The 576,716-nt window shown below is 39.5% G+C and overlaps 4 protein-coding genes and 1 long non-coding RNA gene across 10 annotated transcripts; 4 read left to right on the forward strand and 1 right to left on the reverse strand.

Annotated features, from left to right (window-relative positions):
* Window positions 1–39,938: 39,938 nt before the first annotated feature.
* On the reverse strand, window positions 39,939–267,131 carry adgrb1a (adhesion G protein-coupled receptor B1a). 6 transcript variants are annotated; one of them, XM_028470088.1, is made up of 32 exons: window positions 266,772–267,131; window positions 222,531–223,432; window positions 172,045–172,203; window positions 171,545–171,649; window positions 167,611–167,778; window positions 166,144–166,323; window positions 160,319–160,483; window positions 159,174–159,338; window positions 157,986–158,087; window positions 157,802–157,908; window positions 154,595–154,789; window positions 151,381–151,449; window positions 148,494–148,602; window positions 144,565–144,708; window positions 137,271–137,346; window positions 133,304–133,406; window positions 133,180–133,223; window positions 112,889–113,015; window positions 85,101–85,204; window positions 79,807–79,909; window positions 79,585–79,735; window positions 79,440–79,509; window positions 79,138–79,204; window positions 76,460–76,545; window positions 57,003–57,101; window positions 54,936–55,107; window positions 52,094–52,189; window positions 51,966–52,005; window positions 49,579–50,186; window positions 45,750–45,785; window positions 45,428–45,586; window positions 39,939–41,299 (listed from the first exon to the last, which is right to left on the reverse strand). In XM_028470088.1, exons 2-32 carry the CDS (start codon window positions 223,258–223,260, stop codon window positions 41,108–41,110), a joined length of 4,731 nt encoding a protein of 1,576 aa, XP_028325889.1. In that variant the 5' UTR covers window positions 223,261–223,432; window positions 266,772–267,131; the 3' UTR covers window positions 39,939–41,107. The 6 variants fall into 6 exon arrangements, with proteins under 6 accessions (XP_028325889.1, XP_028325894.1, XP_028325892.1 ...); XM_028470089.1 differs by having other exon boundaries at window positions 41,108–41,299; window positions 166,144–166,308; XM_028470093.1 differs by lacking the exon at window positions 57,003–57,101 and having other exon boundaries at window positions 166,144–166,308.
* LOC114477644 (uncharacterized) lies at window positions 242,630–253,907 on the forward strand. Its single transcript, XR_003675745.1, has 3 exons — window positions 242,630–242,640; window positions 252,250–252,257; window positions 253,779–253,907. It is a non-coding gene; the product is annotated as an uncharacterized LOC114477644 (long non-coding RNA).
* A 70,277-nt stretch (window positions 267,132–337,408) lies between the features above and the next one.
* tsnare1 (T-SNARE Domain Containing 1) lies at window positions 337,409–552,083 on the forward strand. The gene is made up of 12 exons (XM_028471586.1): window positions 337,409–337,522; window positions 386,447–386,570; window positions 414,013–414,090; window positions 414,604–414,673; window positions 425,666–425,756; window positions 425,878–425,952; window positions 426,046–426,099; window positions 429,684–429,818; window positions 466,129–466,201; window positions 471,943–472,025; window positions 497,693–497,803; window positions 551,724–552,083. Exons 2-11 carry the CDS (start codon window positions 386,486–386,488, stop codon window positions 497,786–497,788), a joined length of 840 nt encoding a protein of 279 aa, XP_028327387.1. The 5' UTR covers window positions 337,409–337,522; window positions 386,447–386,485; the 3' UTR covers window positions 497,789–497,803; window positions 551,724–552,083.
* On the forward strand, window positions 518,075–520,398 carry LOC114478482 (uncharacterized protein K02A2.6-like). The gene is made up of 2 exons (XM_028471584.1): window positions 518,075–519,849; window positions 520,302–520,398. Exons 1-2 carry the CDS (start codon window positions 518,572–518,574, stop codon window positions 520,383–520,385), a joined length of 1,362 nt encoding a protein of 453 aa, XP_028327385.1. The 5' UTR covers window positions 518,075–518,571; the 3' UTR covers window positions 520,386–520,398.
* On the forward strand, window positions 520,562–521,880 carry LOC114478483 (uncharacterized protein K02A2.6-like). The gene has a single exon (XM_028471585.1). The coding sequence runs from the start codon at window positions 520,576–520,578 to the stop codon at window positions 521,803–521,805; it is 1,230 nt and encodes a 409-aa protein (XP_028327386.1). The 5' UTR covers window positions 520,562–520,575; the 3' UTR covers window positions 521,806–521,880.
* Window positions 552,084–576,716: the final 24,633 nt, after the last annotated feature.

Genomic DNA, 576,716 nt, shown 5'->3' on the forward strand with positions numbered 1-576,716 from the left:
CTAAGATCTCTAAAAAACCAGCACTGAGAGTCGTCCTTCATCTGAAGCCCAGAGTAGATCATTAGTTACTTTAACTAAAGCAGTCTCTGTGCTGTGTTGAGCTCTAAAACCTGACTGGAAGTCCTCGAACAGGCTGTTGTTTTGAAGAAATTCACAGAGCTGAGCTGCCACAACTTTCTCAAGAATCTTTGAAATAAAAGGAAGATTAGATATAGGCCTGTAGTTTGCTAAAGTGCTGGAATCAAGAGTAGGTTTTTTGAGAAGGGGTTTGATTACAGCTACTTTAAAGGACTGTGGCACGTAGCCTATTGATAGGGATATATTTATTGTCTCCAACAAAGATGGGCAGACCAGGGGAACAACTTCTTAAACAGCTTAGTTGGGATCGGATCTGAAAGGCAGGTCGATGGTTTGGAGGATGAAATATAGAGTTAAGTTCCTGAAGTCCTATATGTGTGAAACAGTTTAGGTTAGGCTATTTACATTTAATGGTACAGCAGGCCCAGGTGAAGGCAGGGAGTGGCTAATTTTATCTCTAATCTTGTGAATTTATCGTTAAAAAAATGTCCTAAAGTCCTCACAGCTGAGGGCTAGAGGAATCATGGGCCTCAATAGAGCTCTGACTTTGTGTTAGCCTGGCTACAGTGCTGAAAAGGTACCTCGGATTATTTTTATTTTCTTCAATTAGTGAGGAATAGTATGTAGATCGACTATGTCGTAAGGCTGTCATGTATTTACTATGGCTTTCTTGCAAAGTATTCGTGACTCCTCTGTTTTATTTGGAGCGCCACATTCTCTCTAATTTACGGGTTGTTTGTTTGAGTGTGTGAGTTTTCAGAGCTAAACCACGGAGCTTTCCTCTGACGTTTAATAGTTTTTTCCCTCAATGGGGCAATTGAGTCCAAGGTGGATTTTAGTAGACTAGCAGAGCTATCGACAAGCAGATCCAGTTGAGAGGGGTTATAATTAATATCATAGTTATTTATTGGATGGTGCACTGAGTTTAAGGCAGCAGGAATGGCCTCTTTAAATTTAGCCACAGCACTGTTGGATAGATTTCTACTTGTAACTATTTTATTGCACAGTGCGAGATCCTCTAGGATAATGTTAAAAGATATTAAAAAGTGATCTGATAGCAGAGGATTTTCAGGGTAGACTTTTAGTTCATTAATATCAAGGCCATATGTTAGAACACGATCAAGAGTATGATTTAAAACGATGAGTAGCTTCATTAATAGTTTGAAAAAAGCCAAACTGAGTCTATTAGGGACATAAAGGCTGAGCTCAGGCTATCACTATCTTGTCCACATGGATATTAAAATCTCCTACTATCAGTATTTTATCAGAACTGAGGACTAAGTTTGATATAAACTCAGAGAATTCTGATAGAATTCAGAATAAGGGCCTGGAGGACGGTAAATTATCACAAATAAGACTGGCTGGCAGGTTTTTGATTCGATATGAGATAAATTTAGAACCAGGCTTTCAAAGGAAGTGTAACTGGCCTTTGGTTTAGGATAGATTAGGAGAGAGGAATGATAAATAGCTGCTACACCACCTCCACGGCCTATGTCTCGTGGCATATGAGTATTTAAATGACTGGGAGGAGTGGCTTCATTTAAACTAACATATCATCTTGATACAGCCATGTTTCAGTTAAACAGAATAAATCAAAGTGTATTTTCTGAGATAAGGTCATTTACTAGTAGAGATTTGGATCTCAGTGATCTAATATTTAATAGAGAACATCTAATGGTTTTATGTTTTGGTGTTTCTAGATTTGAGATTTTAATTTTTTTCAGATTTTTATAATTGATAGCTCTTTTATTTGATTTTATGTTAAAATCATTGTGAAATATGGGTCGGGGGACTGACACCGTCTCCATAAAATAATATTCATCACCATCACAACAGTTGTCTTTGAGCCCCTCCCGAATGACTGAGCTTCTCACCCTATCTCTAAGGGAGAGCCCAGCCACCCTACGGAGGAAACTCATTTCGGCCGCTTGTACCCGTGATCTTGTTCTTTCGGTCATGACCCAAAGTTCATGACCATAGGTGAGGGTTGGAACGTAGACCGACCTGTAAATAGAGAGCTTTGCTTTTTGGCTCAGCTCCCTCTTTACAATGACGGACTGGTGCAGACTCCGCATCACTGCAGACGCCGCACCAATCCGCCTGTCGATCTCTCGCTCCATCCTTCCCTCACTCGTGAACAAGACCCCGAGGTACTTGAACTCCTCCACCTGGGGAAGAACCTCATCTCCAACCCGGAGAAGGCACTCCACCTTTTTCCGGTCGAGAACCATGGACTCGGATTTGGAGGTGCTGATTCTCATTCCGGCCGCTTCACACTCGGCCGCGAACCGATCCAGTGAGAGTTGAAGGTCACGGTATGTTGGAGCCAACAGGACCACATCATCTGCAAAAAGCAGTGATGCAATACTGAGGCCCCCCGAACCGGACCCCCTCAACGCCCTGACTGCGCCTAGAAATTCTGTCCATAAAAGTTATGAACAGAATCGGTGACAAAGGGCAGCCCTGGCGGAGTCCAACCCTCACCGGAAACGATTTCGACTTACTGCCGGCAATGCGGACCAGACTCTGACTCCGGTCATACAGGGAACGAACAGCTCCTATCAGGAGGTTCGATACCCCATACTCCTGGAGGACCCCCCACAGGAATCCCCGAGGGACACGGTCAAATGCCTTTTCCAGGTCCACAAAACACATGTGGACTGGTTGGGCAAATTCCCATGACCCCTCAAGGACCCTGCTGAGGGTGTAGAGCTGGTCCACAGTTCCACGGCAGGACGAAACCACATTGCTCCTCCTGAATCCGAGGTTCAACTATCCGGCGGACCCTCCTCTCCAGTACCCCTGAATAGACCTTACCGGGGAGGCTGAGAAGTGTGATCCCTCTATAATTGGAACACACCCTCCGGTCCCCCTTCTTAAAAAGGGGGACCACCACCCTGGTCTGCCAATCCAGAGGCACTGCCCCCGATGTCCACGCGATGTTGCAGAGTCGTGTCAGCCATGACAGCCCACAACATCCAGGGCCTTGAGGAACTCCGGGCGGATCTCATCCACCCCCGGAGCCCTGCCACCGAGGAGCTTTTTAACCACCTCGGCAACCTCAGCCCCAGAGATAGGAGAGCCCACTCTCGGGTCCCTGGGCCCTGCTTCCTGATTGGAAAGCGTGTCGGTGGGATTGAGGAGATCTTCGAAGTATTCCCCCCACCGATCCACAATGTCTCGAGTCGAAGTCAGCAGCGCACCATCCGCACCATACATAGTGTTGACGGTGCACTGCTTCCCCCTCCTGAGACGCCGGATAGTGGTCCAGAATCTCTTCGAAGCCGTCCGGAAGTCGTTCTCCATGGCCTCACCAAACTCCTCCCATGTCCGGGCTTTTGCCTCGGCGACCGCCGTGGCTGCACTTCGCTTGGCCCGTCGGTACCTGTCTGCTGCCTCCGGAGTCCCACAGGCCAAAAAGGCCCGGTAGGACTCCTTCTTCAGCTTGACGGCATCCCTCACCCCCGGTGTCCACCAACGGGTTCGGGTATTGCCACCACGACAGGCACCGACTACCTTGCGACCACAGCACCGATCAGCCGCCTCAGCAACAGAGGCACGGAACATGGCCCACTCGGACTCAATGTCCCCCGCCTCCTCCGAGACATGGTTGAAGTTTCCCGGAGGTGGGAGTTGAAGCTCCTTCTGACGGGAGACTCTGCCAGGCGTTCCCAGCAGACCCTCACTATACGTTTGGGTCTGCCAGGTCTAACCGGCATCCTCCCCCGCCATCGGAGCCAACTCACCACAAGGTGGTGATCAGTTGACAGCTCCGCCCCTCTCTTTACCCGAGTGTCCAAGACATGCGGCTGCAAGTCCGATGACACGACTACGAAGTCGATCATCGAACTGCGGCCTAGGGTGTCCTGGTGCCAAGTGCACATATGGACACCTTTATGCTTGAACATGGTGTTGTTATGGACAATCTGTGAAGAGCACAGAAGTCCAACAACAAAACACCGCTCGGGTTCCGATCAGGGGGGCCATTCCTCCCAATCACGCCCCTCCAGGTCTCACTGTCGCTGCCAACGTGAGCGTTGAAGTCCCCCAGCAGAACGAGGGAATCCCCAGAAGGAGCACTCTCCAGTACTCCCTCTAAGGAATCCAAGAAGGGTGGCTACTCCGAGCTGCTGTTTGGCCCATAGGCACAAACAACAGTCAAGATCCGTCCCCCCACCCGAAGGCGGAGGGAAGCTACCCTCTCGTCTACCGGGGTAAACTCCAACGTACAGGCACTAAGTCGGGGGGCAAGAAGTATAGCCACCCCGGCCTGGCGCCTCTCACCATTGGCGACTCCAGAGTAGAAGAGAGTCCAACCCCTGTCGAGAAGGCTGGTTCCAGAGCCCTTGTTATGTGTCGAGGTGAGACCGACTATATCTAGTCCGAACTTCTCCACCTCGCACACAAGCTCAGGCTCCTTCCCCGCCAGAGAGGTGACATTCCACGTCCCTAACGCTACCTTCTGTAGCCGGGGATCAGATCGCCAAGGCCCCCGCCCTGGACGACTGCCCGATCCACACTGCACCGGCCTCATATGATCCCTCCTGCGGGTGGGTGGGGCCTACGGGAGGGCGGGCCCCACGTCGTCCTTTCGGGCTCTGCCCGGCCGGGGCCCGTGGGCAAAGCCCCGGCCACCAGGCGCTCGCACTCGAGCCGCAACCCCGGGCCTGGCTCCAAGGTGGGGCCCCGGTAGCGCCTATCCGGGCGACGTGAACTGCCTTTGTTTTTTATTATACATATATGGCTATTGAACCGCTCTTAGTCGGACCCGTCACCTGGGACCTGTTTGCCTTGGGAGACCCTACCAGGGACATTAAGCCCCCGACAACATAGCTCCCAGGATCATTCGGGTACTCAAACCCCTCCACCACGTTGAGGTGGCGGTTCATGAAATAAGAACAAAACAGTATCTTGCATTTTTACACTGTGTGGAAAAAAGATCCTGGCATTTTCCACCTTTACATTTTCCACAGGTCTTTCCCTAAATGCTCTGCATCCACAACGTTACAAAGAAAATTACCGTTTGCAAAAAAACGTAAAGCGACACAGCATTCGTAATGATGTGAGCACGTCTGTGGTGTGTGATGTTATTAATGTGTGTCAGAGAAGAGTGTCAAGGTAAATTAAAGTGTTCCTTGAGAAGTGGTGTTCTAGTGGGTGGAGCCAGGTAGAAACCCAGGGTTTTTTAGACAAAACCTGCCAGCGAGCAGTTTAGTTCACGGAGAATGCCACCATGGTGACATACTCAAGCAGAACATACCTCGCTTTCAGGAATGGGATACTCAGAGTTTCCCTTATTTTCTCCTTAGTTTCCCTTATTTCCCTTATTTGAGCCAGAACATACTCAGAGGTTGAAGATAACCCGCTTTCTATAATACCCCTCAGGTCCTGGTGATTTATGGTTGGGCATGATGCAGAGCAGTGGAGAGTTCTTCTTGTGTTATTGGGGTTTCTGTGTATACATGGTTTTCACTGAGTCTGGGTAGATTAATGTTATTCAAAAATGAAATGGTGTCTTCTTGGTTTGGGTTATTTTCTGATGAGTAAAAAATTGGCATAGAATTCTTTAAAAATTTTATTTATTTCTTGAGGTGAGTTTGTTGGCTTCCCTGCTGAATTTTGGATAGTTGAAATAGTAGTTTATTCTTTAGTTGGTTTGCCAAGTATTTTCCAGATTTGTTGTTATGGTGGAAATGTTCTGTTCCGAGTCTGAAATTGTGTTTTTTAATTTAGGATTTCATTTAGCTTAAATCCGTATTTTCTAAATTCACTATGGGATTCATCTGTTGGGCTGTTTGCAATAATGTCCTCTAAATGTTTTGCCCCAGTTTTGTTTCTTGTTGTTGTTCTTTCTTTTTTTTGTGTGTGTACAGAAAATGAAATAATTATGCATCTAAGTACTGCTTTACCAGTTTCCCATAGAATGGATGGAGATGACTCTGGGGAATAATTTATTTCTAGGAAGGATACCCACTCTTCTGTAATGAGATCATTAAATTCTGTATCAGTTAAGAGGGATGTATTGAAATGCAATCCAGTGTTAGGCCTGTGTGGAGTGGCTTTATTCAAAGTGATCAGTGATGATGATGGGGTGGATTTTTTTCTTAAATATTTGAATGAATTGAATTGCTGGATAGATCAATGCATGATCAATGCGTGAGAATGACTGGTGAACCGGGAAAAACATTTATATTGTTTTGTAGATGGATGTTGAAGCCGCCAAATATTGCTAAGTCCCAGGTCACTCATGGATTGTTTAATTATTTCAGAAGACTGCCAGTGCGGTTTTTTTGTGTTGTTACTTCTGTCCATAGATGGGTTGATGGCTGTATTAAAATCTCCTTCTATGACAGTTGAAATTATTCGAGATTGATGAGAAGAAGTTATGGGAAAATGATGGGTCATCAGTGTTTGGGGCATATATGCAACTGACTTTGATGGGTTTATTGTTGACTGACATATTAATTATTATAAAACATCCTTCTGGGTCTGTAGTGTGAGATTATGGATAGAAGAAAGTTTACTATCAGATTAGAGACCCCTCTCTGTTTGCTATTGTAGTTAGGCGAGAAAACATGGGTGAATTGTGATGTTTTTAGTTTATTTTGGTCTGAGTTAGTAAGATGAGTTTCTCATAATAAGCATATATCTGGTTGTATTTTTTGATAGGTGATTAATCATTTTTATTTGTTTTGCCTGAGAACCAATTCCCCTTATGTTCTGTGTTAGGAATTTTAACATTATTTTAAAGAAGGGGGTCAAATATTAGATGTGTGATTCTGTATCGTGTATGTATGTATGTATGTAAAGCATTTTGTTCCTATATGAATTTTTTTTTGATGCAGGTATAACGTTAAAAAAACACATAAAAGAAAAAAAACAGATGCAAAAACATAACATGTATATTGCAACAAAGAACACAAGTAACGGATACAAAAGAGCAGTGATGTGCTGTGAGCACTAGGGTTGGGTAGGCAGGGCGACCAAAGGCAGCGTAGAGAGCTGCCTTTGGACGTAAATGGTTATCATCTTGGGGAACTGACTGCGCATGCGCAAACACATAAAAACGCGCAATGGAAACAGAGGCAGAGCAGCAACGTGCTTTTGAGAAGGGGTGTGGCCTTCTCCTGCCTTACAGCGGTTAGGAAATAGCGATATTTAGTCATTTGAGCTATGAAAAGCACAAAACGCTGACACTTTCAAGCTTATAGGTACTGTAGGAAAATGAAAAAAAATAATTTATAATTATATTATAATCAAAACAAATAATCAAAATATCAATTCACCCTCGGGTAAGCACTGCCTACCTTTCCTACCCTGATGGCACGTCACTGCAAAAGAGGTATGGGTACATATTAAAAAACAACATTTAACAAAGTTTGTGGAGAGTCCAGGTGATAAGGGAGACAATAGTGCAATAATGTAGAATGTATTAATTAATTAATAGGAAGGATTGACTTTATGATGCTCCTCACTGAGGCTGTTCTAAGTTGTCATTTTCTCCGTGTTTCTGTGTTCCTAACACAAACAACAAATGTGCTGTCGTGTCATGAGATATATCTTGTTGGGAGAGTATGGAGGCTATAGTAAATAATTGTTTATGTTTCTTTAATGGTGTTTATGATGTTGATTTTGTTCGATGGCTAAATACTTGTTCATGTGGATCTTATTGTTTTTTTCTTTCTTATTATGAATTTTATATTTTGATAAGCACATTGAGATGACTTTGTTGGAAATTGCTTTATACAAATAAAATTGATTTGAATTGAATTAACACTTGACAGCAGAAACATATGAAATTGTCATTGGTGGTCTCGATTTGCAACATGCCTACCCAACCCTAGTGGTCACGGCACATCACTGGGTGTTGGGGAATTACGGTGAAAACAAGAATGTCCCGCGAGCTGCGTGCCTGGAGGTTGAGGATGGTTTCTTTGATGTGTTTATTTTCAGCGCTGGTGGAGTCGTGCTGGTTTGTGAGGGTGTTAACTGACATTTTTGAGTGTCTTGTTTTCAGCTGTGAGAGTGTATTTGTTCCTGGCTGTATTTGAGGCTCTGGCGGAGTGATTGAAATTCGTGGTGTAATTGTTAGGGTTTGTTAAGTTGGACCCATAAACAAACACAACACCCAAAGTGTGGGTCGACGTGAATTTATTTAACAAAAAGTGTCCTCTTGGCTTGGCTTGATCCTGAGAGTGGCTCCAGAGCAGGCTCGGGTACTAGAGGAATAAAAGTCCAGAATCAAAAATAAAACTTGGCAAAAGGCATAGACTTCATGATATCTCTGAGCAGAAGTACCGCAACATAGACGGAACAATCCAACAATGAGTGGAGGTGAGTCTGAGGCTTTTGTATAGCAGTGATCAGTAATTGGAGCCAGGTGTGCCTGCTCGGAGTCCACGCCCCACCAGGACCAAGCCTAAAAGAAAAACAAAGAGCCACAAGAGGGAGACAAAAACAGGCACATATGGCCAAAAATATAACAGTAATACTTCAATAACTGTGATTCTGTTGTCGAGTCCGGTGAGTTTCTGTTCTATGGAGAATAGTATGTCGCTTACTGAAAGAGAGGAAATAGATGCTGTTTCTAGTTCTTTTTGGTTTAAGACAGCAAACTGGATGGGGTGCTGATCAGGGCACAGGAATGAAGAGATGAGACGTTCTTTTCTCTTTAACTGGAGTGTGTTCCAGCTGTATTTATTCCAGCTAACAGCAGATTTAATGATGGGTTAGCATCACATCACCATAGCCGTTACCTTATTCACTTATCAACTTAGCATGAACTTATAAACTGGAGCACACAGGAACAAGAGGAGGAACCAAACACAACTCAGAAGAACATTTTAAAGGACAAGTACATAGATAACATCTAACCCAGGATCTTACTAGGGCGACTGCCAAAGCTAAACTAACAGTCACGTGACATACTGCGAACTGAAAAAACGAGTACGCAGGGCTGCCAAGTTTCAGAAAATGACAAGTGTGACATGATGGTTTTGGCCTGTTTTAACGTTGATTTCTACCTTAAGACTGATGTCTTCACCTCCATGCCAGCGGCTCTCCCTGCACTGTGGCCTCCTAATGATAGTTTTAATTAACCAGAAATTAAAAATAAAAACCAACAAGAATTTTGACAAAATACATTTGTGTCAATGTTTCATTTCAACCAACTCTCCATCATTTAGCTGGGGACATGACTCATGTTGTAGATGTTTGTCTCAGATTTTGATGCCTTGATGACAGAGGCAAGATAATAATGGGTCAAAGTCAGTGGAAAATTATGTAGTGTTGCTTTTTTTAGGGCAGCTCTGAGTTGTTGAAAGTAGTTTTTAAAGTAAATCACATTCAGGACACTGTCTCTTTAAGAATGCCTCAGCAGCAGCTCTGCTACACAGAAAGTTAGTTAGAGAAGAAAAACACATGCAGTGTTAGTTTTTTAGACGAGTAAACTAACACACACACACGCACACACAATGATAGACTTATAGCATCCTTAAAACGGTACATATTAACTTGAAATCTCACAGAGTAACAGCAATATAAACAGTGAACAAAATTGGGTAGTTACATACCGTCTCAGACGTTGTATGTCCTCTAGTTTCAGAAAGCATGTTGACACTTCGGCGTGTGTTGTGTGAGAAAAACACAAGTTAGAGACTGCTCATCAAGACCCGCCTTACGTTGCTTCTGATTGATTTATTATTGTGTGATGTCTGCCGTAGTTGGTTAGCTTTAGGCACAGTGACGTGCCGTCAGAGTAGGCAAGGTAGGCGGTGCCTACCCATGGGTGAATTGATATTTTCATTATTTGTTTTATTTATAATATAATTTTAAATTATTTATTTTTCCATTTCCAATAGCCTACAGTAACTATAAGTTTGAAAGTGTCTGCATTTTTTGCGTTTCATAGCCCAAATGTACACTGTAAGGCAGGAGGAGGCCATGCCCCCTCCCAAAGGCACGTTGCTGCTCTCCCTCTGTTCCCATAGCGTGGTTTTACGTGTTTGCGCATGCTCAGTCAGTTCCCGAAGATGACAACCATTTACGTCCAAAGGCAGCGTAGAGAGCTGCCTTTGGACGTAACCACGCTCTGCTAAATGCTATACCTAAGTTCACAGTACATTAGTGAATTGATCCCATGTGACCGCTGCTGCTACGTTCTCTCTCGCTCAAGTGAGTGGGTGGGATAACACTACAGGCAGGATGACAGAGACAATAGGGAAACTTTTTTTTGAGGGAAAAAAATGACAGCTTTTAAAAGATGGGAGACCAACACCTGAGCTACCAGACCTTTAGCAAAGGTAAGGTCAGAAAATGTTTCATACTTTTCACAGTGAATGGTACAAAAGGAAGGATTGACTTTGTGGATGCTCCTCACTGAGGCTGTTCCGAGTTGTTGTTGTTGTAAATTTCCAACACAAACAACGGACGCACTGCCGTGTCATGAGATATATCTTGTTGAGAGAGTATGGAGGCTATGTTAAATAATTGTTTATGTTTCTTTAATGGTGTTTTACGATGTTGATTTTGTTAGATGGCTAAATACTTGTTCATGTGGATCTTGTTGGGTTTATTCTTTCTTATTATGAATTTTATATTTTGATAAGCACATTGAGATGACTTTGTTGTAAATTGCTTCATACAAATAAAGTTGATTTGAATTGAATTAACACGGCATGTCACTGTTTAGGCACAAATAGACATGGATTGGTCTGGGATTGGTTACCTCAGTCAGTCAATCAGAGTTACTCAAGCTACGGCAAGCCATAAGGACCAAAGTTTATTATCATGAAAAAAATAAATAGAGTCTATTGAATGAGGAAATATAAGCATGAGAAACGTCAAGTGTGGTGTGTGGTGTGAGAATGGGTTAAATTGTGTGACTGTCACACAAAGCGTGAGGCTTGGCAGCTCTGGAGAATGTCTTAAAGAGGCAGGCACATAAATCAGAGCCTTTTGAACACTTATCTCTGGACAGCAGGGGGCGTTTGTAGATTAATCTGAGCTGGAGAATGGTGAAAGTCAGGATCGCTTTTTTTCATTACTTGAGGTTATTTTGGAAGTGGATGTGGGAGTGGGGGTGAGGTCGGGAGGGTTTTCGTCCATTTTGCAAATCCTGTAAAAGCACTCGTCGATGTAATGCTCGAGTTGATCCAGGTCACTTCCCGACATGCGTGTGGTTGCGAGGGCCTGTTCATCGTTGCTTGCAGCTTTAATTAACTTTGTACAGTAATTGTAATTGTTATGAAAATTCTATAAAAAAAATTTCACACAAAACTGGGGAACCATGTTACAGTTCTAACACTACTTTTATCCAGACAGAGGGTGCTGTGACTATCAAGAATTGTCGACACGCCTGTAGGAATAAGTAGCACCAGTTTTCAGGCTGATTCAACCTTCATTGCTACAGAACAGCTTTAAATTGTTAACCCATTTTGAATTCCCTGAAAAAAGCCTATTTGTATAATTCTGAAATGTACATTATTTTTCAGTTTTGGGTAACCATATCTTTTTCTTTAACCTCTGACTGTTCAGTATTTACCTTTGTACCATTTCAAGCTATTCATTGGACTTGCATGACTTGAATTGAAATAAATAACTGGAAAAATTAGGGTGTTCTAAAACTTTTGACCGGTAGTGTATATATATATATATATATATGTATATGTATACACTGTATATATGCACACAAGTCTCTGACCTCAAGTCAGTTTTCCCCACAAATTGGACATTGAAACATTGGTGTGTGTTAATAGACTTTTTTAAATGCTCACATGGATTAAGGAAGCCACTGCAGCAGATGAATGGATGACTGTTTTTCTGGTACTGCGTGGTCTGGATGCTGCCAGTTTAATGTTCATTATTTACAACTCTGAGAGGGTTTTCTTGTGGATAAACCTTCCTTGAATGAATGTCTCTAAAGAATGAGTACTGATGGCTATGTTATTATGGCTGTAGAGCTAAGCACTATTGTTAATTTATTTTTAATGGGTTTTCCAATTATGCAGGCAACATCACTCATTAGAAGATAACAATGAGAGTGCATTGTAGAGCAGGCAGAGCTGTACGAGTTCAGCTTCCATCTGCTGCACCGATACTCTCTGGGGTTTAAGTCTCAGACACGGACATTCTCAAAAAAGTAAACACCTAAAATTAATTTAAAATTCCTTTGATGACATAAGTGCAGTTTTCCATTTCACGGTTTTTCTATTGGTGTCCACGCAGGCAACACACGCACAAAGTCCTCTCTAACAGTAGTTACAACAGCCACATTGACTAAATTAAAGTATCTTCTGCTGTCTGCACTTCTTCTTTCTCTTCATTTTAGTTCTATACAGTTCTGGCCTTGTTGGATTTAGTTTTTGATATTTTGACAGGTTTTAAATCTCTAACTTGTTTTGTGCTCTCCTTCCTTTCCATTAACCCCAATCCATCCATTCATCCATCCTGACAGACAGACAGAACTGACATTCATTTAAAGTTGATATAACATTAAACTTTTCCCTTAATGCCTTGCTCAATAGTTGACTGGCTATCGGTTTACTCTAAAGTTGTGACTGTACATTGACTCTGCATCAAAATCAACGGCACCGTAATAAGCTATTCTTTAGAGCAGTTAACAGCACTGTCACAACTCTGAGTCTTTCCCAACAAATGCTAATTTTTTAATCAAAGGTTTAGGCTTGTTCATAGTCACCTCAATTACTGCCCTTTATATAGGCCAGCCCCAATTTACTGTCTATTCACTGGGTTTAGTCTCCTGGCAACATGTAAAGTATAGCATGCCATCCATCTCTGCCATCCTTGGCAGCAATTTAACAAATAATAAAATACATGTTACAGTGCAATGGTAATTTAATTGTCTTTTTTCTTCCTCATACAAATAACAGCTTTTCACCAGACAAAAATTAGCAAACTTAGAAAAACACTTTAGGTAACAAAAAGTTTAATCAGGACTAATAAGAGCCTTTTTAAAGGGACTGTTTGGCCTAAAAGCTTCTAAATGTTCCTATTAGGAGATATGTGCTAAAGAAAATGCCTCATTATATCCACCATATTGAGTTTATTGTCTTCATTTTCATCATTCAGGAACACGTCACACGGACAATCACTAGAAAATGGATGGATGGAGAATTAAAATACTAAGCACTCAGACATACATTTATGGAGCTTGAGGAACGTATAGTATGTTAAGGTTGCATTTATTCAAACAACTGTTACTTAGGATGCCCTGCAATGGACTGGCACCCTGTCTAGGTTGTTCCCCTGCGTAACGCCTTATGAGAGCTGGAGATAGGCACCAGCAGACCCCTGCGACCTTGAAAAAAGGAGCAGGCGGGTCAGAAAATGGATGGATGGATGGACGTTACTTTGGGAATCCGCTATGATCTCCTGACATGTTTCGACTGACAACTGCCAGTCTTTGTCAGAGGCGTCTGCTGATCGCTTTGATGTTTCCTTTGAAGTTTCTTTGACTTCCGCTTAGTAATTCCAGCAAATATTCAAAAAGAAGAAAAAAATAATCTTGCTGGAACAAATTGGTGAAAGGATATTACATGACTCCTCTGTATTTTTTGTAGCTGAAATTGTAGTTTCAAAGAGGCTCTTACTGAGTCAGCAAATAGACGTGACCCACACTCTACAGGTATGAGCTGCGGTAGGCCAAGTACCTGCAATGCTTGACAACATCTGTTACCGACTAACACCCTGTCCCTGTTTATCTGCTGTAACATGCCCATCAAACATTCCTCTTTAAATTGTTCATGTGTTACTAATTAATGCTGGAGTAATTAGTGGAATTTAGGCCAATTCAGAGGCAGGAAGAACCTGTCCTGGTTCTGTGCGTGCTCGGTGAGGACAAAATCCAAACCCTGATGAGAAAAATTTAAATAAAATCCAATTGTCATTCATAAAAGTTTAAAGTGTTAAATATTTCATAACAAACATTTAACTAAAATTAGGTTTAAAGTTATTAATTAGTATTTGATAAAAAAAAAAAAAAATATCTAGGATTTAGTCCTTTTTTCATCTTAGTTCTGATGTCTAGTATTTTGTCCGTATTTTTTCCTTACAGACTGTGAAGAGTCGGTCAGAAGTGTTTTGTCATATTTTAAGTGTGCTGCATTTGTACTTAAATAAACTGTATTATATATATTAAGTTTTGCTATTTACAATGAAGAACAGTGAGTCCTACAAAGACAGTCATGGACCATAAGAGCTGACAGCATTATGTTGCTACTTTTATTGATTTTAAACCTGGCCTTGTTTAAAATGTCACCATCAGGCCATTGTAAATGATAAAGATGAAGTGGTGGTTTTAGCAGTGTGGGGGTGTGAGCCCCCTCCAAAGAACAAATATACAGCGGCGCCCACATTTCTCACCCTTCAATTAACTATTGGAATCTTACTCGTTTCCTCATCATTGAACACTGTGTTCCAGAAGGTGATCAGCTATGGGAATTAGTCCTGGAGCTCAAAAGCTTGGTAGATATATTGTCTACCCCATATTTCACACTAGACTTGCTTTGGGCTGTACTTTCTGCAGTTGAGCTGAGCGGCAGCAAAATGCGAAGCTGAGCACACAGAGGAAATTAATTGCTAAACATGATGCTTTTAACGATAATTTTACAACAAACTCATTTAACATTTGATTCTGGCTCTGAGGTAATTATCTACTCCTTTTTTATTTGCTGACTCAATTGGAAAGCTGAGTAGCAAGGTAACTAGCCACAAGTAGCAAGCTAACTAGCTACAAGCTAACTAGAATGGCTCTTTCCACAACAGATTACAGCAGCCTTCTCCAAAAGATTACTGAACTGGAGACTACATTGCGAGGAACACAAATAAACAAAGATAAATAGACATGGTGGTAATGGGAATTAAACAACTGGGCCGCTGTTTCAAAGCAGCTAACTTGCTACCAGCCGGCGCAGACAAAGCTATCGGAGCTAAAGAAGTTCCTATTCACACTGATAAGCCAACAGGTGCAAGTCCTCCCTGGGATACTCTTGAAGCTAAGCTAAGAAGAAAGTCATGTCCGCTTCAAATGCTAATGGGCCGAGCAAAGCGCCCTGATATCAGTAGTGAGATGGACTGGCCTACACTCCCTTCCCAGACCACAGCCTCAACATCAGCTATATTGTCTGACCAGACACAGAAGTGGACATTGATTAAAGGCAGAAGTATCACCAAATCAAAGGCCAGTTTCATGTAGAACTGGACAATGGATTTGCCTCACTGCTGAAAGGGTCCTGCTCTAATGATGGCAACACACCACCCTGTGAGGAAAGAAAGCATGGAAACACTTTATATTAAGGTACATCTATTCACCCTTAATTAGTTGTTTATAAGTACTTAATAATTACTAATTAAGAGCCAATATGTTACTAATTTGCATGTCAATGAGTAACTAATTAATGGTGAATAGGTGTACCTTAATATAAAATGTTACCAAAAGCGCTTCAGGAAAACGTATGGTTACATTGTATATCTATAATGGGTGAAAACACATTTTGGCCTGTAACTTTCAAATTATAAATCACATCTTCATAAACTTTACATCCACGTGTTGCCTAAACAGAGACGCATAGGCCACGCCCACTCCCACAGCATATTGCTCTTTGTAAGTCACTACACATCAAAAACCTATTTGTTTTTTTAACTCCTCCTTGAGGTTTTGTCCAATCAGCATGAAACTTGGCACTTAGAGTCTTCAGTTGGACCTGATTTATAGTTGAGCAAAGAATTTTGTTCGGTCAAAATATGCGCAAATTATTAACGAATAAATTATCTAGCTAGCAATAGAAACGCAAACTGTTGCATATCTCGGTCAAAATAAATGCTAACAACATCAAATCTGAGGTTGGTATGTGACGGTGGGGTATGAACCAAATTTGACTAATGTTGGCCACTAGGGGGTGCTGCAAATATGGGAAATGTATTTCTCTTAAATGGCAAGACCAATTTTTACCAAATTTGGTGGGTATGACCCTGGGTCACTCCTGAGGCCATATCTCGAAGTTAATCACAATTGATGTTGAGCACCTGGAGGGCCAGAAAACGGATGCTCATTTGTGCTTTGTTGATTTTTCATCAGCTTTTAATTGTATGCTGCCCCATATTCTTGCTTGCAGGCTGTCGGCAATACCAGATTTTGACTTTGGCACTATTTGTTGGCTTGTCGATTTTCTTACAATGAGGTCACAAAGAACACGTGTAAATGACACCTTCTCTGAAGAATCAATGTGTTCACCACAGGGGTGTGTTTTGTCAAAACTGTTATTCATGCTCTACACAAATGACAGAGTGAGTTCCAGTCCTGGTTCGTTGTTAAATTTGCTGATGATTCTGTGATAGTCAGCCACATGCAGGAAAATGAGATGGGCCACGGTTCTGTTCTGGACAATTTCTTAAAATGATGTAATGAGTCCTTCCAATAATAAATCTCTCCTGAAAATGTTTTATTCATCTTTTATTGAGTTTACTTGAACTTTTGCAATGATCTGTTGGTTTGGTTACCTCAGCATCACTAACAAAAACAGGCTGGGTAATATTGTTAAACTTTGCCGAATGATTGTTTGATCTGGGCCATATTTTTCAAGTAAGGGCCACTCAGAAGGCAAAGGTCATCTTGGAAGACCCTCAGCACTCTCTGCATGCAGAGTTTAGACTTCTGCCGACAGGGAGGAGGTTCACTTATGCTAGGAGGTTTAAATCTAACAGATACTTGAAGTCGTTAGTCCCATCGGCTGTTGGGTTTCTAAATCAGCTGTAGGCACCATTGCCTGTACATTTTTAGGATGCACTGCTGGTCTTTGTGTCCCTCATCCCACTCACATCCATCATGATGATATTCATGGTCATTTTCTTTTATATGTATGTATCTATATCATTGTGCTCTTTTTATGAATGTATTGCCTGCATGGACCTCTGCTGCAAACTGCAAATTGACCCTCTGGGACAATAAAGATTTTCCAATCTAAATTGGGGCGTGGCTTATTACAACATAAATAACAAACATTTATTTCAGCTCAAGTATTATGTTGAGGGCTGTGAACTGAAATGGTATATATAGAGAAGCACAAGGACCACCCATGTCAAAAAGTGTGCCACTAGGTGGCACTATAATGGGTGCTAGTGTTGTGTTCAAGACCACACTATCCGAGACCAAGACTTGCCCGAGACCAGAATGCACCGAGACCAAGACAAGACCAAGACTTTCGGGAGCCGAGACCGAGTCAAGACCAAGACCGAGACAAGCTGAGACCAAGACCAAGACCATAAACATTTTTTTTTCAATTTAAAAAAATCTATAAATAAATAAAATTATGGCAAGGTTCAACAGTTAAATAACATTCTCTCTTTAATTTTAGTTTATTTTAAATACATTTGACGGACAAAAAAGGTGCCTGCAAAAAATTAACTAAAATATTAAAACTACTACTGCTACTGATAAATTCACAATTATTCTACATATTTGAAAACAAGATTTTTATGTCAGCTGAATGTACAGCAAGTGTTTAAAAGTATTTCTGCCAAGAAATAATGATTCTTGATTCTGATTCTTTGAGTTGTGCAGGTCAACAGGTCACAGATTTCACAAGATAATTTTTTAGTTTGAAAAAGCCTTTACACAGGTTATTTTTATTAATTCACTTAGTTGATATAGTTTAATTTGGTTGCTGTAATATAACTAGGATATTTAATTAACAAAGGTTTCCAACTGTAACTGTAAAAGTGAAACTTTCTGAAATAAAACTACAAACAAGTTGTCAAACAAAGAGCTACCGGTAGATGTGAAACTAAATAAAACAAACTCAAACCCTGGAACAGTCATGTAACAAATTAATCAATAGTTCTTGTTGAGAATTATTATTATTCTGGATACAGTGGAAACAGAAACTATAAAAAATAATTATATTGTGAACCTGTTTATATTGTGGGGAACATATTATATACATACATGTAATTGGAGTCTAAAGACACAAAAAAAACACCACTTTAAAAAGAAAATAGACTAATATAAGACCTCTTTACAGTTATTTAAGTCATTCTGTGATAGTGCAACTCTGTGGCGCTGACGCGCTGGTGATGACATAATCCAAGATGGCGGTGGCCCGGACTACAGCCGACATTATGTAATAAAAGCCTTAAAAGACATGGATATAATGAAAAGAGTGGATGGACAGAGGCATAAACATGCAGACTTTCACACGGACACACACAGACTTATTAAACACACAAAGACTTATTAAACACACACGGACTTATTAAACACACACGGACTTATTAAACACACAGACTTATTAAACACACACGGACTTATTAAACACACAGACTTATTAAACACACACGGACCTCGGTACACACGGTAAACGGAACAGGCTTCACCGCTCAGCTGGCACTAGGACCCAGAAGCAGAGTAAGTGCGTCCCCTATCCAGCCTTCACAGGCTGTAAAATCATCAGTTTATCATTTTACCAGTTGTTAGAGCTACTGTCTTTACCAGGGAGATAATATTTATTACTGGTGATTGTTTTCTGGAGTTTTACTGGGATTTTTACCGGTGATTAGTTCATATCTCCCTTGCGCTCCGCGGTCCAAACTGACACCGTAGCCACACACACGTCACTCAGTCACATTAAGGAAGGTTGTGGTCATTATACGGGGTGGATTAAAGAATGAATAAAGGATTGTTTTATCCCGTTCTTCTCCTTGTTATTATCACATTATAAAAAAGTTTAAAAATAGCAGGAATTCGGCTGGTCTCGAACGGTCTTGACGGAAAATCCCGAGTCCGAGACAAGACCAAGACCTTTAAAATTTGGTCTCGAGACCAAGACCGGTCTTGACCACCACAACACTAATGGGTGCAAACTAGGCTTGGGCGGTAATACGGTAATACCGTATACCACGGGGTCACAAAATAGCAATGGTATGAGTTTCAATCCCGTCAATGCACTTCCACGTGACTGCGCAGGGTCCGCCCCACACACACACACAGGTGTCAGAGAGAGAGAGTGAGAACAGACACGTGTAAACCCAGACAAGCTTATTGAAGGTGAATTAATTCTATAGTCTGGGAGCAGAGTGATGGTTCGCTCAGAGCAGCAAGAAGCCTAGATCACAGCCCCCTCTATGTGTGCTTGTGACGGGGAGGAGCTGATGGCCGCAGCAGCTGTTCGGGACAGTAGCTACAGAGTGATATGTACATTCATGTAAGTCTCTAAAACACCAGAAAAATCTCCAATAACACAAGATAAAGTCCATACATTTGTCACCAGTCTATATTGAGAAAAAGAGCGTTCAGAATATACTGGTACGGGAGGTTCAATTTTAGTTTTGGTTCGAAAACGGAGCGGAGAGAGGATTCTACGAATTGCGGCTTTAACTCCTTGAATGAGCTTACATTCTGAGTGATCTCATCCTTTAGTAACTCTGTAAGATGATCATTTAAACCGTAAAAGCGGCGCTGTTAATGATACATACTGAAGAAATGGGAAAAGAAGCGATCAGTCCTCTCCCCTGTCACTCGGCTTTACGCACACACGGACACACACACACACACAGAGACAGTCGCGTTCGGTGTGAACGCACTCTGAGTCTTACGTCACATTTTTTAATTAGTCACGGTAATACCGTATATCGCGGTAAAATAGGAAGGAGGTTTGACAGTACCAAAATTTGGATACTGCCCAAGTCTAGTGCAAGCGCATTTTGGCCTGTAACTTTCACATTTTAAATCACATCTTCATAAACTTTATTTCCACGTTTTCACTGCAAATGGCACATTGGCCTGTGTCCTGACGCTCGCCCCAAGCCCGTCATCCTTCGTGACGTACTTCCATGGGCTACGCAAAACCTGGGGGCCAAGTTGCACGGGAAAGCTTGGCCCCCTTTCATAACTGCTAGCAGTTCTAGTTATTGTTATTATTATTATTAGTAGTAGTAGTAGTAGTAGTAGTAGTAGTAGTAGTAGTAGTAGTAGTAGTAGTAGTATTAATAATAATAATTTTGTTGCACAGATTGCAAATGTGGGTTGCACTAAATGGAAAAGTCCTGCAATGGTTTAAGTACTACTTGGAGGAGCAAAGTTATTTTGTAAGCATTGGAAACTTAGAATCTGACAGATTATCCTCAGGGCAAATGACACACAACTATATTTATCACTAAACCCAGAGGACTATGGTCCCATAGAGGTGTTGTGTGACTGCTTAGAAAAGGTAAACTGCTGGATGAGAGAAAATGTCCTTCAACTAAATCATAAGATGGAGGTGATGTCTTTGGTAACAATGACAACTGCTGTCAGTGAGTACCTTGAGTCACCATCTTTAAAAGCTAAAGACCAAGTCCGAAGCCTGCAGTCAGATCAAAAACAGCTTCTCACACAAAGAAAACATCTCCAGAGTGAAAGGTTTCAGGAGTCAAAAAGATCAGGTGAAGCTGGTCCATGCTTTTATCTCCAGCAGACTGGATTACAGTTTTTTTGAATTGCTTCCACACTAAAATTAAAAGTAGTACACTATTAGCAAAACCTTACACTCAAGAAGCAAAACATCAGTCCAACCTCACACTTGTTGCAAAACTCTACACACAGTGATTTGCAAAACACTAAACACACTTAACATACATTACACACAAAAATCTATAATGAAGTCACTTCCTTGCAATACCAAAGCACTGGCTGTCAAATTACCACACCGTCCAACCAATTGGTTCAACACAGTCATCAGGTGTGCAAACACTCGGTTGCTTAATTGTAGACACACCAATCAGGTGTGTAAGCCCTATAAAAAGCAGCAGGTGAGTTAATCGGTGTTCAAGCACAATGGAAAGAGTCAGAGAAAGAGTAAGACGAGGAGGAGAAAGAGGAATCAACAGAGGAAGAGAAGGAGGCCATGCTGGAGGTAGAGGAAGAGGAAGACAAGAAGGTTCTCAAAGAGGACCAAATCTGACAAATGAGATTCGCGCAACACTGGTTGACCACGTTGTCAACCACGGCCTGACGCTGAGGGAGGCTGGACTGCGAGTACAGCCAAATCTAAGCCGATATACATGGCAAGTGTGATAAGAACATTTCGACTGAAAAAAAAGGTATTGTAAAAATATCATCACATCAAAAACATCTGCACGGTTTCAGTAACTGCTTACAGTACTGTAATCTATGCACTTCTGTTACCTTTTCCTGTGAAATTACTTGTATTGTATACTGTTCTTTTCTTTTCTACATTCAATTCGGATTGAGGGTCGGGAACAACAAGGGGGGAAGGCCTCCCATGTTCACAGAACAGCAAGAGAGGGAGATAGTAAACATGGTTTTGGCCAACAATGCAATAACACTCAATCAGCTCCAAGCTAACATTGTCAATAACCACGCCATATTCAACAATGTCTATCAGGTCTCGACATCAACACTGGCATGCATCCTAAAAAAGAACCATATTCAAATGAAGCAAATTTATCGAGTGCCTTTCGAGCGCAATTCCGAAAGGGTAAAACGACTGTGGCATGATTATGCAGAGGTATGTATTCACTTTAGCAGTGTGATCATGCGTCTCATAATCTTTTACTGTAATATGTATACTAGATCTACACTGAACTACAAAATTTTGTCTTATATCTTCCACCATACTCTCCATTCCTCAACCCTATAGAGGGGTTTTTCTCGGCATGGCGGTGGAAGGTACATGACCCTCGTTTCCAGGCTGAGGTACCCCTCATCCAATCCATGGAGGAGGCCTATGACCAGATGGAGGTAGCAGCAATGCAAGGGTGGATTCGTCATTCAAGACGTTTCTTTCCAAGGTGCTAATGATGACATTGCCTGCAATGTAGATGAAATTCTCTGGCCAGATCCAACTAGACGAAGAGACGATGTCTAGCTTTTTTTTTTTTTGTTACATTTTGTTTCAGTATTATGAATCTCCATGTCAACATTTTGGGCGTGTTGAGAAATAGTCTGCAACATTAGTCTTGTGTAGTGTATAGTGAATTTACATTATATTTGTACTTTGTTGATAGTAGCCAACTCTAACCATAGGGAAGTAGAAGTGCTAAAAGTGTTTTAGAGTGTAACTCGTGCAAACAGAATGCAGTAATGTGAAACGCGTGTGTTTCATATGGTAACAAAGCGTGGTTTTTAAAAAGAAGTGTATAGTTTTGACAAGAGTGTTTAATTATGCATAGGATCTGTAGTGTTTTGATAATTGGGTGTGTGGTTGTGCTAATTGTGTGTAGTGTTTTGAAAACACAGGCCCTGTTTTGAAAATCGTGCTTAAGCAATCCAAAAAAACTGTATTGTAATGGTCTTTGGACAGGAATCCCCCCAAAAAGCATCAAATAGCTACAGCTGGTTCAAAACACTGCAGCTCGAGTCTTAATCAGAACAAAGAGGTCCCTCCCACATTTTGTAAAAAGTCAGCTCCAAAAAGGTGAGTTGGATTTTTGCCCCGATATTACGTCATAAGGGGGAAAATCCTACTACTGACAATCCTGGCTCCTCCTACCCGATATAAGAATGTGAGGATTTGAGCTCCTCCCTCTCAAACTACCTCACAGGTAAAACAAAGACTGTAGTTTAATATAGAATATACTTTATTGTCATATACACTACTGGTCCGGTCAAAAGTTTTAGAACACTGGGACATGCGCATGATAAATGTTTTTTTTTTACTCATTTTGTATTTTTTTTGTTTGGTGTATTTTTCTGTAATGTATGTTTTTTGGAGTAATTATGTGTGTAGGAGGATGAGTTATCAATAATGGGTTGTATAAATAAGAATATTAATTATGATTATTAATATTACTTCTCCTTTTAACAGAAGAATTATGTCTAAGTTTTTAGACTAAACCCATTAATTTGAAACCAGGGAAAAGTGAATTTGAACATCAATCTACACCATCATCACAGTTTTAATGAATCAGAGGAATCAAAGATTATGTTTAACCTTTTATTCAAAATTCAACAATTAACACAGTCAAAATATCAATTGAAATGGGATAATTAAATCATGATAAAATTAATTTCTCAGCTAATAAAAGTGAGGATTATAAGTAATGAAGTGAAAACACTATTCTAGGAGAATGCTAGTCTAGTAAATATTGAATAAAAATGCAGGATACATATTCAAATAATAAGATCATATCAAAGAATAAAATCATAGAGAGAGCTCATAAAACAAAGAGGGGAAGACAGACAGGGGAGAACGAACAAACATGAATGAGATGAACTGTGTGGAACATGTTGTGAGTGTAAGTAAGTGTGCCGTTATGGACGTATGGATGTGAGTTTGTTCTAGTACCTTGAAGATGATATCAGGGTTGGACCTGAAGGTGCTGGGTTGAAACAATGCAGTAGGACGTGCCACCATTGAGTTCTGTTGCGTTTCAACAGAGTATAGCCCCTACAGCCAATCCTGGCAGTTCTGGCCTTCGCAGCTGGGTTAGAGAATGGCTCGTGGTTTACCACAGTGAGTTGCGAGCTGGGCTTCTTTCGGCTGTTACGCACGTCGCTGGATTCGTCCGAACCAAGCAAGACGTTGTTTCCAAAAATCGAACTGTTTCAACTAAAAATAAAATGAAATAAATGAAAAGGTGGGGAAGGGAAACACGTTGAGCATGAAACGCCAGCGTCCCAAAACTGAAATTTTGGGCGGTTTTCTTCCTTTTAAAAGATTATCTTTGAGACTCGCCTCCCAAGAGGGAAGCTTCGTTGATTGGTTTAAAGTTGCCAGCATCTCAGCTGGCTGCCTGTGGGTGTGTCTGGGGTGTGTGTTTATGTGAGACAATGACAAACAGGAGGGATGATTCCTAGATTTACACATAAACCATAATAATGAGTTCAGCATATTCAAATAATCTTTTTGATATCATATCTTGAAATATCATGTATTACAAAAGAGTTTGATACCAAACACGACTGAAAAATAGCCTCGTATTACTTTAGGAACCGGTTAATGAATTTTACTTGTAATTACTCGTAACCATAAATGTCAAAAATCATCTTCTTTACTATCTGATTAAAGTAGATACTTTTAACTAACTTTTGTGATGTTTTCTGGTATTTTAAGCACCATTTAAAATAGCATTTTGTGGGTATAAAATTATCTGAAAAGAGTGGAATAGGACAGACAATATTTGCAATTTCAATTTCTGCAGAAGCCATTCCAATAATGTTTTCGTTTGTAACTTTTCAAACATAATACATTTTCTTTGTTCTCACTTCTTTGCGGGACACATCTCAGAGAAAGCCTGGGCAGTGTCCTTGTGTGACAGCTCACCACAGGGGTCATGGGTCAGTGGAACAGTTCTGTGATCTTACAGCATCCCAAAGGTATCTGTTTGTAAAGGAGGGAGAAGAAAGATGTTCTTCTCCCGTGTGGAGTCGTAAAAAGAGTTCGTACTGAACATTTCAAAGTGTTGGGCCAGTCTTTTTGGCTACATTATTGGGTTCAAAGGCCACATAGTGGGGCTAGCTATGCACCTCAAAGTTGCTGGGGCAGTTATGTTGTAAACAGTATGTGATGTGGTTTGGTTCACTACATGTTTATTTTTGTATCTCTCCTTTGTCTTTGTGCATTTTTGTATAATAATTTTTTTTGTTGCCATTGTAGAGTGATTCTGGAGTCATTTTGTGTATTTTTGTATCTTTTTTGTTGTAGTTTTGTGCATTTATGTTGTCATTTTGTGTATTTTTTGTATAAATATTTAGTTTTGTGTATTTTGAGTCATTTTCATATTTTTGTTGTTGTTTGGTGTATTTTTTGTAATGTAAGTTTTTTTGAGTCATTTTGTGTGTTTTTGGAGGCTTTTTGTAAATTTTTGTGCATTTCTGTTGTCATTTTGTGTACTTTTTGTGTAAATATTGTTTAGTTTTTTGTTTCATTTCAAACATTTAGTATATTTTTATTATAAATACTTGTGTTGTGTTTGTCTACCTCCATCTCCTCCGTGGGTTATCTCTCACACACGCATTAATGCACGTCAGCTGTGTGCATGCACATAATTTGTCACAGGTTGCTGAGAGAAAAAAAAAGAGACCCGGACGTACCACAAAAAATAAAAGTTTTACAAGACCAAAGTCGCAACTCTCCCTCTAAACGGCTCTGTGTGCGTTCAGCCTGTACATCCCGGCACTGTCACACTCACGCGCATCAGCCGGGGGGGGGGGGTGGTGTGTGTGTGTGTGTGTGTGTGTGTGTGTGTGTGTGTGTGTGTGTGTGTGTGTGTGTGTGTGTGTGTGTGTGTGTGTGTGTGTGTGTGTGTGTGTGTGTGTGTGTGTGTGTGTGTGTGTGTGTGTGCGCGCGTGGAGCCAAGTGACAGGGGAGAGGACTGATTGTTTGTTTCAGCACAGCCGCCACCCCGGAGGAAGTGAAGTCCGTGACCCTCGATTTAAGGAAGTTTGGGATCACGGGAATAATTTTAAATAACCATGAAATATTGAATAACAATGAAATATTAACTTGAATAACTTTTAGCAGTACAAAAATGTTTCTAATATTGACCTTTTTTAAACCCAAACAAACTTGCTACAAAGTGACGTCATGAACCCGGAACTGGAAGTAGCTCGCTCAATACCGAGAGTGCCGTAATCTTAAAATGAACGTTTTGCAACACCAAATTACTCATAAATAACAGATGCACACACTTGAGGTATTTGGAAGCCATTGACAAAGTTTCAGGTCAAACTTATACCATGTCGGGGAGATATACGTTCCTCAAACACACACACATACACACTCACAAATGCACGCAGACCTTTGCTGCTTTATAGATAGATTTTTCAGGGAAAACAAAGTGGGTTAACAATTTAAAGTTGTTCTGCAGCAATGGAGGTTGAGTCAGCCTTAAAAGCTGGTGCTATATTTCCTACAAGTGTTCCAACTTTTCTTGGTTACTTACAACCCCCTCAGTCTGCAGAAAAGCTGTGTTGGAACACACTGTAGTACCAGACCCTCATGAGCATCAGGTGAACAGTATTGTTCATGTTTCTTTTTAAACTCAAATTGCTTATTTGTTCTATACTTTCATTTCAGAGTGCAATGACACAAGAAACTGAATAATTTTCAGTAAAAACTGGAAAAAGTGTGGTATTCTAAAAATTTTGACCGGTAGTGTTCTCTGCATTTAACCCCTCCCTGAGGAGCAATGGGCAGCCATGGTGTAGCGCCCAGAGAGCAGTTAGGGCTAATATAAGGGACTGATCAACATCCCATAGTGATGGACCAGGTGAAATTTGAACCTGGTTCAGTGTATCATAATAAACCACCAAGCATCACAAGCCAAACTAAATAATCTCAGACTTCACTTTCAAAATACTGCTCTTTGATTGGCTTTCTCCTTACTGTTACAAACCTTAATACCAAGCAGCAGAATGATTATCTTCTTTTGATAACATTTACATAGACAGTTTTTACTGGAGCAATCAAACACACAATGTATTATTTATTGAGTCTAAGATTACTAATCAATAAGGCTGCAGAAAACAAAAATTACACGCTTTCATCTTCTTTACCATTTTATCCTGCACATAGAGTCACATGCTACATGTCAATGTTATACAAATTACCAATCATGTGCATTGCCTTAGGTTTCTACTTAAAAAATTTAAATATTTTAGGAAATCATCTGCTCAGTCTTGTTTTTTAATATGAATGAGTAAGAATTCCATGTCCATCATTTGTTCAATTGTCAACACAGCTGTGTTACTGCTGATATAACCCGTTCCAACAGTATCAACCACTCGTGGATCAGAAAGCCCTTGCTTTGTGAAGTTATCTGTGACAAGCCAATCACAGCCTTGAGAACATAATCAAGCTGCTGCCAGATATGCAATTCCAAAGAGATATTGGGAGCATCATTCTGCTGACCCTGGAAATACAGCGTCTGCTCGGAGTCATCCGGGACCATGGCTGTGTTTGTAGATAATTCTCCAATCTATTAGCAAACTGTGCCATGTGAAAGCTTGGCTCTTAAATCAGTTAATCACATCTCTACATGCACCGTCATTTACACACCACTCCAACTAAGGGTTTGTGACTCAGTTCCAAATGAGGTCTATAAAGGTCTACAGACCTAATAAGTTGCACAGCTAAAACTGCAGCAACCACTTCCAACTCGCTGTTAACCAATGTTAAGTGTTGAAAAAAACTGTTGGACCTTTAACTTTTCCTGCACATGAGCAGTTATCGCTCAATAAATCATATTTTATCTAAAACCATCAAAGAAGTCCTGATCTAAATGTTTTAAAAACAAATGAAACAGAGTCTTGAATAAACTTAAATAGACTATAAAGATATTAATTTAAATCTTGTCAACATTTGACTAATTAAAAGATTTATTTTAGTTTCAAGTCATCTGTTTGTATCAAAGACTGCATTTATTCATGCAATGATCTTGTCTCACACAGGCTGGAAATACTGTTATCAGATCTCTGGAATCATTGCACATACCCATAAAACTACGGCCTGGGGACAAGATGGACAAATCTAACAGAATATGGCCCAAACATAAGAGAAACCAACAGCTTGAGCATGAGATTAAAGCAAAATATTCTCTGAACAGAAGCTTCACATCTGACCGTATAAGAGGCAAACATTTCATTTGCAAGTGTGTGTGTATTTACATAATATTATAGAACAATATATTGTGTGACAAGATATTGCGATACTAAATTTTCAGAAGACTAACATCAAAATTAAACTTGGCTATACTTTGCACTCAATTGTTATGGTTTGTTTTTATTTTACTTTATATATTTTTATTGAGTTTAAAAAGTCATACCAGAGTACCAGTAAGTGTGTCCAGAGTTAGTCAAATAAAAGCATGATTATTTTTACAACTGACATTTTCTTTTTGTCTTTTTTCTTTTCCATAAATACTGTATTGTATTGTTGTCGTGAGTCCCCTTGCTGGACCTTGAGAACAGATTCTGACGTGGACCATTCCTTCCACAGCTTCAACAAGTTCACATGGTAGGTCTGTTTTTGTTTCTTCTTCTCTGGGTGAAGAACTTCACAAGTTACTGGACCCATTTTACGGACAACAGTATATGGGCCAATGATGTCCATTGCGAGTTGTTGCCAGTAAAACCGTAACCTAATGTGCAAGTAAGTTTTATGATGACCGATGTGGCCAGCCCATGGAAGGGAATGTGCGAGATGCAAAACTACATGTCGACATGTGGCAGGTACAAACAAATGTTTACAGTCATCGTAAATAGAAAACAAGACACTATCTTGTACTCCTTGGTACTGTCTCCCACTTTATCAAACAGGTCCTTCAAAGTTGCATCCTTTCTCTGCAATGCACCTATGTTCTCTGGCACTTCCCACATTTTTGTGCTTAACAATTTCCCCTGATCAGGATTCTCAGTCCACAAGTTTTTCTCAAACCTTTTCTGACGTTTAGACTTTTTAGGTCCCTTAGTTCCCTCCGCGGCGCACGGTGGCTTAGTGGTTAGCACGTCCGCCCCACAGCAAGAAGGTCCTGGGTTCAAGCCCTGGGGTGGACTTGGGTCCTTTCTGTGTGGAGTTTGCATGTTCTCCCCGTGCTGCGTGGGTTTCCTCCGGGTACCTCGGCTTCCTCCCACAATCCAAAAACATACCCAAGCGACCCAGTTAAACGGGAATAAGTGGGTATGAAAATGGATGGATGGATGGATGGATAGTTCCCTCCGCACACAACTCATTATCTAGGATTACCTAGTAACTATAAGACAGGAAACTTTGCTGGACATCTCAATCATGTTATCACATACAGTATTACATTATCGATAACTAAATTAACAGGTAAGTTTTCGACCACAGCAACAGTCATGAGATATGGTTGATCGTCAATTACCACAGTGACTTCCGCTCTCGGGTACAGATGACGATCACCATGGACACACAGAATGTCTGTTTTTTATCCAAAATCAGCACAGTTTACAGGCACACAACCTTTCTTCACCAGCAAGGTAAAACTGTCACTGTCCAACAGTGCGGTCACCTGCTGACCATTCACAGTCTCAGTCTTAAATGTACGCTCCTTTACACCCTGAGTACTGAACAGTTTGCCCTCTTCACGAGGTGCATAGCACGCCCCGGTGAGCTTGTCTCTACGTACTGGACACACAGAGGCTTTATGACCCTGCTGCTGACAGTAATAGCAAATGAAAGGCTTACCGTTCGCTGGCGCTCAGTGGACCTCGGATGTCGTGGCAGGTCTCTCGAGTGTGTGTAGGAGGTGCAGACTGGTACGGAGGTCTTGGCGAGAAACTGGTGAAGCGTGGAGATCCTCTTTGGCGAGTTTGCCCGGTTTTAACAAATGGATGGCGAAATGGGAGATGGGAAGTTGTCCAAACTTTACAGAATACTAAACAATGAATATGGATGATTTACACGGCGGCCTTGTGTGCACCCAAGACTATTGTGATGGATGGATAGAGAAACCGGGTAGAAAATGGAGCAGATAAACAGGTAAGTAACTATGGCGTGTGTGTATGTGTGTGCGCGCAGTTAGAGAGGGAGATGGCTGTACGCATCTCCCCATGCTCTCCCGGTACCGTGCATTTAGGAACGGGCTTTCACCATCACACCCACTATCGTCTATTATTGTATCGTATCAGTGACTTGAACTGGAGGTTCGTGAACAACCTCTTCTCCTTTAATGCAGCATGCAGGACCAACCAACAGGACTATTATGTCTACAGCTAAAGAGTGCAAGGTTTAATTTGTCTTTGCTGGCATGTTTTTACCAGATGAGTGATGTCCATTGAACAAAATCCACACATAAGCTGTCTAATCCTCCATGCTTCGTGGCCACAATCTAATGTCTGTATGGTTGTATGGTAATTAAAAATGATCTTTTCTATCATGTGAAACCAAGACTGTTTTGGTCGACTCAGCAAAAGGAAAAACAGTTTGTGCTTTTCATTTGAAGGTCTTGGATTTAAAGAGTGTCATAGATTAACACCTGCTGGTAATTATTTGAGTTAATACTTTCAAATTAAGTTTTTTTAGTTTTTATGAACAAATCCGGTATTCAGAAGAGAAGTTCATGATTGTTTTACTCATCCTATGTTAGTTTTTACTGATTGGGTTTTTTCTGTTTTGTGCTGCCTCCACTGTTTTTAAATGCACAGCAACACGTGAACTAAAGGGAGCGGAGGGCAGGAAAATGAGAAAAGTTACCTCTATAGCATCTCCAACTGAAAGATACGTGGTTTTAAATACTTTTTTTTTTAATTTCTTTTTTAAATACCTGTATAATGTAAGGAAAGTCCACCATCAATCATCAGTTTGGTGCTACATAGTTGGATTAATTTATGTTTATTTTAGTTATTTGTTCTTCAGAGTGTTCCTTGGTTAAAGGAAAACAAACTATACAACTATAAAGAAAAATAAATAAATATATATATATATATATATATATATATACGTATATAAATTCCTTATTGGATCAAAGGTGGTATCATCTGCATTAATCTGATTTTAAAATCACTTTTCTTGCGTTTATTTGATGTGAAACTTTTTTTTTTTGCATATTTTTTTTCAATGAACACCTACTAATTGTGGCCTTTGAATTAGCAATGACGTGTGCACAAAACACTAGTGTGTGGCCAAAAAGTAGTGTTTCAAGGCCACAAAATAATTATAAAATATGCACAAAATTCTAATTTTTATTAATATTACTTACTACCAAATAAGTAGTAGTAGTGAAAGACAAGTTAAAGTCCAACAAAACATTTGAAACCAGCTTCCTCTATGTTTGTTATGGCCCACCCCCACAGAATCTCAGCTCCTGACTTTTATCCCATAAACACTTTGGTTCCTGACTGTTTCTGCTTGATTTTCCAAAGGAGGTCTTGTGTACTTAGTATGCAGCTGAAGTCACTCATAAATGAAAAACACTTGACAAAAACAGATGTCCTCATGAATTAGTCAAGCAGCCATGACAAATTAACTGATGACCTAGGATATTAGGCCTGGGGGTTTACGTTCAAGGAACACTTCCTTCAACATGCAACATAAGGCTCCAGGACTGAGAAAGTCCAGCTGCAGCAAACCTTGCTTTAGTTTTTATAACTGGAACATGACCTCTATGCATCTGTTAAAGAAGATAACAAAAGTCTATCAGCTTCAAGCACTATGAATGATAATATCTTCTTAGTTGGTCTATGAAACAGATGTCCGTCAACACTACTGTGTGAACTCTAAAGCTAAAGAGTAGCTAGTGTGGCTGTGTTGTACTTTTGGCAAAACCAATAAAAGAAGTGTTTCTTAATTGTGTCAGGTTCTACTCTACTTTTCCTTATCTTGTCTATTTATCTGTTTGTATGGTTATTTTTTTTTTCTAGATGTCAGCAGTAGGCTGCGTTTCTTCATCACTTGCCCTTTCTGCCAGCTTCAGAAGACATCCAACATTGGCCGAGTCAAAAACAGTGACATCACACATGAAGGTCGATGGCTGTGCCAAACAGCCGGACTAGCTAAGGCTCTGAACAAGGTACAGCCCGAGTTGGCCCTATTGGTGGAGGATAGAGGCGGCGGGGGTGGGTCTGCAATCACACCAGCTGCGTCCAGAGGCCGAAGGCACCGTAGCTCAGTTAACGAGTAACTAAACCCCAAAATCACTTTTTTCTCCTGAAAACAGATTTGGGTATTAAGTAGTGCTGTTGATTGATCCTGGTCCAACTCTCAACATTTTAGTCAAAGTATTTAAATCTTGTACAGTATATTTTGTTGTAAAATGTCAGCTACTGCCCTCTATGGGTTGAAAGCCGGCTATTACAATATAATTTTGCTATTGACTGAGAACATGATTATGCGACGTTTTGTGACCATCTTGCGTCACAAAAAAGCACTGTTGGCTCCTCCCCTTCTATAAAATCTGGCACATGTGGACTCTGCAATCTTATGTGAGTGGGTTGGATAGAGAGAATTGTGAGCTGTAGTGAGTATTGAGTAGCTAGTTAGTGTAGCATAGATATAGATATAGCCTGATAAAATAAAGAGTACAAATGCCGATATTTAGCTAGTTTAAGTAGAAGCAACTGGACTTTAACTTTTGCTAGAAGATGCTTAATCTATCATCCAAAAGACTTGTTGAGTTCAATTGGGAGTCTGGGATTTATACTGGGGAGGTTCTCACCATTATTAGCACACTACAGCGTCCATGGTATCAGTGGATTTAAGTTGATTGTTGAGACCTCAAACAGAAAGGTTGTATCTCTTAAAAATAATGTCTTGTTTCTTTCAAATCTGTGTGAAGTTCTAAGTCCTAAACTAAGGTGTGGCCTTCTCAGAAAGGAACCTTACTGTCATCTTACTTTCTTCATGTGATAATAGTCGCATGACCATGTTGTATTGGATCTGCCGTCACACGTTTCCGATCAGGATTGTACTCCTCTGAAACACTAGACCAGAGGTTACCAACCTTTATGAAACTGTCTGTGAGCTACTTTAAAGGTACTGAATAATCTGAAAAGATAGCCAATGTGCCAGTTTACATGAAACAAACTGGGTATACTGGGTACTGGGATTGGTTTAATGGCAGAGAATGTTAACAGACATCGTGTTACTACAGAAATCCATCATCACTCTTGTGATTTCCCCACTTTGTTTTCCTTCTCCCAGCATCTTACCTGTGTGTGTTTTTTTTACATGGCCCAGCTGTCATGTAACTCACTAGTCAGGGCTGCACGTGAGTAGAACTGTCGCTTCCACATCTGTTTCTCTCCTGAGGTTTTCACAGCAGCCCCAGAGAAGATTCTGTTTTTGACAGAAGTTTAACAAGGTGACAAAAGCTCCTCCCATTCATTGCATGCACATGGTAAAACCATTATCATGGTCAGCTCTGAGTGACGGCTCAAGCATCCATTTGTGTCTTTTTGCAACATATTAGTGTGATGATGTGGATGATAGCTCAAATGTATATTATTCTGCTCTATCCTTTATTACTTCATACTTCATTACTACTTATCAGACATAACCCACTTTGTTCATGTTAATAATAATAAGCCCTCCTTTTCTGGATTTATCAATGATTTCAAGTAGTTTTTTTCAGCCCTGAAAAAACTTCAGACGAGTAAATTTGCATGGATTTTTTTTCCTCTGCCAAAGCTCATAAAGACACTAACTGAAATGTCCCATCATCCTTGATTTATCATTTGTTGAGGCGGTTTTGGATGAATAAGACGGAGTCAGGTTTTAGGGTAGCTGGTCAGATGTCAATAAGTTTTGGAAGCAGACCGGTCGGGGATTCGGAGTTTTCAGTGTGTGTGTCTTAATGAATCTGATGTTCTGTGCTCTAAGTGTTTTGTATGTTGTTGATAGTGGTAGTCATAACAATGACAGAGTCTCCTAGAAGAGATCTTGGTGAATGCCATCTGTGCACGATGGTATCTGGCCTGCTCAGGGCAGTCTGACCAGAACTGACCAGGAGAGATTCTGTAATCACATATCAGCTATATTTAACCCTGATCTCCTCCTGATGTGCCTATGCTCTGATTTGTTTTTTTGTATTCATATATTTTTGTATGCTCAACTCATGTGGGAGCCCTGCTGCACCTTATTTGTTAATTTACAATATTTATTTATTTTACTTAAATGTACCCCATTTTATTTTTTGTTAGAAGTTGAGTTTATTATCTTCATCGAGTTTGTATTTTTGAAAATGATATACAGCTTTATTTGTCAATTTTATTAAAACTCTAGGCTAGCCTTAAAGACATCAAATCCCGGAGGAGCTGTAACTTTCTTCTTCTTAACCAGGACAAAACCCAAGTGATGGTATTTGGTCCAAAACACCTGAGAGACAAAATATCAGAGCAAAATGTGTCTCTGGATGGCATTACTCTGTCACTACCACAGTGAAGAATTTAGGTGTTATCTTTGATTTCAACTTATCCTTTAACTCTGATATTATGCAAATCTCAAGGACAGCCTTCTTCTACCTCCATAATATCTATAAAATGATGAATATCTTTGCCCAGAGTGACACTAAAATATTAATCTATGCATTTGTTACATCTTGTCTACATTATTGCAACTCTTCACTGTCAGGATGTCCCAGTAACTCATTAAAAAGTCTCCACTTAATCCGGAATGTTGCAGTTACTAACAGTTAAACGCAGGGGAGTGCATCTTTCTCCAGTATTGGCTTCATGTAAAACCTAGAATAACATTTTAAATCCTCCTGTTAGCATACAAAGCTCTAAATGATCAGGCTCAAGTATACTTACTTACAGACTTGTTAGTGCCGTACCGTCCGGACAGAATGAGAGTTACATATGTAACTACGGTTCCATGAATCCTGGATGACTGCCAGAGGCGGTGCTTAAACCACTGGATGTTCCATCTCGAGCATGCGCAGGTCAAGTAATTATATCAATAAAGTCACCTGTGACCCTTGGATGACCCGGAGAGTCTATATCTACCGGTGTTATCAGGTTATCTGTTCCTGACAAAATCTTGTCACGAGGACACAAGGATCCTGAGTGACAGGATGCTCTGGCGGTCATCCAAGATTCATAGAACCGTAGTTACATACGTAACTCTTGTTCTATTTCATTCTTAGCCAAGTCCACCGGACCCCAAGAACACCCCCCCGGGACCGAGAACCCCCAACCGGCCACAGTCCAGCAGGACCTCACAGCCCCAGATGGCGCAAGGACTGCAGCCCAGGTCTTGCCGGCCACCAGCGCGCGAGCGACTGGCAGCCGCCACCGCAGGAAAGAGGCACTCCAACGGCACACACCCGGTGCGGAACAGTAGCCCCTAGCCAAGGGCGCCCCGGACTCACCCACCGGCCTGCAGATAGCAGGACAGACCTACCAGACGGCCAACAGCGATGTCAACCACCGGATCAGCTAGTGCCGCCCCCCAGCAAACAGCATCATCCCGAGGCGCCAAGCAACCCCGCCCCAACCCTGGTACAGACGCCAGCAACCCCCCAGTGAGTCCATCCCCCACACCGGTGAGTTTGAGCATCAGCAGGAACCATGGTCTTCCTGGCCTGCAAGGGGCAACCAGAAGCAGGCGGAAACCACCCTGCTGGAGGAAACGCATTAAGTAGGCCGTCCGGCCAGGTATGCGCCAGGGCGTTCTGCCTTAGGGGGCTGGTCTCTTCTCTCAGAGAGAACCAGAGAGCGCAGCAAGTTGTTGCCTCTGGGGCAAAGAGGTCCACTGCTGCTCTGCCAAATGTGGCCCATATCACAGCCACCACCTCAGGGTGAAGTCTCCATTCCCCAGTTGGAGGCTTCTGAAAGGGTAGAGGAGATCCGCGACAGTGTTCCCAAGACCAGGAACATGCGTTCTCCGGAGGCTCTGGAAGTTGGGGTAAGCCAACATGAAGAGCAGGTGTGACACCCGCAGACACATCAGCAATCCTGTGCCGCTCTGGTAATTGATGTGGTACACAGCTGAGGTATTGCCTCACCGGACGAGAACATGCAGATTTTTTAGAACAGGGAGAAAGTGCCTGAGTGCCAGAAATACAGCCTGAAGTTCCAACATATTTATGTGCTGCTGCTTCTGCTGGGCACTCCACAGCCGCCTGACAGTCCTGGACTTCCACACTGCAACCCAACCCACAAGAGAGGCGTCCGTCTCGACAACCTCCCGGCAGGAGGCTACCTTCCCAAAGGGTACGCCCAACATTAAGTAGTCCCTCTCGCTCCAGGGTCGCAGGGTAAGGAGAGACTGGGCAGACACCCTGACTACCTTGTGCCGGTGGCTGCTGGGGTCTAAATGCAGGCTGTTCATCCATACCTGAAATCGGCGCAGTGTTAGAAGCCTCAGTGGTATGATCATGGATGCCAAGGCCATACTGCAGGAGGGTGCCATGCTGGAAACACTGTAGAAGGCTTAGGATGGTGGAGACTCGCTCTGGAAAGAGGGAGGCCCACATTACTGAGAAATCAGTAATGTGGGCACAAGCCCTAAATACCTCACAACCTGGCTGGGTACGAGGATGCTCTTGGCATAATTTACCTTGAGGCCTAGATTGCCCATGTGACGGAGAAGAGCAGCAGTGTCACTCAACACCTCCTCCCGAGTCGGGAAAATGACTAGCCAGTCGTCCAGATAGGGTAGTATTGAAACTCTGCTGGCCTGTAATGGTGACAGACCAGACACCGAGTAAATATTCGAGGGGCAAGGGATAGCCCAAATGGCAGAACCTTGAACTGATACTGATACCTTGATACTACCCAAGTGTTTGTGGTCTGCTCTTCCCAGCAGAGGAGCTGCTCCTGGGAAAAGAGTCACACAACCGGCCCCTGAGGTTCAGGTTCCAGAACCCCTAGGCATCTGAGCAGATGGACGTGTGGCTGCATGACGTTGCTGATTACCTGGCACTGTGATTTGCAGGCCCCTAGACTGCTCAGACGGGTGAGCAGTCGGTCGTGGGTAAGGGTGACCTGCATCCAATCCTGCCAAATGTCCCTGCCTAGGAGGGGCATGGGGGCCCTGGTGTAAACTGGCAAACTGCTGCCTCGCTTGGCCAACCTGCAGACTACGCTCCAAGGCCTGCAATGCCGCTGGACCAAAGGTCTGGCCTGGCACAACCAGAAGAGAACGCAGTGTTCTGCGACATGGCTCGGATAGAGGAGACTGTGCCAGCCAGAACTGGCGACATATAAGTGTTATCATTGACATTAGCCTGCCCAGCTCCCTGGTCATAAATGCAAATTAAGCATCACTTAGAGACTGGGCTGCAGACTTCGACCCGGAATCCTGCAAGGTACTCGACAAAGCCAGTGCCAGGTGTGACAGGGAAATACCTAGACGTGCAGCATGCATCCAGTCTCATAGCCTCATCCGGAGAAACTATCAGTACTGCAATGGCAGGCTCAACTGGAGTTAGCTCTTGCAAGCCGTAGCTGCCAGCATCATACATCACTGTCAGAGCCCTGCCATCGCTTGTGTGATGGGAGAGAACCCTTGAGTCAAGCCAGCATCTGCGGAGCTCCGCAATGTAGTGGTCAGAGGGAGGCACCACAAAGGTCGAGGGGTTGGTGGCCTGCTTGAAAAAAGTATTTGCCCTTCGGGTAGGGACCGGAGTTTCATCCAACCCAAGGCGTGCCAAGGCCGTGCACATTGCCGGCTGCACAGTGCCACAGCTGGACACTGAGCCTACAGATGAGGTCCTACTAGAACCTTCTGAAAAGGCATAAGAAGCCTGTGAGGCAAGCTCATCCTGCCCATCCCCGCCAGCATCACCAAACAGAGTGCAGGATGCTGTCCGTGGACAGCGCATCCTTCTCCTGAAGGTTGGATGGGCCTGTGACAAGGTTAGTTCATATTAATAACCACCGAGCTGCAGCGGCTTCAATGAAGGAACTTCACTCAGGACAGCGAGCGCACTGGACTGGAGTGATCAAACTGTGCTCCCAGTGACTCTAACTGGAGCAACACCCGACAAAACCGTAGCATGCACACTGCCATTAATGGGAGTCAAGCACTGGCCGCCGCTTAGCAGCAGCATGCCGGGGACCCGTATTGACCTCACACCAGCAAATCCACCGGCCAGGGTAACCACAACGATGTTAACAGAGCAACGTAGCAACACAGCAGTCTGAACCAGCACACAATCACAAGGCGGATCACTGCACATGACAACAAGTGTACGGTACTCACAACCTCAGGCAGGCCTTGGTAAACTGGTGACTAAGTCGAAACGGTGCACTCACCTGCTGCAGACTGTGGTGTCCCAGCCCCACTTAAAAGGGAAAACAGCGAGTCGCAGCTTCTAGCGGATGAGAACACTCGAGGCACCAACCTTACGGTTACGAAGCTACAAGCAACAAGCTGTGAATAGCAAACAACTGACCTGCTATTGTTATCCACAATCTTGAGAAGATAGAAGGAACAGATCACCTGATGACAGCGGTAGATATAGACTCTCCGGGTCATCCAGGGGTCACAGGTGACTTTGTTGATATAATTACTCGACTTGCGCATGATGGAACATCCGGTGCTTTAAGCACCGCCTCTGGCGGTCAGTAAGGATGAAATAGAACTCTGCTACCAGTTTGCTGGTCTACTGGAAGTTCCAAACGTGTCTAAAAGTGGAACAGGAGGCAGAGCGCTCAGCTACCAGGCTCCTGGCCTTTGGAACAAGCTCCCTATCTCAGTACGGGAGGCTGCTACTCTCCCCACCTTAAAACTCAAAACCTATGCATATCGGGTATATCATATAAAAGTGTAAACCTAACCACGAGAGACAAAACCCTAAACCTAAAAATCAGATCTATTAACTTACATGCAAACACAATCCACCACAAACCTCTCCTTATCATGGGGGAAGTGGTGGAGGTTGGCTGTGGGTGCATGCCAATACCACTTCCTTACATTTTTTCATGCTGCTTGAAACGAATTACCAACTGATGTATTAATAGTGGAAGGTATTTCTCTAACCCTGAACCCTTAGCATACCCCCAGCCCTGATCCTAACCAACCCCTTATCATTAGCTGTACATCATTTTCTAGAACTGGGGTGAGGCAGTGGTCAAAGAAATCAATTTGGCCTCACGACAATTTTTTTTTACTAACTCTCTCAATTCCAAGTTACTGGCTCTCTGTACTGTGACTGTGACTTTCGATAGATGATATAAGTAGGCGATGTGTAAAATATTGAGTATCACTGATCATTAAATTGCAGAGACCTAGTGTTTTGGTTTGCTTCTGCCTCAAAGTGATAAACAAGCTAGCAGTTACAATCTTAATCTATAGTTAGCTAAGTTTAGCCAGCTATTTCTTTTTAATACATATATTTTTAAATCAGTTTAATAAAATGGTGAATGATCTACTTGTGTTCAGTGCCTCATCACTGATCTCCAGCTCACATGATGCACACTGCGCAGTGCATCCTGAAAGTGTGTGAGTCACAGGCCAACAAAACAGGATTCAAGCTAACATCGATGTTTTTAGATTGTGGTGGGACGTGATATCATGCAAACTCTAAACCGATAGGTGAAAGATGCACTCAGCAACCAATCCCTGGTCTTCCAGCTGTGAAGTAAAAAGGGCTGAAATATAATTGCTAACAATATTTTTGAAAATTTGAAATTTAGCTTTGGTAAATTAAGATTTATTTTAACTCCTAATTGAAGATAAGTTTATTATGAATGACTTTCGACAACATGACAAAAAAGTTTAAAGCATGTGGTAATTAAGTTAAAGTTGTCGCTCACCCCCAATTTCCACCGGATGCGTAACTGCTATGGAATAGCAACAGAGCTGATACGTTTCTATTAAAGTCAGTGTGCCGATTTCCATCGCAAGCGTGTGCGGTCCAGCAGAGCTGCGTAACTGCTTCGTCATGCTGGAGCCCTCTGCAACAGATACGCAGGCCTTCTATATTTAGGTAAAGTAAGCTTGGAAGTAGTGCACAGACACAGAATAAAATATCTGTGTTCAAGGCGGATCATATCTCCATCCATTTTCCGGGTTGCTTGCTCCTTCTCAGCGTGGTGAGGGTCTGCTGGAGCCTATATCCAGCTTTCTTCATGCGCTAGGCGGGGCTACACCCTGGAAAGGGCGGCAGTGGATCGTATTTCACATATAAATATTACACTTGATTGAATCACAATAATCTCCACAAAAGCTGAAGATCTACAGATCAGTTACAGAGTAGATACGCATCCAGTGGAAATCTGGTGTTAGGAATAGAAGGTAACAGATGCTAACAGCAATTCAAAGAAGGTGAAATGTAATAGTCATGGCTGCTTGGATTCACATTGCTTAGCTTCTACAGAGATTCAATGCCCACAAAAAAGAATGAAGCAGAACAGTAGTAGCTCATGTTTCCTCCATGCTTGCGAGCCTACAAAGTACGAGTAGAATCTAAAGAAACGTGACGTTCAAGTGGGAAAAGTGTGTCTTTGCATACAGATATCTTTTATTAGAAATGATACACATTCATTTTGTGCTCTGAAAACTGTACATTAACAAAGAGGCAGCCCCTGCAAATTGAAAAAAAAGATCAAATTGAGGTGATGTAGGAGGGCACTAATAATGTGATCCAAGGAGGATTGAGGTCAAAGGTTGGCAGTCAAGACTTTGACGATACATTTTTGAAAGTGGTGGTGGTATCAAACACACACTGTTACATTGCGATACAGAACACTCAATGTTTAAACCCTATAAAAATTATGTGTCTGGGTTGTGATAATGATTATATTTATAATAACTATATTCCAAACACAGTAAGAAAGATGTCTATAGGCTTAAAGCCATTCAGCAGAACTCTGTAGAATTTAATTATACAGCTGTACATTAGAGCTCCATGTGTACTTTGTGCTTTCTCTGAGTCTAAGAAAACACCTTGAACTCATCTCAATCACACCGTGTCCCATGACTCCACACACAAACATTGGAATATGTCCCATGGTTGAGGTTTTAAACTGCAACTCATTTTCAGTCTATTGAACAAGTCTTGATGGTACACAGAGGAAAGGCCCACAGCATCATGTGTGTGAGACAGGAGTCCATGGAGTCCAATGACACCTCCAAGCACTCCAGCCTGCATTTGGTGGCATCTGAGGTGTTGGTGAGAAGGCCATCCTGGCTGTTAAGGGATAGGAGAGCATCCAGGGCCGGATAAACACTGTCTTCATTGTCTTTCCAGAGACAGAAGTCCATAAAGAATTCCAGAGCGTTTGAGCTGCACACCATTTCAGTGTTCAGGGGGGAAAAAACAAGACAATAATGCAAGAGTACTCTTAACTGTGAAAGAAAAGAGACATAATGATGATTACATTGATACCATTTAGTACAGGGTAAATATTATCTGAGTATCATGGCTACGGTGATGATTATATGACGGACTAGCTCAAACAGTTTCCCTGTGAGTCAGCAGAACACATCAAACTATCAAATGTAATGAGACAGAAAGCTACAGGACGCCGTGCTTCTTCTCCCCATCCTCAGGCCTTCACAGTGAGCTCCATCCAGCCGTGTGAACTCGTACACTTCAGAGTAAGGTTTATAGATGTGTGTCTCTGTGCGGGGGCCAAAACAAGCGGGACAGCAGCTGTGACGGCAGCCTACACCTCAGTTTGCAAGTCCATCAACTCCTGGCCTACTAAAGGAATAGTGGCACTGGTTTTCTCCCACTCCACCGTCTGAAGCTCCAATGGCGAGGTAACCGACTTCAGGTCCTTCCTCACCCAGGAAGGGGGAGAGTTGGGCTTCCGGATTCCATCCCAAGCTCTCTTACTTGGAGTCTGCGGTTTGTCCTGATGAAAAGAAGACAAAACAATTCAAAAGTTCCATTCACTCAGTACAGCCTCACTTGCTACTGCTTTTCAATGTGTTGAATTCAAAGATGTTTGATGTCATACAAACAGATAACCTAAAGCTCTTATAATTGAACACAAGTATTATTTTTTCCTGAACTGAGATTTAGTTTAGAAAGTTACACATGTAATGCTACTTGATTGGACTTGAGTAACAAAGTATAAGTATGTAATTAACTAATGACTGACTTCTTGTTGCTATTCTATGCTCCTTGGTTTGGTGTTTAAGCTAGGCTATACTTCAACGATTCCTCCAAAAAGAAAATTTAATTAGGAACTTCTGAAATCATATTTGTGTGTATATTGTGTATATTGTATTTACAAATGTTTGTTGTGTTTGCTTATATATTTTTGCACTGTAGGTTTTGTTTTCAATTTCACACATTGCAATGAATGGTGAAGGAAACATGACAATGAATGGGAAACTTATTCAAACAAAACTACCAATGTAAAAGGAATGATGGCAACACCCTAGTCTTAATAGAACTTTTAAATTATGTTCTTTTATCAGCAATCAGAAGAACATGACTGATCCTATAGATTTGAAGCAGTTGGACAGATGAGATGATCAGAGCATCTCCAAAAACTAGAGCAGTGTGTGCAGTGCTCCGATTCTATCAATAGGTTCCATGGAAGTCATGAGGCTGCTAAAGGAGATTGTGCTGGTCCTGATATACTGTAGAAGACTCCAAAATCACAGTCTATCATTGTCGCTCGTGGGTGGGCGTGTCTTACAGCAAAGGAGTCAGTGTCTGAGCTTGGATCCTGTTGATTGATTGGCTGGTTTAGCAGACCATTGGACTTTTTTTTTTTAAACGCAACCACCCTGCCAAAGGAATGCTCCAGCTAACGATTAATATGAACAGTTTTTTTTTTTACATGATTCCCAACGTTGCTAAACTCACTGTAGTTTGACTAGCTCCAATTGGTTTTGGGGAATCCAATATTTATTCAAACTTAATTCACAAACCCCACACAACCAAATCAAACCCGTCAGTATGACACAATGGCCCTCATTTATCAACCGTTCGTAAGTTCAAATATGCCCGTACGACGTGCGTTGGACCAAATTCACTCAAGCGTCGGTATTAGTCAATTGTGACGTGATTGTACACTATGCTCAGATCTCACGTCTGTTGTGACTTCATGGACGCAAACCTGAGTGTGTGGATTTGTGCTGCAGCACAGCAAAATGTGACTGAGACTGAAAATAAAGTATTAAACAAGCCTCAGCTGTCCTTTAAGCATAAGCAGACATACATTCAGAAGAGATCTAAATGGATTATTAAAGAATGAAATGAGAAATTAATTATATAAAGTCCACGTCATAACTGATACTTGCAGGAGGGGGCTCTTCCTTCGTTACTTTCTTCCACAGAGAGTTTAAAATTAGCTCTTTAAATTCCAGTTTTCAAACTACCTATTTTTATCTCGGAAATATTTATTTCCTTGAAAATGTTTGTTTCATCTCAGTGGGCAGAGTCTCCGAACCTGTAATATTTAAGGGCTTAACATTATAATGACAAATGAATTCAGCCGCAGCATTTATCAACACCCGATCACTGGTGCGAAGGGATCGGTCAGATATTAATGTTTCATAAGTCCCACTTTGGTCCTGTCATATGACACATTGTGCACTAGGATTTGCACCCGTTTCCACGCAAGGTTGATAAACGAGGGCCAATAGGTGTAAAGTCCCTGTTCAAGTTATTATTGGTATTGGCCAATAACAGCTTTAAAATCAAGTATCAAACATTGGCCCTTTTGTTGATATAATTAACCCATAAAATATCAGGCTTTCTTCCTTCCTTGATGAACCCATAGACATATACGGACAATGTTCAGTCACACCCTTTTCATCAAAGTTACTCATGAAACGCTGTCACTTACAGATCACTGTTGGTAAGCTCACGCCACAAAACTAGAAATCAATGCTTCTTAATCACATCTGGCTAAAAATGGCTGCTCCCTATTGGTTCTTCCTCTGTGGGTAATTTAAGAAATGTAATTGATGTAATCATGACTAGTGCCAGTGAAGTTTGCCGTGTTCCTCTTTCAGTCAGATCACACTCCAATGAAATGGTTAGAGAAACACAACAACCAGTTTGTGGTGTTTACTCAGACCAATACAACCCGGCATCAGGAGGATGGGCTGGCTCAGTGAAGAGCGACCTCAGAACAAAATACAAAATACATCGATGGACAAATCACAAAGATCTGTACTTCTGTTGCAAAGCATTAGAGTTAAAACCAAAACAGGATGTTTCAATCTTTGATATTATCTCACATTTCCTAAGAGTTTCTGATGGGGAAATACAAAGCTGGTGGATTTTCAGTTTGATTCTTTTCCTCATGTAATTATTGCCATTAGTGACCGACGGATTCGGCCAGCCGACTTTTGCGTTTTACGTGTATTGGCATCGGCCAAAGCACCCTGCCGAATTCGCCGTTCCGCTTTATATACAGAGCGGCTGCTACAGGCTGCTCCGTGTTACTGGAGACAGAGGCTGCAGAGTGCCCCTCCCCCCACTAGCAGAGCGTGAAGGAAGCTCTTCAACCCCAATGGCAAGTTTTAAACGTTCAAAACATCTTTTAACTGTTTAACTTAGCTGACGTTGTTCCATAGTTCCGTGTTGCTGTCGCAGTTGTATTTAAGGAGCAGCTGGCTGGAGGTTTGGCGTGTGTGTTTCTCTTTCTCTCTGCTTCTCAGTCAGTGGTATACAAACATTACAGCGATATGAGAGTGCTGTGCTGAGAAGGTGGGTTTTTTTTTTTTTTTAAACTTTGTTTGAATATTTATTCCTGTTAATCTTGATGCAATTTCGAACAGAAACTTAACAGTTTGTTGCTTAATGCGCATCTGAATTTATGTTCTGGGGTTGTGTTGGAATGGACTAATATTCATGGTTTCTTTTTGTGTTAATACTATGATTATATATCTTTATACTCAATAACCCTGTTAATAAAATACATCTTAAGTCAGGCCAGCTTTTGTCAAAGCTATTTCCAGGACAAGTACAAACATTTATCTTTCATAATATTTCATGTCACTCTATTTTTTTTTACTTGTTCTTGTTCCACAGATATTTTCTACTTGGTGTTGTTCTACCTCATCTTTGTTAATTTCAATAAATTTTCCTTTTTCTATTTAGACTTGCACCATTTGTTATCATCATTGTGGAATTTTTATGATGTAAATTGAGGGAGCAAAAGCAGTATCGGCTCAAGAAAATCGGCAGTCCGTATCGGTCATCGGCTAAGGCTGATGGGGAAAAAAAATCGGAATCGGCATCAGCCCTAAAAAATCCATATCGGTCAATCCCTAATTGCCATGTATGCTCAATTCCGGTGCTGCTTTTAAAACAGATGAACTGCTAATTAATTTTTATTTTTTTCTTAGACTCTAAATGTGAACTTAACATTTCTTCATTTTTTCAGATCTTTTTACGTGTTAGTAAACAAAACAAAAAAACAAAGCATTCATAAATTATAGTTTTTCATTTAATGATAATAAATTAACAGGTTTGAAACAACAGCCCTGCTTGGTTAGAATGGACGTAGTAAAAAACACCAGCCTTCAGTTTTCAAGAATCAGGAAGAAAAATAAAGGATCTCATTAGACGTTTAGCAACACAATAAAGACGAAAAATGTCATCGAGCAGCTGAGCCAGTTAAGGCTAAACCACACACGTCCATCCATCATCTCTCAATCCATCCGTCCGCCCGTCCCACCATCCCAGGACTCTAAACTAATCCCTCTGAGGTGTAAACTTTAAAGACTCAATTGTTTAAGCGTCTTCTGCATTGATATTTTCAGATTCTTTATAAAAGAATAAATGGCCCTTTTCTCTTCAACATAGGGTCAAAAATAAATTACCTTTTCAATTAACTGTTTATTTTTCAGTGATATTAAAAACAAAATTAGTTTAAAATATTGAAATAAACAGTAAGAAATATTTCTTTTTGCTGTTGAGGCCACATAACCTCCATATGGTCATTCATTTTTAATAACCCAGAAAGAAAGTAGGGACGGGAAATATCAGAACAAAATAAATTTAAGGGCTTTACACTCATGTTGGTCTTGTCGCTGCTGGCTGAGGACACACTCCATCTTTTGGCAGCTTTGGCATCAACAGGTGGAGAGACTCTATCCTTGTCTGCACAGTGAATCTTCCTGTTCAGGTCCTGAAACATGTCCTGGTGGCGTTTCCGGGTGTGCATTATTTTCTACACAGGAACATTGCACGTTACGTACAAAGGCAAACAGTACAAGTGACCATCAATCTTACTCTACTCTCCTTTTTCCATTTGTAAATGAGATTTAGAAGTCACAATGGCTAAGAGACATAGTAGATCTGCACGGTCTAAGAATCAAAGGGACTAAAATTACCTCAAAGTCAAGCTCTGCATAGCGTGATTTTCGTCTCTGGGGGAGATGAGATAGAGAGATTAAACATGTGTGTTGATATTGTGTGTGTGTGTGTGTGTGTGTGTGTGTGTGTGTGGTGAACAGAAATGTTTCAGTTTTCATTGTTTTATCTGCACAAAAAGCAATGATTCTAAGGTTCTGCACTGGTCATTCTCACCCTGTTGGCTCAAGCTGTCAGAGAGCAGATTGTGACCGAATGACCTTTAAGATGTGCGTCATAGTGTGGTGAAGGAAAGCCTGACCTTCAGGCCGCATGCTTGTTGTGGCAGCTGCTGCCTCGGATGGCATTAGGAAAAAGCGCTTTGCCCTGAAGCCAAAAGACACCAACAAACAGATGCTGGGGCTGCTGCGTGCCAATGGCTGCAGCCTTAACAGCCGCCACAGCCACAACTGTCAGCGTTTGAAACACCACCATAGTCTCAGGACACAACGCGCTGCCATTGGCCTTGGGTGTGAATAGGAAATGATTCAGGACTTCTCTTTAATTCCAGGATTACTGTTCTTCAGTTGATTGTCTAATAGTAAGATATTTCTGAATCAAAACTTCATTTTAAAAGAATGAACATCATCTTAATAAATAAGGACAAAAGAACAATGTGGTAAAAAAGAGATGAGGAAGTGATGCTGCAATGAAGCTGTTTGAAGGAGTTTAATGAATGACACTGAACCCTGTAGAACAGGAGTCATGTTGTGGAATACTGGTTGAGAGCCCGTACACCAGTCTAAGATGTTTGTTTCCTTTGACAGTTCACTCAGGCTGTGTTCGAAATGGCTTACTCCGTACTATATACTACACAGCAAATTCAAAGTGTTACATTTTTGGTATTGGTAGACTTTCTACAAAAGCAGAGTTACTTTTACTCTAATAGAATCACATTATTTTTGTGTAACTCTGGGGTGTATAATATTAGTAGTTAAAATCGAGTGTTAAAACAGAGTGTTTCTATATCAAATCTGGAGGTGTTACAATGGAAACAATAACTTGATTTTTGAACTTTAAACTCCCACAGTGTCTATAACACTAAAAGAGTAAATTCACTGGCTCCGCCCCCAGCATCACAGGCTCTCACCAAAGTGACCATTTAGAACAATTTGCTTTCCACATGACTGAGGTGTTTTCCACGCTTGATAAGTCATTTTAATCGGAGATGTTTTTATTTGTCATTATTATTTTGGGCCGAGACCAACCTGTGTGATAGGCATTAGCCACATTGCTAGGTGATATATAAATCTGGTTTGGCACGCAGAAGTTCATTGTTTGCGGGCAAAACTATAGTTTTAAAAAAACGTGCAGGTGAACATTCAAATATTTGGCTAACTTAAATACAGTAGTTCCATGTTTATTGCAGGGTTTACGTTCTAAAAATAACCCGCAATAGGCGAAATCCGCGAATTTGTCAGCTTTATTTTTTACTATTTTTATACATGTTTTAAGGCTGTAAAACCACATTTCTCTCTTGTTTAAACACTCTCACAGTTCAAAACATCTAGATTTTAAAACATAAACCTGTTTTCAAACATACAGCACTTCAGAGTCACACTGTTAGTGATCAGACATTGATGCAGAATGCAATCAGTCTTTGTTGACGATGTTGTCACGTCAACACGGACACTGGTCTGTTCACCCATTCAACCATGGAGTAGAAGCTGTGTGACCACCTGGAGCTGTATGACACGGCCTTTATAACCAGGACAGGACTAGGAAGGATTAGGTGTGGTGGAGAATCAGTGAGGAGGTGGGAGTAGCAGGTAAAAGTTCTCTCTGTAGCACTGAGCTAGCATAGCATTAGCCGCTAATCATACCGGCTTTTTTCACTGGTGGTTTATGAGAGGAGAAGTGAAGCGAGTTGGATGTGTCGCTGGTGGGTGAACGCAGCATTAGCCAATCAGGACACAGAACACAATGCGCGTTCATACACTAAAAAAAAATGCATCCAAAATTGCATTGTAAAAAAATCCGTGAAACAGCGAGTGACTACTGTACACCTAAAGCAGTTTTCAGATCATGAAAGATTGACATACAGTTATGCCACGACTTGAAGACAGATGTTCTGATTGGGTTCTACGTTAACATTTAGATCTCTTCAGAGCTTTGTGCACACGGTTTAGGTAAAAATAAAAAAGGTTGAGGTTTTGTATTTATTTCGGCACTAACTATTGTCTGTGTGCGTTGACACAATTTTAACAAACAAGTTCTGTTCTCTGTTATTGTAAAACACTTTGTGATTTTTATCTGCAAAAAGCGCTATATAAATAAATGTTATTTACTTACTTACTTTTGAGTATAAAATTGCCTTTAAAGATGGACAATAGTATCTACCATTGTCTTCTTGTAAAATGATTGGGTTTACACAACTTCTGGTTTAATCTCCACGCAGGAGATGCTTGTAAAGGTGGAATATGGGGGAATGCAGAAGTACAAAAAAGTTCCACAAAGTGATGAATGCTTCCATTTCCTCCAGTTTCTTCAAGAAGGTTTGTATTTATGTGCAATTTAAATTGGTATAGACTAATTACCTATGAGTGAACAACTTGAATTGGTGGTTTTAATAGTTTGTGACATTTTAATTCTCTTAATTTCTTTCAGTTATGGAGAAATTCATATGTACTGATCCCGATGAACACTTCCATGCATAATGAATTGAAAAAAAAATAATCATGAAAATGCTGTTATTTGCATTGACCAACTCATATGTCAGACCCTTTGATAAGCAATATTCTAATGAAAGTGAGAGCATGTACAAATCCACATTGTTACATGTTTTAGAAATTGTTTTCTAATTATGATGCATGTTTTGAAATAAATGTATTTCAGAAAATCATTGCCTCTTAAATGTTAATTTCCCAAGGAAATTCTAAAAGTTGAAAACAAAATGTATACCTTTTTAGTATTATTTACAAATAACGCTTATGTAGTTAAAAGAAAAAAAAACTCTTGGAGAGTTAATATTTAGACTCTAACACTGAATTAGTGTTACTAAGTGTTAAATTATTAACTCCAGACAGATTTAGTATTTGACACTTAATTAGAGTTAAGGTACCAACTCTCCAAAAAGAGTTAAATTAACACTCTCTGGTGTAGACCCATATAGACACTTTAAAAGTGTTGAAATCAAATCTGACAGTGCTAATTTGGGTATGCTGGATTTGCTGTGTACAAACTCAATGAGTATATACTCTCTACTCTGTACTATATATAGTATAGTATAGGATAGGTATAGTTAGGATGATGACTGTTCCACCTTTTAAAAATCTGAAAATATTTTAAGCGAGAAAGTGACCAAGCAGAATATCAACTTGTGTTCATTTGATTAATAAAACTCAGGAAACACATTTCATGCCAACATTTCGGAGATTTTCGGAGACCCGCCATTGTGCAACTGACAAAACTTCAAAAGAAAAACGCTATTTACAAAAGCATTAAAAAACTAATGGAAGACAAGAAGAGATGCTTTTGTTTTGAAAAGGGGGATGTTTGACTTTCAGCTTGAAACCAGTCCCAGGATGATTTTACATTCCGCTTGCAATGCATCATGGGGTGGTTGAGTATTATTAGTGTGCCCACCGTGCATACTTCAAAAACGTTCCAGTATAATATACATCAGGGTATTTCATGCATACTCCATCTTTCCATACTATCTAATGTGAATGCACATGATAGTACGTTAGTATGACATTTCCAACACAGCCTCAGAGTGTGAAAAACACGACTTCCTGTGCATGGTTATTGTGAATGGAGTATGGAGCTGGTAATGTGGCAACATGGATGTTGACTAGCTGAAGGACTTACCTCCAGTGAGCTCATGGACAGCGTGGAGATGGTTTCAGTCTTGGAGACGCCTCCTGGGTTGCCAGACTCGGCTGCTTCGTACATGTTGCCAGAACACTGGGAATCTCTGGGCAGGTTGTGTGCAGGTGAGTCTCTGTCTGACACAGTGACTTGCTCAGTGGGCAGGCTCTTCAGCCCAAAGCCCGGCACTGGCTCTCCCCCCGCTGGGTTAGCCAGGTGGATATTGTACTTGGTGATCTGATCTTCCTTTGCCTTACTTGATTTGAGGGTTCCTGTGGTATTTGTTGGTAGAATCACGTACCCTGACCCTTTGGCATCTGAGGCGCTGCCTTCACCGCTGCCTCTGGCTGAAGCGCCATCCAGCTGCTGTAGGAGCTCCCCGTCACATATGTAGACAGACTTGGCACCGGGCAGCTCGGTGCTGATCCCCTTGGTGGTTCCTTTCTCCCGGCGCAGTGTCAGTGTGTGGCTGGTGTAGTCCGCCACATTCTGGAGGTGCACCTTCGCCATGCTTGCTGGCATGGTGTTAAAGTTTGAACCCTTCTGAAGGCCGACTGTTCCAGTGGAAGCTTTCTCCTCCCCTTGGAGGGACGAACGTTTCACCGTACCTGGAGTTTTAGAAAACGAATGAAAGGTTTTTCTGCTGAGCCACAAGAGTTGACAAAACACAGTATAACTTGTTTCAGTAAAAAAACAAACAGTAATCTAAATTGTAGTGATACTGTCTGATGTCAGTGTCCATTACAACATACAGCACTGACATGTAACCCACATGTAACACAAGTTTTAGTGACAAAACAATGCAGCTGAAAAAGAATCAAATGTTCACTGGAGTCAAATCATGTTGTCTCTGAAAATTGGAATAACATTTAAGAAACAGAAGAGCTTGTTAAAGAAGATGGAGAAAGGGATCAGACCTTTATCAGAGCAGGGCAACAAAACTGTGACGGTACCTGATCTGAAGGTCACATGATAAACATTCATGTCAGCATTAGCATTAGCATTGTTCTTCCTCAAACCTTGTGTTACTGAATTACTTCTTGGAGCATTAACACAGGAAACATGAAAGGCTTAGTGTGTTTTTGTGGTGATTTGTATATTTTGCTCTCATGTTCTATGTTTTATTGTTATTTCCTCCAACAAGGAGCTCATATTTTCATTAGCAGAATTACATTAAATGTTTTTCATGGATTTTGACAAAATTGTAACCACAAAAGACCTTAGTGATTAGTCCATGAAAAATTCTATCAAACTTTGGAGGATATCTGGATCAAAATCACTCTCACCCTTGATGAAAATTAAAAAAAAAAAAAAAAAATCTCACTTCATTATTGACCACTCTTTATGAAATTTGACTCAGTTATGTCGGGTTGGTTCATCAATTATACCAACAAGTTTGATCTAGATTGGATCAGGATTGTGCATTTCATCTTAATTTTTCAAAAAATAAAAATAAAAATAGGGACCTACTATATGTATGTAATGTGGACAGGCTTCCAAGCCTTTAAAGATTGAATGATCATGGTACCATGATCAGCGTCAATCATCCAGATAACTAGCAATATCTGAAAAAGAGCAGATTTGGAGCTTGGATGAGGTTTGTGTCTCTGAGTGCTCTTGTATGCTTTTCTTATTTTTAAATTTTATCTGGTATGTTTTGTGTGGTTTTGGAATCAGTTTGTACATTTACTTTGGAGGATGCACAAAAACCGTCCGAGGCTGATGTGTTGCCCATATCTGATCCGCATGTCTATCTAGAACTGAAAAGCATCAGCAGAGAGGTATAACTGATCCCACTGCTGCTCTGCTTTAAACTGAAGCCCATTTTAGAAATATTTCTAAGGTTGTCCAACAGTGTAGATGACAGCAGAGCTGACCCGTGCCGATCTGAACAATGACAGTATATGCTAGTGCAGCTGCTCCACTATTAAAGAGGTGTACATCACATTCATCCAATGATTGCTGTTTGAGGTACGACATCCTATTTGGCAAGAAATAAACGAAAAAAGAACAATCTGTTCCTATTTGTTCATTTTATTATTATCAACCCTGTCATGGTCTTGATAGCGTTTCTGTTCCAGATGCTGTTTTTGATATCCTGTCTCATGAGATAATGAAGTTTTCACTCCCCCTGGAACTCAAAGTAGAGCCTGTCAGATGCACCACCATGAGACAATTAATTATACAGCAGCAGTACAGCAGACAACCCTATTTATCTGCAAACAGAGTAGAGCAGTCCCATCCACATGGACTACATGCTTCTGTGGTCAGAACAGGCCCTAGGTGGGGGAGGGGGGCAGAAATTAAATCTCATCTGTCTTAATGCAGAGAAGACAAAAACATCTGTGACTGAAGTCAAAGTCCAGCACAGCCCACCTGCCTCTTACCTGATCTGCACGCCATGTCCACATCCTTCTCAAAGTCAGTCTGAAACAAACAGCAGATGATGCTCATTGGCTAACCAGAAGGCATCAAAAATGGCAAACAGTGAAAGTAAGAAGGTCTCCTTTAATACCATAAGCTGGGCATGACCATTCTGAAATGATCCCCCTGAATCTCCATTAGCGTCTTCTTGTCGGTCCACCACACGGCATTTGACTGCCTCCTGAACCTGCAGGAAAACACAAGCTCTGCTCAGTCAAACATCACACTATGTACAAGATTCCTTACAGCCTAAAAGGTTCTGATTAATTTCCATTTTTTAAATACTTCACCTACTTCCTGTTCGTGCACTCTCATCTGAAAGATACACACTTTTTTAAATTCACCATAGAGTTTGAAAGAAACCTTTCCATAGACTTCTTTGGAAAATGTGTTAAACGCTTCATATTGGCAAAAAAACTGCTTCAGTCACTCAATTGAAAACACAAGATCACAACCAGATGCGTCCCTAAATCCCTAAACCTGCTGTGGGGAATTCACCAACATTGCGGCACAAATAGTGTGTAGACGTGGTTGAGACCTAAGCCTGAGCAATAAAATGATAACAATATGTATTGTGATAGAGATGTAATCAATATCAATAAAAAATGTGTGAGATAGAATGTTCGATAATTTCACGAAACTTTGTTAGAAAAAAACCCGGAAACAAGGAAGAGACCAACTAAAAAGTACGCAGCTTACCGTCATCAAACCACAAACGGCCACCAATTTACTTATGGTAAGATTTAACTCTTGTATGGAAGGCTAAAAGCCAACATGTCACATGTCGGGTGAAATAAATGTTAGCAAAAAGCTAACGTCACTATTCATCAGTCCCAACTTGTGAAAAACCATATTTTTAAATCATATTTCACTTGATCACAAGACAAAGCTAGACAGTAATGTAACTATTGTGAATATTAATATCAGTATCCTGTTAGTACTCAGTAATTATGATTAAATTATCAGTCTGATCTGGTTTAATTAGAGAAAATCAGAGAGATATTTATCAACTATACTGTAACTTTACATAACTCATTATCAGAAATAATTAATTAATTGAGGTTCTTCTGTTTTTTTCCATAGTTTTGTTTACCTTTTTAAATGTTAAAGATGACATTTAAAATAAAAGTATTTAGATTTTACACTGGAGTGGTGCACCCGGAGCGACATCAATGGAACTTTGCGTCGGCTAAGTTCCATGGATGGAACTTAGCCGACGCACCAGACACCAGACTCCACATGGGCTGCCTGAGGCGTTCAGCTGTTTTTCTCCCTCACACACTTTACTCTGCATTTTCTTTCAATGGCTGTTAATATTGACTACTGTTTTATTAAAATTATTTTCTTATAATAGAAAAGTTAACTGGAGCCTTTTTTTTTTTTTTATCTCCGCTATTTTTGGCGCAGAAACACTCACCACAAAGAGGTCCAGATTTTATGAAATGCATTGCTTCCATGCATTAATTTATTTGCATTTCCCCCTCCCATTTTTTTGCACCCCTTCTGAGACACGCCTACATTACATATTCATTAGAGGGAAATGCGCTAAATGAATTGTGCGAGCATTTACTGGGGTTTGTACCACTTATTAGCGCGTTGAGTGACATTTGCACATGTTTTAATACCCATAAACCTTTAGTGAATCCTCCCATAAATGTATTATGACAAAAAAACTTTTCACTCCACAACCACAAAGGCAAACTTTGGCGAGCGAGAAGCTAACAATAGCACGTTTCCATCAGTTTTGATTTAGCTAAAGTCAGTCTTTTGACTAAAATGCGACTTTGTTTTAGTCCAAATTTAATCATCAGGACTATTTAAGTTGGTCTGGTTTTAGTCAACTACATGATTAAATTGGTTCAGTTCCTTACATTACTTCCTGGTGATATGATAAATCATGAAAGACTAAAGGTCCAGTTTGTCACTGACAGTGGGTGGCTCTCGTGTCTGTATGAGTAGTATATTAATCGTTGTCTGTAGCCCCACCCCTCTTCATGAATTGACCAATCACGTGTGGCTGGAGAACTAAAACAAATCGGCTCCAAATCAGAAGCAAACCTTATATTATTCTTCTGTGTACCTCTCAGTGGCGTTTTTGCTTTAGGGGGCAGTAGGGCACGGCCCCACCAGGTGTCGCTATTGTGCAAAGGATAATTATGCTCAGACACAATTATGTTGTTCAGCAAACTCAACTTCTTTCTCCAGATAAAACATTAAAGATTTAATTTTCAGAGTATATTTCTTCTCTTGATGTGTAACGTCTGTGTGGATTTGTCTGTGCTGCTCTCCTGTTTCCTCTCTAAGGGGCACAGCCAAGCTGGCCCTCCCTGCAGCACTCTGAATCAACGCACTGCTGCGCATGCTCAGCGCACACTTCAACTTGGCCAGTGGGGCCTTACAGCGAGGGCTCCAGACACTGTCCCAATAGTTAATTTGGTGTAAGGCAGGTACTAGGCATCGCTAGGTATTGGCTGTGTGCCGTTTACTCCGTGTGTTCTACATTCTATTGTTATCATCACAATGTCGTTAGATTATTTGATCTTGGGAGAGCTTTCACACTGTTCTTTGGTGGTGGTGTTGATATGGTGATAGGCTAGTAGGTCAGACTGTTATGTCATTCTAGACAGCATTACTAAGCAGGGATTTTGTCATCATTTGTGTTGTGATCTCCTCTCTTACTGCACCTTATGTGTTGTGATGATAACATTTAATCATCTTTTTTCTGATTATTATTTCTTTGTTTTCATCACTGTATTTGCTGGTGTTTTTTAAACCTGTAAAGTGTCTTTGAGTTTATAGAAAAGTGCTTTTAAATAAAATGTATTATTACTATTATTATGTAGAATGATAATATGTTTGGATTGCACCAGATTTTCTTGCCTCAATATAGTGAGGCCCCACCAGAATTTTCATACCAAAAACGCCACTGGTACCTCTCTGCGTAGGATGCAATGCACCATGACAATGACAAAACCTTCCAGTGAGTCAAAGACAGCAAAAAGTATCTGGAAAAGCGCAGATCGCCGATCAGTAATTGCAAGGACAGCAGACATCCATGTGAGGGCCAGGAGTGGCAACACCACACAGGAGCTCCACAGTGATGCCCTGCAGGAAGAAGAACAAACTGCAGTTAGGAGCCTGGACAATGTAAACATGTACTCTAATGTCAGGACTGCAGTGACTCCTGATAAAGGCAGGATCTTTTAAAGACATCTCTAAAACGCAATAAGAACCCTATTTTAAACAGAATATTGTGCCTGGCCAAACTGGCTTTATATACATGTCCATAGCAAATTGTTAGCAAAAGTTTAGACAACAGGCAAAAGAGTAAAATAATCAAGTTCAAAATTACTTATACAGCACCAGGTAACTGAGGTCACAGAAGATATTCATGTACTGTCACAAACAAAAACATACATCTGTTTTTGCAGATATATATGTTAGTATTTGACATACATTGCATGCATTTATGCCTAAGATGGTATCATTAATTCACTGAGGGTCAAGTGCCACAGGAATAGGGGAAAGAACAAGGTGAGCCATGGAGAAAGAAAACAACATGGTGAGGCTGAAAACAAGAGGCGAGAAAGAGAGAGAGAGAGAGACCCTAGCAACTCTATCCAATCCTCAACAGCAAACCACATCCATCACAGGATTTTTCCTGCACTGGGAGCAACATTGGGAACATTGGGAGTAGAAGGGTCTGGATGTTCCCGCCTGAGACTGTTCACAACTGTTCCACGTTGTCTAGTTAGTTGGACAAGTCCGAACACTGAGGAGAATACTCCTTTGCCATTACATACATTTTCTTAATCATGTATTTGCTATCACTGTCCTGCTGCTAAGGTTAATGCTCTCAGTTCTCACTGGTTTATGTTCCAAAGCCAGGTTTAGGGAACCATATAGTGTAATACATTTTTTTCAAGGGTTGAGGCAGTGAAACAGCATCGAAACGTCTCACCAACAGTAGGCTGACCAGGCTCTTCCTGTTGATTCCCAAATAAAATACTCTGGGAACTTAAAGAATGGATGGAATACAACAATACATTCAGCTTTGGTTACATTCGGCCACAGAATAGTTTTCCACATGTCGTTTCGACAGTGTACTTTTCTTTTTCTGTGAACTTCGACTGACATTAGTAAAGTCTGTAGTGCCTTAGTTCACTGCTGTATTCTTCATTTAATTCAAGATCCTGGAGTCATTCATTCAGGAGGGTTTTTTTTCTACTAACTGTAGTTACCTGAACTCCATACAGACTTTATGTAATGTCTCTGTGATGCAATGTTCCTCTAATGACTTAGATCGAGGTAAATTAGTCATGTGCTCCCTTATTCTTTTAGAAAGAAGCATCTTTAGTTTTAGTAGCTTTATCTTTTGTCACTGTTTATTAAATACAATTATTTAGGGACTTTTGATCTAGTCAAACAGTAGTCTGGCCAGGGTGCCCTTAATATCATTCTTCTGACCCGCTTGCGCCATTTTAGCGTCGCAGAGGTCTTTCTTTGGGCGCTAGGCTGGGGCAAAGAAACATGTTTGGAACATATTTGTCTGGTTGGTAAAATGAGATGCTCAAAAACCACAAAAGTCAGAAAAGTATCTGAAGGCCTAATCTAATAATACTGTCCTCTCTCTAATAAAGGTTTACTTCACAGCTAGCATTATGTTGAATTAATTCAATGACCACTAATTGTTATTAGACTATGGAAAAATATACACCTAGAAATTCTGGCCATTCACTCCTCCAAGCACAAACCTCAATATTAAACATATTAGATTTTTGACAGCTACATATCTCCCAACAGTACTTGAACACATACAACACAGAAGTAGAAGAGCCTCTAAATATTGGGTGTTATCCTCCCTGCAACAGTGTCAGGAAGAAGAACATTGACAGAGGGATACAGGACAAAGAATAACCATGTACAGAAGGAGAGGAAGGCATAAAGAGGAGAAGAACAGAGGTAAGAAAAGTCAAGGTAAAATAATTAGCAGGACTAACATGGCGTTACTGGTAGCTGTGGTGGAAACGTCAGCCGAAGAGATAACTCCGCACTTGGCACATTTGAGCGTCATATTGTACAGTGGCACTGTCATCTGACTGCAAAGTCAAATTAACACACTGTAACATACACAAACAGAACAAATGCACCTACACACAGACTCTCACAAAAACACCATAGCGCGCACACACACTTCCACACAATGAGTCCTAGTGCTCTGACAGTCTCTCTCTCAGGGCTGGGCAGCGTTTGGGTAAGAGTTGGGGGCAGCGTTGGTCGGGCCAGGACATTTCATGGACTGTCTCAACAAACCTCTGATTTGTTTGTCTCTCAGCTTTTCCCCATCCACCCACCCATTTATCTATTGCTTGTGAATCTCTTTTCTTTATTCATAATGATGTCAGCGCTCGCCTGTGATCACCTCCATCCAATTGAAGCAACACCCTGATTTATCCTAAGAATTGTAAAATCACATTTGGAGACTCTATTCCCACATAAACATGTGCCATAAGCTTAATCAGCTATTTAAGTGTAGTAGAGCCTTCCTTACAAGTTATTCTGCTTTTCGGTTGTTACATTCATCAGTTAACATGCTTAGCAAGCTACAATGTATATAATTAAAGCATGGAACCAGGTACAATAGAGGCCTTTCTCAGTTCATGTTCTCAACAAAAGCTGTGTGGAGTGAAATGAAGCACCTGGTGTTTATTTCTTGTTTTTCTCCACTGCTTATAGGTCAGCACATTGTGATGTGAGATTACAACAATCCTGTTCTTTCCTTCTTCTTTAGCTGTTCTCTTTAAAGGTCATCACAGCAAGCCACCTACTTCTTTTTCTTTGACTTTATTGCATCCTTAATGCAAACAAAAAAATCTTTTTTTCCTCCTTCACCTTACCAATAAACCTTCTATTATAGTTCCCTTATGTCTGCCGTCTCCATCTGCAATGTCCTTTTCCAACATAGTCCTTTTCCAACATATTCATCATGCCTGAGCACGACCACACTATCACCATCCAAAAAAGACAAAAATAAACATATTGACTAATAATGACAAATACATGGTGAAAATTCCCAATGTTCTTTTGTGAATGTAATTACATGTCACTGTGAACTGTCTCAGAGAAAAATGGGTAACAATTTACTTAAAGTTTTAAACATAAGGCTGACATTATGCTATCTTTGTTATTACATAATGACACCAGTCATTAGCATCAATAAAGTGTCATGAAGGCTGTCATTAATTATCATTTGTTACCCTAACCCAACTAGATCCCTCCACCTAACCCAAAAAATGCCAACATAGCTCCAAAGGTGTCATCATTTAACGAAAGGTGTCATAATTTAGCACTAGCTCGAACACTTAATTCATGACACCTTATTCATGCTAATGACAGATAATGGCAGCGTAATGTCAGCCTTCAGTATAAAACTTCAAGTGAAGTGTTACTAAAAATAGTAAGACAACGACAACAACCCCTATCCCTTTAGAAAGTAAAGCATTCCTTTGTAGTGTTTCAGGTTCAACAGGGTTATCTAAATTATTTCAGAATCATCATCGAGACTAACGGCTGTAAGATCATTGTTTTGTTTTACAGTTACCAGGAAATTCCACAACAATTTCTATTTTATTTTTTTTTAACACTGGGATGAGTGTCCACCCAGTCCTGCAACGTGAGCATTGTGGACCAGCAAAAAGCAGGTGATAAACATCTGCCATCTGTCTTGTGTGAAACGAATAAGGGTACACAGAATGTGTGGAATTTATTTTCACAATGTCCTATTGCACTTTGACATATTTGTATATATTTGCCCTCCTGATAAGGATGTCTGTCTTCTCTGCTGTGGACCTTGCAGCTTTCATGGTGCAATTGATGCCGCTGAGTTAGAATAATGAAGGCACACAAATTGCTGTTCCTTATTTTAAATACTTAAAAGCTAGCCTTCTGACTGGTTTGTAATACAATACCTTTTAACGGCTTACTGAACACAATGCCGAGGTGGGGACTGACAGGACGCTGCACATGCGTTATGTCTGAATCGCTTTTCTGCTGAATAACAGTCTTCTTCAAAATTAACTATTTCCTAACACTCTGATTAGTTGCTTATTTTTCTCTCCTGTTGTTCTTCCAATTAACTGTGTAGAAGTTAAAGAGCCCATGTTAAGCTAAATTGACTTTTTTGTGCTTTAAATATCATTAAAGTGCTATTTGGGCTTCAGACACATGCCAAGTGTTTTTTTTCATTGATTCCCTCAAACGTTAGAGGGTGATTTGCAGGGCTTGCCCAAGCACCTCGTGCCAATTTGATGACGCATGCCCACTTTAATGATGAATTTGACTTGGCACTGAGCTGGAGATGCCGAGCCTCCAGGAAACTCTCTGCCGTGATTGACATGTAAACAGACACGCCCATGAAGGTGAGCATTTCAGCGTCCTTCCCACAGTGCTATGTACAGTATGTATTTTCTACAGTCGATGCATGTACTGGTGAACACCCAACTCCTGTTAGAACATATGTGTGGTTGATCACATCTGAGTTTAATTTCTGTAGCCACACCCAGGCCTGATTACTGCACAGCTGTTCTCAATCTAGAAATCACTTAAATAGGACCAACCTACAAAGTAGACCAAAATATCCTCAAAAGCTATAGACATCATGCCGAGATCCAAAGACATTCCGGAACAAATGAGAAAAAAAGTAATTGAAATCCATCAGTCTGGAAAAGGTTATAAAGCCATTTCTAAAGTTTTGGGACTCGAGCAAAACACAGTGAGAGCTATTATCCACAATTGAAAACACAGAACAGTGGTGAACTTTCCCAGGAGTGGCCGGCTGACCAAAATTACCCCAAGAGCGTAGCGATGACTCATCCAAGAGGTGACAAAAGACCCCACAACAACATCTAAAGTACTGCAGGCATCACTTGCCTCAGTTAAGGTCAGTGTTCATGACTCCACCATAAGAAAGAGACTGGGCAAAAATGGCCTGCATAGCAGAGTTCCAAGACAAAAACCATTGCCAAGCAAAAATAAAATGAAGGGTTGTCTCATTTTTGCCAGAAAACATCTCGACGATCCCCAAAACTTTTGGGAAAATATTCTGCGGACCGCCGAGACAAAAGCTGAACTTTTTGGAAGGTCTGTGTTCCATTACATCTGGCGTAAAAGTAACAGCATTTCAGAAAAAACATCATACCAACAGTAAAATATGGTGGTGACAGTGTGATGATTTGGGGCTGTTTTGCTGCTTCAGGACCTGGAAAACTTGCTGTAATGAATGGATGCATGAATATCGCTGTCTACCAAAAGATCCTGAAGGACAATGTCCGGCCATCGGATCGTGACCTCAAGCTGAAGCGAACTTGGGTTCTACAGTAGAACAATGACCCAAAATACACCAGCAAGTCCACCTCTGAATGGCTGAAGAGCAACAAAATGAAGACTTTGGAATGGCCTCGTCAAAGTCCTGACCTCAATGCTATTGAGATTAGGGTTGGGCATCATTTAAATTTTAACGATTCTGATTCCGATTCACGTTCGAAACAGTTCTCAATTCTGATTATTTGAGTTGTGCAAGCCAACAAGTCAAAGATGTCACAGAATATTTGTATTATTTGAAAAAGCTTTTACACAGGCCATTTTTATTAATTCACTTGGATATTCAATTACAAAGGTACCCAACTGTAACTGTAAACCTGAAACTTACTGAAATAACACTACAAGTTGGCAGCAGTCTAAAAAACAAAGAGCTGCATCCCAGGTAGATGTTATATGAAACTCTGGAGCAGTCATGTGACGAATCAATCAACAGTTCTTGTTGAGGAAGATTGTTATTATTCTGGCAACTAGGTCCTGCACGACCTAGTTGCTCAAAGTTTAAAATTTTTAAGCGTCTTCAAGTGACAACTCCCCTGGCCACCGCTGTTTGTAGAACCGAGGCAGCAGCCACTCCCTCCCGCTACAGTGAGCCGGCTGCAGCGGAGGGCTGTAATACACTTCCTCAATTTACCGGGGCAAAATTAAAGTGGTACACTTCTTAAATAAGCCTACATTGTGGGTGAACTCATCCTTTAGTAACCCCGTAAGTTGATCTAAACCGTATAAGCAGCGCTGTCTGTGATAAGTGAAATAAATGTATGGCCGGGGAAGAATTGATCAGCCTTCTCTCTCTCCCCTGTCAGTGGCTCCGCACACACACACACCCACATTGAGGCTGTTCCCTGGTAGTCACATCACTGGAGCGATGAAGTGACCAAAAAGCACCACTATGTTCAAGTGATTCATCACGGGTGATTGAAGTGATTGCAAACTTGTGAACTGAAAAAATAATCAAAATTCAAACATCTTCGTAATGGTTCTGGAACCGGACGTTAGGTCATGCTGTGGCATGACCTTAAAAAGGCAGTTCATGCTCGAAAACCCTACAATGTGGCTGAATTACAACAATTCTGCAAAGATAAGTGGGCCAAAATTCCTCCACAGCATTGTAAAGGACTCGTTGCAAGTTATCACAAATGCTTGACTGCAGTAGTTGCTGCTAAGGGTGGTCCAACCAGTTATTAGGTTTAGAAGGCAAACCCCTTTTACACACAGGGCCATGTAGCTTTTGGATTTGTTTCTTCCTCAATAATTAATAAAACCCTTCATTTAAATACTGCGTTTTGTGTTCACTTATGCTGTCTAATGTTTAAATTTGTTTGATGATCTGAAACATTTAAATGCGGAAAACATGTAAAAAAGTAAGAAGTCAGGAAGGGAGCAAACAATTTTTCACACTACTGTATGTCTGTGTCCCTATGTATCTGTGTTGCTTCGTGTGTGAAGGCCTGTGTGTGTGTGCGCGCGCGCGTATGTAACCTAACACCGAGGACCAGTTTGGAGAGGAGTAAGATATTAGTCACAAGCATTACCTTTATATCCAAACTTTGCTATATTAGGGTCAAGTACCTGATTAACAACATTTTAAAACCTCATATCAATTTGACAAACCAATGAGATAATTAAATGCTTTTTAGCCATGCTTAAGAATACAGGAGGTCATCACAGAGGACTTCTGTTTAGTAAAATATTCATAGAAATTCAACTGTTAGTTCAATCTGGATCATTCAAACGTTGTAGATAAGCTATTAATTAGGGCTATAAGCATGTGAAATGGTGTGTTTCCTGCATAAAGCAGTGATATGAAATATTACTATTGGCCAAGAACAAACTTGCAACATATCTGTAAAAAGTTAGAGTGGCGGACTTCTTTGTAGACCATAGATTGCAGTGTATGAAATGTCGGCCATAGAAAGCTGATTACGTAGAGACAGGTTTCAGCCTCCTTGGACCTTCCTATGATTTTTTTTAAAATTTTGTGAAAAAACATCTCATGCTCACAAGTATGTAGCCCTGTGTCTACAGTCAGTTATTTTTATTGGTATGTGTTAGTTGCAATGAAGTGATAATTTGCGTGAAGTATCAGACTGATAAGACCTCATACAGCAAAGATATTACATATTTACTGTTTCAGGGGTTAAAATGGTGATCTCAACCAGAGTTGAATGCTTGCCACACCCACACTGTGTGAGATATGGGAATATGTTCAAGGCCTATTGACTTCTCATCAGTCCTTTAGTGTTGTGCACAAGTTTCAGGCCTCTATGATGATTCCTCTTTTAGCTAGATGCTAAAATTTGAGTCCATTAAATTGGATGATTAAACATTTATTTTAATTAAAATAAAAGGTTTTAGAACATGACTTTAGGGGCTCTTTTGTGTGTTTTAATTGATTCTATAAGCCTGTAAATTTGGGGATGTTTTGAAATTTGAGGTTTTGGTAGCCTTAACATAAGTGGCAGGTTACTCACTTGCAAAAAAAAATTACCACTCCAACTGAGACATTCAGCCACAGGAAGTGTGTTCCATAAAAATTCATCATCTTCCTGACAAATGATCATCCACTTGTCCAAAGCATTGACATTCTGACCATTCTGCACATGACTGGGTTTTGATTGAATGAGTTTCAGCTGAGTTATTCACAAATTTCCAAATTTTAAAATTGATGAAGATTTAGCACCCCCGTAGGAGTGGCAATGTGGTAAAAACTCACTGTTTAAACAACAATTTTGCCCGCCAACTTCAAAATTGCTGACTTCCTGTTGAATTTAGGTTATAGGTCCAGATTAAATTTTTGCTAGTCATGGTCCGCTGCATATACTTACTGAATGCCATCCAGCCAGTTAAAACCAGTAGAAAGTTACAAACTGTACATGGCGCTAACGAGTCCCGAAATTGCATCAATAAGCTATACATATTTTTCACCAAAATATACCATGCAGCCAAATTTCATAAAATTGCACACCCGGGAAGGACCTCAAAAATCCAAGTAAAGTGGCGGTTAAAGAATAAAACATTTGGTGCTCTGGCCTTAATAAACCTGGTATGCGGTATGAACTGGTATATCATCCAGCACTACCTTCAATCATCTCCTGAAGGTTGAGGGATATATTTAGCTTGACTGGGCTTTGTTCTGCGCTGTCATTTTGGAGGCAGTTCTTTTAAGTAATGGTTGCAAGGCTGCCTGTGGCCGGTGCCAGTCGTTGGAGTAATCCTTGGTGGGCACCACAGGGGAAGGGAGCGGCCTGGCGATAAAAGGAGGCCTACAGAGCATGGCTGGTCTGTAGGTCTCTGGGTTCTTCTGACAGGTACCAACCGGCATGTCACAATTGTATTACAAAAAGTCAAGCTTAGGGTGAGTTTGGTGAAACCAAGTTTGAAGACTATTGATAGGCTCCATGAGGCCCTCCTCAAGGGGAGGAGGCAGCAACTCACTCACAATGTGTATAGTGGGAATCGGATTCTGCTAGCATCCACAGAGGAGAACCACAATAGGGATGCTTTGGTGGAGTTGTTCAATCTCTGGGGCAGAAATCACAATGGTAGTAAAACTCTGAGGATGGATGACATCTGACCTGGGTAGCTTAAATCTCTGGATATTGTAAGTCTGTCATAGCTGATCATCTTTACAACATAACATAACCAGTCCAAGAATTTTTGTGATTTTGAGAGTTTACTGCCAAGTGTGAAGCGGCTCAGATCAGGATACGTACCACCAAGTCTCTGGCCATGGTTCTCATTTGAAAAGGAGTGGATTGCCAACTCCAGGTCAGGCGATTGGTCTTGCCTGAAGTAATCACCTGGGTAATTCAGATAATTACTGGTCTGTTGAAGTAAAGTAAAACTAATCCTGAAGGCAAAGCCTTGTGTTTAATGGTTGATGTACATTCTTGGATTCAGCGATGGTCATGAGACTTGGGTAAGCATGGTGAGAAGAAGATCACAAGTACAGGTGGCTGTACATTGGCTTTCTCTGCAGGATGGCAAAGCTCAGTCTCAAATATAGGTTAGCAGCTGTTCCTCCAACCTCGAAAGGAACAAGTTCAGGTAGTTTAGGCACCCTCCTCTGGAGGTGAACTAAGCATGTTGGAGAAAACACCAGGGCCCCCCTAAGACATGCTGAAATGGTCTGGGAACACCTTGGGATGTGCCTATAGGAGCAAGTGAAGGTGGCTAGGGGCGGGGGCTGTCTGGGCTTCTCTTCCCACGTGATCCAGAACTGTATAATTAGAAGATGATAGAACGGAACACTTCTTCACTCCTCAGGCATCACTGTTCAGGATTGAGTTAAATAGTCTAGTCAGAAACCCTAATGCCAAATCCCATAAACATTTCCATAATGTCAGTGGTATTTCTTTTGGGCCAACAGTCTTCCCGTTTTTCATCCTCTTTAATGCATACTTTCTTCTTACTGATTTGTTTACCTTCTACATCCTTTATTCTAATTACACAATTTATCTGTTGGTGTAAAAGATAACAAACATTTGGGAAATACGATTCTTCTTTTAGCAAGGATTGGCCACTTCGCCTCACCACTTTTCTGTCAATAAAGCAAAGCTCTCACTTCCTCCAAAGCCTCTGCACAATGAGCCCCAAGTGAAAAAAGACTGATAGTGATTGACACTGTACATCAAACTATTGCTATCAATATGTTTAACATTAACACTTACTGTTTACAACTGAATAATACTCTATAGTATTGTTAACAAATGTGTATCAGCACCAGGTAAATAAATAAAATCCAAAAATCCAAAGCTGTAATATTTTGCATTTCCTTTTACAACTCTGACATTCCTCCAATGTCACTGGAAGACAAACGCTGATGGCAACACTGCAGATATTGAAAAGAAATAAACTAATCTATTACCATATGGACTTTGCAGAACAACTATTAGAGCCAAGGTGCTTAGAAAATCGATTTTTGTGGCCAATAGATGCTTCAATTAAAATCACGATGGAAGAAATTCAATTTAAAGTGAAAGGACAATATAGTTGTTCAATGTACGCTCCAGGCAGGATTTTAAAGAGCAATCAACTTCACTGCACTCCAGGTTTGAGAAGGTGGGAGGGGTAGCTGAGCGCTGGTGATAGACTTGGCTCAAGTGAATAACGTGTATATACCAAAATCATAAAAATAAAATATAAGTGTCTGAATAGCCAGCTTCAAGAGATCCAAGTGTGAGCTGCCGGATTTGCTGACACAAATGTAGCAATATAAAAAGCTCTCAGAAGCTATGTAAAAAAAAAAACCTGACCATAACTATACAAAAAAGGATGGACATTTTAAGGTATTAAATAATGTAATATGAAATATAAAATTAAACTCACTTTTATCTCACTATAGTTTGGTGAGAAGTATTGTATCATGGTGCAGTCTCAAGGTAGTGTGAGGTATCTTGATCACATCCCCAGACACATCACACACACAACAACTCAATGCTAATGGAACTAACATTTTTGGGATTTTTTAAGGAAGCAAGGCAAACATACATACATCTATCTATAAAGCAAGGAATCTCTGTCTGTCTGTCTGTCTGTGTGGCTCAAATACCGCTGATATTCAGGGACAGACAGAGTTCATACTGTCAACTTAGCTGCAGCTTGGTTCAAAGATGTGTGAAGTCGGATTTAATGGACTGCAATGTTACAGTTTAATGAATATTTTCATAAAAACCATTGTCCGCCAGAGCCATTACAGTCACTCACGTGCATAGAGTCAATCACTGCACCGTGTGAGCACCACAGTCAATCAATCACTGAATAACTGGAGTAGCCACGTGCGAGCACAGACCCGCGGACTGAGATGGACTAGAACCGAGACAGACTAAAAGTGCTAAGTACTAAGAGTTTTAATATTTCCCACATGCGCGCCCAGAGCCGCGGACCGAGAAAAAAGTAAAAATTATAAAAATGCATTGTATTATATATAGTGCTTCATCATAGACACGCAAAGTGCTTTACAGAATGAAGGCATTATTCTTTCACTCCAAACTTGGTGGTGGTAAGCTACTATTGCAGCCACAGCTGCTCTGGGGCAGACTGACGCGAGGCTGCCAGTGAAGTGTCTTGCCCAAGGACACAATGACAGATAACACTGGAGCGACAGTCACCCACTGTGGCACCTGGAATTCTCAGTGGTTTCCCAACCAACTACTGACCAGGCCCACACCTGCTTTGCTTCCGAGATCGGGCAATGACAGGCCAGTATGGCCGAAACGGACTAAAAGTGCCAATGCAATGTTGTCTGCAGCATGAAGTCCGCGGTCAGAGAGACAGACAGAGAGAGAGAGAGTGAGAGAAAAAAAAAGAGAGATAGAGAGAGCACCCGCCAGGAGCAGCATGATTGAAGTAAAAGTCAGCCAGTTTGTAATAGAAAGATAAACAGCATAAAGATCTTAAATCACTGCGTTAAAAGCTGGAAATGGACAAATATGTAGACGTACACACACACACACAACAAGAGGGTAATTGCGCGCGTGTGGCGCTACAGAAAGACACAAACACATAAGGTATTTATAATACAAATATACTAAATAGGTAAAACAAAACAAAAACCTAAACGATATTTCAACAAAAACAAAAATACAGAAAATGGCTCCAGAATCACACTAAAATGGTAAAAAAAACAATAATTGTACAAAAAATGCACAAAAAGATAGAACGATACAAAAATACACATAATGACTCCAAAAACACATACATACAGAAAAATACACCAAACGACAAAAATATAAAAATTTGTAAAACAAAACAACAAAATTTATCATGTGCATGTCCCATAGAATTAAACCAGGGAAATTGTGCACGCTATTTTACTTTGCACCTGCAAATATACCCCTTCAACAGTGTTGTGTTAGTTACTGAAAAAAAGTGACTAGTTACCGTTACTAGTTACTTCATTCACAAAGTAACTCAGTTACTATTTTGATTACTTACACCAAAAAGTAATGCGTTACTGGAAAAAGTAACTTTTGAGTTACTTAGAATTAAAGAATGTATTATTTATTTTGGGTCATTTGTGTCCATACAGCTTCATATTAGTGAGGTAATAATATAATAATACAATGTTGATCAACTGCTACAAAGCACCCATAAATGATGTGCATATAAAGCGCAAAACAGCTGCTCCAAAATTAAAACAGTAATTTTTCAGCCTTAGCACAGTAATGTAAAGTAAGCTGTGCATATTCCAGGTGCACATTCTGCTGTTGAAAATGCTTATAAAAATAAATGTGGAAAATCTAATTCACAGCATTTTTCTCAGCTACACAATTCTAAATATATCAGGTTAATGAGCTGCTGTTAGCAGTGACTCAGCAGCAGCGACAGGCTGCATATTTACAACCACATACCGTGGAATAATTTGGCTGATCTGTCCCTGGATAACAGTCACAGTCCGTTAAAATCCAGTCGCAGCGTTAGCTTAGCTTCACTGATGCATCTTTTTGAGACAAAAATAATGCACGTATTTCCACTCTGAGAAGCTCGTCCTGCTCCCGCATTGACTCGCCATGATTGGCGCACGTGATGTAAACAGAAACACACTGACAATGCTTTACCGTGTTTGGCACGGCATCCCGCAAAAATATGTAGCGCTACTGTAAACAGGAAGTACACTGCATCTAGCAAAGTAACGGACAAACGCACCATATTGTAACGGAAATGGCGTTATTTCTTTAGAAAAATATTGTGTTACAGTACTCGTTACTGTCAAAAGTGATGTTGGGGCGGTAACGCGTTACAAGTATCGTTACCGCCCAACACTTCCCTTTATAACACTACAGAGTATGTACACCTCTTTGTACATCCAACCTTCAAACACATACTCATTTGGCCATAATTGACAACTCTACCTAAGCTCCAACATGAATAGATACTTCCGATGGGCACTGTACTAGTACAGTTTATTTAAGACACTTTTTTACTGAATAGGAAAGAAGAAAAAGTTCCTCAGTAATTAACTCATTGACTGCCATTGACGTCTATAGACATTTAGTAACGTTGAATACCAGTTTCAGTGGGAACGGGTGCAGTAAAGCCTTATGCAACTTACATGTAAAGATCTTATTTGTAAACAATATTTTTTTCAGTCAGCAGGTGGCAACAGTGCTCTTTGGATGCCTGATCACAGGTAGCAGAAGTAGAAAACATGGCTACTTCCTTTCATTTGACCGTAATTTCAGACGAGGGTAAGACGATGGCAACGAGAGCAGGAAAAGATTGAGCCAGAATGGCGAAACGTGAAAAATCAGATAAGAAAAAATACAGGCAATTTACACTTGAACAAGTTTTGGTTAGCGGTGGTTCTTGTAGTAAGAGTGTTGGAGGAGATGATGGTAATCATGGTGGAGTAGGAGTATTAAGAAAGCAGACAGGTGTTCCACCTAAAAAAGCCGCTGACAAGAATGCTAAGGATGCTAACCCCCCAAAAAAACACTTCTCAGGTTAGTTTTGTTAGGATAGAGTCCTTTGATGCAATGGTATGACTAAAAGAAAGAAGTTGCAGGGAGTTAAAATAACAATAGTTTAGCAGAAAAGTCAGGATGTTTAGATAAAAACAATTTAAAGAATGGAGAGCTCTGAACTTTAAAAGCTGCAGTTGAAATACTCATTTTCAATGTTAGCTTAAATGTAACACATTTTTTTTGTATTTGTTATCATTGTCTTGGTCTGACATTACTTATTGCTGATTGTGAAGGTTTGCTTGGTCCAACATACCTCAATAAAATTATTTGTGTGATCAACATCCAGGGGTGGAAAGAGTACAGAAAAAATCTGTTAATTTTTACTTAAAGTAAAAGTAAAGTTACTGGTGTAAAAATCTACTCAAGTAAAAGTAAAAAGTAGCTCACTAAAAATGTACTCGGAGTAAATGTTACTTAGTTTTTTATGGGCGGGGGCATCTCTCCCATGCAATAAAAAAATAAAAAGACGTGTATACAGATCAAACTAGGTTCTTTTTTCATTATTATAATGTATAAGAGAACATCATTTCAAAATAACGTGCATGAGAACAAGACATAAATATAAAGGATTTCAATTATTTGAGGTATGTGCTTGTGTCAATACATCCAATGTGTCAGAGCATCCAATAAATAACCTCTGAAAGCCTATAAATAAGTCTATAAAACATTCTAGGTGGAATGAGCGAATACAAATACAGTTTTATATTAACAATAATAATTGTAATTAAAATCACGGGATCATTGCACAAAACTGCCGATCAACTGGCTACACCTGTAGCTGATATAAAAAGAAACGAGCACACAATGCGTAAAAAAGCACAGTGGTTTATCTGGCACTGCTGGAGGATGAGGCGCACGGGAGACCAGAGTTGGCGGCAGGCAGTATTAAATGGGGGTGGCGTTAAGAAAACAGGGGGCACAAAAACGCTCCGCTCTGAGTCGCACACAACCTATATGCTATATAAACAGCCACAAAAACAAAATTAGCTTGCTAACATACCTCTGATGAAGTGGTCCCTGCAGACACGGGTATCAGCAGACTCTGCTCCTCCTGACCACAGACGTAGGTTTAAAATCCACTTTTTACAATGTTGTTCTGTGAGATTTTTACATTTCTCATCTTTGTGAACGACAATCTTTGGTACTCTATAAAATGTATTTTCCTTTTCTCAGTTAGAACGATTGGAGCAGCCGTAAACTACACAAAACATGGGCATTTTGATGATTTCAGAGAGCAAATTCACAAGTTTCCTGCTCTCCATCAGAATTTAACGCTTTCGCTTTGTCGCAATGCAGCAATGTGAGTGACGTCACTGGAATCAACAGAGCAGGCCATAGACATATACACACTGATCCTAACAACAGCTCTAGGGTACGTTCAATAGCACAAATGTAGCAGACTCCCGTCCGCGTGCAGGATTTATTTTACTCTGCAACGGAATCTATTTCAAATGTAGCAAAGCACTGTTACTTGAAACTAAATATACTTAAGTAAAAGTAAAATTACAGATTTTAAAAAGTACTCAAAAAAGTAGTACACAAAAAAGCTACTCTATTACAGTAACGAGAATAAATGTAATTCGTTACTTTCCACCCCTGTCAACAACTTTGCTAAAGGCGCGATAATAAACAACTCATCACATTCAGAGAGAGACATAAAAACAAGCCAGATAGTGGTTCTCCAGGAAAAACAAATGAAGCACTCTGCTCCAGGTTATATCCACTTTCACTCCTCCGCATATTTCCACATCATTTCAAGCACGACTAAATCAAGTTTCTCCCAAGGTAAGTGGAGGGTCTTAAGGAGGTGGTTGCCTGTATGACAGTAGTCAAAACATTCACAAAGCCACCCAGGACGGGAAGGGAATAAAGACTTGAGTAACTACAAATTCAACACTTATGTGGAAGAAATATCTCATCCCTGTGTACTTTGAACCCTGCAATGCCGTGAGATGAAGACTGGTTCATCCTAAGCACAAATATCCAGACATAAATAGAACGTTGTGGTATATGCTGTTCAGCGCAGTGAGCAGTGCACAGACCTGTTCATTTGAGAAACCAAACAGCAACTACACCAACGTATGGACAAACGCAGGAGAGCCCACAGCTCAACCAGGACACAGCAGTTACAGAAGTATCTACTGTACATCTGAAGGTAACAGGACTTTCTTACCAGAAAAGGAATGTTCAGTACGTAGCAAGGAAGCTATCTTTAAAACAGGAACAGCAATCTTTGAACAGATTTGGGAAAAGACAACCTTTTCCATATCTAAAATCCCAACAACAATCTACTTGAGTCATCTGGGGCCAGGAGTCCTGTAGTATGCTAATGAGCCACAAAAAAGGCTAATCAACTTCACAGTATAAATTCAGACTCCCAACTCATCAGTTTCAGAACTGAAGAAGGATAACTCCAAGTCCGGTTGCCTTAACAAAAACAAAGATGTCAGAGCACATTACTCTAGTTTTAAATTCTTTATACTAACTCCCAGTCAGTCTCAGAATGGACTTCAAAGTTCTACTCCTGGTGTATACATCTGTGCATGGGTTTGGTCCAGAATCCATCAGTGAGACGTTAGTCAGCTATGAACCCAGCAGGTCTCTCAGAGTTATGGGCACAGGTCAAATAGTGGAGCCTATAGTTCACAGTAAACATGGGGAGGAAGTTTAAGTTCAAATCTCTTCTTTTCCCAAATGCTTATAAATAAGTGGGACGTTTTTAATCGATTTATTCTTGATTTGATGTTTTTATTGTTGATTTTTTAACTACGTTTAACATTTTCTGTTGCACTTTAAAATCATGTAAAGCACATTGATTTGCCCTGTGTAGGAAATGTGCTATACAATCACATTTGTCTTGCCTAACCTTAACTAAGCTACCAGAAGAATCAGGTTATCACTTTCTAATGGCAGATTGGATATAGCTAACAAACACCCGCTGATTCAGATGTGATGAACAAAAAGGCTACATACTGTTTGGTGCAGTTGATAGAGTGCTCAGAAAAGCCATGATTTGGAAAACCAATGTACTATGTGGGGAAAATGGTGATATGACATGCCTTGCATATTGTTAGAGGAGTAAGGAAGCTTTAAATTGATACACACTGATACTGAGATAAAGACTATAGATGTGGCCGAACAATGCTTGAACCCCTTCCAGTGTCTCAGCAACATTTGTGACTTTCCACTCAGTCACCTAATACGCAGATGAATAACTATAGCACTAATCCATCACACTGGGGTTTTATTATTGTTGCTGTTAAAGGAGCCATAATAAAATAGGCAGATTATTGTAAAAGGAAGTAGAAAGAAACCTCCAGCTAACAAACTTATCTACAAGATCAGCTTTGAAAAAGTGAGACAGATGGAGAGAAAGCAAGAGCAAGCTGATCAGAGAAGCTAGCTAAATAATTTAGCAGGTTGGGCTATGGGGGCTGTTAGCTAGACACCGAGACATGGGTAAAATGGGTAGGCAATTTACCCAACCACTGGTGGCATGGGAGGGAGCCTCTGAGACTGATGTATTCCTGATTGGGGAGCCCTGAGTGAGAGAGAGGGGGATCTGTGCAAACTCAAACATGACATTTCAGACAGCAACAAGTACAGTTAGACAAAAAGAAACATTTTTAGAGAGAGAGAAAGAGAGAAAGAAAATAACATTTGAAGGCACCAACAAAACCAATGGAGACAGAAAAGCTTGCAGGATAAAGGGAAGCAGGGCACATCTGCAGCTTGTCTCCAGGCATGAGTCCAAAGACCAATTCTAACACTAACAAACTAATAAACAGCTAAACTAAAGTACTTTCCTGTCATTTAACACAAGAAACAGACTTCAAACCCAAAACGTGTTTTGCTACAAACTTCCAAATACAAGTATTATAATCATCGTAAACATCCAAATATTTTATAAAGAATCTTTCTGTAAGGAGACAGGAACACAACTCTGTTACAGTCAACTTCTCTCCCCCTCTCCAACAAAAATATGGACAATCTGTTAAAAAACTTAATTTACAGGTGGTTTCACAATATCTTCTCATCTACACCACACTACACCTCCAAAGGTGTGTTGTGGTGTGTGACAGTCATTTCTCCTCTCCAATAAAATACAAAATATGCCATACTTTCTTGCTTTAAATTAACTTGTACACTAAGCAAACCTATGCAGAATCTATCAGGAAAATGCAGATTATACGATTACTCAAAGCAGGTAGAGCCTCGTTAATGTACCGCATTCTACCATGCAAACCAACTTATCTTTTTCATACATCACATACAGTGAAGAAAACAAGTATTTTAACACCCTGCTATTTTGCAAGTTCTCCCACTTAGAAATTATGGAGGGGTCTGGAATTTTCATGGAAGGTGCATGTCCACTGTCTGAGAGATAACCTAAAAAGAAAAATCCAGAAATCACAATCTATGATTTTTTAACAATGTATTCGTGTGATACAGCTGAAAATAAGTATTTGAACACCTGTCTATCAGCTAGAATTCTGACCCTCAAAGACCTGTTAGTCCGCCTTTAAAAGTCCTCCTCCACTCCACTGTATTATCCTGAATCAGATGCACCTGTGTGAGGTCGTTAGCTGCATAAAGACACCTGTCCACCCCATACAATCAGTAAGACCCAAACAGTCAGCATGGCTAAGAGCAAAGAGCTGTCCAAAGACACCAGAGACAAAATTGTACAACTCCACAAGGCTGGAAAGGGCTACGGAGAAATTGCAAAGCAACTTGGTGAAAAAAGGTCCACTGTTGGAGCAATCATTAGAAAATGGAAAAAGCTAAACATGACGGACAATCTCAAGCGGAGTGGAGCCCCATGCAAGATATCACCTCGTGGGGTCTCAATGATGCTAAGAAAGGTGAGGAATCAGCCCAGGACTACACGGCAGGACATGGTCAATGACCTGAAAAGAGCTGGGACCACTGTTTCCATGGTCACTGTTGGTAATACACTAAGACGTCATGATTTGAAATCATGCATGGCACGGAAGGTTCCCCTGCTTAAACCAGCACATGTTAAGGCCCGTCTTAAGTTTGCCAATGACCATTTGGATGATCCAGAGGAGTCATAGGAGAAAGTTTTGTGGTCAGATGAGACCAAGATTGACCTTTTTGGTCATAATTCCACTATGCGTGTTTGGAGGAAGAAGAATGATGCGTACCATCCCAAGAACACCATCCCTACTGTGAAGCATGGGGGTGGTAGCATCATGCTTTGGGGGTGTTTTTCTGCTCATGGGACAGGACGACTGTACTGTATTAAGGAGAGGATGACTGCAGCCATGTATTGTGAGATATTGGCCAAAAACCTCCTTCCCTCAGTCAGATCATTGAAGATGAGTCGTGGCTGGATCTTCCAACATGACAATGACCCAAAGCACACAGCCAGGAAAACCAAGGAGTGGCTTCGTAAGAAGCACATCAAGGTTCTGGAGTGGCCTAGCCGGTCTCCAGACCTAAATCCAATTGAAAATCTTTGGAGGGAGCTGAAAGTCCGTGTTACTCAGCGACAGCCCAGAAAGCTGACTGATCTAGAGAAGATCTGTGTGGAGGAGTGGGCCAAAATCCCTCCTGCAGTCTGTGCAAACCTGGTGAAGAACTACAGGAAACGTTTGACCTCTGTAATTGCAAACAAAGGCTACTCTACCAAATATTAACGTTGGTGTTCAAATACTTATTTTCAGCTGTATCACACGAATAAATTGTTAAAAAATCATAGATTGTGATTTCTGGATTTTTCTTTTTAGGTTATCTCTCATACAGTGGACATGCACCTTCCATGAAAATTCCAGACCCCTCCATGATTTCTAAGTGGGAGAACTTGCAAAATAGCAGGGTGTTCAAATACTTATTTTCTTCACTGTAACATGCATTAAACTTGCTGTTGTTTGCTGTTATATATACTGTATATATCCCACATGCTCACATTATTTATCAGTTTGGACCATTTATTAAACATTAGTTTAGTAAGTAACAAATTTAACCACACCAAATCTTTGTTTTGTAGATATATTACATAATCTTTGCTAAGAAGTAATCCAATACCCCAACACCACTGTTACTGGAAAACAACAAAATGTCAGCTTTGCTTGGTTAAACCCAAAGCTTATCATGTGTTGTTGACTGGTGATGTTTCAAAGCCCTGCTTCCCTCTAACAGACACAAGCAGAGATAAAAAGACACCAATGGCTTTACAGAGCTGCACACGGAGAGCAACACCTGTGAACAAAAAGCAGCTCCAGGGAAATGTGAGACATTCGGAACTTAAAATAAAAGCAATGGGATGAGTCATCATCTTGCACAGTTTGTGCAGGACCAATAACCAGGCTGCCCCTATCACTTCATTTAAAACAAAGGGACGTCAACACTCATCAACTCCAGTGATGTAGAGCTGGAACTGGGAATACCTTTGTGGGAGAAGCTGTGACACTGCATAACCAGTAAAACAGAACTGGATTTAACTCAACCTCCTACAGCCTAACATGCATTGCAATAAATATGGAAATGCATCCACTTTTCAGTTTAAGCAGTTACCAATTAAAGATCCATTACAGTGGAAAAACCTTTATCGATTATTCAGTCTGCTCATACATTTTTTTAAACCCTAAAATAATGTTGGTTTGCTTCAGATTTTCAGGTTGAGACTTCACTTCCAGAAAAGAAGCTAATGATACGGTTTGATGAAAACAGTTTAAAATGCTTGTTTTTCACTCTCCTTTAGGTAGGAAAGACCAAAAGGTCCTCAGAGGTAGTGACAACATTTTGGCAGCTTGAATTTATCACAAGACTAAAACTACAAATAATTCTGGTGACAAAAAAAACACAAAATCCTAAATTTAATTTAACCTAATTTAATTTACCAATTTCAAAGGCTGTTTGCTAATTATTGATAGCTACGGTGACAAATGTTACTTTGTTTGTGATCTGACTTTGGAGCTTTTAAATATGGTTCACAGCTTGTTCCAGTTTGTAAGTTTGTCATATTTGCAATTTTTTTCAGATCATTTTTCCCTGTAGAAATGAAGAAGGCTGTGATGTGATGTGCTTTGCCATTTGCCATGTAGAAGGAATATTAGTAATACATACATAAGCGAAATACATTATTTAGCTGTCAACTGCCTAGAAGAAAAAGGGAAAAACAACAAAAGGCACCTAAGGTTCAGCATTGTTTTACAGATCATGAGCGCTGCAAATAATGTGGATAATAAAGTGAGTGAAAAACAGAAAAAGCAGTTTTCAGAAGTGCTTTTCATATTGAAATAGATAAATTTTTTTGCCTGAATGAGATAAACTCATGGTTCAGTTTAATGTAAATTATACAGTGAACATCGGAGGCATGTTTCTAGGTTAAGGTTGAGAAAAAACATATTCAGTGTCCCAACTTTATTTGAGTAAAAAGGCATTCTTTGAACTTTTAACTTGAATCCTTCAAAATAATTTTATAATCCTTCAATCATTTAAATTGTTTCCAAATTCCATAAAACTAGTCATCTAAGGTGAGCAAACCTCAGCTTAGTTCAGGCCAAAGTGTGAATGTTTCCCTTTGGTGGAGCGATCAGGCTGGTTAGAGGTCACAGTGTAAAATGGATGAGTGATATTAGGCATACCCCGCCCTCTCCTTTAGTTTCATATCAGTAATTCCGTCTTTGGACACCAGTTTGTTAAAAACGAGAATCCCAATAACCATGTTAACCTGTCAAAGACAAGAAGCACAGCGTTAAAGCAGATACAGTAAGAAGTATTCACATTGACAGATGCACATCCTTACTGTAGGTCTCTGAACACTAAAGTTGTACTTACTGTCACCTCTGCACTGTGTTTAGCAAAATATAGGAATTTCAATGTTCCACTAAGAAAACAATCAATGGTCATTGTGCATTGTCACATATCACTGAAATCATGCAAGATTGGGCGTGAGATTTGATGTCTGTCTGTTTGCTAAAGTTGCTACTTGCTTCACAATAAGCCACTTGTTTAACGGTGGAAAATCGCTTGAAAAGGTGCGATATCATCCTAAATTAATGTTAGGGTGTATGATTATCTAATCTGCTGGATAATTGAAACTTTCTTTGTGAAAAGTTGAGCGTAAATATGTCATGTTGTCCTAAAACTTGTCATTGTTTGTAAACTGTACATATAAAACAATTTTAAAATAAAATAAAATAAAACAAAACATTATTTTAAATTGAAGAAAATGGGATGAAATAGGAAACAATGAGTTGGCTGAAAGACATAATTTAAGAAGGAAAAAAGAGGCAATAAAACAGGAGTAAAAAAAAAAGGACTACAAGCCATCACTTAAATGAGAAGTACAAAAACAAATCAAGAATAACAAACCAAAATAGCAGAACAGAGAAAAAAGGAGCAGAGGAAGAGACGCTGAGCACGCAATGGAAATAAGTCGAATAAGTAAAAACACAGAGGTTTAAATGAAAGGCACAGCCGTCGGGGAAGCTACATTCAAAATCATGCTAGCTTTCAAAAATAACCTACCATGCCTTTAAGTAATCAGGAAAATAAAAGAGTTGCACATTTCTTAAGATGTGCAACTCTTTTCTTAAGATGTGTGTTAAAAGTTTGGCCGTTCTTTAGGTCAGACTGACCTTAACCTTCAATGCCTAAAATCACGGCTGAAAATTAGAGCCAGACGGTCGGAAATTTCCTCAAGGTGTTCCACAGATGGTGGGGTTTTTTAGCTTCTGGTCCCCACACATCAGCAAAAATAAAGCTCTGAAAAATGATGGTTGTAGAGCCTCCAGACTGTATTTCTTTGCTTCTCACTGATCGCTGAGCAAGCAGCTCACACATAAAACGAGTGATGTTCTGCAAACAAATTGGATCAGTTAGTTTTGGAGCATGTGTGGGTGTCTATCAAGGCTCCCAGCAGATGTGGCGCAAATAAGGCTGGGATAAACAGACGTGCCAGCTGTTGCTGGGAGGAGGCTGAGAAGAAGGTAAACTAGTGGAAACAAATACGGAAGATGATGCAGGAAAGGAAACAAAAAGAACAGAAATGTAAGAGGGAAATTTAAACAGGCATTTTAATTTCTACTATTCCACTTGCTTTCTCCCTGAACCCTTGGTTACCATGGCATCATCCTTTTATATCTATTTCTTGTGGATTGTGTCTGTGTAAAGCATACGATGCCAGTGTTTGTTCTGAGCAGGGTCAGGTCAATTATGATTGTAATAATTAATTACAATTTCAAAGCAAATTAAAGTTGTAACTGAAACAACCTGTTGTTGTTGTAATCGGAATTGAGTTGTACTTGAGTTCAGAAATTGTACTTTGTAATTGGCACGGAAATGATAATTTAATTAAATGCAAACTGGGGAACCAGTTCTATGACTTACACATACATAGTTAATAATTAATAATCAATAAAATATGCTTCATATCAACTTTTCCAACTACTGGTAAGTTCTCTTTAAGATCGTTATACCATTAAGAAAAATAAATAATCAAGTGGTATACTGAGGCTTAGACGCCCACACCAAAAATATTAATACCAATATTTTCATTAATGAAGAAACCTAACAAGGTAACCAAGAGGTGAGAAACAAAATAGATGATAGATAATGTTTTTTAGTGCATTTTACAGCTATTTTAAGACATGGGTCAAAAATGACCCATTATAAGTGGTTCTCAAACTTTTTGAAAAAACAATCTAGAGCACAACGATGGAATGAGTGATAATCTAATTATAGATAAGTGTAAATAAACAGTATTTAGTGCATCTGAATAGATGCATTTCTATAATTTTCATCATTTCCTGTCCTTTCCCACCTGGTGTGGGACCAGTTCTGACCCTTGTGTTTTCAGTTCATGTTGTAATGAAGATCATTTCCATCATCCTTATCAAGATTATCATTTTTAAATAAAAATAAATGTATTTTTAATGCTTTCCCTTGTTAAATTTCCAAATGCTCTTCCTCGAGTACCCCACGGAGTGCCATCGTGTACCCCGAGGGATATACGCACCCCAATTTGAGAAACACTGTCATAAGAGATGCTAACAGAAAGCTGACACAAAAGGAAGGTTACATTTTTGTGGGCTTATTTATTAAAGGCTCAGTAATTGTGTCTAACTTTAGTAATTAAGAACTTAACTGTAATTGACTATCTGGGAGAAAATAATAATTGTAATTGGAAAAAATGCTGGTCATCGTAATCATAAGTTAATTGTAACTGAACATGGATAATTGAAGATGTAATTGACCGAAGCAGTGGCTCTGAGTGGCAGGCTTTGAAAGCAAACAGTCAGAGAAGGAGAGAAAATAATACCAAGACTACAGCTGCAGCAGGTCCCACAAAAGCATAGAGAAGACCTCCTTCCAGGGAGAGCCAGCAGCTAGAGGAGCAGCAGGAAAACACAGATGTGGCGATGAATCGAGGACATGGAGAAGAAAGTAGGGAGAAGAAACATGGAGGACAATAAAGGAAGGATAGAATGAGACGGAAAGATGGAGTAATAACATGACAATTGGAGTTGGATGGTGATGAGGACAGAAGAAGAAAAGGTTAACTAAACAGTCAAAGCATGACTTTATCAATAGAAGGTGCTAAAGCTTCAGACAGAGGCTTACTAGCTCGGGGTCCCGTATCCTTTTGCTTTGGTGAATCCCACTGAGATGGCCACGACTAGAGCAGGAAGACCTGGGACAATGGTGAAAACTGGCAGTGAGTGTGAAGCAGTTAGCGTATAAAATCAAACAATGTAGCAAAGCCCACCCCAGCCGAGACACAGGAAGCGCTTTCGTATAATACGGTTTCTGAGGCGACCTGTCACTGCCATGTATGACTGCCATGCCTCCGTCAGAACCCAGCAAAAGGAAGAGAGGAAAAAGAAATGAAGGAAGGCAGCGATCAAGGTGCAGAAGATCTGAAACAGGTAAAGAAGGGAACTCATTAGCACCACATCTTTAATGAACTGGCTTTGTGATGCCCACTGACCTTATTTCGAGTCTGTGTCTGTCCAATGAGAATAAGGGCGTTAGAAGAGATGATGGACAGGCAGAAGTTGATGAGGATGACGGAGCGCTCCGACCGAATGTACCTTACACATGAAAACAGAAACTCATTATAGTTCAGGGGCAGAATGACGGAGGAGTCTGATCTCAAATGGGCCGTAGATTTTAGGTGGGAAAACAAGCTATTTCAACAATAATGTGCCCTATGTTCAGAGGTGAAAGTAACTCACTAAAAGTATACACGTTACTGTAATTGAGTTGCTTCTATAGGTACTTGTACTTTTTTTTTTTTAAGTATATTTCTAAATAAGTAATTTTACTTGCTTTAAAAGAAGTAAAGTCATTTTTTACATTTCTACAACCAACCAACGGCCAAGCGTTCATAGCACTTTTTGATCCTCACCCACTAATAAAAAACGTGAGCTGGGTTTAGACCGTTGTGAGACAAGTTAGTTTTACCCTACTGATGTGTTGTTGCTATAGTAATCCTGCTCTGAGTAAATTATAATTCTTTGTTTAAAATGTAATGCATTGCAACAATACAGCATTGAATGATGTTATTTTCTCTGTTTTAAAGTTCATACATTTAGCTATACTTAGAGCCTAAGAATTATTTTTATTTTGAATTGAATTCATTGGTGTTATTGAAATAAAATAATAACTGTACTATATTTGTACTATATTGTATTTTGACAAACTTTTTATTTTATGCAGATGCCTTTATGGAAAATAAATCAAGTTCCAATTGTGCAAGATTTGATCTCTTCTTTTTTAAGATTATGCATGAGATGTTTACTGTATGCAAGGCAACGTGGCAAGATGTATTACCAAGAATAAATGTGGAGGGTGAAAGTACCTAGTAACTTTTACTTTGAGTACAATTTAATTGAGTTACTTTTTACTTGTACTTGAGTATTTTATGTATGACTTACTTGTTCTTGTACCCGAGTACAATTTCAATAAAGTACTCGAGTAGGATACATCAGTACTCTTTACACCAAGAGTCACCAACATGGTGCCCGTGGGCCCGTGCCCAGGTAGCCCGCATGGACTATTTGAGGTACCCTCAGGAGCTCTAGTCACCAATGAGCGTCTAAAATCTGATTTATTTTCCAGGATTTAAACCCAAAGATATTATGAGAGATGTAGTTAGGAAAGGAAAGTTGAATACTTCTGATAAAGTTATGTATTAAACTAAAGAGTAACTAAACCACAAAACCCTTTTTTATGCTGAAAACAAATGGATTGGGGTATTAAGTAGAGTTCTAAGGAAAACTAAGGAGTTTATTTACTCTTCAACCATCTTTAAATGTTTAATTTCACTAAAACATAGTGCCAAATATCTTTCTGTGTTGCAGATCTGGTGTATGGCCAGTTGAATGTTATATATAATACGATATATTTAAAAAATGTTGAACATTTGCTACCTTTTTAAGTTAATACTAGCCTTCTTTACTATCTTACCAAACAAAAACTGTGAACACATAGTATTTTAGAAGTGTTTTTTATACAGTACCAAGGAAGTAGCTCACAGTTTCAGAAAGGTTGGTGACTTCTGCTTTACGCCTTTACCTAGGTTGCACTTCCAATTTTGTGTACAACTTTAAATTAAATTGGGGAAATTTTGTGGAATAAATAAAGAAAAATTGAGAACAATTCTAACATGTTGAGATTAAAAGTGTCTTCCATCATGTGATATACTGTAAGCATAGGATAACAATAAGTCCTGTAAATATTGTGGAGTTTCATTGAATGTGTGTATTCGAGATATATAATTCATGTTTTCTCTGTCTGTTTCCCGCAACCCCCAAATGACGGTGACTAGGGACCCCCACTATTTTCTGTATCATATTTGTACATTTTGTATTATTATTGTAAATATCTATCATATTTGTATGTAATTTGTATACTATTATTATTATTATTATTATTAATAATCTTACTTTATTTTTTACTACTGTAATGTGTGTGTATCCGATCCTTATTTTTAACACAATTTTACTTAATTATACACTTATTTAATGGTTATTCTTTCTTTTGTCTTTGTTAAACGTTTAATTCTTTTATTTGTGATTTTTCTTAAGTGGCTGTAACGTAAGCAATTTCACCCTGGGATTAATAACGGAATTCTGATTGTGATTATCCCAGGTGGTGATTGAAAACATTAAAAAAACTGCACACAAAAAAAACACGGGCTTAACAGCAACACAACAGAGAAGAACAGCACAACATCCATAAAGTTATTTACATCTTATCAGAATAATTAGTCATGGTAATGACTAATTGTATTTTTTGACTCACACTTGCGTGTCTGTGGTGCTCTAAAATGACATTCAAACATGATGCCGTAAATCTGTCATTATAGCCTCCTGAGGAGCATTCTTATAATCATCTTGTGACCCCCCAGGGGGTCCGGACCCCTAAATAGGGAACCACTGGTCTAAACGCCGTCACCATGAGGCAAATAACATTTGCCTCCTCCTGTCCTGGCTGCATTAAACTCATCTTAAACCACCACAAACACCCTCTAAAACAACACAAATCATCACTGACTTCTTAATACAGTCACCAGTGCCTGTTTAACTTTGCCGTGCCTGTAAAAGCTCTGCCTGTTATTTGTGTAGCGCAGCGGTGCTCCGTGAGAATGTGATCAGCTTTAATCATCTTCCCCTGCTCAGTGTTTGAACTGTTGTGCCTGGCTAACATTCGAACAACATCTCATCAGAGCTACAGAAGATATAATAATTTAAAGTAAGTTGATCAAAACTTAATCAATAACCCTGATCAGATTCAGTAAACCATTGATCCCTGAGAGGAAATTGGATGACAATAATGCAGTTTTCATACATCTTTATATGACAGATAAATAATTAAAAAGGAGCAGTCAGAATAATCCATGTCACTACAACTTATAACTACGTTTTAATTGTATTTTTTGACATACATTTTTGTTTAATTATGAGTTTTTTTATTTATCAGTATTTGTTTCCTTACAGTAGTTAAAAACGAATATTTTGTTTAAAAACAGAATTTAAAAAAATTAAAGTGGAAAAAAAAGGAATTTGAGAAAAAATACAACAGATTTTATAGGGCCCTACATATGGACATTGATCAATAATTGTCACTGAATAAATGAATATAACTTTCTATCTCTATTTGATAATGTATTTTTCTCATCTTAATCATGTTCCCAGCTAATATTAATCCAGTTACTGTTTGTGTTGATGATGCGAGTGACTGATTTAAAAGTGTGATGTACATTTATCTTAATATACAGATCATTTAAACACACAATTATTTGTATTTATTTTCATTAAATAAATTAAAGTCTTAGCCCTTTTTATAAATTACTCCACATACTGTAAGCTAAATAAACAAACAAAACCCAACACTCCTCTGTTGGAAAGTCCTAAAATATAATCATTTAAAACCAGTGATTATTCAATAATCTGACATCCACACACTAAATGTACACTTTCAACCAATACAAACACATTATTAAAAGCTCAAGTTAAGATTTATGGTAGATGTGTTTTGTATTTCAATGTTTTAGGCTCTGGCAACTTCCAGGTTGACAGTCCAAAATACAAGTTTAGTGATTCAAATTATTTTTAATCAGTTATTATTTTTTTTCACAAATATGTTTATTGAAATTTTCAATTTAAGAACAAAACATTTAGAACACACACACAAATACAAAAACACGAAAATAAAATAAAATCTCTCCCCACCCTTCACTCAATTAAAATTTACTTTCTACAAATCAAAGTCTTTTACGAGGCGTAAAAAGGGAAACCAAATGTCTATAAAGTCCTTCATTTGGCCATATATGTCAGTAACCAAGTCACTGGACATCAGTTTAATCCACTGTTTCAGTCCAGGTCTTTCTGTGTCCTTCCATTTCAAAGCTAAAACAAATTTCGCCTGCACAAGGATAAAATTGACAAGTTCCCTGTTAATTGGATTGCATTTGAAGCTATTTGGAAAAAAGTGCAGTACACAGTTTACCATCAATGGGCATTTTATATTCAATCAAATCTGAAATGGCTGCACAAATTTTCTTCCAAAAGATTTGAAGTTCCTCACACTGCCACATACAACGATAAAGTGTCCCCTTTTCTTTACCACATTTGATACAGTCATCAGGGATTTTAGGGTTGAAATGATAGCGTTTCACTGGTGTGAGATTCTAAACAACCACTTGTACTGCACTAATCGGAATCTTGTGTTGATAGTTTGTTTTTGTGCGAGTAAACAGGAGTTATTCCATGAGGACCACCGGCTAAGCCTGTTCCCTGACCTGTCGCCAGAGATCCACCGCTTGTAGCGGTGCTTCGACAAAGTGAAAGCCAAGCTGCACGCTCTAAATGTCCGCTATGGGATGGAAAACCCGGCCCAGTTGATCATCACGCACAATGGAAGGTGTATCGTTTTCAGGTCGGATGAAGATGCTGAAGAATACGTAAAGAAAACGAGACCACAACCAGCTACTGACAATGATGGAGACTGAGTTCAGAAACAATGCCTTTTTTTTTTCCTTCTTTCTCTGTGAGGAGCGGACCGTCATGTGAGGTAAGAGCCGGAGTAAACGATGTTCTAATCAACCTATAAGTAAATGATTGGCATGTCAGTAAAAAATTAAAAATGTAAGGAATAAAAAAGGGGAAAAAGAGGAGGAAGAAAGAAAGGAAAGGAAGGGAGAGGAAAAAAACCAAAAAAATAGCTTCCAGTGCGTCAGCAGAATGTTTCTCCATGTCGGCTCGGAGTGAGCAACTAGCATCAAGGATTTTGCCGTTGGTAGTTGTCTCACAAGCAGCGTTTTCAAAGTAAGTCAGATGCTGTGGCTGCTTTACCTTGCTAGCATTAGCTGTAGTTTGCTGGCCTGGTGTGGCACTTTTAGGTGGTGGCATGAGGAACAAAAGAATACTTAAGACGAAAATGCGTCAAAATAATAGTTGGTCAAAATTTAAGGATGAATTTAAAAAATTTAGTAGCGAGCCACTCACACTCGTGACCTCTCACCATGACGCCATAACCCAGAAGTCTTTTTAATCAGTTATTAAAGTGAATTATACTTGGTGATATATTATGTTATATGATTTGTTATCATATCCCTGTGGATCAGGTTTGTGTAGATACGTATAAGCATATATGCACAGCACATATAAGTATAATAAAAAATATCAGGCTCTGCAGTGTGTTTTTCAACTTCTAGGAGCTTTGAAGCTGCAAATTCATAAGCACAAGAATGTTTTCAATGCACCCATCTTATCTCACCTCCACACAGAGACATAGATGATGATAAGTAGCAGTAATGTGAGTGAAGACACTCCACAGCCCACAATCAGCGTCACAGATGGGAGCTGGGTCTTATCCATGTTCTGAGGACAAAAAAAGGAAAACACAGAAGAACATTCAGTGACAAAAGAAAACAAGAGGATTCCATTCTAGTTAGCAAGAGACTGTGGAGCAGATCTACTAAAGGTCTGTGTCCGTAAAGACGTGCACAAACATCAGTAAAAGCGCAGATAAACAAAGCAAATCCCACTCAATCATGATTGTGTCCATCAAGCATATCTAACACATCATCCATTTAGCATGTTAATCTGTGATGAATATACAATGTATTTGTTATTAAGTCTGTAGGAATTGACATTTCACACAGCGCACGGTAACACTCTCCGCTCTGTCTGGTTGAACAGACATCACTACTGTGTGAGCTCTAAAGGTGCATTCACACCGAAAGCAACTTCAGCGACTCTGGCGACTAGATTACATTCAAAATCAATGTAAATGACGCAATGTTAGGCGACTCCAAGCAATGCTCAAAATTGAACATTTTGAACTTTTCAAGCAACTTTGAAAGGCCCTGTGCCGCGACATGCAATCGGCAATTAGTTTCTTCCCAAGTCACTCCCCTAGTCGTCACTGTCTGTAGAGTCGGAGGCTGCAGGGAGAGGACTGTCCAGTTCCTCAACTTACTGATGCCAAAATGAAAGTGGCATACTCCCTGAATAATCCTTTTAAATTCTAAGTATATTTTTGAGTGAACTCATCCTTTATTAACTCCGTACATTGAGCATTTAAACTGTAAGTATAGGTCACTGGAGTGACGAAGTGTTAGAGTGAAGCCTGCATGTTGTCGAACAGCGACTGTGGAGTGTGTGCAGCGCTGCAGGTTCGAGCAAAATAACATGAGGTGGCCTTGGACAGTGTCTGCGATCCTGCAGAGCATTTCTTTGGCTTGTTTAAAAGCCAAAAAATGCCACTAGAATAGAATAGAATAGCCTTTTATTGTCATTACATAACATGTAATGAGATAGAGCTCCCCATAAAAATACAAACATAAGAATAAACAATGTATATACAATATAAATAGATTTTAAAAAAGTTCACATACACTCATCAGTATAAACATAATACTGTGCCAGCGTATTGCATAGAACTATTGCACATTGCCCAGTATATTGCACCCGTCAGATAATAATATTGCATAACAGTGAATGGTATTGTAGATTAGTGCATATGAGAGTTCAGAGTGGTTATGCTTTTCGGAAAGAAACTGTTCTTGAGTCTGTTTGTTCTAGCTTTGATACATCTGTAGCGCCTACCAGAGGGCAACAGGTTGAACATGTGGAAACCAGGGTGTGAACTGTCCTTGATGATGCTATGTGCTCTGTTGAGGCAGCGTGAGGTGTAGATGTCCGTCAGGGAGGGGAGAGGGCAGCCAATAATCCTTTGAGCCGTTTTTATTACCCTCTGAAGCCTCCTCCTATCTGCCTCAGTGCAGCTCCCGTACCATACAGTTATACAGTACGTGAGCAGGCTCTCGATGGTCGAGCGGTAAAAGGTCAGCAGCAGTTTTGAGTCCAGGTTGTGCTTCCTGAGGACTCTCAGGAAATGTAGTCTCTGTTGGGCCTTCTTGGTAACCGCAGAGATGTTGTTTGACCAGGAGAGGTCCGCAGAGATGAGGACACCGAGGAACCTGAAGGTGTGGACCCTTTCCACACACTCACTGTTGATGTAGAGGGGGGCAGGGTCTGCTCTGTGCCTCCGGAAGTCCACGACAATCTCCTTGGTCTTTGTGATGTTAAGCTGCAGGTTGTTGGCAGAGCACCACGCTGTCAGCTTCAGGACCTCCTCTCTGTAGGCTGACTCGTCCCCCCTTGAGATCAGACCAACCACTGTGGTGTCATCAGCAAATTTCACAGTGATGTTGCTCTCATGGGTTGGCCTGCAGTCGTAGGTGTAGAGACAGTACAGGAGGGGACTCAGCACGCAGCCCTGTGGAGAGCCAGTACTCAGTGTGCGGGTGGAGGAGAGGTGGGGTCCAAGTCTCACAGTCTGGGGCCGGTTGGTCAGAAAGTCTCTTATCCAGGCACATGTGAGAGGGGGGAGGCCCAGGGTGTTCAGCTTGGTGATCAAAATGTCTGGGATGATTGTGTTAAATGCTGAGCTATAGTCCACAAAGAGCATCCTCACATAGCTCTGCTGGTGTTCCAGGTGGTTGAGTGCAGAATGGAGGGCTATGGCGATGGCATCCTCTGTAGATCTATTAGTCCGATATGCAAATTGGTGGGTGTCGAGGGTGGAGGGGAGACAACCTTTGATGTGATGAAGAACCAGTCTCTCAAAGCATTTCATCACTATAGGTGTTAGGGCCACTGGACGGTAATCATTGTGGCTGACAGGAGGCGACTTCTTTGGCACGGGAATGATTGTGGCAGATTTTAGGCAGGGGGGGATGACTGCTTGGTTCAGGGAGAGATTGAAAATCCTATTGAAGATGGGCGTGAGCTGGTGGGCACATGCTCTGAGCACCTTGCCAGGTACTCCATCTGGACCAGCAGCCTTCCTGGGGTTCACTGCCAGGAGCACCCTTCTGACGTCACGCTCCTCAATAGTGAGTGAAGAGGTGCTGGAACCTGGTGGGGGCGGGGCTGAGGCTGGTGAGTGCTGTGGGGTCTCAAAACGAGCAAAGAAGTAGTTGAGCTCCTCTGCCAGTGAAGCACTTCCATCCACTGTTGGTACATCACAGCCCCTGTAGTTTGTGATGTTCTGTAGCCCCTGCCACACCTGCCGTGGGTTGTTGCTGGACAGATGGGACTCAATCCTCCTCTTGTAGTCCGCTTTGGCTTCCTTGATTCCCCTTTTCAGGTCGGCTCGGGCAATGCTGTATAGGGCCCTGTCACCAGACCTGAAAGCAGCATCGCGGACTCTGATGAGTTTGCGTACCTGGCTGGTCATCCAGGGTTTCTGGTTAGGGAAAACCCAAATGATTTTATCCACAGTCACGTTCTCGATACAGAACTTGATGTAATCTAGTACAGTCACTGTGAATATTTCCAGATCCTGATGTTCAAATATGTCCCAGTCTGTGTGATCAAAGCAGTCCTGTAATTCTAGAAGTGCATTATCAGGCCAAGATGTAACAGTCTTAATGACAGGCCTGGTTCTCCGTCTGATGGGGGTGTATGCTGGAGTGAGCAGCAGGGAGAGATGGTCTGACTGGCCAAGGTGGGGGAGAGGTATAGCTCTGTAAGCATGCTTGATGTTAGAGTACACATGGTCCAGAGTGTTCTCCCCTCTCGTAGGACACTTGACATGCTGATGGAATTTTGGAAGTACAGTCTTTAGATTAGCCTTATTAAAATCTCCTGCAATAATGTGGACACCATCAGGGTGGACTCGCTGTTGTTCGTTTATGGTGTTTAGCAGGAGAGAGAGCGCTGTGTTGACATTGACGTCAGGCGGGATATAGACAGCCGTGATGATGACTACAGTTAGCTCTCTTGGTAGGAAAAAAGGCCGGCATCTAATGGACATGTACTCCAGATCAGGAGAGCAGTGCTTGTGAGTGATCACACCGTTGTTACACCAGTCATTGTGCACGTAAATACAGAGCCCCCCTCCTCTGCTCTTACCGGAGTCCTCGGTATGATCCCAGCGGAGCAGAGCGCGGCCTGCTAGCTGCACGCTAGCATCGGGGATCATCGGGTGGAGCCGGGTCTCCATAATGATTAGGATACAGCAGTCCCGGACATAGCAATTTCCAGCCAGCTGTAATTCCAGGTCCTCTGTTTTGTGTAACAGGGATCTGGCGTTAGAGAGGTACAGACTCGGCAGAGGTAGCTTGTGTGGTCGCTTCCTTAGCTTTAGCAGGAGTCCTGACCTGCAGCCCCGCTTCTGCTTCCTCTCCCTCCGCCGTCTGCGTCTCCTTCCAGACCCGACAACAATCCACGGGGAGCCCGGCGGTCTCGCCAACTCCTCCGGTATATTGTACGTATTGTGGAAGTCACTCGAGACAGCTATGTTGTGTCGGTAACCAATGTCCAGAAGGTTCTGGCGAGTGTAGAAAAAGTTTGTCGACGCAAACGTATAAAAACTAGCAAAGTACACCAAAAACAAGCAAAGAAGGGGAGAGCCGTGAGCCGCTGCAACTATGTGCGCCGCCATCGTTTACAGAATATTGGAACAGGAACAGGAAATGTGCGTTGGCTCCAGGATACCTGAAGAGGGCAGGTCTATTGCGCCCTCAGCCAACCTGGAGAGTCGCAGTGCATGAGGCATAAAACTGCAGTTCATGCACGGATTACCGGACACCCCCTCTCTTCGGTGGTCAATGCCCAAGCAAGCAGGACACTGATCGTGATCATCCTCTGCCTGAAGGGGGGACATGCAGGAGACACACAAATGGCAGTCCATTCTTTTCCAATTCTTCCTTAATACAAATTAATATTAAATAACCTTATTAATAATATTATTTATGAATAATAATTGTACAAATTATTATTATATGAATAATAATTATATACAAATAATAATTATATTAATAATAGTTATATTGATAACCGCCGAGCTGCAGCGGCTTCAATGAAGGAACTTCACTCAGGCCAGGAGTGATCAAACGGTGCTGCCAGTGAATCTAACTGGAGCAACACCCGACAAAACGCAGCCGCTCAACATGCACACTCAAAACACCGGCCGCCGCTTAGCAGCAACATGCCGGGAGGTCCGTGTTGGCCTCACACCAGCAAATCCACCGGTCGAGAGTAACCACGACGATGCTAACAGAGCAGCATAGCAACACAGCAGATTAACCGTAGCTGTTTAATCACTGAAAAGAGACAGCGGCGTAGCCGTGTAGCTCCCAAGTCTGAACCAGCGCACAATCACAAGGCGAAATACCGCCTATGACATCAAAGTGTACGGTACTCACCACCTCAGGCAGCCCCTCACTAAGTCCCAGCCCCACTCAAAGGGAAAACAACGAGTCGCAGCTTCTAGCGGACGAGAACACTCGAGGCGCCAACATTACAGTTACGAAGCTACAAGCTGTAATAGGAAACAACCGACCTGCTATCATTATCCGCAATCGCGAAAAGATAGAAGGAACAGATCACCTGATGACACCGGTAGATATAGACTCTCCGGGTCATCCAGGGGTCACAGGTGACTTTAGAATCCGAAGAATCAGAATCAGAATCAGCTTTATTGACCAGGTACAGTTTAGAACAATACGAGGAATTTGACTTGGTAGTTGCAGTGAAAGAAGACACATCAACACACCGGAGCAGCCGTTTGCGGCGCCCACATATTTAGGTGAAAAAGGGATCAACAACAGGAGGAGAGGAGGGGTGAGGGGAAAAAAAACTGCCAGTTTGAAACTGATTTCCCTAAACAGAGAAAGCAGTGTGAAACCAGGAAAAAAAACCGCCTCTGCAAACATAAATGTAAGCATGACACAGTCAAACAACTCGAGACAAGGCATGTGGGAAGGGTTGGGTGGGAGGTTGGCTGGGGGAGGGGGTCAGGTGGGAAGAACAGCAGGATTCCAGCTGTTTTGGGGACATGGGCGTGCTGCCAATGGGCGCTGCAACCACGCCTCCATGCAGCTGCGGATGGGAGGTGGGGAAAGATGGCCAACGACGCATTTGAAGTTGAAGACCTGTAGCTGCGTTACTGACAACCAGATGACGTGTGGAAAAGTTCAGCATCAACAGTTCCAGGTGGGAATGTAGGGAAGGAGCGGGGGGAGGGAGTGGGGGTAAGAGCCGCCGTCTGCAGAAACTTCCTGGTGATAAGAGATGAGACAACCTTGGCTTTAGCCTTGGCTGGCTGGGGAGCCGAAAGGGAGATAAGCAATGTGATTTGATACAGGCTATGTCAATTTCCAATAGCCTTCTGTCCTGGGTCTCTCTGCTGTAATCCAATGAGTGGCCTAGTTTCCACTTCTTGCTTGCTTTTGATATCGATCAACACGAGTCTGAGTGTTCAGAGCCCTGCTACATCCTTCAGAAATCACTGGCAGCTTTTCCAAAACAGTCACCAGCGTTGTACGGACTTTTCGATAGATTAGGAAGCCACCAGCTCCGATCAGCAGCATGCCTACTATCATTATTCCAATCATGTAGATGTCCTCCACGTCTTCCACAGAAAGGATGGACAGACACACAACTCGCCACTTGTTCCAAGGGTCAAGGGTGTATCCAGCCGCAAACGTCCCGCTTGGACATGCGGGTTCACCACCCATTTATTGATATAATTACTCGACCTGCGCATGCGCGAGATGGAACATCCAGTGCTTTAAGCACCGCCTCTGGCAGTCATCCAGGATTCATAGAACCGTAGTTACATATGTAACTCTCGTTTTCTTTAGTTGTTTACGCGCTTTTGTAATAGGGTTAGGTCAATCAGCGGCACATTCAACTGTCAGAAATTCAAAATGCATGACATCCCCTATTGTGAGTGTAATCCCTGTCAAAAGTAAAAAAAAAAATATCAGCAAGGCCTTGTTGGTCACTCCCACCACTAACCTTAACTCTGTGGTCATTAGTCACACATACATGGGATTGTTAGTTAAACCTGTATTGTTATTAGCTTGATCAGTAAGTGAGTGAAAATGCAAACGATGCACAAACTGTAATCATTTGATAAACTGTGATGATGTTTCAACAGATGTGCAACTGCTATTATTGTGAGTAAACCCCATTGATGTGCTTGATTAACACACTAATGTGCAAAAAACAAAAAACAAAAAAACAATTAGGATATTATAGTGATACTAATGATATTAGAAGGGATATAGCACATGTTAATAAACCATAATCTGAAACACGTTTTCTTTATTTTCTCTCATTTCAGAATTTGCAAAGGTAAGTTGACTAACATCTGTCACTTTGATGAGAACGAGTCAAGAAGAAACTAAAAATAAAGAACCCCCACAGCCACGGACACTACGGTTCGCTGAACAAATCAACAGAGCTCTGGAATTCATTAAGAACTAAACTGAAGACCATGCCATCATCATCAACATTCTGGCTGCCCATAGGATTTGGAATGTGAAGTTACGACCAACAAGTGTCTAAGGTCTAAGTGTGGTGTCTCTATATGAAGTCTGTGAAAGTTTGGAATGTGTAAAAAGTAGGAATGTCACAGTACTGACATTATCACAATATTATAGTATTACTAGTGCCTCGATATCTTTGTGGTCATGTCACGGTATAAAATAATGAGCCACTGCACTTAAAATTAAGTTTTTATGTTGGCTGTTGATGACCTTTTTACAGTAAACTACAAGTAAAATAATGCTTTGGGGAGTGGTCATAGGTTACAGGCGGTTGGGCCAATGACATGGTGTGACAGTGTGAAGTCAGAGGTAAAAAGAAACATGGCAGATGCTGGCAGCTGGCAAAGCGAAGTAGAAACAGAGGACTGCGTAGAACATCAACAAACCATAAAGGTGAAAAGGTTTCACCACATCAACAAACCATAAACAATAACAGGTGGACAATATGCTGCAGTCAACGATTATTTTAATAGTCGAGTATTCTCTTAAGATAAACATTTTTATTGGCAGACTCAACATTAATGCACTGGTAGCTGCTTCTTTAAAGAAATTAAGGAGCAGAGTGGAATGAAAGTAGAAATAATTTTCTGAAATCCTTCATCCTCCATAATGGACAGAGGGCACATGTCTGACAATCATGTTCAGAATGCTGTATGTATACTCAGCAGTTTGGGCAGTTGAACATGATGGAGCCCTCTGTAAGAAGCTGTCCAAAGTACCACTCTGCGATTAACTGTGGAAAAAGAAAGTAGTAGAGTACATTTATTTGTTATTTATTCATTGATTACTAGGACTAAATTACTGGCTAATGTACAGTGGATATAAAAAGTCTACACATCCCTGTTCAAATGCCAAGTTTCTGTGATGACACCACGATAAATAATTTCACAACTTTGTCCACCTTTAATGTGTCCTATAACCTGAACAATGCAATTAATAAACAAATTGAAACTTTTCAGGGAGGTGAAGTAAAAATAAAAAAACAGAATGAGGTTGCTAAAGTGTGCATTCCCTCTTATAACTGTGGACGGGGCTGTGTTCGGATTTAACCAATTTCATTCAAACTTGTTAAAATGGAGTCAGCACACACCTGTCACCAATTAAAGTGCCTCTGATTAACCCCCAATAAAGTTCAGCTGTTCTAGTAGTCCTGACACTTTTGTAGCCACATCTTCCAGTACAAGCCATGGTCCGCAGAGCTTCCAAAGCATAAGAGGGATCTCATTGTTCAAAGATATCAGTCAGGTGAAGGGTACAAAAGAATTTCCAAGGAATAAAATATAACATGAAGACAGTCATCATCAAGCGGAGAAAATGTGGCACAACATTGACTTTACAAAGAACAGGACGTCCGTCCAAAATTGATGACAAGACGAGAAGAGAACTGGTCAGGGAGGGTGCCAAGAGGCCGACAGTAACATTGAAGGAATTTCTGGCAAGTACTGGCTGTGTAGTACATGTGACATCAATCTTGCATCTTCTTCATATGTCTGGGCTATGGGGTAGGGTGGCAAAACGGAAGCCTTATCTTACAAAGAAAAACATCCAAGCCCTGCTTCATTTTGAAAAAACACATTTGAAGTCTCCCAAATGCATGTGGGAAAATGTGTTATAGTCCAATGAAACCAAGGTTGAACTTTTTCCAAAGGTATATTTGGCGCAAAAATAACACTGCTCATCACCAAAAAAAACACCATACCTGCAGTGAAGCATGGTGGCGGCAGCATCATGCTTTGGGGCTGTTTTTCTTCAGCTGGAACTGGGGCCTTAGTCACAGTGGAGGGAATTATGAACAGTTCCAAATACCGGGCAGTGTTGGCACAAAACCTTCGGGCTTCTGTTAGAAAGCTGAAGATGAACTTTATTTTTCAATACAACAATGACCCCAAGCACACAGCCAAATCAACAAAGGAATGGCTTCACCAGAATAAGATTGAGGTTTTGGAATGGCCAGGCCAGCATTCAGACCTGAATCCCATTGAACATCTGTGGGTTGATCTGAAGAGGGCTGTGTACAGGAGATGCCCTCGCAATCTGTCAGATTTGGAGCAGTTTTGTAAAGAAGAGTGGGCAAATATTGCCTCATCAAAATGTACCACACTGATAGACTCTTACCCAAAAAGACTGATTGCTGTAATAAAAGCCAAAGGTGCTGAAACAAGGATTTTTTATTTTTCCCCTTTAAAGGTTTCAGTTTGTTTTTCAATTGCATTGCACAGGTTATAGGAAGTGACGTGCCATCAGGGTAGGCAAGGTAGGCAGTGCCTACCCAAGGGTGAATTGATATTTTGATTATTTGTTTTAATTATAATGTGATTACAAATGATTTATTTTTCCATTTTCAATAGCCTACAGTACCTATAAGTTTGAAAGTTTCATAGCCCAAATTACTAAACAGCGCTATTTCCTGGAACAGCTGCACAGTCTTTTTTTTTTCACTCCGCTGTAAGGCAGAGGGAGGCCACACCCCCTCTCAAAAGCATGTTACTCTTCTGCCTCTGTTCCCATTGCGTGGTTTTACGTGTTTGCGCATGGGCAGTCAGGTCCCCAAGATGACAACCATTTATGTGCAAAGGCAGCATAGAGAGCTGCCTTTGCACATAACCGCGCTATGCTAAATACTATACCTAAGTTCACAGTACATTAGTGGCTGCTGCTGCTACGTTCTCTAGCTCGTGGGCGGGATAATACTACAGTCAGGATGACAGCGCCAGAGATGATAGAGAAACGTTTTTTTGAGGAAAAACGACAGCTTTTAAAAGATGGGAGACAAACACCTGTGTTACCAGAGCTTCAGCAAAGGTAAGGTCAGAACATTGTTGGTATTTTCTACAGTGAATGGTACAAAAGGAAGGATTGACTTTGTGGACGCTCCTCACTGAGGCTGTTCTGAGTTGTTGTTGTTGGCATTTTCTCTGTTTCCAACACAAACAACGGATGTGCTGCCGTGTCATGAGATATATCTTGTTGGGAGAGTATGGAGGCTATATTAAATAATTGTTTATGTTTCTTTAATGGTGTTTATGATGTTGATTTTGTTAGATGGCTAAATGCTTGTTCATGTGGATCTTGTTGGGTTTTTTCTTTCTTATTATGAATTTTATATTTAGATAAACGCATTGAGATGACTTTGTTGGAAATTGCTTTATACAAATAAAATTGATTTAAATTGAATTAACACTTGCCAGCAGAAACATATGAAATTGTCATTGGTGGTCTCGGTTTGCAACGTGCCTACCCAACCCTAGTGGTCACGGCACGTCACTGGTTATAGGTCACATTAAAGGTGGAAAAAGTTGTGAAATTATTTATCTAGGTGCCATTTTTTACATCACAAGAACCTGGCATTTGAACAAGGGTGTGTAGACTTTTTATATCCACTGTACATAATATTGTGTGATCTACAACTGATGACCCAACTCTCTGCAATACAATAAAAATGAATAAACCAAATATATTGTTAATATAAGACCTAAATAAATAACAAATAAATAACAGACAATGACCAGATCTGTGTGTGTGTGTACATGTGTGTGAGAGAGAGTGTGCATGCATGTGTGTTGCACAATCATAATAAAAACGTCAGTGAAGCATAAAGTAACTGGAGAATTTTCTAACAACACTTCACTAATACACTTTTTCACATAATGCCTCGCCATGTGGCCACTAACTATTTTCTCTGTTAATCAGCCATTATTCGGCTACATGTATGTTCTTTAGCAATCATTGATCTAAATGTTGTGAACGTGACATTAACATTGGATCTACCTGTTGGTCTACCCGGCAGGCTCGATGTATACAGCGGATGCTTTCCACTCGGGTGCAGTAGCACTAAAGTGCTGTTATGGAAAACTGATTATGTCTTGCAGTACACGCATTGTAGTGATTCATTGGCCGGCCGATTTAATCGGCCAATTTTTGCGTGTTTTACGTGTATCGACATCGACAGTTTGTTGCTTAAAGCGCATCTGATATCACGTTATTTTCCTCTGCTAATTTATGGTCAGATAATGAAGAGTTGAGTTGTAGTAGTTCAGTCTTGAAATAATGTTCCAACAGAAACATATTTTGGTTCTGTTTTTAATGTTGATAAGTGTGCATTGTTTAGCTGTTGATTCCATTTAAATTCTAATTTAAATAGATAAATGTGGATATGGTATAAATAGAACTGTTCTCGCACATCCCTAAAAAATACACTTCCTTAACCCTCTGGGGCATAAGGTGTTTCTGCTGTTTTTTCACTGATTTTGACTTTACCTTTATGTTTCATATAAAGAACTCCATAAACCTTGCCTGTTTGGTATCATTTTTTTCAGGACAACTTCCCAAATGTGACTGTGAAGTATTTTATTTAATATGGCATACTGTATTAACACAACAGATCTAAAACCACTATAAAAACTCAAATTCGAGAGGGAAAAAATTTACTATGAAAGACAAACATGTCGAACAATTTGTTTTTATTGCTTGTATAGCAAATCTAAACTGTATATTTCAAAATGTGCAGATTAAGCAAAAAACAGTTATATGAAGCAATTTACAGTTAAATGAAAGCAATGTCTAAGGCGATTTTGTAACAAATTATTGGTGCCACTCAAAAAAGCAGTTTCTGTCCAACACAAAATGAGGGGAACATCACAGGCCTGGCATTTCCATGGAGTGTCTTTTCATTTGTTTTCTTTCTTTCTGCAGGCAACTAACACATTTCAGCCTGCCCTTGGTGGCTTTTTGGCTGCTATCCGTGGTGAGAACGATGGGGACAGGAATGTGTTCAGCTCTCCTGACACACCAGTTCCACAATAAAGTCTATGTGGGACATCGGCTGCACTTCCTTTGCATTGCTTAGCTCACAATGAAGGATGTAAGCATTTGTCGATGCAATATCAAGGAAGTGCAGTAACACAGTCTTGTACCAGTGGGCAGTTTTTCGATGAGCTGAATAATATTGAATCATCTGGTCAGATAGGTCAACCCCACCCATGTGTTTGTTGTACGTCATTATTGGTGCGGGGCAGAGAATGTCTCTCACAGCCCAATGTCCATCTCTGTCCTTCAACTTTCTGTGTACTGTCTCAACTGACACTGCAGGATGGAATGTGGAGCACACAGACACTTCCCGTGTCCATCCACTTTACAAAAACCAGCTGCCCCTCACATATCCACCTCAGAGTTCCCTCTCTCACTTTTTTTGGTGAGAGCATATGACCTGCCTCTGGGGCACCCTTTTCGGTTCTCCCTGTACGTCCCACACGCTCCGTTCCAAAAACAATTTAGGACTTGTGAAGAAATTGTTGGTACCCAGTGCCAAGATAGAATGGCTGCACAAGGTTCATTACCACATCGTAAGACAGCCCATGTCCACTACAGGTCTTCCCTGTATAAAGGTTGAACCCAAACCATGTAACCACTGGATGAATCAGCCAAAACAAACAGTTTCAGTCCTCATTTTGTAGGCTTGTCCTTCATATACTGAGCCATCCCAGTTTTTCCCTTTGTTGCCACCATCCTTTCATCCACTTCCAGCTCCCTCTCTGGATGGTAATAAGTCTGGCAGGCAGTGCGGATGTCCTCATGAAGAGGCTTTATTCTAAAAAGTTTGTCATGATCTGGTGTTCACTTTTTTCTGTCATTTTCCAGATCCTCCTTAGGATCACTCAAGTGGACGTTCCAAAAAATGGACAAGAATTTGTCTCTGGGCATAACTTTTGATGGTAGGTTTACAGACAGAATATGATTCCATACTTGGAAGAGACACCTGGGACATTTAGAGCAGGATTCCAAAGAATTTGTACAAATCATTTGATTTGATGTCAGCACATTTGTATTTCTTTCCAACAGCTTTGTTTTTTGCGACATTTTTATTGGTGTTGCTGCAGATTGTTTTTATTGTGTCCGTAGCAAAAAACAACAGAAAACGGTCCTTTGGACTATGGGTGGTGTTAGTGTCTAACTCGACTCCTGGTGTTCTCTTGGGTTGACATCTTCTCGCTGCGGGAGCAGAGTCGACATCCCTCACTGTTTTCCAGGCTTCAGAACCAGCTGCCTGAGCCCTCGAAGATCTGGACCGTGGCGTGGGCCTGCTGCGTGGCTCCGAGCTGCTGCTTCCTCTCTTGGATATCCGAGTAGCACTCCTCTGAGGCTCCTCTCCTCCCTCCTCCAAAACAAAGCTGGGATCTTCTATATCATCATCAGACTCACTCTCTGACTCACTTTCTGGCTCAATGTCCTCAGCTTCTTCCAGGTCAAAGAAAAGCTGGTGAGCCTGATCCACATTCATAAGCCTCCTCATTTTGTAGATATAAAACATGTATTTCTCTAATCTCACTCACTACACAATAACTAAACACAAAAAAATAATGGTTGTAATCAATAAAATCTCTCAACTCACTAGCTTTCTCCATCTCTGATTTACGTATCTATCTCTATTTGTGCATCTCTGTTTACCTGTCAACAAAAAACAAAATTCCCCTCTATATGTGGACATTTTGAAGAAGAAGCTATAATGCCACGTTTCACGTTGTTTTGTCTCGCTCCGCAGCACTTTCACTTTCGTTTTAGAAGCGCTCTGCAGCCGTCTTCCTGCACAGAGCCAGCAGCCTGCAGCTCAAAAAAACGCGCACATTTTCCCTCATAACTCCACTTTTATTTGGCCTATCAACATCATTTAAAGACTGGTTTGTAGTTTGACATCCGCACTTTCGACCCGGGTTGAAACGGAGATCCAAGGACGCTGCACTTTTTTGCTATTGGCTCTTTAAAACGATCATGTGATCGCCGGCACGTCCGTCGGCCCCAGAGGGTTAAATATATATATACATACATACACTACCGGTCAAAAGTTTTAGAACATGCAATTCCGATGAATAGCTTGAAATGGTACAAAGGTAGGGCCCTATAAAATCCGTTTTTTTTTTTCCAAATTCTGTTTTATTTTTTCCCCAATTTTTTTAATTCCTTTTTTTTTTTTTTTTTAGAAATATTCATCATCAAATGTTAGTTTTTAACTCCTGTGAGGAAACAAACTAAATACTAATAAATAAAAAATACCTCATAATTAATTGTTTATTTATTTATATATCACAAAGATGTATGAGAACTGCATTGATGTCACCCAATTTCCTCTCAGGGATCAATAGTTTACTGAATTTTTGATCAACTTAGTTTGAATTAACCTAATTTAAATTATTATATCTTCTGTAGCTCTGATGAGATGTTGTTAGAATTTAACATTCTAATAACGTTGCTCCAACCTACTTTTATTTTGTAAACCGGAAATTCCCACTGAAACGGTTGTACTTGAGGTAGCTTGCTGACTGTGAAGGTGTACCTAGGAGGCATGGACAAAAGGCTGGAATAAAAACTAAAAAACAACACGGACTGAGTTATTCTTAGTTCGTCAGACAACAGTTCAAACAGTGAGCAGAGGAAGATGATTAAAGCTGATCACGTTCTCATGGAGCACTGCTGCGCTACACAAAAACAGATGGAGCTTTTACAGGCACAGCAAAGTTAAACGGGCACTGGAATCTCTGTATTTAGGAGTCAGTGATGATTAGTGTTGCTTTTTAGAGGGTGTTTGTGGTGATTTAAGATGAGTTTAATGCAGCCAGGACAAGAGGAGGCAGGGTGCTGCACCTTATAAGCGGTACCCCCAAACATTTCCCCATAATTAAACGTTCTTTGCCCCAAGGTGACAGCGTTTCATGCCAATTTTGTCCATTTCCGCGTTTCATTGGTCGATTTTTTCCGCGATTCCATTAACGTGGATCTTATAGGGCTCTACAAAGGTATGTACTGAAAAGCCAAAGGTTAAAAAAATGAGGTTTGGTTACCCAAAACTGAAAAATTATGTACATTTCAGAATCATACAAATTTTTCAGGGAACACAAAGTGGGTCAACAATTTAAAGCTGTTCTGCAGCAATGAAGGTTGAATCAGCCTGAAAACTGGTGCTACTAATTCCTACAGGTGTTCCAACTTTTCTTAATTACTTCCAACCGCCTCTGTCTGCATTAAAGCAGTGTTGGAACACATTGTGGTACCAGACCCTCATGAACATCAGGTGAACAGTATTGTTCATGGATGCCATGATTTCTTTTTCAACTCAAATTGCTTATTTGTTCTATGCTTTCATTTCAGAGTGCAATGACACAAACTCAATAATTATCAGTAAAAAAAATGGAAAAAGTGTGGTGTTCTAAAAATGTTGTAGTAATATATATATATATATATATATAGCTTATTTTTCACCGATAGTGTATGTAATGTAGAACTCTTTCTTTTCTCAGTGATTTCTGACCCTACCTTTGGCTGCAGCTAGATATTATTATTATTATTATTATTATTATTATTATTATTATTATTATTAAACAGTATCTACAGCAAAATTCAACCCCTATGGGAACTAGGATTAACTAATAAAAACCCAGTGTTTTCTTTTTTTTAAACACCTGTTACCTTCTGGACTAATCTTTATCGGAAACATGTACAGTAACTGTGATGTATTTTGTCTAAAGTCATGTTTAACTGCACACTTGGTTAAAATAATGTAAGCACCTGCAGACCCTTGATACACTTTCAATTACCTATAAGATGCACAAAACTACAAGATGACTAATGAAACACAAGCAACTTTGCTCCTCTAAAACCAGTCAATACAACTTAAAGTGAGTGAATGTTGCCATTATTTCCAGGGTTAGCATTGAAGTTCCCAGTTTATACACAGGCTTAGTGCCAGAATAAACACATTGAGGCTGTGTGGATTAGAGACACCTTTTCCAAGTTTGCTGACTCAGCTCAATTTAGTCACAGGGCCCCGAGAAGAAGGGGCACAAAAAAGCTCCATAGTCCTATTTGTTGGGAGGATAGTGCAGATGGGGAGACTGCTAGGTAGAATTAACCAACTTTATAGCCTGTCTTTTTCCAGGTTTGATGTGTGTGCAGGGGTCAAGTTAATTAAAAACCTTCTGATTAATCTTTCCCCCACGAGTCCCTACTGAAGAAGACTGAAGTGGAGGTGAATAAGAAATTAATGCAGAGAAAATAATAATTGCAAAGACAAACACTTTCCTCCCTGGTTAATGAGAGGGATAAATTGTCATCTTTCTTAGACTTTTTTCTCTAATCAATGAAATCAGCAGCAGGAAAAAGCAGATCTCACGTTATGAAAAAAAACAATCTTAACCCTTTTCTTCCTAAATGAAAATAACTCACAATGGACCAATATCACGCATTTAAAAGCTATTATTCCCCAAAACACAGATGCCCGAATGTCTGACAACTGTCACAAGTTGACAAATATGTAATTTTTCGCTAAATTTGTTCAGAATCTCACGCTAATCACACAGCTGCACGGGATTTGGTGCAAAACTTGGTTGATGGTATTTTGCTGAAAATGAAATGGAAATATCTATATGACAAGGAATAAACCCTCACAAGTTTTTAGATCACATCACACATTTCCAAGGTATTTTCTTTCATGAAAAAAGGTGGCTGAGTGGAGTAAATGGACAAAATGGTAAAATTTCTTTGATCTGAAGCATATAAAATGAATTACAGTAGTTGACACAATTTAGTGATGTTCAGCATGTTTGGTGCGATTTCAAGAGGTTAATTAGTCAGTAAAGTCGTCTAAATAGTGACAGACGAGGAAACGAAAAAGAAATGGAAATGATCCTTAAATGGATAAACTGAAAACTCGTAACACTGATAGCTATTTGGATAGCTATAATGTTATGTCGTACAGTAGCATTAGATAAAACCTATAGATATTTTTTATTAATAAGCTATTGTCACGGGGCTATCCTGTGCCCTCTAAACTGTTTGTAAGATTTTAATGTAAAAACAGATGCATCATTAGTAGTAAAAGTGTTTGTCACCATTGCGCCATGTGCTTTGTTTGTTGAACCAGGAAGTGGCAAACAGAATAGAAGCCTGTCATTGGTTTATATAGTGGTGTGCTTCTTGGAAGGTACCACATGTAATAAAGTTGGAGGGGTGTTTGTTAGCAAATACAAATAACCATTTTTTCAAGTATATGTCAAAATTTGCTTACCTCTTAACATTGCTAATATTAATATACAATTGTTTGGTAAATGTTAAATGCATTGTTGGTCTTTAATTTGTCTGAGATGAGTTAATTGATTTCCCCTCAGATCATGTGCTTTGGTACCTCCCCCTCAGTACTATATAAGAGGAGGCTGTAGGCCTTGTGGGGGTTGGTGTTTTGTGTCAGAGCTGTCAGGTGGTAAAACAAAGTTTGTACAGAGCTGCAACTGAGTTTGTGTAGAGCTCAATCTTTATTTGTTTCACTTTTTCCCCTCTTTTTGCAAGTTGGATGTCTTCTATTTTTCTTCAGGCCTGCACTGTAAATACTGCTGTTCTTTTACCACTGTAAATAATTACACTTTGACTGCATTTTTGGGAACCTTGGACTACTTTTTGAGCCTACCCACTAGGCCATTCTTACAGCTATATTTAGTCATTAATTCAAGATGGAATTGCCAACGTTTGCATAAAATAAGATATTGCTTACTTAACTTCTTCAAATTAAAATTTGTATTGGTAATTTATATATAAAGGGGGACTTCCACTGCTTACAGTGCAAAGAACTTGGCGTGATGTACTCATCATCCCAAGAACAAACATGAACCTAAACCCTCTCAAGAAGAATTTAATCAAACCATGGGTGTAAATCCTTGCAGGCAATAGCAAGGCCTGTTTATGTACATGTAGCTTCTACAAAGCTCCTAAGAGGCTGTAGCAAATAAACTACCTGAGGAGAAGTGTAAAAAACCACAGAGATCAGCACATCTGTCCACCACAAGTCCCAGGGACAGTTTGACATCTGATGATGTTTTTCCAAAGCTAAAGTGAAGAAGCAGCTGCAGTAAGCCAGAGGGCAGCAGGAGAGCTCAACAATGACAGAGAATAAGAGAGTAAGGAGTGCAACAGGAAGAGAAGACATGAGCCGTTTGTCATGCTGAGGCTGTTGGAGGAGAGCTGCCGACAGACAGGCAGAGCCATTTACAAGCTTCTACAGAGAAATAATTAGCACCATTGCCACAGTTGTCTCAGAAAATAATTACAACAACTGTCGGGTAGGGAAAGGGAGAATTTGTAGCTTTTCTTGTATTTCTCTGGGATAAAAATGTTGCAGAGGCTTGAAACAGCAGCTAACTAACAAAGGCAGATTGTTAAAGATCATTCCTTTTTGCTCTCTATCAGCAGGTATTTATACTAGAGTTACCCATGCCGTGGAGCCATATGCTTAACATATAGCTTTTATAAGTTGAGCCAGTTGACTCCACAGCAAGTACAATAAAAGTTTACCACTAAATACTTTAAAATATATTGCCTTTGGGCTGATGAAATATTTCACTTATTAATAGAACTAGCTGACAAATGGATCCGTTGAAAATCACTCGCTCACAATACTCATTTTAATTGAAGTTCCAGAGGCAGTCCCCAAAGACTTTAGGATTACAAATGGTCCTAAACATGCTGTAATTAATGGAAGTATTACAAAGGGCCTGAACCTAATTTTCTATCAGCACTCACAACCATAACTGCTACATTATGGTTATGTCAGTGTTTCCCACATATTCATTTATTTGTGGCAGCCCGCAACAAATAGATGTTCATCCTCGCTCTATAAATGTAGCATGTCATCACAACTCATGTACAATAAAACCAAAGAAGACGACGCACTTCTTTAAGTACTTTGTCCGCCAGAGATGAAGATTTTCAATTTTTGACTGAAACACTTTTCCCATCGAAACAGGATGACGTGATGATGCAACCAAACATGGCAGTCAGTGTACGCATGTCTGTAAATGTGCTAACTTGTCCATGGAGAGGCTGTAGGTTGAGACAGAAGGAGAAAACAATAAAAGTTACACTCTCAAGTGCCATTTATGTTTCTACGCATGACGCATGGCTCCAAAAACTCCTGCATGCACATCAGCAGCATGAATTCAGCTTTAGAGTAAATGGACTTGATTTATATAGTGTTTTAACCACAAAGGTGGTCCCAAAGCGCTTCACAATATCAGCTCATTCACACTCACAATCACAGACCAATGGGATAGCTACAGTGTCTGTCAGATCTCACAGATTTCGAAGAGATCCTTTGCATTTCATTACGACAGATTTAATTTGATTTTCTTTCAACAGCCCAGTCAATTATAGACCTGTACCTTATTATTTAATGTATACATGAATGGGTAAAGTTAAAGATATTTAGTGCCAAATAAATATTTTTTTATTTTTTTTAACCATTAATAAATTAATTTATGCAATTGTAATGCGTAATGGTTAGTAACATTCATACCCATAAATGCAACAATATTAATAAACGGCATAATCATTTGTTTAGGTTTTGAGCCTTGGTTTTCTCAGTTTCGTTTTCGCAAATGTGCTAATCAAAACCTGTTAATCAAAGACAGGACTTTTTTAGTGTCTTCTTTACAGCAGCACACCTGGCTCATCAGTCAACGAACGCACTGCGTAATTTGAACTACTAGTGCCCGTTAGAAGTACTGTATGTATTCATATAATGGGAGCTTAAGTAGAGTTGTCAATTATGGTCAAATGAGTGTGTTTGAAGGTTGGATGTACAAAGAGGTGTACATACTCTGTAGTGTTATAAAGGGGTACATTGTTGTTGCAGTGTGGTACATGTTGATTGTTCACACTTGTCCCTATCAAATAAATGAATAAATAAAAATAATAAAAAATAAAAATGTGATTTCCCTGGTTTAATTCTATGGGACATGTCCATAATACATTGATAAATAAAGTTTGCATCAATGTTTGCTGGACTTAAGCAAATGGATAATAAATGTACCGGAGCATCCCCTGTCCTTAGGCCATCCTTCGGCAAGGAAAAACTCAAAAAACCCAGTGGGAAAATTAATTACACACAAACATGTCATGTACATTCAACATAACACCATGAAGAAGAGACACAGAAAACAGGTGAGTTTTACACCAAATGGGCCCCTCAGCAGATTCTTCTCATATTCTGCCTGTGGCGCCAATGAAACGCGCAATGTAACAGCCTCACAGGCTTCCCCACATCCTTTTGTTTTGCTTTTCTTTGTTTACGTAAGGTGCACATTAGATTAGGGTGCTCTCTCTTGGAGGAGGGTTTTCTTCTACTGATTGTCAGAGGTTGTAAATGAACAGGTTGGTGCGCTAGCGCTCCCTCAAACTGTGGTCAAGAGCTGAATAGGTTTTATCTCTGGTACAGGCTATTCCACATCCATTTTAATTTTATTTTGAAAGTGAAGAACTTGCAACACCAAATAAGTCCAAAATAACAGATGCACACCCTCGGGGTATGTGAAAGCTGTTAAAAAAGTTTCAGCTCGACCAGAAACCGCATCGAGGAGATATTCGTCTCCACACAAACAGACGTTCCTTGCTTTAATAGAGATATTTCATTTTAATTCTAGTTCTATATAATTCTATTGTGCTGTTTGCACATTGTGTTCTTTGGTTTTAATATTTGTGTTACTGACTAGTAAAACCAAACAGGTAAGTAGAAATTTCCTTGCACTGAAACTTTTATATTTTATCTTATCTTTTGATTGCACTGTTTTGCATTTCATTTGGATTTTGCACCATTGTTGTTGTTGTTCTTTCAGCACATTTTACTATACCTGTAGGTGTTATATTGTTTTTTAGTGCATTATTAAAATGTTTAAAATATATTTGCCTAGGGCACCAAATTACCTAAAGTCGGCTCTGGGTGTCACTATGGAGTCTGATTTCTAGATCCTGCCCTATGTTCCTTTAATGTATGTATATTTCAATTTATTCATTTAATTAATTTGAGTTTATTTCTAACTTCTTGTTTTTCTTTCTTTTTTTGCACATGCGCTAAGATGGGGTGAATAATTGCTTATGACAATGGCCATTTAGTCGATCTGGTGTTAAAATATGTAGATAAATATTTAAAGTCAGCTTTTTTTCCAAATTATTGGTAGTGTATTCGTGGCTGGAGAGTTTACAGGCTTGGTGATAAGATTCACTGCATTTCTATCAGTTTCTAGCTAAATGTCTTAACTATCCAACCTGTATGCTTTACCTAAAAATACCAAACTTCTTTATGAAAACATGATCATTCTTGGATACTTTGCTTTGGTGTGAGTTCATTGGTTAACATGCCATCTAATGTGGCCAATTGATACAGGGGCCACATAAGTGACCTTTGAAGATTACTGTAGAGCCCTGGTCGACCCTGCTAAACGAATAAAACATTTATAATTGTTTTATTTACATTTTATAAATTGTATACATGTGTACCTGTGTGGCTTGATATTTTATTTTATATTCCAAATGGCCTTTACTATAAGTTCCAGTTTGTATTCATAGTTTTACAGTAAGTTGACTTAACTGTATTGTTATTTAATTGTTGGCACTGCCACTTATAAACAGTAAATGGTTAAACTGCAATAAATGGGCTTAGTTTTGGAGCCAAATGTTGGAGTTGGAATAAATACCTGTTTTTTTGAGAAATAAAAGCCAAATTCTTGGTCATTTTACAGCCACAAAATTTTCGTTATGCATTATTTGTTTTGGTTGCTAAAAAACGCAAAAAAAAAAATATATATATATATATATATATATACCATATTTTTATAATCAGGTGCGCCTTATAGTCCGAAAAATACGGTATATATATCCGATTAATCGATCGATAAAGTGCTCGATTAATCGATTCCAAAAAGAATCGATAGCTGCAACCCTAATTATACAGTAACTGGTCTAATTGATTTCTTTTTGGGGCCACAGTTATCCAATATTTACTTAAAAAGACTCTGACTTGGCTAAGAATCTTTTTTTTTTTTTTTTTTTTTTAAAGGATTTTTTGGGCTCTAGTGGCCTTTATATGACAGTTGCTTGACAGTAAGGGGATCAGAGAGAGCAGGAAATGACATGCAGCAAAGGGTCCCAGGCCGGGAATCGAACCTGGACCGGCTGCAGGTGAGGAACTACAGCCTCCGTACATGGGGCGGGCGCTCAACCCACTGAGCTACACACCACCCCAGCTAAGAATCTTTAACCAGCATTCTTATAATAAATAGTTTATATAATATATATATATAAAATCAATAATGTGAGTGTCTATTGAGGAATAGTCCAATGGAAGTGTTGAGTCAGGATCCCCTGGCAGCACAAACAGCTCTAGCAAAGGTAACCACTGACCTTCCTATAACCTCAAACTAAATATTTGATTAAGAAACAGTGACTATCGTCTTAGGAGGTTAGCTTCACATCAGCTGGTTTACTGGATCATCCCAATGTTTAGAAAAGTATATTCAGAGAGAGTGACAGACAGCTACCAGCTCATAATCCCATGCCTGTAATAAAAACAGACGGAGGTTTACTAAGGGCATAGTAAAGTGAACTACGGAATAACTTTTTTCTCAACACATAGGTTTAGGTTGGTAAAAGACTTTCTGACATTTTGTAAGAACACTCATCTTAAAACACATCATGTCAGCTGTTTTAAGATGATTGTTTTGTATTTGAAGATGATTCTGTTGTATTTGGTGTTACACATATATATTACGCCTTAGTACTAACTCAGGCTCTCCTGTCATAGCTGCCTTTCCATTACACTTGGAAATGTGCAAACTCTAAAAAGTGCAAAAAAACCTAGCAATGGAAACACCTCAATTTTGAATAAACACTAAAATATAGGGGTGGGGGAAAAAAACAATTCACATAAGAATCGGGATTCTAATCATCCACAATTCTGAATCGATTCATGAATTTAAAAAATCAATTTGAAAAAAAAAAACTTACAAGAAAAAAGACAGGAACAAACAACAATGTGATAACCTAACAACATACACCCAGATGGGATGAAGAGAGGAAAAATGTATAATACTAACAAAATAATAATAACAATAATAATAATAATACTTCTACATTGACTCAGCCGACAGCCCCAGAGGCTGAGGGGCCCAACCCAGCAGACACGAGGGGGCCACGGCACCCACCTCCCCCCCCTGGCCCACTCCAATCCACTTTTGTCTACCTTGAACTTATTCTTGTAGTCACTGAGAGTTGAGACTTACTTTGGAAGAAAAGGACAGCTGACCTAAGCTTTCATTTAGGCAATTCTATTTATGCAAGTTATTTCTTGTACATTAATTAAGTTTTTAATTGTTTAGCATGAATAAATGTTACCTTGTGTCCTAATTTTGCCTTTACGTGATTACATCATTGGAATCAGTTTATTTAAAATTATCTTATACAAACTGTATTGTTTTGATGGCATAATTTGCCTGAATACACTATGCATTGTATCAATTTTTGAGAATCGGTTAAAACAAGAATCCATTTTGAATCGATTTGTGACCCTAAGAATCGGAATCGAATCAAATTTTGAGACACCCAAAGATTCACATCCCTACTAAAATATCACTAAAGCGTTTTCACGCTTTCATGTTTTGATATTGAAATGTATCGCAAAAGTACAAAGGAAACACTTTTTCTGCGATTACACATCCTGTGGTGTACCTGGGGCCACATTTATAAACGCTGCGTACGTACAAAAGAAAGCGTACGCCACCAATAAGCAAAGTTTGGGATTTATAAAAAAAAAACCTAGCGAGGTAATGTGCGCACCTCCACGACAGCTCTGACCCTGCCGTACGCACAAAATCATGAGAAACGGGAAACTCCAACGCCAACAGGAGAAGAATGAAATTAAAGACAGCTCTGTGAACACATTGAACATTTTCACAACACATTATTTGAAGGATGCATTTACAAAAACGGAGGAGGAAAAAATTAAACTGACGCCCCAGGGAGTGAGTGACGTGTGCGTGCCTACAAATAAAGTTTTATATTAATGATAATAATAATAATTGTAATCAAAATCACATGATCATTGCGCAAAACTGCCGATCAATTGGCTGCAACACCTGTAGCTGTTATAAAAAGGAACACAGTCTAATGCGTAAAGACGCACAGTGGCTCATCTGGCACTGCTGGAAGACGTGGTGCACGGGATACACCGGAGGGAGAGGATCTTCAAAGACCAGCAAGATCTGTAGGCAGGACCCCGTGAGGACGAGGTGCTGAGGGAGGGAGGAAGAGGTGCTGCAGTGGTAGCAAGACAACCTGCTCCTCACAGGAGTTAAAAACTAATATTTTCTTTAAAAAATGATAAATATTTCTAAAAAAAAACAGAATTTGGAAAAAAATAAAATGGAATTTGGAAAAAAGTAAAACAGATTTTATAGGGCCCTACATAAGAGTTACGAGGCTCCAAAACAACCTTCAATGAAAACTAGGGATGTAACTCCCGATACGATTCGATTCTCTCACGATTTATTTTACAAAATGGGACTGTATATAAATGAATGAAAAATATTCCTTTATTTTTTTTGGGAAAATGCTGTTTTTCATTGTCAAAAGAATCCCTTGAGAAACTATTTAAAACAATGCAATTTAATTAAAAATAAATCTTGAATGAAATAAATAAAGGAATAATACAAATGAAGAAGCTTATTATTTAAGTTCTGGTTCTACAGTAAACAATACAAAACTGCATAATAGTTATTTTTGAAAGTGCAACTGAAAATGTATTTTGTGCCTTAACAATTGGACTTAAAAAAAAAAAAAAGTCATTTTACTGTATTTACATCAGATATATGTTTGGACCAGCAGAGGGCGCTGGTAACCCAGTGGTCGGTTGCCATGCAGATATTCTGTGCAGTGAAGAAGAAATGCCATGCTAGCAGGCAGAGCTAATAGAAAAACGTGACTTTTACAGATATTCATGTAATATTACAGATATTCTTTCGGTGCTAAAGGGGTAAGGAATCATTTATGAATATGTTTAAGAGTTGAAGGCGGCCAGAAAGAAAGTATTAGCAGACTCCGCTCGCCGCCAACATTTCTGCTGGTTAAAAAAAGTACTGCGATTCAATTTTCACAGCATCGATGTGAACCTTGGTACCTATGAATCGATTTTTAACTGCCTTACAATTAATCCTTACGTCCCTAATGAAAACACGTTCAAAGCGCATTTATACATTTTCTAAATGTAAAAATATTGCTTTTATTTTGCAAAAAACTGTAATTGAAACACAACTACAGATGGCATGCGTCTTCTTACTGGGACAGACCAATGGGTTAAACTGGTATTTATGAGACACTTAGAAGAGGCAGATTAAAACCTTCCACAGGGATTAAATTTAATTTTGTATATTCTGCTTCCAGCGTTAATTACGTTAAATAACGCTCAAAGATAGTTATTACAAAAGTTTGTTCTACATTGAGCTAAAAATACACCTTCAATAGTAAAAACATCACAAAGTGTATAAATGTTTTTGTATGGAGAAAAGGGGCAATTCACAGGTTTTATATTTTTCTGGATGAAACATAATTGAGGAAACTATGGAGGAACCAAAGTGGATCTACAATATCTTTTCACATTTTCACTGTGGACAAGAGGACAGATCACGTACTGGACTCGTCTAGAAACTGAAGGAGTTTTGAGGAAACAGTCGAGCTTTGCTCCTTCATATAATTATGGTGTGCGTGTGTGTGTGTGTAGGAATGACATTTATTTAGCTTTAATTGTACATTAGGACTCCCTCTGTGACAACATTATGACGTCAATAAGTGAAAAATAAATTAGAACGCACACCACTGAAGGCCTAGATGTAAAACGCACAGTCAGCCGCTGCAAAAAAAGTGACAGAAACCAAAAAGTAATCTCCTCTTAGGACTAGAACTGAAGGTACATGTAAAATGGCTGTTTTAAACCTCACTTTCTGCCAAAAACATCAAATACCAACATTTTATACAAATACTTTTTGAAAGCACCTGAGATTTTCTTGCCAGAAACATTTCTTTGATTTGCTGAGAATATTCTTTACACATCTCCCTTTCTCGCTCTCAGCAAAGGTACAGAGCTAACTATTTCTTTCAACAAACTAATAATTACAAATCAAACATAATGTAAATCAAGCAGCAGTAATTACATTTCAAGCAGAAAAATCACCAATTCCATCTTCTACTCCTCCAGACCATATACTGTAAAAAAGACGGCGCTTTAGCCCGGGAAAGGGGCGGGGCCTGTGAGCAACAGCTGTCAGACAGTCCGTCAAACACAATCCTGGCTCTGATTGGTCCTTTTTGCTCGGTCGCATTGCATTCTGGCAATCTGCCAAAGGCAGCAGGAGGGACTCACTGAGCCTGTTTTTTTCACACAAAGTACTAGTTTCATGTAAAGCTGTCCTTACATAGTGACAGCTTTAGCAAATATGACAAAACATCACTTTTGAGAGTTGCAGACTGCACCTTTAAAGTCAATGGTGCTATTTTATTTTAAAAAAAATAAATAAATATTTCATACAGATGCCTTTGTGGAAAATAATTTAAGTTAAAATTGTGCAAAATTTCATATCTTGCTTTTTTAGTTAATACATGAGATGTTTACTGTATGCAAGGGAAACACAACAAGAGTTATTACCAATAAATAAATATAGGGGGTGAAAGTAACTTTTGCTTTGAGTACTATTTAATGTAGGAGTGTGACGATATCGCGATACGGCAATGTATCGCAATATTTTTCTGCACGATCGATTATCGATATGCTCCCGCTTTTTTAAAACCTTTCTTGCTTTTTCACTAAAATGTGCAGGTAGGTCTTCACAGAAATGTTGTTGCTGTTTGTTGAAGGAACCAATATATTGCACTATAATGGTGTCACTGGTAAGAAAGACCCTATTTTTTGTTTACAGAAAGCACTATTGGAGTTATTTATTTGTTTACATTGGTATGTTGACACTTATTTACAGAAATGTTGCACTAAAATAGTGTTACTGTTCAGAGGACACTTTTTCAATCTATTGTCTTTCAGAGATGTAAAATAAAAAATTTATTTTTTTCCACTTAATCTTTTTTTTTGTTATATCATAGATTATTGTAGATTGATTTCTGACCAATATATCAATATATATATATCGTGAGATAATCATTATCATGAGCATTGAATCACCTATGGTGAGGTACCCAGAGGTACCCACCCCTAATTTAATGAAGCTACTTTTTACTTGTTTGAGTATTGTATTTATGACTTACTTGGACTTGTGTACAATTTCCATCAAGTACCAGTACTTCTACTTGAGTAGAATACTCTTTACACCTCTGCTCTTCACTAACTCACGCCAAAACTGAAGCTAATATTTGTCACGCAGCAGGTGAGGCGAGGGCACGTGGAGCAGTGTCCACCTTGTTACCAGGGCAACATTAACCAAGCGAACCACTGACGGTGATTTTAAACCCAGTGGGAGGAGGCACGTGGCACTGGGGACTCTGCAGTGGAAAGCAAGTGCACGCACGCGCCATGCCAGTTGGTGTTTCATTTCATCATCGTGTTGTCACTCAGCACCAGCTTTACAGCTCACGGTTACTATGGAGACGCCTGTGACGGCGCTAAATGCTAAAGATGCTAATGTTAACGTAATGGCCGTTGAAACAATCAATGCAGGTGATGCTAACAGCTCGTGTCCATGTGTCCTCTGACGGCGCTCTGCCGCCATGCTGCACTGGGGGGGGAGGGGGGGGGTTAATGATAATGTCGTCCTTTGGGGACAAACAGCTGATACACCCACCACACACTAAGTGTCTCACACACCTTTCACGCTAAGAAGCCGCCGAGTGGAGGCTGTGTCGGACTTACCGTGTCGGGGTTCAGCCTGGCTAAGATGGCGAAGGTGGACAGTCTCTCACACACGCATTTGGTTCTGAGAGAGTCGAGCAGCACGGCTCTGCAGCCCCTGGTAGACCAGGATCCGAGCAGAGAGGAGCTGCACACACACACGCATAGACAGGGAAAGAGAGAGAGAAAGGGCAGAGCGGTGTGGTGAATAAAGAGGAAGCAGATAAATCCAGCAGCAGCACAGGGCGGTGATATGGCGGTGCAGCGACCTACTGCTACTGCTACTACTGCTTCCTGTGCAGCATCAGCACCACCACTGCTACTGTCATCAACACAACTATTACAGCCTCACAAATATACACATCAGCATCATCATCTCACCTCATATCAACACTTCCACGTTCCTATGCTTTTTTTATTATCACTCTTACTGTTAATGGTGAACCATTATGAGCAGGCCCAGTTGTTTAAAGCTATTCTGATCAGATTGTGGATAAGATTGGATCAATTCTTAAAAATGGCTCATTTAAATAAATAAAAAATAAAATGTAAAAAAAAATTAAAATGATTATGTAATCAAATTATGGTTTTAATCTGGAACAAACCTTCAGTTTGTGTTGTTGAAAACATTTGAGTAGGATTGGGATAACTTTGATCCAAAATCAGGATTATTCTGATTACAGCAAATTAGTGGATTCAGGATGGATTTCAGGAACAAAATGTGATTTAAATAAACTTCTAGACTTAAATAACTTTAACCCAAAGGATAATTCAGTTTTTGCCAACAATAACAATAAAAGTCAGTACATTGACAGTCACAGAGATGCTCCTTTCCACATCAGTTTTTAACCATCATGTAGTTCAGCGTCCACAGCGGGAAACAATATGAATAGAAATATTACAAATCGATCAGTTCATGAGACTCCTGTCCAGGTTTAACAGCCTGATGGCAAAAGGCTTTGCATATCAGTTTGATGGCATTAAAATAAATAGACAGAAAAAGGATATTTTACAGTTAACCGTACGCTGACTAAACTACTGACTTTTCATTAAACCTGTCTTTTGGAGCTATATCTGGTGTGCGGACTCACTTTTGTCATGGTTTTTCCATCCGCTGGGATGAGTGACCCTATGAACTTTTCATCTTTTTATCATTAGAATAAAACTCAGACTGAGATCATAGAAATAACACAGAAAACAACAAAGTTTCTGTGCTTTTCCGTGTTGTCATTTTGTATATTTTCTGTCAGTTTGTCATTTCACATTTTTGTAGTAGCGTTTGTATATTTATGTGTTGATTTTTGGAGTTATCTTGTGTGTTTGAGTCAATGTGTATAGTATTGTTGTCAGATTGTGTTTTTGAGTCATTTTATTGCAATTTTGTTGTAATTTATACATTTTTGAATAATTTTTGAGTATTTTTCTAGTTAATTTATTTATTTTTCAGGTTAATTTTTTTGTCATCTTGTCTATTTTTTTTTTAGTAATTTTGTATACTTTTGTTGTCCTTTTGTGTCATTTTGTGCTTTTACTTTGAAGGGGCCACCTCTCGTGTAGATCTTAGCACTTGTGCGTTACTGCAGGAAGACCTTGGGTGTTGGGTTTGATTCACTATGGGAAAGTGCTTAGACCTGTCTGTGTGGAGTATACGTGTTCTTCTCATGCCTGCAGGATGCTTCTGTAGTGTTCTCCCAAAGTTAACACATATATAGGTTAACTGAAGTCTTTAATCTGCTTATTATAGCAGAAGTGTCTGTTTTTGGCATTGGTGTTCTGTCCTGAGTGGACCCCACCTTCACCCTGAGGTGAACTGGGAGGCACCAGCAGAACCCTACCAATGTACTGCATTAAGAGCAAAGAAGAATGAACACATTTCAAAACATTTTTATTCATCTTTTTTCTTGCTTGGTTCAAAGCAGCTTCTATAAGTTTGACAACACAAGCAATTAAACATAAAAGTGCATCTGACAGAGCTTCTGAGGGCAGCCTTCCATTTCTTTGCTTGAGTGCACAGAGAAATTAGACAAATAAATCAAATTGATGAAAACAACTAGCTGACTATAATGGATGAACAACAAACAGCAACAGACAGGGGAGTCCAAATCCATTCATCCAAATCCACTGCCATCTGATTGCTTTGAATGAACTGAATTCAGACGTAGTTTGATGATGCAGGTCATGAGAAGGAAAAAAGTTTTCACAGCAGAGATTGTAGAGGCAGCACATTTAGTCCTTCTGTTTTCAGCTGATTCCTATCTTGTCCTCTGACTGCACACATAATCCTCTCTCTCTCTCTCTCTACATATATATATACTATGACTGCTGCTGCCTGCATGCATCTCACACACTTCATTTTGTGCAATTGATTGTCTCAAGGTCAACTTTGCGGAGGCTGCATCTGGACTTTTGCTTTTGCTGTACTACATTCTCCCATTAAAAGCTTCAGTCCTGCCACTTAGATTTTGAGTGTTTGGTGGAGAACATGCAATGACTTAGGCCTGGACGATAAAACAATAACAATATATATTGCGATAGAGATTTAGTCCATATCAATAGAAAAAAACCCGGAAACAACCCCCAGACCCAGAACTGCAAGGCATTCTGGGGGATGTAGGCAGATAAACAGCTTGAGCCGCTTCAAAGTAGCTGTGTACATTAGTAGTTTTTTGTTTCACCACCTCAAAAGATGACCCAAGCAAATATCGCGGTCAGTACACGCTGCCGCCGCTCCCCCTCCCGCCACTCACACAGAAAAAATATGGGAAATTTTATGGCGCCCACTACGAGCCGTCCCACCATTCTAACTAAGCACCAGTATCCCTTATATCTTAAGATAGGTGTACAAGAAATCTAAAATACCCACTTGTCAATCACTTAGGGCACTATTCTCCCATGCGCTTAAGTCCAAAAAGCCGTGCAGCGGCGCTGTTTTTGGCTGTGTGCTATTCTCCCCCTGTACTTAAGTCAGTCTCTGCGCACCTTCATCCCAGTTACGCACTGTAGGTGGAGCGGCACAAATCTGGCTTCACGCGCATTCTCCGGTGTGCTTAAGTCCTTTTCCTCTTATGCCCTTCTAACCCTGGAATAAGTGCTGTACCCCGATAAGGTGAAACATATTGCACTAGAAATATGGACTTAGTTACATTTGAAGCCACACGGACTCGTGCGTCAGGCAGCAGCGGCTGTGATCATTCAGCTGCTGCTGCACGATTAATTAAAACTCTGAAAGACGCAGATTTCTGTCTACGTTGGTCACAGTAATTCAACTATTTTCATACTATGTCCAACATAAAGTCACAGTTTGATCCACTACAGAGTGAAACAAGCTGTCATATGCAGATGAGGATGAACCACAAAATGTTCCTACCCAAATTCAATGAGGCTCAGCTCAGGTTGCTTTGATACCAAGATGGCGCCGCGGATGGTTGCCTAGGTACTGCGCTCTCTCGTAGTTGTTATGTTTTTCTTCTTTTTTGTAGTTTCTTGCTCCCCTTCTCTGGTCTCTTTCACCAGAGAAGAACTATTAAACGTAGGACAGTCCTCTGCTGATCTTTTTTCACCGGTTCTCACTGAACCAGAAAGTTATGCGGAGATTCTCACCGGAGGAGCAGCAGTTCTCTATGGAATTTGCAGGAGACGCCGCAGACGCAGACGGGGTAAACGAGCAGGCGCGCTCGTCAAACTGAGGTAGCGGGGATTACGCACTGCGCTTCCATCCATTCACCTGGCGAATGTCCACTTTCTGGCAAATAAAATGGATGAACTGCTGCTCCTAAACACCAGAAACTCGGACTTTTGCAGATCCGCCGCACTGTGTTTTACTGAAACCTGGCTCAGTGAATTCATCCCGGACAGCTCTTTACATCTACCGGACTTTCAGCTCCTCAGAGCGGACCGCGTAAAAGAGCTTTCGGGGATTTTAACAGAGCAAATCTAACCCACAAACTCCCTAAATACAGACAACATATAAAGTGCCCCACCAGGGGTGCTAACACACTGGACCACTGCTACACTGCAATAAAGGATTCATATCATTCTGTTCCCCGTGCAGCTTTGGGGCTCTCTGATCACTGTCTGATTCACCTCATCCCGACCTACAGGCATAAGTTTAAATCTGCTAAACCTGTAGTAAGGACTGTAAAGAGGAGGACAGAGGAGTCAAAGCAGGAGTCACAGGACTGCTTTGACTGTCTCTACACCAATGACTGCACCTCAGGGGACCCCTCTGTGAAACTCCTGAAGTTTGCAGACGACACCACCGTCATCGGTCTCATCAGGGATGGGGACGAGTCTGCCTTCAGACGGGAGGTGGAACAGCTGGCTCTCTGGTGCAGTCAGAACCATCTGGAACTGAACCCGCTCAAGACTGTGGAGATGACAGTGGACTTCAGGAGAAATCCCCCCCCACTCACCCCCCTTACCATTCTGAATAGCAAAGTGGCTACCGTGGACTCCTTCAGGTTCCTGGGATCCACAGTCTCACAGGACCTGAAGTGGACCTCCCACATAGACACAACCAGGAAAAAGGCACAGCAGAGGATGTACTTCCTGCGTCAGCTGAGGAAGTTCAACCTTCCCCAGGAGCTGCTGATCATGTTCTACACCTCCATCATTCAGTCTGTTCTGTGCACCTCCATCACCGTCTGGTTTGGATCTACAACCAAACTAGACAGACACAGACTACAAAGGATAATCAGGACTGCATAAAAGATCATTGGTGTTGATCTGCCCTCCATCCAAGACTTATACCTGTCCAGGGTCAGGAAACGGGCAGGTAGCATCACTGCAGACCCCTCACACCCTGCACACAACCTGTTTAAACTCCTCCCCTCCGGCAGACGCTACAGATCACTGTACGCCAAAACTACCCGCCATAAAAACAGTTTCTTGCCCCAGGCTGTCACTCTGATCAACACTAAACAGTCAGAGTGTCAGACCTGTTTCTGTGACTGTGAAATAACCTGGAACTAAACATAACAACCCTGGATCAACCTGTCACTGTGAAATGTTCATGGACATAATATTTTCATTTAAATGTTCACCTGCACAACTCATCAATGCACTACTGCACTATTATCTTATTATTATTATTGTATTTTATTTCATTTCGTTATTATTATTATTACTATTATTATTATCTTGTTATTTTTATTTAGTTTGCACATATTAGTCTAACTACTCTTATATTAATGTTTATACTTCTTTTTTTTATTTATTTTTCTTTATTCTACTTGATTGTTATTATTTAATGTTACACTATCTGAGAGAGCACAGTTCACCAAAACAAATTCCTCGTGTGTATTCATACACTCTTGGTCAATAAAGTTGATTCTGATTCTGAAATAATTTATATTTTAAAACTGCGTATTATGGAAGCCAATAGTTCTGTTTCACTGAAAACATCCCTCTGTATTAAAGCAGGACGCTCTGCGGCCGGATTATTCTATCATATCTTCAGCGCATCTAACTCAGTCACACTTTACAGCGATGATGATCAGGGAGAAAAATTTTAACTGACTCGGACAGAAGAATGAGGCCGTTCCTCACACTGTAATGATCTGATCAAATCAACCGGTTACATTGTTTATCAATGAAGTGTACTTTATCATTTTCACAAATTTCAATGACATTTCGCTGGGAAAACTCCATGTTCCATGATTTCTAGAGAGCCCAAAAAAATAACAACCTCCTTTCATTCAGCCCGCCTTCATTCACAGACTACGGGGTTTTGCTCTACTTACGCACGGTGGGCGTGTCAGGAGCCTGGACCAGAGAATACGCATAGGAGAAAAGTGTGTATCTGCAGGCGCGCAAAAAAGTGCTTAAGTCCAGACGGGAGAATAGACCCTTTACTGAATACAATTAGGTGATTAGAATCTGGTAGGCCTACCTTAATCTGTGTATTATTCGGTTTTCATTATGTAACAAAAACATGAAAAACAAAAAAAACACTCATTATTTGATATTTGTTTCCAAAACCAAAATGAAAAAAACGGAAAACGCCTTGTTTTTCAAATTCAAGCTCTTTTGCTTCGGTACAGAAAATGGAAAACTGAAAACGAACACCTTTATTTGTTTTCTCAAATACCGATTTGCCAAAGTACGACCCGGAAGTGAAGCGTTACACATTCTGTGATATCTTTAGCTCTGCAACACTTAGGAGTCTCAAAATCCTCCTAAATGTTCGTGAGGAGGTTCTGTACCCAACACCAGCTAAAGCAAAAAGGACACGTTTTGGATGCACAGCTGGAAGCAGCGATCTTGTCATGCCGAACTGCCGTTAGCATAGCCGCTAGCGTCGGATGAGAGTACACTTCCGGGTCACGTACTTTGGCAAATCGGTAATGGAGAAAATTAATAAAGATGTTTATTTTCCGTTTTTCATTTTCTGTACCGAAGTAAAAGAGCTTGGATTTGAAAAACAAGGCGTTTTTTGTTTTTTCATTTTGGTTTTGTAAACAAATATCAAATAATGAGTGTTTTTTTTTTGTTTTTCATGATTTTGTTACATAAGGAAAAACGAATGATACACGGATTTACCTTTGTTGACATTGAAATGCTGTGAACATTCTAACTACGGCTGGATGATATAGACCAAAACTTTTCTTAAAATGACAATATAAGATATAAATCTTGATAATTGGATTTTAAATGAAGTCTGACCAGAAAGACAATTCTAATTCTTGAGTAAATTTGCTGATGCAAAATGCTAAACAGGCTCATTTATTAATAAACAGCTGCACAATATGTGTCACTTTTGGCTTTCTCACCTGTAAAGGACAGCATGTGTGAGTGAGTTCTATAGTGTGGCTTGTTTAGGGGGAGGTCTGGGTTCAGACGCACTCGGGAATCCATCTAACTGTTCCTTATATGCTGTTCTGAGAAGTCAAAACAGTGACTCCTAAAACAAATATTTTGATGCAAAATAAGCTATATATATATATATATTACTACAACATTTTTAGAACACCACACTTTTTCCATTTTTTTTACTGATAATTATTGAGTTTGTGTCATTGCACTCTGAAATGAAAGCATAGAACAAATAAGCAATTTGAGCTGAAAAAGAGATCATGGAATCCATTAACAATATTGTTCACCTGATGATCATGAGGGTCTGGTACCACAGTGCGTTCCAACACTGCTTTAATGCAGACAGAAAAGTTGGAACACCTGTAGGAATTATAGCACCAGCTTTCAAGGCTGATTCAACCTTCATTGCTGCAAAACCGCTTTAAATTGTTAACCCACTTTGTGTTCTCTGAAAAAGGCCTATTTGTATAATTCTGAAATGTGCATTATATTTCAGTTTTGAGTCGCCAATTTTTTTTTTAAAACCTCTAGCTGTTCAATACTTACCTTTGTACCATTTCAAGCTATTCATTGGACTTGCACGACTTGAATTGCAATAAATAACTAGAAAAAATAGGGTGTTCTAAAACTTTTGACTGGTAGTGTATATATCGCTATATGCGATATTTGAGTTTTCTATATCGTCAAAATAGAAAACTTGATATATCTTGACTTACACTATTCCATCCCCCCATGGGAGACGCTAAAATATCAGTTACAAATCTTACAGAATGCGTAACTGTGTCCCACCCTGCTATTCTTTAGAAAGGTAAACTCTATGTCCCATTTTACAAGGTATTTACACAAGTTCTTTGCTTTTTTTCCGATCGTCTTCTTACATCCATCCATCTCTCTTCTTAGTTGTTTCCGGGTTTGTTCCTGCTGTTGGCACTAATCTCGAGAGAACTGCCACCCAGGCCACTACATTATAATACGGGACAGCGGGAAAGAGCGGCAAAATATGTATAAACCCGATACTTGACAGATATGCATAAATGTTAGCATAATACTAACGCCACTATTTATCCATCCCAACTTGTGAAACGCAATATTTTCAAATCATATTTCACGTGTTCTTAAGACAAAGCTGGCCCCATTAGACAGTAATGTAACTATTGTGATTACGTACCCACTGTAGGTGTAATAAAGTATTCAGACCCCTCTAAATTTTTCACTCTGTTTTATTGCAGCCATTTGCTAAAATCAAAAAAGTTCATTTTATTTCTTATTAACTCATTCAGTGCCGTGGAGGTGGGTACAAAATACCCCCAGCCTGTGAGCCAGATAGCAAAATAATAGGTGACATGTAGAAGGTAGCAGCGCTCCTTTGGATGAGAGATCATCCATGGTCATCGGAGCACAGAGGGAGAGAGGAAAGGAGTTTACGAGACAGAATATGGCGCTACGTGCAGAGCTGACGTTCCCAGCAGCGCACACTCCGACCAGAGCAAGTGTGTATAAATGCTTAATAAATTAAGCATTTATTTAAAGTCTATTTCGTACATTTAACAGTTCATTTTTTAAATTGAGGTTTTTTCATAGTTTTGTTGACCTCTTTTTAAATGTTAAAGATTGCATTTCAAATAAAAACATTTAAATTTGTCCTTTTTTCTTCTGGTCCTTATTTTGAATAGGTTAAAAAAGTACAAATCAATAATTATCGATATCCACTCATATGAAACACATATCGTAATACATTTTTCAGGCATATCGCGCAGCCCCAATGACTGGCTCTTGATCCAAGAGACCACGACGTGGTCTTCTCTCAGATCACAAACCACTTTTTGCTTTGCTTTCTTCTCCCATAGGCCTACTTTACCCAACACACTGCCTACACTGATGTCCACACCACACCATACTCATTCCACTCACATAGTTTAGCACCAGGTGTTTCCATGCAGGCAGACCTGCCAATACTGTATCATGTTTTTCTGCAGTATGTGCTTTCTCCTCACCCTTCTCTCTCTTTTTTGTTTCAGGTGTCTTGACGCTGAAGTTGGCAGTTCCTAATCAGTGGTTCGTGGCTCAACTAGTCTGGGACACTCTGATGTTCCATCTCTTGCTCTCCTCTTTCTGTCCACTAACCCCAACCAGTCAAAGCAGATGGCTGCCACATCTGAGCCTGGTTATGCTGGTGATTTGAGTTTTTTCTACCCACTGTAGCTGATGCATGTTCATGAGGATTTGTTGGGTTTTTTCTTAGGAAATGTATATTTTGATAACAGCACTTTGAGACAACTATTGTTGTAATTTGCGCTATATACAGTAAATAAAGCTGATTTAATTAGAATTTTTTTGAGAGTTTTCTGCATGTTTTCATGTAAACGTGGCCATTCTATTAAACTATTAATGTGGCAGTTTAATGCTAACGGCTTGTCTCATGGGTCCGGGGCGGTGCAGTTGATTCCAAAAACTGCACACAGGCTTATCTGGGGCTTATGGAAAGCTTACATTGTGACATAACCGAGAAAATATTTAGTTACAACCAGTGTTGGTCATAGTTGGAAATAGTAAGTGATTACTTAAGTAATCCAGTTACTTTACTGATTACTCATATTCAAATGTAACTGTATTAACTTCACTATATATAATTAAGCTACTTTTCAAAACAGTGACGCACAAAATATTAAACAGTGTTTTTGTTGTCTTTTACGGAGTCAAACTCAAGTAATGTTGTGCTGTAAGAGCGTGTGTGTGCGTGGCCCTTTAACTACTAATGAATAAGCAGGTAGCTCTACCAGTGAGGGAGCGTGAGTGACCGGAGCAGATTGATTAGAGAAGCTGTATGGAGTTTGAGTGACTGGCCAAATAGACATGGCAGGTGTTGTCTTGAACCGGAGTCCTGTGTCCAGGTTATTGACTGCTGTGAAGCGAGGGAGTCAACCTCGAAGCTGTCCTGGAGCGAAGTTAGACTCCCCTGTGTCTTCTGACCACGGTATGGAGATGGGACAGGAAAGGTTAACGGTCGGTACTCCCAAGTTGCTTGGACATGTTCTCGTGGTCTGTTTTCGTGTGTTGTTTTCCAATGATTGTGCCGCGTACGTAACTAGTATGAGGCTACAGCGGCCAACTGAGTTATAATGCTCTATAAAGTGGAATCTAATTATTGCTTCTTCAATTATAATCCCTTACTTTACTCATTATTTGGGAAAAGTAATCAGATTACAGTAATACGTTACTGCCCATCACTGCTTCCAACAAACAGTTCTGTAACAACCTGTAAGCTCACACTTACTCCCTCTGTTCACTCTCATCTCCACAGTGTCTGAGCAGTGGGATGTCTAATATTCTCTCTTCATATGTCACTACAGGGATACAGCAGATTTCACTCATCTACACAACAATAGCATGACTTCATACGGGGGGCCACGTTATGTCAAGGTTGCTAAGTCAAGGGCCGAACTATCTGTTTTTCCCATTTGACTTGTAAGCATTGTTATATGTACATATGTTGCTTCCACCATTAATAGTGCTAATATTATTATTATTATTATTATTATTATTAATAATAATATTAATAATGTATACTTTATTCATCACCGTAGTGAAATTCTCTCTGCATTTTACCCATTTTCCCGGAGGGGTAGCAGTGGACTGCCATTGCAGGCACATCGGGGAGCAGTTGGATAGTGATGTTCCATAATGAAAATTATGTACGAAAAACGGAAATGAGAAAACCAAACCAAAATAAATTATCATGACAAATATTAGTATGTGTACAAACATCACTACAACTAAAGTGTTACAATTGTATAAAACATATAAGAACATGTATTGAACACTGACATTCCAACAATGCACAATACAAAATTAAAAAAATAAAAATAAAAATAGTATTTAACTTGACCCCACTTATGTTTAGATTAAATAATGTGCAGTCCTATAACTGACTGGGTTGGTGAAAGATAGTCATATTAAATCTGTTCTCTCAAAGATTCAAAGTGCATTTAAAGTTGTTGATGAAGGGCTCATCCTCTGCTTCATTATACTCTCAGCACTATGATCTCCTGTACTCTCTCCATGCACATCCAATGTGTCATTTCTTGTGTGCCCTGCTTTATCATCACATCCAAGTAATGATCCTTATAATGCGGATCAAGTTGAGTCGTGATGAAGTCCAGAGGAACTCTGTGAAACTAGTGTGTTATGTCTGTATAATGGGCATAACTGGTGGGCATAACACTGGTTTGTTTTGTTAATTATATTTTCAGCATTGTTTTATTTCTACCCTGGGCTCAGCATTAGTCCATTGAGTCAGCACTGTTCCTATGTGCCGTAATTGTTGTGTCATGCCTGGTAGGAGAAGTTCTGACGTTGACTGATAGAGTCTGCTGTGCTGAGTGTGAGGAAAACGGATGTAAAATAAAGTAGTTGGTTGTGAACACATCAGCATGTAAACGTTTCCTGGCTACTCTGCTCCACGGATACACAATTGGCAACAAGGAGGGCTGATATTTCTCTCAGACCTTTCTGGAGTTACTTGGTGAGCCTCCTGTGTTCTGGATTCGCTGGCTGCAGTCCTTTGAGAACTACTTCATAGCCTTGGGGCTCTACAACGTACGCGAGTTTAGTTAGAAAGCACTGTTGCTACATTGCTTGTGTGCTGAGAGACAGTGTGTGCTTGAGACTTTGGGAGACACAAACTATGCTTTGTCTACATATGCTGTGATTGTGGGACGTCTGAGAACACTGCTGCGATTTATATTTCGCCAGCGTCATTAGCTTCCTGGTAAGTCTGTGCAGCAGTATGTTGCAAATTTGCAGGATGAGACGGTCCGGCAAATGGAACGACCCCACTCCAGTCAAATGTGGATGCTATTCGGGCAATCCCTGAGCCCCGCTTAGCTGCTGAAGTGGCTGCATCGCTGGTCTGACTACCACTGTCAGTACAATTTCGATTTGCAGTTCACTCAAGGGAGAGAATGTGATAGTTGACCATCTTTCGGGCTCAGTCACTGCTCCAGCTCCGCACATGGACTCAGAATGGGCTGAAAAGGACATGATTCAGATGCTGCATTCATCCCTTGAGGCTACCGTGTTAATGCAGGAGCTAAAAGAAGCTTCTGAAACGGACTCTGTCCTCTCACAAGTTCACTCCACTCCATTCCTCCAGAATGGCTGGCCGCACAAAGTACCTGAAGAGCTGGCGGCATTCTCTTGGGTTAAGCTGGAGCTTTACCGCTGGAACGACACCTGTGTATCACGTGGGGCTTTCCACAGTGATTGCGGGTGCTCTTTGTGTGCGTTTTTTGGCGAAGGCGCATGATGGCACATTGTGAAGCTGAAACAACACTGCAGTGACCTGCTGTGGTGGCCAGGAATAGACAAAGAAATTGAGGCCCTAGTTAAGGGCTGTTCTGCCTGCCTCATAAGTGGCAAGAACGGCCACCAGGCACCGCCACCTCTGCAACCTCTTTCCTGGCCCGCTCGTCCCTGGGAACATCTGCAGTTGGACATCTGCAAAGAGATCCACAGGGTCCTCCACCACCAACGCTACCTGGTGGTTGCCTATGGCCTGCACTCAAAATGGCCTAAGTATAATACTACCGGCTCTGTCACTTCTCAGGTCGCTTTTCTCTCGCTGGGGCCTCCCAAAGACCATCACCACCAACAACGAACCACAACTGGTCTATGCCGAGTTTGCTGCTTACCTTGAGACAAGGGCATCCAGCATGTGCGCACTGTGTACTACCAACCCCAGGCAAATGGCGGCATTGAGCATTTTCACCAGTCGCTGAAAAAACAGCCTGAGGGCTAACATGGCCCAAGGAGGATCCTTCGTACAGGCCATCCGTTGTACCTTGCTGCACTACAGGGTCATGCAGCACTCAACCCCAGGGGTCTCCCCTGCCTCTCTCTTGCTGGGCCAGAAGCTGCACATGCCCCTTGACAGGCTTCAGTCCCTCATGCCCCGGTCGTGTCTCCCTGGGCTCTGAGCTTTGGTTGCTCATCAGCAGGGGAGGATGAAGGAATGTTTTGACCTGTCGAAACGGGCCAGGGTCCCAGACATTAGGGCATCGGACTGGGTCAGACCGCCAGCCCTAAGCTCAATATTAGTCTATTGAGTCAGCACTGTTCCTATGTGCCATAATAGTTGTGCCATGCCTGGTTGGAGAAGTTCTGACATTGACTTATAGTCTGCTGTGGTAAGTGTGAAAAAGGGAATGGAAAGTAGTTGGTTGTGAACACATCAGCGTGCAAACGTAGCTGCTCCGCTCCACGGATACAATAGTGTGCTGACTGATTCTAAATCCAAATTTATGCTTCTGGTATGTAGTTTGGATTTTTTTGGATGTGTTGAAATACTGCCACTCCATGGACACCTTGGCCTTTTGCATCACCTGTTATTTTTTCCATGTGATAATGACAGTTTGTGACGTAGTGTCAGGGACGAATGGCTCCAGTGAGCTGGATTTGGCCCATTTGGGGTTGACTGTTTTATACCGACAGTCTGTCTTTGTCCTGTCCTCCCTAACTCATTTCCTCTTGTATTTTCCCCTCTCTCAGGTGTAACACTGCCCTCAGCTTTTTTTCAAAACCTTTTTGCTAATAATACATTCTAGCTTACCCTTCCTTAGGGAAGGCTGCTGATGGTCACAGTTAACACATTAAATGTTTTTCAAGAATAAAACAGGCATAGTTGTTGTGAAAAGATTGCACTACATTTACTGTTAACCTATGATGACATAAGGAGACATGGTGATAAAAAAAACTGCATCATTCTTTAGTAGCCCCATCCATCACGATACCCTGACCATGAACTCTTGAGTGATGCCCCAGAGCTTTTTTCAGGGCGTTAACAGCAATGCAGCTCTTCCTGTTAAAATGTAAAAGAAACACAACAAGCCTACAGCGTATAATAATATATATCATATCGGTAAGAGTGTAAAATAGAAACTTTGGTATTTAGATTTAGTTCAAAACACTTAAAAAAAACCCTGAGTAGGGATGTCAAGTAGGTGGAGAAAAGTCATTGCTTCAGTTGCTGTTATTGATTTCACAGGAGGAAAGTCTAGTGCAAGCGAAAGCCCCCACAGCTTCTATCAACGCCACAATTACAGCTTCTAACGTTTCAATTTCTTTCTGAAAAATGAGCTCATTTAACACAGCTGCTGTTCAGGGTGGATTTTAATTTTGCTTAGAAACGTTTCTCAAATCATCCATTACTTCAACCATGGCAGGGTCACTTCCTTTGTTCTTAATTTGGTAGTGACTCTTTCACCACAAACTCTTAATGTTTCCAAAAAAAAAAGGGGTCGAAAAAAAATAATAGCATTTGACAACAATTTGTTTTAATCAAAGTTTTGTTGTGTTATGTATTGGTATATAATTATTGGGGGTTGTTAACCCTTTTCTGCTACATCAATGGACAAAAAACATCAGTAATGGTCAACGTTTGGCAAATATTTAAGAACCATGCCTAAAAATCCAGAGCTCCTACGTCTACATCAGGCCGTTTATATCAGCAGTTATTGCCACAGTGTGCATCAATGTTTGTTTTGTGTGTGGGTTGGCAGTTTATGATTGTATATTCAATTGATTGGATACAAAAAACTCCTCAGGAGATGAACGTCCTTCATTTCTGTAACAAGTTTATCCACTCATCTAAATGTAAATTCCTACAGTGACACTAAACTGATACCAGATGTTGGGCTTCTTTATTTCACTTTGTCTAACCTTTAGTCCTCACCTACACAATGATCTTCATTTAAACCAAGAGTCAGAGTGACCAGGTTATATAATCTGGAAGAGAACAATGAGAACAATGGCACTTTTTAATACGTTCTACTGATATATATCTGATTGTCCGTGGAGCGTGAGCTGCAGTTTGGCTGTGAGCGACACATTTAATTTTCCGCAGGCTGCATCATTGGCGTTGCAGTGTAAGCTCTGGCCTGCTGTTGTCGAGACATGAGCTGTCAAGCTGCTTCTAGTTTCTAAGACTCTTCTCAATAAAGCCCTTGTGTCCTGCTCAGAAACATACAAACAATTCATTGTGTTCTTTAACTAGTGCAGCATTTTAGGATGAATGAAAAATAATGGATGTTGCCATGTCAATGGAGTGACAATGAAAAGTTTCATCTCTTTATTTACATCCATCCATTCATCCATCCTCTATAGAGGTTGACCAATATATCGGACCAATATATGGACTTTTTTCAATATTAGCCATAGTCCAAAAAATATATATATATATATATATATATATATATATATATATATATTTTTTTTTTTTTTTAATTTCTTATTTTTTTTTGACCATCACCAGCCCTAAACAGTTTATTATAAGGATATAAAAAGAGAGAGCAGTGGTACACCTAGATGAGGGGAAGAGAACAGGGAGGAGAGACTCAAGGTAGGAAATGGAAAGGGTGCGGAAGAGTTGATTATTTTAAAATGAGATGTGATGTTATAGGTGTGCATATTGTAACAATTGTGAAGCTTAGGTATAATGGTGGTGGCTGTGAACAGAGGGAAGGAGTGAGTGGTTATACCTAAAACAAGTATTTAGTTTAAACCGACTACATGCACATTGTATATTGTTGTCATGCTTTACTGCTACTTACCCGTCCTTTACTTTTTGTTTTACTTGGTTGCGTACGGGTTTATTTAAAGTTCAATAAAGAGTTCTATTGTGTGTTTAATTGAATTTCTAATATATAGAGTACATTTATATCATATGGATGTTTCAATTCTCCTTCATAATCAATGTGCTTTAAAAAAAGTATAGCGGCCTCAAATATAGGCTTCCAAAATCGGCTTTAGATATCGGCAATCGGCTGAATATTTAAAAAAAAAAAAAATCGGTATCGGCCTTTGACAATCCCATATCGGTCGACCTCTAATCGTCTACAGCAGTGGTTCCCAAACAGGGGTACGCATACCACTAGAGGTACAGCAACACACTGCAGGGGGTAAATTTAATTTTACTTTTAACAGTTAATTTAAAAATAATAGTGAAATGTTCATAGTTGATTTGGCTAGATTCACCACAAACAGTACTATTGCTTAATAAAATACAATATTTTCTTGTTGTTTATTGAAACATGATTATTTTATGTTGTAGAGGCCATTTTATGACACTTCTGACAATAGAAGGCAATAATTAGCCATGTTTACATTAGATCACATAAAGGTTGCACTGGTAATATATATATATTAATTCCAATCATTCTTTTGAATTTGTACATTAAACCTTAGAAAACTGATGTTTGAGACACATTTAGGTGTTAAGGAGAGCCCGCTGTTCCACAAATAAAAAGGCATATGAAATGATAGAAATGATACTTATGATATTAAGAGAGGGTACACATGTCGTGGGACAACAAAGATTGGGAACCGCTGCTCTACACCAGTTTATTCCAGGGTCATCCACAGGGTCTCTACCTGACCCAGGGCCAACACGTAGAAATGAAAAACCATTCCTGTTTTTTTGGATGATGGGGAAAACTGTAGCTCCCAAACAGAAACCCTGCAAGCACAGGGAGAACATGCAAACTCCACACAGAAAGGTCAGTCATAATCAAACCCAAGTTTTTTTTTTGGGAAATGCTCATCACTATGGCTTTTGTTTGCTTTATTGACATAAATAATATCTTTATTTTTTCCTGCTGCTCAGTTAATAAGAAGTAATGTTTAATCCAAATTGAATTTTTAAGTCCCTCATTTCCCCAATAGCATGTAAGATCGAGTACACACAGGTGAAGAGGAAAATCATTTTACTTCATAAAAGCTTTGTAAAAAGCCAAATTGTCGACCTGTGTCTGTCTCAGTGAGGCTTGTATAATGTTGGGGTCAAGCAGCTACTGCAGAGCCACTTGTGGCTCAAGGACCAATCACCTCTGCCCCTCGGACCATCAAGTACATCATCAGTGTTTGGCAGTGTTAGAGCTACTGTAAAGCCCCGCCCCCTCAGCTACATTAAGCAAGAGCACAGCAGTGCATGCAGTCCCTGCTGATGAGTAAAGTTGCTAAAACCTTGTTAGAGTTGTTCACAGATGATCACTTTCTCAATCTTATAGAAACTCGTTTTTTCTGATTTTAAACAAGTTTCCCCTCCAGATTTAAGCACTTTGTTAAATTCTCTGAAAGCGAAGCCACGTCAAATGGAAGTCTGAGACATAGCAAACCTCAGATCATCTTCTGTTTTATACAACTATCCTCTAAGATGATCATGTGGTGTAATGTTTGTTCAGAGTGAATCTGTCCTGATAATCGTCTCTGAAACTGGGCGGGGTCAACAATCACAAATATAAAACTTGTTCAACATTTACGACTAAAACTCCTCGTGTGTGTGTGTGTGTGTGTGTGAGGAAGGACGACTACCCCGACTCATAACCAGTGATTTGTGACATAGAACAGAATGTAGCCAGTGACTTAGTGACTAGCATATTTGCCTCACAGCTATGAAGTCCTAGGGTGAAGCCCTGGGGTGGACACTTAGTTCCTTTCAGTGCAAAGTTTGCATGTTCTCATAGTGCTTCCCTGGGTTTCCTCCAGCTACTCCAGTTTCTGCCCACAATCTAAAAACATGATCATTTGCTTCATTGGAATTTTGAGATTTCTCCATTGGAGTGAATGGGAGTGATTGTCAGTGTGTGTCTCGTCCTGCAATGGACTTGTTCCCTATCCAGGGTGTACTCCCACCTATCAACCAAAGGAAGCTGGAGATAGGCACCAGCAGACCCCCGTGACCCTGAAACAGGAATAAGTGGGTCAGAGGATGAATGGATGGATGCTTGATAATCAGGTCTGTTATGACATGTTAATGTCACCTATCCACAATGTCAAAATTAGTAGGGTATTTTACCCAGGTCAATGTCAAGTTGTCATGACAAGGACAGCTGTTGGTCATTTTGTACACTCTTAATGACAAGTTGTCATGACAATGCTTTCTGAAGTAATGTCAACATAGCTCCAAAGGTTTCATAATTTAGCAAACGACACTTAATGACAGTCTTCATGACGATGTCATGTCATAATAATGACAGCGTAATGTCAGCCTTATTTATGCCCCTTCAAATAAAGTGTTACCGAGAACGGGCACTTAGGAAATCCACTTAGATCTCTTCTAAAGTAACAATTATCGGAATAAATGAAACCTTAACGTACTATTAAAAAAGGGGACTGAAAGAATTTTGCTGGAATTACTACTTAATGCTGTGTTCAAGGAAACTCAGAACTCTGCATTTCTAGGTCAAAAATGATAACTTCCACCAAATAAAGCAGCAGCACATGGAAATATCTCAAACATGGCTGACTGCTAGAATATTAGATTGTTTTCTGAATTTACTCAGTAGAAGCTCCGACTTCTGGTAGCGAGGTCACTTTTTCAAGTAGAAGGTAGAAAACTCCAGAGTTCAGAGTTGTTTGGTCACGTTTTTAGATCTAATTTAATCACGTGATCCTTCGGTCCTGAAGAGTTGGACAGAATGGTTTTGTGTGTGTGTCTGTGCGTGTGTTGAAATTATCTGACCTTACACACTGTACGATTAAAATGGTGCTCTCTTGTAAAAATGTTATGCTTTTAAATCTTCTCCGTCTTAATGCTTTTAAATGTAAAAAGTAGTTCCTTCCAAATATCTGAACAATATTTGGTTGGTTTTATTCCATTTAATTGTAGGACTTCAATTGTCCTCAAGTTACAACAGGAACAGAATTGTGGCTGTTTAAGACATTTGTGTAACACTTTGCATTAGGGTTTATAGATACGGCTGACATTATGCTGTCATTATTATTATTATTATTATGATATGTCATGAAGGCCGTCATGAAGTGTCGTTTGTTACCCTAACCCTTTGTTACCCTGACCCCAAACACTAACCTTAAACCCAACCCTACCTAACCCTAACTCACCCAAAAAATGCCAACATACTATACCTCCAAAGGTGTCACTGTCAGTGTTAACGTTATTTTTAACAGTAACTAGTACTCCAACACAATATTTTTTTAAAGAAATAAACTCAGTTACTGTTACAATATGGTGCATTTGTCTGTTACTTGTCTAGCTGCAGTATACTTCCTGTTTACAGTGGCGCTACATATTTTTACGGGATGCCGTGCCAACCACCGTAAATCAGAAGAAGCAGTAGCATTGTGGGCGTGTCTCTGTTTACTAAAACATGCACTAATCATGGTGAGTCAATGCGAGAGCGGGACGAGCTTCTCAGAGTGGAAATACACACACTATTTTACCAATGTGCCCCCAAATGATACATGCATCAGTGAAGCTCAAAGCTAACGCTGCGTTGATGGACGTGAGGGAAGCCTCTGGACCAAAACAACAGTGGCTGGACTTTAACGGACTGTGACTGTTATCCAGGGACAGATCAGCAAAGCTATTGCACAGCATATTGTTGAAAATATGCAGCCTGTCACTACTGTGGAGTCACTGCTTTATGTAGCTGAGAAAAAAAGCATTTTCAACAGCAGAATGTTCACTTGGAATATGCACAGCTTACTTTACTGTGCTAAGGTTGAGAAATTGCCGTTTTAATTGTGGAGCAGCTGTTTTGTGCTTTATATGCACAACATTTATGGTTTTTTTATAGCAGTTTTTGCAAAGCAGAGATGGTCAACATTTATTCTGAATGTTGTGTTCATGTTGTATGTTATTGCTAGTTTTTGTATTTAAGCTATAAGGGAACATTCTAAGGGCTAAACACAACCATTTTTTTCTGATGCTGAAGCCACTTTCATTTTTGAGCTTTGATTCTGAATAATATTCAGGTTGTTTTGTGTTATTTATTTCAGAATTCCTTGTAATCATTTCAGTTTCTGCTGGTCTAAATAAACTGGTATTGGAAAAAAGACTTGGTGTTTCAGTCAGATTGGTGTTTGCAAAAACTAATACTGAGCAGAGTTTAGTACTTTGAATGTAAATGATTAGAAACTGTAGGGTTGGACACAATAACATTTCATTTATCAGAGGCTTTCATCCAAAGCATTGTTAATACAGGAGCAGTAGGGGTAGGAGGGATTCAAACCACTGACCCTCTGATTACAAGCCAGCTTCCTTAACCACTATTCCTCTACTGCACAGTTGATCAACAGTGGATTATTTTCTGATAAAGCACTGATATGAAGCTGTACAGACACTAATGACCTCCAAAAAACAACACAAGTCTTGAATTCTAAGTAACTAAAAAGTAATTTTTTTCAGTAAGGCATTACTTTTTGGTGTGAGTAATCAAAATAGTAACTTTGTGAATGAAGTAACTAGTAATGGTAACGGCAACGCTGATCATAATTTAGCTAAATATGTCACAATTTAGTGATGATACAGCCTTCATGAAACCTTATTTATGCCAATAAAAACTAATGTCAGCCTTATGTATAAAATTTCAAGTAAAGAATTACCGACATTTCTTATAGAGGGGATTTCTTATATATTCTTACATCAGCTTTTAAAAGTACATGACACAGTTGGAAAAAAAAAAAACTCTCCCATTCAGCCTTACCTGTCACTCTCATCCCAAGATATGCAGGTCTGGTTAGTGGTGCCCTGGCAGAAAGAAAACCCAGAAACATATTAAACCTGGGAGACGCTAACAGCAACTCATGTGCGAGTAACTATTAGCTTACATTGTACAGGTGTGAGAACTCGACCACGAGAGGTGCAGACAACAAAGCAGGGGTGGGCTTTATGGTCACTGACAACAACTTAGAGTTAAGGATGGTGCTGTTTCTAAAAAGCAGAAAACATGGGATCAGATATTTCTCATTTAACTCTCCAAACATGCCACGTGTTTCTGGGTCAGGTCGCTCATTCTTCCAGCAACCGTAAAACATTAGAAAAACAACTTGTTTTTGAAGAAGATTTTTTACATTTGCTGTGTTAATGTGTGGGGGTGACATGAAAGTGACAGAGCAACTATTCAGTGTTTAAGGAAAATCTGAAAATTAGCCACACCTGGGTGGAGACAAAAGGTACAGGATACCTGACCCACAGGGAGAGACATGAAATTAACCAAACTACCAGGAAAATAAGTCAAGTTCAAACACGAGTATAACTGAACCAAAATAAAACCTGAACAAGGGTCACAGAGTAGAAGACGACCCAAGAGCCAATGAACAACCACACAGAAAGACCAGCATGCTATAAAGAAAATAAAAACAAAGACAGAATGGGTAAAAAAACTAACATTTCATGTTTAACTTCAGTTAATGATAAAACTGTTGTGACCAATCATGAAAGTGATCTAATTAAGCTATAACTCGTAGGAGCTGACTGCCAAACGCCAACCACCGCGATCAAGTCGCTCAATATGTGAAACGGAGAAAAGTGCTAGTCACTGCTTAGCGTTGGCATCAGCCGATCCTACAGTGATCACTTGTTTATGTCGACCTTCTCATTTTCTTTTCAATCATGTTGTCAAAATGGAATTTAATGAATAATTATATTATAATAATAAGTAATAATGTTCAATGTAGATCTGAGTTATCATTAAGCTATGTTGTGGTGTGTTTTTAGCAAAACATGGTGTTAATGGTTTCAATGCACTTTGCACTTTAAACGCAAGCTGCTATTCTGATATTTATATTGAATATATGCTAATATTTAAGTAGATGATTCAATTACATAGTTAATCATATTGAAAATTATTTAATAATCTGAGATTCATGAAATGAAATATACTGTACAATATTTGACTAATATATAGAATATAATATAATACAACCTGTATTATTTAAGGAATTGTGTACACAGAGAAATATTTGTATTACATGGTCCTGTTCTCTGCACAGGCCAGGTCATTGATGGTGAGCTATGGAAAGGCATTAAGCTCACTGTATCCAGTAGAACCTGTAACTCACAGAGAGGAGGCTCTCATAGCACATAGACTCTTGCTCTCACACACGACCTCTGGACTCTAAATCCCTGCCTGGGTCAATGAGCTGTTAATTTGTGAGTGAATGAAATGGACAATTGAACATCAGAATATACAGAGCCAAGGAATTATTTGATTTTCTTTATTAGTCTTATAATCTTGAGTAATTTGTTTTCAAAGTGTTCTATATTTTGATTTAGAACAGGGTTCTCAGGAACTTACTGGTAATATTCTTTATAGTGATCATACTTGACACTCAAAATAATGATTGATGTTATTAAATGTCTTTTGTCTGTTTCACATAAAACATGGTAACTTTAAAAGAAGTTTATCTGTTTCTTTCTTCTGCTCCTCTCTGCTTGAGTTGTACTTAGTCTCCTGATTTACTCGTCAAAAATTAGACTCAAATACTTATTATTTCACTATTTATTTTTGCTTAAAAATTCAAGTATCATATGTGTTACATAATCCTACATTTCCCATGAACACTATGTCGTGAATTGGCTACGTGCTTACGTTAATGTGATTGGTAACAGGTGGTATCAGAGAAGACAAACAGAACGGCGCAAAAAACAAACAGGAGCTGAAATTAAGTAGTAAAATTAGTTAGGATAAAACAAATGTGGAGATATTTATTTGATGTTGAAAAATCTGAACTGTAAAAAAAGAAGGCTGCTGCTGACACAGCAGAAAATGAAGATGAAAGAGGATCTGAAAAGAAGAAGAAATTGAGGAGTTTTATTACTAAATGAATGTTGGGTAGTGAGTGGCTGGTATTCAACCATTTGTTCAGCTTTAAAATGTGCATTATACAGTTTGTGGGGAGTGGGATTTGTTTAGATTTGAAGAGCATATATGTTAATAAAACATTTTTTCTCTACAGTACATGTAATTCTTAGTACTGATTACTTCTATTCTTTCTAACTTCAAACCGTGATCAGGGATCCAATTCTCATCTGAGTTAAGTTTCTTTATTAAGTTATGAGAATATACTTTATTAAAGGTTCACTTCTCCAACTCACCCAAAGTTCCATATTGCACCTTTTAGGCATTGTTACGTTGTTTTTAAATTAAATGTTTATATTTTTACCATTTTAATGTATTCCCGCAATTAACTAAAATGAAAACTATTTAAAGAAACATGAATGCTTAAATCTATTTCGTGGCTCATAATGTAGTTTATTTTTGCTGGAAAAAATTGGCTGGTGGAAAATCTGGTTGGTTGGTAACTTTAAGAATCGATTAGCCATGCTGGCTGCTGATCAAAAAAGTTCATTTAAAGCACTGCTTGTAATCCTTTACTTTCACCTTTGCACACAATCAAAGACTAATCATGTCTAAATAGTTGTTTCATTATTCTATTGGATTTAAAACATAGGAACTTTAGCTTTGGTTTGTATCCAGTTATTCACAAATGGTTTAATCGTAGATCGCAGCTCTGCTCCCAATCTATCTACTGATGTCTATAACACAGATTCTTACACTTGTTTTTTGAGCTATTTTCAGCCATTGTTAAATATTTCGCTGCCTACTTAGTATGCATTACAGTTCCTGCTTTTCACCGGCTTAATCAATCAAGTAGAATGAGATCATAAGAAAAATGTGAAAGAATCGAGACCAGAAGCTTCCAGTTGACCCAACATATTCAATAGCCCACAGGTTCCTCCCATGCGCTGTGTAATCTCACTGCACAGGTGCTCCATCCACATCCCACAACACAATCAGTCAACCTAAACCTCCGTGTCATCTCGTCTCTGTTCACACTCATCTCTTTTTTTTTTTTTTAAAAGTGAAAATAAAAGACGTAAAAGCCAGAGAGACAAGGGCACCCTTACCCCCACTCTGCCCCATGTCCCACACCTTTCAGCTCTGCTGCTGCTGCAATGGGACATTCAGGAGGCTTTTTAAATGGACTGAGATTTAGTGAATAGGTTTTTAACAAGGTTTTATACAAACCCTCTTTTAATATTAACTCCCTCTAAAACCGTACAGTCTTTACTCATCATGACTGAGGTAAAAAATTGTTGAATTTAGCAGCAAACTTTCTCATATTCTTTCAGCATTTCGAGACATTTTACCGAATTATTTTCTTGATAAATGGTAACATGGAAAAAGTAAATCAAATTAGGATACAAATGTGTGACTACATTGCTGTAATCATGTTTGATGAATAATATTATAGTGACACTATAATAGTGCTGCAGTTTGCCTTTGTGGGACTAACTAATAGAGTATTAACTATTTGTTCAGGAGCTCATTTCAGTGACAGTCTGTTGTTGTGGACGTTTCATTTGGTCAACATGTATTTGTTGTGTTTTTCAAATTTTTTTGGACTAAAACTAAACTATGACTGAATGCAAACAAGGGCAGTAGAACTGAATCAAAGACAAAATCCTGATGTTGTCCCTGTCAAAGAAATCAAAATGGTGATGCACTTGGTGACAGATTTTTACGTGAACCACAAACAAAACCAAATCCAGTGGCCTGGCTGTACGTTGCTTTGGATACAAGGGTCTGCTATTGTAATGCTAATGAACTTTCCTGATTGCTTTAAAGCCGATTAAAAAAAGCCAGAGATGAAACTTACAGAGTGAGGCGTTACTTTCTCTTCTCAGTTTTTGCCAGATTCCTTATTGAAAGCACTAATTTTAGGCTTTCTATTTTATCAGTGAAACTGGGATTAGAAGAGTTCAATGAAGGCAGACAGTTACGGGTCTTACCTCTGCAGGGCCAGGATGCTGCCCAGGTTTCTGTACAACACAATGCCCGTCACAAAGGTAGAGGTGTCATCCAAATCTGGACACAAAGACAGAGTTAGACAATGATTAGAGCAGATGAAGGTTTCCCCGCACAAACACTTCCAAACAGGCACACGATCGACTAAGGCTGGGAATAATATAGATTCACAATTTTTGTGATGATATTATCTGTATTTCTCCTTGATATGGTAAATTCCAGAACACGCACACACACGGGGATGTCACCTTTGGTCAGGGATCCCTAGAATATCAACACAAGACTGATAACACACAGCTGAGCATATACACTTCAACATGTTTTAACTATTGCCATCAGCAACACTTTTTACATTTTCAACCTTGTGTGCTTAAGTGCTCATAAGTTAACACGTTCATGTACCATGTAAATAAATGTCAGAGCGAGTCTTATGATGTGCATTGTTTTTTGGAACTATCACTGTGTATGATTCAGCTTTTGTTCTTGGATAAGGAACACAAGGATATTTAAAATGCAGTAATCATTATTGTTGAATCACAATACTTATATAATCAAAATACGTCGGTCTGCATTTTTCCTCTTAATTTGCCGTGTAATTGTTTTGTCTAACGCCGCGATGGAGACTTCTGCTGAAACGTCCGCCTTTGCACTTTTACTATCAATGGTACGTGAACCCGCCTGACTTCAGTTGAGCAGCCAATAGCAATGGCCAAAACAGCCCATGGAGCACACGTGTTTGTAGAAAGATCTCTGGTTGGCTGAAATCCAGCATCACGCTCCTGGATTTATAAATGTAATTTACAGAGACAGGAGAGATTTGCTGTCTGCTCAGAATAGGTTGGATTACAGTATGCTCAAAGATTATTATACATTTTTGACTATATGTTGCCAAAAAATACTTATATGCAGCTTTAAGCCAGAAAATCATAACACGTCCAACTGAAATAAGCTTCTAGATTCTATTCCCTCCTCTATTCAGCCACAAAATGAAGCTTCCAGCCCGGTGTAACTTTCATTCTTAACTTCTCTGTTAAATTGTTTGATCTATAATATAGGAGTGAATGTGAGTTATAATGAAATAATAGAGTCTGTCATCCTGTCCAGGTTGTACTCCGCAATGGCCCTGATGAAGCTGAACAGGAACCAGCAGAGTGTGTGAGTTTGTCCAGGATAAAGTGGACACAGCAGAATAAATGTACAATGATGTGACCACTTTAAAGGCTTTCCCAGTAAAAAGGTGTGGAGGCACACACACCATCACATAGTGGGTGGGCAGTGATGCAATAATCACATGTAGGCGAGCTCAGCATCGCGTCCCCAGCCCAGATCTCACATCACCCACATCACGGCAGTCAGCCGTGGGCTGTAAACAGCAGATGAGCTCCCACTAACCCAGTCACTCCTCTGATACCACAATCAGCCAATCACAGAGCAGCTGAGTGCAGCTGCATCTTCAGCAGGATGCTGTCAAAGTTTACACAAGCAAACACGCCTCTTTCCTACTGGCAGAGTCAGAGTGAAAACGTCCTCCATCTGCCATGTGAAGACATGCAGCACAGCGACGTGGAGCCTGAGAGCAGAATGCTGTGCAGCAGGAACAGCCAGAAGCTCTCAGGCTACAGCTGAGCTCCCGTGGGCAGCACAAGGAAACTGAGCAGGACATGGGCTGCTCGTGCATTCTTTGGCGCAGCAATCTGATGTGCTCAGCCAGACTGTCTGTGCCCAACATTAGGCATGAGCCAAGTGGGATTGGATGCAAAATGGAATGTGTGTATGCACACTGCAGGGAAAGAAACAGATCAAAATACAATGCTTCCCCCAGTCTGCAGACGAGTTGGTTTTGTCAATAAAAACAATGACATTTTTTTCTTAGATGAAGAGGAGACAAATCTCAGCTAAAAATAGACCTTTGACAATAAAAACATCACAAATCATTAAATTGTCTTCACTAACAAGACAAAATGGTATTTAAATGTTGGACATTGGTTGGATATGGAAACGCAGCGTGGCCACACGCTTTAAGTGAACTATTGAATATTGAATTAAAAAAATAAATAAATAAAAATGTTACTTCATTATTCCTGACTTTTCCTAATTTGATAGGTACAATTGATTAATCATAAAATTGTCATGATATTTTTTCAACGTGCACCCAAAATTGGTGCAGCATTAAATATCACATCATCATAACCATTAGGGTTCATACTTTTGTTGTCAGTAAATTTGAAAAGAATTGGATACAAACTATTTGAGAAATTAATTCTAATTTAAAAGTTTATCCTGACGGTGGCGCTAGAGAACAGGTCAAGGTTTCATTATCAAAGGGTTTTTTATGTATTCAACAAATAAACAAACTTGGTGAACAATTTTCTGCATATCATTTTCTGGAGGCAAAAGGGTCAAATGTGTTAATACTTGAGGATAAAATAAGGGTTAATCAAAAAGGTGGATTTACATATTATTCATGAATTACAGCAACCTAGAAATATTTCACCTAATTTATATATTTCAGAGATTATATTTTAGTTTCGCGGAACAGTTAAGGAGATCTAAGGAAACTACATCTTAATTGTATCCTATTTTAATTTAGCAAAACCAGTAAAATCAGTTTTTATGTTGATTGAGGCAGAGTTTGGTAATGATGTCATTGATCAGTGCATTCATCTCTATGACTGTGAGCAGCAGAAACTGCTTTGTGAAGTATCTGCAATTAAGAATAAAAAAATAGAGAAAAAACAAGTTTCCAAATAGACATGAAGCCTGTTCATTTCAGCATAAATATATGCAAGTATGTGCAGGAGAAACATAATGTGTGAGGACGTCTGTCATGTTCAGTCCAGAAAGGACAGACAAAAAATGAAGTTCATACAAAGCGTTTCATTTGTCTTAATTCTTTTCTTTAATGATTCAAGCAGAAAAAGTGTGTTTGCTTTTTATCGTCTCCTCTCATTCACGCCTGCAGCCGTCGTGAGTAAAGCAGTAAAACAGTTCACATCTGCCTGTTAGACGTGATGAATAAATACACATAACAGTTCCTGCTAATTGTTGCTGGTTTGCTAATTCATATTGCATGTGCTCAGTGATCTATTTGAATCTCCTCGAGTCCTTCCACTACCATTGCATATTGATCACAGGTGAACAGCTACAGACTGCTTGTATTATTTTGTGTGTTTAATAGATATGTTGGACTTAGTAGGTTAACTGTAAAGTTCATTGGCTCACGCTAGGTTCGGTTTGTACATATGTTTACATATGCAAACCATCAGTGAATCAACCCCTGAAATGGACCAGGTTTCTTATAATAAATAAATAGATTATTGTGTGAGCTTTTGCAAAAGTTTCTAAAATACATTTACAAGTGTAAGTACACCCTAAAACCAATTATTTCTGTAGAAAATACATATATGGTCAGGTATAAAGTAATGTAGTTTTAGTCTAAGTATTTTACTTTAGTGTTTTTAGTTAGTGACTGCCATCTATTGATGGGAGGAGGGACTATGTTCCTCGGTGAGCATTGACGGCTCCATGCAAAACTGTGCAGTGCTGTGGGGGCAGGGATGCTATGACTGGGTGTGTCTTAACTAACCGAGGAGCCCCGCCCATAACCAAGGCATTTTTTCAACTTAGTGGCAGATCAGCAAAAACCTGGAGGTTTTTAATAAGTTCATGCTGTTACTAGTGTTGTGTTCAAGACCACACGATCCGAGACCAAGACTTGCCTGAGACCAGAATGCACCGAGACCAAGACAAGACCAAGAATTTTTTTTTTTTTAATTTAAAAATATATATAAATAAATAAAATTATGACAAGGTTCGACAGTTAAAAAACATTCTCTCTTTAGTTTTAGTTTCTTTTAAATACATTTGATGGACCAAAAAGGTGCATGCAAAAAAATAATTAAAATATTAAAACTACTACTGCTACTGATAAATTCAAAATTATTCTACATATTTGAAAACAAGATTTAAATGTCAGCTGAATGTACAGCAAGTGTTTAAAAGTATTTCTGGTCACCTACACACCGCAGAGTGTTTCCTCTTTGCTCTGCTTTTACAACTGTATTCTTTGTGGTTCGTGAAAAACAAATTTCACAACCAACAAGTTAGCAGACATGTTTAGCTCCGCCTCTCTCTCCTGCTTGTGTGTGTGTGTGTCACACACGTCACTCAGTCACATTAAGGAAGGTTGCGGTCATTATACGGTGTGGATTAAATAATGAATAAAGGATTGTTTTATCCCGTTCTTCTCCGTGTTATTATCACATTATAAAAAAGTTTAAAAATAGCAGGAATTAGTGCTGGTCTCGAACGGTCTTGAGGGAAAATCCCGAGTCCGGGCAGCCCGAGTCCGAGACAAGACCGAGTCAAAATGCTTCAGAGTCCGAGACAAGACCGAGACCTTTAAAATTTGGTCTCAACTACTACAACACTAGCTGTTACTATTACAATTTGGTGCTGTTCGGATGTAATGACAAGGTTTGTCTGTGTTGAATGTGTGAACATCAGCTGAGGACATAGAATTCTTTGTGTAATGTATGTGTGGTCAAAATGCAGATGTTAAGAACCTTTTAACTCATTGAGTGCTGTTCACGTCTATAGACATTATTTGATTTAGTAATGTGGAGTGCCATTCACGTCTAAAGACGTGAATTGTGTGTTTCGGCTGGGGTTGCTAGGAGACAGTGTGAGGAAGCTCTCCCGTGAATATTGAGCTTGTACCATGATGTAGTGAGTAACTGGTGACATGTAGGTGGCAACAGCGCCTTTAGATGAGAAATCACCCGTGATGTGCAGAGCTCAGAGGGAGAGGAAATGAGTTAATGAGACAGAAAATGGCGCTACGAGACTTTGATGCTGAAGTTCACAGCAGCTCACACTCGACCAGAGCATGTGTAGAACTAAGTGGATTATTGAGAGTGTTGCGATTGTAAGAGAAAACTATCAAAAATGGAGAATGACGGGGGGAGAGACTTGGAGGAAATACAGTAAGCAAACCATTCAATTCTGACCCAGATAGCAAAACAATAACGATTTTGCCATCAAAATCCCAGTATCAGTGTTGTTTCTGTAGTTTTATAGAAGGAAACCAATGTTGAGGTGTCCCTAAAGCAAAAAAAATTGCCTCTAAGTTACTAATAGGTTTTTTCAGAAAAAGCTGTTTTTCTCAGGTTTTTGTCACAAACTGGCGATTTGTGTGAAACTTGCCTCTATTCAACTGCTGATTACGGAAGAACGAAACAAGCTAGAAACAAAATGATTTTTTCTGATGAAGTAGAGAGTCTAATCTTTCAGAATCTTCAGATGTCAGATTGCTTTAGGACAAACTATTCTGTGGGTCTTGAAAAATCAGTGACAATGATCTAAAATGCCTGGCTATATGGGGTTGGCTGCTCTGAAAATGGCTGGCAGTGAATGAGTTAATGGTGACGAAAGTGTGTCTGTGATGTGAGCAGGACGCGCTCTCTGATTTATAGCCCCACCCACTCTGGAGCAAAGTCTGTTTTCTAATTCTTAAATGATGTTAGTGCATGGTGCGCAGAGCGTTCTCTAACTGGTGCTGCAAGGCCAGAACTGCTCATTTGAGCATGACGGTGCTAAAGGCAAAGCAAAAGTAATTCATTCAATTTTCAGAGCAGATCTCAAAGGATAAATAGAAACCATTCTTCACTCCCAGCACAGTCATACTGGTGGAGCTAAACAACATCAGTCGGCAGTTTGTTAGTCACAGTCCTTCTGACCAATGCCACATTAACTACAGCCAACAGAGAAGTAAGGGAAGTTTGTAAAAAAGCTGTCGTGAACCTATCCTGCATCTTCTGAGGAGGAGGAAATCCTATACTTTCCTTGCACAAATAATCAACACAATTAGCACAAAGGTCCAGTCCCATGCCAGACTGGCTCAGCTTCAAAAACAGGTCAATCATTCTAAAGGCTCAAACATTCTCGGGCGGACACCCACAAAGCGGAGTCCGCCAGGCCAATTAATTGCAAAGCTCAGATTTTACGGCCATGCTGACTTCTCCGTGTAGCTGGTGTCACACAAAACACTGCTTGCCGTTGAATCGACTTGCATTAAATGTAAAACCAACCTGCATTTCACCACTTAATCATTGTTAAAAACAATTGACCAACATCTCCATTTTACTTGTGCATTGTTTTATTTTTACAATCATTTAAAATGTGCCTTTAAAAGCTAACAGCTGCTATCTCGCACACAGGTGACTGGATTAGTTCATTAGAGAAGCTACAGGTGACATTTCCATGTGCTCATTAGCTCAGTGACATAGAGGATGTTCCATCATGAATTAATTATGTGTTTGACTTATTAATTCATTGACTAATCATTGTAGCTGTAGAATTCCTATTTTAGGAGCCATCATTTACTTCTAACATTATTTGTACCTTTATTTATTTTATTTTGTAGCTCTCTTTACCTGAGCCAGATGTGGGAGGGGCCAGATGGTTATTTAGGTTGCCATGGTGTTGGCACAGCTGTTGGTCTTTTGAGTAAGAAGCAAATGTGTTTGGTTTGGTGGCCTGTGTTCATTTCATGTATGGAAATGCTTTGAGTTATGATTGGAATAAACATTATATGAAAGGAAAAGTTTCATTAGATTCAAATAGATCACTGAGCGCATGCAATATGAAATAGCAAACAAGCAACAATTAGCAGGAACTGTTATGTGTATTTATTCATCACGTCTAACAGGTAGATGTGAACTGTTTTACTGCTTTACTCACGACGGCTGCAGGCGTGAATGAGAGGAGACGATAAAAAGAAAACACACTTTTTCTGCTTGAATCAACATTAAAGAAAAATGAAACTTGTGCAGACACTGAACCCTAAGTTGCTCCAAATGGTCGAGTAGCTTGTTGCATGGCAGCTCTGTCCCACTGATGTGTGTATGAGCTGATATTGTAAAGAGCTTTGAGACTGCTTTGTCATAAATGCACATTTTAAATCAAGTCACTTTAGTAATTACTAGGAATTGCCTAATATTGCTCATAATTTAGACCCTTGTATTTCTTTTTTTTTTCATAATGACATTTTTTCATTTAATTTCACAGCAGTTGTGTTGTTGCCTGGCAGTCGGAATGGTGCAGGCATTTCATAAAAACACAGCAATGGAAGATGAAAATTGTTTTGAAAATTTTCAGAGGAAGCTGCTGGAGCTTTGCACAACAGAATTTCAGTTCTCAGAAATCACTGACACATTGATCTGCATGTTCATGATGCTGACAGCGTCTGCAGCTTGTAGCAGGTGTTTCTGCTCTCACCTGGCTGCCCAGTGGACAGGATGTTTTTAGGGATGGTGACTCTGTCCTCAGAGCTGCGTGCCCAGTCCACCATTCCTCTCCAGCCCTTCATTGGAAAAGTGATGTCTGCGTGACTCACCACTGGACGCTTATGAATACTCAACACTGTGACACAAAGACAAAACACAACCTAAGTGAACCATCCTGCCCTTTTTGTTAAAAAACAATTACAACAGGAAGCATTTCATAAAGTTAGGTCACTAAGTAACAATATAGGCAACACATAATAAAGGGAAAGTTTTGCAGGTTTTACAGTTTACCTTTAATAGGGCCTTTGATTTTCTTTGAAAAAATAGAATTCTCATTTGAAATGAATGTTTTGGAACAATATCACATTTAGAAGGTATTGTTCACTGAAAAACGGGAGATTAAAATGGAATTAGAGTAATGATCATGTTATCCTGTGAGTGAAAATGAATGTAGAGTTTTGTGATGAACAAGTGATTCAGATTATTGTGACTGCATTCAAATGTGTAAAAGCTCTGGTACAAAAACAGGTTTAGCTGATGTGTATTAGATTTTGAATTTTGAATGCGAAATACTTTATTAATCCCTGAGGGGAAATTATAATACACTGTTATTTTAGGGACATGCTTCTCACACACATAGGCCCGTATCACACACATGCACAAACGGGACCTGTGGACATGCATTAATGGAGAGATGTTAGAGTGGGGCTGCTTTTACAATGAAGGGAGTGCACCAGAGCAGTGTTGGGTTCAGTCCCTTGCTCAAGGGCACCTCGGCAATGCTCGAGAAGTGCCCTGGCACCTCTCCAGCTACCAGAACAAATTCAGATGAACTGAACCAGATGAACTGGTGTTCAGTTTACCTGATGATATGTCACTATAGAAGCATCTATCACACGACTGAGCGGGATGTCATGCAAAACATGATGGTTTTGCATGAAACTCACTCCAGTTGGCAGTATTCAAAGGTTTTCTAAATAACGTATTGGGACCACATCACACATTTCTCGAGGTTTTTATTAAACGAGTGGCTGAGGGTTAGCAGTGTGGCTGATGTCAACGTAATCTGGAAGGATTTCAGTTTAACCATCCTATTTTTAAAAAAATAATTTCAGTTAATAACAGCAGTTCACTCCATTAACCCTATTTAAAGGGTCCACATTACGCTTAATCAACTTTTCTGTGCTTTAAACATCATAAAAGTACTATTAGGTCTTCATACACATGCCCAAAGTGTTTCTTTCATTGATTGTTTTTTCACTCGTTAGTTAGAGGGAGATTTGCTCCTTTCTTACTGCAGGGCAAACCCAAACACCTCTTTCCAATTTGATGATGCGTTCCCACTTTAATGACAAATTTGACGCGGCACTGAGCAGGTGAAGCCGCGCCTCCAGAAAGCTCTCTGCCGTGATTGACATGTAAACCAAGAAGGTGAGCATTTCAGCGTCCTATGTATGTATTTTCTACAGTCTATGTATGTACTGGCAAACGCCCCGCCCCCACACTCTGTCTTGTGTTTATAAAGCAGTATGAGCTCGGCTACAGAGTGGGTGGGAGGACGGCAGGTATGATGCAAATCTCAGAAAGTGACTTTTCAGAGGCTAAAACTTTGGAAAACAGCCGAGTTTAGGAAAATAAACCTCATGTTTTTGGGGTTCTTAGAAGAAATGGAGAAGGGTGAAAAATAGCATGACATGGGACCTTTAAAGAAACCATTGAAATGTCCTCATTAGAAGATCTATGGTTAACAAACCCATAACTTTGCACCATATTTGTTTTATTAACTTTTAAAAATGGAACTACTTTACAGTTTTAGTGCCTGTGTGACATCATCACACAACCCCATTTGCCTGTTAACGTCCCATTGTTTTCTATTGAGTGAAGCATTCAGCCTGCTTTTTAGATAATTTACTACTACTTTTTCAGTGAAAATGACAATTTGTTCTGCTTTTGGTTGCTCTAAATATACTGAAAAAGTTAAAGATGTTGATTTAACTCTCTTTTTGTTTACCGAAAGAGAAGAAAAACTGTTGTGACCTAAAAAACAGTTTCAACTCTGTGGGTTGGTAGTAGACAAGGAAGCAGAGAATAAGAGCTCTCCAAAGGGACCTTTAGGTGCGTCCGAATAGTGCTCCTATCTCATTTCCTATTAATTTTTCCTTAACCCTGTGGATGACATCACGGTTTTAAGGAAAAGTGTCTTCCTAAAGGAGTTAGGGGAAATGTGATCAGACACACTTCCACTATTTGATGTAATAATCCAATGGCGGTGAAGGTTCATGACGTCTGCCATGGGAAAAAAACTAAAAGAAGATACCAGGCTACGAGGAACAAAAGTGAAACTAAAAGAATGTCATATTGAGAATGGTTGCTCACACTCGCCTTACACTCAGAAATCAACATTAATCCAAATTAAGTATAATTTGATGAAATTGTTACATTTATGCAAGATATAGACCTACATAACATTGTAGGCACACAAATGTACAACAGCACAAAGCATTCCTAGGTGAATGAATTATGTTGACTAAAACATATTGTGACTAAAAATGACTCTTTTCTTGAACGACAGTGCTCTGTTTTATGTCAGTTATGATCTGATAATATGGTTTACATATCATAAGATATGGGTTTTAGATTATTTGAAGTTGTTCGAGGCATATTATTTGACTGGTAACTTACATGATATACGTCCCTTTTCAGTCTTTGAAAGCTCGGATGTTGCCGCCGCAAGGAATTGTGGGGCAGAATTATCTCAATACAGATACAAGAATGCATCAGTGTTTCTGAAGCTGAAGAAGGTTATAAAGGAAGCACTGAGCCTCTGTTTCTTAGCTTTAAGAGAATTTGAATGCTCCTTATCATGGCCGCCACTTAAACACTTGCGGGGGTTAAGGAAAAGTGGATAGGAAAGGAGATAGGAGGGACTATTCGGACGCAGTCTTACGCTCACTCAAGCAGTTCGCAGCTGATGCTCTGGTGGCTGAAGTTAGCAAGTAAATCACAGACTGTTAAAGATGCACAAACCCTGAGGATAGAAGTCTTTTTGGGTAAGAGTTCTTCAACAGTCAGGGATTTTGTACATTTCAAAGATGTTTGCTAAGATTTCAGGAAGTTTAATAGTCAGTAAAGTATCTAAACAGAGAAAGATGATGAAACTAAAATTAAACAGAAAAGTCAAAAATTAAGAAAAACAAGAAAACTCTGAACGAGAAGTTGGAAAATTTGAAACAGAAAATCGGAGGCCCTACTTTCATTGAACAACTTAAAAAAAGACTTTCACCTTGAGTGATTCACTTAATAGGGAACGTCATTTACAAGACTTTGTGAGAAAGAAAAAAAAAAAAAAAAAACTAATTTAAAGTTTTATCCTTCAACTTTAATTTCACCATTAGGGCACCAGACTTGCCAAAACCCCACAGTGTGACTTATGTCTATTATCTACAGCTAACATAATATGGCACTAAGTAAAGTTAACTTAAAGAAAACTTCTTGACTTGGCCTTAATATGGTCTAACTGTTGGTAACAGATTTTTCTTGTAGACCTTCTGGTAATAAAAGCAGGTTGAAATTCCTGAAACTAAAGAATAAATGAGCAAAAAAAATGACCTCCTGTGATAAGTATTTAAGATGACATGTGGATCTCATTCTTTGAGTTTAAAACATGTGAGCAGAAAGCGTGTCACAGTCGGCCCAGAGGGAGGCGTGCACAGGATAAAGTGCACACACTACAAACAGGACCTTTCCTCTGACCTCAGCTCTTACAAGCTCCTCTGTGGCTGATTTCTCTACTTAAAGATATGAGCTCCAAGTAGCAGGAAACCTTTTTTCTGTTCTTACTTTAGTGGGCCAGTATTGATTCATGAAGATGTTTTTGAATGTTGTGTGTAGCTGTAAAGAAATCTCCAGAGAGACTCTGACCAAGGTTATCGGTGACTTCATACAGGTCCTGGAAGTCTTTCATCCTCAGGCCAATGACATCCACAAAATCCTCCACCAGACGGAGCAGCTCTTTGACGTTTGGCCCCAGCTTAAAAAGAGAGAGAGAAAGACAGAGTTCACATCAGGTCCTCATTTTTTTTTATTCTAAACTTTTAGTATAAAAAAATATGGAATAGAAATTTGCATTCATTTTTTTTTTTACAAAACACAAGATACATCATTACACGGTAATGAAAGCTCAAAAATAGAAGGTTGACGCAAATCAAATCAATCTTTATTTATAAAAAGCGCTTTTCATGCACTAAAATGCTGCTTAAAGTGATTTGACAAAGTTAAAAAAAAATTAAACACCCACCCCGTACAAACAGGTTAAAATAAAGACAATGGCACATGGCTGGCTCCAGAGGATCTAGATAAAGAGACATCACAGGGAGCCCTCTGCACCAGGAGGAGGACACAGACCACAGGTACTGGGCGCTAAGACAGAGCCCCCAGTGCAGCAAAACAGCAAAAACTTTTTACGAGCACTGAGGTCCACGAGACAGCACCACTGCAGCCATGGCCCATCACAGCTCCCAGTGCAGAGGGCTCCTTCTGAGGAAACAAGGATAGTAATCCAAAAACATAAACCTAAAACTTTAAAAACAACATAAAAGAACAATCTGAAAACTATAAAAACATCATAAAAGATACCAATCCAAAAATGAATAAATAATTACAAAAAATTGTGGGTCTTGAGTCTGGAGGAAAGCTTAGAAAACAAACAAAAAGCAACATTAACAAGAGAAAAGCCTTTAAGTACATTTTGACATCACACAGAATGATCACAGTCTACACACATTTATACATACATTATATTGGTGTTTATGATATATAATTGATATTATTTCCCAACTATTACAGAGTTATCTACAGTTAAAAAAGAGCTATGGTCTAATGTTAAACTGCACTGATTGGTCCTCCACTTATTAAAGGGCAGCCAGCAGCTGACACCACGGACCGCTGACATCAGCACACCTCACTTGTTCCCAGCCTCCAAAGAAGTAGATTTGTTTGAGAAGGGTTTCTTCTGATACCTCTACCATAGTTGTGACTTTGTTTAGTTTGTCTTCATTAGTTGACAGTGTTATTTGAACCATTTTATTTTTGAGTGTCTCCTTATTTTGGATCCAGCTTCTTGTTCCCTTTGACAGTGATTTGTTTTCTTTAGTGCTTTTTAAATTACTTGTGAAAACACCCATACAATGTGAGTACCCCATATCTTTGTTTGTTCAATCATTTGTCTGGGGAGTGGGGACAAACACCTTTTTCCTTAATATGGTTATGTTACCAACCTCCAAGACTGGTGCATAACAAATGTTTAAGTAAGTTGGTTATTCCTGGTATTATTTATTAATAAAGATTTTATTCTTATCAAGTTGTCAAGTTTTAGAGTGTTAGATTTTAAGAACAGTGAATTTGTAGGGTCCCTATTGCCTGTTGTGCACAATTCAAATAGGCTTTTTTTTAGGTCTATATAAGATTTGCAGATGACTGCTACATAAGTTGATATAAGGTAGGATTAAAGAACAATACAAGATGAAGATAGCGTTTTGGTTCAGCAAATATCTGCATCTACCCATTATAGCATAATTTCTGGCTACTTTACAGCAAATACTATTTATTTGTGACCTCCAGCTAATTTTTTTTATCTGTGGGCATGGCTATTTCCAAAATATCAAGTTGTGGTCACGTCAGGATTACTCTTGGCATTTCTGCTCCCATAGAGAATCTATCGTGAACTATCATTTCATTCTGATGTTTTAATGCTTAATTAGGACTCATTAGTTCCTTAGACGTTATCTCGTTATTCCAAAGAAGATCAGGAACATTACGGGAAGGAATTCTGATGTTGCACTTACCAAGAAAGGAGAAATGGGAAGGTTTATGCTACCATGGCAACCATTGGATGCCTTTAATCAAACCAGTGCGAGTTAATGAATTAATAATTACTGCGTCACAGTTTGTCCTACATGTCGACCTCCACAAGTGTATGTTTAAAGTGTTTTTTATTTAATCTTCTTATTACCACAAGGAAAGATCACAGAGGACAGACTTTGTCATTTGGGTAGAATATTCCTTTAAGCCTCCTTTTATCCTTGAGCTCAATTGTTTCATGACTTTTCCTAATTCGATGGGTACAATTAAGCATACAATTACCATGATAATGTTATTTCAATGTGCTGAACACATATTGCACACAATGGTGATCCTCTGGGGTCAATTTGACCTCAAGCTGTTTTAGCTGTGTAAAACTTGTTGGTGACCTTACATCCCCACACCTGCTAAGTAGAACTGATATGTCCCGTGCTGTGGAGGGCGGGGTATTCCCACAAGGACATTGGTCGTTCATGCAAACTAAGGGAAAAGCAAACATATAAAAGCTTGCCTAGGAGCCCTTTATCCAAATCATTCCTCATTGTGCTCTGTGTATAGTATAAAACTATTCAAGATAAATTCATCCAAAGTTTGGCCTGATGGTGACGATAGAGAACAGGTCAAGGTTTTATTATCAAAGTTATTTTTTTCAACAAATAAACAAAGTGCCTGACACAAAAACGTGGTCAACAATTTTCTTAAAATCCTTTTCTGGAGGCAAATATTTGAGGATAATAAGAAGGTTAAGATTACATCAGCCTGTGAATGGAACCATATTTTTATCATTGATTAAAGCACAGGTGCCGCACGTGCACACACACACACACACACACACACACACACACACACACACACACACACACACACACACACACACACACACACACACACACACACACACACACACACACACACACACACACGTTGAAAAAGAAGATCTGATACCAACCAGCTGTGCTTCCTCCCATCGTTCTCTGTTCTCCTCCATTAACAGGTTGCTGACTGACTGCACAAAGTTCTGAAGACAAAAGAAGACATCACACACCAACTTTTTGTTTTCAGTAACATGTCAACATAGATTGAAAGGTTTCTGAAACCCATTAAAAACAAATTCCTACAACTGGACAAATTAAATAAAAATTAAACAGCAAGGTTTGTCAAATTAGTCAAATTAATAAGATTCAAAAGTTATTATTTTGACAGTAAAACTGTGCACACAGTTTGCCTTCAGTCAGTCGCTTCCTTCGGCTTTTCTTTGAGGTTTTGTTTTGTACTTTTTTATTTGGAATATTGAAGGATTTATCTTTTAATTAAATGGGATGTGACATTGCACCTCACTCCTCCTGGCTGCCAGGAGGCAGGCAGACAAAATAATACATTTGTAATAACTTTTTTTAGCAAATTCTGAAGGAAACCACAGTTTAACAGTTGTGACAATATCAATCTGCCTCATTGCCACGTCCAAGTGTGTTTCTCTCTTTTGAAGACGACACATAGTTTAACATCTCCTAAACACATGCAATGGCAGTGGTTGATTCATTAGAGTGCACAGTTTGGTTGACAGTAGGGATGTAACGATTAATCGTAAGGCAGTTAAAAATCGATTCATAGGTATCACGGTTGATATCGATTTTCTGAAAATTGAATCGCAGTACTTTTTTTAACCAGCAGAGGGCGCTCCACAAGTGTAGACGGCGGGCGGAGTCTGCTAATACTTTCTTTCTGGCCGCCTTCTACTCTTAAATATGTTAATAAATGATTCATTGCCCCTTTAGCACCGAAAGAATATCTGTTATATTACTTGAATATCTGTTAAAGTCACGTTTTTCTATTAGCTCTGTCTGCTAGCATAGCTTCTCTTCTTCACTGCAAGATATCTGCATGCCAACAGACCACTGGGTTACCAGCGCCCTCTGCTGGTCCAAACAAATATGACGTAAATCAGTGCAATGACGTTTTTTTTTTTTTAAAGTCCAATTGTTAAGGCACAAAATACATTTTCAGTTGCACTTTTAAAAAGAAAAATAACTATTTTGCAGTTTTGCATTGTTTATTATAGAACCAGAATATAAATTAATAGGCTTCATTTTCATTTGTATTATTTCTTTATTTATTTCATTCAAGATTTATTTTTAGTTAAATTGCATTGTTTTGAATAGTTTATCAAGGAATTCTTTTGACAATGAAAAATAAAAGGAAAATAGTACAGTATTTTCTAGTTTTTTTCCCAAAAAAAAAATTTGTCTACAGTCCCATTTTGTAAAATAAATCGTGAGAGAATCGTATCGTGAACCCAGTATCGTGAATCGAATCGTATCGGGAGTTGAGTGAATCGTTACATCCCTAGTTGACAGTGTAGGGAACCAAACCACATCAAGCCTAAAGACCCTCTTGCTAACAGGAGTTAACCAAGGAGCCTGTTTCTTTATCACGAACTTACAAAAGTTTACAAAATAACTGCCCCAGTCGAAAAGATTATTTGAATATGCTGCGCTAATTATTATGGTTTAAGTGTAAATCTAGGAATCATCCCTCCTGTTTGTCATTGTCTCACATAAACACACACCCCAGACACACCCACAGGCAGCCAGCTGAGATGCTGGCAACTTTAAACCAATCAACGAAGCTTCCCTCTTGGGAGGCGAGTCTCAAAGAAAACCTTTTAAAAGAAAGAAAGCCGCCCAAAATTTCAGTTTTGGGACGCTGGCGTTTCATGCTCAACACGTATCCCTTCCCCACTTTTTCATTTATTTCATTTTATTTTTAGTTGAAACAGTTAGATTTTTGGAACAGCTGCTTGGTTTTGACAAATCCAGCATCTAGTGACGTGCGTAACAGCCGAAAAAGAAGCCCGGCGCGCAACCCTTTGGGGTAAGCCACGAGCCATTCTCTAACCCAGCTGTGAAGGCCAGAACCGCCTGGATCAGCTGAAGGGGCTATACTCTGTTGAAACGCAACAGAACTCAATGGTGGCACGTCCTGCTGCATTGCTTCAAACAGCACCTCCAGGTCCAACCCTGATATCATCTTCAAGGTACCAGAACGAACTTTCATCAGCAACTTCATCCACAATAGATCACATCCATACTTCCATAACTACAAACATACACACACTTACAACATGTTCCACACACAGTTCATCTCATTCATGTCTGTTCGTCTCCCCTCTCTGTCTTCCTCTCTTTGTTTTATGAGCTCTCTTTATAATTTCATGATCTTATTATTCGTATATTTATCCTGCATTTTTATTCAATATTTAGTAGACTAGCATTCTCCTAGAATAGTGATTTCACTTCATTACATATAATCCTCACTTTTATTAGCCTAGAAATGCATTTTATCATGATTTAATTATCCCATTTCAATTGATATTTTGACTGTGTTAATTGTTGAATTTTGAATAAAAGGTTAAACTTTGATTCCTCTCAATCATTAAAGCTGTGATTATGTTGTAGATGTTGCTGTTCGAATTCACTTTTCCCTGGTTTCACATTTATGGGTTTAGTCTAAAAATTTAGACATATTTCTCCTGTTAAAAGGAGTGGCACCCCGCAAGATTTGACGTAATATTAATAATCATAATTAATATTCTTATTTATATAACCCATTATTAAAACTCATCCTCCTACAAATAATTTGTATCTTTTTTTTTTTTTCAAGTTGAAAAGATAGAAAGCTAGTGTGTGAATAGACCTCATAGGTTTTACTTGTTCAGTTTGACCTCAGGTTATGGTTTTTGTTTCTAGTTTCACGTTACAGCATGTTTATGTTCATCTGAAACAGTTTTGAATAAAATAAAAACTTTTTAGACATCTACAGTGTTTTGTGTATATTTGTGTTGAGTTACAATGATTTTCATTCAAAAAACCTTGTTTCTCTTTCTACACAACAGTTTTCTTCAGTGTAGTCCATCCACGGAGCTGAAGACCGTGGTTCACTGACAAAGTATATCTTTCACTACATTCTATTCTATAACATTACTGATTATAATTTGCAGCACTGATAATTCTTTGTAAATGAAGAACACTCCACATTGTATTTGTATGATCCAGAATACCAGTGTGACTGTTAAAGGCAAATGTTCAGTGTTTTCAAATGTCAAAATCTCCCACCAGAATAACCAATGAAAATAAAGGTTAAAGTATTGACATGTGTTAACTCACCCGCATGTCTGCACTGCTGGGGCTGTAGTACGCCCTCCTGAAGATCTCCGTCATGTTTCTCAACACGTCCAGCATGGCCAGGAGGTCGCCGCTGTAGCTCGTCCCATCACTGGACGTCACCCTCAACCTGGTTATTATTTCTGAAACTCCGTCTCCCACAAGGCCACGCTGTGCTTTGGACAAATGTTCTCGAGTCTAAAAGGGAAAGTCCTGGTTAGCTGTTACTTCATTAATTAAATTAAACTGTGAGATCTTTGAATCAGCATGGATTGGTTTTGGCACAAAAGATCATTCTTTTTCAGGCTTGTTGAAGATTTTTTCCACAGAACCCCAAGTTAAAACAATAAGACAAACTTTGATCTGCTTTGGAGGCCAATAGAAGGTCCTGGTCTTTTCTCAGTTTCTGACTGGCCAGACTTTAGATTTTCTACCAACAGCAGTGGAGACCAGCACTGATCTACTATAACTTGTTTCTGATCAATTTATGTAATTTGATTTGACTTTAAAAATTTAGCACAAGCTCACTGATTGTTCTGTTTCCATTCAGAAACCTCCATACACTAGGACATCAGTTCATCCAATTTCTAGTCAGAAATCCCTCTGAACACTTACTTTAGGCCTCATTCACCTGACTAAGAAACATCTAATTTACAACATATTTAAAATAATTCTGGACTCATCAGTGCCTTTTAAATACACATGTGGATTAAGCATGTGGAGATTAATTGATACCAATTGGTATTTAGACACAAACGTGTATGATGCGAGTGTATCGATTCATTCAGTGTACATTGATACAATTTACAGGTGAAATTGAGATGCATCGGTCACTGCGTGCCTGCATCAGTAAAATTCATAGTTGCATAGATTTTTTTCATCCATCCATTTTCTGACCCGTTTGTTGCTGTTTTCAAGGTCGCGAGGCAGTTTTTTTTTTTTTAATGTTGTATTTCATTCTATCCTGTATTTCCGAGGCACACACGGCGTGCTGGATCAAAAATTGCACGTAAAAAAAAGAAAGTGTCTATTCGTACGGTTACCGGATGGACAACTCCGGTACATGTACGTAGAGTCTTAGGGTTAGGATTAGGTTTAGGGTTATTGGCACCACAATGATGTTTCGGCGTCCGCCTTTCATCAGAAGACGCCTGAAACGTCGCTGTGGTACCAATAAAGTGGTGAGCAATTGCAGCAGCCTGTGTGAATATTTGTTGTTTCTTCTAGGTACTCTGGCAGCTCCCTCTACCCTTAATAAAGACATAACTGACGCCAGACCTGTTTTTGTTTGTCTTACGGACATTAAATTAAACTCAGTGAGGGTCTGTTTACAGCGGCTGTGACTGTTAAATAATGGTTTTTATCTTTCTTTGCACAAGCAGTTGTGAAAGACCTAACTATGAAAGGTTATTATTTATTATTTTAAATGTTAATTTATTTCTGCTCCTAACCAGGGACAAGGGGAGCCGGGCCTCTACCACGGCTCAGGGGAGCTGGAGAAGGTGGGCCCTCCCATGACTTATGCCCACAGGCACCCATAATATGAGCAGTCACCCATCATGCAGATTTATACAGAGGTTATTTAGACCCATTTTGTGTGACGTATGCATACTAAATTAGGTGCATGCGTGTGCAGACTCGGTGCAAAACAACCAGAAAACTCCTGAAGCGATGGTTCACAGGGAGCTGACGGAGTGCACACACGTCAGTCACGTGTCCTGCTCATTCTCAATGTTAAAACGTATTAAAAACCAGTTGAGGAGCACAGTAGGACAGGAGAGACTGAGTAGACTTGCCATGTTGTTCATAGAGAATGAGAAAACAAAGAAAATGAACATACAGAGTGCAAGGCTCGTCGTATGCCCTTCAAATAGTGGTGAATAGGTCTATAGTACTTCATATTGAAATAGTGTTTGTGAACATGTGGGCCGCTGTGCCAGTTTTACTAAACTTTATAGCTATTGATACAGGCTCTGAGATGAAATGGTTAAAGTGGGTGTCAAAATAAAGCGGTCGATATCCGTGGTGCTGAGATGATTTGAATTTGTGTTGTTTTATTATTAGTGACCATGTAGCCTAATGTTTTTGTTGTTCTCTTGTTTGGTTATACTTCATGTCCGTTTGATGGACTTCAAAATGACAGTCGCTCTCCGTGGTGCTGAAGCTTTATTAACATGTGTATGTTGTAAAATTATGTTATCATGAGCTTTATTATTTGGGTTTAAAGGGCCCGGTCATTTGCCCCACCCCCGGCCCGGCTCTGATTTGTTCCGCTAGTGCTCCTAACTACTGTTTTATGTGCATATTAGTATCTGTGGCAGACAGGAATATTGACATTACTATTGAAAGTGTCACTTTAAGTCAATCATTGAGAGTAATGTTGTCTTACTGTTTAAGTTGTGACAGTGTGATAAAACAGGTTCCAAATGTGAGGAACTCATTCCCATTCCTTAAGTTAAATCTGGTTCCAAATCCCAACGCTACTTGTGAAAAGGCCTGTTTGCATAAAATCATGCATAACACTAGTAGCGCAAAATGTGCACTTTTTTTGTTAAATTTGCTGCTTATAAGGAAATCAATAAATCCTCTGCCTCTAGTACTATACTGCATTGCAGCTTCTTAATTTCAATTTACATTTTTGGTAAAATTTCCTTGCATTATATTGAATTGCATCATATCACACAACATTGCTTTGTGTAGAATTGAATCGCCATCAAATCAATACCAAATCGTATCGAATCGGGAAAAGGGGTGAATCGCATCGCCAAGGGATTCAATACATCGCTCATGTATCATATTGCAGGTAGTGTATTGAGATGCGTATCCACATTGTGGATGTATTATTTGTGAGAATTTAGTTGAGAAAGTTTGTCAAGACTTCCAAGTTTCCTAAGATGCATTTCAAACCTACAAGAGATGTTTTTGTTTTGAAAAGGGGATGTTTGACTTTTAGCGTGAAGCCGGTCGCAGGACATTACATTTACATTCTGCTCACAATGCATCATGAGGCGGTTGAGTATGACTAGTGTGTCCACCGTGCATACTTCAAAAATGTCCCAATCTAGTATACATCTGGGTATGTCTCGCATACTCAAACTTTTTGTGAACACATCATATACTCATTTTGACGTCAAATTTTTGCTGCCATTTCAACCACAGCCTTGGTCTTGGATGGCGTGGTGTCTATTAAGAAGCTAAATAGATGCTTACTAAAGTTTGTATGCTGCGATAGTCATTGGAAATGCATTTCATGAAGGTTGGATTCTCCCAGTAGGCGATGCCCTCTTCGTCCAGAGAACAGCGTCGCAGGATGAGCCCTGTGAGGAAACACGATGAGGATCGACATAGGGTGAGAAAGGGATGGACTGTGTTAGGCAGGTGTGCGTGAGCTTACCCATGGCGTTGGGAGGACAGCGCATTGCCGCCGTATCTCCAGCAGGTGTTGTCTTCCACACTACGTTGGAAAAGTTGTCCTCACCACAGATTTCATGCGGTTCTGTTCAGAGGGGGAATACTCGGTTGTGTAGATCACATAACTGTGGCCACGATTACATGATTTTTTTTTTTTTAAATCTGAATTAAGTATTGTGAAATAATTCATTCGAAATTAAAGTCTTCTGCTTTGTGTTTACATAGAAATAGTAATTCTAAATTGAGGTTGACATAATTCGGTTTTACTCAATTCCGCTTTAGGTCTGGGGGTTGGGAAGGGTTCTGATTGGACAGGGTGCAAACGTGATGGCTACAACATAAAAAACCATAAAACAAGAACTATATTCACTTTTATTTTGATTACAGTTTTGAAGCAGCAGCTTGGCAATAACATACTGTTTACAGTAACTTTCATTCGCTGAGGAGGAGAAGGGACAGAGATGACTGTACTCTGGCCAATCAAAGCCAGTGGTTAGTGCAACAATTCCAGTCTACAGGAAGTTGAGTGAAAGGAGAACTTTTAGACTGCATGTTTATGCTTCTGTACATCCACTCTTTTCATTGTATCCATGTCCTTTAAGGCTCTTATTAAATAGATAAATAAAAAAAGGTGACACTCGGCATGTGTGGGGATAGGAGGAAGTTGCGTGTGTGTAGACTGACGGGGAGAAAGACTAGGATGAAGGCCAAAATACAGCAAGAAAACCATTCAATTCCGACTCAGATAGCTAAATAATAATAATTTTCCCATCAAAAGCCTGGTCTCAGTGTTGCTTTTGTTGTTTTATAGAAGGAAACCAATATTGAGGTGTCCCTGAAGCAAAAAAAAAGCTTCAAAGTCACTGACAGGATTTTTTCAGAAAAAGGCTGTTTTCTCTGCTTTTTGTCAGAAACTGATGATTTGTCTGAAACTTGCCTCTATTCAACTGCTGGTTATGGAAGAACAAAACAAGCTACAAAAATATAGTTAATTAAAGCTGAGAGTCTAATCTTTCAGAATACGGTTTCAGATTTCATATTGTCATAGTACAAAACATTCTGTGGGTCTTTAAAAATCAGTCAAAATGCACTAAAATGGCTGGCAGTGAGGGGGGGGAGCCGTTCTGAAAATGACTGGCAGTGAATGAGTTTAGAGAAGAGCTCCACTCACCAGGACAACGTTTTTCGTTACAGAAACGGACTTCTTCTCTTTCTCCAGGACAAAGCTGGCCTCCAAAGAACGGCCCATAACACATCCTGCTTCTCTGATGGCTCCCTCCACCACATGTTTTAGAACAACCCGACCACAGCGACCACGGCTGCCAGTGGCCGTCGACTGAAAAGCACAAAAACAAAGGTGTGTAAATGATGCAAGTGTTTTTACACACAGTCGGTTTGTTACTAATGATGCCAATCCTTCATTTGGTCATTTATGAGGCTTTACTCTCCTCCATCAATCTGGAGGCACGTATGGCTCATTAGACAATCTCTGTGAGGGTTTCTTTGGTGTCCTGGTTCGGTAAGTAAGTACTTATTTAATTGATTGAAAATACACTGATTGCAGTTTGTAAATGATCACAAAAATAATCATTTCTGCAACAGTAGGACCACCATTTATACCAAAACATAACAAAAAGAGAAAGAGAGGTAGAAACATTATAAAGCGCTTTAAGAAATGTGTTAACAAGCCTGTAAACTGACATTCTATGTCTTTCAAATTGTTTATAATGAATTTGTGTAAACATCAGGAGTTCTTTTAATGAAATTCTAAATAAAACTAAAATGAAATATTCAAAAGCAAAGTTAAGGCTGCAAACGACATCTAACAACTTCTCAAATTGTGAAACAATTCTAATAATGACTTTGTTTGTGGGCTTCAATGTGCATCCATCCTTCTCATGTGTGTACATTTCCAGCTTGTACTGGACAGTGAATGCACCGCTGTGTGCCAGCTGTGAGGTGCTGCTTAATGAAGGGTGACCGTGGTTGAGTGGGTCATTTAATAACCGAAGGGCTGGGGGTTCAAATCCCGTGCTATCCAAGTCAGTGTTGTTGTGTCCTTGGGCAAGGCACTTTACCCACATTGCCTCATGTGAATTAGTATGAATTGTGCATGAATGTTTGTGGAGTAGTCACAAAACGGCAGCCAGGCTTCTGTCACACTACTCCAGTGCAGCTGTGGCTACAATGTAGATTACCACCACCAGTATGACTGATGTGAGTTACTGCCGTGAAGGAATAATGGTTTCTGTGTATGCTCTATATAAATCCAAGCCACTACTAATATTACCTTAAACATGTTTAATAAACTTATACCTGGACATTCCCCTAGAAAACAGTCGACTCTCTCCAGCCACTCCCCCCTGCACTCGGAGCCCCCGTATGAAGGGCCATTACATTCCCTGGTCCTCTGCATCGTCCCATTGGAACAAGAGGCAGAGCAGGAGCTCCAGCTGGACCACTCGTTCCACACGCCGTCCACTGACAAAGACAAGAAACATGCACAACAAAAGATGGGCGTCAACGATTCAAGAATAGTTTTTAGTTGTTCTGGTTCTTTCACATGAAGAGAATGACATTCAGAGTCTGAGTCCAACATGAAGTCTGCTGTCGTGCTTTTGTTTATATGAGAGATGGGTGGGGTCCTTCATGATATAGAAGTTCCTCTTCCTGCATCAGGAGGAGTAGATGTCCATGGTGGTGGGAGGCTGAGACTCATTCTCTATCACAGAGCATTTTCACAACTTCACAATATGACAGCCCAGGTGTTGGGGGAGCAATCATATGTTAGCAGGTGAACAGGAGGGGGTTCAAGTCACAGCCCGGAGAATGATGACCCTCACAGTTGCGGAGGGAGTCAATTATAGATTTAATTGATAATGAATTACAATTACGCCATATATATATAATTGCAATTTTAATTGATCTGTTGCTGTTGAAATCATAATTGACTTTTATTGAGTTCAGATAATTGACTTTGTGATTGTATTTGGAATGGCAATTCTATAAAAACTATTACATTTCAATTAACACAAAACTGGGGAAACATGTTACAGTTCTATGGCTTACACACAACACTTTTTTTCTCACTGTCTGAAGTTAAATCAGACTAAACCTCTCCTGTTTCAGGTCATTTAGGATTACCAAAACTATTTAATTTTGCTAAATGCCACAATAATGAGAAAGAATATTTCTTAGATGAGGTTTTATTACTTTCTTCAAGGTCAAAACTTTACATATACACAACAAGTACTATGTCTTTAAACAACGTTGGGAAGCCCAGATGATGATGTCATGGCTTTGGAAGCTCCTGATAGATTAACTGACAACATTATTGAGTTAATTGAAGGCACACCTGAGAATGTGATTTAAAGCCACACCTCAAACACACTGATTTCTTGTTTGAAATACATGGGAAAATCAAAAGAAATCAGGGAGAGAATCGTGGAGCTCCACAAGTCTGGTTCATCCTTGGGTGCAATTTCCAGATACCTGAAGGTACTACGTTCATCTGTTCAAACAATTATACGCAAGTATAAACATGGGAATGAAAACTAAAGACCCTGTGAAGATGCTGGCTGAAGCTGGTAAGAAAGTGTCATTATCTACAATGAAACAAATCCTGCATCGACATGGACTAAAAGGCTACTCATCGAAAAATAAGCCATCACTCCTAAAGAAACATAAAAAAGCCAGAGAACAGTTTGCAAAAGGAGGAAAAAGGAGGATGTTTGTAGACCTGAGAACACCATACCAACTTTGAAGCACGGAGGTGGCAGCATCATGTTGTGGGGCTGTTTTGCTGCAGCAGGAACTGGAGATTTTCGTGAAATATGCAGCATCATGAACAAAGAACAGTACGTGGAAATATAAAGGTAACATCTCAAGACATCAGCCAGGATGCTGCCAAAATAATTAAAAATGTCTAGGAGTGGCCTTCACAAAGCCTTGATCTGAATCCCATCAAAAATTTGTGGGCATATTTGAAAATGCGTGTGCGAGCGAGGCGACGACAAACCTGACACCAGTTATACCAGTTCTGTCAGGAGGAATGGGCCAGAGTACTGTGAGAAGCTTGTGGAAGGAAACCCAAAACATTTGACCCAAGTCATGCAGTTCAAAGGCAATGCTACTAAATACTAAGGAAATGTAAAAAAAAAAAAACATCTCATTATTGTGGCATTTAGTCAAATTAAATAATTTTGGTAATCCTAACTTACCTGAAACAGGAGAGATTTAGTCTAATTTAACTTCAGACAATGAGAAAAAAAAAGTGTTGTGTGTAAGCCATAGAACTGTAACATGTTCCCCAGGTTTGTGCTAATTGAAATGTACAGTGTATGTAAACTTCTGGTTTCAACTGTACATAGTTAATTATTGAAATATGTTTCATATTAACTTTTCCCATACTTTACAGTTCTCTTGAAGATCATTTTACCACTTAAAAACAATTGAAAAAGAGGGGTATACTGACAGATAACAGGTTTAGACACCCACATCAAAAATATTAAAACTTTTATTTTCATGGATAAGTATGCCTAACAAGGTAACCAGGAGATGAAAAAGAAATTGGATGATAGATAATAGTTTTTAGTGTATTTTACAGCTGATTTAAGACATAGGTCCAAACCAACCAGTTATCATCAGAGATGCTAATAGATAGCTAACACAAGAGGAAGGTTTTGTTTTAAGGAGTTGTTTATTAAAGGCTCAGTAATTGTGATTCACTGCAATTTAACTTTGGTAAATGAGAAGGTCATTTTAATTGAATTTCAGGGAGAAAAGGATCATTTTAAGTGTAATTGGAAAAAAAAAATTCAGTCACTGTAATCCCAATTGAGTTGTAATTGAACATGGATAAAGGAGGACATAATTGAAAAATGTAATTAACCCCAACCCTGGAGGAGAGTTTTGTGCACCCCGTGTCTTTTGGACTAGAGTGTTAAATGCAGATGTGAAGTCAACAAAGTGCAGGAGGACCAACGAGTCCTTACCCTCCAGGTGTGTAAGCGTGTGTGGACCACTGAGAAATTGGTGTCCTCTGTGGATCTGTTTCTCCTTTAATCCTACTGATGTGGATCCACAGTGACATCAGTGTGTCCTTGATGTGTGCCATCTTCCTGACTATCGGAGTGGGTGGGGCCACAGGCCAACAATCACCCAAGGTTGTCTTTGTAGAGCATTTGGGGACAGGGATTCTGCTAGGGGTCTTCAGGCAGCCTGTATGAGGGGTGGGGCTGTTCAGATCAGTCCCTCAGGCCCCACCCGGGGATGTTGTCTGGGCCAGCAGCTTCACAATAGCAAATCACATTATTGAAATCCAACATCTGATAGAAAAGATCTAAATAATAAACAAATGCGTTTATATTCCCTGAATAGCTAAAAAATAAAATAAAATAAAAAACAATGATGAGTTTATATTCCCTGAATAGCTACAATAAAAAAACAAACAAATAAAAATAATGATGCTTACAAACTACTAAAGGGAATAAAATATATATATATGGCACGAGTATTTCTCCCTTTGGCAAAAAGAAAAGTTTGGTAATCAATGAAGACATCTGCAAGAGCAGCAGAGAGGGACCGACGAAGGAAACAAACATTCAATCCAGACCTAAATTTACATGGAGGCATATGGGGAACCAAATAGACAGATGTGCAACTGTTCCGACCAAACAGCACAGACCGTCCTGTCAACCAACTACATCCTATCTATACAGGAGTAAATATGTCTGCCTGACTACGTTACTCACGTCTGTTTATCTCACAAACACACATGAAAACAAAATGTCACAAATTGAATTTAATGGGAATTATTTTTCATACAAAAACAACAGAAGCATAAAAAGTTCTTCACAGATGGGGAATAATTTATAAAAGCACCCTACTGAAAATGATAGATTGTAGTAAATAGAACACACGCACACATGCTCACGCACACGCACACAGAGTTCCACCTCAGTGCCACTGCATCGTCTCCCACAGTAACGGGTAGTGTGCTCTGTGTTTCTCTGGCTCTCCAAAAAGACAAGCAACTGTGAGCAAAGCTGCACATGTTTTGAAATGAAAGTTCTTCCATTAAAAGCTAATGTTCCCATCACTTGTTCTAGTAAAGTGAGCATATATTTGCAGCAACATGTGAAACATTTGGATTTATTAACAAAAAAAGATAATCTTCTTGACCTTTTTGAGCAGAAATGAGTGAGATGTCAGATTTATTTCCAATTGCTAACACACTAAAATTACATGCATAGCACATTTTTAAAATCTGACAGAGAACAAAACCTCTTCTCAAGTTAACACATTTTCTGCCTTACACACATTTTGCAATTAAAAATGGCACTTTTTAAATCCACTGAACATGGTTCTCTGCAAAAGACACTACCATCTGAATTATAGTCACCTTTGCTATTTTGAAACACTGCCATTTAAAATGATACAACCTGAGCTAAATAGCTGATATATGTGCGACCTGGCCAAACACCTCAATGATTACAGTTACAGTAACACTTCAATACGGATGGCTTCCGAATTCGGTACTTTTTTAGATACCGACCAAATTACTCTGATACTACTTGGTACCGATTCACGAAAGATCAAACAGTTCCATGTTTTAGTACCTAAACGCATCCTTGCCATTGTGAGGAAGCAGAAGATTAGGCCATTTGGCATGCAATACCTGAAAAGAATGAATCAATAAACATGGGACTGACCTCTCCCTGTTCCCTTACACCTCACCTCAGAGTAGCACTCCCCTCTTTTTTTATACTCTCCCTTTATTAAAGTTCTTCTTACCCTTCCTTAGTGATGGCTGGTGATAGTCACAATAATGCAATAAAATAAATTAATGTATTTAATCGCAACAACAAAACATGCATTGCTGTAGTTTTCTAGTTTTGACCTTTGACAGGTACTATAGACTTTTTGTTTTTGTTGAAGCGCACTGAGATGACTTTGTTGTAATTTGCGCTATATAAATAAAGTTGAGTTGAGCATGTGCAGACAAGGTAAAAAAAATATATATAAAAAAGCATTGTCCCTTTGGATCAAGATGTTTTGGCCTTTTTAACACAAGACACATTTATCAAAGGTGGCCAGCTACAGGGTGATCAAGCCAGAGCTTGCATTCCATAACTGTTAGGTTAGGTTTTCACCTATGCGCAAAGTGCAATTATTATTTACCATTTATTGGGAAAAATATAAAAATGTTTCAACAGCATGTGTGTTTATCTGCAAATATTTACCTACATGTAAACAAGCTGAAGAATTTTCTACAATTTGAAGTAATTTAGTATTACAGCAAAGCATGCTAAATATAAGTGTGTTTTTCATTATGTCCAACAGTGCAGTTTAATTGACAAAAGCCTGGTAATATGAATGAAGTGTGTGCCATTTGGTACAAAAGTTTGATTTTGATAATACGTTATCAAGTTGTGATTGTAGTAGTTTTGATTGAACTATTGACCACAACCTAGCACAGGTCTCAGCAGCGCTGTCACGCACACTGTCATATGTCACCATCAGTGATCATGCGTAAATTATGCATCTGATCTGCTGATTCTGGCCTGACATCAATACGACACGAGACTTTGACGATTAAAACATGGACTGAAAGGAGATCAGTGGAGCAGTGAGTCTGAAGCAATATCGATCCATGGTCATATCCATATATCCATTTCTTTTTCACGCACGCGCACACAGCTTTTTTTTTCCATCTCCGCTGTATTTTCTGTCCACATTTACTGCAGCGATGATCTCTGCGTGTGTGTTTGCACCTTCTTCTCAGTCGTGGTATTTTCTGGTACTAAAACTATCACCGCAAACAGTTCCAGCTTTCATAAATTAATGCGTCCCCTGCATTAATTTATTTGAATTTCCTCCTCCCATATTTTTCCACATACTATGCATATTCATCAAAGGGAAACGCCCTAAATGGAATGAGGGCGCATTTGGAAGTGCAGCGGTGGCACACACCTGCTTCCTTGGGCTTTGTACTCCTTATTAGAATGTGGAGTGATGTTTGCACACGTTTTAATAACACTAAACTTTTAGTGAATCCAGTCCTTAGAGCGGTCTGCCGTCCTATGCAGGCATGTTTCCTCTAAACTCACTGTGAGATTCTTCCTGTGTGGGACTCATACCTGGGCAGACAGCGATGTTGCAGAACTTGGTCTGCTTCTCTGGGCCATCACATGGATCTCCTCCAAACTGTGGGGGGGTACAAGTTCTTGTCCTGGATCTGTAACCGCGGCCACAGGTAGACGAACACAAACTCCATGGCGACCACTCATCCCATGCACCATGGACTGCAAACAGAGCACCTAGGATATCATTTAGTGTTTAAAGACACCCTCACAATCACACCGTTAAAAAAAAACAATTACTGTTTGATTTCAGCTCTGAGAGGTCACTTCTATTTGTTCTAGAGCAGTGTTTCACAAATATTTCACACTCCCTTACCCCTTCAGACATTTAACCTTAAACTATATACCCCCTACCGCTGCACACATAAACATAATGTAATGCAGTGTTTTTCAACTTGCGGGTCACCTGGAATTCAAATGGGTCACCTGAAATGTCTAACAATTTATAACTATAATAAAAAATACTGATTAAAAATGTATTTTTTTATTTTTTATTATTAATGTAACGCCACACAAAAAACTATCTTAAACAACTGTATTCTGTAATTTCAATTTTTCTAATATATATCTAGTTCAAATAAAATATAGTATAGAAATATCTGAGCTGTTGCATCAATTTGTGCACTAATCCTGGTGTTGTGGCAGTTTTGGATAAAATGAGACGGGGTCAAGCTTTAGGGTAGCTGGTCAGATGCGGACACAGACCTTATTTGGTCTTATTTGTCTCATTGAATCTTTGTATGTTGCTGATAGTGGTAGTCATAACAATGACAGAGCCTCCAAGAAGAGATCTTGGTAAATGCTATCAGTGTACAATGATATCTGGCATGCTTAGGGCAGTCTAACCAGAACTGACTAGAGAGATTCTGTAATCACAAATCCCCTGGCAACAACAAACATTATCAAAAGCTAATTCTAAAAAGAAAAAAATAGTCTCTGGAAATGGCAAAAAATTCTGATATTCAAATGGGGTCACGGCCCAAAAAAGGTTGTCATGATGTCATGTCACATACAATGTAGCCTTACAGAGAAATTTGTCTCTGAATTTTACTTATCCTGTTGGGAAATAATACATAATAGTTAAAAAAAAAAAAAATCTGTAAGGAATGTAAATTGGCCAAGTAGCTCGTCATATTTGTGCTGTTTTAATGAGATTGTTTTTGTTTGTTTTGAGGTTAGTCTTTAATAAGTAATTTGTGGCAATGCATGAAGGCTCCTGACTGCTGGTCGATTTATATTCTAGTTTTCAATTAATTTTTTTTATTCATGTAACCTAGGTACTAGAGCCCAAAAGCATTTGAGAAGCTCATGTGGGAGAAACTGTAGTTTAGATTTCTTAGGAGCCAGGGATTTGCTAAACTTTCAGGGTGGTGGGTTCTGTAGGAGCAGAAGGGATTCAGAGGGAGGCTGAGCAAGCTTAAAAGGGGGGGGGGGGTCTGCGTGCGGGATGAAAGGGAAGCTTACCTGGACAAACGGCTGAGTTGTTGCAGGGCCTCTGCTCTCGCAGTGGCCCACTACACTGCGTGCTGTAGGAGGAAGACACACAGAATCGAGTGCGACTCTGCCAGCCCTCCCCACATGTGGCAGAACACACACTCCACGCTGACCACTCCTCACCTGAAGCTGAGTCCACTGAGGAGGAAGGGGTGAGGACAAAAGAGGAAGGGAGGAAGAAAGGAGAGGAGATGGGTGTAACAAATGAACATGCAGGATGTGGCCTCTGCAGCTGGGAGAGAGAGGGTGGCGTGTTTGGGATCAGAAGTAAACCCCCTCCACTATGTAGTTCTTTCCATCAGCAGCAGAGCAAAGAGCTTTAGATCTTAAGATTTTAGGATTTCCTGGTTTACTAACTTGCCTTTTTTCAAACTCATTGACTAAGACAAAAGAGTTCACAAACGTACAGGAAGTATTTAAAGCTCCACTGTAATCACTCACACAAAATTGTTGGAAAAGTTTAGTGCATTGCATTGTGGGATGTGTAGTCCTGTAGATGGATAGAAGTGTTTTTACTTCATTTTTAGTGTGATTTCTTGTGTTTGCCCCAGAAACTCTCCCAAAGTGACTTCCCAACACATTTCTGCTGTTTTCACTGAAAGTTTGAGCAAACTGGTGGATGTTTGTTTTGGGGTTCACATGGAAATCTCTGAATCTGACCTAAATTGAAAGTGAGGTGATATTACAGGTAGTACTGGGTACAAACTAGAACAAAAATAGAGTTAACAGGGATGTCCACAAGCGTAGGCAACAGGCGGAATCATCTACTACTCTTTTCTGGCTGCCTTCTACTCATAAACATGTTCAAAATTATTCTGTGCCCCTTTCGCACCGAAATAATCATTAAAATCAATGAAAGATTGAAGTTTTCCACACTTTGAGCAACTTTTGCAATGCTTTTTTGGTTGCCATTTTCTAAATCTCGCGCAAAGTCTGGTGAGAGTTCATCTCACGCTCGATAATGATAATGATGCTCAAATCATTATCATAGATACAAGATTTCAACTTGTAAATGCATCATGCAAACAAAAACTAGGTGAGAAAACACATCATGTTAAGAAAAGAAACAATTACACTAATTTAATGCACCATATAGAATAATTTTTGAAAAAAATTCCGGGGAGGGGCATGCCCCCGACCTTTCTAGTTGTCGCACACCGTCGTGAGTTTGAGTCTTCTACTATTTTTTTCTGGGACATCACTGAGTTAACCAATCACTGTCCTCCTTGTCTGCAGAAGAAACTCAAAAAATAAGAATAAAATTCTATGGATCTGTTTAACGGACTCCACATCCTAAAATGCAATGCAGAAAACTTTACTGACAATGTCAATAAGAGAGAGTTTATTGTAAAGATCAAAACATGCTTTGAGCAGCAATTTAAACCTTTTACATCTTTTTTAGAGCAAATGATCTATTAATTGATCTATGAGGCCTACACTACAGTATGTCTTATATGATAAAAATCTCCCGCAGCTGTAAAAGCTCATATTTAAGGCTTTAGTAATGTTTTTTAAATATATAATAATGATTGAGAGCATATACAGTGGGGCAAAAAAAGTATTTAATCAGCCACCAATTGTGCAAGTTCTCCCACTTAAAACGATGAAAGAGGCCTATAATTTTCATCATAGTATACCTAAACTATGAGAGAAAACCAGAAAACCACATTGTGGGATTTTTAATGAATTTATTTGCAAATTATGGTGGAAAACATGTATTTGGTCAATCACAAAAGTTCATCTCAATACTTTGTAATGTACCCTGTGTTGGCAATGACAGAGGTCAAACGTTTTCTGTAAATCTTCACAAAGTTTTCACACACTGTTGCTGGTATTTTGGCCCATTCCTCCATGCAGACCTACTCTAGAGCAGTGATGTTTTGGGGCTGTCGCTGGGCAATACAGACTTTCATTCTTTCCTTTACACGGCTCAGTCGTCCTGTTCCCTTTGCAGAGAAACAGCCCCAAAGCATGATGTTACCACCCCCATGCTTTACAGTAGGTATGGTGTTTTTTTCTCCTCCAAACACGACGAGTTGAGTTTTATCAAAAAGTTCTATTTTGGTTTCATCTGACCATATAACATTCGCCCAATCCTCTTCTGGATGATCCAAATACTCTCAAGCAAACTTCAGATGGGCGCGGACATGTACTCGCTTAAGCAGGGGGACACGTCTGGTACTGCAGGATTTGAATCCCTGGTGGCGTAGTGTATAACTGATGGTAGCCTTTGTTACTTGGGTCCCAGCTCTCTGCAGGTCATTCACTAGGTCCCGTTCTTGTGATCATTTTGAGCCCACAGGGTGAGATCTTGCGTGGAGCCCCAAATCGAGGGAGATTATCAGTGGTCTTGTATGTCTTCCATTTTCTAATAATTGCTCCCACAGTTGATTTCTTCACACCAAGCTGCTTACCTATTGTAGATTCAGTCTTCCCAGCCTGGTGCAGGTCTACAATTTGGTTTCTGGTGTCCTTTGACAGTTCTTTGGTCTTGGCCATAGTTGAGTTTGGAGTGTGAGTTTGTGGAAAGGTGACTTTCAAACTGATAACGAGTTCAAACAGGTGCCATTAATACAGGTAACGAGTGGAGGACAGAGGAGCCTCTTAAAGAAGAAGTTACAGGTCTGTGAGAGCCACAAATCTAGCTTGTTTGTAGGTGACTAAATACTTATTTTTACTGAGGGATTTACCAATAAATTCCTTAAAAATCCTACAATGTGATTTTCTGGATTTTTTTTCTCATTTTGTCTCTCATAGTTGAGGTATACCTATGATGAAAATCACAAACCTTTTAAATGGAAGTACTTGCACAATTTGTGGCTTACTAAAAACTTTTTTGGCCCACTGTACCAGCATATTGGACCATCAGTGATCAGAGGTGAATATAAAGCTTGACCAATATTAAATCAAATCTCTCTTTAATAATCTCAATTGAACCAAATTATACAATTTTCACCAATTACAGATTTGACGAGAGAAACATTGTTTACCAGTACTCTAGAATCCAGTGCACAATCCAACACTTTTGATCCATTTTTAAGGGAGATGATCTGTTTTCCAATATTAGAACAAGTATTGATTTTCGACCATAACATTCATAAGTTACGTCAATTACCCCTATTGATAAATACACACTTTTAACTTTGATTTAAGGCCCAAGGAAATCTATCTGCATGTGTGGCGCATTCATGGAGCTCTGTTCCAGGACAAACATGACCACCAAGCTAATGGGCCTACAGCAGTAATGGGCGAACTCATCCAAAATATCAATACCAATGTTAGTATTGATATTGAATGTAAAGCAATGGCAGCTGTAGTTTTGTTTGCTCTCCTGCATGCATTGACTGCTGCAGTTTCAACATATTTTTGGATTGTAGTTTCTCAACTCTATCTCAAAAATTATATATAAAAGATTATAATTTGTGGCGTTGTTTTGCGCTTTGATTATATAAGAAAATAGATCCACACATAACAATGTTTGGGAAAAATTAGCTTTGTTCCTGTTTGATTTTTTCTGAGCAAAAAGCTGCATCATTGTAGTCACATATAAACTTTGCCAATACCATATCCAAAGTTTTAATTAAAAAAAAACCCAAAAAAACTAATTCAAAGGAAAAGTCCTAACAATACGTAAAGGTCAGTAGTTTGATGACACATTAACTTTAGATATTAAAAAGTATCGGATCAGTATTGGTGACCGTGGCCTTGTATTTACTTGGTATCGGATAAATACCAATTCTTGCAGGATGGCCCACCCTGAGCTACTGTATCTTGATGAATGTCACATTGAGGTTTGTGTGTGTGTGTTATCTTGTGTTTCTTTGTGTTGTGTGTGTGTGTTGTTGTTCACCCAAGCTGCCACAGTGACTGATGCATGGGATCCCTCTGCGTCCCGTTGTCTTACCTGTCTGCGGGCTCAGCTGTCCGCCACGGGCCTTCTCTACATCGTCACGTTTGCGGCTATCCACGGAGCGAAGGGATTGGCTGCGAGAGAGAGAGCGACCTTTGCCTACAGGAGGGTGAGGCAAGGCCAAGGGGGAGGGGGTGGGGTTAGCAACCGCAGCTCGTTCTGCATTCACCTACATTTGGGACACATCCGCGACGTGATTGGTCACCCAGAACAGCATCAGCCAAACTTGGGACTTCTGTTATGCTGGTTTGTCAATGTACATGTGCTGCGGGTGTTTGTGAATCTGTTGTGCATTCATATTGTTATTCTGTGCGTCTAAGTGGAAATAAACATTTCATACACACAATGATAACCTGCTCGTTAGAAGGTCAAACACATTACCGCCATTTTCCTTTAATCAACGTTCTCTTTCCCACATGCAGTCCAAACACTGGCCTAATCAGGATGGAATGACAAACACACAAGTTCCAGTCTGGAGACACAAACAAACTCACCGATACAGGACTGAGGATTGCAGGGCCGGCCCTCCTCCACCACGCCCTCACACAGGTACGCATCATCTGAAAAGGCCTGACAGCTCCGAGTGCGCGTCTGGATGCCACCGCCGCACTCACTGCTGCACTGTGCCCACTGACCCCACGGACTCCAGCCCCCTGGACACACAAACAACACAATGTAAAGATTGAGTCAGAGAAACATTTACACTAAAACTGTAAACAGCTGAAGACTGCCCTTAATTGTATTTCTACACTTACAATATGACTTAAGTCAATGTACCGATAGTCTCAATAAGTGTCTCAAAATTAGCTGGCAGTGATACTAGACCAGTGGTTATCAACATTTTCCACCAAAATAAAGGTGCCAGAGAATGGGGACCCCCAAAGGAAAAGGTGGTAAAATAGGATTTTAAAAACCACAGAAATTGGTTAAATGTTGCAAATTTTAGGTAACAGATTTTAAAAATGTAGTCTGTGTTTAAACAGGCAAAAATTGGGCATTACAAATCATGAATGACGTTATATTGGCAAAAGAAAACAAAACGTGGTGAAAAGAGGTTAAATGTGACAACAATGGGTCAACATATGCAACATCAGGTTGGAAAACTGGTGGAACGGTTCATAAATGCCAAAAATTCCACTTGAAAGTGGAAAAAAAGTTCAGAAAAGGCAATGAAATTTGATGGAAAAGTGGCAGAAATGTGAGTAAATATAGCAAAAATGCATTAAAAGGGGCCAAACTATGGCAAGAAAAAGTGATGAAAATAGTTAATAAAAAATATGGTAAGTTTGGTGTAGCTGCAGATAAAAGGTAAAAAAAGAAAGAAAAATGGGCTTCAATTGTTCAAAAAATATTCTTAGTTTCTTAAAGGCATTTGGCGATCCCCTCCCAGTGTCTTGCAAAGCCAAATGGTGTCCTGTCCCCAAGGTTGAGAACCCCTGTTCTAAATAACTCGGAATTAGCTGGCAGTGATACGAGACTGCGGCTTTCTTTTATTATTATTTTATTTTTTACCCTGTATCATTTTACACATTTTTCATTAGAAAAAATCCTTGAAAACGTTTTGGTTTCCTGGGTTCTTCACAGTACAAGATGTGCCATTAAAAATGTACATTTCTCCTTATGTGCTTAACAGGAATCTTCACTAGCCACTTTATAACATTAAATGTGTTTTATATATTATTAATAGGGATGTAACGATTAATCGTAAGGCAGTTAAAAATTGATTCATAGGTATCACGGTTGATATCGATTTTCTGAAAATTGAATCGCAGTACTTTTTTTAACCAGCAGAGGGCGCTATCCACAAGTGTAGGTGGCGGGCGGAGTCTGCTAATACTTTCTTTCTGGCTGCCTTCTACTCTTAAATATGTTCATAAATGATTCATTGCCCCTTTAGCACCAAAAGAATATCTGTAATATTACTTGAATATCTGTAAAAGTCACGTTTTTCTATTAGCTCTGTCTGCTAGCATAGCTTCTCTTCTTCACTGCAAGAATTTCTGCAACCGACCACTGTGTTACCAGCGCCCTCTGCTGGTCCAAACAAATATGACGTAAATCAGTGTAATCAAGGTTTTTTTTTTTTAAAGTCCAATTGTTAAGGCACAAAATACATTTTCAGTTGCACTTTTAAAAAGAAAAATAACTATTATGCAGTTTTGCATTGTTTATTATAGAACCAGAATTTAAATTAATAGGCTTCATTTTCATTTCTATTATTCTTTTATTTATTTCATTCAAGATTTATTTTTAGTTAAATTGCATTGTTTTGAATAGTTTATCAAGGGATTCTTTTGACAATGAAATATAAAAGGAAAATAATACAGTATTTTCTAGTTTTTTTCCCAAAAAAAAAATTTGTCTACAGTCCTATTTTGTAAAATAAATCGTGAGAGAATCGTATCGTGAACCCAGTATCGTGAATCGAATCGTATCGGGAGTTGAGTGAATCGTTACATTCCTAATTATTAATGCACAAAGGACATCCACGTGTATTTCAAAAAAACACTGTAGAATTGTTGTATTTTTTTCATCAGAACTAAAGGGTATCAGTCACCTTCAGCCTCATTGACAGTGCTGCAGAAGTAGAAAAATAAAATATGGCTAGTAACTATGATTAAATGGGTGTGAATTATTATCCCGCTGTGCTTCGTAAAACTGGTATGAAGCATGATCTTATCGTGGATCGTTTGGACGGCTGCATTAGAGCGACACCGAATCTGCATGTTCTCCAAAAACCCTCCCTGGAAAATGGTGCTCGTTGATGGAATGATCCAAAACACACAGAAAATATCACAGCCAAGCCTCACTACCAGCCCAAATATTTTAGAATTGGTACTTTTGACTCTTACATTTAAAATTCAAAAATGGTCATTTTACAACTTCACAGAGTACATTACACAGGTATCAAGTGTGTGTACATTTGCCATCTATTATGTGTCATTTTAGAGCCAAATATCCTGTGATAAATTTTTCGATCGGGCATAGTGTTATGTTAGGCCAGGTGATGTCATTCTTACAAACCAAACTGTTATCAGTGTAAGAAAAAGAATAGGAAGGTCATTCCTGTTAGAGACGTTTCCAAAGCAGTGTTCATCTTGATTAATTTTTGTCATAAAACTACATTTTTCAAGTGACAATAACTTCAATGTGACCAATTAAAAAATAAATGAGGATGGAAGCTATCAAAATTGAATTTTCGTTAACTAAAAAAAAAATAAAATCCAATCAGAACTAATGTGGTCATGATTATGTCTGTTTACAAACATTAATAATATCTAATATCAGGTTGAATAAAACAATGGGAATTTAATGTGTTTTTTCTTAGATGCATGAACTCATGTGCTATATATTTTAGTCGACTATATCTCTTACAGATTATTTAAAAAATTAATGAATTACATCGTTTCAGTCAAAAGACTGACTAAAACTAAATAAAAATGGAGTGTTTTTAAAGGGGGACAGCATTACAAAGCACAGCTGTGGGGATTCAAATGTGTCAAATTTCGCTGCTTTAGAAAACACTCCATATCAACATGTATTCTATATTTGCAGCACTAGCCAAGATTTTTATCACCCACTGCCACTCCCAAACACATTAAAATCACCCAATCTGCCGAAAAGATATTAAAGCACTAATAAATACCGATGCATGGTGGGATGTCACAATCCTGATGGCATCTCAAAGTGGCAGGGAATTTTTCTTGTAATTTACTGCTGTGATTAAGGCCTTTGTCATTGTGAAATTCCCTGCTTGGTCATTCTGATCAAATGTCCTCCATTAGGATGTTGGCGGATATGAAAGGAGCGGCCCAATGTCGCTTCTCTCAGTGTGTGTCCTGCATACTCATTAATGTTTAATGGCACAGACAGATGCCTCTCAGCCGATGATAAATACACATTAATCTGCATGAATAGAACATAGAGTTGGCAATCACTCCCATTCACTTACACACACACACACACACACACACACACACACACACACACACACACACACACACGCGCACACGCGCACACGCGCGCACACACACACACACACGAGACAAGGGTATTTTAAGGAGGCAGGACAGACTTGGAATCCAGCTTTTTTGAGCAGCCTATAATTAAAAGCTCCATTTGTTGAAAACCCTAAACCCATAATGAATAAGCACTGCATTCAATGTGTGTGCTTTTTGTCTATTGTTATAATCTTTACTTTACAAAAGTATATTAGTGTAGTCTTTAAAGCCTATAATATATTTAAGCCGTACAATGAAGTGAAAAAATACTAGGCCTCCAAATCAGACTTGTGTATGTGGCATGTTGAAAAGTTAGTGTTAGGAGGAAAACTAGAAGGATGGATGAATTGATGACAGAGGTGTGAAGGAACTGGAGATTAGGTTCTATGATATGATGAAAGCCTACATCGGATAGTGATGGAGATAAATTATTCAGGACCAGCCTCTTCATGCTGCTTGAGGAACAGCAGAATGCACATGGGCTTTGTGAGTCCTGTGGGGTCCTCCAGGAGTGTGGGGTGGATGGCCCTTTACTAAGGGGTGGCTCAGTCTCTGTACCCACAGAGCAGGAGTCCAGTCCACGTAGCGGGCTAGAAGTCAAACCAGTTCCCAGTGAGGGACTCCACAAGGGCTGCCCTTGGTCACTTGTTCAGTTCATGACGAAAAGTCTATGCACATCTGGGTGGTTGAGGGGGTGGAGTTTAGGGATTGGAGGATTTCATCACTGCTGTTTGCAGATGACGTTGTCTGATTTGTCCCATCAAAAAATAATGGCCGGGTGCAGCGGAGTGTGAAGTGCCCAGGATGTGGATCAGCATCTCTCAGTCTGAGGCCATGGTTCTCAGTCGGAAAAAGATGCATTACCAAAAACAGGTCGAGAGAGGGGTCCTGGCCCAAGTGGAGCAGTTCAAGTATCGGAACGGCCCGATGTGGTGAAGAGAGAGCTAACCTCCTCACCAATGGTCTTGATCTTTGTATAGTGAAAATTAACAAACAAAATATAAGAAAAAATAGGGTTTTACAAATGTTTAATTCTAGTTGAAATTATCATCATATTAATAATGATATTTATTAGAACATGAACTGAAAATACAAAGGTCAGTATTGGAGATGACCAGAAATGATAAAATCTATAAAAATACATCTATTCATGTAACACTAAATACTGTTTAATTCTACTTTAAAAAAAAAAAAAAAAAAAATTAGATTCTTTAAAATGTTTAATCACTCATTCATTCCATCAACATGCTCTATTATTGTGATAACACAATGCAATTCAGGATTTCCATGTCACCGTTTGATATATCCCAATACTAGACTATACAATATATATCATGGTATATCATAATATCAATAATTACAAATTGCACCTTAACAAATACACAAATTATTTATTTATTTATTTTTTTTACTTGTGAGAACAAGTACATGGTAACTAATGTAATTGAAGCAATATTATAAAAAAAATAAGTGGTATGTTTATCAAACTGCCAAATTAAGTTTTTCAAAAAAGTTTAACTTTTGCTTCTACAACAGATTCTGATAAGTTCTTAAAATTATGAAAAAAAATAAATAAATAAAAAGTAACTACATACATCTATATAAGTGCCCAGTATGTTTTATGAAAATAAAGTGCAATCAACTTCCAAAGCTAAAATGCATTGAGGAGTGATGTCGTTTAATAAGGTCTGATGTAGTTATCTGATACCTATGTGTATGCAATTAAATGTTTTTTTTTTGTTTAAAAAAAAAAAAGATACAAAAAAATGGACTTGGGCATTTTTTAAACGATACGATAATCGCATGCTCCTGCTGACAGGAGTCTATTTAAGCAGTTGGTCTTGGACTGTTGAGGGGGTTGGATGTCAGTGTAGCTGGGTACACTGGAGGCTAAGACAATGATTACACTTGTCCACATGCTAGATGTACATACATTGCATGTAAAACTTGGATTTACCTTTTATTTTCGTATCTGGATTAAGTCTCCCTCGTCTGCCTCTTACCACATCCTAGCCGCTTTGGTACCACTTCCTAACACACCCTTAGTGAACACTAGCATTGTGTCTATGATCTGAGCTGGACCCCACCTATGACGTAGAGCACCTTCTTCAATGGAGCCTGTTTTCTAATCAAGCCATTGGGCACCACGCCTTATTTTTAGGAAAATGCCTGGAACAGCACAGGGAGCCAGTGCTACTGCTTTAGATGACAGAAATATTGTTTGTGCTAGTTATCATAAATCTACGACTGATGGATGAAGATGGATTTGTTGTTTCGCCGTTACTGCTACAGATGTCTTCGATTCATCGCAGATATTTTGTTTCTACTCTCACTTCATGGAGAATGTCGCAGCAGAATAACCTTGGGCAGCTCTCTTAAATCCAATCACTTTATTGTGAATGAATTCTTGGAGAATTCTGTAGGAAAGACAAACTGCACACCAAAGCAAAGGACACGTCCACCCTCAGTCAAATAAAAACCGTCGGATAAAGGAATGAAAAGGGTTCGTTCACTGATAAGATTCATTCTTCTGCTGGTTATAAACAAGATTGTAAGTTCTTTTCAATTCCTCCCCAATGATCAGAGTGGGAGAGCAAAGAGGAAAATAGGAAGGTGCAAAGAAATTTCATTTGGCTCACAATATATCAGTCAGAAAAGCTTTGGTAAGCAAACACGGGGTCAAAGTTTCCTCCTTCACCTTTAACAAACTCTGACCTTCAGTTCACGCCAAAAAACACAAACACTTGACGTAGTGTGGATGCTTGTTGGTGCCTCAGCACATCCACATCACTGAGCGCGTGCTTCATGAATTTTTCACCATTTATAACAAACATCCTGAAAGTCACCTTCACCTGGACGTCTCCAGTTACTTCTGCTCAACTGAAATCATCAATAGTTGCCATTAAACACACACACACACACACATGCATACGCGCACACACACACACACGCACACACAGCTTCTATAGATAGGGTTACTGCGGATTTATTGATTGTGGGAGAGAGAAAAGCTGTAAAAGTGTGTGTGTATGTGCGTGTGTGTGCGCGCGCATTAGGGAGCCATTAAAAACAGGCAGAATAGGTGAATTATGATGTTGGCAGATGTGCAAACAAGCAGAGAGGAGGTGAAAAATGTTAAGACAGACAGAGACGAGGACGGCAAAAGCAAATCAGGAAAAAAACATGAAACGCAGGCAAAAGTGGAGCGAGCGGTTCACACACAGCGTATGTATAGTTTGAATGAAGGATAAGGCTAGTGCTGACACCCAGAGGACAGAAGCAGTCAACTGTGTGGTAGAGATAACAGGCGGTGAAAGGAGAGCGCGGAGGGGGGAGGACAGCGGGAGATGAGGGGAGACAGGAACAGAAAGCCGAGAAAAATGTTGGGACAGATAAGAGGAGATGGGGAAATGAAAAGAGGGTGGTGGTGGGTGGGGGGTAAGGCTTATGGCGTATTGAGGAAAATATTAAAGTCCTACATGAATAAAAAGGTTTTTGTGAAAGCATTTTCATCAAGCTGTGAAACACAATTTCTTCCTTGTTCCTTCATTGATTGCATGTTGACTCGCAGCAGCAGGAGACACACTGGGATGTTTCTGACGGCAATGTGCTGATGAACAAGGCACAACGATAGCTGGCTTTGATAAACAACATACACGGGTTTAAACGCTATCCATTCAACAGACAAAACACAAGCCTTTTTAAACTATTTCTCCACCTTTACATGTCATCTGCTCTATGGTTTACTGTAAAATAGTGGCAGGCAAATGGTATAGTTAAAGAGGTAATATTTATTTATCAGATAAAGACAGCGTAGGAATCATAGATCAATAAATCAAAGATGTAAAAGGTGAAAATTGTTGTCGGAAGTTTGTTTTGATCATTGACATTGTTGGTAAAGTTTGGTGCATTGCATTGTGGGATGTGGAGTCCTGTAGACAAATGCATAAAAGTGATTTTCCTTCATTCTTACTGTGATTTCTTGTGTTGTGACTATAGACTCAAATCTTTAAATGAATCCCATACAATGACAGCATTATAAACTGTAATTGTGTTAAAAAAAAAAAGAAAAGCGTTGTGCTTATATATATATATATATATATATATATATATATATATATATATATATATATATATATACTGTAGTTGAATTTAATTAACTGATTGGATTCCAAATCTGGAACTTGGACGTTGACATTGAGTTGAATGTAGAGCTGGAGCTTTAAAGTAATGAAATAAATCATGTACAGTAGCTGGTGATTTGCACCTATTGAAGTCGATTGCAACAAGCCAATAACCAAGAAAGAAAGAAGAATTAATTAAACGATTGTTGACTAATCTACCCAATAGTCAGTGTCTTGTTAACTTTTTAAAAATAGTTAAATGTTGGAATGAGATGATGACCAACTTGACTTTGAATTATTTCATTAGTTCCTTTTAGTCCAATCAGGACTAAAAGGAGTGTTCCATCAACCACAGGCTTAGTTAAGCCTGAGCTCAGGCTTTCTTTTAGGATACTAGTACAGTGCCCGTCGGAAGTATGCATTCATGTGGGAGCTTCAGTAGAGTTAATTATGGCCAAATGAGTATATGTTTGAAGATTGGATGTACAAAGAGGTGTACATACTCTGTACTCTAGTGTTATAAAGGGTTCATTTGCGGGTGCAAAATAAAACATTGTGTGCAATTTCCCTGGTTTAATTCTATGGGACATGTTTTTTGTAACTCACTTTTATATTTTTTTGTTTGTTGTATTTTTCTGTAATGTATGTTTTTTGGAGTCATGTGTATTTGTGTATCTTTCTGTTGTGTTTTTGTATAATTATAGTTTTTTGTTGCCATTGCAGTGTGATTCTGTTGTCATTTTGTGTATTTTTTTGTATAAATATTTAATTTTGTGTATTTTTATGCATTTCTGTTGTAATTGTGTGTACTTTTTGTATAAATATTGTTTCATTTTTTGTTGTATTTTAGTATATTTTTATTACAAATACTGTGTGTGTGTGTGTCTACATCCAATCTCCTCCGTGCACCTGCATTGTATTTTTCTGTAATGTACAGTATATGAACATGATAAATGTGTTTGTTGTTTGGTGTATTTTTCTGTAATGTATGTTATTTGGAGTCATTATGTGTATTTGTGTATCTTTCTGTTGTGTTTTTGTATAATTATAGTTTTTTGTTGCCATTGTAGTGTGATTCTTTTGTCATTTTGTGTATTTTTTTGTATGAATATTTAATTTATTTGTATGCATTTCTGTTGTAATTTTGTGTACTTTTTGTATAAATATTGTTTAGTTTTTTGTTTTATTTTACACATTTAGCATATTTTTATTATAAATATTGTGTGTGTGTGTGTGTGTGTGTGTGTGTGTGTGTGTGTGTGTCTGCCTACATCCATCTCCTTCGTGCACCCGCATTGTATTTCTCTGAGTCATGTGTATTTTTTATTCTTTCAGTTGTCTTTTTGTGCATTTTTTGTGTTTTACTTTAATCATTTAGTATATTTTTATTATAAATAAATAACGTGTGTTTGTGCTCCGTGAAATGTTTGAGACGCTGATAACCAAACTCCATAAACATTGTAGCGCCAATCAGAAAAACAAAAAAACTGCGGAAAACAGAACATAAAACTCCAAACTACACGAGTGAGTAAGTAAATTAAAGTATTGTGTACAATTCGGCTGTCTTTTTAAAAAAACAAAAATCATTTTTTACCTTCGAACCAAGTGGTCAGAGCTTAGCTTCCATGCATGGCACCACAGAGAAACTGCAGTTTTCCGGATGGAAAATTGAATAGGTTGAGGTCAATACTGACTCTAATGAAACAAATGAAATGAAATTTAAACAATGGGAAACTTGTCTGCAAAAGACTCACCAGTGGCTGACGGTTTCAAATGATCTATTCCGTGTTTGAGAAGCTAATGATAGCATGGCACAGGAGGAAGTAGAGGACGTAACTCTTGCTCGCATGAGGAGCTGTGTAGTGAAATAGATATAGATGGTGCACTAGTGCCCCCTCACACCCTGAGGTCAAAAGCTGAATAGGTTTCATTTCGGGGCCGTCCAGAAGTGAAATAAAATTAAAATAAACATTTTGAAATGACCAAATTACTCCAAAATAACAGATACACACACTCGGGGTATTTGGAACCCGTTGACCGAGTTTCAGATCGAACTCGCACCACGTCGGGGAGATATTTGCTCCACAGACACACACACATCCACACACACACACAAAGACCTCCCTTGCTTTTATAGGAAGATGTTGAGCCAGCTTCTTGGAATAAGACTCCAGTAGAACATTCCTTTAACATTGGAATAATCTGAAATGAATCATGAACAGAAGTGAATGTCAGGAATCATCTTTGTTCAGACACCCCCAGACTTTAGAGGTAATATAAAGTCTATGATTAAGATTGAAGATGTAATACTAGGGCAGGGTGCAATTTCAGGCCACATCATCCACCTGATTGTGTTTATCTACATAACAGCCCTGATTTACAAAGATCCTGAATAATGAAAGCGCAGTGTGTTTGCCTGTTGCTCCTGATTTAAGACTTCCAATGCATTTATAATACGTACATGTAAAAGAAGAGACACCTTGGCTGAAATAAATCGCTCAGTGCATTGGGTCGTGAATGGTCTGTAGCTGAAACTGCTTTGGGATGTTCATCAAACTAAGAACTGGGAAATTTCAACAGGGAAACACAAACAACAGTGATTCTAATCAGTAAAAAATCACAACAAATGTTAATATAATCAGGGTTCTCGGGGGTGTAATTTTGCTTCCCTACAAAGCAATGGCGCCCCCTACGATCCATTTTCAGCAACGTACACGTAAAATGTAATTTTCTGTAGTTTTTTCCTTTTTTATTAGGTATCATTGTAATAATTGTTGCACACTTATCACAAAGGAGACTCCCAGGCATGCACGGGGTTGTTTAAACTCTCTTTTTAATCTGCATAACTGAGAAACACGTTCATCAGCCACACAGTCTTTTTAAGACATGCAATTTTCTTAGATGCTCCCATCTTTACCTGAGGACCCCTGCAGCGCTTTAGCTGTCCCCGATGCTGCCTGTGTGCATCCTCCGTTTCGTAACCGTATTCGTAATCACCATCCACAAGTATGTAAGCTCTGAGGAGTGCGGAGAGTCCGTGTGTGCAAAGTCTGCTCATGTTTGAGCCTTAAACAGTGCTTGAACCAGTCATAGCGTGTAGCGACACATGAAGCTGCTCGTTATGTTTAGAACTCACAATGGATCATTCTACATCTGCGTACGGATGTAAATACGGGTTGAAACGCGTTCAGGCTTAAAGAGACATCAGCTTCATTGTGTCGGACAGGTTTTGTCCGTGTTCTGGGACCGGGAAAGGTCTTTTTTTCAGCCCAATTAAAGCTCTATTTTGTGCATACTCCACTTTGCAACTGTGGGTATAATATGTAGGAACCCTGGTCGATGGTCAAAAGGCGGTAAAAACACTGTCGCACGTTTGGAATTTTATTACACTTTTATCACTCAAAAACAGACAATGGAAAAATGGACCAAGGAACATTTCTTCAAATCCCAGCCCGTCTTCCTGCAGACTCTTTGCTGACACCCATCCTCCCCAAAGAACAGACATCCCACAGAGATAACAGGGATGGAACCTGACACCCTACACCAGAGACATCCTCTTCAACATGAAGATTAAAAAGGAAGAAATAAAAATAAAACCTATACACCATCTGATGCTTTAAAGGCAGAACTGTGATTTAAACGAATTTCAGACATGGGACCTCGATTTTAACCATTTGTCTACAGGAAAGAGACTCATCGTGTGCCTCCATCTGACATATTTAAGCACTAATGCAATCACATTTCAAAGGAAATGTTTATAACTTCATATTCCATGATCATTGATCAAAAGTGTATTTGTCCTCCTTTGTTATGCTTACAGCTAGAAATAATTCAAATCAGTCATTTAAGGGATAATCAATTGAAAGTCATTTTTCAAGGGTTCATGCAATTGGCACACACCCATGCTCCATTTTAGACCTAACATGGTAACACCCTATCTAGTTTTATGACTCTTTGTTTAAGAAGCACATGTGGGGATAGCCCCACCATTTTGTCTTCTTTACAGGAAAGTTAAGCCTCCCGCTTCTTTCTGCCAGCCAATCAGGTTTCACTCATTCCCACACTGCAGATGTGTTTTGACCAATCAGATAACCTCTTGACATGTTTATAAAAGGCCTCGCTCCCCCTTATCACACGCTCTTACCCCTCTTACTACCCTCTTACTTCTCTCTTACGTCTCTGTCTAGTCCTCCTCTTTGCATCTGACTTAACCGTTAGATGTTATTCAGTTTAGTGATGCTGAATTTTTGAGATATTGATTGAACTTCTCTCCAGTCAGGAAGTGGCTACCAGTCACTTCCACAATGACTAACTTTAAGTTTTATCTCCATTTTTGAAATTAACCAAGCAGTTTTTAATTTTTGGAACAAATCAATTTTTATAGCCTCCCATGAGTAAGCTTTAACGAACTCTAGCATCTTTGATTGGAGAACATGTTAGTTAAACTACCCATCGACGTCCAGGATTGGTGCCGTGTAGGAGAACCAGAACCCCAGCCAGGCCGACAGTATCCCGCGGGCCCGTACAGTGAATGAGCGGAAAACGCCTTCGGAAAAACGCAGGAAAAGCTTTTTCCCCACACACTGCTGGTTACGCAGAAGGAGCTGTCATCATCACGCCTGTTCGAAGGAGGGTAAAACTGCACGCACACACAATTCTGGCAAAAAGGTGGTTTATAACTTAACAAATTCTCTCAATCGAAAATTCTAGATTCATAGTCCATATTTTTCATTTTGGTAAAGTTTTATTAATTTCATTACTTTAACTTTCCATTTTCCTTCTTCCTCTTCCTCAGAGCGTTAGGAAATCCCTATAAATCCCAAATTCACGTAAACATCTAAAACACTCAGAATGTGTAGATACCATACAGCTGTGTTAAAATGTACATTTTGTGTGATACCAATGAGTCAAAATAACTGTGAATAATTGTGAAACTGCCGAATCTATCATCGTGGTAATAGCCTGTAAAATAAACATGTACATATTGTAAACGCTGTGTTTTTTTTTGACATTTAAACCTTTATTAAACCTCTATTCTGACGTCAAGAACCCACCACAAAAACAGGGAACTGTAACAATTAATTAAAATAAAGTGATCTAGGACACTTAAAACTCAATTCTAGATGGCACCTCTGGCAACGAACATATTAAAAATTAATAATTAATATTTTTGAATATTAATCATCCTTTGTTCCCCTACAAATATATATATATAAATATAAATATATATTAAAATGTTATTTCTTGTCCATACAGTGTCTGAGTATTTATTAGTGGTGGACCTATACCAGGCATAAGTAACTAACTACATTCATCATGACCTTCACCAATTTATTTGATTTGATATGACTTCATTTTATTTCGAACATGCAGCAGTGTATTTATCACAATAATAATAATAATAATAATAATAATAATAATAATAGTAATTAAAAAAGAAATCAAACAGAGCAAAGTAAGAATAAATGGTTACAAAATCCTGCACGTGAAGCCTGTACATGTTCGAAAAGGAGTAGGAGGAAGTATAAACTTATATGACCCTACCCCTTGTAATAACATAACTTTTGGCTTTAAAGTAAGACAGGAACAAAAAAACAACAACTAACTGTACTTCACTACATTTTGCCCACAAAGAGTTAAGCCTGATTTAAGGTTCTGCGTAAAGTCCCCCCTGGAGACGCACGTAGACGCCCGTAGGCTCAGACCTCCACCCCCGTAACCTTACGTGCACCTCCCAAAAATCCTGACGACCCGTCAAGTCGACGCTTTGATGCGTAGTCAGCTAGCGCTGTGATTGGTCAGCTCCAAACTTCAGTTTGGAGCTGCCTTTTCCAGTCACACCGCCATGTTTCAACTGAAACTGTTGTTTTAATGTTTGTGTCCAACAAAACACATAGTTAGGCACAGTAGGTAAGTAATATTCCAGAAATAAATTACATTTTAAGATGCTTAAAAGACATAAAACAGCTTTTTAAGGCTCATTTATAATGACAACACAGCCACAACCCCTAGCGGCACTCAGATATTGGCAAAAAAAATTTATGCTTTCATGAGGAGTTATTTCAGATGTTTCGATATTGAAATGTGTCGCAAAAGCACTATGGAAACACCTTTTCCGCAAATACACGTCACAGAACCTGACGTACCTGGTCACATGACCACTTGTTTCCAAGAAAACATGGTGCAGTGCGTGTAAACAGAAGGAGAACGGGACATTTCTTAGCATTAAACTTAAAAATTAATACTGCCACATTGGGCGTGAAACAACAAAGGAATACAGAGTGTTATAAAGAGGTTCTGAGTGTCCGACTTCTTGCAGCAAAGTCTCGTGGGATGAGATTTTACGAGTTGCAAGGCTTCTGTCCAAAACAACGCTCAATGGAAACACGTTCAAAGTGCAATTATACTTTGTCATGATGCATAAAAATCGCTTTTATTTTTCAAAAATCTGGAACGGAAACCCAGCTATTGACGTGCTTCACTCTGTTTTCTTGACTACTTTTTATTGTTACTGACGGGGAGAAATTCCAAAAGTGCATTGTTAGCTCAAACTAAGCTGATAATCATCTGTTCTCATCCCATTCGCCCATTCGCCCAGGCCTTTCTGATCTGACAGCAGTCTATCACATTCAGATACTGGTTCCCATGTCAGGCTGTTGAAAAAGAGCAAATTCTGTGTCACAGATTTGAAAGAAGCAAATATTCTTAAAGCCAAATAACCAGTAACACAACATAGAACACACACACAATTGGGGTCTCACAATGTACCCACAACAGTGTTATGGTCACCTTTCAGTAATTCACAATCATCACAGTGATTGTAACCTTTACTCTACACTTTGCTTTCTTCACATGGCTCTGCACAAACCACATGCCTTTGACTACTTATTCTGTCGGCTTTTCTTTGGCTTCAGGTGTCGGTCAGCAAAGCAGACATTTCAATTCCAAAGATGGATGTCCCATTTCACAAGGAACGATAAGAAAATGCAGCCAAGGCCTTTCACAAAAAGCAAATTCATTGTTGCTTTCCCTTCATCCTGAGTGACAGTTCATTGAACGAGACTTTTCACATTTTCCCTTCGTGACACATTCATCGTGATGATGCTGTGTATGACCAAGCAGTTATTCCGTGTAAAAGCGTTTAAACGTCTTGTACCTTTTCACTTTGTTGCATTTTGTGTTTGTGTTCAGGTCCAATTAGATTTGGACCAATACACAGAAAGTGTTTGGCTCCACATTAAAATAAACAGAGGATTTAAAGCTCTAAAGCTACTGTCCAGGTAACCATCCACCTTGATAATGGACATTCCAACACAGCCTGCAATTTAGTAGATAATGGTTTGAGGCAAAGAAAAAAGGAACATGTTGCTCTCCAGTGAGGGGGAATGAGTCAAGCTACAACATCCATCCATTCTGGGATTTAGAGGTGTTTTTCCATTACATCATTCATGATATTTACAAAAGACCATCATTATAACAAAGACATGCTGTATTTATTGTATTTAGTAGGGCGTCCAACTTTACATTTCAAAATTTAATTTCAGGGTTTACCATTCCTACATCACTTTACACTCTCTTTACGTTTCTCGATTTAGATGAGAGTCAACGACTGTTATTAATTTTACATTTCATGCTGAAATCACACAAGATTTTGTTGCAAGAATGATGTTAGCCACAGTGCTAACTGAACTGAACTGCAGAGTCCAGGGGTCTCATTTATAAAACTGCATAGGAAAATCACCCAGGCAATGCATACACAGAAAAACAGAGGGTGAAAGCGCGTCTTATGCCTTTTGGAAGCACCAGCAAGAGTTTTTGTCTGTCTGTACAGCCTGGTACATGTACAGTAAAACACCTTTGAAACATAATTTAAAATAGTTTAATTTCTGTTCTCCTTGTTATCGTCCCAAATTGGGTACGATTCCACTTCTTGGGAATCGTAAGAGCCACTCAACAAGTTAATCATGACTGACCAACTCCACAGTATAAATCCTGACTCCCACCTAGTCAGCTTCAGAAGTGAAGGCGTTTCTTAGATGTTAGGTAGAGCTGCAACTAACGACTATTTTAATCATCGACTAGTCATCGATTATTGAAACGATTAGTCGACTAATCGGATGACAAACCGTACATTTATTTGCTCTATGATGCTACAATCTTTCAAATTTGGCTTGGGGCAAATTATGACAAAGAAAAACAATGAATAAATAAATAAAACAATTCCCAACTCAGTGTAAACAGAAACACAAACAAAATTGATTACATCAAGACTAGAATCTGCTTCAGTAATAGCATTTACACATTAAAAAGCTTGTGCATATTGGTCATTCCATTAGTGTTATTGTATATAATTAATTTATTTCCTCATTAATAATGAAATTATTTTCTAAAACAAATTAAAAGCACATGAAAAGCAAAAATAACTACATTAGTGTTTTTACTGTTTAATATAAAACCATTGCTGCTGAATCTAGTTTATTTTATATCTAATGAATTACATAAAGTTATGGTTGATAAATATCTCTGACTACCTGTAATAAAACCAGATAAAGCTTGATGATTTAATCCTTCAGGATATTTAGGTGTAATAATTACTGTAATGGGACCAGTTTTGTCTATGAACAACGTGAAATATAATTAAAAAATATTGTGTTTCACAAGTTGGGATGGATGAATAGTGACATTAGTATTTATGCTAACATTTATTTCACACGACGTGTGACATGTTATCTTATTTTTCCATTAAAGTGTTAAATCTGACCATAAACAAATCGGTGGCCCTTTGTGGTTTAATGACAGTAAGACGTGTAGTTGTTACTGGTCTATTCCTTTAATGCAGTGGTTAGCGTTAGCTCTCAGCCCAGTGTTATGTGTCGGTGGGTTAGCTTAGCATGCTTTAGTAGAGCACCGTCACTGTGTTTGTGGGAACTTTGGGTGGATCTGCCGGAGGAACTTTGTTGGGTGGGTGTCTGGTCTGAACCATGTACCGGTGCGTGATGTATCACTGCTCGTCACAGCTTCAGGTAGACTGTGACTGTGACAAGCAGAGCTGTGTGTGTGAGCAGCGTTGACAGCGTTGAGCTCGCGGTAACAGTGACATATTCTTACCAGTGGGAATGTTTTTGATGATATATCTCCCTCTATTCACGTCCATAACGTGCATACAGATCTGAGCACAGAAATATAGAAGGTGAGATGAGTCACTCCTCATGAAAAAACTACGTTCTGCTCCGTCCACAGCTTGAAGAAGACGGTGATGACGTAACGACAATTGTCGACAAAAACATTTGTAGGAGACTAATTTTGTTATCAACCAATCGTTGCACCCTTAATGTTAAGTGACACGTCTTTAAGCAAAACTTTAAGTGCAGTTGCCTCCACCAAGTCACCAAAATCATGGTTTCTAGATGTTTCAGATGAAGTAGAGTACACATGTTTTCTCCTATTAAAGAAAAGTTACCAAACATTGACACTTCATCTTCTCATGTTAATACTGTGTTTACTGTGTATAGGTTTATAATCGGCCCTTTAAACCTTGATCAAAGGGTCTTTAGATGAAATGAACTCCACTGAAAGTGTTATCACCAAGAGAAAAGCATTCCAGAGCAAACAAATGAATGTATTTACTGTACAGAACAAATTGTTATCCAAAGATCCGACACAATCATTTAAAAGAGTTTAGGCCCGTCCCCTAATGCCACAGCTCTAAGTGCTGATAGCTGCTGACAACTAGTTGAACTTTAGCTGGATGTTGTTTACAGGTTGTCTTTTGCTGAGTGCCCCGGACATGCCACGCATTGAACTAAAGTGTTCCTATGGGAACTGCAAGCGCCTGCGGATCCATTCTCTTCATGGGTTTGAGTGGATTCCCCACCCCCTCAAGCTTTCCCCACATGGCTATTAAGAGTGAAAGTCGCCCCCGCTGTGCTCTACTGTGTCCTCATCTCTGTGCTGCCTCTTCATTCGCTGCTCAGCTGATGAATGTGCCTTTGGTTTCCTTCTCAAAGTTTCTCCAAGTTACTTTGGAAGTGCATTTAACTGCCTCATTTAAAGCCCATATGGCACGCTACAGTATATGAAACATATTCAGAGGCGTCCAGGGATCACTAACCTGTAAGCTTCACTGGCACACACACAAACACTCACACAGATACACGGATCTCTGAGCAATGCAGTTTATCCATCCCACGCATCATACCACTCTCATATATCAGAAGCCCTTGTCTCCCTACCCACAGTGTGGGATGGTGACTGCATTGTGACTCAGAGACAGAGAGAGAGGCTCAGTGAGATGGAAGCTGCTGGAGGGTCATCCTGACCAAGTGAGAAGGATGGCCTTCAGGTCACAGGAGGCAGGCAAACCATGTATGATGGAAAACATTTGCTACGCTCAACGTTTTTCATGATGTTGCAAAAGCTACAAATCTCCTTTCCACAGTACTTTACTATATTTCCATCCTAACATTCAGTACGTTGTCCATTAGAGTTATTAAATCTATTTGGATATAAAGTTTAAATTAAGCAACACTAAAATGTAAACATTTGAACAATCTGTTGTCACCCAGTGGTAAGTATCACAGCAAATGTTTAGTCATTTACTGAAATATATGTTTCAAATCCTACCTTTATTAGAATCTCTTTTAAATTGCAGGTTAATGTCGTAAGGATCCTTTTTTAAACACACACACAAAACAGGGCCTGAAATATCCACACTTTACACACAAAGTTTGTGATTTATCAAAAACAAACGTGAGAATGTGTGCATCAATATGTTAACTCTGACCTTGGCGCACAAACATTTTTGAGACGTGGGGAAACGGCAGCGCTGGTGGTGAACTGAAGCCAGATTAATCTCATACATTTAATATAGATCCTTGTAATCATAGATAGCCAAGCCTGCATTATAGATGTGTTCCTTTAGTTAGCCATTAGCTCCATGTATGCCAATATGTTTGGATTAAGTGAAAATAAATGCATGCAGGCCTATATCGTAGTAATGTGCACACAATCAGTCTAACATCGACTAAATTAGTGCCCAGAGGCTAAACACACGATTCATTTAATATGACACACAGCAGTGCTACACGCTTAACTCACCATAGCGTAGACAAGGGGTACTTTTGTGTGCACAAACTCGTGCACGCTCTGATGTGGACCTACACCTTCTCATCTTGAAGAGTTCAGACGCTTTTTTATCACCTCTGTCACATACTGCCCTACAGCTTTCACACTATTTATGGCAGTGACAACATGCTGTCACTAACTTCATTTTTTATTTTATTTTTTGTGATGCCAATACTTTAATCACTCAATAAATCATGTACTTTTCGCTCTCTGGCCTTCATCACTCACAAATGCCTTCATTTGGTTCTATGAGCACATGATGGCTTAGTGGTTAGCACATCCGCCTCACAGCAAAAAGGTCCCGGGTTCAAGCCCTGGGGTGGAAACTTGGGTCCTTTCTGTGTGGAGTTTGCATGTTCTCCCCATGTTTGCCTGAGTTTCCTCCGGGTACTCTAGCTTCCTCCCACAAATCTAAAAACATAAACCGTTAGGTTGATTGGAGTCTCTAAATTGGCTTTGGGAGTAATTGTGAGTGGGTTTGTGGTCTGTGTGTTGCCCTGCAATGTACTGGCACGGTGTACCCCTACCCAATGCCCTATGAGAGCCGGAGGTAGGCACCAGCAGACCCCCGTGACCCTTAAAAATTTTTTGCATCCAAACCAATCATTAGCTTTTTTAACCATTAATGGAAAAATGTGGACGTGTGAGGGCGGGGCATGAAATAAATTCACCTGTGCAAACTTTACTGTGGACTCTAATTTATAAAGGCAAATAATTTTTGACTTTGGTAAACGCACACTTTTAATATGGATCCCATTCCATGTTTTATAAATGAGAACCCAAGTCTTCATTTAATTATGTTTCTTTTATTTTGATGAATGCATGTTTGACTCCCTCCGTACGACCACGCCCTGGTCTTTCCTGTTCACCTGTCCAATATTTATTCACCAGTGCTGTCCTCACAGCATCCAAGTCCTCGTTCACAGCCTCGTTTCACTGGTGAATCATGGATGACTAAACCAACTCCCTCGATACAGAACTGAGCCCTTTATCAAGACCCTGGATTGTTTTCCACCTCCTGCTTTCCAGATGGAGGTGTTTAGTTGATAACAGCACAATCACACTTGCCTCATGAAATCACATTTGCTGTATCTATCACCAGGATGGTCAAACATACAAACACTCTTTATTGTTCCTTAAGGTGTACATAAATGTATCCTGGTATAAGCACCAAAAATCTGCTTTTATCCTTTCACGTAATTTGAGTCTGAGAGAAATCACTTGTAATTAGCTGATTCACCATCATGTCTCATCTATCACAATGACTCACTTTAACTCCTAGAAAACAAATAGGATTATAGTCTCTGTTAGCATCTTTCTCCAGATTTTATTAGCTGACAATAAAAAAATGCACTGGGTGAATTGTTTATTCCAGCTTGGGAGGTAAACACATTATAAAGCATCTAAAATTATGAGGATGTTTAAACTTTTGAAAAAACAACACAAATCTAGCAATTGAAAGTAATAATTAATTCCCCCTTCCTTCACATGTAATAACCTACTAAATATATATATAATTTATTTATATAACTAAAATATATTTATGTTGTTTCCATTGGGTGCTGCCACACACATGAACTACAGCATAATGGGTGAAATATATTTCTGTGGCTGACCACAAATAGTTTGTGTTCCAAACATGTAAATATATTGTAAGAATGATAATATTTATGTTGAGCTGTGGATGCTAATTCACTATTATTAATAGTATTAAATAGGGATGCACCGATTACTCAGCCAACGAATATATTCGGCCGAATATTGCAATAAAAGCAATATTCGGCCTTTGGTTTTTTTGAGTTAAAAGCAAGGGCAAATAGTAGCATGTGACACAATGACACAATCAAACAACGTGCAGTGATTTTGAGTCAGAAAAGTGTGTGCGCGTTGCTACAGAACTAGCAGCAGCTCCTCCTTTCCACTAGGGTGGGAACCACTGGGTACCTCACGATACGATACGCGATACAAAGCTCACGATAATGATTATCTCACGATATGACGATACTACGATTATCGATATATTGGTCAGAAATCAATCTACGATAATCTATGACAAATGAAAAAATTAAATTTTTATTTTATATCTCTGAAAGACAATAAATTGAAAAAGTGTCCTATGAACAGTGACACTATTTTAGTGCAACATTTCTGTAAATAAGTGTCAACATACCAATGTAAACAAATAAGTAACTCCAATAGTGCTTTCTGAAAACAAAAAATGGGGTCTTTCTTACCAGTGACACCATTATAGTGCAATATTCCAGTAAACAATATATTGGTTCCTTCAACAAACAGTGACAAAATTTATGTGAAGACCAACCTGCATATTTTAGTGAAAAAGCAGAAAAGGTTTTGAAAAAAAAAAAATCCAAAAAAATAAATAAAATCGATACTTAGCGGGAGCATATCGATAATCGATTGTGCAGAAAAATATCGTGATATATCGCCGTATCGAGATATTGTCACACTCCTACTTTCCACACACACACACAGCCAGACTCTCTCCTTAGCTGCCAAGCCTCACGCTTTGAGTCTGACAGTCATGCAATTTGACACATTCTCACACCACATACCACACTTGACATTTCTCATGCTTAAATTTCCCCATTCAATACTCAATTTTTTTCATGATAATGAACTTTGAACCTCGCGGGTTGCCGTAGCTCGAGTAACTCTGATTGACTGACCGAGATAATCAATCCCAGAACAATCCATGTCTCCTTGTGCCTAAATCTAACCACCCACGGCAGGCATCACACAATGTGTGTGTGTGTGTGTTATAGTGTTAGTTTACTCATCTAACACTGCATGTGTTTTTCTTCTCTAACTAACTAACTCTGAAGCAGAGCTGCTGCTGAGGCACTCTTAAAGAGACAGTGTCCTGAATGTGATTTACTTTAAAAACGACTTTCAGCAACTCAGAGCTGCCCTCAAAAAAGCAACACTACATTATTTAATCACATTTCAGCTAATGAAGGAAAAAAGTCAAAAGTGACACAAAATGTTGTTATTGTGCTACTAGTGATTAATAAAAGGGTCTTTGTGGCTCCACTGTCTTTGACCCATTATTGTTTTTCTTGTAAAACTATTATTAAAAAAATAAATGTTTTATATCGACTATTGCCATTTTTGAGGAAAAATATAGAGATATGAGTATTGGTCCATATCACACAGGCCTAATGTAACCAATACAGTAACGTTTTATCTTGTAAAGGATATTATTGTCCAAACTGTGTGAAATGAGGTGTTCAAACTCTGTTTAAAGAAGGATTTTATTAATATGAGCGTGTTACCTCAAAAACAAATAGAAATCACTAGACTGATATGCTGCCTTGTTATGTAGCAAGTGTTGCTAATGCTAATGCTACACTACTTTAGTTAAACAAAGACTATAAGAACTTGTCAGCCCTTTTGTTTGATGTTAATTGTACTTGGAACCAGTTTGATAAATGTATATAATTTAAAACATTATTTGAAAATTACCTTGTCTTAAATGATGTTTCATTCCTTTTTTCCATTTAGGGCGATGATTTTGATGATTTTTTTCGGCATGTAAAAAAAGTGAATGTAACCATGTCGGAAATAAACTGAATAAATAAATAAAATAAAATAAATAAGTAAGTGAAATTGGTTTGTTTTATTGGTAAATAACTTTCAAATAGCCTAAATTATTTGAATGAAAAAAATCATTTTTTTCCCAATACCACCCACTCCTACATGTGAGTGTCTGTGCTAGACATGGGCGACCGTGGCTCAGGTGGTAGAGGGTAGTCTTCTGATCGAGAGGCAAGACACTGAACCCTAAGTTGCTCCCAGTGGTTGACTAGCGCCTTGCATGGCAGTCCTGTCCCACTGGTGTGTGAATGTGAGAGTGAATGGGTGAATGAGCTGATATGTAAAGCGCTTTGGGACTGCTTCAGTGTGGTGATAAAGTGCTATATAAATCAAGTCCATTTACCATTACCATTTAGACATTAACTTAAATTAATTAAAACTCTTACTTAGCTACTACCAGTGTTGTGAACACTGTTTTTCAGTTAAATGTGTAAACCACAAACAAAAACCTTTTTAAAATCATAAAGTGTAAATGTAAGCATTGGCTTGGTAAATACTGAAAACCAAAAAGGTTGTAAGGAGGACATCTTTTAGTTATCTGGGAAACACCAACATAAGATTATCACAGAATATGTTTGGCAAATGGGAATAAGAAAGTATTGGGATTGTATATTATCAGTTGAGTCGTTTCTGTCTGTGTTTTCACGTTGTGCAACTCTTCTTACTATATACCCTCTGCACATCAGTGTGTGTCTGAAGTCTGCATCAGGGCCAGAGTCAGTCCAAGGTCATAACATTTACCTCCTATAAATACTATTATACGTGTTGCCCAGCAGTGTATTCTACGCAGGTATACACGTATAACCACTAAGAAAGCCTCAGAATTTCTGTATACCCACTACAAATTTCCCTGCGATACGCAACAGTGTAAATTAGGGATGTAACGATTCACTCAACTCCTGATGCGATTCGATTCACGATACTGGGTTCACAATACGATTCTTTCACGATTTATTTTACAAAATGGGACTGTACACAAATGACTGAAAAATATTCCTTTTTTATTTGGGGGGGGGACTAGAAAATACTGTACTATTTTCCTTTTATTTTTCATTATCAAAAGAATCCCTTGATAAACTATTGAAATGCAATTTAACTAAAAATAAATCTTCAATGAAATAAATAAAGGAATGATACAAATGAAGAAGAAGCCTATTAATTTAAATTCTGGTTCTATAGTAAATAATGCAAAACTGCATAATAGTTCTTCAGATTCTGCCCGCCGTGTACACTGCTGGACAAGAGAAGGGATAAATATATAGCGCCCTCTGCTGTTTTAAAAAAAGTACTGCGATTCAATTTTCAAAGTATCGACGTTAACCGTGACACCTATGAATCGATTTTTAACTGCCTTACGATTAATCGTTACATCTCTAGTGTAAATAAACCAAGCGCTTGCTAATTTTCCCCATTTTTTCAAAAGCGAACAGCAGCCAGCCACCACTGCCGTAGATGTGCACACTGTGTGTTAGTGATGTGTCGGTAGCGAACAAACCAGCTCTTTGACGTGAACGACGGGAGCTTCGTGTGTCACTTATTTTTATTTTTTCCTCTTTGAGCTGCATTTTATTGGTCAATATGTGTCTTTGTCGTCTCTGCCTGTGCTGCGCAGAAGGGGGAGGGGCTATGGTGTCACATTGGTTTAAAAATCCACCCTCGTGAAAACAACAAAAAAAGTGGAACAAAATGTTGATATTGAGCTGCTAGTGATTAATGAAACGGTCTTTGTGGTGTTTTTAGCCACTGACTGTATTGAAAAATAATAATAAATCGTGATTAAATTGCCTGTCGCCATTTTGCGAAAAAATATTGACATATTAATATTAATGTCCATATCATCCAGGCTTAATGTAACGTGTTGTCTAAACTGTGGGAAATGAGGGGTTCTTAAAGTAGGATTTTATTAAACAGTGTGTTACCTCAAAAACAAATTGAAATCACTAGACTGATATGCTGCCTTGTTATGTAGCAAGTGTTGCTAATGCCAAACCACTTTAGTTAAAGACTGTGTTTGACGAAAATAATTAAGTTTTTTTAAAAGTACCCTGACTTAAATCATCTTATATCCCCTTTTCCCAGAAAATTGAGATCGCGATTTTTACAAAAAAAAAATTATTTCCATATTGCCCACCCCTACCTCATGGCAAAGTAAAGTGTTGATTTTTGGCACAGAAAATAAAATAAAAAAACAAGCCACACTTTTTGATTGTTTTGGCCTCGGAGGTTCCCGATGAAGGTTCTAGCGAAGAAGATGAGCCTTGACGCTGCTAGCATTTCTGGTAAGTAGTCTTCCAATGCTAGCTGGTTTTGTATCTAGCTGTCAGTGAAGCTAACTTGTGAATTGTGTGTAATGTTGACAGTTCTGTGGAGCCAATAAAGCCACGTGTGTGTGGATGTGGATATAATAGAATTAGAAATGCTTTTGCTACAGTATCTGTATTATTTATTTATTTCGAGATGTGAATTCCTGGCCAGCCCTGCAGACCGAAAGTCAGGCTAGGGAGTTTAAAAACAGGCATGCTTGGTTAGAATGGAAGGACAGAATGTTTGGTAAAAACCAGTCAAAACTGCAGAACAATGAATCATGCCAGATGTGTTAATAATAGTGTAGCATATGTTTGTGGGTGTTTATACAAGTTATCACTCATTTATTGATGTAAATGTTAAGAACAATTCTAAGATTAGCTTCCAAAAATGTGGTATTTAAGTTGTAGCTTTAAAAGTGCAAATACATGTAGTGTGACGTTACTTTGAAAAAACTACTGTTATATAATTTCAAAAATGTTTTAATGTGCTTTCAGGCTGTGAAGTGGGCAGGGCCATCAAAGCAACTGGTGTCCTGACAGAAAAACAAGTGGCCATATCAGAGGAGTGGGTTTCATTCAAGATCCAATCATCTAACTATAAATACAAGGAACGTCTGTCTCTGTGTGCGCTCCACGCGCACATCTACCTGACGTGTGTCTGATAGAGCTGAAACTTTTTAACAGCGTACATGGGGGCCCAAGTTTGTGAGTCCATTATTTTGGACTTAATTGATGTTGCAAAATGTTTAATTTCATTTTATTTTGAAGTCACCATGCTTGAACATGAGAACAGAGAGAGAGAGAGAGAGAGAGAGAAAGAGAGAGAGAGAGAGAGAGAGAGAGAGAGCAGGCGCAGCAGCAGCATGGCTGAAGAGGGTCCTTTTAAGGACCAAAACGTTGCATTATCGACTTGCTTTTTCTTCCTTTTGGCTGTTTTACTCCTGTTGTGGATGGACGGGAATATGAGGGCGGGTGGACAATGGTCTCTTACCGTCGGGACCGTGATAAACACCGCCACGTTCCACAGGCCGCTTCTATAACAGCCGCGAGTGGCGCATCTTAGATTGTAGCCCCGAAACATGCGCTACCATTACGCAGACACGCACAGCCAACCAAGTACCGCATACCCCCCCCCCCCCCCCACAATATCAGGGATTTTAGGGTAAAAGTGCATGTTATTTATAAAATAATAAAACTGGCCCACCATATAAAGAATGTTTCAGTCTCTAAGCCCCCTTCCACAATTCAGACACTGGCTAATAATTTATCCACCTTTATTAAACCTGCCAGCTCCTGTAATAAAACACACAGATTAACTACTGGGAACACACTAGGAGTGTGACAATATCTCAATACGGCAATATATTGCGATAGTTTTTCGCACGATCCCTTATCGATATGCTCCCGCTAAGTATTGATTTTTTTTTTTTCCACAAAACCTTTTCTGCTTTTTCACTAAAATGTGCAGGTACATCTTCACAGAAAGGAACCAATATATTGTTTACTGGAATATTGCACTATACTGGTGTCACTGGTAAGGAAGACCCTATTTTTTGTTTACAGAAAGCACTATTGGAGATACTTATTCAGTTACATTGATATGTTGACACTTATTTACAGAAATGTTGCACTAAAATAGTGTCACTGTTCATAGGACACTTTTTCAATTTATTGTCTTTCAGAGATGTAAAATAAAAATTTTATTTTTTCACTTAATCTTTTTTTCTTGTTATGTCAGATTATCGTTGATTGATTTCTTACCAATATATCAATAATCGCAGTATCGTCATATCGTGAGATAATCGTTATCGTGAGCTTTGTATCGCGTATCGTATCATGAGGTCCCCAGAGGTTCCCACCCCTAGAACACACCACCATGCTCATCGTCCTGGACCACTACACAGTGGCCATGGAGGCTGAGTTTGAAGCCCTCCTAGGCATGCCCATAGCAGACTGCCGAGACCCCTTCCAGACAGCCTCATCCTGGGCTAGACGCAACCTGGGGATGCGTTTACAGGATATGACTCTGGAGCAGCCCAACCATGTCCCACCATCACCACATTTCAGATGACTCCAGGGCCGTAGCAGAGGTGTCCAGGGCCCACCTCCAAGCCCAAAGCTCCCCCAGCCCCCCTTCCTCCATTTCACCCTCTCTTGTCACCAGACCATACTCAATGTTTACCACAGCTACCAATGGCGGCCATGACAGAGCCAACAGGGGATTAGTCACCATTTAGGGAGACTGAAACAGCCAGTACCGTTCAAATTCACTCCCATTTGACCCAAATAGTTAGACCAAAACTCCAGGGGACCCTACTCGTAGGGTTGGGTACCAAAACGCGGTACCAAAATGGCACCGGTTCCGATGTAAACGGTAGTAACCAGACCAAATAAGAACGAACATTTCAGTGCCCCGCCGCACTGCTTAATGTTAAGATCATAAGGGTTTGTAGAAACATTTTGAACCTAAGCTTTAACACCAGATTTATAAGGCACAGTTTTGCATTTACACAGATAAAGATTGTACATACCGTAGGCAGGCTAGCTCAGGGGTTTACTGCAACCTGCGTCTCAGGAGCCACATGTGGCTCTTTAACTCTTTTCCAATGGCTCCCTATAGCATTAAAAATATATAAATTGAAATAAAGAGGGTTTTTTTTTTTTTTTACAGAGGCTAATGATTATTGACAAATAGGATTATGATTATGATAACAATATTCACTTCCAGTATTATATAGTTTAATACAATATTACAATACTACCTACACCCCCACTCTTTACTTGTCAATTTATCATGCGCACGCCCTATAGAATTAAACCAAGGAAATTGCATACGCTATTTTACTTTTGCACCCGCAAATATACCCCATACTGGAGTATGTACAACTCTTTCTACATCAACCTTCAAACACAGACTCATTAGGCCATAACTGAAAACTCTACTTAAGCTCCCACTATATGAATACATACTACTACACCACTGGTATTGCCTCTGTGCGGTTTCAATAGACGTGACATTTTACTCCCCCAAAGATGTTGATAATTCTCGGCTACACAAAAACCTTCTCACAGAGAAGTAAAAGCCTCTGGCAGATGACTCGTCCCCCTCATCCTCTGGTCCTTCCACTCTCTGATAGTCCTTCAATAAATTCCTTTACATACTGCCATATATAACACCCTGCGGTCCATTTGAAATGAAGTAGTTTAATGGAAATCAGGGAAAGTCAATTTTTTGCAAGAATTGTGCTGGGAGGTTTGGTTTGGTGAAGCCTGAGTTTCTCTTCATCTCCTCCCTGGGCTTTATAAAAGGTAATCGCTGTTCCCTGTGACTACGAGGAAAACTCAGCCTGTAGTGGCAGCGTTTTTTGGCTCTGGATCTTTATGAAAGGCTTCCAAAGCCAGGATCACACAATGTCAAAGCCTGGGCTTCATGGAGCGAGCGTTCACACAGTGACGTTTTACGCCCTACGGTGATGCAATGACGGGGCTCCAACTTGAATCTTTTCCGATTAAAAACCAATTTAAACTTCCATGGGTAGAACAGGATTAGAACCAACTAATCAGTGGAACAAGCACTGAACAAGCACCCGGAGCTAACTGGGCTATACAGGCTGTCTAAAGCGGGGTACACACAAAGAAAACTGGGCTGTTTTTGTTCCGATCATCCAGTGCTCTGAGGTTTGTTTGTTTATCCTGATAATCTGATCGGAATAGAATAGAATAGTATGTTTGTAGTGCGTTCACATTAGATAGTATGGAAAGATTTAGTATGTGAGAAATACCCGAATGTATACTATATCAGGACTGTATTGAAGTATGCACAGTGGGCAAACCAGTCATACTCAACCCCCCACGATGCATTGCGAGCGAAACGTAAAATCGTCCTGGGACAATCAAACATTCCCTCTTCAAAACAACAGCCTCTCTTCTTGTCTTCCAGGGTTCTCATCAGCGCTGTTGAGCATAGGGGCCCCCAATGTTGTAATTTTGATTCCCTGAAGGGTGATGTCGCCCCCTACGCTCCGTTTTCAGCAGCGCAGGAGAGCTTTTCTGTTTTCTTTTATTTATTTTTATTCTTTTTTAAATCGGTACCATAATTGTTGCACACTTGGACACAAAATGGACTTCAAGGCGTGCATGGGTTAATTTAACACTCTTTTTAATCAACATATCCAAGAAACACATACATCAGTCAGATGCTCCCGTCTTTACCTGAGGACCCCTGCAGCTCTTAAGCTGCCCCTAATGCTGCCTGTGTGCATCTTCCGCTTACGTTACGTAATCACCGTCCACGAGTATATAAGCTCTGAGGAGTGCGGACAGTCCGTGCGTGCGGCGTCCACTTGAGCATGTTTGAGCCTTAAACAGTGCTTGAACCAGACATAGCGCATAGCGGCACATGAAACTGCTCGTCATGTTTAGAACTCGCAATGGATCATTCTACGTGTGTGTGCACGAATGTGAATACGGGTTGAAACGTGTTCAGCCTTAAAGAGACAGCAGCTTAATTGGAGTCAGACAGGTTTGGGCCATGTGCTGGGACTGGGAAAGGTCTTTTTCATCCCAAATAAGCTCAGTTGTGTTGCATACTCCACTTTGTAACCCATTACCACCATGTTCAAAAAGGAGTAGGAGGAAATATAAACTTATATGACCCTACCCCTTGTAATAACAATTTAAGTAAGGCAGTGAAAAAAGATTTGAAAAAAACAACTTTAGGTTTACTTCACAAAATTTAGCCCTCAAAGAGTTATAAAATTTTAAATTTTCATCGCCAGCACCGCTCGCTCACACTACACGCGACCCCCCATGCTGTGACAAATTCCTGGTGAGAACCCAGTCTTCCTTCAGTTTTTTAATGCTTTTGTAAATACAGGGCTCGAGACTGCGACCAAAATGGTCGCATATGCGAATATATTTTCATTGTGTGCGAGAGAAAATTTTATCTGGTCATATCCGTGCGAGTGTGTATCACCTTATTTTGGACGGAGCAGCTGAGCGCTTCGTCATGTCCCACAGAGTGTGGCGTGCGCTCACGTAACTTGGCTGCGGGTAATGCAAAGGTTAATGTGTCGAGCATAGACACCAATGTGCTCCTTTGGAGTGCGCACGGAGCCAGGCATAACGAGTCCTTCAGTGCGCGCTCACATTGAGGGCAGCAATAAAAAGGTAGAACGTGCAGAGAGCAGCGATAGAGCGTACACGCTCATCAGAACCATCATGGAGGGACCAGAACTGATGGGCTATGATGCCAGGCCAGATGTTCAGCTGTGGTCAGGGCAGAGGTCTGCAACATGCAGCTCTGGGGCCTAATGCGGCTCTTTGACTCTTTTGCAATGGCAAACAGATTCATTAAACCACCAATGTGCAGGTTAAATATGCATGTTTTATGTGTAGCAAGAAATTAGTAATTAGCATGTGTTGATCACATGATCATGTGTTATCAAATATGAGTTACTTTTTGTAGCCTTTCAAATACATTAACTAAAAAAATCTTCTTTATATAACACTGTGTTAATGTAAACTGAGATGTGTAAGAATTTGAATATGCAAGATACTGTTTTATTTCTTGATGTCAATTTATTTTATTTTAAACTATTTTTAAGTTTCCATTTACATGATCAATATAAATCACATCAAAATAAATCAACCAATATTCTATATAATTTTAACTGTATATAATTTAATACACTGTATTGTCTTCGTAGAGAAGGAATTTTTTGGCTCCAGGGGGACTTTAATCCAGGTGAGATGAGGTTAAATGGTTCCTTGTAGAGTAAAGGTTGCAGACCCCTGACCAGGGGAAGAGGGTTAGGAGACCCCACTATAAGAGCTGGACCCTCTGAATTTAATTCCATGGGGTGAAGCAATGCAGATTCTAAGCTGGTTATGCTACTGTTAAGTTAATTTAAGTACAGCATTTCTGCAAAATAAAAAAAAACAGAATACATGTAACCTGTTATTATGCTTTGCTGTTATTTAAAAAAAAGTATGTCTTCTTTTAAAATTATATAAAATAAATGACCTGTTATTTCAGCCACTGCTTGTTGCAGAAAAACTTAATATTGTCACTAAAACCTGAAAACATTAAGCAAATATCTCAAGTCATTGGCAATCTTTACTTCATACAAAACTACGGTACGCCAGTTAAGTCAGCTTTTCATCAGCATGCATGGATATGCTGTACACTCTCCCCAGAGAATATTCATTCAGTTGTTCCATTTTGTAGGAAATAGTAGATCACAGACATGCCACAAAACTAAAGTCATTTAAAATGGCAACTTTCTGACTTTAAGGAAAACTAAAAGAAATCAAGATAAAAAATAGTGGTTGTCAATAACAATTGCTTTCTTAGATCAAGCAGAAGGAAAAAAATCACCCTGTAAGTTTCCATTTCCAAAACTAACACCTGCATCAGATTAAATCTGCTCATTAGTCTGCAGTTAATGAATCATGGCTCCAACACCAGAAATGTCAGTTGAAACAAAGGAGAGGATTATCAAACTTCATAAAGAATGTAAATCATCATGGAATGTTGCAAAAGATGTTGGTTGTTTACAGTCAGCTGTGTCTAAAATCTGGACCAAGTACAAACAACATGGGAAGGTTGTAAAAGGCAAGTATACTGGTAAACCAAGGAAGACATCAAAGCGTCCAGACAGAAAACTTAAAGCAATATGCCTTGAAAACAGAAAATGCACAGCAAAACAAATGAGGAACAAATGGGCGGAAAGTGGAGTCAACGTCTGTGACCGAACTGTAAGAAACTGCCTCAAGGGAAATGGCTTCACATACAGAAAAGCTAAACGAAAGCCATCATTAACACCTAAACTGAAAAGAACAAAGTTATACTGGGCTAAGAAAAAGCTATCGTGGACTGTGGATGACTGGACAAAAGTCATAATCAGTGATGAATCGCAAATCAGCATTGGGCAAGATGATGATGCTGGAACTTTTGTTTGGTGTCGTTCCAATAAGATTTATGAAGATGACTGCCTGAAAAAAACATGTAGATTTCCACTTTCATTGATGTTACTAGTACAGTGCCCGTCAGAAGTATGTATTCATATAGTGGGAGCTTAAGTAGTTGTCAATTATGGCCAAATGAGTATGTGTTTGAAGGTTGGATGTACAAAGAGGTGTACATTCTCTGTACTCTGTAGTGTTATAAAGGGGTTTATTTGTGCAAAATAAAATAGCATGTGAGATTTCCCTGGTTTAATTCTATGGGACAGGGGCATGATAAATGTTTGGTTTTTTTTACTCATCTTTATATATTTTGGTGTATGTTTCTGTAATGTATGTTTTTTGGTGTCCTTATGTGTATTTTTATATCTTTCTGTTGTCTTTTTCTGCATTTTTTGTATAATTATTGTTTTGCCATTGTAGTGTGATTCTGGAGTCATTTTGTGTATTTTTGTGTAGTTTTGTGCATTTCTGTTGTCATTTTAGTGTATTTTTTGTATAAATATTTAGTTTATTTTTTATGCTTGGTGTTTTTTTCTGCAATTGAGTTTTTTGGAGTCATTTTGTGTGTTTTTGGAGCCTTTTTGTATATTTTTGTGCATTTCTGTTGTCGTTTTGTGTACTTTTTGTATAAATATTGTTTAGTTTTTTGTTTTATTTTACTCATTTAGTATATTTTTATTATAAATACTGTGTGTGTGTGTGGTGGGTGTGTGTGGGGGGGTGTGTGTGCGTGGGTGTGTGGGTGTGTGTGGGTGTGTGTGTTGGTGTGTGTGGGGGTGGGTGTGTGTGTGTGTGTGTGTGTGTGTGTGTGTGTGTGTGTGTGTGTGTGTGTGTGTGGCTAGCTCCATCTCCTCCGTGGGTTCTCTCTCACACACACATGCACACACATCAGCCGCACGCATGCACCATAATCCGTCAGGTTGTTGAGAAAGAAAAAAAAAAACGGACGTCATGAACCGGTGACCTGCACCGGAACCGGAAGTACCGCACTCAATACCGCGCTCAATACTGAGCTCAATACTGAGAAGGAGCCATAATCTAAAAAAAAAGCAATTGTTATTGACTTCCACCATTTTTTTTCTTGATCTTTTTTTTTTTTTAATTAAAGCCAGAAAGTTGCCATTTTAAATGACTTCAGTTTTGTGGCATGTCGCTGATCTATTTTTTTAAAAATATATAAAATAAACAACTGAATGAACATTCTACAAGACTGGTGATTCCATAATTCTTGCCAGGGGTTTGTAATGCATAGTATGGAGTCTGCCATTTCAAACACAGCCAACAACTCAAGACTCATGACCCGTGATGTGAAACGGAATGTAGCCAATCAGGAAGCAGCTGATTGAGAAACACGTAATGTTGTATTCAAGAAAAGTCAGGGTTCTGCATTTCCAAAAAATGTCCATCTCCGAGTTTAACCAAGTTCATCGTCAGCATGTGGAAATATCTTAAACATGGCTGAACGCTAGTATATTAGATTATTAACCGACTTTAATGAATAGGATATCCGACTTCAGGTGGCGTTCTAGGTCACTTTTTCAAGTACGAGGTCGGAAAATCAGGTGTGAGTTCCTTGAATTAGATTAATGTGTGTGTGCATGTCTGATCTCTATCTTCATGTGTGTCAGTCAAACATCTCTACAGATTTAGAGAATCCTTGTGTGCGTATGTACCCACTTTCCACATGAGGTCAGAGGTTAATGATTCACACTAAGTCTTACAGAGCTGCAAATTGATGCAATATTAATTCAAGTTATCACATATCTCAATGCACATTCTGTAGACATGCGGTCTAACAGAAAGACAATTATTTTCATGGCTTTTTGATTTGCAGCCAACAGCACTTTCCATAAGCGTGAATACTATGCTTTCTTTCGACAATTTCTGCTCTCTAAATAGATCTGAAGCGATAATCTGTGAAGAGGATTTTAGTTGGAGAATGTTTTAAATGTTGAATCATCAGCTGTTTTAACAAGCGATAACTTTGGGTGAGTTATAGATAATAGAAATATGCTGCAATGAAAGCGTAAGATTGAGAATTATGTGCATGAACAGTTCCAATGCTTGGTTCCTGATTTAGAAGTTGGCCTTTTTCATAATCCATTTACAAGCAGATATGAGGACATCTCATACATCTGACGCTAACAGTTTCAAATAAACAGTTAATTTCTACTGTGACCCGAACACAATTATTTGGTTTTTAAATGTTTCTCACAAATTTCATCTATTGTTAATTAATATTTATGTAACAGTTTATTACAACAAACATGTGTTATATTCGTGAATTTGTGAATGCATTTTTTAAGGTTTTCTTTTCTTTTCTTTTTTTTTTTTTTTGTTGTTCACCAGCCCTCCCTGAGGTAAGGCTAAGTTAGACCTAATCAGAGGAAAGATGTATAAAGAGAGAGGGCAGTGTCACACCTGAGTGAGGGAGGTAATACAAGGGTAAAGGAGTTAGGGAGGACAGGACAAAGAAGGACATGAATGCACTGTTGGTAAAAAGTGATGCTACCGTTGTGTCGAGTGAAATCTGCTGTGTCATTGTAGTGACATGTAAATAAAATAATAATTACACTGTGACGACAAGAGTGAACAGATTGAATGAGTGTGTGCTTACGAGCGTGACAGAGCTTTTCTAAGTCATGCCTTCAGAGCCTGACACAGTTGCATGTGGCAAAGATGTGTTCCTGCAGCTTTGCAGAAAGTCTGTTTGTGAGCCTCTCCTAAAATCAGGTGTTTTTGGTGCAGGGAAACTTTAAAATACTGCATGAATGTGACCATTGTCTCTCCCTTACCAAACTCCTTTGTACAAAAGATGAAACATCAACTCGGGACAGGAAACCTAGTATGTGCAGTCCATGGGAAATGTTGCTCATTGATGCTATTGATCCACCTGTCAGCTAACCATGCATGCAGCTAACAGCTGGAACACAACGGCATGAACTGTGGGAAAGTCCTGATCTAGGAATTGAATTGTGCGGAGCTGGTGCTCTCGGGTTCTTTGTTTGATGACAGAAGAGTCTGCACCACAGAGACCTGACAGCCTCTCTCATCCACTGCTCATCTTATTGTTGCTCTCTCTCTCTCTGTGTATCACCTTTGGGTGTCATTCTAGATGATACTGCCGAGGAGAGCAGCCTTTATGCAGCCATCCTGCAGGGACACCGCCTGCTCTTTACAAGAAAAGAAGCGTGCACGCAAACACACACACGTCATCCAGCAGCAGTAAACTGGTACACTGCAGTGATATCTGTGGTGATTTATCTTCATTGTCTAAGTCATCAGATCTGAAAAATGACACCAAGACAATCAGACTAGCAATACATGTCCTCATAGCAACATGAACTCACACTAATTTGCTATTTTCTCCCCCACACACACCATTTTAGTGCTCTCAGGATACAAGCCCATCTGCCAATAATAGAAGATTTTTAAGGGGGGGTCACATTTCCATGCATGTGTTAAGAGTCAATAGAAAAGGTGTGATGAAGTGTCGGAGAGGAAAAAAACTGTGTGGGGACGGGAGCGGTCACGGGATGTCTGTCAGAGGATCCCTATCATTTCTATTCTCCTGCAGTCACACATGACTGATGACGGAGGGAAAAAAGTTCAGCTCGTCTCATCTCTAATCCACTCACTTCTCCATATGGCAGAGAATTAATAGCCTTTCAGAGAGGACACCTTTACGCGCACATACAGGCACACTCCTCACCCCCGAGCTCTGTTTTTATCATCAGCCAGTAACATTCAGTGGTAAAATTGCTTAATTAAAGCATGAATGTTTAATAAACCCTGAAGCTGTAAGAGGAGAAAGCTGCCACTGATGAGCAGCCCAGAGGAAGAAACACAAATGGCTTCTCACTGGTCTCTGACAGAGAGCAGGTGGAGATGAGATGGTAAATGCCACAAACGTGAACAGCAGTGAAGTCACCGATGTGAACTTTAAAGTGTTACACCGTTAACTTTCCAGCGCTGCCTGTGAGCCTCAGCATCAGATCTAATCCATAACCTTAACCTGAGGCTGCATGGGCTCCACTTTAAATGCCATTACACACAAAATCACTTTTAGGATTAGATTCTGTCCATAGAAAATTACAGATGTTACCAAAACTCACATGTCAAACATATTTGCATTACTGACAATATAGAGAGGGAACAATGTGTCTTTGATACAAAAAGCCTTCAAAGTATATTACAACAACAAAAACACAACTTTGGGAGGAGAACAACTGCAAGGATTGGTAAAAAGTTATTCCCACAACAGAGAAAAATTTGCACACATTAAAAAGGTTAAATCTTACTTACAAAAATGGAGAAGTATGTATTTTTAGAAGTTTATTTAGTCTTTTTTTGGCCTGTGAACCATCAAAAGCAAGTTGAAAACCCTCTGTTCTAATATAAATAATAATAATAATAATTTGTGACAAAAATGTTATTCTTGAAATGGTCTGAAAACTCATTCTAGTATTTATTCAATTTGCTGTGCCTTCTTCTCTGATGCTGACACTGTGTCAGAATAGGGATGTAAAGATTAATCGTAAGGCAGTTATTAATTGATTCATAGGTATCACGGTTCATATCCATAGTCTGAAAATTGAATCACAGCACTTTTTCGAAACAGCAGAAGGCACTATCTATTTATCCTTCTCTTGTTTGAACCACATCACTCACACGTGACATGAGACATGGACGGCCCAGCCTATACACCGACAGCAGCTGCTTAGGGCCACCTGGCCACTAGAGGGCCCCCAACCTGGCAACCGCACTTGCATATTGCTGGTACTGCTGTGCATTGCGAGCATCAAGTGCAGGGCACATTTCCAGTAATCTATCCAGCCATTCATTTGTTTGTAATTACAAACTGGCAACCTAGAGAGTGACGTTTGACCTGTCCTTGCTACGATTGGTCACCTCATTGTAAGAAAGTAGCGTGGAATATAACGCCTGATACAAACAACAGCACTCGTCATTGTCGAAGATAATTTATCCATCCAGAAGCGTAGGTGGCGGGCAGAATCGCCTACTACTCTTAAATATTTTCATAAATGATTCTTTACCCATTTAGCACCGAAAGAATATCTGTATTATTACTTAAATATTTGTAAAAGTCAAATTTTTCCTTTAGCTCTGTCTGCTAGCGCACAGCATCTCTTCTTCACTGTTAGAATAGCTGCATGTCAACCAATCATTGGGTGTTACCAGCGCCCTCTGCTGATTGAAACAGATATCTGATGTAAATACAGTACACTGACTGTTTTCTTTTACAGTAAGTCCAATTGTTAAAGCACAAAATACATTTTCAGTTGCACTTTTAAAAAGAAAAAAATAACTATTATGCAGTTTTGCATTGTTTACTGTAGAGCCAGAATTTAAATTAATAGGCTTCTTCTTCATTTGTATTATTTATTTATTTCATTCAGGATTAATTTTTAGTTAAATTGCATTGTTTTCAATAGTTTATCAAGGGATTCTTTTGACAATGAAAGATAAAGGAAAATTATAGTGTTTGTTTTTTTTCTGATAAAAATCATTTGTCTACAGTCTAATTTTGTAAAAAAAAAAAAAATTGTGAGAAAATGATATCGTGAACCCAGTATTGTGAATGGTATCAGGAGTTGAGTGAATCGTTACATCCCTATTTCAGAGGCATCCTTCACACGTGCGAGCGAAATTACTGCGGTGACACTATATTGTTCATATATGTTCATATCCATCCTATTTTTCGCACCATCCACCAAGTCACTTTCTGTGTATTTTTCAAACTCTACTTAGCAGATAAAACTATTCTGATTTTGATTCTGACATTGGGTGTGAACATAAACTGTTATTTGTTTTCCTGATGAGGCTCATACTGATGGAGATGTGGGAATTTAAAGCACTTAACTAAGGGTTTCGCTGGCGACACGTTCATGTTCTGTAAGAGACCCAGGCTTTCCTTGGATTTATTTAAAAAAACACACAAAAAAAAAACCAGATAATCTGGACAGGCGGCATGTTTGAGTAAAAGAGAACATTTGGTCACCCTAGATTATTGTGTGTCTAATAATAAAAAAAAAAAACACTGAATACCTAAAAAGAGTAATAATTAGTGAATTCTGACTAAATCCAGGTTTTAAAAGAAAAACATCCTTTGGAGGGAAGAGAAAAAAAATAAGGATGATGTTATCCATTACAAAACATTTACAAAATAATTATTTCTAAAAATGAAGCTAATCTCTGTTGCCGATGGTGTTCCTACAATGGATGACATTGTGGCGATCAATTACGTTCATAACTTATCCAGTGACTGTGAAGTGGTGGAGAACATTGTGTTGAGAAGGCGGTGTTTCCGGTCGGATGTATTTTGGTGTGACTCAGTGTGTACACTGTGATGTTAAAGGGCTATAGAGAAGTGTGGGTGAATGGAAAATAAAGTTTGGAGTTCCTTGCTGAACACGCCACCTCCCTTTTATTGGCTCTACATTATCCAGTGAGTGGCTTGGCTTTATTTGATAAATATCAATCAATCAATCAATCAATCAATCTTTATTTGTATAGCGCCAAATCATAACCAATGGTATCTCAAGACACTTTACAGTAGAGCAGTCTTAAGGACGGACTCTTCATTTTATGGATACACACACATGCATATATACGTATATACATATACATATGTATCCCACACCCAACATGAATTCAAATATAGCAAAACAATGTTGTCAAAGGGCGCCTCGGCATCGTTTCTGGATTCACCAGAGCTGCACTGGGATGAGAGTCGCTTTCAGCGCTACTTCTGTCTCTCCCGTGCACAGTTTGACGACCTGTTGACCTGCATCGGTGCTCGCATCTCCTACCAGGACACCAACTACAGGCACTCTATTCCAGCAGAAGAGCACCAGTCCATTTGTCTCCGGTTATTATTATTTATTTTTTCATTATTCTGAATACGTCACGGTTGGGGAAAGCACCTAATTGGTCGACATGCCGCAATACGCCCCAAAAGTTCAACAATCCCAACTCCAGCGTCGGACGCATGTCAAAAGCTTGAAATCTCATAACGCACAGCGTGCCTCGCGAAAATCTCCCTAGATTTTCATCATATAGTGTGAATGTACACCTGACGCTTTCGACGCGTTTGGTGTGAATGCGCCATTACAGTGAACAAACAATTGATTGATCTTTTTCTTTGGTAATCTTTTAAGGGATTCAGTCTTGACCAATAAAAAAGTTACGATGTTTGGCCATAATCTTTTCAAAACAGCTTCTTTGCTACATATATGTTTACAGTAAAAGTAACTCCTGTTAAGATTTTACTGGAAATGATCACGTTCAATCAAGGCAGAGCCTCGAGGCTACATCACTGGCAGGAGCTAGCATCAGTCATCGCTAGTCAGAACTTTGGCAAATACTGAAACAATCTGGCCACGTTCAGACAGAATGAGTCCAATTCAAAATGAGTCAAAATGTTGATCTCATCATAATTCTATCAAAAATCACCACATAACGAAACACTGTAATCCATCTACTGAACTGGATGAAAGCCCTTCATAAGAGGTGTCCAACCTACTGCCTGCGAGCCAAATGTGGCCACATTAAGGTCCTGAACATAAAACATCTGTTTGTTCTTCTTGGTTCTAACCAACTGCTGATCACATACAGTAGAAACAAAACGGAAGCTTTACATCAGACCACATCAGAGGCAAATATTAGATTTTTGGTAAATGGTTGTGTTGTAGGAATGTAACAGTATTATAAAATGCTATTATAATACTGCAGTGTTAACAATACCAATAACAATTATTTATTGTTAATAATTGTAAGTATTTTGGTTTTAAAATGCTTGCAATAATGCTGTGGCACGTGACGGTATCAAATGGGAACTCGGAGTACTCCCTTTATTGTAGTTTTTTTCTGGTAATATTGATTGAGACGGTTTGAGAAGCAAACTACATCTCCCAGGATTCCCTGTGCAGTCAGTCCATGTTGTGATCTCCTGCTGCTCTAAAAGGACTTTAAAATAAAAGAAAATGACTAAACCTCTCCTATTGTATATGATCTTTGATAGAGTTTAACTACAGATACGCTTCAAAACAATAGCCATGACCAATATCTGTCACACATGGAGCAGAAGTGCAGCAGAAGTGCAGCAGAAGTGCAGCAGAAGTGCAGCCAAACTTTGCGTTGAATTCGGCTCTTTTTGATGTGAAATTCCTGCACGGAAGCTTCTTAGTTTCGGTTTCAGGGCGGATGATTATTCAATACACCAGCTTTCTTTAACTATTCACATCTAATTCACACGTTTTTGTTATTGGTTTCGTCAATCAGCTGCTCATTAAATTAAAGCACACTGATGCATCCTTGTATCAATTTATTTTTGACTAATAATTACAGTCTGAAATGATGTCATCATTCTTTTTTATTCACAAGAGTTAAAATGGAAAAAATTAAATGGATTTTAAAGAGCCCTATAGAATGAATGCATAAACAATAGCTCTCAGAGGAGCAGATTTACTAAAGGTTTGTGGATGTAAAAACGTATGCAAACATTGCTAGACACTGATAAACAGTGCAAAACCAACGCAATCAGGATTGTGTCTGTCAAACAGGCAACAGAGCATGTACAATCAATTCAGCGTGTTTGCCTTTGATGAATGCAGGCAGATCAGCTGTAAAGGGAGGAAATCACATTCATCAAACCTGGAACGGATTAGTCGACTATTCGTTTCATTAATCAATGACAAGCCGACTACCGAAATAGTTGTTAGTTGCAGGCCTCGTTACATTCAGATTGGTTTGCTTCCACTAACATAATTTGGTGTTATTAAATATATATTGATCATCAACTGTTTTCCCATCCTTTGTCACCATATAAAGGCAGAAGCACACTGCAGATGGTTTGGCATTTGGCTTTGGCATCCATGAGCTCAATTAGATGCTTGGTGTCCAATATGATAGTTCAGGCATGAAAAAACCAAATGGTGAAAATTTCAGGATTCCTCGGATCTGTCAGCCAGAACGTGCACTACCGGTAAAACACGCTGCGTCAGTGCAACCATGACCAATGTTTGTGCAAGAACCGCTACTACAAACCCAAGCGCCGCCCCGAGACCAAGATGCAGCCAGGCCAGCAGAAAGAGCAGGGGCCAAGGAGCCCCAGGACACCCCCCAGACGCCCCAAGATCCTAAGCCGAGAGGCAGCCACCACCCCCACATACACACCCGAAGAAAGCCCCAAGGAGCCAAAGCCCCAGCACACCCCGCCACCGACCCCAACCCCAAAAATTATTTCCAATTGTATACATTTTGAGGGAAAACTCATTGACACATCAGTTTCTTTTATTTTTGCTCCAAAATGCGATCTTTCTTTAGTTTCTTTTATTTTCCTGTGTCCTCTATATCCTTTCTAGATTTTATTTCATGACTTCTGTTTTTGTCTCTAGGTCCGGGTCTGCATGGCGCCCCCTGTGGGTAAGCCCGCTAATTTGTGACCTTCGTTCCATACCAACTGTTAATATAAAAAGACGATAAAATATCATGATTTTGCAACTTTTTTTAACTGACAGCTTGAAACACCCTACGCTGGATTATTGACAGAAGTGTCTTATTCAACTAATCAGTTGTTACAATCTCATCTATCAAAATAACTTTTTTTTTTTTCACGAACAAGCTACAGCTATAATTTGTGCCTGACCACTGACCATATAAACCAACTACATTAAGAAGCTGTTCTTTATTAAAGCTGATATCTGTAGTTTCTGAGAGGACGTCTTGATGTCCCACCCTAAACAGCCTCACTTCCTCCCACTGCATCTACCAATCTACCAGAAGCCACGCCTCTACTTTTCTGCACGCGCATCACGGAACATAACAAGGTTGCATTGATATATGTCCATGGGTCAGGTAAGAGCCAAAATTATATTTACCCGTTTGCTGTTGTGATGTGCGGCCTCGTTTCCGTGAACAGTTCCTCGTTCACTTTGTCTCAAAAACACAAAGTCGAAGCCTAGTGGCTGGACGCATGCGGCAATCGTTTTCATTTGTATAGGGGTCTATAGGACGAAGGAGGGACTTATATACATTAATGTATATGAATGACCACTGGCAGTAGACCATAGGAAAAGACTAGTTAGGTTTTTTTTGCATTTCAAAAGAATCACACAAACTCAGAAACTCCATATATCAGCTTTAAATTTATATGGAATCTTTTGACTCCTGTGAGATTGGATCATCCCCATTTCAAGCCTTTTTAAGAGGACTGCAACTGAGAGTGCACAAAGTAAACCCAAAGTTCAATGATGATGTAATACTATGCACAAGTAGAATTTGTCCTTGGTTTTTTTCTTCAACCTTAGTCACGTTATTGCTGCCTTCTAGCTCTTCCTCAGTTGCGTCTCTTTAGTTGAGCTTGAGTCAGGAGCTTTCTCATCTCCTCACATCTCTGAACCATCCTTAAATCACCCACTGCCTCCCTGCTGTCCACCGAGGACTGACAAATCAACTCTTTCCTGCTTCGTGCCACTGAGCGTGACGAAAATTACATGCCAACCACATACACATTGCTGGCACACCAAGATAGAATTTAGTGGACAAGACTACTTGAGTGAAGCTACCCACAGCTAATATTCTGTGGCCAACCTCTCACTTTGACCATTTGAATGTCAGAACAGCCCAAAAATAGCTCTGAAATCCCTCTCTTCTCTCATCTTAAAGGTTAAAGATTTATCACACAGCAAAGGAGCCGTGTTCACACAGGGAGCGACCAATGGGAAGCGCGCACAAACACACACACACTTGCACGCACGCACGCACGCACCTGGCCTTTAGTAACACTGGAACATTGTTCCACTGGACTCTGAGAACAGCCCTTTATTACACTGCTCATTTCATCTGCTGTGAAACGTGATCGATGCATATAGATTGCACAGCTGCATCAATCTGTAGGATGAAATAAACATGGTGGGCTTTGTCCTCGTCATTCCTCCAACAGTAAACGCCAAAAACCATTTAGCAACTATTAGCCAATCTTTTTTCACACAGGTCACTTACTACACATAATATTTAACTTCATGTATGTCTGTACACATTCACAGAAATCTAAGATACACCATGACATTACATCTATATGAATGTCAAATATGAAAGCTTACTGTGCTCCTTATGGCATTTATTCTGGATGTGATGTTAAATTGTCTTGTGCCAAAAGATGGTAGTAACAAAAGATTTACTATTTGAGAGTGGCGTGGGAGCTGTGTCTCAGATACGGGATGAATGTAATTCGGATAGCATCACTAGTAGTGTTCCTTTAAATCAGGGGGTGTTTTGGCCTTTTTAACACGAGACAACCTCATCAAAGGTGGCCAGCTACAGGGTGATCAAGCCTGAGCTTGCATCCCATAACTGTTTTCCCCACTCTCTCCTAGCTTCAGCTTAGGGCCACTTATATTATATTATTTATTTTTCTAAACAAAATGAAGCAGAAATTGCAACCTGACACTGAATATAGCCTCACATGCCAGTTTTGGTGAATTATCAAATATTTTACAGGTGTAAGTAACCTCTGGTTTTGGTTGACTTGCCACAAGGGAGGAAATTTAAAAACATGTCTCAATTACGGGCTGGCTCCTGGGGCAGTTAAGACAACCCCAGTCTATACTATAAAATCTCTAAAGAACAATCTATGCTATGCTAACTAGCTACTAGGGCTGCTCGATTATAGAAAAAATAATAATCACTATTATTTCATAATTGAAATCATGATTATTCAAACACTTATTTATTTTTTGTACAAAAAACATCAAATATATTCTATAAACATATATGAAATCCTTCAAACACTAAAATCAAGTATGTTCACTTTTGCACAAAACTAAACACTTCTTGCATGTGATGTGTCTTTGCTCTAAGTTTTCATCATCAAACCCAAAGTGTTCCCATATAAGAGAATTTGACATGCCTTGCTAGTTTACCAAGCATTTTTTGCTGTGTTTCTCCTGCCATGTTTCAAGACCACGAGCAACAACTTTCCTTGTGTTGGCCTGCTTTGGCTTTGAGAGGGGCGGGGCAGAGGGGAGGAGCTTGCATGTGTGTAGGTTAAACAACTCAAAGTTAGTAATAATAACTTGTGTGCCAAGCTTTATTATCTGTAGATGTCTGAAATAGTGATTTTTTTTTAGCGAATAAAACATGTAAAAAAAAAAATATATATTTTTTTTTTCTAATATTTGTTTTTACTCGATTATGTTATTTTGTAATCATTGGGTGTAATAATCAAAATCGTAATAAAATGTTGATTAATTGAGCAGTCCTACTACTTAATATTCACTATGCCTCTATTCACAATTCTCTCAATCCAACCTACTCACCACATATTGGAGAGGCTACAGGTGTAGGGGCGGAGCCAACAGTGCTTGTTTGTGACCCACAATGTTTTAATGACGTCACGGAGTCTAATTCTCAGCCAATAGCAAAATGCAATTGTAATAGGGCAGTCACTCTTACATTACAACAAAATATGCCAAATTGAAATACTTTGACTAAAATGTTGAGAGGAAGGGTGCAACAATTAGTCGACATTGTCGACAAAAATCGTTAACAGAATTAGTCTCCGACAATTGTCGGTTACGTCATCACCGTCTTCTTCAAGCTGTGGATGGAGCTGGATATTGTTTTTTCATGAGGAGTGGCTCATCTCACCTCCTATATATCTGTGCTCAGATCTGTATGCACGTTACGAACGTGATGAGCGGGAGTTAATCACCAGTGAACCATTCTAAGTTCCTCCAGCAGATCCACCCAGAGTTCCCACAAACACGGTGACGATGCTCTACTAAAGCATGCTAAGCTAACCCACCGACACATAAGACTGGGCTAAGAGCAAACTTCCACTTCATTAAAGGAATAGACCAGTAACAACTACACGTCTTACTGTCATTAAACCACAAAGGGCCACCAATTTGTTTATGGTCAGATTTAACACTTTTATGGAAAGATAAAAGCTAACATGTCACAATTTGTGTGAAATAAATGTTAGCATAAATGCTAATGTCACTATTCATCCATCCCAACTTGTGAAATGCCAACATATTTTATTATATTTCACGTGTTCACAGAAAAAAACTGATCCCATTAGACAGTAATGTAAATATTTTAATTATTACACCTAAATATCCTGAATGATTAAATCAAGCTTGATCTGATTTAATTATAGGAAATCAGAGATATATTTATCAATCATAACTTTATGTAACTCATAAGATAAAATAAACTAGATTCCGCAGCAGTGGTTTATGTTAAACAGTAAAAACACTAATGTAATTATTTTTGCTTTTCATGTGCTTTTTATTTTATTTAAAATAATTTCATTATGAATGAGGAAATAAATTAATTACATACAATAAAACTAATAGAGTGACCCATGTGCACAAACTGTTTAATGTGTAAATGCTATTACTGAAGCAGATTCTAGTGTTGATGTAATCAATTTAATATGTTTGTAAGGAACCTGTTTACACCTCAAGTTGGAAATTGTTTATTTGTTTATTAATTTTATTTGTCATAATTTGCCCCAAGCCAGAATCAATCAACATCACTACTTAATGATGCAGTTTGCAGAATCCTCTCTCTGCTCCGATTTGAAATTGAAACTCAACCTCCCATACCAAGGTCTTTTGTGAACGCTCTCAGCAACTTTTTTCTCTATTTACACTAGTCACAAGTGTATGGTGTTGTAGAGACTCTCACATGAATGCACGTATTACACTGTAATTACTGTCCAGAGCAGAGGATGCTGTTGTCGGCTCGTCCCCGCCACAAGCATACACTCAAGTGGATGTGATCCCAGCTGTCTGTCATTCTGATAACCATCACTCTGCATCCAGACTATAAAATTAATTCACCTTGATTAAGCTTCTCTTGGTTTACACACGCGTCGGTTGTCACTCTCTCTTTGACACCAGTGTGTGGGGGCAGACCCTGAGCAGTCACTGAGGGTCCATGAGGACACAAAGGATCCGTTCCTCCTCAGTGTTTTTTGCCTTTAAACTGTTGCTTCTCCACCTTGATCTGCCTTTTTCCTCTTGATTTACTGTGTAACTGTTATATCCAACGCTGTTATGGAGACTTTTGCTAGGACGTCCATAATTACACTTTTACGACCAAGGGTACCTGAACACGTCTGACTTCAGTCGAGCAGCCAATAGAAACGCCAAAAACCGCTCATGGAGCACACGTGTTTGTAGAAAGATCTCTGATTGGCTGACATCCAGATTCTAGGAGTGTCACGCTCCTGGATTTATAAATGTCATTTTGCAGGACCAGGAGAAGGAGAAGAGATTCACTGTCCACTCAGTACACTTTGATTACAATATGATCAAAGATGATTATAGAATTTTGAGCAAATGATGCCAAAAAAAAGTTACATATTGCAGCTTTAAATAGTGCCAAAACCCCTGCTTTCTGCTGACCTGCCACTAGGGGGTAAATTAAAAAAAGCAAAATTACTTCTGTAGCAGTAAGACACGCCCAGTCAGGAAGCCGGTCAGTGTTGTACAGCTGAGATGTCTCACTATAGTCACAGGCACACACAATCACAATGTGAAACACATACACAGCCCTACAGACACCACTCACCGCTCTACCACCTCCTCACACACACACACAGCGAAAAGAAGCACACGCAGTAATAGACAGGAACACACACATGATGTGTCTGTACATACACATACAGTAGCTTGATTAACTCTCTGATTAACTCAGAATCTGTTCTTTATAGAAGCAAAGAGTCAAAAACATCACTGCTGAAGAAAGGAGTCCCACATTATAGCTGTCAATCAATGCTCACTGATGGCTGTGATTGGAGGAAACCCTCTTCCCTCCTTTCAGCTTTCATAGGAGGGGCGGAGCCAACAGTGAATGTTAGTGACACACAATGGTCACAATAATCCGATTCAGCCAATAGCAAAATTCAATTGTAATAGCCAGCATTCAACCCTTAGAGGGCAGTAACTCTGACATTTTACTAAATACACAAAATTTTAATCTTTTACTAAAATGTAAAGAGTAGGACTAGGATTAATAAACATCACTACTTAATACCCAAATACATATTTCTTGAGCTGAAAAAAGTGGGTTTTAGAGTTTAGTTTGTCTTTTAACACAATTTGTTTTCATAAACTTGCCGTTAATTCCCACACAAAATATGACAAACTTCACCTTATGAAATATACATACGTCTCAACACAGACCTTCCCTCACATGTTTTTGGACACTATTACACATTTACATGTTTTTCCACTGTGAAACCAGTGCTTTAATGAGAGCTTTCAGGATTCTCACTAGGAATTTTCTCACAGCACGGGGGCATTGTGCGAACATTTTAAAAGGTTTTACTCTTTGAGGGCTAAAATTAATGAAATAAAGCTTAAGATATTTTTTCAATTTTTGTTGCTGCCTTTCTTTTAGGACTGTTCCAACAAAGGGACCTCACGATTTGATTTGATTCTGATTCAGGGTGCTACGATTCCGTTAATCAAGAATTATTACGAGACAAACGATTGTCACATTTTTTTAAGTATCTTTTCTTTTCTAACTTTGTAGCTATTTCATACTTTTAAACAAGGTATACAGTATGTGTCGGTATCCAGTTATTAAAGTAACCAAAAAAATGTGTCACTATTATCTTTATTTTTATCAAAACCCCAAATTCAACAGTAATCTCATATTACAAAATAAATAAATACAGAAAATAACTAAAATATTAGCTTGTACAGCTAATTCAATCTGATCTAACTCTAAGGTGTAAATGAGACGGATAAAACAATGCAATGGGAGCATCTACGGAGAGTGTCATCATGACAATGACGTCATTGATCAGATCGGCAAATTAAAAAATTACAGCCGATCACATTAATTGCATGAAATGCAAAATATCGGCCGATCCAATATAGCCGATCAAATCAGTGTATAGCCTAGCTCTCATGGCACTTGTGAAATTGGATTTTTTTAATAAAAGGTGGATGGATAAAAGAACACAATGAATTATAAAATCATGCCTGTAAGTTCTGAGACAAATCATCGTTGCTGTCTTCACTTTCAAACTATTGTGTAAGAAAAGGAGCTGATCAACACGCTTCTAATTTACTGTGCTCCGCTGTGCAGTTACTCCGCGGTCCGTGTTTTTAGATTGGTCGGTTAGGTGGGAGGCCAATATCGCCGCCAACCCCTTGTGCCAACTGTCGTGGTCCGGTCCCCGTGTCAGGGCGCACTGAGGAGAGTCCGTGCTGGGGGTGAGGGGGCTCCGTCCCTGCTGGAGAGCGGAGAGGGCTCTGCATGGTACCCATGTCCAAGCATGTGCATTTGCCAAGGTATGTTTGATCTTCCGCACACAGCAGAGTCCAGACTTAAATATGTGGATGGTTATTATGATTACGTAAGCAGAGAATGCACACAGGCAGCATTGGGGGCAGCTTAAGGGCTGCAGGGGTCCTCAGGTAAAGAAGGGAGCGTCTGAGCCAATCACCTGTGTTAAATAAGACGGTGTGGCTAATGAATGTGTTTCTGGGCTATTCAGATTAAAAAAGAGAGTTGAAACAACCCGTGCACACCTGGGAGTCCCTTTTGTGTCCAAGGGTGCAACAATTATTACAACGGTAATGATTAAAAAAGGAAAACTGAGCGTAAGGGGGCCCTTACGCTCAACAGCAAGAACCCTGACTTTATTAAATGTAGCAATTGTCAAATCTTGCTCCTTCTGATGCAATAATTAATGAGAATAGTTAACTCCATTAACCGTATTAGGGAAATTTGACCATTTTAATTTGCTCTTATGATATCTGATCAGGGAAAGGTGATGAAACTGGAACAAAATAATAATTTCAGTCTAATAATAATTAAACTGATACGCAAACATGATAGTGAAAATCTGAAAGGGGATATTGGAAAATCTAAGGCTGTAGACTATCTCTGTGCTTATCTATAAAGAACAACCCCATTTTTAAGACAAGACAAACAACATAAATAAGTGAACCAAGCTAAATTTATCCCCACCCTCAAGCTTCACACCAAGTATAACAGATGGTAAGTTACAACCTGCAGCATTAAAATCCATTACCATAGACTCTGAGAGGACTCTCTGGATGGTGATGTATGACAGCATAATTACACGTAGGAAGGCTGGATGTTTATTCTATTTTGGATCTTTTTAGTGTGCACTATCCTCTGAAACCAGCTGGAACAACACCACATAGTCCCAAGAGCTTGAGATGATCTAAAAGCTGGTTTCCACTGTCCCGCTGCACTGGGGAAGGTACTTTTTCTTTCACTGGAGGGAAACAATGATGATGGATAATCTATGAATGCTTTGGGCACTAAAGGGCTCAGACCAAAAAGGTTCATCTGCGCATTTTTTGCTCCAAACAACAATCATTCGTCTTCATCATGCCTGCTTCATTTCACACGACTCCCTCTTTTAAATCCTCATTTTCCAGCAGCAGTCCCCACTTTTTCCTTCATCCCCTCTCAAGCCTCTCGGTCGTGCCGAAGCGCTCTCTCCTCTCCCTGTATCTATTGTCTATCCTTCATTTATCACTCGTAACGATCAGTCGTCTATTTCCCTCTTTGCCACACACAGCAGGCCATAACTGCCTGGTTCCCACTAAATCCATTACATTTCCCCAGCCTCTCTTTATCTTCCTTCAGCAATTCAATCCAGTCCTCCCTCTAACCAAATCTTCACAGACTGCTTGCCTCTTCCATTTGAGCTCATCACAAAACTGCTTGTGATCATGAAGTGGAGGTTGTCGTCTAAAGAGTCCTGTGCCTGTGGAGGCTGAAAAAGTCAGTCTCTTTTTATCTCCACAAAAAGCCAACAATAGGTTGTATATTCCTCCTTTAATGTTTTTACACTTTTAGGCACTGACAGCCCACACCTCACTGCTGAGGAACATATAAGTGTGATAAGCAAGAGCGAGGAGGAGGCAGGGGTGGCGAGGGGATATAACTGCTGTGGAGAGTCCACAACGCAACATCATCTGTGGTTGGCTAGCTTCCCACGAATGGCTCAGCCCATTAGGGAGCCCAAGAAGAAAAAATAGGGCGATAGTGATGACGGCTAAGCAGAGGTGGAGAAGAAAAGAGAAATCTGGAGAAAAGGCAAGCTGATAAGGGAATGCATTTCAAAATAAAAGAAGTGAGTGAGAGACGGAGAATAAAAAGGTTAGAGGGAGACAGAGAAGCTGAGAAATGTCCCGTCCCTCTGGCTAGAGTCACTCCAAAGCAGGACAGAGATGTCAGGGCCCATCCCGTCTACTGTGAGGATGGGAAAGAAAACTGCGATCAAATTAGAATTCAAGCCAAAAGCTTTCAGCCCCTAGAATTTTTTTCCTCATTTTTTTTGTCTGTGTTTATACCACTGCCTGATTCTTACACTGAAGTCTCAGCTAATTGACACGAGACCTCAATTTTCATCCGTTTCCGAGAGCAGATTAGGTGTCACTGCAAGAAACCACAGGGGTGGAACACTGAAGCTATATGACCTTGTCAGGTCACAGAGCTCACTTCGATCTGATGAAATTATAGACCTTCCATTTCTTGTTCTCCATTTGCAGCAAAGCCACTCAACTGGCTTTTAAGCCAATGTCACACAAATGTCTTCACTTTTCTAAAATCAGGCATATAAGCTTTTAAAATGTAATGTTCTCTGCCACTTTGCCGAGCAATGGCCTGATAATACTCCAGCCTTTTCAGGTCAAATACAAGCTGTTCTGCTCTCAGTACACTTTAAAATAATGTTTGCAGTTATCTGTGTTTTCTCCATGTCAGTATTCGAGTGTTTTTAGAAGCAGTTAAAGAAAGGGTTTTCACTCACCGTTCCTCTCAGCATCTTTTTCACGTTCTTTGACATCCGGTAAACAATTGTCCAAGTAAACTCCATTGTGATAGCAGCTTCCACCTTCACTGAGCAGTGGTGGGGGATCCCAGCACAAACACGGAGTCTGCATAATGCCGCAGGGCCGTCTGGAGGTGCTGGAACCCAGGCAGTCCTCCAGCCACTGGCACAGCATCTGACAGGCTGCCATACTCGGGTTGCGCTTGCCCACTACAAGGAACTCCGTTTTGAAATCCAGTTCCCCACTCGACGTGGGACTGCTAGTCTGTCCTTTTCTCATTTGTAGAAACTGTTTCCCAGCCTCGAGGAAGGCGACTGGAGCTGATGTGTCACATAGCTTCACGACCTCGTCAAAGCTTTCCATGCCCAGGTAAGTCCTCGTGGTCTCCAAGAAGGAGTCATACTGAAATGTGCGCAGCTGTGATGACACACAGTCCTGCGTAGGTTTGGTTACCTTAACAAAAACGGTGTAGCGTCTTGGGTCGGGGTTCTGGAGTGTCCAGGAACATGGAACAGAGGGGAAAACTGATGAGGACAGAAAGAACCCAAAGAAGCGATTCTGGACTAAAGTGGAGCAGGAATCAGATTCTGGACCAGATGGAGCTGCCAGACACCAACATCTGATGAGGAGAAGAGGAAGAACACAGAGAAACGGCACTGTGTAGGGCTGCTTCAATAAGCTTGGAGCTTCTACAATCATTCCTGTCATGGTTTGTAGATGAAAGCGGTGAAACAGCTTCAGTTTGAGGCCTTGCTTTGAGAACCTGACGGGGTCACTTCCTGCTGTGCACCATAACACTAAGGGAAAGGTAGAGCATTCCCCACAGACTCCCAGCTATTGGCCCATGGTTGTGTCACTCTGCCCTGATATTTCCCAGACCCTGTGGAACAGAAAAGAGGAGACGAATTAGATGTGTTTGATCAGACAGCAAAATATAATTACAGAGCTCCAATTCATTTCCACAACAAACAGCCTCCAGAAGCTCTCACACTCTGTGCAATAACACAGAGTGGCTGTCATGGATGGAACTTTTCAGCTTTACTTTGTTTTCTTTGGGCAACTTTTAAATCTCATCTCATCACATAATTTCTTGGGTTTCATTTGAGTGATTCAATGCAAAATAAACTAAAACTAAAGTACACCTACTATTTTCATCAGGTCTTGATTGCTCTCACAACTCCTCTGAAGGGTAAAAAATAAATCCTACTTGTCCAAATGCAAAGTTATGGTAAAAATCCAGCGTTTGTGTCTTACAATCAAAAGGCTAAACTAAATGTTTGGTGTCCTTTTGCTGAGCTGCTTTTTAGAGGCAGTGCTGCTTTCTCACACCCAGAGCATTATCTACTAACATGAGACACTGTGTTCAAGTCATATCATCCAACACACACACAGCTCTGAAATGTTTCATGTAAACACACCCATTGTCTCCATCGACCCCTGTATTTGAAGAGCTAACAGACACTGAGCAGCTATTAACACACTGTGATCCAGAGACGACTAGAAGGAGCTGCACAGCACAGTTTCAACTTGTTATTTTGTTAGAACTGATCAGTCAGACTTATACTAAAACATTTCAGCTAAAAGCATTTCCATAACACAGGGAAATATAGAACTATATCTCTCAGCGTCTATGGTTAAACGTTTTCCTTTTTATATTTGGTTACCATATTTTGTACATAATGTAGAAAGGATTTTATTTAGTTTGTATTCTTCAAAATGATCCTACCTTATACAGATGTTAAAGCTCTAATTTTGAATTTTGAACATTTGGAATTTCTCTTTGACATAATTTCAGTGTTTATCCTTGTGCTTGTTCAGAAAAAAAAAAGTTATCTTTTCTATTATTATTATCTAATAATTTGCGTATCTTGAGAGCCCATAAAAAATGGGAGCAAAAACAAAAGTGTTGCTTTTATATTTTTGTTCAGTGTGTGTGTGTGTGTGTGTGTGTATATATATATATATAGAGGTTTTCCTGCCTTATGCTCAGAGTAACGTTGGGCTCTGCTCCAGCATCCACCCACCCTCAAAAGTAAAGGCATTCCAATATGTTCATCAAATCGCTACAAGAAACGACAGTTTACTCACACAACTTCTATAAAAGTCATACAAAGCCAGCTGGCCAACCATTGAATTGACAGTTCAGAAGCCAAATGATACAATAGTGAAAGAAGAAGTCAGGAGGTGTTACACAAATACAGATGACCATTAGATTTCATTCAGAATGACTTTGAGAGCATTATGCTTCAGTCTGCTACAGGGGTCACTATAGGTTTTGCTCATTGGATTTTCTGTTCAAAAAAGGATATTAAAAAACAAAATAACAATTATTTGATTTTTACTTTATATTTAAAAACATTAAGCCATAAATGAAAGGCATTTTTCTTCATAATGGTCAAGGAGGGATAAACAAAGCTTCAATAACTGGTTGATTTTTATTTTCTGTTTCTAAAAAAAACAAAAAAAGAAATGTTAGAAGAACGAAACAAAAAACACTCGATTATTCAAATGCCGTGACTAGAAGTTGCCGTTTTCAAATAAGAGCGTGTTTGAGGACAGTGCTGTGCAGCAGAAGATGGACATGGATCATTATGTTGTTTTTTGAAAAAAACCTCTTCCACCCACACTTTGGTGTGATAAGCGTGCAGAGATTTGTGTGGATGACAAGCGTTCCTGTTTTGCCATGTCAATAGTTACATCACAAGCTTCCAATGATATTTTAGCCTGGGCTAAACCACTGGTACAAGTCATGTATTTATTGGCACTCTTGCCGAAACACAGCATCGTCTTAATTTGCGCTTTTACTTTGAAAACTGCATGAAAATTAGGGATGTCCCGATACAACTTTTTCAGTTCCAATACGATACAGACATTGCAGCCTTGGGTTTCGGCCGATGCTGATATCGATCAAATGCAATATCAGCACAAATAACACATGGTTTTATTTCTTATTTTGTAGTGTGGAATGTTAGAAAAGGCTTGATCGAGTGATGTTACTCAAACAGAGAACAATAGTCAACAATTCAAGTTCACTTCAGTTTGTTTTTACTGTCAGTATGTGGTGGGAACAACTGAGGGCGGGGACAAAAACAACAAAAACTTATCGGAGCGCTTATATCGGAGATTTTAGATGCAGTCTGATAATAACTGATTTTCATTTTCTGGCTGATATCGGACCGATATCCGATTTCAATATCGGATCGGGACACTGCTAATAAAAATAACTGGTTTGTAAAGTTTTGTTTATTCCTTCTTGACCCTTTAAAGTAAAATTTCCTGAATTATATTTTTGAATTTTAAAATCAAATAACCACAATTTTTTTTATTCTTTAATGTCCTTTTATCAACAGAAAATCCAATGACCAAAACCTACACTGACCTTCTTTTTCAACATTCTGTGGCAGAATTTGGCCTTAAAGGTCTGCATGGTCTCTTATACCATCCATGGTCAGCTAGCTCACCTCTAGCATTACTTATATTCTCCCTCACATCCAATCATTGAATTAAGTATGAAACCAAATCACTCATAAATAGAGGTGTCCTGATCCGATATTGATATTGGATATCAGTCTGATATCAGCCAGAATTCCGATTTTATCGGACTGCATCTAAAATCCCAGATATAAGCGGTCCTACTGTTGCTGACTATTGTTCTCTGTTTGAGTAACATCACTTGATCAAGCCTTTTTTTTAACACTCCACACTGCAAAATAAGTAATAAAAGTATGTATGGGGCGAACTGATATCTATCAGATCAATATCGGTATCAGCCGATACACAAGGCTGCATTATCGGTATCATATCAAAAGTCAAAAAGTTGTATCGGGACATGCCTACACCTAAATACACGTATTTGTTTACTTTGTGTTGAAAATAATCCTAATCGTTTTTTACGAACACTTCCATAATTTGACTCGTGCTCTGATCACATGACCCTTGGGTATTTTTTTAATAGAGCTGACAGGGAATATTAGTAATCCAGAATGGAGGCTCCTGATTGGCAGGACATTTTGGCATCTGTAAAGTGGAAATATTCATGCTTTTCTGCCTGGAGCTGTAAGAGCAGGCAATTAGAAGAACAAAGGTGTTGCATTAGCCAGCAACATTGGAGCATGAATCCATGTAAACATACCAAGCAGACTGGCAGTGTGAGCATGGGAGAACAATGACTCAATCAATGGGAGGCAACAGCCCCTCCTCCGACAGCCATGTTGAGGAGAGACAAAGGGAGCACTGATGAGAAAATGATAGAGTGGCACAACACATCACTTCTCACATCAAAAGCTAAAGGATTACAGACTGATTAGCATCATAACAGAGACCTGCTGCTGTATAGCCATGTACGCAAAGGCAAAAAGCCACGAGCCTGTGAAACAGATCCAGTCCATCTCAAACAAGCCTCTCACATCGTTCAAAAGGTACACCCTGTACAGGAGACCAGTATGTCACAACTATGAACACATTATCACTCCTACAGGCACTTTCAGAAACTCCATTCAAGCTAGTTGGCATGTTTTTGGACTGTAGGAGGGAGTCCAGTTAGCGTAGAAAACTGAAAGGCCCCTGAAAAATTCAACCCAAGCATGCTTACTAGGGCTGCCCAATATGGACCAAAACTCATCTCGATATTTTTTCTCAAAATGACGATTCGTAATTTGTGTGTCGCAACAAATTTGAATAGGTCCATATCACCACCTACTGAACTGAAGTGTGTAAACTCCAGAAATATACAATATACATCTCAATACTTCGAATTCAAAAAACATCAAACAAGAAAAACTATTCTGGGTTAAATTCGCTGATGCCAAATGCCACACACGCAATATGTGCCACTTTTGGCTTTTTTCCCCTATAAGGGACAGTACGTATGAGTGAGTTCTGTAATGTGGCTTGTTTAGGGGAAGTTCTGGGTTAGAGCACACCCAGTGTTCCATCTAACAGTTTTTTTTCATGTTGTTCCGAGAAGCGGTGAAAGCAGCAACTCCTTAAAACCAGTATTTTAATAGAAAATGAGCTATAAAAATATATATATTGATATAGGCAATATTGTAATTTTCTTTATCGCCAAAATAGAAAACTCAATACATCTTGAATTTCAACACATTGCCCTGCCCTACTTCCTTGTACGCCTGTAGTTCAACACCAAGCAACCAATATACATGCCAACATTTTACTTCCCAAGTAAAAGTTACCAAAAAGTTAAGTAAAAGTTACAAAATGTCCAGTTTACAAGATTATGTTTTGAAAAGGAAAAAAGACACACAAAAAAAATCTTTAATTTGTTTATTATCAAATTAATAAATTCAAATTGATTTGACTTAAAGTTACAATAAATCAGACTTTTCTATTTTGAAGTGCAAAAACTTAAAGTTCCACTGCCAGACAGACAACTATTGCAAGTCTGAAACTTGAAGCACAGCTAATAAATTATCATCATGATATCACTTAAAAACATCAGCACTAGGGATGTAACGATTAATCGTAAGGCAGTTAAAAATCGATTCATATATATCACGGTTCATATCGATACTCTGAAAATTGAATCGCAGTACTCTATATAATTATCCTCCTCTTGTCCAGAAGCGTAGGTGACGGGTGGAATCTCCTACTACTCTCTTTCTGATTGCCTACTACTCTTAAACATGTTCATAAATGATTCCTTGCCACTTTAGCACCGAAAGATTATCTGTAATATTACGTGAATATCTGTAAAAGTCACGTTTTTCTATTAGCTCTGTCTGCTAGCGCATAGCATCTCTTCTTCACTGCAAGAATCTGCATGCCAACCGACCACTGGGTTACCAGCGCCCTCTGCTGCTCCAAACAAATATCTGATGTAAATACAGTGCAAATATACTGTTTTTTTTCAAGTCCAATTGTTAAGGCACAAAATACATTTTCAGTTGCACTTTTAAAAAGAAAAAGAACTATTATGCAGTTTTGCATTGTTTACTATAGAACCAGAATTTAAATTAATAGGCTTCTTCTTCATTTGTATTATTCCTTTATTTATTTCATTTATTATTTATATCAAGGTATTCTTTTGACAATGAAAAATAAAAGAAAAATAGTACAGTATTTTCTAGTTTTTTTTTCCAAAAAAATAAAGGAATATTTTTTGTCATCATTTGTCTACAGTTCCATTTTGTAAAATAAATCGTGAGCGAATCGTATCGTGAACCCAGTATCGTGAATCGAATCGTATCGGGAGTTGAGTGAATCGTTACATCCCTAATCAGCACAGTTGACATATTGACTGGTTGTGGTCCACACACACTTCCTTTTCTGACCTGTGGTGACAGCAACATACCTCTACTGCATCAACAGTAGTCTACAAGAACAATGGAGGGTAGAGAGAGTCAGCATGTCAAAATCTGAAAGGAAAAGCCTCAACAGTGTGTAAGAACGTAATATTGCCAAATCGTGTTGCCTCTCGCCTACTGGTAAGTTATTCAAACTGGAACTTGTTTGGCAAGATGATATCGAGCTAGTTCTTTTGAACGACATTGAATTTATTGAAATCTTTGCTAATGTCATCAAAATTGTCTAAGATGAAATCATGTTAAAATTAACCTTATCAGCTATTTGTTGAGAGAGGCCAGAGATTAAATGTTGACAACTCATATCAGTAGCTTTAAAGCCTATACTGCCTTTTCAGCAAAATGCAGTGTGACAATCAATAGAAGTGATTAAATAAACTCATCAGTTCAAACATTATAACAACAATGTGTGTACACAATTAACAGCACAAGTGTGTGGAACTCATGAAGCATTGGAGTGGCAGTATTTTAGTGTTTAAGGCTCATTTTGAATTTTCTGTTCTGTCCCGAAATGAATGCACTGGAAATCCTGCATCGAACATGCACAGCAGACACATTTTACCTTTTTTTCAGAAATATGAGATTGGTTTCCAGGGTTTTCCAGCAATATAGGCCGACAAACTGGCTATTTATCTTCCCAACCAATAGACCCATTTCATGTAACATATGCATACCAAATTAGGTGTATGCGCGCACAGGCTCGGTGCAAAACAGCCGGAGAACTGCATTGTATTAGCTACGGCACACGATTGAAACACTTCTGTTTAGGGGTGTCCCGATCCGTTATTAATATCGGATATCGGTCCGATATTAGCCAGAAAATGAATATTGGATTTTATCTGACTGCATCTAAAACCACAGATATAAACTCTCCGATAAAATGTTCTGCTCCAGCACTTTTATCCATAGGTGATTGTGGTTTACACTCCACACATACACACACACACTCCACACACACACTACACACAGAGATAAAGTAAACATTTATGATAGAATCAGAATGAGAATCAACTTTAATGGCCATGTTATATGTATGTAATAATAATAATAATAATAATAATAATAATAGTGCAGTAGTGCAGTGATGAGTAGTGCAGGTGAACATTTAAATAAATAGTATACGTGGTATACATTCAAGTGACAGTTTGTTCCAGGGTTGTTACATAGAAATAAATAGCATAAAGTTGCCAAAAAACCACGTTAGGTTTGTTCAGAAGTGATCGTGTCTACGTAATCGCTGCTGAGGCAATGGTGCATGGGAGCGGACAGAGCGATATTGGATCCAGTAAAAAGTGACCATAAAAAGCTGTAAATGGACTGATATGCAGACGTGGGACAGTGAGGAGGAGACTTAATGTAGAGATGGAAACTCATCCGTTGAAACTGATCAGAATACGTGGAAATACACGGAAACCTTCGGTAACAGGAGTACAGCAGCCCGCCTACCTGCCCGTTCATAACAAGTAGTTATAAGCATCTACAGACCTAATGCTTTTAGGTTTTCTTTCATATATACACTGAGTTTCAGATATGTATAAAATTCTGTCCATTGAACATCGGGCCAGTAGCGCACATCGGATGACCACTCGTTTCGTTGCATGCGTCCCGCAGTCATTTACCTGTACTTACAGTGAGTACAGGTGTACTTAAAGTGAGTTTCCACTTAAAGTACAGCTGTACTTAAAGTGAGTTTCCTTAAAGTTTCCTTAGTTGACAAGCTTTCAACATACAGTACTTCAAACCATTTAACAGCTGTTCATTCGTATAAATTTTTCAAGTGACATGGTTTCTGCACCGAGTATGCGCGCACACATCAGTCACGTGTCTCATTCATATTGAAATGGGTCTATCCTCAAAGACAGTAACAACAGAACCTACAACGCCCTGTTAGACTCCAAAATTAAACAGATAATCATCTGTCTGTGCTGATGAATGTTTACCATGGTAAATGTCAATGACTTTTTAACAAGCCCTCACACATGCGCACACACACGCACACCCTGGTTAATGTTTCTCACGGGGACTTCATCAAGATCATTGATTGAGGTGAAAAATGGCAACAATCAGACATGATTTTCACCGAGTTTCGGTACTTAATTTAGAAAGTATTCTCTTTGATGCTCTAATGTGCTTGTACACAGACTTTGATGGATTTCCACTCATGATTCTGGAGTAACCTTTTTGCAGGCTCAGTACATGAGGTGATGAAGTGCATCACGTTTCCTTCAGGTGAAAGCAATGAACCTGAGAATGATCCCAGGCTTTTCCTCACTCTGGGACATACTGTATATACACAACACACACACAAACCTGCTCAGCATTATGTTTCATTACAGCTCTCACAGATCCCAACACTGACAACCTGAAGGAGGTCAAAGACGGAAACTGACAAGCGGAGAATGTTAGAAATTGATTATTATTCAGGTGTCAATGCAAAGGTTCCAGCCTACTTGGATATCATGTTTTTGTCTGTAACAGAAGGAAACCTCTCCTCCTCCTCCTTCTTACACAATGTGTCACTGTGACCTTTGCCTTTCCCATCATGCACTGGGTGAAAAAGTAAAAAGTGCACAGGCCAGCAGCAGCATTGTAGCCACAATTTTGCTACAGTCATATACATTCCTTTAGACTCAATTAGGAGGCCAACATTGAAAAACTTCTGTTTCCTCCCTCCCTTGTTATTCCACATTTTTGACTCACTGCTCGACGTCACCGAGCGGATTCTCCTCCTCCGCAGTGTTTGTTTTGAAAAGGAGGAGGAGGAGCTAAAATTCTATATTAAACACTGCGGTTTAATATAGAATACACATTATACTTTATTGTCATATGTGTAAAGCTACATACATTAAATGTGTTCTCTGCATTTAACCAGCCACAGTGTAGCACCCAGGAAGCAGTTAAAATCAGTTTCATTTTTTGTATCCGTTATATCGCCTCGTTTTGCCTTTGAGATGATCTGACCTGTGACCCAATGCGATGCAGAGGTTGGACAAAACAGTGGACCATCACCTTGAAAGACTATTCCTGTAATAAGTGGTGGTGAGGAGGAGGAGAAAGAGACGCAGCAGCTCCTGTGAGTGTTTGAAGCAGCTGACTCAGCTGATTGACTCCGCTGCTGCTGCCGCACACACCCTGAAACAGTGTTTGTCTGACTCACAATCATAATAGCCGCTTAAAAGAGCCATGTGTTTTACTGTAATGTGCAGTTTTTGGTTTGAAAACAATAACAAGAGTGTGTGGATAGGAAAAGAAAATCGCGAGTGATCAGTTGTTTTTAGAACGACTAAAACTCTGGAAAACAGGCAAGTTTGGGAAAATTAATCTCAAATACTATGTTGTTTGGGTTCTTACAACAAATGTAGATGAGTGAAAAAAGCATAATACCACCCCTTTAATGACAACACATCCTAACTTTGCACTCAGACGTTACTAATTACTGTATATTAGCAAAGAATCAAATAATTGATTACAGTAGTCCCTCGTTTATTGCGGGGGTTACGTTCTAAAAATAATCCGCAATAGGCGAAATCTGCAAAGTAGTCAGCTTCATTTTTTACTATTACTAGTGTTGTGTTCAAGACCACACTATCCGAGACCAGAATGCACCAAGACCATGACTTCGGGGGGCCGAGGCCGAGTCAAGACCAAGACCGAGACAAGCTGAGACCGAGACCAAGACCATAAACATTTTTTATTTAAAAAAATATATGAATAAATAAAATTATGACAAGGTTCAACAGTTAAATAACATTCTCTATTTAATTTTAGCTTCTTTTAAATACATTTGAAGGAGAAAAAAGTTGCCTGCAAAAAACTGACTAAAATATTAAAACTACGACTGCTACTGATAAATTCACAATTATTCTACATATTTGAAAACAAGATGTTTATGTCAGCTAAATGTACAGCAAGTGTTTAAAAGCATTTTTGCCAAAAAATAACATGGCTGGTGACCTACACACCGCAGAGTGTTTCCTCTTTGTTAGGGTTGAGCATCGTTTGAATTTTAAAGATTCTGATTCTCAATTTTGATTCCTGTTTTAAACGAGATAATAGAAAAAATTTTTTGTTTGAAAAAGCCTTTACACAGGTTATTTTTATTAATTCACTTAGTTGATCTAGCTTAATTTGGTTGCTGTAATATAACTAGGATATTCAATTAACAAAGGTTTCCAACTGTAACTGTAAAAGTGAAACTTTCTGAAATAAAACTAAAAACAAGTTGTCATCAGTCTAAAAAACATAGAGCTACAGGTAGATGTGAAACTAAATAAAACAAACTCAAACCCTGGAACAGTCATGTGACAAATCAATCAATAGTTCTTGTTGAGAATTATTATTATTATTATTATGGATACAGTGGAAACAGAAACTATAAAAAATAGTTATATTATGAACCTGTTTATATTGTAGGGAAGATATTATATACATACATGTAATTGGAGTCTAAAGCCACAAAAAAAAGAGCACTTTAAAAAGAAAATAGACTAATATAAGACCTCTTTACAGTTATTTGAGTCATTGGACTTGGACTTGATTTTATATAGCGCTTTATCACCACACTGAAACAGTCTCAAAGCGCTTTACATATCAGCTCATTCACCCAATCACTCACACATTCACACACCAGTGGGACAGGACTGCCATGCAAGGCGCTCGTCGACCACTGGGAGCAACTTAGGGTTCAGTGTCTTGCCCAAGGACACTTCGACACATAGTCAGGTACTGGGATCGAACCCCCAACCTCTCGATCAGAAGACGACCCTCTACCACCTGAGCCACGGTCGGTCATTCTGTGCTTGCGTGACTTGCAGCGATGACGCGCTGGTGACAACATAATCCAAGATGGTGGCAGCACGGACTACAGCCGACACTATTTAATAAGAGCCTTAAAAGACATGGATATAATGAAAAGAGTGGATGGACGGAGGATTAAACATGCAGACTTTCCCACGGACACACACAGACTTATTAAACACACACGGACCTCAGTAAACGGAACAGGCTTCACCGGGGGCAGGCACTAGGACCCAGAGGCAGAGTAAATGCGCAGAATAAATACGCAGATTTTATAGTCAACGCGTCGTTTAATCTTGTAAACAAAGAATAAAAACCAGCAAGCGGCCACTTCCTGTGCAGGTAGTTGCATGAACTTCAGGTGCAGTACCACTCCCATTTGATTGTTTAAATGTTGGAAATTGGAAAATACAAGCGGGGAAGAATGGCGGATCAAACAGTTGAAGAAGCCCGAAAGCTGCGACCTAAAGTTTCTAAAGTGTGGGAACATTTCAGTAAAGATAAAGCAGCGAAACAAGTTAGATGTCAACTATGTAAAGTACAACTGGCTTTCCATGGTAGCACTAGTGATGCACGAGCACCTTAAGTGCATGCACCCCGCAGCTGGTGTTCCATGTTCTTCATGTCCAGTGGAAAGGTGAGATTATAAGTAACATTGACATCTCAAGAATCTTTAATTTTAATCACATGCAGATTTGTTTGTTAATAACCAACCACACAATGCGTGTGCCTGTGTGAGAAAAGCCACAGAGGAGATGGAGAGAGTCCCACACACACACACACTTCAAAACACGCCTTCGCCACACATAAGGTATTTATAATAAAAATATACTAAATGAGTAAAATAAAACAAAAACTAAACAATATTTATACAAAAAGTACCCAAAACGACAACAGAAATGCACAAAAATATACAAAAAGGCTCCAAAAACACACAAAATGACAGAAAAAAAAAACATACATTGCAGAAAAATACACCAAATGACAACAAAAATATAAAAATGACTCAAAATAGACAAAACAAAATATTTGAAACCAGGAAATTTGCACCTGCAAATAAACCCCTTTATAACAGAGTACAGAGTATGTACACCTCTTTGTACATCCAACCTTCAAACACATACTCATTTGGCCATAATTGACAACTCTACTTGAGCTCCCACATGAGTACATACTTCCAATGGGCACTGTACTACTAGTTTAAATAAGGATTTATTTTTTTTTCATTTCAGGCAAATTGATGCACTTTAAATCTTTTCTGTTAAGATTAAAAAATAATGTTAAAATAATTCCTTGATGTAAGTTGATCTAAATTTCTTTCTTTTTTTTTAATTTTCTTTAATGTTAAGATAGTGTTATGCAGAGGTGTACTTATAACAATTTTTTAGACCAATTATACTATTTATAGTTGCGACGGAGAGTGGGGGGGCGAAACTATTTCGTTTTCTAGGGGAGGTGCAACAGAAAAAAATTGAGAAGCACTGGGTTAATGTGACCTGAAACATGAAACAGAAGGATTTCCTTTTAGACCACGAGTAAAACTCAATGATAATTGGTTTGCGTGGCAATGACAATTGATGATGCTTGTGAGCTCGGACTAGATGACAGTATTAGCACATATGGCACAGAGAGCACAAACACATTAATGAACTGATAATGACCCAGATCTTCAGCTTCGATTGCTTTCACATCAAACACTAGTGAGTGCGGTCACAGCAGTGCCAGATCAGACTCAAGATGCCACTGGCTGTGTGTGTGTGTGTGTGTGTGTGTGTGTGTCATATCTCATCCCTAATATGACTATCGCTCAGCAGGGATTTTACTAATGGTCCTTTTTTTTTTTTTTTCAATATCTCCATAAGTCTCTGTATAATGGCTGCTTTGTTCTACAACCTAATCGCATTAATATGAAATGCAATTGCTCTGGAGAGCAAATCAAATCAGCCAGATCAAATTCAGATGAAAATGGGTTCATCAGAGAAGCTTTGTGTTTCACAGAAGAATGGAGACTTAAACTAAGAGGGAGCCTTCTATGCAACAGACTGAAGCGTCATCTGAGTTTGCTTCCATACAATTGTACAAAATATTTCACACAAACCTCATTAATGCCTTTAAAGTGAAAATGAACAGTGTGTGAGGCAGTGGTTTGTTCTTTTGGTTAATATATTCAGACACACAGAGTATTTTTTATTAAAGAGCAGAGCTTATATCAGTTAGCACAGTGAAGTCCAAAGGCTCTCTTACATGGTTTGTAATGTGAAAGAATAAAAGTTGCACTAATTATTGTTGTGTATCTTTATAACTACAACTATAGAATGCCTGAAAAACTGAAATTTGGAGATGCACAATATTGTCGGTATCGGCCGATATTTACACAGTGCTCTTGTGATGAAATAGCATCAGTGTGATTTGGACTAAATCACACCAGTGCTGATATTTCACAAAACAGCACGACCTCAAGTGTGATATTGCTTTTATACACCAGTTGGTCTCTTAGTTAACAGTAGTAAGTGACAATAGATTATGATTTTTTTTTATTTACTCATTTGGCTTCTCCAACAAAAGTGGAGAGAACACTGGCTACGTTCACAGACACTGCAGGTAAATGCAACCCAAATACCATCTTTTTGCCCATATGCAGCCTGTATCTGATCACAGCAAACGGCCAGAACTCTTGATTTTCTCAGTCTCCTTAAAGTTATGAAGTGCTGACTTCTGTTGGAAAGAGCATTTCTCACCGCGACACACAGTCCTACACTGGATGCCTCCATATTTACTAACAAACACTGTGGGGTCATGGGTCACTTTAGGACCTCTTCTATGCTTGTTTAGCGTTGCATTCTGTTCATACACCAAACTGATTGAAGACGCATTTCATATGTAATATGAACGACCACACAGAAAAAAATCTGAATTGTGCATGACAACCTGCAGTGTGAATGTAGTGACAGTATGCTGAGGTGTGTAGCCCAAGACGTAATGCTGCGTTCACACCAAATGCGTCTTCTGCGGCACCGGACGCATCTGCCGCATGAAACGTACTGCAGGGACGGCAGGATAAATAAATGTCCCCATTCACATCACATCACATCAGCTGTACAGCGGAGTGATATGATTTGTAAGAAGTCCCGGTGCTGTTGTTGCTCTATATCAGCACTCTTGGAAAGTCTGTTGACTGATCAAATTACTTGGTGGGAACTAACTATTGTATGAAATAAAATGATAGACTTTGCTTAATTGATCAGCCCATAGACAACGTATACGTAGATGTCTCATCGTCCATGAAGAGGCGGGACTAAGCATCTCCATCTTATGTTGGAACAGACTGCAGGAGTGTTTGTAAGCCAACGAAGACATTCAAAAATCTCAGAGTACAATTATTCTCTGAATTCACACATTTCCAAACACTTTGATTTCTTCCTCATATAAAGCTCTGACACTCATATAATTCTGCTTTTAACTCTTAGTACAAAATGTAAGCAGGTAGTAACTGTAATAAATATAAGTATGGCTGCAAGTATCTTCATTGTTTGGTCTAGAAATATGAAATGTTTGACAGAACAGCAGTTGAAGTATTTTTCATATTTTGCTAACGCAGGCACTGCGTCTGATTTGACGGCACTTCACCGGCACTTAGAAAAATCACTTAAAAAATTAATGTTTTGTTCTTATGCTTCATGTTTAAAGGAAGCTGTATTAGTGATGGGATTATTTTGTGGTTGGACACGCCCCTAACAGATACACACGCATTATTACATTACTAGAGCTGAAATAGGTCCAATTTAATTTGTTCAATGTGGTAATCAAATTTAAAATGCTAATGTCTATTGTTGAACTTGAGGCCTTTCTTTAAAGTAACACATTTACAAATTATTTTGTTTGATTTGTGCATGTTTATTTGTTTTGTACAACAATAAAAGGACCCGAAGAAGTTACTTATGTATGAAAAGTAGACTGTCATGTATGGGATTTCTCTTCTATGAATTATTGATTAAAAATGGATAAATTAATCGATTACTAAAAGAATGGTTTACTGCAACCCTAATAATGTTCATTGTTTATTTTGACTTACTTTTCCGTTTTTAGAAACAAAAGCTTGGTGACGAAGCTGATCTGTAGTCAATTTATAATACAAAATGTGTTGGTAGCTCCCACTTATTTGGAGTAAAACACATTGAGGGCACATTGTTTGTGATACTGTCATCTGTGTTGCTGTTGGAAAGGCTTCAATAAACTCTGTGGGGGACGTAAAGAGCACTTCCTGTCCTTTTCAGCTGTGCAAACAGAAGGTTTGACGCGCTTTTAAAAGGTTGTCAAATAAAATGTTTCAGCAACATTTACCCATTCATTAAAGCTTTTATGTGTTCAACCACTGTGTTTTACAGCCACCTTGTATGTTGTCATAGTTAATTTGTCTCTTTCATGGTTGCATTCACGTCCATAGAAGGAGAGGTGATGCTTGATCAGAGGCAGGTTAAGTGCTGCTCATTACATCATCATTTATGATCTATGGCTGTAAAATTACATGATGAGCCTGTTGGTGGCAAACATTCTAGCACGCACGTGCATGATTACACACAAACAGCTATTCATGTTCGGCACACACACACACACACACCAATGACTAAACACAATAGCCCTTTGGGAGAGGGAACAGAGAATTACGTGGTGACACTCACTGAGCTGACTCGTGACAGCAGCTCGCCAACACTTGCCTCTACTATTTGCTTCAACAATAAAAACAGTTAGCAGCAAACCTAAATTAAAATAACACAAATAAGGGCTAAGTTTGGTTTCTTTTTAAACATTTGGGAAAATAAAAAAAGGAAAATTTTTCAAGAAACAGACATCCTGAAAGGATGCATCATAACATGGACTAGCCAAACAATTCTTATTATGAAATAGACAAATGTACCATGAATGTATCTTTATATAAATATATAACAAACACAAACAATGAATGGAACACTTTTTTCATTACATAATTAATAATAATTTCAATTACAGAACAATATTAAAATACTATCAGTAAATACCATCTCGGTCACCCATGTTTTGGAAATTTCAACGAAAATAGGATTTTTTATTTTGGAAATGCTGATTTCTGAGTTATATTGAATGCAGCATCAGCTGTACTGTAATAGGCCACATACTTCCAGGGGAGTGCAAAATTGTACCTCTAGGTGGTGCAAATCTATTTGAAATTCAATAGAGTTCCAATTTAACTTTGTGCCTCGTCTCTCCCTTAGGAGAACTCAAAATACTTCTTTATAAGAAATGGATTTCTTAAACTCTCTTTTAAATATGTTTTACAGTCAATACTACAGTAATTTTGGAGAGTTCCCCCAACAAACATCCAGTTGCTAGTATATTTACCAAAAATAATTAATTGCTGTTTTCAGTGTGAGGCCCAGAAAACCAATTTTCTGTGAATGCATTTGTAAAAAAAAAAAAAAAAACTAGAACTGTGAGCAGTTATGAAAGGGGGCCAAGAATTACCAAGAAAACCCATAGAATTACATCATGAAGGATTGGGGTGAGCAGCAGGACACAGGCCAACGTGCCATTTGCTGTGAACACGTGGATATGAAGTTTATGAAGATGTGATTTAAAATGCAAAAGTTACAGGCCAAAATGCGCCACCTAGTGGTGCAATTTTTGGTATGGGTGATCTGTGTTGTCTTCTATATCTGCCCTGTAAATTTCACAGCCCTCAACATATTAATTCAGCTGAAATAAATGTTTGTTGTTTATGTTGTAATAAGCCACGCCCACTTTGACAAATCGATACGGCCCCAGGAGCGACTCAAGGTCATACCCACCAAATTTGGTAAAAATCGGTCATACCATTTGGGAGATATACATTTCCTATATTTACAGTGCCCCGAGTAGCCTAAATTATTCAAATTTGGCGCATACCCCCACAGTCACATGCCAACCAAGGATTTCAGGAAGAGTTCAAAAAATAAGTTTTCCAGGTTTTGCAATTTTGCGCCAACAAAACTTGGGGCGGAAATGGGCGTGGTCAAGCCCAGGTGATTCAGTGCTATTCAGGGAATCCGTGGATATGAAGTTTTTCAATGTGCGACATATGGTGTGGGAGTTTTAGGCCAAAACGTGTTGACCTTTGTTATAGCGCCACCTGCTGGTGGACATGTGAGTTTGTGTCCGAGGTACGTGGAGGGGTCTGGACCAACCCTCTAAAGGGCACCGCCCTCCCTTGTACGGTTTTAGCCTGCAGCAACACTTTTACCGGGGGAAAAATAATAATAAAAATCCAAGCGATTACAATAGGGTACCTAGCACCGCTGGTCCCAGGAACCGCATATGCCCCGCCGGCTTGGCCCCCTAAAAAAAATGCCAGAGACAAAGTCAAGGCTGTGTGGGATATAAATTGTTGCTTGAGTGGACGAGATGCTCTTGCTGGTAGAAAAAGGCTTGTGAGAAGCAAGCTGTTGTTGAGTGGGCTAAAATAAATGACTGTACTTTAGTGATAGAGCAGGGGTCACCAACCTTTTTGAAACCAAGAGCTACTTCTTGGGTACTGATTAATGCGAAGGGCTGCCAGTTTGATACACACTTAAATAAATTGCCAGAAATAGCCAAACTCTATGTTATTATTAATAATTAATATTTATCTTTGTGGAAACACTGATCATCTCAATGATTTCTAACAATAAATATATATAGAAAGATAAATATCAGTATGCAACACTTTATTTTTATATTCAAAAGAGCGGGGGGGGGGGGGGGGGGGTAGTTTGCTTTTTAAAGAGAAAATGAAATAATTCAATTTCACAGTGTTCTTTTATTTGAAAAACACATATAAAGTAAAGAACAAATTCCACAGTACCCGTGCAAATGGTAAATGGTGGTAGTAGTAGAATAAATAAAATAAATAACATAAAATTAAACAAAAAAGGCATACATTGCATAAATTATCCATCAATCTATGCAATATATGCTTGAAATAAAAATAATCAACAAAAGGAAAATTAAACATAGCCTATACAACAACGGCTATAACCATAACAGAAACACTTCCCTACACATGGTTGGATTTGATTTTCTCCCGATTTCCTCACTGACATTGTCCGGGCGGACCATCCTTCACTGAGCGTCGTTTCCGGCCGGACAATAATAACGATTACACCTCTTCTTATGCGGTGTAATCGTTATTATTATTACAACAATATTATTATTACAATAATATAATTACACCGCATAAGAAGAGGAAGAAGAGTCTTCTTCCTCTTCTTATGCGGTGTAATCGTTATTATTACAACAATATTATTATTACAATAATATAATTACACCGCATAAGAAGAAGAAGAAGAGTCTTCTTCCTCTTCTTATGCGGTGTAATCGTTATTATTATTACAACAATATTATTATTACAATAATATAATTACACCGCATAAGAAGAGGAAGAAGAGTCTTCTTCCTCTTCTTATGCGGTGTAATCGTTATTATTGTCCGGCTGGAAACGACGCTCAGTGAAGGATGGTCCGCCCGGACAATGTCGGGCAGAAATCAGGAGAAAATCGGAAGAATGGTGGCCCCGGGAGATTTTCGGGAGGTACACTGAAATTCGGGAGTTTCCCGGGAAAATCGGGAGGGTTGGCAAGTATGTATTAAACACAAAAAACACTTTACATTTTAAGTGTTTATATATATGTATTGTCATTTCTAAGTTACATGTATGTGTGATTTAAACAAGAATATCTAAATAAATAAATCTATATATATAAAAGCTCACTGGTAAGTGCTGCTATTTGAGCTATTTTTAGAACAGGCCAGCGGGCGACTCATCTGGTCCTTACGGGCGACCTGGTGCCCGCGGGCACCGCGTTGGTGACCCCTGTGATAGAGGATAGACTCAGTCCATAGAGGTCATTGTCAGGGGAGGCGGAGCCTAACCTGTTATTATGTGAAGATTAAAACATATGTTGATTAACGTTACTACAAAGTTCGCATTTGTCCACTCATCTATGTATATTTCACATAAATATAACAAATATGACACTTCTATTGTTGAACCAGCTGAATTGTGGCATTTCCTGTTGAGGAGATGAACATCACAGTGAGGCAGTGACCTGCAGAGCCTCACCTTGGAATGAACAATCGCACACAAACTGTGCTGCATGCTATGAACGAAGATTGTTCTATTGCCTTTTCCTGTTTTTTTTTTTGTTTTTTTTTTTAACAATTACACCAATCCAATGGGCGAAAACAGTTGAGTTCATAGATCTAGCGATGGAGAAACTGAAGATTTTTTTTAACAGGTGAATGGATGTGAAACAATGTAGCTAAAATAAAAATCATACGAGATATGACGACATCTACAGGCCAAACTACAATATAGTATAAGTAATGTGTGAGGGAAATATTAAAGTATGTTAATGATAAAGGCTTGAGGCACAGCAATGTAAGCAAATACATAGACAGCTGTGTTATGTGAGTGTGCCACATTAAATTAAGGTTGATAATAAAATAAGTGTTTTGAAAGAGTAGCTGGGTTTCCATTGCAGATTTTTGCAAAATAAAAGCAATATTTCTAAATGTCGACAAAGTGTAATTGAGCTTTGAACATAAAATGTTGTTTTGGGCCTCACATGTAATCTCATCCCAAGAGACTTTGCATCAGGAAGACGGACGCTCCAAACCGCCTTATAACTCTGTATTCTTTTTTAGTATACTGTGGCAGTAATAATTTATTAATAATTAATGAATAATTTAGGGATACTTGTTACATGCTCTGCTGTTGGTCTGCCATTCTCCTGTCCCAGCAGGCCACGCCCTTTTCTCCACCCAGCTGAAGCAGGTACAGCTGATCAGCCACTCATGGTGTGACTGTTCCTCTTCATTGAGCTTGTTGTACTTGATTTGTTTGCCTGAGGTTGTAATTAGTGATGTATTGATTTAACTGAATCCATGAATGTTTGTCTTTGGTTAAACAATTACTGTTTTGGTTTGTAGGTGTCTTTATTTCACTGTAACAAACAAACAACCTTGTTTCTGAAATATATTTTATCCTGGTTTTGTTATTGTTCCTTTCCCATACTCATCTACACCACCATAAGAAATGTAACAATAATGCTAAGAACTATGCCGGTCTTCTCTTCTGTCTGCTACTGTTTACTCCGAGAGAAGTGGTCATGTGACCAGGTACGTCACGTGACAAGGTATGTCCTGTGACGTGTATTTGCAGAAAAGGTGTTTCCATAGCACTTTTGCAAAACATTTCAATATCAAAATGTCTAAAATACCTCCTATTGAAAGGGTAAAAACTGTATCAATATTTGAGTGTTTTTTCGAAACTCAGGTGTTTTTCTGCAAGCTTTTAATGTTTAGAGTGTGTGACGCTCCCAGACTTTTGTTTGGCTTTTTTTTTGTCAGTCAACATTAGGCTGCTGTCTGTGGTTTGATTTCCTGTAAACAGAATCATCTAAGAACTTAATAAATGAGACTACCCACAATTCTGTCTGCCTGAGCCCTGAGTACTGCATCATCTTTGAGAAGCGAGAAAATGTATCAAAGGTAACTGAGACAGAGAAAATAATGGATCGTATGAACTAAATGTGTGAGAGTCACAATAACCTCCATAATTACTCTTTTTATCTGATCTGAATCCAAAAGCTTTCTGAACACATGCACCCTTTGTCTCAAATGAAAGCACTCATCAATATTGGGATGAATATATCAAGAATCTTCACTTTCTTTTCTTTTTTTCTCCCCAAACTAATTAGGAATAACCTGCAGCACAATCTACCAAAGTTAGCAAGACAGCCAGCTAACCTGATCCTATGCCAGCCTGTAATCACGATGTGTTTCAATATGGTACAATGAATCCTAGCCTGCCTTCATTTTCAGCAAAACAACCCAACAAAGCAGGAAGCCACTCCTGACCCTTGTAAGATGGCATCAGAAGGTGAAGCACTTGTCAAGCAGCAAATATCAACATAGGGAGCAGTAAAGACTTCCCTCTGACGTTGTCCGAAAAAAGTAAAAACAAAATGTATGAAGGTATCTTTATTCGTCATTGAGTAACAACATTTTGGATCACAGTGGAGGGCTGAAGGAAGCAGCTGCTTCCAAATGTCACATTTAAACAACCATGACTAAGTTGCTGGCAGCGTAATTATTCTGATTATTATTACCATAATTCTAACTGAGTGTGTCCAGGTACTGCTGTCAGGCCACAGAAATGAAAACCTACACTGTCCTACAGGATTGACTGAACATATGCACAACTTTCCTCTCCTGTTTAGACATTAAAAGTGATTGGTTGATACTTTTCCAGTCCTTTGCATTAGTTCACAATGTTAAGCCTATGAGGCGATGGAATCGGAACCTGAGAAAAAAGATGAGCCAATACAGAGCTGCACTTCCGCTGGGGTGTGTGGGTGTGTGTGTGTGTGTGTGTGTGTGTGTGGAGGTTTCCCAGGGTTGAAGGGCTCCATTGAGTCCGGCTCTTCTCTTTTCATCCCGTTGCCATGCAAAGAGGACCAGCTGCCTACACTCGGCTGTGACGGTTGAAATATTTACCACTCTGTTTACCAGGGACATTCTGACTGACAGCGCACCCCCCTCTTCACTCCTACATTTCCTCTGTGGCTTTTTTTGCTTTGCCTTAAACTTCTTTAGCCAATTTTTCGTCTCCCACTGCTGCTCAGACTGAGCCTCCAATTAGCGCTGGCTCCAACTACCTGACGCTCCATCAGTTAAAGCAACTTTGAGGTTTTAATTATGCCCCAATCTAATGTTGCTCGCTCTCACTACCAGTGTGTCACAGACTATCAAAATGTCACATGCAGATGTACACGTCCATGAGCTGTCAAACAAAGCCTTTGTTCGTCCAGGGCTTTAGGGTGCAGAGAAAATCTATGTACATTACAAATCAATGAGGTTAAATTATGGATGGCACCTGTGGACCCAGGATTCAGAGCAGTTCATACATACACAAATCAATAAACAGATTGAACAAGTTTAAGCATCACCAGTAAATGTTTTATGCCTGGACTAAATCATACATACAGAACATGGGCTGTGTTGTGATTTCTTGAGCATGGGAATGATCTCTTTTTTAGGAATGCTGGAACCAATGCTTCTCCCTGGCATATTGTCCGTCCTGCTGCGTTATGTGGGTTCAGACAAACACTAGCTGTGGACAGCTGCAGAGCCTGGTCTCCGCGTTCTGAGGAGAACCGCTGTGCCGGTGTGGTGTTGCAAGTTATGGTTGATAAATAACTCTGATTTCTTATAATTAAACCAAATCAAGCTGATGGCTTAATCATTTAAGATATTTAGGTGTAATATTCTCAATAGTTACATTAGTTTAATGGGACCAGCTTTGTCTAGTGAACACGTGAAATATAATTTAAAAAAATTGGCTTTCACAAGTTGGGACGGATGAATAGTGACATTGTTATGTATGCTAACATTTCACACAACATGTGACATATTTAGCTTTTATCCTTCCATACAAGTGTTAAATCTTACCATAAACAACTCAGTGGCTCTCTGTGGTCTTTTTACTTAGTCTATTCCTTATATGGAGTGGTTAGCATTAGCTCTTAGCCCAGTCTGCGGGTCAGTGTGTTAGCTTAGCATAGTTAGCTTTAGATGAATTTCCAGTTGATAATTGTTGCTATGGGTTCATCTCTGTCCCCGTGTTTGTGGGAACTTTGGGTGAATCTAACAGAGGAACTTGAATCGGTTCCCTTTATTAGATGGTTATCTGGTCTTAACCAGGTCGCGGTCCATGATGTATCGCAGCACGGCAGCTTCAGGTAGCTGAGACGAGCACCTTACACACACAGACAGCGGTGTGTGAGGGGCGGTGGCAGTGCACACCATGGTTCCGTAAACAGCATTCCGCTCCAGAAAATACTAAATTGTTGACAACAAATGGGAAGTTTTGGCCCGTGGAACAAAGGTTTTTGAGGGGAATTCTTGGCTAAATTGAGGGGCAAGTGGCCCTTGCTATTTGCCGACATGGGAATTTATCATTTATATCACGGAATATTCATACCGTTGAGAATGTTTTTGACAATAATTCATAAATGATAAAAACTGAAATATCAACACACATATATATATATATATATACTGCTCAGATACCGATGCTGGTATCGGACAGATACTGCGGGAAAGGTCACCTCTACCAGGAGCCCATACCTTTTGCAGCAATGGCTTTGAATGGTGACATTTCTGATGTATTTTTAGGGTTTAGCTGCCAGGGGAATCTATATTTGAAATGTCAGTTTTATAGCCATTTTTTAAAGTTATTATCTAATATATAGACAGAAAACAAAATAAAATGTCTTACAAGTCATTAGAATTTTTGCATACTTTTTTGTGGTATCAATATCGGTACTCGGGATGCCCAAGTATCATTATTTTATCAGTTTAAGAAAAAGTAATATCAATGGTATATACAGTATATAGCACATAATAGCAAAGATGCTATATTTTCAAAAAATAAAAATAAAACCAATAAACAATGACAATACTAACGGAAAAAATAGGATGTATGAAGTTCTAAATACAGGACAAATATTAAAAAGTAAGCTTTCTCTTGGATATTAAAAATCCACACAGGCCCTAGCATATTATAATTAATCACTTCAGTTAAGTGATTATTTATCATTCCAATGCTAGGCTGGTATGTTCAGCAGTGTTTTTAACATTCATTAAGCAGTGGGAAGTGCCAGGATGTGCCCACATGCAGCATTAGTCTAAGAATGAACATCAAACATTCTTGCTCTCTCAGCAGTTTGCAGACATGGCAGGGTCAGTGCCCATGTCTGTCCGTCTGTCTGTCAATGGGACGGTCCCAGTGAGGATGGCTCCTTTCTTGTCAAGATTGACAAAGAAAAGAAGCATTTTTTTAGAAAGCGTCCACCAGCCAGTATAGCCAGTTAACAGGTGCAAACTGCACTCTTTGATTTGATGAAATATTGCAGTGTCACCACCTACTAGGGGTGGGAAATGTGGGAAAAATATCATATCACCATTTTATCTTTGTAAAATCACAATCACAATTTTATCACAATTTTTTTTCATTCAAATAATTTAGACTATTTTAAAGTTGTTTACTAATAAAACAAACTAATTCACCTACTTAAAATTATCGCCTTAAATAGAAAAGAAAGAATACAAGATATTTTAAGACAAGGTAATTTCACATAATTAAAAAAAAAATGTATGTAAGCAATTCATCAAACTGGTTCAAGTACAATTAACACCAAACAAAAAGGCTGAAGTTATTTTAGTAACACGCAGTCTTCATTTTGTTTAACTCAAGTAGTGTAGCATTAGCATTAGCAACACTTGCTACATAACAAAGCAGCATATCAGTCTAGTGATTTCTATTTGTTATTTAGGTAACACACTAATATTAATAAAAATCCTACTTTAAACAGTGTTTGAACACCTCATTTCACACAGTTTGGACAATAATATCCTTTACAAGATAAAACGTTACTGTATTGGTTACATTAGGCCTGGGTGATATGGATCAATATTCATATCTAAATGTTTCCTTAAAAGGGCAATAGGCGATATAAACCATTTATTTTTTATTAATAGTTTTACAAGAAAAACAATAATGGGTCAAAGTCAGTGGAGCCACAAAGACCCTTTTATTAATTACTAGCAGCACAATAACAACATTTTGTGTCACTTTTGACTTTTTCCTTCATTAAGGCTGAAATGTGATTAAATTATGTAGTGTTTTTTTTAGGGCAGCTCTGAGTTGCTTAAAGTAGTTTTTAAAGTAAATCACATTCAAGATTCAAGATTCAAAGTGTTTAATGTCATGTGCACAGTAAAGAAACATGTTTTCCTGTACAATTACATTTCTATTTTGCTCACCACACTGGATGCTACAAAAAACCAGAACAAAGAAAACAAATAAAGAGAAAAGTATAGTAACAATAATTAAAATAATTTCAAAAGTAATAAAGATAAATATAAATATGTACAAGGTAGAAAAAATAGAATAGTCAAATATAAAGTGTGCATTGTGCATAGTGAACTATATTCTGTCCTATTGGCTTGTTGAGGACACTGTCCCTTTAAGAATGTAGAAACAGCCCTGTTAGCAGCAGCAGCTCTTTGCTGCGTAGCGACAGAGAGTTAGAGAAAAAAAAGACATACAATGTTTCCTCAAATGTCTCTCAGTGTTTCGACACTCAGAACTGATGGAGTTTAGCAGACAGACAGACAGACAGACATCTGCACTGAGCCTCTGACAGACAGTCGCTAACACAGCTGACTGTGTGTGTCTGTGCACTGGGGGGAGGAGAAGCAGAGCGTACTTCTGCCCTGTTTAAGCGCTTAATAATTCTTCGGTGTCTGTAATGCTGACATGCTGACTAGCAAATGGTGTGATTAGTCAGATAAAAAAACCTGTGGATGTGCTGCGTATGGACTACAGACATATGACGCAGACACGGCAACACGACCAAAAATTGGGGAGAAAGTGGTTAAATGGGATTTTAAAAACCACAGAAAACGGTTAAAATATGCAAATTAGAGTAGCCAAACACAGACAGGAAAAAATGGTAAAAAGGGCTTTTAAAGTGTCAATATTGGAACAAGTAGTTGGAAGAATGAGTTTAAACTGACATATAATGGGCATGAAAAATTCTGAATGTGGTTAAATTGGCATAAAATAAGCATTAAAGTAAAAAAATATATATAAATACAGATAAAACAACAATAATGGGTTCACATATATGCAATGTTAGGTGGGAAAAGTGGGGGGGGGGAAGGGTTTTTAAGTGCCAAAAATGTCTTGACAGTGGAAAGACATTTTCTTCAAGGCTTCTGACAATCCCCCCCAGTGTCTTTTGACCCCAAATGTAGTCCCAAACCCAAGGTTGAGAACTCCTAGCCAAGACTACAGGTGTATTAAGCAAGTTTAAAACCTGCTCAGATCAAAATTACAATTGAAATAGAATGATAATTTAAAAGAACTGCACCAAAAGTCTAACATTCTGTTAACTCGCTGAATGGCATCAAGAAAGCAACTGAATATATTTGCTTATATCAACTTCCAGCTGGTGACAAAGAAGCCCCTGTGGATGAAGCCGTAAACCCGACAGTGGGACGCCACAATGTCCTCCCTTTAATTAGCACCAAGAGGCTGAAATGATGCCTCTTCTTCAGCAGCATGCTGAGTTTTACTGTAAACACATGATGATACAGGAGCTTCCCCTCTCTTTGTTCCATACAAGCTGCATTCCCTCCCCTTTTGCCACAATTTATCTCCCTACTCAGGCTGTCCATGTTGTATTCATTCTCAATGCCTGTGGGCTGTCGCTGCGATTCCTCAGTGAAGACGTATAAAAAAAAGATGACAGGTCTTCGGGGCACAATCACCCACTGCTTGCTGCCATCACTGAGGTGTGTCTGTACGCATTTCCTGGAGGAAGGTTTCTCAGAGCCTGCAATTCACACCCAGCCCCCATTGGCTAATGGATTTCTAATAACCCTAGCCTGTCCCAATGAAGCTAAGGGCCACCTACACATAAACAACCCAGACATGGACGTATGTTTCCTTTGACTGTGGTCATTTGCTCATAACTGCACATGGCATATTTATTCAAGCATTAATAACGGCAAAGGGACACAGATTAATGCACACAGTCGACCATTACAATAATGTCATAATGATACACTTCACCAACAGTTAGGTGTAAGTGTTATTTTAAAAAAAAAAAATCACTTACAATTTTCTTTAGAATTTTACAATTTGATAAGCGTTATGAGATAATTATTCTTGAAATTTGCGCTATATAAATAAAAGTAAATTTAATGTAATTGAATTAAAAACTGTAAATAGAATTTGTGTCTATATTCAAAGAAATTAAAGCAAGGACAAATTTGGTGTCATGACCTTGCGTTGGTCAAATAAAATGTATTGTTGACATGAAAGAACGCAAAAAAATGTTGGTCACATTTTCCTCACTTCCAGTTGGTCACTTTAGTACCGACAAAGAATCTTAGATTTTTTTTTTTTGAAAAATGTCAAGTTCATCTTGCCAAGTCTACCAAGAATTACTGACATAAAGGAGTGGAAACCTTCACAGACTTCAGAATACCAGAGCCCAAAGGTTCAGTCCCTATTAAGTGGCTTAATGCTTCCACACTTTCACTCCTCAAAACACAAATAATAGAAAAGGAAACTTCCAGTATCCGCTTCTTTGAGCCCTCAAACCTCTTCACACAGGAGTTCAGATTGGGCACCTTTTCTACAAAGCTTGGGAACAATCACAAGTGGAAGTGAAACTAACTATAATTTGATTAATATGTAATAATTTTTTGTTAATTTGAGCAATGCATCACACAGACATACTGTGATTTTCACAGAACGATGTGCGTCTATCCTTTAATGTCACATACAATATCGCACAGTGCCCCCCCCCCCCCCCCCCCCCCCCTCCCTTTTAAAGAATAAAACATTTTCAGGGTTTCTATCATAACAAAATGAGTAAAAAAAAACGTAAAAGTTGTGGCAACGTTAATATAGAGAGTTTGTACAACTAATAAGCAAAAGTGAAGACATACATATGAAGTACCAGGATGGACGGAAGGACCTGGGCTCAATCAGATTGGTCAAAATAGTAGAAATGTTGCAATTATTGGACATAATTGCTCAACCGTGCAGAAGAGTGAGCATCGATAGTTGCATCTCAACTAAGGATGTCCCAATCCGATCACGTGATCAGAAATCAGGCCCGATCACGTGGTTTCAGACTCGATCGGAATCGGACCTTATCTCCCGATCAGGACTCAGATGTATATATATATTTATTATTATTATAGGGGTGGGTGGTATATCGGTTCATACCAAATACCGGTATATATTTTTTCGTTATGATATACATTTTTTAATATATCACCGTACCGGTATTTTGATTACACAATGTTCGGAACGCTACGCTGCGCCACGTCAGACAGTAGCGTCAAACAGTAGCGCTCTGGTTACAGTGTAAATGGATAAGAAAACTCTGAAGCTGCAGAACTAGTAGAACACAGAAGAATTTGTGTCAAAAAGAGGAGCCCTGTCTGTTGTTTGGTCGGCAGAACAAGTTGGATGCAGAACGGAGGTGGAGAGTTAGACCGAAGTTCTCAGACGTTTGTGAATAAAGGAGTCCAACAGCAGGTAAATCCCTACAACATTTCTTCTGTTTGGAGGAGATAAAACATATTGTTAGCCTCTCCGGTAACTAGCCTGATGCTAGTGTGTGTGCGCACTGCGTACAGATGTTTGAGGGCGTGTTTGTCTGCTCCACACAAGTGTTTGTGTGATTTGCGTGTGCGCGTGTATGTTTGTGTGTGAGAATAGACCATCCTAGCGAGGTGAAGCTGCCCCCCCACGCAAAACTGTGAAAATGATCTCAATCGTTAGTGCTGGTTTGTGCTGAAAGAATGATGCTAATACTTTACATGCTCTGCACCTGCAATGCCAACAAATATTAAGTTGTCATACGTTTTATCAAGAAAAACATACATTTCAATCTGTGAAACTAAATGATGAGAGTAAGAATTAAGAGTGCACTTCATAAAAGCAACTGTTTAGGGTTGAATGGTAAAATGAATAAAATAAATACGGGACATCCTGGATCTTTTTTTTGCTCTTCTTTATCTTTTTAATGTATTATAGAAGTATCGGATCGGGACTCGATATCGGTCAATTCTCAGAATCAAAGGACTCAGACTCAGGGGCAAAAAAACCTGATCGGGACATCCCTAGTCAAAATCGTAGAAATGTTGAAATCATTGGACATAATTGCTTGACCGTGCAGAATTTGCAGGGATTGGCTGAGTCAGCATCAAAAGTTGCATCTCAACATTGCAAATTTCAAGAGGAACTGGTTAGCATTTATTATTTAGCCTTCAAATCTGACCTCAAAATCATTTCACTATTTATACTGTATCGAGCAAAGGAAAGAGCTTCATTCCTATGCAGATTACAGGGAATAAATGTTGACTATTGTGGGTTTATAAACCCCCACCTTTGTGTTGGATCTGTGATTACTGGTTTACCAGCTTCCGAAGCAGCATGAGAACTGTTTTTAGTAACAACAGGTCGAGCAGCGCTCGCTAACAGTCCAACCTCAACGTGGAAATCAAACGGCTTTCTTTCTCCTAGATTGGTTAGAAGCTGTAATGTTCAGCACATAGAGCTGCCCTGTGAAGGAAATGGTCTTTATTTTGCCTTTAATTAACAAACTGCTTTCCTGTGCTTTGCCTATTATGACTGACAACCTGTACAGTGCTGATTCATGGCTTTCCCTACTGGCAGCAGACTCCACACAACATTACCTGAAACCTCTTTGGATTTATCAGCGTGGTACCAGTAACAAATCTGCTCCACAAGCTTCATTCAGTAGCTCTTTATGGCTAGAGGTGGAAACGCAAACTGTTCACTCTCCCTCAATCACTGAGTAATGCATTGACCATGAAAATAAAGAAGGGAATCAGAAACTTGCAACAGGAAACTGTTTGGAATGAGAGACAGTGGAAGAGAGTTTAGGAAAATTACATTTCAAAAATTGGGGATCAGAAAATGAAGTAAATAAATAAAGCAGGGATGTAACGATTCACTCAACTCCCGATACGATTCGATTCACGATACTGGGTTCACGAAACGATTCTCTCACGATTTATTTTACAAAATGGGACTGTATATAAATGACTGAAAAATATTCCTTTATTTTTTTTGGGAAAATACGATACTATTTTTCATTGTCAAAAGAATCCCTTGATAAACTATTCAAAACAATGCAATTTAACTAAAAATAAATCTTGAATGAAATAAATAAAGGAATAATACAAATGAAGAAGAAGCTTATTATTTAAATTCTGGTTCTATAGTAAACAATAGAAAACTGCATAATAGTTATTTTTCTTTTTAAAAGTGCAACTGAAAATGTATTTTGTGCCTTAACAATTGGACTTTAAAAAAACAGTCATTTTACTGTATTTAGGTCAGATATTTGTTTGAACCAGCAGAGGGCGCTGGTAACCCAGTGGTCGGTTGGCATGCAGATATTTTGCAGTGAAGAAGAGATGCTATGCTAGCAGACAGAGCTAATAGAAAAACGTGACTTTTACAGATATTCACGTAATATTACAGATATTCTTTCGGTGCTAAAGGGGTAAGGAATCATTTATGAATATGTTTAGGAGTAGAAGATGGCCAGAAAGAAAGTATTAGCATATTTTGCTCGCCGCCAACACTTCTGGGTAGCGCCCTCTGCTGGTTAAAAAAAGTACTGCGATTCAATTTTCACAGCATCGATGTGAATCGTTATACCTATGAATCGATTTTTAACTGCCTTACGATTAATCGTTACATCCCTAGTGGTAATACTGTAAATGGTAAATAATAAAATCTCAAAATGTTACAGTTTACCATATTTATTTCTAATATCAATAATAATAATACTAAAACTTAAGCAAATTCATCAAAGCAACATCCAACTGTTTTCATTGTAGCAATAATTTTGCTTCACAAATTTCTTCATCATTAAAACCCTTACCTAAAACTACGCTATGTGACAGGGCTCTATATTGAGAGAATTTCCCTTGCATTTGTGCACATAAGTGAAAACCTAACCTACCAGTTGTGGGACGTAAGTTCAGGCTTGATCACCCAGTAGCTGGCCACCTTTGATGAGGGTGGAGGGTGTCTAGTAGGGCTGGGTATCACCAGGTACCTCTCGAGCCAATATATATATATATATATATATATATATATATATATATATATATATAATTTTTTTGCCCACGTACATTTTAAAACATGAACCTGTTTTCAAACATACATCTTTAGAGTCACACTGGTAGCAATCACAAATTGATGCCGAATGCATTCAGCCTTTGTTGACAATAACGTCAGGCCGTCAACAAGGACACAGGTCTGTTCACCCATTCAACCATGGAGTAGAAGCTGTGTGTGACCACCTGGAGCTGTATGACACGGCCTAAATTTAAAAAATTGATATTCGGCGCCAGTGTATCGATAACGTACCGCAAGAAGAAACATTGCAATATATTGTATCGATATTTTGGCACACCCCTAGTGTCTAGTAGGGATGCACCGAATATTCGGTCACTGTATATAATCGGCCGAATATTGCTAAAAAAGCAACATCCGGCCTTCGGTTTTGTGAGTTAAAATCAAGGTCGAATAGTAGCATGTGACGCAATGACGCACTCAAAACAACATGCAGTGATTTTGAGTCAGAAGTGTGTGCATGTTGCTGCAGGAGCACAGCAGCAGCTCCTCCTTTCTGCACACAAACACAGCCAGACTCTCTCCTTTCCGCTCTCCATCTTCCGTCACCTCGTACAAGTTGGAAACTATCCATTTCCACAACCGAGTCCGTTGTTAGTGCTATGAGCCACAAATCCGTTAACATCCCAATTGTTTCGTCCTTACACTACACTGGGTCTCGCTGCATAGACTGGTGTAGCATTAGCACAGAGTGCTAACAGCTGACGTGTGGCTCCAAGCAGTGACTCCCAACACGATCGGCAGCAGAAGTGCAGTTTGTATTTGCATATATGGCAATAAAGTATAATATATATTCTATATTAAACTGCAGTGTTGTTTTAGCTGCTACATAGTTGGAGAGAGAGGAGCTCACATTCTAGGAGGTGTGTTAGGTGACATCACCTGCCAATGAGGGAGGAAACAGAACTTTCAACTTTGTCCCTCTGAATGATGCTAAAGGGATGTATATCACTGTATCAAATCCAAGTGATTTTTTCATCATACCTCTCCTTTAATGCACTTTAGCTTTTTTTGGATGGATGTTTTGTTTTAATTGAAGGGCTAATATAAATGAAAAACTTTGTTGAGCTTTTTATAAAAAAGCAAAGACTACTGGAATATTTAAAAAAATGTCAGAATATTCAATAAACATTTACTTTCTTTAAAAAAAACATGTACCGTATTTTTCGGACTATAAGGCGCACCCACCGGATTATAAGGCGCACTATCAATGAATGGGTCTGACTGGGTCTATTTTCATACATAAGGCGCACCGGACTATAAGGCGCACCGGTTTGTTATTATTATTATTATTAAGATGCATTAAGTGAGATAAAATAGTCATATAAGTCAAACTTTATTCAACTCATTAACAATAACTCTCAACATTGTTCAGGTTTAACACATAAAATACAGAACAATACACTCACTTTTTCAGTTCAATATGTTGAAGCACAGTAGTTAATTTCATACATAAGGCGCACCTGATTATAAGGCGCACTGTCGATTTTTGAGAAAATTAAAGGATTTTAAGCGTGCCTTATAGTCCGAAAAATACGGTATTCTAGGCTAATTATGCACTATTTAAAAAAAATAGTGAAAAACTTAACTGCATTCGATATTCGGTCAAGCGTTTAGATTTTATTCGGCTTCAGCCTCAAATTTTCATTTCGGTGCATCCCTAGTCTCTAGTGTTAAAAAGGCCAAAACACCCCCTGATTAAAAGGAAGACTATGGATGATGCATCTCAGATTTCCTTCCTACACCTGAGACACAGCAAAGGACAATTTAACATCACGTTGTGTGTTTAATGATTCATTGTGTTTAGGTACTGCACAGGAAATGGCCTACTCTTCCATTCTCTCTCAGTCAAAAGGATGTGTTGATTATCGAAACCTGGTACTGTTTGATTTTACGTGAGTCATATATAATACATACATAATGCAGATTTGGCAAATGATCTTGTGAATAGAAGGCAAATAGTTTGAATTGTATCATATGGAAATGTTGGAGGGAATAAATAAATAAATAAATAAGAGCATCGCAAACTACAATAAATGAGGTCAGAGATTTGGGACTAAGCAAATAAACTTTGAGAAAACGACTTGTCTTTGACTCTTTCCTGGTCAATCATGAAGCTCAAATGAAAGAGCTCAACCTACAGGGAATGCGCAAAGCTCAATAGTTAGCTGCAAATTTCTCTTAGCAGAGGAAAAACAACACTGCAGATGTAATGAGGTGGAACATAGAGTGGAATAAATCACAAATGAACGGCTGACGTTAGCAGGGCAGTAGGGAGTCAGCACTACTCTGACTGAAGCCCAACTGCCCACCATCGTACACCTGAGTGCAGCTAGCGTCGGTGTGACGCCACGGCTCAGGCTAACATCTGGTGTCACACTGCAGAAGACAGCGAGAACATGGCGTGCATCAGAGGAATACATTCATCATCGCAGAGCTCAAATACAATCAATTCAACATGGATGCACAGAAACAATTTGCCTTCCGAAAACAGGGAATCAGTCATTACGACTTAGAGCAACTACTTCCTGAAATGCTTTACAAGCTAAATTATTCATCAACCTTCAGAAAAGTTGTTATAGAAACTCGCACTGAATCGGAACTCAATCTTAAAGCATTTTTTTACCAAATCTATTTTGAATGTTTTTACCTTTACAAATTCAGAACACAAGGAGAGTTAGTCTGTATAACAATGTAAATGATTGTTTTTCTTACAACACTAACACAGAAAGTACAACATTTTCACCCTTTCACTCAAAACTACAAACAAATTGTGACTGCAGACAAATTGCACAGTGACGATTACTTTCCAGTCACTCAGAAATGACTTTTCTTGAGAAATTTACCTTTAGTTGAAACTGAAAGTTTTGGTAACATTTTAACAGAATAGTTCAAAAAGAGTATTATTTAGATTATATTGTAATACTTAACACTTCAAATGTTTTCATCAGCATTCAGGAGGTGTCAGTACACAGGACACTGACAATCCGTGTATAATTTATTCATTCGTTTTTCATTATGTAACAAAAACATGAAAAACGAAAAAAACACTCATGATTTGATATTTGTTTCCAAAATCAAAAGGAAAAATGCCTTGTTTTTTAAATTCAAACTCATTTGCTTCTGTACAGAAAACAAAAAACGAACACCTTTATCCATTTTCTCCATTACCGATTGGCCAAAGTATGTGACCCGGAAGTGTACTCTCATCCGACGCTAACGGCTATGCTAATGGCAGTTTGGCATGAAAAGATCGCTGCTTCCAACTGTGCGTCCGAAACGTGTCCTTTTCGCTTTAGCTGGTGTTGGGCACAGAACCTCCTCACGGACATTTCAGAGGATTTAGAGACTCCTAGGTGTTGCAGAGTTAAAGATATCACGGAATGTGTATCGCTTCACTTCCGGGTCACGTACTTTGGCAAACCTCGGAAAGAGCAGGTTTTCATCCTCCTGGCTGCTCTACAAGGACTCTTTAAGAAAATAACCAGATGTAACCTGTAGTATTATGTATGATCTTTGATGGAGTTCACTCCAGGTTTTTCCTTTTAATTCCAGCACAGGCACAACGCCCTGATGGGATCAACCTCTTTAAAAATAATCTAATACTGGTTCTCCAAATGTTAGTGGAGGTTAAATCTATTTGGAATCATAATTATGATTAATGTTTCACACAAGCTAAATGATTTTTGCCAAGTTGTGTGGGGATGACAATATTTGTTTGTATCCGTCAATCACAGATAAAAACAACAAACAAGCCCTCAGGCTAGAGCTGTCAATAAAAGTGTTAATAAAAAGTATAAAAACACCGCAAACAGGAAATACCAACACATTTGTCACAATTTAGAAAAAATACACAGTGCTTAATAAATGTATTAGAAGCTTTAACAGTAAATGAATAGCAAATTGGTCATGGCCAATGGTTAAATGTAATTATTATTGTATTGTTATCTATTAATTTTCAAATTTACAAAAAGTAGTAAAGCACATTATTGATTAATATGTGAAATTATATTATTTTCTTGAATTTCTAAACAGAAAAATGTGCTTGTGGTTGAAAGTTGACGGTTACGTTGAGAGCAATTTTTAGTTTTAAACAAGTTTTTGAAGGATTTTTAATACTTTTCCTGTTTTATGACAGATGGTCTAATAAATTAGAGAAGCACTGTAGAAAAAATTTATGCTGATAAATACAGAAAGTTTACATTATTCAATAATGACCAATCTGATCATTAATACAAGAAAGAACAAAGCATTTCTGTTTTTCTGACTCTTTTCACTCTATTTTCCCAACTTGCTTGCTCCTATCTTCATTTTGCATGTTTTAATTGTTGTTTTATGTGTTTTGCAGTCATTAGGGCCTAAACGATGAAGCTTAAATATATCCTGATATCTCTCTGTTAGCTTTACCTAACCAAACAGAGCAGCTGTACTATGAAGCAGGTTATCAACACGTTCAGTTAACTCTGGTGTTCCCAACCTGACTGCATTAGTGGCACGCTCACATAAAAGGGGCTGATTTAGCAGTGTCTGACCAATCACAAATACAGAGAAACAGTGCAGAGCAACTTACTGTATGTCACCATGAGATAATATGAAAAATTTAAATCCATAATTCAGACCAAAAACAACACTGATGTTGGCTAAAAAGCCGAAAAGAAGGAATGCAGACAGAGAATAGAAGATTGTTAATGCGTAAAAACGTGAGATATTATTAATAATTAATCAAACATAGTCATACACACTGACCTTTCACTTAATTACAGCACAGACGTGTTTATATCCGTCTCATTTTGGGTGCCGTCTGTGGCTCTGATGCTGCATTCATTCAGCTTAGCCTACGTAAGGTGGACAATATTTGTAATTTATACAACCTGTATTATCTTACAGGACTGAGGCTCTCTGCGTCGCCAGACTCACCAACAGCATAAATATATAAATGAAGCTTCATGAAAACAAATACCTTTCCATATCTTTCCTATACGATGTCATTGGTAAATAAAAGGATTGCATCAATGCCTTTCTCTCTTGTCAGCTGTCAGATCAGGTCCACGCAGCAATATGTTCAGAGAATGATCCGCCTACTCTTGGGGCAGGTCATTTTCAAAGAGGACTGATTGGTCAAGAGGCGGGGCTTTATACTCTAACTGTAATCCAGAACTTAACCTACTCCTGATCAGGCCCTCATGTGGGCCTCTAATACAAAGCTGGATATCCTCTTATTGCGCATAAGTCTGGGGTTTATTCTGTGTGTGCTGTGCTACGACGCTGGCTAACTTCTTCTAAATCACCATGGTAACTTACGCTGAACGGCTAACCTGGTTGGGATCATGTTAAGCACTAGGATAAAATCAAAGTGTGTATTAAAGCTCCACCTCCTGCCTTTTATGCGAGCGTGTACGCAGCCAGGTTGGAAACACCTGGGTTAAGTGAATATGTTGATATCCTAAAATACCCCCAGCCTGTGAGCCAGATAGCAAAATAATAGGTGACATGTAGGAGGTAGCAGCGCACCTTTGGATGAGAGATCATCCATGCTCCGCAGAGCTAAGAGGGAGAGAGGAAAGGCGTTTATGAGACGTACAGAGCTGACGTTCCCAGCAGCGCACAGCGCAAAGTGTGGAATTCATGGATAATGTGGCGATTGTGAGATAAAACCATAAAAAAATGGGGCAAGCAGTGGCCCTCTGTATGTCGGGGAGGAAGAGGAAGTTACCTGTGTATAGACTGACGGGAGAGAAAGTTGGAGGAACGCCAAAAATACAGTAAGAAATCAATTCAACTCTGACCCTGATAGCAAAATAATAATCATTTTGCCATCAAAAGCCCGGTCTGTTTTTTCTTTTTTTTGTTTTATATAAGGAAACGATGTTCAGATGTTAGAGTTGTCACTAAAGCAAAAAAAAAAAATAGCTTAAAAGCCACTGACAGGGTTTTTTTTTTACAAAAAGGCTTTTTTCTCAGCTTTTTGCTCAGAAACTGAAGATTTGTGTAAAACTTGCTCTATTCAACGGCTGATTACAAAAGAACGAAACAGGCTAGAAACATTTTTTTTTTGATGAAAGTAGAGGCTTCAATCTTTTAGAATCTGGTGTCAGATTTCAGATAGTCATCGTAGAAAATATTCTGTGGGTCTTTAAAATCAGTCAAAATGCTCAAAAACGGCTGGCACTGAGGGGGTAGAAAAGCTGAAAATGGCTAGCACTGAATGAGTTTTAATAGCTAATGGGGAGATATCCAGGATATATTTATCCAGCTTTGTAGTACAGGCCCTGTCATTTTTTGTTGTGCTATATTTTAGTTGTTTTGTGTTTTTGTTAAGCATTTTGAACAATTTTCTCTCAATTTGTATGTTTTTATTATTGTTTTGTGTGAACAGGGGGAATGAGCTGAGGAGGCCTACACTTACTAAGGTTCCTACAAAAACTGCATGCAAGTGTTCACACGCATGTGTTTGTTGAATTGCAACGCCCCCTATGGGAGGGCTATTGTTACAAATGTTACGCTACTTGTGAAGATAGCGTCCTATATATTTTAGTCTGAGCACTCTGGAAGAGTGTGTGGTTCAGATGGGAAAGTGTTAATATCCAGATTAGTTCCAGTGAGAGCTGAACGGAGATGGAAATCACGCCTCTGCTCTTGATGATTATCTTACCACTTCAGATCAAAGATCTCCTTTAGTCTCAGTACTGAGTAGGAAAAAAAGATCACTGCTACACACCTGTGTAATCTGCTAAATGTGTCTGCATTCAACTGACTGTGTGTGCGTGTGTGTGTGTGTTGTGTGGAGAAATACTGATTCATGATGATAAATAAACCTTGTATTTTTGTTCTTTGGCATAAAAATAAATATTTGACATTTTTAAATATTCAAATAATTCCACATTTGTAAAGAAATCCCAGGTCGAAAATGAAAACAACCATTATTCAACCCTGTCTTGAGCAAACAGTTACTCAATGAAAAAATGAAGTTACTAACTTTAACACAGGTAAGGTTTATCACCTTATAAGTTATTACCGGCAAATCTGAACATGTTTACAGCCATACACGTGTCTGTAAGCGGTAAGACTGACAAGCATCAAATACACATTAAATTCAGTATTCAACATGTCTAAATGGACACATTTGAATTTTTTTTAGAAAATATTTCACATTAAGAAGTGAATTGAGAAGAATGGATTTTTTTTAAAGTGTTTAGGACTGAATCAACTGTTTTCCTTTAAATATTGTTCTTACTATGAAACAAACCAGAGACCAAAGACTTAAGCTATTTTCTTTAGAAAATATATGGAATAAGCCAGAATAAATGAAAGTTACAATTTAAACAGAGAAAGTGTATAATAGCAGCTGACTGTATGTTTAGAGTCTGAACGCTTTGCTTTCATTCATTGCTTTTTTGGGTATTCTTTTTCTCCAGTTGTTCCCAACAACCAGGCTGAGGTGTGAAGGTGTTTCCTCTCTTTTTTTTCTTCACGATAGGATAAAAATAAGCAAAAGGTGACTCCTTCATCACGAGTGTTCATCTCTGATCTAAAAACCAACACATTGGCTCCATAAGCCCCATGACACAGCTGTCAGAGATTTTAGAAACATTTTTTTCAAAATGAAAATCTGTTAATGAAAAGAAGTTAAATTGAATGTAAAAGTGCTTTTAATGATACCATCTAATACAGTAAAATAGTCTGGCCCCTAGTGGTGAAATAACTGATGCGTCCATTTATTTTTGTCTAATCATTATGGTCTGGAATGATGTCATCAGGATCATTAAAAATGAGGTTGATATAAACTAAGTTGATCAAAACTAAATCAATAAACCTGCTCAGATTCAGTAAAACATTGATCCCTGAGGAGAAAGTGGGTGACATTAATGTTTCTCTCATACATCGTTATATGACATTTGATTATGAATAATTAAAAATAATCCATGACAGTAAAAATTGCATCTACTTTTAATTGTTGCTTACACATGATTTTAAGTTACATTTTTTATTTTGACATACTGTACATTTGTTTAATTATGGTTTTCTTTTTTAATTATTATTAGTTTCCTCACAGGAGTTTCTGGAAAAAAAATGATAAATATTAAAAAAAAGGAAATAGATTTTTTTTAAAAATGCATGTTTAAAACACAATTTGGAAAAAAATAAAATGTAATTTGGAAAATAATAAAATTGATTTTAGAGAGCCCTAAGGAAAAAAACTAATGTTACAATCACTGATGAAATAATCCAACATCATGTGAAGCTTTTATAAATGACCATAAATTAAATATCTTACTGTACATTTAATGTCATATTTTGTGCAAGAATCTACATTTCTGCCCGTTTATGAAGACAGATTGTGTGTAAATATGATGTATTTTAGCAAAACAGGCATGAGATAATATATTAAGCATCACATTGTAATTTCTGCTTTATTATGTTTCAAAAAGTAAAACAAATGAATTAAAAATAATAAGAATATTGCCATTTTCCATTGGAGAAGTGAATTCCATATTTTCCGTCTGGTTTCCTCCATCTTGGTAAATCGGAGGGTGAACACATCCCTTCCTGTCACTGAGTTGACAAAGGTTTTTCTTGTCTTTGAGGACGCACTGGTATCATTGGACCTGCTCACCCCGTGCTTTAAGGGCACACGTCCCCTGAGCCCTGCTGCTAATGCTAACTAGCACTGAGGTGATGATTTGCATGAATGCCTTTTGAAGGGCCTGCGTCTTCAGCTCATGTGTGGATCTTCTTTAAAGCATGATGAGTGTGACACAAAGGGAAATGTGTGGGGCTCAGCTGATAAACACAGTCTGTCTCCATCACACAGTGCGGGGTACACACTCCCTCTCTGACTGTCTCCTTATCTCCCATCTGTTCATCTCCTATCTCTCAATGACTCCTGTTGTTTCCCCTCTCACTGAATCCTCTTCATAAGGCTCTGTGATAGCACACAGCCTTGAACACAGAAGCCTTGTTTAAAGTGTGTGTGTGTGTGTGTGGGGGGGGGGGGGGGGGGGGTTCTGAAGCACAGGGGAGAATGTGAGGCGAAGACACAAAACAGGACATGTAGGTTAAAAAAACATGCATGAGTGCCTCTGAAAAGGCCTGTGCTGTGTTTGCTGCATGTCTATTCTCCAGGACTCTGAGCCTGCTGTGCCTGTCAGGGCAGGACCAGGGCTATTTCTGCCCTCTCACACTTACAAATATACAGGCAGTAACAGGGTGAAGCAAAAGTCAAACTATTAAATGAGTCCTGATTTTCCTCATTCCTGACCAAAAACGACAACCTCCAGATTATTTTATGTCCTCTCAGATGATCCTGTGATCTGAGGTGAGTGAGTTCAGAATGAATTTGTCCTGATGATCTGCTCTGAAACATACGACGGCGTATTAGAGCCACATTAAAATGACTATAATCTGGCCGCTACGAGATTGAAGTAAAATTTCAAGAATAAAGTTGTAATTTTATGAGAATAAAGTTGCATTTTATTAACATCATAATTTTAGGAAATTAAAGTCATAATATTCCAAGATTAAAGTTGTGATATTGTGAACATAGTCGTAATTTTATGAGAATAAAACTGAAATACAAACAGGATCTTGTCTGCATTTAGTGAGATTAAACTTCTCTTTAGGTTTCACACATGGTGAAATACTGAGCTTTATCACCCATCATCATCATCACACTGGTATCAGTTTAAAGACTTCAAAGACACTTTGCACACGTTAGCATTTGTTCCGACGTCAGAACCAGACTGATATGGAGCAAATAGTCTCTTCGGGGGAGGAGAAACTGGCTGGAACTGGTCGACTTCGGGGCGATTGGTGCTGGTCGCATTCACTTCAACGGGAAATTCTGAGCACTATACCAGTATAAGTTTCTTTAAGATACTGCTTTATTCTCATAAAATTACAACTTTATTTTTTAAATATTACAACTTTATTCTTGTAGCGCTCAGATTTTTTTTAATTTTAATGTGGCGATAAAACGCCATCATAAAAATGGGTCGGGGACGACAACCGTAATTATCAAACGTTCAATATTTACAACTAAAACTCCTTGTGTGTGTGAAAATGACTCTGATCTATGACGTAGAACACGTTAAAGGAAACTCCGAACTCTCCATTTTTCATTCAAATTGTTATTGATCAATATCTCAAACACGGCTGACTGCTATGTCAGCCAGGTGGCGTTCAAGGTCACTTTTTCAAGTAGGAGGTTGGAAAATTCAGAGTTGCTTGAAACGCAGCATTAGATCACGTTGTTAGACCTCGTTTGATCACAAGAGATTTCTGTCTTGGAGGATAGATATGGTTGAATGGAATAGTGTGTGTGTGTGTGTGTGTGTGTGTGTGCGTGTCAGAGTTGGGGTCAGTTACATTTTTTAATTACAATTATGGTGATCGTCCTTTTTTCCAAATACAATTAAAATTACAATTATCATTTTCCCCTGAAAGTCAATTACAGTTTTGTTCTCAATTACTAAAGTTCAAATACAATTAATCACAACAACCAAACCTGAAATAAATAAGCCCATAACTTTCCTCTTGTGGTAGCATCTCTTATAACAGGTCAGTTTGATCCATGTCTTAAATCAGTTGTAAAATACATAAAGAAAATATTATCTATCATCCAATTTGTTTTTCATCTCCTGGTTACCTTGTTAGGCCTCCTAATTACTGAAATATTTTTGGTTTGGGTGTCTGAGACTTTTTTCTGTCAAAAATGGTAAAATGACCTTCAAGAGAAGTGACAGGTAGTGGGAAAACTTGACCTGAAACATATTTAATTAAATTTTAATTTTAGTTTTTATATAATTTCCATGCCAATTACAATTACGAAGTCAATTACAATAGCAATAAATTATTTCAATTACAAATGCAATTATAATTACATCATAATTGTAATTAATTACCAATTACAATTATAATTGACCCCAACCCTGGTGTGTACGCCGCTTCATTCATTGAAATTCCGCCAGGTGAGGAATGGAGCTTTGAACTGCAGAGTCATGGCGTCCCTTTGATTGGGAGGAGGCGATATAAGTGATTCAGTGCACGACTCAGCGGAGCCAGGAGTCCAGGCTCGGTCACAGAATGGTGTGACTGGTGGAGCACAGAAGTGGACAAGGTCCGTTTGCTGATGAGCGACTCACAGAAGATGCAGCATATTGTGCGCATTTTTTAATTAAATAGCAAAACAGAAAGTGGTGATATGAGATCAGGCTCCGCCCATCTGTGGTACAGGTGATTGTGATGATATTGGTCCAAACTAGTGCTCACTGAGGACATGTTTCCAGTTCATTCCACAGCTAACACGACACCTTCCCTCTGAGTCACATGTGGAGGCTAATTTCAGAAATAGAGAGATGTTCAGTACGTGCCTTACCACGATTAACAGCTTCATATCCCTCCACCACCCTGAGTAGAATTAATCTATTTAACGTTTCCCCCATTTTTAACTGATTCACTGCAATAATTTAACTACAATAAATTAAAAAAAACACTTTTCAAAGACATTCCGATCACGTAGAGACACAATTAGGCTTTTTTAGGACTCACAAGGCATCAAACAATGAGAAAAACTTTAATTTGGTAAAAATCAATAAAACAATAAAACAGTTCACCAGAATTTACAAAAATAAAAGCAGAACTTTAACAACAAAGAATTAAAGTTACTAGGTTTGTTTCTCTCGACTGCTTATTAGAATTTTATTGTTGATTTCGAACTCGGTTTAATGTTTTCTTAACGTTGCATTTTGAATCGTGTATTGCATACTGAAATACATCAGCCTTGCTTTTACTTTTCCATTTGGCAAAGCGATGATCACCGTTTTTCATCAGCTACATTTAAAAAGCAGAATCAATGCGACACCTCTGCGTCAGACAAGAACCCATGTCTAATATTTACTCAGTATAAACACAGAGAGTCAATGAAGTGGTGAATGTTTGGCAGTTGCTTCAGTGTTTGATCGTGAACCATAGTGACCTCTGACCACTGCAGTGTGTGTATCAACCTGCACAACTGCTGCAATCCATAGTGCAATGGGATGACAACATAAATACACAAAATGAAAGAAAAACAGAAAATGACTCTTTAAATGCACAAAACACCAACAAAAATATACCAAATGAGAAAAGAAAAACAGTAAATTACTCCTTAAACGCACAAAACAACCAAAACACACAAAATGACTCTTAAAAAGCTGCTTAACGATAACAAAAAGACAACATGAGAAAAAAAACAGACATATACTCCTAAAACACACACACAAAAAAAAAAAAAAAATTCAACAAATTGACTCTATTCAGGTGAATAGTGACTAATGTTAAGTTTAAAATGATGCAATTATAACTGAGCCTCAGAGGAAACTGGATTTTCAGATGGAATGGCGTGGTTTAGAGCGCCCTCACTGAACACATCTGACCACTTTAAAACAGACAAAATGTCACAGTCTGTGCTCGATTATATTGGGGAAACGTGTCATCTTTAAAGGCGAAATCAAATAGAAAATGAGCTTTTACGTGTTTCGTTTCCTTGTCTGATTCCATAGACTCAGAACAAGGACATTGGAGGGAGGTTCCCTGGTACAGAATGACAAACTTTTGTCTCCAATATTTCATTTTAAATACTTTAAGGATGAACCTAACAGTTCCCACAAGCAACAAGCATCTATCTCACCTCAGAGTGCTGTAAGGACTCAGCTGTGTCACCAGGAAGGACATCAGCCTGACTCTAAAACCATGGAACACCATGGAACAGGGACCATCCTCTGCAGTGTTTAGTCTGGAGCCTTTTTCTTTTCTGCGTTCATGCCATCACAGCATGTACACTATTAAAATCACACTGAAAGTTGCCATTAAATGAACTATAGAGGATATTTTAACGATTTCTAAAATAAACAGTAAAGAAGCACACTGCCGTTTTCTATCAGTTTATGTTGATGTTGGACTTGTACCACTCCCTCACATTGTCTCCTCACCGTGATTAACTCAAAGGCTTTTAAGCAGCTGCGTTCTGTTTTCTATCTCCTGTTAGGACGTGAAGGTAAATCATGGAATAAAACATGTGAATATTTAGGGAAATGTTTGGCAGAGTTTAGCAAAAAGGAAAATTCTCAGAGTTGAGCTCGAAAACACGCGGAGTGTCCGAGTGGCGTCTCCCCGCAGAGGCGCGTCTGAGAGCGGACAGAGGAGACAGCGCGTCCCCGGAGACCATCACACTCGGACCACCACGGTCACAACAGCACCACCGTTGAAGGCACGGGGTGGAGGGACAGGGACGGTCACGGGTATCCTACCTTGATTGGTCGCGGTCCCCGCAGACATCCAGACCAGAGCGCACACGCACAGGTGCTCGTGCTCAGCAAAGTCCACGGACACACCAGCATGAATCAAAGTCTGCTCTCCTCCGCGCGTGGTGACGGTGCACACCTGCTTCTGATCAGCTCCCCAGTGAGCGCGTCCTCTCACCTCAGCCGTGCGTCCGCGCGCGCGTGTGCACGTTAGTTCCAGGAATCCGCTGTTATTGTGTAAAAAGTTGCTTTGGTTGAGAGGAAACCCTCCTGACGGCGTCCGTTAAGTTTTTTACTGGGAGTGAGGGAATCACAGACGGCGCGTCCTGGGGACGAATGACGCGTCTCGCGCTCTGGAGCGTCTGTGCGACCGTGCGCAGCAGCAACAGTCCAGGGCGCATGCTGTGTCAAAATCCGGGCATGCCTTTCAAAATAAAGCCCCCTAATCCCTCAGGAATACATTCTGAACGTTATCCTATTGACAAAGACAAGAAAAACAAGTGTGCGCGCGCACGCTTCTTAGTTAATTAGTGAGAAATGTAATTAAAATAACACAATTGACCTTTTTCTTGATGAACTAATTGCCAATAATGGAGTCTGACATTTTGTAAATTAATGTCGGAAAAACGATCAACTATCATCCCGAACAGCAGACTTTATTGATAAATGATTAATGCTGAATGCTGCACTTTAAAAAGGATCCGGACCGTGACAGTAAAACTGATGGGAACTGATGTCTAACCATTAAAATAATTACATGTGTTTATCACATCTTACATTCTGACATAAATAAGCATCTGAATGGACAGCTATACAACTTAAAATAGAGCTGTTCTGGTGACACTGAACCCATAACAACTGTTAAACTGAGAATAATGCACCTGTCCTGAAGAGATTACACTACTAATAGTTTAAAGCTATCATGATAAATACAAAGATTCTGAGTGGAAAGATAAAAAAAGAAACAACACAATGTGAAAACTGCAAAGGGATTTTGCATGTGGCAGGAACACCTTTCCCTAGGGAATGCTCTTATGTTGAAGGAAAAATGGCACATTTTCCTGAAACATTGCCTCTCTCTAACTTGTGAGTCAGGTCTGTGCAACTGACCGAAAATCCTCCCATCAGCCCCCTCTTCTGGAGTCAAAGGGAGTCAATTAGATTTATTTTAGGGCTTAGTCATTAAGGAGGATATGCTCAATCATTTTTTGGAATATTGATGTGAACATGGAGGTATTTAAGGCTATGTGTTTATGTTTAATTTGTATAAATATATTGGTAATAACTCCTAATGACATTTTATGTTTTTATTTATTATTTCACTAGTTAATATGCCTTAAGATCAAATCTGCTGAAGCCAAACATTCGAAGAGATACAAATCTATATAACTTTTTTTAGCTACAAAAAAACATGCAAAGGGCAAGACTTCTATTGTGAGCTTACTGTGCCTTTCAGCAGGGAGAACAATGACAAACAGCCACTTCACCGTCTCTGTCACAAACTGCACCCAAAAGATGATCTGTTGGATTAAGACTGTGTAAAAACTATGTATGATGATTGTTATCAATCAATAATGGCTAGTAATTAAGATTGTAATGTAATCATACGATATCCATCAATTTAACATCAATGCTTACTGTTCACCCCCCGTCTCCTTGAATAACACATGCAGGGTGAACAACTGAGGTTTTATAAAACTCTATAAAAGGTGAGTTCATAAAACTGTGATAGAGCACAAAATATACAGACTTTCCTGGAGTCCCAGATGTGATGACCAAGATCTCAGGTCTCTCAAAATATGATGATAGGTTGTCAGTTCAAGTCTCATTCAGTGTTTCTTTTAATTCTATTTCTGTTGTCCTGATTTAGTGCAGTGTGAATTTTTGTCATCGTTTTCATCAACTACATTTTTTTAAAGGGACAATAAGCGATTCTCAACTGGTGGGTCAAGGACAGCTGGTCAAAAATAAATAAATACTTAATGTCTCTCATGTTGGACTTGTCTTTTATTTTCAAAGAAACTTTTCTGTTGACAGGCAGAAAGGCTGTGAAATGCATGTTGCACAGGAAAATATATGATTTATGCTTATTATTATTATTATTATTAATAATAATAATAACAATAATAATAATAATAATAATAATAATAATAATAATAATAATTAAAGCCGCGAGCGGCGTCATAGGTTCCGATGTAGCGGCCGGGGGCGGTAACCCACGGTCACGTATACCACTGTTTTGGGAATTGGCCTGAGCAAATTTGGTGTAAATTGTTGTAAAAACAACTGAGATATTGCATTTACCAAGAAATGGCGAAAGATTTTCCTGTCATGATAGGCCCCTCCCACTTTTCACAGCCTGCTCTATTTGCCATAGCAATGTGCTTCCATCTAATAAGATTCATCCTACAGTGTTTTGAAGTCAACACGACATATCGTCTGTCCGCTACAGCTGCTCGTGTAGGACGACCACAGAAGCGGCGCCCTCTGAGAACGCAAGGCATTATGGGTAAATTGGTTATGGAGTTTTGTTTATGGCTGGACAGTCGTCGTGTGTATCAAATATGAAGCAGTTTGAATTTAGCATTCTAGAGTTATAAGCTTTTTCCTATTACAGCGTGCTGATGGCGAAGGATTCTCCTGAGTCATGATAGGCCCCTCCCACTTTTCACAGCCTGGTATATTTTCCATCGCAATGTGCTTCCATCTAATAAGATTCATCCTACAGTGTTTTCAAGTCAACATGACATATCGTCTGTCCGCTACAGCTGCTCGTGTAGGACGACCACAGAAGCGGCGCCCTCTGAGAACGCAAGGCATTGTGGGTAAATTGGTCATTGTGTGTTGTTTAGCTCTGGACAGTGATCGTGTGTATCAAATATGACGCAGTTTGAACTTTGCACTCTAGAGTTATAAACGTTTTCGTATAACGGCGTAGTTATGGCGAGGGATTTTTGTGTGTCATTATAGGCCCCTCCCACTGGCCATGATGGGTAATTTGGTCATCGAGCGTTGTTTATGGATGGACAATCATCGTGTGTATCAAATATGAAGCAGTTTGAACTTTGCATTGAAGCGTTATAAGCATTTTCCTATTATAGCATGCTGATGGCGAAGGATTCTCCCGTGTCATTATAGGCCCCTCCCACTGGTCACAGCCTGTTTTTTCTTCCATAGCAATTTGCTACCCTCTGTGTAGGTTCATCCTACAGTGTTTTGAAGTCAACACGACATATCGTCTGTCCGCTACAGCTGCTCTTGTTGGACGACCACAGAAGCGGCGCCCTCTGAGAACGCAAGGCATTATGGGTAAATTGGTTCTCGAGTTTTGTTTATGGCTGTACGGTCATCATGTGTATCAAATATGAAGCAGTTTGAACTTTGCATTCTAGAGTTATAAGCTTTTTCCTAGAACGGCGTCCTGTAAATGCTAACCGTCTACATGACCTTAAATGACACCGGTCGAAAACACAAGGCATGATGGGAAATGTTTCAAAGCAGTCATGACCAAGCTTGGGCACATGTCCTTTGTGTGAAATTTGAAGCTGATGGAAGTTTGTGTGTCAGAGTTATGGAGATTTGGAATTTTTTGCGTGCTAACGAAAATTAGCATTGCATTTTTGTGGCGGCGCCACGACCAAACCGTGACAGATACGAAAATTCTTTCGATAACTTTTCATCTTCAATGGGTCCTATGTGGTGTTGCCAAGTTTTAAGCGAATCGGATGAATCCCCTCAGACTAGATAGTGCAGATGCGTTTCGAGGGCGAAACGCCATTTTTGACCTTTGACCCAAGATGGCTGACTTCCTGTTTGGTTTTGGGCGGGGTCACAATGTAACTTTTTGCTCATTCTGGGGCGAAGACTACATGTGGCGATTTTCGTGCAAATCGGTCAGACCTGGCGGTCGTGTGGTTCCATCGTTTGTTTTGGCGGCGAAAACGCACGCATAGCGTGCGTTTTCTGTCCGTTTTTTTTCACGCCACCAAATTATCAAATTTTTCGCCAGGCCTGAGGTGCGTGCAAATTTCGGTGAGTTTTCGGGCATTTTTAGGGGGTCGAATTAGCGATCAAAGGCGGGCGGGGTATAATAATAATAGGAAATAAAAGCGAAAACAATAGGTTCCTCTGTCCCATTCTGGGACATCGGAACCTAACAATAATAATAATAATAATAAATGTGTGTGTTCATCAGCTATTTTTGAAAAACTAAATTTGGTTTTGTTGAATGCTAAGAAGAAAAAAAAAAAGTGGGTCATGATTTAATGGGTCCCAGGGTGAGACTAGTAGATAACCCCTGAATTAGAGTATAACTAACAGAAGGAGAAAAAAGTATGAATAAAAACTGTATTGCAACATATTGATATTTTCGTAAACTAAATTATAATGTTCACACGGGATGAAATACAAATTCCAGAACTCGTCTTTTTTGAAAGGTATCCAATCAAAACGACTTTTGTTGCATAGAAGGTGGGACATCCCATATCAGGTTAATAAATGGTAATTTAATATTTAAAAACTTTATAAACTCTATAAAATATTTTTATAATTTAGTCAACTAATTCTGTAAACAATTTGAATAAAATCTTAATCTCATGGTTTTGTCATTATAGCTTTATTATTTTTGTGATGAGTGCTATGAGATGACTTATTGTTGAAATTATGGCTATATAAATAAAATTGACAGAAATATACACCAAACAACAACAAAAATATGAAAATGACTCAAAATACACAAAACTAAATATTTATACAAAAAAATACACTAAAATGACAACAGAAATGCACAAAACGACACCAAAAAGAAATGAATACACAAAATGACTCCAGAATCACACTACAATGGCAACAAAAAACAATTTTACAAAAAAATGCACAAAAAGACAGAAAAATAAACTAAATGACAAAAAATATAAAAATGAGTAAAAAAAACACATTTATCATGTGCATGTCTCATAGAATTAAACAAGGTAAATTGCACACTATTGTACTTTGCACCTGCAAACATAATGCTTTATAATGCTCCAAAGTATGTTATTATTATTATGCCCATAATTGACAACTCTACTTAAGCTCCCACTATATGAATACATACTTCTGACAGGCACTGTACTAGTCTATCTATGAATTCAAGTACATGGACTGTTTCTTTTTATGACGTTTAAGCTGCAGTTTTTGGCTGAAATTGTACACTTTTTTTGTCCAAAGTTTCCTGTTGTGTACATTTTTTCTTGGAATATTGAAATTTTCCTCATTCCTCTGTTTTATGGAATGTTTACAAATCTTAAATGAAAAATGCAAATGTATCTTTATTTATGGCATTAAATATAAAACAATTGGGCATTAAAACCTTAAATCTGACTTGCTGCTACTGGTAGAAACTCAAATGATTTGTAGAATGATCACAATATTAAAATTTCACACTTCAACTGCATATCAAATAAATTCTAATCATAAAACTTAAAGTAATCATGTTTGGAGAGATGTACTTGTAAAGTAGTGGAGCAGAAACCTGGGCAGAATGTTGCAGTGGCGCAAGTAAATGACGTAAACCGCTTGTTACCTGCACACTTCTGCACAACTCTTCGTGCACACTTCGTAGAGGAGCGTAGGGTGCAGTGTGAGTATTGAGACAGAGCCTTAGAAAAAACTAAAAGAGGACCACAAGGGCTACACACAAACAAAACTATACAGAACTTGACACATTACTTAATATTCTCCATTAATGTTAGGTCAGATTTTAAACTAACAGTAAAAAAGACATCAAATGTGATTTTGAATAAAATGAGGCAGAGTCAAGTTGAAGGATGCTGGTCAAATGGGGACACAGTTGATTTGGTCAAAGGGTTTTGGGGCAGACCGTCCCATGAATCTGTAGCTGTTCTGTGCTCTAAGGGTTTGGTATGCTGCTGATAGCGCAAACCATAACAATGACAGAGTCTCTGAAAAAAGACCTTGGTAAATGTTATCAGTAGAATAGTATCAGGCCTGCTTAGGGCAGTTTGGCAAGAACTGACCAGGAGAGATTCTGTAATCAATAGGGATGTAACGATTCACTTAACTCCCGATACGATTCGATTCACGATACTGGGTTCACGATACGATTCTCTCACGATTTATTTTACAAAATGGGACTGTAGACAATTTTTGACAAAAATACTGTACTATTTTCCTTTTATTTTTCATTGTCAAAAGAATCCATCCATCCATCCATCTTCATACCCGCTTATTCCCATTTAACAGGGTCGCGGGGGTCTGCCGGTGCCAATCTCCGGCTCTCATAGGGCAAAATGGGACTGTAGACAAATGATGACTGAAAAATATTCCTTTATTTTTTTTGGGAAAAAAAATAGAAAATACTGTACTATTTTCCTTTTATTTTCTTATTGTCAAAATAATTCCTTGATAAACTATTCAAAACAATGCAATTTAACTAAAAATAAATCTTGAATGAAATAAATAAAGGAATAATACAATTGAAGAAGCCTATTAATTTAAATTGTGGTTCTATAATAAACAATGCAAAACTGCATAATAGTTATTTTTCTTTTTAAAAGTGCAACTGAAAATGTATTTTGTGCCTTAACAATTGGACTTTAAAAAAAAAAACCGTGATTGCACTGATTTACGTCATATTTGTTTGGACCAGCAGAGGGCGCTGGTAACACAGTGGTCGGTTGGCATGCAGATATTCTAGCAGTGAAGAAGAGAAGCTATGCTAGCAGACAGAGCTAATAGAAAAACGTGACTTTTACAGATATTCAAGTAATATTACAGATATTCTTTCGGTGCTAAAGGGGCAATGAATCATTTATTAACATATTTAAGAGTAGAAGGCGGCCAGAAAGAAAGTAGCAGCAGACTCCGCCCGACGCCTACACTTGTGGATAGCGCCCTCTGCTGGTTAAAAAAAGTACTGCGATTCAATTTTCAGAAAATCGATATCAACCGTGATACCTTTGAATCGATTTTTAACTGCCTTACAATTAATCGTTACATTCCTAGTAATCAAATATCAACATGCACTTCGCCATCAGCTCCTTTGTGTACTTGAGTCAGGGAGAGATGGTGAGGGACCCAGGCAGAGAGAAAAAAGGAGTAGGTGGGATTCAAACATCAAACTGAAAATCAACTGACTTGACCAAAATAGCATTCAAGCACACCTTAAAGGTCCAGTATTATGCAATTTTTCACCCATCTCAATTTGTTCTAAGAACCCCAACAACATAGTATTTGAGGTTTATTTTCCAAACTCGCCTGTTTTCCAGAGTTTCAGCCTCTGAAAAGTGACTTTCAGAACATTCCTAAAAACCAGCTGAGAAGACACACAATAACAGGAAGTCAAAAGAAATACATCAATCCTGACCCACAGAGACAAAGAAGTAACCAAACAGATTATCAACAAAACAACCTAAAAGTAAAGAAAAGTAAAATAATGAAAACAAGTAAACAAAGTGAACCCTACTAAAAAAACAAACATTGTTTGGATTTAGAACTGGATAATCATGAATGAAGCAAACACTGAACTACTGCTAGTCACAATGGTGAAGACAGGACACTAATCTAAAAGGAAACTTAACACAGAGCCCCAGGTCCTAGATCTTCTGCAGTTATATCCTCTCTCTCTGTTTGAGGTGGTTGTAAAGAAGCTGGATGATAATGAAATTTGCAGTGTTAAGTCATATTCCATCATAGAGAACTTCAAGCAGAGACAAGATAACCAGTTCTATGGTTCCTTCACTGAAGTAAAGGTGCTTCTCCTTCGATGTGAGGCAAACATGGCAATGGTGGATTTCCTTGCATTTCTCAACACAACACTCTCATATGTTGAGAAATGGTTTAACACTTCAGAAGAAAACAGTGATGTGGAGAGGGTGAACACCAAGCTCAACCTTACCTATAAATTCAACTCCACTGAACTTTAGGTTGAATGCTCCACAGGGGCAGAAGAAGCTCAGAGAAGATGCTGAAGATGACTGAAAAACAAAGAGTTCCTCAGTTCTCCTAGTAATAACAAGAGGTACGATTGGGGGGAAAAAAGTAGAAAGAGAGGGAAATCTGTTGACAGGTTAAAACTGGTTTACTCTACAAACGAGAGAAACTACAGTTTGTGATGAAACCAAGACTGTCAAGGAAAGGAGTAATGATTCAATTTAAATTGAATAGGCAGGCCGATGATGATGTTGGTGGCTTTTACATCACAAACCACCACTGTTGGCCTTGCCCTTCCTATAAAAGCTCTTAACTGTGGCTGCTGAGTATAACTTTTTTTTTTTTTTTTTTTTTAAATAAAGTGTATCTCTACCCTCTCTTTCTATATCCTCCCTATAATAAAGTTATTCTTACTCTTCCTTAGTCAGGGCTGATGATGGTCACAATTATGCAATAAGTTAAATTCATTTATTTAATTGCAATAACAAAACATGCAAAAAAGTAAGTGTCACGGCAGAAGGAGGTGTTGGAGGACCCACATATAGACAAAGACAGGAGTAGTGCTTATGAGTCATAACCACACATTTGCTTGTCCATAGAAACAAGAAGCAACAAAGAAAAGAACAAGAAGAAATAATCCAGAGAAAAGTCCTCATGGGGAAAAGACGCCACTGCAGGAGAGCAGGAATAAAACAGACAAAGACAGTGATCCAGCAAACGTCAGCTAACCCACAATTTTCACTGCATTCAAAACTGCTGGAGAACATTAATGCAGCTGATAGATTTCCATAAAAGTCAATGTGCCAATTTCCACCTCATCTGTACCTGCTCCAGCACAGCTGCATAACTGCTCCGTCATGCCAGAGCCCTCTGCAGGGACAGGAAGTAGTGCATAGACACAGAATAATATATCCAGGTTATTTTCAAAATAAAATACTCCATGTTCAAGGCGGATTATAATTCCATCCATTGACTGAACGTTTTGCTCCACGACACAATTTGGACTCTAGCCGATAACCAAGCACATATTCTGACTCACATATGCTGTAAATATTGCACTTATCCATGGGTGAATCACAATAATCTCCACAAAAGGGAAATATCTACAGGGCAGGACTGAGTCGATTTCCTTCTTCTCCTCTCAAGGACACAAAGAACTGTTTGTTTGGCGTTGTGCGTCTCTGTTAAGTGCATTTACACATTGTACTATTGTGACAGTTGGAGACCCCTCCTTTTCTGTTTCTAGGAGGCTCTAATCAACTGGTTGCTGCAACTCTCCCCTAGCCTCGTTAGGTGGCCTGCAGTACATAAGGATGTGAGCAACACACTTGGAGAAGTCTGGAGATAGGTGTTGAACATGTGCTGCTGGAACTTGCTGACCTTTGTGAGAGTAAAAACTCGTACTTGTTTTGATCTCGGTGTGGTGGTAAGGTGTAGGGCACACTAGGAATTTTATGTCTAGAAACATTAGTTTAGTGGTTGGTTCCACCTCATGTAAGTTTTGGCCTCTCCTTTAGTTAGCCAGGCAGGATGTTTGTTCTTTTTTATATAGCTTGGTGCTAGAGTTTGATAGGTTCTGGTTTGTTTTGATTGTTTCATGAATTGGCACAACCTCCCAGCGCTCACCTTCCACACTTCGGAAGTGTTCATCTTTGTCTGTGACAAAAAAATGATTCAAACAAAACTTTCTTTGCTTTATTTGACTGTTTGTTGCTATCCAGGTGTTTTTTCATTACTTGGAGCGTAACAGTCTCTTTGTATTGACTACAACATGCTATATTGTGAGATTGCGTGTGAATTAGCGGTATTTCTCGAGTCCTTGCTGCAACAGATATGTAGTAAAACCGAAGGCGGTGGTGATTGAAGGACAGTGGACAAGAGCAGCGGTTTCACAGCGGAGCAGTTACGGATCCAGTGGAAACCTGGTGTAAGACCAATCAGGAAATACAGCACACCTGTGTGCAAGAGAGGAGGAGCCTGATCACTCACAATATGACCACACAGACAACACTGGGGATGTGTTTGAATTCACATACTAACGTACTACTCATACTAAGTCTGGTGTCAAAATGAGAATCTAGTGTGTTCACATTACATAGTATGAAAATATTGAGTACACAAGAAATACCATGATGTATACTATGTGTTCAAAGGTGTGGGGCTCACTTTACCAAGAACACATAACTCAGCTCACTGCATTATTTGTTCCAAGTAGTTGCATCCGAGGGAGGGAACACTAGGAATCTAATGAAGCATTTGCAAGGTACGCATGGAATAAAGCTGAAAAACAGCTGTTTTTGACTGCCAGCAGGCAGCCATAACCCCTTCAGAAAAGAGTGAATTTAAGGTTATTCGCAGTATGACGCACACGCAGTGCACCGTGCGTGTCAGTTAAATGGTTCTCAGTGATCCTCCGCTCAGTGCAGAAGTCGGCTCCAGTAGTGACTCTTTACACTTGCACTTTCCTCTCAATTCTCTATTTCTTATACATGCTTCACTCTTTGAAAATAACCTTTTTTTATTAGACTTGTACAATATACTTAACCTATATGTTAATCCTTCCTGATTAATCATGGAGGAATGTGTTTCTCCAACCCTATGATATTCACTTAAAATCTGCTTTAAATGTTGCTTTAGCAAACAACAGTGTGTAAAATGTTGACAGAAAATGGTTTAGATGAAGTCAATAACGATGAGAAGTGGAATGAAGGACATTCCTAAAATTAGAAAACGTCTCCTTATCATTTAGCACTAGCATGACCAGAGTGGTGTCATTTGACACCTATACCTTTAAAGTCCAAGCTGGTGTCATTTGGCGGGTGTGAACAACTCAGCTTGTGACCATTGTTATGTTACTGAGGCCACTACTCCCCCCTCAACTAGGGTGGGGGGGTGGCTAGGTAGGTTCCAGGACACAAAGACCTTTTGTATTCTCCTTTGTGTTTCCCATACAGCAGCTACATAGATGTTGCAACTTATATTTCAACTTTTGCAACAGAAAGTAGTAAGTAGTAATAGTGAGACGTCAACACAGTTTGTTTGCATTCTTGGTGAAATTTATTTATTAGAGATTTTGTGAACATTTCTGGCACTGCCACACCTCCTTTATGCATTTGCCACATGCAAACTTGTCACAATACATACAACGCTTGGTGGCACGGTTTTTCCTGCAGCAACACTTCACCTGGCACAATGCCCTTTTCCCCACATCAGGTGTGGGTGGTTGTTGCTGAAGGTTTTGCTCATTCACCTCCTTGGCTGCCATATGAGACTGGGCAAGCTCATTTGCAAGCTCCAGCAAGAAGTCCACCCTTCTCTCCTTGACCCCAGTGCATGCCTGATAAAGCACATGTGCGTTCAGCGCTGCAATGTCAATCATGTTGTAAAACACAGCGACTGGCCAACGCCGTGTTCCTGAACGCACAGTGTACTTTTGAACCATCTGGTCCATGACGTCCACACCGCATTTCATGCTGTTGTAGTCGGTGACTGTGTTCGGCTTTTTTTTCCGAGTAGCCTCAGTCTCCACCACGCTGTGCACGCTACTGAGGAGGCAGACAGTCTTCTTTCGTTTGGGCACATAAACAGTCAGTGTGGCACCAGAGGTTGAAAACACTTGTGTGCTGAATTCCTCACGGGCCAAATTCTTTTTAGCTGAATCTGGAAGCTCCCGGCGAATCTTATTGACTGTGCCAAGGAGGGTGCTCTTCCGGCTGTGCAGTCGACGTGCTAGTGACAATGAAGTGAAAAAATTGTCGGTTGTAACAGTTCTTCCTTCGTCCATAAACGGTTCCATAAGCTTCATCACCACATTTTCAGACAATCTCTCCCCAGGTGGACGACTGGGGTCTTTGCCAAGATATGGGATGATTTTGCACACATACTTGGATTTAAGGTCACATGCCACACAGAACTTGATACCAAACTTGTCCGGCTTCGTTGCAATGTATTGCAAGAAACAGCAGCGAGTCTTAGTTGGAAAAAGTTGCTCATCTATGGTGATGTGCCTGCCTGGGTTGTACGAAGTGATGCAGTTGGCAACAAAAGACCCCCAAACGTCAGAGATTGCAGCAAACCGGTCAGTCGCAACTCGTTCACCGCGTGTGTCCTTGTCGTCGAAGCGTAGATGCTGCATGATGTCCTTGAAACGGTTTCGAGCCATAATCGTGTTGATCAGGGGCGGTCCCAGTTTTGCTGACCATGCGTCATGCAGCGATGGAAGGCGGACAATCCCCCACAGAAGCAGGATGGCAATGAACGCCATTAGTTTAGGTATGGCCATGAACCAGTTCTCATGTTGTGTCTGGAGTGCATGCTGGACAGTCCACTCCTGAATGGTCCGAAGCATTTCCAGAGTTATGAAGCAGAAGAAACTCTGTAAGCGACTCGTCACCTTTCTTCTGGCCAAAGCAGTTGGCTCTCCATCTGTGACGTGACCTTCAATTGGGCTGTGATGGAGAGGCCTTCCGACCTGTTCTTCACGCCACACTGTGCCGTCTTTTGCCGTCTCTGTCAGCCACTCCTGTGTCTCCAGGCGACCTCTCTTTTCTGAAGGTGGCGAATCCTCCTCATGTATAGGGTGATCATATTTTTGAGATGTGATTAATGAAACATTAAAAACACAACTGCCATAATCAGCAAACAAAAAAAAGGATGTTTAGAAAATCTTACCGGAAGAAATTTCAGAGTCAGAACTCAGATGAAGGGATATTTCTTCTCCATCGGAGTCACAGGGGTTGGCGTCATTTAGGATCATCTCCAAAGCCTGCTGAGAGCTGTAAACTTTTGACATCCTTGCTTCTCAGTCGCCAGAGTCAGTGAAATATCTGCCCTGAGTTGGCTATTTTTTCACCTTGAGATGATAAGCCTTTTCAAACTTTCACTATGGTTCAGTACTTCCGCATTGGGTCAAAGGTTAAGAGGGATAATGTCAGCATAACTGATGGTGTAAACAGAGATTGAGATTGTTTTTCCCTGTTGAAGCATTGATTCTTTGTGCATCTTGTGCACTTTCTTCAAATTTGTAAAATAATAGCTTAATAAAATAATTCATGGACCTGGTTAGTGAATGGTGGACCTCGTGAATTTACCTTTTTAAAGTGAGAACTCAAACAGTCCTTTTCACACTCGGAAATCTTGCTTTACCATAAATAGCAACAATACATTTGATTTATAAGCACAAAAACAATAAAGGTAAATAGTGAAAATACAGGAGTAGGAAACAGGAGCTTGGTTGCTTTATTACTGTTTTTCTTTTTCTAATTTTATTTATTGTGGTTTATTAATTGATCACAACACACATGGCTCATATTAATTTGGCCATTCTTATCCAATAATTCCATATAATGTTATTTGGATTAACAAACATCTACCTGGGAGAAACTGGTTTCTCAACACTGGCCATCATTTACACCAACCCCCAAAGTTTGTCACTGCCCAGCTGCACATTCCGATCGAATGGCTTTATTTACATAAGAGAGGTGGCCCCACTGAGTTGCAAATGAGTGTCATTTGGCGGCCTCTGGGCAGGGCAACAGGAGTAAGAAAACCTTGGGCATGCTAGTGTTAAGGCTTTTTTTCTCAGTCTGTGCAGCGTCTGTTTCATATTTCTCTTGAACGCAGTCGTTTCTATGGCCTCTTACCATATCTGTGTAGCGGGGGGCTCCCTTTTCTCAATACAGTAAGTGTCCTGTATAAATGTCCTCCATGCCTGGTAATCAGTATGGACTGCTGCTGGCTGGTGACAGGTGTGTTCTTATTTGCTCCTTCGGTTTTTTAGCATTTTAAGCTGCTGTTTAACACATCCTTCTGGTTTTAGAGCTGTTTTAGGACTCTGGTGGCAGCTATTTCCCCCCATTGTTTTGAGCAATTCTAAGGTAGGACAGGTGTTTTAATATTCAGTTTATTCTTTGTGTATTTGGGTTTTAACATCTGTTTCCTTTTTAATTTCACATTTTAGCTTGCTACTGTTTTGTTTAGACTTTGTTTTTTTTTGGGGGGGGGCCTTATTTCTGTTTTGCACTTATGTTTTGTTATTTAATGTGTGTTTGTGGGTAGCACTTTTTGGTTTGTTTGGGGTGGGGCTACTTCCTCTCCAGCCATCCTTGCTTAGTTATGTTTTAATCTTGTTTTATTTTTTCAGATTGTGTTTGGTCCTGGCTCAGGGGCTGTAAGGTTTTAATTGAATGTGTACTTTTAATATTGACCATTGAGTAAAACCTACATTTTAGTCATAGAAATAAATATTCTTTTTTAACCTTTTATTCTTACTCCTGGTCTTAATAAACTTGAATTCCATTGTTTGAAAGCACTGTCTCTGCCTATTTTTTACAAACTTATCTGTGTCCTTGGATATTATTATTATTATTGCCTTAGTTATTTTAGCATTAGTTATTTTAAGTTCAGTACCTCCTTGGTCAGACCTCAATAATATTTATTATATCTACCTCTTGTTGCACATACATTATACTGCATCCCTCTTTGACCTGACCTGGTTTTTATCCTTTTTAGTTTTTGTATTATTTTTTACTCTTGTATTCTCGCTGCTTATCCAACTGTTTTGTGTTTTTTTTTTTTTTTTTTGTGGCTAATGCAACGTACTTTCACTCAAATGCATCCCTGATGTTATGTTGAATGACGATAAAGGAAATCTATCTTTCTTTCTGGTGAGGGAGAGGGCTGCGTGAATCTTCTTTCGACAAGTTTTTTTTTTTTTTGATAATATGTTTGACTGTCTGCGGTTGCAGGACCGGTGTCATATTCTGAGACTGGGGTTGTGTGCGACTCAGAGCGGAGCGTTTTTGTGTCCCCCAAAGTTTTCTTCATGCTCCCCCAATTAATACTGCCTGGCGCCGACTCTGGTCTCCCTTGCGCCTCGTCCTCCAGCAGTGCCTGATAAGCCACTGTGCGTCTTTACGCATTGTGTGCGTGTTTGTTTTTATAACAGCTAAAGGTGTTGTAGCCAATTGATCAGCAGTTTTGCACAATGATCATGTGATTTGTAGGTGCGTGCACATCACCCTAGGGCGTCAGTATCATTTTTTTCTTCCTCCGGCTCACCTAGAGTGTTTTATAGACTTTATATAACATACTGTTTGCATTTCTTGGTTTCAGAGGTGATTTATTGGATGATCTGACACATTGGATGTATTGACACCAGCACTTACCTCATCAAATTGAAATCCTTGATATTTATTTATTTTTATTTATCTAGGTCAGCCACACCATGTCGTTGCATGCACGTTATTTGGAAATGGTGTTCTTTAGTAATAATAAAAAAGAACACGTCTTTTTATTTTTTTTATTGCATGGGAGAGATCCCCCCCCACCCCACCCCCCCCAAAAAAAGTAACTAACGTTTACTCTGAGAACATTTTAAGTGAGCTACTTTTAATTTTACTTGAGTAGATTTTTACACCACACTGTAAAATAAAACATAGTGTTTCAACTTAAAAATATGAGTGAAAGGGCTGCATTAGAATTTGGAGTTAAGTGAATAAACACAGCTTGTTGTCTTAACATCACCATATGTTCTCCCAGATTGAAATTTCATGTTGTTTCAACATGTTATTTAGTTAGTTTGATTGATATTTGAAAGTTGATACAACTTCTCTTAGTTATGTTAACTTTAACACTTGTAACTCAAACTAAAAATTTTAAGCTGATAGAACTGACTTATATAAATCAATTGAATCTGTAATTTCATGTAGACTCAATTAAAACTATCAGGTATCAAGTATAAGATGTATAAGTCATCTGAACTTACCCATTTCAGAACAATTTTCCATACAAAAGAAGGGGGTGGGTGGGGGGGGGGGGGCACTGTAATCACTGGCATTGTACATAAACCATTTTAAACATCCTTGCCATTTTATCATTCATTGGAAATACCCCATTTGATGACCAATTTGACAACCGAAAAATATACAGGCAATATACACATTCTAATCAAGCCAGCTTTATTTTATTCAACTTATTAGAACAGTCTGCACTCAAAAGGAACATTTTACAATGATCAAAGCAGTTTATCAATGTTTGATACGTTGAAGAGAACATTTTAAGTATCTCAAATGAGATAACTGATGGCACAATATGACCCAAACACAGAAACTGTTGAATCTGTATGGATATTTACTCCAAGCATTTTGACAACATCATCCCCAAATTAAAATGGAAAGAAAACAAATTATTACAAAGTCAAAATGATAATAGCATTTATATAGTAATTCTAAAAAAAACAAATCTGGTGCACATTTTATTCTTGTCAGTTACCATTTGGTCTTAACTTCTGACTTCTTTGTTGTAATATTCTTATCAACTTGTGCATCTAAATGGATTTGGACTTATATGGGGATATTTTCCGATGGAATTAAGTAACAATAAACAAAACTCAAAAGTTGCAAAGACCGTGCCAAACTTGTACTTTAAAATGTAAACAATGTTTAAGAACTGGAAAAGTTACAGTGCTTTCCAAAAATGTCAGACGTCCTTATGTCATGACATGACACCTGTCGGGAGAATCTACATAGTTTTACGCAAGAGTCTGTTTCTCAAACCATGCACAAAGGAGGAACACTGTCCTCCGCCAATGTTCATCAGGACCTTTTGAATAACTTCAAATGTATACCTGAGTTCCTTTGGATAGTCTATATTAAGGGCAAAAAGCAGACCCATCAGCAGGGCAATGGCATGAGGGATGTCCTTCACATCAGGCAGGACGACTTGTTCCTCAAGAACTACTGATGTGGCAATGACGTCCTCTCCATTTTTCACCATCACAACTCCAACTTTTATCCCCCGAGTGAATGTGGCTTCCTCGTCAGTGGCCTGCACAAGTTATAAAGCAAAATACTCATTAAGACCATTTGCAATATTTGGAGAATTAATTCTACAGACAGCCTTGTTAGAATACTTCTTGTTATAACCACATCTAAAATATTTTGATTTTTAAAGGAATTGTTCACCACTCATTTTGAGACACATGCTTACCTGAACAGTCTTGAATGCACTTGAGGGATCATCCTTGAGAAAATAAGGAAGGCCAAGCAGAAACACGGACCTCTTCCTCTGCATGGAGGACTGATCATCCAGTGTAAAAGACCTTGTCACCATGGGCACCTTCAGAATAGAGAAAGAGTGAAAACTCAGTTAAACAATTAAAAAATTAATTGTTACAGTATGTTAACATTTCACTGAGCAAACTTGCATGTACATCTCAATAACCTAAAGCTAAGAGAGTAGAACTCTGGTTATCTCACAACAAACTACATGTAGGAAGTACATTACCTTCAGAGGGTGGTGGAAGCCAATCATGGACCATCAGCAGCACTGGTGAATCCTGATGTACAGCTGTAGAAAGTACACAGCAAGCCCATTTTGGACATTGGGAAATAATAGCTAAATACATTGGAATGTTTTTTTTTTTAGATTATTATTTTTGTTCTATCATTGAGACTGAACAGAAACCTAATTTGCTTCAGAAACATACTATGTACAAATGTGACAAAGTAAAGCAGCCAACCTCAATATATAGAAAGTACTGCCACTGTGTTATCCCATTGTAAACTAACAACCTTCCTTTCCATTTGCTGTCCAAATTTAAACATGGCGGATAAAGCACTCCAAACATAGTTTTAGGGATGTAACGATTCACTCAACTCTCGATACGATTCGATTCACGATACTGGGTTCACGATACGATTCTCTCACGATTTATTTTACAAAATGGGACTGTAGACAATTTTTTTTTTGAGAAAAAAACTAAAAAATACTGTACTATTTTCCTTTTATTTTTCATTGTCAAAAGAATCCATCCATCCATCCATCTTCATACCCGCTTATTCCCATTTAACAGGGTCGCGGGGGTCTGCCGGTGCCAATCTCCAGCTCTCATAGGGCGCTGGGCGGGGGTACACCCTGGACAGGGCGCCAGGTCAAAAGAATTCCTTGATAAACTATTCAAAACAATGCAATTTAACTAAAAATAAATCTTGAATGAAATAAATAAAGGAATAATACAAATGAAGAAGAAGCCTATTAATTTAAATTCTGGTTCTATAATAAACAATGCAAAACTGCATAATAGTTATTTTTCTTTTAAAAGTGCAACTGAAAATGTATTTTGTGCCTTAACAATTGGACTTTAAAAAAAAAACCGTGATTACACTGATTTACATCATATTTGTTTGGACCAGCAGAGGGCGCTGGTAACACAGTGGTCGGTTGGCATGCAGATATCTTGCAGTGAAGAAGAGAAGCTATGCTAGCAGAAGGCGCTAATAGAAAAACGTGACTTTTACAGATATTCAAGTAATATTACAGATATTCTTTCGGTGCTAAAGGGGTAATGAATCATTTATTAACAAATTTAAGAGTAGAAGGCGGCCAGAAAGAAAGTATTAGCAGACTCCGCCCGCCGCCTACACTTTTGGATTACCGAGTAAGAACCCCCCCCCCCCCCATTTCCCCGCCGACCCAATCAACAAACAACAGCAACTTGACTTCTAACGTTCAAATATAAAATATACATAGTTATATTTAACACTAAACTTAGCATTACAACAGAAACGTTCAAATTCTGAGCATCTCTGTTTTCCTTTAAGCTAATGGTATTTAACTGCTATAAAAAAACTTCAACTTCGACAAAAAAACAAAGAAAACTTACCAAAATGATCGACTCCTTTAACCTGGTCCAATGTCACCTTTATATAGACGTAATAGTTTTAACTATAAATGAAAATGATGAGCAGTTTGTCTTTCTGAATCAAGTGCTGGCAGACGTTGCACCTACGTGAGAGGGCTTGGCTGATCACCGTAGCCTTCTTCTTCCGTTATCATTGGCGGTCTGGCAAAACTGAATTTGAGGCACCTATTGCCACCTAGTGGACATACGTTTTTATGCTCAAAAGTCAAGTAGATATAAATCTTTCATTTGACTGGACATTAAATTATTGTTTAACATTTTTTGTGTAGTTAAGATGTGTTTGACTAATTATTCTAAATTATAACAACAACATAACCAAAGGCTTGTTCAATGGACATAAAATAAAACATTGGGATAACAAAAATGCCAAAATGCAATTTACAGTGCAGTAACTTCACTATTACGTCTATACTATAATGACGGAAACGTCTGTGTGTGTGTGTGTGTGTGTGTCTGGAGCAAATATCTCCCTGACGCGGTGTGAGTTTGACCTGAAACTTGGTCAACGGGTTCCAAATACCCCGAGTGTGTGTATCTGTTATTTTGGAGTAATTTGGTCGTTTCAAAATGTTTATTTTAATTTTATTTCACTTCTGGACGGCCCCGAAATGAAACCTATTCAGCTTTTGACCTCAGGGTGTGAGGGGGCGCTAGCGCACCATCTATATCTATCGCCACCTCCGGTTCCGGGTTCATGACGTCGCAGTTGTTTGGGTTAAAAAAAAAGGTTGATATTAAAAACATTTTTGTACCGCTAAAAGTCATTTAAGTTAATATGTCATGGTTATTTAATATTATTCCCGTGATTCCAAACTTACTTTAAATCTCGGGTCACAGACTTCACTTTCTCCTTCATCTCCATGAGTGTGGGCGGTGCCTGTGCTGACGGTCATTACCTTATCGCAAACATTCTGACTCTTTAAACAGAGGAATGTAATGTTTTTGTGAGCGGATGGGTCCACTATGATTATTGTTTGTTCTGCGCAACGGTGAGTGTTTCTTCTTATATTCTTCTATGTGATAAGAAAGATGCTAGCAGCTACAATGTAAACAAACACACACACACACACACACACACACACGGCTGATGCGCGTGTGTACACTACATCGGGATGTACATGGTAAACTCACACAGAGCCGTTGAGAGAGATTTGCGACTTTGGCGTTGCAAAACGTTTATTTTTCGTGGTACTTTCGGGTCTCTCTTTTTTACACACACACACACACACACACACACACACACACACACACACACACACACACACACACACACACACACACACACACACGCACACACACACACACACAGTATTATATTATCTCTATCTAATCGTACTACTACCGTATTATTGTTATTGCTATTCTTATATTATTCATTTTTTATATTATTCTTTTATCTTGTAGTTACTGGTATTCTCATTGTATTATTAATATTATTGCTATTACCTTATTATTTTATGTTATTGTTTTTATTGTATTATAGTTACTGGATTTTCATTATATTATTTTGTTATTGTATAATTTTACTATTGTATTAAAGTTATTGCTATTCTTATAATTACCATTATATTCTTTTTCATTATTAATATATATTTCTTATTATAGTTACCCGTGTTCTCATTGTATTATTAGCATTGCTATATTATTAATATAGCAATGCTATACATTAAATATATTAATAAATATATTATTAATATAATTACATTACTTTTATTACTATTACTACTTTCACTAGTAATATTATATCCCTATCGACATATTTATTATTATCAGGGCTCTACACAAACTTATCCAGTGGTGGCACTGGTGTGACAAACTTTCTCTGTTAGTTGATGGGTTGTACAGCATAGACATACTTGCTGATGAATAGTTGACTTAACTGGCTACCGTAGTTACCGTGTCTCTCTTAACAACCTGCGACGAATTATGTGCAAGAAGCGCGTGCGTGTGATAGATAACGCACGGAGGAAATGGCTGGCGCGCACACACACACACAGTATTTATAATAAAAATATACTAAATGAATCAAATAAAACTAAAAACTAAATATTTATACAAAAATTACACAAAATGACAACAGAAATGCATAAAAATATACTAAAAGGCTCCAAAAACACACAAAATTACTCCCAAATACATACATTACACAAAAATACACCAAACAACAAACATATGAAAATGACTCAAAATACACAAAACTAAATATTTATACAAAAATACACAAAATAACAACAGAAATGCACAAAACTACACTAAAAAGATAAAAAGAATACACAAAAAGATTCCAGAATCACACTGCAATGGCAACAAAAAACTATAATTATACAAAAAATGCACAAAAAGACAACAGAAAGATACAAAAATACGCAATTATACCCCTTATGCTCCCACATGAATGCATACTTCCGACGGGCACTGTACTAGTTAAGTAAAATTTAATGAACCACCAAGGCAAGACGGGTACGTTTTTAGATTCAACAAAGCACTAAAAAAGTGAAACCCCTTTTAGGGTGTGTTTCTGTATTGAGTTGTAGTGGGTAGTTGTGTACAAAACACCTTTTAGTTTTTTCTATATTTTTGTTTAAGCTTACCCTTATTAGAATTTTTTTTTTTTGTTCCCATGATAATTTATTTTATTGTTATTTAATCTTTTTTTACAGAGTCTACGAGCTTTAAATTGCACTACTTTGCAAAATACTTTGTTTTACTTGTTAAACCTCAATCTGTGTACCCTTCGTTCTTTGGTTATTTAGTTTCAAAACCAAATTAGAAAACAGAAAAAACTGTTTTGTTTTTTTTGTTTTCTTAATTTAAATCAGAAACAGGAAAACGGAAAAACCAAACTAGGACGAGAGCTTCATGATTTATACTCACCACAGAACGACCAACAGATGAACAATGATATTGTATCATGTTTTTGCAAAAGTGTCAAATGGTAGAAGTTCTAACATCTATTGTTCCTCACACCAGCCTCACAGGCGATAGTCAGTCACCAGTTTATTTGGATACTATTTGGATCGTAACACTGCGAAACAAAACATAAACATTAGCAGCTTTTTACGAGCTAAAACAGCCACAGACTGGATGAAAACATGAGCAGGACCAGAAAACTGCTGGAATAAATCCTAAACCGTCCTATTGTGTGAGGAGACCTGGTCCAGGACCTGGGGAGGGAAACGAGGTGCAGGAGACTTCAGTTCTTGCTCTAATTTCCTGAGGGGTATTCCATAAAGCGGGTTATGTTCAAACTCTGAGTATGTTTGGGCTCAAATGAGGGAAACTCTGAGTATCTCATTCCTAAAAGCGAGGTATGTTCTTCTCTGAGTATGTTACCATGGCAACATTGTTCGTGAACTAAACCTGGTCGCTGGCAGGTTTCATCAAAGAAACCCTGGGTTTCTACCTGGCTCCGCCCACCTGAACACCATTTCTTAACACTTTAATGAACCTTAACATTGAAATACATTAGTAACATCACACACCACAGACATGCTCACATCATTACTAATGTTGTGTTGCTTTATGTTTTTGTGCAAACGGTTGTTTTCTTTATAACATTGTAGATACAGATCATTAAGTGAAAGTCACTGAGAGGTTGATCTGCATTAAAACATCTACTGACGTCTGTAGTAAATGAATACAAACCTGTGGATAATATAAAGGAGGAGATGATTATTTAAATAAATCCACTTTTCAGGCTCGATTATTGTTTTATATTGTTATACAGTTTGAAGATATGATGGCGCAATGAATTGTGATGCTGCTCTTGGAAGCGATGGGTCGTGAGTTTGCGTCCTGCTTCAGTGTTTTTTTATGACATTTTTTAGGACGTTGAGATGACTCTGGTGACAATATTACATTAAAGATCAATATAATTGATTCGATATCAAGCGGCATTTACTGTGTTTATATCCAGTGTAACAGGAGGACTCTCTATATAGTCATCCTTTGCTGCTGACACGTCTCCATAGACACATTTTATTCATATTATTCACCGCTCGTCACGTCACTGAAGAGATAAAGTGATGAAGCGATCAAAAAGTGTGACTAATTACGGGTGATGTAAGCCACTATAATCACTGAAGACTGAACGCACCTTTAGAACAGGCTCATATTCATCAAACACCGGCTTATTTCACCCATCAGGGTGAATAAAGCACTCTCTTCCATTTGGTTGTCATGGCAGTTTGAGTATTCTCTGATCCATTAATGATGGCTTTTTATCGCGCGCTTGCACGTCAGTAACCCAAGGTTTACATACTCAGGGTTGATTAACCCACTTCATACCAGCTGTAATGGAATCCGATACCCAGAGTTTCCCATCGCGGGGTATGTTGACCCAGAGTTTATGGATAGACTCAGAGTTTGTTAACCCTCCTTTATGAAATACCCCTCTGGTAAATATCCAAACATCACAAAAACAGAACAAGTTAAAAAAAAAAAAAAATCAACAGAAAAATGCTGATTTTTGGTTTTTCTGTATTTCTGTTTTGGTTTTAAATCAGTAAAACAAAATAACCACACTATTTATTTGTTATTTTGGCACAGTTCTTGGTGGGGGGGCGTTATTGAGGTTGCCCGCCCAGGTAGTAATTCTTGTCAGAACGGCCACTGTTCACAACTGCTTGTGTTTACTTTTTGTGGCTACTGCCACAAAAAGTAAACATGTTGGTTTTCCTAAACAAAAACTGCTAGAGAGGAGAAACACCTCTTACATTGTTCTGTTTACATACAGTATATGTTTATTTGCAGCCTGTTCGGTTGAAGCCAAGGGAATTGTTCATAATTTCTCTGTAATTTTTAATCTATTTTTTATTTCTAATAAGCACTTTAGCTTCTGTTGAAGCATTGCATTCCTTTAAAGGTACTTTATCAGTATCACTGTATGCATGGTGTGCTGCTACTTTGTTTGGCAATACTGTGCACAACAAAATACTTGACTTACTAAAGACTGAAAAGGCAGGTGTTGAGTTTTCCCTGATGTGAGATGCTATGTTATGTTGTTTGTGTTACCCCCCTCTTGTGGTAATTAAATGGCAATTAAAAATAATAATCTTTTCACGTCTTTTATTACATCAAATTACATACAGTTAACAAGTACAAGGGGTACCGATAATTATTGGCATCGGTGAGGAGTATCAGTATCGACAAAATCCTAACAATATGCATCTCTAGTCAACATCCTAACCATACTTATATGTGAGTGTGGAGTATGTCATACGTTAGTATGCGATTTCGAACACAGCCTGGGAGGTGGAGACATAAGCATAAAGACAAGGAAGTATTTCATTTAACCCATTTCAGAGTGATTTTCAGATTCTGACTTAGTTCAACCGGGTTCTAACTAGAACAGCCATCTCATCATAGGGAGAGCACCTCAGTTGTCATGGAGTTTTTTGGGGGGAAATGGGTGCAGGTTCAAAGTGGGGAAAACCCCAAAAAGTTTTAGAACCACTGGGGATAATCCATATTTCAACATGCCCCTTGGTCATGAACTTGGGAAAAATAAGGTATTAGGTAAAAGTGGGAGAGTTCTTTGAAAGAATCAAAGTTGAAATTATTCAGTTGTCTTATTAAATCCCTGTGTGTAGGAGGACACATAAGTGTAAAGCACATGAGCCCGGAAATAAACAAGAGTTCAATTTTTATGCCAGCTTTCCTAGCGTTAGATGGCTGCACACTAAATGCAGGGGAAGAAGGTGTCTGGCACAATTAAATATTTAATTGCATATTAAAAGCCTTTTGGCCATGTTCTGAATTAGTTATATCTGATAATTGTATGCAATGCAGTTGACAGGGCTCTGAAGCCTGAAGAGGCCAACAACACCTGCATGCACTCATTAGAGAGGAAGAAAAGCTTTGGAAAAAGCTCGTTTTCGTCCCTAATGATAATCAGAACAGACTGCAGAGCTTCTGCTCAGGTTGGTATACAGTGTTTAAAGGAATCGCTCCTTAGCTGTTGATTGGTAGGCTGGGACTAAAGATGTCTTTTATGCACCATTTCTGAAGTCCATTTCCGCATTTATATTGGCCTAAGAGCCAGACTGTTACAAAAGCCAAACAAAAACCACAGAGAACCTCTGTTCTAAAAAGGCTTCCCACGCAAAATTAAAGCTGATATCCGGAGTTTCTGAGAAATCTATATGTTTATGTATAATTCTTTTGAAAAGTGAAAAAATACCTAACTACTCTTTTACTATTCTTTACTGCCAGTGGTCATTAATATACTTTAATGTATATTAGTCCCTCCTTAGTCCTATAGACCCCTATACAAATGGAAACAATTGCCGTGATCGGCCAGCCAATAGGCTTTAACTTCCTGTTTTTGAGACTGTTAAAGTGAATGCGGAACTGTGTACGGCTGCGCGTCATAACAGCAAACAGGTAAATGTGATTTTGGCTTTTACCTCGGAAATGTCCATCGCCAAAAGACCATAGACATATCATTGCGACCCGAGGCAACATTGTTATGTTCCGCGATGTGCGTGCAGAAAAGTAGAGGCGTGGCTTCTGGTTGATTGGCAGAGGCAGGGGAGGAAGTAGAGCAGTTTAGGGCGGGACAACGAGATGTTTCTTAAAAACTCCAAATATCAGCTTTAAAGCTGCTAGTGATGATAATGTTTAATCAGAGACACAGTGAAAGCCTCAGAACCTTTGTTTTTATTACAGTTTTCCACAAAATAAAAGCGATATTTCTAAAATTTAGACAAAGCATAAATGCGCTTTGAACGTGTTTCCATTGAAGGTTGTTTTGGGCAGGAGCCTATGAGAATTTGCTGCAGGAAGATGGATGTCAAACCCTCCATTTAACAATTCCTTTGTTGTCTGATATCCAAGATGAGTATAACAAGTATAATGCTAAGGAATTTCTCGGGCCTACTTTTCTGTCCACACTCACTGCACCATGTTTTCTTGCAAAGAAGTGATCATGTGACCAGGTACGTCATGTCCTGTGACGTGTAATTGCGCTTATACAATACATTTCATTATCAAAACATCTGAAAAACCTCCTTATGTTTTCAAAATGTAGGTGTTGCTATTCAGATTTTGCGCGGTAATGGAAACGCAGCTACTGATCAATGAATCAAATATTATTTACTGTAAAAAGAAATAGAAAAAAAAATGTAAAAGGTTTGAAATTATTACTCAAAAGTTATTTTTCTTTTTAAACACACTCTTATTGACATTATTGGAAAAGTTTGGTGCATTGCATTTTGGAATATGGAGTCCTTTAGATGGATGAATAGAAGTGTTTTTCCTTCATACTTACCAAGATTTCTTGAGTTTCTACTCAATAACTCTGCCAAAGTGATTTTTCAACACATTTCTGGTGTTTTCAAAAGTTGCAGCTAAACAGTGGAGAATATTTTGGACTTTACATGGAAAGATGTGAATCCATCTGAAATTGAACGTGTGGTGAAGTGAGGTGAATCAGTGACGTGCCATGACCACTAGGGTTGGGTAGGCACGTTGCAAATCGAAACCACCAATTACAATTTCATATGTTTCTGCTGTCAAGTGTTAATTCAATTCAAATCAATTTTATTTGTATAAAGCAATTTCCAACAAAGTCATCTCAATGCGCTTATCAAAATATAAAATTCATAATAAGAAAGAAAAAACCCAACAAGATCCACATGAACATGCATTTAGCCATCTAACAAAATCAACATCATAAACACTTTTAAAGAAACAGAAACAATTATTTAATATAGCCTCCATACTCTCCAACAAGATATATCTCATGACACGGCAACACATCTGTTGTTTGTGTTGGAAACACAAAGAAAATGCCAACAACAACAACTCGGAACAGCCTCAGTGAGGCTCATTCACAAAGTCAATCCTTGCTTTTGTACCATTCACTGTGAAAAGTATGAAACATTTTCTGACCTTACCTTTGCTGAAGCTCTGGTAACTGAGGTGTTGGTCTCCATCTTTTAAAAGCTGTCGTTTTTCCTCAAAAAACAGTTTCTCTATCGTCTCTAGCGTTGTCATCCTGCCAGTAGTGTTATCCCGCCCACTAGCGAGAGAATGCAGCAGCAGCAGTCACATGGCATCAATTCACTAATGTACTGTGAACTTACGTATAGCATTTAGCATAGCGCGGTTACGTCCAAAGGCAGCTCTCTACGCTTCCTTTGGACGTAAATGGTTGTCATTTTGGGGACCTAAAAACATGCAATGGGAACGGAGGAGGAGCAACGTGCCTTTGGGAGGGGGTGTGGCCTCCCTCTGCCTTACAGCGGAGTGAGACTGTGCAGCTGTTCTAGGAAATAGCGCTGTTTAGTAATTTGGGCTATGAAACGCACAAAATGCAGACACTTTCAAACTTAAAGGTACTGTAGGCTATGGAAAAACAAATAATTTGTAATTATATTATAAGTTAAACAAACAATCAAAATATCAATTCACCCTTGGGTAGGCACTGCCTACCTTGCCTACCCTGATGGCACGTCACTGCGGGGAATACTGGGAACGACCGAGAACAAAAATGGAGTCAGCCAATCATTGTCCAACTTGTTTGGAGAAGAAACACAAGAAATCACAGTAAAAATGAAGTAAAAACACTCCTATGCATCCGTCTACAGGACTCCACATCCCACAATGCAATGCAGAAAACTTCTCCAACGATGTCAATGAGAAAGTCTTTAAACCGAAGATCAAAAGAAACTTTCAATAAGCAATTTCAGCATTTTACATTTGTGTAAATGCTGTTTGATTCATTCAACTCTGAGGCCTTAACTGTCTTTATTTGATAAAAAAAAAAATGTATCATCTCCTCTGCTTTGTATACACAAATGGCACAAAAATCCGGTATCCAATAGGAATGTCACACCGTTCTTGCACTCACAGCTTTGCTGCACACTTTGTTGTCATGCTGCTTGAAAAACACAAAATACTTGTTTTATTCTGTCAGCGGTTCATTAGACTGTCAGTATTTAATCACATTGTTAAGTTGAGTTGTGAGCATTCTTATTGTCATGCAAATGTCTCTGCTACATTCTTTATTTCAGTTAGGTATTATTTAGCCTTCTCATTGTGTGTCCTCATTTAATAAAGCTGTATCCAGAGAATTACCACATCTTGCAGACATCACGTCATATTGACATCAACAAGCAGTATTTTTAACATTTATATTTTTCTATTTTACCTGGATTTATGTGCCATGACTTACACAAACTGGATTCATAATGATAACTGGGTGTTGCACTGTGGTGAAATAACCTGTGGGCAGGTATCCAGCACCAAGTGGCCCAGCATGATATCACCAACAGTTTTGTTCTTATCAGTGAAGCCAGCAGAATCCCAGTGGCAGGGCTCTGATGGGTACCAGAACTACTGCACTAACTGAAATGCCAACTCTCACCTGTGGTAATCACTTTTGGGCTGTGATAAATACCAGCTGCCTCCTGCCTTTTCTTTACCTTTGGCAGCCTTTACTCTTTAGCAAAAGGAGAGAGAGGCTGACACTTTCAGAGAAACCATAAGCTGAACCATTGCTTCTCTGCTTGGAGTATAACCATTTAAAAGTCGTTCAGACACGGGATCAAAACAGACAAGGACATGAATCTAAATATTTGAAAACCATTTGTTCTTTACATCCCTTTGTTGTTGTAACCTGTATGGCTGGGTGTCTCCTGGGTTTTCTGGACAAATAGCCCAACCTGGAAACAAAGACCTGCAGATGCAAAACCTAACACATTCTAAATTAAAGGTTAACTTTGTGCTTCTAGAAACAAGACCAAACTCAGTGGAGCAAGCGTTCTAACTTCCTGAGCACCAAATTCCTAATTAAACATCATTTTCTAATTGTTTGTTATGAAGGGGCATGCTTTTGCCTTTACTTTTACTCCTTTTTAAACTGTGTTTAAATGCTTTAACTAATTATCAGGAATATCACAAATTGTCTTCATGTTTTTAATGGTGCACTGTTTAATTTTATATTATATGTCTGAAGGTTTCACTTATTTCATGTAAAGCACATTGACTTACTTTGTGCATGAAATGCACTGTATACAAACTAATTTGCCTTGCCTTGTTTCCTGTTTCAGGGTCATCTAAGAGAAGTTCCTTCACTCTTTACTATTTCTTCAACATTGTAGTTAAAAGACAGACGTGTCTTGGAACAAAGGTCCTTTACTGCCACCAACAGTATCTCTAATCCAGTGGCAGGCTGTGCATTTGGAACCTGGGCCTTCAGTTACCTGACCTAATCAACCTCTTTACAAAAAAAACCCGATTTAAGAGCTGAGACTAACAAAAAAACTTGGTTAAGACAACTCTAAACCTCTACACAACAAGCATAACTGCAGTCTATATGAAAATCTGCAAGGCTTTTGGGGCATTAGTTGGAGCATTGGAAAGTGTTTTTTAAGTAATACAAACATTATTACTTAGCGCAGAAACACATTTGTATTGATTTGAGTAGCCAGTAAAGTACAAGTATTGGTAGATAGTTACACTATCATAATTTTGACATGATACTTTTCTGTAACTTTTGAAATTGCAATGTTTTATTAACCATAATGTTTTTTTCTGTTGTTCTATATGGCGGTGGTGACAAAACAGTTAAGGAAGTGGACTTGTAAGACGGTCACTGGTTTGAATCACACCTGGGCCATCACTGTGGGATTTGAACAAGTCCCATAATCCTATCTGCTTCTGTTGTACGTCACTTTGGATAAAAGCATCTGATAAATGAAACTGAAATCTACCATAGTGCTTTTCCACTAATCTGGAGGATTGTTTTTCTCCATCTAAAGGTATTCTTCGCTAAAAGCCAGAGCGTAGAAAAACTACCTTGAATTATATCTCCATTATTAAATCTTCAGCACCTAATAAGAATGCTGCCTGTTTTATGTGATGTACTGTAGAGTTACTGTGCTTAAAAGCCTTTAATTTAGGTACCTTCTGTTTGTTTAAAACTTCAACATTTTATAACTATTCGCAGTTTCTCTTATGTGAAAAGCCCAGGATGCAGACATACAGTATCATGGTTTTGAGTTATTGCTGAAGACCATGCTGTCAGTCTGTTACTGATTAACTTGTTGAAGTAATCGTTTATAAAAAGAAATAAAGGAATAGATCAAATTAAAGCTGCAGTATGTATAATCGTGAAAATTGTATAGAAACAACCCTGCTCCCCTCCCCTCCCTGTTTCAAATCCTATTGTAATTACCAGTATCCTCGTGAAGCTCCTCGTGATTTTTTTTTCTCAATAGGGACTTTATCTTGTGTTATTGGGGAGTTGTCTAATGTTTTAGAGACATGAAAGCATATATCACTCAGTGTTGTGAAGATAGTAAGAGGCGCACAGCCTCTCCTCTGCCGAAAAACTCACACACAAACAGTCGCAGCACTCACAGCAGAGCAGACCAACACTCCATGCCCACACTGCAAATGAATTGCTCATGTTCTCTCCACCTTGGATATGCTTCTCTTAGGCTTACAAGTGGTTTATTCCGTCTGTTATCACTCTCCCTCTGACACAGTATGTGGGGCAGACAGCGTGTGGACTCACAGCCCCCCACATACCAAGTCAGATGGACCTCCGTGAGTTTGTTCAGTCCGAGTGTGTTTGTGCCTTTAGACTGTTGCTTTTCCACGTCAGTCTTCCTTTTTCCTCTTGCTTTGCTGTGTAACCTATGTGCCCAACTCCACGATGGAGACTTCTGCTGACTTCAGCGAACAACTCAACAGCTATGCAGCGGAGACTTTACAGAGTATTTATGCAACCAGTGGAAATCTGGTGTAAGTCCCAACACTCTCTTCCAACAACTAGTGTTACAAAGCCTTCTTATTAAGTGCAAGATAGGTTTTATTTTGTCTACCAAGACTTACATACATTGCATGATAACTAATTAAAAAAAATGTTTTTAACATGATTAAAATCATACACAAATGAAAGACTAACAAGTTAATGCAAAAGAAAAGTATGCCAACAACAGCTAAATTCATTCATACATCTTTACTGGCAGCTTGAAAAAGCCGTCCAGAAAAATAAATGAAAGAGCCTTTGGAAGGCATAATCGCCCTTGATGGACTCTGCACTGTTTTGGAGGCGGGATGGATTAGGCATGTGTGAGTTGACAGATAATAAAAATGTCGGCCAATTTATCACTTTTCACCCAGCTGAAAAAACAAACTACATGTTGTGGGGAATAAAGAGGTTCAACCCTCTTCATAAAGCCAAGAAGTGACAGGAAATCAATTTCTGTCAAATACAATTACAACTACACATTTATATTTCATTGTCAAACCAAAGAAGAGCTGAAGTTGCACCTAATACTGGTCTCTGACACATGCACACACGCACACACGCACACACACACGCACACACACACACGCACACACGCACACACACACACACACACACACGCACGCACGCACGCACGCACGCACGCACACACACACACACACACACACACACACACACACACACACACACACACACACACACAGGTTAATGGTTTTTATGGTAACTATAAACATCATTGGTTGTGGTGTAAAAGAGGCTGTGATGTAGTTGCACATTTTTCACTCCTGGTTTTGGAGGATTTCTGAATGTTTGGAGGATCTCTTTTATGGAGAAGCGTTACCTGTATGAAAGCAAAGAAGAAGAAGGTAAACCACATGCTTCAGCCCATTTATGTACATCCAAAAATGTGGCGGACTCACCACTACAAGGAGGTCCTACTGACTGACCTGCTGGGTCTTTTTAGGGTTGTGATACCTTCAGTCCTCCTGGCTTCATCTTCCACCTGCACCATGTGTTATATGGAGAGAGATTAACATTCACTCAGGATGATTGATTTAAAACATACAGTTTGAAAGGATGTTGATATCCAGGAAGTCAGCTAGTCTCCTCAGCTCTGAGGCTAGCAGGACTGTTTGAAGCAGTGAACTAGTTGGGAAGGTATCCAATCAAAACAATAACCTGTCCTATTTGTCTTACAGTTCATATGCTGTTATATTAAAGAAAAATAAAAGATCAATCAAATCAATGATATTCAGATAAAGATAAAAATCTGTTTGTGTGGATTTGTGGGAATCATTTTCAGCCCTGGAGTTTCATACCTCAGACCGGCCAACGATCAAAAATCATGTTTTAACCTTACATGTTGAGTCTACAATAGCATGCTGTTCTGTAAAGCATTGTACTTCAGTGGATTGTTCTAAAATATTTCAATTCAGTGCAGGTAAGGGTTGCTTCAAAATGTAGAATTATTTCAAGTTGAGCGCACATCTCTAACATTAGTCTTTACAACACGTCCTTTTCAAAAATAGCAGATTTTACACTTATCAATTGAAGGCAGTGGTTATCAAACCATTTCTGCTGTACCCTCCTTAGAAAAATGAAAACCTCTCAGAGCCCCCCCATCGTGACAAAATGCTAAAAAAAAAAGTGTAACCTTTTTTGAAAACAAACAAAAAATTGGACTATTTTTCAAATCTCATAGAAAATAATGTACAATTCGCAATCACATATTTTAGAACAGTAATACAGCTTTATATCAATACATTGCAAAGAAAAAACATTTTCTATTTTTCAGAGATCTTTAGGACATGACCACTACACTAACTTCAGCTATAGTTAATCACCTGCTTCATTTATTATAAACAAGATGGCAAATCATATCAAATGCATAGATTTTTTTTTTTTAAAGCATAATTAAGTAGGGATTCAAGGCTGATGGGCTGTGGGGTGCAAATGGGAGGGGGTGTGGCCGCACCTCATGCACCTGTAGTTCCTATGTCTATACCAGGGGTGTCTAAACATGGTCCACCAGGATGTCAATGTGTCCCTGCTCCAACACTTCTGATATCCTGAAACAGCTTTTCTAACGAGTTTCCCAGCTGTGTTGGAGCAGAGACACATTGAAAACCTGTTGGACCACCAGCGCTCCAGGACCTCGTTTGGACACCCCTGAAACTGACAGAGTGCACAGATGGAATGAGTCAGCAGAAAAAGAAGAGCTGTCAGTGGAGACGTAGAGACTTCTCAGAGTGATCAACCGAGTTACACCGGTGTCACGGACTGAGTTTACCTCGTACTGAGATCAATTATGAGCATATATGTGCATGCGCACTACCAGAGAAATATTTTTTGCTAAAAAATAAAAAAATTCAGTTTTGTTTATTTTTTTTTTTATAGTGAAAGAACACGTGTTTTATTGATTTATTGGATTAGGTTAGTGTTAACTTATCCTAATCCAATAATTAGGACAAGCCACTCCTAACCTGTCCTAACCATTTAGTCGACTAAAACTATGATATGACTTGAATGTCCTTATGAATAAATTTGGACCAAAACTAAGTTCAGTCAGGACCACTTTAGTCAAAAAAAATGATTTATTGAATACAATCTTATATTTGGCGGTACAGGTCTTGCCCTTCCATGGAGGCATGAAGGCACAGTCTAAATAGTGTAACCTGAATGCTTTGGCCAATAGGGAGTCAAGAAGGCAGTCAACTGAGCTATTGGTTGATTGTTGATAGGTTTAAGATCAGGCGTAAAAAAAAAACTGGGACCAAAACTACATCCAAATTTGTTGTCCAAATGAACACTGTTGTTGACTTTGACCAATGCATTCTAGTTTGGTAGCCATGAGGGACGAGCATGTATCATTGTCCCAGTTAAAGGTGTGGCAGACACTACACAGTAATGGGCATCCACGAGGATGCAAAGAGGTCTGTTCCTCCTGAGTAAGTTTGTCCTTTAGACTGTTGTTTCTCCACCTCTGTCTGCCTTTATCCACTTGCTCTGCCATTTAACCGTTGTGCCTGATGCTGTGATGTAGACTTCAGCTGGAAAGTCCGCCATTACAGTTTTAAGATCGATGTTACGTGAACACGCTTGACTTCACTATGAATTACAATGCTCAAAGATGAGAATGAATTTTCAACCAAATGACGGCAAAAAACGTACATACTGCAGCTTTAACAGTCTTTTGCATTAATAAAATCATCCAACATTTGGAGGGACGTACATACCCGGGCTCTTTTGACCAACCCGTCAAGCCCCCTCATTTTCTCGAAGGTAAACCAACCTTTTTGGCCGATATCCTTTGTTTAACTACTGCTGTCCAAACTCTCTATCACAGGATCACAAACAACTATATACTTCACTTTATCAGCAGCCATGTCACCGGTAACCCATCACAACACTTTCGACACATCCCGTGCACACGGATTGTGGACCCAGCCTTGGTCTCAGCTCGTTGAAACTAAAGCCTGATATATGGTTAAGTGTCAGGACCTACGCTGGGGGCATGCCGTCAACGTGACGCAGAGGTTGGCCCATTTATTTCTATGTGGAGGAAATGGAAAATATTCAGACCCCTTTAAATTTTTCACTCTTTGTTTCATTGCAACCATTTGCTAAAATCAAGAAAGTTAATTTTATTTCTCATTAAAGGTGCAGTCTGCAACTCTTATAAAAATGACTTTTTGTCATATTTCCTAAGGCTATCACTATGTAATGTCAGCTTTACATGAAATTAGTAGTTTATGTGAAAAAAAACAGGCTCATTGAGTCCCTCCTGCTGCTCCTGCAGCCTTTGGCAGATTGCCAGAAAGCACCGCGACCGAGCAAGAAAAACCAATTAGAGCCAGGATTGTGTTTGATGGGCTGTCTGACAGCTGTTGCTCACAGGCCCCGCCTCTTTCCTGGAGCTAGAGCGCCGTCTTTTTTACAGTGTATGGTGTGGAGGAGTAGAACATGGAATTGGTGACTTTTCTGCTTGAAAGGTAATTACTGCTGCTTGATTTACATTATGTTTGATTTGTAATTGTTACACTAGAACTCTGTGGTGCATGTGATGTTCATGTGTGTGCGCAGCAGGATCCATGTGGGCTGCTGTAAGTGACACTGTGTTGTTGCTGCTGCTTCAATTGCAACCAATTGTTCTGTCCCTGCAGCTGAAAAACACCCCCATAGCCTGATGCTGCCACCACCATGTTTCACTGTTGGGATTGTATTGGGCAGGTGCTGAGCAGTGCCTGGTTTTCTCCACACATACCACTTAGAATTAACACTAAAAAGTTCAATATTGGTCTTATCAGACCTGAGAATATTATTTTTCATAGTCTGGGAGTCCTTCATGTTTTTTTTGGCAAACTCTTTACAGGCTTTCATATGTCTTGCACTGAGGAGAGGCTTCTGTTGGGCCACTCTGCCATGAAGCCCCAACTGGTGGAAGGCTGCAGTGATAGTTGACTTGGTGGAACTTTCTCCCATCTCCCTACTGCATCTCTGGAGCTGAAGAGTTCTGGTCATCCCAAACTTCTTCCATTTAAGGATTATGGAGGCCAGTGTGCTCTTTGGAACCTTGAGTGCTGCAGAATTTATTTTGTAACCATGGCCAGATCTGTGCCTTGCCACAATTCTGTCTCTGGGCTCCTTGGGCAGTTCCTATGACCTTATGATTCTCATTTGCTCTGACATGCACTGTGAGCTGTAGGGTCTTATATCAACAGGTGTGTGCCTTTCCTCATCAAGTCCAATCAGTTTATTTAAACACAGCTGGACTCCAATGAAGGAGCAGAACCATCTCAAGGAGGATTAGAAGAAATGGACAGCATGTGAGTTAAATATGAGTGTCATAGCAAAGGGTCTGAATACTTATGACCATGTGATATTTCAGTTTATCTTTTTTAATGAATTTGCAAAAAAAATCTGCATTTCTGGCTTTTTCTGTCAAGACGGGGTGCTGAGTGTACATTAATGAGAAGTAAAATGAACTTTTTTGATTTTAGCAAATGGCTGCAATGAAACAAAGACTGAAACATTTAAAGGGGTCTGAATACTTTCCGTACCCACTGTATGTTTTTTAAGCATCTTAAAATGGAGATTATTTCTGAATTATTACTTACTGTACCCAACCATGTGTGTTTTGTTCTACACAAACATTAAAACAACGGTTTCAAAACGTGCACTTTATTTTTCAATATAAACACAGGTAACTCGTAAACAAGTATAAAAATGTATCGAGCGGACTGTCAACTGCTAATGAAACACACACTGTAGGTACAGAGACAAGGCAGTAGTAGCGATAATAACAGTAAACACACACCTTTTGTCTGTGATTGACTCTGTTTGGTGGTGCTTCACGTGCTACAGCCATGAAAGGAAATAATGAAACACTGGCACTTTTCAAACATGGCGGTGTGACTAAAAAAGGCAGAAACCGGGGCTGAGGTTTAAAGCGGACCAATCACCCTTGTGTTCCGCGTCGCCTTGACGGGTAGTCAGGATGTTTGGGCGGCACACATAAGGTTAAGGGGAGGGGGTTTATGTCAATGTGCGTCTATGGTGGGGGATTTTATGCAGAACCTTATATCAGGCTTAAGAAGGCAACTGAGAAGGCGGCACAAAAAAGAAGAAGCTTTGTCTCATGCCCAAGAGGAGGAGAGACAAGATGACAACTGCTGGATAAAAGGCTGAAGAGAGCCAAGATCAAGACCTAATGGTTAAGCCAGGTAATGGCATGAATAGGTCAAGTTTCCTCAAGCCCAAATCTGTGCAAAATTAGTGTTTGGATTTTTCCCTTTTGAGATGTTATTTCCTGTTGTTTTAATTTTTGTTTGTTAAATGACTGTCATTACATGATTACCCCATAATCCTGGAAAAGGAGCAAGCGGGTCGGAAAATGGATGGATTAATGATTGATTGAAAGAAACATTCCCTCCAGCTCTGTCTCTCTGACTAAGCTCAGGTTTGAACACTGAGCAGAGCAACTCCAACTTTGAGACTCAGGCTGCAGAAGGAGAAGGTGTTCAAAGGTGGGGACAGACAATGTTTCAGGGCAGCCAAGTGTGAGTTTAGCAAAGCAGTGAGAGCAGCTAAGCAGCAGTTTTCCTCTGCGTGAGCCCCCCCACCCTGAGTCTTCCTGTCACTGTAAATATAATTATTCATACTGCCAATATTTGCATATTTGTTGTATGCGTGTGACCAAAACTCCCTGTACGTGCAAACATACCAACAATCTAAATGTTTCCAAATCTTATTCTATATTTGATCAATCACACTTCGCCTTCAAACACACACTGACTCATTTCACATCACCCACCCTGCTCGTTACTCCTGTGAGAGTAAGTATTAATAACTTATTGTTTAAATATTCTTAAATGAATTCATCTGAAAACTATATACAGTAGTTCCCTGTAACAACAAGGCTGAAGATCACTCCATTGTGTTTATTGTTTTGTCTAACATCAATAGTTTTAACACTTTATAGCTAAGGGGTTTGGGGCTGTTTAACAAACCTTTTAGCTTCTATCAGATAAAATAACATTTCAACGTCAATCACTGGTTTGTGTACCGACAATACAGGTAGCAATATTTAAAGTTTAACATAATTATTGAAACAAACTTCTCTTACTCTCCAATGCATGCGCACATGCACACACACGTCTGTACAATCTGCTATTTTAATATGGAAAGACAGTCTTTTGCTCTTTGAAAATAGGTAACTGCTTTCATTAATATTTAACACTACACTTCTTAGGTTTGTTTGATTAAAACTTTATGAGCATTCTACGCATGAAAAGCCTGCTAATAATAAATAAGCTAAATGTGAGCACACTGTGTCACCTACTGTTTTACTTCTGAGTTCAACTGTAGAATTTCACAGAATCTTCAAAGCTGAGTGTGTGACTCACTCACGACATGAATGCCTTTGTCCGCTACAAATGTGTTCCATTAGGCAAGCAGAATTGAATCATTTGGCTGCAGAAATGTAGTGCACAAACACCCACACATACAGATGTCTGAGCTACACATACAGTAGCTCAGACATCTCTGAGGGACATGCCAGTAGGAATGAGCCATGTCTTATGGATGTGTCCTCGGAAAGGTAACGAAGCCCATCATGGGAGAGGCCCTCAGGCTGATTCTTTATGTGCTGTTGAGTTCGCATCGCTTGGTAAACCTGGGATGTTCTTGGTGTTGTGGACTGTCTCTGAACCCAAACCGGTTTGTGATTTGATTCCACGCGGAAAGTAAATACAGAGACAGCCGACTATGTCCATTCGCCACAGCCTCCACTCTCAAACTGCTGAACATGAGTACATACATGACCACTGTTTATAATCAAGCTAAAGTCACAGTCCAAGCTGTGCTTATCGGTTTTTGAGGAAGCAGGCATGAGTCGGAGCAGGTATTCAGAAACAATAGGAGCATACAATTTAAAAGGACGGTGAGAAACAGGCATGTCTCTCTACTGAATTGTATGTTCCCAGGAATGTTAGTGATAGAGTGCATACATGCGTTCCACTGAGCGTGATAACTGGCAAAATAATTGTTACAGGCTTCAGACAGGGATCAACTGGAGCAGCACTGGCAAAATGTGAAATTAACACAACACTGGGATTACCCAGAAGCATACCTGTCAAGTTGTGGATTTGAAAATAAGGGACATTTTCTGGCTCCCACTACCAGCCGTCCCACCCGCCCAACCAAGCTCCAGTATCCCTTATATTTTAATATAGGTGTACAAGAAATCTAAAATACCCACTTATCAACAACTTACTAAATACAATTATGTGATTAGAATCTGATAGGTCGACCTTTATTAACAGTGAACATTCCTACTAGGGCTGGGTGATATGGACCAAAACTCAAATATTTTCAAAATGGTGATATATGATATAAATCTTGATAATTTTATTAAATAAAGTCTGACCAGAAAGACGATTCTGGGTTAAATTTGCTGATGCAAAATGCTACACAGGGACATTTATTAACAAACAGCTGATCAATATGTGCACTCATTAATTAATCTAACTGAGCTTTACATGTTGTTCTGAGAAGTAAAAGCAGCGACTCCTAAAACTAAACTATAATATATATATATATATATATATATATATATATATATATATTTATATTCACGGGAAAATACTAATACGGGAAAATGGCGGGAAAGAGGGGTGAAATATGTGAGTTTCCCGGCCAAAACGGGATACTTGACAGGTATGCCCAGAAGGTATCGCAGAAGTGGCTTGTTGTGAGGTTGTCAACGTTTCTCCTGAAGCTGCTGATAATGACGGTATGATTAGAAATGTCATATGTAACTGTTTTTTCTCTGTTCTTTTAACCAGTTAGAATATGATAAACACCAAGATGTATAAATCTGATGAATTGAATGAAATGTGTCTCCTAAGTAAAGCACCAAACTTTCTAGTTGAGGGAGAAGCTTCAGCCAATGCAGAAAGGAAGAAGTACCACCCTGTCAGATTGAGCTTTTCCAAAAAAGATCTTGAACGGGTATTATTGCACAAATAGTACTTAGAAAATGTCTTGACAGGCAGCAGTTGGAGGTACACACACAAGGATTTTCTAAATCTGAAGATATTTTTAATCTGTTACAGACACACATGAAGATAACAGTTCAGACATACTTTTGATCGTACTGCGTGTGTGAGTTCTGATAATCTCAACACAGCACACACCAATTGATAATCCATTTTTCTAAGACATAAATCTTGGATGATTAAACATGACCAAACAAAAACATCAACTCGGTAACACGCAACATATGAGAGGTTATGACCCTGCATTTGCTAGCTTTCCCCACACACAAGGAGTTTTTGTCATAACGTTTAACATGTCAGCACCAAGCAGTTTCAGAGCCGATTATTGCAACAATCTTAACACTCCTCAGACCACAGGATGATCTGATAGAATAATTTTACAAGACATAGAATAATGTGGAATTTGCTGTCATTTGTTGGAAAGGGGGAAAATTGGGAGAAAAGTAGCCCAATTATTTTTAACTGTGAACCACACATATAGAACAACCTTAGGCTAAGGGTGTCTGTCTGTCAGGTGGGGGTGAAGTGGGAGGTGTTGAAGGACCTAAATGCAAAAGATGAGGAGGCGGGAGTAGTGCTTAACGCCCATTACACAATCCAACCAAGTACAAAACAAGCTCAGAAAAGTAAAAACCAAAATCCAGCAAAGACCTAGGATAAAACAATAACCCTTCATTCATTGCTGAGCCATTACAGAGCCTTACATTACATTCCAAATTACAGAGACATCATCGAGGGTAGATCAAGCTGAGGTAAGCAGTTTTACAATGCGATGAGAGGGAAACTCACAATCAAAGATGGTATGTTTTAATTTGATGTGCTATTATGTCCTGTCTTTTTCAACCTGTTCTTCTGTTTTGAGAGCAAACTGTGCATTCTTTAATAGCTAATGCAACAACTGAACAATATAAATAAATGAGTGACACATAATTTGACCAACTAGAAAACCAATAAGAATACTTAGAACAAAAGAAAACCCGTTAACTTAATTAGCCCAAGCAGTCTGTACACTGGCCTCAGCAGTGCTGTGTTAAAGCCTTTATTACCAAAGCTGCTGAATTCCTTTCTTAAAACAAAACTGCCCAAAGCTGAACAGTTTGGAGACGCCAAGTACTCATGGCGAAAAAAATGTTAGACTTCCAGATATGTTAAAAGTAGCTCCAACTCACATCTTTGTGTTGTCCTTAAAAATAAATAAAAACTATTCTAAAGAAAATAAAAACCTAACTAAAGATCAAAATCAAAGAAAGAAAGGAATGCAGAACGCTGCCCAGAAATTAATTGCGCTTAAACATCCAATTAAACAATGGCTACTCTCCATCTGTTGCATTTCAAGCAAAAAAAATGTTCATAAAAATACTTTAAGGTTATTTTATTTTTCATAAAAATACTTTAAGGTTATTTTATTTTTAAATCAATGAATTTTGTTTATTGCTAATTAATCCATCTATGGGTTACATTGTCCTGATAAGGGGTGGGAATTGATAAGTTTTTATCAATATCAATGCCATTGTCGATTCTGCTTATCAAACCAATTCATTATCAATTCTTCTATCGATTCCTGAGTAGTTAACTGAGGAGGAGTTCTACACAGTCTTCTGCACCAAAAGTCCTTTTGTAAAAAGTGATAGAAACTGTGAATGAAAGAGTGAACATACCTACATCCACTTTAGATAAATAGGCATGTTCTGACTCCTGTCAGGGATTGAAAGGGTTAAGTCCCCCTGGTGGTGTTTTTGAGTTACTGCACTTTCTTTGTTCATGCATAAGCTACAAGTGTTGGTTGTCTGAGTCTCGGAGTGGAACCAACAGTGAGTATGGATACAAATGATTATTTTAGTAGTTTTGTGGCACTGTGATCTTTAAGAGAGTGTTTGCGACAATTATTTTAAGTCACAAAAACCGTGCTAACTATGCTAATGCTAATCGTGAAGCTAAACAATAGCAAGAAGCTTGTTTAGCTACTATGACTAATTCAGTTAATTGTCAGACCTTGTTTGTGTTATATGCTATGTTTATGTGTGAACCAGTATTGCTGTTTACTGTGTTTACGCTGTAACTTACCTGTGGAAGCATACTGTAAAAAAGACGTGTTTACCTTATTTAATAATGTGATGTACCTACCTGATTTATAACCTGAAAAGGAAGAACTAAAGAGTGACCAGTGTTGTTGCATATATTTAATTTCAATTTGTAACATTGTGTTAATTTCATTGTGTTGCAGTTTTACAAAAAAGTACGGGAAGATTCAGTAAAGCAACTTCTGTCAAATCTACTGGGTCTCTCAAATTTGTTCGTTATCTGTCAGCCAGGACAGAATAAGGCATGTATGCCAACATAACACTTTTAAAAATGGAAATAATGAAACTGATAGAATATCAACAATTCTTATGCAAGGATACAAGCAGGAGGATTCTTGAGCGTCCACACTAATGGTATCTCCTGCTGTGGGGAATACTCTTTCTGAGGGAGTAGAAGATGCCTGAGCATAGAAATACACCACCACAGAACAGGGTCAACAAGATGGGAATAGCAGGAAGTCGAGACGCTCACCAATGTTCTGGATCTCTTGGTGTGCTACCTGCTGCATGTCTTGCTCCTCCTCTCCAAACAGCTCATCTAGGGCCGTCTTGGAGTGCTTTACAGGTAGAGTCTGAAATGAAAAAAAAACCATGAACTTATGTTTTAGGTGCATGGTCTGAATGGATAAAATACTAATACACCATATGGTCATCATTATAATGAACTGGGCTTACATAGCCTACCTCCTCGCTGTCTTCTTCCTCCATATCCTCATACTGCATCTGGCTCTGTGTGTCCTCTGGCACTGATACCATACGTATAAACACACTATGTGAGTCACATGCATGTAGCCGAGTATCTTGGCATCACAATGGAACTTTACCACAGACTGTGATTCAAATACCTCGTCTGTTCCTGTGAGCATCTCTGCTACCGCTGAGGTCATCAGCGTTGTCCATTTTCAGCTTGAACCTCGGGTCATCACTGTCGACTCCCCAAGGAAGGTCTGGATCTCTTCCTCCCTAATTTCAGAAAACAAGAGTCCCATGACTTAATGGAATAGTGGTGCTCCAACTTCTTTAAGATGGGTAGAATTTGACCACTGGTTGGATTTTTCTCACTTGAGACAGACTGTCGATGTGTAAAGCACACGCATCAGCTGGACAAACTCCTCTGCCTTCTTGAAGTTGTCGGACTGCAATTTCTCCATCAGTCTAAAATGGCAAATAATTAGCAATAAACACAAGTCCTCTTGCAGTCTTATAATCCACAGTTTTAAAATAAGAGCATTTTAAGTTAGTTACATACAATATCCCTTACTTTTCCTTCTCAAACTGCCTTTTTATCCTTGGGTCCATCACTGCAGCCTGAATTACATTGAACTGCTCAAGGAATCTCTCAATCATCAGATGGAGAAAAATTTTCACCATGTTTTTAAATCAGTGAATACTGGGTCAAGTCTGAAAAACAAATTCAGACACACATCTGCATATGCATATCACACATAACAATGAACATTTAATCATAAACCATCATTACTTAGTTTGTTATAGAACACTATGTTATGTGCTTATAAGATTAGATTTTATTAGGTCCCAGTGGAGGTTGTTTGGCTTGCAGCAGCGTTAGCACTCGTACACAGGCGGTCAAACACATGACACTCTTGTGGGTAAAGGTCTGAGTTGTTGCAGAGAGTGTGACGCAAATGTACTGCGACGCAAAATTTCAGGAAAATCAGAAAATCAGGAATGACGCTGGAGGCGAACAATTTTGATGGAATTGGTCAGTTGGAACTGGTTCTCGATTCCCACCCCATGTCCTGATTATTAAGGTCACTGAGAGGTATTTCACAATATTTAGAGAAATCAGAATAATCTTGATATCCCAGATGAGTTTATCCAGGAACTAAATCAGCTATATCACCAAAGAGAAAACAGAGATTGATTGTGGACAGCTAGCATGCTCCTGACCAGGCTAAACTCGAGACTCGAGACGTAGAGATGTTGAAGCAGCCTGGGTCTCCAGGCGCTGCTTCTTTTAATAAATAAATAGCCTAAATAAATAAATAAATAATTGAGGTGAGTTGTATTTAATCAGCATTAGTTTTTTGTTTTATTTCTAATTGGCATAATTTAATTTGGCAACGTAACCGTGACGTCAGTTTGGCAAATGCACTTTAGCCGCGTTGAATTATAAGCGGGTGGCCTAGCTAAGGTAGCATCATGGTAAAGTGGGGAAAATACAAGAAATCTTACGGGAAGGAATGGGAGGCACACCCTGAACTAAAAACCTGGATCGCGCCTGTTCCAATAGACGACTCTAAAGCCCGTTGCAAGTATTGTAACACAGAAATAAGAGCTCACCTTAATGATCTTGGCTGTGTGCCAAGTGTGAAATCTTTTGCTGTACTGATGGGATCTGGTGTAGGACAAGGCACAGTCAAAGATGACCAAAAACGTTGTGAACTTAGGATTGCAACCTACGTTGCCTGCCATCCTTCCATCAATGCTGTTCAGGACTTGTCAGATATACTACAAGAGGAGATGGGAGCGTTCAAAATGTGCAGGACAAAGTGTAGGACTGTTATCACATCTGTTCTGGCACCACATTTCAGAGAAGATTTAAAGGAAGATGTTGGTGAGTTTCCAAAATTCTCTTTATCTGGACGAAAACACAAATATATCAGTTACCAAGCTCCTCTGCATATGTGTGATGTACCGATCACAGAAACACAACAAGTTTGTTTACATGGGGCTTGTTGATCTTCTCACCTCTGATGCTCAATGCATATGAGATGCCATCATTTCTTTCCTGAATGATTGTGGCCTGGACATCAAACATAAGGTGGGAATTGTGTTATGGTTGCAAAAAATCATTCAGTTTTCAAACACAAGTAGTCTACTTTGCAGCTTATTCACTGCGTTTGTCACTCACTGGATATAGTGGCTCGTAAAGCAATGCAACTTCTCCCAAGCAACCTGGAATATATGATAAGAGAAACCTACCACTGGTTCGCACATTCAGCAAAACACCAGAGTGACTATGGCTGTGGCTGTAAATAGCTCTTCATGTTCTCAACAATGTTCAAGTTAATGGAAAGACGCTGATTCTGTACTGAAAAGTTCCAGTTTGAATGGCAATAAAGAATGTCTAAGTCTAAGGGCCGGATTCACAAAAGCTTTAGGTGTATTAAAACGTGAGCAAATGTCATTCTACATGCTAATAAGGAGTACAATCCCCAGGGAATGAGGAGTACACTGCTGCTGCACATTCCAGAGTGTCCTCAATACATTTAGTGTACTTCTTCTTCACGTAAAAAGAAGGAGGAGGAATTGCAAAAAAAAAAATGAATGCAGTGGGTTCCATGTGGTTCATGAAATCTGGATGTTTGCGGTAATTGTTTTTGTACGGAAAAATAGTATGACTGGAAAGTAGGTGCAGATTTGGTTTTAAAACAGAATAACCAAAGAACGAAGGGTACACACTGAATGCACCCACGTCAGTACACATTGCCTCACACACATTCAAACCTACACAATCTGTGAACACAAGGTGCAGCGCACAAAACACACTCAAACGAGCAAAACCTGTGCACAAACACTCACCGATGTCTGAAGGCAGTGTCAGCAGGGCATTACCGGTCTGCGGACCGCTGCTGTATAGTTCTGTGCCTGTGTGTACAAATTAGGGTGGCAGCAGAGGCATCTGCCACCCTATGCCACCCCGGTAGAGCCGCCCCTGGCTGTATGCCTGCAGCCTGTGTGTTCGCTCCGGTGCAGAGCCAGAGGATCGCTGTGTGCGATCTATGAATGTTTTGACTGGTAAAGTCTTGTGTCGCGTTAATGTCAGGCAAGAATCAGCTGATCAGAGATGCGTATTTACGCATGATGGGACAAGTGACGTGGTGACACATCGCTACTCAGGAGCTCACATGGTCAGTACATCATCTTCTAGATCATCTGCGGACTGATTGACAGACTGTGTTACTGTATTAACTCAGATCAATGATGTCAACAGATCAATAGGACTGTTTCTCTCCAAATCTGCCCATTTTTTATGGACTGATCAGAGTAAAGGTAAAGGACGTGACGGATCATCCACATTAAATTGGAGAAAAAAATGTCATTAGGTTTTAAAGTTGTTGTTTAAAAAAAAAAATCATCTTCCTTGTGTGTTTCTGTGCACTCACGTCTCCACTCCACATTGAACGTGCAAAACGCTCATTTGAATAGGGCGGTCTGCTCCACTTCTGCTCGTGCACATTGCTGCAATTTTAGTGAATCACTCGCAGCAGGTGAGGGAACTGTCACTAAAGGATTTAGGGATGTACCTGGTTTACAGCCCTCTATTTCAGATCTTAGTGAATCCGGCCCTAAGTCTTTAAAGGTAAGATGATTTTTAGTCACCTTATCTTATTTGCACTGGGACTGATTTTGGTAACTGTAGTCCACTTATTCTATGGTATTTGCTTGTTGAATTAAAAATGAGTTGTTAGTGGTTTTGTGTGTTCAGAATCTCAATCAGCTGCTGTGCTGCCAGGTCGTTGTGCGTCTTTCAGCACCACAGGTGTGGAAAGCGAGGAGAAAAAAAAGAAAGGAGGAAGGGAGGGAGAGAGAGGCGCTCTGTATGTGCAAAACATTGTTTTGTTTTAAATTGTTTTGCATGCAGTCCTCATACAGGTCATTTGTGATGTAAATAACTAAATTTATAAGGCCTACACAGCTTATAAGTGCACCTTTTTACATACAGTTGGCATTATTACTAATCTGGGCCTGGTGCTAGGATGCCAGAGGTTCATTTTGCAATTTATGTAGCCTATGGTTGATTTACTCCGCTCTTGTATTTTGCAAAAAACTATTTATCTATCATTTATGTGTGGTTATTTGATGCAAAATGTAATCTCTGGGTGTGTTTTCTATTGCATGTGTTGTGATTTTGCGGGTTTACATGGGTGTCTGGCAACTTCGTAGTTTGGGCTGGTTTTTATTGGAATGGACAGGTTCTAAGATGTGATTGGGCTGGAAACTGTCAATCTGATCTGGCAACACTGGACCCAGGGGTGGACTATCCTATATCTGGTGCTGAGGTGGTTAAAAAGCACCTCGTGGCAGGGAACCCGGGGGTGGATGAGATCCGCCCAGAGTTCCTCAAGGCCCTGGATGTTGTTGGACTGTCACGGTTGACTCAACTCTGCAACATTGCATGGACATTGGAGGCATTGCCTCCGAATTGGCAAATTGGTGGTTCCTCTTTTTAGGAAGGGGGATCGGAGGTTGTTTTCCAACTATAGAGGGATCACTCTCCGCAGCCTCCCTGGTTCGGTCTATTCAGGAGTACTAGAGAGGGGGGTCCGCCGGGGAGTCGAACCTCTGATCCAGGAGGAGCTATCGGTTTTCGTCCTGATTGCAAAACTGTAGACCAGCTCTAGTCTACACCCTCAGCAGGGTCCTTGAGGATTCATGGGAGTTTTCCCAACAAGTTCACATGTGCTTTGAGTACTTGGAGAAGGCATTCGACTGAGTCCCCTGAGTCGGACTCGTATCGAATGAGGGTTGGACTTCGCGAGGGCTGGCCTTTGTCATCGATTCAGTTCCTAACTCTTATGGACGTAAATTTCTAGGTGCAGCCAGCTCTCACTAGAATGATTCACAGCTGAGTATGAAGGTGCCAGGATGAGAATCGGCACCTTCAAATCAGAGTCCTTGGTTCTTGACCAGTAAAAGGTGGAGTGCCTTCTCTGGGTTGGAGATGAAATCCTGCCCTAAGTGGAGGTGTTCAAATGCAGATTGGTGCAACTCTGCACTGATCCGTCGTGGTGAATAAGAAACTGAGCCGGAAGCCAAAACTCTCGATTTACCGGTCATTTTCTGTTTCTACCCTTACCTATGGTCATGAGCTTTGGATAATGACAGAAGCACACAATTGTGGGTACAAGAAGCAGAAATGAACTCCCTCCAGTGGCTGAGCCCTCTCTTAGAGATAGGATGAGAAGCTCAGTCAGCCCCTGCAACCCGATCACGAATAAGTGGCAGTGACAGAATTATTTATATATATATTTTTTTACTAATATTTAGATATTTTATTCCTAACAGTAATAATAATAAATTATAGCTGCTGGGCAGCAATTAGGGCTGTGCGGTATGATCAAAAATGTATATCACGGTATTTTTTTTTAATGCGTAATCAGGTGTTCACAGCATTTGAGAGGAATTACTGCAGTAGATTGACTTAGGAGGGTCTATTTTACTGTCATGATGAATGAATATACAAATTGTGATGCTTTGCTCTCTTTTTTGTGTATTGCTGCTGGCATGCTAAGCTTACCGTGCCTCCGTGATATACGTATATAATGTCTATGTCTGTGAGTGTTGTCATCCCAGCAGAAGCACATGCACACATGCTTTCAATGTATTTCTTATCCATTTACATCGTAACTAACACTAGAGCGCTACTTCCTATTTAGAAGTGCAACCATGAAAAGGGTCCTGACTGAAACGTGCCGCAGCGTAGCGTTCCGATTGTTGTGTAAACAAATACACTGGTATGGCGGTATATTAAAAATGTATATCATAACGAAAATATATACCAGTATTTGGTATGAACTGGTATACCGCCCAGCCCTAGCCACAATAGTCAGAGCCAGGCAATTTTAGGATAAATTTGGCAATTCTGAGCAACAGAGAGTAGGAATTTAGCATCATTTACGACTTGAACTCACAATGTCTGGCACGAGACAATGCTCTATGTCACTGAGTTAATTAGTAACAGACAACTCTGTGGTGCAAATGTTTCAAATGTCTTTCTTTTATAGGAATTCTACTGCTGCAATTATTAGTCAATACATCAATTAGTAAAACACATCATTAATCAGGGCTCGAAACTGCGACCAAATTGGTCGCATATGCGACTATTTTTTCAGTGCGTGCGGGTAAAAATTTTATCTGGTCGCAGCCGTGCGAGTGCGAGTGAAAATCTAAAAAAATAAACTTCCTCCTGTTAATCAGGGTTGGACATGGACACTACACGTGCTGCCATGTCCCTAAACACAGCAGCTGCTGCCCCTACACTGGGGAGAGACACAGTCCGTGATGCGTTCACGCACACTGATACTGAGAGCACTGAGCTCACCGGGCATAGTGACGGAGTGCATGTGGGGCGCCAAGCAGAGAGCATACACGCGCAGTGCATACACGATTCCACACCAAAGAGGAGGACCTCATCAGAACCATCATGGAGGGGCCAGAACTGATGGACTATGATGCCAGGCCAGATGTTCAGTTGTGGTTCTCCCAGAGCAGGGGTCTGCAACCTGCGGTTCTGGAGCCTCATGTGGCCCTTTCACTCTATACATTGGCTCCCTATAACTTTAAAAAAAAAAAAATAGTTATTTTTTTATTTACAGAAGCTATTAATGATTAATGACAAATAAAATCAAGATATAACAATTTGTTAACCTAAAATAAATCACGTTGTGCAATGAATCAGCACCTTTCTACTTCACCACTTGTAGCATCTACAGACCGTCAACTTTCCTGTGACAAACCTTAAGTTTTAAATCCCTGGTAAGATACTTAAACCAACAAAAACACTATTCTGGAAGTAAATAGAGATTTTAATTGTGTGGGAACAGATTCATTAACCACCAATGTGCAGGTTAAATATGTATGTTTTATGTGTGGCAAGAAATGAGCAATTAGCATGTGTTGATCACATGATCATGTGTTATCAAATTCAAGTTACATTAACTAAAAAGAAACTTCTTTATATAACATTGTGTTCATGTAAACTGAGATATAAAAGAATTTGAAAATGTAAGATACTGTTTTATTTCTTGATGTCAATTTATTTTATTTTGTTTTAAACTGTTTTTAAGTTTCCATTTACATGATCAATATAAATCAAGTCAAATTAAATCAAACATTATTCTATATAATTTTAACTGTATATAATTTAATACACTGTATTGTCTTCATAGAGAAGGTATTTTTTGGCTCCAGGAGGACTTTAATCCAGGTGAGATGAGGTTAAATGGTTCCTTGTAGAGTAAAGGTTGCAGACCCCTGACCAGGGGAAGAGGGTTAGGAGACCCCACTATAAGAGCTGGACCCTCTGAATTTAATTCCATGGGGTGAAGCAATGCAGATGCTAAGTTGGTTATGCTACTGTTAAGTTAACTTAAGTACAGCATTTCTGCAAAATAAAATAAAAAACATGTTTTTGTTACGTCTTTTAAAGTTATATTAAAGTAGTTTAAAGTTATATTAAAGAATTTCAGCCACTGCTTGAAAAGTTAATATTGACACAAAAACATTAAAACATTTTGCAAATATCATATCTCGAGTCACTGTGAATCTTTACTTCAACTACGGTACACCAGTTAAGTCAACTATTCATCAGCATGCATGGCTTGAAAAACATCAAAAAGGGTGTGGCCAGATTCTGTGCTGGTGCGACCAACTGAGAAAGTTATTCTCACCAGTGCCACCAGTGAACAAGTTAGTGTAGAGCCTTGTTAATCCACAACTATTTCATGATGAACATCCTCTATGTCACGTGTAGCTTCACTAATTGACGAAGCCAATCACATAGGTTTAATAAGTTTTACATTTTAGAAAAAAATATTTGCAATAAGTATAAATGTACAAGCTTTTTCAGAGTTGGGGCTACATTTTCATGATAAATGCAAACAACAGATGGTTGTTTTGTTGTGAATTTTCAAAAATATTAATGTAGTGCCATCTTTAGGGCAATTGGCCTTTTTTTTGCAGCTAAAGTAATCTGGTATGGGACTGAACCTTTGTGCTAAATTTGATGATTGTTTGTGCATGGGAAGTATTGTTTCCCGAAAAAAAAGAAGAAAAAAGAGAAAAAGAAAGATGGTTTGATGTTTGATGGTCTGTAAATGTTCAATGAGCAGCAAGAGGAAAAACAAAAAAGGAATACAACATTTACATTTATGAAGTTTCTTGTCATTTCAACATTTTAATAGATATAAAAAGATAAAGGTAATGTTACTCATTAAAATGAATAATGGAGAACAACTGAAGAGACGTTGATCTTAGCGTGTTTGCTGAGATATGATCGTACATTTTATTATGCAGAGAAAAATCATGACTTGGGAGTGTTTTGATGAATATTTTTTTGATATTCAGACTGAAGATAAAAATCTTCAATGTGCACTGTTCACACTTCATACAAACTGCAGGGTTTACCACCGGCCACGTCTGAGCAGCAGCTCACTGTGCCTCTCTGATTTACCATTAATTAATGCCTTTGTTTAATTCATAATTGTGTATTATTAATAATCAGTACTCACACTGTTTGTTATATATAAGAGATTTAAGCACTATCACACGAGAGGGGGTGCGTTGGGATGAAATATCAGCAGCACTGGTGTGATTCGGTCGTAGATAATCACACCAGTGTGATATTGCTTTTATACAACAGTTCTACAAGCACATTTTATTAGTTAACAGTATTAAGTGACTAGAGATTGTTATTTGTTTGTTTATTTAATCATTTGGCCCTGCCAACAAAAATTGTTAAAGACAGTCTGAAAAGCACAATTTAGATTTTAATGAACTTTGCATGATTGAAGCCGCTGATATCCCTATCCCACCACTGTTGACTCCTACGTCATTGTATCCAAACAGTCTGTTGTAAAGATGGAGCAGCTATCACACTGCAAGCGGCCAGAGCGATGAACCTGGCTCTCTTTTTTTCACTCTCCTTAAATTTGTGAAGTGCTGACCTCTGTTGGAAAAGAAAGTTCTCAGTGCGACACACAGTCCTACACTGGACGCCTCCATATTTACTTCTGTAAACACCGTACGTGCCTGCAAGGTCATGGGCCACATTAGGACCTCTTCTGCACATGTGCACCACTTCAGGGTCACATTGTTCATACTCCAAACTAATTGAAGTTGCATTTAATGTCATATGAATGTCCACACACACAAAACATCTATGTTTTTGGAAAAAAATCTGAATTGTTCAATAAGACCTGTAGTGTGAACGTTGTGACAGTGTACTGTAGTGTTTAGCCCAAGATGTAATGGTAGTAATGATATTTAGATCAGCTGTACAGTGGAGTGATATGATCTGTAAGAAGTACCAGTGCTGTTGCTTTATATCAGCAGTCTTGGAATGTCTGTCATCCAATGAAATCACTTGGTCGGGACTACTAACTGTTGTATAATTCTAATTAATTACCATTTACAAGATTACAATTATAATTGACCCCATGGATACACCTATCCAGAATAATGGGATAATCCTAGCCTAATCCGTGAACTAGGTTTTGAAATACCCACAGTTAACTAAAAGTAGCACGAGAATGATTTGTTTATTGTTAAGTTATAAACCATTACTAACTGGACACATACAAACACACATACACGCGCACACACACTGAATGGTTTCATGTCTCGGTTTTTGCCACATCTGTCAACGTCAATCTGTCCCTTTAACGTTCAGCATTTGTTGAATGAAATAAAACAAGACCAAGTATCAAGCTTAGGTTTAAAGAAAGCTCTGAATACAAACTTTAAAAATGAAGAAACCTTACAAAGCAATAAGAAGCCATTTTCATGTCCTCTTCCCAACATTTCTCTATGTAGACTCCATTCTTCCTAGCTTTACAAATGGAACCCTTCTGTGAGTGAGCACCTTCTCTCCTTCCCTGACTTAAAATGCCACTTTGCAGACTAAAAATCCATTTCACATTTCACATCTTTGTTTTCAGCCCATTTGTCTTGCCAGGACTCCCGTGTTTTGGGTATCGATTTGCTGCCGCCTGCTGTCATGGACGTAGTGGCCAAGACCTTGAGAGGAGGGACGATAACACAGACATCTCCCTCTTGTTATCCTTGGCATTAGGGTGGGATAAAAAGCAGCCAAGGCTCCTACCTGACCTTTCTTTTTAAAACAACATATGACAAGCTGCTCTGTTGGTCCAGGTCTTCCAATTGAAAAGTTCTACACTGCAGTGGATAGGTCCACTGTTTCAGCTCTATTCCATGAAGAAAATTCAGAGTTGTGGATGCTGCCACTTAAAATATCTTTCTTCTACTTCTAAGAATGCATTTGGCACAACTTGTAAGTTGAATAATGACTTAATGCTTGACATTCACAGGGGCATACATGCCCACTGACAGAGGGATCTTTGCTCTGGAAGCGTCACATTCCCTGGGATTTCTCTTGATTTATCCAGAGAGCTGTTACAGGCTGCTGAGCCATGTGATTGTTCTAATAATGTTCCCTGCCTTGGGACTGCACCTAAAGTTAATGGTCACTGAGTTGGAGAAGTGCAGCTTGTTGAAAACATGAAGGTGAGCAGCATAGAGCCCTGTAGACGGATGCATAGATATGTTTTTACTTCATTCCTACTGAATTCTTATATTTTTCTTTTTCTTTCTTAATTTCTTGCATTTGCTCTAAAAACTCCAGTTACTTCTGGTGTTTTTACTGACTGAAAGTTGCGGCAAAACAATGGCAGATTTGGGGGGGCTTGAATGGAATAATGTGAAGTAAAATTAGGTGATATCGCATGGAATACTGGAAACAAACTAGAACAAAAACTAAGTCAAGCCAATCACAATCCTCCTTGTCTGGAGAAGAAACACAAGAAATCACAGTTAGAATGAAGTAAAACACTTCTATTTTTCTGTCTACAGGACTCCACATCCCACAATGCAATGCACCAAACTTTTCCAACAATGTCAATAAGAAAGTGTTTACAGTGGAGTTTAAAGCAAACCTTCAAGCAGCAATTTCAACCTTTTACGTCTTTTTTGAGCAAATTATGTTTATTTTTTCATCTATGAGTCCTAAATCATTAGCCTGGCGAAGCCAGACCCACTTCCTTACTTTATGTAAGAAAGTGTGTCTGGTGATGCGGTCATCTCTGCTCACTTCCTTGCCCCAGAGTTGGTGGAGCCAATGAGAGCCGAACAGGAAAAAACTGCCTGCGCAAAGCAGTATCAAAACATACATGGCGGCCGACACAAACAAGACCATCGCAGCTGTGCTCTGCTCTGTTTTAAAGGGGGGGGGGGGAGTTCAGGCACATAGTACCATTCTATAGCATACTCAAATAACTATGCTACCTACAACTGTTTGGAAAATGCAGCAAATATAAAAAATAACTTGAAAAAATGTCCCTCCTTGGCATCACTGTTCATGACGCTTCAATTTCGCTTCTCTTCAAGAAACTCTTTCCCTCTCTGACACGCCCATGAACACTCCCCCTTCAAACAGGGAATATTGTATTATTAGCATTCATTACTTTGATAAACATTCTAATAAATTGTAGCAAGCTTACACTGTACCATTTAACACAATGCTTAACTCCTTCAGTTCATCGCTCTAGTGAGTGACGTGATGATCAGGGAACAGTGTGTGTGCAGCCAAAGGGAGGGGGAGGGAGGGAGGGAGGGAGAGAGAGAGAGCGAGTGAGAGAGACTCCTGCCGCAGCTCTTACAGACAGCGCTGTACAGTTTTACAGTTTGACTGATCAACTTACGGGGATACTAAAAGGATGAGTTCACCCAGAATGTAGGCTTTTTTAATTAGTTAACCGCTATATACATATATGTACATAAATTAGTACAGACGACATAAGCCATGGATTTCTTTGAAAAGTATTTAAAATAAGTAAATTAAAAGCTAAATCTGCAGAGGCAGGTGCTATGGGCTGAACTAAGGAAGAGAACATAGGAGGGAATGACACACTAACATGATATAAGGCTTGAAAAAGGGATTTTTACACGAAACCCCCCCCCCCCCTTAAAATACCTGGATATTTTGTTGAAACCACAAGAAAAAGAGGCTTTAAAACTGTAAGTCTGTACCATACTACACGCTGAACTAAGAACTAAGCTTGTAGAGCTATTGTTGTCAGGTCCGCTCATCGTTTTATTGGTTACGCTGCGCGTGCTTGTCCCGCCCTGCTCAGCCACAAGAACTGGTGAGCGCTTCCAGACTTAATCGCCTGTATGAATAATACAAGGAGATTAGGATGGATTCCAGGCTACTAAATTATGTCTTTACAGTATCTGATAAAACATTATCATCTTCAGTAACTTCAAATAAAATGAAGAGCCAAAAGGCAAGCAAACAAATGCTTTGCTTGGTTCTTAAATTGTAAATCCAGATTCATTGTCCTCAAACCTTGAAGTAAGAATTACTGTATTTATTTGAAATGGTTTTTATTAGACATTTTCCCGAAAAGCTTCCAATTGTACTTCTTCAAAGGTTTGTACTTGGGAAAACGCTTCACTATACACCATATTCATTATTGTCTTTCTAAAGATGGGCGTCAAAGAGTCTGTGATCCTCCATTATGAATTGGAGGAAAGCAACATAAAAGTACCAGGAGAGATACCAGGATGCTGAGTATCTATGTAAAACTCACTGCCAGACAGAGATGATGCAGAGGGAAGCACTGACCTTACCCACAGTTAAAAAAATAGTCAAGTTGTGTTGGTCCAGAACCTAAATAAGAGCAGACTGTTGTGCCAGGATGGGCATCCTATTTAAAAAACTAAACCCTATGCAAAATAATTATACATATAATTTTGATTGATTCCATTCCAACTCTTAACATTTTGGGCTGGGTGGTCTCAGTGGGGTGCCGTGGTGTCTGGGTGCCTCTACGCGGGCATGCTGTGCCTCTGGATATACCCGTGGTCCCCGGGCTGTTTGGTGGATCTTTCCTGCCCCTCCGTGCGCGCTTGGGTGGGCCCTAGAGCGGGCGGCCTTGGTGTTTCTCTGCTACCCTTTCCTCTTTCTCACCGTCCCCCTGTCTCATCCTCCTCCCTTTTCCTCTGGCTTCACTTTCGGGCCAGGGTTGGTGCCTGGGTTCACAGAAGTGGCTCTTGCACAACATCGGTCATGGTTGCACTGGCATGCCTTGGGCCGTGGGTTAAGATTGTATTGGGCTTAGTCTTAGATATGTTGATCCCAAATATCAGTTTTAGGTATGACCACACACTTCTTCCCTCTGTTCACGGCCACCACCATTATTCTTAATATGGGTGCTGCGTCATCCGCTTCAATTTCTCCATACTTCTCACCGGACTGGCTTAACTGATTACACAACACAATATGCACAACTATAACATATTACACATTACACTCCTACCTTAAAATAACCGACTCCTCTGCACCCCTTCTATCGTCCCATCCTGACTTTTTCTTCTCTGTTCCCTTTCCCCCTCACCTAGATGTAACACTGCCTTCTCTTTTTGTATTCTGCCCCTAATAATGTCATCAACAGCTGTGATGACATTTATTTCATTGCAATAATAAAACTTGCTTTACTGTTGCAAAAAGATTGCACTATATATATATAGTGTTGACCTTAGACAGCATGAGCAGACAAGTAAAAATAAAATCTAAATTGAGTGGAAAGCTATAATGAGTACTGAATAGCTAGTTAGCATAGCATAGATTGATTTTTGGGCATTATATAGTATCAGTGACGTGCCGTGACCACTAGGGTTGGGTAGGCACCCAAATAGAGACCACCAATGACAGTTTCATATGTTTCTGCTGTCAAGTGTTAATTCAATTCAAATCATTTTTAGTTGTATAAAGCAATTTCAAACAAAGTCATCTCAATGCGCTTATCAAAATATAAAATTCATAAGAAAAAAAAACAAGATCCACATGAACAAGCATTTAGCCATCTAACAAAATCAACATCATAAACACCATTAAAGAAACATAAACAATAATTTAATATAGCCTCCATACTCTCCCAACAACATATATCTCATGACACGGCAGCACATCTGTTGTTTGTGTTGGAAACACAGAAACATGGAGAAAATGACAACAACAACAACTCAGAACAGCCTCAGTGAGGAGCATCCACAAAGCCAATCCTTCCTTTCACTGTAGAAAATACCAACAATTTTCTGACGTTACCTTTGCTGAAGGTCTGGTAACTCAGGTGTTGGTCTCCCATCTTTTAAAAGCTGTCGTTTTTCCTCAAAAAAAAGTTTCTCAGCGGTCACATGATATCAATTCACTAATGCACTGTGAACTTACGTATAGCATTTAGCATAGCACGGCTACGTCCAAAGGCAGCTCTCTTTGCTGAATTTGGACATAAATGGTTTTCATCTTGGGGACCTGACTGCGCAACGGAGGCAGAGGAGCAATGTGCCTTTGGGAGGGGGCGTGGCCTCCCTCTGTCTTACAGCGGAGTGAGACTGTGCAGCTGTTCCAGGAAATAGCGCTGTTTAGTAATTTGGGCTATGAAACGCACAAAATGCGGACACTTTCAAACTTGTACTGTAGGCTATTGGAAATGGAAAAATAAATAATTTATAATTATAATTAAAACAAAATATCAATTCACCCTTGGGTAGACACTGCCTACCTTGCCTACCCTGACGGCACTTCACTGTATAGTATAGACTGGGTGTGTCCTAACTGCTCCAGGAGCCTCGCCTATAAGAAAGGCATTTGATGAATTTCTAGGTTTTAGTTCATTAGTTTTCAACCTTGGGGTCGTGACCCCATATGGAGTCACCTGAAATGTCGAGTAATAATAAAATATAAAAAAATATAATAACATTTTTATATATGTAACATTTTCTAGAATATTTTGCAGTTATGAAGGATTTTTATTCGTGCATGAACTTGTACATAACAAAATAACATCCCCAAGTTCGCCGTTAAGCTCTCAAAGAATGAATTGAGTAAAAGAACAATGATATAAAAGAATAAACATAGAAAAAAATAATATAAATATAACACAATTTATACAAAACAATACAAATATACAACAATGATATACAAAACAATAATGACAGTAATATCACAGACAGATATACAGTGCAGAAAGGATATACAGTGTTTTCTACACTTTCACTTTCTTAAATATAAATGTAGTTCAAATAAAAAGCAGTAACAAAATATCTAAGCTAGGGCATTTCATGTTTTGTATTTGTAACAGTATAATAAACATGATCAAAAAACTGGTTCGGCACAAATTTGTGATTAAAAAAATGGGATCATGACAAGAAAAAGGTCGGGAACCTCTGGTTTAGTTACTCTTTAAAATTGTTTATGATACCTTGATTGTTTGAATCTATTTTTTTAATCAGAAAATTAACATAACCATCATTTTAAGGTTTTGATTGTGGTGTGCATTATTGCATTTTATTGTGAAGGATAAATCCTGCAAAAGACCAAAATGTGTTCATGGGGAGACCTGTTTTTTCTTTGTGCAGCCTCATTAGAATCTGTGGAGCCTCAGCTGAGTGCTGCACGTGTCCCAGCTGTTAACCTACTGACGTGTGTCATTCGCTCTTGCTCTGTTCAGGTGTTGCCATTTGATCATTCATTTTCTGTTTTTGCAGCAACAGGTCACCAGTACCAGAACGTGTTTGTATTGCTCAGATAGACACGACTAAATCAAGTTCAAATGAGTTTAGTAACATCAGATGAAATAATGCACTTCTTTATTCAAGACTGAGGAACCTTTTATCTTTATGGCCCTCACCTCAACAGAGTGGAAGAAAAAGTGCCGGCGTACTTCATTCAACATTGTTTGAGTCCTCATTAGGCTGGCAGAGTGCTTCGCTTAGCATTAGGTTAAGATAGCACTTCCTCGCTTTTGCTCTGGTTCTCTGTGTGTGTCCTGAGGATAATTATTAGATGAGAAATTTTCTCTTTTGCTACCATCTGGTTGGAAGAAATGAAGCACACGAGCCTTCCACGCCGCCACCTCCGAGTGCAGCACGCAGAGGACATAAAAAGCATCTGAGAGCCAGACGTTGTGAACAAAGTGCCATTTCAAACACGGAGGCTTGGCCTTATCGACTTACTCAGGGAAGCTATTTATTTCCTTTTAGTTACAGAGCATGTCACAGCATTTCTCAATAGAAGGACAGGAAATAATTTAGTTTCACCAGTTATTATCCTCCTCTACAATTTGAATTCTTTAAATTCCAATTTGTTACATGTTTTAATTGGGAAAAAAGACAAAAAAATAAAAATGGTATCCAGTGAAATTTCTGAAAAACATCCCATCGACACATTGTGCAATCTACTGCCTGTAGATATTCACAACTGTCCTGCTGGGAAACTGTTAGCTGCAGCATGTTTCCTCTACAATAACCCAATTCCGTAAGGATGAACAATAGCAGAAGAAAAGTAAGTAAAAAAAAGCCTGAATGGGGCATTTAACCTGTGGGAGGGTTGGTGAGGGGCAAAGTGGGCCACTACAGTATAGATCAGTGTTAGCAGAAAGAGCTCTACATGTGTTTTTCTGAGGGTGGTCACAGAGAGGAAGCCTGACATACTTGTTTAATGTCAGTAGATAGATGAACAAATACATAATTCAACTGGTCAGCAGACTCATGCTGCTCCTCTTCCTGTTTCATGATTGTTCCCCAAAATGGACCAGCAGGACTTGCTGGACGCTGTTTCCTCACTGACGTGGAAGGATTCCACCGCCCAGCTGTGCTCACACATGCACAGATCCTTTTTGGACTTCAGTGTTTGAATGATGCACCTTATGCATGTGACTATAAAAATGAGCATGGAAGCTTCTAGTTTTTTTTTCAGGGTACGGGTAGCCTAAGCTGCCATGAACCTATTGCTATCCTATGTTCTTTCCTTCTTCTTCTGATGAAATCCTACATCCTACATGTGAAAAATCACCAACATTTTTCAATAAGGTCCAGTCCCATCCCAGATTGCCTTAGCTGCAAAAACAGGCCAATCGTCCTAAAGGTGGCGCTACAGCAAGGCCGTTTCTCAATCTGTGTACTGTTACATCTCAAAGTCCGCTTCTCAGCAAGTCCACTGTAAATCCACGGATCAGAACTTGCTCCGCCTGTTTTACCGAGCATGCATCAGAGGAGACTTGTGCGTACTCAGCCAGCTGTATTTCCCAGCATGCACTTCGAACGCGTGCATGATTCCTTAATTATTATTACTAAGGCCAACTTTGGTCGATTAGTCAACTAATTGGTTGATGTTGTCATGGTCGACCAGATTTTAATTGGTCAACCAGACTTATTAAATATGCAGGGACTTTGATTTTCAATTTCAGCATTAAAAGTTGTTCATTATTTGCAAAATAATAAAATTACAATGGGTGACATTTGTGCAATTTTAATAATGTAGTTTACTGATATAATTTGTAAGTAGACGGCTTTTTTTTCCTGTTAACTCACGCAGCTGTCAATTAAGTATGTGACGCAACGCCGCATGTGCTCAGTCCACATGCATAGCAGACGGCAGCATCCACCTGACTCTCATCTGCACACTCATCCTGCTGTGCAAAGAGGATCCAGTTTTGACGAAATGAAGGATTACATTCAAGACCGAAGCAAGTGTGACTGTCCAGGACCACTGGTGTGTGGAAACAAAATCAGGCCAGATACCCCAGGCTCCTTCTGGCTGCGAAGCAATTCCTCTGTGTCCCTACCATCCACACCCGCAGAGCGCATCTTAATGCTCATCTCCGATTTTTTTGTTCATCCATTCACATTACCATTTAAAATGTGACCTGTCGCGTTTGTCTCAAAGTCAGGGCTGCCAAGTTTCAGAAAATGAGAAGAGAAAAAGTGTCCTTTTTAACATGGCTTTGGCCTGTTTTAACGTTGATTTCTACCTTAAGACTGATGTCTTCACCTCCATGCTAGCAGCTCTCCCTGCACTGTGGCCTCCTAATGATAGTTTTAATTAACCAGAAATTAGAAATGAAAACTAACAAGAATTTTGACAAAATACATTTATTTGTCAATATTTCATTTCAACCAACTCTCCATCATTTATCTGGGGACGTGTCTCATGTTGTAGGTGTTTGTCACAGATTTTGATGCCTTGATGACAGAGGCAGGAGGCTCCCACTTAAAACACTGTGGCCCAAAGCAGTGCTACCTTTACCTCAGCTCTCCTTGTCTGCAACAGAAAGGAGGTCATTAAAAAGATAATAATGTAAAAAACATTAAAACATTAAGTGATTTTTGATTGAATGATTGTCTTCTCAGCAGACTCAATGTCCAAAGAAATACACTATTACATACAAAAATAATCAAATAATAACAGTTCAAATGAACATTAGATTAAACAAGGAATTTGTTTCATTTACTATGTATTTATGCTGATATAACCTAATTCAGCTAAATAAGAGTTTTAATTCATTTAAGTTAATGTCTAACACAGACACACACATGTAGGAGTGGGTGATATGGGGGGAAAAAATATCATATCACGATTTATTCTTTGGAAAATCACAATACGATTTTTTTCATTCAAATCATTTAGACTATTTTTAAGTTATTTACCAATGAAACAAACCAATTCACCTACTTAAAATCATCACCCTAAATGGAAAAAAGGAATAAAAGATCATTTAAGAGAAGGTGATTTTCAAATATTTTTTTAATTGTATGTAAGCAATTTATCAAACTGGTTCCAAGTACAATTGACATCAAACAAAAAGGCTGACATGTTCTTATAGTCACACACAGTCTTATTACTTTGTTTAACTGAAGTGGTGTAGCATTAGCATTAGCAACACTTGCTACATAACAGCCCTGTTAGCTGCAATAGCAGCAGATCTCTGCTGAGGAGCGATAGAGAGTTAGTTAGAGAAGAGAACGTCTCTCAGTGTTTAACACTCAGAACTGACAGAGTTTTACAGGACAGACAGACATCTACACTGAGCCACTGACAGACAGTCACTAACACAGCTGACTGTGTCTGTCCTGTTTAAGCGCTAAATAATTCTTCGGTGTCTGTAATGCTGACATGCTGACTAGCAAATGGTGTGATTTGGCTGAGAAAAAAACCTTTGGATGTGCTGTGTTTGGACTACAGACATATGACGCAGACACGGCACCGCAAGGGTTAAAATGTGAACTACAGGTAGTTCTACAATCTCATGTTTTAATCCTTATCGATCTAATATCGTCAGATTGCACACCCTTGGTGGTTAAAATGACCATTTATGATATGAACCTTATTCAATCTTTGACCCGAACTCGAAACAGAAACCTACAGGTCTGACAGACATTAGGTATTTATATCCTTGCCTGACCCAAAACCTACAATTAAAACCTGTTTTTTCCTCATACAAATGACATGTTTACGTTTATTTTAGTGGTAAGCCTGCTTTTATAAACACTTAACAGACAACTGTTTATGTCATCATTAGATCAGCGCACCAGGAAACAAGTGCATGTCAAACACACACAGGTGCACAGTGCGCCAGAGATGGCTCTATTTACATAATCCACTTATGAAATATAAGGATACAGTAGTCCTTCGTTTATTGCAGGGGTTACAATCTAAAATGAACCCAATAGGCGAAATCCGTGAATTAGTGAGCTTTTTTTTTTTTTTTTTACTATTATCATGCATGTTTTAAGGCTGTAAAACCCCTCACCACACACTTTATACACTTTTCTCAGACAGGAATTACCATTTATTTCCTGTTTAAACCTGTTTTCAAACATACAGCACTTCAGAGTCACACTGCTAGCAATCAGACATTGACGCTGAACGCCATCAAGAAGGCCGTCAACATGGACACCGGTCTGTTCATCCATTCCATCATGGAGTAGAAGCTGTGTGTGACCACCTGGAGCTGTATGACACAACCCTTGTAATCAGGACCGGACTAGAAAGGATTAGGCGTGGAGAAGAATCAGCGAGGAGGTGGTAGTAGCAGCTAAAAGTTCTCTCTGCAGCACTGAGCGAGCAGAGCATTAGCCGCTAATCACACCAGCTTTTTTCACTGGTGGTTTATGTTCATGAGAGGAGAAAAAGGAGCGCAACGCTTCAGCAGGCAGTGAAACTCACCCAGTTGGATGGGTCGCTGGTGGGCGAACGCAGCATTAGCCAATCAGGACGCAGAACACAATGCACGTTCATACGCTGTAAAAAATGCATCCAGGATTGCACTGTAAAAAAAAAAATCCGTGAAACAGAGGCTGCGAAAGCATTATAGCGAGGGACTACTGTAATACATGTTCTTGTGAAGAAAAAGTATTCATTCAACAGTGGATGCCTCAAGCTGGTCTTAATTATGTCCCTCTGCTCCGATCAGAAGACAGTGCACTTTTTTTTTTTTTTTGGGCGACTAATTGCTACCTGTACTATAGTCTTGGTTGACCAACCATTGACTTGGTTGACTACAGCCTTAATTATTACCATTTTGAAAGTTTGTTTATTGCTTTTCTTTTTCACTCATAATTTTTCTATTATTATCATTAATCATTGAATTAATAAATCTATTTATCAAGTTCATCCTTCTACCATTAATAACCAACTATTAGTATTTTTTTTCTTTTATTATGTTTTTTTAATTACTACTATCTTGTAAATGTTTTTCCTTTTCTCTTTATTTATTTATTATTATTATCATTATTATTATTATTATTATTATTATTATTATTATTATTATTATTATTATTATTATTATTATTATCTATGTGGTAAAGGGCAGCCACAACAGCTATACTTGTCTGATCCATTGTAAATGATCCTTTGCCTGTATCACCTATTTCCTGGTTGCTTCTTAGAATTTCTGTCACAGGTGTTTTTGGCCATCCAATTAGCCATGAGCAGATTACCTATTCATAGGAACTATCAATATATTAAACAAACACACACACGCGTTATTGTAGTTATAATGTTTGTACTTTTTCTTTTTTATGTATTTATCACCATGCGTTTTATTGGTTTACAAAGTGATGATATTTACAACAATGACATCTACTGAATGATACATATTATTTTCTTTGATGTTTACACTGTTGCTCACAATGATGTCAAGGAAGTTTGATTTGTCACAAAACCGAGTATGTGAAATCTGCGCTTGCACACTCTGCAAGTCCGTTTTCAAAGTCTGGTCCCACGAGTCCGTACCCAGGAGTTCACAAGTACGGAGTATGCATACTTAGAAATGAGAAACGACCCAAGCCTTTAGATTTCAATAGTTTGAAAATTCACAATAAATCTACCAAATGTTGTACAGATCTGTAACTTTCACCAAAATGTAGCCCCAATACTGAAAGAAACTTTTGTACATTTAAATCTATTGCAAATGATGAAGTCCATCAGTAGTTTTTGATCAACTGACACCAAACTTGCTACACAAACTATCCAAACAGATTTTTGATTTATCAAATACATAACATTTTTAATGTTTATCAAAATACCTGTCAATTGTACTTTGTTAAGCAATATACTTCCCCTTATATAGTGGGGATTTACGTCATTCATTTTCATTATTGTGAAAGCTAACTACTGGTAACTACTGGTAAATTGCACCATTGCTGCATTTAGTGTAAAAGGATGTGATTATGAATGAGTTTTTCAAGGTAACCTATATTTTCCTCTGAAAATATGTCAAGACAAAAGCAGACAGTCCTTGATAGTTGATAGTAATGTGTGAAACTCACCACTTTTTGTGATAATATTCATTGAATCCTTGTGTTTTGTGCCTGTGGACCAATTGCAATTAACTGGAGGTTAAAATCAATTGAGTAAAAACATTTGCGATGACTCAACTAAAGTGTGGACACGCATAAAGATAATCAGCCTGTTTTAGTCCTGATTTGCCTTCCTGCCCGACCAAGGACGGCGAACACTCGATTATCCTGTCAGATGATCCTGTGGTCTTAGGGGTGTTCAAAACAACAAGTAAAACTAAAAAAATAAATAAAAAAACAAAAACAAACTAAAGGAGGAGCACAAAGGCTAGAACTCAAGCAAAACCATACTGACCGTGACAAGTTGTTGATATCGCAGTCCCTCCAAAATCACTAATTCAGTGAAACTCCAGCATATTTGCAACGCTCACAGTTTACATTTATTTTTTAATCCTAAATTGTTGAAATAACTCTGGGAGAAGAAAGTCTGGGCCTCCCTGCTAAGGATGCTGGCCCCCGCAACCCGGCAACGGATAAGTGGAAGAAAATGGATGGATGATGGAACTCTCAATTAAAAAAAATAAATCCTGCAATTTTTCTCAAAATTTTCCACAAAAATTCTTCAAACTAAATAAAGGTTAGTCACAAAATCAATGAAATGTAAAGTGAATCTCCTGCAGGGACTGATATCTGTCACTTATTGCTTGGATATTGTCGGTGCCATACTTACAGTACATTGATGTTGAACCTACTGGTTTTCTCCGCCTATCTGCGGCCCACTGGAGGTCGAGCTGGTCCATTTTTGGCTCCTGAACTCAAATGAATTTGACAGACCTGATCTGTCTTTGTCATCTGCTCAAATTACAGAGCCAGCTTTGTAAAGAAATATTGTTGAACTGTGGAATAAATTTATTTCTAATGATTCCTTGGGTATGCTATTATTACCAATGTTTGTCTAGAAAAGATTCATCAGCTCAGTTAGCACAAACATTGAATCAGTTTGTGCTTATGCTAAAACAATGTCGGACTCCGTAATTTTCTCTGGTCCTTTACCAAATCTGACCAGTGATGACATGTATAGCCGCATGTCATCATTTAACCGCTGGCTATCGAGGTGGTGTCCAGAAAACGAGGTGGGCTTCATTGATAATTGGAGATCCTTCTGGGGAAAACCGAACCTGATAGGAAGAGATGGAATCCATCCTACTTTGGAGGGAGCATCTCTACTATCAGAAAACATGGCACAGTCACTGTTATGACATCTCATGAATGAGACCATGTTACAGAGGTGGAGTCCTCCACGCCCCTCTGCGCTTGCCTTAGGACAGTTTCCCTCCCATTGCTATCAGGATAGCTGTGTTCATCGCCATGACAACTGTTGTGATGGTGATGAATATTATTTTATGGAGACGGTGTCAGTCCCCCGACCCATATTTCACAATGATTTTAACATAAAATCAAATAAAAGAGCTATCAATTATAAAAATCTGAAAAAAATTAAAATCTCAAATCTAGAAACACCAAAACATAAAACCATTAGATGTGCTCTATTAAATATTAGATCACTGAGATCCAAATCTCTACTAGTAAATGACCTTATCTCAGAAAATAACTTTGATTTATTCTGTTTAACTGAAACATGGCTGTATCAAGATGAATATGTTAGTTTAAATGAAGCCACTCCTCCCAGTCATTTAAATACTCATATGCCATGAGACATAGGCCGTGGAGGTGGTGTAGCAGCTATTTATCATTCCTCTCTCCTAATCTATCCTAAACCAAAGGCCAATTACACTTCCTTTGAAAGCCTGGTTCTAAATTTATCTCATATCGAATCAAAAACCTGCCAGCCAGTCTTATTTGCGATAATTTACCGTCCTCCAGGCCCTTATTCTGAATTTCTATCAGAATTCTCTGAGTTTATATCAAACTTAGTCCTCAGTTCTGATAAAATACTGATAGTAGGAGATTTTAATATCCATGTGGACAAAGATAGTGATAGCCTGAGCTCAGCCTTTATGTCCCTAATAGACTCAGTTGGCTTTTTTCAAACTATTAATGAAGCTACTCATCGTTTAAATCATACTCTTGATCTTGTTCTAACATATGGCCTTGATATTAATGAACTAAAAGTCTACCCTGAAAATCCTCTGCTATCAGATCACTTTTTAATATCTTTTAACATTATCCTAGAGGATCTCGCACTGTGCAATAAAATAGTTACAAGTAGAAATCTGTCCAATAGTGCTGTGGCTAAATTTAAAGAGGCCATTCCTGCTGCCTTAAACTCAGTGCACCATCCAATAAATAACTATGACATTAATTATAACCCCTCTCAACTGGATCTGCTTGTCGATAGCTCTGCTAGTCTACTAAAATCCACCTTGGACTCAATTGCCCCATTGAGGGAAAAAACTATTAAACGTCAGAGGAAAGCTCCGTAGTTTAGCTCTGAAACTCACACACTCAAACAAACAACCCGTAAATTAGAGAGAATGTGGCGCTCCAATAAAACAGAGGAGTCACGAATACTTTGGCAAGAAAGCCATAGTAAATACATGACAGCCTTACGACATAGTCGATCTACATACTATTCCTCACTAATTGAAGAAAATAAAAATAATCCGAGGTACCTTTTCAGCACTGTAGCCAGGCTAACACAAAGTCAGAGCTCTATTGAGCCCATGATTCCTCTAGCCCTCAGCTGTGAGGACTTTATGACATTTTTTAACGATAAAATTCACAAGATTAGAGATAAAATTAGCCACTCCCTGCCTTCACCTGGGCCTGCTGTACCATTAAATGTAAATAGGCCTAACCTAAACTGTTTCACACATATAGGACTTCAGGAACTTAACTCTATTATTTCATCCTCCAAACCATCGACCTGCCTTTCAGATCCGATCCCAACTAAGCTGTTTAAAGAAGTTATTCCCCTAGTCTGCCCATCTTTGTTGGAGACAATAAATATATCCCTATCAATAGGCTACGTGCCACAGTCCTTTAAAGTAGCTGTAATCAAACCCCTTCTCAAAAAACCTACTCTTGATTCCAGCACTTTAGCAAATTACAGGCCTATATCTAATCTTCCTTTTATTTCAAAGATTCTTGAGAAAGTTGTGGCAGCTCAGCTCTGTGAATTTCTTCAAAACAACAGCCTGTTCGAGGACTTCCAGTCAGGCTTTAGAGCTCAACACAGCACAGAGACTGCTTTAGTTAAAGTAACTAATGATCTACTCTGGGCTTCAGATGAAGGACGACTGTCAGTGCTGGTTTTATTAGATCTTAGTGCAGCTTTTGACACTATAGATCACTATATTCTACTAGAGAGATTAGAGAAATTACTTGGAATCACAGGGACTGCCCTAAACTGGTTTAAGTCCTACCTATCTGATAGGTACCAGTTTGTACACGTGAATAATAAGTCTTCTGTGTACACTAAAGTAAGCTACGGGGTTCCTCAGGGCTCTGTGCTAGGTCCAATCCTCTTCTGTATCTATATGATCCCCCTTGGTAATGTTATGAGAAAATACTCTGTTAACTTCCACTGCTATGCTGATGATACCCAACTGTATGTATCAATGAAGCCAGGTGAGACAAATCAGCTATCTAAACTTGAGGCCTGTCTAAAGGACATTAGGGCCTGGATGGACCAAAATTTTCTTCTTCTCAACTCAGACAAGACTGAGGTCATTGTACTGGGCCCACGACACTTTAGAGAAACCTATGCTAGTCTAACTGCCCTAGATGGCATTACTCTGGCACAAAGCACAACTGTTAGAAACCTTGGGGTTCTATTTGATCAGGACTTATCCTTCAACTCTCACATAAAACAAACTTCAAGAACTGCCTTCTTTCATCTCCGTAACATTGCTAAAATCAGATCTATCCTGTCTCAGGGCGACGCCGAAAAACTAGTCCATGCTTTTGTTACCTCTAGACTGGATTATTGTAATTCTCTTTTAGCAGGCTGCCCGAGCAAGTCACTTAAGACACTTCAGCTGGTTCAAAATGCTGCAGCACGTGTACTGACTAAAACTAGGAGAAGAGATCACATTACTCCTGTATTAGCCTCTCTGCATTGGCTTCCCATAAAATATAGAATAGAATTCAAGATTCTTCTTCTCACTTATAAAGCCCTAAATGGACAGGCACCAGTCTATCTCAAGGAGCTTGTAGTGCCATACAATCCCCCCAGAACACTACGCTCTCAAAATGCTGGACTACTCGTTGTTCCATTCATCTCTAAAAGTAGTATAGGAGGAAGAGCTTTCAGTTATCAGGCCCCACTTCTCTGGAACCATCTACCAACCACGGTTCGGGGGGCAGACACCCTCTCTACCTTTAAGGTTAGGCTCAAAACATTCCTCTTTGATAAAGCTTTTAGTTAGGAACCAGCTCATAGCTCATAATTAAGATGCAATAGGCATAGACTGCCGGGGGGGGGGGGTCTGGCATGCTCGGTTGGAGAGAGGTTGAAGAGGGCGTTAAGAGAGAGGTCATTTAGGTTAGAGAGGGACCGGAGAGGGTCCCATTCCTCTTTCAAACGCTCCCTCTATGTCTGCTTCTTCCCTTGTGTGTTTGCTCCTGTACTCCTTCTGGCCTTTGTCTTGCAGGTCCGTGGGATCCTCAGTGTGGAGTTACAGAGACTCAGCGGCTCTGTCTCCACCCTTTTCTCTGCACACACCCAACACAGCATAACGTGGATGGCTGTTCATCATAGGAATGGGATCCACACAAGGTTCCTGCTGCTTAACAGAAGGTTTTCCTTGCCGCCATGATGAATTCATGTTGGGTGTGGGATACATATGTATGTGTATATACGTATATATGCATATGTGTGTATCCATAAAATGAAGAGTCCGTCCTTAAGACTGCTCTACTGTAAAGTGCCTTGAGATACCATTGGTTATGATTTGGCGCTATACAAATAAAGATTGATTGATTGATTGATTATTCAAAGAATATCTTCAAATCTAACACAATGGAAGGAGCTTTATATTTCATTTAAAAAAAATAATAACAATAAGATAAAAATAAATCTGTAAAAACTAGGCCTGTGAATATTATCAGATTAATGTTTTTGGCAACAGAAAAAAGAAGTGTATTTTTATTTTATTTTAAATAATTCATTTAAAAAAATTATAATAATTAAGACTTTTATTGGAAAATCCACAATATAAGATCCAGGAATGTATCTTCTTTTTGTTTGTTTGTTTTAAAGGTGCAGTCTGCAACAATAAAAGTTACTTTTTTGTCATATTTACTAAAGCTGTCACTATGTAAGGACAGCTTTACATGAAACTAGTGGTTTGAGTCCCTCCTGCTGCCTTTGGCAGATTGCCAGAATTTGGGTGCTGTAAGTGACACTGTGTTGTTGCTGCTGCTGCTAGATTGCTGTGTGCACATAAAAAGAGAGAAGCACTGCAGTTATATGCTTTTAACAGAAAATGTTGTATTACTGTGATGTTGCTGTCTGGCTAACGTTAGCGTGAAAGCTCCTCTGAGGGAGGGACTTCAGAATGTTTGGAGGCAGGGCAAGAGAGCAGCGGGGAGGGAGGGGGAGAGAGGGATCTGAGAGTTGCGGACTGCACCTTTAAAATAAGTAATAATTTAAATAATTACAAAGTGGTCTTTAACAAAGCCACGAAATAAACATATTTCCATTAAAGCCTACAGGCCAGGCTCATCTTTTTTATATTTTTCAGTGTTCCTCTTTATGAAGACAAATGCAGTTAATTAATAGTTCACCTTAATAAATGTAACTGTTTCAGATTAAACACAATTTCTGTGCAATAACTTGATTCAGTATGTTGTTCACAAGATGCGATTAATTGTGATTAATTACAGTCAGATTTGCAATTAATTTGTAATTTAAAAAAAAACATGATGAAAAATTAAATGCCAGTTAATGTAAAAATGATGATAAAAAAGGACCAGAAATACCAACAGTGCTAAAAAAAATAAATAATAAAAAATACATATTACACTGAATCCCGGGTTAAAATTAAAAGCTTGTGGTATAAAAATTTAAATAAATAGTATATAAAGATAAGCAATAGAAGGTGTTTAATTCATTTGACTGCATTAAAGTATTTTGCATCTCAGAGAATCTGAGATTTGATGTAATGTGTGGGACACATCCTTTCAAACTGCAGTCAGGTTCAGACCCCGATGAGGACGACGTGCATGCAGAGGAGTTTCCCTGAGACGGTTTCTGACAGTTTGTGCAGAAATTCTTTGGTTATGCAAACCGATTGTTGCAGCAGCTGTCCGTGTCTCAGATGATCATGGAGGTGAACATGCTGGTTGTGGAGGTCCTGGGCTGGTGTGGTTACACGAGGTCTGCGATTGTGAGGCCGGTTGGATGTACTGCCAAATTCTCTGAAACGCCTTTGGAGATGGCTTATGGTAGAGAAATGAACATTCAACTCGGGCTCTGGTGGACATTCCTGCAGTCAACATGTCAACTGCACTCGCCCTCAAAACTTGCAACATCTGTGGCACTGTGCTATGATTAAACGGAACCTTCTTAGAGTGGCCTTTTATTGTGGCCACCCTGAGGCACACCTGTGCAATAATCATACTGTCTAATCACCTGTGAGGTGAGGTGGATGGATTATCTCTGCAAAGGAGAAGTGCTCACTAACAGATTTAGACAGATTTGTGAACAATATTTGTGAGAAATAGGTCTTTAGTGTTTATAGAAAATGTTTTAGATCTTTGAGTTCAGCTCATGAAAAATGAGAGCAAAAACAAAAGTGTTGCGTTTATATTTTTGTTCAGTGTAATAATGGGTTTTAGGTTTTTAGATGATTTAAAAAATAAAGCAGGCACTCACTTTGAAAACAGGCAATAAAGAAAAATACTTTCTGCATATTAAAATGGGAAACATGTTATATGCCCTCAACTACACAAATTTTTTTTTTTTTTAGATAAATTCTTTATAATCTCATTAAATCCACCATCTGTGGTTTACACATGATTATGTAATTAGTCAAAAGTTGCAAAATTGCACAGGACACCATGTTATTTAGTCCAGGTTTTTCTGATTTTAGCTTCGCCAGTGCAAAGTGGAGAAATAACGACAGGATTCTGATCACTGTGCAGCCACTAAACTGCAGTGAGTTAAGAAATCCATCAGAAAATGGCCATCATTTTAAAAACAGGATGAAATCAAAAACAAGCAATGATTAACAACACACACACACACACCAACTACAATTCCCACAGTTCTTTGCAACTCACTAGTCTGGTCATATGGGGAGGTGACATAAGCAGGTGGTGTGTGGTCATGTGACTTTGTTAGCCGGGCTTAGGAGCAGCAACGTTTCAAGTAGAGTTCAGCTCTCTGTCATCGCTTCCTTCATCTTAAGGTAATGCTGGAGAAAGGCTTTTCATGCTGTGCTGTTGTGCTGCATGGATGGATGCTGGAGCCTCATTCAGAGGCAGGAGAAGGAGAACAGATGATACATGATGGGGGGGATGGGAAACCATCATATGTGCCTCATTGGGAGAGTCACAGATGTGTGTTCTCGTGTCAAGCGATCAGATGCAAACATATTGTGCCTGTAGGTTATGTTTAAGGAGTATGTGTTCATAGGAGCGGACGCGTTGTTGTGCAGAGGTCTGATGCTGAGAGGAATTATAATTTCTATCTATCTATCTATCTATCTATCTATCTATCTATCTATCTATCTATCTATCTATCTATCTATCTATCTGTGCTTTTTTTTAACTTTGTGGACACTGTTGTACTTAACCGTATCTTCCTGTACATTGTCATTGTGCATTATTTGTTATCCAAAAGCATTGTGAGGCTACTTTCACACTGCAGGTAAATACAACCCAAATCCAATATTTTTGCCAAAATACAAAAAGAGTCTGAACAGCACAGATCCAATTTTTTAAAATCCAACCACGGTCACTTTTACATGTGGTCCTACGACCGAGGCGTTTTCTTTCCGACTCCTACGTCATCACTGGCATCCAAAACAGTCGGTTGTAATGATGTCGCAGCCATTACAGCAAACAGCTAGAGCGATAAACCTGGCTCTATTCTTTTTCTCTACTTAAGTTATGTAGTGTTGACTTCTGTTAGAAACAACATTTCTCAGAGCCACACACAGTCCCACATATTTACTTCCATAAACACCAAACATGCCTGTGAGGTCATGTGTCACCTTAGGACCTCTACTGAGAATGTGGGTCAAATTCAGTCACATACTCTGAACTGATTGAAGATGCATTTAATATGTAATATCAACGATCACACACAAATGAACTGATTTGTTCATACCTGCAGTATGAACGTAGTGTGAGATTTGCATTTGATAAATTATTAAAAAATCTGCACAGATAATTATTTTATGTGCAACAATGACTCAACCAAGTGACTGTCCTATTTTCTTCAGTTGAGTGTTGTTGTTTTAACAAATGCTGATAAATATTTACTATTTTCCCTGATAGCACACATACATCTCGCCGACGTCGGCATGATGAATGAAGTTTCATCTGCGAGACGTATTATGGAGAGCTTTTGCTCATTGGGCAGACGTTGCGGAGACATCGGCGTTTGGCCGAGTGGTATCACCGATTTGGGGGGAAAAAAACACACAAAATGACGCGTTAGGAGTAGAATGCTGACGCACAATCTGAGGCCGACATCGGTGAGATGTATGCATGCTTTCTGGGTTCTTTCTTCCAAAAGTGAGCTTAGCATTACCAACTGTGCAGGAGAAGAGTTTATTGAAAGTCCAGCACTTGTTGTTCCTCTTTCTAAAGAAAAACATTCCCCAACTAAAACTGTTAGAATATGTGTCGGCTCTGAAACCAACATGTCATTCTCTAAAACCTGTGAAGATGGTTTCACATCCATCGGAGCATCCACATGGTGACTCCTACACGTATACAGGTCCTGTGCAGTGATGCAGTAAGAAGGGATGCCAACTTTAAACTGTTCACTAAGAATCAGCTGGTGGTTTCTTATTTTCCCACTAAACAAACCACACAGGGCGTCAGAAATTATTTTTACATTTGGATTCCTTTTCTGCTTCAAAAAAGGCAGGCCTTAAGAAACCTGCTGTTTAATGTCTAGGGGCTTCACTAAGATCCCAAAAAAGACTTGCAACTTTGGTGCAACTGCTAATAGATTACACATGCTGTGTTAACCAATGCAGATGATTGCCCATTTAAAAAGGAATAGACATATTCTAGATTTCCAGCAAACAACTCTAAGTATAAGCAGAAGAAACACAATAATAGAGGCTGTCTGTGAGAATGTCAATGTTATGGGGAAAACAAAAAGAAGTAGCAGAATTTTCCCATATGCTGTCTATCATTTTTCATTCAGTTCTACCAGAAGTGTTCTCCTCTGATTCACGCCTGCAGCCGTCGTGTATAAAACTGACACTTGAATATGTTAAATAAAAAAAGAGCTATTCAGATGCATTTTCAGAAAATCACATTGCGTATGCTGAGTTAATCTCCCATCTTCCAGCATGTTAAAACGTCCCTGCTCAGATTGCACATTCATTACTCATTACAGGCAAATATGCTAAACAGATTGTGTTATTTTTGTGTGTTTGACAGATGTAATCTGGGTTGGTAGATAAACCACATTGCGTATCAACCTGATGCAAATTTGCACACATTTTAGAGCACACATCTACTGAAGGAATCTTTTTAATATCAAGCATTAATCAGAGAAATTGAAAATGGTAAATGGACTTCATTTATATAGCGCTTTATCCCCACACTGAAGTACTCTCAAAGTGCTTTACAACATGAGCTCATTCACCCATTCACACACCAATGGGGCAGAGCTTCCATGCAAGGCGGTAGTCGACCACTGGGAGCAGCTTGGCGTTCAGTGTCTTGCCCAAGGACATTTCTACACATAGACTGGGATCAAACCCCCAACCTATTGATCAGAAAATGATCCCTCTACCAACTAAGCCACAATGTCCTTCTGTCAGTGTCCAGACATTTTTTTTTTTCATTGTTATTCTGCGTTTGATGGCATTTTCTTTGTTTAATCCAAATGACATCATAAAATCATTGTTATGTATCCTGGTGGTGTGGACCAGTGAGTCTATGTCTTGATTGTCATCAGCATAGAGCTTGATGTCCTCCACGTAAAACAGGGTTGATTGTTATTTTATTTCTGACTTGGTTTTCAGAGCCAGTCTTGTTGGTGATGTCATGTGGTCAAGGTTCTGAGACCACTCCCCTCCTCCCTCAGATATGATTGTTACCAATAATGACAAACAGCCCCAGTGAAAGAGCTCAGAAGGTTTTCTGAGTTGCTTGAACATCCTAAAATAATCTTGATGTAACATTTGCAAACTTTAGTTTTTCATTGGCCGTGGTAACATGATGTTTTTTAATTCGGAGTTAGTTATTCCGAATTAAATCATTTGGAATTAAAGTGTTCTGCTTCTTGTTTACATGGAAATAGTAATTCCCGAATTGAGGTTTACATGGAAAACCGGTTTATTACGGGTTTATTTAGTTCTGCTTTAGATGTGGGGGGTTGAGAAGGCTCTGTTTGGACTCTTTTTTTATATCCATGTCTTTTAAGGCTCTTATTAAATAGTGTCGGTTCCAGTCCGGGCTGCTGCCATCTTGGATTGTGTCGTCACAAGCGCATCATCGCCTCAAGTCGTGCAAGCGCAGAAAGACCGGAATTAATTTAAGGCAGAATTAAGCAAGTTAAGTGTTTACAAGAAAGAGGAATTATCTAATCTGGAATTAAAATCAGAATAAACCAGCCACCTAATTTGAATTAAGTTTAATTTGGATTTAAATTAACATTAAGAATTAACTTTTATTCTGCTTTAAAGAGGAATTAAAGCTCCCATGTATACGTGACCATTATTTCCCTGAGCCAGAATATTCCGAGTTTTGGTGGATGAATGCAGTCCTTGAGATTTGTTAAAGGTACAGTCTGCAACTCTTATAAAAGTGACTTTTTGTCATATTTACTAAAGCTGTCACTATGTAAGGACAGCTTTACATGAAATTAGTAGTTTGTGTGAAAAAAAACAAAAAAAAACAGGATAATTGAGTCCCTCCTGCTGCTCCTGCAGCCTTTGGCAGATTGCCAGAATGCTCCGCGACAGAGCAAAAACAACCAATTAGAGCCAGGATTGTGTTTGATGGACTGTCTGGCAGCTGTTGCTCACATGCACTGGAGCACCGTCTTTTTTACAGTGTATGGTCTAGAGGAGTAGAAGATGGAATTGGTGATTTTTCTGCTTGAAATGTAATTACTGCTGCTTGATTTACATTATGTTTGATTTGTAAATGTTACACTAGAACTCTGTGGTGCATGTGTTTGTTCATGTGTGCGCAGCAGCCTCCATGTGGGCTGCTTTTAACAGAGCATGTTATATTACTGTGATGTTGCTGTCAGACTAACGTTTGCTTGTTAGCTCCTCTGAGGGAGGGACTTTGGAAAGTTTGAAGGCAGGGCAAGAGAGCAACGGGGAGGGAGGGGGAGAGACGGGGAGAGAGGGATCTGAGAGTAGCGGACTGCACCTTTAAATATGAAAGTTAGAGGTTTAGTTGGTTTTAAAGATAAGACTTGGGTTTTTCACTGTTGTACTGTATCTGTACTGTATCACAGAGTATTACCATGTAGAGATACTATTTGCTCTGATAATTTGTGTCTAAGGCTGTTTTGGACCAAATTAAATCACTGTTTTATCCAGGTTAAGATGGAGAAAGTTAGAGCTTATCCGAGATTTAGATGTTTTCCAGTGAGGATGGGTGAATAACTTCAACGTATTATTACCTTTGTTGCAGGTAAGAATTCAATTGAAAGTGTCAGAAATTGCAGAGAGAAGTGTTGGGTTGAGTTTAGGAAAGTATGAAGGGACTAGATGATCAGAAAATGAATATGGAAAATTACTTTAGTGGTTGTGAGGGAGACTGCTCATTTTTCTTTTAACACCTGTCCTCTTCTGGTCATATAAGTGTCTTTAGCTGCTTCGCTGTGTTTGTACAATGTTGTTTATTTAACTGGAGCAGGAAACATTTGTGACACTCAAGATCAGGCAAGAAACAGGTGGCACGAGGCAGCATAAACACTGGCAAAGCTCAGTGTTATGACGATCCCAGCTTTACTCTTCTTTTTTGGTTTGATTTACTGAGATTTGAGTGACAGCTCACACCCATAGTTCCCGCAACGCTGTAGCCGCATTATCTTTAGTGATATGTCATGTGAAAAGCATATGGCTCTGTAGTGAAAAGCAAGAACCGGTTCACATCACATCCTTTTGCTGCTGAGCTATTACGGTGCCCAGCGCAAGCTCTGCTCGAGGCCAATAACAGGATCATGCCATTATGTGAAAACAAAGATGGGGGAGAGATATCTCTCTCCCCCATCTTTGTTTTGGGCGTGTAGGGCTGCCCTCCCTACACGCAGAATACGTGCTGTGCTTAGGGCATCAAAATCTTCCATGGGGGGCCACATTTGGTGCGAGGGAACACATTTGCGTACATGCGCAATGGACAAGGCTTAAATTAGTGACTAGTAAGCACACTCACTATTTTAAGCTTTTTTGCCCTTACTAGTGAACTAGGTGGACCCAAAATGTTCACGAGTGAACTACTAGAAATAAGAATAAGAATATTTACTAGAAAACCCATTTGCAGCAGCACTAATGAACTAGTGATGGTAGTAAGTGTGTACTAACTTTCTGATGTGTGATTACAGAATCTCTCCTGGTCCTGGTCACACTGCCCTAAACAGGCTAGATACTATCGTGCACTGATAATATTTGCCAAGGTCTCATCTCAGAGACTGTTATTGTTATGCTTAGCACTATCAGCAACATACAAAACCCTGAGAGCACAGAACAACTGCAGATTCCGTCTGCCTCTAAAACCCATTGACCAAATAAACCTGTGTCCTCATCTGACCAGTAACAACAGTAACTTGTCTCATTCCATTCAAAACTGCCACAACACTTACTAGTGTAGGGAAAATAAGCACTCGTTAACAAGTTACAGACACAAAAAATACTGATAAGTTGTGAAAAGTGTGCACTGAGATGTGTTTTTAGTTATTAATAATAGAAAAATATATTTTAAATATGGTTAGCTGTGCTTTATATGGCCGTAATAATAATCCCAGTATGTTGAAAATGTTTTTCTATTTTGTGTAATAAATAACTCAACTTTGTGCTATTATTGATAATGGCAAACTCATTCAGAAGAAAATTTCAAATTGACACTCCATGTTACAAAGGTCCATGGACACGCTCATGTCTAGCAAATGGTAGACATCACACTGATCAAACTGATACTGATACTGCAGAAAAATGTGTTTGTATTGAATTAGCTGAGTTTAATTCAACTGACAAAAAGTTAGATTTTTTTTTTTTATGTGGAATCATAAAAAGTCCTGGACTGTTGGCAAGAGCAAACCAATGCCACAGGGTATCGTCCCTGGAGACTTAAAGGACAGAACAACAGATGAATAATGTGCTGCTTTGACCAGATTCCCTCTGGTGCCTGGTCGAAGTCTTAAAATGATAACTCCCACAATGGTCACTGGAAAAGGTCATGACCGAAAAATACCTTTATATTTCAGTGTGAAGAGAAAGCTTACATAACTGCAGATACAGCTAACATGTTCACACTTCCACATTGAAGAACTCCCTCTCTGTTTGCTTTTACACTGTTTAAACCTCATTTTAGAACAATAACATACAGTTATTGTTCTGCAGTGTCCAGCCAGAGAAGTTTGATAAGGTATTTTGCCTTGTCTTCTTTCATCCTTTATTCGTCCTGTACCTGGGGGGCTACCCTGGGCTGCTGCCTGTTAAACTCTGACATCACTTAAGGCACTGCTCTCTCTGGCTTGTGTTGACATAAAATGGAAGGTTTTTTTTCTGTTATATACTGTATGTATTTACTTCAAGGCACGTGTATGCCCTTGCATATACCCTTGATAATGTTTGACTCATTTAATGAGGACAAATAATAATGAAAAATGCTCACAAAGTAAAAGCAACAAAAAAAAAAAAAAAAAAAAAAACTGACATTGCGTTTAATGTGGAGGTCACCATGTTCACTTTCAATGGCAGGAATACAGTGTACATAGAGGTCATACTGTAGGTCCACACTGATAGGCAGACCAGTGCCCATATTCACAAAATATCCTTGGATAAAAGTAATTCACAAAGCATCTTAAGCCCTAAAACAGCCCCTGAGGTGAAAAACTGTTAGGAGTGAGGAGGACCTTTAAGAAGCCTAAAAGTGTCTTGAACAGACAGAAACAGTGGAACAGAACGAAACGCTGAAAAGGACTATTCCTCTGTCCCAGGATGTGTGTTTTTCTTTGGTCGTGACTGCTGTCAATGTGTGAGTGTTAATTAGGGGTGGGAATCTTTATGCACCTCACGATTCAATTCGATTACGATTCAGAGGGCTTCGATTCAATTCTAAATCGATTATTAATGTATTTTGATGCATGTTTTATTCACAAAATATCTGTTGTATTCACTGTATAAGAATATATATTATTTGTAGTTGAAAAAAAGAGATACATTGCCATTCATTATCCACACTAATGGATGTATGTGAACTGAAAATGTACACGTTTTTCCTTCCTTGTAACATAACTTCAATTGGAAAAAAAAAAAAAAAAAAAAAATGACATGACATTAGCTTCCAGTCATTAGAGATAAAGTGTGCGGTTATAAGATGTCCAAGCATCACATGTCACTGCTATCCTATCCGCTTTCTGCAGCGATGCTATGACTTCTGTTTTGGTTGGTTGTAAAGCTTTGAGATGGCCGTGTATCAGTAAAGTATCATCAAGAAGAGATATTATATCTCAGCTCCAAGTATGCGGCAGCGCACGAAAGCCCTGGTTTTCCACGACAGAGTAAGGACGTAAATCCTTAGCAATAAATGTTGCAATCGACTTGTTAATCCACTTTACCTTCTCCGAAGAGGGTGGAAGCTTTGTTGTGACTTGTTCGATTGTTCTCTGGTTAGCAGAGGTACTTTTAGGCACAGCAGCAGCCGACTTTGACTCTTCCTCCGGGTGAAAGCGTGCTATAGGGCTTCTCATGTTCGTTGTGTTCCCAAAGTACTTAATTTTAGTGTAACAGAGCTTACATACAGCGTGGCTCTTGTACAGTTCATTTCCACATTAAAGAAACATCAGATTTAAAGCTGCACGGGGCTGGTCTTAACTCCCGCACATCCATGCTTCATTGTTGTGGTGCTCTCTTTAAAGTGTCCCTCTGGAAACGCCCTGCACGTCACGTTCCGTGGCTGTTTTGTTCCGCCTTTTTGTACAGACTTTTAAACGGCCTCTAAAATTTTGATTTTTCATTACTGGAAATTAAAGAATCAATTCAGAATCGTCCACCTCCGAATCTCGATGCATCTAAGAATCGATTTTGTCTCCCACCTCTAGCGTTAATCGTTCCACATTTGTCCTCCTGTCCCATTTACATTCCCCGTTAGCTGTGGCTGTTTCAGTCAGTCTGATCATGCTAGTGTTAACTTGCTGATCTGATTAGATTTGGCCCAGTCTGTCAGTCCACTTCCTTTTGCGAGAGATCCTGCCTGTTGGCTGTTGTATTTAACCGTGTTATCTGGCACCTCCACCATGGCCTTTGCTCTGTCTCAGTCTCTCACAGTGAAAGTCAGCCTGTGCATTATTGCCCTGAGAATGGGATTACCACATCAGCAAGTACGGCTGTACAAGGAAAAGTCAGAAAACAAAAGTACAGGGAAACAATTAATTTACAATGCACGTTTACAAGAGCATCTTTAGCTCAGCAGACAAACTAACTCCTCCCACCAACTACTCATAAGCAAATAAAATAGAATACAAATCAAAATAGCCTTTCCAATCTTAATCTCATTAACCTGTAAACACAGAACATTTAGCCAATATTTTACTCACCCAGCATAACAATCGTTTGATCTGTCGCTATGATACACCACTAATGTTCTCATTGGTCACGAGCTCAGGAGAAACACACAGACACACACACACACACACACACACACACACACACACACACACACACACACACACACACACACACCGTGAAATCCCACCCAGTTCTTTAATGCTAGAGGAGGATGACCTCTGGGATGCTTCCAGCTTTTCCTTCTTCGCCTTCCCTTAACACAATAACAATATGGCTGTAGTTGTGGCCATCAGTCCGTTTGTTGAGCTTTTTTTTTTTAGTCTTATCTTGTCTTTCAGTGCAGCTTTATGCCAGATGCTTATTTTTCCTTCTTTTGAGGTAAACAACAACAAGGTGAAAGTAAGTGAGAAAAGTAACAAATAACAGAGAGAGGGAAGTTAACAGAAGCTGCGTTGCCAGGTTGGTTTTCGACTAGAGTGTTTGAAGGAGGCAGTGTAGGCTACATTAAGGTAGAAACACCAGCTCTAACTGGCAACACAGAACAAAAAACAATGCTTCAAACAGCGACACATTGGTGAAAGGAGAAATTAAATAATTAAATAGTCGTTAGCACAGGCTACATACCTGAGCTAACGACAGGAAGCTCGAGTCTAATAAAAAAACATTTGTTAATTAAATAAGCCAATGAGTGTTAAGACATGACATTTGAGAGTTTTGTACTTGAAAACAAACTGAACATTGCGTTAGTTCAGGCAGGCACGGCAGTCAAGCTAGCCAGCCCCACCAGCTGACAGTAGCAATTCCCTAATCAGTTAATCATTCAGCTGATCGTGTTTTATGCTTTCCATTGGTTAGAGTGAGTCACAGAGCTGTATTCAAACCACTGCAAACACCTCGCAACCCACCCCCACCCCAGCTCCTCCTCTTCTGTCTAACTAAACAGATGGCAATGGCTCAACTAATCTGGGACACTCTGATGTTCTATCTCTCTATCCTGTTCTCCTCTTTCTGTTCACTAACCCCAACCAGTCGAAGCAGATGGCTGCCATCTCTGAACCTGGTTCTGCTGGAGATTTCTTCCTGTAAAAGGGATTTATTTTTTCCCACTGTCGCTGATGCTTGTTCATGTGGATTTGTTGGGTTTTTTTATATAGCGCGTTGAGATTACTTTTGTTGTAATTTGCGCTATATAAATAAAGTTGAGCTTGTGTTCCAGGGGGTCATGCTGGCCGCGCCTTCTGTATATGCCTTTCCATGTAGCTCATGGAAGAGCGAAGGGGCATTCCACGCAGCTGCTGGAATGGTAGAGAGTACCCAGAACAGAGCCTTACGCCAAATCTAAAACGCATGCTAAATGAAGCTATTTGACTAAAGTGATCCTGACTGAACTGTTGGTTTAAGGATATATTTGTGTAGAAAATAGCAGTTCAGTCAGGACCATTTTAGTCAAAATAAATGTGCATTAGGATTTATATAGGCTTGGCTAAAGGCTAAAACAAGGAGAGCGCTTAGCGGAAACCCCCTGGAACAGATCAGAGCCTATGTTAATGACAAAAAATGACACCCACTTAGTTGGATACATACTGACCTTGAGGAGTTGGGGAAAGATTGTATTATTTTTTGGGATCATTTGTGTCACTGTTGATCAGCTCTGGAAAAATAGTGGTTAAAGAAGTGGGTTTGTAATCAAAGGGTCAGTGGTTTGAATCCCTCCTATCCCAACTGCTCCTGTATTAACAATGCTTTGGATAAAAGCCTCCGCTAAATGAAACTGTATTGTATCCAACCCTACAGTTTCTTATCATTTGCAATCAAAGTACTTTACTCTGCTCAGTATTAGTCTTTACAAACACCATTCTGACTGAAACACAAAATAGTTTTTCAATACCAGTTTGTTTACCTGAGACCAGCAGAAACTGAATGTTAGAAGGAATTCTGAAATAAATAACACAAAACAACCTGAATATTATTTAGAATCAAAGATAAAAAATTTAAGTGGCTTCAGCATTATAAAAACGGTTGTGTTTAGCCCTTAGAATGTACAAAAACTAGCAACAATATACAACAAGAACACAAAAAACATCTAAAATAAATAAAGAAAGCAATCTGAATTTGGAATACATTTTGACCAACTCTGCTTTGCAAAAACTGCTATAAAACAACCATAAATCACAGCATTTTTCTGAGCTACGCAATGCAATGCATAGGACATGGTATCAGACTAATGACCTGCTGAAAACAGTGACTCCACAGTAATGACAGGCTGCATACTTTTTAACAACATACCGAGCAATAGCTGGATAACAGTCACAGTCTGGTTAAAATCTAGTCGCTGTTGTTTTGGTGGAAAGGCTTCCCTCACGTTCAGTGCGTCCACCATGCAGCATTAACGTAGAGCTTTGTCGATGCATGTATCGTTTGGAGACACATTGGTAAAATAATGCACATATTTCCACTCTGAGAAGCTTGCTCTCGCATTGACTCGCCATGATTAGCGCACGTTATAGTAAACAGAGACACGCCCACAATGATTTTTCTTCTTCTGTTTTATCGCAAGGCACCGTAAACAGGAAGTATACTGCAGCTAGTAAAGTAATGGACAAACGCACCATATTGTAACGGTGTGTGGGGGTACTATTTACTGTCATACGTAATATTAGTGCGTTAGTGCCCAACACTGCCTACACATACTATTAAGTAACAGAATGTGTGCCTCCAAATAATCAGATGCTCTGTAATGTACGTGGTGGATGAGAGAGTTAAGTGCTTAGTTGAGTGGTGAAAAGGCACAGGAGCCATTTGGGCTTCTGAAACCTAAATATACAGTAAATCCTCCTTACAGCCTCACAGCGTCAAGTGCACTGACAGTGTGTGTGTGTGTGTGTGTGTGTGTTTTCAAACCAAACCATGCAACATACTGAGAGAAAGCATAAAATCTCCACTCAGGAAGCCTGACGCCTCCAATCAGAACCCTCAGACCATGTCATTTAATTAATTTTAATTTATTTGAAGGACAGTGTGCACTGGCATAAACATTTGTTAGAAATGTCAGACAGGTTCACCAGATTCAGGAGAAAGCAACTTTCCTTTTGTCATCCTTATACATGAAAACAATGTTCAAAAAGTGAGAACAAATCCGTTCACACAAAACAGGATGACCATACACAATATCTGACAAAAACAGTACACAATAAATACAACAAAAGCTCATCAGACCAGCATCATTGACATATTGGTATTGTACAACTATGAATTAAATACATTAATCAATAAATAGATTTACAAAATTAAAGTTGAATAAATTACAATACCTTATAAATTTAGTCACATGTTTTACTTAATGTTGGCAGTATTAGGTGCTTGTGAGAAATGAATTGGTGTGACATCAAAATTATTTCAGACAGGATCACTTTAGTCAAATTCTTTATTAGCATGCATTTTAGATTTGGAGGTAAAGCTCTGCTCTGGGACCTCTCTGCCATTCCAGCAGCTGCGTGGAAAGCCTGAAGCAAATGGAGCTCCCCCTCACTCTTCCATGAGCTACATGGAAAGGCATATACAGAGAGAGCGGTCAGCAGGACCCCTTGGAACAGAAGCACAGATGTTTAGATGGGAACAGGACACGCCGTTTAATTAGACAGAAGAGGAGGAGCTGGCGTGGGGGTGGGTTGTGAAGCGTTTGCGGACGAAGCGTGTGGAAGTAGGCGTGTCGCAGTGGTTTAAATACAGCGCTGTGACTAACTGTAACCAATGGGAAGCATGGAACATGGTTTACTGGATGATTAACTGAATTAGGTGATGGCTACTGACAGCTGATGGGGCCGGCTAGCTTGATTTCCGTGCCTACCTGAACAAACGCAATACCAAAAAGCTGCTTATTGGCCAATAGTGGGATACTATCCGTTTTAAAAACTGGAGTGACAACAGTTTATTTTAACCTATTTGCAAAGAGTTTTGACCCAGTCATAGGTTTATAACGTGTGTGTGTGTGTGTGTGGGGTTACTGCGAGATCAAATTTCTTTAAAAAAATCCCCATGTTTTTGATAACCCTAGATAATTAAGATTGGAAACTTCTAATGGTTATGTGACCTCCATAAACACACACTTTAACACAATAAACAGTTTGTCTGTTTCTGTAGTGCGACCTTACTGTCGTTAGCATAAGAGCAGCATTTATTTGCTATCTCTTCGGTAATCATCCTGATGACCAGGGGAGGATCATATTTGGTCTTGGAGGGCTGCAGGCCTGTCGCACAAGCATTGTGCCCAACCACTAGTGACAGAGGTTTTTATTTTTTCTAAAAAAACGAGTGTTGGTGTGTGCGCGCAAGAGCATTGGTGTGTATGTGCGAGAGGTGCATGCAAGAATGTAAGTGTGTGCGTGCAAGGGAGGTGCACGCAAGAGCGTAGGTGTGTACAAAAGAGCATTGGTGTGTGGGCGTAAGAGGGTTGGTGTGTGGGCGCAAGAGCATTTGTGTGTGCACGCAAGGGAGGTGCACGCAAGAGCACGTAAGTGGGAACCATAGTCTACATCAGTGGTCCCCAACCCCCGGGCCGCGGACCGGTACCGGTCCGTGGATCAATTGGTACCGGGCCGCACAAGAAATAATTAATAATTTCCGTTTTATTTATTATCAGAGTATGAACGATCTTTTATTTTGAAAAAACTTTTATTTTGAAAAATGACCGGATTCGCTCGTTTGCATCCCGGTCACTTGTGCGCCAAATTTTAACCCACAAGCTAGCAAAATGAGTAAGAAACAGACGTCTTTGGATATTTTTTTTGCGAAAGGGAAAAGGCCTAGTGAAGAGACAGAAGAAGAGCCTACGAGTTCAAAGAAAAAGAAAACTTTTACCAGCTCTGCCGGTGTTCTGGATTAAAGTCATGGCAGAATACCCTGATATCGCCACCACCGCACTGAAAACCCTGTTGCCATTTCCGACATCCTATCTGTGTGAAGCGGGGTTTTCTGCAGTGACAGCAACCAAAACAAAACAACGGAGTAGACTGGATATAAGCAACACACTTCGGGTGTCATTGTCTCCCATCACTCCCAGATGGGACCGTCTCTGTGTAGAAAAACAAGCGCAGGGCTCCCATTGATTTGGCATTATGGTGAGTAAAAATTTCCATGCACTTTATATTAGTTTTTGTGGTGTATCTGTATTTGTGCAGGCATGTAAAACGTACGCACGTAACTCTCAAAGGGGCGGTGCACTAACGCGCCGCACCAACCCCCCCCCCGGGCCGCGGTAAAATTTGCCAAGCGTTGACCGGTCCGCGGTGATAAATAGGTTGGGGACCACTGGTCTACATCATGCATTAAATAATGCACATATAAACATAATAACATAAAATAGTCACAAAACCTCTATTCCAGTGGTTGTCAAACCACTGTGTTCAACCACTTTACCTGAAGGTGGTTGAACACAGTTGTGTGTGTTAATGTGTATGTGTGTGTGTATCCTGAATAAACTGCAACATTCATTGTAGTATAACGTTTTTTTTTTTTTTGGTTTTTTTTAAAGCCAAATGTAAAAAAAAAGTGTTTAAGTGCACCTACTTGGTGCCAATTATCAAATCAGTGCTTCTGTATAGTATATCCGAGGCCATTTTATTGAGTATGGAATTGTGTCAGTGAAGCTAAGAAAAATTAGACTAATAATAATTGTGCGCACCCATACTTTTTGCATGCTCCCCTAAAGACCAAGGTCCGGCGTCTGGAGGGCTGCAATTCAAATTTTGAAAAAACAGTTCTACAAAGTACAAAATAACACAGCAACAACTCAAAATCAAAAAAAAATTCAAATCGTGAATATAGATCTGCACACACAGGCTTTTGTTACCCTGATGAATACCCTCTGACCCAAAGCTTGAAAATTAAATTTTTTACTTGCATTGATCCAAGTGTGCAGATCTCTTTTTTGCACAAATATGTTTTAAGCTTTGGCGCCATGGCAGATTTAGGTCGTGAGTGCGGTGATTCTACTTCTGAAATCAAGAATATAAAAAGACAAAACACTTATAAGAAACTAGCAAACTAACTGATGGACCATGAGGACATCAAATACAGATGCTCTCCATAGCATTCAAACACTTTAAGTAGTGAGGGAATGCATTTAGGTGATGAAGAACACCTGGGTGGAAACATAACGGAGGAGAGTGACTACTCAGCGTTTCACACAGATATACTGTCAAAACAGGGAATCAACACACAGACAAAAGATGTTGCCAATGGGGTTGCAAAATTCCAGGCATTTTCAAAATTGGAAACTTTCCATAGGAATTAATGGGAATTTATAAACTTGAAGGTCACAACTAACACTGCACTGTTCGTAGACTTTGGGTTCTAAACATTTTTTATGTCTAAGATTATATTACGGTACCTTCTGCAACTCCTAAAACCATATGCTAACAAGACTTGAATAACTTACAAATGAATGTTGAAATGTTATGTTTTTTTTTTAATTGTATTTTTCCTAATATTTATGTTTGGACAATAATTCCCATGAGAAGTATTCTTTTTGAATATTCCTGAGATTCTCTAGCTTACGTTTACAGGAAATTTTCCATCCCTTTGCAATATAGTTCCAACAACAGCAAGAAAGAAAAGACACATAAGCAACCACATACTGAAAAAGCACTAAAACAGGTCTTACAGAAATTAAAAATCCAACTGAAAAAATAATTCCTAACAAGCTTGATGAAACAACAATGTCCTAAACGACTACAGAAATTAATCTGACAAACAACTTGTCCCTGAAGCGTGGCTGCATCTTTCTTGTGTTGGCTTTAAAACTAAAAGCTTCCCAGGAGCCACTGCTCCTTAGCCATCAACAACATTTTTCTTCAGCTATGCCTCTATGTTACATTATAGTGGTGACATAAAAAGGAAATTAAGAAAAAAAAAAAAAAACATCTTAAAATGCAAATGGAAATATTTCTTTACAGTAGCTTCTGTAGTTGTGGTTTTAGGTAGGCTCTTATCTCCACTATTTCCAACTGTTGTGTAGCTTCTGTAGCATGCTCTGTAAAGCCAATTTACAGTCATAAATGAGCAACTAAATCAATCCTGTTTGCTTTCAAAGTACTTCACGGCTTAGTCAAAGCTTATCAGTCAGCCAAAGCAGCCCCATTGTTTCCTGTGAGCGTGACCAGTTGACTACTTGTTTTTCCTAAATGCCACTGATTATCTTGTCATAACAGAGAGTCAAATCCATTTGCTCAAGAGTCAGTTTTTGTTCAAGGCTGGACTGGGAGACATTTTATCGTTGGCCTCCAACAATTGGCTTGATGACATGTAAAATCTAAATAAAGTGGGAGCTGGATGAAAATACTGGCAGTTCCTAGCAGCTATTACCAGTAAGTAGGAAATGGAACGATGGCTTTGGAACATTTGAAATGCATTGATTTACAGATTTGAGTGCTTGTTAGTGCGTGTGCATGTTTGTATTTGCTGGATTGTGTCGCCATGGTGATACACGGTGCAGGTTTGTAAAAACAATCCCCAGGAAGTCATGAGCCACAGGGTGAAGCATATGTAGATGAATGTGGCACCAGAAGGACTCGCTGTGGATGTCCTGGGCCTTTTCCAAGGAGCTGGATCAATGGAAATCCTGGATAAGTTCAGGCTAAGATGGCAGAGATAAAGGACTTCCCCTTTCTGAGCTGGCTCATCTTACGTGTTGCGTGTTGTGACATTTTAATCAAAGTTGTGGATTTCGGAGCACAAATTATTGAAGGTGTTTTTTTGTTTGCGTAGAGAATGTTTCAAAGCCTTACTTTTTTAACGTTACATATGGTACAGTCTTTCTTTTATTCCAAGTTTGTCTTTTGTGCTGGCGTTTGCAGGTTCATCTTCGTTCTGCTCAAAGCAGCTTTAGGTGGTTTTAACCATTATTTTATTAATTAACCCCACATTAGGTTTGGTCATTACCACTATAATATATTGGAACAAGCGTCAACCTCCTATTTGCGTCTGTAACATTCTGGCTGATGGCCCCGCCCCCTGTCATCACCTTTGGATTCTGTTCTGTTCCTCCATGTCGTGGTACTCTGTTTACTGCAGCAGAAGACTAAACCATGCTCATATCAAACCATAAATTCATAAAAACATCTTCTTTCTCTGCTGTCATTTCTTCACTATACTTTTGGTGCATCTCTCAGGCTCAACTTATGTTTTTTTTTTGTATTCATTTTAACTGTTCTAAAACAAAGTTGAGCTCTCTCCACCCAGGATCGGTCAAGCTAGCTCTTTAGCTTACTTTCAGGATATGTTGTGCCACCTTCTTAACGTGTAAGTATACCCCCAGGTTTTTGCTGAAAAAAAGAAGCCTTGATTTTGGGCGTTGCTCCAAAATAACCACACCTTGACCATACTCAAGTCTCTCTGATGCCTGGGTACATCACAGGAAGTTGACCTGAAGTTTACAAAGGATATATCTTTGCATGGAATCACAAGTATATTGATCGATGTGCAAAGAAAGACTACACGGAAAATGGACACTGACAAGTTCAATACTAACCAGGGACAGAGCTAAGGGACACATAAACTTTTCCAGATATTTAAACTCCCATAAAAATCAAGCATATTGTCTCTAATTTGGCACAACTCTGACTTTGACAATTGGAAAATCTCTCCATGTTAGGACACCCTAAGCATCAACAAAGGTCAGAATTTCCTCATAAAATTCATATCCCTGGAGAAGATGTCTGCACTATGTGGGCTGGTCTGGGTGCCTATGCTGCTGGACGTCATGTCTTTGTTCTTTGTGCTTAGCAGAAGGGTTTGTCTCTTGCGGTGCTTACTGCTCCTCTTCCTCTCTCTGCTGTGGTGGGCCTCTTGGGGGCTCCAGAAGCCTCTTTGGTAGTCACCTGAGGCCTTAGCAATGAGACCTCGCAATGAGACCTCTTCTATCTGACTCCATCCCTTTTTATGTTGTTTTCATCTACATTTCATAATCCAAGGGGTGTGTATCAGCATTTATTAACTAACACTACGTCCCCTAAAAAAGGGATCCTTCTTCTTTCTTTCTTGCTTATTAGCATGTTGCAACCAACTTGAATAGGTGCATATCGCCACCTACTGTACAAGTTTTATTTCATTACATTCAACGTCCCATCAAAGGACATACACTCAGTGGCCCTCATTTACCAATTTTCCATGAAAACAGGTGCAAATCTGAGTGCACATTGTGTCGTACGACAGGACCAATGTGGGACTATCAAACATTCTTATTTGACTCAGCACATCAATTGTGTGTTGATAGACGGGTGTTGATAGATGCCACGGCTGAATTTGATCGTTATTAACATGTTATGCCCTCAAATTCCAGGTTCGGGGGCCCGCCCACTGAGGTAAAACAAACATTTGCAAGGAAATAAACGTTTCCGTGAAAATCAACATTCTCACAGCTGAGGTGAAGAAAAACAAAGATGTGCTTTTTGGTAGTATGAAAACTGTAATTTAAGGAGTTATTTTAAACGCTCTGTGGAAGAGAATAATAGAGGCACTGAACAGCGCTTCCAAATGGCCTCAAGTCCATTCAACCCCCGTCCCTCTATCCCCCCCGTACGCACAGCGCAGCGACCAAACCTCACATCAGGGCAGAGACCCTGGAGAGACAGACATGATTATGACATTTATTTGCTTCATTTGTCCACACGTTGGAAGCAATAAATAAAATATTAAAAGTAATGAACAAATCCTTTAAAGGGGACATATCATGCTTTTAAATCCTTCTTTTTTACATATAAATCATACAGTTGTGGTCTATATAAAGCGGAACTGCAATGCTTGGGTCTGAATTCCTCATTATTATAGCTCCACAGACCCCTTTTCTACCCCTTTTCTGATGTGCTTCTGAGAGCAACTCGTTTTGGTGCAGTCTCTTTAAATGCAAATGAGACACTTCATACTCCGCCCCCTCTTCAGGTGACACTCGGTTCAACTCCACCCTGTTCGGCCATTTTTGTAGTTTGATAGAAGAGATACGGCTATGTAGCGGCGCATAAACTCTTTATTCAGAGGTTATTTACAAAATGTCAACAACAGAAGACTTGTCCATCCAGCTTTACATGTTCGAGCCAGAGTCTGACCCGGCGGAGCGAGATGAAAATGAAGATGATGAACCTGCAGAACACTAACAAGTGAGCTAACACAAGCACCGAGCTAACGCTAGCGCCAAGCTAACGTCACAAAATGCATTTTAATACAGTCTTTTCAAAGACAAAAACGGCAAAAGGAAATGACTAATGAAAACTTTAGACTTAAATTAAATCACGTAGGCCATATCATCAAGGATCTAAAACGAGCAAACAGTGCTAACATATGAAGACGGTGCAACTGCTAATGCTAACAAAACAATGACAGGGACGTCTTATCACACTTTTTAGCGTTATTTACAGCTTACCGAAGTGCTCTGTTCGTCGTCTCCAAAGATAGAAGGAATTGACCCCTCAATCAGACAAAGTCTTTCTGTAAATCCTTCTTTATACTGGTGGAGGTTGCTGAAGCAGTCATCCTTGAATTGCTTCGCGCAGACAAAAATGACTTTACCCACAGATGTGGGTACATTTCCGTGAAAAATAAAACTCAACCAGGCACTTTGAAAATGTTCTGATGCTGGGAGACGGTGTAATGAAGCGTGTGGGTTACTACATCCAACAACCAAACATTTTGACTTATCCTCTCGTAACTTCTGCATCCTGGAGCTTGGACTACAAAATAAAAGCGAGAAATAAAAATAGCGGATTGCTCGAAGTGTTGGGCCTGGAGTCGATGTCCTAATTTGGCAGTTCCACTGCAAATACTGTGACGTTATTGTTCAAAAAACTAAATAGAGAATCGAAAAATCGAAACAGATTAAAAAAATATGACCAAAACAGAATAGAAAGATATCAACGAAGCACCTGAAGAGACTAATTTGAACTTTTCTGTGCTTCTAAACACTCTAAATATACAACAAAATGCATTTAAGGGCTAAAAAGTGGATTTAGCATGATATGTCCCCTTTAAAATGCCTCAATGGAGGCTGGGCTGTCACTGGTTCAGCTTTGGCACTTCACGCAGCATTGATATATGTCGAACATCGCTCCATTCACCAATTAGGTGTTATGCAAAACCAGCCCCCCCTTGGGGGGCTGGATGGTGGGGCTGGGGGTGGAGGGGGCCGCCGCCTGCGCTACTAAGTAGTGGCGCGGGGGCGGCCCTCCCACCTCTGGCTGCCCTACTAATCCCTCCAATTTTAATTACACCACAACACCATACCCCCCGGAGGGTGGGGTGTTGAGGTGATCCGGAGCTATTGCACCAAAAAAAAAAAAATAAATAAATAATGTCACTGACTGTGTATGCGCAAACACATATAAACACAGGCTGTGGGAATAGACGCAGAGCAGCAATGTGCCTTTGGGAGAGGGTGTGGCCTCTTCCTGCCTTACAGTGGAGTGAGACTTGTGCAGCGTTTTTGCCATACCAGGAAATAGCGATGTATAGTCATTTAGCACAAAATGCTGACACTTTCAAACTTATTGGTACGGTAAGCTATCGGAAATGGGAATTGTATTATAATTAAATCAAATAATCAAAACATCAATTCACCCTTGGGTTAGGGTTAGGGTTACACTGCCTACCCTGACTGCACATCACTAGTAAATATGTGGCCTTTTTTAAAATCACTTTTCTTTTCAGAGTCAGTCACATTAGGCTGGGCTGCAGCACAGATCCACACACTCAGATTTGCGTACACGAGGTCAGACCAGACGTGAGATCTGATTGTAGCGTACGATCACGTCAGAATTCATTATTACCGGAGCTTGTGGGAATTTGGTCGAACGCACATCGTACGTTCGAATCTGAACATACGAACGGTTAATAAATGAGAGCCAGTGTCCTTATATATACTTGATCCTTTAACTACAAAAGCAATTTACATATAAGCTAACATTCTAACATTTCCTATCCTTAGCTCCTAAAAGCAGAGTACATAACTGCAGTTACTGTCCAGTTTGCTACACGAGAAATTTTATCATCTGTGACTGAATAGTGGTGAAAAATAGCGTGTCAGTGTGTAATATTGTCCCAAAACATGCATGTAATGTTTTTCCAAGTCATCTTGGGGCCCGGTTTTAAATAAAAAGAGAGATTTGACCAATCATGGAAAATTGGAGGTCCTCTAAAGTTTGCATCAAACTTACTGTCAATGCACATTGTGTTCTTTACTCGGGAGGTTTGTGTCAATTTTTCACATTTTCATTGTGTTCTCCTAGCAGGACGGAGGTCACAGGGGTAGCTCCTCTGGTACTGCTCACCAAATCAATATGTGAGGTTGAATAACCTGTCAGTGAGGTGGTCTGTGATAAACCTCTGTAATGTTCCATATCTCCTGCGGGTGGGGGAGCTGGATTTTATGTAAAAACAAATAAGAAGTCCATGATTTAGAAAAGTCTGACTTTATTCCAACATGCAAAAGGTCTTCATATGATGCACTCAAGGTCTAAATAGAGAAGTATGTACTGTAGTGTGTATTTGTATGTGGGAGAGTGTTACATTCTCTACATAATACCTACCTTTTTTAAAATGTCAGCCGAGAATGTGTCTAGTTAAGTCTCACGCTTCCAGAGAAAGGCCACAGCCAGTTTTAAAGTAAGAGAGGGAAAGGTTGTGGAAAATTAGAGCAAAGCATTTCCTAAAGACAGAATTTATAAAATATCAAACTACGTTCCATCTCAGCCATCACTGCTCTGAACTGAAATACACGTGAGGCAGTGACACACGTGCCAAAATTCTCATCCCGACATTGAGAATCCAATCAATTAAGTGCGGTGAGAACAACCTTTATGGTCCTTTCAAACAAATAAGGGTGGAGATGAGTGTTAGATCCCAGAATCAAGGTCATCTTTAGCTAGTCATTCCATACTGGGTAAAATGTGCTTTAAAGGTGTAGATGGACATCTGCCACCAGGGTCAGACTTATTTTCACTTTAGATCACAACCTATTATTATAAAGACCATGCAATTATAAATTTACAGGTTAATTCTGCAGGAGCACCCTGTTTTATAAAGACTTGGAGTATTTATTTAATATTTTGAATTTAGTGGCCAGTACAACATGAGTACACATCTCAAAGATTAGTCATTACAACAAATCCTTTTCAGAATTCACAATACCAGAATCTACACTTAACCCTCTTATTATCCTTGGGATCAATTTGACCCCATTTAATGTTTATCATTAAAAAATAATACTTATTTTGCTTCATATTTCATGACTTTTCCCAATCTGATGGGTGAAATTCTTTAAGCATATTATGATCATATTTTTTCAATGTGCTGAACACGTACTGTATTGCACGCATTGGTGTTCTTCTGAGGTCAATTTGACCCCAAGCTGTTTTAGTCATGTAAAACTCATATATTGCAATCTGCACGCTCTCTCTGTCTCTGGAAAATGTCCTCTAGGAAAACGTTTATTATCAATGAGGTTTTGGAACAACTCTTTCAAAGTGACGTAAAGGTAGGGCTGGGCAGTATACCGGTTCATACTGAATACATTTTCGTTATGATGTCAATTTTTAATATTACCATACCGGTGTATTTGATTACACAACTTTTGGAACGCTATGCTGCGCCGTGTTTCAGACCAAACCCTTTTCAACATTGCACTTCTAAATATGAAGGTAAACAGTAGCGCTCTGGTGTTAGTTGTGGTGTAAATCATACGTGTAAATGGATACAAAACACAATTAAAAGCTCTAAAGCTGAATGTGAGCATGTGCCTGCGTGCGCACGCTTTTGCTACAGGAGAACAACACTTACGGACACGGAGGCACAGTTAACTTAGCATATTGGTAGTAATACAAAAAAAGAGAGCAAAGAATCTTAATTTGTAATTCCTCTAACGCTTAAATAAGTTCTGTTGTAGCTGCAAACAAAACGCTACCTTATTCACCATTAGAAACCACCACACCAGAGTATGCAGCATTTAAAGGTGCAGTCCACAACCCTCAGATCCCTCTCTCCCCCTCCCTCCCCGCTGCTCTCTTGCCTGGCCTCTAAACTTTCCAAAGTCTCTCCCTCAGAGGAGCTAACAAGCTAACGTTAGTCTGACAGCAACATCACAGTAATATATCGTGCTCTGTAAAAAGCATATTACTGCAGCGCTTCTCTCTTTATGTGCACACACCTCAGCATCAGCAACAACACAGTGTCACAGCACCCAAACGGAGGCTGCTGCGCACACATGAACAACACATGCACCACAGAGTTCTCGTGTAACAATTACAAATCAAACATAATGTAAATCAAGCAGCAGTAATTATCTTTCAAGTGGAAAAGTCACCAATTCCATTTTCTACTTCTCCAGACCATACACTATAAAAAAAGATGGCGCTCCAGCCCGGGAAAGGGGCGGGGCCTTTGAGCAACAGCTGTCAGACAGCTCATCAAACACAATCCTGGCTCTGATTGGTTCTTTTTGCTCGGTCGCAGTGCATTCTGGCAATCTGCCAAAAGCTGCAGGCGCAGCAGGAGGGACTCACTGAGCCTGTTTTTATCACACAAACTACTAGTTTCATGTAAAGCTGTCCTTACATTGTGACAGATTTAGTAAATATGACAAAACGTCACTTTTATAAGAGTTGCAGACTGTACCTTTAAAGCTAGAAATCAAGCTAATGCTAAAGCTAAGCTAGCGTGGCAAAGAGCCATTGTTTGCTGTTGCAAACTTGTATTACTACTAGTGTGGAATTATTCTACAATATTCACTCATCATGAAGTAAAATAGAGCATCCTAAGTCAATCTACTGCAGTAATTCCTCTCTCAACCAGTAGAAAATGCTGCGAACACCTGATTATATATGAAAAAAAATACTGTCATACAATCTGTATAATGTGACGAAGCAATAAAATAATGAACATGTATGTGAATTGTCTCATGAAAATAATGATTTTGTAAAATACATTAACCGCTTGGCCACTGCATCAGCTGTCAGCTCTCAATCCTCATCTCCATCATAAATGACTCTAACAACCTTTTTCTAACAATCTGTGGAGGCAAATGTCAGCATCCTGCCTTTAAAGTGAAGAAAAATGACTTTGTTTCAGTCATATAGACAGTGCACTGTTTCCAAATCCTCGCTTCTGATTGGTCAATCACACACACGGGGGAGCGGGGAGGGGAGGGGCTATTTCTACGAGCATGAATCACTTTTGCTACAGATGTCTCGCAAAGGTGTTGCAAAACTCAAGCAGCGCAGATTCACACGAGAAAAGTAGTGCATCTGTAGCGGTAGATTAGAGAAGCTGTAACCGGAGAGGTGTGGTTGTTAACGATCATTTACGCAAGTAATTAAAACACGTGAATAAATGTTGGATTACAAGTTTGCAGCTGTAATTTTATATGTAAATATCAGTCTATACATTTTTTCCCAACATTTGTGACATTAAATGTAATTCACGTGTGTGGAATTTTTATACACAAGCTCACATCACATTCTACAAGCGCTCACATTTTGCAACATATCTACCTTCATAAGCAGTGGTTTGTTTAAAAAAATTCCAGACTCAGTCAGATTGTGCTGTGCTGCAGCACAAATCCACACACTCAGATTTCCATACAGGAGTTCAGACCTGACGTGAGATCTGATCGTAGCGTACAATAATGTTAAAACTGATAAATACCGAAGCTTGTGTGAATTTGGTCAAACGCACGTTGTATGCTCAGATCTGAATGTATGAAGAGTTGACAAATGAGGACCAGTGTGTATGAACCCTGTCAATGCAAAGTAACCAGAGTAATATTTGAATTTGACAGTTTTAGCCCGAGGAGAACCTTCATGAAAAAGGCAGGGCACCTGAAGGTGCACAGAGGTTAGTTATGAAATAGAATAGGGTGATATTTCTCAATAAGTGCCCATTTTTGTGTGTGAGGGCAATTTTTCTGCCTGGGAGCGTGGCTCTCTGCTTTTCTGCCTGAAGATTGTTTTCAAAAAGACGCACACACACATACGGGTTATGTGTTAAGTTGGGCTGTGTCATCTCAAGATGTGACTAAGCCAAGAAATAAGAGAAAAACCACTGAGACTCATCTGTCTTCTTTGAAGAGGTTATTGTTAAGAGTTGTGCCTCAAAACAGGAAGCTTTTAGATTTTGCTTTGATCCTGCCTCACCAATCAACCTCCTCTCTATCTCCAAATATGAACATCAAAAAGCTGCAATCAACTGGCAATAACAGTTCGTATCATGATGTCTACCAAACTTTCTTTCACTTTAATCTTAAACTACAAGGAAGTCTAAATTATAGTTGTATTATAGAGCTTTACAAAACAAAGCATGGCTGCTGTCACAGGCCCTGATCTTCTAAATACTGTGCGCACACTATTTCAAAACTAAACAATTTGTTGTAAGGTAGTTTGTGTCTATTATTGTGTGTTGTAAGCGTGCCTTCTGAGCACGCCATGATGAAATGACTGAATGTGAACAGTATTTAGCAGGTGAATGTTCAGTACAGTAACACAAGAACCTTGGGCGGAAAACAGATCACGGGTCAGCAACCTACACTGAAAAAGAAAATAGTTGAAACAACTTCATTTAATTGTTTCAATTGGTTATACCACCTTAACAATAAAGGTTTTTGGAAGTTAAGTTTTCAGTTAGATTAACATAATTGATTTCATTCACATGTACCTGATGTATTTGTTCTCAACTTGTTGTTTTTGCACGAGTTCAACTTAAAATAAAGGCAAGTCAACTTAATATGTTCATTTTTTCCTACTCAATAATTGGCATAACCCAAAAGTAAAATTTTGCTTCTTTCTGAGCAAATACTTAGGTTTCAGAAAAATCATATTATATAGTAACCTTCATTTGAAATTTGAAATTCAATTAACTGAAATTACAATTATAAGAAGTTGGAGGAAAAATATAAAACATAAAACACAGATTCCCTTTTTGTCTAAATATACTGTATATATATATATATATATATATACAAATACTTGATTGTATAAATGTAAAACCCAATAACCTTATGGCCACTGACAGAGCTTTAGGCCAACACAAAATGCACAACTTCGTCAGCAAAGTGCAAAAAGGTGAAACAGAGTATACAAATATGACAATACAACCTCACAACTATGAAAAAGTGCTAAGTGCAAACAGAAACCTAAATAATTGGGAAGAAAAAATAGGAACATGTGTTTTAGAATGCAAAAATGCCCGTTACACACTGTAAAAAAGGTCCAACATGCAAAAAAGACTACACTTAAAGCATTACAGCCCAAAGAATATGATACATTTTTTTGTATACAGTGAATTTGTTAAATCCCAGCAGCTGCACAACTATAGCAACACATTAAAGTGCATACAAGTAAACAATTGAACAGAGCTTTATCTATACTATTATTTATGTGTGTGTGTGTGTGTGTCTGTGTGTGTGCGTGCGTGTGTGTGCGTGGGTGTGTGGAGCAAATATCTCCCTGACATGGTAAGAGTTCAACCTGAAACTTTGTCAACAGGTTCCAAAGACCCCGAGTGTGTGTATTTGTTATTTTGGAGTAATTTGGTCATTTCCAAATGTTTATTTTCATTTCTTTTCACTTCTGAAACCTATTCAACTTTTGACCTCAGGGTGTGAGGAGGCGCTAGCGCACCATCTATATCTATTTCACTACACAGCTCCTCACCCGAGCAAGAGTCACGTGTGCGGCCACAGCCCATCGCTGCGCACACAGCCAAGCAGACACAGATTGTAAACACACGAGTGAGAGAGAAGAAGATAGTTTAGACCGAAACACAGGAGCTCTCTGAGTAGATCATTTGAAACCATCAGCCACTGGTGAGTCTTTTGCAGACAAGTTTCCCATTGTTTAAACCATATAACTGTCCGTGTAATTGCTCACTAACTCGCTGTTTCACTATAGTCGGTATTGAACTCTCTGTGGTGCCGTGCAGGGAAGCTATGCTCTGACCACTTGATTCAAAGGTAAAAAATGATATTTGTTTTTTTTAAAAAGACAGCCGAATTGTACATAATACTTTAATTTACATGCTCACTCATGTAGTTTGGAGCTTTACGTTTTGTTTTGCGCAGTTTTGTTACTTTTCTAATCTACAACGTCGATGGAGTTTGGTTATCAGCGTCTCAAACATTTCACAGGAACACACACACACGGTATTTATTAATTTATATATTTAAAAAGTACACAAAATGACTCCAGAATCTCACTATAATGGCAACCAAAAACAGTTGTACAAAAAATGCACAAAAGACAATTGAAAGATAGAAAAACATTAAAAATGACTCCAAAAAACATATATTACAGAAAAATACACCAAACAAAAAAATATAAAACTGAGTAAAAAAAACAACACATTTATCATGTTCATGTCTCATAGAATTAAACCAGGGAAATCATACACACTATTTTACTTTGTACCCACAAATATACACCTTTATAACACAGAGTACAGAGTATGTACACCTCTTTGTACATCCAACCTTCAAACACTACAACACTACTTAAGCTCCCACTATATGAATACATACTTTCGACGGGCACTTTACTAGTCTATACTATAATTTCAGGATGGTGTGTATGTGTGTGTGTGTGTGGAGCAAATATCTCCCCGACGTGGTGTGAATTCGACCTGAAACTTAGTCAAAGGCTTCAAAATACCCTAAGTGTGTGCATCTGTTATTTTGGAGTAATTTGGTGTAGCAAAACGTTCAAAACATTAATTTTAAGATTATGGCTCCCTTGGTAAGAGCACAGTATTGAGCGCGATACTTTCGGTTCCGGGTTCATGACGTCACTGTGTCTGGGTAAAAAAAAAAAAAAAAGGTCAATATTAAAAATGTTTTTGTACCGCTAAAAGTCATTTAAGTTAATATTTCATGGTTATTTAATATTATTCCCGTGATTCCAAACTTTCTTTAAATCTCGGGTCACAGACTTCACTTCCTCCTTCGTCTCATGACTGTGGGCGGTGGCTGTGCTGACGGTCATTAGCCGATCATATCACAAACATTCTGCTTCTTCAGACATAGGAATGTAACGTTTTTGTGAGCAGATGGGTCCACAACACGGCTCCACTATGATTATTTTTTGTTTTGTGCAGGGGGGGGGGGGGGGGGGGGGGGGTTCTTCTTATATTATTCTATGTGTAGCTACAACGTAAATACACACACACACAGCTGATGCGCGTGCGTGCACTACACCGGCATGAAAATACTGAACTCACACATAGCCGTTTAGTGAGAGTTGTGATTTTGGTGTTGCAAAACATTTATTTTTCGTGGTACTTCCTTGTCTACAGTCACGAACTGTAGTCTGGGGCTTCTCCGTCTGCCAGTCTCTCCTCTAAGCTCGTGTTCATCTCTACTGCTCTGTTTCACCAGTAGGGTGAAATGCAGGTCGGTGTTACATTTAATGCGGGTCGATACAATGCTGGGCAGTGTTTTGTGTGACACCAACTACCCGGAGAAGTCTTCTCAGTAGTAAAATCTGAGCTTTGTTTTTAGTTGTGGAGTCCGCTTTGTGGGTGTCTCCACGAGTATGTTTTGATGCATTCAAAATCTATGCAAAAATGAAGCACTTGGCACAGTTGAGACTGAGGCACATGTTTAAAATAGACCAAACCAAGGGTCGGCAACCTTTGTGACATGGCGTGCCAGTTTGAAATTTTCTTCTTAATGAGTGTGCCATTATCAATACAAAAGAGTTGAATTATGACACAAAATAGAAAAACATTTCCAACATACTGGAAATTTGATTCCAGTCAAATAAAGAACAGCTAATCATATTTTAAAGATATTTTCTCTTATTCATAAATCAAAACACTGCTTTCAGAAATGCATTTTAAGACTGTGGTTAAACTGTACTATATTAGTTATGTTATATCATAAAAAACAGAGCCATAACAGTACTACATTTGAATTGTGTCAACAAAAGAGCTGCCACAACATTTCAAGGATGTGGACAAACAGCTACACATTTAAAGCTGTGTTAACTTGTTTGTTTTCATATTCAAAATAAACACTTGAATCAATCAAACTAAAACCAAGTGTAGGCTGAGGGAACATCATGTTAACAGATGAGTACCGCACTCTTTCTACTCCTGAATGTTCTTAATTTAGGAACTTTTGTAGCCTAATGTTTTACATTAACTTTGTAAAAATTAAAGGTTTTAGGCTTATAATTACCTTTGTCCTCCTCAAAGGAAAAGGGTTTGAAATCATTAGCTATCATTTGATCTAGTACTGTACTGTTTGGTTGGGGTCGTGTGTTTTGATATAAATTGACTTATTTTGCTTCAGGGTGCATTCACAGGGGTTTAATCGCCGGAGAGCACGCAGGTAGTTTTATTTTGTGCATGAGTGTGTAAAACTGCATGCTTGATTTTTGACATGTGTCATATCACTAGCGACAACACGGCTACAGCAATGCATAGGGTTATGGGGCGGGAGCTGTCACTCAAAACTTAAGAAATCAAACCAAAGAAAAAAGCTGTGGTCATCATAACACTAAGCACACCGTGCCAGTGTGTATGCCGTGGCATGCCACCTATAGCATGGGTGCCAGGGGTTGCCGACCCCTGGACTAAACATTTCACATACACTAGATTCTAGCTTAGTATTAGTATTTACAGAACAAAGGATGGGGTTAGTGCCATGTTAATGGATGGATGGATGTTTTTGAGTTTAACAGTGTTTGTTACTCGTGTAATGTGAAGTTACTGTGTGATCTTGATGGCAGCTCGAGCAGTTGTTAGTTCGTATTGTGTTTTTACTGCAAGTTTTGGGTTTTGCTTTACAGATTCTGGACTTTGGGGAACATCTTGTCCCGATCAAGCTGCCTGAATATTATTTGTAGCATTTCAAAAGTGAAGCAAAGTGGGTTTGGATAAGCTAGGTTGAGTGCATGAATCAAACCTTAAAGTAGGGCACAAGCTGAGGCAACAGAAGTCAGTTAATGCAACACCTCCATGCCATCAATGACGATGCTTATATCTTCAAGTGACTCCTGTCCATCCCCCTCCTTCTGAATGACAGACACTGCCATGGTGATCAGATTTCTCATCCAGAGGAACAGCCATGAGCCTCTGAAACTCTGTATTAATCTAAAAACACATGACAGTAGAAACTACATTATGAAAAGAAAAAAGGAGCCTGTTTAGAGCTGCAACTAACGCTTGTTTTTGGGAAACTTTTAGCCAAAGTGATGTACAACACAAGCAGTTACGGTTAAGGGACTTGCTCAACATTCCACAGTGATGGCTCAGGTTGGATTCAAACCTGTGACCCTCTGATTACAAACCCATTCCTTGACTGTTACTCTACCACCACCCACCATTCTGGTAGACCTGTTCTTTTTACAACCCCTGCAGGGGAAGTAAAAAGCCAGACGAGGCCATGTTTTAGAGCTTATTCTGAAAGTATTCTTTAATTGCCAATATTTCTGGCTGTGTCAGTGAGTAAAGGCTGTCAGAAGACACTGTTGTGCCAGGAAGTTACTCAATAGTGCATTCCTGGATCCTTGTGGAGGCACGGAAACCACCTTGTAGATCAAAGTAGACTGAAGGAACCTTACAGTAGGTCTGTCAGGGAATGACAGTGTTCGAGATGCCAGATGCAGAGAAAAGATGTATCAAGGCAAAGTTCTGGGGACTTGAAGAGTAACTCTTCCAAAAAGGTCTATCTCTGCTGGGTTAATGTAGGGCTGGATCATTCTGTCAGGGATTGAGGATGTGTTGGAGCAGTGTTTCGCAAATGTCCGGGTGCGCCGTGGGATTTTGTGACAACCATATATTATTAGTTAGGGCCCTATAGAATCCACGTTAATGGAATTTCAGACGGAGTCTTCCTTGTGTCCATTTATTTTTGTGTAATCATTACAGTCTGGGATTATGTCATCACGGTGATTTAAATTAAGTTGATCAAATGTTACTCAATAAACCTGATCAGCTTCAGTACATCATTGATCCCTGAGGGGAATTTGCAATTGGGTGACATTAATGCACTTCTCATACATCTTTATAAGACATATAAATAATTAAAAAGGAGCAGTCAGAACAATCCATGTCACAACAACTTATATCTACCTTTTATGTGTATTAAAACTGTATTGTTTAATTACAGTATGAGTTATTTTTTATTTATTAGTATTCATTTTGTTTCCTCACAGGAGTTAAAAACTAATATTTATCTGAAAAAAAAGATTAATATTTAAAAAAACAGAATAAAAAAAAAGAATGTGGAAAACATGGAATTTGGGAAAAAAATAAAACGGAATTTGGAAAAAAATTAACAGATTTTATAGGGCCCTAACTATTGCAATACACAACTACACAAAATAATTATTTCTTAATTTCCTACTTTGTATACACTCATTTCATAATACAGAGGCAACCTCTATGATAGTTGTCGTAAATAATGCACATTTACAGATATTGTACATGGTATGAGTGATAACACGTGTTATAAAGACTATTTTGCACAATAGGTGTGCCTTCAGATTTTTACTTGTCCTTTGGTGTACCTTGGGCACAAAAAATGTGGGAACCACTGTGTTAGAGGACCCAGATGCAGATAAAAGAGGTAGCATTTGTGATAATAGTACACGGTAATTTATTGTAATCCAGCAAAGATTCAAAAATAGAAAATACCCAACTGCAAATGTAATGGGAGAAAGAAGATCACTGGGGGTGTGGACAGTAGGAGTACCTGAAGTGACAAACAGACAAATACAAGAACAGAAACAAGAGACAAGTAAATAAAGTCAAAGAGGAGCCACGCAGGGCCAAAGACACAGAAAACATAACAGGCCTCGTGATCAAACCCCAGTTTTTACACCACACTCCTCACACCTTCTGCAGGACAATTATGAGACGCACAATTAGCGATTCATGTGAGATTCTTTCTAAACCAATCCATGTGTGGCTGCTACTGTTGTTGTAACCATGGTAGCTCTAACACAATGGTGTATTTGACCAGTGGAAAAATTATAAACATTATTATCTCATAATGAGGTGGCTTAAATCTAGTGATAAGCGGGGTGGTGATAAGTGGAACAGGAAATATGAATTTTCAGTCTAAGAAAGCTTGTGAGCTTCCTGCATTTGTTTGACATTGGAGAGAGTAATGTGGTGAGCAGATACTAAACTAGAATCAGTGACATTTTTATCAGCACCCAAGTCACTGATACATCCCCAGTGTTGGTGGCCTTCTTTATGGCCACTAGTTTTTAGTGTGAACAGCTGTAGAGCCTCTGATTTTTCATTTTAATTTGGCATAATTTGTTGCAAAATGTAGGAATGACTGCCCTCTATGGCTTAAATACTGGCTATTACAATTGAATTTTACTATTGCCTGAGAATGAGATTCTCATGTCATGTCCTCTCTCAGCCGTCCATGAGCAGTGATTGACAGCTCCATGCCAAATGCATTCAGCTGCAGTGATGTTTATGAGGGTTAATTGAGTTGTATATGTATGCACGAACACATCGTGTGTGTCCCCGTCTGTCTCTGTGTGTGCATAGACGTGCGTGTACTTGTTGTCGCTGTGCGTCCATCTTCTCGGGGCTCATGGCTGAGAGCAAGGGCTGTTTGCCTATGCATACTATAGTGTCTGTAGGTTTGTTGATGCGTGGGAGAGCATTATGTCGGGATTGTGTGTGCGGAGTGCACCGCTGTGGGCTGCTGTTACTGGGCGTGTCTTGACCGCTCCAGGAGCTATGCCAATTTTTAAGGCATATTTTGAATTTCCCCCCTAATCACAGGTCAGCAAAAACCTGGGGGTTTAGTTACACCTTCAGTGATTGTCCCTGGAGCACATTGGGCTACTAAAGGATGCACAAAAGGGAATTTTACAAAGTGGAAATAGGAGAATTGAAATATAAAATTCTGTAAAAACAGTACACGAAGAAGCATGTATTGTGTGATCCACCAATTTTTTTGAGTGCATTCCAAACGAAAAGACCAGATCCTGAAAAACATGGAATGTGGATGAAAAAAGGTAGGCAGAGTTGAGCTGAGCTAACGAAACTGTATAAATACTGGGCAATAAAAAGCCCATGTCCCCGACATGTCCCCAACCATTACCTGCTAACTTGAGAACTGTTTACTCGCCTGGTTTTCCTCGTGGTGAAGTAAGTTGTTGGGTTGGGTTGTCCAGACCTTCCACACAATCCCACAATCGGCTGAAATTTGGCTTTGGTGTATGAGACATGGGAGGAAGTGAGGGTGCATAAAAATCTCAAACCTGTTTAGTGTTTATTACTTGTGTTTATTATTAGATTACTTAGACAAATATTTTGGGAATATCTGTAAAATCTCGATGAGGATCCGGATCAGGTTTACTCAGAGAGCAACACACCACCAGGAGAAGATGCCACATTTAGTATTTTGTGCCCCATCACTCCCACTCAGTGTGGAAAGGTTGATCACCATCTGGCATATATGGGCTGAACTCTGACCATCGTTGGCTCACGGCTCAGCTCATGTCTCAGTGAAACTATACAGTGTGTAGCTGTTTCTTGGTTAGAGGGAAGATTTTCAGGCAACAACGAGACACACCAAGCTCTGCTTCAGTCAATGTGAATTAAACATGAACAGCAATTAAATATTTCCAACTACAAGTAATAAATACGATGACATGACCATTAATGTCAATTCTTTCTATAAATACACAGATAGTAGCTGTATAACTGCTATAGTTAAACTGAAACATCAATAACTGTGTAACATTCCACTATCTGCAAAAACCAACACAACTTTGTCTAAAGTTGTGTTGTTTCCTTTCACATTTCTTTCCTAACACGTTTCTTTCTAATATAGTTTAACACATCTCAAAGTGGTTTGATTTGGCAGGATTTTACAATGATTTTGAAAATATTTGTACATTTGTTCACATTTAATAGAAAATACCTTCAGTGCTCCTTAAACCAAAATATGTCTACATTCCACTGATTACAATTGTTTTTTTTCTATCGAAGGAGCAAATTTCACTTTGGCTTCTTAAAAAAAACAATATATTACATGTCTTTCAGACTGGAAAACAAAATGTTTGTCCTTGTTTAAGGAATATATTTGGAGAAATAGACATTGGAGAAAATGTCAAACCTTTCTGAATGTCTAATTTAAAGTACACAAAGTGTTCTGTCCTCTACCTCTGACGCCCTGTCAGAGTCACCAGTCTGAATAAACTCCTCCCCATGACAAGAACTCACGTTCACACTCTTTCCTGCAGACAGTTGTGGTAAGGTAGAACTGAGAAATAAACATACCATGCTCCTATTAACTGGAAATAGTAATAAAACATGGTTTTAAAATCAATAATAGTAGCAGACTGCATTCACACCGCTCCTGTCTTTATCAGAATGCTAATTCAGCTTCCATCTCACAATTACCGCTCAAGAAAAACATTCAGTAATTTATAACTGTATTACCCTATGGCACACGTATCAAAGTCAAGGCCAGGGGGCCAAATCTGGCCCTTTAGAGCATCCAATTCGGCCCACAGCAGTAAGCAAAAGAAACAAATCATTGTGTAAATAATCCGTGTATCATTCGTTTATATGTTTTGCATGATGTAACAAAAACATAAAAAATGAAAAAAACACTTGTTATTTGATATTTGTTTCCAAAACCAAAATGAAAAAATGGAAAACGCCTTGTTTTTCAAATTCAAGCTCTTTTGCTTCGGTGCAGAAAACGGAAAATGGAAAATGAACACCTTTCATGTTGTTGAACGAATGATACACGGATTGTAAATGACCAAGTAATTCAGTTGTAGATATCCCTAAAATAGTACACAAATTCAATAAAATGCCACAATATTTGCAGGGCTGACATTAACCAAAGATTATATCACATGATGGCATTCATTTTTAATCTCAAATTGTTAAAAGAACTTAAATACTGCAAATTTCTTCCAATTATTAAATAAAATTTTCCCAAATTACATAAGAATTGGCCTTAAAATCAAATCTATTGAAAGTAAAGATCCTGCTGGGACTAATATTTGTCACTTATTGCTTTATTATCAGTGCCGTACATATTTTATAATTTATACTAAATAATTATTAAATAACATATTTTCCCATGTAAAATATGTGGCCCATTTAAGATAAACTGCTCTGTGTTTGGTCCCTGAACTAAAAAGAGCCCCTGCTCTACAGGATCAATGGTTTTTGTACAAATGCACACTGCGTGTTACTTAGAAAAGTAAAAATACACAAAAAATATAATGTACATGTATTCTTTTATGAGGTCACTTCATAAGCTTGGGTTTATCTATGCCAATCAGAGCCATGATTGACACATCATATCTCATGTGTGTTTGTTACTGATCTACCATCTCATTGAATAAAGAAAACAAGGTGCAGAGTGGGGCTGTGCATTGCCATGAATCTGACGATACGATACGGTTCAAGATTTGCATCTCACATTATGATGTATCAAGATACAAAACAATACGATCACATCAATCACAATATCAGTAATGACAAATTTCCTTTTTTACAAGTACAAAATGGTATGGAATACAATTTATATATATGTTTTTTTTAAATAATAATAATAATAATAATAATAATAATAATTAAATGGTAATTAACTGTACTTCAAGAACCAATATCACAAACAAGTGGTATGTTTATCAAACTATGAAATTACAATTTAAAAGACCTTTAACTTTTGCTTCTACAACATTCTGATTCTGTTAAGTTCTTGAATTATTTAAAAAAGTGCCCAATATGTTTTATGAAAATTAAATACAATCAACTTCCAAGCTAAAATGCATTAAGCAGTGAGGTCGTTTAACAAGGTCTATATGTGAACACAATTAAATGGTTTTATCACCATACCAACCTGTCATCGCCCAATCTCAATAGATCTCTGAAGTTAAGCAGATCTGGGCCTGGTTAGTAGTTGGATGGAGACCACTGAGGATTCCAGGTGCCACAGTGGGGTGGCAGTCACCCCAGTGGTATCTGTCATTGTGTCCTTGGGCAAGGCACTTCACCCACATTGCTTAGTATGAATGGGGAGTGTGAGTGAGGGGCCGATGGTGCACTATGGCAGCCTCGCTCCTGTCTGTCTGTCCCAGGGCAGCTGTGGCTACAATAGTAGCTTACCACCACTAAGTGTGAAGTAAAAGAATAATGCCTTTATTCTGTAAAGCAACTTTGATAGTGCAAAAAACTGGTATATAAAACTGATGTATTATTATTATTATTATTATTATTATTGCTAAAAACATGATTAAATTAATGGATTTGGACATTCTCTGGATCGATGCAATGATCGTTCTGTGAAATATTGTGATATATCAGCAAATAGATTTTTTCTTCCACCCTTTTTCAAGACGTGGTAACAGATGGCAGAATGAAAGAATAGGTGATGATTTCTATTAACTCTGGTGATGGAGATGTACGTCAGTGAGAGTGCTGTCTAGCATAGAAAGGGTTCAACATAGGTTTGATGACATAGGGTAAACTATTGTCTGGCTCTCTGCTCGTAGCTTTCTGAATCTATTTAAATAACCCTCTGGTAATTTTCTCAAGCACTCCATGTCGCATCCACATCACTTTGGCTGTTGCCCATGTTGTAATAATTTAAGCTTGTGTAGGCTTATTTTTGCTGGGCTGGCGACTCCGGCTGAGCTAAGCCGTGTGTTGCTGATAATGACAGCTGTGAAAGGCGCAGGGACTGAATGAAAAGCTGCAGGGCGTTGGGCTGCTGTGGCTGCAGTCTCTTTGCCTGCCAGTTCTCTATTTACCTTCTGTGTGTGTCCTGCAGTGTCATTCGCAGTCACACAGTCTCTGCCTCACTTCCACAATGTTGACATGTGTAAAAGCTGCTTCTTCTTACAGAGCAAAGCTTGTTTGATCAACTAAAGTGGCCAAAGATATCCTAAGAACATCTATTCCCACGTCCATCACAAAACATTCAGGTTTCAAAGCAGGCGTGAGTTATTTGGGATGGGAGCAAAAGCACCACCAATATCACAGAATTTCCTTGTTTCTTGTCGTTTTTTTTGTTTTGTTTTTTGTAAATCAGGATAATTATTTTCTGGAGTATGACCTATTTTATTTATTTGTTGTTATTTTTAAGGACCAGCTGATTATATACAGTTAGTTCAGTTTCATATCATTAAATATTTCACACAACTTGACACCTTGTAGTGTAAATCAGCTGAATCACATTTGAAGCGATACTCGATACCTGTGAATCTGTACTAAACGATACCAATTTTTTGTGTGGTAATAAATGGTAAATCATAAAAAATCATTCAAAATGTTCCAATTTACCATATTGATTTCTTTTATTATTATTATTATTATTATTATTATTATTATTATTAATAATAATAATAATAATAATAATAATAATAATAATAATAATAATAATGATAAACAACTTTAACAAATATATCATAGCAACTGTTCTAACTACAACTACCTACCAATAATACACAAATTCAAAAGCAGCTCTATGTGACAGAGCTCTATATTGTGAGTGTTTAACTTGCACTTGGGCAAAAAATAACGTTCTAACCCTGTATATCTTAAGAACCTTGTTTGCAGAGGAGGCTGTTTTGTTAATTTGGCCTGTGCAGCCTTTAGGTGAAGGGAGAGTCTGATTAAAGAGTGCTCCCTTACAGTTTATCTTTAATACTGGACATTCCTGTCTGTTTCATCGGGTTGTTGGACACAGAAGTGTGAGCCTGCGTGCGCACCACAGAACCAAGAAAAATCCCTGCGCTTCGCTTCAGCTCTGAAGCCTTGAGCAGCTTGTTCTCCAATTGTCCTGTAGTCATAGAGCACATTGTTCAGGAGTGAAGCTCACATTTACACCTATCACCCATCATTTTTTATTTATTTTTTATTTTCATTTCGTGAGAGCATTACAAAACAGTGGCCACTTTCAGACAACATACATTGGTACATCTTTTGCTGCTCACAATCTATTCTCCCATGTGCATAAGTCCAAAAAAACACACAGCGGCGCTGTTTTTGGCTGCGCGCTATTCTCCCCCCTGTACTTAAGCAGCCCTGAAATATGGGTGTTTCCATTCATATCTGGTTTTATGCGCATTCTCCCATCTACTTAAGTTCTTTTCCTCTTACTGAACGTGCTTCTAACCCTGGAATAAGTGCAGCACCCCGATAAGATGAAACATTATATTGCACTAGAATTATGGACTTAGTTATGTTTTAAGCCACATGGACTCAATATTGCAGAAGAGACTCCCGGAAAGAATCGTTCACATTGACACTGACACGCTGTCACTGGGGTGGGGGGAGTCACACAAGCACGTCAAAAGATTGACCATCAGTATTTCTAATATGTTCACATTTTAAACAGGACAAAATGTGTTACATTTCATTTTATTTTACGTGTGTGTGTGTGTGTGTGTGTGTGTGGGTGTGTGCGTGCGTGTGTGCGTGCGTGCATGCGTGTAATAAGTGAAACATTAATGACAGATGATGATGACGATGCAATGTAATGTGCACAGATGATGATGATGATGAAGCGCTGATCAAGGCTGTGACTCGGGCAGAATGCGGCCGATCCTCACAGCGCAATAATCTGATCAAATCATCCTGTTACATTGTTTATCAACGCAGGCGTTTCAAATTAAAAGTGAACTTTATCATTTTCACAGATTTCAATGACATTTACAAGCGTTGGGAAAACTCCATGTTCCTCTTCCTTCAGCCGCCTTCATTCACAGACTACGTGGTTTTTGGATCCTTACGCACAGTGGGCGTGTCAGGAACCTGGACCAGAGAATATGCGTAGGAGAGAAGTGTGTAACTGCAGGCACGCAAGTGAATTACTTCATATATTTCAGGTTTCTTGAGTTTTATATATATTAGGGGTGCCAAACGATTATTTTTTTTAATCGCACAACTTCCATAATTAACTCATGATTAATCGCTAATTAATCGCATATTTTGTATCTGTTCTGATTGTACATTAAAAGGTTATTCAACTTTATCAACTTTAAAATACTCTTATAAACATAGGAGTGAACCAATATGCTTACATCATGCAAAAATATTTATTTTTGCAACATTTAAAACTCCAACAGGAATCATCAAATAGCAATTCAAAATGGACAATGTAGTGTCCAATTCAACATTTGGAAATAATTATTAAAAATCCAGTTTTCAAAGAGCTTAAAATAAATAATTGATCCTCCTGCATCACAGCAGAGACATTTTCAATTTGTCATCTAAACGTACCACCTCAAAGCAAATAGCACACAATATGATTGTGTTTAACCACCTCACATGGGTAGAAATAAAACATAACACAAAACACAAAATCATCCCTTACTACAAAGAAGGCTCAACATAGCGTGTTACAAAAAAAATTAAAACAAAGAAATAGTGCCATTAAAAGCTCTCATATTGTATTCAGCAAAGTCTGTGTAATCCTGTCTTATCCTTTCCCATCCTATTCTTGACAAAATGAACAAAACCAAAGAGCTATTATATATGTGGGTTGTTCACATTACTTTGGTTTCTTAGCACTGTGCCAGTTGCTCAAACACACAAGCATGTTTACATTTTCAGAAGACATGGCATCTCTCTACTTCTGAACAACATGCCCAGACAGTGAAAATAACCTCTTACATGGTACAGATGTAGCAGGTGTTGCCATGTACTTGCATTGACTTTGAAGCTGAACTTTCCATCCTAAAGCTCTTTTTCTGTGTCCATAGCTCCGCGCTGCTCTACCTTTATCCACAAACACGTTGCTATCTGAATTGCCAACCACGCACGCCGCTGGTCGCTGATTCTGGCCTGTTGCTCCTGCCATTTAAGCGACACGAGAGTTTTACGGTCAAAACATGGAGAGATAGACACAGGAGCTCCCTGGAGCGACATATGCAGAGAAACATCCATGGAGCAACTCCATGCACCGCAGCCACACCAGACTCCACATTCCCTGGGGTTTTTACCCCTTATTAGTGCGTGGAGTGACGTTCACACACGTTTTAATACCCCTAAACCTTTAGTGAATTCATCCCTGAGTCTGTCTTAGCCAATGAGCTAGGGTTTCTATATAGAGTGCAAATAGTAGGGGAGGAAATAGGGCATCCTTGTCTTGAGCCACGCTCCTAAACAATGGCTTCTGAAAGATATCCATTTTTTTATTCGGGCCAATCAATAGCTATATAATGTATGGATCCCTCTTATAAAAATGCTGTCCATGCCAAAACTTTGTAAAACGTTGCAAAGAAAAGGTCAATTTGAAGAGTCGAAGGCCTTCTCTGCCACTAAATTAACTAAGCAAGCTTCAATATTATTCTGTTGGATATAATGTATTACATGTAATGATTGTCTGATGTTGTCATGGGCCTGTCTTTGTGAGATAAATCCGTTCTGGTCTTTATGTATTAGCTGGGGGAGAATCTCCTCCAGCCTTCTGGTGAGAATGGTTGTGTAGGGTTTGTCGTCAACACCGAAATCGGTCTGTATGAACTACACTCTAATTTATTTTCCCCTCTTGGGAATAATGGAAATCACTGCCTCATTCCAAGATGGGGGCATTTTAGCATCTATCAATGTTGTATTACAAGCTTTGAGAAGGATTGGCACTAGCTCAGCCCTAAAGAACTGTCATGTCTGTGTGGAGCAGGGCTTCGGCAGGTGCTCGGTCTGCAGCTCATTTTAAAAAGCGGAGCCTTACTTTTGCTACTGCCGTCATGTGAGTGCAATGTTGTGTTCAGGTACTGCATGGGAAATGGCCTATTATTCCACTTCCTCACAGTCACTAGGATATATTTAGGTACCAAAACATTGTACCGTTTGTTTTTTTGTGAATCTGTACCAGGTAGTACCGAAGGAATTCAGTCGGTACTTGAAAAATTTGGTACCCATTCCTAAACTGAATACTCCACATTTGTCAAGTACTTATTTCTCTACCTACCTGTTAAAGGAATCTGTGTTCAAATAAAGGTAGTAAAAGTGTGAAAATAAAAATATATTTTCTACTTTTCTACTAAAATGGCTTTGTTCCTCATCATAATGTGTCTCAAAAGGACTGTGGAAGTTTTTTTTTACAACTATTTGTTATCATCTCCTTTAACAAATGCGTGTCTGTGAGCATGGAGTTGAATGTGCATCCATGAGAGTGCATCCTTCATGCTGATGGAGGCTGAACGTGGGGACGTGGCACAGGGTCATTGAACTCAAAATCAAACGGAGAGAAATGTGTTTATTATCAACTGCCAACACTGATTTGTCTCTTGTCTCAATGAAAACTAATCAGATTACACCTTCCTGTGGCTCAGTGACTCTATGGACAGAGAGTCTTTTAGTCTTGCTAAATACTCATTATATGCGTTCACTGGAACAATGCGAGGTCTGGTGACTTTGGGGTGTAAGTAATCCAATTCTCCTTCTGGTCTGAATACTTGTCCGTCACAGTCAGGGAAGGAGTTTTGAGCATGTGACCAACAGAATAACTCTGACATTTGCTCGATGTGCTGAACTCCTGGGAGAGTCGTCTATTATTCTTTGCCCGCAGGTTAAACATATGTTTACGTAATGGTTTGCCCTTTATTCCTAACATTTACTAAAGTTTGCACCCTCTCACAAACTCCATCTAATTAGCTTACAAAAATCATCTTGAATAAATAAATTACATACTTTGTGGTTAGCTTAATTTCTTTACATTTGACGGCATTAGTAAAGCATTCCGCATACAGAGCGGACATGGAGTGAAGTCTTGGTCCCGGATTAAGTCTGGAGGGATCCTAGCTTTATCCAAAATATATATTTTAGGATTGATCGTGTCTGTTTGTGGTGGTGTAGGACTGCTCTAGGTGGATTCATGTTGTAGAATAGCTCGCTGGCCAACAGGAGTGACATTGTGAAGACCTTCACAAATCAACATAGAATGTGCCGATGATGACAAACACTAGAACAACTGTGATTAAAGGCGGGCATACACTTTACGTCCACACACGACTCGTTGGGGACTTGTTTCCAGAAATGCAACGTTCACATTACAAGAAAAAGAAAAACTCTGAAGCGCCGCCATTAAAACAGAGGAGGATGAAGAACCCAGAAGTGGATAGACACTCACGAATCTCAGCAAAAAGAGCTTTAAAAAAGACGTGATGGACCAGGAACTGGCTGCAATACCCTCACGGGGGGTGACCAGGATTTCAAACATGTTTGATTTTCTTATGACCATATCATTGCTGGTCGTGCGGTGTTAATCACTTCTCGTGACCCCATGTATACTACATGTACAACACACAATTTAGCAGAGACTCCCAATCCCAAAGATAGACGGGTTTTTTGTTTGCTTGCTTGTGTGTTTGTTAGTAAATTAACTGAAAAAGTCATCATTTACATATGGACATGGCCTTACAAAAGGAATAGTAAGTTCAATTTTGGCCAGAATTGGGTGATGGGTTCTTGCCGAATTTAAAAAACAAACAAAAAACAACCCTATCTGTTATAACGGGAGAACCGACATTGTTGAGTAAATGGTTGAACACTGCAGACAAACAGCAGATAAAAAAACCTGACCTAAAGAAGGCCAAAGCATAAATTAAAAATTGTGTAATCTAACATTACATGAGAAATACTTTTTTCATATTAACAGTCATTAATTCAAATTAAGTGCACTTATAATTAAAAGTATATTCAAGTCATTGCAATGTTCAAATTGTTCACAATCATTAATTCAAGTTGTGCATTATAACAATTCATTTTCATAACTAGGCCCATTTAAAACCACGGTTGGTTTACAAAACATACAAACGACACTGTCACGTATACCAGAAATGAAACTCAACAGTTCAAGGCTAAATTTTTACTGTATATTTTAGAAATTTTATTTTCAAAATATTTCTCTTAATTTCATTTACTTTTTAAATATAATTCAATTTAACTCAGGTTTTAAGCGTTACTTTTTCAATATTATTATTGTATTTTAATATTATACAAATATTAAATAATTATTTAATAATTATCAAAATCAAATTTTTACTATTATTGTTCCTCAACACAATAGATCACGAAGAGCAGTCTGAGGTTGAAGAAAGTGTGAGCACCCATGCTGTATGTAGTAAAACATGGTCAACATTTGTTTTTTTACTGCCCTTTTTACAATAATTATTTTTGTAAAAGACTAATTTTCTAACATATAATGTTTGCCTCATATCAGCAACAAGTCAGTCACCAGTTTTTTTGGAGCCACAGACTGAATGAAAATTAAAGCAGGACCAGAAAACTGCTGAAATAAATTCTAAACCGTACAATTCTTTCTGTGTGCATCAACCTGGTCCAGGACCACCTGGAGCGAGAAGTTCTCTAGTGGACTTCCCAGGATTTTTAGTCCTGTTTCAGTCTGGCACATTCTTATTTTTGTGTGGGGCATTTAACTGGTGATATTTTATGGTCCAGAGGAGGCAGAACAGGCAATAGGACCCAGTTGTAAGAACTCAGGCAGACACACAGGATTGTGGGGCCCTGCAGTCTTTTATGAGATACAATGCTTGTCTTTAAGATGTGGGAAAGTTGGCTTCTTCAGAGAGCTGGAGGTCCAGGCAGGCAGGCAGGCCTCCTCACGTGCTGTCCTGAGACTAGCTGAAGCATCCCATGAGGCTTCCTCGCAGGACACACAGCAGAACGAAATTAAACTGACAATGAACCCAATGGACAGACTAAACTAACTAACCAAACAGTAAGAATGGACTGTACTAAGACGTGAACACAGACTGACCGTTGAAGAAACAGAATGACCCGAGGTTGAAAAAAAAATCATAAACACAAATAAACAAGACTGCCAGAAACATACACACACACACACCTGAGAACAGACACTCATACATACTTAATTTAAATTTTTGTTTGAATTTTTTTTTAAAAAGAAAAGAAAAGAAAAGAACAGCTTTTCAACTTACTGCTTCATGTGTACTGTATTTCCAATTATTTCCTTCAAAATTAAAAGGCATGTCGTGTTTTTCAGAATGAGGCCGGTGAGTCTGACGACTTATATTTTGATGCCTGAGGACATGTCATTTGATGGCGTTTCATTTGACGGAGGTTTTGCTGAGACATGAAACCTCACTCTGAGGCCTGAGGATGTCCTGAAATGTACAACGTTCAGCCATTTAACAGTTAATCCTGCAGTCTGCCTTGAAAAAACAATGTTCAAACCGTGTTTGCTTCACAGTGGAACTATAAATTGACAATGGCCAAACAGCCATACACTGTCAGAGCAGGTGAGGTCAGTGTGTGAGGTTTCCCGCTGCACTCACTGCTGAGTCAATGACTACAGAGCTTTAACTCTCCTCAAGCAAAAACATCAGCACTAAAACTGTGATTCATTGCAGCTTCATGAGCTTTCATAGCCCAGCGGCAGCGTGCAGCTCTCACTTTACCAAGCAAAGGAGAGGGGAGAGCGATGCCATTTGAACTTCAGAAATTTCTAAACATTTCATAGTCTTTTAAGCACTTTATTGTCTTCTTTATCTGAAGGAATGATGGACTTGTCAGACTTTGTGTGCATCGGTGTGAGATCTTGTTGGGCCAACTGATGAGTTTTCTGGAGGAGCGTTATTGGCTCGTTTATTTGCATTCAGAACATGATCACAACATGAATGAAAGTGAAACAAACCAAAACAGAACCCAGGAGAAAAAACAGATCCACACCCAGGGCTTGAACTTAAAACCACCAACTATGACAATTGAAAAACACACACAATCAGACACGAGATTGTGACATGTTGCACTGTTTTATGGGCAACTGAATAGTAAACTAATTCATCTTCTCTAAGCCGACTGCTAATGGATCATCTCATGTGCATCAACCTGTCGAACGTCATTGGTTCTTTTATTGGGAATCAGGAGCTTCAAATGTGAACGGTTTCACAGAAGTCTTAACCTCAAGCAGATTAAAGCCTGTATTCAATGCCTATGATGAGCAAGTTTGTATATGAAGTGGGCTGAATAATACACAGGGCTGCCAAGTCTCAGAAAAAAACAAGAGTGAGACTTTAGTGACCTGATGCGTTCCGGCAAAAAAAAAGTGTCCTTTTTAACATGGCTTTGGCCTGTTTTAACGTTGATTTCTACCTTAAGACTGATGTCTTCACCTCCATGCTAGCAGCTCTCCCTGCACTGTGGCCTCCTAATGATAGTTTTAATTAACCAGAAATTAGAAATGAAAACTAACAAGAATTTTGACAAAATACATTTATTTGTCAATATTTAATTTCAACCAACTCTCCATCATTTATCTGGGGACGTGTCTCATGTTGTAGGTGTTTGTCACAGATTTTGATGCCTTGATGACAGAGGCAGGAGGCTCCCACTTAAAACACTGTGGCCCAAAGCAGTGCTACCTTTACCTCAGCTCTCCTTGTCTGCAACAGAAAGGAGGTCATTAAAAAGATAATAATGTAAAAAACATTAAAACATCAAGTGATTTTTGATTGAATGAATGTCTTCTCAGCAGACTCAATGTCCATAGAAATACACTATTACATACAAAAATAATCAAATAATAACAGTTCAAATGAACATTAGATTAAACAAGGAATTTGTTTCATTTACTATGTATTTATGCTGATATAACCTACAAGTGTAATTCAGCTAAATAAGAGTTTTAATTCATTTAAGTTAATGTCTAACACAGACACACACATGTAGGAGTGGGTGATATGGGGGAAAAAAATATCATATCACGATTTATTCTTTGGAAAATCACAATACGATTTTTTTCATTCAAATCATTTAGACTATTTTTAAGTTATTTACCAATGAAACAAACTAATTCACTTACTTAAAATCATCACCCTAAATGGAAAAAAGGAATGAAAGATCATTTAAGGGAAAGTGTTTCAATTTTTTTTTTTAAATTGTATGTAAGCAATTTATCAAACTGGTTCCAAGTACAATTAACAAAGGCTGACATGTTCTTATAGTCACACAGTGTTTTTACTTTGTTTAACTCAAGTAGTGTAGCATTAGCATTAGCAACACTTGCTATCAGTCTCGTGATTTCTATTTGTTATTGAGGTAACACTCATATTATCAAAATCCTACTTTAAACAGTGTTTGAGCACCTCATTTCACACAGTTTGGACAATCATATCCTTTACAAGATAAAACATTACTGTATTGGTTACATTAGGCCTGGGTGATATGGACCAATATTCTCTCTATATTTTTCCTCAAAATGGCAATAGGCGATATAAATCATTTGTTTTTTAATAATAGTTTTACAAGAAAAACAATAATGGGTCAAAGTCAGTGGAGCCACAAAGACCCTTTTATTAATCACTAGCAGCACAATAACAACATTTTGTGTCACTTTTGACTTTATTCCTTCATTAAGGCTGAAATGTGATTAAATTATGTAGTGTTGTTTTTTTCAGGGAAGCTCTGAGTTGCTGAAAGTAGTTTTTAAAGTAAATCACATTCAGGACACTGTCTCTTTAAGGGTGTGGAAACAGCCCTGTTAGCTGCAATAGCAGCAGATCTCTGCTCATAGAGCGATAGAGAGTTAGTTAGAGAAGAGAAACACATGCAGTGTTTCCTCAAACGTCTCTCAGTGTTTAACACTCAGAACTGATAAAGTTTTACAGGACAGACAGCTGACTGTGTGTGTCGGTGCACTGGTGGGGAGGGGAGGGTTAGTTTTTTAGATGAGTAAACTAACACTATAACACACACACACACACAGCAATATAAACAGTGAACAAAATTGGGTAGTTACATACCATCTCAGACGGCGTCTGACTTCTAGAAACACTCTTTCTGAAAGCATGTCGACGAGTCGGTGCATTTTGTGAGGCGTCTAGAGACGGCTCATCAAGACCCGCCTTACGTTGCTTCTGATGGGTTTATTATTGTGTGATGTCTGCCATGGTTGGTTAGAGTTAGGCACATGGAGACATGGATTGGTCTGGGATTGGTTATCTCGGTCAGTCAATCAGAGTTACTCCAGCTACGACAAGCCACGAGGAGCAAAGTTCATTATCATGAAAAAAAGAAAAAGAGTATTGAATGGGGAATTATGAGCATGAGAAATGTCTAGAGTGGCGTGTGGTGTGAGAATGTGTCAAAATGTGGGACTGTCACACTCAAAGCGTGAGGCTTGGCAGCTCTGGATACATGTAGAAATTGTACACACAGATGCTGAGTTGACTGCTGCCAACAATGGATGGATGTGCCATTTTTGTACAGTGTCACTGGTTCTTACAGAGCATTGCGTAAACAGAACAATGATGTGTTTATACGATATATTAAACTGATCATAATTAGCCAGCATATACTATATATTACACTTCAGACATTAAAGACAGACATAAAACAGGTGCATTAATGTTTTTTAATCTATTGATCAATCAATTGGTATATGATTGACTCACAATATAAAATAAAATTGTGTTATTTTCATCACTGAGTGCTGACAAGTGCAATATGAATAAAGAATATTTTCCTTGCATTGTTCACAAAGCACACACCCAAATTTAAATAAGTTATATTCATGCTTTTCTCGATTTTTTGTAAACCTTCTAAAACAAATTTGTTTTTGTGCATTAAAATAAAAAGCAGCACTTAGTACAGAACATTCCAGAAAAGTGGAAACTGAGCATTGAAAAATAGTTAGAATATTTGTGGCATGAAAAAAAAGAGCAACTGATGAAGCTGATAAATTTTGTGTGAAATAGTCTTTCTACATAGCAGTTCATAAGTTCAGACAACGTTATCGAGCCCCGCCCACATTCTCTACCACCGAGAGTGGTCGACTGTCCTATACAATCATTTATCCACTGACTTTGTTCATTTGTCACTCATAGACTTATTCCTTTTGGCTCTGAACCCTGTCATATTCTCCAGCGTGGATTGGCAACACTTTGCTTTGAGCATGTTGCAGCTAGCACTGTGTGAGTGTCTGTGCTAGAGCTGCCTTTAAAGCAGAACTAAGTAACTTGCACTTAGCGCTCCCCCTAAAGGTCCCTTTTGGTCATGTCACTGTTGTAAAGACTCCACACCCCCCGCCGCCTGCCCCACCCCACAGCTACATGTGCACGTTTGCTCTCCCAAGACTGTACCAACCGATCACTGAAAAATCCTAATACAAAATATTTTGTATTTTGGTGTTTAAATACAAAATAAGCTATATAAAATATATATATATCGATATAGGATATGATTTATAAGTAATTTTCTATGTCGCCAATATAGAAAACTCGATATATCTTGAATCTCAATATATTGCCCGGCGCAGCTGCAGCTGAAGCTGAAGGCTTTCTGGACCAGCCGGACACACCGTGTCAGGCCGAGGAGTGGACGGTCTTTGTGTTCTGATCTGCGGGCCCTGAGGAACAGTTTACGGGAATGCCTTCCGTCGCACGGGTGGAGATGGGGCCGGAGATTCCCAAGGTAGACAGAAGTGGAGGGCTCGTCGTCACATCGTTGCTGCATGGAGGCCAGCGTGGAGATCCTGTATGGGCATGTCCAGGATGTCGCTTCTTTCCCCATCGGAAAGATTAGCAAGGTCGAGCCACCGTGCCCGTTCCTGGAGGACCGGCATGATAGGAGTATTTTCCAACAAGCTCTAGTATCACAGGCAGTTTAGCATTTTCTGGACTGTCAAAATGGCTGCTCCAGTTGGAGTGATATCACGCGGGACATCCTTATAGTCCCATGTGACCATGTGAACAGTATGAGGAAGAGAGACAAGTAAAATAAATGAATGATGTGGGAGTAATACGGAAGTAAGTGTGGAAATGTGTGTGATGTGTTTGTGTGCTGACAAAGCAGCTCTGAAGATGGATGGATGGAAGGATGGATAGATAGATGGATGGATATTTGTGTGTGCTGTCTGATGGAGCGCTGGGTTGCGAGTGTGTGTGCGTGCCTGGTGCCGCGACGACAGTGTGTGTGATTGCTAAGTGTTGCTGCTGAGCTGTCACTGCATGGAGTTGCTCCGTTCCTCTCTGCCTTTTTTTTGCTGGCTGCGCCATGTTATAAGTTTGAGGAAAGTCAATTTGTAGACAACCGTGTGCAGCCACGGGGCTTGTCATAATCTAGCATTAGTTTGTGGAGCCTCTGCAACTGGGTTAGAGGCAGGGAAAGTTGCAAGTGCAAGGTTCTAGTTTCACATCAAGAGCAACTTACATTGCTGTGTCTTGCCCAAAGATGCTTTGCAAACCACTTGATTAGTGTTACAAGTGTGAATTATTTCAATCATCTAATCAGCCATGTTCAGTAAAGTAAGCTGGTCGTAATATATAAATATTTCAGTTTACAACCTGCTTACCTGTGAAAAGTGAGAGCTTATTTATCTCCTAAACTGCCTACACCATTTGTTATGTGTGATTTAGAGTTTTGTCTCCTCCACAGGTATCTTCAGCTGATACAGTACGTCATCACGCATCAAAGATGTCGTATGGGTCCATTGACAGAGATTCTTTTGACAGCCGTAGTCCATTTGGATGTCCAACGCGTCAGGGCTACCAGCCAGTAGGTAAGGAGCAGTAAACATGTCACGGGATGCCAACATTTCACTTCTATATGTACTTTGTGTTTGATGATGATTTTTGATGCATTCAGTTTATTATTATTATGTAAAATAATTGTTTATTAAAAACTTTAAATTTGTAAACATCAGCAGTTCTTTTTATGAAATAAAAAAGGAATTAAAATAATAAACACTTAGTAAAGATAAATCATAAATTCCTGTAAATAAATAATTATCCCAAAAAATGTGTTAAATTAAACTATAGAAAAAAGATACAATAAGTTAAAATGTAAATTGAAATACAAGGGCTTGTTCATGTTTGTAGGAAACACACTTTTGTTGGTGGTTTGATAGGCACCTGCACTGCACTGATTGTCCCGTTACGAATGTGTCTCATCCTTATCGGAGACTCGGTACACAAAGATCCACAACTATTGTAGCTTAAAAACTTGTTGTAACTTATTTCATTTATTTTTCTAACCCTTTTATTAAATTCAAGTCAACTTTCAAAGATAATGCCATGGATTTGTACATTCTTTGTGCTGACAAAACTCCCACTTCCATCTCACGTGCGGGGGCCTAATTCTTTTTTAATGCTGCTGCTGTTTGGTTTCTTTTGTTTTGTATATTACTGTATTATTATTGTATACTTGTATTATTTTGTTGGTGGTGTTTTTCAATTTCTATTTGTTTTTCTATTTTCATTCTTTATACTATTATTCTTTACTCTTAACGTGGAAATTGGGGACATTATTTAGTTATGTACATTTTCAATTTTCATGCACATAATGACAAATAAAAACTCTTGAATTCTTGAACTTTCTGAAACCTCCTGGCCTAGGGATCATTGATCCAAATTATTTTCTTTAAATATTTTTAAAGGACTATAATGATAGTAATAGTAATATTGTGACAAACAAGAATCCAGAATGGTCTCAAATGGTTTGTCCATTATCTAATGAATTGTAAATCTTTTGACACGTAGATATCTGCTGCTTTTGTCAATAGTAACATTATCAGTAAATATTACAGAACCAGTTACGTTTGTGGCAGAGAAGCCAATACAATACGCCTGACACTAAAAAGTCATGTAGTCATTTCCATATAAAAAAAGGCAATCTTTCTCTATTTACCAAAGTCTTCCTGTCTTAAGGCACACTGTGTCATGTTTGATACTGAAAGGGAGGAGCTGACATTCACCATTATACAGCAGCTTATTGACACAGTGACAAAAGATGAGATGATGTGCCAAAGTAGAAACAAACACTGCCTTTGCTTTTGTCATAGTTGAGCAGAATACTGTGCATGTAGTGTTGGTGTTGCTCTCCTCCTGTCTGTTCTATTGTGAGCAGATAGATGGGAGCCTCAGTCTTCAGAAAGGAGTCTTTGATCACAGTGAAGCCTGGGTGCATAATAAGGGAGAAGGGTATTGGCAGTGGGGAGGAGGAGGGAGGAAGGTGAAGCAAGGGGCTGTGGGTGGCGAGATAGAGCAGCCTGTCAGATTTGGCAACTGTAGCTCTGGCTGATCTGAAAGGGAGCTCAGCGAATGATCAAAGCTCAGGTTAAGTCTCTAATAGACCTGTCGTTTAGGCTAATCTCTCCACTCTCCCAGAAAAAAGCTTTTAACCATCCGTCCTCCTCTTTAAGCAGTGACATGTCATTTTTTGAGCCAAGCTGAATGTCTCATTCAGGATAGAAAGGCAACGCACTTTTATCATCAATACATGCATGCAAATTGCTTGCTTTTACTGCCACAAAATAAAAAATAAAGCCACACTTTTTGTCAACACATTTACTTTGAGATTGTTTGGCCAACTTTGATGTCAGAAGAATATTTCTTTCTATTTTAATCCAGCCTCACGTTCACATTCACAAAGTTTAACTGTGAGATTTAAATATGAAGGAGTGTATGTGAGTGTGTGAGACTTTTTGACAAGTTGAGTATGATTGGTTAACTGCTGACCTTATTGCCTGAACATTAAACTTTTGACCACAGTAATCTGTCCTCCCAGTGCATCGTTATTGGGTCATTCCATGTCATTTCAACAAATTTTCAGGACACTTCGGTCCAAAAAAAAAATCAGACATTTTTACCAATTGACCTTCCGCAAAACCCCGCCCACAAACAGTCATTGTCTTCATACGTCTAAGCAACCGTTACTATGTAAACAAGGTTCAACATGCTCAGAGCAGGCACAATGGTGAAGCGGTGTGGTCATTGCTTGTGCAAGTCAGGTACCAGGTACCCCAAGAGTTTGACTGGGGGAGTCGTGTTCTTTCCGTTCCCAAAGCTGAAACACACCTAGAGCAATGTCTACAATGGACTATGAAACTATAGAAATGTCTCAGGGATGTGTTTGTCAGTATGTGTAGTATGGAAGATGTGTATGTTTTTAACGTTCTCTCATCTTGTCTGCACTAATGGATTTGTTCATCAAAATGACAATACCGTACATTTGATTGGATTTTGATTAAATGAGGTGTTGAAAGATTTTACAGTGCATTGACATTACTATACTTTCACATACCTAGTGAAAAAGGGGGGCGTGACTAGTGACGACTAGTTATTAGCAACTATCATATTACTATATTACTATCAATATTTCAGTCGACATCCTTCTGAAGCATACAAGTCTCCCAATCTATATTAACAGGCTTTGTTACCACTTAGCAGCGTTAATAGCTGCTAACTTATTAGCCGTGGGTCACCTGTAGGTTCAGCTAGCTAGCTTATGTAACAGTTTGTTTTATTAGCTTATAGCTTAAGGAGGATACAAACAATATAATATAAGAAAACTTATCCAGCAGTGACTTCGGTAAAGTTAGAAGGATATTCACAGAAGTCCAGCACTTTGTCCGATTCATTGTTTATTTTAATACATTTAATATATCTATGCACAGCTATTGTAACCCCTTTTGCCTTGATCTGGAGGATATCGTGCAGGTATTGCTCTAAAAAAAAGTCACTAACAAGCACCGGGACACTTTTCCCAGCCATTACAGACAAGACCAACTGAGGAAAAACTGAGGGGGGTGGGGCTTTTGCAGAAGGTCATTTGCTCCTTAATAGTTCAATAGGCAAACTGTAAATTTTTTGTTTAGGGCTCTATTATCCCATGTGCGTAAAGCCTGATATATGGTTTTGCGCCGTGGGCACGGCGTCAACGTGATGAAGAGGTTGGTTAACTGTACTTTTGCATCAAGGGAACACATCGCTATGCAATTGCCTGCCATGCCGCTAGGGAGGTGTGTGTGTGTGTGTGTGTGTGTGTGCGAGGTTTCAGAAGAGCAATAAAAAGCCCTTGTTTATCTTCCGGTCACAGAAAACAATGTTATTTAAGCATCTTAAAATGTAATTTATTTCTGGATTATTCCTTATCTCCCTAACCATGTGTGTAGTGTTGGACACACACGTGTGCTTTATTTTGCAATATAAACGTGCAACATGCAAACAAAGTATAAAAGTGTACCAAGAGGGAAGCAGCGAGTTGAGAGCAGGGCAGCGGTGTAAAACTTGCTTTAAAGATAAGTCATGTCTCCTCCGCAGCATGTCAGTCATTGTTTGCTGTGAACACACACTATAGGTACAGAGACGAGGCAGAGTAGCGATAATAACAGAAAACACACACCTTTTGTCTGTGATTGGACTCTTGTTGGACTGGTTTGGCGGTGCTTCACGTGTGCTGCAGCCATGAAAAGGAATAATAAAAGTTTTGCACTATGTGTCCGTCTCAGTTCTCTCTTCCGCTGAAGAAACATCTCTCGTATCGCTTCGCAAAAAGTTGAAACACGGCGGTGTTCACTAGAAAAGCCAGTGACCGGGGCTGATGCTTGGGGCCCACCAATTACAGCTATTACGTTCTGCGTAGCCCCGAAGCACAATCAGGATTTTTGGGAGGCGCACGTCAGGTTGCGGTTTGGGGTCTGTGTCGACGTAGAGAGCTACGTATGGCTACGCCGTCGACTATCAGGCTTAAGTCAGAAAAGCTGCGCTGTTTCTGGCTGCGTGCTATTTTTCCCCTGTACTTAAGTCAGTAACTGCACGCCTTGATCCCACTTACGCACTTTGGGTGGAGTGGCCATGAAATGTGGGCGTTCCCATTCAAATCTGGCCTCACGCGTATTCTCCGGGTAGCTTATGTTTTTTTTCCTTTTGCGCGCTTCTGAACATTACATTGTACTAGAACAGGGACGCCCAACCTTTTTCGACTTGCAAGCTACTTCTAACACGGACAACTTTTCGTGATCTACTTTGTTGAGGGTTTATACTCTGCTTTTAATATTTCATCTAATGCAATTATTAAATATTTGTATAATACAATAATAATATTGAAGCAGTAGCTTAAAAACTAAGATTGATTGAAATGTATGTAATACAATCAATAAAAATGATTGTAAATTAATGTCTAAAATATACAGAGTAAAAATGTATTTGTAATTTCCAATTTAATCATGGCAGAAGCAGAACTCAATCCACAAAAGCTTCAAACACAGCTGCTCACTGCATAAAGACCCCGGTTGAAGAATTTCATCTTTGCCCTGTATCAGAACACACAAATGCCTCGTCTGCTTTAACCCAAATCGTGAGAGTTCCTAGAGAGGCTGCTGTTCATACAACGGAGAAGTAAAGTAAATTTCATTTCTGGTAAACTTGATTCTCATTCATTTGTGAAGACATGCGGCCCATGAGCGCGATCGACTGGTAGGTCACGATCGACCGGAAAATTGAGATCTTCCTTTTGATCGACGTGTTGGGCAATTTAAGACACACTGACTATATTGCAAAAGAGACTCCCTGAAAGACTCCCTGAAACTGTCACGGGGGGTGGTGTGGGGCACGCCATAGGACTGACCATCAGCATTTCTAATATTTTCACATTTACCAGTTCTAGACAGGACAATATGGGTTACATTTAATCATATTTTACCCGTGGAGCCCACTCCTTTTCCTAGGATGGTGGTGGGTTCTGCGTCACGGAGGTGATCAGCTGTGTGCCGAGGTGAGCACATCAGCTGCAGCTCTTTAAACGACAGTCTGACAGACCTCAGACTGATGTCCACGCTGCTCAGCCTCAGACTGTTGTCCAACTATTGTAACACTGTGAAAAACGTAAAACCATAATTTGATTCACTACAAGAGTAAATAACAAGTGAAACATTGACAGAGATGACGACTGATGCTGATCATGTCTGAATTTGGAGTTGTTTCGCCCTCTGTCCCGGATGCTTGTTCATGTGCATTTGTTGGGTTTTTGTCTTTTTTGATAATATTTTATATTTTGATAGTGCAAATGTTTAACTGTCATTAGAAATGAGGTGGAAAAAAATCAGGTTTTAACTGTGGTTGGGACAGAAAATTAAGCTGATCTTCAAACTGCAGTAATCATAGAAAATCAACCTGTTATAATGTTTATCAACAAAGGCGTTTCAAATTAAAAGTGTGCATAATCATATTTATAAGATTTTAATAACATTTACTAGTGTTGGGAAAACTCCATATTCTGTGATTTCTAGACAGCCCAAAAAAATGACATCATGGCCCAATCTGCCTCCTTGGCTTCAGACAGCCTTTATTGACAGACCTACGCACTTTTGGTTGATTTACACGTGGTAGGTGTGTCAGGAACTGGGACTGGAGAATACACGCAGGAGACAGGTGCATAACTGCAGGCGCGTAAAAAAGCGCTTAAATCGAGGCCGGAGAATATGGCCCTTTGGGGGGTATGTGTTGGCTTGTTTTTTTTCCATTCTTAGCTTCCAATATCTCAGTAACTACATCAGATAAGAAACTGAAATGTGGTATAGTAATACAACTCCTCCTATTCGCTCAGAATATATGCATCGTATCTGGTGGAGATGCCAGCTCATCAAAATTGGAAAAAGTTTGTTGGGGTTTCGGGCTGGAACATGTTTGAGCCTTCAGTAAACAACTTTGCATATGCCTCAGCTCCCTGTAATTGTATCAGCTTTGAGCTATGAGTGACTTTCTCTTGAAATGTTTTACTATTTTCAATGGCCATTAACCGAATGTGGGAATGTAAGAAAAAATTCAGATTTTTGTTTTAATTTATAGAATAATATGGCTTTTTCTTTATGCAACATCTTCATTTTTTAATTTTTTATTTCTGAATTTTTTTGAGACTGACATGCGTGGGCCATTTTTGGAATGACAAAGGATGACCTTATTGTATTTTTATTCCAGTTGTCCCTGACAACGTCTCGCCGTGAAGAAGAAATCCTCTCTGACAATCTGCGCTATCAACAGTCTGCCTATTATTTAAATTCAAGGATACTTTAATTGTAAAAAAGAAAAAAAAAAAAAAAAAGAGAGAAGGAAAGAAATATAATGAATGCAATAATAGAGCAGAATATAGGAAAAGCCTATGTAAAAAATCACAGCAAATATACATCACCAAAGCTTAAAGAGTAACTAAACCCCTCTTTTTTTGCTGTATTTATAAAGTGGTGTTGTTGATTGATCCTGGTCCAACTATATATATATATATATATATATATATATATATATATATGTATATGTAATGTCTTGTTCAGCTACATCAACATTGTCAGAACAAAATTTCTAACCTGATTGTGTAATTTTATCTTCTCAGCTTGGTGACTTAATCTGCTTAACTTTTCAAGCCTCTTTGAAAAACGCTTGGTGTCCCACAGAGCAGAGCAGAGCAGAGGGAGAAATGACAATGAAGTAAAGCAAACACACTTGATTTGCCTTTCATTCGAACGATTCGACACAGCTCTCCTTTTCCTGGACCCTCGGCTTGTGAGGGACATTATAAAAGAAAGCACAACAAAGGGGAGCTGCACAGCTCTTTTTGTGTCTGAAAAAAATGTTTTTGTGCCTCCCTTCACTAAAATCAAGGTGAATCATTCATGACTTTCACAAAGCTCAGTGCCAGGCCTACCAACAGTCCTAGTCACCAATATTAGCATCCTTCACTTTTTTGCATTGAAGGTAAAATATTTTTCAGAAATAAATGGAAAGTGAATAAATTTAGATTTTCTGAATATTTTTCTTTTGATTTCAAAAGAAATGTAACCAATTAACAAACAAAACCTTTTCAGACACTGGAATCCTACAGGTATGTCTTTGTTCTTGTGCAAAGAAGTATTAATATATTATTAAGAGAACCATATTTCATAAACTATCCTTTCACAGCACATATTAATAAAAACATGGAATTTGATTACAAGAACTGCAAAGTCAGTGATATTATGCCTCAGGTTATCATCTACACATGCAATGCAACTAAAATCCGAAAACACAAACATAACAGAAGGAACACACAAAAAAGGAGAGATGATTCCAAACACACAAAACAACAACAACATACTGTATATTCCAAAACACATTAAAGACCTGTACTACGAAGCTAGATAATTATATCCTGGATTTAGCTCTGTTAGCGGGCTTCACGTAACCAAACATTCTCAGTCAGACAGAAGCTGTCCTACGAATCTTGATATCAGCACGTACGCTAAGTCACGCGAGTTGATTTCAGTCTGGCTTTGTGTGCGCTCTTGTGACAGAGGTGGAGATTGTAGCTCTGCAGATTGGAGAAACTTTCTAGAGCAACACAATTTGAGGAATCATTCTTTAAAAATATGAAGAATTAAAATCAATAATTCAGACCAAAAACAAATGCAGGAATTGATAAGTGTTAATGCTTAAAGTAGTGAGACTTTAAGCATTAACTTTAACCCTATAAACTGAGAATAAACAGACACACTGATCAGTTTCACTTTCACTTTTACCTTGTTCTTAGCTCTGATGCTGTGTTTATACAGCTCAGCCTACATCATAAGGTGGATAATATTTGCATTTTTCATTATTTTACAGGACTGAGGCTCTCTGCATCACCACAGAATACATGAATGAATGAATTCATTTAATGTTCTGAAAGCACTCACTGCACTCAGGCTTTATCAGCTGACTAATGTAGGTCAGTCCGTCAGATAAAAAATCTGTTTCCTATAGGATGTCATTGGTATTTTTCTAAGAGAACTGATTGGTCAGGAGGCGGGACTTCAGTACTTGCTCAGATCCTAGCCAATACAAAACCTGGTCCCGACCAGGGGGTATTTCATCAGTGTTCTTAAAGGGGCCATATGTAGAATTTGCAAGCAATTTCATATTACTTGTGACAGGTTTTTTTAATTTGTTTTTTTAAATAGGGTAAAAACTATTTTTTGTTATTGTAAGTTTGGATTTATTATTATCATTAAAAATATAAAGAAACAATAGTGTTTGTGTGTGATCTTTTTTTTAATTGGAAAAAACAAAACAGTCGAAAAGGAAGTGACCTCAATTTATTTGGTGCGTATGTTTGAAATGATCAACCTATATTATAAATAGGTAGATAATTACATATATTTCAGCTAACAGACTACTACAAGCCGAAAATATGGACTTGTACACAGCGGTGATGCTAGTGAACATTACATCAAACTGTATAAAGACACTGCACACAGAAAAAGGCTTTGACGCCCGAGATGGCCTCGTTCAGGGACGGCTCTGCTGTAAATAAGCTTATAAAAACATACAACAGGTTGTATAGGCCGACAATATTTATTAACTATAACTATGTAATCTAAAAAAAAATCACATATGGCATGACAGCTAAGGACATGTTTCCTAACACTCAAATTTTGATTTTAGGTATTTCAGACATATTTAAAAGTTGAAAATTCACAATAATTCTACATATGGCCTCTTTAATAGAGCCAGGCTTATGGTTTAAATATGGTTCAGCCAAGCCGTCTGTGACCACGCTGACTTTTACCATTCCATCAAAATGTTCTCAACTTGAAGCTCTTCAGCTGAGCCGAGCCAGCTGACAGTGTTTAGCTGTGCACGTCTTCATAAGACCCACGAGATTGATCACAGATTTAATGATTAGAGACGTGAGGGCGCAGGCGCTGCAGCTTTTATGATGAATAAGCAGCCAATAGAAAACCAATGCTCAGACCAACAGGACATGATATCATCTGTTACTGAGCAGTGAGAATAAAGCAGGAAACAGGAAAAAAAACAACATTTCTGTGGTTTGAACATTTTCAAAGTAGTAAAGGATTAAAGAACATTCTATCACAGAAAACAACTGATCGTGTGAGTTTGATAAGTTTTTAACACCTGTCAGCGTTTAATAAAAGAGATCCTGTAACGCACAATTAAATAATATGTAATTTATGAGAATTTGTGAGTGTTTGTTGAATAGTTTGTTGAACTCAGCATAAACGTTAAAGTCAAATGAACAGAGGGAGCAGCTGCTGGATGTCACGTCCAACGCTGCAGATGCTGCAGGTGCAGGTGAGCACTGAGCAGCGCGCGCACATCCCGAAAAGCGAAAGTGTATTTTTGTCATTGGGGAGTCTTCACTCTGCCCTGTGACTGTCCCTGAACACCCTCTCTCTCTCTCTCTATTCAAAGCTTTCTCATTATTAATCTCTATTTCATAAATGGACATTTGTATCATGTGGTTAACGGAGGCGATGGATGTGCACGTATCCTTATATTTTATTACTGATGATTTACACACATAGAGACTGTGATATCTAAAAATATAATACACATTAAACACGTAACAATCATATTAACACATGTAACATGATTATCTGTTTATTTCCTTTTAAAATACCGTATTAAAGTGGAATAAAAAAAAAAAAGTATAACAGAAGTTTTTTTGACTCCTTTTTCCTTTTGTAAATCTTTGTTGAGTGTTTAAAGCATCACTAAATGACTTCTTTAATAATGATGACATGGTTTAAGCCAAGCCTGCTGCTTAAACCTGTTTGACCCACGGACTGTGTTACTATGGTAACCAAGGTGTTTTCTCGTTGATTAAACCGCCGTTCCAGTTAACCTGGCTTAACGGAGCCGGACTCTCAGGTTAAACCTGGACTTGAGCTGGGTTTGATTAAATACCACTCTGGTTAGATGTTCATCCTTAGTTACCATGGTGATTTAGCCCCATAAGACGTTAGCAATCTTTGTAGGACAGCACACACCAATTAAATCCGGGTAATTAGCGCGATAAGAGGAAATTCAGCTTTGTTGTATAGGCTCTAAATGACAGACAAATATACAAAATGACCACAGCAACAACAACAAAATAATAAAATACTTACAATGATAACAAAATCACAAAATAAGATCATAATGACAACAAAAAAACACAAAACAATAAAATTATTATCAAAACACAAAACCACAAAATTACTGACTCAAAAAAAAAAACAACTTAGAGAAAACACTGACAAACAGACAACAAAAATATGCAAAACAACAAAAATATACAATAACAAAAAAAAAAAAACACACACACAAAATGACCAAAAACACAAACTTCGTTGTTTCTTTTTTCTAAATGCTGACATGAATGTTGATAATGTGACCCTCAGATCAGATGATAAAGGTTACCCATCTCTGGTCAACATGATACAAAGTAAAGTGGGAGATACAGGAAAAATAACATTTTCTCCTGACTTGTGATTTAATAAAATTAAACATGAAAATAGGTGCATGAGCAACGTTTGTACTGAATCTGCTGACTAGTAAAATACCACAAAATGTAATGTCTATAAAGATTATCTCAGCAAATACATTTTAGTAGAACTCTATTCAAGTGCAAAATGTGTCTGAAGCAGCATTTTACCAGGAATTAGCGCTCACTGTTTGATTTGCTGTTGAAACTTGGCATCTTTTAACTATCACAAGTGCATCAAGAGTGAGATCCTGAAGTGTAGCTAATTTAAGGATTTCATTTAAGTGCTTGTGTGTAATCCTTGAGCACAGCTTAGTTTAAATCATGTTGAGCACAGAGAAGACTGCGAAGAGACATAGGTAGTCATGCACTTACCCTTTGGTTGGAATATGGGGTAACCTGGCAAGAGTTACTGATAAAATGTATCCAAGTCTCCCAAGGCAAGTCTGTCCTGTGACTGGAATCCCATTGGAAGTCTTTATATCAAGCTGAAGGTCCATGGGCACATCAGAAGCTTTGGTCGTGAATGATGAGCAGAAAACAGAAAATTATGTAATCCTGTTTTTTACAGACTCCTGTCTGCATCAACTGTACTTGCACTCACATGTCTTATAAGAGAAAAATGGGTTGGGTCACCGTTTGACAGTTGCATCCATTTTTGTTACATCCACTTTTGGATGTAACAAAAATAATTAGAGAAGTAACATAATAACCAGATGTAAAGTAGTTAAACCACAACAATGTATCTATCTATAAAGTAAGGAGTGTGTGTGTGTGTGTGTGTGTGTGTGTGTGTGTGTGTGTGTGTGTGTGTGTGTGTGTGTGTGTGTGTGTGTGTGTGTGTGTGTGTGTGTGTGTGTGTGTGTGTGTGTGTGTGTGTGTCTGTGTGTTTCTCTTGAGCTCGTGACAAATGAGAACATTAGTGGTGTATCATAGCGACAGATCAAGCGATTGTTAGCTGTTAAATGCTGGGTGAGTAAAACATTGGCTAAATGTTCTGTGTTTACAGGTTAATGAGATTAAGATTGGAAAGGCTATTTTGATTTGTATTCTATTTTATTTGCTTATGAGTAGTTGGTGGGAGGAGTTAGTTTGTCTGCTGAGCTAAAGATGCTCTTGTAAACGTGCATTGTATTAATTGTTTCCCTGTACTTTTGTTTCACCTACATTGGCTAGTATGTAGTGTGTGAGTAAGTGTTGTTGGTGGTGTTTACAAGGTCAGTTTAAAGAGGATTTAACTTGTATTCTGAATTAAAGCTCCCATGTAAACGTGAGTCTCTCAAAGTGTTTTTCCAGGAATAACTTCATGCTGGTGTTTTGCTTTTTCCCAATGTATTCATTTAAATATATGAAAACACAATAGTTATCACTCTACACATTTCACAGCAAACCTAAATGTCTCTGACGTCCCACCTTCAAACACAACCTCATTTGGCCATCCATGAAAAAACTACTTAACTCATTCAGTGCCAGCCATTTTCAGAATTTCTACCCCCCTCAGTGCCAGCCGTTTTAGAGCATTTTGACTGATTTTTATGACAATCTGAAATCTGACACCAGATTCTGAAAGATTAAATTCTCTACTTTTATCAACAAAAAAAAAGTGTTTGTAGCTTGTTTAGTTATTCCGTAATCAGATTGAATAGAGCAAGTTTTACACAAATCGCCAGTTTCACAGCAAAAAGCTGAGAAAACAGGCTTTTTTTTAAAAAAAAATCTGGCAGTGACTTTGAAGCAATTTTGAAAATTGGTTTCCGTCTAAAAAAAAAAAAAATAACAACACTGAGATGCTTTTGATGGCAAAATTATTATCATTTTTCTATTTGGCTCACAGTTGAATGTTTTGCTTACTGTATTTTGTACTTGAAACTTCTCCGGACACGCAGCAATGACCCGTTTGGCCCTGTTGCTTGATGGTTTTATCTCACGACCACAACATTATCGATAATCCACTCAGGTCCACACATGTTCTGTGTTAGTATGTGGTGCTGTGAGCTGTTGAATACTTCACAATATTACTTCATAGCTCCATAATCTCCCTCGTCCTGCTTCTTCCTCCATAGCTAATGGTAGTGGCTAATCTCACATCTAAAGGTGTTCTGCTGCCACCTTCAGGGCACCAGTTGGTACTCCTTCGTCCAAATTCTTCTTTGTTTCTCGGCAGTACTTTTGGAGTATAGACCTTAACATCTGATGTCCCCGCGCACTTTCAGGGTGATAAGCATTAGAAACAACATGATGGATGTTTAACATTTTGACAACCTGTTTCAAAAGTTTTAACTAATTTGTGGGGATGAATTTGATGAGAGCTTTGGACACAAAATTAGCAGTAATTTTACGCAGAGAAACTGCTTCAGGATAACACGTGGTGAAACATAATGTTCAATAGATACTCTTTTCTCCTCTTTGTTCTTGGTAGCGGACCAATACAATAAGCAATCATGCACTGAAATAACTCTTCTAGCACAGGAAATAGATGTAATGAAGCTGCTGGAATCTTCTAGTTGTTGTTTTTCAGCAACTTGGAAAATATGGCAGAAGGGACAAAATTGGATTATGTCAGACTTAAGTCCTGGCTAAAAGAAGTGGTGTAAAATAATGTGGAAGGTTTTTGTTTTGACTCAATGAACAGACCATTGACTTTCATGCGTTAGGTACAGAACTTACTGACAATACTCAGTCAGTATCACAATCTGGTACACAATGTCCCAGTCTGACTCTGGCTCAGTGAAATTGGGCCGTACTAAAATGTAGTATTCAAGCATAAAGGCAGACACTGTTGTAGCATTTTGTTAGCATCAGGTCTGCTTTCTGAGCAGCACACGGACGATCACAGGTTATGGGGGGGGGGGGGCTGACTGAGGAAGACAGGCTGGCGAAAGAGAGATGCTTTGCGTCAGTGACCAGGCAACCGGGGATGTCGGTGTAGTGGGGGGTGGCCTGGGCCTCCTTGGCCCCTGTTGGTGCTGCCTGGCGTCTGATCCCAAATATTAGTTCTAGGTGTAAGCACTCACCCTCTCCCTCTGTTCACGCCCACCATCAAGATACTTTTAAAGGAGCATAGGGCATGATTTGTGAAAAAATAAACAAATCATTTTAAGTTTTTAGTGCTAATGGAAGATGAAGGACTCAAAACCAAAGAGAACGAGCCCACACACATTCTCCCTATTGCCTTGAACAGGCTGTGTGATGCATTTTGTACTGCTGTTCTGGGGCCAAATTTCCCACGTAGTTATGCAGACGTGACGTCAAATGAAGCTGGTGCGCGTTGTCGATGGCTTGGAGAGACGTCCCACTGACGAAAATAAAGAAGAATGGAAAAGAAGACAACTTGGAGACTGAAAGTAGATAAGCACAGTGGACCAAACTAGTGTTTGAATAGGACTGGATCAGAAGTTACACCTAAAATTGACACAACCTCAACAAAGGTGAACTTTTGGCACACTCACCATGGTTGGTGTTTAATCTCACCAACTTTTTTAGTTTCCTGGGCATTCGGTGGAGTTTGTCGTTGCTCTTTACATTTTAAAGGCTGACAGTTTGCAATGACATATCCCGGTTTGTTACATTAAAAACATTCTTTTCTTTATTCTTAGAATTTTGAGTCTTGACAGCACTGCTCTGTGAAACTGCAGCAACTCGGGGCCCTCTCAGCAGAGACAGGTTGAAAGGCCAACTTGTGCGTCAGCACATATTTGTCCGCTAACGCCGCAGTAGTAGACAGAGAATTAACCTTATGTTCACTCAAATGTACTCCAGTAGATATTTCTGAAAGTCAAAGTCGTTTGCTTTACAGGCATTGCTCCATTTCTCAGACAATGTGCAGTGAGTTTGGTTTAGGGCTCTGCGGTGATTTTCTAATCTTTTGTAGATAGGCTTCGGGTACGAGTTCATAAGCATGAAGAACTGTGGCTTTGATCAAATCATAATTTAAAGGTCCAGTGTTATGCTATTTTTCACCCATCTCCATTTGTTCTAAGAACCCCAACAACACAGTATTTAAGGTTTATTTTCCCAAACTCGCCTGTTTTCTGAAGTTTTATCCCTCTGAAATGTCATTTTCATGATGCTTCTAAAAACTAGCTGTTTTGGGGTATTCATGCATGTGCATGAGTAAACGTGTCTATAGACGCAGACTTCATACCTCACTCTGAGAGGGAGATCACCAGAGCAATTTTCTTTTGCAATCCACACACTCTCGTTATTGTTTTCAGCCAAAAAACTGCACATTACAGTAAAACACACGGCTATTGTGATTGTGAGTCTGTTTGACTCAGTGATTCAGTGTGTGTGTGTGTGTGTGTGTGTGCGGCAGCAGAAGTGGAGTCAGTCAGCTGTTACAAACACCAAAGTGTTTAGCTGCTAAGTCACTTTCTTCTCCTTATCACATCTCCTAACCACAGAAATAGTGCATTTAAGGTGGTAATAATTTGTATTGTTCAAGCGCTGGGTCGCATTGGGTCACAAACTTGTCACAAAAAGTAGACCTGCTCCCTGGTTGCTACACCGTGTCTGTCCACTACTCCTCAAGGAGGGGTTCAATGCAGAGAACACATTTCATGTATGTAGCTTTACATATATGACAATAAAGTATCATTTATATTCTATATTAAACTGCAGTGTTTGTTTTACCTGTGAGGTAGTTTGAGAGAGAGGAGCTCACATTCTTTTTGGTAGGAGGTGCCAGGATAGTCAGTAGGAGGAGTTTCTGCGATGTGACGTCACAACTCAAGAAAAATCCAATTAATCCGTTTGGAGCTGACTTTTACAAAATGTGGAATAACAAGGGAGAGAGAGAACTGAACTTTTTCAACTTTGATCCTCTGAATGAGGCTAAAAGAATGTATATCACTGTAGCAAAACCATTATAAAGTGAATTTTTCATAATACTGACCCTTTAAAAGCAGGGTATTTTTGAAAAAGCTAGCATGGAAGACGCACACCCACGACAAGAACTACATGCACGTTCACACACACGTAGAGACAGACATGAATACACACATGATGTGTCTGTACATACACACTTAGATTAACCCTCTAATTAGCGGAGGATCTTCTCTTTATAGAAGAACAGTCAAACATTATAGGCGTTCCGCTGATGCCACTTTTGGCCCGATCCAAGCACTTTAAATAACCGATGGGAGCAGCTCAGCAGCAGTATCAAAGGGCAGTCCCCTCACCTCCACACAAGTTGACAGAAACACAGACTACCTGGGTCTCCAGTAGGTGGAATGTTGACTCTACTCGGGAATGTTGCACGTATTCGAGCACCTTTGTAAAACCAATGAGAGAAGCAGTATCAAAGCGACAGACCTCCTCTGCTTCCACACTCCTCTCCCATTGATGGGACTTCCAGGGCCTCCATTGGGCGCAATTTGGACTCTACCTGGGAATGACACAAAAATTAGGACTTGGGAGGACCATGGCTTTCAGCTGATCTGAGCACTTTTGTAAAACCGATGGGAGAAACAGTATCAAAGCAACACACCTCCTCTGCTTCCACACTCCTTCTCCCAAGCTTTTAACTTGTGATTGTTATGTATTTTCTGTATTTACCTTCATTATTGTTAGTTTCTTTTTCTGACTTATGTAGTTGTTTTAATAACTGTGAAGTGTTTTTGAGTTTTTGAAAAGTGCTTATAAATGAAGTTTTATTATTGACGGGACAAGCAAGATTTCTGGGTGTGAAAAGGACAGTATGAGTTCACCATTACCAAACCTTGTCCATGATGATTTTTATTAAGCTATTATTTTAATTCAGTTTACAAATTTGAAGGAAGTGCACAAGATGGACAGACCAATAAGTGAAACAGTTTCAAAAGTCAGGAAAAAACAGAATTTTCAGCTCGTGTGGAACATTGGCTTTAGCAGCAAACAGTCTTCCTGCCTCTCTTACTATTACTTTTCTCTCCTCTACTTAACTCAGTCACTGTGCGCCTCCATCCCAGTTACGCGGGTGGAGTGGCCCTAAAATGTGTGTGCCATTTAAATCTGGCCTTGATTATGGGCGTTTCTCCTGACTCCAAGTAAGACACGCCCAGTCACAGCACTGCAGTGACATCTGTGATCAACTACTACGGGTATTCTCCCATCTGCTTAAGTTTTTTTCCTCTTACACACTTCAGAACCTGGAATAAGTGCAGCGTCCCCGAGAAGGTGAAACATTATATTTCACTAGAAGTTTGGACTGAGTTACACACACTCATAATATTGCAGAAGAGACTTCCAGAAAGAATATGTATATACAACGTAACAATGTCACGCTGTCACAGGGGTGATGGGAGTCACACAAACACGCCAAAGGATTGACCATCAGCATTTTTAATATGTCCACATTTACCAGTTCTAAACGGGACAAAATGTGCACATTTAACTATATTTTACCCATGTCGTCCACTCCATTTTCAGGGAGGGAGTGCGAGCAGCGTCGCGGGGCTGTTTAGCTACTGCTGCTTGTTACATTGAAACTCTGACAGACGTCAGATTGATGAAATTATTTTAACACTGTGTATAACGTAAAGCCACGGTTTGATCCACTACAGAGTAAATAACAAGTGAAACATTGATGATAGATGATGATGATGATGCGCGCTGATCATTTCTGAATGCAGGAATGTAAGAAGTTAATAAAACCAGAAGTGTGCTTTATCATTTTCACGGATTTTCTTGACATTTACAATTGTTAGGAAAACTATGTTCCGTGACTTCTAGACAGCCCAAAAATAATAACATCATGGCCCAGTCCTCCTTCAATCACAGACTAAGTGCTTTTGGTTGATTCACGCCAGGTGGGCGTGTCAGGAGCCTGGACCGGAGAATATGCAGGAGAGAAGCGCGCTAGGCGTGTGAAACACACACACAAAAAAAAAAAAAAATCACAAACTGTGATACCTATTCATAATTGCACTGAAACAATGGTTCAAAACTAACCAGACATGCACTCATAGTTAGATTATTCACTTTTTTCCTTGGGCCTCAAAGTCTTAATCTTAACCTATATGTAACTTATCTATGGTCTACTTATAATGTGTAATGTCCTGTGATTTATGTATTCTTTGTATTGTGACCTGTTGAATGTCTACTGTACTAACCTGCCTTAGGACAACGGATGAAAATGAGCCATTATGCTAACTCCGGCATATTTACGTTGTTGTTCTATGCTGACATGTTGATGAATATGCATTGTAATTCAAATAAATAAATAAATAAATAAATACCAATTAAAAAAAACTATGAACTTATTAAATTATGCGTGTCAAAAATAAAAATGTAATTTAAAATAACGAGTAAGGGGTATCGGGCGGGGGGCTCTCTGGGCCCTCCCCTTGGGGGTTGGGTGCTTGAGTGTGGGTGGGTGGGTGGGGCGGGATGCTGGCGGGGGGCCTTGGGGTTGGGGGTTGGGTTCGGTGGCGGGATGCGCTGGGTGCTCGGCTGCTTGGGGCTTCCTCAGATGTGTGTGTGGGGGGCGGTGGCTGCCTCTCGGCCTGGGATCTTGGGGGCGTCTGGGGGGGGTTGCTCGGCCGTGGGTGGGTGGCCTGGGGCTCCCCTGCCCCCACTCTTTCTGCTGGCCTGGCTGCATCTGCGGGCCCGGGGCAGTTCCTGGGTTTGCGGTAATGGTTTTTGCACATATACTGGTCTACGATGCACTGGCACGCCTTGGGATGTGGGATAAAACTCATTCTGGGCTCAACTTTAGACACGTTTATCCCAAATACCTCTAGGTATTACCACTCACTCATTCCCCATGTCCACAGCTACCACCTTTATAGCTAAGTTTTACACTTGTCACTATACTGGCTTGATTACACAACATAATAAGCACAATATATTCTACAACTTCACATCTCACCCTCACTGTATAACAATCTATTCTTCCCCACCCTTTTTATTTCCTATCTTGAGTCTCTCCTCCCTGCTCCCTTTCCCCTCCCCCTCCACTTAGGTGTAACACTGCTCTCCCTTTTTATATCCTCCCTATAATAAAAGATTTCTTCTATTTCATTCCTTCTGACCGCCAGAGGCGGTGCTTCAAGCACTGAATGATCATTCTTGCGCATGCGCAGGTCGAGAAATTAATAACAACAAAGTCACCTGTGACCTCCGGTGACCCACGTGAATCTGTGTGGACTGTCGGGTAATGCCGTTGTCCTTACGAAATACCCAGTTGGCCACGTGCGAGGGTTCTACGTGCTGGCCGCAGAGGTTGTCTTCCTCTCTGCTTCCGGATGGGCAGACCACGGTGGTGGGGTGCTCCGCGGCGGGAGCCGCCCCCTCCGCTGCACGGAAGCGCTCCGCTACAGGAGCCGCGGTCTCTGCCAGGAAACGATCCAAGGTGGGTCGTCCATCGGGGCTAGCGGTGAAGGTCGACCACTTGTCTTCGGAGCTGGCCCAGATGAAGGCTCTCCTCCAGTCCCTTCACGGAGCTAGTCCTGCTCACGGGGTGGTTGTGCAGGGGCATGAGGATGAGGCGTCTGTTCACGACCAGGACGTCCTGTCTGTGGCAGCGTTGGACTCGCAATTTTGGGATGCCGACCTGCATTCGCCTGAATCGGCGGACGTGGATACAGAGGCGTCTGAACTGAACTAGGCACTTGTGTGTCTGATGTCTCTGCGGGGGATGGTGAGGGCTCTGCCATCTCCACCATTCGTACTGCGCTGGCGCGCTTGCACCTGGACGCCCCCCCGCGCAGTCTACTGCCTCGAGTGCCTTTTTTAGGCGGCAGGTTTCGTCCACCTCTTTTTTGGTTCCCCCCTCCTCAGAGTACGTCGGTCAGCTCCATGCCTGCTGGACCGACACAAAGGCGTATTCCAAGCCTACTGCCGATGGTAGGGCGCTTGCTTCCATGCAGGAGGCGCCGAAATTGGGCTTGGATTGCATGCCGGTGGTCGAACCGGCAGTGGCCTCCCTTATTGTGTCTCCAGAGGAGGCCCTCAGATCCGATGCGAGGTGCCCGCGCCCTCAGTGTCGGGCCACTGATGAGCTTTTGTGTAGAGTTTATGAGGCCGGGACTCGTATGGGGCGTATCGGGAATTCCCTGTCCCATTTGCTGCTGGGACTGGCTGTGTCACTGGAGGACGTTGGTCTAGATTTGCCTACGCAGGGTCTTGTTGACACTTCTCTGCAGGCTTTTGCGTTTATGTCGAGGGAGCTGGGCCGCCTGCTCTCCACTCTCACGTTGGCTCGGAGGCAAGTCTGGCTGTCCCAGTCTCCTCTGACCGAGTCCTGTAGGAGGACTCTGCGGGGTCTCCCGGTCCACCCGGGGGAACTCTTTGGTTCGGCGGCAATGGAGGCTCTGCACCGTATGGCACAGGCCACCCAGACGCGTCAGCAGTTGGCGGGCCTTCACCGGCGTGCACCTCCGCGGGCGCCTGCGCCGGGTCCACCCCCAAAGGTTTCCCCTCCCTCGACGGATCCCTTTGCTGTTCCTCGGCGACCGCTTACGAGGTCTGACCATTTTCGTGGCTATAGACCTCGGACGCAGGCTGCTCGTCTGCCCCGCATGGAGCGACAGAGTCGGCAACCCTCCCGATCCACTAGGGGTCGGGGGGGACGCAGGTGATATCCGGGGTCCGGGGGTCGGTCGTTTCACCCTGGAGCAGCTCCGTTATTGGGCTGCCCACACCCGGGACATGGGGGTGTTGAACATATTGTCCGGGGGTTACAGACTACAGTTCCGCCACCGACCTCCCGTTTCTGGCCCAGTCCGGGTCACACACGTCCACCCGGCCAAGGCCCAGGTGTTACGACTCGAGATTCGAACCTTGCTGGACAAGGGTGCGATCATGCCTGTGGATCCCCTGCAGGATCCAGGGGGTTTTTATTCCAGATATTTTCTGGTCCCGAAAAAGACAGGGGACCTGCGTCCCGTGCTGGACCTAAGAGGTCTCAACATGTTTTTAAAGGTGTTATCGTTCCGCATGTTACGCACCACGGAGGTGCTTCGCACTGTATTGAGGGGTGAGTGGTTCACCAGCATCGATCTGGAGGATGCGTATTTCCACGTCCCGATCGCTCCTCCTCATTGGAAGTTTCTACGTTTTGTTTTTCAGGGACGCCATTTTCAGTTCAGGGTTCTCCCGTTCTGTCTCTCACTGTCGCCCCGCGTATTCACGCGGGTTGTGGCAGCGGCGCTGGCCCCATTGCAGGCACGGGGGTTGAAGATACTGCCTTACCTGGACGATTGGCTCATTTGTGCACCGTCGCGCGCTCGGGCTGTTCGGGACACGGAGACTGTCCTCGAGCACGTGCGGCGGTTGGGGCTCAGGGTCAATCTCCCCAAGAGCAAGTTGAGTCCAACCCAGGCCACGGTTTTTCTGGGGGTTGCTCTCGACACAGTCTCCATGATGGCTCGGCCTTCCCCACGGCGGGTCGAGGATATAGGGGAGACCCTCTCCGCTTTTCACGGGGCCGGGAGGCTCCCTTTTGCCAAGTACCTTCGGCTCCTGGGCAAGCTGGTCTCGGTTGCTGGCGTAGTTCCTTTGGGCCTGCTCCGCTTACGCCCCCTGCAAATCTGGCTGAACGACCGGGGTCTGGATCCGTCGCGGTGGGCACACCGACGGGTGTTGGTGCGTGTATCGCATCGGTGTCTTGTGGCCCTGACTCCATGGCGGGACAGATTCTGGCTGGAGCACGGCGTCCGGCTGGGGGTTTGTCCGGCACGGAGAGAAGTTGTTTATACGGATGCGTCGTCCACGGGCTGGGGTGCGACGTGGCAAGGCCGAGTGACCCAGGGTACGTGGTCCCCTCAATCGAGGCGGGAGCACATAAATGTTTTAGAGCTCCTAGCGGTGCATTTGGCGCTTCGCCAGTTCCTGCCGTATCTGAGAGGCCGACATGTTCTGGTGCGATCAGACAACACCTCTGTGGTCTACCACATCAACCACATGGGGGGAACCAGGTCGGTCAGGTTGACGAAGGTGACGGCTCGGCTACTCACGTGGGCGTGGCCTCGGCTGGCGGGCTTACGTGCGGCGCATTTACCGGGTCCGCGGAATCAGGTGACCGATTTCTTGTCTTGCCATGCGTTGCCGCCGGGAGAGTGGATGCTCCATTCGGAGGTGGTGGAACGGATTTGGGGGGCCTTCGGCAGGGCAGAGGTGGATCTCTTCGCTTCGAGGGAAGCCACCCATTGCCCTCTCTGGTTCTCTCTGGGCCGCGATGCGCTGGCGCACGGCTGGCCGCAGGTCCTGCTGTACACTTTCCCGCCGTTGCCGCTCATTTTCCCGACGCTTATCCTGGTGGCCCCATTCTGGCCCGGGGAGGACATGGTTTCCGCTGCTGCACAGGCTCTGTTGCAGCTTGCCGATGCGTCTCCCTTGCAGGGGGGACCTGTTATCACAGATGGGGGGTCGGGTATTACACCCCGATCCCGATCGCCTACAGCTCTGGGTCTGGCCGCTGCACGGCCGGGCGTAGATTTTTCTGTGTTCGGCAGTGGTGTGGGCCACACTATTTGCAATGCACAGGCGCCGTCCACACGCATGTTGTATGCTAATAGGTGGAAACTGTTTGCCAAGTGGTGCGGTGACCGTGGGCTGGACCCTGTATGCTGTCCTGTCCCTTCGGTTCTCCAGTTTCTGCAGGACCTCCTCGACAAGGGGCGGTCTCCTTCTACTCTGGGGGTATATGTGGCGGCTATTTCGTGTTGGCATGTTGGGGTGGATGGTGCTACTGTTGGTGTCAATAAGACGGTCTCCCTGTTTCTGAGGGGTGCCCGGAGACTGCATCCCCCCAGACGCCACGTGGTGCCTTCATGGGACTTGGCTGTGGTGCTCGAGGCCCTGGGGTCTCTGCCTTTTGAGCCATTGGCAGAGGTGAGCCTTAAATGGTTGTCCATGAAGACTGCGTTCCTCTTGGCGATGGTCTCGGCGAAGCTCGTGGGGGAGTTGCAGGCGTTCTCTGTCGAGGACCCCTGCTGCCAGTGGAACCCGGATGGTTCAGGGGTTATTCTCTGGCCTAATCCATCTTTTATCCCCAAGGTTCCCTCTGCGACCCCGGTCGGCCCCTTGCGTCTTGCTCATTTTCACTCGGGCTCTGGCTCCGAGCATCTCTGCCCGGTCCGTTCGCTGGCCGCTTACCTGCGTGCGACCGCGGCACTACGCAAGTCGGGTCAACTGTTTGTGTGCTTTTCAGGGACCCCGTGTGGGCCTTCCACTGTCGAAGCAGCGTCTGTCACACTGGGTTGTTGGTGTCATTGCTGAGGCTTGCGTCAAGTGTGGTCGACGGCTGCCCACAGGTGTGAGGTGCCATTCCACCAGGAGCATCTCCACAACCTGGGCTGCACAGGCGGGGGTTCCACTGGAGACTATATGTGAAGCAGCGTCGTGGACGTCTTCGAACACCTTCGCCAGGTTCTACAAGGTAAACGTGGCCGCTCCACATCCGTTGGAGGGCGTCCTCCGTCAACGCCGCTCTTGAGCGAGGTGAGTGACTTTTGGTTCCGGGGATTCCTCGGGACCTTGTTGATATTAGTCATTCAGTGCTTGAAGCACCGCCTCTGGGGGTCAGAAGGGATGAAATAGAACGTAAGTTACGTATGTAACTATGGTTCTATGAATCCCGAATGACCGCCAGAGTGTTCAGTCCCTCGGAATCTTCTGTGGTTACGCGAGAAGATTGTGGGACTGTGTTTCCGGTGTCATGTGACTTTATAGATTCACGTGGGTCACCGGAGGTCACAGGTGACTTTGTTGTTATTAATTTCTCGACCTGCGCATGCGCAAGAATGATCATTCAGTGCTTGAAGCACCGCCTCTGGCGGTCATTCGGGATTCATAGAACCATAGTTACATACGTAACTTACGTTACCCTTCCTTAGGGAGGGCTGGTGATGGTCACAATTAAGCAATAAAATAAATCAATTTATTTTATTTCAATAACAAAACATGCATTGCTGTTTCATAATGATTGCACTTCTTGTAGTGTTGACCTTTGACAGCATGTGCAGACAAGGAAAAAAAATAAAAAAAATAAGAGTAAGATACAATTAAAAGGTGGATATAAATTGTACTGATGGATTATTCTGACTGCTCCATTTTAATTATTCATGTCATATAAAGATGTATGAGAGCAGCATTAATGTCACCCAATTTACCCTCAGGGATCAATGATTTCCTGAATCTGATCAGGTTTATTGATTAAGTTTGGTGATAAGAGGTGGTGTGCATATTATTATTTATAGGCTTTTGGTTTTCATGTTTTAGAATTTTTTTTTACTTTTGTTATAAAAAAAACAATTATAAGAAAGAATATAAAATCCTGATACGGAGTGCTAAGTTGTTTACATGTTTATCTTTAAAAACATTTTAATAAAGCGTGAAAATATTTTTTTCAAAAAAGTGCCTCTTAAAAATAAATGACCAAACCTACTATCCTCTACTCTGGCTTATCAGGCTGATGTTTTTTGGGCACTGGAGCCATTTCCAGCTCACCCTGAGATCTGCGTTATTATTCCTTATTATCCTTAAGCGTGCCATTCTAAATTGTCAACTTTTAATCAGTGTTTAATGCTGGGGGATTTCAGGCCCACTGTGATATCAGCGGAGGATTGCCTGCTATAAAAATGTTAATTAAAAGATTTTAAAAAAGGGGATTTCATCCTTAATTGCTTAAATAACAGCCCCAGAACATGTTTTTGATAAGCAGGATTCTGAAGCCTCCATGTTCCTTTCACTGTAACCCACAGTGAGAAAAGACCTGTCTGTGGCATTATTAATAATAGTAGAGGAAACACATGGTGGGACAGGTGGTGGTGGTGGTTAATGCTGGTAATGCATCAGTGTCTGACCTTCAGGGACTTAACTCAGAAACCTTCCTCTATTTTCTATCACAGGATTCTTCCAAATCTGTGTTTGATACTAACCATAACTAAAAAAAAAAACTAATTTAGTGATATGGAAAGAAAAAAATCGTTAAAGGTGCAGTCTGCAACTCTCAGATCCCTCTCTGCCCCTCCCTCCCCGCTGCTCTCTTGCCCTGCCTCCAAACTTTCCAAAGTCCCTCCCTCAGAGGAGCTAACAGGCTAATGTTAGTCCGACAGCAACATCACAGTAATATAACGTGCTCTGTTGAAAGCATATTACTGCCGCGCTTCTCTCTCTCTGTGCACACACCTCAGCAGCCACAGCAACAACACAGTGTCACTTATAGCAGCCCACACAGAGGCTGCTGTACACACACAAACAACATATACACTACAGAGTTCTAGTGTAACAATTACAAATCAAACGTAATCTAAATCAAGCAGCAGTAATTACCTTTCAAGCAGAAAAGTCACCAATTCCATCTTCTACTCCTCCAGACCATATACTGTAAAAAAAAAAGCGGCGCTCCATTCCAAGAAAGGGGCGGGGCCTGTGAGCAACAGCTGTCAGATAGCCCATAAAACCCAGTCCTGGCTCTGATTGGTTCTTTTTGCTCGGTCGCGGTGGATTCTTGCAATCTGCATTACATTGGAGCTTTAATTGCTCTTTAAAGCAGAATAAAAGTTATTTCCTCTTTAACCTGACCTGTAAACACATAATTCCTAATGTTTATTTAATTCCGAATTAGGTGGCTGGTTTATTCCGTGTTTAATTCCAAATTAGATAATTCCTCTTTCTTGTAAACACTTAACTTGGTTAAAGCCACTTCAAGTTCATTTGTATCGTTTTGTGCATGCCCGACTTACGGCGATGACGTGCTGGTGACGACATAATCCAAGATGGTGGCGGCCCAGACTCCAGCCTAGACTATTTAATAAGAGCCTTAAAAGACATGAATATAATGAAAAGAGTGAATGGACAGAGGCATAAACATGCAGACTTTCACACGGACACACACAGACTTATTAAACACACACTGACCTCGGTAAACACGGTAAACAGAACAGGCTTCACCAGACGGCTGGCACTACGACCCGGAGGCGGAGTAAATGTGTCCCCGTACTGCATGTACAGGCTATAATATCACCAGTTTATCATTTTACCAGTTGTTAGAGCTACTGTCTTTACCAGAGAGCAACTATTTATTCGTGGTGACTGTTTTCCAGACTTTTACTGGGCTTTTTAACAGTGATTAGCTCCTATCTCGCTTACCGCGGTCCAAACTGAAACCGTGTGTTATTATCGAGCTGCTACTTCAAAACTACGATCAAAATAAAGGAGAAAACAGTTCATGTGTGGTGTTTTGTGTTAAAGCCGACAATAAAAGGTTTGTTGTGTGTTTTCCCTGATAGACGGGATACGTCACATTCTCCCCCTGTCCAATCAGAGCCTTCCCAACCCCCAGAACTAAAGCTAAATAAACCTGTTTTCCCTGTAAACCTCGTTCGGGAATGACCATTTCCATGTAAACAGGAAGCAGAACACTTTAATTCTGAATAATTTAGTTCGGAATAAATAATTCAGAATTAAAAACATCATGTAACCGTGGCCAATGAGCCTGTTTTTTTCACACAAACTACTAGTTTCATGTAAAGCTATCCTTACATAGTGACAGCTTTAGCAAATATGACAAAAGGTTACTTTTATAAGAGTTGCAGACTGTACCTTTAAAACTGATATCCGGAGTTTCTGAGAAATCTATGTTTATGTATGATTCTTTTGAAATGTGAAAAAATACCTTACGAGTTTTTTTACTGTGGTCTTCTGGCGGTCATTCATATACAACAATGTAAATAAGTCCCTCCTTTGTCCTGTAGACCCTTATATTTAGGGCTCGTGGGGGGGACTTGTGCTAGGTGGTTTCTTGGGGATGCTGGGGTGTCCGGGTGCCTCTGCCTAAACGTGCAGTGCCTCTGGATATACTCGTGGTCCCCGGGCTGCTTGGGGGGCTTTCCTGTTTCAGAAAAATTTAAAAATGCAATGAAGGTCTACAAGTTAAATAAGGAATCATTTCAACATTTAACACTAACAACACAATTTGTCCCAATAGCAGAATGGGTGGAAGTAATGTTGTCCAGTCTTGGATTAACAGTTGGTTCTCATACCTGTCTGTCAGACCGTCTCCTGTTTTCATGCTAAAATCTGATTTTCTTAGACCCTAGTAGTTCTGATTTATTGCAGTCTTGTTAGAATTGCAATGTTTAAAGTAAAATGCAATTCCAGGTATCATTTGTATCACTTTAAGATAAAATGCATGACTAATAGCTGAGTGAGACAGTTATGGCGTGCAGAGCAAATGGGTTGAGATGTCAGCTGCCTATAATAGCTTTGGGCTGTAAACCCTCCCTGTCATTTACAGTGAAATGGGCTCCTAAAGAGAGAAAATGGCCATGCAGACATAACTTATGCATTAGAATTGCCACTCCCATGCCAGTACTTGGCATTGTGCCATGCCAGCTTTATTGTGCAGTCTATCCTTTTCACTGCACCACTACATTAAAGACTCTCCCAGGACTTGATGGATCAATTATTTTCCTCTTTCTACATTATGAAAAACAATCTTTCGAACTTGTTCTTGGCATAATTTTTCATCTATTTTGTGCCATGATGAGTACACTACAGAGAATGTTTTTGTTTTTATTTTTATTTTTTCATTGCACATGAGGTCCCTGGTGTCTACGTAGCAGTAGATGAGACCAGAACCATCAAAGGAATTTCAAGACATTTTAGACAGAACAAGTTTAGGTTCAAGAGGTCTAAACAAAATAAAGATCCAAGTTTTGATACAAAATGCTACATTTATTCTGTTGACTTATTAAATATATAATCATGTCTGTAGCTTGGACTTCAGAAAGACTGGGTGCACGTTTGCTTTTTGGCTTCTGACTTTCCCAGGCTTTTTTTAGCTCCCTTGTTGCTAATGTTGATATGGCTTGGGTTTGGTATTTCTGCCACTACAACTAATTATCATCAGTTTGCAGTTGTAAATAAATACATTGCATCCATCAGCACATGGAAATGCGAGATGGTGTTTTGTTCTTTAATATCCAGAAGTCTTTTCTAATTTCATATTTTTATTAAAGCCACACAGGTCAGCCCCTCAGAACTGAGAGATGTGTTCGAGGAAACGTCTTCAAACATCTTCCAGATTAACAACAATGGTAAAATGTCCACCCATTCAACAACACTGTGTTATATTGTGTGTTTGCATTTTATTCTTCATTAAAATCCGTCTGCTTTAAGAAACACCAATGTTTAGATTTGTTGAAGATATAAATCTTAATTCTCACCCTTTAATTAAATGTTGCTTATCCATCCGTAGGGAGTGCTGGTGGCAGTCACAATGCAGCAATATAATACATATATTATTTATTTATTTTTTTAAATAAAGATATTGCATTGTTAACTTTTGACAACATCTGCAGACAAACGGAAAAAAAAAGTTTTTCTCCATTTAAAAACATAAATTTACTGCTTTGTACCTTTGTCTTTTTTTTTTTTACAAATACTGTACATATTACTAATTCACGAATAGGGCAATCACTGATATTGTCCTATTTGTCAAATAGCTAAAGCTGTAACGTTGTTGTACTAAAATGACGTATGAATAAGCAGCAGTGCGGTTATTGCCAGCTTTAAATCTTTGTGCTTTTATAAACCTCCTGTTTTTTCAGTTGTCACACTGGAGAAGAACCTCCAGTCACTGGGAACATCAAGAGATACATTCGAGTTACGCCAGAACTTGTGAGTAACACACACACACATGCAGACGTAGTGTGAATAGTATTTTAATGCATTACTTTTCAGATGAAGTTGCTTTGTAGTTCTGTCTTATTTCTTGTTTAACGTCACTCATGGAGACTCTGGAAAAAAGGGGAAGCCATTGGAGAACAGAAGGATTCAGACACATGACAAACATACTTAAGCATGTACCAAGTTGGAAGAAGAGTTCTTTCCTTTCACTCCAAAGTCCTTGTGACTTTGGAGTGAAAGAAAGTGAAAGAAAACTCAATGATGCACTTATTTAAAGCCACTCACTCCATGCAGTAGTAGCTCGATTTTAACCACATGACCATTTCCAACCTGACATCTGCAAAGTATGTTGTAGAAAACAAACAGCCTATTTCAATGGAGAACAGTAACTAGCATTTAAGCTAACAGGCATTTTACCAGGTCTGAGCAGCCCTCAGCAAATGGGACCTACATAAGTGTAACATAATATTACCTCACTCAGTGTCATTGACCAGATATCTCGTCATTTCAAATGACAAATACAAAACACCCCCAGCCTGTGAGCCAGATGGCAAAATAATAGGTGACATGTTGGAGGTAGCAGCGCTTTGGATGAGAGATCATCCGTGCTTTCAGATAGTCATAGTAGAAAATATTCTGTGGGTCTTTAAAATCAGTCAAAATGCTCAAAAAACGGCTGGCACTGAGGGGGGGTAGAAAATCTGAAAATGGCTGGCACTGAATGAGTTAATATCAATAACAATAGCAGTTAGCATGTCCGCCTCAGAGCAAGAACGTCCTGGGTTCAAACCCTGTGGAGGACACTTGGGTCCTTTCTGTGTTGCATTTTCTTAGGGAATTCTGGCTTTATCCCACTGTCCAATAATATGATTGTTAGATCGTTTTGAAGTTTCTAGATTGCATGTAAGAGTAAATGGGAGAGTGAGTGGTTGTCTGTCTGTGTGTTAATGTTACAAAATCCAAGCTGTGTTTTAGGTGACAGAAACAGGGGCCAGTGTATCTGTAGCTTGTGGATGCTTTTCAGCCGTCAGTTCAAACCTGCTCCATTAACACATTAACACAACATCCAGTGATCAAAAAACACATTACGGATCCATAATGTAGAAGAATGATTTATTATTTAAAATACTAACAATACCTCCAACAATACCATGAACATTTGGGAGTTTTGATGAATCTGCGAGTGTAATGAAAGTGGCCAAGAAGAGCATGTTTTTCTGCTGGTAGATAAGAAGGCTTATTTTACCTACCGTTGTTATTTATACACAGATCTGTGACATATGGTAAAGGCTTAATATAAAGTGTTTGAGAACAGCTTTTGCATGACAGAGTATACTCCCCTTCACCACCTACAGTTCCTCTGCTGCCAACTCAAACAATCCATTGCTCTCCTTGGCCACAGGACCAGCCACACATCAAGGGAATCCAAACAGCTGAGCAGGCAGGACAAACACACATCCCAGGGGACTGATAGAAATTCACAGTTTGAGAGGTTTCAATCTCAACATGCTGTTTCTGCTCGCCTAGTTTTCCAATATCTGTGGGGGAGGACTGTGACTTGCAGATGTATCAATGTGCAGGAATATAGCAGAGGTCCTTCTGAAGGTCCTCAGAAGTGGGCGAGATCTACTTGTTTGGTAACAGCTTGTCAGTGGTGGGAAGGACTCCGAATGACTCATACATCATCCATCAGCCTTGATGCAATGCTCACAATGTATTTTTAGATGACAACTATATGTTTCTCAGAATGCCTTACACTTTCACTGCTTTACCTGTTCTGACAAAAAAAAAGTTTGGTAAGGAGAATTTAAAACAAAATAAAGTCTTTGAAAACCAAATAAGTGAATTGCTTATTGTTGTTGTCTTTTTGGTATTTCAAGGGCCTATTTATGCAAGGAATCAGTGGGAACTAGTTAATGTGATTGTAAATGGTAAATGGACTTGATTTTATATAGCGCTTTATCACCACACTGAAGCAGTCTCAAAGCGCTTTACACATCAGCTCATTCACCCAATCACTCTCACATTCACACACCAGCGGGACAGGACTGCCATGCAAGGCGCTAGTCGACCACTGGGAGCAACTTAGGGTTCAGTGTCTTGCCCAAGGACACTTCGACACATAGTCAGGTACTGGGATCGAACCCCCAACCTCTCGATCAGAAGACGACCCTCTACCACCTGAGCCACGGTCGCCCGTGTAATCACATAACTGTTCCTGACTATCAGTTCCTGACTAAAACCTAAACAACATTACATTTTTATGTTATGAATTTGTGGCTTTTTGTTGCACATAGTATTGTAGCGGACATTGTTCACAACACTAAATTTCCCAGCATGCATCAGTTCAAGTGATGGTCTAAGCTTGTGTTTGCAGATTGTTATTAATTAAATAGGGATGAGGGAGTACAGCATTATCTGTATCTGTTAACCATGTGAATTATCTGTATCTGTAATTGGAGTGGGCTGGGCCTAACCTGAAAGTGGGCGGAATTTAACCCGGAAGTGTCTTGGAATGGGCGGGGCTTTCACTTGTATGTTATTTTAAGCATGCAATTGATATGGGTTGATCAGAAATTGTTATATTTATTTCTAATGAGAAAATTATTTACAGGACAGCATCAGCATTGACCTTCAGATCAATGGTTTTGATCACAATAGCTAACAAACTATTTACAGAACAAGTTTTGCAACAATGAATACAACACATGCAGTTGCAATTATGAAGTCAAATGTAATGAACAAGAGTTTTCATACTCAACATAACTTTCTTTTTTTAACTTTTAATTTTGTTTTATGATCAGTGTGACATAGGTGTGTGTGTGTGTATGTGTGTGTGTGTGTGTGTGTGTGTGTGTGGCTTAATTAATTTGTAATATTTATACCACTACTACTTTTATTTTTCTATAAAATACAGCAAGAAAGTGAAGTAAAAAAAAAACTGGTTAGACACAGCTGACGGTTAAAAAAAGAAAAAAGAAAAAAATCTCCAACAGGCAGAGACACAAGGCGAACAAACCCACGTTTACCAGAACTCTACTGTTTATTAAGTAAGTACAAACCAAAGTAAAAACAAATGCTGAAGAAACCCTAAACGTTAACAGAAAAGACCCGCAAAGAGTGAGTGACTGAGCAGAGAGAGCTGTCAGTGAGTGAGCACGCAGAGCGGGGCTGCTGCAGGACACAATCAGACAGCAACACATCTGTGTAGGGGAGGAATGCTGTGACTGACAGAACGCACACACAGTCAGCTATCCAATGAGGATTTTCATTCAGTCCGAGCACAGATATTGACTCGTATAATACTCAAACTCGGCAAAAGTGCTTTATCTATACTGTAACCGTATTCGGATACTTGTTTCAGCGAAGTGTCCGGTTCAACTCTAGTGTTGAACCTGCATTGCTGCTCCATGGGTTTCCATCTTATTTGAATTTAATCAGTGTTACAATATGAAAATAATAATATCTTCAGTTTGTCAGACCATTAAAAACTAGAAGATTTACATGTCCTGAAGAAAATGCAAGTGAGGATGCAGGTGCTGGCCCAGGTTGCACTGCATTAGCAAACATTAGCATTAGCTAGCATTAGCTAGCTTTACCATTATCTAGCATTAACATTAGCATTAGTATAGTATTAGCATTACATTAGTATTAGCATAGTGTGAGCATTAACATAGTGTTAGCATTAACATATCGTTAGCATTAGCATTACATTAGCTAACATTAGCATTGGCTAAAATTAGTATTAGCATAGCATAGCATAGCATAGCATAGCATAGCATAGCATAGCATAGCATAGCATAGCATTAACCTAATAATAACATTAACTTACCATTATCATTACCCAGCATTACCATTAACCTAGCGTTTGCTATTAGCCTAGCATTAGCATTAACCTAGCATTACTATTAGCCTAGCATTAACATTAGTCTAATGTTAGCATTACCCAAGCATTAACACAAACCTAGCATTAGCAGTCACCTATAGGGATGTAACGATTCACTCAACTCCTGATACGATTCGATCCACGATATTGGGTTCACGATACGATTCTCTCATGATTTATTTTACAAAATGGAACTGTAGACAAATGATGACTGAAAAATATTCCTTTATTTTTTTTGGGAAAAAAACTAGAAAATACTGTATTATTTTTATTTTATTTTTCATTGTCAAAAGAATCCCTTGATAAACTATTCAAACAATGCAATTTAACTAAAAAAAATCTTGAATGAAATAAATAAAGGAATAATACAAATGAAGAAGAAGCTTATTAGTTTAAATTCTGTTCTATAGTAAACAATGCAAAACTGCACAATAGTTTTTTTTTTCTTTTTAAAAGTGCAACTGAAAATGTATTTTGTGCCTTAACAATTGGACTTAAAAAAAATGAGTCATTGCACTGTATTTACGTCAAATATTTGTTTGAACCATCAGAGGGCGCTGGTAACCCAGTGGTGGGTGGGCATGCAGATTCTTGCAGTGATGAAGATATGCTATGCGCTAGCAGACAGAGCTAATAGAAGATATTCTTTTGATGCTAAAGGGGTAAGGAATCATTTATGAACATGTACATGAGTACAAGGTGGCCAGAAAGAAAGTAGTAGCAGATTCTGCCCGCCAACACTTCTGGACAAGAGAAGGATATATATATATATATATATATATATATATATATATATATATATATATAGCGCCCTCTGCTGTTTAAAAAAAGTACTGCGATTCAATTTTCACAGTATCGATGTGAACTGTGATACCTATGAATTGATTTTTAACTGCCTTACGATTAATCGTTACAATAGCTGAATATTAGCAACATGGTTGAAATGGGTTGATTAAGTTGAAATGGCTGCAAGGTAGTAGCTGAACATGTTCAAGGTTGAATGTTCAAAATCATTTGAAGTATGGCTGGGGATGAAGGGCTTAAAAGTTGAAAAAGCTTAAATTTACAATAGAAATGAATGTAAAAGAAACAAATGTAATAAAAAAATTACAAATTATAAATCTAGAAGCATAAATATCTGCAACTTTCTGAATTTTTTGATAGGTTAATTGTCAAAATCGGACAAACGGTGTCGGAGGAGTTAGCAACGACAGAAGAAAAAATGGATAATGATAGTGAGGATGCAGGAGGCACCCACACTAAACTCTGTGACAGTGACCAGTGGCGCCGCCAGGATTCAATATCATGGTACGCACACAGATCCAGTTAACTCCAGTTATCACCAAAACCGTCAATCAGTTCATCAAGGAAGATGTATCTATCCTAAAAACTGCCATTGTCATGTTTGTGCATAAGTCGGCAGATAAACCAGAGGTCAGTAACTATCGAGCCATTAGCATACTCCCTGCTCTCTCTAAGCTCTATGAGAATGTTGTAGCCGAGCAGCTCATAAAACACCTTGATGCTAAGGCTCTACTAAATCCTTTGCAATTTGGTTTCCGGAGGAATTACTCAACTGAAACAGCTTCTTGCTACTTCCTTGAATAAATTAAATCAAGTCTGGACCAGGGAGGAGTAATTGGAGCTGTCCTCCTTGAATTGCACAAGGCGTTTGACACAGTCAGTCAGTATTCAAAACAGACCATGAATTGGTTCACATCATACTTAACACTAGCATGCCCAAGGTTTTCTTACTCCTGTTGCCCTGCCCAGAGGCCGCCAAATGACACTCATTTGCAACTCAGTGGGCCACCTCTCTTATGTAAATAAAGCCTTTCGATCGGAATGTGCAGCTGGGCATTGACAAACTTTGGGGGTTGGTGTAAATGATGGCCAGTGTTGAGAAACCAGTTTCTCCCAGGTAGATGTTTGTTAATCCAAATAACATTATATGGAATTATTGGATAAGAATGGCCAAATTAATATGAGCCATGTGTGTTGTGATCAATTAATAAACCACAATAAATAAAATTAGAAAAAGAAAAACAGTATTAACAGTATTCACTATTTACCTTTATTGTTTTTGAAAAGTGCTTATAAATAAAATGTATTGTTGCTATTTATGGTAAAGCGAGATTTCCGAGTGTGAAAAGGACTGTTTGAGTTCTCACTTTAAAAAGGTAAATTCACGAGGTCAACCATTCACTAACCAGGTCCATGATTATTTTATTAAGCTATTATTTTACAAATTTGAAGAAAGTGCACAAGATGCACTTTCTTGTGCATCTTGTGCACTTTGATTCAACACATTGATTCAACAGGGATTCAACATTCCCTGTTGAATCAATGCTTCAACAGGGAAAAACAATCTAAATCTCTGTTTACACCATCAGTTATGCTGACATTATCCCTCTTAACCTTTGACCCAATGCGGAAGTACGAAGCCGGACAAGTTTGGTATCAAGTTCTGGGTGGCATGTGACCTTAAATCCAAGTATGTGTGCAAAATCATCCCATATCTTGGCAAAGACCCCAGTCGTCCACCTGGGGAGAGATTGTCTGAAAATGTGGTGATGAAGCTTATGGAACCGTTTATGGACAAAGGAAGAACTGTTACAACCGACAATTTTTTTCACTTCATTGTCACTAGCACGTCGACTGCACAGCCGGAAGACCACCCTCCTTGGCACAGTCAATAAGATTCGCCGGGAGCTTCCAGATTCAGCTAAAAAGAATTTGGCCCGTGAGGAATTCAGCACACAAGTGTTTTCAACCTCTGGTGCCACACTGACTGTTTATGTGCCCAAACGAAAGAAGACTGTCTGCCTCCTCAGTAGCGTGCACAGCGTGGTGGAGACTGAGGCTACTAGGAAAAAAAAGCCGAACACAGTCACCGACTACAACAGCATGAAATGCGGTGTGGACGTCATGGACCAGATGGTTCGAAAGTACACTGTGCGTTCAGGAACACGGCGTTGGCCAGTCGCTGTGTTTTACAACATGATTGACATTGCAGCGCTGAACGCACATGTGCTTTATCAGGCATGCACTGGGGTCAAGGAGAGAAGGGTGGACTTCTTGCTGGAGCTTGCAAATGAGCTTGCCCAGTCTCCTATGGCAGCCAAGGAGGTGAATGAGCAAAACCTTCAGCAACAACCACCCACACCTGATGTGGGGAAAAGGGCATTGTGCCAGGTGAAGTGTTGCTGCAGGAAAAACCGTGCCACCAAGCGTTGTATGTATTGTGACAAGTTTGCATGTGGCAAATGCATAAAGGAGGTGTGGCAGTGCCAGAAATGTTCACAAAATCTCTAATAAATAAATTTCACCAAGAATGCAAACAAACTGTTGCCGTCTCACTATTACTACTTACTACTTTCTGTCGCAAAAGTTGAAATATAAGTTACAACCTCTATGTAGCTGCTGTATGGGAAACACAAAGGCGAATACAAAAGGTCTTTGTGTCCTGGAACCTACCTAGCCACCCCCCCCACCCTAGCTGAGGGGGGAGTAGTGGCCTCAGTAACATAACAATGGTCACAAGCTGAGTTGTTCACACCCGCCATCTGACACCAGCTTGGACTTTATAGGTATAGGTGTCAAATGACACCACTGTGGTCATGCTAGTGTTAAGTGAAGACAGCAATGCGTGAGAGTGAATAATACCTTATTCTCTCTTAACACTTGCTCTATGGGTGTTCCACAGGGCTCAATTATTGGGCCCATGCTCTTTAGTGTAAACATCAATGACCTCCCCTCAGTGTGTGATGTTAAAGGTCATCATGTACGCTGATGACACCGTATTGTTCACGCATGGAAGACATGCACTTGAAGTAGCAAAGAGGCTAACAAGTTGCTGCCCTGCTTCAAAGTTCTTGTCCTACTTTAAACATTGAAAAAACTGTTACCATGTGTTCTGTTATGCATAATAAGCATAGTTTTTAGTTTAAAATGTGTATTTTTCCCTATCTTTCATTTCAGTTAGTTTATAGTGCCATCCGGGGGATAAAGGATGTTAGTGCACTTGTTGCTTTGAATAAAACTTTATTCAACTGTGTATTAACAAAAGCAAAAGTTAAGATAGCGGAACGCAGTTCTAACCGTCTTTTGAGACCGCAAAAGTTTCGAGGTTGCATCGTCGGTATGTACTTTTACACTTGTTACAAGTTTATGTTTCTTTTTATTTGTAGAATACAGTAAAATGTGTAGTATTAACGCCAATTGTATTGTTAATTTCACTTGAACTATGCAGCTCTAAAAATGGCGTCAGCTCGCTTTCTGTGTGTTAATTAGTGGACTTGTTACATGTCATATTATTTACTGTGTTGTGTATTTTGTGTATTATTGTAGGCATATGGTAATTATACATTGTTTATTCTTTTAGTTTCACCTTTTTGAACATCATTAAACCTGCTTAAAGACACACGTCTGTAGAGTCATCGATGTGAGAGAGGAGTTAAACGCCATAGCTGTCAGTAACAGCACATCATGTATTTTACAAACAAGCGTAATTCATTAAACTTCCCAGACATCTATTGATGGGAATAAAATCAAACATGTTAATGAATTAACTTATTTAGGTGTCACAATCGATTCAACTTTGACTTTTAAAACTCACATAAAATGACTTTGTAATTTCCTTAAATTTAACCTCTCAAATTTTTGGCACATAAGAGGGTCTCAAACAACTGAGGCCTCACACATGTATTTAAACTCTATGGTAATGTCACATTTTCTGTATTGTGTGACTACCTGGTCACAGGTGTGCAAAACAGCCATGAAAGCCATTGTCGTTATATAAACAAGCAGTCAAAATTCATGACAAAAAACGTCAACAGTACCACCACTGTCATGTTCTTACCAAATATAATTTCCTAAATTTTGATAATTTGTTAATTTACGTTAATCTTTGCCTACTTTTAAAGTGTCTTGTTGACCGCGGACCGCACACACCAAATCGTCCTTCTCCGGTGGCCATAGGTCATTGGAATAGTTTGCCAACAGAGATCCTGGCCTGCACTGAGTTTCTTGTATTTGCACGTCTGACAAAGAATTGACTGCTGCCTAAACAAAACTGTACACATTAAGGATGAAAATTGTTGATGTAAAGTGTATATTCTGTATTCATGAGAGAGAGAGAGAGAGAGAGAGAGAGAGAGAGAGAGAGAGAGAGAGAGAGAGAGAGAGAGAGAGAGAGAGAGAGAGAATGGGACGGTTCAAAGGGAGAGAATGAGTGAGAAAGGTATGCAGAGTGTAAGAGAAGGATTTTAGCGTGAATCTTGATACTTGATACCTAGTTCTATCAATACTATACAAAGTGGTCAATTAGTTCATATTTCATTTCACGGGCGACCGAGGCTCAGGTGGTAGTGGGTCGTCTTCTGATCGAGAGGTTGAGGGATCGATCCCAGTACCTGACTATGTGTCGAAGTCTCCTTGGGTAAGACACTGAACCCTAAGTTGCTCCCAGTGGTTGACTAGCACCTTGCATGGCAGTCCTGTCCCATTGGTGTGTGAATGTGAGAGTGATTGGGTGAATGACCTGATATGTAAAGCGCTTTGAGACTGCTTCAGTGTGGTGATAAGGCGCTATATAAAATCAAGTCCATTTACCATTCATTAATTGTGTAAATGTGTAAGTTTTCTTTTCTATACACCAACCTGCCCAGGGACTACAGGGTGTAAATTAGCATCTTTCCTGACTTTGTCTTGGTCTAGGAATGGGAATTGATAAGAATTTATCGATTCGATTCCTTACCGATACTCTTATCGATTCTCATTGAGTGAAGGAATGAAATAATACAAATTAATTTGTTTGCTTTAACTCTTTATTATATTATTTTTGTCTCTTTAATTTCCTGCAGGGATATCAGCTCTCTTTTAATCCACCACTTATTGATTGTTTTCACTGGATAATAATATATACAAAAGCGCTATATAAAATTGATGAATTATCATTATTATTATTATTATTATTATTATTATTATTATTACAACATATGACACATTTTGGCTACAAACATTTGAGAATATTTACAGTGCTCCTTTTGAACTTGAACAACTTGATCTAAAACTAATTCAGACATAAAACAAATAATTATTCTGTAAAAAAGAACATATTGACCAGTACAGCTGCACTTATTGTTATGTATTTAAATGGTAAAGCTTTAGCTTAACATTTGTTTACATTTCTATAAATGGACCTTCAGAGACGCCGTCCCCGTTGTTACATGTGACGTCATCAGCCGTGTGTGTGTGAATGTGTGAGAGAGGAAACTAAAGACAATGATCAGTAACCCGTGTCTGATTACTTGCTATGAGGACATAAACTGGCAACGAGGTGTGTGTTGTTATGGAAGTTTGTTGTTTTTGAAAGAAAAGTCTGTGCAAGAAGCAACAGAGACGCTACAAACACAGCACAGCTGCGGGTGGAGGAGGTGGATTCTCCGCAGTGGACAGCAAACAACTATATGGTGGAAGGAGCTTCACTTGGTGCTAGCATAAACACAACATACAGGACTTGGAGGAGTTTATGATTACGTATTTGCAACGTAAGATGAACCGATAAACGTAATTGACAGGCAAACAAAGAAACAATTCCTCGGAATTGTATTACTGGGAACCAGTTCTCAGAAAGAACTGTTGTGTGTGTGGAGGGGGACCACTGACCTCTGACTTGTCAAAAATTTTCATTACAGTTTTGAAAATTTTAGAGTTGGCTGTAGCGGAAATTTTCAGAGTGAACTACAAGTACCATAATGCTGTCAAAAAGGTGACTAGACAATGTTTTAATGGTCATCATTCTTACTAGTTTTAGCATTGCTGTACACTGTGTGCCTTCCTGTAAAACCGTGAGCTATCCTGTAATACCGCAATAATTATTGTACCGTGAAGTTAATACCGTGATTATACCGAACCGTGAGACTTAGATATCATTACATCCCTACTCGTTCTCATTTAAGTATGTTATGTGGGTTACCTATTCCTTACTGAAACTGGTATACTCACATAGAACTTGCAAACTCACTGCAAGTTTCAAGGGCTAATCATCCCCAAAGCAAAGTGCTGTGATTTGATCTCTATTTTTAATCCTACAGACATTCCATCCAGCAACAAACCAACAAAGTCATCACCTGCACCAGCCAACTCATCAAGCAGCTTTCTGATATAATCAGTGGCTCTTCACGGGTAATTCTTGCCCTCTTCACCTCCACCATGCCACAATTCAAAAACATTAAAAGGGATTTGATAAAACATTAATACATTCATACAACTCATCCATGTTTTCTTATTCTTTTTCTTATTACAGCAAGACCGTTTGCGTCTCACTCGACTAAAGACAGAACTCTCTGAGTCGGTGCAGCGCTATGCAGACCTGCAGAAGGTAAGAAATGAATTATTTTTTACTTATTTCACTGAATGTCTGTAAAACATCTGCAACAACCAGTTATACTTTCTTCTATTACTTCTCATTCAGAAAATTGCTGACCGTTCAAAGTCCTTGCTTTCTTCACCACACAAGTCCAAGGACGTGAGTCTTTTCCTTACACACAGGAATGTACACAATGGTCAAATAACCAAAATGTCATCAACATCCTGCAATTATCTAACCAGACAATGTGAGTTTTCCAATCCCACATTTTAATAATGTAGTGTAATTTGTTTCAGTAATGTATTATTAGGATGTATAATGTTTATGAGGACGAGTGAGTGCACTAATTGCACTAATGCAAAGTATAAAGAAGTGTTGCCTAATGAGAATGTGCTGCATGTCAACTGAGGTGAGTGCCTGTGCTATGACCTACACAGGCTACTCTAACTCAAATTAACCATCCACTCAGCCAACAAAAGTTGGAAATTATTAGCATTGCAAAAAGTCCGACTGGCTTTAAATCACGCTCCAATGTCCAGAATCAGTTTGCAACAAATATACTTTAATAGTGTTATCTCAGAGAGGCAAAAAGTGCTGCCTGAAAGATGTAAGCATATATAGACTATCAATAAAATAATAGCAAAAAATGACCTATTGCTACTAAAGGTTTTATGGTTTGGGAATAAACTAAACAGCCGCTAAGGACTATTAAATGTGGAGCTTTTCTGTGGTCAGAGCAAAACAGGACAAAAACAGAAGTTTGAATTTAACATCTTTATCTGAGAAACAACTCTGAAAGCATTGCACCTCTTCCTCTCAGAGCTTTTATGGTCATTTCTTCACAATGTGAAGCAAAATCATTATTCTTTCAAATGCTACTGTCCCCCACATCTACTGTCCCCCTACACTCAGTGTATGTTTTGGTCATTGAATTTTCCGTTCAGAAAAGGAAAAGGAAAAACAAATAACAATTGGCTATTTGATTTTCATTTTCAAATTGAAAAACTAAAAATTAAATTTAAGGCATGTTTCTTTATCAGGGTCAAGAAAACCAAAAAACAGAAATACTGTACCAGACAACAACAACAAACAAAAAAAACACCCCCATTTTTCATTACGGTGAGACTTGAAGTTGTTCTTTTCAAAATAAGAGCACATATATAAGGACACTGCTGTTTTTCTGGTGCCAAAATATATGAATTATCACTATATTTTCCCTGCTGTTTAAAATGTCTTTGGAACCGTACTCCAAAATCATTTTTGAAATGGCATTTTCTGTGCAAAATCTCCTCAGGTCTTGCTGAAAAACCCCTTCCACTCCCACTTTGGTGCAATATATTTGCAGCAATTTCTGCAAATAACAAGCCTTGTTTTGTCATTTCAAAAATGTGCTGTTATTTTGAAAAGAACAACTTCCAGTCTCACCGTAATGAAAAACGGGTGTTTTTTTTATTTTATTTGTGTGTGTGTGTGTCCTCTGCACTAGCAGAACAAATCAGAGCCGAGCCGGGGGTGGGGCAAATGACCCATCAAACATGAAGTATAACAAAACAAGAGAACAACAAAAACATTAGGCTACATGGTCACTAATAATAAAACAACACAAATTCAAATCATCTCAGCACCACGGATATCGACCGCTTTATTTTGACACCCACTTTAACCATTTCATCTCAGAGCCTGTATCAATAGCTATGAAGTTTAGTAAAACTGGCAGAGCGGCCCACATGTTCACAAACACTATTTCAATATGAAGTACTATAGGCCTATTCACCACTATTTGAAGGGCATACGACGAGCCTTGCACTCCGCGAACTCGTCCACGATGGTCTGTATGTTCATTTTCTTTGCTTTCTCATTCTCTATGAACAACATGACAAGTCCACTCAGTCTCTCCTGTCCTACTGTTCTCCTCAACTGGTTTTTAATATATTTTAACATGGAGAATGAGCGGGGCAACCTATAGACTCATTTCAATGTGGACAAACATGACACGTGACTGATGTGAGCGCGCATACTCGGTGCAGAAACCATGTTGATTACATATGTGACGCTTGAAAAATGGTAGTGAATGAATCGCTGTTAAGGCTCGTAAATAGTTTGTAGTAAGTAGAAAACTTGTCACCTGAGGACGCGGCCGCTTATTTAAGGAAACTCACTTTAAGTTTTGGTGAATGATTGTGGGACCCATGCAGCATTCCCAAAAACAAGTGGTCATCAGATGTGCGCTCCTGGTTCGATGTTCAATGGCCAGACTTTAATACATAACTGATAGAAAAATCCAGTGTATCTGAGAAAGAAAACCTAAAGCATACAAGTCTCTAGAGGCTTATAGCTGTTATGAACTGGCAGGTAGGCGGGCTGTCGTACTTCTGTTACCGAAGATTTCCACGTATTCTGATCAGTTTCAACGGATGAGTTTCCATCTCTACATTAAGTCTCCTCCTCACTGTCCAACGTCTGCATATTAGTCCATTTACAGCTTTTTATGGTCTCTTTTTACTGGATCCAGACTGAGACACTGTGCTGCCCCCCCCCCGTGCACCATCGCCTCAGCAGTTCTTTGTTTGTTTTGCACCGAGCCTGCGTGCGCATGCCCTAATTTAGTATGCATACGTCACACAAAATGGGTCTATATAACCCCTGATAAATCTGCATGATGGGTAATGTTAAACAGACTGTGCCCATACTCTGGGCGCCTCTGGCAAGTCATGGGAGCACCCGCCTTCTCCAGCTTCCCTCAGTCGTGGTAGAGGCCGGCTCCCTTAAGTCCTACCTCCTATCCGGGGGCGTGCCGCCCTCCCAGCCCCCACTGAAGCCCCGCCCCAGTCCTCTGGTATTTTTGTTTTTTGCTTTTTAAAACAAAAATTGAAAATCAACTGATTTTTAAATGATTGTTTATCCTTTTTTGACCCTGATTAAGAAATGTACCTTGAATTTCAATTTTAGTTTTTCAATTTGAAAACCAAAATTAAAATAACCAATGTTTTTTTTTGTTTTTTTTCTGAACAAAAAATTAAATGACCAAAACATACTCTGACCCCAGAGATGAGCAACTGTTGTTTTTTTCAAGGATCAACATTCATGTCAGCATTGAAATAATGACTAATCAATAATGACTAATCTAAATATCAACACAGGAAAAAACAAGGCTTTGGTCTGGGTTTTGTGTATTTTTGTTGCCGTTTTATATTTTTCTGTTACTTTTGTGTGTTTTTGCATTTGTCTTTGGAGCTTTTCTTGCCATTTTGTATAATTTTGTTTTGTTATTCGATATCTTTTTGTTATTTTTTGTATATTTTTTCTTAGTACAGTTACTTTAGGGGCTGCACAAAATTCGATCAAGGCCGGCCGGCTATAGAGTCTGAAATGTGCAGGACAATAGCTCCTCAGGAATGACTGACAACTCTTACAATAATAGGTTTTTGGTCTCCCAATGTAATTTATTTCTTTTGGAGAATTCAAGAATGCCATACATGCGTGAGCAATTTCAATTTTTGAATCTAATGGGAAATTAATCTGAAACAAACACTAGAGGTTTTTCACAGTTGAGAAAACCAAACATTTGTTCTCTTACATCAAACCAAGCTTTTCTGTTTTTCCAACAACTTTTGAATATATATATATATATATATATATATATACACACACACATAATAGTTCATAAAGAACAGATGGGAACATTTTCTATTCAACTTTATTGTTTTCAAATGAGATCTATTGATAATGTGTGTCCTTAACAGAGTCCGCAGGCCCCGCCCTCTGAGGGGGTGGAGCAGGTGGAAGACAGCCCATGGGGAGGAGGTCAGGCTCTCCTTATCGCAGAGGAAGACTTGCAAGTGCTTCATCAGAGGGAGGAAGCCCTGCTTCAGATCGAAGTAAGAGGTTTTACACCCATTTCACTTATAAACATTTTAAAATATAACACTGATAAAAAATAGAAAATCATGCTATATGTTACACACTGTATGAGGTATTTTTCTTCATATTTGTTGGTGCAAAGTATTGTTCACAGCAGCTAAATACAAATCTAATCTATTTTTGGTTATTAGTTATTTTGATCGATTTCAGCACACCAAAGTTGTCTACATGATCTTAGAATTATCTTCATTCAATTAAAATTAAAATGTATTTGAATGGGACAATGCATATTTACGAACAAAACACTACATGAATATATGCTAGATTTAGCACTTTCACTTTTAAGCTAATTTCCATCTGTCTCCACAGACTTCAACATATAAGAAAGCAGAACGCAGACTTTTGAGTATCAAGTTACAATACAATAAAAACCAAAAGAATCAATAAAATATATAGAAATAACGGTGCACATAGTATTACATGCTTATTTCAATATAAAGTGCTTAGAATCCAGCAGCAAACTGTAAAATACTTGCAACAATGTCATACATTAGCATAAAATGTAAAGCGCATGAAGTTCTGCAATCTGCAGGTGTGATTGTTGCATAAGCATGTAATGAGTTGCCTCTTCAATGACAATAACAGTATATAGACATGTACTCTCTGGACGAATGGAGCTCTTCAGAACTGTACCTCCTAATCTCCCCTGGAGGCGGACCTCATTCAAACCACAGTGTTTTTTCATATTAAAAAGAGTCACCAAAGGGGGGGTAGGGCCTGTCACGCTGGGAGGGTGTAGAAATAGATTGAGGCAGCAGGCAGGCATAGCGTTCATAAAACCAGTCCATGTTTAATGCAGAAACTAACAAAAACCAAAATGGCACAAGGAGGCACGAGGAAAGCAGGGAGCAGGAGACAAAACGACCATATGCGACCTGTATCCCATCTGTTAAAGACAGTATGAACAGCACAATTCTGTTTTTTTTTTAATTAGACCCAGGTCACTTTCATTTGTGGTCCTAAATCACATACGACTGCATGGCCGAGGCACTTTCTATACGACTCCTTACATCATCACCAACCAAACACTCTGTTGTACAGATGTCCCAACCATCAAACTGCAGAGATAGAGCTATAAACCTGGCTCTCTTCTTTTTCACTCCCCTTTAAAGGAGCATAGGGCAGGAGTTGAGAAAAAATAAGCATTCATTTTAAGGTTTTTTTTATAGCTAATGGCTGATGAAGCACTCTAAACCAAAGAGAATGAGTCCACACATATTTATACCTATTGCTTTGAAAAGATTGTGTAATACATTTTGTAATACTGTTATGGGTACGAACAGCAGTACAATTCCGCTGGCGGTGACGTCAAATGACACTGGTGCGCGTTATCGACGGTTTTACCTGGAAGTAAATGTAAAAAATGAAAAGATGGCTTGGAGACAGAAAGAAGACAAGCATAGTGGACTAAACTACTGTTTGGTTCCACAGCTGTACGCAGAGGCATGTGCACAGGTCAGTAAACAGTCATATGAACGGCGAGAAAATAAGTAACCGTGCATTTGCTCATCTGAGTCCGACCCAACAGTTAAAACCTTGTTTTTTTTTCTCAAAAAAATTGCATATTTATGTTTGTTTTAGTGGTAAGCTCCAATTTTATTAACAAACAACTGTTAATGTCAACATCAGATCAGCGTGCATGTAACAAGCGAAAGTGAAACACAAACAAGAGATGCACAAGAGACACATTGGATCTATTTACATAATCCATGTATCAAAGATAAAGATAATCTATGTTATTGAGCAGTAAAAATAATGTTTGAACGGTGTATTCCTTTAAAATTGTGCTCTGCTCCATTCTCCTTACCCCGCGGATCACAGCTCTCCCTGTGCTTTCTTCAGAACTGCATCAGTTGTAGCTGCTACTGCACTCACTTCAGACTGTGTGCAAACAACACTATGCGACCGAACCCGGTCGGGTTTCCATCCTCTATCCACAAGATCAGAGGGGTATTCCATAAAGGAGGGTTAACAAAGTCTATCCATAAACTCTGGGTCAACATACCCCGCGATGGGAAACTCTGGGTATCGGATTCCATTACAGCTGGTATGAAGTGGGTTAATCAACCCTGAGTATGTAAACCTTGGGTTACTGACATGCACACGCGCGATAAAAAGCCATCATCAATGGATCAGAAAATACTCAAACTGCCATGACAACCAAACGGAAGAGAGTGATTTATTCACCCTGATGGGTGAAATAAGCCGGTGTTTGATGAATATGAGCCTGTTCTAAAGGTGCGTTCAGTCTTCAGTGATTATAGTGGCTTACATCACCCGTAATTAGTCACACTTTTTGGTCGCTTCATCACTTTATTGCTTCAGTGACATGACAAGCGTTGAATAATATGAATAAAATGTGTCTAAGGAGACGTGTCAGCAACATAGGATGGCTACATAGAGAGCCCTCCTGTTACACTGGATATAAAGACAGTGGCTGCTGCTTCATATCACATCATTTATATTGATTCTTAATGTAATATTGTCACCAGAGTCATGTCGACGTCCTAAAAAATGTCATAAAAAAACACTGAAGCGGGACGCGAACCCACGATCCATCGCTTTCAAGAGCAGTGTCACACTTCACTGCACCATCTTATCATCAAAGATGTATGATCTACAGACTTAACTGTATAACAATATAAAACAACAATCGAGCCTTAAAAGTTGATTTATTTAAATTATCATCTCCTCCTTTATATTATCTACAGGTTTTTATCCAGAGAACTTTACTACAGACGTCAGTAAATGTTTTAATGTAGATCAACCTCTCAGTGACTTTCACTTAATGATCTACATCTACAATGTTATAAAGAAAATTACCGTTATCACGAAAAAAAAAAAAAAAAAAAGACGTAAAGCAACAGAACATTGTGATGTTACTAATGTGTTTCAGAGAAAAGTGTTAAAGTTTATTAAAGTGTTAAGAAATGGTGTTCAGGTGGGCGGAGCCAGGTAGAAACCAAGGGTTTCTTTGATAAAACCTGCCAGCGACCAGGTTTAGTTTACGGACAATGTTGCCATGGTAACATTCTCAAAGAAGAACATACCTCGCTTTTTGTAATGGGATACTCAGAGTTTCCCTAATTTGAGCCTGAACATACTCAGAGTTTGAACATAACCCGCTTTATGGAATACCCCTCAGGTGACTAGCATGGCGGCTTGATTGGGAACGGGCCACACCTGGGTGCAAAACAAGAGGCAGCTAATCACTCACAACCCAAACACACTGACATCACTGGAAATTGGAGAAACGAGCAGGAATACCTGGGAAGGAGTTAAAACATGAAACTAAACAGAATAAACAATGACTTACAAAACTCAAAGATTACTACAAGGGCTAAACACAAACAGTCCCTGACAGGACCCCTGCTAATTTATTTTTAAATGAATAAGCCACAAACATTTAAATAACTTAAAATCCTCAAAATTGAGGAAAAAGTAGATATTTTTCAAGAACTGCAGCGATATGCAAGACTGAGCTTTTTTTTAATAAAGCAATTACATTGGATTAAGTATTCTATGAGGGAGAAAGTCATACAATAGTGGTATTATTTTCAATAATACAGAAGCCTTCCCATGAACTATTTTTTTATGGGCGGGCATTGCCTTGTTTTCTTTGTGGGCTGCAAAGCACCAAGCAAACAGAAAAACAGCTGCAACGTGACCTAAACTCACCACCTCGAGATTACTAAACTAAAACCTGATTGTTCTTCTTGATTAACTGTGCATTAGCTTGCAACATAAAGACACAACCCATAAACAAAGATATTCACCAAAAAATAAATCCAAACCCTCCGGAAGAGACATCCTGACTCACAAGTGCAACTTAATCCTCTCATTGCACTGAACTAATGAGCATGTGGCCATACCAGCCTGATCACGTTAGATCTCGGAAGCTAAGCAGGTAGTGGCAGGTGTGGCATGACCTGCTTAGTAGTTGGATGAGAGACCACTGAGAGTTCCAGATGCCACAGTGGGGGACAGTCGTTGTCCTTGGACAAGACACTTCATCCACATTGCCTAGTATGAATGGAGTGAGTGTTGGTGGTGATTGGAGGGGCTGATGGCACATTATGGCAGCGTGGCCTCTGTCAGTCTTCCCTAGGGCAGCTATGGCTGCAATAAGAGTTTACCACCACTAAGTGTGGAGTGTGCCTTAATTCTGTAAAGCAACTTTGAATGTCTATGATAAAGTGCTATATAAAAACCAATAAATTATTGTTATTAATCATTCTTTATCATCCACACCTGAAATCTACAAAGAACAATTGGCTGTCAGAATTGTACTTTTTGATGCAAAAGCACAAATATGATGCCTTAAAGGTGCTGCTTTTATGTTCGCTGGAGAATTGTTAATCTGTTTGAGTATTTCATTTTCTTCATGTTTGATGCTTAATCTGAAAAGGGTTCATTCAGTTTAAGGTGAGTTCAATTTGAGACTTTGAAAAAACCTTTTATCGCAACTTCATATTACATTTGATACCAACTTCAAAACAAACACAAATGGAAGAAAAAGCCAACACTACATAAATGACTTTGCATTTACCCAGATTGCATTTTAAAAAATGACTTTTTCCACAACTGGTAGATAATTATTAAACTGACTTCCATAATTATTAGTAGTAAGTGTGTAACAATTGTAGTAAACTCTTTATGACAGCTATGGCATAGATCTATTGTCTTATGTCCTCCACCACCTGTAGTAGTTTGCCTTATTTACCTCGTAATGCTTCCACCAGGTGGGAATAGCAATGTTTTACCATGTTCCATTGGAAGGAAGTATATGGCTTTACAAGTTCATCCTTGACTTGTTCCCTTTTTCAGTTTCTGCTGTACAATTTAAGTTGTAGCGTATCAAAAACAAGCAGCTCCTATTACTGACAGAGATTTCCTGTCTGTTTGGAGCGATTTCATAAGTACATTTGCATTGCAAACAAAGCCAAATCAAGTTGTTATTAAAATCAGCTGCTCTATGCCCATTGGAGCGAGTCTGAGACTATCCTAAAGTGAAAGTAGCTTGTGTGGTGAGGATGTAGCGAGCTAACATGTAGCATGCATCTGCCCTGCCCTGAGTTACGCCCCCATCTCCATCCACGTTTTGTTTGTCACGCAATGGTGTGATTTTACTGCGAGAGGCATTCAGTTTATCACTCATTAATGTTTCCCGTTATTTGAGATGAAGTACAATGTCAGAAAAAACATAAATCCTACACACCATGTGTTAAAGGGGGGGTATCATGTTTTTTTCAGCCACATAGTGCCATTCTATAACATGCTCAAACAACTATGCTGCTCAAATTTATATGGAAAATGCAGCAAATATAAAAAAAATAATTTCCCTCTGTAGCACACAGTTCATGACGCCTCGTTTTCACCTCTGTTTCTTTAAGAAACTCCAAGCTTGTCTGACACGCCATGAGCACGCCCCCTTCAGTACTCATACAAACACGCATGGATGTTGTTTACTTCTGTTTTTTCTGTGCGCTGTATTTGGCTACTTTCTACATTTTTACATCGCTACAATACATTAGAATGATTATCAAAGTGAGGAATGCTAACATTCAGATGGAGATGTCTCTTCCCTGTGACCGACACACACACACACACACACACACACACACTATGGGGGTGAATCCTTAATAAATTAATGTGCACCAGTACATCGCACACGTACCTGCCTGCCTAACTTTCCCTAAACTTACCTAATTAAAGTAGTTAGATGTAGTGGCAGATGTGGCATGACTGAAACTATAGTGATCAGGTGCCCTTCACTATCGATCACCGTCTACGTGACATATAAACACAAAAAATTGTTAGGCGCTTACGCGTGCAGGCATGTACACACGTCTGTAAGTGTGTATGAGTGTTGTGCTGTATCCTGTCCAATCACAGCAACGATCTGACTCAGAGCGTAACACTACAGTCACTACCACTCTATGGATGGCTGTGGAGACACAGACTGTGACCGGACTAAATGGTGGTCCGTTATACACTCAACACTCACACACACTTACATACCTGCACATGTTAGCGCCTAATATTTCTTTTCTAAGTGTTAACATGTCATGTAGACGGTGATCGATAGTGAAGGACACTTGATCGCTATAGCTTCACTAACGCCACACCTGCGTTTACGTGTGACTGATATATTTGTTTGTTAGGTGCACATCCAGGTGTGGCGTATGTGTGCCTACACTTTAATGTGTATGCACATTAATCTGAAAAGGGTTCATTCACTTTATGGTGAGATCAATTTGAGACTTTTTAAAACCTTTTACCGCAACTTCAAATTACATTTAATACGAACTTCAAAATAAACAGAAATGGAAAAAAACAGCAACACTACATAAATTACTCTGCATTTACCCAGATTGCATTTTAAAAAATGACTTTTTCCACAACTGGTAGATAATTATTAAAATGACTTCCATAATTATTAGTAGTAAGTGTGTAACAATTGTGGTAAACTCTTTATGACAGCTATGGCATAGATCTATTGTCTTATGTCCTCCACCACCTGTAGTAGTTTGCCTTATTTACCTCGTAATGCTTCCACCAGGTTGGAATAACAATGTTTTACCATGTTCTACTGGAAGGAAGTATATGGCTTTACAAGTTTATCCTTGACTTGGGGAGGGGTGCAAGGTTTTTTTTTAATTTTTTTTTATTTTAATGCATACATAAATGAGTACAGACAACATAGGCCATGGGTTTCTTACAAAAGCATTTAAAATAAGTAAATTAAAAGCTAAATATGTGGAGGCGGGTGCTCTGGGCTGAACTAAGGAAGAGAAGATAGGAGGGGGAGGGGCCACCTCCCCAAGGCGGAGCCTCGTCCCCTCGAGCATAACAGCAGAAAAAATGGCTGCTGGCAGGAGATTTAAAGATTACTCAAAATACATGAATCAAACTGAGCAACACTGGAGGTATGTTTTTCAGGAGAGAATGACACACTAACATGATATAATGCTTGAAAAATTGATTTTTACATGATACCCCTCTTTTAACATGTTTAAGACTTTGGAAAACTTATTCAAGACATTTTAATGCCAATGATAATGCCTCAGTTTATCGATTTTTAAATGAAATACTTTTGAAGATATTTAGGGATGAACCCATGTCAGTTTACAAATTGTCGGTCTTAAAGTGTTTAAATCTTTCATTGTCAATAACACTGAATTGAATTGTATAAGAAATGTCCCATTCATTTAAATTTGCCTTACCTCAAGAGTCCAAAGATATGCGTTATTACACTTTACAATATATATAATCATCATATAATCTATGCGAAATATACGTTTACAGAGATAACCCGTTCAATACTCATCTGGAAAACTGTCTATTCTCTGTGGTGCCGTGCATGGAAGTTAAGCTCTAGCCACTCGGTTCAAAGGTAAACAATGATTTTTGTCTTTTAAAAAACAGACAGCCGAATTGTAGATAATACTTCAATTATCTAGCAGTTTTGTTGTTTTTCTGATTGGCGCTATAATGGCTATGGAGTTTTGTTATCAGCGTCTGAAACATTTCACAGGAACACACACAGTATTTATTTGTAATAAAAATATACTAAATGAGAAAAAAAAAAAAAAAAAAACATACACAGTATTTATAAAAAAGTACACAAAATGACTCCAGAATCAGACTACAATGGCAACCAAAAACAATTATACAAAAAATTCACAAAAAGACAACTGAAAGACAAAAAATCACATAATGATGACTCCAAAAAATCTACATTAACAAAAAATACAACAAAAATATGAAAATGGCTCAAAACACACAAAACTAAATATTTACCCAAAAAATACACAAAACGACTCCAGAATCACACTACAATGGCAACAAAAACTAAATTTATACAAAAAAATGCACAACAACACAACAGAAAGATACACATAATGACTCCAAAAAACATTACATTACAGAAAAATACACCAAACAAAAAAATATAAAAGTGAGTTAAAAAAAAAAAACCAACAAACACATTTATCATGAACATGTCCCATAGAATTAAACCAGGAAAATTGCACCCACAAATATACCCCTTTATAACACAACAAGAGTACAGAGTATGTACACCTCTTTTACATCCAACCTTCAAACACATACTCAGTTGGCCATAATTGACAACTCTACTTATGCTCCCACATAAATGCATACTTCCAACGGGCACTGTACTAGTCTATCTATGATGCAAGAAAGGTCTGCGTGCATGTGTGTGCGTGTGTGTGCGTGTGTGTGTGTGGAGCGAATCTCACCGACGTGCTGCCTGTTCGACCTGAATCTTAAGTCAACGGCTTCCAAATACCCCGAGTTTGTGCATCTGTTATTTTGGAGTAATTTGGTAATTTCCAAATGTTTCATTTAATTTAATTTTACTTCTGGACAGCACAGAAGTGAAACCTATTCAGCTTTTGACCTCAGTGTGTGAGGGGGCGCTAGCGCACCATCTATAGCTATTTCACTGCACAGCTCACTTCCGGTGCATGCCAGAGCTCCTGTTTTGAGGAAACATACTATTTTACTGTTCGTTATTTGGTGATGACGTTTAAAAATGTTTATTTTCATGTTATTTTGACCGTATGTTATTTAGACCTCACCTGGAAGTTTTTGACGGCAATGGCTGCTGTGTTGAAAGCTGCGCATTTCTCAGCAGCGCGTGTGTGAGAGAGAACCAACGGAGGAGATTAGAGTCCCAGGTAGAGAGTTACACACACACACACGCATCGATCAGGTGCGCTTCACTATCGATCACCGTCTACGTGACATGCGTGCAGGTATGTGTTTAGTGTATAATGGACCACCATTTAGTACGGTTACAGTCTGTGTCACGACACCCGTCCATAGGGTGGTAGTGACTGTAGTGTTACGCTCTGAGTCAGATCTAAGTGCTCACATGTTACGTAGATCAGTGTTTTTCAACCTTTTTTGAGTCAAGGCACATTTTTTTCATTGAAAAAATCACGAGGCACACCACCAGCCAAACATGTTAAAAAATGATACTCTGTAGCATATATTAACAATATAGCCATTCTCATCAAAGTGTCTTGAATAGGAATCAAATAAACACAAAGAATAAAGGACTTTATCATCATTTGTATTTCTTCTTTCAAATAAAAAGTGTACTTAACATGTCCACTTCAAAAATACAGCTTGAACATAACAAATGAAACAACAATGTGGTCTTAAAGGTAGTAGAAAATGTCAAAGTGTTTTGCAAACTCTAATTCTGTCCAAAATTATTAATTACCAGGAATACAGAAATATCGTGCTTATTATGACAGAAGCAATAATATTTGGGAAAGATTTCACTGTTCTACACTGAGAAATATGAAGAGTTACATGTACAAAATGTCAATCTCAGTGTAATCTCAGCCCCTCCCTCCCGCTCCCGCTTCAGTGCTGACGGCTGCAGCGGAGGCTGTTCTACTTCCTCAAAGTATCAGGTTCAAAATTAAAGCGGTAAATTTCTTTAAAACCACAGTAACTACTGATCAAACACATTCTGAGTGAAGTCATCCTTTAATATCTCCGTTAAGTTGATCATTTAACCGTAGAAGCGGAGCAAGAAGGGGAAAAAAAAGACGTCATCAACACTCTCTCTCTCTCTGTCTCTACCCTGTTACCGGGGCCACACACGCACACACGCACGCACGCACGCACACACACACACACACACACACACACACACACACACACACACACACACACACACACACACACACACATACACACACATACACATAGCTCCCTAGTGATCGCGTCGCTGGAGCGATGAAATGATGGACTGACAAAAAAGCACCACTATGTGCAAACTACCGATCAGGGACGATTTAAGGCAATGGCATCGCTTCCGTCGCGTTCGGTGTGCACGCACCTTTATTCACTACTGCAGCACGGACACTCGACAATGGTATATTATTTGCAGATAATAATTAATATGTTTTCAAAATTTTTTTTTAGACCAATTAGGTGAAATTGGATAATTTCCCACGGCACACCTGACGATCTCTCGCGGCACACTAGTGTGCCGCGGCACAGTGGTTGAAAAACACTGACGTAGATGGTGTTACATAGTGAAGGTCACCTGATTACTGCAGCTTCACTCACGACACACCTGCCACTACATCTAACTACTGAAAATAGATAAGTTTAGTGAAAGTTAGGCAGGTACACGTGGATGGAGTGGTGCGCATAAATTTAGAATGGATTCACCCCCCCCACACACACAACAAATGACAACAAAAATATGAAAATGACTCAAAATACACAAAACTAAATATTTATACAAAAAATACACAAAAGACAACAGAAATGCAAAAAACTACACTAAAAAAAGATACAAAATGACTCCAGAATCTCACTACAAAGGCAACAAAAAACAATTATTAAACAAAAAATGCATTAATGATGTAAAACAAAAAAATTAACAATATTTATACAGGAATTACACAAAACAACAACAGAAATGCACAAAACTACACCACATAAAAATAAAAAATACAATGACTCCAGAATCACACTACAATGGCAAAAAACCACAATAATTATACAAAAATGCACAAAAAGACAACAGAAAGATACAAAAATACACATAATGACTCCAAAAAACATACATTACACAAAAATACACCAAACAAAAAACAACACATTCATCATGCACATGTCTCATAGAATTAAACCAGGGAAATTGCACAAGCTATTTTACTTTGCACCTGCAAATATACCCCTTTATAATGCTACAGAGTATGTTATTGTTATGCCCATTATTGACAACTCTACTTAAGCTCCCACTATATGAATACGTACTTCCGACGGGCACTGTACTTGTAGCTTTAATCGCACAAATATTATTTGCCTTCATTGTAATTTCTCTGAATTTTCGAATGAGAAATGCAGAGTTCAGAGTTGCCTTGAATGCAGCGTCAGGTGCAGAAAAACGCTGGAATGGAGATGAAGGGAAACACGGTATTTTTTTGTGTGTGTTTTTTTTTTTTTTAACTGGCCCGTCCAGTTTTCTGAGGCCCCACCCACAATCAAAATCCTGGTGCTGCTACTGGTACACGGCCTGCTGTAGGAGACAATAATGTTGAACATTAAAGTGGTTCAAGTTCACAAGGACAATATTGATCTAAGTATTGGTTGTACAATTAGGAAGGTAATTAGGGTGAAATATGTAAAAAACAAAAAAATGTAGAGTGTGAACCGTGGAGACATCAAATGTTTTGCCTTTGTTCAAGGCCAGGCTGTAATCTTGAAAAATATTACTTTAAAAACAAGAGAAAACAGAGGAAATTCAGTCCAATAAAAAAAAAATCCAACTCCATAGATTTAAAAAAATGTCATTGTCAATACGAGACAACTGCATAATAGATTTGAACATTCTAAATCTTGAACAATCAAATGTGTTCAGATTGTTTCTCTTTACATTCAACTGCTGCGACACAGCAGACTGTACACATCACTGCAGGAAAGACCGCTTTCTGTTTATAAACTATTATTATCAATATTAATAATACAAATATTGTCCCAGTATTCCTGTTTTTCAAGTGTTGCTCTTGTAGATTCACTCTCAGTCAAAGCAAATAGCTGCATTTGCCTTATGGGTAAATGATAAGCTCCACCCCCTTTCTCAGTCCCTGAACATTGGCCCACTGTTTTTTTTTTTTTGTTTTTTTTTAAACAGTACATATTTACGTTTTTATTTGCATTTTTGTTTTTACTTGCATTATCTTGGAAATGCACATTTTTGTTGTACACGTTCAAAAAAATTCTAAAAAAATCAATGAATCTTTAAAAGAATTAACATTAAAAATGTTACATAAAAAGTTACCATGATAGGTATCTTAATTATTTATTATTTCTGTTGCAGGTCCTGCTGTTAATTTAGATATTTTTAAATGGCAAATACTAAATCTATTGGATTTTGTAATAAGCAGAAATCATTTTAATTATATGGACTTTACAATCCTTTACAATGATTGGTTTGAGCCAAAATCACAGGATCAAGGCTTCAAAAAGGATCAAAAAGCTAAATTCTCATCAAGAATGGTCATAATCTGTCATTTTTATGGCAAACATTTCAGACACTATACCAGCATAAACGCAAGGACTGAAATTGTCTTTACTAAAAGAGAACAAGACAATCTTTTAGATTTTCTGTTTTCCTAGCTTACTTTTACATCATTGAATCGTTAACGTCCTTTCCAGAAAGACAATTGAGTTGTGTGGACATTGTGTCCTTGAATTATTACATTTTTTTTAATGCTATGGCTAGATTAACATCACATTCGTCCCTGGCCTTCAAAGCTCTTTCACAACATTCAAATACCCCCTATTAAGTGTCACCTCCCACCAGCTCTTATATGCTTTGGCACAGCTCATCATTTAATCAAAAACGACTTCAGAGGAAAACGTTTCGGTCATTTCAGAGGACAGCTTTTGAAAGGAAAACATAAGTACAACCATATTTTAAAAAAAATCAATTCTAATTTGGAAACATTTGGGTTTTAGTTTGACCACCTTTTATTGTTTTCAAATTGAGATGCAAAGGAAGAAGATAAAGTCTTTAACTTGTCTTGCACACAGAAAAAGCATGTTGCGGACTAAAATGTATGTGTATGTGGTCTGTTACCACCAGTGATGTGCCGTGACCACTTGGGTTGGGTAGGCACGTTGCAAATCGAGACCACCAATTTCTGCTGGCAAGTGTCAATCAAACAAAATCAACATTGTAAAGCATCATTAAAGAAACATATTATTCAATAGCAGCCTCCATACTCCACACAAGATATACTGTATCTCATGACACGGCAGCACATCCGTTGTTTGTGTTGGAAACACAGAAATTGACAACAACAACAACTCAGAACAGCCTCAATGAGGCGTATCCACAAAGTCAATCCTTCCTTTTGTACCATTCACTGTGGAAACCTTTGCTGAAGGTCTGGTAGCTCAGGTGTTAGTCTCCCATCTTTTGAAAGCTGTTGTTTTTCCTCAAAATAAAGTTTCTTTATTGTCTCTAGTGCTGTCATCCTTCCTGTACTGTTATCATGCCCACTACCTAGAGAATGTAGCAGCGGCCACATTGGATCAATTCACTAATGCGCTCTAGTTATAACATTTAACATCACACAGTTCCATCCAAAGGCACTGACTGCGCATGCGCAAACACATAAAAACACACTATGGGAACAGAGGCAGAGCAGCAATGTGCTTTTGGGAGGAGGTGTGACCACCTCCTGCCTTACAGCGGAGCGAGACTGTGCAGCGTCTCTGCCGTAGAACGGGACCTAGTGAATGACCTGCAGAGAGCCGGGACCAAAGTAACAAAGGCTACCGTCAGTAACACATTACGCCGCCAGGGACTCAAATCCTGCAGTACCAGACTTGTCCCCCTGCTTAAGCCAGTTCATGTCTGGGCCCATCTGAAGCTTGCTAGAGAGCATTTGGATGATCCAGAAGAGGATTGGGTGAATTTCATATGATCAGATGAAACCAAAATAAATAATTTTGGTAAAAACTCCACTCGTCGTGTTTGGAGGAGAAAAAACACCATAAAGGAAAGAATGAATGGGGCTGTGTATCGTGAGATTTTGAGTGAAAACATCGTTCCATCAACAAGGGCATTGAAGATGAAACGTGGCTGGGTCTTTCAGCACATCAGTGATCCCAAACACACCGCCTGGGCAACGAAGGAGTGGCTTTGTAAGAGGAATTTCAAGGTCCTGGAGTGGCCTAGCCAGTCTCGAGATCTCAACCCCATAGAAAATCTTTGGAGGGAGCTGAAAGTCTGTGTTGCCCAGCGACAGCCCCAAAACATCACTGCTCTAGAGGAGAAATGGAGGAATGGGCCAAAATACCAGCTACAGTGTGTGAAAACCTTGTGAAGACTTTGACCTCTGTCATTGTCAACAAAGGGTACATTACAAAGTATTGAGATGAACTTTTTTTATTGACCAAATACTTATTTTCCATCATAATTTGCAAATAAACTAATTAAAAATCCTACAATGTGATGTTCTGGATTTCATAGTTACATGCCTCTTTCATCATTTTAAGAGGGATAACTTGCACAATTGGTGGCTGATTAAATACTTTTTTGCCCCACTGTAGTACTACTGTAGGCTATCGGAAATTGAAAAATAAATCATTTATAACTATATTATAATTAAAACAAATAATCAAAATATCAATTCACCCTTGGGTAGGCACTGAGGCATGTGTTACTTTAAGACTCAAAATAAGTTCTCAAATACATTCAGAATAATACATGACTCAATACTCTCTGTCTAATGGCAAATAGGTGCTGACTTGGGATGACCGTGGCTCATGTGGTAGAGAGGTTGTCTTCTGATTGAGAGGTTGGGGGTCTGACCCCAGTACTATACCTGTCTGAGTCAAAGTGTCCTTGGGCAAGATACTGAACCCTAAGTTGCCTGCACTTGCATGGCAGCTCTGTCCCATTGGTGTGTGAATGGGTGAATGAGCTGATATTTTAAAGCGCTTTGAGACTACTTCAGTGTGTGGATAAAGCGCTATATAAATCAAGTCTATTTACTTAATTGGATTTTGTAATTGAGCAAGTGAGGTGAAATATTTCTTTTTCTTAGCAAAACATATTTTAAGTTTTAAGTCATAATTTTCAAACAGTTTTGAATCTGAATACTGTTACTTGATTAAAATTGTACTCAAGCACAAGTAAGTCATTCTTAAAATACATGCGCCGAATAGCACGTGCCACATTCCCGAAAATTCAGTGAAATGACTTGGTTCCACCGAGTAAAACAAATGAAATTGTGGGACATAAAATTGTAATCTATGTTGAATTGCCTTTGAAACTGTATCACACAACTGTGTTCCGCAATAATCGCCATGCAATGCTGTTTTGGCGCCGTGCATTACATTTATTCCAGTTGGTCGGCTATGATGTGATGCATTTTATTTTTGTTTGGTCATTTCCTTTTTTTGTAATTTCACAATGTCCGTTGATCATTTTGAAACAAAAATGTATAAGTTCCTTAGTAATGGTTGGGTGTGGAAATGTAACAAATTACTTGATTTGATTTGATTTAGAAGTATACTCAAAAAAGTACCCATAAAATAAACTAAATTACAGTAACATGAGTTTTTATAATGCATTTCTTTCACCTCTGCCACTCAGGCTCAAAACTACACTCTCAGCCGTCCTTTTGTTCCACTTGTGTTACATGTTGCTAATCTGTCACTGGTTTCCTCAAAACTATTTCCTGTGTCCGAAGCAGCAGTTAATCAGCTTATTAACTAGAGGTTGACCGACATAGGATTTTTAAAGGTTGATGCATACCATTTTTTTTTTTTTTTAAGGTAGCCGATGGCCAATATCTAAAGCCGATTTTGGAAGCCGATATTTGAGGCCGATATACTTTTTTTTAAAGTACATTATTTATGATAGACAATTGAAACACTCATATGATATAAATGTATATATTAGAAATGAAATTAAATACACCAATAGAACTCTTAACATTTAGTGAACTTTAAATATACCTGTACGCACAAGTAAAACAAAAAGTACAGGACGGGTAAGTAGCAGTAAAGCATGACAACAATATACAATGTGCAAGTAGTCGGTTTAAACTCACTCCTTCCCTCTCCTCACAGCTACTACTGTTATACCTAAGCTTCACACTTGTCACTTCACATCTCACTCTCACATTATCAAATTTTCCCCACCCTTTCCATTTCCTACCTTGAGTCTCTCCTCCCTGTTCCCTTCCCCCTCACCTAGGTGTAACACTGCTCTCTCTTTTTATATCCTCCCTATAATAAAATGTTTCTTACCCTTCCTTGGGGAGGGCTGGTGATGGTAAAAAAAACAAAAAAACTTTTTGTTTTTTGGCCGATGGCCAATCTTGAAAAAAGTCCATATATCGACCTCTATTTTTAACCCATGATTTTACATATTCCTGTTGTTTTTGCCCCATTAGTTGATCAGCCAACCCTTAACTTACAGATGTCCATCCTGCTGTTGGTGAAATACTGGCCAAAAAGTTAAACTAGTGAGGTTTTGCTTAAGTCAGCTTTCTGACTTTACTTTTAGTTTTAACACATCTGTGTACCTACACAATATTACACAAATGTGCGAGCACACACTAATTAATCAGTGATTTTTGCTATAATTTCATCACTATTAAATCAGATTCTTAGCCTAAGGAGGTGCAGAAAATACCTTTTTGAGTGAGATTGGAAACATGTCAGTCTCAGGAAAACCTTGGTCCTGTAGCCTCTCCTCCACATCGCAGCCAGGACACACCCCGAGGACACAAAAACGACAGAGCTGAATGGACTGCAGCTAATCTGTTTCTCCTAATGCTCAACGTCCGCCCTCTACATAAAAACATGAGGTGGACGAAAGCCAGAGGAGAAATCTCACTGTTCTCTCATATATCCGGCTTTTAACCTTTAACCTATTACAGAGAGATGTGGAGACAAGCCGATAGAGACGATCCAAGCAGGAGCAATGAAGGATTTTCCCTCTTCGTCCTTTAAAAATAGCCCTACTACACTGTAAACAATTCTATTCCTCATATCTGACTTGAATCATTTCTAAATATAAAAATCTGTTCCTATCTCATTCATACTGTAGCTTATTTTTCTTAAAATAATGTTAAACTGTAAAAACTAAACTGACTATTGATGTTATCATATTTCAGGTGGAAGAGTGAAAAGGAATTCTGTTAAAATAATTACAATGAAAATGTGATGTGATTTTAATCGATAGATCAAAGAAGATCTTGATCTAACATTTTCATGATCAGAAATGCAACAAGGAATATGCTGAAATATCAATTACATCAATTAAAGTGTAAAATGTAACTTTTTATACATGTGATACCAGTGTTTGGCTCCTCTTCAGGAAAAAAACCCCCCAAAAAACATTCCCTTATTATGTCTTTTGGTTCAAAGCTTTTCTGCTTTGTCTGGTCTAAACCAGTGCCAAAAATAAACCATCACCACATTGCTTACCCATAATTCAAACCAAGTATCCAAATGTTCAACAAATGGGATGATCGAGCCCCATCTTTTTACTCAGCGGAACCGAGTCATTTGACTGAACTCTCGAGAACGTGATATGTGCTTTTCGGTGCGGAGATGTTCCGCGGACCCGGCCGTAGTTCATCCGAACTTGTTCTTCCTTATTAGCCACGTCATATTTTTCTGAACTTCTTTAACATAATATATGTAAAGGTGTCTTTTAGTACTTTGTCAAGTAAATCTTTTTACGAGGAAAACATTTTTTATTAATATTTATACCTTTAACCTTGAGGGAAGTCAGCCTGTTTCCAGCCTGTGTGTGTCTTGCAAGCAGAGCTGGGAAGTTTGAACTCAGCAAACCAGGAAGTGTCCATCCCGTCCCGCCACAGCCTCCCCTCCGAACATCAGTATCAGAAGTCACTAAAGTCACAGTTCTATAAACTCATTGGTGCTCTAAGAAAATAACAGTATATAAGATTTTTAAATGGTAATGCTTGTGTTTCAATTTGGGTTGTTATTAGAGAACAATCTGGTTTACGGGTGAGAAAAACAACAGCTGATTAATATCTTGGCTTATTTTGGTTATTCACACACGTTTTGCTATTGGTTTCGTTCAATCAGCTGCATATTGAAGTGGAACACACGGCTACTTAAGCACAGTTGTACTTCAAACCCTTATGTTGACTTCAGCCTAAGCTCAAGAAGTTCATATCAGTGACATGAAATGGACTTAATTTAACCATAATCCAAACACTCATAAAGTATGAAAGTTTACTCATGAAGACTGTCCTCAACTTTTCTGAGTTTAAAGCAAAGTAGGAGATTCACTGCTCGTCGTTCAACCTGAAATCAGTCAGAGAGACAGTGTTGGAGGTAATGCTTATTTTGTAAAAATCAAGTTATTAATAACATTCATTTAAAAAAGAAATTAAATCAACAGGGAAAAACTATTAAATATGGAAGAACAGATTACTCACCTGGCACAGCTGTGGGCTTGAGGCAACCCCCTGAACTATATACGCAAAGACCAAGTCCAACCCCTCCAGCCCTAATTTTAGCTCTCCTCATTTTATCCAGCATTCGTTAACTGCTTCTTTCCCCTGTGGCATTGAGATTGAGTTGCTACTTTTAGCATCTTCGCTGCAATGCAAATCTACACTTTAGGTTTCCTGTATTGTGTTCTTTATTTAGCCACCCTCTAGTGGTGTGCACTTGGTCTAAACATATTCATATGCAGTTATTCTGAGCTGCAGTGCACATTAACAATACAACATAATAGTAAAAAGGATGTTATTTCCACTAAACCTCAGTTTTTTCATCAATAATGTCTCCAGACCTTAAATTTTATAGCAAGGACATTTGGATGATAAGATGAGTTTGTCCCTGAAATTAGGTACAGGGGACAAACAAGTTAATAATTGTGAATTTAATTGGTTCTACATTTAATAAACTCAAACAATTTGTTATCACAAAATTACATTTTTGACGAACATCCTATATTTATCATTAACTGATAAATCAATATAAATCATGGCCGTCAAACAAGCGGAGGATGACTAACAGTGCTGGTGGAGTCTACCAGTGACACTGTTGTCAATAAAAGTATCAGACATAAGTTAAGCTACACTTTTGCTAAATTAATAACCACTAGTCACAGCATGTCGTCAACTAAACATTGTTGATCCATTATAACAGGGAGAGGCTTTCTCTGGTTCATCCTGTAGTTCACAAAACTCTGACTGATGTTGATTTTTAGTTTGTTACGACCGCTCCACTCAACATAGCTCTCCATTAGCTCTCTGCACTGCTCCTCATCATCATTGCTGATGCATCCGACTACAGAGGATTCATTGGAAAACCTTAGGAGGCGACAGTATCCAGAGTTGGACCTGAAATCTAGCAAAATCTTGTGAAGAAGAAGGGAGCCAGAACAGTACCTTGGGGCACTCCGGTGCTGCTTCACACTGTGTCAGATACACAGCCATGATCCCTGCAGTCTGGTGGGGTAATATACAGTATGATGCTGTTGAACACACTGGAGAATTCAAAGAAAAAACTCTCACTGTGGATCCTGCACTCTCCAGATGATGGCATTGTCCACACCAACATGCTGCAGGTATGCAAACTGTAGGATTCCAGGAAGTCACACAGCAGTGTTTTCAGGTGAAGAAGATTTAGCTTCTCGAAGGACTTCCTAACATGTGATGTGAGAGACACAGGCCTGTGGTCATTAAGGGAGCTACATCATCTTTTCTTCTGCACTGAAACAGGAAGTGTTCATCAATGTCAGGGAGACATTTAAGAGGCATTAGAAAACACATGCAAGTGGCCAAGGGAAGTATTTTTAGGAGTGTTGCAAATACAACTAATCAAAGGAGAAACACAACACTTTTTAAACTTTTTAAAAATGCACTTTTCTGCCAGTAACTACACCTCCCCATAGAGAGCGTTCTTCCCTTGATCTTTAGCATCACCCAGGACGTCCAGCAGAAACTCCCCCTGAGCAGCCTAGATATACTTTACCCTGAGTATAAGATATGTTACTGAAAAATTAATAGGAAAAACAATTAGTAAAATTAGACATAGCTACTAGGAGTGTAACGATACACAAAAATCACGGTTCGATACATACCTTGGTTTTGAGGCCACGGTTGGGTTCATTCTTGGTACAGTGTGGAACAAAATGCAAAACGTAAATTTGCTTGTTGTTTATTTGAAACTTTAGTAAACCAACAATGTATTTAACATTATACAGAATATGAAAATAAAGTTAAAAAAATACAATACTTGTAAAGTGCTGCCTGGTAATAATATTCTCAAACAAAAAATAACTAAATAATAAATTGTTAACAGCTTTTAACAAACAAAAAGTACAGCACAGTTCCAGCATGTAGCCCTTTACTTGTCCACATTGTCTGCAGTAAGTGCAGAGCTGCTGGCAGTCACAAATGCAAAACATAAATTTGCTTGTTGTTTATTTGAAACTGTAGTAAACCAACAATGTATTTAACATTATGCAGAATATGAAAATAAAGTTAAAAAAAAATAAATACTATACTGTTGTAAAGTGCTGCCTGGTAATAATAATATTCTCAAACAAAAAATACATAAAATATTATTTAAATTTTTAATTTTATTATGTTAATAGCTTTTATCTGCTTCCATAAAGACTTCGTTGGCAGTTGTTATAGCTTTGGCTGATATTCACACTCGGGTGGTGCCATTTCAAGTGAGTTAGCATGTTTGTACCTGATCTCAGCTGAACAATGTCGGCACACTGCCCTTGTTTTATTCACTGGTCTGTCTCCGTAGCAGTATTTCACCCAGAAGCCGAAGTGTTTCCAAGCAGGAGACTTTAGCGACAGTGGAGGGTCCTCCAGCTCTGGTTTCTCGCTAGCGTTAGCCATGACTTACACAGGCTGCAGGTGGAAGTAAACACACGCAACTTCCGTTCTGGAAAATCACCGAACCGAACGTGCTGTACCGAAACGATTCAATACAAATACATGTATTGTTCCACCCTTAATAGCTACACTCTTCTGCCATTATGATGAAATAAGCCATGAATTCTCAATCAATCTCCAGGTAAAATAAGTTTGTTCCTGCTTTATAGTGCTATTTACACATTTGCCCTAAAATAACAGCAATGTCCCAAGCATCAGAAATACAAATATGGCTTCATGAAATGAGTTTTTTACCAAGTGGCAGCAGAGTTGCCAGGTTCTACAATAGAGATAAGTCCACAGTGGGGACATTCTGTGATGGATGGCTGTACATATTAAACAGTGGTTTCTCAGTGCTCTAAATGAGTACTAAAAGACCTGTAATTAGCAGTTATATGTGTTCTAACATTAACAGCATAATGAAAGGGATAATGGTTGACTGGACTTTGAGATTTCCTTCAAGTGTTCTCATCAGAGGAAATCTTCTGCTTCCAGCATTTTGTACGAGATCTACAGAAGTAGTCTTTTCACTAGGGGTCAACAGTTTAATTCTCAGGTAAAGCAGGTGAATTGGCTAAGACATTATTTCTATAGAGGCATTCTGGGTAAGGCCCCCGTGGGTGCTGCACAGCTGCTGCTCACTGGTATTAAGGAAGGAATGGAGAACATTTAATAATATGCAAATGAATATTTAGCCAACCATTTTATTTAACCCAATGTCTTTCTTGAGTTTTTACTTCTCTGACTGTGGTGAGTGCCTTAGCACTTCTTCCACATGCAATGCATCATCCTTTCCACTGTGTTATATCACATTTAAATCTAAAGTGGGTGTTTTAGGAGGACTTTTGTTTTGAGGAGGTAATCTATACTGTAGTTACATAAGTAGGATGTTCATTTCTGGAGAATTTACCCTCTGATTCCCTCCTGGTACTATGTTGTTCATTTCATGGTGAAAGTTTTTGTTTTGAACATTAGTATCTTTGTCTTTTATCTATATTGTGCTATGCATCCTTTTTTTACATTAGCCTTTAACCTTGCCCACTCACAACCTTCCTCTGCTCATATACAAAGATACTTATCACTTCACTACTGCCAAAAAGGTTCAGAACCACTGTTCTAACTTATGATTTGTAGGAGAATGTTGTGTTTTATAAAATTTCTAAACATCATGTTTTTTGTACTTGTAAATGTTTCCGTTTTGATGAGAACATGTGGCCATGTTCAAATACTACTTTATCTAAAATGCTGGAGGTCATAGATATGCTCTGCTGAAAAAAATGTATTTGATATGAAGGAGTGCTGTTGATTGATCCTGGTCCAACTCTCAACATTTTAGTCAAAGCATTTCAATTTGGCATATTTTGTTGTGAAATGTAAGAGCAGAGGTGAAAGTAACAGATTACTCACGTTAATGTAATTGAGTTGCTTTTATGGGTACTTGTACTTTTTTGAGTATATTTCCAAATCAGTAATTTTAAAAGAAGTCAAGTAATTCATTAAATTTTTGTTACTGAGTAAATTATAATTATTTTTTGTTTTAAAGTGATCAGCGGACATTGTGAAACTACAAAAAATGAAATGACTAGACAACAATCAAATGCGTCTAGTCATAGCTGACCATCCAGAATAAACATAATGCACGGCACCAAAACAGCATTGAATGGAGATTTTTATTTATTTTTTTATTTAATTCATTGGCTTTGTTCCCTGGAGTGCACCGTCTCCAGAGATGTCGCTAGCACAGTGGGCCGGGGGGGCCCTCTCTCCTTTGCTCACTTGAGGGCCTGTGTGTGGCGTGTGCCAGGGGTGGGGGTAGGGGAGCACAATGGGGCCTTGCCAGTGCGAGGGCCTCCCCTGATGGGTGGGTGTGTGGGGCGCGGCCTGTGGTTCTTGCCCTGGCGCATCTGTGTCAGGCGTGGTTGGTCTGCTGGCTGGGTGCGCCGGGCCCCGTGGTTGCTGTGCCGGGGCGGGGGGTGTCCCGGGGGTGGGTCTTTGGGTGGGGTGTCCTACCCGGGAGCTGGCTGCGGTTCGGTGTGGTGCCACGCTGTCTTTGGCGGGGGGTGGGGCTGGTGGCCTGGGGCCCGCCGTCCTCCGGGCTGTGCTGGCATAGGGGGGGTGTCTTGTGTTGGCGCGTGGGTGATTGGGGTTGGGAGTGTGAGGTGGCGGTGCCTGGCTGGGGCTGCTTGGGTTCGCCTGCATATTGGTCGGTGGGTGGCCCTGCGGGGTGGCTGATGGCATCCTTTCTCGTCGGGGGTGCCGGGGCCAGCTCCCTGTAGAGGGAGCCATGGTGCCGTGCGGGCCTGTGCTGGTCCTGGTGCGGGAGTGGGCTTCTCTCCTGCTCGGCTGCCCCCTGGACCGCTGGAGAGTGTGGCTGGTGCCCGGCCGCACCTGGGGGGTGAGGGTGCCTCCGTGCTCCATGGGGCCGACATAGTTTGGGGGTATCATGGAGTGGGTCTCCCACCGTGCTGCTCAGCGCGTTCCTGGGGCCCGCTGTGCCATGTGCCTGTCTGCACCATCTACTCTTTCCAGTGGCCCACCATGTAGACTGGCCGGGCTCACACCAGACAGGCCTGGTGACGACATAATCCAAGATGGCGGCGACCCGGACTACAGCCGACACTATTTAATAAAAGCCTTAAAAGACATGGATATAATGAAAAGAGTGAATGGACAGAGGCATAAACATGCAGACTTTCACTCGGACACACACGGACCTCAGTAAACACGGTAAACGGAACAAGCTTCACTGGACGGCTGGCGCTAGGACCCTGAGGCGGAGTAAGTGTGTCCCCTGTCCTGCATTCACAGGCTGTAATATCATCAGTTTATCATTTTACCAGTTGTTAGAGCTACTGTCTTTACCAGAGAGATAATATTTATTCATGGTGATTGTTTTCTGGAGTTTTACTGGGATTTTTTACCGGTGATTAGTTCATATCTCCCTTACGCTCCGCGGTCCAAACTGACACCGTAGCCAGACACACACACACACACACACACACACACACACACACACACACACACACACACACACACACGAGTGTGTCATACACGTCACTCAGTCACATGAAGGAAGGTTGTGGTCATTATACGGGGTGGATTAAAGAATGAATAAAAGATTGTTTTATCCCGTTCTTCTCCGTGTTATTATCACATTATAAAAAAGTTTAAAAATAGCAGGAATTAGTGCTGGTCTCGAACGGTCTTGACGGAAAATCCCGAGTCCGAGACAAGACAGAGTCAAAATGCTTCAAAGTCTGAGACGAGACCGAGACTTTTAAAATTTTGTCTTGTGACCAAGACCGGTCTCGACTACTACAACACTACGATGTACACATAAAAAGATTATATGTTTAAAAAATGTCTATATTTGTGATGTGCAAAACAATAAGATAAAATAAAAACAAATAAATAAATAAAAATAGGCTTTCACTATATACAGTATATGTGGAACAAAATTTACTATTAAGTTATGAGTGTTATAAAAGGGGGAAAAGGTTATGTACAGAATTTTGCATATATCAATATACACACACATATGCATCCGGTTGCAAAAGTACATACATATATAATTACACTACATGTACTAGTGTTGTGGTGGTCAAGACCGGTCTTGGTCTCGAGACCAAATTTTTAAGGTCTTGGTCTTGTCTCGGACTCTGAAGCATTTTGACTCGGTCTTGTCTTGGACTCGGTCTGCCCGGACTCGGGATTTTCCGTCAAGACCGTTCGAGACCAGCACTAATTCCTGCTATTTTTAAACATTTTTATAATGTGATAATAACACGGAGAAGAACGGGATAAAACAATCCTTTATTCATTAATTAATCCACCCCGTATAATGACCACAACCTTCCTTATTGTGACTGAGTGACGTGTGTGACACATTCATACTGTGTGGCTCCGGTGTCAGTTTGGACCACGGAGCGCATGGAGATATGAACTAATCACCGGTAAAAATCCCAGTAAAACTCCTGAAAACAATCACCAGTAATAAATATTATCTCCCTGGTAAAGGCAGTAGCTCTAATAACTGGTAAAATGATAAACTGATGATATTACAGCCTGTGAAGGCTGGATAGGGGACGCACTTACTCTGCCTCTGGGTCCTAGTGCCAGCCGAGCGGTGAAGCCTGTTCCTTTTACCGTGTTTACTGAGGTCCGTGTGTGTTTAATAAGTCTGTGTGTTTAATAAGTCTGTGTGTGTTTAATAAGTTCGTGTGTGTTTAATAAGTCCGTGTGTGTTTAATAAGTCTGTGTGTGTTTAATAAGTCTGTGTGTGTTTAATAAGTTCGTGTGTGTTTAATAAGTCCGTGTGTGTCCGTGTGAAAGTCTGCATGTTTATGCATCTGTCCATCCACTCTTTTCATTATATCCATGTCTTTTAAGGCTTTATTACATAATGTCGGCTGTAGTCCGGGCCGCCGCCATCTTGGTTTATGTCGTCACCAGCACGTCATCGCCGCAGAGTTGCACTCAAATAATATTAAAAATTTTTAAAGTGGTGGTTTTTTTGTGACTTTAGACTCCAATTACATGTATGTATATAATATGTTCCCCACAATATAAACAGGTTCAAAATATAATTATTTTTTATAGTTTCTGTTTCCACTGTATCCAGAATAATAATAATAATTATATATATATATATATATATATATATATATATATATATATATATATATATATATATAATAACTATTGATTGATTTGTCACATGACTTTTCCAGGGTTTGAGTTTGTTTTATTTAGTTTCACATCTACCTGTAGCTCTATGTTTTTTACACTGCTGACAACTTGTTTGTAGTTTTATTTCAGAAAGTTTCACTTTTACAGTTACAGCTGGAAACCTTTGTTAATTAAATATCCTAGTTACATTACAGCAACCAAATTAAACTATATCAACTAAGTGAATTAATAAAAATAACCTGTGTAAAGGCTTTTTCAAACTAAAAAATTATCTTGTGAAATCTGTGACCTGTTAAACCTGAACAACTGAAAGAATCAGAATAAAGAATCATTATTTCTTGGTAGAAATACTTTTAAACACTTGCTGTACATTCAGCTGACATAAAAATCTTGTTTTCAAATATGTAGAATAATTGTGAATGTATCAGTAGCAGTAGTAGTTTTAATATTTTAGTTAATTTTTTGCAGGCACCTTTTTTTTTGTCCGTCAAATGTATTTAAAATAAACTAAAATTAAAGAGAGATGTTATTTAACTGTTGAACCTTGCCATAATTTTATTTATTTATTTATTTTTTTAAATTGAAAAAAAAAATGTTTATGGTCTTGGTCTTGGTCTCGGTTTGTCTCGGTCTTGGTCTTGACTCGGTCTCGGCTCCCGAAAGTCTTGGTCTTGTCTTGGTCTCGGTGCATTCTGGTCTCGGGCAAGTCTTGGTCTCGGATAGTGCGGTCTTGAACACAACACTAACATGTACACAAACACCTACATATGTATATATTCATACATGCATGGACTTCCTATAGGCACTGCACTAGAATAACTAAAGCCAGCTGTTTTAAACACTCACTGGCTCTGCTTAGTATCTTTGTTGTCCTCCTCACCTTTTCTGACCACAGGAATAATACATTTAAGTTGATAATCCATCGCTGCATTGCATTAAGTCACTACTCATCTGATAAAGGCGATATGAGCAGTATCTGCTAAAAGTGAAACAGTTTTTGAACGCTTGCGCTTCAATTCAACTCTAGATGGAAGGTAAGGATATCTCTGTTATCATGTTTTCATTAATGAAATTTCACGGCAACAGGTACATAAAAGGTCAGAAAGCAAACCTGAGAGCCCAGGAGAGAAAACATATTGTACATTCTGCAATGGAATGCCTGGAGTTTAGTAGCAAACGGAAAAGGATCACTCAACAGATGTACGAACAAGTAGAAGTATAAATCAGATATTATATGAATTAAGGAAACATGATTAAAAAATGAACTCGAATTTACAATTCTATCAAATATAAAAGCATATGAAGAGAAGGGGAGAGGGGAATGGAGAAGGGTTTGTAATAATTGTGAAGAAGGAAATGACTTACAGGTCTTATATCATGCAAATTATTGTTTTTTTTTAGCTTTTTACCTTTTTACAATGTTAATGCCTTATCAAAAACACCCCCAAAGTATTATTGGGATTCTCTGAGAAATCCTCAATAATCCTGCTCTCTGAACGGCTTCTCTGCTCTCTTCTGAAAAATGAGCGCTTCAAATGCCAGTGATGTCACTAGCATTCTGAACCATCCCCTCCAGGAAGTGCCTGCTGCTGGTGCCGCCCCTCTACAGTGAACATACACGCCCATTCTCTCTGGTGCTAGAGGCATGCGAGTGGCTGAAGAACATCTGTTTGGATGGCCATTGTCCTTTCTTATTCAGTCTGCACAGCGAGAAAAGAAACAGACTTTGTTTTTGTCCCAAACGATAATGTCTGGTAACCGAAAATGTGCGTTCCACTGCGAAAGTGTAATCCAGTCAAAATGGGAAGGCAGTGTGTGAGGAAAACCGCAGCGTGCACAATCCAGCAGAGGACACACACGCTACACGCAGCAGCTGGGCGATCGGACCCTGCCTCATCAGCCTGTGTGTGTGCGGTGCGCTACAACTGGAGATTGCCGCTGGACGAGAGGGTAACGGAACGCGGATCCAGGAAAAACGGGGAACACTCTGAGGCCAGAATAAACAGCAGGAGAGCGAGGAGCTCTCCCTGTCAAAGAGTACTGATGGAGACGCCACAGCCCTACTCATCTCTGGGACTGTTTACAAAGTTTGGTGGGCGTGCCTGTTACCCATGCTGCCTGGCCTCTAGGGCTACGTCATGAAATGGGAGGCAGTCACACGGGGAGAGGCGGTGCTCTGAGAAACCGTGCGTCTCAACTTCCGGGTTGAAAGAAAATAAGTCATATTTCTTAATAAATTTGTATTTTATTTTTCAAAATGTAAAATGTTTCCCATATGTGGCTGTAGGTGATTTTGAGAGGTCTTAATATAGCATGAAATAGGACCTTTAACATGATTGTAGGCAGTGTTTGGAATAACGGCGTTTAAAGTAACGGCGTTTGTTTTTCAGTAACGTGGTAATGTAACTAATTACTTTTTACGCCGTTACAACGCCGTTTTCGTACTGAACGTTAAATGTGGTGCGTTACATGCATTGATTAAATAAAATGTTATCCGAAAGCATCCCCGGCTTCTGACTCGACTGTTGTGAGGATGTGGGTTAAAAACAAGGTGAGCGATTATGATTGGCTAAGGCGACGTGCCAGCTCCCGTGACACACACACACACACACACACACACACACTACAGATTGGATGAAGCAGCAGAGATGGTGAGCGTGGACCCGTCTGAGGAAAAGTTGACATTTTTAAGGTGACGATGCAAACACTACTTTAAATTAATTGTGGTCAAAGGCAAGAACGTTTATGTGAAGTGTTCATTATATCCAGGAGAGAAGACTTTGTCCACATCAGTTGTAAGCAACTCAAAATTAATGAAGCACCTCACGATACACGCATCTAAAAAATGTGAATTATTTGACATAGAGCAACTTTTTTTTTTTTTTTTTTTTAACAGTAATGCAAATAGTTACTTTCCTTGGTAATGAGTTACTTTTATTATAGAGTAATTTAGTTCCTAACGCAGTTACTTTTTGGAACAAGTAGTGAGTAACTATAACTAATTACTTTTTAAAAGTAACGTTCCCTACACTGATTGTAGGGCAGTGGGAAATGATAGTGATGGAAATATGGACTAAAGTGGAGAAAGTTAAATGAGCAACTTTTTAAAATCTATGTAAGAACGTGACTGTGGAAGGATTAAAAAAGTTTGAGGAAAGCCTTAATGGGAGAGTGTGATGTTGTGGAGATGTTAATGCTCACAGCACATTGTGGGTTGGATTCAATGATGGTAATAGGTAGCCATGGAACAAATGATGGAGTATGATGGAATATGGTTTGTTTAAATTAGCAGAACAAGGTATTTGATATAAAAACAGAGACAGAGTTACCAATTCACTGGATATTAGTATCTAAATAATTGGCAGGCATCAGAACATGGGGAGTAAAGAATGAAACGGCAACAAGCAGCAATCACTGTCCAAAAATGAATCAAATAGCAGAAGACGCTTCACAGTTAAAGATTAAAAAGGGCACTCTCAACCATGTCTGCAATGATTTGTGTGGAATTCTTAATACATTCTCCTGCAGTAGGTAAGGAAACAGTGCCACCAAAGTATTTAGGCATCCAGTAGTTATAGAGTAACTGAAACCCCAAACCCACTTTTTTCTGCTGAATACATACTGTATGTATTTGGGTATTAAGTAGTGCTGTTTATTAATTCTCGTCCCACTCTTCAAATCTTAGTAAAGGTACTTTAATTTTGCGTATTTAGTTGTAAAATGTCAGATATAATGGAAACTAAGGCTTGCACACCAGCTATTACAATTGAAATAATGGCCATAATCTAAGCATTTTTTGAATTTCCCTCCTAGTGGCAGGTCAGGAGAAAGCAGGGGTTTAGTTACTCTTTAAGCACCCTTTGAGTGTTACTTCCCAAAATATCTTCTAAAAATATCTGTGAAAAGGAAAGGAATGGATCTGCAATTCATTTGTGAATGAGCCAGGAGAATCTACTTTATCCTTGCAAATACGATAGCTGGTTAGGATTGTAAAACCATGGTGGTCTAAAAGTATATTTGAAACAACCGCTAACCTCTTTGTAAGGCAGAACACCCTGACATGGCTCCAAAAGTGCGAAAATGTCTGCATCCTTTTTCGACGGCAACGGAAAGGAAACTACGAGTAGACTTGACATAACGAACGTACTTCCAGTGTCACTCTACCATGGACAACCTAGTTGCTGGGAAACAAGCCCAGGGCTCTATTTATTTGTGTTTATTTTGTTTACGCGAGAAGCTCTTGCATGATTGGTTACATATATAACAAAAGGTCAGAATAGACTTGTTTATTTATTCATTATTAAAATTTTTAAATAATGCATGCGTAATGTCATAGTTTTCAAAGTACATTAGAAAATGTTTATAATTATATGATTTCATAATATATGTGTTTTCTTCTTAGAAATGGGTGGTGTGTTTATTATGAGTGTGCATAATAAAAGTTTTGTTTACTTCATTATGTGTTTGTTTATTTGAAGTTTATTCAAAAGGTATTGTTACATTTCAGTGATTAATATTACTGTAGCTGTCACATTTTTGAGTTGTGGATGAAGACCTGACAGTAGCATTATGTTACAATAATCACATGCAATTAAAAAGCTGTTTTCAGCCAAGTGTGTGAATAACACACAATCTCATCTTTTCAGTTCAAACTCGTCAGTGACAAAACCCACGGTCAAACACACATAGGGCTCAGTTGTATGACTGAACCAAGCATCTTCTACTTATGTAGTGAATCACTATAATCACAGACAATAGGTCTGTTATTACATTTTAAGACAAACTCCAAAAAGGCAAATATAAGGAGTTTCTGGATGCACACAGGTTTTTTTCATCAATGCAGGGACAGACAAATAAACCCAGAGGTCAGTAGCTTCACCGGGTGTGACGGGTTATCTACAAATTTTTTTTACACTAACCAAAACATGGCTGATCCATTACTTGTAAAGACCTTGGCCCATATTTATCAACCGTTTTTATGTTCAGATCTGAGCGTTTGACGTGCGTTGGACCAAATTCACGCAAGCTTCGGACTTTGGAATTTATCAATTTTGTCATGAGCGTACGCTATAATCAGATCTCACGTCACGTCTGACTCGTGTAAGTACGCAAATGAGTGGATTTGTGGTTCATCATCTGAGTCTAAACACCAGTAAGATGAAGGAGATGGTGATCGACTTCCAGTGAAGGTCTCCACTGCACACACAGGTGGACAGCTTTAAGTACCTCGGTGTTCACCTCAACAATAAACTGGACTGGTCTTACCACACACACCGTGTACAAGAAGGGCCTGAGTCACTGCCGACTCCTGAGGAGACTGAGGTCGTTTGGGGTCAGCAGACCCCTTCTTCAGACTTTCTATAACTCTGTGGAAGCCTCTATTATCCACTACGCTGTGGTCTGCTGGGGAGCAGGAAGCACGGACCGGGACAGGAAGAGACTGAAGAAGCTAGTCAGTCGGGCCAGTGATGTTCTGGGCTGCTCCCTGGAACCTCTGGAGGAGGTGGGTGAGAGCAGGATGGTAACAAAACTGACATACATCATGGATGACACCTCTCACCCCCTGCATCAGGCTGGTGGGTCTGAGCAGCTCCTTCAGTGGTAGACTGAAACACACACAGTGTAGGACTGAGCTCTACCGCAGGTCATTCATTCCCATCGCTATCAGACTGTACAATAAAACAGTCTAGGGCATTGTACTGTCTGTAAATATGTACAGTATATACTGTATCTTTATCCTTTATTCTTTTTAAGTTTTTTTTCCATTTATATTTTTCTATTAAAGTCCATGTAAAGCAGAAATAAATTTGTGTTATGAGTTTGTCACACCACAGAAATATGTGTCATTGACCAATGAGCCAACTTTGAAAGATGAAAAATATTGTGAACTATATAAAAAGGTCTGCTCCACCCGAGTCCGAATATGTGCATCCCTCCCGAGTAGAGTCAAAACTGCACTCGCTAGAGGTGAATCACAAAATCGCGGTTTATAAACATGCTAATTTCATGGAAAATGTAGCACCAGTGGACATATTTCATTCCCCCGTATCCGAAAATGTGGTTTGTTTTCGGCTAGTGGCTGAATTGCACCCGCTGGAGGCTGCGGAATTTGGTGTGCTTCAGAAGCAGGGACGGGTTTATGCAAATGAGGGTTGTGTAGCGGGTTCCTGATTTCTGACCCGCCCATTTAATCCGGAACACAGAAATTGGAAATACAGTTTTTGAAGCCGAGCTCCACAATGAAATTATAAATAGTTGAATAGCTTTGTACAAGTGTTACGGAATATATTTATGACCCATTTAACGTGTTTAGAAGAAAATATCAGAATTTGCTTTACACTTTAATGTATAGCTTCTATTATCGTACTGTTTATTTTTTATTGATCTTCATTGCCCTATTTTCTGGGTGTCTTTCAGGTTTTTCTGTGTTGTTTCTGTTGTCTTTTTTTATTGCACTTTTTATCGAGTTGTCATGTCAGTAAATTTCCCCACTGTGGGATGAATAAAGAATACTCTACTCTGCTCTACTCTACTCTCCTCAAGTATTAAACAAGCCTCAGCTGTCATTGGAGTATAAGCAGACACACATTCAGAACAGATCTAAATTGATTATTAAAACAAAATCAAATGAATTTAAAAAAGCCCACGTTTTTACTGCTATCTGCACTTTTTTGGTTTTCCTTTTCCTAAACCCGCTGACAAACTCTGCTACCGAGTAGGAGCACATAGATTAAACAGTGCGCAACACACCTGGATCACTGGAGTGATGTGTTGTGTTGGACCAGTAGGGGAATGCTGCTGTGTACAGAAAGGAAATGTGACACTGTTTTAACCTGTTTTGCACAACATTCCATTGGAATGAAGCAATTTCTGATGTACGAGCACAACCAGAGGAGCCAAAGATGAACCAGTGGCAGCACAGCCTCCACTGAGGCTTTTTAATGGACATATCACGCTAAATCCACTTTTTTAGCCCTTAAATGCATTTTGATGTATATTTAGATTGTTTAGAAGCACAGAAAAGTTCAAATTAATCTCTTCAGTTGCTCCGTTGATATCTTTATATTCTGTTTTGGTCATATTTTTCAATCTGTTTTGATTTTTCGATTCTCTATTACGTTTTTTGAACAATAACGTCAGTGGAACTGCCAAATTAGGACATCGACTCCAGGCCCAACACTTCGAGCAATCCGCCATTTTTATTTCTCGCTTTTATTTTGTAGTCCAAGCTCCAGGATGCAGAAGTTACGAGAGGAGAAATCAAAATGTTTGGTTTTTGGATGTAGTAACCCACACGCTCCATTACACCGTCTCCCAGCATCAGAACCTTTTCAAAGTGCCTGGTTGAGTTTTATTTTTCACAGAAATGTACCCACATCTGTGGGTAAGGTCATTTTTGTCTGCGCGAAGCACTTCAAGGATGACTGCTTCAGCAACCTCCACCAGTATAAAGAAGGATTTGCAGAAAGACTTTGTCTGATTGAGGGTTCAATTCCTTCTATCTTTGGAGACGACGAACAGAGCACTTCGGTAAGCTGTAAATAACGCTAAAAAGTGTGATGATAAGACGTCCCTGTCATTGTTTTGTTAGCATTAGCAGTTGCACCGTCTTCATATGTAATATATTTCCGTGTGTCCCTCCAAGATCTCTGCTATGAAGTTACGCTACGCAGCGCACACAGGGGGGCAGACGTCACCTAGAAGCGCCTTTATTCGGTGGCTGACAGGGACAAACATGCAGCAAACAGCAAAACGCTGCAAAAACAGGAATGTTGCAAAACTCTGCAACTCATAATATGCTTATTAATGATGTAATTACTAATGACTCTGGTGCGATTGCTTCTGCCTTTAGCCAACATTTTTCACAACTTCCACAGGTCCATTCTCCTCCCCATGCTTCACTTTCTTCCTCTGATGCTCCATCTTGCAACAGTTTCTCATTCAGTAGGGTAAGCCCAGGTGTAGTAGAGCAGATCATAAATGAACTTTCTCATAGCAGTGCATTGAGACCAAGTTTATCAAGCTTGCCTCTCATGTTCTATGTTTTCCTCTAGCCGATCTGTTTAACTTATCATTTAGTACATGTGAAGTTCCCTCTGCCTGGAAATGTGCAAAGGTCATCCCCCTGCACAAAGGGGGTGACACTAGTATTATAAATAACTACAGACCAATCTCTATGATTAACAGTATTGTTAAAGTCTATGAGAAAATAGTCTTTAATCAACTATCTGAACACCTCTCAACCAATAACCTCTATCGCCATTTCAATCTGGCTTTAGAAAACACTTCTCTACTACATCTGCTTTATTAAAATTTACCAATGATATTTTTTCTGGCTTTGACAATAATCTGCTTACTGGTGCTTTATTTATAGATCTCACCAAAGCGTTTGATATGGTCGATCACTATTATAGGTCTTCGCTCCTCTGGTTCAATTCTTACCTTCATCATCGGCAGCAGTGCGTATTTTACAATGGCAGCTACTCTGATTTTTCATTTATTGAGAAAGATGTTCCTCAGGGTTCTTCTCTTGGCCCACTTTTATTTTCAATTTTTATTAATGATCTCCCTTTTGCATGCAATGACTGTAACATCCAACTTTTTGCTGATGTATCAGTATCTCTGATATTAATCACTCTATTCAGCATGACTTTAATGCAGTTCAATCCTGGCTACAATCTAATAAACTATTACTCAATAACTCTAAATCAAATTTTATGTTGTTCCAGAAGCGGGTTCGCCCAGTTTCAGCTAATGAGATTAAACTCACTTTTTCTGATTTGCCACCAGTCCCAGTTGTTGATCAGTTCAAATATTTTGGTCTATGGCTAGACTCCTCACTGTCATTAAAAACTCATATACAAACTATTACAAACAAAATTTCTTATCGCTTAAAATTGCTTTATCAATCAGTTAATTGTTTTAGTTACTCAGAAAAAGGATCATTTCCCAATTGATTCTTCCCATTATTGATTACAGTGATATTATTTATCAAAACACCACTGCCACGATTCTCCAACCACTTAATGTCACTTACAATAGTCTGTGTAGATTTATCCTCCGCTGTCCCTTTAGAACTCACCACTGCCAAATGTTTGAACATTTGTGATGGCTCTCTCTGGCATCTAGACGACAGCTTCACTGGCTATTATTTATATTTAAATGTATGAATTGAAGTTTTCCTGATTATTTAAAACAATCTATAATTCCTTTCAGATCGTCATACAGTTTGCGTCATGCTGATCAACCATATCTTGTAGTCCCTAGAGTCAAAAAAGAAGTCAGCAAATTTTCATTCAAATATAAAGCTCCACTTGACTGGAACATTCTCCCATTACTCTCTAACCTCTCTGTCTCTGTTTAAAAATGCTCTTGTCCTTCATCTCCAGAATATCTGTCAGTGTTTTTGATCATAGGCTATATAACCTAAACCTTTTTATTTATTTAATCTAATGAAAGTTCTTACTATCATTAGATAGCTACTATTAATTATATCACTTTTATTACTTATTTATTTTTTGTATAAAATATGTACTGTTTTGAACAACTGTCAAATGTATACTGTGTGTGTGTGGGTGTGTATGTATGTGTGTCTATCTTTATTTTGTTGTATTTATTATTTTTGAAATACTGACTTCCTGTATTGTATGCTCTGCTGTATCTGTCATTTTATGTAAGTTGAGGCCCCCCTCGAAAACGAGACATTCCATCTCAAGGGGCTTATCCTCCAATAAATTAAAAAAAAAAAAAAAAAAAAAAAACGTACCTTTAAATATCATTTTCACAAAAAGCACATCTTTCTTTTGCTTCACTTCAGATGTGAGGATTTCCTTTTGTTTTTTGCCAGCATTTGCTTGACTTCAATGGGCGGGGCCTCTGAACAAGGAATATTTCTTTGTGATGCTTTGATCTTTCATAAGGAATGGATGCCTGCTGCACTGTTTTGCTGCTGCTTGACCTAGCGTGTGGTTCTGCTTTTGCTAATGCTAGCAAGCTTCTAGTACAGATCTCTGTATAGAAAAGTACAATTTATATATATATAGATATCTGCAATATTGTAGTTTTCTCATTTGTTTATTTAATATACTTACAGTTCATATACAAGTCAACACGTTGCATATTTAATTTCACATTGTTTTAAGTTACATTTTATTTTCATTAATTATTTTCTTATATTTTCTCATTATTGATTTATTAGACACATTTGTTGCACTTTTTGGAAGGAGTGATTTTTTTGGCGCTTGTGATTGGCTGATTTTTCATGGTGACTTGCGTTGTGGGAGACGTTAAAATCTCAGTTTCAAATCTTACAGAATGTGTAACTGTGTCCCATCCTACTGCTCTTTAGGAAGGTAAACTCTCTCCCCCATTTTCCAAGGTATTTACAAGACTTCTTTTTTATTTATTTTTTATTTTTTGTACAAACACCCTATTACAGCCGTCCATCTCTATTCTTACTTGTTTATGGGTTTGGTACCGCTGTCGGCACTGATCTTGCGAGAACTGCTATCCAGGCCAATTTAGGTGGTAGTTCTTGCAAGGCTAGTGAGAGGCAGAGGAATGTTTTATTTAATTTATCTTTTAATTATTACTACATTAAATACTGGATATTTATGGGAAAACACTAATATGGGACGATGGCATGAAAGAGGGCCAAAATGAGAGACTTGACAGGTATGGTCTGATGGGTCATGTCAAAATAATCATTAAAAAAATGTAGCGCACCAGACCGACCCACCGGGCATTGCCCAGTATGCCAGATGGCCAGTCCATGCCTGGTCTGGAATAGATGCTTTCATCATCAGTTCAATAAATCACTCATATAAGGCTGACTGTTGGGGCCTCCTCAGGTATCCCTGAACAATTTACATTGAACATTTTTCCACAGGATTGGGGTACTGGATTCAAGGTTGGAACAGAGGCTCTGCAAACTGTTCTTATTATTATTTGTGTTTTATTTTTAATTTTTTCTTTCTTTCAGTTTTACAACTTATATTTCATTTTATGTAAATAAAATGTAATAGGACAATTAGAAACTCATTCATTAAAACTACTGTTGTTTGTTTTTGACTAGTATTGTTTAACAGCAAACATGTTTGTGTTTTCTGTGTAGAGAGACATGCTGGATGTCAGTCAAATCATGAAGGATCTGGCCAGTATGGTTCATGAACAAGGAGATGCAATAGGTAAGACTACATTCAAATAATGTCTTGATGTGATTGATGTAAACATAGATGTTGGTGATAGTATTTATTAAGTCATTTTTATTTTTCGAAATAATTATATTCTACAAACACACAAGATGAATAGAAATACACACTATAATAACAGAAAAACAAACAAAATGAAACAACAAAAATACACAAAATGACATAAAAAAACACAAAATGGTTTACAAAACATACACAAAAATACACAGAATAACCAAAACAATGTACAAAATGACAACAAAAACACTCAAAACAAAAGGAGACAGAGCCCTCTGTTGTTTACTGTATTATTGCTCTGGTCATTATTCTAACTGTGACATGAATGTTGATAATGTGACCCTAGGATTAAATAAATCATAAAATATGCCCATCCCTGACCTATAGATCAATGAAAACACCTTTTTTAAGGTCATAAGGACAAATAATAGGGAGATTTGAATTACATTAGAAATGAATAAAAAATAGCATTAAATCCAATCAATCTTTTATGATAAATTATCCAAGATTTAAGAACAACCCATGAGTTTAGTTCCTTCAAAAACTGTAAGTGAATAAAAAGAAACAGACGAGTGAAGGTAAATGATATAGTCTCACTAAATATTGATTAGGTTAAGGCTTCTTTTCTTTTCTGTTTATTCACTAATTTAAGTCACTACCTTTGTGTGGGGCTGCTTCTTTCTGACTTGCAATGCAAATACATTTGATTGATTGATTGATTGGGGAGCAGGTACAGGAGTACAAGAGCAGCGCTCCGTTTCTTAGATGAGAAATATGAAACAATGGGTAGGAAGAAGAGGTAAAAAAGGCATAAACCAAACTAGGCCCTTGTAGAGAGGGGCAGAGTTTGGCATCATGAAAAAACTCTTCAGCAAACATTGCAACGAAAACTCAACACACAACATACAATTCAATACAACAGCACGTTAGCACAGGGAATGGCTCTTTATTAGGATGGATAGTTTGCAGGTCAGCCACAGTGTGGCGCTGCCCTTATGGCACGCCTCCTACTGCCAACCGCTGGGAAGGAGGAGGAGGGGAGCCAGAGGAGACAGTGACAAAGACAGGATATGTAGTGATGAAGGAGTGAAAGCGTTCGTTGAGATAAGCCTGTTTACTCAGACTCTGCTGCTGACTCTCACATAGAGATGACCTCGAGAGTTCATTGGCAGAGCCGGGTCCAGGTGTACATGAAAAGTGAGGGTAAGGTCAGAGCGTCTTATCAACATTCCATCCTTGGAGAGTTTGGAGAGAAGAAAACAGACCACATGCTGTTCATTCAGGGGGGGCCGAATGAGAATAGAGAAGATGTTTTGAGACAGGTTAGCCATAACATGGCTGCCAGCCCTACTGTTCTGTTCCTGGTCAGTTCGATAAGTAATCCAAGAGTGTGGCCATTTCCTGTGAGACAAACTATCCTCCTGTTAAAGTTCCACGGTTGAATCCATCTGAGAGAGTTCGGAGACTATGGCTCCTTTCATTGTTAACTGCAGCTTCCAATAGTGCTGCCAATGTAATCCAATTTTGCGATAGATCAGGAAAATGCCAGATCCAGAGGAACCAATATCATAAATTCCAATCTGGCGGTGGACGTCTTCCACGTCTTCAGGACTTGCAAACTCTCCCATTGCCCGTCCTTCTAGTAGAGAGATTTGACCAAAAGGGAAGAAAGATAATCAATTCCATCATTAGATTCAGAATCGAGATGCTGATAGAGGCTTCGGTTAGAATTGAACAAGACAAAACAAGACAAAAGACCAGCAAGCAGGAAAATGAGGGAGAGGGAAAAATAGCATTCTTCTCCTCTGAGAGCAAGCCGGAAAATGAAGAAATAAATAAATTAAAAATAATGATCATGTTGAATGCATTAGTATTACCCAGAAAGATTTTTTTTCTAATAGAACAAACATATTGTAGTTCTAATTACAAAGATGCTGAATAAACTGTTTTAAAACCACATTTAGGCTTTAATTAAGTTCTAATACCAAGGTATTATCAAAGGTTGTAAAACCTTTGATATTTAAAATATCCTTTGTTTAGACCATTTTTAAGCTATTGCACAATAATGTACAATACACATATCATTCCAAAATTCTAGATTTAAAATGGGTTGGACACTGATGATTCGGGTGAGACATTAAAAGCTGGCCCTGCCCACAACCACAGGGAGCGGATTCACAAAGCCATCAAAAGGTCACCCTCAAAGATTGGCCAGACACTGGCATCAATGTCGAGGGCTCCCCACAGGGAGAAACAAATGTGTTATTTTTGAAAAAGCAAACCAATGTGCTGTATGCAATAATTATTCTGCCTATAATGTTGTTGCAGGTCACTAAAACTTTATTTTCAAACACTTACCACATTTGTTATATGTATTTACAAAAACTAAAAGTATTGTTATTTGTAGTGTTAAAAAAAGTGTTGGAAATGTTTGTAATTTTTACTTTATATTTTCTTATTTTGTCATTGGATAACAAAACATGTACAGTAGTCCAATCTTTTATTCTTACAAACATAAATCAAAAGAACACGTATTATTTTTGCATATTCGTGACAGTTACCAGCCGTCCATAAGAAAGGGCAAACCCAAGGCAGATTTTCTTAGAGGGAAAGATGTAAAAATCGAGGCAGTGTCACACCTGAGTGAGGAAGAAATACAGGGGTAAAGGAGTTAGGGAGGACAGGACAAAGGACGGGATGAGAATGTTTGTTAATTCTGCAGAATGCTTTTGTAGCAGAACTCTAATGTGATCATTAAATTGAGTGTAGATAATATTCTTCTTCCCATTTTAGAGATATTTCCTGGAAATGCCATTGCTCTCTCTCTTTTTTTTTAACCAAGGCTTTTTTGGTGTAGTGATAAATGTGTGATTTTTTGTAGAAGCATCAGGAAAAAATAAGATTACTGTTTGAATTATCAACACATGCACTTTAAAAACCACTTTTACTTTGTTACAGCACGGCTATTCATGTACATCTTCAGTTGAACTTCAAAACTAACAATTCAAGTTGGGCCAAAACTTTAGGAAGAAATGTTCTGGTAACATTTGAAAGCTTTTCTACTCTGGAGCAAAAATGGTTCAGACAATAGCAAAATCCCAGTGGTCAAAATCCCAACCTCTCCTTTTTTAAATGTATGAAATTTCTGTTTAATATTTCATTCTTTCACATTCATACATGATACTGGATTTTTGTCATTTCCTCTAATAAGGGGTTGGGTTTTTGTCAGTTCAGATTTAGTTGGGAGGGGTTGGGATTGTCCTGAAGGATACACTTGAAGCAGACATCATCATGGATATGTTGGAGAAAAGAAAGGACATGATGAGGTTGTGATGGGAACATTTTTTTTCTAGCAGAGGAATGCAGAAGTACAGATGGCAGTGCCAACATAATGCAACATAAACTTTGAAACACCGAGACGAGCATGTGACTTTAACAGGTGTGTTGGGGGGGGGCGTCCACATGACAACATCTGCAGGAAATACTATTAAGTATAAGTGACTGCAAAGAGATGGTAGTGAAAGATGATAGATCATGTCCAAACAGATGGTGTTGAGATTTTCACTGGGAGTGAGTATAATGCACATGATTAAAAATGAGGGATAGTTCTTTTGGACATTTTGAGAAGGGCTAGGCTGAGCTTGTTTGGCCATGTTTTAAAAATAAGACAAGGAAGAATAAGTGATGAGTGAGGAGGTTTATTGATTGTGAGAATAGACATGCAAGTCTTTGGAAAAAAGGAAGGAACAGGGAGACGCTATTGGAGGAACAAGAAACATCTAAATGGATATGCCAAAATAAGAAGACCATGTGCTCTTTGATAGTGACTGCATGTTCATAGGTTCATTTACAGCCCATCATACCTGAGGCTGTAATTATCAAAGTCCTTTTATTTCTTAACAATGTTAGCCTTTGCTAAGCTACTTAGCTTCGACTGTGCTTGCATAAGTACAGCAGAAAAAGGCAATACGTTGATGTTGAAATGTTTGTTTATTATTATAGATGCTCTTAAGGCTGGCTGTCTGTGCACGTCCGTGATTGCGCTGCTGGTGGAACACAATAGGGGCCAGAATCATCGCAAGTTTGTGTCAAACTTGCTGTTCAACTTGTGTTAGTGAAGTTAATAATGGTCAAGAACGCACTTATTGACCCACATTTGTTTTATACCCACTGCTGCCATTTCATTTGTTGCAATAAATTGTTTGATTTGAAGAAATCTCAATTGAATTATTTTATTAATATGTCCTACTCCTTAAAGGTGCAGCCCGTAACTCTCAGATCCCTCTTTCCAACTCCCTCCTTACTGCTCTCTTGCACTGCAGCCAATCTTTCCAAAGTCCCTCCCTCAGAGGAGCTAACAAGCTAACGTTAGTCTGACAGCAACATGCTCTGTTAAAAGCATATTACTGCAGCGCTTTTTTCTCTCTATGTGCACACACCTCAGCAGCAGCAGCAACAACAACGCACAGTCACTTACAGCAGCCCACATGGAGGCTGCTGCACGCACACAAACAACATATACACTACAGAGTTCTAGAGTAACAATTACAAATCAAACATGTAAATCAAGCAGCAGTAATTATCTTTCAAGCAGAAAAATCACCAATTCCATCTTCTACTCCTCTAGACCATACACTGTAAAAAAAGATGGTGCTCCAGCCCCTGGAAGGGGGCAAGGACTGTGAGCAACAGCTGTCAAACACATCAAACACAATCCTGGTTCTGATTGGTTCTTCTTGCTTGGTCGCGGTGCATTCTGGCAATCTGCCAAAGGCAACAGGAGCAGCAGGAGGGACTCAATGAGCCTGTTTTTCTTTTTTCACACAAACTATTAGTTTCATATAAAGCTGTCCTTACATAGAAATGATAAAAAATGATTCTGGGTTTTCCAGTATAAAGGTCCAAAGCCTGCCTCTGCCTGGTCTGGAAACTACACCAGTCCAACCAGTGCTGTGGAGTTCATCATGAAATGGAGGTTATGGACCATGGACGTGGTCCTGGTTCTGGTCCTTACTGTTCAATGGAAGAACATCTGCGTTAACATCTTACCCCATTTTTCCTGCATAGAAGCCATGAAAAAATAATATTAGTTCTTAATAATAGTTTCATTTATTCATAAACAAATGTAAATTCAAGTAAATGGTTTACATTGATATTTCAGGATAGGCCAAAGGATAATATTGATCATGTTGATGTTTGCATAGAATTAATAAATGTTACTGCATTTAACAGCCGATTGCAAGCTTAAAAAAAAGGCCTCTTTTTGTTTTTGGACAACTGTCGATAACCCCGCCTAGCACCCGCCCACTTTAGAGCTGGGCTGTAGCCCAGCAGCTATTTGGGGCCAGCTACGCATTTTTGACTCAGAGAGCTGGAACTATGTTGGTGGAAACAGAATGAATCAGAGCCCAAACACGCGCAAGCTCCAAGTTAGCTCCAGCTCCTGCCCAGTGGAAAAGGCCCCATAGAGCACACTCGTGTTATAAAGTCCTTCTTTGTTTACTTTGACAAACTACTTTCAGTAACTTTGGGGATTAGTTTAAGTTAAGTTCTCCCTTCTTCTCTCTATCCTTCCATCCTCTTCTCAAATATTCATTCACACTAGGAAAATATAAAGGACTCTGTTTTAATCCAACATTTTAAGCACAGTTTGAACAAGATAATTAGTTATTACCACAGTGTGCTCACAGAATCGATCTACTCTGCTCTGCTTTTTTCAGATAGTATCGAGGATTACATTCAGAGTGCATCATCCAATGTTGAATCAGCCAATCATGAGCTTGCCAAGGCCAACCAGTACCAGGTAACCAAAGGAGCTCAACCTGCTGTGTGGTCCTTACTTTGGAAACCCTTTATGTTTCATTTCAGTTGGTCGTTAAGACTATGCTTTCATATTTTTGAGGACTAACAAAAACCTTGGCATGCTAACCAGATTACACAGCTTCATCATATCGCCATGAGCACCATAACAAAGATGATGTAAGTCATGGCAGCCTTAACTAGCTTATGCTTGGAAGTATTTTCATTGCAATAGAAGATTTAACACATAAAAGCTCACCTCAAAGCTTGTAAAAAATATCTATATAGCACTTAACCAAAGTAATTATCTTTGAAGTAAAATGCTTACTCCACTAGTAATCTTTATGTGTGTTGACTCTAAAAAGAAAATGCATTATTATGTAAAAAGGAAAGGCCATAAATTAAACTAATTTAGTCATTTTTGTAAAAAGATCACTTTGAGCACTGACAAACATGGCAGGGCGTCTTCTAACCCCACATAATCAGGGTTAAGTTTGTCAACACACACAATCATTTAGCGTGTTTGCCTCCGATGAATAATGTGGGTGGATCAGCTGTAAGGCGATAAATATTGGGAGGATGTAAATACATTATTGTAGCATGAGCAATCCAATTCATCAAACCTGGAACTGATGTAGCTCATAGCATGAGGCAGGTGGTAAATATCACTGCAGCTTTACACACAGCGATGGCTGCACTGAAGTTTGGAAGGAGAACAAACAGGGGAAACAAAAAGAATCAAAGTGTATTCCTACAGTTAACATTTTTGGTGTAAAAAATAATTCATCATGAATGATTCAAATCAAACTGTAGTCCATGTTAACAGCCTCCTGAAGAAAAAACAGTGTCAATTGTGTGTGAGGTATAATAATGAAATATTAAATAGCTTGTGTGGCAATACTACTTTAAACAATTGAAGCAAGTGTCAGCCATGAAACATTGTCATGGATCTGATGTCCCGCCTGCAGTTATCTGCTCAGAGCAGAGAGAGAACATGCATCTGCTCCTTAATAGCACTACTTCACTTCACCTACAGTTAAACGGCTTCAAAATTCATTTTGCACTTTCGATCCTCGGCTCTCCAACATTCTCCCTGTTGAATGTACAAAATGTTTATCGGGCACAGATTTGTGCTGCGGTCTTAGTAGTTGATGCGCAGCTGGTAAGGAAAAAGCACCATTAAAGTATTCAGCATACAAGAGATTTTGTACCCTTTATTTAAGATCTTGGGGTGCGTTCACACTGAAGAATACTTAAGCGGTTAAAACCAGATCATTTGCCTTGTCTGGGCGGTCTGACCATGCAAACAATGTCTAGTGCGATTCAGCTACACTCTGAACACAAGCGCTCTCAGCTCGGCTCAAACACAGGAAGTGTCGAAAGGCATTATGGGTGGGCAGGGGAACCGGATATGGCCCAAAACAAAACATGAAAACCACCAAAAACACTGCAATTTGTTTCTGCTCCATTGTTGAATAAAAGAAAAGGCGGAGAAAGCAGGATTTTCCTCGCATTCTAATGCACCTGCTTTGACCAACAGAGAAGATCATCTTCTTCTGTTTTCGTTTGTCTGCTGAGAGAAGTGTGTGCTTCAATAACAACGCCCCCAAGAAACGAACTCATGCAACTGCATCAGAGGATGTTCAGAGCCGATCAAAAAGTGCACAACACAAACCAGGGCCGGCTTTGGGTAATATGGTGCTCCAGGCGAGAGTAAACTTTGGCGCCACCCCCAAACTCCCACCCACCCACACACACACACATACACACACGAACGGAACCCAACACTTTGAAATAATACAAAGTATGTTCATGACAAACTGCAAAATGGAGCTTGTCGCTGCAAACATGGGGCAAAAAAAGAAAGATTTACATGATGGCCTATCCTTTCTGAGGCTAACACACAAAGTATTTATTTATGTTTAATGGTCATTTAGAGTAAGAAATTAGCACAAAATCTATGTTTAAGACAGCAAGGAGGAAACCCACTTAAGGCAAACATGGGCAATAGCGGCCCAGGGGCCACATGCAACCCTCGGTATAATTTTATGCGGCCCCCAAAGATAATGCACAAAATTACTCCAAAAACATACAAAATGAACAAAAAAATAATGCTAAATAAACAACAAAAATACACAAAATAACTCCAGAAAACATACATTACTGAAAAATACACAAAAAGGACAACAAAAGCACAAAACAATTACTCCAATGACACACCAAATGACAATGAATAAATAACAGAATAATAAACAAAATGAAAGCAAAAACACACTTAACAACAAAAACACAGAAAGCCTTTATTCTTTGCTGTTATAGATGCTCAGATTGGTCATCATTCTGACATGAATATTGTTAATGTGGCCCTTGGACCAAAAAATTACATTTTTGTGGCCCCAAAAAAGGTTTAGAGTAAACTAACACCACTATACCCTTTTCAGAGGAAACAGAACTCAGAGGAAAATGCTTGAAGGAGCCTTTATCTTACTTCATTGTGACTGAAACCACTTATATCTTTTTAACTACAATCATTTAATTTTATTCATGTTTATTATTTTACTTTAACACAAGTATTCTGTCCCCTCTACCACAGCTAGGCAGATAGAGGTCCCAAGAAAACTCAGCTTTAGTCTTTACTCAGGTAACACTGTAAACTGTACATACAATTACATATTAGTATTTTCATAGAAAAAAACACTAAAAAAGTCTGCTATCGCTTCATGCTAACGTCTATGGGAAAATGCATGTATATGCTAATGCTAACATTTACCGCGATCGGCGGTAATTTATATAACACCATTTATGTTTAACTTTCACAAAACACAATCTTAGGAGTGTTATCAAACAGTACACAAAAACATACTCACAAGCATATGTTTTTTCAAGCCGAAAATATAAGAACTTAGTAGAAACTAGTAGGCCGTGGGTATTCCAAGATAGAAACTTCCAACTACTACGGCAACAGTGTTAGGTCAAAACATGCAAACTCACTTCAACACGATCCCAGCAGGAAATAACAGTGACTAACTTATGTAATACAATAGACAGCACAACAAGATCTTTTTTTAGGACTTGTATTAGAGGTTTGCCAAGTAAATGTGAAGTATGAGTTGAAATGTATTATTCGTGTCTTTTATTATTATAATTTTTTTAATTTAACTTTGAGAATTACATTTTTGCACCCCAAGCGACCGCCTGCCTCGCCTGTGCCCAGAGCCGGCCCTGACACAAACCGAATTAAATCCTGGTGATAAAATCATCAGCTGTTCTCCAACCGAGTTCAGACTGTTCCTGTGTAAAGGCAGCCTTAGTAAATCAACCCGAGTCCTTTTTTTTAGCCCGGAAAAGAAAGACATTTTTCAGACACAGAGGATTTGACTTTCACTTTTTCTTTGATGGAATTCAAAATTTTTTGCTGGTGATAATGTACGAGAACTCTTAGAGCTCAAGGGTATTTTTTAGTTGCAAAACACATTTCATCATCTAAGGATAACAGCTAAAACCTTGATTTCTTTTTGGCACAGACGTTCATATTTTCAAACCTTGTTCAAGTCAAAATTTCTTCAACTTAAAAACACACACACACACACACGCACACACACACACACACACACACACACACATTCCCACTTTCTCGTAGGAATGGCAGGTGCCTTTTCAATAATTGTCATTTCATTATCTCAAGCAGAACTCAGCCGTGACTAAGTTCACAGTGAGCAATTTAGTTCTCATTTAATCCACACAGCGACCGTATTAACCAAGAACGAGCAGCAAAATTTTAAATAAAAAACATAGAGACTGACTAATGGACAATTTTGTACCATCCAACAATGACATAGAAAAAGACACACACACACACACTACTTATGAAGACAGTAGTTATATTAAAGGGATTATTTGTTCATATTCTGGTGTCCTTGCTTTATCCTGAATAGTGTTGTGGGATTCTTCTGCTACAGCCTGGACACAACTTGAGACTGTAAGAGGACAAACTGTCATAAATAAGGCATCCTAGTAAAAAGTAGGCACTCAGTTTGACATGGTAGGAATTCTATGTTCATTTACAATCTCCAATAAAAAGTAGAAGAAAAACATCCGCCTGAGCCACTTGACACAGGTTGGTACATGAGCAGCATCTTCAGACCAAACATCCTACATGTGTGAAAGCCAGTGGAGTTCTTCTTAAAGAAAGAAAAAGTGGCCACTTTTTTTACCGACCCAGCGAGGCAGAAACTGGATGTTGTGATGATGTGAGCAGACACCTCTGGACACAGGGCAACGTTTCCACAGTGTGGACGTATCTCAACATGTCTCAGCACTAAAGCGACTTTTAAAATATAACTCTACCCACAAGTTTTTGCTGACAAAAAAATGCTCTGATTATGGTTGTTGCTCCTGGAGCAGATAAGACATGTCCACTCACTCTCTGACTGCATTTGTGCACAGCTGGGGCTACAGTGATACCTCATGACGCAAGATGACCTAATGACATCACAGAATTTTGTTCTCAGCCAATAGAAAACATCGATTGTAATAGCTGGGTTTCAACTAAATAACAAAAGTTGGACTAGGATCAATCAGCAGCACTACTTAATACCAAATACATCATTATTATTGTATTCAGCAGGTTTGGGGTTTCGTTAATCTCAAGCAGAGGTTGAGAGGGAGTGAAAACAATGAAACATTCACTCTCAAGTACGACAAAAAAAAAATCCAAATGCCATGTTGGAAGCCTTAATTAGGCTGAAAGTCTGTCAGCTCTTGTTTCACTGACTTCTTTTCAGAGCCTCTGAACTTTATCGCAACTATTCTTGATCCACATCATATACTGTACATGTGGAAATAAACTCATACCGCACAGAAAAGCCGCTTTGAGAAGAGGTGCTCATTTTAAATGGCGTAGTATTCTCCACCCACACTACTTATAATAGGTGGGACTATCTGCGGTGGGCGGATACGTTTCAACAGCCAATCAGGATTGGCGTAATGAGATTGTGCTTCTGAGGGATGACGCAGGGGCGTGTGTCCAATAGTGAGACATCTCACTAATATTACTCGGAGAACCGGGGCTATGTAAATAACCTAAAGTTATGTGAATGAAGCACTTCCTTAAGTAATCACTACGTCACAGCATGTGTTTAAAAAGCTGTTTATGTTATCTGCAGCTTCTGAGTCTGAGCCTCTCAGGAAAGCTCATATACTTTTGGATATGTTCTATGAAATCTTTGCAGGTTACATGAGTAGCGCATTTTGGTACATGCACTTTTATTGGATGTCATTTCCTACCTCAAGTATCTCTTTCATTTAGCAGTGAAATTAAATGGCTTCTACTGTATATTCTATTATCCAGAGCCAGATAACGGTTATGGCTTAGGGTTTGTCCCAGTGGCTGTGATGGTTTATGACCTCATCTGTGTTCAGTGGGCCATGATGAACTCAATTGATTGCTGCACAAGACAGTACCAATAAAACAGATGTTCTTGCAGATGAGTCAACATTAGCTGCAGTCCGTTTATAATTGGAAAACCAATTCAAGAGGGCAAGTAGTTAATGACTGGATCTGCAAAAGTGTGGATGGAAGTTTTTTTTTTCTTCTTTTTGAGATAGCGCATTGTTAAGATGAGATCATGTCCATTCATTTTCAAATTATGGATTTAACTAATCTAACTTCTCATCAGGCTGAGATCTACCGTTGTAGCAGATATCCAGTTGAAAAAGGTAGGTTTGTTACGTGTTCATAGTAATAAAATATGCAATAACAAAAGACCCTGAGTCCAATGGTACAGCACAAAATAATCACTGCACTTGGACTGGAGGATGAGCCACTATTGACAAAGTACAGGAATGATTGCAGCCCATTCATGCTTATCGCAATTACAGACAAGAAATAACATTTGTGAGTTCAGCCTGTTTAATGACAATGAGATTTTTTCATGAGCAATCCAAGCAGAAAATTAAATTAATTGATTAATCTTTCAATTAATCAAAAATCTTAATTGGATGAACAGAATTGGATCAGTCCTGCATACACTCAGAGCAGGTTCCCAGTGGGTGGGGAGTGGCCTGAAAAGCCTCAATAGACCAGTAATACAAAATGGGTTTGTTGTAATAAATACTTCTCACCTGACTCTATGTGGACAAAATCAGGGAGACTTAAATACATTTTCCTTTCAAAAAAAAAAAAGTTCAAAGTTCAAAATTAACAATTCACAATTTGTTTTTCAAACCAGTGAGTAGTTTTCAGATACAGTAACAACAAGTGCAGTTTCGATTCTTGGCCCGAGCCCGACCCGAGTTCGGCCTCATTTTCCCGCTCAGCTGTTGGGCTTTTAATTTATTTTTTACATTTTGTTTAAGTCTCTATTACATTAATATTATTTTTTAATAAACACAAAAATACTTTTATATTGTTGTGGTATCATTTCTAAAGTGATTTCTGCTAGTAGTGGGACAGGATTTTGATGGTGTTGTGTTGCGTTTTGATGTTCAACGTTCACATTCACTGAATATTATTTGCTGATTTTGCTCATTCCTCACTTGCTGCTGAAGCGCAGGGAACAAATATGATTGATTAACTGCTTTAGTCAGGTGCATACTGTAACGGACTGGGTTCTATGTTCTGGTTATGTTCCACTTGTGTGTATTCAGTGGTTAACTGATGCTGAGATTTCCCATAGCCGAGAAGGCATCATGGTTACGTGCAGCTTTCTCTGCCAATGTGTGTCTTTGTTTACAGGTGTTCTGTGAGTGTTGATTGGCTAGGAGGCTTGGTGACGGGCGGGCGTAAGCAAGGAAAAGAATGAACAATTGTTACTACAAGCGTGTTACTACAACCTCCATTAAAGCATGTATAACTGTGATAATGGCTCGAGTCACGTCATTACGATACCTTTTAGGTAGAGCTGTGGTGCGTGTGCGCTTTTTTAGCTGCGCTCTATTTTCCCCCTATACTTAAGTCAGTCACTTTGCGCCTTCATCCCAGTTACGCACTCTGGGCTGAGTGTCCCTAAAATGCGGGCATTCCCATTCAAATCTGCCCTTGCGTGCTTTTTGCCGTCTGCTTAAGCCCTTTTCTTTTCTTACGCTCTTCTAACCCTGGAATAAGTGCAGCGCCCCGTAAATTGAAACATTATATTGCACTAGAAATATGGACTTAGTTACATTTGAAGCCACACGGACTCATGCGTTGCGTAGCAGAAGCTGTGATCACTCTGGGTAAGATTTTGTTGTTAAAGCAGCAATTCAGCGGAAAGTCAGACTTTCCCATCTGTTCAAATTGTCAATAATTCAGTCCAGCAATGGGTCAAAGATGATGTGAATGAATTGATTTAAGTTAGACATTATATTTATGTCCAGATATGAAGCATGTGAATCTCCATTACTGATGATTCGATACATGACCAGTGATACGATACATTAGCCATACAATGAATCCCCTGGCGATACGATGCTATACGATATGCCTTTTCACACTCTTGAACTGCGCATGGGATACCCGGGGGGGGGGGTCATAGGGCGAGAGATGTTTGAACAGTGTTTATATTATTGATATTAAACATATTCAGACTCGACGATGAGATCATGGTTTTCCACTGATACCACTTTCGGCCCGATCTGAGCACTTCTGACAACCGATGGGAGTAGCAGTATTAAAGCAAGGGCAGTCCCCTTGCTTCCACACAGGTTACCCCTGATGGACGAAAACACCAACGTCCTTGGTCTCCACCGGACGAAATTCAGACTCTATACCCAGGAATGATGCACATATCCGAGCACTTTTGTAAAACCGATGGGAGAAGCAGTTTCAAAGCGAGAGACCTTGACACTCCTCTCTCAATGATGGGACTTTGTCTCTGAATGACAAGCCCTGACTTCCAGGGTCTCCAGTGGGCGCATATCGGACTCTAACCTGGGAAAAATGCACATAGTCAGACTCGCAGGGACCATGGCTTTCCGCTGATCCGAGCACTTTTGAAAACCGATGGGAGAAGCAGTATCAAAGCGACAGATCTCCCTTGTTTCAACACTCCTTCTCCCAAGCTTTTAACTTATGATTGTTATGTATTTTCTGTCTTTATCTTTATTATTGTTTGTTTCTTTTTTTGACTAATGTAGTAGTTTTAACAACTGTAAAGTGTCTTAGAGTTTTGAAAAGTGCTTATAAATAAAATGTGTAATAATAATAATATACAATAATAAATATTAAATAAGGTAATAGCAATGATAATATTACATGATAATATCAGTAACTATAAGATAAAACAATAATAAGAAAGACTAATATGTAGTCTCATCATTCATCTCTCCTACAAGTGTGATTTTCGAGTGTGAAATGGACAGTATGAGTTCACACTTTGAAAAGTTAAATTTACGAGGTATACCATTCATTAACCAGGCCCATGATTAATTTTTTTTAAGCTATTATTTTAATGAAATTTACAAATTTGAAGGAAGTGCACAAGATGGACAGACCGATATGTGAAACAACACTGATTAGCTTATTGGCCACTGTTTGAAAATCCAGGAAAAACATGAATTTTCAGCTTGTGTGAAGCATTAGCATTAGCAGCTAACTCAGCATTTCTGCCTTTTAACGGTTCTTCTAAATAGAGAAAATGTAATCTGCATATAGATTAATTTTGTGTGTTGACAGTGGCAGTTCTGACACAAATTACTCCCTGGGCGGGCAACCTCAATCATCTCAAAAGTGTTCATTTGTGGGTTTAAATAGACAATTTGATGAACCCCATGTGGGAGTCATTGTTCACTAGTTAAAATGGTCCCCACTTATAACATAACACCGGCCCTGTATCCACAGAGAGTTGAACATATTATCAAAGTAAACAAAATTTGTCAAAAGGAGATTCACATAACCCTGTCTGTCACCAGAAAGAGGCCATAGAAACGACTGCGTTCAGGAGAAATATGAAACAGACGCTGCACAGACAGAGAAAATAAATCCCTAAAAAATAAGGAGGCATTTTCTAGTTTCAGGAATGTCCCTCATTCCACTTTTCATCGTTTTTTACTCCATTTAACCATTTTCTGTCAACATTTTACTCACTGTTGTTTGCTAAAGCAACGTTTAAAGCACATTGTAAGTGAATATCTACAGCAGATACCCCAGCACACTTTCAAAGTGTGTGGAGAAACATATTCCTCCATGATTAATCAGGAAGGATTAACGTGTGCGTTGTATATGTATCGAATGTTTCGAATAAGGAATGAAAACAAGTGTACCAATTTAATTGTTTTTATTAATATTATTTTTTTATTTCTGTAACATATGTTTCTAAAGCTGTATTATGGACCTGCCAAAATAAATCCAAAATGCAGCTTGAAATGTTCAGCACCCACTGTAACTTAAAGAATGAGAGAGTAAAGTTGCTCAATTTAAGCAGTGTTATTATTTATTATGTTCTACATGATTTATCATTAGAGATGTAACGATTAATCGTAAGGCAGTTAAAAATCGATTCATAGGTACCACGGTTCACATCGATGCTCTGAAAATTGAATCGCAGTACTTTTTTTAAACAGCAGAGGGCGCTATATATTAATCCTTCCAGAAGCGGACGTGACGGGCGGAATCTGCTACTACTTTTTTTCTGGCCGCCATTTACTGTTAAACATGCTCATAAATGATTCTTTACCCCTTTAGCACCGAAAGAATATCTGTAATATTGCGTGAATATCTGTAAAAATCACGTTTTTCTATTAGCTGTCTGCTAGCATAGCATCTCTTCTTAACTGGTGGAATAACTGCATGCCACTGGGTTACCAGCGCCCTCTGCTGGTCCAAACAAATATCTGACGTAAATACAGTAAAATGACTGTTTTTTTTTTTTAAAGTCTAATTGTTAAGGCACAAAATACATTTTCAGTTGCACTTTTAAAAAGAAAAAGAACTATTATGTAGTTTTGAATTGTTTACTATAGAACCAGAATTTAAATTAATAGGCTTCTTCTTCATTTGTATTATTCCTTTATTTATTTCATTCAAGATTTATTTTTAGTTAAATTGCATTGTTTTGAATAGTTTATCAAGGGATTCTTTTGACAATGAAAAATAAAAGGAAAATAGTACAGTATTTTCCCCCAAAAAATAAAGGAATATTTTTCAGTCATCATTTGTCTACAGTCCCATTTTGTAAAATAAATCGTGAGAAAATCGTATCGTGAATCCAGTATCGTGAATCGAATCGTATTGGGAGTTGAGTGAATCGTTACATCCCTATTTATCATACAACACTCGATACATGTGTTTTAATATGGGAGATACACTTTAACATGGAAGGATAGACTCGCTGTCAGTTGTATATCACTAAGTTAAACAACAGAGAGGAGAGAATAAAAGGATCCATATGGATTAAAGGCATTTAAAAGTCCAACAACGCAGATTATGGCATTTACAGTATCTAACAACATAACTCCACCTTGGCTCATTGTCTATGCGCTCCCATGGCCGATGGATGCCGATTTTGAGGAAGGCAGGCGAGTACATTATCACAACATCGCTCAAACCACGGCTTTATATCCAGACAAGTGTGTACTGAGTGCTCGTCCTCTGTTCCAGTCACTTGTTTTCTCGGTGCATCACTACAAACAGACTTATGGGTCGACAGAGGGGTATTCCATAAAGCAGGTTATGTTCAAACTCTGAGTATGTTCGGGCTCAAATGAGGGAAGCTCTGAGTATACCATTCCTGAATACGAGGTATGTTCTTCTCTGAGTCTGCTACCATGGCAACATTGACCGTGAACTAAACCTGCTCCCTGGCAGATTTTTATCAAAGAAACCCTGGGTTTCTACGTGGCTCCGCCCACCTGAACACCGCTTCTGAATACTTTAATGAACCTCGACACCACAGACGTGCTCATATATTTATTATTTCACTTTTTTTTTTTTTTTTCAAACGGTATTTTTCTTTCTAACATTGTGGATGCAGATCATTAGGTGAAAAACAGAGGTTGATCTGCGATAAAACATCTACTGACGTCTGTAGTAAAGTTCCCTGGATACAAATCTGTGGCAAATGTAAAGGAGGAGATGTCAATTTAAATTAATTATTATTATTATTATACATCAATTTTATATAGCGCTTTTCTGGGTACTCAAAGTCGCTTTACAGTTTGTACAATTAATCCACTTTTAAGGCTCGGTTGTTGTTCTATACTGTAATACAGTTTGATCTATAGATCACATCATTTTGAAGTTAAGGTGATGCAGTGAATTGGAAGCGATGGGTTGCGGATTTGCGTCCCGCTTCAGTTTTTATTATGACTTTTTTTTTAGACGTTGAGATGACTGTCGACAACATTACATTAAAAATCAATATAAATGATGCAATATCAAGCGGCAATCACTGTCTTTATAGCCAGTGTAACAGGAGGGCTCTCTATGCAGCCAGTCTATGCTGCTGACACGTCTCCTCAGACACATTTTATTCGTAATATTCTCCGCTCATCACGTCACCGATGTGATAAAATGATGAAGCGACCAAAAAGCATGACTAATCACGGGCGATTTAAGCCACTATAGTCACTGAAGTGATGGTCAGTGTGAACACACCTTTAGAACAGGCTCATATCCTCAAACGCCGGCTTATTTCACCCATCAGGGTGAATAAATCATTCTCTTCCGGGTGGTTGCCATGGTAGTTTGTGTAACCTTTGATCCATTGATGATGGCTTTTTTTGCACTGAAGTAACCCAAGGTTTACATACACAGGGTTGATTGACCCACTTCATACCAGCTGTAATGGAATCAGTTACCCAGAGTTTCCCATCGTGGGGTATGTTGACCCCACGATGGGTTTGTTAAGCCTCCTTTATGGAATACACCTCAGATCACCCGAGGTGTCAGCAATGTTGTAAACAAACAAAGCTCTGAGCTGCTATGGGAAGCAGGAGGGTCAAATGTCATTGGCTGCTGGTTCTTTAAAACTTTTTCACTTGGTTTTATTTTATAAACCTTTGAATTTTTATTTTATTTTTATTTATTCAGTTTATTTCCGACATGGTTACATTCACTTTTTTTATTTTGCATTTTTTTTTTTTTTGTACCTGCCGAAAAAGGAGACGAGAGAAGCAGTTTGCTTATCTGGGTCCCGTCCCCTGTTTTACCATCGCAAATTTACATGGGTTTACATGTCTCTCTGGTCAAACATTCTTGAGTTGTTCTGAACAGTCCTTTTTTGTGTATTCTCATCTGTAGTCAGTGTTGTCTTGTTTTTATTCCTCCTCCTCTCTATTGTTGTTCGTGTTGGCCTTGTTCCCTGCCAGACGTTGTTAGCATTCCTCCAGTTCAAGAATAGTTCCTCTTTCGAAGGTGTTTGGAAGGTTTTTCCCTTTTCATCCATAATGTCACCACTCGGGAATGTCTCTTTTGGACACACAAGTTTGCAGCTTGTTTTGTCTCTACATCAAGGTTAATCCAGCTGTTGTTAGTTCTATTGGCAGTGTTGTATTTTCCACTGTTAGATTTAACTTGTATAAACACATTATTATATCTTAGTTCATAAGCAAGGTAGTAATTTCATTGTATTATATCTTAGTTCATAAGCAAGGTAGTAATTTCATTGTACAGGAAAACGTGTTTCTAACTGCACATATGACAATAAACACTTTGAATTTAAATTTAATGTAATCCTTAATCACCCCACCACCTAGCAATTGAAATGAATAAATGACAGACCTTTTGTACTCTTGGTTTCCACATTTAATTCAGTCTCCATAAAATATTCACAGTCTGAGTTTTGTTTCCAGTGTTTATATAGATCTGGGTCCATATCCCTGATTACCATCAGTAATGTTGTTGTTTAGGTGGATCCTTCGTATTTTCCCAAGTCTTCCATCGTTTTGATGAGGATTGGTTTTCTGTTCTCTTTTCCCAGCGGTGTGATATAAATCCTGCAGTTTCTCGTCCACGTCCTCCTTTTTTTATTTGGCGTGCCTTCCATGCAATGCTTGCATTTTGTTTCATCAGGTTTTCATTGATGTACACCTTCGTTCCCTTCAGTTTATTTCCTTGCTTCAGTAGTTCTCCTTTGAATTTCATATTTGTGAAGGTTATTTTTAAAGCTCTGTTATCATTTTTCTTTGGCAGGAGATGGCAGGAGTTGATGTTGTCAGGGTTCAGGACAATGTCCTTCGACTCCAGGTAGTCAATGACCTGTTGTTCAATTGAAGTTGTTTTTTCGTCACTCGCGTAACTCCTGGGTTTTATCTTTAGGCCTGTGATGATGACATCTTTCTTTCTTTCCTTTTGTTCCAGCTGTTCAACCCTGGCGTTCAACAATTTTATCTCTTCAACATTTCTTTCATTCTTTTCTTTCAGTACCTTTGCTTCGCTTTGTAGGTTTTCCAGTGAGTTTTCCAGCGTCTTTTCCAATGACTTTATCTCGGCAGATAGGTTTCGTAGACCCTCGCGTATCATCTCCTTGACCTCTTCCAAACCCGAATTGGGTTCTGAAGGGCCTCCCTGCGGTTTTTTCACCATTTTCCTTCAGTCTTGGGCCCAATTTTTCAGGCTGTTCAGCTGTAGCCAGCTGTAGCCAGCTGTAGCCAGCTGTAGCCAAGGTCATGTTATTGGAGCGAATGAAAACACGTCTGCTCTCTCCAAAGACCAGAGACAATGATGAATTCATATCGCCGTTTTTATAATTTCTTAGTCACTTTGGAACTTAAAGCTTGGGCAGGTGATTTTCTTCAGATACACTTTTTAAGTTTTTGGTTGACATTGCCTTTATGTCCTGACAGAAATTAAGATCTTATGTGCTCTGAAGAAGGAACAAAGAAAATTCATCATCTGTAGCAGCTGTAAATCTGTAATAACTTCGACCAATAGAAAAAAACTAACCGTTTTTTTTAACCAATCACGTCTCCCTGCTCGTTCTCCATCCATCTTGTGTTTGAGCTCACACTGAAAGTGCGTTACCGCTGTCAGAGTTAAAACAGAGTTTTTGGTCATGTTTTTAACATATATGATGGTAAAGTTTAGTGTTTACTTACTGCTGAATGAGACATGAGACAACAACGTTTCTACACAATACAAACGATGAGCTGAGGTGTATTTGCACATACACGTGAGTGAGACGGAGCACAGGGGGGTAAAGGCGGAGCCGTCGGGGAGGCGACATTCAAAATTATGCTAGCTTTTGAAAATCACCTACCCTACCTTTAACATATGTGTACATTATGTACATTATATTAATTTTATTTTTTCAAATTAATTTGGGAAAACGTAAACGAAAACTTTTAATCCCTGGGGGGCTAAGCCCCCCCTTCTCCCCTGCAATCTCCGTGCATGATTAAAACATGTGCTAACATCACTCCATGCGCTAATAAGGGGTACATACCCCAGGACTGCACGTGTTCTGCGCGTCACAAAGTGCCCACAATTTATTTAGTCAGTTTCCCTCTGGTGAATATGTTAAGTAGGCGAATCACAGAAGAGGAGCAAAAAAAATGTAGGGGGAAATGCAAATAAATTAATGCAGTGGACGCAATGCAATTAATCAAATCTGGAACTGTTTGCCGTTGCTGTTTTTGTGCCGAAAATAGTATGACTCGCAGGCAGGTGCAAACTCACACAGAGATCATAGCTGCAGTGAATGTTGACACAATACATTTTGGAGATGGGAAAAAAAAAATGCTCCAGTTAATTCTACTATGAAAAAATTATTTAAATAAGACAACAGTCAATATTAACAGCAACTGAAAGAAAATGCAGAATAAACTGTGTGTGAGGGAGAGAAACAGCTGAACGTGAGGCTGCCCGTGGTGAGTCCGGTGTGGCACGCTGCAGTGCACAGAATCGCCGTGCGCAGAGATCCATGGATGTCGCTCCAGACGCACCTGAGCTGTGTTTTCCTCTCCAGGTTTTGACTCAAACTCTCGTGTTGCGTTGATGGTAAGTAGCGTCAGGTCAAAATCAGCTGACCAGCTGCGTCATTTACTCATGATGGCACAAGGTTTGGACAAAGTGCTACTCAGGACAGCTCACAGACCTGCTGGATGATGCTCAGTATCATCTTCAGTTGCTGCTTACTCATTTATCTGTTGCTGCAATAACTTAGATCAATGGCATCAACTGATCAATAGGATGGTTTTTGTACTAAGCTGCTCCTGTTTTCCATGGACTGATAAGAAAAAAGTTACAGGACCAGACGGAGCAACCACATTAAATTAGGGGAAAAATAAAGTTTATTAAACAACACATTTATTTATTTATTTATTTATTTATTTATTTATTTATTTATTTATTTATTTATTTATTTATTTTCATTATTGAATGTTTGTGCAGCAGACAGAGACGTCCACCTGCTTCCAATTTATCTTCTTCAAATCTAATTTCTTGCTTTTGTGCACTCACCTCTCCACGTTGAACAAGCAAAATATTTATTTAAATAGGGTCGTCTCAACCACGTCTACACGTGCACCAATTTGCGCCACATTGTTAGTGAATTCCCGACAGCAGGTGAGGAAAGAGCGCCACTAAATAAAGCGCTTTATAAATCAAGTCCATTTACCATTTGTATTAAGTAAGTTATTTATTTATAAAGTGCTTTTTGCAGATAAAATAACAAAATGCTGTACAGAGCAGTGGAGAAATGAATACAAGTGCAACATCACAATAGAATAATAAAACATGGGTGCATATACATCATAGGAGCAGCATCATAAAAGGATAATAAAAAATTTAAATCCAGTTGACTAAAAGCTATTGTAATGTTTCACCTTCGTGGGGCGCTGCTTATTCCAGGTTCAGAAGCACCGAGGAGGAAAAAGCTCAAACAGATGGAGAATACGCATAAGGCCACATTTAACTGGGAACGCCCACCCAGGGTGTAACTAAGTTTCAGGAAAAACTTAATGTGAATGAGTGTTTTGTTTCTGATTTGGTGATTCATTTTCATTGTTTAAATGGAGCCACTAATGTCAGTCCATGGCTCCAGCCAGCGTTCCTCAATTACACATGGTCTAGTCTTGTGTTAATTACAAATCCATCCATCCATCGTCTGTCCTTCTTCCACATGGAATCTGTAATTATTTGCTGCTCCTCTTAAATTTCTGAATCAAAGTGACTGCTTGGTACTCTGAGATTTATGTAAATTATATGTAAGCTGATTACGAGTGAGGCAGTTCTCCTGTAAACATTATTTATCTCATACACTTCCAAATTCCCCACCAGAAGCTATGAAAGGAGAATATTATATCCATATTTTTTGCATTGCGTGAATCTATTATATGGATAGTTCTCATGTCACATGAGGTTAGATGTTTTTCTACAGGAGACATAAGTTGGCACTCCCTGTGTGGCAGACCCAGGTTTCATAGTTGATCTGCATTGTGTTTTGCCATGTGTGTTTTTTAATCTGTAGAGAGGAAAAAAAAGTTGTTGAAATACTATTGATAATGTTTATATATAGTCACATTTTTATATTTTAGTTTTGTTTTAGTCTAATTTTAACACTAATTTTAGTTTTTTTTAGTAATTTGACAGTTTTGTCACACTGTAACAGACACTGTATTAGATAAAAATATGTTTGTCATGGTAGTAAAAACTCCATTGTAAACATACTGCTCTTGTTTAATAAAAATGGGTCTTTTTATTAAACAAGAGGCCTGTTAGACCAAGTGAAATACATAATCATGTTCTTCACAAGTTGTTTATTTTCAGTTTATTTGAGCAAAATGACCAACCTGCAGAATAAAGCTCATCTCAAATCAGACTCAACCATTAACTTCAACACTGGGGAAGCTCAGAGTTTTGTAAAAAAAAATGTGGCCTCATCACCCCATCCAGCTCCAATGTGTGAACAGCAGTCGTGGATGGAGTTCATTATATTACAGACAAGGATGGTCGTTGTACAAAGAGGGCAAACAAAAAGTTCTTAACATATGGAAACGTTACATATTCAGTGATTAAAGAATCAAATGTTCTGATCTTTTGATTCAAATAATCATTTCAACTCAAATGTTTTTTTTTGTCGATTAAATCGTTTTCATTCTTCTTGTTTTTTTTTCCTCTGGTAAATGATTGCTCTCACAGTAACAGAACGCTGTCACCTCCAGTTTTCAGCTGCTTCACTGTGTGACAGCCTGCTGTTTGAAACATTCACACATGGAGCTGCAGGGATGTGGAGGTGTGTGAAACTTTATTTTGTGCTGTGCAACAATGATTAAATAATGTCTTAGTTACATTACGGTTACATTATGTTGGTTTATTTTTTTTTATTCTGAATTGATTATTTGGAATTAAATGATTCAGAATGAAATTCTGAATTGAGGTTCACATGGAAATCACATTTATTCACCTTTATTTAATTCCGCTTTAGGTGTGGGAGTTGGGAAGGTTTCTGATTGGACAGGGGGCGAACGTTGACGTATCACGTCTATTGGGAAAAAACACAACAAATCTTTTCTCTTTGGCTACAACATAGAAAACTACAAGTACCCTTTTCACTTTTTTGTTGTGGTTTTGAAACAGCAGCTTGATAATAACATATTGTTTCACTTTTTACCACTGAGGAGTAGAAGAGAGATAGAGTACCTGAGAAGGGAGAGAGAAGACCATATTTTGGTCATTCAAAGCCAGCGGTTAGTGCTACAGCTGCTCTGCCTAAACTATACAAGATTTTGAGTGGAAGGAGAACTTTTGGAGGATCATTTATGGAGCTCTGTATCCTGGTGCAGGACTTCACGTCCCCCAATAACACCTATATCGTTTGCTGATGTCAAATTGTATGTAACCAACCTGTTGTAGAATTATTTCAACATGAGCACACAGCAGAATCTACACTTATTGATATCAATGAAGGCAGTGGTTCCAAACTTTTTATGCTGTACCCCCCTTTGATAAATGGAAAACTCTCAGGGTCCTCCATTGCAACAATGGATGAACAAGGGATCTTTAATGTTAATAATAATAATAATAATAATAATAATAATAATAATAATAATAATAATAATAATAATAATAATAATAATAATAATAATAATAATAACCATGATTTTTTCATTTATACTGCTTGGATAAAAAACAAAAAAACGGAGGACATGACCACTACATTAACTTCAGCTATAGTGTTAATCAAAACAAGATGTCAAACCATATCAATTGCATACATAAATGCATTAATTATTTAATAATATTTATTAATTGTTCAGAACAGAGTCTTTATTTTTTTGAACGTGTAATTAAGTAGGGATTACTACTACTACTAAAATCTTTTTTTTTTATTTTTAAATTTGGTTTTGAAACAAAATAACCATAGAACTAAGGGTACACGGATTCCTCATGTAGCCTATAGGGAGGTAAATACATTTCTGAACAGTGAACCCTGAAGTTTTTTCAGCTGAGAACAAAACATGAACATTTATTTACTTGTCACAAAAATAACTCAGCTCAAGGTTTTGAGTGAGTATTTCATTTTCATATTTGACTTGTGAGTTTATAATGCATTGGCGATGCAATAAACAGAGAAACTGTAAACACAATCATAAAGAAGTGTGTGTGAGTGTTTTATAGCCCAAAGCCCCAAAGCTGCAATGGTTAGGAGCGTTATGTATTGCTGTCAAAATACAAAACAAAACAAAAGAAAACAAAGGACTGTCCCATTTTTATTTCTAGTGCTTCCAGCCTTCACAGCCTCACACAGTCAATCACTTTCCAGGTGATGTCAGTGAAGTTCCTGAGGGCTTTGGGTTCAAGGCAGTGTGTGTGAGTGTGGACATGGGGAATGGGCCTATAGTCTCAGTTCGAGTCCTGCTTGCTTTTAGGCGGCCATCTTGGATTATGTGTGAGTATTCTGTTTGGGTTTACATTTTAAATCTACAGCTTCACAATTTTTCCCATCATTTGTCACATGAAATTCATTTCACGTGTGTGGATTTTTAAACACACGCTCACATCACATTCTACAGGCTCGCTCATTTTGCAACATATCTACCATCATACAAATTTCTCCAACTTCACAGGAACATTTGACAAATGTTCAGGATTGTAAACAATTAATCAAAAATGTCTGTGTCTTGTCTACAGTCTTTCTTGTTTGGATATTAAATTATGTGCTAACCCTTTTAGCAAGGTAGTGGAAGTCCCATCCACACTGTTTCTTTGAGCTCTACACAATGCACAAACAAGGAATATTAACACTGATCTGGTCTTATTGTCTCCTAATATATGGATGATAGGAGGAACATGTGAACACTGTTTTTTCAAATGTGGTCTAAAACCTTTGAAATTTCCTTACTAGAAGATCTATGCCTAACAACATGCATTATTTTGCACCATATTTGTTTTATTAACTTTTAAAGAAACAAAGGACACAACTATTACTAATGCTGGGCATTTCAACACATTCCTCATGAGTGAATTTGTCATTCTCCGTATTTTCAGTAAATATTTTGACACACAGAAATTGTTGATAAACTCATACAGTGTATTTAATTTCTGACTGTCAGCGGATCAGTGGAGAGCAGCTGCTAGCACACGATTTGTTTAGCTGACAGTGAAAACAGTCTGCATAGTTTCACATGTCAGTATAACAGAATTCTGTCTGAGTCGTCACAATGTAATTGAGTTGCTTTTATGGGTACATGCACTTTTTTGAGTATATTTTTAAATCTGTAATTCATTAGTCCTTACATTTCTACATTCAACCATTACTGAGTAAATTGTTATTTTTTGTGATTATTTTTTATGGTCTCCTAAAGGCACATTGAACATAAATCATATGTTCTTGGGGTTTCTACCTATTATGTTGTTACCCACATGGCGCTTAGGGTTAGGGTTAGACTCAATAAACTTTGCTTTCCACTGATACAGTCAGATTTTATGGTTCAGAGCTGAGAGTTCAGTTGGTTGTAGGGGATCGAGGGGGGGTGTGAGGACAAAGAGTCACATCTGTAAACATCCCGGTGAAATTGGACACATCCTTGAGCGTGTCGGGGGAGACTAATCGGTTATAATGAATTGTTTTTGTTATTAACGGCTCGTCTGTTAGTATTAAGTACACTGGTCTCTGTAGTGCCTTCTTTATCTTTTTTGTTTGTGCTTCAATAACCTGCTTTGGAGATTCAAGGTTTATAGACAGAAAAGTCCTTAAACTCGCCCTGAAATGGTATCTTACTTTTAATGGATGTTCTGTATTTGCTAAGAAAGGTATACAACTTAGTTCTCTTGATCTCCAACTGCTGCTATTGACTGAACTTCCCAAATGGTCTTAGTCTTCAAAAGTGTTTCAAGCTTTTAGGTGCTGGGATTGTGGACTCAATGGGTCAGTGATGAAGCAAGTCTTTCTCCTCTATTCCTCCTCTGTCTCTCCCTCTGCAAGTCTCCAAATGCTGCATCACAATCTTGAAAATCCTTCTTTAAAAATACTGCAGCACTGCTTCTACTGTTACAGTAATCTCCTTTTTGTCCCTCTCTACCCTCTTTTCTGTCTTGTTCTCTTCAAATAACAACAACATTGGGAAGAGAAAGTGGGAATTAAAGGAATAGAGAATATAGAAGGAGGGAGTAGAGCACAGGGAGAGGATGAACAACTCTGCACTGTCAGAGAAAGCACAGAAAAGGAGAGGTTGGCAGAGAAAGTTTATAAGGCACAGTTTAGGAGGAACTGCATGAACGAGCTGGGGAATCTGCGGTGGCCAGCTGCAAAAGGGGAGATAGCGGGGAAAGGCTTTTAATTCGCAATCCCCACAGAGCCTTTGAAAATTACCAATCGTCTTATCACAGACGCAAGGCTGCTTATGCAAATTGTTGTAGAGTGGAACGTTTAAACGGAAAATTACTCGACAGCAATTTTTCCTCTTTCCTCTATCCCTCTCTCTCTCGCTCTCTCCTTGCATGCCTCTCTCCTCCACGCAGAAAGCCTGTTTTGAGTCTCTGATAAGAAGATGAATTGCTCTCCCCGTGCTTTGAAGCACGTCAGGATTTAAAGACTCCCGCCTCAGCTCTGGTCTAACGTTGCTGCTCTCACCGCCTTTGTAGCAAAAAAAAAAAAAAAGGCTGGCAAAAGAAGGAAAAAGGCATTTTAAAACAGCATTGATTGTTTGCTTTCATACATCCTCCTGCCTGAGGAGATGAGAAGCAAAAAATGTATGCTAACCTCTGCTCTTCACACTGTGGCATCCACTCATTTTGTGAAAACAATTAAAAGAAAAAAATAATTCGAGAAGGTTAAAAAAAATACAACATTTTTGTTATCTGAATAGAAACAATTGTGGTTTCAACATCCAAATGATATCACTCAAAATCAGTGGTCACTAAACTTTTCACAGTCGCGTACGCCTTCAGACATTTAACTAAAAGCCATGTACCCTCTATTCCTGCACACTTAAAAACATAATAATGCAATGTCATATACATTGTAGCCCTTCAGTTAAATTTGTCTCAGAATTTTACCTATCCTGTTGAGCAATTATTATTATTATTATTATTATTATTATTATTATTATTATTATTATTATTATAATAATAATAATAATAATAATAATAATAATAATAATAATAATAATAATAATAATCATCATCATCATCATCTTCATCATCTGTAAGCATGCAAGAAAACATCTTATTCTGAATTATCTCGATTTATTTAATTAGTCTACTGATATTTTTAGTGACAAATTATGCTCTGTTTTTGGAAAAAAAAATCAACCAAACATTTGTTGACTGAATATACAGCAGTAATACTACATATTCATCACCCTAAAACTGTGAAATACAAATTGCTACAATTCTTAAAGAGTTTTTTTTTTTCTGTATTTTTTTTTCTGTATGTTTGTCAAAGCTGAAAATCCACTTTCCCACAAGTAGGGGCCTACATGGTAGCACTTTTTTGAAGAGCGTTTTTCTTTCACCACTAGAGGGTAGTCTTACAAAGGCCAATGTGAAATTTGTGGCAATGCATGGAGGCTCCTGACAGCTGTTCTATTTATATTCTAGTTTCCAATGTTGTCACGCTGTTTTTAATTTCTATTCGTGTCCCCCCTGTGACAATTTGCGTAACCTTTAGGGTACCTGTACCTCACTTTGGGAACATAGGCTCTAAAATATTGCTGAGATGGGAAATAACACAGATCCAAAAATGAATCCCAACATGCTCTTCTGATTTTTGTGAGAGTAACAGAGTGCAGAGAAATCATCACTCCAAACATATGATAGCAACACGTGGCAAGTGACAACTATACAGACACATTTTAGTAACCAGAAAGTCTCTCATTGGCAGCTCATCAGTGCGGAGTAGTGGAGTGTTGAAATTATATTCTGATGCTTGTTATCTATCTATTAACTCAAAAAAGGTGTGTGTGTGTGTGTGTGTGTGTGTGTGTGTGTGTGTGTGTGTGTGTGTGTGTGTGTGTGTGTGTGTGTGTGTGTGTGTGTGTGCGTGCGTGCGTGCGTGCGTGCGTGCGTGCGTGCGTGCGTGTGTGTGCGTGTGTGTGTGCGTGTGGAGCAAATTTCTCCCTGACGTGGTACGAGTTTGACCTGAAATTTAGTCAACGTATTCCAAATACCCCAAGTGTGTGTATCTGTTATTTTGTAGCAAAATGTTCAAAACGTTAATTTTAAGATTACGGCCCTCTCAATAATGTGGGCGGGTTCATGATGTCACTGTGTCGCAGTAAAGTCATTATTAAAAACGTTTTTGTAGTGATAAAAGTTATTTAAGTTAATATTTCATGGTTATTTAAAATGATCCCCATGATCACAAACTTCCGTTAAGTTACGGGACACGGAGTCCGCTTCCTCTAAAAAAAAATAGAGCTCGCTGAATAAGTCATTTGAAACTGTCAGCCACTGGTGAGTCTTTTACCGACAAGTTTCACATTGTTTAAACCATATAACTGTCTGTGTAATTGTTTACTAACGCGCTGTTTCACTATAGTCGGTATTGAACTCAACCCATTCAATACTCCATCTGGAAAACTGCAGATTTTGAGTGGTGCCGTGCATAGAAGTTAAACTCTGACCACTTGGTTCAAAGGTAAACAATGATTTTTGTTTTTAAAAAAGACAGCCGTATTTTACATAATACTTTCATTTACTTACTCACTCATATAGTTTTGAGCTTTACGTTTTGTTTTGCGCAGTTTTGTTGTTTTTCTGATTGGCGCTACAATGGCAATGGAGTTTGGTTATCAGCGTCTCAAACATTTCACGGGAACACACGTTTATTTATAATAAAAATACACTAAATGAGTAAAATAAAACAAAAAACTAAACAATATTTATACAAAAAGTACACAAAATGACTCCAGAATCTCACTATAATGGCAACCAAAAACAGTTATACAAAAAAATGCACAAAAAAACAACAGAAAGATACACAAATACACACAATGACTCCAAAAAAGATACATTACAGAAATATATAACGAAAATGTGAAAATGGGTCAAAATGCACAAACCTAAATATTTACACAAAAATACACAAATGACTTCAGAATCTCACCACAATGGCAACAAAAACAATAATTGTACAAAAAAAAGCACAAAAACACCACAGAAAGATACACAAATACACAAAATGACTCCAAAAAACATTACAGAATAATATACCAAACAAAAAAATATATCTTTTTCTAGGGTGCACGTTCGCCTCACACCAAGAAGGTCCTGGGTTCAAGCCCTGGGGTGGACTCTTGGGTCCTTTCTGTGTGCAGTTTGCATGTTCAACCTGTGCAGCATGAGTTTACTCCAATTTCCTCCCACAATCCAAAAAACATGACTGTTAGTTGGTTGGAGTCTTTAAATTGCCCATGGTAGTGTGAGTGTCTGATTGAATGTCATCCTGCAATTGTCTGGTGCCCCATCCAGGATGTACCCCCACCTAGCGCCTGGTGTTACCCCCAGTTTCCACTGGATGCGGCTCCGCTGCTTTATGTCACCGCCGCGTCACCGGAGCTGATAGGTTTCCACTCTAGTCTATGTGTTAATTTCCACCGGGTTCGCTGCGGTGCGTGTCTGCTCCTTCCCAGATGCGGTAGTCCGGTACCCTCCACCAGATATACGCAGGGCTTCTATTTCTGGAGGACACCGGAGCACGACGCATCAATCAGCACAGAGCAAATGAAGCTAAACAGGAAATTAAGCACATACTCCGCAATAAAATATCGGGTTACTTCTCAAGATGAAACACAATTATATTTCAAGTAACTACATCACCAAAACGTCATAATTTGTAAAAACAAATTCACATCCACTATATTGATTCCTATCATACTGTAACTGCACTGTAAACTGCAACAACTTTGATTTAGTTCATGTTTTACTGGTGCAGTTTTATCTCTTCTCTGTTGGCTGTTGATAAAAAATGTGTCTATGATAAAACCTGAGAGTCCAACCTTTTTGTTCTCCTTCGTTATGAACACTGACCTGTTTATCTGTTTATTGTTGTGTTTAGAACACATACATTTAACCACGTTCTCGTGCGATTATATAAATATTGTGAGAACTGCTCTGTCTCGTGACGTCACAGTCGTTCAACCGGAGCGCACCGCGGCGCACTCAAAACGCAACCGGTGTGAATTACCGGACGGCGGAGAGCGGTAAAATACCGGATCGGTGCCGTGGCGCAGCGGAGACGTATCCAGTGGAAACCCCGAGTTAGCCCACGACAGGCAAAGGCAGACCCCTGGATGGACGGTCCTTCTCTAAAAACATTTGATTCCAATTTATATGAGATCCTCCTTCATATTTTTTCTATGTTGGTAGATTTAGAACAGTCCTTTGTGGCAGCGAGCTAAAGCCTGGGCTTTTGTCAGATGGATCAAGCAGTGGATTCTTTTCTATGTTCTACTGTACAATTCTTTTACACACTGACAAAAGACGTTGTCAACCAATGGCAGCAAAGCCTCCTGAGGGTTAAACCAATGACCCATTCAGGGCTTTGAAAATGCAATGATCGGTTTGATGCTTTGAGGACTTCTTCCCACTGAAACATGTCAGCTCCCTATTAGCGACGAGCAGAGCTAATAGAGCAGACCGTGACTCAGGAAGTCAGCATGCTCTCCATCGCGTCATTAATTTTGAAGACTTAAAGCTGTGGAAGATCGAAGAAAGTGCAACAATATCTCTAATTTGTCCTGTGTTGATGCTGGTTTTCCCAAACTGTTGTTGTTGCTGGTTTATTAAGAATCCAACTAAGATTGTGTCATTTGCAAACTTCACTCCAAGTTTGTTTTGATAGGGATTTTTGCGGTTGGGTTTTCCGCAGTGTGAAGAACATAAGGCTGAAGAAACCACACTGAGAACAAAGTGCAAAATCCACCTGCAAGGAGGACTGGATCATTCAAATAGAGATAATTTATTCAACAGCGTTTGAGGGATGATGATTTTAAATGTGGAGCTGAAATCTAAAAAAAAAATATGCAGACTCGTATAACTTCTTATCCTCTGAGTGATGGATTCAACTCAGCAGAGATGGGATCAGTCGTGGATTGATTGCTCATGTTGACTTACTGCTGTGACTTTTCTGTACTATTTTATACTTTATAATAGTCATACTGGTGCAGGTAAGATACCTTTGACCAACTGACAAAACCCGACAAACTACGCACACATCTTTACTTAATGGTTAGCCAAAACATCATCTCTGGTCTCAACTGATGTATGTCTAATGCCTCCAAGCTCAAACTGAACTCTTTCTCTTCCCACAGAGGCAGTTAAGGAGGAGGAAGTGCTGGGTCCTGGTGGTTGGAGTCATTGTTGTTACCATACTCATCACCATCATTGCAGTATCAGCAAAAAAGTGAGACATTGGAAACACGGTATGTTAAATCACCCACAGTTTAACACCATTTTACCTTATTTACTCTGTAGGAAAACATTGTAATACATTTTAACACCTGCCCGCAAGGTGCTATTCTTTCTTTTTCATATAACATTTTCTGTCATTACCTCTCATTTCAAACCTGATAAAAAATGTTTAACTGAGACAAATGAAAATGCCATAAATGCTAAACCATAAATCAAAAATGTGCACATTTCTAACAAAAGATAAAATAAAAAATAATTCAAATCAATTTTGACATCAACACTTTTTCTGTCTTTAGAATATATTATGCATTTTATCTCTTTTATAAAGGTTTTTAGAAATCAGTTTTAAGCAATTGAAAGCTTCAAACACAAAAGCAAAGTCCTGAACTTCACAATGGCCTGTATTTTGTTATTGGATTGACTTTTTGAGAGTGTCTTGCTGTAATTGCTACTGTTTAGGGACTTAATCGTTCACTGCCCACTGCTGTTCTTCAACACTGGCAGTCGCCATGGGAACATTGACCCAACCTGCTGTTTTATGAATTGAACACTTTGTTTCAATGGATTTCCATTTTCTGTCCTCCAGAGGAAAAACATGTGTCGATGCTTGATACAAGCAGAGACATCTTATATTGAACGTCCAGCTCGGAAGAAAAAAACAGCATTTGTTGAGAAAGCATTTTCTTCAACCATGAGCAATATAGTATAGTATTATAGATATACAACAAAAACTGGTCAAGATCTTCACATTAAGCAGGAAGGGTGATAATTTCTTACTCAAAAAAGGCTGCATCCAACTGATCCTACCATGGATCGGCCACCATCTTTAAATCCAATATTGCTGCCATGAGGAAACATTGAATGTCTGAGAAATGTTGTATGGTTGAATTAATTTAGCATGCTTATGATTGGCCTAAATAATGAATCCCCAAAACATTTGCCATTAGTTTGCATCATCTTTAAATGACAGATAGATAGCGTTCCCATGTATGCAGTGATCCATCTGATTCCCTATGAATATCTTTTTGTGGCACTCGTTGATATGAAACCGTTTTGATGCTGGTGTTCTTACATCCAGGCCTTGTTATGGAAAATTGTTGCATTTCAACGAGTCGGTAATCAGCCACTTTGTAAAATATTCTCTTTTGGACAATTGTAGGCATGATGCTGCTCACACCATTGCCATGCTAATGGAAGCCTCTGTTTCCAAATGCAATACTGTTTATGCCATATCTGGGTTTGGCATAAAGGCTGTGTGCGACATGTGGAATTTCATGCCAAACTCGGTTAAAGTCTTCAATCATCTGTTAAATGCACGAGTCAAATTAACAAATGATCACACAACCAACATGGGGAGGTCTTTTGTTGTCCTGTCCAGTTGAACTTCCACCATGAAGTAAATGAATGAAGCACACAACCAGCTGTTAGCTCAGGGAAATCAGCCGTAGAATCAGAAGTACTTTATTTATCCCAGGGGAAATTGCTTTGTCACAGAGGCTCGAGAAATATCACACATGAAAAGAAGAAACACTAAACAAAGAAAGAAAGAAATGAAAAAGAAAACGTACTTAATTAAGTAAAAGACTGTTAATTAGATAAGGCTTAAATACAAGTGCACACATTGCAGAAGTAAAATAATAATAATAATAATAATAATAATAATAATATAAGATGTCAGGTTAAAGTGATGAGTTTGATCGCCACAGGCATGAATGATTTCCTGTGGCGTTCTCTGGAGCACCGTGGTGGGATCAACCTGGTGCTGAAGGTGCTTCTTTGGCTGACCAGCACATCGTGGAGTGGGTGGGACTCATTCACCAAGATGGCCTTCACATTGGACAGGCTCCTCCTCTCTGTCACCACTGTCAGAGAGTCCAGTTTTACCCCCACAGCATTGCTGGCCTTGCCTTCTGTTGGTGTCTGTGACCCTCAGTCTGCTTCCCCAGCAAACAACAGCATAGAGGATCGCACTCGCTACCACTGACTCATAAATCATACTCAGCATTTTTCTGCAGATGTTGAAGGATCTCAGCCGCCTTAGAAAATAAAGACGGCTCCGGCCCTTCCAGTAGAGGGAGTCAGTGTTCTTTCCCCGGTCCAGTTTATTGTCTATTACCAGTCCCAGGTATTTGTACTCCTTTTTTTTTCGTAGTCTTCATTTGAAGGGACAATACATAGAGACATTAAGCTCATAAAAGACAGTTCTACACCGGAACATATTTATGTTCCTAGTTTCCATCTGTAGTCCCTGGTTACATGTATAAAACATCCAATAACATGCAATCAATTACAATAGTAAAATGTACAAGAATAATGAATTAAGAACACTCAGAATATGCACTGTCACTGACCCACGACACACACATGTACAGCATCACACCTGTACATTACATCCACACCTCTCATTTACAGCAACATAATTTGTCATTATTTATAAACACTAACCATAAATTCAATACATTTAATAAAATACACATTAATATGTTCTCGTTCATGATTATGAACACATTCCCGGTAAGTTGTCACGTGGTTCAAACATACTCCTCTACAATAACCACACTGACCCACTGGATGGAGACAGGGCTGACTGGCCTCTTGGTTCTCCTCAGGTCCACAATCAGCTCCATAGTCTTAGTCACATTGAGCTGTAGATGGTTCAGGTCCCTCCATGTGACAAAGCTGTCCACAGCAGCCCTGTATTCCACCTCGTCCCCCTCCCGGATACATCCAACCACTGCAGAGTCATCCGAGAACTTCTGCAGATGACAGGTGTCAGTGCAGTAGCTGAAGTCTGTGGTGTAGGTAGGGATGTATATTGATAAGGATTTAGCGATTCCGATGCTTTATTGATTCCTGCTTATCGATCCGGTTTTTTAGCGATTCTCTTATCGATTCCCAAATATGCTGAAAAACAAGTAGTACATGAGTACATGAGTAAAATAAATATCTGGTTTATTCATATAAATCTTAATTATTGAGAATAAACAACACTCAAATGAGTCTTCAATAAACATATAAACTATACTCACTAAAATGAGTCCTCAAGTAAAGTGGCTATTGGAATAGGATAATAAATTAACCTCATTTTTATCATTATCACAGGTGGTCAAAGACACAGCATTGCTTGAGTATAATATGGGTTAAGGTGGTGAAGAGGAAGGGAAAGAGGACAGTCCCTTGAAGGGCCCAGGTGTTGCTGACCACTTTGTTGGACACATAGAGTTGCATGCGTACATACTGTGGTCTGCCAGTTAAGTAGTCTACAATCCAGGACACAAGGAAGGAGTCATCTCTGTCAGCTTCTCACCCAGTAGAGCTGGACGGATGGTGTTAAAAGTAAAAAAAACATGACTCTCACAGGCCTTGCTGGCTTGTTCAGGTCTGAGTTGACGTGGTTGAGCAGGTGAAAAGGTGAAAACAATATTCTTATCTGGGGGCAGTACCAAACTACATGCCCATTTTGTTGCCGTCACCTGCAAAATGTTCAAAACGTATGGCATCCATTTTGGACAGTCATGCCAAAGGGGGTGGAGCCCTGCTAAGAGCCCGATATGCAACCACTAACCAAAATGTAACAAGACCAGAATTGTTATTTAAAAAGATCAGATATATCATCTTAATGGCTGCCAACTACGGCAGGATTTTTTTTTTTAGGATTAAATGAACATTTGAACTCACCATATTAAAATGTCCTTGTGTAACAATTTTTCACACTTTTTGTTATTAACAACTCAAGATAAGGACATTTAACAATTAATTTCAAATTCAAAATGGCTGCCATGCGGTTTCTCAGATATTTGAATTGAATCCATTATTGAGCCATCACGCAAAAACACCCTTGTGTACCAAACATCTGACACAGCAAATTTAGGACCTAAGATAGTGATGTTCAGTGTTTTGTCATTTCAGCCATATTGGACGTCAGAGTTCTGACCAATCGGTCAGACTTTTTAGATCAGAAATCAGTGCTAAAAAATTTCACACTTTCCATCAGAAGTAAACACTTTTTCCACAAATTTGACTCACTAATACAGCAAGGTCATTTGCTGGCATGTTGGGCAAGTTACTTTCAAAATGTAATACATTACATATTAGTAGTTATTCTCATTTACAAGTAATTAGTTACATTATAATATTACTGTCTCTGAATTGTAATGTGTTACACTACTTTTTAGTTACTTTCACCAAAATAACCGCAGAAGTATGACAGCATTTTAAAATGCTATATTATAGTTTATTGCAGCTGAATATATCTCCAGTGGAGGGTGATGTGGTATAGCATAATGACTATGTAGCCTACTAACATTTATAATAGGCACAGTGAAGGCTCATGGTGCAATACAATAAGTAACAATGACCGTCAGAATCACAAAAGCAGACAAAGTTAAAGTCTAGGAATAGAGCTAGAAATAACTGTAATGTAACATATACCCTTATGACCTGACAAGATGCACAATCTCTTTCTTTTTGTTTCTATTCTTTTATTCTTTTTTTAGTGCACTGTTTTTTACTGCTGCTAACCTGGTGACCAGTAAAATTCTAACATTATTTTCTATCAGCGCTCAATACAAACCAGTCACGAGGAAACATGACCACCAGTCAAAGTGTAACAGTATTTTATGAGCGCTCAATACAAACCAGTCACGAGATTGCATGACCACCAGTCAAAGTGATGACGGCGACGGCGGCTCTGCTCAGCTCTGCTATTGTTTTTAGCTGCCAGCTAGCGGCATTTCCACTGTGAGTGTCTCTACAGAAATCACTTCTAAATTAGAAACTTCTACACCACACATTTAAGAGCAGGAATCTGATCTGTATGAGCCTGAGTCTCAGCCATACGGCACGGTGCCAGAATACTTTAAGCTCTGCCGATATATACATTAGCATTGTGTCACTGTTTGTAATAATAATACAGTGCATGACCCAGTGACCATACTGTATGGTATGGTACCACTCTCTATGACAACGTTAGCTTACCTTGTCATTGCTGGTGTTGGTGGGGATTTTGCCGACAAGCTTTTTAAGCCGACGATTCTACTGTTGACAGAGGCTGCATATCCTCCACCACATACTCTGCCACCACTTCTCTTGTTTCAAGTACCACGGCAGACTGAGAGAAACCTCATTTCTGCTGCTTTGTCTGACTATTTTCCACACTTTTGTCCTCTGCTCTCTTTCTCTTCGACTCGCCTGCATCTCTCTCTGTCAACTTGGTGTTAGCGTGGCACCGGTCCAGGTAACTGGTGCTGATTTTGACATCTCAAGTTAAAATGCATTGTAACTGTAACTGAGATTTGTAAAGGGTATAATATTACATTATTGTAATTGCGTTAGTTTTGTAACATGTTACTCCCCACGCTGTTTGCTGGCTATGAGATGGTCATGGCACAGTGTTGTTTCATCACATGGTTTTGTCATTTGATCTACAATGAACAACCGCAGCTCAAACATAGTTTTAAATTTGAGATGTTTTGTCAGTTCAATCTGTGGGTCAGTCTTCCCTTTGCCTTGACTTGAGGGTGATCTTTTCTAATGGTTAATCTGACTTTCTTAAGCATTATTGAGTGTTTATGTTTGTTTTGTCTTTTTTGTTGCCTTTGTTTGTTGATTAAACAAAATCCAAGTTAGATTTTTATTTTTTTACCGTTTCAGAACATGTTGGATTCAACAAGTTTACTATCTTGTCTGTCATATAAGAATGAATAAGACATATATTGTCAGACCTTGAGGAAATCTGAGCCACTCGCTAAGGTTACAAAGGCAATGGTGCACAAACATAGACTTTGCATCAATGAAAGAGACAAATGGAGTTCAGCATCTTTCTCCACACAGTCATTATTCTCAGAGCCTTCCCTTGTTAGAAATTAGGAGGAATCCACAATAGCATTACAGTGCCATCTGCTGATGAATTTCAGTTTTGACCTGCTATCCAGAGAAGGAAAAACTCAGAGTTATCTGGGAAATAAATAGGAAGTCTGAAGGCATTTCCAATGCACTCCATAGGCTTGATCTATTTTTGTTTGTTTAGGAAAAATACTACTTGGCTGATTTTAAAGGGAACATTATGAAAAATCTACATTTGCAGTTTTTTCAACACATATGAGGTAACTTGAGTGTCCACCAGCAAAGAAATTATCCAGTCATTTATTTGTAGTCTGTGTAAGTCTTATAACACAGAGAAAATTGCTCCGTTTTCTACATTTGTGATATCACAAATAAAATCGGGAATCTGTGTTGCCAGATCAGATTGACAATTTCCAGCCAAGTCACATCTTAGAACCCGCCCATTCCAATAAAAACAGCCCAAACACGAACCACGAATTTGGCAACACTGTGTTTGTGACACAATGCGACGTAGCGGTTGGACAAAACAGCCGACTATCGCCTTGAATGGACTATTCCTGTAATCTCTACATGAGATAATGACAAGAAAGCAACGTTGCAGCTCCAGTAAGTGTTTGGAGCAGCTGAAACGGCTGCTTTTGCTGTTGAAGCTGCTGTTGCTGCATGGCGCATACACATTATGAAACAATGTTTTTCTGACTCACAATCGCAATAGCAGCTTAAATAGCCATGTGTTTACTGTAATATGCAGTTTTTGGCTGAATACAATAATAGAAGTGTGTGAATAGCAAAAGAAAGTCGCTAGTGATCATCTGTTGTGTGGAGTCCGCGTCTATAGACACGCCCACTCAAACAGTCAGATTTTAATCATGTAAAGCTCATTGAATTGCCTTGTGTATGAAATGTGCTATATGCAAATAAATTTGCCTTGCCTACTTAGTTCTTTTCAGGAATGATATGTAATGTATGAAAATAAATAATAATAATAATAATAATAATAATAATAATAATAATAATAATAATAATAATAATAATAATATGTATTTTTGAGTAGATATTACTTTCCTAAATCCCACAAAGGACAGGGAAACCATGATCCATGATTCCTGGCGCTGGTCATCGGATGTATTAGTGGATCATCTTGTCAATGAATGCCATTTCCACATGTGGTTTAATCAAGAACCAGAGGTGGGAAACTCCAGTCATGTGACTTGATTCGAGTCATACTTGAGTCGCAATTTTCGGGACTTGAGACTTACTTGAATAGTTCGCTGAAAAGACTCGAGTTGACTTTGGACTTGCGTCTTATGACTTTAGACTTGACTCGGACTTGAGCATATTTACTTGGTTTTTTCGTATTTAAGAATTAACTATAAATGTTTTAATAATTCGGCGAAACCAAGCGCTATTTTTTTTCTGACACAAGGAGCGCCTATGGATGCTACACCTGGAGACCGTGGAACAGATCCTGTTACGTACGGGCCTCGGTAGATCTGTTCGCCGCGGAAGTAAACAGACTGCTGTTTTTATATTGTGGTGCTTGTGAATATGATGGGCATATTTGTCCTGTGTTGCCATGTTGGATGTTTGACACCCTGAATTAGTGGATGTGACTGTAGTGTTTGTTCTGTGTTGTAAGCTCTCCTCACTATCGCAGTAGTTCTTGAACGGGAGTTGTTCCTATTCTGGCGGGTTAGGATGTGTGTGACAGCACTGTGTGTGATGGTCCTGCTGCTCTGAAACCCTGCTATTAAAAAGCTACTTCTGAAAAAGCTTCTGCCCTCCTTACTTCACATCTCATCCTCACTACAATACGTTTTGATTTCATGTATGAATAATATCTCTGTAATTACTGGGGCACCACCTAATACATGTTTTACATTATTAAAGAAATTAGAAAACTATTGAAAAGTCCCTAAGTAACAAGATTATAATAGTTTGGATCTAATTCTTAACAGAACAAACAATGTTGGGCTCAACGCCTTTAAAACCACTGCCTCACCAGAACAGTACAAAGATTATTGTTTTTTTTTTTTTATTATTATTATTATTATATTTTGACAATTATAAAAAATTCTACTTTTTGAATGTAAACCATTGTTTGGTGTCTGGTGAGATGACAATATACTCTAGATATAAAGATGGTTTTACTGTATGTTGAGATGGGGGCAGGCATATTGTTGATGCAGTTAGACAGATGCTTCAGGATAATTATAGATAGAGATTATCCAGTTCAACAATTGTATTATTGTTGTTATTATTTTTGATTATATGTATTAAAATAATAGTGTGGATACTGGATTACTAGCTTCTGACCCCTCCTGAGAGAGGAACATCAGCATGTTCTACTGTCTGAACACGTTACAATATAAGAAATGCCCAGATATGTTCTAAGTTCTTTAAAGCTTGTTCTACTTTGATAGGGGACAAGGCCAAGACATCACAGCAAAATGACTACATGTAGGGTTAGCACACAGTGTGTGGTAAACACAATAAAATCGTTTTGATGATCACTGATCATGCAGGGGAGTCAGCGTCTATAGACACGCCCACTCATGAATATGCATAAGTAGGCCCCTAAACAGCCCCTTTATAGAACTGCTCAGGAAGTCACTTTTCGGAGGCTAAAACTCTGGAAAACAGGCGAGTTTGGGAAAATAAACCTGAAAAACTGTTTTTGGGAACAAATCGAGATGGGACCTGTAAAGTACAGATATAATTTTATTTATTACATTTATGTTAATTTATTTTCTTTTGTCACCTGCTGTATAAGCTATGTGTGTTGTACAATTTTGTATTTAAATAAGTAATAAAAGTCCCACAGTTAAAATGTGTAAAACAAGCCTGCGTATGACTTGGCATGACTTGGTCACTGAGGTGTGACTTGACTTCACCCTTACAATGGAATGACTTGACTTGACTTGTAACAATAAGACTTAGACTTGACTCGAAACTTGCATTTAGTGACTTACTCCCACCTCTGTCAAGAACATATCCATGCAGATTTGCTGTAGCTGTAATGATCAGTCCTCACAATGCTGAAAAAGGTGATAAACTGAGTACAAGCTGAGACACATGAAAGAGAGATGCAATGTGTGTGTGTATATATATATATATATATATATATATATATATATATATATATATATATATATATATATATATATATATATATTAATTATTAATTATTATAAAACCACCTTCTTTGTAACGGTCACATCCAAAGCCTGTACAGCTAAGATGAATGTGGTTTTCAGCCACTGGATGTCAGAACAGGGAACATTAATAACATGAATATTAATGCAGACACCCTGTCCCATATTCCCATTGATATTGATCAATAAATGTCATAATGCACAGAAGAGTTGTCACAGGTCGTGGTGAATGCTGCTTGGGAGGAAGTGAAGCTGCTCAGAGAAAAGATGTGGATTGGATGGATGTTATTTCCACCTGTTTTATTGATGTCACAAGACACACAGTGTCCTCGTCGCTCCTGTGCTTCAGCTGCTAAATACAGGTTACCTGTTTTTTAGCGGTCAGATTGATGATAATTACACACGGCTGTTCTTCCATTGTTGAAAGCCTGCTACAGCATCACAGAGGCTAAGCACGAATATGCACAATGTCATGAACAGAGAAAATATAGTGAGAGGCGAAAAGAAACAGACAAAAAATAAAGGTAAAGAAACAACTAAGAGTGTCTGAATTACAGGTTTGATATAATACACGGGCTTTACAAAATGATATGACGTCAATTGTGAATACTTTGTCGAAAGGAAATAAAGAAGATAATGAAATAATTAAAGCATCACTATATGAGTGGCATAGATAGAAAAAGTTTGTCATTTCCACAAGTCACTAAATCGATTTATAACAGTTGTTTCATGTGATAACGTGATGTGAGGCTCCTTGTAAAGTTTTCGGTAACACTTTACTTGTTTCATACATAAGGCTGACATTACACTATCATTATTATGACATGACACCTGTCATTAGCATGCATAATGTGTCATAAAGGCTGTCATTAAGTATTGTTTGTGACCATAACCCTTAATCCTTCATTACCCTAACCCAAAAAATGCCAACATAGCTCCAAATGTGTCATCATTTTGCGAACAACACTAAATGACAGCCGTCATGACATCTTATTCATGCTAATGACAGCGTAATGTCAATCTTATGTAGAAAACTTCAAGTAAAGTCTTCTTCTTCTTCCTTCTTTTTAGCTTTTTAGCCAGTAGCTAGCTCTGGCCTTAAATCTCAGTATATCTCAGTACACAGTAGTTAGTAGTTAGGTTGGGCATGGGATCATGGGGATAAACCATCAGTGTCCTGACTTAATTTTTGTAGAAATATGTGTGTGCTGCTCCTGTGATGTGTGCTAGTGTGTGTCAGTCTGACATACACACAGTTGTGTCGAACTCAGCAGACATTTCACAAATCAACAGTGTCCTGTTGTCGCAATGACTGAGTTTAGAAATGAGTTATATCTATCTCACCGTTTAGTTATGATATTATGTGACAGTGACATTATGAAAACTAATGGCCATTTACTTTAAATGCATTGTTTAATACTGAGCATATTTTCTTTGCAAACCTCAGTATATTTTAGTATCATAATGACTTTCATAACACAATTCAAACACAATCTCATCTTGTTTACCATAGAGTCATCTGATATGACATTGTGGGATTTGGTTGAAGGTCACGACCTAATACCTATTCAACGTATTTCTCCAGTGTTCGTCATTATTCACAGTATTGAGAATTTGAAGCGCTGCAGTTAAAAGAGTTATGTAAAGAACGAGGGTTGGCAGTTACTGACAAGCCAAAGGAAAAACTTGCAGCACTTTCTTAAGCAGCCTGACACCAAAAGTGAGTGATTGTTCCTTCAAAGCAAGAGCAGATGTCAGCTGCTCAAAATGAAACCAACCACCTGCTGGTTTTAGACAGTTTGAAACTGGCCACGCCAGCCGAAGCACTGTACGCATTGTGCGTACAATTTTTTTGAAGGTGTGGAATTTTTTTTTCTTTGTTTTGTTTTTACGTTTTGCTGGGCTGTATTAATCTGTGTTTCTGTACGCTGTTACCATCCTTTGCTGTAAAGCATAACTGTGTAAGGACCGCATAGGTCCCTACATGTGTGTCACCCAGCAGGGGTGAGCCAACCCTTTTTAAATGTCATTTATTGTGCAGAACCTGGTCACAGAGGATATAAAATCATTTAATTATGGTCATTTTTCTTTCGTAGTACTGTTTTATTAATGGAGCTGTAATTGTGAATGGGAGATGTCACGCCTATATGAGATGATCAGGTCACGGGCGCGAAGGGCGCATAGTGTTGTGACGTCACACGCCAACTTGACACTGCTCAGAGCTGCAATACCGTGGAGCTTACCTCTTTGTGGATTGTACCGTTGGGGTTTCCTCGATCATCCATTGACGGGTAGAACAAGGTTTCGCGGAGCTGCTGGGATCATCTGGTCTGACTTCGGATGCACGGGAGGGCAGCTGCTTGGTGTTTGTGAGTAACTGGGCTGCCTATGGCCCCGTAGCCAGCTACCTGTTGCTACAAGTGTGTTCATTTTACCACGTAGGACCGAGCCTGCGGTGGGAACAAGGCGTCGGGGTTTGGACTTCAGCGTGCATGGACTTTTGATGGGCTGCTAAACTATAGTTTTCTCGTGCCATAGAGCGTAGTTTTGTGTTTGTTTTTTTGTTTGTACATGGGTTTACGCTCGAGCGTTTGGGTGGGATGTGCTTTAAACTGCCTGAAATACAAGGCTAATACCTATAAGCCAAAGCTATTTTCATGTGTTAATGTGTGTGTTGGCATTCATCCCTGCTGGTAGACCGATCCGTCCGTTACCTGAAAGTGTGTTGTAGCTTTATTGCCTTGGAAAAGACAGGTGAATTGTTACAGAGTGGTGGCCCGTACTGGGACCGCGGATCAGGTTCTCATTCATTTCAGCGCGTTTATTAGTACTTTGCTATGAAACGGACTGACGTTCGTAGCGCATAAATATGGCGTAACTCCTACAGAACAAGTCCTCGGCATTGTATTTAGCGGATAGAGTTGCTGGGGTTAGTGTCCAGGCTGGTGTGGGTTGTTTTACGCACGCATGCGCATAGGGTTTCGGTTCACGTACGCCCGCGCACAATTATAAGCCCAAACCCCTGCAAAACTCACTCACTCTCTTAAAAAAAAAAAAAAAAAAAAAACATTAAATAATAATAATACTAATAATAACCAAAAAAATAAATAAATAAGAATAATAAGAGGGGAAAAAAAATCAAAATTATAACAATAAAATAAAAAAATGAATAAATAAAAAAAAGAAAAAAAAAGAAAAAAGGGGAATTTTTTTATTTTTCATTTTTTTACATAAATTGGGGACCAAACACAAAACCCATTCTTATAAGCAAACCTAGCCTCTACACGTCCCCTATTCACATTTATACTCTCCTGGCACATTTGGATTGAATAATGGAAGATCTGCCACCAGAAAGGGGGTTGGTGGACGTGGAAGAGACTGAAGGGGAAAGGGTAGGAGACACCAACACCGACCCGTACCGCCATATCACCGTTAGGCAAGCCAAAGACGGGGTACCAGAGCTCATTAGCCAACTCGAAACTATGTATTTAAATGAGTCCAATGAGCAAGAGCAAAATACAGTCACAGCTGAGGAAGAGAATGATGAAGACTCAGAGGCCACAGAGGCTTTAAGGGAGCAGCTCCAGGCCCTACAGCAGACAGTGGACAATCTGGATGTCCGGCTTAAAGAGGCGGTGGACAGTACCCTCAGCAGAGAAGATGGCCTGAGAGCGGGTATGGAGAGGTTAGGAAGTGAGTTAAAGGAGTATGTGGACGCTAAGATGCAACATTTTGATGAAGTGGTCACAGCCTGCCTACGGCGCAGGGATGAAAAGTGGAGCGAAGAGCTGAAACAAACCCTCGCCAAAAGTCGGTTGACGTGGAAACCCGCCAGTTACTCCACACCTGTCGCCTCTACGTCCTCCAGACGCCAGACACCTGGGGACGCTACTTTCTCCATACCCCCAACAACACCTGCTTTACCGCCCATCCGGATGAAATTTCCTCAGTTTGGTGAATCCAGGAGCTCTGCGGATATCATGGACTTTATCGAGCAGTGTGAAAACTTCTTGGCCCTTCGGCCTTTGTGTGATGCGGAGCTGATGGGTACTCTCAATGCTGTTTTAAAGGGTCCGGCATGGAGTTGGTGGGTCACTGCTTGCAACACCATAAACAGTTGGATACAATTCAAGAAGTCCTTTCTCGAAGCTTTCCTGCCCTCGGACTATCAGTCAGAAATCAAGGAACAGCTCTGAGCAAACGTCCAGGCCCCAAACCAATGTCTGAGAGATTTTGCATATGATCATTGGGCCCTCTGCTTGAAGTGGAGACCAGACATGTTGGAAGGAGATATTGTGAATCGTATCCTCAGCGCATGCAATCCAAGGCTGGCTAGCGGGCTACGAGGGACAGTGACCACGGTGGAGCAGCTGGTCAAGGTGGGCTCGCTCATTGAAAAGGACTGGAGTAACACCAGAGACTACTGGAGCCGCATTCAACAGACCCACCCCCCTAAAAAGGCTGGGAAAAGATCGGACCATGGTCCAGGTCGGAATGCTGGGGCGGACCTTGCCACGGCTGTGGGCGAGCAGTCCCTATTGGTAGTGCCAATCAGTATTCGTGGGTCCAAGGGTGACGCAGTCCTAGATTCAGGATGCACCTACTCCCTGATGAGCCACACCTTATGGAAGGCTGTGAGAAAGGAAGGAGAAATCCTAGCCCCGAGTGAAATCCCGAGGTTCGTTATGGCTGATGGACAGGAGAACAAACCTAGTGGAAAGGCTACCCTGCTCCTCACCCTGAACGAGTTCCACGGTACGCTCACAGTCCATGTTCTAGCTGATGGCCACCTGTGTATGCCTTTGCTGCTCGGTCTCGACTTCATGACCATGTCTCAGATCACCCTGAGACCACACCTCAGGAGGTACACCATGCCAGGAGGGAGGGAATACACATTTCTCCCGAAGTCAAGATTGAATCTTCAGTGGAATCAAAAAGCCCCTTCGGTGCACTTCTATGTGGCTGTGACAACTCTCAAGGGCGACCAACCTGTCATCCCCCTCCTTGATTCCCAGCCCGAGGCGGTGCGGCCACTGCTGCAGAAGTGGCCAACTGTTTGGACTGAGACCACTGGGACCACCAAGGTGATCCATCCATCCATCCATCTTCTCCCGCTTAGCCGTTTCCGGGTCGCGGGGGAAGAATCCTCAGTAGGGAGGCCCAGACTTCCCTCTCCCCGGCCACTTCCTCCAGCTCTTCCGGGGGGACCCCGAGACGTTCCCAGGCCAGCCGAGAGACATAGTCTCTCCAGCGTGTCCTGGGTCTTCCCCGGGGCCTCCTTCCGGAGGGACGTGCCCTGAACGCCTCACTAGGTAGGCGTTCAGGGGGCATCCTAATTAGGTGCCCGAGCCACCTCATCTGGCTCTTCTCGATGCGGAGGAGCAGCGACTCTACTTTGAGCCCCTCCCGAATGACTGAGCTTCTCACCCTATCTCTAAGGGAGAGCCCAGCCACCCTACGGAGGAAACTCATTTCGGCCGCTTGTACCCGTGATCTTGTTCTTTCGGTCATGACCCAAAGTTCATGACCATAGGTGAGGGTTGGAACGTAGACCGACCTGTAAATAGAGAGCTTCGCTTTTTGGCTCAGCTCCCTCTTTACAATGACGGACTGGTGCAGACTCCGCATCACTGCAGACGCCGCACCAATCTGCCTGTCGATCTCTCGCTCCATCCTTCCCTCACTCGTGAACAAGACCCCGAGGTACTTAAACTCCTCCACCTGGGGCAGAACCTCATCTCCAACCTGGAGAAGGCACTCCACCTTTTTCCGGTCGAGAACCATGGACTCGGATTTGGAGGTGCTGATTCTCATTCCGGCCGCTTCACACTCGGCTGCGAACCGATCCAGTGAGAGTTGAAGGTCACGGTATGTTGGAGCCAACAGGACCACATCATCTGCAAAAAGCAGTGATGCAATACTGAGGCCCCCGAACCGGACCCCCTCAACGCCCTGACTGCGCCTAGAAATTCTGTCCATAAAAGTTATGAACAGAATCGGTGACAAAGGGCAGCCCTGGCGGAGTCCAACCCTCACCGGAAACGATTTCGACTTACTGCCGGCAATGCGGACCAGACTCTGACTCCGGTCATACAGGGAACGAACAGCTCCTATCAGGAGGTTCGATACCCCATACTCCCGGAGGACCCCCCACAGGAATCCCCGAGGGACACGGTCAAATGCCTTTTCCAAGGTGATAAAGCACAAAATAGTAGCAGCAGATGAGATGCCAGTACGACGGAGGGCTTATAGGGTGTCCCCAGAGAAACAAAATGTCATTGAGGAGCAGATTCAGAAGATGCTTGAGAACAATGTAATTGAACCATCTACCTCCCCCTGGGCTTCTCCTGTGGTCATCACACCGAGGAAGGATGGTACACCACGGTTCTGTGTGGACTATAGAGCCCTAAATGCCAAGACACAGCATGATGCCTATCCTATGCCCCTAATACACAAGATCTTGGAATCCCTGCAAGGCGCCCAGCATTTCAGCTCTTTGGATCTCCAGAGCGGATACTGGCAGGTGGCTATGGATGAAGAGAGTAAACTAAAGACTGCAATGACCACTCACCTCGGCCTGTTCCAGTTCAAGGTCATGCCCTTCGGTCTACGCAATGCCGGGGCCACGTTCCAGCGTCTGATGGAGATCATTTTGGGTGACCTCAGGGGAAAGATCTGTTTTGTATACATCGACGACATAATTGTGTTCTCAAAGACCCAAGAACAACACCTGCACGATCTCGAAGCTGTGTTTACCAAGCTTCACCAAGCAAACCTGACGCTGAATGTAAAAAAGTGTCACCTGCTCCAAAGCCAGCTCACTTTCCTGGGACATCTTGTGTCGGGCAAAGGAGTAGAGGTCGATCCAGCGAAGATCTCAGCCATTACAGACTATCCCCCTCCAACCGACCTGAAAAGCCTCCAGAGGTTCCTTGGGATGATCGGCTGGTATCACAAGTTTATCCCCAGGCTGGCAGACATCACCGCTCCCCTGAACCATCTAAAAAAGAAAGACATACATGGGAGTGGTCCTCGGCCTGCCATGCTGCCTTGAACCATCTCAAATTCCTATTGCAATCACCTCCAGTCCTCGCACAGCCACGACTTCACCACGGTTTCCAGGTTCACTGCGACGCAAGCGATGAGGGGCTGGGAGCTGTGCTAATGCAAAGTATTGATGGGGAGGAGCGAACCATAGCTTATGCCTCCAGAGCTCTCCAAGGTGCTGAAGTGCGCTATTCCACAGCTAAAAAGGAATGCCTAGCTATGGTGTGGGCTGTAGAAAAGTGGAAACATTTCCTCGAAGGGACCACTTTTGACGTGTACACCGACCACAGCGCCCTGGCCTGGGCATTCAACTGCCCTAAAACATCGTCGCGATTGACACAATAGACCCTGCACCTCCAGGCATTTTCCTTTCTGGTGCACTACAAAAAGGGTTGCTGTAATATCGTACCTGACGCCTTGTCACGTGCACCCCAAGGTTCTGAAGGGCAAGTCCTCTTAGCCGTTCCCAAGACCTACTGGGCTGACCTACCAAGATCACTCCAAGAAATAGCTGATGCTCAAAAGCTCGGTCCCTCTACTGGCCAACCCAGTCCGGGCCGTATTCATTGCCAACTACAGCAGGGGGTGTGGTACAGGGGGGTACCATCCAAACATGGGGGTTACAACTACCAGCTAGTAGTGCCTGCTGCGCTGGTGCCACAATTCCTGGCGTATTTCCATGACAGTCCCTTCGGAGGACATCTTGGTAGGATGAAAACGCTGTTGAAGGTTCTTCAGGTGGCTTGGTGGCCCACGGTCCGAAGGGATGTCTGGAATTACGTCCGCATCTGCAGTACGTGCCAGCAGTACAAAAATCCCAATGAGAAACCAGCTGGACTCCTTCAATCGTCGGAGGTGAAAGTCCCAGGGGAGATGATCGGGGTGGATTTCATTGGACCATTCCCCCTCAGCAAAGATCGAAACTCCATACTGATGGTAGTGGTGGACTACTACAGCAGATGGGTTGAAGTGTTTGCCATGAAAGATGCAAAGACACCCAAGGTCTGCAAGATCCTCAAGAATGAGATTTTCACACGCTGGGGAATTCCCAAGTTCATGGTGTCGGATCGGGGACCCCAGTTTACGAGTCAGTTGATGGCCCAAGTGTGTGAAACATGGGGTGTGACACAAAAACTCACAACAGCATACCACCCCCAAACCAACATGACGGAAAGAGTCAATCGCACCCTGAAAACTATGATGGCCTCCTATGTTGGAAACCATCACCAGGACTGGGACAAGTGGCTACCTGAGCTCCGTTTGGCCCTCAACACCGCTGTACATGAAACCACGGGGGCCACGCCTGCCAGGCCGACCCTGGCAGGCTGACCCTGGCAGGCGTGGACCGCATAGGTCCCTACATGTGTGTGTGTGTGAGCCAACCCTTTTTAAATGTCATTTATTGTGCAGAACCTGGTCACAGAGGATATAAAATCATTTAATTATGGTCATTTTTCTTTCGTAGTACTGTTTTATTAATTGAGCTGTAATTGTGAATGGGAGATGTCACACCTATATGAGGTGATCAGGTCGCGGGCGTGAAGGGCGCATAGTGTTGTGACGTCACACGCCAACTTGACACTGCTCAGAGCTGCAATACCGTGGAGCTTACCTCTTTGTGGATTATACCGTTGGGGTTTCCTCGATCATCCATTGACGGGTAGAACAAGGTTTCGCGGAGCTGCTGGGATCATCTGGTCTGACTTCGGATGCACGGGAGGGCAGCTGCTTGGTGTTTGTGAGTAACCGGGCTGCCTATGGCCCCGTAGCCAGCTACCTGTTGCTACAAGTGTGCTCATTTTACCTTGTAGGACCGAGCCTGCGGTGGGAACAAGGCGGCGGGGTTTGGACTTCAGCGTGCATGGACTTTTGATGGACTGCTAAACTATAGTTTTCTCGCGCCATAGAGCGTAGTTTTGTGTTTGTTTTTTTGTTTGTACATGGGTTTACGCTCGAGCGTTTGGGTGGGATGTGCTTTAAACTGCCTGAAATACAAGGCTAATACCTATAAGCCAAAGCTATTTTCATGTGTTAATGTGTGTGTTGGCATTCATCCCTGCTGGTAGACCGATCCGTCCGTTACCTGAAAGTGTGTTGTAGCTTTATTGCCTTGGAAAAGACAGGTGAATTGTTACAACTGCACTGCCACTTCATGCCCTGGCAGCTGTTCACAGCCGCACATCTGAGTTGTATTCCAGAAAGGAGGTTCAACAAACTCAGTCTATCCATAAACTCTGAGTCAACATACCCTGCGATGGGAAACTCTGGGTATGAATCAACTCTGAGTATGTAAACCTTTGGTTACTTACGTGCACAAGCGCAATAAAAAGCCATCATCAACTGAGCAAAGATCACATCTCATTTATATTGATTTTTAATGTAATGTAGTTGCCAGTCCAAAAAAGACGTCATAAAAAGTATGACTGAGCTTGGATTCAAACCCCCAACCTTACACTCCTAAGCACGTCTTCTTACCCGCTGTTCTACGGTAACTGTAACGAGATGTACGTACTATAAAACGGAATCCTGGTGGCGCCACTGAGTGGCCGATCGCCTTTTCGGACCAAAGTGTTTTTTTTTATTTTATTTTTTTTATGTCTAATACCACTTTCAAACCAACCACCAAAGAGACTTAAAAACTTTGGTCAAAAACTTACAATTTCTACTTGAATATCTGTCAAATCTCCAATATCAGGCTTGGTAGCTTTTCCTCATCCTCTCTGCCTGCTGACACATGCAAACTCACACCGTCCTTTAATTTAGTGCTGTCAAAAATGTACATCTTTATTGAGATTAATCGCATGATTTTTCTGATTTATTCAAGATTAATTGCAATTTTTTTTTTTTTTTTTTTGAAGAAGAAACTGTTTTGTGTCAACATATTAATAACTCTGTTCCAGCATATGTATTGTGCTAAACAACAACAGAGGTAAATTATTTGTTCAAAGTGCTTCTTTTAAACGAACATTTCCTTTACAAGGAAGCAGATATCTATTGTTTTTTTTCTCCTTGGAAATCTGAACTTAAATTGAACCAAGTCATTTGCAGCCACTGCTAGTTATCGCCTAGAAGTGAACAAAACTAACCTGAAATCCATCCTAATCGCCTTGTAATATTTAATACAGGCGATAAGTCTGGAAGCGCCCACAAGGCTGTTCTGCTACGAGCCGCCCTACCACTCAACCAAGTATCCCTTATATCTTAAAGTGTACAAGAATTCTAAAATACCCACTTGTCAACCACTTACTAAATACAATTAGTTGATTAGAATCTGGTACCTTTGTTGACATTGCTGTGAACATTTCTACTAGGGCTGGGCGATATGGACCAAAACAAATATCTTAATTTTTTTTCTGAAAATGGTGATTTACAATATGAATCTTGATAATATTATTTCAAATGAAGTCTGATCAGAAAGACAGTTCTTAGCTAAAATGTGCTAATTCAAAATGCCACACAGGCACATTTATTAACAAACAGCTGCACAATATATGCCATCCTACTGTGACCCATTCTGCTCCTCTTTAGGAAGGTAAACTCTGTCCCATTTTCCACGGTACTTACACAAGTTCTTTTTTTGTTTCGCTGGAACGTCTTAAATCCATCCATCTGTCTCCTTAGACCCTGTTTATATGAGAACGTTTTTGTTATGTATTGACATAAGCAGCTATGGTTAGTACTGTGTAAGAGGCACTACTTTATGTTGCGCATGTGTACAGGCGCATACGTTATGTATAAAGTGTCAGCGCACTAATGTGTGAGTTGTGATAAGGCACCTGTGGAGTAAAAGATGTTTAAAACGTTACCGGAGTTTTCATCTATTATTTTACAAGGTTATGTAAGTGACAAACATAACAAAACTGGCGACGAGGATTCACATGAACCCGGGCAATTTCTGCGGATGCTCGAGGACAAGTAAAAGGTACAAACGGACTTGGTTTTGTGAGCTGTTTTTCGTTTGCTCGACCCGGAAATAGGATTGCCGGAGCTGGGGACAATTATAACACGAGACTAAAGAACGTGATTGGACGCGATAAAGAGGCATAATGTCGGCGTTTGTGGGTCATATGGACACTTTTGACAGTAGAGTGGAGGACTGGACAATCTATGTGGAAAGATTTGAACAGTATTGCTTAGCTAATGACATCAGGGATGGAAGAAAAGTGGCTGTTCTTTTGAGCCTCATGGGTGCAAAAACCTATAATCTCCTCCGCAGCCTCACTGCACCGGATAAACCGGCAGACAAAACGATCGGTGAGATTACGGAAACTCTCAAAAATCACCTGAATCCAGCCCCGTTGGTGATCGCGGAGCGCTTCAGATTCCATAGGAGAAACCAAGCAAAGACTGAGACTGTGTCGGAGTACATAGCTGAACTGAGGAGGCTGGCGGAGCATTGCCAGTTTGGAGTGGGACTATCTGACGCACTGAGAGACCGGTTCGTCTGTGGTCTACACAATGAGAGCACTCAAAAACGCCTTTTAACGGAGGATAGGCTCACCTTGCAACGTGCGGTGGATGTCGCTGTGTCGGTGGAAACAGCAGCGAGAGACGCCACTGAACTTCAAGGTAAACAGGCCGCTGCATGCGCTGTGTATGAATTACAAACCAAGCAACGTAGTTTCAAATCGAAGCCGTGTTTCAGATGCGGTAAACAATCACATGACCCAGCTGACTGTTGGTTTAAAGATAAGGATTGTAGGCAATGCAGAAAAAGGGGGCACATACAGAAGATGTGTAAAGCTAAATACAATAAAGAGAAATCAAATGCAAAATGGGGGAAAAAGCTGCATAAAGTCACAGAAACGGAGTTCGACAGCTCAAGTGAGGAGGAACTGTCTTGTGTTGGACTATATGCAACTGATGAGGATGATAGTGATGTAATATGGGTGACACCAAAAGTCAATAGAGTGCCATTAAAGATGGAACTGGACACAGGATCTGCACTGTCACTTATATCCAACAAAGATTACATGAAAAACTTTCCAGACATGAAGTTGTCTCGCACAAGTGTGAAACTGAAAACATATACAGGTCAAAGAGTAGCTCCTCTGGGAAAGTTGAAAGTAAAGGTGAAATATAAAAATCAAACATGTAATCTGGAACTGTTTGTTCTCAAAGAAGGAGGTGCGCCGCTGTTTGGACGGCAATGGCTAAGACAAATCAAACTAAACTGGCAACAAATAAAGACTATGAACATTGCTTCTAAACAGCTCACAGGCCAAAGGCTGTCAGAAATAATAGAGAAACATGCAGCAGTGTTCAGCGAGGGCATAGGAACCATGAAAAACATTAAAGCGTGTCTAGAGCTTCAAAATGATGCAAAGCCAAAGTTTCACAAAGCACGCCCGGTACCGTATGCTCTACGCCCAAAGGTTGAAGCTGAGCTACAACAACTAATGGATCAAGGGATCTTGTCCAAAGTGGATTGGTCTGAATGGGCAACGCCAATCGTACCAGTGGCTAAGAAGTCTTCAGAACGAGTGCGTATTTGTGGTGACTTCAAAGGAACAGTTAACCCTGTACTGCACGCAGTCCAGTATCCACTTCCTCGCATTGATGACATTTTTGCATCTTTGGCAAATGGTGAGCACTTTACAAAAATAGACCTTGCTCAGGCCTATCTACAAATGGAGATGGATGAAAATTCACGCAAGTATCTCACCATAAACACTCACAAAGGACTGTACCAATACAACAGACTTGTGTTTGGCATCACAAGTGCCCCGGCAATCTGGCAACGCGCAATGGACCAGGTGCTCCAAGGGATCCCAAGTACACAATGTTATTTGGATGACATCATTGTTACTGGATCAGACAAAGACTCACACTTAGCAAACTTGGATGCAGTTCTCACAAAACTGGAGGACTATGGACTGAAAGCTAACAAAAAGAAATGTGAGTTTTTCAAGGAATGCATTGAGTACTGTGGGCACAAGATAGACAAAAATGGACTACACAAAACGCAAGATAAAATCGAGGCCATAGTGAATTCTCCTCAACCTGAAAACGTAAGTCAATTACGCTCATTTCTTGGCCTCATTAATTACTATCACAAGTTTTTGCCAAATCTGTCATCTTTGTTGCACCCACTCAATGGTCTTCTTCATCAAAACACAAAATGGAGCTGGACTGATGACTGTGAACAAGCCTTTAAAAAGGCAAAGAGACTCATTGTGTCGGAAAAAATTTTGACACACTTTGACCCGAAGTTGCCCCTGCGACTCGCTTGTGACGCTTCACCATACGGCATTGGTGCTGTTTTGTCACACAAAATGACAGATGGCTCAGAACGCCCCATTGCTTTTGCATCACGCTCTTTGGCACCTGCAGAGCGTAACTATGCACAAATAGACAGAGAGGCTTTAAGCTTAGTGTGGGGAGTGAAAAAGTTTAACCAATATCTGTATGGCAAGCATTTCACTCTCATTACAGATCACCAGCCATTAATCTCCATCTTCAGTCCACAGAAAGGTGTTCCAGCGATGGCAGCAGCTCGTCTACAACGTTGGGCTCTGTTCCTGGGAGCACACACGTACACCATTGAATACAGGGGGACAAAGCAACATGGAAATGCGGATGGACTGTCTCGCCTTCCTCAGACATGCACAGGTAAAGGCTCTGACCCCGCTTTACCCCTGCACATGCTTCAAATGGAACCTCTCCCTGTGACAAGTGCACAAATAAGCAAAGAAACGAGAAATGACCCTCTTCTATCTAAGGTGTATGACTTAACTATGACCGGTTGGCCTTCCCAGAGAGAAACTGAACTATCGGACTATTTCACAAGGAAGGATCAACTTACTGTGTGCCACGGTTGTGTCATGTGGGGTTCACGTGTTATTGTACCACCCAAACTACGTGCTAAAGTGCTTAACGCACTGCATGATGGACACATGGGGGTTGTGAAAATGAAAAGCCTTGCGAGAAGTTATGTGTGGTGGCCTGGCCTTGATAACCACATAGAAGCTCTTGTCAAAACATGCACAGGTTGTCAACAAACCCAGCGCCAACCCCAGCTTGCTCCTGTCCACACTTGGGAATGGCCGACGACTCCATGGCAACGCATACATGTGGACTATGCTGGACCTTTTATGGACCACATGTTCCTTATTGTGGTCGATGCACACTCGAAATGGCCTGAGGTTTTCACAGTGAATAAAGCAACTACGGCGCAGACGGTGACTCAACTCCAGATGCTTTTTGCTCGCACTGGATATCCGCTTCAGCTTGTCAGCGACAACGGAACGCAGTTCACCAGTGAGGAATTTCAGGTTTTCCTGAAAAGCAATGGAATAAAACACGTCACCTCTGCTCCTCATCATCCGGCTACCAATGGGCTGGCTGAACGTTTCGTGCAGACTTTTAAACAGTCCATGAAAGCAAGTAGGAAGGAAGGAGTGCCTCTGCAACAGAAGATAACTAACTTTCTACTAGCATACCGAAACACACCACACTCAACGACAGGACAATCACCGGCAATGTTGTTCATGGGAAGAAACTTAAGGTGTCGTTTGGATCTTCTGAAACCTGACATCCGTCAACATGTCACTAACAAACAATGTTCTCCCACTCAACAACAAAGGAAACTAAGATCATTCGATATTGGACAAAAAGTTCTGGCTCGAGACTATCGCAACCAAAGTGACAAGTGGCAGCAAGCTGAGATTCTGTCACAATCAGGACCACTCTCTTATACTGTGGGCCTACAACCTGATGTCGTCTGGCGCAGACATGTCGATCAGCTTTTGGATGCCTCACATGGAAATGTCACTAACCGATCTGTGACACCAACTGGTACTGCAAATAAAGAAGACAGTATCTCAACACCCGACTTGACTGAAGTGGAAATAAACTCCACACCAGAGACTGTGAACAGTCCCAGACCAATCACAAACCTGCCTGACCCTCCGGGACGTAGATACCCCGGAAGGAACCGTAAACCACCTGAGAGACTTGATTTGTAAAAAGAAAAATAAACAAGTGTTGTAACTGTTAAGAAAAAAAAAAAAAAAAAAAGTTTTATTGAATTGTTAATACATGCTACTGTATACTTGTGCATTTGTTATAAAGGTAAGTTCTATTTTTGAAGTTATTTGCCATAACTCCTACTTGGTATTTTTATTTGAATTTCATAAGTGCATAAAAGCTGGAAGGGAGGAATTGTTATGTATTGACATAAGCAGCTATGGTTAGTACTGTGTAAGAGGCACTACTTTATGTTGCGCATGTGTACAGGCGCATACGTTATGTATAAAGTGTCAGCGCACTAATGTGTGAGTTGTGATAAGGCACCTGTGGAGTAAAAGATGTTTAAAACGTTACCGGAGTTTTCATCTATTATTTTACAAGGTTATGTAAGTGACAAACATAACAGTTTTCTAATAAAAATGCAAAAGTGTTGTTGCGTTTTGGCGGTGCATTTACACGACAACTGCGTTTTGGTGCCTGAAAACGGAACTTTTTAAAAACGGGCTCCAAAGTGGAAGTTTTTGAAAACTCTCCGTGTCCGTGTAAACAGTGAAACAACACTTGCTGTATTACGGGTATGCACACTGTGGCTGCAGTGACTCAGATGTTAGCTTTAATCAGACTTACAAAGTTAGACCCATTCCGTAACCGCCAGAATACAACGCAAACCAGAATAAAGTCGATCTTAATTTAAGACTGAACCCATTGCTGCCAACACACTATACACATCAGTGCGCAGTGCACACATCCACAGTTTCATTATTAACTCAGCTTTATTTAAGAGCCACTCGTTCTGCATTAAACTGTAAACATGACAAGCAGCTTTATGCGATACTGCAGATGCTACGAGCGGTTTAATGCTGCAACACACAGTTTATACACAGGTACACAACGAGTCAAGAACGAGTCATTTATACATTTTATAACATTTAATAATGTACCGGAGGACAGCCTCCATTCACCTCCTCAGCAATTGTTTGTGAGTCATCTCGCACTTATAGAAACACATCACCTTCAGCGTCCAACAGGAGTCCTTGTTAAAAATAGAGAACTATTTGACCAAACCCAGAGGTGGGCTTAATTTCTAAGTAGGAGTGCAGCACTGTGGTTGTCATCAGAGTCTGATGCAGGCATGAAAAATGTCTCCTCTCATTCAAGTGATGGTGAAGCAAATCAACACTTTGTTGGATAAATTCAGTTTACTCCATGTTCCATGCGGATCGTATTTCCATTCATTTTCCAACACGCTTGCTTCTTCTCAAGGTCGCAGGGGTCTGCTGGTGCCCATGACCCACCCAGCCCAAGCATTGGGCCCAGCCACTTGTGACATTGTTTTTTTTTTTTTAGTTAGATAATAGCTAATTTTTTTTTTTATTGTAGGTTCTCATTTATTATTGTTTATCATTAAAAATATAAAAAAAGAATGGTGTATGTGGGCATGATTTTTATTACATTGATGTAAATCTACACAGCAACAGCCAAGCTGAAAAGGAAGCGACGTCAATTTATTTAGCGCTTATTTCTGAAATTGGCTACCTACCGATATATAATTCTCAGCTATAGCAGCAGCAACGACAAATATGGACATTCGAAAGTGGTTTAAAAACCCACAAGCAGAGTCCTCTGCTAAATCATCTGGAAAACCACCACCTCATACTGGGAGATGAGCCCCTGAAGTCGGACGACAGCCAGAGCGACGACAGCACTGTCAGCGGGAACGGCCACAGAGGGAAACAGAGCGGATCCAATGCAGGCGATGTAGCCTCAACAGCATTTGAAGTGTTTGGGGAACAACTCCCTGGGTTGGGTGTGAGTGTCTTCGGCACAGACAAACCGGAAAAAGACGGTTTTAAAGAAGTACCTATATGTATAGATTAAAAAAAAAACGTTTTTGATAAAAGGATGTAATGACTGGAAACAGGAAAGGGCTTAAATAAGCATGTAGCCTCAAATGAGCATTTAGCTTGTGAAGCAATGTGGAGAGAGTCAGAAATGTGAAAAGAGATTCTGGCAAATGGCACGCAACAGATATTATATATCAACCATAATCAACATGCTGAATTTCTTGGTTGTTAATCAGTTACCGTTACATGGAGATGCTACTGGTTTCAACAGTGTGTTTGAAGATACGGCTGTGATGGGGCTGTTCTTGTCTCTCTTCGAATATACCATGCATGGTGGTAATGGCCACCTGGGAGAAAGGCGATGCAGAGACTTTGGCAGGTGTTATCATTGAAAAGCTCAACAGCGCTGGAATCAGAACAGACAAAATCTCTGGTGGTGATGAGACCCTGTCTTATTTTCTGTTTGGTTTTTGATTGTCAATGTTGTTTATTGTAATTAACAATTAAAAACACCACAAAACAGACACATATTTAAATGTGTACTATTAAAATATTGGTTTATGGTTGGTTTACATTCAAATATCACGACCCAGCAGCTCTGTTGTAAAGATTGCCAGTGAAGGAAGTGACATAGGTTTAGGGTTAGGGTGACTTCCTTACAACAATCAAAAACTAATTCACTCAAAACATTAATTGCTAATTATTTTTAAATAGCAGGGTTTCAACCTTTTTAACCTTTTAAATCATACACAAACTTCCGTGAAATATGCGTTTGGCGCATGCGTGCCAGACCCCAAACTAATTTAGATGCCAGGACACATTTGGTATCTACGCCGCCAAATAACTTCCATGTCCCGTCTGTGCGGTCCGTTGTCACAACTCTCTCTCTAAACAGCTCTGTGCGAGTTTGGCATGTACATCCAAGGTGCACATTACATTACAAGGACGTGGTTAAAATATCAGCATTCATAATGCGGAGAAATGTGCATTTTGCTGTTTGCTTGCCCACCAATAATTTCCAGGAATATTTGAGTCTATTTCGAACTGCCATTTTCACAACTCTCTCTCTAAAGGGCTCTGTCAGCGTTCGGCATGTACATCAAAGGTGCAAATTAGGTTATATAGCACGTGGTGAAAATATCAGCATTTATTATGTCGTTTTCACGGAGATGTGTGCATGTTTCACCGGAGCGGAGCTGTGCAGTGATTGGCTCTGGGCGCACACATGACAGCGCCGCTTAGCTGGCGGTGGACAATTTTATGAAATTATTAATTAAATGTAGCATTGCACGTCAAACAAATGCAACGTTGCACAGCTTTGAACCAAGCAGCAGCCACGTTGCAAGTATGAGCTCTGTCTGTCCCAGAACACCAGAGATATTGGAGGCACAGACAGACAGACAGACAGACAGACAGACAGACAGAGATTCCTTGCTTTTACATAGATGTGTGAAGTCTACTAGTCTATTCAACAAACCTTGTTACCACATCATGGAGGAAATCATGGAGGACTTTGTAAGGAAACATCAGACAGTAATCTAGCGCTAACTGTAGACTGTTGCCAATCTGTAACTAACTGCACATTAAAGGTAGGGTAGGCAAATTTTCAAAAGCTAGCATGATTTTGAATGTAGCCTCGTTGTGATGGCTCCCCCTTTACCCCCCTCCCCCCCTACTTTCTGTGCTCCGTCTCACTCACATGTATGCGCACAGCTGCTGCTGAAGCAGACCTCACGTCATCGCTTGTATTGTGTAGAAACTACGTCGTCTCATGTCTCATTCAGCAGTAAATAAACAATAAACTTTACTATTATATATGTTAAAAAACGTGACCAAAAACTCTGTCAGCGGTGACGCGCTTTCAGCGTGAGCTTGTACATGCGAGGGGTCGGGAACGAACAGGGAGACAGGAAGACGTGATTGCTTAAAAAAAATTGTTCTTTTTTTTCCATTGGTCAAAGTTATTATAGATTTACAGCTGCTACAGTTGATGGATTTTCTTTGTTCCTTTTTCAGAGCACGTAAGATCTTAATTTCTGTCAGGACATGAAGACAGTTTCAACCATAAACTTAAAAAGTGTATCTGGAGGAAATCACCTACCCTAGCTTTAATAAGTAGGTAAAAATGATTGACTTTGCTAACTGGCTGTCTTTGTCGACTAAACTGATGTTTCTTTATCAACTAGTCTATTAGTCTATTACACAAGGTTTTTCTAGAACTGCTTAACTTAAGCACAAAATCTACAAGGTCAAAACACTGTCTTTGATAATATTGAGTGTATTTAATATTTATCAGGAAACATCCTCTGTATAACTAGTTATTAGTTTAAATACTAGTGAGATGTTCACACTGTGAGAGACGAGCAGCTGAACTCTGCTGAACATCAAAGTATCTCCTCAGGATGAATCAAAGGAAGCAAATCAAACTGAAAACAAACCAATGAGCTCTGGAATCAATGTGTGGCATTTCCACACATTTTTTTAGTTTAAAGCTTTCAAATATTTAGACATTAAACCGACCTACGGCAGAAGCAATAATATTGATCAATAATGAATGTGATCAACACGTTAAACTATGGCAACTATAGAAAAGAACAAACAAATAATAAATCAGTTATCAGAATCACTGTTCAGCAGCTATGGAATCATTAACAGGTAGCATCAATCTATACTATAATTACGGAAAGGTCTGTGTGTGTGTGTGTGTGTGTGTGTGTGTGTGTGTGTGTGTGTGTGTGTGTGTGTGTGTGTGTGTGTGTGTGTGTGTGTGTGTGTGTGTGTGTGTGTGTGTGGAGCAAATATCTCCCCGACGCGGTTTGAGTTCGACCTGAAACTTTGTTGACGTCTTCCAAATACCCCGAGTGTGTGTATCTGTTATTTTGGAGTAATTTCCTCATTTCAAAATGTTTATTTTAATTTTATTTCACTTCTGGACGGCCCCGAAATGAAACCTATTCAACTTTTGACCTCAGGGTGTGAGGGGGCACTAGTGCACCATCTATATCTATTTCACTGCACAGCTCCTCACCCGAGCAAGAGTCACGTGTGTGACCAGAGCCAAAGCAGACGTGGACTGGAAACACACGAGTGAGAGAGAAGAAGATAGTTTTATACTGGAGAGGGGAGAGGAGCGTCTGAGCAGCCGCGCCCACACTCATACACTAGCAAAGCTCTTAAGTCTCACTTATTGGGCCTGATGTGAGTCACTGATGTTCATGTGTGAACCACAGCAGACTCCACTTCCTCCTGTGCCATGCTATCGTTAGCGTCCCAAACACGGAGCTCTCTGAATAGATCATTTGAAACCGTCAGCCACTGGTGAGTCTTTTGCAGACAAGTTTCCCATTGTTTAAACCATATAACTGTCTGTGTAATTGTTCAATAATGCGCTGTTTCACTAGAGTCGGTATTGAACTCAAATCGTTGAATACTCATCTGGAAAACTGCGGATTCTCTGTGGTGCCGTGCATGGAAGCTAAGCTCTGACCACTCGGTTCAAAGGTAAAAAATATTTTTGTTTAAAAAAAAAAAAAGACAGCCGAATTTTAGATAATACTTTAATTTACTTACTCACTCATGTAGTTTTGAGCTTACACAAGGTATTTATTTTTAATAAAACATATACTAAATGAGTAAAATAAAACACGAAAAAGGCACAAAAAGACAATTGCAAGATAAAAAAACAATACACATGAATTCAAAAAACATACATTACAGAAAAATACAACAAAAACATGAAAATGACTCAAATACACAAAACTAAATATTTATACAAAAAAATACACAAAAGACAACAGAAATGCAAAAAACTACACGAAAAAAGATACAAAATTATTCCAGAATCACAGTACCTAAGGCAACAAAAAACAATAATTATACAAAAAATGCACAAAAAGACAACTGAAAGATACAAAAATACACATATATGACTTACATACATTACAGAAAAATATCAAACAAAAAAAATATAAAAATGAGTATAAAAAAACAACACATTTATCATGCACATGTCCCATAAAACTAAATCAGATAAATCACACACACTATTTTACTTTGCACCCACAAAAAAACCCCTTCATAACAGTACAGAGTACACCGCTTTGTCCATCCAACCTTCAAATATATTGTCATTTGGCCATAATTGACAACTATACTTATGCTCCCACATAAATGCATACTTCCGACGGGCACTGTACTATCTATCTATTAAGCAAGAAATCTCTGTCTGTGTGTGTGTGGGTGTATGTGTGTGTGTGTGTGTGTGTGTGTGGGTGTTCCTCAAATATCTCTGTGAATCAGGCTCAGACAAAGCTGAGACTTTCAACATGGCTACTCTTGGTTCAAAGGTGTGCAACGTTGGATTTGTTTGGACTGCAATGATACTGTTAAAAAATTATTTCTTAAAATTGTCCACCGGAGCCGACAATTTTATGACATTTTAGAACTGATGACATCATCACTGTGGATTGAGCCTTTGTCACGCGGCTCAGTTGGCCGGGTTGGAGGCAGCCCGTAGGTGCACCGGAGCCGATTACTCTGTGGGCAGAGGGGCAGAGGGTGGACAGTGTCAGCCGGGGACAGCCTGTCCCGGGTGGAGGTGTCGTGGGGGACCTTAGGGTTGGGGCAGTGGCGGAGTGCGCCGGCTCCTCGGCTTCTAGGTGCTTTCTCGGGTGTGTATGTGGGGGGCGGTGGCTGCCTCTCGGCTTGGTGTCTTGGGGGCGTCTGGGGGGCTGCTTGGCCGGGGGGGGGTTGCCTGGGCTCCCTGGCCCCCACTCTTTCTGCTATTCTGGCTGCGTCCTCGAGTCCGGGGCAGCGCTTGGGTTTACAGTGGCAGTATCTTGCACATACATTGGTCTACGATACACTAGCATGCCTTGGACTGTGGGATAAAACTTGTAGTGGGCTTAACTTTAGACACGTTGATCCCAAATACCTGTTTCAGGTATTACCACTCACTCCTTCCCTCTGCCCACAGCCACTACCATTATAGTTAAGCCTCATGCCTACAACTTCACATCTCACATCTCACGTTACAGTAATCAACTCCTCCACACCATTCCATTTCTCTACCTTGAATCGCTCCTCCCTGCTCTCTTCCCCCTCCACCTCCCCCCACCCCCTCACCTAGGTGTAACACTGCCCTCTCTTTTTATATTCTCACTTTAATAAAGTGTCTCTTACCCTTCCTTAGGGAGGAATGGTGATGGTCACAATTATGCAATAAAATAATGCAATTTATTTAATTGCAATAACAAAAAAAAAAAAAATGCATTGCTGTCTAAAAAAGATTGCACTTCTTGTAGTGTTGACCTTTGACAGCATGTGCAGACAAAAAAAAAGGAATTAAGAGGAATTAAAGAGGATTTAACTTTTAATCTGAATTAAAGAAGAAATAAACCTCCCATGTAAACCATCCATACTTTACCTCCCACCTTTCTATAGCAAGACATAGTTATTACGTGCACTGCACTAGTTTAGAATAAAAACACCTCCAATAAAATATTCTCATACTTTTTGACACGTGCACGCACACACACACCCAACATGCAAGCAAAGCTAACGTTTGCATGCTAACTGTGATCAGCCTGTGTGATGATGGTTGCCCGGTAGAAATTGGTATCTCCTGCTACTCATTTTACAGTATCATTGATTGAATGACTGACGCAACTAGGTTTTTTTCATATTTACCTTTTGGCTTCTGGGAAATTCATTGTGTTGCCATGTTGGGAGTAAATAAATCCATGAAAAAGAGAAAGTAGTGTAATCCATTGATTTCAACAAAGTGTGTGTGTGTGTGTGTGTGTGTGTGTGTGTGCGTGCGTGTGTGTGTAGTGCTGTGATAGACTGGCATCGTCCCAAGAGTATCCTGCTGAACTGCAACATCCATCGTAGTATAACATGTTTTAGAGCCAATTGTTAAAAAACGTGTAAGTGCGCCTATACTCAGTGTCAATTATAAAATCAGTGTGCCTATGTATCTTCAGGCACAAGATGGTGGTACACCCTGGACAGGGCGGTAGTGGATCATATTTCAAACATAAATATTGCACTTATCCATGGAAATCACAATAATATCCCCAAAAGCGGAAGATCTACAGTGCAGGACTGAGGCGATTTCCTTTCCTGTTTATATAGTTTTGTGGTTCTCTTCATTAGGCTACAATTTGTTATATCACACAGTTATGCATCCATTGTGGAAAGCTCCTGAATCCTCCCGATTCCCACTGTCCAGCCAAGCCACAACAGTGCACATCACAGACACAGCTGGTAGATATTGTCAGCGTAGAACTTTTAATGCTGGTATTTCAAATGACTTGGACATCAGTCAATATTTTTCTTTCATCGCCTCACACAGATGACTAGATTTATTAACATAATCAATAACCCTGATACAGTTCACTCCTTAAACTGAGACCCTTGTCAACCATCCTTCCCTCCCAGATTTCAGCAGATGGAGTTTGCTTTCAGGAAAGCCCACAGGTGTGAGTGTCTGTATGGGCAGGGATGGAGATGGGGTTGGACTGGCCAAAAACTGTGTCGAATCGACCTTCGATTGTAGTTGGACACCGGCATCAAAAACAAATAATTATGTATGAGGATGGGGATGGGGAGGGGGCCTGGGCGGAGGGACATACTGCAGTGTATCTCCAACGTCTCTCCTCCATCTAGAAAACAACCATTATCAGTTAGTCATCGTTCATACGTCCATACACATTAGTCCAGAGCCAATGGATCTAAATTAAAAGTATCTGAATAAAAACTGATACAACTGTTGCTTTATTTAGAATCTAATATAAACTGTGTTTACTCTATATTTTCCAATCATATTCATATTTTTCCAAAATGTTCATTCAGTTCAGTGTAAATTGACTTATCTTTATATTTCCAGAGCTGTCCCTCCTTTTTCCTTCCTTTTTTCCCTTATTTTTCCCGAAACTGCTGTGGCCCCTTCGATCACAGACTCCTCCCTCTCAGCTTTAAGGTCACGGCGCAGGCCACGCCAAACCCTCTCTTTAAGATTCAAGATTGATATCGATTCCTTTTTATCTCCGCCAGATTAGAATGATCTATTTCTCTGGAAACATATAAATGCATGTTACAACACTACATTTTTCAAATTTCCATTTAATCAATTCTCAAAACACTTCCCTCAATCCTGTCGTGACCTGGCCATGAGATGGAGAGGTGAAGCTGAGACACCGTCTGTGAAAGCTGCTGACCCAGTAATTTAAAGAGGAAAAACCATATCCCAGTCAATATTCATTTAAAATCCATCGTATCAGGAGATCTACAAACTTACTAGGGATAGAGACTCTTCCCTTGGGGTTTTAAACCTTTAACTCTCTACTGATAATCAATACCTTCTCACTGCAACCAGATAATCTAATCTAAGTTTTGGTGTCATTCTAATCTACTATTCTGTGTGACAGCGTTAAAGACATCTTTTTCTTTTTTTTCTCCTTGAATCAAATGTCAAGTTGTCCTTATATGCTATCAAACCCTTATTTACTGCAGGCGCAAAACATCTGATCTAATCTCTAAACGTTATCTTTGTGTGTCAAAATCTTTTGTTGTCTAATCCCTTGACCTGTGCACTGCTCTCAGCCACAATTCATTGTGACAAAAGTTCATAATTCAATTCCAAATAACTATTTCCCTAATAAAATCTTAAAACCAAGCATAGAGTTATATACGATGTTACATTATGACCTATATTTACAGGAATGTTTTTTCCTGAGAAAAACGTTTAATGTTAAAATTTCCACAAAAATCTCAGAGAAATTTATCCGGCTTCTTTAGGACAGAAACCATATATTTTACCCTTTATTCAAGCCTAAAATTGAGTGTTTGTAATCTACTTATAATCACATTTTGATAAAGTATTGCAGTTGTATTAATTCTTCAACCAGAAATAAACTGAACTGTACTGTCTGTAGAAACAGGAGCTCGTCTCAGGCCCAGTGTTACCCTACGATGTTGTGGTTCCCTATTCTTCCTGGAGGACAATTTTTTAGAAAACCAACTTTGTTTCCTTTGATCACAGGCTGCAGTTCCATTTGAACCCAGTCACTTCATCTCATTGGTTTGCTCCTTTTCCTCTCAGCACAGTGACGTGTGTTTCATACAGAGTCCACAGGTGTTTTCTTATCAGTCCTTAGTCACTGTTTGGACAGTAGGAAAGTAGGAGTGAGTTTCCAACAACATTTCAGCATCCTCATTTCTTATCCTCAAACAATCATCCTATAACTGATTCATTCTACTGATAAATTCTCCCAATTCAATTCTGCAATACTTCTAAAACTAAATTTAACGTTAATTAACATTTTTATTTCAATCTTTGCAGCTTTTCTGCTTTTGACAACAACATCATTTTGTCTCTGTGTCTAAAACCAAAATATTTACAAATTCCACGAGCGATGTTTTTTAATTTTCATCCCTACTGTGTCTTATTGAAAATTAAATCCAAACAATGTTTTTTTTTTATCTAACTGTTATCTTTTTGTCCTTTTAGCTTTTACCATGGCAACCACTGACCTTGTTCTTACACCCAGCTTTTTTTTACCAAACAAAACACAGCACAACAAAGATTCTGTTAAACTGAAAATGAGCGTACAGGTGAATAAAATTTAACTCTGATTGATAAAAATTCTTTCACCTTAAATTGCAGGTTCTTTACAGTGCTCGAGTACGTCCTCAGATGGACCAGTATTCTCCTAAACCCCTCCCTCTCCGTTTTTAGACATCAATCAGACTTTGACCTTTCCGTGGCGTTTAGGATCAGAACTGCGGCTTCTATGAGCTCAGAACGCAGGAACAGAAGAAAAAAAAAACAAATAAAATGCTTATTATTGGCTCAAAATATTTCCTCAATCATATTTATACTTGCTTACCGTCTTCTTTCTGTATCCCTTAATTTACCTTAATATCATGGCCTCCGTAGAAAGAGATTTAATCTGAAATCACAACTCACACTTAATATGTTAGTCTCAAAAGCTCATCTGCTGTATTTCCAATTAAAATGCTGAAAATGTTGGGTCTGAATTTTTAATATACTTATCTTTACCCTCCTAAAATAATATGACCTAACTGTATAGTTTTATTCAATGGTAGCACTTTTAACCTTTGATCTTTTAGCATCTGGACTCAAAAATTCCATCACATTCACACAACATCAAACTAAACACAGAAAATTAAACAAAGTAAACACACATTTTCTCTATTCTATCTCCTCATAGACAGTGGAACTTCACTGCTTCTCTTCATTATTTTAGTTATTCGTAGGCCGCTGGAGTAGGGGAGCCTCGTACTAGCTGTGTCCGTTATGAAGTAGCTTAGCCTCGTACCAGCGCTGTCTGTTACGAAATAGCGTAGCCTCGTACTAGCGGTGTCTGTTACGAAATAGCGTAGCCTCGTACTAGCTGTGTCCGTTATGAAGTAGCTTAGCCTCGTACCAGCGGTGTCTGTTACGAAGTAGCTTAGCCTCGTACCAGCGGTGTCTGTTACGAAGTAGCTTAGCCTCGTACCAGCGGTGTCTGTTACGAAATAGCGTAGCCTCGTACTAGCGGTGTCTGTTACGAAATAGCGTAGCCTCGTACTAGCGGTGTCTGTTACGAAGTAGCTTAGCCTCGTACCAGCGGTGTCTGTTTCGAAGTAGCGTAGCATCGTACCAGCGGTGTCCGTTATGAAGTAGCGTAGCCTCGTACCAGCGGTGTCCGCTATGAAGTAGCGTAGCCTCGTACCAGCGGTGTCCGCTATGAGGTAGCGTAGCCTCGTACCAGCGGTGTCTGTTTTGAAGTAGCATAGCATCGTTCCAGCGGTGTCTGTTATGAAGTAGCGTAGCCTCGTACCAGCGGTGTCCGCTATGAAGTAGCGTAGCCTCATACCAGCGGTGACCACTATGAAGTAGCGTAGCCTCGTACCAGCGGTGTCCGCCTGCGGAGGAGACATAAGAGATGTGATCAGAAGCAGGAGCAGGGATGCCGAGCGGGTCTAACAACCAAACGCTTTGAGAACACCGCTTCCTTCCATCTTGCGTGCTAATGTCTGCTCCTTAGAAAACAAACTGGACTACCTGAAGCTGGATTTAAATGCAAGACGGGTGATGAGGGCGGCGGTGTTTACATATACACCAATAACAACTGGTGCAACAACGGTGAGCAAGTCTCTTGTCACTGCTCTCCTGATGTAGACATTATTCTTCCCTGATCTGTTATAACTTTTGGCAGTCTATAAAACTCCACGTTTTTCATGGTCTGACTGATTAGTTCAGCCAAAAACACGGCAATAGTTAATAATTTCCTCTCAAAATTCGGGATTTGTTCGTTTGTGTGCCGTTTGTAAATCGGCTGCTTATCTCCAAAATGGCGACTTCCGGGTTGATGACACGCCATGAAAACCCTCTATTCTCCCTTGCACACCATCATCATCATTTATATTTAAAACTGCATATTGTGGAAGCCAATAGTTCTGTTTCACTGCCAACATCCCTCTTTATTAAATCAGGACGCTCTGCGGCCGCGTTATTTCCTCATATCTCCAGCGAATCTAACTCAGTCACACTTTACAGCGATGATGATGATGATGATGATGATCATGATTAAGGAGAGAGATTTTAACTGTGATTCAGACAGAATGCGGCCGATCCTCAGTCACACTGCAGTAATCTGATCAATAATCTGATCAAATCATCCTGTTACATTGTTTTTCAACAAAGGCGTTTCAAATTTAAAGTGAACTTTATCACTTTCACAGATTTCAATGACATTTACAATCGTTAGGAAAACTCCATGTTCCGTGATTTCTAGACAGCCCAAAAAAAATGACATCACCGCCTCCTTTCCTTCAGCCCGCCTTCATTCACAGACTACGTGGTTTTTGGCTCCTTTTGCACTGTGGGCGTGTCAGCAGCTTGGACCAGAGAATATGAGCAGGAGAGAAGAGCATAACAGCAGGTGCGCAAAAAAGCGCTTAAGTCCAGGCGGGAGAATAGACCCCTAAATAATTAGCCCTCCTCTGAAACTTTTTCAGACATAAACAAAAATAAAATCATTATTGTTTTCACTATGGAGAATTTTGAGACTTCATTCAACCTAAGTCATGTTTTTGGATTGTGGGAGGAAGCCGGAGTTCCTGGAGGAAACCCACACAAGCACAGGGAGAACATGCAAAATCCACACAGAGAGGACTGAACCTATAAGATCTATTTTCCAAAGTAAATGCTATTTTCACACATGCTGACATCATCATTGCTCCCAATTAATTTTTTTCTGCCTTTTTCAATTACTTATTTTTCTTATTTTCTTTTAACATCACAAAAACAGACAGACAGGCAGTAGTCATCACAAGAACAAAGACAACAACAATACAACACAGACACCAATAAACCCTTTCCTTTAATTATTCATGTATTTATTCGTATTATTAGTTTAGCATCATTGACCAGACTGTAGTGTGATTCAGGTAATATGGGAGAAAATATTTTGTATAAGAAGGCTGTTGCACTTCGTTACACTGTTTAGAACCAGTTCCTAAGTCCCCAGAGAAGAACTACTGAGCGACCTGCTACGATCCAACACAGCGGAGAAAACACCCCAAAAAACAGTTCCTCAGATTAACTGAGGAGGCTTCTGTTTCCTAGCTGTTACACAGTCACCGGCCTTCGTGCTGGTGTTATGGTTATCAATAACTCTGCCTGCAATAGTTGTTCCGCTCCCATAGCGGGAAACACAACCTTTGCATGTTCTATACGGACCAAAGGTCGTAGGCAGTCAAAACCCCTACCAGAACTGGAAATTTCACTCTGTAATCAGTACTTCAGCCTCACACATCCGTTCCCAGCTGGAGAAAAACACACTGCAACAGCACCTCAGGCGTCTCAGACCCAATGCCACATTGAGGCTGCTTCTGTCATAGTTATTTAACTCCCAACTCAGTTCAAATGGCTCTGACCAAGAACCTATCCACTAGCGCCGACTCCCACTACAGTTCCTTGTCCAGGCAGGTACTCCATTACACCCGTCTTCTATCTGTACCACACAGGTTCTTCTCTAGCATATTCTGTAATCACTGCCCAATGATGGAATCACACATTTTGTGTAGATTTTAAGGCGAAATCCTGAATTACACTTTAGATTAATAGTAAAAAAAAAAAAAAAACACACAGACAATTTGTTCCAGCAACAAGACAAATCATATCAGAAATTTAGAACCTTCATGCTTGACTGTTTCACGTCTCTTTTGTTTTTGGGGGAAAATAAATTAACTTTTGCAACTATTTCACCACCACAAATTAAGATTTTATCCAGTTCTTTATCTAGTCAATCATTTAACAGGCAAGGCACAGATTTCCAACTGAAATGTTAAGAAGGAAACTTTTGCACTTACCTCATTATCTGATGTATTTAGATCTCGAGACGAGCACCCAACTGTTGTGGTGGTTTTGAATGAAATGAGACGGAGTCAAATTGAAGGGTTAAAAGTCAAATGCGGACACAGGGTTTATTTGGTCAAAGGGTTTTGGGGCACACTGGTCTGGGATTCAGAGGTTTCACTGTGAGCGTCCCATTAATCTGTAGCTTTTCTGTGCTCTCAGGGTTTTGTATGTTGCTGATAGCGCTAAGCAGAGTCTCTGAGAAAGACCTTGATAAGTGTTATCAGGACGATAGTGTCTGGCCTGCAGAGATTCTGTAATCACATATCACATGTCGTAATCAATAACTCATGTAAAGCTACAGCTCGATCGAGGATCTCTGCTTCCTTCACAGCAGACTGCTCTGGAAGCCTCTTACTCTGTCTGACTCCCTTCTCGTTGTGGTGCTTTTCCACCTACAGTTCAGAGCCCAGGGTTTGACAAGAATTCACACCCTGAATGACAAGGTATTCATAACTATTTAAGTGATCTAAGACACTATAACTCAATCTTAGATGACACCTTGCCAAATGCTAATGTAATATTAATAATTAATATCATTTTTAAAAAGTCCTCTTCCCATTACACCTTGGAGCTGTTTAATTAAAAGATCCAGAAGAAGATAGAGAAAACCTTACAATATATTTAAAATTTCAATCAGCAGTAAAAAGCCTCCAACCGCCTCTAATGACTGAGACCAGAGGTGAGACTTGTGCGTAAACAATCCCAAAACTAGTCATCCTCAATATTTATGATGGACCATCTTCTGTGACTGCTTTAGACAGATGCCTGTGTTGTTAGCTTTTGTCAGGTGATAACTGTTATTACTGAGTTTTAGCCGTGGCTCATAGTTGCAGAACAATCTCTATTTATTCCTCTTCTGATACACATTGGACTCTGCACTTTAATGCTGCCCTTAGTACGCACACACAATGCAGAGAGAGGGGGGGAGAACAACAACAAGATCTACAGTATACTTCCCAGACATTGTTGGGCCTCCATTTCCCACAATTCACATTTAAGGTGGTACCAAGCCTGCAATGCTATGAACTGACCTCCGATGAACCACGGGCACCTTTATAAGACAACAGAAAATGCAATTAGTGCCAATCAAAATTATTATCAGCGTTAAAATAACGCCTTAACACGACAAAAACGTGTTGACTTTGGCAGCTATAAATTAATAAAATTCTTCGTCAAACTTTGATGCGCAACAAGATGCGCATTAGACTTTCCAAGCAAAGTTTGTGATTTATAAAAATTAATGTCGCTGAAGAATGTGCCCACTGGTATGTTAACTCTGATCCTGGCCCAAACATTATGGACATGTCGGGAAATGGGAAAAGGTGGTGAATTGAAGCAAGATTCATCTCACACATTCAATGTTGTCACACTCACAAAGTTACAGTATAGATCCATGTAATCATAAATTCACATGCCTGGTGTTTTAAGGATGTATTTCTTTAGTTAGCCGTTAGCTCTGAGTGAAAATGAATGCATGTACGTGAACTGTAAAATGTGTAAATAACAATCTAGAAACATTGTGGTCACTAGTGCTCAGTGACCACATTGATCTTGTCTATGTTAGGAATCACATTGTTTTCTCTGCACCAACTCATGATCTGCGCTACCTCCTCTCTGCAGGCCACATCATCATTACAACTCATGTGTCATCTGTAAAATTCACTATGTGGTTGGTGGCCAATCCATCAGGGTGGACAGCAGGGGCTTCAGAACCCAAATGGTGTGCTGCGGCACACTGGTGTACCGTGAGGCAAGTCCAGGTGTGCCGCAAGAATTTGTGACAACCATACTGTTGCGGCGATCTGCCTGAGTCCTCCAAGCACGGGTTGCGTGGTGACATTATTTTTGGCAATCGCACCTCGCGACATCCCGGCCTGTCAAGCATAAACCTGCTGGGTGGTGCTGGGTGCATGTGCCGCTCCAAGTGCATGCCGGCGCGCGCTCATACTGTTCATTGTTCTCGCTCATACTGCTCCGTGTGCGTGCATGATTCTCCACGGTGCACCTCAACAGGTGAACGCAATCGCACTGATGAGAACGTCACCCTAGAAACGGCCTTTGTCTGTGCACAACGGAGCTGATAACAGCTGAAACATGCACTGCAATATGCGTGGGAAGAGGACTGAAACCAATTGATGGGCTACTGGTGGGCTCATAATGACTGGACTGATAAAATCTGAACTCATCATTGTATGATTAATTTGCTCAATTAATTTGCTGCGTTAAGTTGTTTTTATGAGAAAGGAAAATAGTTTAAAATTTGCTTAAAACCTTGTTTATGTATTTAAGGGCTAAAGTAAGTAAATTTCTCTTTAATAAAATTCAGAGTGAAAATATTTAATTTATGTATGAAAATAGTATACTATAAAAGTATTTTTGTTGAGAAATTGTTAAATTAAAATTGAAATTGTAATATCTATATTTGATATAAACAAGGAAAATGGTTTCAGGTTATAAAAGTAGACCTAGTTTTCTGTTTTGGTTAATGCTTAATTTTACAGATTACTTGCTTGCATTTATTTAACAATAATAATGAAAAAAAAAAATTAAAATATACTTTTACCAAATTAAATGTACTTGCCTGAAATTGTGTTTACTTGTACTTACCTTGTTTGATAAAAAAAAAGAAAAATGAACTTATTTGCATTGTGTTTTGTGTTCAAAGGTTTTTCACTTTTCTTGTCACTGGAAATAATAAAAGTAAGAAGGAGTGAAATCCTGAGTTCTTCCTTTTTCAAGTGTGGGAAGCCATGACGTTATAAAGACACTTGACACATACATTGTTATTGCAATATACAACTACACAAAAATAATTGTATTTTAATTTACTACTTTGTATGCACTCATTTTATAATACAGAGGCAAACTCTAACCCTAAAAATAATTCTTAAAAACAAACAAACAATTATTTATGCAGGCTGGAATTATAAGACTGTGACAAAGGCTGTAGGACAACGTTAAAACAGAAACAGCGAGAGGGAAAATGATGCGCTTTCTTGTGCTTTCCCATGATATTGTACATGAGTGATACGTGTTACAAAGGCTATTTTGCACAATAGGTGTGCCCTCAGATTTTTACTTTGATGTACCTTCGGCACAAAAGTTTGGAAACCACATGTCTACACTACATGTTGCAGTGTTGACAGTGATGACAATGGCGAAATTAGTTGATGCCCCTTTTTTCATTACGGTAATGAGACAGTGACAAGCAAAACATGGCTGTTATGACTAAAATGTGACTCTATATGGTTAAAAACAGCTGTCAAAAATTGATATTTTTTTATTTTTTTTTGTGTATGTAAGGTAGCATTATACTCTGATTTCATCTTGTTTTCAAGCCGATATACATTACTCAACTTTATTGTTTATGATAAAATAAGGCGTTTTTCCAAAATCTGGGTGGACCTTAAGGGGCTAAAGTAGCTAAATTAATGTTAAAAAACTAATACTATTTTTTTTTTAAACTAATATTAGACTAAAACATTTTTGAGTTTTTATCGACTAAAACTGTTGTATTTTTAAATGACTAAAATGTGACATTTTTGTCCATAAGACTAAGACTAAAGCTAAGATGGATGCCAAAAACAGCATTGATGTCATTAATTTTTTTTTTTTACGACAGCTATGCATGTTTTATTATTGCAGTGAAACAAATACATTTAATTTATTTCTTAGTTGTGATCATCACCAGCCCTCCCTAAGGAATGATAAGAAAAACTTTATTAAAGAGAGGATATAAAAACAGAGGGCAGTGTTACACTTTGGTAAAGGGGAAGGGAACATAGAAGAGAGAGTTAGGGTGGGACAGTAGACGGAGTGTTTGATATTAAGCTATTTTGGTCTTGTACCTATTGTGCATATTGTGTTGTGGAGTGTAACCTATTGAGCCAGTCCAGTGCCAAATGTGAAGAGATTAAAGAGCGTGATGCATAGTTGATAGAGCTGATAGAGTTAGGGTCAACGTATCTAAGCTTAGGCCCAAGACAAGTTTATTCCAATGTCTAAAGGCTCAAACATTTCTGGTGTACATCTGCAGAGCAGAGTGCTTGCGGAGTCCGCCTGGTCAATTAATTGTAATTAAGCGCATAACTCAGATTTTACAACTGAAGTGCGTGCAAGATCCGCTATTGTGAACCCAGGTGTTATTGCGGGTCAGTTCGTCTTGGGCTGACTGAACTCAAGATTTTCCATCAAGACCAGCAGTGATGTGATATTCCTCAACTTCATTAAGGTGAGAAGGAGAAGCACTTGAAACTGTTCCTGATTGATTAGGGGCCTACAGCCTAAGCTGCCAAGAACCTATTGTTATCCTCCATGCTCTTTTTCTTTTGTTCTTTCTTTCTTGTGACCCATTCCTAATCAGGCCTCCCTCACTATTTAGCTGTTTGTTTGGACACAGAGTGGTTCATTGCTGTACTGTGTGTTGCTAGCGCTCCTACCATGTGGCATTCTTCCATGACCCCAGTATTTTTTAGCAACTCTGCATCTGGCTCTTTCAACCTCTGACATAATCATGTGTTACAGATTTGTACATTTAAACTTGAAATTTATGAAGTCTATCCCTCTGTTATCAGAAACTGTAAAACTTATTTAATCTTCTTCCACAAATTTGCTCAACAAAACCAAATTCGCTACAGCACATCTTCAGGCTGCCCTACACAAACTGGTCATCTGGGGGCTCAGTCGGTGTGTCTGGGGACCGGCGGGGCGACTCGTAGCGTCCCCTTGGTGCCTTAAGCGTCTGGGGATGTGGTCGTCGTTACTGGATGGTGCTGCTTGTATTCCGGGTCCTTGCGGCCTGGGGTCCGATCCCTGCTGGCTCTGGGTCCGCCGGTTGCCCATTCAGCGCGGCTCTGGCAGTCTGCTGGGCCTTGGTTCCTCCACTAGGGTCTCGGGCGGGGGGGTTTCTGGGCCCTCTCCTCTGGGTGTTGGGTGTGGGGGTAAGGGTGGATGTTGGCAGGGGGGGGTTGGGGGTTGGGGTCGGTGGCAGGGTGCGCTAGGTCCTCGGCTCCTTGGGGCTTTCTCGGATGTGTATATGGGGGGCAGTGGCTGCCTCTCGGCTTGGGATTTTGGGGGCGTCTGGGGGGTTGCTTGGCCGTGGGGTGGTGGCCTGGGGCTCCTTGGCCTCGGCTCTTTCTGCTGGCCAGGCTGCATCTTTGGTTCCGGGGCAGCGCTTGGGTTTGCAGTGTCATTTTTTGCACATACGTACATGCGTAAAGTCTACGATGCACTGGCATCTCGTTGTTTTTCATCAGACAGCATCCACTCACTTACATGCAAATTTTTCACCCTTACTATAACAATAAACTGTTAACATTTTGAGTATTTCTTGCTAAAGGTCTTTTTGGGAATGACTAGCAGATGTTGTGTAGCATGTTTTACGTCTTTTTATTTATTGACAGTCGTGGATAAGATTTCGGCTAACATGTATGACAGGGTATTGCCATTTAAATTGACCTCTGGATTTCTTGGTCTTGTTGCCTAAATCCAGTATTTAGGTGATCTTCAAACCAAGACTAGAATTCTTGCTATGATTTGTACACAGAAAAACCAGATTGTAAGTCACAATTCCTGTGCTTTTCCCTTCCGATGCATTTTAAAGAATTAATGTGTTATATTTAGGTTGCAAAGCTGCTTTACTTTCTATGAAACATAGTAGACACGTTTGGACTAAAAGAAGCTTATTCAAATGACTTGAAATGCAAAGTTGACAACACACAGAGGGTTTATCGGGGAGCTGTGATATAAGCAATGCAACCAAAAATGAAGAAAAAGAAAGAATTGGATCATTGGTGAGGTGTAAGTCATCTGTAAACTTTACTACGATTAATATTCACATTGCTGATGAAAGCTGACATGAAAGAAACATTTTAAATGTGATACATTTATAAATACAAAATGATGGTATCTCTGTCATTATAAAACCTGAGCCAATGAAATGGAACGGGTAGAGAAGTGCCACAGTGTGAGGAGTTCTTCAGGCAGAGTATCGTTAATCCATGTCTATGAACAAGTGTGACAATAAGCTCTCTGTTTGAACAGCAATCCTCTTTAGGGGGAGCTTTGTGGGTAAACTTGCCTCATGGAAATTCTAAACCCCATTAGCTTTGAGGGACGACTCAGCTGCATTGAGATTAATGGGCAGGCGACTATTTGATTTAATAGGTTTATTTCACATCTTCAGGGGGAAGAATAAACAACAAAGGTAATATAAGACATTTGTCACTGGTGCCCTCAATCTCAAGTTATTTGGTAATTGTTCTCAATTGATGGGCAGCGTAAATAAGATGTTCACAATGCTCAAGACAATTTGCTAGCATTGTGTTTAAAAGCAAAAACTTTTTGGACTGTGTATCCTTTGATATTAAGTTTTATTTTGTATTTTTATAAGGAGCACTGAATAACTAATGAAACAGTCATGAATCCTTACAAGAGTCAAGGATTATAATTTCTTATTTCAGGTTTCTCTTTTTTTTTGAGTGAAAGAGTTCTCATTTATCTTTTTCATACTGTCAGCTTAGACCAAACTTTGCTGAGGGGGATTAGTGGCTGCTTGGGTAAGGCTCTGTCACTGCAAAGTGGGAGGCAACACAATGTGACAGCAGTGATCTGTGGGCACTGCCACCTTCTTAAACTCACAGCTGTGCAGGAATGATTAGCCAAAAGCTGAGCAGGAGCCTTTAAATACATTCATGTGACCTTTCATCCCAAATCAAATCAAAATGCCACCCTGACTTCCTCTGCAGTAAAGACGTCCCGATTGCTACTATGGCTGCTTGGCTCCCATTATGCACCTAAACTGGTGCACCTTAATGGATGTTTAGTTTGTGAAGCTGAAACTGAATATTTTTTACTAAACAATGTACATTTGTGCCCCCAAAGCATTACACAAGCAACATGTGTACGTACAACACATAGTCTGGTATATGTGGAAAATTACCAAACTGCCAATAGAGTAAACTTTACTGCTAATGTATCTGTAACTGATCTTTTTTACTGTTTAAATGCATGTGTTTAATGAAGGGGATGATAGACTGATTCTTAATTAAAACCTGGTAAGACAGGGCATACGTGTCGCCGTCTCCTAAATCTGCACACGCAAATAACATCATCAGACTCTGAATCAGCTCTAGGCCTTAGTAGTCGGTTGAAACATGGATTAAGTAGAAGATAGAGCGCTCTATCCTTTGACTAAGGGGTGTCCAAACGTTGAGGGCCGATAGTTCACCAGGTTTTCAATGTGCCCCAATTCAAACACAGCTGAGAGGCTTGTTAGCAGACTTCCTGCAAAGCTGATTCAGGATTTCATAAGTGTTGGAGCAGGTACACGTTGAAAACTTGGTGGACTAGTACTGGCCCTTGAGGACCGTGTTTGGACACCCCTGAGAGCTACGTTCACGCTGCAGGCAAATGCAACCCAAATCCGATCTTTTCATCCATATGCGACATGTATCCGATCTGTTAAAGATGGCCTGAACAGCACATTTCTGATTTTTCCAAATCCTACCCAGGTGACTTTCGTATGTAGTCCTAAATCTGATACGTATCCAATTTTTTGCAATGCGACTGCAGCCTGGGGATGGCCGAGGCGCTTTCTATCCGACTCCTACGTCATCACCAACCAAACAATTCGTAGTAAAGATGTAGCAGCCTTCACATTGGCCACGTTTACATGCTTTATTTCCTCTTTAATGCAGAATAAAAGTTAATTCCTCTTTAAACTGTCCTTTAAACTAATTTAATTCCAAATTAAACTTAAATCCGAATTAGGTGGCTGGTTTATTCCGATTTTAATTCTGAATTAGATAATTCCTCTTTCTTGTAAACACTTAATTCCCCTTAAATTAATTCCAGTCATTCTGAGCATGCATGATGACGCGCTGGTGATTTAAGTAACTTAATGATTACTGACCCGTCGCTCTGACATCTGTGGTCATGAAGTCCTTTGAATACCTCATGCTCTCCCACATCAAGGACATCATCTACCCCCACCTGGACCCCTGCAGTTCACCTACAGATCCAACAGGTCTGTAGACTATGCTGTAAACCTGGCTCTCCACTTCATCCTCCAGCACCTGGACTCCCCAGGCTCCTACGCCAGGATCCTGTTTGTGGACTTCAGCTCTGCTTTCAACACTATAATCCCAGCTCTCCTTCAGGACATGCTTTCCCAGCTGAACGTGCCAGACTCCACCTGCAGGTGGATCACAGACTTCCTGTCTGACAGGAAGCAGCACGTGAAGCTGGGAAAAACCATCTCTGCTCCCCAGACCATCAGCACTGGATCTCCTCAGGGCTGTGTTCTTTCTCCTCTGCTCTTCTCCCTGTACACCAACAGCTGCACCTCCTCTCACCAGTCGGTCAAACTCCTGAAGTTTGCAGACGACACGACCATCATCGGTCTCATCTCTGATGGAGACGAGTCTGACTACAGGTGGGAGACAGACTGACTGGTGTCCTGGTGCAGCCAGAACAACCTGGATCTCAATGCTTTAAAGACAGTGGAGATGATAGCAGACTTCAGGAAGAACCCAGCCCCCCTCACCCCCTCACCCTGGGAGACTCTACAGTGAGCTTTGTGGAGTACTTCTGCTTCCTAAGGACCATTATCACCCAGGACCTCAAGTGGGAGCTGAACATGGCACCACGGGTGGGCCTGGATTAAGGCCCACTCAGATGCTGTTCATCCAATAATCAGTCCAAGGAAAGCTTTGAGCCAAAGCTGTTCAGCTAATCAGCAGCTCCTACAAGCTGCATATTCACCAGGAAGTCCCTCCTTTCCTATCCACTTTTCCTTAACCCCCAGAAGTGTTAAGCGGTGGCCATCATAAAGAGCATTCAAAATCTCCTTAAGCTAAGGAAAGGAGGCTCAATACTTCCTTTATAACTTCCTTTAATGCTGACCCACATTTCTTTACAACATTTAAAGGGACACACACACCCTAGCGCTTACAAAACAAACATGATGGCCTTTTCCTAACACCTTAAGGAAGTCTCCTAACACCTTTGCTTAACCCCGTGATGTCTCAACAGGGTTAAGGAAAAGTGGATAGGGAAGGAGAAAGAAGGGACTATTTGGACGCACCCGCTCTGTCCTCATGCTGCGTTTAATGCAACTCAGAACTCTTGTTTTATCTTATTTAAAGGTATAGAGGAGGATTTTCCCAAAGTTAAGAAAAGAAACACCCTCTCCACTTTTTGAAAAAATGCACATGCGCAACCCTCTACCTGCTCCCAAGAGGGAACGCCTATGAAATGTGTGCGAGAGAATGTGCACGAGCCCAGTTTTCCTCTTGCACAGCTCTTTTTTATAAGTTAGTGTCAAATTAGGAAATGTTTGGTGGGAGGAATTAGGACCTGTGGCCACCGTAATAACTTAATAATGATTAAATTACGATGAGCTTCAATAAATGGCTGAAACCGTAGCTCACGAGACACAGCAAGTGAAAATTGGCTAGGGACGAGCACATACGACAGCGTTACGTAAACATATCACCAAATTGATTGACAATTAGGAGGACCAATAGTCTTGATGATCCAGCCTGAATTTGAAGCCAAAATAACATCCTCCACAATACCTTTAATCCACCAGTGGACACCACCTGGAGTCAGAGCTCCAGAAAATCTCCGTGCACAGCATCCTCTCTGCAGCGCAGCCACACCAGACTCCACATGGGCTGCCTCAGGAATTCAGCTGTTTCTCTCCCTCACACACAGTTTGCTCTGCATTTTCTTTCAGTGGCTGTTAATATTGACTATAGTTTTATTTAAAATAATTTTCTTAGATTAGAAAGGTTAACTGTGTATAGTGTCTACATTCACTGCAGCCATGATCTCTGTGTGTAAAGCTGTGAGTTTGCACCTACCCCTGAATCGTTCTATTTGCCGGCGCAGAAACAGTAACTGCAAACAGTTGCAGATTTGATGAATTGCATTGCGTCCACTGCATTAATTCATTTGCATTCCCCCCTTTCATTGTTTTGCTCCCCTTATGTGATCCGTCTACATTACTCATCAGAGGGAAACACGCGGAATAGATTGTGGCCGCATTTTGACATGCTGAATACTTGCAGTCCTGTGTAGCAAGATAAGGGTTATTAATGATGGGTTATATGAATAAGAATATGAATTATGATTATTAATATTACTTCAACTATTGCCAGTTTTTTTTTTTTTTAGACTAAACCCAATATTGAACCAGGGAAGTAGATTCATACAGCAACATCTACACCTTAATACAAAGCTTTAATAAATCAGAGGAGTCAACGATTACAGTTTAACATTTTATTTGCATAGTTAAATAAGAAACGATGATGTATTTCTAAGCTAATAAAAGTGAGGATTATACAGTATATAGTAACGTGAATCATTATTCTAAACTAATCTAGACTAACTATTGTAAAATCAAAGAATAAAATCATGAAGCGAGCTCATAAAAGCAAAGAGGGAAAGACCGACAGGGGAGAACGGACAAACGTATATGACATGGTAGATGGTAAAAATGGTAAAAGGACTTGATTTTATATAGCGCTTTATCACCACACTGAAGCAGTCCCAAAGCGCTTTACATATCAGAATCAGAAATCAGAATCAGAATCAGAATCAGAAATGTTTTATTTGCCATGTACAGTTTTGAGGACAGTACAAGGAATTTGACTTGGTGGTTGGTGCACAAAACAAGCAACAAAAAGAAATAAAAGAAATAAAAACAGAACAACAAAGCACAACCCAGCAACAATAATAATAATAATAATGATAAATATAAAGGATGAGGGATAAATAAAGGATAGATAGAGAATAAAGGATAAATAGGATAAATATAAATATAAATATATATATATACAGTGCAGCAGGTATCAAGCTGGTGGAGGTGGTGATCGGGTGGGGGGGGGGGGGGGGGTTCAGTGGGTGACTTGGGGTGTGTTCATGTGGATGGTGGCAGAGGGAAAGAAGCTGTTTTTGTGTCTGGAGGTTCTGGTCCTGATGGACCGAAACCTCCTACCAGAAGGGAGAGATTGAAACAGTTTATGACCGGGGTGGGAGGGGTCGGCCACAATCTTTCCTGCACGCCTCAAAATCCTGGAGGCGTACAGGTCCTGGAGGGAGGGCAGATTGCAGCCGATGACCTTCTCTGCAGAGTGGATGATACGCTGCAGTCTGGCCTTGTCCTTGGCCGTAGCTGCAGCGTACCAGATGGTGATGGAGGAGCAGAGGATGGACTGGATGATGGAGCTGTAGAAGTTCACCATCATCTTTGTTGGCAGACTGAACTTCTTCAGCTGCCGCAAAAAGTACATCCTCTGCTGAGCTTTTTTGATAAGGGAGCTGATGTTCAGCTCCCACTTGAGGTCCTGAGTGATGATGGTCCCCAGGAAGCAGAAGTACTCTACAGAGCTCACTGTAGAGTCTCCCAGGGTGAGGGGGGTGAGGGGGGCTGGGTTCTTCCTGAAGTCTGCTATCATCTCCACTGTCTTTAAAGCATTGAGCTCCAGGTTGTTCTGGCTGCACCAGGACACCAGCCGGTCTGTCTCCCACCTGTAGTCGGACTCGTCTCCATCAGCGATGAGACCGATGATGGTCGTGTCGTCTGCAAACTTCAGGAGTTTGACCGACTGGTGAGAGGAGGTGCAGCTGTTGGTGTACAGGGAGAAGAGCAGAGGAGAAAGAACACAGCCCTGAGGAGATCCAGTGCTGATGGTCCGGGGAGCAGAGATGGTTTTTCCCAGCTTCACGTGCTGCTTCCTGTCAGACAGGAAGTCTGTGATCCACCTGCAGGTGGAGTCTGGCACGTTCAGCTGGGAAAGCTTGTCCTGAAGGAGAGCTGGGATTATTGTATTAAAAGCAGAGCTGAAGTCCACAAACAGGATCCTGGCGTAGGAGCCTGGGGAGTCCAGGTGCTGGAGGATGAAGTGGAGAGCCAGGTTTACAGCATCGTCTACTGACCTGTTGGATCTATAGGCAAACTGCAGGGGGTCCAGGTGGGGGTCGGTGATGTCCTTGATGTGGGAGAGCATGAGGCGTTCAAAGGACTTCATGACCACAGATGTCAGAGCGATGGGTCTGTAGTCATTAAGTCCTGTGATCCTCAGCTTTTTAGGGACAGGAACGATGGTGGAGGCCTTAAAACAGGCTGGTACGGTGCATGTCTCCAGTGAGGTGTTAAAAATGTCTGTGAACACTGGAGACAGCTGATCAGCACAGTGCTTCAAGGTAGAGGGAGAGACAGAGTCCGGTCCACAAGCCTTACGGGGGTTTTGTCTCCTGAAAAGTCTATTCACATCTCTCTCTTTGATGGAGAAAGGTGTCTCTGTAGGAGGGGGGGAGGAGGGGGGGAAGATAGGGGAGAGAGCCTCTGTAGGCAGCTGGGGTGAAACTGTAGCTTTGATGTGGGGGGTGAAGGTGTTGGAGTGAGGCTGGTCAGAGGTGTGAGGGGGGTTGGAGTCAGGTCTGTCCCATTGTCTGTCAAATCTACAATAGAACTCATTCAGACTGTTGGCCAGGCAGAGGTCGTTAGCAGCAGCAGGGGCTCTGGGCTTGTAGTTTGTAATTTGCCTGAGCCCTCTCCAGACAGAAGCCGAGTCATTTGCAGAGAACTGATATTGTAGCTTCTCTGAGTACAAACGTTTGGCTTTTCTCACCTCCTTTTCAAACGTGTACTTCGACTCTCTGTACCTGGCTCTGTCTCCACTCCTGAAAGCGACCTCTTTGTCTGTCCTCAGCCCTCTGAGCTTAGCTGTGAACCAGGGTTTGTCATTGTTATAACTCACCCTGGTCTTCATTCACCCAATCACTCTCACATTCACACACCAGTGGGACAGGACTGCCATGCAAGGCGCTAGTCGACCACTGGGAGCAACTTAGGGTTCAGTGTCTTGCCCAAGGACACTTCGACACATAGTCAGGTACTGGGATCGAACCCCCAACCTCTCGATCAGAAGACGACCCACTACCACCTGAGCCATGGTCACCCTAGATGTGTGAAACGTATTGGGGTGTTGTGTGTTTTTTAGGAATGGGTGCTTTGTATGAGGATGTATTGCTGTTTAAGTGAGTCAGTTCTGCTGGTCCAGTGTTTGCTGGTCCATACCGTGAGATGCGGTCCGGGTTGACCCTGGAGGCGTTCTGAGCTTGTAGGAACAAAGTTCGTGTAGCAGGAGCTGCGCTGACGTGTTTCTTTAAACAGCAGGGTTCCTATCGACCGATCCACAACCCCTTCTGGGTTGATCGCAGCCGGTTTCAGACTAGGAGCAGGGTGACCACGATTTTGATCCGCAGTTCAGAAGGAAGGTCGGCTTTCTGGCACGCTGTTTTGCGTCTTAAGCTTTTGCTGCACGCAAGGTTCGGCCAAACCTCTGGTGGTTGTGTCTTAAAAATCTAACTGTTTCAACTACAAATAAAATAAAAATGAAATGAAAGAACTGGAAACATGAGGGAACGCGTTGTTGAGCATGAACTGAAGTTTTCTGGGCAGCGCGTCTTTTTTAAAAGAATTTGGAGACGCCTCTCTGTGGGAGGAGCTTCGTGATTGTCCATAAATAAATTGGCTGGTCAGACCCAGTGTGTCGACTTACAACTGTAGTAGGCGTGTTTTTGGGTGCATGTGTAGAATGTGATGACAAACAAACAGAGGGCTCTAAACATAACACTTAAATGATGACAATTAATTCAGCTTAATTTCATTCATCCTTTCAACATCATGTCTTGAAACATCATGTATTATGAGATAAAATAGTATTATTAGTACTTCATAAACCGGAATGTCAAAATTAATGCTTTGTCTCTACTTTATGGTTTACTGTGAACACCTTAAACTAATCTTTGTAATGTTTCCTGGTATTTCAAGCACCTTTGAAATGATGAAACATTTTAAAATAGCCTTCTGTTGGTTTATTGAATTACCTGAAAAGAGTGAGATAGGACAGACAATATTTACAATTTCAATTTCTGCAGGAACCATTCCAACACTGTTTTCTTGTGACTTTTCAAACATATTAACAGTTTCTTAGTTCTCATTTGAGTGGGAAACAGAAAGCTGGTATTATTCCAACATCCTGTGGGACCTCTGGTTAGTGTTCTGGACAGTCTGCACAGTGTCGGAGCCCAGAGTTTGAAAACTTAGCATATAAACATTGGCTGACCGTTTCCTTTTGATCGTATTGTGAAAGAGAGGTGATAACAGGAGCAAACTCTTCTTGGATTCTCCTGTTTCTTTGTTCAGACAGGAAGTGGGAGAAGGTCCTCCGTGTAGGGTACGTTTGCATTTACCGGTAGGAGACAGACCTTCTGACTCCGTTGAATGGCGAGACTAGTGTCTCTAGGTCAGAGTTCAACTTCGAAGATTTGATTCCATACACCTGATTCCCTGGGGTTTGTACCCCTTATCAGCGCGTGGAGTGACGCTTGCACACGTTTTTATAGCCGGAAATTTTTTGTGAATCCGCCCCTCATAAAATTCCTGATTTATTATTCTTATTTATTTTAAATGCAACATTGATATCATTTCATTGGCATCTGTTGTAGATGAGGGTTACAATGAGGAGAAACACACACTTGTCTGTAAATGCCTTTCCTTCTGGCCACAACAAAATATGTAGACATGGAAAGGATGCTGATGAGCTACTTATCATCATTTACAATCAGATCCTCCGGTCCTCCATTTGTGATGTTTTCTAACAATGCTAAATGAACGATTGTTGATTAAAGTTTTTGTTAATTTGATTTTTTATTTTTTTTTATGTGAGGGTGTGTTAATTGTTAATCAGATTTAACTGCTCATTTATTGCTGAAGTGACATGAGGGGTGATTGTTTTGAATTATAAACTGTTTTCAACATCGCCTCCAATTGTCGGCAAAGTCTCAAAAGCAACAGAAACATGTTTACATTAGATTTTGACTTAACGTGAAGCACCGCACATTTCCACACTTATTTCCTCCTTGGTTCATCTGAACATTGGCATGGAAACGGGTACACGTCAGGTTTTTGTGTTTACACATCATTCATACATGAGGTCTTTCAGCTGTATTATTATTTTTTGCATTGTTTACATCTTTTGCATTTTTTTTCCTACACTGTCTTGTGTTTTGCACGATTTATTTTCCACAAATGTTGTACAAAGACAAATAAAAGGATTCTGATTCTGTTGTTTGCTGCAATCAATTTGCCGCCAGTATTGACAGCAACATTTGGTGGTTAACCAACAATGGTTATGATTTTGTTTAATAATCAAAATTCATTTTATCACTTAAAAAAACAACAACAAAGCCTTTTAACTTTGGATCACATCACAAGAATGCAGTCGAGTCAACGATTTAAAAGTCGTAAATAATGATATTACAACACTTTTTTCCTTAATTATGAGATACAATTAGTCCATTGACTCGGCTGCTTTCTTGTGATGTGATCCAGTATAATGATGGGATTGGCCCACCATTATGGAACAATTTCACCAACTGTACAAAAGCTGTAATATAAACATATATATATTAGAATGAAAGTTATTCTAAATTAATATTTTTTAAATAATGAGCAGAAAGCTTGCAGCACTCAGTGTGAGCACTGAGCACTTTAGCAGCACTGCGCTGTCTATGCTCAGGCTGGTGATTGATGCTTGTTGTCTGCTCTGTTTGTGTTTTACAGGTAGTTCCTGTCATTACAGTGACACGGCACTGCTGCTGACTGGTCTGACCCATGACCCGAGCAGCTGGATTCCAGCAGGATGGACGTGCCCTCAGCCATTGTCCCCACTCCATCATCTGTGACTGTAACACATGTGTATTAGAGTTAGCTTTCATCATTTCCATGGAGGGATAACATCACAGCAAACTGGTTCCTGACTTTGATATGTGAGGTTCCTGCGCTGTGTTGCTTGTTTATTTTATAACTAAATAAAATGTTTCAAACCCTTCTTTACAATTTCAAATAGAAGGCTGCATTTCTATACTGTATTTTTATCTAAATAAAGCCTCATGCAATGACTATCCCACTACTTATTTTTGCTAGGCTATTGTTTATTTTATCTGTAATCATCATGATGTGCCCAACAATAAACTGTAAATATAACAAACTATGGCATTACTGTTGAAGATCTCATCTAACAACAACATTTTGTTACATGTTTAATTTCAAACATTCAAAATTGAATAGATTAAGCAACATTTTATGATTTTTTTCTTCTTGTTTCTGCTCATTTTAGTTCATTATAACTTCCCCAAGTTACACATAGACGTATAAATCATACGTAAAGTATGTAAGGTGCCAATAATATCCTTGCAAAAAGTGTCAGATATCAGTCCCTGCAGGATTTTCTCTTTTAAATTTCACTGAATTGTGATTGGTTTTTTACTTATTTTGGGAAATCATGAGAAAAAATTTTGGGTAAATTGAGTTATTTGAGATTTATAATGACTGCAGTCATGTGATAAAAGCTTGGGAAAACTGCGATCCTCCAAATATTGTGACGTTTCATCGAATTAGTCTTATCTACAACTGAATAATTTGGTAATTTACGTAATCATTCCTGTTTTTTCTGTCGTTTTTTTACTTTTTCCTGCGGGCCTAAAATGTATAGTCTAAAGGGTCGAATTTGGCCCCAGGGCCTTAAGGTGGATGTGTGGCATAGAAGCAAGATATCAATGTGTATAAACCGATGAGACACTATAAGACATTAGAATCAAATAGAATGTCCTTTCATTAAACAGTTGTACAATAAGATTTCAGAGCTTCTCCCTTTCAGCTAAGCAAAAAAACCACTGCATGAAAAGTGGGATTTGTGACAGTTTTCGTCACTGTAAGGGTTCTTTCACACATATAGTCCAGTGGACTCTGTGCTGTTCAGGCGTTGCAACATTGCTGCATTTTAATTTGGTCCGGTCCACTTTCGCACATTCTATTTGCCAAGCGCACCAAACTTTCTGAACAACGTCACGCAGGCAAAACGGTCAGTCGCCTATAAAATTATACTTCCCCAGAAACTTAATTATTTGTGATTCAAAATAACCCATAAACACAGTTAGTGTGGGAATATTTGTGACGTGTCTGTATTTTCCTTCAGAACGGAGGAGCGCTCAGTGTGTTTGTGTGTGTGTGTATGCTCGTTGCCGTAACAGTATGTGTGCCGTGTTAATTTTGATAAGACATTTTTATTTAGTTTTAGTCTTAGTCTTTAGACTAAAATTATTTTTAGTTTTAGTCAATATTTAGTCATCTGATTTGTTTTAATTTCAGTCTTATTTTAGTCATCTAAAACACCAAGCAATTTTAGTCGACTAAATCAACAATTTTTACCGCTGGTATAGGGAAAAAACTATCTTACTGTAATTTGTGTGTATATGTAATATATAAAACAAAAATGTTACTTTATTTCAAAACAACTGTGTCTTTATTTCAATACAAAAGCAGTACTGAACAACACAGATTGTCAAGTTTGAAATAATAATGCAAACAAAAATGTGTAATAAGTATTAATTTTAAACTCAATTCATACAATGCAATTGCAATTCATATTTGCATACCCTTCTATCAGGCTACCTAAAGTCACTGATTTGATGTTTGGATTTATGTAGAATATAGGCTACATAGTGAGGCTTTATTAGTCCAACATTACATTCTGAAATGCAAGTGAAAACGGAATCAACAAATGTTGAACAACATTGCATTATAGCATGAATGGTGAAGGTCTGGTGTGGTATTTGGAAATTATACAAAATTATGCCACTACCTTGAGGAACTTTGTATTACTATAATAATGATAATAATCATAATCGTATATGATGGTCAGATAAATAGATCAAACCTTTTGTGCCCAAGGACAAGTAAAAATCTGAAGGCACACCTATTCTGCAAAATAGCCTTTATAACACGTGTTATATATCATGTACAATATCTGTAAATGTGCATTTTTATTTATGAAAGCCAAATATTTTGTGACAGACAACTATATTACTCATAAAATATATTAACAAAATATTTTTTTAAATTTTAGTATAGAGTTTGCCTATGTATTATGAAATGAGTGCATACAAAGTAGCACATTAAAAATATATTATTTTTGTGTAGTTGTATATTGTAATAATTAGGGCCCTATAAACATTATTTTTTTTTATAAATTCCGTGTTTTCCACATTACTTTTTTTTTATTCCTTTTTTTTGTTTTTTTTTTTTAGAAATATTCTTTTTTTTCATAAAATATTTATTTTTAACTCCAGAAAACAAAACAAATACTAATAAAAAAAAAAAAAAAAAAAAAACAAAAAAAAAAAAACTCAAAATTAAACAAAATTGTATGTCAAAAATAAAGTAAGATACAATTAAAAGGAAGATATAAGTTTTAATGACATGGATTATTCTGACTGCTCCTTTTTAATTATTTATATGTCATATAAAGATGTATGAGAACAGCATTAATGTCATCCAATTGCAAATACCACTCAGGGATCAATTGTTTACTGAATCTGATCAGGTTTATTGATTAAGTTTTGATCAACTTAATTTAAATTCACTAATTATGCAGATGACATAATTACAGACTGTAATAATTAAACAAAAACAAAAGGATGGTCTCGTCCACAGCAACAAACAACTTTATCCACAGATGTTCTGTAGCATGTTGTTAACACACTCTGACTCAGACCAAGTGAAACTGCTCATGTTCTCATGGAGCTGCGCTGCACCAAAAACGGACGGAGCTTAACAGACACAGTAAAGTTAAGCAGGCACTGGTGGCTCTGTATTTAGGAGTCAGAGATTATTTGCAAAGTTTTTTGGCAGTTTGGACACGGGGTTTCGGGTGGTTTAGGAGCTGTTTGAAGCAGCCAGGACGGGAGGGGAGCGGGCGGTCCCTGGAAACATTTCCCCATAACGTGGATTTTATAGGACACTAAATAATAATGTATGGTTGTTGTCCCAAAATCCCAAGGCACACCTGGACTTGCCTTACAGCACACTGGTGTGCCGGCACACCATATGGGAACCACTGAGATAGATGATAGATATATAGATAGATAGATAGATAGACAGATAGATAGATAGATAGATAGATAGATAGATAGATAGATAGATAGATAGATAGATAGATAGATAGATAGATAGATAGATAGATAGATAGATAGATTATTCTAGTTCTTTTACAAATTCAGAAGCTGAAACCAAACGTTTCTCACTGGCGAAACAGTGCCATAATGATAGTGATTTATATTTTATTTTTCACATTTTTCTGTGTATTTCCCTTGCTGCAGGGTTATTTATCCAAGTTCACCTCGGTTTATTTTTCCTTTTTTGCTGTTGTTGTTGTGGGTACCATGAAATTTGATGACTCGATAGTTCTAAACTCAGGAGATTGTGTACTGTTCATGATGGTGATATAGAGATGTGCCGTTTGATATCTTTTTGTCACTGAACTCTGATCCAATCATCTGTCAGTTCTCCGCTGACAGGTGGGCGTTTTCCCATCATGGGCCATGTAGCCGCTGCAGCTCCCCAAGAGCAATTGCAGTGGCTGACCAAGTCGGCTGGTCTCGTTGGGGTCTCACAAGCTTTCTGTGCCCCATGTGCCCGTAACATCAGAGCAAGTCTGGAGCAGGTCGGACAGAAATCTAACCATCATGCACTGTGCTTCTGCAGTCGACTGCCGAAACTACGTCCGTCTGGCTCATCTCGAACAAGCCTATTGAGAGCCGAACAGGAAAAAACGTCATATCCCCTGCGTCAGATCCGCTAATTGTTTGATTAGTTACCCTGCGTGTGTTTGTCCCGCACCGCTCAGCTACCAGAACTCAAACGCTGTGAGCGCTTCCAGACTAATTGTCTGTATGAATAATACAAGGAGAAGGATGGATTCCAGGCTACTGTTCCCTGATTTTTGCCACAGTCTAATTAATTACATGGCCAGTCTTCCTGCTCTCACATAGATTTACCTGAATCTCTTTGATTGATTTACACCAGTGACTGACTGTCGCTTATTCCTTTGTGTGCAGCTAACTGATAAAAATGAATAAGATAAATTTCCTTCCACTTTGACTGCTACAAGCCCACATTTGAAGCGTCACCTGACAGGAACAGCAACATGCAATAATGCTGAGTCTCACTGCTTGCCCCGTTTTTTATCGTTTTATCTCACCATTGCCACACTCCAATAATCCGCTAAAGTTCCACACATGTTATATCATTTTGCTATCTGACTCAGAAGTTGAGGCCCACCCACCCCCCGTCGATCACACAGACGTTAATTTCTCTTCCTCTCGACATCCCGCAATGACCGTTTTGGCTCGGTTAGTTGATGGTTTTATCTCATGACCGCAACATTATCAATAATCGACTCAGGTCCACACATGTTCTGTGTTAGTATGTGGTGCTGTGAGCTGCTGAATACTTCACAATATCACTTCATAGTGCCATAATCTCACACTCATTCCGGCTTCTTCCTCCTTAGCTAACGGTAGCATTGTGGCTAAAATCAGTGGCTAATCTCACATCTAAAGGTGCGCTTCTGCCACCTTCAGGGCACCAGTTGGTTACTACATCAATTACAGCTTAGATATTGATGAGGAACCTCCGCCAGGGTGTTTTCTAGTAATCTCCATGAAAAACGCAAATGACGAGTTTTCTCGTCAATGGCACTGAGTGCTTGGATTTGAAATGACGAGTTATCTCCTCAATGGCACTGAGTGAGTTAATCCACAGCGTACAACACAGAAACATATGCAGAACACAAAACACAACATAAAACAACAGTCATAACATGGTATATGTTTAATAAACACAATTGGTATATTTATTTTTAAAAAAACACGTTACTTACTGAAATTGGTAGGGATGCACCAAATATTCGGTAACCGAATATATTTGACCAAATATTGCAAAAAAAAGCCACATTCGTGCTAACAGCTGATGTGTGTGAACAATGGGTCCGTGGCTCCAAGCAGTGACTCCCAACACGATTGGCAGCAGAAAAAGTGGTGCAGTTTGCATTTACATATATGGCAATAAAGTATAATATATATTCTATATCAAAACGCAGTGTTGGAGAGGGAGGAGCTCATATTCTAGGAGGTGTGTATTATGTCCATGTTAGGAGGAGAGAGGATTGTTAGGAGGAGGAGTTTCCGTTAGGTGACGTTACCTGCCAACGTCGGCAAAATCCAACTCGCCCGTTCAAAGCTGACTTTTTACAAAATGTGGAATAACAAGAGCGGGAGGAATCAGAACTTTTTCAACTTTGCCACTTTGAATGAGGCTAAAGGGATGTATAAAGTTATTATTTCATCATACCTCCCCTTTAATGCACTTTAGTTTTGGATGCATAATTTGATATTCAGTATTCCGTATTTTATGCGGCTTTGGCCACAAATTTTCATTTCGGTGCATCCCTAGAAATTGGCATTAGGCTAATTAATTAAATAAAGCAAACAAGTGGTAAATCTGGATAATTTGTTTTCTTGTTTTTTTACAGAATATAATTATTTATGCTAAATAATTTTCCTCAGCAGGATAGGTACAATTCAGGGACAAATTTCACTACATTAGGGTGGCTAAAAAAAAATGGTGTTCCTTTTGGGGTAAAAAAGCATGTAAATTTTTTTCAGGTGTTTAAAAAGATTTTCTCGGGTCCCACTCAGCCCCTCAAATCTGACCATTGTTCATCAAATATAATAATATATGCATGTGAATAATGTTCATTTATTTCAGTTGAAATAACATTTCAATCGTGCAAAATGTAAGACATAAGTGGAATTCTATTTACAGTGTGCCTTTAAGTAAATGTTAATGTATATTGAGTTGGTTTGTAAATCTATTGTTACTCTGTGTAAATAAATGACTTTGTGAGCTGAGGACTTTGTTCATTGTTTAATGCCTTCTTGTAAGCACACATATTTATTTTTTTTCAGATAAATGATTTGCTCTTTACATCCACACATTCTGAGTTTCAAACTTGAGCATGTGGTATTTTTTGCCCCAATATAGATAGATAACATTCCCTGCTGCAGCACATACTATTAGGTTTGTATTTTTTTATATTGATATATTTATAGGAATGTAAAGTAGGAAAACATATGTGTAACAATGTTTTCATTGTGCATCGATGTAATTGTTAATAAATTAATCGATGTATCGATATGGATCGATGTATTGTTACACCTCTAATAATCAAGGCATTATTTTTTTATTTCCCTCTAGTGGCAGATAAGTAAAGTAAGTATAAATGTATTTATTTAGCACCTTTCAAGAGCAGAAACGTCAAAGTGCTTCACAATCAGATAAATAAAAACATACAAAAACAGTCACAAAGCAAAATACAGACAGATTAGACAGGCTAGTCTGAACAGATATGTCTTCAAGCTGCTTTTTTTAAAAAAAATGTCCACAGAGGTCAGGGCTCTGAGTTCTGGGGGAAAACAGTTTCAAGTTTTAGGGGCCACAACCTCAAAGGCACACTCACCTTTGGTTGTTAACCTTGTGCGAGTTACAACCAGAAGACCCTGGTCAGAGGACCTTAAGGACCTGCTGGTATTATAAGGCCTCAGCAGCTCAGTGACATAAGCTTGGAGCTTGACCATGCAAGGCTCTAAACACAATAATAACAATGTTGTACTGGATACAAAAACTGATGGAGAGCCAATGTAAAGACTTAAGAATAGGTGTCACATGATCCAGTCAACAGTTTGGCAGCAGCATTCTGGACCACTTGTAGGCGGTTTACAGAACTCAAAACACCTGCAAATGCCTTTAAATGGCCTCTCAGTCTAGTTCTGTAGGCTACACAATCATGGGGAAGACTGCTGACCTGACAGTTGTCCAAAAGATGACCATTGACGCCTTGCACAAGGAGGGCAAGGCACACAAGGTCATCGCTGAAGAGGCTGACTGTTCACAGAACTCTGTGTCCAAGCACATTATTAAAGAGGTGAAGGGAAGGAAAAGATGTGGTTGAAAAAAGTGTACAACAATAGGAATAACTGCGTCCTGGAGAGGATTGTGAAACAAAACCCATTCAAAAATGTGGGAGAGATTCACAAAGAGTGGGCTGCAGCTGGGGTCAGTGCTTCAAGAACTACCACACACAGATGTATGCAGGACATGGGTTTCAGCTGTCGCATTCCTTGTGTCAAGCCACTCTTTAACAAGAGACAGCGTCAGAAGCGTCTCGCCTGGGCTAAAGACAAAAAGGACTGGACTGCTGCTGAGTGGTCCAAAGTGATGTTCTCTGATGAAAGGAAATGTTGCATGTGCTTTGGAAAGAGGAGAGGCATAGAATCCACATTGCTTGAGGTCGAGTGTAAAGTTTCCACAGGCAGTGATGGTTTGGGGTACTGGTGTAGGTCCACTGTGTTTCCTTAAGTCCAAGGTCAACGCAGCCGTCTACCAGGAAGTTTTAAAGCACTTCATGCTTCTTGCTGCTGACCAACTTTATGGAGATGCAGATTTCATTTTCCAACAAGACTTGGCACCTGCACACAGTGCCAAAGCTACCAGTACCTGGTTTAAGGACCATGGTATCCCTGTTCTTGATTGGCCAGCAAACTCGCCTGACCTTAAACCCATAAAAAATCTATGGGGTATTGTGAAGAGGAAGATGTGAGACGCCAGACCCAACAATGCAGAAGAGCTGAAGGCCACTATCAGAGCAACCTGGGCTCTCATAACACCTGAGCAGTGAAACAGACTGATTGACTCCATGCCATTGCTGCAGTAATTCAGGCAAAAGGAGCCCCAACTAAGTAGTGAGTGCTGTACATGCTCATACTTTTCATTTTCATAATTTTCAGTTGGCCAACATTTCTAGAAATCTTTTTTTTTTTTTGTATCAGCCTTAAGTAAAGTTCTAATCTGAGATACTGAAATTTGAAATTTTTATTATTTGTCAGTTATAATCATCAAAATTAAAAGAAATACACATTTGAAATATATCAGTCGGTGTGTAATGAATATAATATACAAGTTTCACTTTTGAAATAATTCAACTCTTTCATGATATTCTAATTTTGTGACCAGCACCTGTAAAAGCATCACAAAGGTCAGTTGCAGAGTAATTATTAAAAATGCGTGAGTGAGTCTCACACCGACTCATTAACACATCCACATTAAAAGAAAGGTTAAATGAAACACATTTATGATCACAAATAAAAGTATGCTAATTAAAAACAGCATCAGCGTTTATACCAAGAGTAAAAAGTCCAGAGTATGTCCTCTGACATGCGGAAGACCCAGCACATGCTGCGTCAGATAAAAATTCTCAGTGATGTTCATGAAACTGGAGGTTAGTCTATCTGCAGCATCATCTATGTGAATGTTAAAGTCACTAAGAATTACAAATTTAGACAGCTTAATCAACAAAGAAAGGAGATAATTAAATTAATTCAGAAATTAGCTATTTGGGCCAGGTGGTAAATCAAAAAGACATTAAAATGGTTTAACCGACCAACTTTGATAGTTTGTAGTTCAAAGGAAGAAAAGGACCCATTGCTCACCAGCCGACACGAAAAGCTGCTTTTAAACACCGTTTAAAAGCAGTTTTTGGACTGGATCATGTCATTTAACACAAATGATTTATTCATTATGGAACAAGCTTTTACAGGCGCCATCCTGAGTGTCATCCCATTGCCGGACGAGGAAGCTGGTGCGGAAATGCTGAGCCACACAGGTGAACTCTGGAGACCGGGGGGGAGTGAATGTCCTGGGAGAACCATGGAGGATGGGACAGAGACATGGAGGTCTCATATTTCCAGTCACAGGCACACAGAGGGAATTCCGTGGATCGGTGGAAGAGATGAAGGTGAAACTTATCACAAACGAACGCCACTGTTTTCCGCCGACTCCTCGCTTCCACAGCCGCCTCAGGGTGCTTTCACACATATAGTCCGGTGGACTCGGTCAATCTTCAACATTTTTGAATTTTAATTAGCTCTGGTCCACTTTCACACATTCTCTTTGCCAAGTGTACCAAACTTTCTGAACTACGTCACGCAGGAGAAACGGTCAATCTCCGATTGGACAGAATAAAAAAAAAAGAATACTTCAACCTCCAATGCTGTGATGATGTGCCACTGCCCTGCTACTACCTACTGATGCGCCCTCACGTCCAATATTTGGTTTCTTTTCCAATGTTTTCCAAAGGAATTCTTAAAACAATCCCCGCAGAAAAGTCAATAATAATAAGTCAAATAACCCATAATCAAACAATGCCACAACCTATGCTAATGCACTACATTAACACAGAAATGACTCTGCTCCGTCTCCATCTGTCAGTGCTCAGAACTATCATGTCATCGGTAACTTACCGGTAAAGATGTGCAATATGTGAAGATATGAGAACATATACACAGATTAAACAGAGCAGTCAAATGTGCAGCCATCGCTGATTATGTGAATAGTTTGGGAAAACAGAGATGAGTGAATGATATGGGAGAAATACGGAAGAAAGTGAGGAAATTTGACGTTTTTATGTGTGTGCTGACAAAGGCGACTCTGAAAATGGATGGATGGATGGATGGATGGATATGTCTGTGTAGCTGCTGGAGCACTGGGTTGTGAATGTTTGCTCGTGTCTGTTACCGTGACGGGAGGCACGCAGCGGCACAGCGGCTGCTGCTGCGCTGTCACTGATGGAGTTGCGCAGTTACAATTCCACTTCAATGTAACGGCCTATGTTTGCTCCTGGTTGCTTTCTCACATGGTTAAAGAAAGCACCGTGCTTCGCTTGAGCCGAACTGAGACCTAAATTTTTCAGAGGACCAGAGTTTTCTTGTTTGCTCCACACCAGAGTTTCAGTGACCTTTTACATATCACAAAAAGACCAGAGTATTTGAGGAAGCGAAGCATGGTGCGGAGCAAAGAGGCGTGTATGAAAGCACCCTCAGCTTCACCTGAATTCCAGCTCTTTTTCCATGCTTTCTCCGGTGCCACCGGCGGGAGCTTTGTTGGTGGAGGCCACCACCAGGTCGGCTGCCGGCATGAACAGAGATAACCCATATTCCCATGGGAATGGTTAGCTATGATCCACCATGAACAATCTAATCCACAGGGTGCTCACCCCCCACTGCGAATGGCTCTAATTAATTAGCATTTCGATGTCTGGCTTTCCTGACTGAAACTAAACAACCATTGGATAAAACCACAGACAGTTCAGAAATAAAATCACCTGTGATTGGACACCGTTGGGACATATGGTCATTTGCCCCTCCCATTTTTATAATAACAATAACATAAATATTAATGATATTAATAATAATAAAAATACTATCACTAATTATTGTTATTGCTAATATTATTTAGTGAGAACTACACATCACAATAACAGTTCATTGAGAATAAGAGACACAGGAGGAACAGATTGAAAGTGGAGCAAAAACAAAAACAAGTAAGTAAGTAAGTAAGTAAGTAAGTAAGTAAGTAAGTAAGTAAGTATTTATTTATAAAGCGCTTTTCGCAGATGAAATCACAAAGTGCTGTACACAGAAACAATAAACATACAATTACATCACATGTGTAGCATCATAAAAGGGCAGTAAAAATTAAAAATAAAATCTTGTTAACTAAAAGCTTTTTTGAAAAGCGAAGTCTTCAAATGTTTTTTAAAAGTGTCCACGCAGTTCATCTCCCGGAGAGACTGGGGCAGACCATTCCAGAGTCTGGGGGCTGCAGCCTGGAACGCCAGGTCTCCTCTGGTTTTAAATTTAGTTTTTGGGAACCTTAGTAGACCCTGACCTGAGGATCGAAGGCTGCGTCCTGAAGTGTAGGGACACAACATGTCTGAAATGTATAGAGGAGCCTGGCCATGCAAAGCCCGGAATGTTAGAACCAGTATTTTATATTCAATCTGGAAATTGACAGGGAGCCAGTGCAGGGAGGAAAGTATCGGGGTAATGTGTGATGTTCTGGACGTACCGGTCAAAAGTCTGGCAGCAGCATTTTGAACCATTGGGAGTTTACACAGGGTCGACTTATTAAAACAGGTAAAAACTGAGTTACAGTAGTCAATGCGGGACGAAATAAAAGCATGGATGACCAGTTCCAGATCAGGTTTGGACAGTAGATGCCTCACTTTTGAGATATTTCTCAGATGGTAAAAACAGTTTTTAGTCAGTTGACGACAGTGGCCCTCCAAAGACATCGATTGGTTAAACACAACCCCAAGATTTCTGATGCTGGATTTCACTGACGAACCCAAATCACCGAGAGAGTTCTTAATAAGTGGGATCTTTTTATCAGGGGCGATGATCAGAGTTTCAGTTTTGTTGGGGTTTATCTGGAGGTAGTTTGATGAAAACCAGTTTTTGATGCATGAGATACAGTCCAAGAACTCAGGTAAAAAGTGAAACTCTGAGTCATTAAAAGAGCAGTATAACTGGATATCATCAGCATAAAAATGATAAGAAACATTTTTAAAACCACGGATCAACCGACCAAGAGGCATCAGGTACAATAAAAACAAAACAGGCCCCAGAACAGAGCCCTGGGGTACTCCACATGACAGGGTGGACACATTGGACATCACATCATTAAAAGCCACATTAAAAGTTCTACCATTTATATACGAGGCAAACCACTGTAGTACAGCACCGGAAAACCCCATTTCTGATTTGAGACGATGGATCAGTGTGTTGTGATCTACGGTGTCGAAAGCAGATGTTAAATCCAATAAAGTTAAAACTGTGTAGCGACCAGAATCAGCAGCCATCATCACGTCACTGGAAACCTTCACAAGGGCAGTTTCAGTGGAGTGGATCGACCTAAAACCAGATTGATATTTATCATAAAGATCATTATCTTCCATGATTGATGTTAGCTGCTTGGCTACCACTTTTTCCATCATTTTTGACATGAAGGGAAGCTTAGATATGGGCCGGTAGTTTATAGGCTGACCTGGATCAAGATTAGGCTTTTTGAGAATGGGATTTACTAGGGCGTGTTTAAAGTAGCTGGGGACTGTGCCGGATTTAAGTGAAAGGTTGATCAGTTTCACCAACCATGGACCGACTTCATCAAAAACATTTAAAAGCAGTGAGGTTGGAATAATATCCACAGGGCTCGATGTGGGTTTCATTTTTCTCACTAGATCCTGAATATCCTGTAGGCTGACAGGAGAGAAGGAGGACCATGTGCTGACGGGAGCTACAGAAGTGCACAAGCTGACCAAAGGAGTCGTGATACTGGCCCTAATATATTCTACTTTATTTACAAAGAAGTTTAAAAACATGTTACAATCATCCCTTGTGTGTACAGGGACATGGGACGGTGGGGGTGTAACAAGATGTTCAATAGTGTTGAACAAGACTCTGGGGTTTCTCTTATTTTGTAGAACAAGGTTAGTGAAATAAGTAGAGCGGGCGCACTTTATTATTTCATTTAGCTCCATTATCTTTTCCTTAAGATGGAGTCGATGCACTTCCAGTTTAGTTGTTTTCCACAACCGTTCCACTTTCCGACAGCTTCTTTTGAAGTTAAAAATGGTTTCATTCGTCCATGGACAAGGTTTTTTATGAGTGCTAACAACGTTTTTAGCTGGTGCTACTGTGTCTAACAGAGTCAGACAGTGATTATTAAAGTTAGCCATAAAAGAGTCAACATCATCACAGCTAGCGAAGGAAGTTGGGTCAAAGGAGGCAGAAAACCCACTGAAAGCTGCTTCATTTAGGATGCGTCGCTGTTTTTTCACATTGGAAGGGATTTTAGTCAGAGTGATTGACAGGTTAAATAAAATACAGCAGTGGTCACTTAACTGTAAATCATTTATGCTTAATTTGTCTATTTTTAAACCAAAAGAAAAAACTAAATCTAAAGTATGACCTTTGGTGTGTGTTGGACCTGACACATGTTGTACAAAGTTAAAAGAGCCCATAAGAGTCATCAACTCAGTGGCCATAGGACATGTGGAGTTATCAACATGGAGGTTAAAATCTCCAAGGATTAAAACACTCTCAAGTGTTATAATAGATGACATGAACTCAGAGAACTCATCCAAAAATATACGAGCAGGACCAGGCAGTCGGTACAGTAAAACACAGTGAAAAGAGTGTTTGTTTCCAACCTTGCACATCTGGAGCTCGAAGGAGTTGAACGCGTTCGTGTCCAACAGTCTGCAGCTGAATGTGTCCCGGTAAACGAGCGCCAATCCTCCTCCGCGACGCGTGATCCGTGGGGTTCCAAACACAGAACAGTCTGCAGGGCGCAGCTCATTTAAGTGAACGTACTCGTTCTCCCGTTGCCATGTCTCTGTGATGAACATCAGGTCCAACCCGCGGGACATGAAAACATCTTTCAGGATGTGCGCTTTATTTGCCAGCGATCTGGCGTTTTGTAATCCAAGGCGCAGCGACACTTCCATGTTGGCCCGTGGAGAGTCGCGCTGCAGCGGGCGAAGGCATCCATAATCCTCGGCACGGTGTCTGGGAAGGCGCCGGTGAAGCAGCGCTACGATCGGCAGATGACGCAGGCCGGTGATCGGACGCACGGGAGCCACAGGCTGAATCCACCGTAATCCATTTGACAGCGGGTGTCCCGGAGCAGTCCCAGGACAAGACCTCCTGTACGCCTTCACCTTCACCAGGAGTCCAGCGCGTCTGCCCCGCCTCTTGGCACGCTTCCTACGCGGGACAGGTGCACGCAGCAGGTAGGCAGGCACCGAGGCCAAGTGTGGAGGAAGTCTGGAGGTTTGATCCTCAGGGCAGCTCAGACGTACCTCATGTGCATGATTTAGGTCCATTAGTGCCTGACGATCGTATGTCAATACTGTTGCATCAATGTTTTGGCACAAAAGAACGATCAGGACACAGACAAACAGAAGTTCCAGCAGAGCTGGCAGACGGCAGCCGGTACACGCTGGCGCCATCTTAGAAACAAACTTCACACTGTGTTCCCTTTGTCTGGGTCACACACTAAAACTTTAACTCTTGTGCCTCTTGGCTGCTTCAGGGTCATAAAAAGATGGAGCAGGTCTTTTGGAGGGTGGCCCATAATGCAGCCTTTTGTGGTGGGTCGCTTGATATTTGGGGTCATTTTCCTCTTCTGTAATGTTGAACACAGAGCAGAAAGCTCCAGGCTTCTGAAATATGGAGGCCAAACTATCCACCCAGCTTCCCCATCAGTTGTGCCATCCTCCTCATCAGACATTTTATCCAGAAGTCCATCTCTTCCTTGGCTAAAACAGCTGTCCTCGCTCCCAGCAGCTGGAAACACAAGCAGTAGAATTAGTGATGTTTTATGGCAGTGGTTCCCAAACTTTTCACAGTCCTGTACCCCTTCAGACATTTAACTTGAAGCCATGTACCCCCTACTCCTGCACACTTCAAAAACAAAATAATGTAATGCAGAGTTTTTCAACCTTGGGGGCGTGACCCAATGTGGGGTCGCCTGGAATTCAAATTGAGTCCCCTGAAATATCTAATCATTTAGATTAATAAAACATACTGGTTAAAAATGCATTTTTAATTATTATTTTTTAAAGTATTACACCACACACACACACAAAACAATCCTAAACAACTGTATTCTACACTTTCACTTTATGAAATATAAATTTAGTTGAAATAAAATGCAACATGTAAATATCTGAGCTGGACCATCTTGTCACTTCGTCACTAATTTAATAATGGCAACAAAAAACATGATCAAAAGCTAATTCTAGAAGTCTCTGGAGACAATGTAGCCCCTACAGTAAAATGTGTCAATGAATTGTACCTATCCTGTTGAGGAATAATATATCATAATAATAAAAATAATCTGTAACCATGGGTTGTCTTATATCGGCTAATGTGTGATTTATGGCAATGCATGTAGGCTCCTGACACACAGATTTTTTTTGCAGACAAAAAAAAATAATTACAAATACAAATAATTTTTTTCACACACATTTGGTTTGAAGACACAACATGTCTTTTACAAACACAAATATTTTTTGGAGACACAAAATCTGTTTTACAAATACAAATCATTTTTCCCACAGTTTTTTTTTTATGCACCCTGGGAGGAAACAGACCCGACACCCGCAGACCAAGGTCAAGTCGCAAAGTTTGTCAACTTCAAACAAAGAGGGCAGGTGAAGTCCCCCACACACACACACATACACACACACACACACACACACACACACACACACCTGACCAAGAAGGAAAATACATCGTCATCAATATTTCAATAAACAATAAACCAGTTACATTTGCAAATGTCTATGGCCCAAATACTGACAATGCTCTTTTTTTGCATAACTTTTTTCAATAATCTCGAACTATTTAAACTGCCCAATGATCCTCGGAGGATATTTTAACACTGTAATTATTTCACTATTAGACAGACGTAATACCTTAACAACCACTCAATCCTCACAATCAACTGAAACAATAAAGCTATACATGACCAAGCTTGGTCTTGGCGATGATTGAAATCTTTTTTCCCTGATTCATAAAACATATTCACGCATTGATTTATTCCTTATTAGCAATTCTACCCAATTGTAGTGCATCTAAAAATAAGTGAGCACATTGTTTTTAGTTCTATTTCATAATATTTTGTGAGATGTCTCACTATGGGATGCACACTCCTTGCAGCCCTCAGAAGCGCCTTTTTGAATCTGCCAAGCCCTGACTTGGCTGGAAAAACTGAAAAATTCACCAGGGACACTCCCACCCTCTATTAGAGGGAGGTTGGATGTGCAATTCCTCATTCAAATGTTACACTTATAAGAATGACGTTGTGGTCGATCCTTTGTGTCGCATATTCATTTTTATTCCTGCACAAATTGTGATAAAACATATCAGTTTTCAGGTCTGTGTTACTTTATGTTACTAGTACAGTCTGACATCATTCTCTATTCCTGTTCAAATAACCCAAGAATCAAACTCCAAATATTCCAAGATATGAGTCAAACACGGTAATATCCACATGGAGCATGTCAAACTCTGGATATGGGAACACTTTTATATTTGCCATATCCCGGAGTTCATTTCTTCCCGGATACTCTCCCCAACCATATTTGAAGTCCGAACACCATTAGTATTTTGATTTTGAATACTGCATTGATGCGCTCCCCGACCATACACACCAAACACCTTGAATGAATTATTCCTGTAATCTCTACATGAGATGATAACAATAAAGCAACGTAGCAGCTCCGGTAAGTGTTTGAAGCGGCTAAAACACCTGCTTTTTCTGACTCACAATCGCAATAGCTGCTTAAATAGCCATGTGTTTAACTGTAATGGGCAGTTTTTAGCCTGAAAACAATAACAACATTGTGTAGATAGCAAAAGAAAGTTGCTAGTGATCAACTGTTGTGTTGAGTCTGTGTCCATACACACCCACACTAATAGCCCGGTTTAAGAATTATCAAAAATGGGACTTTTCAGAGGGCTAAGACTCAAATAAACCGCAAACACTATGTTTTGGTGGTTCTTAGAACAAATAGAGATGGGTGAAAAATAGCATAATATGTCGCCTTTAATACTAAGCATTTATTTAAACATTTTAATGTGTCATTTGTGCTGTCCTGATTTTAGTCAGGGCAGTGTTAATTTTTGTCACAAATATATTTTTGCAGATGAAAACAAAATGAAAACTAAAAAAGAATTCATTGATTGAGACTAAAACTATGACTAAATTGATTGACATTATTACCAAAAAATAAAGGACAAGATGAAAATAGACTGTCACGAATATTGGGGAGAGATGTAGTCTGGAATCCATTCTTCTCCTTGTATTATTCATACAGACGATTAGACTGGAAGCGCTCTCACAGCGTTTGAGTTCTGGTGGCTGAGCGGGGCGGGACAAACACACGTAGAGTAACCAATCAAACAATTAGCAGTTCTGACAACAGTAACGCGACAAGCGTAGTTCTTTTTCCATAATTGAAGCCAGCAGACGTGGCGGATCCTTTCAATGCATGTGTGAAACTCGTCTTCATCCGGTCGAGTTTGGGTACTATTTAAAAGGTTGAAATCCTGCTATTTAAAAATAATTAGAAATTCATGTTTTGAGTGAATTCCAATTTATTTTGGTTTTTATCTTATTTTCTGTTTGAATTTATGATCTTTGATATTTGCACTTTGTTTTGTATAAATTGAGTTGGAAATTAATACTTATTGCACATTTTTGTTTGCATTATTATGGGAGAAAGATACCATTTCAAACTTGACAGTCTGTGTTATTCAGTACTGCTTTCGTATCAAAATAAAGACACAGTTGTGTTAAAATAAAGTAAAATTTGTGTTTTATAAATTACAGTACGTTTGTTTCCTATACCAGCGGTAAAAATTGTCTGGTAAATCTGTTATTGATTTAGTCGACTAAATTAAAACAAATCAGACGACTAAATCTTGACTAAAACTAAAAATAATTTTCTTCAAAAGACTAAAACTAAAATTAAATTAAAATGTATTGTCAAAATAACACTGCATGTGAGTTTGCCTCTTTGAATCTGATTGAGACGTCCACGGACCTCCAGATCACGTTCATATCACGTTGGTCGGTCTGGAACACATCTGCACGTCTATATGACGTCCAAAATAGGTCAGAATCTGACGTCAGGACCACGACCTCATCTGGACCTTGATATGACGTTCAACGTTTGAAGCGATTTCACTTCTCATTTAATTTAAACAGCCTTGCAATTCCACACACAGTCACAAACACATGGGTGTGTGTATGTGCTTCTGTTTATTAAAAACCTTTATTCAGTATTATCCGCAGTCACTGAATATAAATCCAGGTGTACTTCATTAACATTTATTATGCTCTGCAATCTTTTAAAGAAATAATAAATGTCGAGCTCCCATTGAGCAAGTCAACATTGAAACAGCGTTGAGGTAGGATCAGGTTAATTTAACGAACGCGCACACACAACAAGAACATCGAATTTACAGGTAAACATTGCAATGCCCCAAAAATTAATAGTATTGTATGCTCTTACAGTGAAAAACAGTTATTAAAATGTATTTTACTGCTATATTTTGTCATAGTGTTTCAGACAATTAATTTGCTAAACGTTTCAAATAACTGACAATGAACCTTTGAAAAATAATGTGGATAGAAAAGATTAATATCTGGTTTTCAGACGACGTCCGAAAAAAACGTTGTAAAAACTTTTACTCTGCACCTGTCAGAGACGTCTTCTCAACGTCAGGCCATCACGTCATTTTAACGTTGTTTCAACGTGGGTCACTCAGTGGAAGAGACCCAATAGAAAAAGCCATGTTATATGACATTATAAATGTTAATCATATTGATATTAGTTTTGTCCAAGAAACCCGCAGTGATACTATAAATGGGTTTGACTGGAGAAAGGTTTGGAAGCTGTGCTTTGAGCCAAAATGACAGTAGCCGCTGGGTTTTCTCAGAGGTGTTCTGCTGCTTGACTGAGGCTGATAAAGGGAAAAAAAGGCTTATGGTTAAAGCTGTTTAATGTGTGTGAGCTTATTTTAATCAACATATGCAGCCCAACCACAGGCTCTGAAATAATGGATAAATTAAACACATTTTTATTGGAGTTTTCTCTCTCAAATAAATTAATTAAAACAGGTTACAGAGAAACATGAGCTAGTGGACGTTTTGAGGGTTTTTTACAGTTTAAGCAGACATCACACATTGTCTCACTCCAAAGAAGGTTTTATTTCTTCAGCCAGACGAGATCTTTATGATTATTTAAACATTTAAGGATTTTCATTAAGTGTTTTATAAAGTGTTGGGCTCTTTACAAGAGTGGGTTCTCAGCTAATGATAAACAATTTGGAATTTTAATTTTATTTATTTCCCAGTGTTTATTTATTGAATTTTGATGCAACTTGTGTAATGTTTTTAGGTGACTTTAAGACGATCCAAGGACATTGGATTTCCACTGGATGCTTAAATTATGTAGCACTGTCATACCAGGAAAGTCTGATATTCTAAAACGCATCATGTGCTGATTGCTCAGTGTTCCTGCCTGCTGATTAGGAAATGTCACACACCTGGGGGGTATTTCATCAAAGTGTTCTCAGTAGAGCCAGGCTTATGGTTTAAACTTGGTTCAGCTAAGCCGTCCGTGACCATGCTGGCTTTTACCATTTCATCAAACTCTTCTCAGCTTGGAGCTCCCCAGCTGAGCCGAGCCAGCTGACAGCGTTTAGCATAAGTGCACGTCCTCATAAGATCCAGGAGATCGATCATAGATTTAATGATTAGAGAGTGACGGTGCATGCGCTGCAGCTTTTACGATGAATGACAAGCCAATAGGAACCAATGCTGAGACCAACAGGATGTGACTTCATCTGTTACTGAGCAGTGAAAAAAATGACACTTAAAAAAAAAAAAAGAAGGACCGACTGTGGTTTGAACATTTTAGTAGTAGAGTAGTAAAGGGTTAAAGAAGGTGTTATAGTCAATTTATCATAGCAAACAACTGAAGCATGTGATACATTTTTAACACCTGTCAGCGTTTAATAAAAGAGATGATGTAACTCACAAATAAATAATGTGTAATTTATGAGACTTGTGAGTGTTTAATGAATAGTTTGTTGAACTCAGCACTAAGGGCATTATTCTCCCATGTGCGTAAGTCCAAAAAGCCGCGCAGCGGCGCTGTTTTTGGCTGTGTGCTATTCTCCCCCTGTACTTAAGTCAGTCGCTGCGCGCCTTCATCCAAGTTACGCACTGTGGGCTGAGCGTCCCTGAAATGTGGGTGTTCCCATAAAAATCTGGCTTTACGCGCATTCTCCGGTGTGTAAGTCCTTTTCCTCTTACGCGCTTCTAACCCTGGAATAAGTGCAGCGCCCCGATAAGGTGAAACATTATATTGCACTAGAAATATGGCCTTAGTTACATTTGAAGCCACACTGACTCATGCGTCGCACAGCAGCAGCTGTGATCACTCAGCTGCTGCAGCACGATTAATTAAACCTCTGACAGACGCAGATTTCTGTCCACGTTGGTCACAGTGATTCAACTTTTTTCATACTATGTCCAATGTAAAGTCACAGTTCTATCCACTATAGAGTGAAACAATCTGTCATATGCAGATGAGGATGGACCACAAACTGTTCCCACACATGTTTTAATGAGGCTCAGCTCAGGTCACTTTAAACTATTTATATTTAAAACTGCGTATTATGGAAGCCAATAGTTCTGTTTCACTGCAAACATCCCTCTGTATTAAAGCCTGGTTATTTCCTCATATCTCTAGCATCTAACTCAGTCACGCTTTACAGCAATGATGATGATGATGATGATGATGATGATGATGATGATCAGTGACATGCCATGACCACTAGGGTCGGGTAGGCATGTTGCAATTCGAGACCACCAATGACAATTTCATATGTTTCTGCTGGCAAGTGTTAATTCAATTCAAATCAACTTTATTTGTATAAAGCAATTTACAACAAAGTCATCTCAATGCACTTATCAAAATATAAAATTCATAATAAGAAAGAAAAAACAAAACAAGATCCACATGAACAAGCATTTAGCCATCTAACAAAATCAACATAGTTAATATAGCCTCCATACTCTCCCAACAAGATATATCTCATGACACGGCAGCACACCCGTTGTTTGTGATGGAAACACAGAAACATGGAGAAAACGACAACAACAGCAACAACAACAACAACAACAACAACAACAACAACAACAACAACAACAACAACTCGGAACAGCCTCAGTGAGGCGCATCCACAAAGCCAATCCTTCCTTTCACTGTAGAAAATACAAACAATGTTCTGACCTTACCTTTGCTGAAGGTCTGGTAACTCAGGTGTTGGTGTCTTTTAAAAGCTGTCGTTTTTCCTAAAAAAAAGTTTTTCTATCATCTCTGGCGCTGTCATCCTGCCTGTAGTGTTATCCCGCCCACTAGCTAGAGAATTCCCTAATGCACTGTGAACTTACGTATAGCATTTAGCATAGCACATTTACATCCAAGGCAGCTCTCTACGCTGCCTTTGGACGTAAATGGTTGTCATCTTGGGGACCTGACTGCGCAACGGAGGCAGAGGAGCAACATGCCTTTGGGAGGGGGCGTGGCCTCCCTCTGCCTTACAGCGGAGTGAGACTGTGCAGCTTTTCTAGGTTTAGTAATTTGGGCTATAAAACGCACAAAATACGGACACTTTTAAACTTATAGGTACTGTAGGCTATTGGAAATGGAAATATAAATAATTGATAATTATATTATAATTAAAACAAATAATCAAAATATCAATTCACCCCTGGGTAGGCACTGCCTACCTTGCCTACCTTGATGATGATGATGATGATGATAATGATGATGATGATCAAGGAGAGAGATTTTAACTATGACTCGGACAGAATGCGGCCAACCATCAGTCACACTGCAATAATCTGATCAATTATCTGATCAAATCAACCTGTTATATTGTTTCAAATTAAAAGTGAACTTTATCATTTTCATCGATTTCAATGACACTTACAGGCATTTGGGAAAACTCCAGGTTCTGTGATTTCTAGACAACCCAAAAAAATGACATTACCACCTCTTTTCCTTCAACCAGCCTTCATTCACACATGCGTGCTTTTGGTCTACCTTACGCACGGTGGGCGTGTCAACAGTCCGGACCAGAGACTAAGCATAGAAGAGAAGCTCGTAACTGCAGGCGCACAAAAAAGCGCTTAAGTCCAGACAGGAGAATGGACCCCTAAATGAATAGCGGGAGCAGGTAGCGGTGCTGTTGGATGTCACATCCAACACTGTAGACGCTCCAGGTGCAAGTGAGCTGTGCACGGGAGTTGCGTGCACTGCGCATACATCCCAGAAAGCCATAGTGTATCTTTGTCATTGGTGTATCATAGCAATGGATACGCATGCATCCTTATATATCATTACTGATGGTTTGTGATATCTCATTAAAAATATGGTACACATTAAACATGTAATAAGACAATAATACTATCGTCATTTGTATGGACTTAAAATCATATTAAAACATTCATCATGATATTCTGTTTAATTTCCTTTTAAAAAAAACATAGTAAAGCGGTATTTAAAAAATAAAAAAGTTGACAGAAGTCTTTTTGACTATTTTTTCCTTTTGTAGATCTTTATTGAGTGTTTTAAAGCATCACCAAATGACTTCTTTCAAAATGATGATGTGGTTTCATGAGAGTGCGTCTGCAGTTTAAGCCAAGCCGGCTGCTTAAACCTGGTTGGGAGCAGGTCTGACCCACGGACTGTGTTACTGTGGTAACCAAGGTGTTTTCTCTTTAATGAAACCAACGTTCCAGTTAGAACGCGGCTTAGCAAAGCCGGATTCTCAGGTTAAACCTGGACTTAACCCTGAGCTGGGTTTGATGAAACACCCCCATGGACCCAGTGTGCTGAGGTTACCTATAAGCTCCCAGACTCTTTCACTCACTCTCTCCTCTGGCCTCCACACAGGAACACACCCCACCTTTGTTTGACTTCGTTAGTTAGGTTTTAGCTTTGTTTACGCCTTACAACACTCACATTATCTTCACTCGTACACAACTTACACCACTGACTCTACTGATATACAGTACACACTCCATGAAGTAAATATTTAATTATATGGAATTTGGTTTAATTTATTTAACTTGAATGTTTGATTTTGCCTAATTAAACAATTAAGATTTATTGAATGCCAGGGTCTTGTCTCCCTTTCTTGTTGTTGTGACCTTTTCAAGCCGGGTCACGGCACACTATAGACTGCATCGTGGAACTTTTGGAAACAGTCATGTCGTGCCCTGTATGATTGTGCTTGATCTTTTAAAAACTCTCTGGCTGCCTGTTTGTGTGTCAGATAAGAATGACTGCATGAATGGAGATGAGGCCTGACACAAGATTTCAAATGTTCTTATTATTTAGAAGTCCTTGGCTCAGTGCAAGCTTGAACCATGTGTTGTTTGGCCCAACTAAATACATGCATTCCCATTTTGACACCCAACATATGACCTTTTTTAATTGCATGAGCAATTCCAACCATTTTCATCACCTTTGTGTTTAGTCCTTAAGCCTGGTTACAAATCTCAGCGAGTTCCAATTTCAGCTCACAGTGATATCAGTTCTTTTGATTTGTTGATCCAATTGTGATGTTCAGTGCATCCAGGCTTAATTAAACATGTGCACAAGCATGTATTCGATGGTCCTTTCAGAACTCCTGAATGCATGTTACGACACCTTTAATCCCAGTTAAATGAAACTTTGGTTGAAAGCCGTGCCTCTGATGGTGTGTGCACTCGACACTGAAGATCTTGCTGCGGCTGCTGATCCACAAAGAAAGGACACGAGAGGAGTTAGAAGTAAGTATTTATTATTGTGACCTTTTAAAACAGGCTGTTGGGCCTTCAAAAAGAAAAAAAAGAACATTATCCTTTTTCTGGCTAAAAAGCATCAGCTTTTTAAATTTTACCATTGAGCCATTACTTGCATTCTACAACAGTTGTACCAGCTCTGAATATCAACAGTGTCGTTTGATGTTCAGGAGTCATTCACATATCTTTCACCTCCTGAGATGTATGTACAGCTGACTGACACAGTCACCCATCAAGGAATGGATGTTCAGAAAAATAAAGTTTCTCAGCGGACAGCTTTAGGCCGTACTCTTTCAACTGAGTAAACACTTTCATCAGCCTGGTTTCATGTTTTTCCAGAGTACTGGAGAAAATAATAAGATCTTCCAAAAAAATTACAACATCTTTGATGTTTGACTCTCCCATACATTTCTCTATCAATCTTTGGAATGTACTTGGCACATTTGTTACTCCCTACAACATTTTATCAAACTCCCAGAATCCAAGTTGGGTAACACAAGCAGCTTTGGCTTTATCTCGTTCATTTCTATTTGATAGTAAACAGACTTCAGATCAAGCACCAAGAATAATTTGGAACCAGTAAGTGTGGAAAATATTGGGTAATGCGTATGTCTTTAATAGTCTGAAAGTTAAGTTTCAAAAGGAGACTGAGACTCGTTTATCACACAAGCCTTAAGAAATTGGTTAAGGCGCTTGCGGACAGCTTCAAGATCTTCTGGATGAATGGGTCGAGTTTGGTCATGCAGTTTAATGTGATGTTTAATTTTGTCTGTGCATCTAAAATCAAGGTTATGATGTAAAAAAAAATGACTGGCACAAGTTTGAATTTAGTAGCTAGTGGTATGTACAGTATAACTTTGGGGAATCACTAAAGTTATACATAAATGAGAATGTCTCTAAAGTTACAGCTTGTGGTTTGACACTTTGTTCTGAAACTATTCTGTGAACAGCACCTAGACTGACGACTACACTGAAGACTGGAACATAGATGTCACTTTCTGAAAGTTGGTGACCATGACAATAACTCCATGCAATGTAATATTGTCATTTATTTATTACATGTGGTCCCTAAGTAAAACAAATCCAGTGTGAATAGGACTAAAGTCTAATTTGCGCTTTGAACATGTTTCCATTGAAGGCTGTTTTGGACTGGAGCCTTGTAACTCCTGTGAAATCTTGAGACTTCGAAGCAGGAAGACAAACGCTCCAAACTTCCTTATAACACTCTGTATTGCTTTGTTGTTTTACGCCTAATATGGCAGTAATCATTTTTTGAAGTATAACGCTAAGAAATGTCTGGGTCTCCTGTTCTGTCTACACATACCGTGTCACGTTTACTTGGAGAAAATTGGTCATGTGACCAGGTACATCATGTGCTGTGAC

The sequence above is a fragment of the Gouania willdenowi genome, chromosome 16 (assembly GCF_900634775.1).
Source record: "Gouania willdenowi chromosome 16, fGouWil2.1, whole genome shotgun sequence".
Taxonomy (NCBI): Eukaryota; Metazoa; Chordata; class Actinopteri; order Blenniiformes; family Gobiesocidae; genus Gouania; species Gouania willdenowi.

What these genes read in the sequence shown, in the direction of transcription:
- LOC114478482 (XM_028471584.1), top strand. Translation starts at nt 518,572, where the DNA reads ATGTGTAAAGCTAAATACAATAAAGAGAAATCAAATGCAAAATGGGGG. An exon ending in ATTCTCCTCAACCTGAAAAC is followed by an intron (nt 519,850 to 520,301) that starts GTAAGTCAATTA and finishes CTCCATCTTCAG; the next exon opens with TCCACAGAAAGGTGTTCCAG.
- adgrb1a (XM_028470088.1), bottom strand. Translation starts at nt 223,260, where the DNA reads ATGACAGGAATGATTGTAGAAGCTCCAAGCTTATTGAAGCAGCCCTAC. An exon ending in TTTTCTAGGGGAATGTCCAG is followed by an intron (nt 159,339 to 160,318) that starts GTATAAGTTTAT and finishes TGTGCTTTTCAG; the next exon opens with TCGACGGCCACTGGCAGCCG. An exon ending in CCTGTCCACTGGGCAGCCAG is followed by an intron (nt 137,347 to 144,564) that starts GTGAGAGCAGAA and finishes CTTTGTGTCCAG; the next exon opens with ATTTGGATGACACCTCTACC.
- LOC114478483 (XM_028471585.1), top strand. Translation starts at nt 520,576, where the DNA reads ATGACCGGTTGGCCTTCCCAGAGAGAAACTGAACTATCGGACTATTTC.
- tsnare1 (XM_028471586.1), top strand. Translation starts at nt 386,486, where the DNA reads ATGTCGTATGGGTCCATTGACAGAGATTCTTTTGACAGCCGTAGTCCA. An exon ending in GCTATGCAGACCTGCAGAAG is followed by an intron (nt 425,953 to 426,045) that starts GTAAGAAATGAA and finishes CTTCTCATTCAG; the next exon opens with AAAATTGCTGACCGTTCAAA. An exon ending in AAGCCCTGCTTCAGATCGAA is followed by an intron (nt 429,819 to 466,128) that starts GTAAGAGGTTTT and finishes TTTTCTGTGTAG; the next exon opens with AGAGACATGCTGGATGTCAG.